We start from the raw sequence: 576,716 nt of genomic DNA, 5'->3' as shown, positions 1-576,716 counted from the left end.
GTGGAGTTTCCTTTGTGGTGGGCTTTGGGTATTATCGCTGGGTGCGCGCGCAAATACTTAACCCACATAGCCTCCAAGTTTAGCCTGGCTGCTCGCGTCACGTTACCTAGAGGGTGAGCAGGGGTTATCTTGGTGTGTGACTCCCTTGCCCTGACGTGGAAGTGGTGGTCTCTGACTGACGTTGGCGCAAGCCTTGGCCAGCCAGAGATCCGGTTTCTAACATACGTCTTCTTCAGAAGTGGTTTTACCAGAATTAGAACTTTGTTTGACAACAATGTCCATCCACTTTTCCGACAACTCAGTGGATTTAGCGATGGCAATTGTTTCTTTCAAGTTGGGATCACCCAAGCACCATAATTTATCTTGAATTTTTTTTTGTTCCTGACATGAACAATAATCTGGTCACGAATCATTTTATCGGACATAGCTCCAAAATTACAATGCAAAGTTAGAGCCCTTAAAGAAGTAAGGAATTCATCAAAAGATTCCTCCTGCTTTTGTGCCCTAGTGTAAAATTTGAAACGATTTAATGCAATATTAGCCGTGGGCTTGAACCTTTTTTCCAATCTATTAAGAGCTTCAGTATAAACATTAATAGTATCTCCACTACCAGTAGGAACTGACAACTGTGGTAGAGTTCTGAAAATTTCTTGTCCCTCAGAACCTAAACAATGCAACAAAATACTTTTCTTTCTTTCCGCACCCATTCGCTCCCCATCAATAGCTCTGATATAATTGAAAAATTCCTCCTTCCACCTAGACCAAGGCATAGGAGGATCACCCTTAATCTGTAGGAATTTAGCGGGAGGATCAAACTGCATTGTAACAATAAAATATAATACAAAACAAAATAGGAGGAAATGCACTGTAAAGTAATTCACATAGGAAAAGAAAACAAAGAAATAATACTAATAAGACTGTAACATGAAGCAGTACTTGTAAATATAAGTGTTGTTGAGGAAAAGCTCCGATACTCTAATCAATGTGGTTGCAATGAAGTACTTCAAGTCTTGAGGAAAGAAAGTGAAATAAAAATACTGTCAAACTCTTGTGACAGAAAATGTCAAAAACGCTATTAAAATTGCTCAAATAAACACAAAAATTGCTTGGAAACATGAAATAATAAGCGCGATGAAGAGAAAACTTCACGTTAAGCTTTGTGTTAAAAAAAAATCCCTTTCGATGTCTGTGGTTACTTAGAAACGCTGCCGGTGACTGCAATGCCCTTGTGAAGAAATGAAAGCAATAATAGGCTGAACGTGCTTACTTCAGCGCCGTCAGCACAAATAGAAGACCTCGTAACAAATACTGTACTTGTATGAGCACCGAGATAGAAACACTTGAAAAAGTATTCCACAATGTTTAAACAAAAAGGAATAATCAAAACAAATGCAAGCGCTAACATATATTGAAGGAAAAGAAAAACGCTTAACAAAATAATGATGTTTACGTTCGCGTTGAAGTAGCGAGATTTCCGTGTGGTGGTTGCTAAGAAACCAAAAACAAAATGGAGTCACGTTGCACGTTGCGTGATAAGCGTCATAAACGTGAAGACGTTTCTTTAAACAACGTGGTGACAGATAACGTGACGTCTTGTTCCTTTCCAACGCGGTTCTTAACACTGCGCGATGAGGTGACGTTTCTTTCCTTTTCTGATGAAATCCGTTACCAAGTAGCAGACGCCAGGCTTGTGGTGCGCGGCTGGTTGCCAAGCAGCAGGAACGTTGGTAGCGAGATGCAGGTAAAGTTAAAGGATGCACACAAAGTAATCAGTGTAAAATAAAAAGAAATTGCCTTCCAAGTATAGGCAAATAGTAACTCTTCGTGGAAAAGAGCTCCTTTGTAGAATGAAGTAAATAAATGGTTCCTTGTGAAGAAAAATAAATTCAGAATTTTCCAAATTTGTCCAAAAATTATAGTAGTGGGTCCAAACTCCACTCCTGTGCTGAAGATGGCAGGAGCAAGGTTGTCCTCGTCGCCAAAAATTGTAATAATCCAGAGGAAAAGCTTGAATTTAAGAGATTTATTCAACAGCACAGCATAAGTTCCTTGTACAGCTGCATCAAGGTTCAACTGACAGAAAGTGCAGAATGCTACATGAGGAAAGCTCTGTTCAGAACATGGAATGCATGCAGAAACATAACATGTCGCATGCAGTTAAAGAGACAGTCTTACAAGCCTGAATAGTAAATAAAACTATAACAGAATGTAACAGTCTGTCAGTTGAGTGTCTTTCGCTAGGTTCTGGATGCCTAGCGCCTGGGGGTGTCTCTGGTTGTACCCAGGATTATGCCCTGGTTACAAGAGGAGGGTGACAAGAGGAGATTAGGGTGACATAGATTTTTTTATTAGTTCATTATGGCTTTGTCACGTTTTAGGTTTCACATACGTTTTCACGTTTTTAGTATTACTACATGTATATAGTATTTATTCATGTTTCCTCTGTTTGTGTATATCCCCATTGGAAGGCAGTGACTATTCTTCTTTCCTCCATTGTTCCCCAGGAAAGGGCCTCGCTCACTCTGGTGTGTGGGTAGGACACACCGAGAACATTAGGATCAATTTCCCGCCTCTTTGTGTACAAATGCATATGTGAGAGGAAGAAGTTTCACCACTGTTTGCAAGTATCTTGTGTGCCTACAGTTAATGGTGAATTCAGGAGGTTTCTGCATGGACTCAGCCGCACCTGCCAGCCTCTATTTGAGAGTTTGAGAGAAAGCAAGGGAGTTCATGCACTAAACTTATTCTGACTTTCATGTCTCCTTTATTTAGGTGGCAATGACGCTGTGGAATCAACACCAACAGCACCCTTTTGTCTCTGATGATACTTTCATACTTGTGTCAAGCATGTATGCTTCATGGTGAACTAGTCTCGTAAAACCTAGTCCCCAGAACGTGGTTTGATTGAGCGCTCTTCTTGCTTTCTACTAATAATATCGCGGAGGGCTCAATGCTTGCAATACATATGTGAACGTGGTTTCCTCTCGTCCTCCACGGATATGAGCTCAGGGAATTAGTCCCAGAGACATTCTATTGCATATTTTGTCCAGTATTAGTGAAAATGTCTTTACTACTGTAGGGACAGCTACTGTATCTTCACTAATAGAGGGGTGTTGTTCCTCCTGGATCTCAATGATCATGCAGTGCCATCTCTTTTATAAGAAACCACAGATTATTCCCAAGGGCTTTGCGCTCCATACGCAAAGCTGCTCATATGATGGCAGGAGAATTTACAGAAAATTTGGAACATGAAATTGGACCATTACATCAAGAATTCAGAGAATATGGGGCTTAAGAGTGACAAAAATAAAGGCACACAGGGTAGATGCAGGGAGTGAGAAGGAACAAGGGGCAGAGGTAGATCTGGAGGTAGAAGAACAGCACCCCAGATCCCACCCGGGACCACTTGTTTCAACTGCAATGAGCCTGGCCATTGGTACGATACCTGCTCCCTTCCACACCCCCCATGGACCTATCACAGAAGGCCCCTGCCACAACATTCCCTGTTCCTCCAGACAGGCCCCTACACTGAAAGTGCTCCTAATTACTCATTAGGTCAGAAGAGTGGTTGCAGAAACTTTTTTCAGACTTAGATAGAGAGGATGGGAGATTAATGCTGGAGGAGCATGATTGGTTGTTTAATTAAGTTATTAAGGCTCTGGAGTTTGAAATAGTGCCACAAGTAGTGGGAGTTGCAATAGTCAAAGACCACAGTGAGCAGCTCTCTGAAATACAGCAAGACAATATCATTTTCATTGACTATCTCACTGTCTCCAGTGGCTGTCTAGATGCAGTACGGCGGTAACACATCCACGTCATGCTTCTACTGTCTTTCTGCATGATAATGGTCCGCTCGAAAAACGGGCAGTACCTAGTTCCCCACTAATGTGAAGAGTGTGATGGCCAAAATGCATACAATGTAAAAATAGTTATGATATTAACAGAATTAAAAGATACAACCGCTTTCATATTAAAATGTGCCAGTGGAGATTAACTTTCACTTTAAGGCTCAACACAGAGTCTGGGCATTGCTCCAAGCGCAATGCCACAGATTGTCGCAATATCCTGTGGCTGGACAGATAGACGCGTACAGTATAAGGTAGAAAGGTAGGTTGGTGGATTTAGCGTGTTTTCTTGGTAGTGAAGCATGCAAAGCAATGTATGAATATTGAGGTTTGTATGATTTTCTATACACCCTGCGTTGCAAAGTCGACCTTGTGCCCTGGAAACCCCCATTTGTTTTGCTGACAGGTACTGATGGTAACTGTCTCTAACTTTCCCTGGGCTCTGCCTAACCAGGCCCAGGGCCAGTGCTATGCTGAAAAGACACTTAGAATACAGTGAAAACACCTACATACTCTAGGGTACACTATGGGTTAGGGTACCGCTATTATTGGCATGACCTTCTCTTTAAGTCCCTAGTACATATTTGGGCAGGGGGATCAAAAGAACCTTTAAGCCCCTAGTATATAATCGGGCATGGCAGTTTAGAGGCCAGCAGCCCTTTCTGCACTTGCACGTGTTCACTGCTGAGGCCTGAGGTCAGTTTAAAAGCAACCCTGTGTTGCAGGACTGCTTTTAAAATGCAAATTGTGCCCAAACATGAATTTGGTGTTTGGGGCACTAGAAAAGTAATAAACCACAATTTTTTTGGCAGATTAGGTACCCCCAGGGTCTTCCATAGGAGTCCAAGTGATGCGGGGTTCAGGTATTTATAAGAAGGACCCTTATAAAATAAGTTTTACATGCCTTGGGTTTAGTGAAATTGCAAATTTCACTCCTTACATTGTAGTAAAGTGCTTCCCAAAATCGACTTTTGTCTAGGACCACTGTAGAGTGAGGATATGCAATATTTTTACATATTCAGAGCACCTAACGTCTCCCTTAGGTATCTCAGGGATATGGGGTCCTGTAGATATAGGCAGGGTCCTTATAAAATTTATTTTATAGGCCCTGATGTTGGCAAAATTGCCCAAGTCATTTTACCCAATGCAAATCCCCAGCTACGTAGGTTAACATGGCAAGAAGTCATTAAATTATAACTAACGTCAAAGATGTCATAAAATATCATTCAAGGACTTCTTAGAATGGTATTGATAAATCCAACAATATGGTATTGCTGAATTTATCCTAAAATGTACAAGAAGTTATATCACTTTCTTGTCTGTAAGCCAAAATTCAGCCTTCCAGTGGTCTATCCTGATTAGTCTGAGTTAAGTGAATTAGCCAGACTGCTTTAATGAGGTAATGAGTAGCCCCTGGGTTTAGAGAGCAGTTCTGGGAGGGCAGGGTTCTGCTACATAGGAATGCCAGAGCAGGGGGAGGGCTTGCAAACAATATTCTTCAGTAGAAGGAAGAGTCAGGCAGCAGAAGCCAGATTCATTAACACCCCTTCTCTTTGAACCCAGCCAGATGGCAGGATTAAGGAAGGAATGAGCAGATGCAAAGGGGAGGGACAGTATGGAGATGGACCATCCTGAAGGTTGGCTGAGCTATCTCTTGTCTCTCTGTTGAAAAATCAGCCATGTTCAATTTTGGAGAAATGGTGCCCTCTGGGAGACTATAGTGCTACACTTTGGAGGTTATGGGCATACTCTGGGGTGTTGCCCTGCACCTCACTGGACAGTAGTGCTCTCCAGCTTGAACCAGAAAACCTAGAATAAGTATCTGAGAGGGGCAGTGCCTCTCAGCTCTGCTGCTTGAAACTGAGAGAAGAGTGATTGCCAATCTGGAAACTTGATTTACACCATCAGGCCTTGCACTCTGAACAGACTACGCCTGCTGCATTATCTGGAATTACAGCACTTTGGATTTACTTTCCTTCAAGAGGAATATAGAGTGGCCACCAAGCTGAAATCTTGATGTGCATCATCAGGCCCTACATTCTGACTGACTGCGCCTGCTGCATTATCTGGAAATGCAGCCCTTTAGAGGTACCCTGCTTCAAAGCAAAAAAGAGTGGGCTCCCTGCAAGCTACAGGTTAACAGAGCTCACCTGCATCAACTCCACCAAGAGTCCCATGCCTAGAGTGTATCCAGAGGACTTTTAAGGGTGTTGTCCAGGTGCATTGTGGGAATTGTGGTCCCAACCTTTCAAGGACCATCTTGGAGATTCCAGTCACTTGGATTGTGTTTTGGACACTTTGGACCCTCAAGAGGAACTTCAGGAAGAAGTTTGGGAAAGTTTGGTGAACTTTTGTGAAAACGCTCAAGGGGGTGACCGTATTCTCACAGAAAGGCAATCCGGTCAACCCTCACTGAATCCAGCCTGCTGGAGGAGGCTGCTTGGCGTCTGGTGAGAAATCCTTCAGAACCGTTTCTAACTGAGAAGTTGAAATCTTGACCGGGACCTCCCACTTAGTGTATCTGACTAGGGCTCCATCGTGGTCGGCCTCAAACTTTGACTTTGTCCCGGTCAGAGGCGACCAAATGTCCAGAACTGGCAGTATTGATTTCTAAGCATTAGAACGTGTTTCATCTTTACAAAATCATATCTCTGGTTCCCTACAGTAGATTTGTTTTCATTTTGGTGTCGTATTAAAGATAAAAATATTTCCTATTTTTATAAATTGGTGTTGGATTTTTATTGTGTGTTGTGTCTCAATTATTTACTGAGTTGGTGTTTTTAAATGGTTTACATACCTGTCTCTAACGTTATGCCTGCCTGCTCGCAGCCAAGCTACCAAGGGTTGAGAACTGAAATAATTTTCTTAGACCTATTCTGAGCCTTAGATTGTAATAGTGGCCTTATTGCTAGTGGCATATGCATATTTGCCACTACTAATAACTCACTTTCCAGCACCCTGGACACAGGGATTTCTAAATATATTGCTGAATAATTGTTAAATGTGAAAGTATTTTTTTGTCTTCCATATTTTTCCTAGGTTTCGGACCATGGACAAGAAGATGTGTATTCCAGATGTGTCTGTGTTCTGTTTTATGTTGTTTTCAATGTTTGTGGATGTTTTATGGGGTACATGTTAATATATCAAGTACAGTGACATGGATATGCCTTTATGTGTTCGCAGATTGCTACTGTATACTTTCCATACTGGCCTTGGGTATTGAAAATACCTTTATTTCAATTTCAGTTCTCTCTCTATTATTGCCAATTTGCCATTTTCTTATTCCCTAGAACATAAAATGCCAGAAATGTTTTAATGAGAGTGAAAATACTTGCATGTGTAATGAAGACCGAATAGCATGAGTTGAGTTTGGGGATTGTTTGTTCAAGTAGGGGACAGCCTTGTGCATTATGGACTTTTAGAAAGGGAACATAAGGGTTAGTAGAATATAAGGTAAGTGATGTTGGTGCATTGGCTGGGCAAGGGATAGAAAATAGAAACAAGTTTTGCGATTTAGAAGTGAATGAAGATGTAGCACGGTACAACGATATTATTGATATTGACTAGACATTGCTTATGCAGTGATGGTTGGCTTGTCACATTGATGTTTTTAAATTTTCTCTCTCCCCTTCCTTTCAAAGTATAATTAGAGATGTTTATGTTGCATTGTTGTGTCAAGCAGCAACAGAGAAATATTTATTCCTTGCATAAATTAAATGTTATGTTTGAATACAACTTGTTCTCCCAAAGTGATGCAGTGATGAACAGAGGCTGGTGCTTGCTCCTATCTCACACCTCGACTGGTTTAGAAATTATTTAAATGCATATGCCTCTGGCCCTGGTTTTGCCCGATCATGTAAAGTTATGAATTCTCAATATCATACAAATATGGTTTACAGTGATAACAATTGGGCCCTTAACAAATGGTATGTGAATGAATGGTTATTACTATCATCATGACTACATGTAGTAGAAAAGAATTGCTCCATTATGAGTGACGTTAAATGTTATATGCCCTATGATTCCACTGATTTTACTATGAGTTATACCACACCCATAGTACAATAGACTGTGGGGTTGAGTGTGTACATAGCGGAGGGTGGGACGTACATGGAGCAATAAGCTGTTTTCATCAAAGAATGCATTTTTCCTACAAACCATTACAAGTAAAAGACTTAGGCCCTGATTATGATGTCGGTCACACGCCATGCTGACAGACTGTCGGTGGCGGTCCGACCACTGATAGGCCTTTGTCATGACCACTGCGTTTAAATGCAGATGGTTGGACCCTAAGCGGTCGGGGGAAGACTGCCACCTATGACAGGATCATCTGATTCCAACGGGGCGGCCGTCCGAATCACAATCTCGAAAGGAGGCGGCTCAGGCGGTGCAGAGGCAGGCACCGCCGTCGGAATTACGATATTCCTTACCGACAGCCTTTTCATGTTTGAAAGACCACCAAGAAAAGGCTGTCAGAAACGGATTTTGGGTGCCCCAAACAGGGCCTTTGTCCGTCATGGGCCACTGTAAAGTGGCCTAGCCGGCAAATGTAGTGCCCCCACTCACCTCCATGTATTGTGTGTCATGCACCACATGGTGCATTGCACACGGTGCATGGATGTGCAGGAAGTGCTCCTTTACCGCAGCGGCTTCTGCTGAGGCCCGCTTCCTGGGCCACAGCACAAGCCGCCGCGTAAAGGAGCACTTTGCTGCTGCCAGACTGGTGGTTGCATCATAAAATGGTGGTTGGACCATTGCTTGCTTTGAGGCGGTCTCCTGACTGCCGTGATAGCAGGCGGAGGCCCGACCACCCGCTATCGCAATCAGCCCCTTGCACTGGATTAGGATTTCCAGCCATAAGGTTTCGGTTTGTGTCATATTTCTGCCACATTATTATGAACAACAGACGTTTCGCAAGAGAACAGTGAACAATGACTGTGGTCAAATGCCCTCTAAAAGAACTGATAGCATGTTTTGGGATCTCAATTGGCCGGCACTCTATTTGTCAAGTGATCAAAGGTCTTTGCAAAGGGCCTGGGGTCATGCAAAACGGCACTGTGCCTACCATTCTCCAGCAGAGGGCTCCGTAGAGCGCCGGAATGGTGTACTAAAATGAAATTGGACAGAATTTGTGCATCCACTGAGCTGTTCTGGATTGATGCACTACCACTCGTTTTATTGGCCAGAAGAAGAACACCAGACAGAGTGGCCAGACTTAACCAACATTAAATACTGCTTGACCAGCCTACGCACATCCTAAACCAGGCCTCATGTCCATCATTTTGCTGTCAGTATTTGATTACTCGCTTTTACAGTACTGCAAGATGCTAACAGACAGAAATGTTAATACAAACAGTTACATGGATCATATAGTAGTATATACAAATAAAAAAATATATTTTAATTCTTAAAATACAGGTCATTAATATAGAAAAAATTATAATAAAGAATAATAATAAAATAGTTTTGCTGGAAAAAAAACCTAACTCCGAAACCTTAAAACATGCATTTAGACTTGCGATAACAGAGTTATGGAATAACAGTAATTCAGCTATTTGTCTGTGCATTTGACTAATGTGCCATATTGCCAACAGATAGCTCGCAACTGAAAACACACTGAGGCCACTAGTGTTGGTTTACAGACCCTCAAAGCAATGTGACGATCCTTGAGACCAATGAGTCTGCGTAAAGAGGTTTGACCCAGCGTCTCGTTGCTTTTTGTAGGCTTTGCAAAAAAATAAACATGTTCTATATTTTCGACTAACTCACAACCCATTGGACATATATTTGTTGTGTCTTCCTTTTTAGTTCAGGAACAAGAAAAGGAGGCTAAATGTAACATTCCCAATCTAAATTTGACTTGAAATGCACAAGGAGAGGATTTAAATATTATGTTCAGTATGACTCAAAATCTGAAGCACATTAAACAGCAAAAGGAATCTACCAAACTACCTGAGATAACACCAGAAATTTCAGCTCTTAAAACAAAGGACCAAAAAGATAGTTTTTGCTTTCCATTGGCATCCCAAAGGAGTACAGAGGGATGTAGCCCGAAAAACGCTCATGGACCAGCTTTAAAACCCAGGTTTTTATATAGACAAGCCAGGGAATTGTTTCAACCTCTAATCCAATCCCTGTTAGGTTCTAGATCTTCAATAGACCAAAGTCTTGCCCAATTTTGGATAGGCCTCAACGCAGCAATATCAGAGGTCGAGCTGAGGTTTAGGTCAAGTTGGATTGGAAATGTTGGAGCACTCACAGGGATTCTTCTTAGGAGAGTCTTTATAAAAGTGTTTTCAGCTTTCTTCAGAGTATCAGTCCGATAAATCCGCCTAGTACAGAACAGCCCCACAGGCTTGAATCTTTATATAGCGCCATTGAGGGGAGATGGGAAAAGTGGACACTCTGTTTGTGAATCTTAAAATAGACCCAGCTCTTTGTTTTAAGGTCATAACACTCTTCTCAATCTGGGCTGCCCATCTTTGAGAGTTCTATAATCTAGCACTCAAAAAGTCGAATTCGTAGACCCTATCCAATACCTCACCGCCAAAAGTATCTTTCTCTTCATTTTTTTGCAAGCACTGAACACCATATATTTTGATTAGTTGGTAATTTCTAAATCATATTCTTTACAAAAAATGGAAAACGTATTTAAAAGAATAGATAAACCCCGAGGGTTTTTTAAAAAACAACAAGGTCTCATCTGCAAAAAGTAAACATGGCGTTTTGGAATCCTTTACACTGGGAGAATCATTTTCAAAATTTTAAAAAAGGCACAGGATAGAGGCAGAGGAAGAGCTTAAGAGTCAAAACGCAACCTTGTTGGATTCTAATCCTGATAGGAATGTTCTCCATCAGTTCCCCTATGGGGCCCCACCTAACCCTCACGTAATTGACAGAATACACAGGCTGAATTAGGGTCAATAAACCCATCGGAATCCCAATCCTACGCAGGTCCTACCAGAGTTTTGCCTTTGGGACAAGATCGAACGTTGCTCGAAGGTACACGAAGGCAACGAACAATAAACCCTTGTCAATGTCGACTACCCTTCACTTAATGGAAAGGAACAGCATCATTTGATCGATAGTCCTAAAATGTTGTCTACATCCCGCCTGCAGATGGGCTGGTACACTTGCTTTAGAAATCCAGTCCCATTATCTAGTTAAACTTTCCATTCTAAACTCTTTTTGGATGTTATTAATTCAACTTATGGGTCTTTACTTCAGCAGGATAGATTTATCTCCCTTTTTGTGAAGAGGAATTATTTTGGCTCCTTTCCAAGGACTTGGAATCGGGGCTCCTGCTAGCAATTTCATTTTACAATTAATTTATATTGGGGCCCCATATCTGAGGATCGCTGCTGTAAAAATCTGATCTGCAGGGATTTTGTCCAAGCATGGCCTTTCTAGATTTATGGGCCTGAATTGCAGCACTAGTTTCCTTAAGCAAGCAAAAATGGCTTTATCTCGTCCCCCTGGGGTTCAAAAACTGATGCTGGCAGCTGGTCCACTGTCGTAATGACGGGGTATTTATCACCATAAAGGACCAAAAAATGCTTTACCCAATCTTCTGGGAGAATGTAGCAGTCATGACTGTTGAATCACTGCACCCATTGTGCGTAAGCAAAATCCAGAAACGCTTACTATCCCTATGCCTTGCTGTCTGTAGTAAGTCATACCAGATGCCAGCCTCGCACTTGGCATTACTGGCCTTAATGGCCCTAGTGTACGCCGTCTGGCTATGACAATTGATGACCTTTCCTTACCTTTTAGAGTATCAACAAGGACTCCTAATACTCTTACAGGGTTCATTAAACCACTCATTTGGCCTCTTTTTTTGAGATCCCCTTCCCCCATTTCAATCTTTCACAAGCAAGTTAACTATTTTATCAAAAAGATTTCTGTGCTTATCACTATTTGGCAGAGTACAATTCTTGTTGCTCAAAAACATGGAGGTCATTAGATACAATTTTATAAATCTTGGATATAGACTCTTCGGATCTAGGGAGAACCTCCCATTTCACACTACAATTGTTGTTACCAATCACCACAAGATTTGATTGAGCATGTGGGACTGAATCCTCCCTCACCCTTATATGTGCCTTATCCCAAATCAATGCAATGGGGAAATGGTGCTATCATAGTGATCAATGACTGCCAAACTCTCACATCCAATAAAATAAAATCGAAATGGCTTTTGGAAACACACCTTGCATATGTGAGCTTGGCATCAATGTCTGAGTGAAATTGCCTATTGCCTGGTCTCAGACCATGCAAAACCATTATATCTATAATTTAAAGGACAACTGAACTTACTTTAGGGAATTTTCGGGGGGCATTAAAAGGGGGAATTTCTCAAGAATCATCTGGCTCAAAGCAAGTATTAAAATCACCTGCAAAAATCACTCAATGATTAGGGAACAAGTCAACCAAAAAAGCATTTACAATTTTTAAAATTTGAGAGGATTAGGTAAATGAAGTCGACCTATTGTAGATAATAATAACCAAATAAGGAGCCCCGGGAGAGCTAGAAGATCATATGAATCAATAATAATTCTCTTTAAGTCATAATCAAGCGATATCTTTGACCATATTTTAAGCACTCCAATGGGACAGATTCTATACTGTGTGTCATAAAACCCTGCCTATTTCTTGGGTAAGAGCCCACATCTCTTGAAAAAAAAACAAATGTCAAAATGATCAATTAACAAACCCCAGACCCCATCTTCAATTTTGGGCCGAATCCATTCAATGTTCCAGGAAAGATCGAGAAATAGCCCAGAATTTTTTTGGAATTGATACTGTCCAGCATTAGTCAAAATTGGCTGCTTGAGGTTTAGTGACAGGCTGGGGTAATTTACAGCCTTCCTTGTGGCTTGGGATGGAGTCATCTCTTGTTGACAGGTCCCAAGGTATAAAACACCCCCAGATGAAGTGGGCACATAAGCAGCTGCTGAAGAGGAAGGTGCAAACAAATTGTGTAGTCAATCTAACTCTGTCAATTCGCTCTCCTGTTTGCTAGCACAGTGTGACCTACGAGCTTCGCAGCTTTTACTCTCCCTTTTCCCGGTTTCAAGTCCACCATCCTCTTTATACATAGATGTTTTAATGATAGGCAATTTGTTCTAAAAGCATTGTTGAGCCATTTGGTCAAGGGGGGGGAGCGTAGAGCCAAGAAGATCAGACCATCTACCTGGTCAGGAGAGAGTAAATTTACTTTGATCAAGTCCCAAGGGACAGCCAGGGCAATGAGTCACTTTAAATAGATAATATCAGAATATACGATTTTTAAATTGCTCTTGCCACTATTTTTATTTTAACTCGCTGGCTGGTTGCTCAGTTAACACTCACCGTTCGAACACCATCTCCTGACCCCCCGCGCAGGCGATTAGGCGCTGACGCGGAAGGGGGCACAGGGAACCGCCATCTTGGAGATAGGGGAAGGTCTGCGGACTAGTTGTCGCAGCCTCACGCCCTCCCAGGGACATAAAACGAGCCGGAAAGTGCCGCGCTCACTCTGGTACTCCCCTGAGGCGGAAAGCCGGGGGATTAGGGTTAGAGCCGTGAGCCAAACTTTGAAAGTGAATTTTAAATCTGTGATTGCACGATTGAAATTGGCAATGATATTTTAACACTTGTTTGCACTGACGATTTTTAAATTGCTCTTGCCACTATTTTTATTTTAACTCGCTGGCTGGTTGCTCCGGTGACACTCACCGTTCGAACACCATCTCCTGACCCCCCGCGCAGCCGATTAGGCGCTGACGCGGAAGGGGGCACAGGGAACCGCCATCTTGGAGGTAGGGTAAAGTTCTGCGGACTAGTTGTCGCAGCCTCACGCCCTTCTCCCGCCCCCATAAATGGCCACAGAGCTTCGTCCGCGCAGCGGGCGGGCGCAGCGGGCGCGCCAAAGGCAAGCCCGTCTGCGCCCGTCCACGCCGGGCCCGCGCCCAGCGCCACTACCCCTTGCCAACTTCACCCAGATCCTCCTCAGAGGCTTACATTCAGCCGAGCGCAGCTATGGAATTTGAGGGGGGGATGTGTGGGAACAGGCTGCATTACTGTGAATCCTGACAAAGATATACAGGCAGGTCCTCGATGGTGTCCATTGTGCAAGACGGACCTTCCACCGATTCTTTGTAGTGGAACTAGGGCTTTTACCTTCACTCCCATTATCAAGGAAAGGCGGGGTGTACAAAGCACAAACTGCCTATTGATCAATGCCAGATCACTGGTAAAGCACAGTATTGAGTGCCCTGAGATGATTAAGGACAGAAATGTTCAAATTGCTTTCGTCAACGAGTCCTGGACCGATGCAGCATCTGGTCCAGATCTAGTAAAGGCCACTCCACCCAACTACCTTAACTACGTCTTGGATAGGCCTGGGAAAAGGGGAGGAGGCCTGGCTATTATTTACCACGCTCCATCCAAGGAGTGTTTCAGCCGGTTACCTTAGTGGCATGTGAGGCCTTGGGGTTTAAGTTGGTGCTCTCCAACCATCAATCCTTTAAGGGCTGCCTCTTGTATAGACCTCCTGGGGCGAAGTCCCACTTCCTCGAAACATTGGGCGGTATTCTAGAGGAAGCCCTTTACGGTCCTGGGGGACTTTAATTTTTATTTAGAAGGTGTCACGGACGTGGACACGATGGCCCTAGCTGAGGTGATGCTCGCGGCAGGACTGACGCAGGTGGTCACAGGTGCAACGCATCTTGCCGGGCATACACTAGATGGGATATTCTCGAACAATCCTGATCTCGAATTTACTAAAGCTGAACCCGTGTCCTGGACAGATCATGGGGTGGTGCTGTTTACCATCCTCAGCCCCCCGGTGCAGAAGGCATTGTGTGATGGGAAAATAACTAGGATGTGTAGGGCATGGAAAAACCTTGATGGTATGGCCTTGGAGGAATTGCTGATGGCCTCTAGGACAGCCTTGCCTGCAGATGTAAACAAAGCCACCACCGAGTATACGGACTGGATCGATCGGGCCTGCCATACATTAGTTCCACCTAAGTTATGCCGGCCCACTAGATTGGTTCCATCTGCTCCATGGTTTTCGGACGAGCTGAGAGAAGCCAAAGCAGCTTGTAAGAAGTTAGAGCGGATCTGGCGAGCGAATTACAATGATCCGGACAAAGAGAGACTGAAAGCCGGTTAAAGGACTTACAAAGATAGTATTAGGAAGGCCAAGAGTGCTTATTACACGGACCGCATTGGGAAGGCCAAGAACTCAGCAAGGGAACTCTTCGACACATTGGCCAGTCTGACCACTCCCAAACCGGTGATTGTGCCACCTAGTATCGAACTCTGTGAGTCCCTGGCCAATTTTTTCCTGAGCAAGGTTCAAGCAATTTTTACTACACTCAAACCGCAGGTGGCTCAGAGCCTCTTGGAGGGGTCTCACAGGGCTCCTCTTGCCATCCCATCGGGGGCTAAATTCTCGGCTTTTGAGCCAGTACGTTCTGATGACGTTTTAAAACTACTGATGGCAACCAAGTCGGGATCTCCTTACGATCCCTGCCCTACGTCAATCGCAAAGCTGGCAGCCTTCCCAATAGCTGACACCCTAGCCAACCTTTTCAACCTGATGTTTGAAAAGGGTGACTTTCCCACAGTGTGAAAGCGGGCCTCCATTTCCCCATTGCTCAAGAAACCCTCGTTGGACATTACGGATCCTAACAGTTATAGGCCCATAGCCAGATTACCGTTGCCGGCAAAACTTATCGAGAAAGCCATGAATTTCCAGTTATGCTCATTTCTATGCACCTCGAGGGTCTGGACCTAGCCCAGCATGGGTTTAGGGAAGGACACAGCACTGAGACCGCTCTGATTAAGTCCACAGAGGAGGTCAGGAAGGTGCTGGACGAAGGGGGCCAGGCGGTGCTGATCCTACGGGATCTTTCTGCGGCCTTCGATACGGTTCACCATGCTGTTTTGGTGGACCGGCTGGAGGATTGCGGGGTCCAGGGACAAGCACTGAGCATTCTGAAAGCCTTCCTTAAAGATCGGGTTCAAGTTGTGGCGATGGGAGATTTCGAGTCAAGACCCTTCGAACTCCCAGGGGAAGTCCCTCAGGGATCCTCCCTAAGCCCTACTTTATTCAACATCTATGTATCTTCTCTTGCCCTGATGATCCGATCCTTTGGGTTTGAGTTAACATCTTATGCAGACGATACCCAGATCGTGGTTTCAGTGCTTCCTGGGAAAGAGCTGGGAGTGGCAACTAGGTTTCAGGACTGCATGTCAGCAGTTAGCTCATGGATGGCAAAGAGTTGCCTAAAACTGAACTCCTCCAAGACCGAGGTGCTTATCTTCGGGTCTAACACAAACCTCTGGAGCTCCAAGTGGTGGCCGACAGATATGGGATCCCCGCCTTCTCCGGCTCCAAAGGTGAAGAATTTAGGAGTTATTATTGATAACCATCTCTCTTTTAAACCTCAAGTTAAGGCGATTACCTCTTCCATACATTGGACTCTGAAAATCATTAGGAAGGTCCTTCCCTTCTTACCGGTCGGGAGCAGAAAAACGGTGGTGACGACACTTGTGCTGTCTCGCCTCGATTACGGCAACAGGCTTCTTCATGAGGCCCAACAGGGGTTGCTTAACAAACTTCAGGTCCTCCAAAATGCGGCTGCCCACCTTATAGGGGGTTTGCCCAAGTTCTCATCGGTCACCAGGGAACTGGAGAGGCTGCACTGGCTCCCGGTGCGGAAGCGGATTCTGTTTAAATCTTTGTGCATCGTCTTCAAGGCACTGCATGGTCAGGGCCCGGTGTTCCTCCAGGAGCTCTTCCAATGGTACAGACCAGGCAGACATCTAAGGTCGCCCAGTATGGGCTGATCAAAACAGCCCGCATCAGGAAGGTGCGCTGGGGGGGCAGAAGCTTTATTAGGGGAGCAGCGAAGGCTTGAAATGCCCTTCCTCTAGCCCTCAAACGTAATATGAACCTGTTGGCATTCAGAAAAAATCTGAAAACATGGCTCTTTACCCTCTAGTTGGGAGGTTGAATCTCGGGGAGTTACCACTTCAGCGCCAGGACACCAGTTGGTAATAGCGCGCTTTATAAGTGTTATAAATAAATTATAAATAATATATAATTGAATAACATTGCCTCACATGCTTGATCCAATGGCGGACCTTATTTTTCAGTAAGTCACTCCATTTATAGGAGTTGGATGAGAGTTTCAGGGCTTTTGTCAAATAAGAAACATCTGCCATATTCTCAAATGCTACGGGTTAAGAGAGTGGTCTCAGAGGCCACACAATGCACAGAATAATTAAACCAAATGACAAAGAGATTCAGTGACAGAGGATATCCTCAAGATATCACTCAAAAAGCATTAATCCGAGCTCAATCAAAATCGAGGCAAGACCTCCTCCAAAGGAAAGAAACAAAACCCAGTAACCGCATCACATGCGTGAGCAAATTCTCTACAGTCAGCCCACAATTTAAGCACATCATCAAAAAACATTGGCCAATGTTAAAATTGGAACCTGACTTTCAGGGTATCTTTGCACAAGAACCAATTTTTGCACATACTCGTTCTAAGAATTTAGCAGATTTTCTAAAACCAAGAAGTGAAGACGCAAGTAAAACTTCCTTTCGTGGAACAGTACCTTGTTATAATTGCAACACATGCAACAACATTATAAAAGGATCCACCATAACACATCCACAAAAGGGGTACCCCATATCATTAAAAGTGAACGCAACATGTGACTCAACCAACTTAATCTACATGATAAAGTGCCCATGTGGAGACGTTTATGTAGGACACACAGAAAGAAAATTGAAAATACGCATAAATGAACATAAAAGCACCATAAGACTAAAATCCACGAAAACCAGTATTGCAGAACATTTCACTCAGATGCAGCACAACGTTAGCCAACTACGAGTGTGTGTTTTAGAAACATTACCTAAAAAAGAAGGATCTTCCAACAAAACGAGTTTATTAAAACAGGAGAATTACTGGATTTATAATGTGGGCAGCCTGAAACCGGGCGGACTAAATGAACGTACTGAATTTCTTTGTTACCTATAAGCATATATATTTCTGTTTACTTATGCATTAAATGACCAACATTCAAATTTATGGTACAGGACTAGCTTTTAGCAGTTCTAATACATAGTGGAAGCGAGCACTAGGGGGGATCGACTAGGTACCCAGTGAACAATGAAGTTACATTGTAAGCAAAAAAAGCCACGATAGCAATATTAGTGCGCATGCGCGAACCTCGCAGTAGGAACACCGGAAGAGAAGAGAGACAGCGGGCCGAACCGCAGAGCAGGGCGCAACAAACGCCGAGGTGAGCCATTTAGCCTTTAAAACAACGAATCATAAGCGCGTAACAAAGCATTAAATATAACCAGCCTCCTTCGTGGGGTTAGAACATCAATAGTAATAAGTCAGCGCGCATAGCGAGGTTAAAATACACGGCAATGCGGTCACATAAAAGACCAATGTGTAGACGGCGAATCCACGCCATAGTTATCCATAGAACTATCCCCGTGCAGCAAACGCTCAGAAAAAGCCATTGCTGAACTTTTGATCGTTTATTAAGATCCTTGCAGCTAGAGACAAACAAACATGTAGCGCGCACTAGAGCAATTTAACACCAAGGAGTTAAGAAGTAGTATAACAGCATATGTAATGAATTTAATGAAATTACGGATGTTGATTTTATTATTATTTTTTGATTATTGTAGAAAATTATTTCCCTGATGAAGGCAGTAACAACTGCCGCAATGCATTGGATTTCACGAGAAATAAATGAAACAATGGATTAACAAACCAATTTTGAAAATGCATACGTTTTATTCATTTGAACTTTGAATTTGAATTGAATCGTCAAGCTGGTTGCACAGCACGAATCGGTGCCCAGGGGGACAGCAATACCCAACTAGGTATAGCTGCTACTTGTGCTTTTGTCAAATAAGCCATGTAACCTCTTTGATGCAAAGGGTCAATCTGCAAAGTCAAGGGACAAGCTACTCCCCATGAGCAAGTTTGTTGATGAAAATAGCGTGCTTCAACAGCACTTCGATCTCAACACTGGTGTGGTGTAAAAACATGCCCCTCATTGCAGGTCTTCTAGATAACTGCCACAGCTACGAAGTGTGTGGCTCTCACATTAAGAAAATACCCCCACTGCTTGAGCAACAACAAAGACCAGGGGCATCAACTTCATTGTCTTTGTCGCCAGGAGTTCTGGCTGAAGGATCTCACTAGAACCTCAGTTCTAGAGTACCTAACTTCTGGGCTAGAATGCCTAACTTCTGTGCTAGAGTACCTATTGCCTCAAGTGCCTGCCAAGGATCGCCTATTAGTACCACCAGTTATCTGTGCTACTGTACTGCTGATGGTCCCTGCGGATGTCACACAAATACCTTGTACTTTTTTTTACATATTTTTTTACAGAGTTGTATATAGCACAAACTTGACCCGCAGGTATCAGGTATCAGAGCGCTCTACATGAGCACCAGTTGCATTATATGAGAACACATTCATTTTTGTTAGGCACGGGTAGGTTAAGTGATTTGCCCAGAATCACAGGATGTTCAGCTTCATTGCGGAGACTCGAACCCAGTTCCCCTGATTCGAGGTCCACCGCTCTAGCCATTAGGCCAACTCCAGAAACATTTAATGACACTGAGACTTTGAACTTTTTCCCAAATTAACAACACAACTAAACATCAAGGAGATCAACAAACATGTTTTGAGGGAAAAAGAACTATGTTGAAATAAAAGTGAAGTACGATACAATGTTACATGTATTATGTCATTTAATATTTGCACATACCTGCTCCAACAGTGCCTATGCCTAGTAAATAACAAGAAAAGTGGCAGATCACTTTGACCAACTACAGATGTGAAGGAAAATTATCAACATGAAGGTTCCATTACCTGCCTAATAAGAGTTGTCATTAATAACAATGAAACGTCCCAGCGTGGTGCTAATAATAGGATGAATGGGTTATTGTTAGACTAGGAAAACTTTAATTCCTCAATTCACACAACAGGTAGGTAGTTACTTTTCAGATTTACTAATGTCCTATGTGCAACATTGTCAACACAAACTATCACAGAAAGCGAGACATCAGGTGTCCACCAAAGACTGTCCAAAAGGTACTAATGATAATGTAACACAACAACAGTAATCATTCCCCAAGGTAGCAACATCACACTTGGCAGACATAATATCTAGACATAAATACTGGTGGATGCGGAACAGTGTCGGGATGATTAGGTACGCCGTGTCACCATTGACGATCAGAGGAGGGGATGCGAAAGCGTGTTTTCTTTTGTGTTATTTTGTGGTATTCTGTGTAGAATCCATCTTGTCTTGTTCACATTTTCTTATCTTCAAATGATGACAAGGCCTGAAAAATATGCGCATTAGGATGACATTAGGTAAACTAAATATGTTCTGCTTGTAATGCAAGGTTTGCACAAAGGGACATCCCACAAGGTATGCATTGCTTGCTCAGCAACATCGAAATTGCACTTATTTATGACCATATATAGCCAGAGGCCTAAAGGCCAACCTCTGATTGGGTAAGAATTGTGCTACATCATTGGATTTATACATTTGGTAAGTCCCCACAGATGGGCATGCAAAGGTCACACCCACAGACATCTTGTATCACGCTTTTGCAAAGTATAGTAATTTCATTTTGATTGGCTGGTTGGTTAAAGATTCTGTAATTTCTGTACCTACAGGTCAACTTCACGCCATGTATCTAATTATAATCATGAAGAAATCATCTCTTCTGAATCATGATTTAATGTGTATTTTTACACCTTTAATGGCTTTCATGTATAAAACATTCTAATGTAACTTCAACAAATTGGACATGTTGCCTTTTTCTCGTGTCCCCCATGAGTCACGCATAAACTCTTGCTTATTAAATTTGTCTTGTCTGAGTTGCTTTTATTGAGATTCCACAGCGTGGCGTGTGCGTAACTACACATATGTCTTTAAAAGAAGGATGTTCGTGTAGTAGGTATACACTGATATGTTTTTATGTTACCATAGATTTGACTGTGGGTTATATTATGATATTTGATAGATACAAATCACATTTATTTAAAGAATTTGTGCTTGGGCAATATATTTATTAAGAATAAAAAAATGTGTTGCCTCTCGCAATTCTTTCTGTGTGTGAAATGTTGATACTGTGTTCCAGTTGTGGCAGGCACATTCCGAGGGAGCATTTATTGCCAGTCTACCTGAATCTGCCCCTGTTATAAATTTAATTTGTGTGAGTACTGCAGTGGCGGTTGTAACAGGGATTGTACATCTATTTCTCATGATAAATTCTGTGAAGGTGTCCTAAAGACATAAGAAGACCAGTCACCTTTTTCTGCTGAAAAAGTATGGATGAGCAGGATGGCTGATATTTAGGATGGGCTTGTCCACAATATGAGTTGTAATCTATTCCGCATGGCGTTCACTTTATGCACTACTTTTTCCTCATGTGTTTTGTCATTCAAATGTCTGTTTGCGGCCTTGTCTTTCTTATTTATACATTTATTGCTCAGTGGTCATGTAGCCGACGGGTATACAACCTTTACAACGCAACTTTTACCACGACCTACCATTACCACGCATTTTTTACAACGCAGGATTCATTACAACGCATACCATTACCACGCATGTATTTACAACGCAGGTACTTTTACAACGCATACCATTACAACGTAAGTATTGGTAAGTATATTATTTTATTAAAAATATTATTTGTTTTTTTTTGTAAAGGGGTATTTTTTGGGTTCAGGGTCAGTTTTGGGTTTTTGGGTAAAGGGGTATTTTTAGGGTTCAGGGTCAGTTTTCAGTTTTTGGGTAAAGGGGTATTTTTAGGGTTTAGGGTCAGTTTTCAATTTTTGGGTAAAGGGGTAGTTTTCAGTTTTTGGGTAAAGGGGTATTTTTAGGGTTTAGGGTCAGTTTTCAGTTTTTAGGTAAAGGGGTATTTTTAGGGTTTAGGGTCAGTTTTCAGTTTTTGGGGAAAGGGGTATTTTTATGGTTTAGGGTCAGTTTTCAGTTTTTGGGTAAAGGGGTATTTTTAGGGTTCAGGGTCAGTTTTCAGTTTTTGGGTAAAGGGGTATTTTTAGGGTTCAGGGTCAGTTTTCAGTTTTTGGGTAAAGGGGTATTTTTAGGGTTTAGGGTCAGTTTTCAGTTTTTGGGTAAAGGGGTATTTTTAGGGTTCAGGGTCAGTTTTCAGTTTTTGGGTAAAGGGGTATTTTTAGGGTTCAGGGTCAGTTTTCAGTTTTTGGGTAAAGGGTTATTTTTAGGGTTCAGGGTCAGTTTTTAGTTTTTGGGTAAAGGGGTATTTTTAGGGTTCAGGGTCAGTTTGGAGTTTTTGGGTAAATGGGTATTTTTAGGGTTCAGGGTCAGTTTTGGGTTTTTGGGTAAAGGGGTATTTTTAGGGTTCAGGGTCAGTTTTGGGTTTTTGGGTAAAAGGGTATTTTTAGGGTTCAGGGTCAGTTTGGGGTTTTTGGGTAAAAGGGGTATTTTTTGGGTTCAGGGTCAGTTTTGGGTTTTTGGGTAAAGGGGTATTTTTAGGGTTCAGGGTCAGTTTTGAGTTTTTGGGTAAAAGGGGTATTTTTTGGGTTCAGGGTCAGTTTTGGGTTTTTGGGTAAAAGGGTACAGTGTAAAAATTAAATATAATTAAATTTAAATTACATTAAATTAAATTGATTAAATTAAATTAAATTAATTAAATTAAATTACATTAAATTCAATTAAATTAAATTAAATTAAATTACATTATATTAATTTTAATTAAATTAAATATTAAAAAATATTATATACTTACCAATACTTACGTTGTAATTGTATGCGTTGTAAAGGTATATGCGTTGTAAATACATGCGTGGTAATGGTATGCGTTGTCATGGATCCTGCGTTGTAAAAAATGTGTGGTAATGGTAGGCGTGGTAAAAGTATGCGTTGTAACGTCATACATCCGTAGCCGACGTGTTGCGAGTGGGGCATTTTTATTATAGTAAGCTTTGCAAAAACATTAACATGACAAAGAATAGCTCAGTTATGGAAGAGTTAGTGGAATGGTCATGTCTGCGTCTGCAGAAGGATAGGGCAGGGGCAGGCATATTGAGGGTATGCATAACAGTGCCCTTGTATAACCTGCTGATTGGAAATAATGTAGGGGCCTTGGCAGACATGATAAGAATGCAGGACACAGGGCTACATTAAGGCCATCTGTAGGTCAGCGAAAACAATAGCATTCAGAGTCCTGTCCTTGGGATCTTGTAAGCTGTTTATCGGCGTTGTTGCAGAATGTGTCCAGATGAGCCAAAATGTCTGACAAGCCTGATATGTCGGAGGTCGAGAAATTTGACCACAAGCAGTTAAAGAAGACTTCCACAAAGGTGATGAACTCTCTGCCTTCAAAGGAAACAATTGACCAGGAGAAGGAGGCCTGCAAGAAATCGTAGAACTAGCATGAAGAACATACTCTGCTTTCATTTGCTGTGAATACATTAACATCTTTAGTTTGAAATTGTGTATATAAATGCAGCACAAATCAATCACTGCCTGTTTGTGTTCCAGCACACCCGCTGCTTTGAAAGATGAACCCTTTACTCCATTGATTATAACCCACCCACAGCTGTCTGCTACTCTTGTATGCAGTAAGCCTCAACGGAGGATTAGGCTTTAGCCAAAGGATGGCAAGCTTTAACATGTGGGGCCTTTGAAAAGGGGTCTGCTTATGTTGTGTGTTCATTGAGTTCTTGTCTTTCTTCAAAAATGTATTATAAGAAATGAATATACTTTTTGGAGTCTTGGTTGAGTTTGTGAAGACATGGCTAGACTTGTAGAACAGTTGAAGGCACAAGCACTAATAATCTTTTTGTGGATGTAGAAGATACGCCTAATGCAGATACTAAATACCTGAGCATGGTTTCCTGGTGTGGATAGAGTTGGCTTGATGAATCCAAGTGAGTGGACATTGACTGTTGTATAGTCAGATTGCCTACTGAAGGTGTATATTGCCTGGGTATGATGAGGACAAAGCATAGATGGAACTGGCCAAGACTTCCGTGGATGCAGAACAGATGGGCATGGAAAAGCCCACCATGGAACCAGAACAGATGGATATTGACAATCCTGGTTGTGTAGAGATGTGCATAGTCGAGTGTAGCTATGGAAGAGGTGGCCATTGCCAAGTCATTAACCTTACAGGCAGCGGTGAAGCTATGGCAAACTACTCAGGAGTGCTGCGTTCTATGCAGCAACTAATTGTGTACATGTCTTTCAGAAAATGTTCTGTGGTACATCTAGAGGGCTGTATTTGTTCGTTCATCCAGCCTCAAATGCACCTCATTGTCCTCTTTTCTGAGGTCGGAGTCTGGTGTTGCCAGTTGAGTTGCTTGAAGGTATGTAGGTTCTTACTCTGGAGAGGATTCCAAGAGACTATTACTGTTCTACCGAGAAGGTATACACACAAGACAGCCACCTGTGTAACACTGATCATAATGCAATAAATCAGTGATTGGTCACCTGTGTGACCTTGATCAACCAGTCCTTTTCTGAGTAATAGTGCATCATCACCTTTGTGACTCTGCTTGCAATTCCCCCTGCTCCGTGAGATGTTGTAAGATCTGTAACTAAATCAAAGGTCCTTTTTACTTACAGTGATATTCTGGATCCAGCGTCCAGCTTCTACCTATATGAGACTCAACTGATTTTTGTTTTGTGATCTGGTTCCGACACTCCAGTCATTCCATGATACTGTGTCGCTTGTGAGGCTCTTCTCTCCATTGCACAGGTCTCCTTGTGCTACTGTAGCAGCATGTGACCTGCTTCTTGCATTTCCGTTGCTAATGATATTTTGTCATATGAGACCTTGTTCTCCACCCTGTCAGATTTATGTGTTAAGCTACATCTTCTTCGTGACCTGCATCCAAAACCCCAGCTCGGTGTGTGATATCTTGGAAGCTGTGAGACTCCGTTCTCTAGGCGCCCGCTCTATGTGTGATACGCTATCCCCTGTTTGCCAGGACCCAGCTGTGCATGTGATACTGTATCACCCAAGTGATCTGTTCCAAAACATATCTTTTTCATTGAGACTGTCACCTACATAATGCCAGCTGTCAACTGGGTGAGGGGTTTGAGGGGCAGCCGAGCCACGAGGTCTGCCCCCCGGGCTGTTTTGGGAGGGGGAGGGAGCGAGCCATGGGCGCGGGCCATTTTGCCGTTTTGGGCTGCTTTTGGTTATAGCCCAAAAGCAGCCCAGAGTACAATTTTCCAGCCCAACGATAAAAGGGGCTTCCCGCGTTTCCCAGCCACCATTTTAGGTATTGAAACCTGGTGGCTGGGAGTGGAGCAAGGTTTTTGTGTCTAGCGTGGGTGGTCAGCGTTTCAGGTGCTGGCGCGGGTTTTTCTAGGTAGCGGTAGCGAGCGAAAGACAGATGGCGGACAAAGGGGATTACTGTGTGTTGGAGGCCATCCGCCTGCTGAGTGAGGGTGGGCGGATGGACCTCTTGGTGGGCCCGGTGGCGGCGACGCGCCCACCGAGGCGCGCCGCAGCAGGGGTGGCGGCGGCGAGAAAATCGCAGAAGATGCAGGTGGGTCTGGGGGCCGCGCTGAGGCCAGGGGTGCGGCCCGCGGCGTGGTTGAGGGGGTGGGGCAGCGGCTGGGGGGAAGCGCGCTCCGAAAGGCGCCTCGCTGCGAGATCGCCGCGCTGCCAAGCGAGGGGCGGAGGACACGGACAGGCCGCGTGAGGGGCAGGCAACGGAGACAGAGACGGGACAGCGCGGTGACGCACGGGAGCTCCCCAGCACGTCGGCGGACGGCGGGGAGATTCCCCAGAAGGGAGGAAAGGTTGCGCTGAAGCAGCACCCAGGGCAGAAGTCGGTGGGGGGGCAGGGCCCCAAGGTGGGCGTTTTGCACACCAAAGCAGGCCCGGGGCATGGGGGCAAGAAGGCCCAGAAGAGAGCAGGGCCCCCTGACAGGGGACAGGCAGGGGGTACAGGGCGGGGGGGAGGATTAGGAGCCCCTCACCAGCCAGAGAGGGGGACAACTGGGAAGGTGGGAGGGGCAGGCAGGAGACGAGGCCGGAGAGCAGCAGGGGGGCACAGGGGGGGAGACAGGGCGTGGGAGGGGGGGTGCCTAGGGGGCAGAGAATGGAAGAAGTGGGGGGGCTGGGGGGTGGAGGGAGGAGCTGAGTGGTAGCGGTTGGGTCTCCCCCATATTGATAGACGCGGGGGAGGGCGACCAGGACTGGGAAGGCCTGGACGATATTGATTCCTGGGTGGAGGGGTTGAGAGAGGCACAAGGTGAGACAGGGGGCAGGCCAGTGAGGGGGGAGGGGTCGGTGCCACGGGTGGGGCAGGCAGAGAGGCAGGGTGCGGGGGCGGTGGCAGAGGTCTCCCCGGGGGTGGGGGGATTGGGGAACTGGCTTGGAGTGATGAGGAGGAAGGGGGAGAGGTCGTTGGGTCGCGGGACAGGTCGCGGGAAGGCGGAGGGGGCGCGCAGTGGCAGGGACCCAGCACATCAGCAGTACCGTTTTTATTGCAGGGGACTGCGCAGCGCGGGGCTCCAGACTTGGCCAGGCTTGGTGCGGCGGAACGGCGCCAAGGTGAAAGGAGGGCCGTGTTTCTTGCAACAGGCCCAGAGACAGCGAGGGACCTTGACATGGCTGGCACACGAAGGCCCCAGGCGGGCACGCTGGCCCATCACCCCACAGGGCCCCTACGGCTTGGGTCCAACGGCGGACGGAGAGCAGCATGGAGGAGGACTGTTTTGTATGGTCGGGTGGCAGAGGAGGGGAGCGAGAGCGGTTAGGGTGCAGTCGGCGCCCCCGCTAGCTCACCAGACATATAGGTGGGGCGGGGTAGAGCTTCGCGAAGGTGATGAGGAGAGTTTGGGGGAGGGCCAGGGCGGACGGGGTCCGTTAATGGTGTGAGCTCTTTCTTACAGGTGTCACGGAGCCTGGGTGCGTATACGGCCCGGACACAAAACAGGGACTGACCGGCGATGGAGCGGAGAGGTGTGGAGCGACAAGGGGAGGCGCTGGTGCCAGGTAAAAGCAATGCGACGCGCACGGTGTCTGTGGGGCACGGGGGTGAAGGGGGATTGAACGGTTGTGCAAAGGCAAGTATGTGATGGATAAAGGCGTGGGTTCAGAAGAGGTGGTGTTGGCGCCGGCGGTGAATGGTGCAACGGGAGCGACGGGGACGGCAGCCGGGGAGGCACTCGGGACCTCGGGTAGTGCGGCGGGGGAGGCGGCGGCGGGCGGCAGTGGGGAGAAGGTGGAGTCGGGGGGCAGTGGGGAGAAGGTGGAGAGTAAGGAGCTGAAGATAAAGCGGCTCCCTTATATGGGGGTCATGAAGCCGTTAGGGGGCGCATTTAATGGCGTCTACCAAGGAGAGGATATGGAACGGAGAGTATGTGGAGCTGTTGAAGTTGCTCCACCGTGAGGTCAGATCGAAAGAGGGGTCCAAGGAGGAGGAATACGAGCTGCAGAAACGGCCGAGGGTGCCTTTGACGATTGAGAATTGGACGGCGGCCTTTTTAATTTTCGCAAGCGTATACTGCGAGAAATTTCCGGAGCGGTCGGTGTCCATGTTCAAATACATGGACGTTATACGGAAGGCGCAGATCACAGGGGGGGGGGTTCCATTGGGTGCAGTATGACGAGGAGTTTCGGGCTCGAATGGCGTGGGATCCGGAGGCCAAGTGGGGGGAACTGGACTGCGACCTCTGGCAGCACACGATGGGGCTGCGGGGTCAGGGAAGGCCATCTTTACCACCAGCGGTTTGCCTTTAGTGTATCAGCCCTTTCAGGGGCACCCCACCCGTGGGGGGGTGGGAACAGGGGCCAGGGGCCAACCCGGAGCAGCGGGCGCATGTTGGGATTTTAACCGAGGAACGTGTGCCAGGGAGCATTGCCGCTTTAAGCACGAATGCTCGGACTGCGGTAGGTACGGACACCCCGTGGGCAGTTGCTGGGGCCCCACCCGTCTGCAGGGGGGAGCCCAGGCGTCGGGAGGAGGCGCGCGTCACGGAGCTGCCCCACAGGCGGGCAGCAGGCGAGGGGGTAGGGGCTCTGGGACCCAGGGCTCATACTCCGGTTAGGTTGGAACGCTTGGCAGTGGCCCTGCGTACTTACCCAGATGTGGGGGCCGCCGAGTGCTTGCGAGACAGTTTCTGGGTGGGGTTTCGGCTAGGTTATACGGGGCCGTGACAGAGGCGTTGGGCGGACAATCTGCGGTCCGCAAGGGAACACCCAGAGGTGGTGCAGAGCAAATTGGACAGGGAGGTACAGGAAGGGCGCATGGCAGGCCCCTTTTCGGATTGGCCTTTGGAACATTTGATAGTGTCCCCCATTGGAGTGGTGCCCAAGAAAGAGGCAGGGCAGTTTCGCCTCATCCAACATCTATCTTGGCCGGAAGGGGGGTCGGTGAACGACTTCATTGATGAGGAGGAGGCCACGGTGTCGTACTCCTCGGTTGAGGCGGCCATGGTTCTGGTGGTGGAGGCAGGCCCTGGTGCGAAAATGGCTAAGTGCCATATCAAATCGGCTTTCCGGTTGTTGCCGGTTCACCCAGACGCCTGGAGCCTACTGGGAATCCAGTTTTGCCGCCGCTGGTATGTGGACAAGGCGCTGCCGATGGGCTGCTCGATGTCTTGTGCCCTTTTTAAATGTTTTAGCACGTTCCTCCAGTGATTTTTTACGGAACGCACAGGTCACCAGGGAGTTACGCACTACCTGGATGACTTTTTCTTGGTCGGGGCCCCAGACTCCACGGACTGCCAGGTGGCGCTGGACAGGTTTCAGGAGCTCATGGAGGACCTAGGTGTGCCATTGGCACCGTAAAAGACAGTGGGACCAGGCACAGCGCTGTCGTTTTTGGGCATCGAGCTTGACTCTGTGCGGATGGAGGCACGGTTGCCGGACGACAAAAAGAGACAGATGTTGGGATTGCTGGAAATGATGGTGGCAAAGCGCAAGGTGGCGGTCCTGGACATTCAGGTGCTGTTGGGCCACCTACATTTTGCGTGCAGAGTGGGGAGGACATTCTGTAGGCGCTTGGGTAGGGTGCTGGCGGGCAGCAGGCCTCCACACCACCATGTGCGTTTGTCGGCGGGCGTGCAGGAAGATCTGCGGATGTGGCAGTTTTTCTTGAACCAGTTCAACAATGTGCCCTTACAGCGGGACGTGGACATGGTTTGGGAGGTGCAGATTTTCTCAGATGCGGCGGGCAGTGACGGTTTTGGTCTGTAGTGGAACGGGAAATGGTGTGCGGAGAGTTGGCCCCGAGAGTGGCAAGGTGGGGGCCGGAGTATTGCCTTTTTGGAGCTTTTCCCGTTGGTGGTGGCGATTTGGCTCTGGGGGGAAGTGCTAGCACACCGACGGGTGACTTTCCATGTGGACAATATGGCTGTGGTGCAGGTGGTGAACCGGCAGTCGGCAAGGGACGAACAAGTGCTGAAGCTGTTGCGTATGTTTGTGCTGGGCTGCTTGCGACATGACATTGCTTTTCGCGCGGTGCACGTCCCGGGAATTGACAATGACATTGCGGATGCCTTGTCTCGTTCGCAGTGGGGGAGATACCGTGGGTTAGCAGAGGATGCAGAGCGGGACCCGACGCCCATGCCAACCCAGCTGTGGCGCGTGGGCAACACCGGATGTTACAGCTGGTTCTAGGATCACTGGCAGAATCGACCAGGGCAACGTATGTGGCGGCATGGGGGGAGTTTTTGGCGTCTGGGGTATGTTGGAGGGCCCCGGGAGCTGCAAGGCGTGAGGATGTGGTGCGCTTTATGCTCTCATTAATAGACAAGGGTCTTCGGAAGGTGACCATAACAGGCAAGTTGGCAGGGATAGCCTTCATGGGGAAACTGTGCTGGGGCTATGCGCCCTCCGCGGGGGAACTCGGGTCAAGGATGTTGGAGGGATGGGCTCGGGAGTGCGGGCGGGCAGGGGTGTTGCGGCGGCCTTTGTCGGAGGACCTTTTGCAGAGAGTTCTGGAGGTGTTGCATTTGGTGTGCATGGATGAGCGGGAAAGGTACTTGTTTACTACTTTGATGGTGTGGATGTTTGCGGGTGCGTTTTGAGTGTCTGAACTGGTGGGCGGAAAGACGTCTCAGGGTCTGGTTTGGACGGAGGTGCATGTGGAGCACAGGGAAGTGCGCATTTTGGCTGCGGCAGTCGAAAACGGACCAGCGTGGGGTGGGGGACTGGGTGGAGTTGCAGAAGAAGGGGGGACTGGCTTGTCCGGTGCGATGGGGTTTGGTTTGGAACGGCGTTCGGACGGGGGACGGTTTGGTTTTCCAGCACGCCGATGGGTCTAAGGAGACGGGGCCGCAGTTGCTGGGGGTGATGAGGAAAGCTCTGGGTAGGGTAGGGGTTGACGGAAGACAGTATGGCACTCACTCGTTCAGAATTGGGGCGGCGTCGGAAGCACATCGGCGAGGGTGCGGGCGGGGGGCCATCATGCGCCTAGGGAGGTAATCGTCGGCTTGCTACCGGAGGTACGTGCGTAGCTCTGAGTTGGCTTAAGTGCGCGCTGCATGTGGGGAGGTCAATTTTACTTCCATTTGTTTTTCATTTCAGGTTCGGTGGCAGGTCCTGCGGCACAGGGGATGCTAATTTGGATTGTGGGCCATTCGTTTGTGAAGAGAGCGAAATTGCAGGCCCAAGGTAGCTATTTCGGGGGGAACCTGGGCTTTAATCCTGCGCTGTTTCAGGTGGTGTGGCTGGGGAGGGGGGGCATGCGTTGGAAGGAACTTATGTCTTCTTTGAATGGTATGGTGCAGGGGGGGCGGTGCCCGGATGTTTTGGTTCTCCACTTGGGGGAAAACGATATGGTTCGGGAGACTGGCCTGGTTTTAATGAGGGCGATGAGGCGGGATTTGGCAGAATTGCGGCGACGTTGGGCCGGGTGTTCGGTGGTGTGGACGGAGCTGGTTCCGCATAGGGTGTGGCGCGGGGCGAGCCGGCTACAGGCGGTGGACAAAGCACGCAAGAAAATAAATGTGGAAATGGTGCGTTTCTGTTGGCATCTGGGGTTTGCGAGGATCTGGCACAGGGACATTCACTATGATGCACCGGAAATGTTCAGGGGGGATGGGGTACACCTCTCGAGGATCGGGATGGACTTGTACCTGTTGGAGCTACGGGAGGTTTTGGCCCGTTTGTTAGGAGTGCGCCGGGAATGAGAGTCCGGTTACAGTTTTGAGTTGTTTCGCAGCGCGGGCAGGAGTGCTGGTGGAGGGGGGTCAGGGAAAGGGGGAGGAGGTGTATTCACCTGCATCCACCTTTCCCTGGGTGGTGGAGTTTGGTTGGAATGTTGGCCAAGTTTGGCTGGAGGTCGGTATTTTGGTGTTAAGTGTGGGGACTTGGGGAACGGGAGTGGGGAAAAGGGTAAACAGTTGGGGGTTACATTACAGGGTAGTTGGTTACAGTTGCAATAGGACAAATAGGAATGTAGGTATTCTGAGGCATTGGATTTAAGACGTAGGGGAGAAATGTGGTTATTCATGGGATACAATGCTGTTTATAGATTGTTATGTTGCGGGGTGGAGGGATATTATCATGTGGGATCGTAGGGGTGGAGGGAGAAAGACAAAAAGGGGGTCAGGTAACTCGATGTTTAGAGAGGTCTAATTTTGTAAGGCGGTTAGCCAGTTGGTAAAAAATGTGATGTGCACCTGTTTCAATAAAGCGGCCTTTTACACACACAAAATGGTAGTGGGTCCGTGCTTGCCTCCCTCTCTCCGTCCCAAGTGTAATTTCTGTGGTCTATTCCTAAGCAAGTTTCATTCAGTAACGCTGTATCATGCAGCTCATATGGTTCTAGTTCATTGTGTGATACTGTATCGTCTGTTCTCAGGCTCCAGCTTTACTTGTGACACAGTATCCTGACATGTGACCTTCTCCAATGACTCTATCTCACGGCATACTGTACAACCTTTCTCCAGGCCACATCTCTACCTGTGAGCCTGTATCACATGTTCTAGTGGCGCAGAGAGTGAGACAGTATCACGTCTAATATTAGTCTATGCCTCCAGGTCACTAGGTGATCTTGTTTCAAGTCTTCTCCAGGCCTCAGCTGTAAAAACAGTTTCAATCGGGTCGGGGACAATCGATATTTGCCCGGCGGTATTGCCTCTGTGACCCTCTAGTCAGTTAAATCAATGAAGAGGCAGGCGCTGGAGACTGGAAGGCAGGAAACAAGGGTTTTTATTCTCTCCGGAGGAGAACACAACGAAACGGACAGAAGGTATCGTTCTGAGGTGCTCTAACTTACGTTTGAGGCCTGGCCCCTTATATACAGTGTTTTATGGTTTTTATTGCAGTTTACATATATGTGACAAAGCTTTGATATACGGAAAGACATACCCGGAATCCCCCTTTGGGGCCCGTTCCCACACACATTTACAGTTGAAATCCCCACCCTAATCACAACAGGTGATGAGCATCGCGCAGCTGGATAATCCGCCGAGTCACGGGATGTGGGGAGTGTGATTGGGTCTCATGGGGTGGGGGCTTTGATCAACCCGGGGATTTCTTTGATGGGGGAAGCTTTCTATTGTACGGGGAGGGGCAAGGGTGGTATCGGCAGAGCTGGGTGTCGGCTTGGGAACGGGGAGGACAAAACGGGCACACGGGGAAAAAGGGGGTTTGCATCTAAGGGCCGGAGATCATGAAAGGGAAGCAGGGAGGTGTCGCGCTGGGAACAGGATGAGGGCCGGGGGCAGAACAGTGCCGAAGAGGGGTTTATGACTCAAGGCAGGTGCAAGCAGGGGGTGGTCGGCGTGCAGGCTTAGCGAAGGCAAAGGGCTATGTCAGGGGCTAGCGGCATGCAAAAGGGTTTGTTCTGATCGGGGCATCTTAAAATGGCGGGCGCGCACGACAAAAGTGTGGCATCAGGGGAAGAGGCAAGATGGCGCAGATAATGTTCACCAAAACGCACTAATTTTCCACAGTCCCTCCTTTAACATATTCAAGACATCTTGTTGGTTCATTTTCTACTCGGGTCTATTGTGGTGAGCATGAAAGAGAGAACGGTAGGAAACCCAAGATAAAGAGTTGTAAACAATACACTTTGAGGTTACTAGTTTTTAGGAGGTGCACCTATTTGATGAACTTTGATAAATTGGTTCAGCAGGAAAGTCATAGGAATGAAATACAAAAACGGCGAGCAGCAAGTACATATCATAACGTAAACTGGCAGGTTAATACATATTTCGGATTCGGATTGGAGCAGGATCAATACAATGGTGGCTGGGAGAGAAATGAGGCGTAGAAAAAACGGTGGTTGAGGAGGTCAAACGTTCGAAGTTTACGAGTTCTCATTGTTCTTTGTGGTCTTTCGTTGGCGCTGTTGAGCACCGGCGGTGGAGCTACGAGTCCAGCTCTGGTCTAAGTTCTGCGTTGCAGGGCACGACCCTTTCCTCGCGTTTCTGGTCGGAAAAGGTCCTTTTCGCCCCGTGTCCTTTGAGGTGATTGTCAGAAAGTTCCGATGGAAGAAGAGCGTTCAAAACAGTCTATAGGGTAGGTCAGAGGAAAAAGAGGGGGATGGAGCAAGGCCAAATTAGGAACAAACTAGGGGAACGAGAGACTTCAAATAGGCGGGCGTGTGACGGAATTCAGAGAGCGGGGACTTGTCGACAGGCACTGGACGTCGAGCAGGGGCATCAGGTCGACCCTTTCTTTTCATGCTGTCGAAAACAGTGCCTCGTCCTGCAGCTCTTTTCAGTCGTGGTCTCGCCTTGGCCAATGTCGTAGGTGTCCCTTAGTCTGCAGTCAGGCCTCGTGCTCCCACATCCGGTCCTTCTCTCCTCCAACAGCAGTACCCTTAAACAAGTTTGAAAAGACAGTCTTTTAGAAAATTTTCGGATGAAGATAATCAAAAAGTCTATTTCTCTCCCAGCTCCAGGCAAAGAATGAAAATGTCCGTCATTTTTAACGTTCACAACTGGCATATGAATGACCGGTGGCGGACCTGCTGGATTTACTATGACTTTCCTTCATAATCATTTATTACAGGCATGACAGTTCATCTGATGGTAACCCACCTTCGGGAGATAAATCTGGCAAAGGTATGCCGTTCTCTAGAGTTTCACATTTACAAAAGGGTACAGTGAGTCGTCAACATGGTACTACACAGGTATTTCGCTGAGAGACGAACATGGCTAAACATTTCCTTTCTATCAGTGCATCCTGTTTTTCAGCTACTGCGAGGTTCATTTTGACAATTTCTTTACCTTGGTCTAGTCTGTTAACCTTGTAAAACATCATTCTGGGTCCTACGTAACCGTTTACAGCCCGGTTACTTAACTAGGAAGGACAGGGGATTTATGGGAAACAACCAGGGACATAGACAGGGGAGGCAACGGGGGTGATCGTTTTTCTGGTTTGGGTATTACGACGATTCGGGGAGGGGAGGGTCGTGTATTCTGAGGTCCTTGTTTTATACTATAGGAGCCGTTGACATGTAGTTCCCTTATTTCGGGCCAGATTAGGGAACCTCTGTCGTCTTACCTGTCCTTTCCCTTACGGCCCAACCTGGGTTCATTGACTTCTAGCGGAAAAGGAGAGGTAATGACGCGGCCTCAGGGTGATTGCATTAAAGACAAATGTTTGTGCAAATACTGACGGTATTTGAAGCCAATTAGGTGGTGTGCTAGGGGTGGCAATCTGCCAATTTCGGGGCTAACCACTCGGAAGAGTGGTAGTGAGAAAATAGAGAGAGAGTGAGAGAGAGAGAGAGAGAGAGAGAGAGAGAGAGAGAGAGAGAGAGAGAGAGAGAGAAAGAGAGAGAGAGAGAGAGAGTGCAACGGCAGGCTAAATAGTACACGTGCAACGGAGAGGGCGGCAGTGCGTTCGAGAAAGGCTATTTAGTGCATTACACAGTAAAGGGTATTCACGAGTCCACGTTAGCTTGTAATCATGCAGTTTGAGCATTAGACAGGGTAGAGGGGACGTGCTTTGGGAAAAGGAAAGAAGAAAAAGGAGGTACCATTTTGTCGCACTTTCTCGCATTCTCGGTCCTTTGACCAGTTGGGTCAACGCCTCAGCCACACACACACACACATTCCCTCACAGTTTCGCATCATACGTAACGTGGGTTCATTCGTCCGGTCTGGTTTAAGGGTGATCACTTTTTATCAGGTTGTGCTAATTTTTCGGGTTTGTTCGATACGTGAGTAGTTTGCAGGCGTGCTTAGACACCACCCTGCGGCGCTAGTCCGTTTCGTACACTTAGACATGGCAAGGTCTCAGATCTTCGCCACACCTTGGCTGTAATCTCTGATGTAACCTGCAGAGGGAGGAAAAAAAGGGGAGGGGGTGGGGGAGACAGCATTCGCGCGCATACAAATACATGGATTCATAAGTCCTTTACTTACCTCTAACTCGTCTTTCCTCCTTGGGGCAGGGTCCCCGGGGATATGGTTTTCGGAGTCGAGGGGGGGTAGTGTGTTCATGTAGGGCGTGTGCGGGGAAACATAAAAAGGAAACCAGAGGTGCCTAGTGCGAGGTATCTAGTCAAAGGATATATCTCACTATCGGGATCCTTAAACCTCTTTCAACGCCGTGGCGTTCTAAAGTTCTTCGGTTCTTGGGTCCCTGCTACTTTGGAACGTTGTACTTTACAGTATTTACATTATTTCATTTCACCCTCCTTTTACATTCCCTCATTTACACCATTCGTTTTACCCATCCTTGGAAGTCACGGTCTTCCTCTACGCGAGAGTTCATGAGTCAGTCGCGTACTTTTAAGACGGAGTGTCGTGTTGTCGATCCGATCCGTCCTCCAGGGCTGGGCAACCATCTTCCTTTAACCTTAAAGAGAGAGCAGAGTAGGGTGCACAGAAAAAGAACTTTCCTACCCATCCCATATTTGTTTTAAAATAAAGCATGCAATACCCGTCCATAGTTTCAAAAACTTTATTTTGCAAATTCATTTCAGCATATGGATTAGGAGGGTGTGGTCGTATTTGGTCGGTCGTGGCAATGGCTAAAGTGCGTACAGCGGGGGTGTCGTTTGCAACAGTAAAAACATCGGAAAGTTTCATTCATTCATTTGTGAGAGACTAAAACGTCTATTAATTGGCCGGGGGTTCGGGGGCATATATTTTCATAATTTAGAAACATAAGCATAACAGGTGTAATCAGATTTCCTATATACATACCGTACGCATGTATCGTAAATGAGGTTTACATCAGTTATAAAAAATATAATACATTGTATATTCGTAATCAACGTTTGTAACGGGGATCTTTTCATACTGTTCGTCGAGTGAGCTCTCCTTGTCTTTTCTAGCCAAGTGTACAAAGGATCACAAAAATCTCAGAACATCAAGTTTATATTAGTGCGAAGGAACACCACGAGGTGTTCGTAAGTTCCGATTGATACCAGCGCCATTTTGGGTGGGGCCGGCACAGTCCGGAAGCAGCATCAGGGGGAAATGTTTCCATTACTGGCAGTTTGGACCAGAGTCCTTTTCGGCAGTTCTAGAATTCACGCTAACAGAAGGTGTGGCAATGTCATGTTTGTTTCGTTGGCGATCGAAGCAGCCGTCCCTTACCGGAAACCTGCAAAGGCCGAAGGCTCCGCCGGGGACCTTTGTATGATCTTCAAGGCTGCGGAGATGCTGCCGGAGATGGGGGCTCGTGCTCCATGGGACAAATGTTTGAGTTGTATGGCTGGCCGAAGTTACTCTAGTGGCCGGGGCCCGCCTTCCAGCGGATCCAGACGCCATTTTGAGGCCCTACAGGGGCCACCCTCGTCGAGTTTGCAAGAATGGAAGAGACCCTTCGGAGTGAAAGGAAGAGGTCCCTGTTTTGTGAGAGCGGGACGTTCAGCTGGGGTGCAGCTGTGATGCCCCCACCTGGGGGGGGGGCGAGGGAGACTCGTTCACATCGTCTCCTTCTCCCGGTGCACTCCATGCCGCTCCTTTTCATCGCCCTGCATGAAGGCCTCTCCACATCCGGTGTTCCCTAAGTGTCACCATTGTACGTTCGGTGCTGCGCAAATACTGGGGTGCCACCATTGTGTGTTCGGTGCTGCGCAAGTACTGGGGTGCCACCATGGTGTGTCCGGTGCTGTGGAAGTATGGGCACCATCGCCTGACTGGGGGTGTTCGGCGTCGGACTGGGGGCTGGGAAACCTCCTACCGGTGGAGGTGGGAGAGGCTCGTCCGCGTCGCCTCTCCCTCCCAGCCCAACTTGGACAAATTGTTGTGGAGGTACGTGCAGGACATCCCGCCGTCCAGGACTGCTGCGGCTGTGACAGAAGAGAAAAGGAAGAGATGCCTCGCTCTCCTCTTGACATGTGGCGGGACTACCTTAGTCTTTCCAGGCCCGTTGCGGCCGGCCAAGGAGACATGTGGCGGGACTACCTGCAAATGCCCAGGCTGCGGGCTCCTGCCTCTCCTCCGGCTCCCCCATACGTTAAGATTTCCTGACCAAGAGTTGGCGGCGGGGCTCGCCTTATATGGGTTGCCGTTGGTTGGGCGTAGCCGTAACCCTGCCCTATTTTGGAAGGTTCCAGAATGGGGGGGGGGGGGCGAATGTTCTGTTTGACTTTCATTTTCTACAGTTTATCGTTATTGTTCCTTGTTTGTTGTGCTAAATTAAAAGTTCAAGTTTATTAATGTTCTACGGATTTTGTTTTATCATTTCTTTCTTTCCAGGTTGCTTTTATGCTAAGTTTCTGTTAACAGGGGTCGAGTAACACGGAAACACGTGTAGAGGGGTGACGCAGATTTGTACATTTACATACACACGAACTCAGACGGGGGGGGCAGTACAAGTACGACATACAAAGACCCAAGACAAATATAAAAACAGTTATCGGTCATAATTATCTCTTTCCGTCTGTAAGTTTTTAAACGAGGCTGGGTTCCCGTCTTGACATTGCCCGACCTAGGAGAACTTGATCATGCCGCTGAGATTTTCCTGGCGAAATCTGTGCCATCGGGCATAATCAAACGTGGTGGTTCTGTCTGGCCTGTCTATGTAAGTCGGGTTCTTCTCTGTCTCGCGCCTTTTCTCGTACTGTCGGTCTGTCGTTCCTGTCGGTCCTCTGCTCCTACTCACGCTCAGTAGAGTCGGGCATTGGGCTTTCCAGTGTCCGACATACCTACAAAAAGCGCATTGGTCTGACCCTAAGTCTGGTCGTCCTTGGTATAGTGTCGGGGGGTAAGTTGTGGGTAGCGGTGTCCTGGGGTTGTCCTGTCGGTATATTTCCCTACTTGGTTTATCCTCGTATTTTCTCTGTCGTTTCGTAGCCTCTCTGCGCCACATACCGAGACTGTCGAGCATAATTGGCGTCGTCTTATTATTTCGAAGGGCTATTTCTAACGTTTCTATTTTATCAAGGTCAAAGGATCCTGCCAGTGGCCACTGTTTGTCTTGGCTATCTTCGGTATACCTGTGCCATAATTTATTATAAGCTATGGTGACTAACCCATAGTTTATGAACATGTCCTTATTAGGGGTGCCTTCTAGTGGAGCCATATGGTCCACCTCTAACACCCGGTCCGGGCTAAACAGGCTATTTATCAATGGGGAGAAGACAGACATGACGGCTCGTAACGAGGGACTAAAAAGTCAGCACTGCCTATCTTATCACTAGGTGCAAAGACTAGACAGAATATTTCTATTCTACGTTGTTTGCAGGCAGTGAATACCTCATGGATCCCAAAAAAACCAATAGACCAACAAAATAACAATGGGGAGAATGAGTAGGATCGCAAAGATCTGCGTTACCTACCCTTTTCACTATCTGCAAAAAGGATGGTCTCTTCCCTGCTTGCAGACAGAGAATCTCCAGGAAACAATAGTTTGTGAACAACAGTTCAGTTTCAAGCAATTATTGAGTGGGGGAGAAAAAGAATAAGCACGGCTGCTACCCTACTTATCCTCCACTGCTTGCAAAGGGAGCGAGAGCCTGTTGCTTCTCCGTTTGCAGACAGTGAATCTCTAAATAAAAATAAACAAGGCAATACTAGTATTTTGAACAATCAAACGATCAAAACAAATTTCGCAATTAGTCGTGGCAACACGACCTTACCCGGACCATGTGGACAGTTTCTTGTCTTCCGAATCCAGCGCCCGATCGTCCTCTTTTTCTCGTATTTCTCACGGCACTCCTGATGGTTCCCAGTCAGGACCGTAGATCACTCGAGAGAGGTCTGTTCGGAACTAGTGAAGTTCGGATGATCGGCTGCCAGACGAGGGTCTATTGGGCAAGAGCTCTCCCGATCGTTGCAGTCGTTCACTCTGTCGTCGGGACCTCTCCCACTGGATCCACGAGTCGCTGATGGGCCCCACGCTTGGGACGCCAATTGTAAAAACAGTTTCAATCGGGTCGGGGACAATCGATATTTGCCCGGCGGTATTGCCTCTGTGACCCTCTAGTCAGTTAAATCAATGAAGAGGCAGGCGCTGGAGACTGGAAGGCAGGAAACAAGGGTTTTTATTCTCTCCGGAGGAGAACACAACGAAACGGACAGAAGGTATCGTTCTGAGGTGCTCTAACTTACGTTTGAGGCCTGGCCCCTTATATACAGTGTTTTATGGTTTTTATTGCAGTTTACATATATGTGACAAAGCTTTGATATACGGAAAGACATACCCGGAATCCCCCTTTGGGGCCCGTTCCCACACACATTTACAGTTGAAATCCCCACCCTAATCACAACAGGTGATGAGCATCGCGCAGCTGGATAATCCGCCGAGTCACGGGATGTGGGGAGTGTGATTGGGTCTCATGGGGTGGGGGCTTTGATCAACCCGGGGATTTCTTTGATGGGGGAAGCTTTCTATTGTACGGGGAGGGGCAAGGGTGGTATCGGCAGAGCTGGGTGTCGGCTTGGGAACGGGGAGGACAAAACGGGCACACGGGGAAAAAGGGGGTTTGCATCTAAGGGCCGGAGATCATGAAAGGAAAGCAGGGAGGTGTCGCGCTGGGAACAGGATGAGGGCCGGGGGCAGAACAGTGCCGAAGAGGGGTTTATGACTCAAGGCAGGTGCAAGCAGGGGGTGGTCGGCGTGCAGGCTTAGCGAAGGCAAAGGGCTATGTCAGGGGCTAGCGGCATGCAAAAGGGTTTGTTCTGATCGGGGCATCTTAAAATGGCGGGCGCGCACGACAAAAGTGTGGCATCAGGGGAAGAGGCAAGATGGCGCAGATAATGTTCACCAAAACGCACTAATTTTCCACACAGCTATAAGTGTGGCACTAGGTGACCTGTTAAAAGGCCCCATTTTCATATCTAATAACGTATATATTGACCTCCTCCCATCGCTCCAGCACACTGTGAGATACTCTGTTACGTAAATTATCCAGACCTCAAGAGGTATTTCTTTTTTTTGTGCTTAAAGGCAAGGTCTGTCATGCTAGACCCAGCTTTCCTCCTGTAGTAACAGAAGGTTCAACTAAAATATGGATCTAGGACAAACGTCAGCTAAGCATGTGGTCAGATTGCTATTATCCATCCTACTGGAATGACCATAGTTTGATCTTGGCAGGAAAGCTTGGGAGGTTATTTGTCTGCTGTTTCGATCTATTTGTGGGAGTGTTGGGTAAAAGATCATCGTCTGGAAAGGCACATTTGGCTCCTGGCACAGTTTATACACTCAGGATCAGTCAGGGCACGTCCTTAAGGGCAGGGGTGTCCCGACCCCCACCCTTTTACAAAGCATGAACAGTGTCTGTCAGGCTTAGCAAAGATCAGTCTGACAAATACTCATCATGTTGACTCAGGTAGGCAGGTGCTGCCCATGACTGTCAATCAGTGTCACTGTGTCACAAAGAGGGGTAGGGCCAGCAACTCTCACAGGCCCCATCCCACTCTGTGGGGAGTGTGGGGAAGTGCTCATATCCTTGGCTGACCCATTACGAAGTCACCCAATAAGAGGAGGAGGTGGGATTGTCTTGTTTTCCCTGCCCGATGCGCCCAACGCCTTCTGGTGTCTTCTACTTCACCCTGAATCATTACATTCTGTAAGTGTCCTTTTTTTAATGATTGGGTGCTAGCGGGCGTGTATGAATGCATGTTTATTGTGTGTTGTAAATGGGTGTGTGCATGTGGATGGGATTGTGAATGTTGGATGTGTGTGTGCATGCTTGTGAATAGATGGGTGTGAAACCTGACGCATATTCAGATGTACAACATTTTGTAAAACTGAGAATGCACCAGAATCCTACTCCTCTCCAGGGGAGGCATAGGAATAGTGCAATGAGGAGAAATGCTTTTATTTCTCGTGTCTTCCTCTTCCTATGCGTGCTGCATAGAAAGAGAAAAATTCAATTAATGATTGTTTTCGTGCAGGAAGGTATTCCTTCCTGAACAAAAACAATCAACCCCGTATTGCAGCCCCTATAGCAAAAGGACACAAGGGTGCCTGCACTGGCACGTCAGCCAAATGTGCACCAGAGTTGGAGAAAACACAGAGACGGGTCATATTTTGGTTAACACAAAGCATCCCTGTGCTTTGAAAGTTACCCAGCAGAAATAACTTGTGGTGACGAACTGCATAATTTTCCTGGAGATGAGGCCGTGTTTTTTCACTTTTTTGCAATTTTTGTGAATTCTGTATCACAGGAGAGCACAGGGGAACCAGAATTTGTAAATCTAGAGTAAGTCTGTGAATTTCAATTTTTTTTAATCATATTTATTTTAATACAAAGGCGGGTCCTTTGGGCCCTTTACAAATGGACCTGGGGGTGAGAGTAGGTTGATCTTTGCTTTATGGACTTTTTTCTTCAACGTTTCCCCAATACAATGCTCAGTACACTGTGTTGGGTAATCACAGCTGCTGGGCACATGCAATCTGCTGAAAGGGGAAGAGTCCCTTTATAATGAATGACTGCAGAAATCTTTTCTGTATCACCTAGTAACTCTTCAGTTTCACACATTAACCAAACATTCTTCCTATTGTTATCCTGTTATTCAAATGCAATTTATAATGAGCATAACAACATCCACTTTTCAAATCAGTTTTTCGAAATCTTGATACAGTCTTCACCCTAATTGTTAGCGATTGCTTTAATCGTGACATTTCAGTTACACCCCAATTTATGTTAACGTTAAGGGTCTCTTGTCAGGGGCTAAAATCCATATTTAAAGAAATTGCAAGTTGAAATGTTTTGGAAAATATTTTCATCATCTATCAGGTTACAAAAAAGAAAGACAGCTGTTATTTTGCAGTAGGACGCAAAAAGTAGGAGTCAGGATAGGTGTTTATTCTAAGTGTTTATTCACTGTTAGTAAGTATGGGAGTCCAAACAACATCTGTATGTGGTAACCTGCCATGCACCACAACTGTTAGAATAATGCAAAGAAGAGTTCTGTCATGTGACCGCCCCTCGGATTGTGCTTGTATAAAGTGTGTAAACTATAAGGCCAACAATTTATTTTAAATTACAACTCGTTATTAGGGTGTGCAAAACTTGCTTTATTTGCCGTAGTATAATTCCGTGAACTTATCGCATAATTGCGCAAAATGCATCACACACTTAACAAATTACAAGAGAGGTTACTTTGGGTAAATATACAACTAAAAAATAAACTTCAAGTTGATTCCTGTTTGCTTGTGTTCAAAACACTGTAGCTAGCATTCAGATGTGTAGTTTTGTACTCAAATATTACCAAAATGGGTGGCTCGAGTAAATAATTGTACCTGAAACATTAGTTGAGTGCCCACTTTAAAGGAACTGCTGCTCACCTTCTAATCACTGCTGCTAGTGTCTGGATCATACAAATGGCTAAAGGCCATGCACAGTGGAGGTTGGCTGCTCCCAGTGGGTTGGTACCCCCGCTGCACAAAGTTTTCAATGGGATTTTGTTACAAAAGTAACACAAAGCCTCTACAAATTGTTAGTAATTCAGAGATCATACTTGTACACTCAACAAAATTGTGCCAAAGAGCATTACATTTTCCCTTTAGAATGTACTGACGCAGTTTAAAATTAAGACACAGACACGATAAACACATTTTGTCCTACTTTTTTTTACCAGGAAAGGTGATCTAAGAAACATTTTTGTCTCTGAAAGATTTTTACCTTTTTGTAGATATTACTTTTTTCTAGATTTAACTAAAAACAACTACACAATAAAAGTTATATCAAACACTTTCGGGATCATGTACAAGGATTTCACAGTGCTGTTGTGTATTTCTTTTGACCCTGCAGCGTTTTTTTTAGCACCATATTTACAAACTGACGCTAGAGCCCTCTAGCATCACTTTTCCAATGCTAGTGCATATTTTTTCAACACTAGTTCGGCTAGCAGCATTTACCGAAAATAATATACAAGGTGCGCTTTCACTCGGAAAATAACACCTGCAAAACTTTCGCCGCAAAATGTAAAAGGATTTTCCTAAACGCAGCACATTTTTCAAAACTGTCGCTAGGTCCCATTAGCTGCAGTTTTTTACCGCTAGGGAAAAGCTGGCCTTACATATGATGCTAGTGCACTTCTTTAAAGGCAGAACAGACCCAAATCACTTTGGCAAGCTCAGCTGTGCGAAGGACCTGCTGCTATTGCACCTAGGAGCATCAATGAGACCACCACAGAGGCGGCGCAGGGGAAGAGAGCCGACATACTGCAGGGAGGAAGAAGTCATTGCCCATTACAAGCTCAAAAGGGAGTCCATTGTCCACCTTCTGCACCTGATTGCGCTAAGGCTGCAGCCAACATCGCAGTGCTGCACCAACATACCTCTGCAGGCCAAGCTACTCACTATCTTGCACGTGCTGGTGTCTGGAACTTTCCAACCCACCACAGCGGCAGGAGTATCCCTGGCATCCTTCTCAAGGTACCTCCCCACCATCCTGGATGCCATCATAAGTCTCACGCCCCAGTGCCTCTACTTCCCCAACACAATACAGCAACAACAGGAGAACAAGCAAGGCTTGTATGTCATTGCAGGATTCCCACCTGTGTTGGGGCAATGGACAGCACACATGTGCAACATGTGCCTCATACAGTTACAGCCCACATCTACTGCAACAGGAAGCACGCCTAGTCTATGAATGTGCAGGAAATCATGGACCATCTGAGACTTTTCATCAACATTCTTGCAAAGTACCCAGGCAGTGCACATGACTCTTTCGTCTTCCAGCATTCTGCCATCAATGAGCTTTTCCAGAATGAGGCCTATGGGAATGGCAAGCACACCTCAAGCACATGACAGACCTCAAGGCACTCAATCATGTAGGAATACATTGACATATCAGTCTTCACTTGAATGAGACAGTGCATGCATTGTTGGTGTGGCCCCATATACTTGTCCCAACACATGACCTACAAGTCACACATATCAACACTGACTAAGCTACTGTGGCCCTCATTTATAAGTCAAATGTGCTGATTGAGTATCATCAATCGTAATGCTTTGGTGGAGCACATACCCAAATCATGACAATTTGGCAATGCTAAGTATGTCTACATGACATTGTAAGGCCTCATAGGTATGCAGTACTGTAAGTCACAACAAAGTGTATCTTGCATTCACCCAACATTAAGGATGTATACCATGGACATTGTGGTAGACTTTCACATCCAACACCATGAAGATCACACACTTTTAAACACATCCTATGTACAGGGACTCTCTGACAGTGTGCTAGTAGTGTGCCTCCCACGACAAGGTGAAAAGAGGAAACATAATCACGTCTCATGATCATGTCCAATTATTGCCTCCAGCATTCTGCATTACACATTGAAGGAGGGATTTGCACAGATTGTATGAAATTGGTGCTTTTTTCTGTCCCTTAAAACATAAAGTCATATCAGGACACTAAGCTGACACACATGCACCATGGTACAATGTGGGCGGTGGTGTTGCCTTTAGACACCATTGCGTAAGTTGGTGAACGTGGAAAAACTATGGATGTGCTGGTTGTAAAATGAAATGCACATTCCATCACTTCACTTTGGATGCAGATTAGCTCAGCTTTTCCACAAACATTGATGTCCAGTGGTACAAAAGTTACATGGGGTCCTATGTGTGCATGTAATTGTGGCAAAGACCCTCGCATATGAAGAAATAAGTACAATGAGGCAGCAAAAAACATAGATGAAGCAAGTCAATCTGTGTGTGAAGTCTGTGTATGACAAGTCAATCTTCTGAAGTCAAGTTGGGGAGAGGAGTTGGCCTAACTGCTAGGGCGGTCTTCCCCGAATCTGGGGAACTGGGTTCTAGGCTCGGCAACGAAGCTGAACATCCTGTGATTCTGGGCAAATTACTTTATCTCCCAGTGCCTCACAAAAAAATGAATGTGTTCTCATGTAACCCAACTGGTGCTATGTAAGGTGTTCTGATACCCGATTCGGGTCAAGTTCATGCTATATAAAACTCTGCAAAACAAAAACAAAGAAATCCCATGGGCAAGGGGCATGAAGATATATCACACATCTGTAAAACTGAGAAATATGGCCATTTATGAACGGCATTGATTACCCTCAACAATGCTGCATCACACCAAAAATCATATACACACATCGCATCCAATGGTCACAACATGTACAGAAATGGTTTGCAGAAGTCACTACAGCATTCATCCAAGGTACCAGACTGGGCAGCAAGGTGCCCCCTCATTCACAAACTACATCCCCCATGACAGCCAAAAATACAGTTTTCAGGGAAATATTGTGACTCTCAAGGAGATATGCTGCACTACATTTGCCTGCAAAGACACACAGCAAAGCACATTGAATCAGGTGGAAGGTATGGCCTACACTATCCACAAGACGTGTGACACTGTAGTGTATGTAGTCAACCTGTTGCAACTGTACAGTGCAACATTACAACATGAGCCCTTGTGTACTGCCACCATAGTGGACTCTGTGCACTACCATGTGTATACTACCATGCCATATATTTATATACACCCACTATCATTCCCATGCCTGACACATAGCAAAATGTAGATTTAAAATATAATTCCAGTATGTGTGCCTGTATATTACCTACTGGCAGTTGCCAGTAGGTTGTTATAGTTAGAAACTAGTTTCCATAGGAAAAGCATTTTTTGGTTTGCTAATAACTTTGGCCTCGTTTGACGAATCTTCGCAAAATTCTCCAAAAAAAAGTCTATCCAGGCCAGCTCATATCCTAAAAGTTTGGGGGTTATTTGTCAAGCAGGGACTGAGAAAAAAGGGGGGGCCCAAAAAAATGTTTTCCCTATGTTATTTTCCATTGTAAATTTTGAGACAGGCTACAGCCCGAACTGCTGAACGGCATTACCCCACATTTGGCAAAAAGGTAGTGCTTGGTTCAGAAAGCAACCTTTTTTTGTAAATGGTGTAAATCCGTTCAGTAGTTGCTGAGAAATTCAAAAAATAAGAGTAAAAAAATCAATTTCCCATAGGAAATTTTAGGCAAGGCTACAGCCCGAACTGTTGAAAGGAATTACCCCAAATTTGTCAAAAAGGTAGTGCTTGGTTCAGAAAGCGACCTTTTTTTCAAATGGTGTAAACCCGTTCAGTAGATGCTGAGAAAATAAATAAAAGTTTTGATATCTGGGGCAGTGGAGAATTCGTGAACCCTCCCGATCACAAGCTTTATTCTAATTGACTGTCAACACTCCAAACCAGGAAGTGTTGGCATCCATCTTGTGACTCGTTAGAACAGAATCAGGAAAAATCAGAAAAACAAAGGTGACAAAAAAGAAAAGGGGGCAGGGTAGAAATACCCTGACCCCTAGGTCTGCTCAGGGGGTCCCACAAGGACCCCCAGGTAAAAAAACCAGTTCTTTTTTAAAACATTTCGGCAAAATTCCCGCTGGGGTCGCAAATCCTGCAGAAATTAAAAAAAATTCAGAGCTGGCTCCTGTGTTTCATTTAATTGAGGCCCCCGGGTGGGCCAGGTCCCGGGGGGTATTTGCAACAGATAAAGTCCCGGGGACCACCACTCCCCGGGACTTGCTTAACATTATGTGGGAGAGGGCACTCGGCCCTCCCGCAGCCCCGAGGGCCGCCACATCCGGGGACTTCTTTTTTAATGTGTGAGGGGCCTCCAAGGCCCCCCAAGTCCCCAAGACCGCCACCCCCTGTGGCTTTTACTAATTATTCACAGGGGCACATGGTCCTCCCGCTGCCCCAGGGGCCGCCACCCCCACGGCTTTTTAAAAAAAAACTTGTGTGGGAGGTCTCGAGCCCCCCCACACGCCCCGGGGACTGCCACCTCCCCGGGCACTAAAATGCAAATGTGGGAGTATGTTATGGACCCCAGAGCCCTGGAGACCACCACCTCCCTGGAGCTTCAATCACATTGGGAGGAGGGCCGCATGGTCCCCCTTCATGGTTCTGGGGACCGCCACCCCCCCCAGGGCCGGCTCCTGCACTGTACCAGGTTGCCCACCCGGGGACACTGCTGTTTGCTACAGCAGGGCGGGAGCCGCCTCCCGCGCTGTCATATCAAACACTGGTTTGGATTTTGTAAGCGAGAGCAGGTTTCCTGCTCTTGCTTACAAAATCCAAACCAGATTGCTTTTCCACAAGAGGAGCTGCATGTCAACAGCTCCCATTGTGGAAATGGAATGCCGGCTCCCCCAGGAGGCGGGGAGCTGGTCGGACTGTGTGGGAATTGGGGCTCCCCCACGGTCCCCAATGAAGAGGCCAGGCCCCGGGGGATGGGGTCCCTGGGGCCAGAAATTGCCCAGGAGGGGGGCCACGCGGCCCCCCTCCATCAATCAATAGAACACATTTTTTTTTTAAATGAGGCACAGCCCCGGGGGCCTAAAGAGGGGGGCATGCAGCCCCCTCCTTTAAAAAATATTTTTTTTAAAAACAAAATGTGGCCATGCCACGGGGGGATGGGGTCCCCGGGCTGAAATTGGCCTCAGTAGGGTGGCCGCGTGGCTCCCTTCCCATTTTTTTTTTTAGCAGGCACTGGGGGATGGGGTCCCCAGGGCCCCAATTAATGTAAAAGGAGGGGGGCTACACAGCCCCCCTTGTAAAATAAAATAAAAAATAAAAAATCTGGCATCGCAGCAGAGGCCCCGCCCCCTAACTGCAGCACTCAGCAAATGTGCCGCCTGGCGCGTTGTACGTGGAGGAATTAATTTCCTTTTAATACTGAGGGTCCCTGGGGGCCAACTAGCCCACCAGGTACCTCCAGTATGCTCCAGGGAGCTGAGTTGCAGAGAGGTAATCAGAGGCCTCGGCCCTTTTTACCACTCTCTGCAATGCAGCTCTGTGGCGCTTACTGGAGGTACCTGGTGGGCTAGTTGGCCCCCAGAGACCCTCGGGACCCAAGGGGAATTAATCCCCCAATTTCCAACACACCAGGGGGTACATTTGCACAGTGGTTCAGGGAGGGGGCAAGGCCTGACATACCAAGTGTGCAAATGCACCCCCTGGCACATTGTAAATTGGGGGATTAAGTCCCCTTCACCACTGTGCAAACACGTCACGTGGCTCGTTTTAGGTTGGGCTATTAAGTCCCCTTGAATCCGGAAGGTCCAACTTGCCCACCAGGTATCTCCAGTAGGCGCCACACAGTTGCAATGCGGAGAGCTGTAAAAAAGGGGCGTGATCTGGCCTCGGACCGCCTCTCTGCAACATGGGGAACTTTTGCACAGTGGTGAAGGGAGAGTGCAGGGCCTGATGAGACATGTGTGCAAACATGTTCTGTGGTGCGTTTTAAGTTAGGGAATTAATTCCACTTCAATCCTGAGTGTCCCTGGGGGCCAACTAGCCCACCAGGTACCTCCAGTAAGCACCACAGAGCTGCGTTACAGAGAGGCGGTCCGAGGCAGACCACGCCCCTTTTTTACAGCTCTCTGCATTGCAGCTGTGTGGCGCCTACTGGAGGTACCTGGTGGGCTAGTTGGACCCCAGGGACCTTCCGGATTCAAGGGGACCTAATAACCCCCAACTTAAAATGAGCCACGTGACGTGTTTTCACAGTGGTGAAGGCAGAGGGTGGGGCCTGATGTGACAAGTGTGCAAACATGCTCTGTGGCTTGTTTTAAGTTGAGGGATTAGGTCCCCTACTATCCTGAGGGTCCCTGGGGGCAACTAGCCCACCAGGTACCTTCAGTAAGCACAACAGAGTTGCGCTGCAGAGAGGTGAAAAAAGGGGCGTGGCCTCGGACCACCTCTCTGCAACACAGCTCTGTGGTGCTAACTGGAGGTACCTAGTGGGCTAGTTGGGCCCCAGGGACCCTCAGAATTCAAGGGGACTTAATCCCCCAACTTAAAACGCACCACAGGGTGCGTTTGCACACTTGTCACATCAGACCCACTCCTTCCCTTCACCACTGTGCAAACAGGCCCTCTGGTGCATTGTAAGTTGGGGGATTGAATCCCCTTAAATCCTGAGGGTCCCTTGGGTTCAACTAGCCCACCAGGTACCTCCAGTACGTGCCACAGAGCTGCGTTGCAGAGAGGTGTAAAAAGGGGAGTGAGTCCGAGTGACCTTGGACCACCTCACTGCAACTCAGCTCTGTGGCACTTATTGGAGGTACCTGGTGGGCTGGTTGGGCCCAGAGACCCTCAGGATTCAAGGGGAATTAATCCCCCAATTTAAAATCAGCCAGGGGGTGCGTTTGCAGAGTGGTGAAGGGAGGGGGCGGGACTGATGTGGCATGTGTGTACTTATCCAATCACTCCGCCAAAACCCAAGCACTTGCACATTCACCATGGGCTCCCCTTGCAGTACTCTAATCATCCAGTCAGTACCCATGCACTCATGCAATGACCCATGCACTAACACATGCACTGCTACAATATCCTGGGCACTACCCATGCAGTCCAGCTATTGCCATGTCAGTACCCATGCACTCCTTAAATCACCCAGCCAGCACCATGTACTTATCCAATCACCCCACCAAAACCCAGGCACTTAAAAATTCACCATGCACTCTCCTTGCATTACTCTAATATTCCAGTCAGTACCCATGTACTCATGGAATGGCCCAGGCACTAAGACATGCACTGTACAATCCCCTAAGCACTTTCCATGCAGACCTCTAACCACCTACACACTACTGATACACTCCTCCAATTACCCAGGTAATACCCATGCACTCCAGAAATCCCTCTGTCACTACCCATGCACTACTCCAATCACCCAGCTAGCACTATGTACTCATCCAATCACTTCGCCAAAATGCAAGAAGTTATAAAATCACCATGCACTGTCCTTGCAGCACTCTAATCATCCAGTCACTACCCATGTACTCATGCAATCCATTGAGGACTACCTATGCAGTCCAGTAATCTCCCTAGTACTACCTATGCAGTCCTCCAATCACCCAGCCAGCACTATGTACTCATCCAATCACTATGCCAAAACCCAAGCCCTTATAAATTTGCCTTGCACTCTCCTCACAGTACTCTAATCATCCAGACACTACCCATGTAGTCATGCAATGATCCAGGCACTAGCACATGCACTGCTACAATCCCTGTGTACTACCCGTGCAGTACTCTAACTACGTACACACTTCTCATTCACTCCTTCAATTCCCCTCGTAGTACCCATGCAGTTCAGCAATCACCCTGGACACTGAAACACCGAGGGCTTACCGGCGTCTTCCCACGTGTGCTGTAGAGTTTTGCTGTAGCCGCCTCCTGTTTCCATTCATCTACAGCTAGCCGCACCCGCTTCGCGGGCGCCGCGTCGCAGGTTGGGGAAGTAAGGCTGTTGGGAGCACGTTTGCTCACAGCCCCTAGGAAGGACATCAGGGAGCAGGGTCGCGCTCTGCACACCAGCGCTGCCGGTGACGCCGCGGGGACTCAACTAACCAGGAGTCCCTGCGCCACGGCACACCTGCAGACTGATTGCCCCTCCCACCACTCGCTCTGAAGGAGAAAAGGAAGCAGATTCCCCCAGTTCAGCGGGACACTGAAACGCCGAGGGCTTACCGGCGTCTTCCCACGTGTGCTGTAGAGTTTTGCTGTAGCCGCCTCCTGTTTCCATTCATCTACAGCTAGCCGCACCCGCTTCGCGGGCGCCGCGTCGCAGATTGGGGAAGTAAGGCTGTTGGGAGCACGTTTGCTCACAGCCCCTAGGAAGGACATCAGGGAGCAGGGTCGCGCTCTGCACACCGGCGCTGCCGGTGACGCCGCGGGGACTCAACTAACCAGGAGTCCCTGCGCCACGGCACACCTGCAGACTGATTGCCCCTCCCACCACTCGCTCTGAAGGAGAAAAGGAAGCAGATTCCCCCAGTTCAGCGGGACACTGAAACGCCGAGGGCTTACCGGCGTCTTCCCACGTGTGCTGTAGAGTTTTGCTGTAGCCGCCTCCTGTTTCCATTCATCTACAGCTAGCCGCACCCGCTTCGCGGGCGCCGCGTCGCAGATTGGGGAAGTAAGGCTGTTGGGAGCACGTTTGCTCACAGCCCCTAGGAAGGACATCAGGGAGCAGGGTCGCGCTCTGCACACCAGCGCTGCCGGTGACGCCGCGGGGACTCAACTAACCAGGAGTCCCTGCGCCACGGCACACCTGCAGACTGATTGCCCCTCCCACCACTCGCTTCACGCCCCCACAAAGGAAAGCCCAGCCCCCGCTGTGCGGGAGCACGCGGGAGTATCGCGGGAGAAGCCCGGGACAAGGGCGGGACCATCTTAGGCCATCAGGGGCCAGAAGAGGCCGGGCCGGGCCACATCTCTTGGCTCCGTAAAGTGGACACGTAACTACCGGGAGAATGGCTTCAGGTACCCGTTCTAGTAAGATAAAGAAATCTGCGGGAGACGTTGTCATAGGTACTATGGACCAATTTATAACCCGAGCTGTTTCAATAGTGGAAAAGGAGATAACCCTAGCTGAACGTAGATTATCCTGGGACTCCGTGGGCACGCCCAACAAGCGTTCATCTTTAGGCGCCATTGCCCTAGCACCTAGCCCTGCGCATGCTACCCCAACTTCATTGGTGATAATCGATTCCTCATTCATTGATGAGAGATTAAGCCGGATTAGGGCAAGTTTAGAAAGGGTGACCACTACCGCACAAAGCATAGTTCTTGACCCAACACACTGTAATCCACCTGCCCCAACTGACCTCTCGTTGGGGGAGCAAACTTTGGATTCCAACTCTGTAACCCTCATAGCTTCTAGTCCCCCCACATTGCCTAGCGAGGCTAGCGAGGCTCCAAATCCACCACCCCCAGTTGTACACACTGTAGTTAGCACTCCCAGAGTAGTGGCTCAGCAAAATACACTTGTAGGGAAGTCAGCTTTAGGACCAGTCCAACAAAAGAAGAGAAAGCGTCTTGCTAGCCCCAGCAGGGGGGGCTCCCAAAAACCATATAGGAAAGTAAAGAGGTACACTATGCCTAAAGGGGGTATCGGCACTAATCAAGTCCCACATCAAAAATCACTTACGACCCATAATAGAGCTTCCGCGTTGGAGGGCTCTCTTGGTCCGTCGGCTTCTTTAGATACCAGCATTTTTCCTCAGGTCGAGCGCTTAATTAAGTCTGCGGTGCTGCCCCTCGTTGATAAAATCGATAGCCTCACACGTAAACTAGCTACATTTGAACAGTCAATGCTGGACAACTTTTATGCTGTGAAATCATTAGTCAAATTTCACGCCAAGGCTCAGGTTGAAGAAAATGGAGGGTTAACAAGTGGTGCTGTCTCCATAGCTCCCTCTGTCCCTAGAGCCCATCCTGAGTCTGTACCTTGCCAAAAGACGCCTGTTCCGGTAATGGTTTCCCAATTGCAGCATTCCAATAGTGGAACCATACATGCACCACTAACTCTTAACCCTGTGCCTAGTTTGGCCCGGGCAATGAACAAATCCAGTACCCAAGCCCCTAAGGCTTTTAAGGTCAATTCTGTTTCAAACACCAAGTCCTTAGTGCCAACTGCTAAGGCAGCAGGAAATATATCGACTACAACAAAGGGCGACACAACACCATCCCTTCCCATTCCCGCCAATCAGGTTGTATCCAACCCCCCAGCAAAAATTGTAGCTAAATCCCCGGCTAAAGATAGGGCAAGAAGGCAAACCCCTAATGCTAGTCTCCCCCCTGGTTGTAAGCCCTATGTGGTAATTTTAACGGGGGTTCCTGAGCTTGAAGAGGGTTCTTGCGAGTTGTATTCTGACCTTAAACATAAAACGCTCTCCTGGCTCAAAGCAAATAGACCCCTCCCAGGGCATATTGATGGTAGAATAGCCTTTGTCCGACGTGTGGGATGGATTGGAAATAGACGTAAGAATCTAACGGGGGACTGCGTGCTGATCAATTTTAACGATCCCAGAGCAGCAGGTATGATTTGCAGTCAGCAGTCGCAGTATAACTTCTGCGACATCCAAACTAGGGACTTGGGGTACTTCTATCACCCCCCTCCTCCAATGGGGCATAAGAAATCTTCGCAAGACGGGGGTAGAGGCGCATGGTTCCCGCATAACCCAACCCTGGATGCCAGAGCAAGGGCGTGGACACCTATCCAAGCAGCCCCATCCCAGGGCTGGGGTTGGTGACTTGGTGATATAGTAGTAACTAACACCCCCCTGCTTAGGGTTAATACACCACACATAGTTGGGCGGGCAACCTTGATTAACGTTTCTGCACCCCAACCCTCGCTCAACCCAATTATGCCTCCCTTCTCAGGCGATTGGTCTGAGACTATCGAGTTAGTGGACGGAGCACAAACTCTGGGCATACAGGGTAGGGAAGTAGGTTGCGCTGAACCTTTGCATCATGCAATCCTGAAAGCTATCAGCTGGAATGTGGCAGGCCTAAATAATAAGTTGGATGCCCCGGACTGGGTGGCGCTCATTGAACCCCACTCAGTCTGTGCATTTCAAGAGACGTGGTGCGTGGAACCAAGGCACAGAGTGGGTTATGCCACCTTCTTTGTCCCGGCAGGCATCCCAGCATCGGGTAGAGGTCGCCCTTATGGAGGTCTCTTAATTTGGGTAGATATTTCTTTAGGATGGAAAGTATATCATCATCCCCAAAAATCCCCAGATTTGATGCGCTTAACTATAACATGCCCAAGGAAAGCCGAAAAACTGGAGATTATTAATATCTATACACGTGGGGCTTCTGGGAGAGCATTGTCACCAACTCTTTCTGCTTTGGAGATAGCCCTAGGTGAGTGCAGTGGAGACTCGTTAATTATGGTCATGGGAGATTTCAATTGTACTTTCGAGCCTCTGTTGCCAGATGAATCTCTGGATCTGTATGACGAAGATTCAAGGAGAGGCGTCCCGTCACTTGATCTTCCAATCATAAATAGATGGACGCCCAGAATTATTCAGCTGAACTCCCTTACACTTGAGTATGGCTTGAGAGCAGCCAATGGGAGAACACGCTCAGACCTAGCGGGGGAACACACATATAATAGGGTTGGGCACTCATCCAGGATAGATTACATCCTTCTAAACTTTTCTTTGTGGGCCCACATGAAGGATATGATAGTTCTACCCTCCCTGGACAGTGACCATAATGCACTTTCACTATCCCTAACACGCTGGTGGCGGGAGAGTCATTCAGCTAGTGGAGACCTTGATGTACCTGAGCCAATGCCTTTGGGAGGGGTGGTCCCCTCAAACTGCCTAAGACGATTAAAGTGGGACAAAGTGGCAATTGATGAAGAAAAACTTTCTTGCATTCGAGCTGTTACCTCTGCGGCCTGTGCTATTTTGGAAAATGAGCCTGTCAGCCCAAACCATATTTCAGCAATGTTTAGCGAGGTTTCGACGTCAATTGGGGGCCTATTTAAGGCTAAAATAAAAAAGGGAAACAACAACCTTGATAAGCGTCATGGGAAATTTGGCTGGTACTCGAAAAAGTGTCGTGCTGGAAAGAGAGCACTAATATTGGCTGTAAAAAGTGGAGATGCTACCCTAATAGCCACTAAACGCAAGAGTTACAAAGCAGAGTTAAAGTTAGCAAGGAGAGATTGGGAAGACGCATTTTGGCAGGAACTTCGTGTTGCCAGTGGTGGAAAAAATGCAAAAGGCTTTTGGGACTTAATACGCAAGAAAAACAGACCCCTTGACACTGTCATCACTTGTAACATAACTGAGGATCTATGGTATTCACATTTTTCAAGATTGTACACAGCACCTGTAGCAGAAGTGATGGACTTCGCTCTACCTCAGATCTCTCGAGGTGATGGGAGTTACGAGGAAAGCCTGTTTACTAGGAAAGAAGCGGAAGGTGCAATAAAATCTCTTGTTCCGCGCAAAGCGGCTGGTCCCGATGGCCTTCCTGGTGACCTGCTTCGTATAGACTTGGGTAACTGGAGTATGCTAATCGCATCAGTTTTAAACGCTGCTATGGTGGGTGCACCCCTGCCCGCCTCATGGATGGCCGCGGAGGTGGTCCCTCTGCACAAGAAAGGCTCAAGAGAAGACCCAGCGAATTACAGGCCGATTAGCCTGATCGATTGTTCGCAGAAAGTAGCAGGCAAGGTCCTTTTAGCCAGAGTCCAGCAGTGGGCAGATGAAAACAAGATACTTTCAGATTTCCAGGCTGGGTTCCGAGCTGGTACAGGAACAATTGAACAAACGTTAAGGCTACTTATGATTTATTGGAAGGTCGTCGTGATTGGGAAGGGTACGCTATATCTGGCCTTCATCGACCTCCGCACGGCCTTCGATTTGGTCCCCAGAAATAATTTATGGAAGGTTTTGTGTGACCTCGGCATGCCATCCTACCTGCTCCATCTGATCATGAGGTTCCACGAAAAAAACTATGCCCAAATTCGCTGGGGGCCGAATGGCGAAAAGACTTCAAGAATAGATGTGAATAGAGGTGTAAGACAGGGGTGCGTACTTGCACCAACACTCTTCTCGCTCTATGTGAATGGGGTGGTGGACTGCTTGACCGGGATACCAGCAGATGCACCCCGTTTGGCAGGTCGTTTAATTCCTACCCTGCTTTTTGCGGACGATACCTTACTTCTGTCAAAATCCCCGATGGGACTTCAGCAGCTTCTCTTTGGTTTTGATGCCTTTTGTAAGCAAAGAGGACTCTGTATTAACACAGATAAAACAAAGTATCTTATCCTGAATCCCCCGCAAAAACTTGGCCCTCCACCAACACTGGGGTCTGTTGCACTGGAAAGGACCAAGACGTTTGATTATCTGGGTATCCGGCTGGTGGACTCGATGAAATGGGACCACCACTTGACCAAAATGTTGCTAAGTTTGAAAAGAGTAACTGGGGCCCTGCTGAAAGAGCAGAGAGCAGCCTCTACAAAACCCATAGCAGCAGTAATGGACATTTACTCGGCCAGAGGAGTAAGTGCCGCTCTTTATGGGGCGGAACTCTGGGGGACGTCAAACATGAAAGAGCTTACTCGAGCTGAGAACACCTTCTTGAGAAGTTTGATGTCCCTCGGCCCTTCTGTCCCCATCCTGCCGTTGCAATTGGACATGGGCTGTCGGGCGATTGAAGACCAAGCTAAGTTACGCCCTTTGCTTCTGTGGGCCCGCATCTGGAGAGTTCCTGAGCTCTCAAGTTATGCAGATGGCCTGCGGGAGATAATTAAATCCACAGGCTGGACAAAAATAAAATGGTTAAGGGATATCAAAGCATTACTTGCCAACCTGGGCCTAGAAGAAGCATGGCATCAACAGACGGCTCCGCCCAAACTAATGCTAAAACAACTTTACTGGAAATGGGTGGCAAATAAAAGAAACTCTTCTGTAACGATTTGTAAATCGTCTAGAAATTTTATGGAGTCTAAAGATGTCCCCATCAGAGAACTGTATTTAGACATTATCTCAGCCCCATGGGAAAGATCCCTGTATTTTAAATTTAGAATAGGTCTTCTCCCCTTAATGGAACTCACAAGCCACTGGAAAATTCCCTATCAGACTGCTCCGTGGTGCCCTTTCTGCCCACAGCGTCATGAATCTGTCCCTCATTTTTTATTCGAGTGTCCTGTCTATAAAGTACCTCGGACGAAATGGCTAAAACCCATGTGCCTTACACTGGGAACAAGACATTGTAATGTGGCACTAAGGATATTACTTTCTGACACTCGCTCATTTTATGCATGCGCCACCTCGAAGTATCTTGGGTGGGCATGGCGGATTCGGTCAAAAAGACTTAGACAAATTGTTTAATCATGTTTTTTATTTCTTGGGTCTGTTTAATGAAAATAACTTTTTTAGGTAATTTATACAATTTCTCCCCCCAAAAAAAATAAAATAAATAATAATAGTAAGAATTGCTGATTTCCATCATGCAAGGGGTCTTTTTATACGTTTTATTCTTATTGCCCAAAATGAATTTTATATGTATGTATGCTTTTTAAGATATTTTTATGTCGAAATAAAGCCTTTTTGACTTGACTTGACTTGCAATCACCCTGTCACTCCCCGTGCCGTCCTCCAGTCACCAGCCACTATCATGTACTAATCCAAACACTCTGCCAATAGCCAATCACTTATAAATTCACCCAGGCACTCTCCTTGCAGTATTCTAATCTTTCAGTTAGTAGCTATGTACTCATGCAATGATCTAGGCACTAACTGATCACTGTAACAATCTCATATGCCCTACCCATACAGTCCTGTGCCCACTTACACACTTCTCATTTGCTCCTTCAATTCCCAAGGTAATACCCATGCAGTCCCGGAATCCAACTGTCACTCCCTGTGCACTCCTCCAGTCACCCAGCCACTACCATGTACTAATCCAAACACTTCTCCAATAGCCAAGCACGTATAAGTTCTCCACGTACTCTAATTATCCACTCAGTACCCATGTACTCATGCAATGACCCAGTCACTAACATGTGCATTGGTGCAATACCTTGAGGATGACCCATGCAGTCCAGTAATCTCCCTGATACTATCTATGCAGTCCTCCAATCACCCAGCCAATCCTAGGTGCTTATCCAATCTCTGCCCCAAAACCCAAGCACTTATAAAATCACCATGCACTCTCCTTGTAGCATTCTAATCATCCAGTCACTACTCATGTACTCATGCAATAACCCAGGCATTAACTCATGGAAAATAAATAGGAGGTAATGCTAATCACAAGGGTACCCCAATGCATAGTGTTCCCTAGTGTATGTAGGTGTTTTCACTGTATTCTAAGAGTCTTTTAGCATAGCACTGGCTCTAGGCCTGGTTAGTTAGAGTCAGTTACCACCAGTATCCATCAGGAAAACATTGGGGGCACCGGAGGACTTTCTGCTCCTCTGTTGGTTCTTTCTGCACATCTCTTCTTCTTCCTGCACTTTTTGTTGTCTTTCTGAACTTATGTTGACTGTTTCTGCATTTGTCTTGCTTCTTTCTGCACTTTTCTTCCTCTTTCTTCACATGTCCTACCTTTGTAGGCATAGTTAGAAATTAGCATTTAAAAAACCTCCGAAATTCACTGAAAAAACATAGGTTTTAGGGATGTTATAGTTAGAAATTTTCATTTAAAAAACCTTTGAAATTCATTGAAAAAACCATAGGTGTCAGGGACGGTATAGTTAGAAATTAGCATTTAAAAAACCTTAGAAATTAATTGCAAAAACCATAGGTTTCAGGGACGTTATAGTTAGTTGGAGATTTCACTCGCATAAAACCATAGAAATTCAGCCGTTATAGTTAGTAGACCTAACTATAACTCGCGCCCCCAATGCACTGCTGATGACATTACATATTACATCACACATGACATGCTCAGTGACATCACTGATGACATCTCAAATGACATCACTGATGATATCATCACATGATCATCTTATGCACCTCCTCATACCCTAATAAAACTTTTCATACACCAACTCTAAAAATACAGACCACCAATATTGAAACCATAGATAGACCAATAGCAGTTAGTACATACCTGTTCACTGATTCATAGGTCTGCACACACATCCACCCACTAACCCATACAGTCACTCATAGTACACACATTCATTCATCTATACAGCCACTGATATATCCACTCATGTACCCATATAGACACTCACAAACTGCCACTCACCCAAATAGTTACTCATACACCTGGTCAGTCATGCAAAGAAACTATCACACACCCATTTGCTTGTGTATACAGTCATGCACACACCACCACACTTATTTATACAGATACTAACACACACTTACTCTCTTAAACAATCACTGATAGAAACACACACTCATCCATACAGATACTCTTGCAATCACTCATTCTCACATATAGTTATTTATATACTCCACCACTCACATATACTGCTTTAAAACATATGTAGTTACTCACACATGCAAAACTGAGACATCCATTCACTTACCAACATACCCATACACACACTCACCCACCCATACAGCTGTTTCCATATGCAATCTCGAACCTATACACCCAGTGAAACAACCACTCACATATCTATGCACAGTCACACCCTTCCATCCACTCACAAAGACACTCAGGCACCCATACAGACACTCAGACAACCAATAAATGACCCATATAGACACTCATGTAGCTATTCATCAAGCCATGCAGCCGCTTACACACCAACTTATAGACTGGTAAAGACATTCACACAGTTAAGTTTCTAACCCATGCATTCAGTAAGACACATTTAATCACTCACTTCTACAGTCAGTCACAAACCTACTAAATCATCCATTCAGACACTCATAAACCCACTCATACTTCAATACACCTTGGCATATATATATATATAAAATATATTTTTATACCTTACAGAAACACACATTAACTGGATGATGCTAATCAGCAGTGCATAGCGGGGGAGCAAGTTATAGTTAGGTCTACTAACTAAAAGAGCTGAATTTCTATGGTTTTGTATGAGTATAATCTCCAACTAACTATAACATCCCTGAAACCTATGTTTTTCTCAGTGAATATATATATATATATATATATATATATATATATATATATTCCAACACGAGCAGCTCTATTCAGCTGAAAGACGGAGAGCACACAAGTATCCTTTTCAAAGATGTTTATCTGAAGACCCCTCACCCCCGACAGACGCGTTTCACCTTGCGGCTTCGTGCAAAAAAAAAATAATAAAAAAATATATATATATATATATATATATATGAAAAAGTCCTGACCGCCAAAGGTAGCGGTTTCAACAGGCGTAGACCTCCACTCCAAAACTCGATGTTTAGTCAAATATCAAACATCAAAAAGTAGCCACATCACAAATTCCAGTGCCAGCAATCCATATTTATTCCAGCAAAGTGCAAGAGCGAGTGCCCTCCTATACATATACTCGCTCCGTAGCACCAAAAAGCGAGGTGCACTCGCCGGCGGGTGCTCCACATATGGGGGTGCACCCGTATTCCAAATACCACTCCACTCTCCTCCCAAAAAGACTTCCGTCAAGAAGAAAAGAGGGGCTGTTTAACAGGTTTATTACCGTCAACTCGCACAACAAACAAACGGACGCGTTTCGGTATAGAGCTTCTTCTATGTCTCTATATACACCCTGTGAGTGCTCTTTTCTTCTTGACGGAAGTCTTTTTGGGAGGAGATATATATATCCACAAGCTCTCCTTTCACCTCCCACCGTTTTCGACATCTGAATATATATATCCACTCCACTTTCCCAAGTGCTGTAGCCAAACAGGATCAAACAGGATCACGGACACAAGTATAGCTGTTGCCAGATTTTATTTGCTGTGATGGAAAACGTGCGTATATATATATATTAGCTACTGGCGGTCGTTATAGTTAGGACCTATTTTCCATAGGAAATCCGCAACGTTCTATTTGTAATAACTTTGGCGCCAGTTGACGAATCTTCGCAAAATTTTCAAAACTTGTGGGGTGCTCCCGTCCACCCCTATCCTGAAAGTTTGGGGGTGATTCATCAAGCGGGTACTAAGAAAAAGGGGGTCCCAAAACATGTTTTCCCCATGCAATTTTCAATAGGAACCTTTAATCGCAGCTACAGCCCGAACTGCAGAACAGAATTACACCAAATTTGGCAAAGAGGTAGTCCTTGGTTCACACTCGTGCCTTTTGGTTAAATGGTGTAAATCTGTTCAGTAGTTTTGTAGATATTAAAGGAAAAAAATACATATATATCTGGGTGGAGCCTAACAACACATCTCATTGTGAGATCTAATTGGCTGTCAGCACTTCATCTGAGAAGTGTTGGCAGCCATCTTGGGACCAATATACATGAAAGCACCTAATTAAAAAGCATTGCAGTTAATAGAAGATTTTAAGACTTTAGTTACATTAGAAATCAATGTTTGATACAACAAGGTAGATCTCCAGTACTGTCTGGCACACTGGTATTATCACTTACTAATAATGCCATAAGGGATCCTAAAAACAGACATGCCATTACTATTGTAAATTGACATACTTTATGTTTGACTTAATGTGATGGTTAGTGCAATATTTGCATATTAGCACTTTATAGTAAAATGATGCACTTTATTATGACCTTAATATGATGGTTATGGCAATAAATGTACATTAGAGTGTTGAAATGTAATTTATGCATGAAATGTACCTGAGAAAATGTTGGTCTCACGGATTTTTTTTGTTTGTTTATTTTTTGGGGGATATGTATATGGAAAAGTATGCTATGCATTACGTTACTTTTAAAAATATAAATGTGCAATATTATTGCGTAATTATTGGTGCTATGTGAATGGATCTTATCCTTTTGATAAGTCTTAAAATTGTATATATCGGATAGTTTTTATAATATTTGCTGGCAATATGTCTTTGTAAAGGATTTTTTTTAATGATTAATCTAGTTATTATGATTGCAATGTGAGTTGTGATTGCAATATTTTAAGTAATCAAGCAATAAAAATGTATATGTATATAAATCATTTGTTGATGGTACCGTACTCATTTTAGGAATTGTGCTGTGTTCTAAGGTGATTTTAACATGTGAAAAAGCCTTCTGCTGGGATATCATGAATCATGTTTGAGAGAAAACTATTTTCTCGTGCTTTTCCCCAAAAAGTTTGGAAGGTGATCTATAAGCTAAACTGAGAGCCTATTTTCTGTAAATTCACATTATTTTTCTCAGTAATGTGAGAATGAAATCCGACATTCTCAGTAAAACATGTACATCCAACAAGGGCAGAGACGGTCAGTTGATTCCTTTGTGTTCTACTGCAGCTTCCCAGAGTGTTCTAAAGAAAAACTAGAGTGCTAACAGCCTTACTTATGAAAAAAGAATAGCACACCTGAAGCCATCTTGATTGGAATAAAGTGGTAACTCTGAAAACATTTAATTTATAAAGGAACACAATGAGGTGGTTCATTTTGCCATAGAAAGTATGATTAGTGCTGAAGAAAGAAAAATTAGGGCACATTTTGAGTGACTTCTCAAATCCTCTTCTATTTCATAAAAAAATATTCTGACATGCAGACTGAAACATGTACTTTCAATACCAGCAGCAGACTTCCCTGGTGAGCAGTAGCTTTACTACAGTGATCTAATGAGCAACTAGAGTGCTAACATTCAGAATTCATGGCAAATGTGTGACACATCTGAATGCCTTCTTGATGGAACCAAAGTAAAACACTGAAAGTATTTCCTACTGAGGAGACTGTAGTAAATGAGTAAATTAGGAAACTTCATACCAAATAAGTTTCCCAAGAAGGCCGCCAGAGACAAAAGAGCCCAAATGTAGCACAAATATCACCCAGATGTAGCCCAAGTATAGCCCAATGACAGAATGTCCCAGAGTGTTCTAAAGAACAACTAGAGCGCTAACAGTTTAACTTATGACAAAAGTATGAAACCACCTGAAGCAATCTTGATTGGAATAAATTGGTAACACTTAAAACATTTAATTTGCCAAGGAACAAAATGAGGGGCTTCATTTTACCATAGAAATTATGATTAGTGATGCAGAACGAAAAATTAGGGCACATTTTGACTTCTCAAATCCTCTTCTATTTCATTAAAAAATTCGAACATGCAGACTAAACATGCACTTTGAATACCAACAGCAGACTTCCCTGGTGAGCAGTAGCTTTACTGCAGTGACCTAATAAGCAACTAGAGTGCTAACATTCAGAATTTATGGCAAATGTGTGACACATCTGAATGTCCTCTTGATGGAACCAAAGTAAACAAGCGCTGAACATGCAATAGGTCTCGCCCTCGTTTAAGTTAAAGCAATTCTGTTTGTAATTACGTGGCTTTTTAGCTTTGCTTTTATTAGTGTTTTTCAAACTTTCATGTACATAACATGCATATGTATGCATAAATGTATATGTATGCATGCATTTATTTTTGTATTTATATAGATATGCAGATTATATATATGTTTATATATTATGTATATATATATATAAACACATACATATTTAAATGCATATATATGCATATATATATATGTGCATATGTGTGCATGTAGAGAGAGGTTCAGCGGCTAGAGGCGTGAGGTAGAGGCGTAGAGGTAAAGAGGTAGAGGTAGAGGTAGAGAGTAGTAGAGAGAGCGGTAGAGAGAGGTAGAGAGGTAGAGAGCAGAGAATGAGTAATAGAGAGTAGAGAGTGAGTAGTAGAGAGTAGTAGAGAGAGTAGCAGAGAGTGAGTAGTAGAGAGTAGTAGAGTGCGTAGTAGCGAGAGAGTAGTAGAGAGTGAGTAGTAGAGAGAGTAGTAGAGAGTAGTAAAGAGTGAGTAGTAGAGAGTGAGTACTAGAGTGTAGTAGAGAGTGAGTAGTAGAGTGAGTAGTAGAGAGTACTAGAGAGAGTAGTAGGGAGTGAGTAGTAGAGAGTAGTAGAAATTGAGCTGTAGAGATTGAGTAGTAGAGTGTGTAGTAGAGTGAGTAGTAGAGAGTGAGTAGTAGAGAGTAGCAGAGAGTAGTAGAGAGAGAGTAGTAGAGAGTGAGTAGTAGAGAGTAGTAGAGACTGAGTAGTAGAGGGAGAGTAGTAGAGAGTGAGTAGTAGAGAGTAGTAGAAAGTAAGTAGTAGAGAGTAATAGAGACAGATTAGTAGAGACTGAGTAGTAGAGAGAGTAGCAGAGAGTAGTAGAGTAGTAGAGAGTGAGCAGTAGAGAGTAGTGGAGTAGTAAAGAGTGAGTAGTAGAGAGTAGTAAAGAGAGTAGTAAAGAGTGCGTAATAGAGTGAGTAGTAGAGAGTAGTAGAGAGTAAGTAGTAGAGTGAGTAGTAGAGAGTAGTAGAGAGTGAGTAGTAGAGTGAGTAGTAGAGAGCAAGTAGTAGAGAGCAACTAGAGAGACTAGCAGAAAGAGTAGTAGAGAGTGAGTAGTAGAGAGAGTAGTAGAGAGTAGTAGAGAGCGAGTAGTAGAGAATGAGTAGTGGAGAGTGAGTAGTAGAGAGTAGTAAAGAACAAGTAGTAGAAAGTGAGTAGTAGAGAGTGAGTAGTAGAGAGTAGTAGAGAGTGAGTAGTAGAGAGAGAGTAGTAGAGAGTGAGTAGTAGAGTGAGTAGTAGAGAGTGAATAGTAGAGAGAGAGTAGTAGAGAGTAGTAGAGAGTGAATAGTAGAGTAGTAGTGAGTGAGTGGTAGAGAGCAGTAGAGTGAGAAGTAGAGAGTAGTAGAGAGTGAGTACTAGAGAGAGTAGTAGGGAGTAGTAGAGTGGTAGAGACTGAGTAGTAGAGAGAGTAGTAGAGAGTGAGTAGTAGAGAGTAGTAAAGAGCGAGAAGTTGAGAGTGAGTAGTGGAGAGTGAATAGTAGAGAGCGAGTAGTAGAGAGTGAGTAGAGAGAGTGAGTAGTAGAGAGTGAATAGTAGAGAGTGAGTAGTAGAGAGTGAGAAGTAGAGAGAGTCGTATAGAGAGTAGCAGAGAGTGAGTAGTAGAGAGTAGTAGAGTGAGTAGTAGTGAGAGAGTAGTAGAGAGTGAGTAGTAGAGAGAGTAGTAGAGAGTAGTAAAGAGTGAGTAGTAAAGTGAGTAGTAGAGAGTGAGTACTAGAGTGTAGTAGAGAGTGAGTAGTAGAGTGAGTAGTAGAGAGTACTAGAGAGAGTAGTAGGGAGTGAGTAGTAGAGAGTAGTAGAAATTGAGCTGTAGAGATTGAGTAGTAGAGTGTGTAGTAGAGTGAGTAGTAGAGAGTGAGTAGTAGAGAGTAGCAGAGAGTAGTAGAGCGAGAGTAGTAGAGAGTGAGTAGTAGAGAGTAGTAGAGACTGAGTAGTAGAGGGAGAGTAGTAGAGAGTGAGTAGTAGAGAGTAGTAGAAAGTAAGTAGTAGAGAGTAATAGAGACAGATTAGTAGAGACTGAGTAGTAGAGAGAGTAGCATAGAGTAGTAGAGTAGTAGAGAGTGAGCAGTAGAGAGTAGTGGAGTAGTAAAGAGTGAGTAGTAGAGAGTAGTAAAGAGAGTAGTAAAGAGTGCGTAGTAGAGTGAGTAGTAGAGAGTAAGTAGTAGAGTGAGTAGTAGAGAGTAGTAGAGAGTGAGTAGTAGAGTGAGTAGTAGAGAGCAAGTAGTAGAGAGCAACTAGAGAGAGTAGTAAAAAGAGTAGTAGAGAGTGAGTAGTAGAGAGAGTAGTAGAGAGCGAGTAGTAGAGAATGAGTAGTGGAGAGTGAGTAGTAGAGAGTAGTAAAGAGCAACTAGTAGAAAGTGAGTAGTAGAGAGTGAGTAGTAGAGAGTAGTAGAGAGTGAGTAGTAGAGAGAGAGTAGTAGAGAGTGAGTAGTAGAGTGAGTAGTAGAGAGTGAATAGTAGAGAGAGAGTAGTAGAGAGTGAGTAGTAGAGTAGTAGAGAGTGAGTGGTAGAGAGTAGTAGAGTGAGAAGTAGAGAGTAGTAGAGGGTGAGTACTAGAGAGAGTAGTAGGGAGTAGTAGAGTGGTAGAGACTGAGTAGTAGAGAGAGTAGTATAGAGAGTAGCAGAGAGTGAGTAGTAGAGAGTAGTAGAGTGAGTAGTAGTGAGAGAGTAGTAGAGAGTGAGTAGTAGAGAGAGTAGTAGAGAGTAGTAAAGAGTGAGTAGTAAAGTGAGTAGTAGAGAGTGAGTACTAGAGTGTAGTAGAGAGTGAGTAGTAGAGTGAGTAGTAGAGAGTACTAGAGAGAGTAGTAGGGAGTGAGTAGTAGAGAGTAGTAGAAATTGAGCTGTAGAGATTGAGTAGTAGAGTGTGTAGTAGAGTGAGTAGTAGAGAGTGAGTAGTAGAGAGTAGCAGAGAGTAGTAGAGCGAGAGTAGTAGAGAGTGAGTAGTAGAGAGTAGTAGAGACTGAGTAGTAGAGGGAGAGTAGTAGACAGTGAGTAGTAGAGAGTAGTAGAAAGTAAGTAGTAGAGAGTAATAGAGACAGATTAGTAGAGACTGAGTAGTAGAGAGAGTAGCAGAGAGTAGTAGAGTAGTAGAGAGTGAGCAGTAGAGAGTAGTGGAGTAGTAAAGAGTGAGTAGTAGAGAGTAGTAAAGAGAGTAGTAAAGAGTGCATAGTAGAGTGAGTAGTAGAGAGTAAGTAGTAGAGTGAGTAGTAGAGAGTAGTAGAGAGTGAGTAGTAGAGTGAGTAGTAGAGAGCAAGTAGTAGAGAGCAACTAGAGAGAGTAGTAAAAAGAGTAGTAGAGAGTGAGTAGTAGAGAGAGTAGTAGAGAGTAGCAGAGAGCGAGTAGTAGAGAATGAGTAGTGGAGAGTGAGTAGTAGAGAGTAGTAAAGAGCAACTAGTAGAAAGTGAGTAGTAGAGAGTGAGTAGTAGAGAGTGAGTAGTAGAGAGTGAGTAGTAGAGAGAGAGTAGTAGAGAGTGAGTAGTAGAGTGAGTAGTAGAGAGTGAATAGTAGAGAGAGAGTAGTAGAGAGTAGTAGAGAGTGAGTAGTAGAGTAGTAGAGACTGAGTGGTAGAGAGTAGTAGAGTGAGAAGTAGAGAGTAGTAGAGGGTGAGTACTAGAGAGAGTAGTAGGGAGTAGTAGAGTGGTAGAGACTGATTAGTAGAGAGAGTAGTAGAGAGTAGTAGAGAGTGAGTAGTAGAGAGTAGTAGAGAGCGAGAAGTTGAGAGTGAGTAGTGGAGAGTAAATAGTAGAGAGCGAGTAGTAGAGAGTGAGTGAGAGAGTGAGTAGTAGAGAGTGAATAGTAGAGAGTGAGTAGTAGAGAGTGAGTAGTAGAGAGAGTAGTAGAGAGTGATAAGTAGAGTGACTAGTAGAGAGTAGTAGAGAGCAAGTAGTAGAGAGTGAGTAGTAGAGAGTTAGTAGAGAGTAGTAGAGAGCGAGTAGTAGAGAGTGAGTAGTAGAGAGTGAGTAGTAGAGAGAGTAGTAGAGAGTAAGTAGTAAAGAGTAGTAGAGTGAGTAGTGGAGAGTGAATAGTAGAGCGAGTGTAGAGGAGAGTAGTAGAGAGTGAGTAGTAGAGTAGTAGAGTATGAGTGGTAGAGAGTGAGTAGTGGAGAGTGAGTAGTAGAGAGTAGTAGAGAGCAAGTAGTTGAGAGTAAGTAGTAGAGAGTGAGTAGTAGAGACTGAATAGTAGAGAGTGAGTAGTAGAGAGAGAGTAGTAGAGAATGAGTAGTAGAAAGTAGTAGAGAGCGAGTAGTAGAGAGTGAGTAGTAGAGTAGTAGAGAGTGAGTGGTAGAGAGTAGTAGAGTGAGAAGTAGAGAGTAGTAGAGGGTGAGTACTAGAGAGAGTAGTAGGGAGTAGTAGAGTAGTAGAGACTGAGTAGTAGAGAGAGTAGTAGAGAGTAGTAGAGAGTGAGTAGTAGAGAGTAGTAGAGAGCGAGAAGTTGAGAGTGAGTAGTGGAGAGTAAATAGTAGAGAGCGAGTAGTAGAGAGTGAGTAGAGAGAGTGAGTAGTAGAGAGTGAATAGTAGAGAGTGAGTAGTAGAGAGTGAGTAGTAGAGAGAGTAGTAGAGAGTGATAAGTAGAGTGACTAGTAGAGAGTAGTAGGGAGCAAGTAGTAGAGAGTGAGTAGTAGAGAGTTAGTAGAGAGTAGTAGAGAGCGAGTAGTAGAGAGTGAGTAGTAGAGAGTGAGTAGTAGAGAGAGTAGTAGAGAGTAAGTAGTAAAGAGTAGTAGAGTGAGTAGTGGAGAGTGAATAGTAGAGCGAGTGTAGAGGAGAGTAGTAGAGAGTGAGTAGTAGAGTAGTAAAGTATGAGTGGTAGAGAGTGAGTAGTGGAGAGTGAGTAGTAGAGAGTAGTAGAGAGCAAGTAGTTGAGAGTAAGTAGTAGAGAGTGAGTAGTAGAGAGTGAATAGTAGAGAGTGAGTAGTAGAGAGAGAGTAGTAGAGAATGAGTAGTAGAGAGTAGTAGAGAGCGAGTAGTAGAGAGTAGTAGAGAGTGAGTAGTACAGTAGTAGAGAATGAGAGGTAGAGAGTAGTAGAGTAAGTAGTAGAGAGTAGTAGAGAGTGAGTAGTAGAGAGTGAGTAGTAGAGAGTAGTAGTAGAGAGTCATAGAGAGTAGTAGAGAGTGAGTAGTAGAAATTGAATAGTAGCAAGTGAGCAGGAGAGAGTGAGTAGTAGAGAGAGATTAGTAGAGAGTGAATAGTAGAGAGTAGCAGAGAGTGAGTAGTAGAGAGATAGTAGTAGAGAGTAGTAGTGGAGAGTGAGTAGTAGAGTAGTAGAGAAGTAGAGAGTGAGTAGTAGAGAGTGAGTAGTAGAGAGTAGTAGAGTAGTAGAGAGTGAGTAGTAGAGAGTGAGTACTAGAGAGTGAGTAGTAGAGTAGTAGCGAGTAGTCAGTCAGTATCAGTCAGTGTCAGTCAGTGTAGTCAGTCAGTGTCAATCAGTCAGTGTCAGTCAGTCAGTCAGTGTTAGTCAATCTGTGTCAGTCAGTGTCAGTCAATCAGTGTCAGTCAGTGCCAGTCAGTCAGTGTCAGTCAGGCAGTGTCAGTCAATCAGTGTCAGTCAGTGTCAATCAGTCAGTGTCAGTCAGTCAGTGTCAGTCCGTAAGTGTCAGCTAGAGCAGCTTTGCTGACCTGGTTCTCTAGTTCTAAAGCAGCTCTGCTGACCTGGTTCTCTGGCTCTAAAGCAGCTCTGCTGACCTGGTTCTCTTCATCTAGAGTAGTAGAATGTGTAGTAGAGTGAGTAGTAGAGAGTGAGTAGTAGAGAGTAGCAGAGAGTAGTAGAGGAGTAGTAGAGAGTAGTAGAGAGTGAGTAGTAGAGAGTAGCAGAGAGTAGTAGAGAGTAGTAGAGACTGAGTAGTAGAGGGAGAGTAGTAGAGAGTGAATAGTAGAGAGTAGTAGAAAGTAAGTAGTAGAGAGCAATAGAGACTGAGTAGTAGAGAGAGTAGCAGAGAGTAGTAGAGTAGTAGAGAGTGAGCAGTAGATAGTAGTGGAGTAGTAAAGAGTGAGTAGTAGAGAGTAGTAAAGAGTGCATAGTAGAGTGAGTAGTAGAGAGTAGTAGAGAGTGAGTAGTAGAGTGAGTAGTAGAGAGCAACTAGAGAGAGTAGTAGAAGGAGTAGTAGAGAGTGAGTAGTAGAGAGAGTAGTAGAGAGTAGTAGAGAGCGAGTAGTAGGGAGTGAGTAGTGAAAAGTGAGTAGTAGAGAGCAAGTAGTAGAAAGTGAGTAGTAGAGAGTGAGTAGTGGAGAGTAGTAGAGAGTGAGTAGTAGAGAGAGAGTAGTAGAGAGTGATTAGTAGAGTGAGTAGTAGAGAGTGAATAGTAGAGAGAGAGTAGTAGAGAGTAGTAGAGATTGAGTAGTAGAGTAGTAGAGAGTGAGTGGTAGAGAGTAGTAGAGTGAGATGTAGAGAGTAGTTGAGAGTGAGTACTAGAGAGAGTAGTAGGGAGTAGTAGAATGGTAGAGACTGAGTAGTAGAGGGAGCAGTAGAGAGTAGTAGAGTAGTAGAGAGTGAGTAGTAGAGAGAAGTAGTGAGCGAGAAGTAGAGAGTGAGTAGTGGAGAGTGACTAGTAGAGAGTGAGTAGTAGAGAGTGAGTAGAGAGAGTGAGTAGTAGAGAGTGAATAGTAGAGAGTGAGTAGTAGAGAGTGAGTAGTAGAGAGAGTAGTAGAGAGTGAGAAGTAGAGAGTAGTAGAGAGCAAGTAGTAGAGAGTGAGTAGTAGAGAGTTAGTAGATAGTAGTAGAGAGCGAGTAGTAGAGAGTGAGCAGTAGAGAGAGAGTAGTAGAGAGTGAGTAGTAAAGAGTAGTAGAGTGATTAGTAGAGAGTGAATAGTAGAGCGAGAGTAGAGGAGAGTAGTAGAGAGTGAGTAGTAGAGTAGTAGAGTATGAGTGGTAGAGAGTAGTAGAGTGAGTAGTAGAGAGTGAGTAGTAGGAAGTAGTAGAGTAGTAGAGAGTGAGTAGTAGAGAGTAGTAGAGAGTGAGTAGTAGAGGAAGAGGTGGGGAAGTGTGGCTCACTGGTTAGAAGCGGCAGACCCTGAAGCAGAGATCGGCCCGGGACCAGGGTTAATTTCCCAATGCGGCAGGGTCTTGGGTCAATGTCCGCGGACTCGATAATTCTCGCCGAGGTGCCTACGCTAACCATGGGTCCCACTCTGCAACTCTGGGCAATAGCTTGCTTAAAATCCACAACGGCCCCATCAGCGCCGGGGATGCCTGGCTTCACCTTGGAGGTGCCCAGGAGGGACCATCTAACAGGGAAAGCCAGGACGGGTTCCCCAGCGGTATACAGCACCAGGACACTCCGAGATGGAGTAACAGTGCGCTCTACAAGTATACTTACTTTACTTTACTTTACTTTACTTTAGAGAGTGAGTAGTGAAGAGTGAGTAGTAGAGAGTAGTAGAGAGCAAGTAGTTGAGAGTGAGTAGTAGAGAGTAAGTAGTAGAGAGTGAATAGTAGAGAGTGAGTAGTAGAGAGAGAGCAGTAGAGAGTGAGTAGTAGAGTGTAGTAGAGAGAGTAGTAGAGAGAGAGTAGTAGAGAGTAGTAGAGAGTGAGTAGTACAGTAGTAGAGAATGAGAGGTAGAGAGTAGTAGAGAGTAGTAGAGTGAGTAGTAGAGAGTGCTAGAGGGAGAGTAGTAGAGGGTGAGTAGTAGATAGTAGTAGTAGAGAGTCATAGAGAGTAGTAGAGAGTGAGTAGTAGAAATCGAATAGTAGCAAGTGAGCAGGAGAGTGAGTAGTAGAGAGAGATTAGTAGAGAGTGAGTAGTAGAGAGTGAATAGTAGAGAGTAGTAGAGAGTGAGTAGTAGAGAGTAGTAGTGGAGAGTGAGTAGTAGAGTAATAGAGAAGTAGAGAGTGAGTAGTAGAGAGTAGTAGAGTAGTAGAGAGTGAGTACTAGAGATTGAGTAGTAGAGTAGTAGCGAGTAGTCAGTCAGTGTCAGTCAGTGTCAGTCAGTGTCAGTCAATCAGTGTCAGTCAGTGCCAGTCAGTCAGTGCCAGTCAGTCAGTGTCAGTCAAGCAGTGTCAGTCAATCAGTGTCAGTCAGTGTCAATCAGTCAGTGTCAGTCAGTCATTGTCAGTCCGTCAGTTTCAGCTAGAGCAGCTTTGCTGACCTGGTTCTCTGGTTCTAAAGCAGCTCTGCTGACCTGGTTCTCTGGGTCTAAAGCAGCTCTGCTGACCTGGTTCTCTTCATCTAAAGCAGCTTGCTGACTTGGTTTCTCTGGCTCTAGAGCAGCTCTGCTGACCTAGTTCTTAGGCTATAGAGCAGCTCTGCTGATCTGGTTCTCTGGCTCTACAACAACTCCGCTGACCTTGTTCTCTGGCTCTAAAGCAGCTCTGCTGACGCGGTTCTATGGCTCTAAAGCAGTTCTGCTGACATGTTTCTCTGGCTCTAGAGCAGCTCTTCTGACCTGGTTCTCTCCCTCTAGAGCAGCTCTGCTGACCTGGTTCTCTCCCTATAAAGCAGCTCTACTGACCTGGTTTCTCTGTCTCTACAGGAGCTCTGCTGGCCTGGTTCTCTGGCTCTGGAGCAGCTCTGCTGACCTGGTTCTTAGGCTCTATAGCACCTCTGCTGACCTGGTTCTCTGGCTCTAAAGCAGCTCTGCTTACCTGGTTCTATGGCTCTAAAGCAGCTCTGCTGACCTGTTTATCTGGCTCTAAAGCAGCTCTGCTGACCTGGTTCTCTGACTCTAAAGCAGCTCTGCTGGCCTGGTTCTCTGGCTCTAAAACAGCTCTGCTGACCTGCTTCTCTCCATTTAAAGCAGCTCTGCATACCTGGTTTCTCTGGCTCTACAACAGCTCTGCTGACCTTGTTATCTGGCTCTAAAGCAGCTCTGCTGACCCGGTTCTCTGGCTCCAAAGCAGTTCTGCTGACTTGGTTCTCTGGCTCTAGAGCAGCTCTGCTGACCTGGTCCCTTTGGCTCTAAAGCAGCTCTGCTGACCTGGTTCTCTCCCTCTAAAGCTGCTCTGATGACCTGGTTCTCTAACTCTAAAGCAGTTTACTGACCTGGCTGCTCTGGCTCTACAGCAGCTCTGCTGATCTGGTTCTCTGGCTCTAAAGCAGCTCTGCTGACCTGGTTCTATTGCTCTAAAGCAGCTCTGCTGCCTTGGTTCTCTGGTTCTAGAGCAGCTCTGCTGACGTGGTTCTCTGGTTCGAAAGCAGCTCTGCTGGCCTGGTTCTCTGACTCTAAAGCAGCTCTGCTGGCCTGGTTGTCTGGCTCTAAAGCAGCTCTGCTGACCTGGTTTTCTCCCTCTAAAGCAGCTCACCTGACCTGGTTTCTCTGGCTCTACAGCCGCTCTGCTGACCTGGTTCTCTGGCTCCAGAGCAGCTCTGCTGACCTACTTCTTAGGCTCTAGTGCAGATCTGCTGACCTGGTTCTCTGGCTCTACAACAGCTCTGCTGACCTGGTTATCTGGCTCTAAAGCAGCTCTGCTGACCCGGTTCTATGGCTCTAAAGCAGTTCTGCTGACTTGGTTCTATGGCTCTAAAGCAGCTCTGCTAACCTGGTACTCTGGCTCTACAGCAGCTCTGCTGACCTGGGTCTCTGGCTCTACAGCGACTCTGCTGACCTGGTTCTCTGGCTCTCAAGCAGCTCTGCGGACCTGTTCTATGGCTCTAAAGCAGCTCTGTCCACTCCTACAATCATCCTGACAGAAGCATGTCCTTATCTAATCACGATGCTGAAACATAAGGGCTTATAAACGTATCCTGCTGTCAACTACTAGCACTCTAGGAACCCAGTCACTGTCTATGCACTTGCAGAATGACTCAGGCACTGAGACAAGCAGTGGTACAGTCAAATGTGCACAATATACGCGGTCCGTTAACCCCTTGCAGACTACTGAGTGAGTCCTGAAAAAGTCCAGGTAATAGTCATCCTTGTCTGGAATCACACTGTGAGTCTGTGTCCACTCCTACAATCAACCTGATAGAAGTATGTCCTTATCTAATCCCTCTGCTGAAACATAAATCCTTATAAACTTCTCCTGCTGTCAAGTACTAGCAGTCTAGGAACCTATTCACTGTCTATGCACTTGCAGAATGACTCAGGCATTGAGAAAAATCAGTGTTCCAGTCAAATGTGCACAATGTTTGCGGTCCCTTAACCCCTTGCAGACTACTGAGTCAGTCCTGCAAAAGTCCAGGTAGTAGTCATGCTTGTCTGGAATCACACTGTGAGTCTGTGTCCAGTCCTACAATCATCCTGACAGAAGCATGTCCTTATCTAATCACTCTGCTAAAACATAAGCACTTGTAAATCAATCAATCATTTGTAAAGCGCACTACATACCTGCAAGGGTCTCAAGGCGCTGGGGGGGGGTCAGGGGGGGTGCTACTGATCGAACAGCCAGGTCTTGAGTATCCTCCTTAAGGTCAGCAGGTCTAGGGTCTGTCGTAGGCTCAGTGGGAGGGTGTTTCATGTCTTGGCGGTGAGATGGGAGAAGGATCTCCCACCAATTGTTGTTCTTTGGATGCGCGGGACGGTGGCGAATGAGAGGTCGGCGGAGCATATCTGACGGTTGGGGATGTAGAAGGAGAGCCGTCTGTTGAGGTAGACTGTGCCGGTCTTGTAGAGTGCCTTGTGTACGTGGGTGAGGAGCTTGAAGTATATCCTCTTGTTGACGGGGAGCCAGTGGAGGTTTCTCAGGTGGGGAGTGATGTGGCCGTGGCGTGGTACGTCGAGGATCAATCATGCCGAGGTGTTTTGGATGCGTTGTAGTCGTTTGATGAGCTTGGTCGAGGCTCCCGCGGCGAGGGCATTTCCGTAGTTGAGTCTGCTGCTGGCAAGGGCCTGGGTGACTGTCTTTCTTGTATCTGTCGGGATCCATCTGTAGATCTTGTGGAGCATGCAGAGGGTGTTGAAGCAGGAGGAGGAGACAGCGTTGACTTGCTAGGTCATTGAGAGCATTGAGTCGAGGATGATTCCCAGGTTGCGTGCGTGGTCGGTGGGTGTCGGGGCTGCGCCCAGTGTCGTCGGCCACCAGGAGTCATCCCAGGCTGAAGGGTTGGAGCCGAGGATGAGGACCTCCGTCTTGTCCGAGTTCAGCTTCAGATGGCTGGTCTTCATCCAGTCAGCGACGCCTTCATTCCTTCGTTGAGGTTGGCTTTGGCGGTGATGGGGTCCTTGGTGAGGGAGATGATCAGCTGATTGTCGTCGGCGTAAGAGATTATGTTGAGGTTGTGCTGTCAGGCTACGTGTGCGAGCGGGGCCATGTAAATGTTGAACAGCGTCGGGCTGAGGGAGGATCCGTGGGGTACGCCGCAGATGATCTCGGAGGCTTTGGAACGGAATGAGGGAGGCGGACACTCTGGGTTCTGCCGGAAAGGAAGGAGGTGGCCCAATCTAGAGCCTTGTCTCGGATCCCTGCGGCGTGGAGGCGTGCGCGTAGTGTGCGGTGGCAGACGGTGTCGAAGGCGGCAGAGAGGTCTAGAAGGATGATTGCTGCGGTCTCGCCGTTGTCCAGCAGGGTCCTGATGTCATTGATGGCGGCAATGAGGGCAGTCTCGGTACTGTGGTTGCTGCGAAACCCTGACTGGGAAGGGTCCAGGATTCTGCTTTCTGGGAGGTATCGGGTTAGCTGTCTGTTGATGGTTTTCTCGATGACCTTGGCTGGGAAGGGGAGCAGAGAGATGGGCCGAAAGTTCTTGAGATCTCTTGGGTCTGCCTTAGGTTTTTTGAGTAGGGCGTTGATCTCGGCGTGTTTCCAGATCTCTGGGAAGGTCGCGGTCTTGAGGGAGAGATTGATGGCATTGCGCAGGTAGGGTGTGATGGAGCTGCTTGCTCTGTTGAAGACGTGGTGCAGGAATGGGTCTGACAGAGAACCGGAGTGGATTGTGTGCATGGTCTTGAGGGTGTCATCGATGATCACGCTGGCCCAGGCTAGCAGGGGGTCATGGTCGATGGTGTGCGGAGGGTCTGTTGTGTTGCTGTCTGTTGTGGCTGTCTGGGTGTTGAAGCTGTCATGGATGTCTTCTATCTTGCGGTGGAGGAAGGTGGTAAGGGAGTTGCACAGGGCTTGCGACGGCAGGATGTTGTTGGTGTTGGAGCTGGGGTTGGAGAGTTCCTTCACGATGTTGAAGAGCTCCTTGCTATTGTGTGCATTGTTGTCGAGGCGGTATTTGAATGAGGTCCTCTTGGCCGCCCTGATGAGGCGGTGGTGGTTGCAGATGGCGTTCTTGTGTGCTGCGTGGCTGTCCGGAGCTTGTTCACTGTGCCATTTCTTCTCTAGGTTCCGGCAGGCTTGCTTGGAGGCTAGGAGTTCTGGGGGGAACCAGCTGGCCCTCTTGCTGGTGTCTCTGCGGAGGGGTTTCTTCACTGGGGCGAGGGTGTTGGTGCAGACCTCGATCCAGCGTCTGAGGCTGTGGGCAGCGTCGTCGGTGTTGGAGGGTTCGGTCGGTGGGCTGAGGGGCGAGGTTTGCGTGTAGTTGGTCTTCAGTGATTTTGCTCCAACAGTGGCGGGGGACCTGTTGGGTGCGTGGGTGTGTGATGGGCTTCTGGAAGGCAAAGTGGATGCAGCGGTGGTCGGTCCAGATGAGTTCGGTGGTGTGGCTGACGGAGACGTGCGGGCTTGAGGAGAAGACAGGGTCGACCGTGTGGCCGGTGGATTGGGTGGGTGTTGTGACGAGTTGCTTCAATCCGAGGTTGGCGAGGTTATCGATCAGGGTTGTGGAGTAGTTGTCGTTGTTCTCAAGGTGAAAGCTTAGTTCTCCGAGGAGGATGTAGTAGGTGGAGGTCAGGGTGCGCGTGCTGATCAAGTTGGCGATGGAGTCACTGAACTGGGGATGGGGTCCAGGGGGGTCAGTAGACGAGGGTGCCTCTGAGGGTAGAGTTAGAGTCTGTGTGGATCTGGAAATGCATATGTTCGGCGGTGCTGAGCACGTTGTTGGTGCTAGTCGAGACCCTAATGCTGTTCATGTGGATGATGGCGATTCCTCCTCTGACTCCGTTGGTGCGGTCTCTGTGGGTGGGATGGCTAGAGCGATGTTGAGTGCGGAGGAGTCGTTAAACCAGGTCTCTGTCAGGAAGGCGACGTCCGGGGATGTTGTGTCAAGCAGGTCCCAGAGCTCGACAGCATGCTGGCGTGCGGAGCGGGTGTTCAGTAGTATGAATCGGAGGTGGTTGAGGTCTTTCTTGGTGGGTAATTCTTCATCTCTTAGGCGGGTGTAGCTGCAGTTCCGGCAGGTGAAGGGGCCGTGTGTGCATTTCGGGGCACCCTTGAAGCAGGTGTGGCTTCGTCCAGAGTTGAGAATGTGCAGAGTGCTGGTGTCATAGTGGCGGCGGTCATGGAGGCACGTGCGGGGGCCAGGGGTTGTGGCGCTGGGCACGGTTAAGGCACGGACGGGTGCAGACGGGCTTGCCTTAGACGCGCCAGTGGTACTCCAGCGGTGCTGCAACACAGCGGCCGGCATATATGGGGAGATGGGAGGGAGGAGCAGCTGGGAGGCGGAAGCTCTGCTGACCTAGTTCTCTCCCTCTAAATCTGGTTCTCTGCCTCTAGAGCAGCTCTTCTGACCTGAGTCTATGGCTCTAAAACAGCTCTGCTAACCTGATACTCTCGCTCTAGAGCAGCTCTGCTGACCTGGTTCTCTGACTCTAAAGCAGCTCTGCTGACCTGGTTTCTCTGGCTCTAGAGTGGCTCTGCTGACCTGGTTCTCTGGCTGTAAAGCAGCTCTGCTGACCTGGTTCTCTCCCTCTAAAGCATCTCTGCTGACCTGGTTCTATGGCCCTAAAGAAGCTCTGCTGACCTAGTTCTCTGGCTCTAGAGCAGCTCTGCTGACCTGGTTCTCTTGCTGTAAAGCATCTCTGCTGGCCTGGTTCTCTCCCTCTAAAGAGCTCTGCTGACCTGGTACTCTGGCTCTAAAGCAGTCTGCTGACCTGGTTCTCTCCCTTTAAAGCAGCTCTGCTGACCAGGTTTCTCTGGCTCTACAGCAGCTCTGCTGACCTGGTTCTCTGCCTCTAGAGCAGCCCTGCTGACCTGGGTCTCTGCTCTGGCTCTAGAGCAGCTCTGCTGACCCGGGTCTCTGGTTCTGGAGCAGCTATGCTGACCTGCTTCTTAGGCTCTAGAGCAGCTCTGCTGACCTGGTTCTCTGGCGCTACAACGGGTCATCTGACCTGGTTCTCAGGCTTTAAAGCAGCTCTGCTGACCTGTTTTCTCTGGTTTTACAGCGGCTCTGCTGTACTGATTCTATGTCTCTAAAGCAGCTCTGCTGACCTGGTTCTCTGGCTCTCAAGCAGCTCTGCTGACATTTTCGATGGCTCTAAAGCTGCTCTGTCGATTCATCCTGACAGAAGCATGTCCTTATCTAATCAGGCATTGAGACAAGCAGTGGTACAGTCAAATGTGCACAATATATGCGGTCCCTTAACCCCTTGCAGACTACTGAGTCAGTCCTGCAAAAGTCCAGGTAATAGTCAAGCTTGTCTGGAATCACACTGTGAGTCTGTGTCCACTCCTACAATCATCCTGATAGAAGTATGTCCTTATCTAATCACTCTGCTGAAACATAAGTATAAATAAACGTATCCTGCTGTCAACTACTATCACTCTAGGAACATAGTCACTCTGTATGCACTTGCAGAATAACTCAGGCATTGATACAAGCAGTGGTACAGTCAAATGTGCACAATATATGCGGTCCCTTAACCCCTTGCAGACGTCTGAGTCAGTCCTGCAAAAGTCCAGGTAAGTCAAGCTTGTCTGGAATCACACTGTGAGTCTGTGTCCACTCCTGCAATCATCCCGACAGAAGCATGTTCTTATCTAATCACTCTGCTGAAACATAAGGGCTTATAAACGTATCCTGCTGTCAACTACTAGCACTCTAGGAACCCAGTCACTGTCTATGCACTTGCAGAATGACTCAGGCATTGAGACAAGCAGTGGTACAGTGAAATGTACACAATGTATGTGGTCCCTTAACCCCTTGCAGACTACTGAGTCAGTCCTGCAAAAGTCTAGGCAATAGTCATGCTTGTTTGGAATCACACTGTGAGTCTGTGTCCAATCCTACAATCATCTTGACAGAAACATGTCCTTATCTAATCACTCTGCTGAAACAGAAGCGTAAACAAACGTATCCTGCTGTCAACTACTATCACTCTAGGAACATAGTCACAGTCTATGCATTTGCAAAATGACTCAGGCATTAAGACAGCAGTGGTACAGTCAAATGTGCACGATATATGCAGTCCCTTAACTCCTTGCAGACTACTGAGTTAGTCCTACAAAAGTCCAGGTAATATTCATGCTTGTCTGGAATCACACTGTGAGTCTGTGTCCACTCCTACAATCATCCTGACAGAAGCATGTCCTTATCTAACCACTCTGCTGAAAAATAAGTGCTTATAAGCTTATCCTGCTGTCATTTACTAGCACTCTAGGAACCCAGTCACTGTCTATGCACTTGCAGAATGACTTAGGCATTGAGACAAGCAGTGGGCCACTCAAATGTGCACAATTTATGCGGTCCCTTAACCCCTTGCAGACTACTGAGTCAGTCCTGCAAAGTTAATAGTCATGCTTGTCTGGAATCACACTGTGACTCTGTGTCCACTCTTACAATCATCCTGACAGAAGTATGTCCTTATCTAATCACTTTGCTGAAACATAAGTCTTTATAAACTTATCCTGCTGCCAACTACTAGCACGCTAGGAACCTATTCACTGTCTATTCACTCACAGAATGAATCAGGCATTGATACAAGCAGTATTGCAGTCAAATGTGCTCAGTGTATGCGGTCCCTTAAACCTTTGCGGACTACTGAGTCAGTCCTGCAAAGTCCAGGTAATAGTCATGCTTGTCTGGAATTACACTGTGAGTTTGTGTCAACTCCTACAGTCATCCTGACAGAAGCATGTCCTTATCGAATCACTCTGATGAAACATAAGAGCTTATAAGCTTATCCTGCTGTCAACTACTAGCACTCTAGGAACTCAATCACTGTCTATGCACTTGCAAAATGACTCAGGCATTGAGACAAGCAGTGGTAAGTCAAAAGTACACAATGTATGCGGTCCCTTAAACCTTTGCAGACTACTGAGTCAGTCCTGCAAAGTCCAGGTAATAGTCATGCTTGTCTGTAATCACACTGTGAGTCTGTGTCCGCTCCTACAATAATCCTGACAGAAGCATGTCCTTATCTAATCACTCTGCTGAAACATAAGTGCATATAAACTTATCCTGCTGTCAACTACTAGCACTCTAGGAACCCAGTCACTGTCTATGAACTTGCAGAATGACTCAGGCTTTGAGACAATACCTAAGCACTTATACATTAACTGAGCACTCTGCAGCACTCTCATCATTCTAGTTACTAGTGATGTTCCTATCGAATGACCTAGGCACCAACACATGTACACGTACAATATTCTGTCCACAATCCCTACAAACCTCTAAGCAGATACTTACTATTGGTACACTCCACTAAATACTGAAGTAGTACTCATGCAGCCTAGGATACCTCCTGTCAGTCTCATGCAGTTCGTCAATCAGCCATGCAGCACTATGGGACATATTAGCAACAAATAGCGATATTCAGTCATGACATGGTCAGTGACATCACTGATGACATCTCAAATGACATCACAGATGTCATTTAAGATGTCATCAGTAATGTCACTGACCATGTCATGAATGATGTAATATGTGACATTATCAGCAGTGCATTGCGGGCGCGCGAGTTATAGTTAGTGCATTGCGGGCGCGCGAGTTATAGTTAGTACAGCTAACTATAACAGGAATTTCTATGGTTTTGTACGAGTGAAATTTCCAGCTAACTATAACACTCATGAGACCGATGGTTTTTTCAGTAAATATATACATACATATATATATGAAGAAAACCACTCCTACTGCAAGGAAGAAGAGGCACGTACACAAGGCGTGTATGGATCAGGCTTGTTTATTACAGTTCAGGTCACCCACGACCCTGCAGAAAAGGAGAGACGCGTTTCGCCTGCGCAGCAGGCTTTATCAATCTGTTTTGTCGCCGTGACAGTGTAGAAATATATAGCCCTCCTCCCTCCTACAGGCACACATAAACATAGAGGGTAGACTACAGGTTTAGGCATTCTGGACGGAAGAGGTATTGACCAGCAGCATGTGCCTTCTTAGTGTAGTGCAGGGTATTTGGAGTTGTAAATAACTCCATATTACATTTCAAAACACAAATGCCAATAAAAACCTGAGCTAATTCATAATGAATGCATGAAAACGATTACAAGCTGTAACCTGTTTTAGCCAGAGGTATAGACAAGTTGAATTAGCCTATCAAGGTACTGTAATTATGAAACATTGTATTGGCGCCAAATGCTCTCAACATGTGCTGCCTTTCTATTGGTAAGTCTATTTTATACAGAAAGAATTTTTTTTTAAAACTGCTTGAATGCAGATTGCGCTGCCGTGAAAGGCATACAAGTTCCCACATCATTGTCTCTTTAGTTCAACCATACAAAGTCACTCCGGTATAGTCTGAAAACAAAACACACGCTGAGCAATCATTAGTAAAACAAATGTCTCCAAATGCGCATGCAAATATGCACTTTTAAAGCAGGCTCCGTGAACTTTTGTCATATATTTATTTATATATATTTATATTTATTCACTGAAAAAACCATAGGTTTCACACCAGTTATAGTTAGCTGGAAATTTTACTGACATAAAACCATTGAAATTCCCACGTTATAGTTAGTTGGACTCACTATAACTCGCGCGCCCGCAATGCACTGCTGATGATGTCACATATTACATCATTCATGACATGGTTAGTGACATCACTGATGACATCACTGATGACATCTCAAATGACATCACTGATGAAAGAGAAAGAGAGTTAGAGGGAGCAACACAGAGGGACTTTTTATTAGATAGTAAGACAGAGAGAAGATGTAATAGGGTGTAAGTGAGAAAGGGAAAATGAATAAGGGAGCGAAAGACGACTAAAGCAGAGGTACTGGGAGAATGTGAGTGGGTGTTGAAAGTAAAGGGAAGGACAGTAAAGGATGGGGAATGAGGGGTAGTGACGGAACCGGAGTAAAGGAACAGCGGTGAGGGAGGGTGAGAAAAGAGAAGTGAGTGTAAGTAAAGAGGGGTGAAAGAGGGTGGATAAAAGTGAATAAGGGTAAGACATGGGGAGTTACAGAGAGAAAGGAGAGAGAGAGTAAAGGAAGGAGTGACTGAAAGGGACTGAGTGAAGGCTCAAAGAAAGGTAAGTGAGGGAGTGTGGGTGAGTTATAGGGAGTGAGCATGACGAAAGAGTAGTGACAGAGTGCGGGGAGAGAGACAGTGAGGGTAAGAGGGACAGAGTGAGGGAACGGGAGTGAGGAACTGTGAGGACAGATGGACTTAGAGAAGGAGTGAGAGGAGTGGAGTAAGTGAGTAAGGGAAAGGGAATGAGTGAGGGAGCGAAGGAAGGGAACAGAGGGTAAGGGAAGTAAAGCAGGGGGACTGAAAGAAGTTGAATGTGGTAGGAGAGTAAGGGAAAAAGGAGTAAACATGGAGGATAAGAATAAGTGAGGGAAGCAGAGTAAGGAAACAGGAGTGAGGTAGGGTGAGAGAATAGTAGTGAGGTTAAGCCAAAGGATGATGACTAACTACATTTTTTTAGTCACACTTACCATATAATTAATGTAAATTTAATTACATGTTTTTACTACACTTTGTATCTGTGAAAGAGAGAAGAAAAAATAAGTTATAATTAGTAAAATATATATTTTAAAATAGAAGAGACAGGTCAAGAGGTTAAAAGTGTACTAAGAAATAAAGTAAGAGTGAAGGACACAGAAAGGGAAATAAACTAATGTAGAAGGACAAAAAGAGGGAAAAAGAAATAGAAGGAGAGAAAATTACTAAGAGTAAGGCAGATACATTCAGTGACAGAGAGGAAGAGAAGAAGAGAGAAATGAACTGAAGGTAAGAAAGATACTAAAAGAATGTGAGTTAGCAAAACTAAATCAGGAAAGAGGAGTAAGTAAAAAGGGAATGACTGTTAGGGAAAGGAGTCTGATTGAGGATACATTTACAAGAATGAGGAATGGAAGATGACTAAGAGTGAGTGAGGGGGAATCACAGAGTGAAGGGATGAAGGGAGTGAGGATAATATAGAAAGATTGAGGGAAAAGGAGTGAGGAAGTTAGTAGACAGAGGGACTAAGGGAAGGACTGAGTGAAGTGGATTACAATGAGTGAGGAAGGGAAAATTAATAAGGGAGCAAAAGAAGGAAAGAGAGGGGAAGAGGACTAAAGCAGTGGAACAGAGAGAATGTGATTCGGTGATGAAAGTAAAGAGAAGGACACTAAAAAATAGGAAATGAGGGGTAGTAATGGAACCAGAGTAAAAGAAATGGGATGAAGAACGATGAGAGAGGAGCAGTGAAGTTGTTGTAAGAGAAATGATAGAAAGTAGATAAACACAAGTGAGCATAACACAAGGAGAGTGAGGGACTGAGGACATAGAGGTAGTGAACGAAAAACAGAGCGAAGAGGACAAAAGAAAAGAGCAAAGAAAGATAAGTGAGGGAGAGTGGGTGAGTTATAGTGACAGAGTGCAACAAAAGAGGTGAGTGAGTAAAGAGGAATTACTAAAAGAGCAAAGAAGGAAAAGGGAAGTAAAGCAGAGAGACTGAAAGCTGAAAAGTGGTGCAAGGGAGAGAGGGGATGCAGACAGTTGAAATGGGAATGAGGGGTTGTGAAAGAAGTGGAGTAAAGGAACGGGGGTGAAAGAGAGTGAGAGAAAGACAGTGTGAGTGAGTAAAGAGAGCTGAAAGAGGGTAGAAAAAAGAAAGTGAGTGTGAGACAATGGGAATACAATTTAAATTACACAATACAAACTATAGAATAACTTGTACAACATGTTAGATAGTTTATTTTTGCTGTTCTCAGAATATATTGAATTTCACTAACAACAGTGAGTTCAAACTACTCATCATATGACTGCGGGAATAAAAAACACAATCTAAAAGATTGTGTTTAAAAAAAACATATAAACTTAAAAATCACATATGTACACTAATCTTTGATTCACTTACTTTTCTTTTAAGCCAAATGGTATATCATGAAGATCCTATTCGTTGGAAAATACTTTGCTGTTCTCTAAAACTTCCATTTCATCGACTTTCTATAAGAAAAGCTCCAAGAACAGCTGAGATATTTTTTTTTTTTTTTTTTTTTTTATTGAGATATTTTACACTTATGTACAGGGCACGGCAATATTAATGGCAGAAAGAAAAATAATGCATAACATTGAGAAAAACAACCAATAAAGCATCGGCAGGCATAATAAAGGAAGCAACATCCAGTTAAAATAAAGGAGTAAAATAATTTGATCCAAAATGTTATTCCAGATTGTATAGCCTAAGTGTAATCAGACAAAATTACCCTTTCCGAATATTTCCATACAATCAAATAAATCTCCCCCTTTATGACCAGCATGCCAGTTTATATCTCATATATGAACCTCATTTAACCATATTTCAAACAAAACTCAATTTTAAACTGTTAAATTATCTTTCCAGCGCGTTATAGGATCCCATATTATCTTGCCCAACTTCCTCCCCCTTTTTCCCTTCCTTGCATAAATCTCTTTCTCCACATTGTATGTTAATAATAGCTTAGCCAGCCATTTATGGAAAGTAGGTGGTATAGGGTCAATCGATGCAGAGGCTATGCATAATCTCAGAACAGATACTGCAACAAATAGAAATTCCCTCCCACAATATGGTCGTGCGTCCTCAAAATTGACTCCTAATAATATAGTTCCGGGAGTTAGCACAATTTCAGTTCCTAGAATATTGTTTATAAAACGTTCAATATCTTTTTTTAGTAAATCTAGATGAGGACACGTAGCAAATACATGTTGTAAATCGGCATCCAAGCTTCCACACCTATAGCACTTAATACCCACTGTACCTCCCCATTGTGCTAATTTAGCGGGTGTGTAGTATAAATGATATATCGTTTTATAATGTTGCGCCTGCAATGGTGCTGAACATAACAGAGAGTAACCCTTTTCTAGGGAGATACCAAAACTTTCACAACTGATATTAAGATTATCCTTCCACTTTTCGCTCCATTTTTGGTAGTCATCCCGTTTTAATTTTATCAATTCAGCATAGAGCCTTTTAATTGTGCAATCTTCCCCACCTTGGATTATCTCCATAATTGGATTACGCCTGAATCCCAGAGCGCCTCCTTTTTTGTTCAAAAGAAAACTCCTAACTTGTAAGTATTTAAAGAATTGCCTAGTTTCTAAGTTAAATCTAGTTTGTAACTCTGAGAATTGAAGAATCCCCTGGTCCCCCTTTACATCCCCTATAATTCTAATTCCCATGTTTTCCCACTCCGCAAATATAGGTCCCGAGAAAATCTCTTGTGGAAGATTTAGGTTATGTGTGAGTCTAGTATACACGTTATATTTCCCCAAACCTATTTTTTTAGAGAAGCTTTTCCAAATGTCATATGCTGCTATGAGCGTCTTAAATTTTGTCCTCTTATAATAGCTAGCCTCTGTAAATTTCAATAGGACATCCTTCGCTTCCATTCCCAAGGTTAATCCATAAATTGCTAATGAACCAAATTTGCTCAACTCTTCTGATTCTTCCCCTCCCAACATACCAATCATGTTTTGTAAAGCCGCCGCCCAGTAATAAGATTTTAAGTCTGGAACTCCCCAGCCTCCCCTTTCTCTCGGCAGTGTCGTGAATCTAAGGGCCCTTCTTGTTTTCCCCTTTGCCCAGATGAATCTATTTATTATACACTCTAGTTTTTTAAATATTTTAACATCAAATAATAAGGGTATTGCTCTAAATAAATATAAGAATTTTGGGAGTATCAACATTTTTACTATATTTGTCCGCCCCACTATTGACATATGCAAATTGTCCCACCTATCCAAATCTTTCTCTACTTTCTTAATCAAAGGATTGATATTCCTTTCTACCAAAATATCCAAATCTGACATTATGATAACCCCTAAATACGTGCCTTCCTGCACCACTCGATTGTCTACACATGGAGTAAATGAATTTTTTATTATTTGCGTTTTAGATGTATTTAATTTATACCCCGATATCTTTCCAAATTTCATCGCCTCAAGTTCAAGGTGCTCTATAGATTCAGAGGGATTTGGAGAGATTACAGCAATGTCATCTGCATAAGCTAAAATTTTACATTGCCCGATGAGTGTTGTTAAGGGTGCGATCATCTCAGATGCCTCTATACTCCGTATTAATGGGTCCATGTATATGGCAAACAGTAGCGGTGAGCAAGGACACCCTTGTCTAGTACCTCTTTTTATTTGGAATTGGCCCGTATTTCCACCATTCACTCGTAAAGTTGCCACCGGTTTTAGATAAAGAGTTTGTAGGGCTTTAATAAAACCGTGCTTAATACCTGTTCTTTCTAAAGCATGCCAAAGGTAGCCCCAGGAGACCCGATCAAATGCTTTTTCTGCATCAAGTAACATCACTGCAATCGGGTCTCCTGTGACTGAAGTAACATCACATAACGTTATTACTTTTCGTATATGGTGGGTAGTTCCTCTCCCTGGTATAAAGCCGTGTTGGCAACTACTGACTATTTTATCTATAACTCTTGCAAGCCTTGATGCCAATGCCTTGGAGAAAACTTTTACGTCCGCATTGAGTAAAGTAATAGGCCTATATGAACCTGGATCTTCCGGGTTTTTCCCTTTTTTTAATATTACGACCACCTCAGCACTCCCCCATGACTTAGGTACTGATTTGCCCAGCTGTGCCAGTTGCATAACCTTCATTATTTCTTCTATCAAGAGGTCCCAAAATACTTTATAAAATTCTATAGGAATTTGATCGGGACCTGCTGCTTTGCCAGAGGGCAGATTCCATATTGCCTCCTTGATTTCTTCTGTCTGCAAAACTCCCTCTAATCCATCTGCTTCCTCCTCCTCGATTATATCTATAGGGATCTCTTGGAGATACTCCTTCATTTCCTCATTATCTCTTTGAGAATCTCGACCCTCTAGTTCATCGTCATACAGCTTCTCATAAAATGTCCTAAATACTTCCCTTATTTCATTCGACTCTGTATAAACCGTGCCCGATGTATCCCTAATTTCTCTAACTATACCCACAGCTTCTTGTTGCCTTGTCCGAGTAGCCAAGATTCTGCCTACTGATTCACTTAACTCATAGCACTTCTCTCGTTTAGTATTATAGATTTTCGCTGCCTTACTAGCAATTTCACCCTCTGCCTCACCTTTTACTTTCACTAGTTCTATCAAAGCCTTTTCCAAATCCCTCCCCGTCAAAACACTGTTTTCTAGGTTCTCCTCTGCCTTAAGGACCTTCTCAGCTAACTCTAAATTCCTCAGCTGAATTTGTTTCCTTTTATAAAAATTATAGCTCTTTGTTTCCCCTCGTACTCCAGCTTTATAGGTATCCCAGACCACTCCCATTTCTGCTGTGTCCCTATTGAAAATAAAAAAATCCCTAATCCATTTGTTCATACATTCTATATATTGTTCATCTTTCAATAGCTCTCTTTCAAAAGTCCAATTTGTGTATTGTCTGGTATTTGTTTTTGTTGCCATAGTGAGTACTAAGGGGTTATGATCACTAAGGATCCGTGGCAGCCTTTCAATCTTTGAATTTGCAGTAATGGTATTTGAAATGAAAAAATAATCTAATCTTACACATGTTCGGTGCGGAGCCGAATAATATGTGAAGCCTTTATTATCCATTCTCTTTTTCCCCCACACATCTGAAAGAGCATTATTTAAAACTAAACTATGTAATGCCTGGTGTACTTTCTTTTTCCTGCCTTTATATTTTCCAAAGGAACCCAATCCTAATCCATCTGCTCCATTAATATTAAGATCACCTCCCAATATAATTTTTGGTGCCCATGTTGCTAGCTCAACATCTAAAAATTGAAAGATCTCAGGATCATCCTCTGTTGAGCCATAAACAGTTACAAACGTTATCCACTCTCCATCAATAAAGCACTCGACCATTGCCCATCTTCCCCATTTGTCCTGTGCCTTCTTCCTGGTCAAAATATTATTATTCCTAGCTAAAATAGCTACCCCTCTTTTTTTAACCCCTTGGCTTGAGTGTACTAGGAGATGAAATCCTAACTGAGTCATGAGGTGTGCTTGTGTTATCATAATATGAGTTTCCTGTATAAATACAAAATCCAGATTCATTTGTTTCAAAGCTAACACAATTTTTGCTCTTTTTTGGGGATCATTTAAACCACATAGATTCCATGTTGCAACCCTAACGCTCATCGTACACATTGTCACATATCTTTTCCCTCCTACAATCTCTTCTGTATACCATCCATTTAACCCATTTAATTATCCAGCATATTATCAATACTCCATTGACGTTTTTTCTTATATTGCCTCCTTTAAATTTTCTCCACTCTACCTTTTCCCCCTGTCTTGAAAATGCCCTTTTTGAACTCCATCTCTCTATTGTGTGTCCTGCCGTGCCCTGTTCCCCCCCTAAGACCCACCCCGCTCCCCCTTCTCCCTCCCCCCCCTTCCCTTACTGGCAAATAGGTCAATCCTGACCTATGTGTGACAGCCGCACCCCCCCAGGGGAGTTTCCCCCAGCCACTCCCCCTTAATACATCATTTTGAAAAATTAATTCATGTTATTCAAGAAGAGGCTCAATTATTTCTTTGTAATAAGAGCTACTTGTTTTAAGCTTTCTATACGATCAGTTTGTATATTCCGATCCCTGTGTGTTCTCTCTTCTCGAAGAAAAGTCAAATACTCTTGCGAAGTGATTTCAGAAAAGAAGACTCTGAACTGGCCATTAAAGCCTACTTTGAGACGGGAAGGGAATAGTAAGTAGACCTCACAGCCTATGTTCTGAAACGGTGCTATGAGTTGCCGCATACGCCATCTTCTTTCCACTGTTGTGTGGCAAAAATCTGGTCGGGCAAAAAAAGTTATGTCTTTATAAGTTCGTTTCTTCATGGGTTTAGCCTTCATTATCACTTCCTCTCTTAATAGATAGTTTCCCACGTACACAAGGATTGCCCTTGCTCTTGCGCCCGCACTACCCTTTTTCTGTATGAGGGGAAATCTGTGCGCACGTTGCACCTCTTTGTCCCAGTCCCATGCGTCCATCTCTGGAAACGCGCCTTTCAGCAAATCTACAACAAAGGCTCTTATATCTCCTCCTTCCTTGCCTTCCTCCACTCCAAGCAGTCTTATATTATTTCTCCTCTGCCGATTTTCGAAATCTTCCAGCTTCCAAAGTATGTCAGACTCTGTTTTCTCCTGCATCTGCCTAAATTCTTGCATCTTTACCATCTCATCTTCCATTTTGCCAGTCCTCTGTTCAACCTCAGTCAATCTGCCTGTGGCTTCAGCACACATTTCCTGTACTTTGTGGAGAGATCTCTGTATTTTCTTGTTTGCCCTATTGGCTCTTTGGCTCTCCAGCCGTGCTTCCCCTTGTATCTGTTGCATTGTGGAGAGTAAAAGATCAAATCTATCCTTATGCGGCTCTGTACCTGACTTATCCCGATCGGGCATCTTAGATATTCCCTTTTGTGGCAGAATTCCTATCTTGCTATTTCTTACGCGGGATCTTCCCCTAGTCTTATGAGATTTAATTTTGGGTTTCGAATTAGTTTCTTTCACCGCGCTGCTCTGCACCTTCTCTAGACGCAGGGAGCGAGTCTCATACTCTTGGGATTCACTCAGTGAGAAGTTCTCTGACTCCGACTCCGACTCTACCGAAGAAGTGATCGATGATTCCGTCTCATCATGCTCCTCTTCCTCCACCTCTTCCTCCTTCTCCTCCCACTCCACCGATGCATTGTCATCACTGTCATTGCTATATTGTAACCTTTTAGTCGAAATTTTGTTAAGAAAAGAACGTCTTGGGCTATTTAGCGTAGTTACGTTTTTTTCCTGTTTTTTCCTACAAGAGTCTGGTGCTATAACAGAGCCAGGCGTTTTAAAAGGTTTAGTTTCATCCTTACCCTTACCCTTACCCTTACCCTTATCTTTAGGAACTGCTCCTTGGTTTGATACTGGTACTTTTTTAACTCCAGTCGCTGCAGCATTTGGTATTATAGGTTGCGGTTTATCTGTGTTGCCAATATTCAGCCCCTCTCCTATACTAGTGGTAGTCTCAATAGGTGCACGTCCATCACCACCTTTCGTAGCTTCAGGGTCAGTTACAAACTCCTTTACGATTTTACATGAGCTATCTGCCAATAGTACTGTTCGCACAGGGGGTATTTCCCCCTCCTCTATGGATTCTTGTTGCATGCTCCGATGTTCAACATGCCCTGTATTTAAAGTTTGCTTTTCCCCCTGTGGGGCACTCTGCTGCGCTCCCAAACCCACATTTGTATACACATCCATTGCTTTGGGCAATACAGCTATCTGATATAAGCTTTTGTTCGTACCTATTGCCTCTTGTAAACCTGCATTCTCGGCATTTTCCGCATTACCTCCGCTGCTTTTATTATCCAGTGTGCTGCCTTCCATAATGCACATTTGCAGCCCGATGCAGTCATTATGTTCCACCTCTCCTCCAGGATCTTTCGATAGACCAGCCCCTCCAGCTCCTCCTCCATCTCCATCACCATTACGCTTCTCTTCCACCTCCTCCATGCGCTCGGCTCCGCCTCCATTAGGCACCCCGCCTACTAAAGAGCCTTGAGACGTGCATTCTGTAACCTCCGATAGAGGTAAAGCTGAGTGCTGAGCCAGGACAACTCCCGTCTCCGCTCCTGCCGCCCCAGTCACTTCGCATGACCCAGTATCTTCAACTCCGCCTCTTGCGCCTCCCGCGGTCTCCACCGCCGAATGTCCCGCAGCCTCCACCGCCTCAGGTACCAGCTCTGCCATTTCCTGTTCTGGCAGCAACTCCGATCCAGCGCCGTCCGCCACAGCCACAGCGGGTACACTCTCCGCAGCCTTCCGCAGCGAGCCTGTCTCAGATCCCGGCTCAGTGCCCCCAGTTACTGTAGGCGCCGGAGCCGGGTCAACCTCACCTCTCAGCGAACCTCTCACCACCGATGAAGAAGAGGGTGAAAGTCCACGCGCCTGGAATGATTCAAAAATCAGGGGCTGACGTAGGATCGCTTCCCTCAGAGATTCTGTGGCCAGGTCCAGTGCAGGTAATTCCTTATGTAGCTCTTCTCTCCTCTTCTGACTTGCCAATAATCGCTCCTCTTCACGCTTTCTTGCCGCTTCTTTGCGAGTCTGTGCCCTTTGTTGTGCCTTGGTTCTCAGATTTGCCGTCGGGAATGTCAGGCTCGCTAGATGTCTCCGCTTCTTCTTGCCTCTGGGTGTTCTTAATAATCCTCAGCACCTTAGGGGCCATGACACGCTTGACAGTCTCCCAGATCTCCCAACACGAAGTAATCCTCTTCTTAACTTTAGACACCGCCGTCTGCAGAACGCTGCTTGACACTCTCGGGACTCCTAGCTTCCTGCTATGCAGTGCAAATACCTCTACTTCCACCGTCACAAACGACCAAGCTGATGTAACAACCAGGTTATGGAGACCCTCCAGCATCTCATCGTCCAATGTAGCAAAAAAGCAGAACTATAGAGCAGTTCTGAGCCATACCAGCAAGCAAGCATTAAGCGTTAACCAAGCAGTAATGCAGAGAGTGGCTTGAGGGCTGCTACCCCCTACGGACTGTCGGCAGCCATCTTGCCTCACCGCTGAGATATTTTTCAATGGTTTCATTTCCTCCTTGTGTTCAGTCATGACTCTTTGCTCATTCCTTCACTTTTCCTTAAGGCCAAATAGTGTCAGATGTATCAGTATGTTTTCAAATTACTCAAAACAAACTCTGAAATTACCGTTTTCCCGACATTCTGAAAGAAAAGCTCATACAACATTTTTACAATGTTTAAATATTCATACTTTTACTCACAATATAATTTTAAACAGCAAACTAACTTTTATTAACTGCTCCCGTCTTCATAGGCCAATTACCTTTACTTAAATTTTGGTTCTAAAAACCCTAGGTATGAATTTTTTAAGTCAAAAGGCAAATGTTGTTTGAAAGTCAAATGAGTATCTTTACACAGCTTCCACCCTTTTTGACATTTTAAATAGCATGTGTAATGCCCTGATGCTGTCGAAGGACCGTCATGATAAATAATAGCTACAGTTGCAAAGGTTCTTCCTGAAATTGATCACTGAGAAGCCACGAAATTTTTAATAGAAGTTGTCAATTTAGTTCCATCAGGTCTACATCGTTGGAACATTAAAATGACATACTGACCATAAGTTTGTATAAATAATGTGGACAGCATTGCACACTTACATTGGGTACACACCATACTGTGATCAGCTGCTTTAACTAGATTATTAAAAGACACTGATTTGCAGTCTGGTAAAGTCAAATATATAAATCTTTCAGTGTCTATTCTAGTACTACTTGATAAACTACAATTGTCACAGTCATGCTGCCATTGATAAGAAAGGCCAAAAAGATTTTCTACATCTAAACCTTCATGTTCCAATACACCAAACATATACATTAAAAATTCCTGACAATCCTGCTGAATATTCTGTGAAAATTGATTTTGACCAGAACATATGTCTAAAAGATTTCGAATTTCAGAAACACTTTCTATTTTTGCTCTATCACTGCTACATTTCTCAAACATAGAATTCAATAAACAGCAGAATGTTTGATCCCGATTTTCAACAATCTGTTCTTGTAAATTTTGCAGAAAAAAAACAACATTAACTACTACATTAGCATAGCAGTTGACACCAGAACTGTTTTCAAACTGAAACCCAACAACATCTTCAACAGAATCCTTTTTCTTTCTGCTTACAATTACAGTTTCATTTACTTTTTGTCTTTTTGCTACTACCTCACTGTAATTATTCTCATTTCTTCTTTTTCGGCCTACCACACGTTTTTCAAACAGAGGATATTGAGGCAAATGTGGAGCATACTCTCTTCTTAACCTATTGTATTCTTTAACACAATCTAGATCTGCACAAATCTTTGTCTCATCACACTCAATCAAGTACAATCCTGATAAAGTTCTGACTCGTGATAAGGCCACATATGCCATACCCTCTTTAAACACAGAACTTCAATGTTCACCAAAGCACTATCTACACCTAAACCTTGAGATTTATGAATTGTCACCGCATACGCCAAACAAACAGGAAACTGTTTTCGGCGAACATATAAGTCTTTTACAAGCAAAAATCTAGCAGAACAACGACTGATTTGTTGTACTTCCTCAATGCCATCAAATTTAATTTTTTTAAATTCAATTCCATCTCTATTTCTGTAATTCAGGAATTCAACAACATGACCCATTGATCCATTTACTAGACCTCTATTAACATTTAAATTCCTTCTCAAAATGATACGACAATTTAAACACACATTCAGAGTCTTTTCAAAACCAGCAGTTTTAGATATACTCTTCTCTAATGAATCCAATTTTGATTTCAAATTTTCTGACAAAATAATTGTTGCTCCCATATGCTCTATTTTATCTATAGCTTCCAGTTTTACAATCTCTTCATTTTCTAACTTTAACATTTTTTTGTTGAAGATGGAACATTCTTGCAGAGTTGGCATCAAACATATCCCAGATTTGTTCTCAGTAATTTTCTTAAAAATATTCTCTGGAAGAATGTTTTCATTTGGATAGAAATTTGAAATTAATCGTGCATGTAATGCTTCTTTCCATGCTCACTTACTTTTCCGATTCTTACATCTTGTAGAATATTTTTATAATCTTCATCCTTTGCCTGTCGCATATTTTGAAGTAGTTCTGCATATTTGAAATTTAACCATATATTAATGTTTCCAATGCTTCCTAGGCACTTCCTGGTATCTTCATGCGTGAGCATTTTAAACACTGGTTATCCTTTCACTGGAGTCAACTGCAGTAGATCTCCAAAAAACAATATTGTGTTTCCCTCCAAATAACACATCATACTCTGTTCTAAGGTTTTCTTGCATTCTCAAATGGACAAAAGCAAGCATTAGATTTGAGACCATGCTTACTTCATCAATGATAAGAAGTTTCATTTTCTTCAGGACTCTGGAAACTTCAGAACACGCATCTCCAGATAGCTTGTGGTATTGCAATTTATTATCATGCTCAACTGGTAGCATCAGTAAACGATGTAAAGTAATCCCTTTAATGTTATGTGCTGCCAGCCCAGTTGGAGCGGTAACAACACAAGACAGCGGTGATTCAGTCCTTTTCTGCAGATAAGTTGCAATTGCTTTAATCAGAAAACTTTTTCCAGTTCCCGCTTCTCCACTCACGTACAGTCGGACAGGCTTAAATGATGTACATGAGCACTCTTTTTTCTCATGACTGAATCCATGTTCAAGCTGTTCTGTGACTTCGTCATATATCTGTTTCTGCTAACGTTTAGTTGTTTCACCAAGTCGTCTAAGTTAACTACATCCTCTTGAGCTTGTTCCATAGCTCTTTCCACCTCATCCATGGCAGTGGCAGCTTCATTTTGGATAATTGGTCCTCCTAGTGGATCCTGACTCAATGAAGTAGAACTCTGACTGTCTTGAGAACTGTCTCTAGCAATCTCTACAGCAATTGTGGCTTCTTGCTCTATTTCTTCGTTCAACATTTGCAGATAATTTGGAAAAACAGGACATTCTATGGTATCCTTGGTTGCATTAAAAGAATCTTCGTAACAAAGAAAATCTCCAAGTAGTTCCTCTTCTGTACGCCATGGCTTAAAGAGTTGCAAAAGAGCTAAATAGTAAAATTCCCTTTTGTCTGGAGATTCGCAACTCAATTTTCAATGATTAATCAAATGGCCTTTTCTCTGCTTCACTAGACATCTTTCACACCCAATGACAGCATATATTCCATTATTGATATCTTCTGTGATGTTCCTCTTATAACTATAGTTTTTCAGAACTTCATACAAACAACTGTTCTCAAGATGACTACTTCTATTTGGATAGCATGTATCCAACATGTTTGTCTTCAAAATATCTGTACTGTCTGGTTCTTTCTCCGCCAAATACTCAATTTCTTGTACAGATTTCAAAACTCGGTTTCGTGTTGCAGCAAGACCTAGACTCGCCCAAATGATTGTTCGAGATTTGGCATAGAGACTTGCTGATGATAACCGATCAGAACATTCATATGCTCCAATTTCTCGATACGACAACATCTTCAGACTGAAACTGTATAATGTTTTACTTATACTCTTTTCATGTGAAATGTCCTCCCACATTTCCTTCAGTTCTGGCTTTTCTTTTTTTGTGATGTAAGACGTCACATATCGAGCCACAGCAATAGAGTTGTCAGCAACAAACTGAATATCCATGTTAGCACTCCACATGGACAAAATCACTGGGTTGTAGTCGTTGATGTACTTGGACTCTTCGTTTCTTTTTAAATTGTATGTATTTTTTGGTGATTTCCTCGTCACAGTATGTCGCAGAGAAGACATCAAATTATTTACTCTTCCTTTAGAAATCACTGGTCGTGAAAACCCGAAACGACATTTTGTGTAGAATTTTTCCTTGTTTCTGAATTTTCGACGACAGTACTTTCCACAACGATGGGATTGAAAGCGTAAAACTTGTTGCCTTAAACTGTTTTCTTTGGTAGTTTTCGGAACAGCACATGTTGAATACTCTTCAATGAAACTCATCACTGTGTCATCCAAATCTGTTCCAAATTTGGGTGCATCTTTAATCCATAACAACATATGTATGTGAGGAGCACCTCTCGCTTGATACTCCTTTCTCCAAAAGAAATCCAAAACCTCTCCAAGGGGAGGATTTTTTTTGTTGGTAATAAAAGACATCATAGCTTCAAATCTATGATTGAAATATCTACATACATTCACTGGATCCAAAGAACACAGTTCTCCAGGTGTTTTGAATTCTATATTTTGTATGTTTGCGTTTGCCTCTTGTAGAAATTGAAGTAAGTCGTCCCATGCATACTCAGCACAGCTAAGAGTGAGGAACCATGTAGGAGTTCCTAAGTTTCTTAGCATACATTTCAGTTCCCCATGACGACCGAACCAATACTCTTTTGTACCACGCTGACATGCCATGAGATTGATTAGCTGAGATTCCAAAATACTGTCTTGCAGATTGACTTTCTCCATAAAGTCCCTCGCCGAAACATTTTGCAGATGTGGTCCACTTTTCAGTCTATGGTTCACTGCATAAGAAAGCCCAGACAAGTCACTTTCATACAGTAGATGAAACAAATACGGAATGCATTGACGAAACCTTGGATCTTCAGCATATAATCTTAAAGTCCGGTATTCAGATGCAGGAATTTGAACTGGTCGATCGTCATATCATCCACCTTGACCTGTTGGAAATAACTGTGTAAAACAACGAGCTTCCAAACTTTCTTCACATACACTAATAGGACTTCCTTTTACTGCTTTCATTTGAAACAAGTCAATTGCATTCCCCATTACTTCTTTGGAATGCAAAGTATAATGTTCATATATTTCTTCACTTCTAGACACATCAACTTTTTCAATTTGGCCAGCTGAACAATCATTGTCTTCTTCTGCAACTGTTTCCACTGCTCCAACACATACATGTTTGTAGTACTCATTGTTTTTGACCAAATACAACGTTGCCTTTTTTGACTTTCCTAACATCCACTAAATCTTGCCAGATTTTTTTACTCTTTGTTGGAACACCATTAACAAGAATAACCGGAGGTTCTTCTTCTACTTTTTCGACACCAATTGTATCAATATTTTTCTTAAAATCTAGAGGCAAATAAACAACTCTTCCCTTTAATCCTCTCTGTAAATCTGAAGGAGGCAATTTCCCTGTCTTAGGCTCCATGCGAACAATAGCCTGAAAAGGATGCACACATTGAATCAGAATAGACTCATAGGTATTTAAATCCATCAATTCAGAAGGAATGTCTACCAACCCCAGATTATTATGAACAGCTCTAGCAGGCATTCTGTTTTCATTTAATTTATTATAACAATATTTACAAATACGTTGATCGGAACGCAATTCAAAACAATTTTCTACCAACAAATAATTTGCAAAATCCTTCCACTCATTATTATTTACCTTTTCGCTTTTTACATATAAATCAACTAATCTAGTCTGATGCCTATAATGAGTTCGTCGACAACACACACAACTAAAATTTGGCCTTTCACTTGATTTCACCTTAAACTCGGAAATTTCCTGGTCAAACTTTTCTGTACTTGAATTCTGTACATTGTCTTCCACATTACCTTGTATTACTGTGTCAATTTCTACACTATCCTCTTTTTCACCAAAGTAACTTAACTCAATTTCTTCAAAATGTTCTTCACATCTAATTCAGTTCCATGCAAAAGAGCACTGTTTAACTGTTTAAGCTTAAGTGCTGGACTTTTTGCATAATACAACATTCTCAATAATTTCCTCATTTTAGTATGATGCACTGCTAACATCCTAAAATGATGAAAAACACTCTGACATACTTTTCTAGAAAGACAAGCCAGTGAATGCCCATGCAAACCTGTGTTTTCTCTCACTCTGAAAGGCTCTAAGTCTTGCAACATCTTCATTTTATGTTTTAGACTTTTCTTACTATATGTCCGTAAGAAATTACGAAGCAAATCGATTGAATGCTGTCGCACACTACAAATACTACTACACTTCCAAGTGTACACAGGACCCTTAGTACGTCTCCCTAAAACTTCATCAGCTAACACCTCTTCTGCATCTCTAGACACAAGTTTCTCTTTTTCAATCGGACAACCGTCTTTCACCTCATATGCTCGACCACTGGTGTCAACTGCATGCACCAAAACATTCTCCTGGAAGTAACTCTCCTCATTAAAAAATGGCTCACAACTTGAACTATGCATCCATTCTCCAGAAAAAACTTCACAAAAATTAGTCTGATTAATTATTCTTTTGCATCTACTGTTTGATTTGAAAACATCAATTGCCTTGTTAAGTATCCTAATTCTATTGATTACTAAAATAAATAATTTTTTCTTAACTTCAAAAGCCTGATCAACAATCTTCTCTACATTTTTTTTTCTTGTAAAAAGCAGCTCTCTTTTTACCTTTCTTAATATTTTTTAACAAATTTAAAACTACCCTATTGCGAAACATTCGTCTACGAATGTCCCTAAATTGGTTTTGCCTTCTATTCCTATACATACTGTTCTCTCCTGCTCCAGTATTAACATTTTTGGGGGGCCTCTCCTTCCTTTTCAAATTTGCTCTCTCCTTCTGTATATTCACATTTCCATTAACATTTTTTTTTATCTACATATGTTTCGAAAAAAAGACTTAGTTGTCTTACCAGGAGTTTTTTTGGTGTTTTTTGAAGGATTTGTTGTAGGGGAGTGCTTTAATTCCGTTGCTGTTTTTGTTTTTTTCCGCTTGGCATCTTTCCTTCTCCTCTGCCTTGAGGGCATATTTCCTTACTATTGAAATCTTGATTTCAATCTGTGGTAAAGAAAAAAATAACACATTATAGACCACTATTACCAAACAACAAAGCAATGACAATAAGCAAACAATATAAACACTAGTTTACAACATATCGAAGTTTATACCACAGCAACTATGTAACTAGGAGTAAGACAGAGAAATAGAGCAGAGGGAGTAACACAAAGAGACAGAGAGAGTCAGACAAAGAAACAGGTAGAGGGAGTAAAACATAGAGAAGGAGTAAGACAGAGAGAGTGTATAATATGTTGTAAGACAGAGAAAGGATGTAATAGGGAGAGGGAGTAAGTCAAAGAAAGGGAGAAAGGGAGTAAGTCAGAAAATGGGTGTAACAGGGTGGAAGACAGACAGAGGGTGTAAGAGGATGTAAGACAGAGAGAGGGTGATAGAAGGGGAGAGGATGTAAAAGAGACTAAAACAGACAGAGGCTGTAGAAGGGAGAGAGAGAGAGAGAGTAAGTTTGAGAGAGGATGTAAGAGTAAGTAAATCAGAGAGAGGATGTAACAAAGAGTAAGTCAGACAGAGGGTGTTACAAGAAGAGAGGAAGAGAATAAAAAAATCAGAAAGAGGGAGAGAGGGTGTAAAACAGACAAAAGGTGTAATAGGGAGTAAGTCAGGGAGAGAATGTTACAAAGAGAAAGATTGTAAGACGGAATAAATCAGGAAGAGGATGTAAGAGAGAGTATGACTTACAAATTGCTGTAAAAAAGAGAGAGAGGGAATAAATTAGAAACAGGGTGTAAAAGAAAGTAAGTCAAAGAGAGAGTGTAAGAGAGTGTAACACAGAGTCAGGATGTAAAAAGGAATAAGTCAGAGAGAGGGTGTTAGAAGGGGACAGGTGGAAAAATAGAGTAAGTCAGGAAGAGAATATAATAGAGACTAATACATTGTTGATAATGCTTGGTAAAGAAATGTTGGTGCATAAAGGAATTGTATTTTGTAAATGAGTGAGGTTTCAGTAGTGTAATGAAATGCTTATACATATGACCTGTGCTCTGTTTTGTAAATGTTATTTAAAAAAAGATTTCGGGCACATGAATTGGTTTTACATTATTGACATGGATTAGATAGTATCTGCATGATTAAAAAAATATATTAGCACATTTCACAATCATGTCACCTGTGTTTCCTCAGATTAGTAAGCAGATTGTGCAGATGAGGTGAGGCCTGTCCAGGGGTGCAGAGGAGATAGGTCCTGTGTCCAAGAGTGCTGTGGACAGGACTCACCTCCTCTGACCCCTAGACAAGCCTCACCTCCTCCGTGCCCCCTGGACAGGCCTCAATCTATTGGGTATAATAGATGGTAACAGGATGCAGATGAGGTGAGACCTGACCAGGAGTGCAGATGAGGTCAGGCCTGTCCAGGGGTGCAGATGAGGTGAGGCCTGTTCAGGGTTGCATATGAGGTGAGGCTTGTCCACGGGTGCAGAGGAGATGAGGCCTGTGTTCAAGAGTGTAGTGGGAGAGAGGCCTGTCCAGGGGTGCAAAGGAGGTGAGGCCTGTGTCTAAGAGTGCAGTGGGGGAGAGGCTTCATGAAGTCCATTCCACTGCCCTCTTAGACACAGGCCTCAACACCTCTGCTCCCCAGCAGGACAGGCCTGACCTCATATGCAACCCTGAATATATATTTAATATATATAATATATATATAAATAAAAAATACTTTCATCACTAATAGACCGAGTGGATACTCTTTCCAAAACTGTCCGGGCGTAATGGCGGTTTTTAAAATTAGCAATTACACAGTCCCCTTGAAAAGATTTGCTTGATCCAGTTAACTCTCATTGTCGTAAGAATTTGGTCCGCATAATTAATAGGATAGCCACAGTTACGGTGAAACCAGTCAACAACCTTATTTTTAAGAGAATCATGCGTTTCTGTAACGCTCGGGTTAAGTGGTGGAACATTCGCCAATACAGCTACATACGGGCAGCATGCTGGGGGCAAATGAATTGATCTAGATCTTTTTACTTCCTCTTGTTCTTTGCCTGAGCTGTTTATGTCTACCTGTCTCGCCTCCTTATTCTCCCCGGGTTGACTGTTCCCTAGCATTTCCTTACGCTGTCCATTGATGGCTAGGTTGCTTCTTGCATTGTGTATTCCTAAAGTAGGACTGTTAGATGTCCCTGCCCTTCCAGTCGTTGCACTAATACCCCCATTCCTTTGATCGACTACTTGTCCTTGTATGTGCTCCGGTTTCCCTTTTACATTTTGATTGGAGTTTTTTCCTAACGTGGTAATTATATCCTTAAGTCTAACCACTTCTCCTGTAAGTTGCTCTATTCTATCCTCTAGGGGTTTGATATATGTTGCCATGAACCGGTTTCTTGTACTATAATCTTACTAACCTGTTCATTGTCTAAAATTCCTTCTTTCATTTGTGCTTCCAATATAGGTTCAGGAATGGGGACATTAGTGCCATTCTTAACTGGTCCCCGCTTTTGCTGTCTTGGCTGGGTCTTCCTACAGTTCCGTTTTCTTTTGGGAGTAGGAGGCCCAATACTTAACGAGATACTGAGTATTTCATCAGGTTCAGGGTCACGGACAACATCCTGGCCTGGTAAATTTGTATCAGAAGCAATTAAAGGGGGTGTATTGATCAAAGAGCTAGACTCCGGTTGGGTGGCAGTCAAGGTTAGAGGGTCGGGTGCAATACCTGATCCCAGCGAGAGTCGCCGTTCCGCTCTGTCTATCTCCAAATAAATGGCACTGACCGCCTTTACAAGACAGCAGTCTATAGTGGTACCGGGTCTCAGAGACACTATTAATTCCCTTAGTTAGTTTACGTTTCACCATGTTTAGATATTAAACTGTATTGCACAATTGACCAAATCCTATCCCTATACCAAATTAGCTTGAGAGGGATGTGCTCATTTAAATAGGAACCAAATATAATCAGTGAACAATAAAAAAATATTAATCAATCGAGGCTTACTGATCACAAGTTATTAGACCTTACAAACACATTTAAAACACAAAAATACTGAAAATTATTATATTACTATACCAATGCTTAGCTGCACTACTCATGAGTCCCGAATCTGCCTTGCAGGACCAGCCAAGGGAGGTGGCCCAGCCCGGCCTCCTTTGGCCCCTGACAGCCACAGACGGCCCGCCCTTAGCCCGGGCTTAGCCCGGTGCCCACCCGCGCGCGTCCTGCGCGGTGGGGGCGACTAGACAGTTATATCCTTCCGGTGTCTTGGGGGAGGGGCAAGCTGACCTCTGGTAGCCCCGCAGCCTTCTGGACCCAGCAGTTCCTTTGCGCAACAAACACGCACCAAACACAAGCGTCTCCCCAGGTGTGTTGTTCATTCTGTGATATACCACATGAATGCTAGGAATTTTTGGCCTAGGTTAATGTGCATGTGGTGCAGCGCGGTGCAGCGCAAGTAACCATCTTGCTGCCCCAAACTGTGTGAATAGAAAAGTGCAGAGTTGCACTATGTTTAGGACAGTACAACGCATCCCTGTGTTTCCTTTCTGCTGGTGCATATTCAGCTGCGTATGACCAATACAGGTGCCCATTGAACTATGGTGCAGGGGCTCCTGAATGGATGTATGTCTGCTATATGTGCATGCAGTAGCTACAGGAATGCACTGTATCTTGTGAACACAACCCATTGCTGCTCTTTCAATGTGATTTAGGATCGCCCAGCTATGCCGTTAGTGACGCTGCCCTATGTCAACATGTGATCCAAACACCCATGAGCCTTTCATTGATGTAATGTCTAAGCATTGAATACTCAAGTGGCTACTATCTGACCTGCTGAAAAGTTGCCAGAGCGCTGAGACATTGCTGGCTGAACTGCACAACATTACATATCTCCCCCCGTTCTCCCTTGTTGGTACTTACCCTGTTGCTGATGTAGTTGGTCATAGTCAGCACTGTCCTGTCCCACTACACTAACCACTGACGCCTCAGAGATGACTGCGGACACTTGCTTCTCTAAGGAATCGAGCTCCTCCTGGGGGGCTGGACTACCACCTCCAGTCTGTAATATTGCCTGTAGATTGGTTGCCAGTTTTTCCTTAGTTTTATTTGGCATTGTGCCAGCACTTCTTACAGTCTGTCACTGTCCTCTTGACCTCAGTTACACAGTTCACTTTGTTGACTATGGACTGCCAAAGGTGGGCCTGTCAGTGCCTGTCCACGGCAGTTTGATTCTGGGCCCACTCTCTGAGGCATTTTTTGTGATGCCTCAAAAACCCTCAACTTAAACTGAAGTTGTCGAAGTCGCTAAGCCACTCCTTAGAAATTGGTCAGACTACTAAGAGGTACTGTTTATTGTTTATAATTTATAATCCTAATTAGTGGCCTCCCTCTGGCTCCAGGTCCCTTGTTTGTGTAGGCTCACTGCTGCCCTTTTTTCCCTCAGTATAAAGGCAATCTACCATGACCCTGGGTAGGAACTAAACTGGTGACCATGGTACAGTTTCATCCCCGCTGGTAAAACCTACCTCAACTGATCAGATGTTAGAATGGGCCATTAGTGCCATCGCTAATGAAATTACCCAAACAGAACAAAGGCTATCCATAAACTTGGATGGTAATGGCGAGAGGTTTACCTGGTCTATCCTCTTGCCCCCCTTCAGACATGCCCAAAGGTTCACCCCAAAACAGTGCTGTTCCTCTTACTATCCAAGGTCCTATAACGAACTGTGCAGCCTCTCCTCCCACAGGCACTCCCCCCTCTTCTTCCAATGTGGGGAACAATACGTTTCTGCATACCACACAACCAAAGACATCTAAACACAGCAAGGCTCACAAGCAGAAGGTTATCCCCTCCTGAAACTTTACAAGTGTCTGAGACTGAGCCCATGACTGTTTAAACATCCAGCTCAGGAGCTCCAGGTTTAGCCTCATTTTCACAGGAAGACTAGTCTTATATTATTAATTTCATCAACGACCTTGTAGTTACAAACTTTCTCAGAGAAACTGTGCGCCAAGACGCCTCGGCATTCGAGCGCTTAATAAGCCCCATATCATCATCATCATCATCAACCAGTAACACTGTACTTTCACCCCTGGTTTTCCGATTGCACACCATTGAGACCAATTTGGCTGCACCTAGTGCCAGCCTCTTAGGCCCTGCCAAAGGATTTATGTCTAACACTACCATCATACACCGAACTTTGAATAATAGCCTTGATGAACCTTCAGTAGCACGCATTTCACTAACACATGCCCCGTTAGTTCTTAGCAACCCTCTAGTCCAGGCAGACCATTCATATAATGTAAATACTCTAACTAGGCAACAAGTAGTTCAATTGCCTACTACTACTTCTAATTTTCCTAATACCATGAGGGATATAGACAGTAGAACTATCCCAGTACAGCTGCAGTTACAGACGCACTTACCAGTTATTAATCTCCCTCCAACTGCATGCCCGTACGTGGCCTCACCGACAGGGGTTCCCCTTATTAAGCCCAGACCAGCGCAAAACTTCAGAGCAACTCTTTAACAAAACTTTAGATTACCTGGCACAATGTAGAGGTATGCCATTTTGGCATGCCAAGGATATCTTGCACGTAAGAAGATGCACATGGACCGGGCCTAAACACCCAAAACCCCAGTGAAACTGTAATGGGATTAATTTTAGTCTTCCAAACTTGCCACACTATCTGCTATTTAATGTCAGACCTAGTGATTTCGCAAGAACCCCAATTTCCCTGGTCACACTAGGCTTTTTTTTATAGACCTCCCGTCCATGTTGGGCAGTGCCCACCTAATTTATCTCTATATCAGAGCACACATGTCACAAGTCTAACTACTTCCCATGGGATCGTTAACACACACACAGATAATTTTATACAGACAGACATAGTTAGTTTATTACCTTCTAATGCACCAGCTGCAGCTCAGGTTCCACTACATGCATCTTCTGTATCATGCTCTGTACCCACTCTGTACTAACAGATTCGGTGCACTGTCCGACTTGGATTGACTTACTGGTCCTAAAGCAGTTCTAACATCTGTTACTGCTTGTATTACACCCATGATTTATAAATCACTAGTAACACCTTCTGTTACCCCCTATTTAAGGCCAACGGTAGATGCATCTCGTACTCTGCCCACGCAATATTGAATTCTTTCTGTCCTTAGCTGGAACGCGGCAGGCCTTAAAGGAAAGATTTATATTGAGGACTGGAGGGCATTTGTTTCCAAGTATGATTTAATTCTATCACTGTTGCTCCATATTTTGAGGGTTACGCTTGTTATTCAAGTCCTGCTATTCCTTCTCCACACATCCGTGCAGCTGAAGGATTAGCCATCTGGCTTAGCCTAAGTCTTCAGCTGGAGGTATCACAGGTTACATATGGTTCCTCTTCCTTTTTAGCGTTAATAATTTGCGGCCCAAAGACTAATATGTTTTTTTTATTGATACATTTCTATAACAATGATTTTATTAACGCTAGTTGTACACACTGTAATTGTTTTTTTAATTTCATGTCTCATTTACAAACTAAAGTTGATAACAGCGCTTTTCTATTTCACTTTTTCCTCTGTGGTGATTTTAATGCAAAGCTTAGAGGGGGCCTCAGGACACAGGACATTCATACGGAAGGACGTTGCATTGTGCAGGACACAAGGGGCGCAGAGCTTCTTAAGTATCCTACAGTTCACTGTCTGGTTGACTTACTTGATACCTTAGGGGGAGTGAGCAACACGTTAATGTCGTTTAGAGGGGGGAGCCTCCCTTATAGACTATATGTTTGTAAGCCCTGATTTTTTACCTTGGTTTTCCAAAGGAGAGATCCTGCCCTCAGACTGGGGCAATCACAATGCCTTGAGCGCCACTATGCTTCAACCACTTAAGGGACTAGCCCATAATAGTGATCTAGCCTCAGTTACGCAACATTCTTCGGATGGCTTTAGACTAATTTGGCGTCTGAGAAAGGCACCAGACTCATTAGCTGACTTACTTAAATCACACCTAAATATATTCTTTTACTGTCTAGCAGAGAACAATCAAGACTCAATGGCCTTATACTATGATAGCTAATATGCATATTTAGGGATTCCATGCTCAAGCCATTTCGTACATCGAATATGGACCCAAGATGGTCTGTCTGCAGGCAAATAGGAAGCTGAGGAGAGGTCTAAAATCACGCCCAAGTATCAGGAGTGAAATCTCCCTGGCACGCTCTGAGTATAATTCACACTCATAAACAGGAAGAGGGAAATGGACATACAATATTGGGAGTATCTGGAACATGCTTTCCAGGGACAGGATAGCGAATCCTTTTGGGACTTAGTAAAGCATATCAGAGTTAGGAATACCCCTTCTAACCCTCTACTGCAAAACAACATCTTGAGCGCGGACTGGGTTACCCACTTCACTTCCATCTACCACATTGAGGACGCACAAAATATGTCAGATATCCTCCACAATAGACTGCAGAATTCCCCCCACTTTTATTAACAGTACAGGAAGTGGAGCTGGCTATCACACATAGTAAAGGTGTGGAGGCACCAGGCCCAGATGGGGAAGTTATGGATCTGTCAAAATCCATGCATGAAATATGGGGTCCATTTATCACTAACACATTTAATACCTGTCTATCAGTTACTATTCCCCCCTCGTGGACTCCCACAACTATTGAACTTATATTTTAAAAAGGAGGAACGTATGTCCCCTAAGTGCTATCTAACTATTTCTCTCATCGACAATACTATGAAAATCATTGGAAGAATCATATATGACCGCTTGGTTAAAGGGGCAGTTTATACTCTCTCCCTTTCTATTTGGTTTTCGGCCAAAATTAGGAACTAATGAACAATGTCTTAACCTGGCGCTGACTATTTATAAATACACTAAGGACAGGCGCTCCACTATTTACTTAGCATTTATGGACCTATGCACTGCCTTTGATTCAGTGAACAGAACCAAACTTTGATTAATATTGCTGGATCAAGGCGTCGACCCCTCCTTTAGTAAACTTTTTACATTGTCTGCACTCAGACCTTTTGGCTCGAGTCAGTTTAAACTCTCACAGGGAGCTCTCTTCTGATTTTCTATTGAAGATTGGAGTGAGGCAGGGGTGTATAAAGGCATCCTCATTATTTATTTTATAGATTAATGGTTTAACAGCTCATTTATCCTCCTCCCATCTTGATATACCTAAAATTGCAGGCTCCCCAATTCCTCCTTACTGTATACTGACAACGCGGTGTTGCTAGCCCTTACTCCAAGTGCATTGATACAGGTCGATTGTTTTGGCTTTTTTATGCACAACCTGAACTTAAAACTTGTTATACTATGTCACACATCATGTCTTGTGGTCCGGGCAAACTAAGGTTAAACAAAATTAGTATCAATGGCCTGATTTGACGAGTGTTGATAACTTTTGTTATTTAGGATTAACCTTTAGTTCATCAGGGTCGTGGAATCCCTATCTTGCTCAGGCTAAATTAAATAAAATTGCTGCCACAGTTTGCAATCTTATTAGGCCAGATATTCGGGGGACTGTGTTCCCTCCACTGAAGGTATATACTTCACAGTGCAGTAGCGCAGCCACATATGGTGCAGGAGCTTGGGGTTTTACTAAATGTTCATAACAAAGGGTTAATATCCTGAGCAATAATTGTCCAAATTAATTAGAACAGTCCACAGTAGCAGTTGCCCCATAATTCTTCTTCTGTTCTTTATTTTCATTAAACATAGTTCAACATAGATGTAGACTCTAGCCAACACGTGTTTCGTCTGAATGGCGTAAACCATAGACTTCTTCAGGGCTAGAAATATTAAATATAGAAAGAAGGCCTAGGTTACAAGTCAGGATAAGCTAATTGGCATAAAATATAAACAAAAAGGCAAAACAACAATACTTTCTAGGTGTAGGAGGCCACTATTACATATAAATTACTGAGATGTTATATATTTTTGACATTTTTTTGGGTATGTGTTGTAACCTACATGCCATTTCTAATGTGTTAATGTCTTTTGATGTACTTTAAAAATCACTCTTCCTTTCTTATATACAGACCGATCGCCTGTTGTTAACTACTTATGGGATGAAATTTCATGTCTGTAATGTACTTTCAAGGTGCATATGTCTTTCATATGAACATACATAATAAAGGTGACTGTCGCCTCGTCAGGTACATCAACTATGTACACTGATGTATAATTTGTATTTAATACTATTTATGAGACTCAGACACTGATAATTTGGTGTAAAATGACATTTTGCCCTTCGCTTTGAGAACATTCTTTTCATTTCGATGTATACTATTCTCCTGACTACCTCTCCAATTTCTCTTTACGATTTTCACTATAGCTATTCATTACTGTTTGGGTTTTCCTTATCACTATAATATTCAATTCTTTGCTAGTATGCCAATGTGTTAATACTTTCATACTCTGTTTCGAACCTTAGTCCTCTTACGCATAGTGCTCTCAGCAATCTCTTGAGTGGGTTTAACGTGTTTAAATCGGGCTGTCGACTTTGGACCGTTTCTAACTTTAATCTTATACATTTTCCGGGATTCATACTTTTCTGGGAGATCGTTTTGTGTCTTATATGGCTTATTGCAGATAGTATGTGCAACTTGAATAGTTACACACTGCTACCCATGGCTATACTATTGCTACTACTTTATACTATTCAAACATGGCAGCCGCTTCTGCTTGTTGGTTTGATATCAGCCCTTCTTGATTGGTCTGGATTGCGCAGTGCAACATAATTTCACCACTTACAGTGTTTGGTCAGTAGTCCTTTTGGCCCTCTTTGTTGCTAACCAATGTGGGCTTTTACACTTATAACTGTTATCAATTAAATTACGTCGAGCTGTTGTCATTGAACATCTTGTAATTTTAATTCTACTATTTTTCCATTATTTTTTTTTTTCGGGGAGATCATTTTTTTGTGTTTTAGTAACTAATATGGTTTATTGCAGACAATGTTGTCAGATCGAATAGTTTTATTTTGTAGTTAGCTTTGCCTCAGTGGTTTGATAAGTCTTTACGGTCTACCATCTACAGCTTTACATTTGTTACTACTCTTTACTATTCCAATAGGGCGGGGTATTTTGCCTCTTGGTTCGCCAATGGACAGTTTGTCCGCTTTCTATTTTTTATAACCACTTACTATAAATGCACAATCCAAGATGGCGCCGGTACTAGACGCCATTGTTCTCCCGAGTAGCACTCTCCACGTGGATTGTAACTCAGCTCAGGTAACATGACTGTGCCACATATCTGTTGTTCGTCCTTCTTTTTGTTTTGTGCGACCTGCGTGTATTTATTTATTGCATATAGAAGGCTCTAACAATACACCCATGCACGTATTTGTACCTTGTAACTTTACATCGCACAAACAAGGAATTTCCCTTGCATATGTAAAGCTATAATATTATGCACAGGCATGAAGTTGTATCTTGTAACTTTGCGCTGCATGGACAAGCAATTCTCGTATTGTTTTTATAGACCTTGAGGTCCGACCTTACATTTAAAAATGCCCCGAAATCCAGTCGTGCTTGTGCACCTTGATGATGAATATACTTTATGATTACACTCATACATGATTCCCAATGTGTAATACTGGAACACTTTTCTGTTTTTTTGTTAACCTATTTGACCTCTTCCCTAATGAGGTTCTGTTTCTTATTTTTCTGTCACCAGCAATTTAAGTGTGACCTTTTATGTGTGCCTTGTGTCTCATTATATCGTGTTACATATAGGTCGGTGGCTCTTGAATTTTAATATTTGTCACCTCAGCTGACTGAATTATTTTTCCCCCCTGCTTTGAAAAGCAGTTTTGCCTGCAGATTCCCCTGTGCGGCAGCACGTTTACAGGAAACCAGTGGCACACCTGACACAAAACGACTCAGCTGTTCATAACGCATTTTCCCCCGCGCAAGCCGTGTCATACCCAGCAACAGGAGAAGCTTCCCGGGTCAATTTAATGAGGAGAAGTACAGGTCCAGACGCAACCTGGCGTTCGAAAGGAAACACTGCAACGCTTCCACAACACTTTTGCCTCATTCTTCAGGCTTCACACCAACAAATTGAAACACATTTTTAACTATCATTTAGGGCACCACCATTCTCCTGCCTGCAAAGCCTATCAGGATTTTGGTTTTCCTGTTTGCTTACTTACTTGGGACTGAGCTTGCCAGCATTTCTCCTGCAGTCACCTGACACCTGGACAAACTGGATTCCTTACCTGAGGTATCTACTTCCAGTGCCCCCCCTCCCACCATGGGGTCTCGAAATATGTTCAACTTATCACCTTCGTAAGCATTTCTGCCTGCTGCTGGAGAACCGGTATTGAAGTGGGAGGAGTGGTGGCAAAAGTATTTCTCCAATTATATATCCACATTTGATGGTGTGGAGAACAATATAACAACTGAGCAGAAAAAGGTAATATTGTTGCACTGCCTAGGAGCTGGGGGCTCAAAGCATACAATCGAATAAATAAGAAAATACGCCCAGGTGAGCAGGGGGATGTATACATGAACGCATTGGACGATTTAGACAATTACTGCAAGCCAACTGTTTGTGTAGCAGTAGATAGGTACAGGTTCTACCACAGGAAACAGGGAAAGGAAGGATGAGTCATAAGAGGATTACGAAGCTGCTTTCAAATATTTGGTGCTAACTTGTCATTGAGGAGATCTCCATGACGACCTCATAAGAGATCAGATTGTGATGTGCTCGGCTAATCCTGACATCCAGGACTCATTGTGGGCAAAGGGGGAAAAGCCCCTATAGGAAGTCATTGATATAGTTAAGTTAAGTGGGCTGAATTGACGGTAGGTGTGCAAAAGCAGTATTGGCAGAAAGCAAATCAAAGCAAGAAGAACCTTTGACAGTGGTGAGAATAAGTGAAGGGAAGCATAGATCTAAAATGACGCACAAACAGAAGTGGAGAAATACAAATGTGTTAAAACAACAGAACCTCACGAAGGAATCGCCACAGAAGAAATGCTACAGATGTGGTAGTTTTGAACATTTAGCAAATGACAAAAGGTGCCCTGCACACTCACAAAAATGTAGAAATTGAAGCATTGTAGGGAATTACACAATGGTTTGCAGAAGGAGGTAAGGTAACAGCAGAGTCAAATTAGTTGTGCAGCAGGAGATGTATGACTCTGACTCTTCCGATGAGTCTGACATAAACATGTATGTACTTAATGTGATTGAACCCCAGGTGCTTAACATTGACACAGGTGAAGGAAAAAGGAAGAAACCCACATGCAACATGGTAATAGGGGGGTGAACATAGAAATAGTGGCAGATTCAGGATCCCCTAACAACATAGTGAATAAGGATGTGTGGGAAGGAAAGTTTGCGCACACTTTGGGCTACGACTTAACCCAATCGGATGTGTCCTTAAAGACATTCACGGGGGAACCCATTGAAATTTTAGGCTACAGGGAGTTGAAATTTGCTTTTAAAAAGAGAGACATCCAAAGCAAGTTATATGTATCGGTCACGGGCCCCTCGGTGTTGGGGTTGAGGGATCAAGGAAAGTTAGGTATATCCTGTACTCCAACAGCCCAGTACCTGTACCACTCACAAGCACAAAATGACCCTGGCTTTCTCATGTCCAAGGAATTCCCCGAGATTTTTAATAGTCACATCAGGAAACTCAAAGGGTTTAAGCATAGAATACAACTTAAGGCAGATGCAAAACCATGCATACACAAAGTAAGGAACATACCCTTTACATTGAGAGAGGAAGTCAGGACTCAACTAGAAACATTGCTCAAAGCTGGGATCATTGAAACCACTGAATCCTCAGAGTGGGTGTCACCATTGGTCGCAGTAAGAAAGGCTAACGGCAAATTGAGACTGTGCATCGATTTGCGCGATCTCAACCAGAGCATCTAAGTAGATCAGCATCCCCTGCCTAGAATCAATGAGATGTTGGCTCCCACGAAACACATGCAATGGTTCTCCACCATCGATCTCACGGCAGCCTACCACCAAGTATCCTTGCACCCTGGAAGCAGAGCACTTACAACATTCATAACACCGTTCGGGTGTTACAGATTTAAAAGAGTCCCTTTTGGGTTAGCATCAGTAGCCGCTATGTTTCAAAGGCTCATGCATGTGATATTCAGGGATTTTGAGAATCTGCTCATCTTTCAAGATGACATCTTGGTGATGGGTAGGAGTAAAGAGGAGCATGACAGTAATTTACGTAACGTGTTACAAAAGTTGAAGGAGAAAGGTTTGACAGCGGACTACAATAAGTGTAAGTTCGCACAGAAGCAAGTGACGTATTTAGGCCACGAGGTTACACAAGACGGCATCAGACCCAAAACTGAACTGTTGGGTGCCATTAGAGAGGCGCATGTGCCTAAAAACAAAGAAGAGGTACGTGCATTCTTGAAGTTGGTGGAATTTTATTCCAAGTTTGTAAAGAACTTTTCAACCAAAACATATGAAATCAGACAATTGTTTAAAAGTAAGAACAAATTTGAATGGACCCATGAATGTCAAAGAGGTTTTGTATCACTCAAAGAGGATGTTTGCAATGCCCCGGCATTACAGGGATTCGATCCCAACCTGCCTAGCATAGTCACAACAGACGCCAGTGGGAAGGGCATTGGGGCAGTACTCACTCAAAGGAACATGAATGGCAACTAGGACACAATCGCATTTGCTTCACGCTCATTGACTCCCACAGAGGAGAGGTACTCGGTGATCGAGCATGAGTCTCTCCCATGCGTGTGGGGCCTGGAGCACTACCGCCAATTCGTCTGGGGCAAGAAAGTGTTGTTGAGAAGCGACCACAAGCCTTTTACCAAGGTGTTAACCACCAAATGATTGCACACAGCCTCGCTCAGATTGGCTTGCATGTCTGTGAGATTGTTGGATTACAATCATTATGTGCAGTATGTCCCTGGTACCAAGAACGTGGTGGCGGACTTCCTGAGCCGTCTTCCCCTCCCCATGAATGAGTATGTTGAGGATGTGGGTGAGGAGTTTTGTGTGGCAAATGTCTTTGAGGAGTTCCCGGGGATTTCAAAGGATGATTGGATGAAAACTCAAGCTGACGATAACATGTTACAAGAAGTAAGCAACATGAAAAGTGGTGGTTGGCCAGATAAGAGAAAAGTCCAAAAGAACTCAGAGCCTTCTGGGAACTCAGAAATGAATTGTCTGTGGAAGGGGGCCTAGTGTTGAGACAAGGCAAAGTGGTACCTCCTGAAACCTTGGGAGAAAGAATTTTAGAGATTTGCCACGAAGGCCACTTAGGATTCAGCAAAACCAAGGGCAGAGTCAAACTATGATACTGGTGGTTGGGATGTGACATTGCCAATGAGAGAAAGGTGAGGGATTGCGTAAAATGTGAGAACTGAGATAAGTCTCAGGTACCCTTTAGACCCATGTTACATCCCCTGCCCAGCCCGGGAATGCCCTGGGAGAGAACTGCTTTGTTTTTCACTACTGCGAGACCTACTCCTCTCATAGGCTAGCATTGGGAATGTATATATACACTTTTTAGTTGTAAGTCCTGATTAGAAAGGAGTAGCTGTCTCATGTTTCAGATGTTTGGAATGTTAACGATAAATACTCTTTACTAGAAAAGCTAGAATTAACTTTGCTAATTTAGAAGTGGACATTACTCTTCTCTGACAGATCTATGTGCCTCTGTCTCCAATTTATGTCTGGGATAGGTGACAGCTTCACTTTGTGCATTCCCTCTGGACAGCCACAAACACAGGATGTTTATGTGTGTCTGAGCACTCATCTGTATTCTGATGGCTCTCGGTCGAGAATACATCTGCTGCCAGGCCACCCCAAAGCGCACCCAAGGACCCTTCACCTGCCGGAACTGCAAGTTCAACGGCACCCGGCCCACTGAACCACCAACCAAAGAACCCAACCCACTCAGATGCATTCTTCTCAACACCCGCTCTGCCCGCAAATACGACGTCGAACTCTGGGACCTTGTCGACCCTACCTCTCCAGACGTCGTCTTCCTGACTGAGACCTGGCTGAACCCCACCTCAGCTCCCGACATCGCCATTGCCATTCCGGAAGGCTACAAGATCACCCGCAGGCACCACCCCAACGGCGTAACAGGAGGTATCGCCATCGTCCACAGGAACACCATCAGAGTCTCGACCAACACCGACACCCTCAGCACCACTGAATACATGCACTTCCAGATCCACACCGACCCCAACACCAACCTCAGAGGAAACCGCGTCTACAGACCCCCCAGACCCTGACCACAGTTCAATGACTCCATCGCCGACTTCATCAGCACACATGCTCTCGCCTCCAAGGACTACATCCTCTTCGGGGACCTGAACTTCCACCTCGAGGACAACAACAACACCAACTCCACCACCCTGATCGACAACCTCGCCAACCTCGGACTCAGGCAGCTCGTGACAACACCAACCCACGCCACCGGCCACACGCTCGACCCCATCTCCACCGCTAGCCCCCAAGTCTCCTTCAACCACACCACCAAACTCCACTGGACCGACCACCACTACATCCACTTCGTCTTCGGGGGGCACACCATGCACCACTGCACCCAACATATGCCTTGACGCTGCTGGACCAAGGTCACAGAAGACCAGCAAACCAACACCCTCGCCCAGAACCCACCCACTGACCCCCACCGACCCCGACACCACCGCCCGCAACCTTAGACAATGGGTCCACAACTGCGCCAACACCCTCGCCCTGCTCAAGACACCCTCAAACAGTCACACTGGTTCACTGAAGACCTCCAGGCCTCCAAACAAACATGCCCGAAACTGGAGAAGAACTGGCTCCACAAACGAACACCGGACAGCTACGCAGCCCACAAGAATGCCACCCGCAGACACCATCAACTCATCAGAGCCGCCAAGAGGGCCTCATTCAAAGACTGCCTGGATAACAATGCACACAACAGCAAAGTGCTCTTCAACATAGTGAAGAAATTCTCCAATCCCAACTCCAACACCAACGACATCCCGCCTTCGCAAGACCTGTGCGACTTTCTGGCCACCTTCTTCCACCGCAAGATCGCCAACATCCACAACAGCTTCAACCCCACTACCGCCCCGACAACCACCGCCCCCACGACCAACACCTGCACCGACCGCCTGCTCTCCTGGACCAGCATCAGCGACAAGAACACCAGCGAGATCATGAACACCATCCACTCCAGATCACCATTGGACCCATGCCCTCACCACATCTTCAACAAAGACAGCACAGCCATCGCACCCCATCTCCGGAAACTAATCAACATCTCCTTCGAGACAGCAACCTTCCCAGACAGCTGGAAGCATGCCCAGATCAACGCCCTACTCAAGAAACCCAAGGCGGACCTCAAGGACCTCAAGAACTTCCGACCCATCTCCCTGCTTCCGTTCCTGGCGAAGGTCACTGAGAAAATCGTCAACAAACACCTGACCCGCTTCCTCAAGGAGAACAGTACCCTGGACCCGTCCCAGTCCGGGTTCCGCAGCAACCACAGCACCGAAACGGCCCTCATCGCCGCCACCGATGACATCAGCACCCTGCTTGACAATGGAGAAACAGCAGCCCTCATCCTCCTGGACCTGTCAGCCGCCTTCGACACGGTCTGCCACTGCACTACGAACACGCCTACATGACGCTGGGATCCAAGAGAAGGCCCTGGACTGGACCACATCCTTCCTCTCTGGCAGAACTCAGATCGTCCACCTCCCCCCTTCCGCTCCACTGCCACCAAAATCATCTGTGGCGTACCCCAGAGCTCTTCCCTCAGCCCCACGCTATTCGACATCTACATGGCACCCCTCGCCCACGTCGCCCGACAGCACAACCTTAACATCATCTCCTATGCCGACGACACCCAGCTGATCATCTCCCTCACCAAAGACCCTCACACCACCAAAACCAAGCTCCACGAAGGAATGAAGGCCGTCGCCGAATTGATGAGAAACAGCCGACTGAAGCTGAACTCGGACAAGACGGAGGTCCTCATCCTTGGCTCCACCCCTTCAGCCTGAGACGACTCCTGGTGGCCAACAACACTAGGAACAGCCCCGACAATCACCGACCACGCACGCAACCTAGGGGTCATCCTCGACTACACCCTCTCCATTACTAAGCAGGTCAACGCCGTCTCCTCATCCTGGTTCAACACCCTCCAAATGCTCCGCAGGATCTTCAAGTGGATCCCCACAGATATGAGAAGAACAATCACCCAGGCCCTCGTCATCAGCAGGCTGGACTACGGAAACGCCTTCTACGCAGAAACATCGGCCAAGCTCCTAAGACGATTGCAACGCATTCAGAACACGTCAGCACATCTGATACTCAACATCCCCCGCCGCAGCCATGTCACATCCCTCCTGAGAGACCTGCACTGGCTCCCCGTCAACAAGAGGATAACCTTCAAACTCCTTATCCATGCTCTCCACAAGACTGGCCCGGCATACATCAACAGACAACTCAACTTCTACACCCCCACCGACAGCTCCGCTCCGCCAGCCTTGCCCTCGCCACAGTCCCCCGCATCCGAAGAACGACCGCCGGTGGCAGATCCTTCTCCCACCTCGCCGCCAAGACCTGGAACACCCTCCCAACCAGCCTACAGCAGACCCAAGACCTACTGGCCTTCAGAAGACTCCTCAAGACCTGGCTCTATGATCACTAGCAGCACCCCCAGTGCCTTGAGACCCTCACGGGTATGTAGTGCGCTTTATAAGTGGCATGATTGATTGATTGATATTCTGATGGCTCTTCCTAGGCAGGAAGGGAGGAAGGAGCTGACACTTTCAACTCAAAAGGTAGTGTCCTGTGCCCACACAAAGGGCTGATTACCCTCTACTGATAGTCTGGAGCCAAGTCTGGGAAGAAATGGCCTGTGTGCACTTTAAAGACCTTTCTTTGAAGTCATCCCCACTTCAAAGGCACAACTGGGTATACATACTGGGACTCTGACTCTACCATGTCAGTACACTACTGGACCTGTGAAGAACTCTGCGAGGAAGAAGGACTGCTGTGCTTCTACAAGGACTGCTACGCTGTGGGACTGCTGCTCTTGAAGAACTGCTTTTGCGCTCTGCTGTGCTGCCTGTAGCCAGCTGCCCTCTGCCTTGCTAAGGAAAAGGACTGGGCCCATCTCCCTTGATCCCAGAGTGACTCGAAGGGATATCTGGCTTGCCCCCTTTTCCAAAGTCTCAGGGACAATGAAAGACTTCCTCCAACTCTGCAACAGCACCTGGACTTGGCCATCTGTGAGTCCTGTCTTGCCAAGTGGTGCCAATCCAGTACTGGGCCCTGGAAAGTACCTGTTTCTGTGCTGATCCAACAGAACCTACACATTGAGGACTGATGCATTTCACTTAGATGCTGACGTAGCGGCTGTACCACAAAATTGCCTCAACAGACTGCCCTGCTCGACATTGACTAGCTGCACGGCTCAACAATGACACATTGCCTTCATCACCAAAGGGGTTCGTCAACGAAGTCTTGCTAACTGCGTGGATTGGAACATACGCATCACCTCAATAGGTGGAATCAACGACGATGCAGCGCCTCATCAACTCCTTGCATCGTCTCTTCGCCACCAATGCTTCATCTAGCCAAGGTACTTTTTCAGCAGGACCTGCATGAGTCCTGTAGCCAGCTTGCTCGCTGCATTGTGGTTAGCCTGAAATTTGGATTTACTGCAGCCTAGTGAGACTAAATGTCCCCGGTTGCTGGTTTATGACTCTAAGCACTGTAAATTGATTTTTTTATTATTAACTCCGGTTCTACTTATTGGACTTTTGTCATTTTGGTCTTGTTTTTGCTCCTAAAAATATAATCTGGTTTTCCAACCCTGTGTGGAGTATTTTTGTGGTGTTTTGATTGTGTTGCTGTGTGAGTGTCTTGCACAAATACTTTAAACATTACCTCTTTTGATAAGCCTGACTGCTCTGTGCCAAGCTACTATGGTGAGCACAGGCTATCTATTAGTGTTTATGTAGCTTACCCTGACTAGAGTGGTGGTTCCTGCTTGGATGAGGTGCATACCTCTGCTATCCAGAAACCCTATTTCTAACAGTCCCTATCGAACAGTTGCTGTAGTTTTCCATGACTAAAATGTACAAAACTCTCATAATAGCCTGGCTAATGATCACAATCATTTATCATTGACTGGTGTTGCAGTTTAATTTAGAAATGGAGGCTGTTTTGCTTACAAGTGATATTCAGTTTTGTACTATAGTAAACTACAGACAGTAAATTAGTGGGTACCATTTGTATTGCATTTGTTTAGTGTTGCTATGACTTCAAAGCTCTTATGCAGATGGGATTTATTGTGTACCTAATGTAATTTTATTGCTTTGATAAACACTTTTGTAAATATGCTGCACTCTTCTTAAGAAGTCTAGAACTTCCTGTACATGCTTATTAATTGTTTTTTAAATGAGGATGTCAAACTGTAACTGAATTCCTGCCCCATAGCACCTAAAGTAATCACTCTGACATAGCATCCTTGCCAACTATGTTAAGGTTCATAGTTCATGGTGCGTCATCCCTGACAACCAACAATCCAGACATCGTTTTTGCACTTCTCCTGAGTATGCTGGACCTGAGAATGCATTGGAAAATATGCAGTGATGCTCAGAATGCTCAGAATTATACAATTATCATTTATGTGCAGTATTAAAGCACTTCCTCTATTAAACGGTTCTTGTGAATGAATCTTCGCAATATCGTCGTTTCATTTTTATGTTGCTACTTTGTTCACAAAGTCAATACACCTGAAAATTCCATTACTAGAAAAAATTACATTTTGGTCCATTTCTTTAAACATATTTTGAATTAAAAGCTGTGCAACCTCAATTTACAGAGGATTTTAAATCCATTATTAATATTATTTAAATTTCAACTGATGACTGTTGTGAATGTCGGTGAGTAAATGCTGCTTTTAACAACAATATCATTCATTAAATCCTGGAAGTCTCTGAAGTGAAATTGGAGTCCATGTTGATGCATACGACTTTCGGATGTTTTTATGGAGCTGCCTTAAGCTGTACATAGCATAACCCCTCACGGGCTTCTATGAATACGGATTATTATTACACTTTACTGTGTGGTTAGCTCTGAGAGATATGGGTCGACTGTTTTATTTTGCCAGGATGCATGCGGATAAAATATAGAGCTCTTTGTCACAAAGTAACTGAAGTCTCCTAGCCTAGACTCCTTAGAGCAAATGTTTGATTATTTTTCTATACAAAAGCGGCACAACAATCTTAAAATCCTCAACTTTAAAATTCTAAGCAATCAAAGTTATTTTCTTAATTTTTCAGTCTGCTTTAGTCCACTATGAGAGATTTCCTTAATGCCAAAAGTTGATACTTCCAGCTTAGGAGTGGATAGGTTTTTATACCAAAATTGCATACTATGATTCATCATTATTTGGTTCCAATTTTTCATAATGGTATCCACTTTTAGAGCTTGGCCCATTGCACATGATGGGAGACCTGTTACCTTTTTAAGGCTTTTCCTTAAATCTTCTCCCTGTCGAGTCTTAACCGTGGCATAAACTTTGTTTACCATATAAAAGTAGTTTGGGGACCAAACATTTTATAGACTGTGCACACTGATTCTAATGATAGACTGCTAAAGTCTCTTTTAAGCTTCTTTAGGCTTCCTTCTGTAGTCATAGCTCTAAGATGGTAATAACAATTACATTTTTGTTGAAAATAATATCTGCTTATAAGAGGAGGTTTCTTCCACAAACATCTCCCGAATCGACCACTTGAAAGGCTCACATTTTTTCTGGAATCCCAACATTTTTGTTTTCTCTATATTTATGCTCAATGAATTTGCCGCACAATATTTATTAAAAATTGTTTATAGTTGTCAAAATGTCAAAACTATGACATGCAGACTGACATTTATAGTTAATTGTTCAAATTGTACTCTGAATATGAGTAAAATTGTCTATAGTGATTCATTTTTGCAGATTTTATAATTTCACTAAGCATACTATCAATCATATATATCATGTTCACTGTGCTATTCACAGGAGCACCTGTTGCATGAACATTGACATTCAATTTTTGATTTGTAGCATTTTCACTATGTGTTACAAACTTCTAATTGATCCGTACATCTGTGTGCATGTTAATTATTGATGACAATGGAGCTTATGTTTATGGCTTCGCTTGAGGGAATTATTGTTACTTTAGAATATTGATTACGCAGGTTCCTAGGAATAAAGGGTTACCAGATATTTAGTTCACAATTAAAAAATCACCTGGGCTGAAAGTAGTTCTCATCTAATAAAACTACTAACATTCAACTTCTGTGTGGACACTGTCCCAAAACCTAATAACAAAATAGCATCCTTCTTCAATTGACATATTGGCTCTATAATACTCCAGCCCTTGGTGTGGATGCTCTTGCGGATCTTCACTCAATACCACCTGATTTCTAATGGGTATCTACAAACGGGTGGCCATGACTCAAACAGTTGAATCTCATCCGCCATTTTAATTCAGTCACAGCCTCTCATGATATCTATAGAGCAGCTCTTCCTCTGGAACATAAGAGGACTGGGTGTAAAAAATCAAACAAATTCAAAAGATAAGTGTACCCATAGAGAATGAATGTATTTAGGGTACAGTGTGCCAAAACCTCTTTCAATCCATAACCACAGCTTAGTTATGACTTCCATATTCTAAGGGGCATCAGAAATAAATATCAAGTTTGATAAAACAAGGATATTCAATTACCCGGTGTATTGCTGACTACGGGTATTTTTTTTAAATAATGTGTCCATGATGAAGTAGAATACTTAGTGAAGTAGAACAATCTGTTAAATAGTAAGGAACTTACCCAGTTAAACATATTGGAGTTACAAAATATGATGCCATATGATAAATGATTTAGATTAAAATCCGTAACTTTGCCCCCTGCAAATTATCTCTCAGGTACCATAGAGGAGGAGAAATGTCAGTAAAAATGCATGTGTGTACTTTGGACCAGAGTAGGTCACTTAGACCCTTGTATATCACATCCTATTTTACGTTATGGGAACTTCTTACTTGTAATATTGCAACTGGTATTTTGGAACTGGAACAATTCTTATGGATTATGGACTGAGACATTCAGTTTGGACCTGGCACCAAAACAATCAAGAAGAATTACTGATACATTGATTATGGGTTAACCTTATCAGAGACCAGACTCGCCACCACATTTTAAACTGTAACGGTGGGGACATGCACAATTTCTAATCTGTTACAACATGTGAAACTACGTTGTGCTTTGTCAAAGTTAATTTGAGTAGTCTCTGCTATTTTCATGTATGTGCAAGTCAAATAAGTTGCCTCAAAAATTTTATGAAAATGCATGCATGAATTTCCTTTTAAGAATAATGTTCATATGGTCAACACTCCTGTGGCCTCATGTCTCTTTTTAGCTGATTGAACTAAAAGTCATTAAGTGATATTTTTACTTTGAAATGAATGGCTCGAAGGAGCATGGGATTGGCCATGGAAAGGTAGGCATGATACCCTGTAGATTAAAACATGCCCCTATATATTGGAGAACAATATGTCTTGGTAACTTGCTGCAGCTATCTCTCTGGTCTCTCCCCAAGATCCGGTAAATCAATGCAAAGTAGGTTTCCTGTCCCCTCCATGCTACTTCAACTAGTTTTTTTCTCCCCATGATTAGTCAATAGGCTTCCAAAAACTCTGTTTCTCATGCCTCTTATCTTTCCATTGTTTATTTGAGGATCCAAGGGCTGCATAGGAAAGCTTATGAAAAGGAACCAGAAGCCGGGCCAAAGCTATAGAAGCCGTGTAATGTTGACTACTGTGCACACAAAACCATCCATCTGGCTTACCTTTGTGAAATAAAATGCGTTATCTCGCATTTACACCTGGCCTTTAGACATGGACTACAATAACCGGTCCACCATGAAAAACATCATATAATAGCTAGCAAGCCTAGTATTAGCATTTTGGGGTAAAAAAAGAAATAGTTCCTACCGTTTATTCTCTCATATATTCACAATAGAAGCTCTCTTCACACACCACCACTGTAACCACACTTGTGTCTCCAATTTATCTGAAATTCAGATGCTTGCTTCTGATGCAACAGAAGGGGGCTTTACTAAATTTTACCATCTGGACCCAATTTTAACACCTAACAGTCCCTTTCATGCTGCATGAGTTTAAACCAAATTACCAAATTTCATTTCAGTCAAGTGGTCCTCTCTATTTGATGAACCTTTGTTAGTTCACAGAGATTGGCAAATGATTGACAGAATCCTAACTTATCAGGACCTAAACAAAGAATGAATTCATTCAATATAACCAAATTGACATTAATAAAGACAGACTCTGATCACTTATCAATACGCTTTTATCAAAATGAATGTGAATGCTCATCAAATACAATACGACTTAAATCATAGATCATCGCACAAGAAAATAGCAATACAGTAATTCATAATAACATCTCAAAACCATGTCATAAGAGAGTGGATAGGTGGGGAGACAGAAGGGCATTTGAAAATAAGAAAATAAGATTAATGCAAATTCAGAATATCATACTAACCTATAGCACAAAATGCTAGCTGTCTGAAAAGCTACTCTCCAGCCGGAAGAGTAAGCTGGGGCACCCTCAAGAAAGAATGAGCAGCAAAGTCAAAGAGGCAGGATCAGTAGAACAACAGCTAGCCAGTTAAGCTACGAAAAAGCAACACAGCTCTTCCTCTCGCAAAGTCCAAATATCTCTTGCAAGCCTGCCAAACTAAAAATTCTAACACTAGTAATTACACCCTAGTTCACTAAAGATCCAACCCCACATGAATCAAAACCCTAAAAATCCTTCAAATCCATTGGACTAGGTCAGGGGGTGTCTGATCACTCCACTTCCAGTGAACCTAATTTTCAACAGTTCCTTTGTCTTTAGAGAACTTTTGTCATTGTCCTTCAGCAGAGGAAACTCTGATAATCTCTTCCGCGGCTTACACATTTCTACAGGTCCCACACAGCCTTGGCCATCATCAGGAACTCAGAAAGGACAAAATACATTTCTTTGCAGCCTTTGTTTTAGAAAGCAAATTAAACCTAAAAGACTATTGAGGCCTTCCCTGCAGAACAGTAAAATGTGCTCTAGGAAAAACAAATACACATGTGATTATCATCGTCTTTACAAAGCTTCACTATTAATGCTTCTATAAATGCTTTGCATTTTCTCTTCACGTTATATACATTTTCAAAAGGTTAGTGAAAAGGAAAATATCATGTCTCTTTTAACTTATGGCTTCTATCATTATTTTCTTTGGCTGTTATTTCTGCATTAATCATTCACATTTGTGGCCTAATAGCAAAGGACTGGAAATACTGATTTCCTGCCAGCACGCATTTGCGCAGTTTCATCTCCCCATTTTAGTTTTACACTGTTAATTTTCACACAATTTTGTAAATATTCTACACAATGAGAAGTTTAATCCGTGCAGGTTTTATTTCGCAAAACCCTGCTCCATCACTTCATAAGTGGGCAAACTAATTTTAATTGAATTGTGTCAAATTTCTGGGGGGCACATTTACTAAGAACAACTTGGAGTCCTGGTTCCTGGGTCCTAGGAACTAGCAAAGTCTTTCCAACAATATTACCAGGCTCAGCATCTCAGGCTTGTGTTAGACTGATAGAATAATATTATGTGTAGTCTTGAGGAAAGCAGTTCCAGCTAGTAGTGGTTCAGAAAGGCCCTTTGCCCTGGATTGAAAAAAGAAAGGGGATATCAAATTTAGATGACTTTTTGTCATTCATTGAGGATATAAAGGCATTTTTTATTATGACAGTGGTCTGCAAAGCTGGAAGTTCCCAGGCCCTCTTTTGATCTGGATCTCTAGGATCGTTTCCAGAGAAACTAGTGGCACCTCCTTGCCAGGGGCTCCATGGCGAATTCCCCCGTCTTCCTGTGAAGCCCTCCATACTGCAATTTGCCTCTTCCAATCTGACACTACGCATTATTTAATTTAGCAGTGTTAATGGAAACACATCTTTTGTATTTTCATAAACACTGCTAGTGTGCAAATCAGCTTCAGATGGACCTCTTCTCCAGGCTTCAGATGACAGGAGCAGGAGTGGGCTCAGAGGGCTCAGGTATGATCCATCTGTATATGGCACAAAGTTCTGTAGGTAGATATCTGGATTTCACATGAATCAGGGATGTGGTTCAACTACGGTCCCCTCACATAGTCACAATCCATTTTTTCTGACATACTGTGCATGCCTCAGGCAGTACAGTATGTCTGCACTGTCAGGAAGCACGTCAGTTATTCCCTAAGATCAAGGAGAAGCCACACAGAGCAGCAGGGGCAGGATCACCAACTCTGCCCCAATTTCTTTTAGGGCTGTGCTTCCAGTCCTATCAAGAAGCTGGGAGAGGACTCAGGTCGGTCTTTCCCTTTTCAAATCTGCCCTTCCTGCCCTGGGTGGCTCTTCATTGGGAATCATGCCTTGCTGGGTCGAATGTCCGGCACTAGATTGCAGCTCTGCTACAAAGGAAGCAAGGTAAGTTAAACAAAAATGTCTCTCTGTTCAGGCATGTATGCATTTGTGAGTGTGCTTGTGAGTGAAAAAGTGAAAGGGATTGAATGGAAATGTTTGTGTGAGTGTGTTTGCAGTGTCAATGAGAGTTAAAGTGAGTTTCAATGCATATGAAATAGTAAAAGTGAGTAAGGAGGAGTGGGTGAAGAAGTGTGATTCCCTTAGAAGGAGTGAGTGGGTGGAGAATGTGAGAAGGAGTTGAAGTGAGTCAGGGGGGTAGTTATCAATGGTGCAGCAGGTGCAGTTGCTTCAGGGCTCATAGTCAGTGAGTGTGAAAGGATGAGTGTATGTAAGTGTAGTTGTGTGAATGAGAACCAGTGTGTATGAGTACATTTGTATGCAAGTAACAGTCAAGTGGAGTGTCAGTCAGTCAAAATACTTTATTGCGATAACTTAATATCATATAAAGACAATGGCAAGGTACAAATTATTTAAAATACATATGCAATAAATACACACATTAAAAACAATTAAGATACAAGCTGAATAAAAATCATACAGCATATCACATATCATGTCATTATAAAGTGCAAAAGTGCAAAGTACAAAATACATAAAAGCCCCAGAAAAACAGACATATCTGAAGCCATAAATGCCCCTGTAACAAATCCAATTGTAATTACAGGGTGCCTTTTATAAAACACAATTTGTGCTACTAGGGGGGGTTACCATATTTTTTTCTAATCTAATATTCCTGCTCCTAATAGCACTCACTAGGAAACTGGCCACATGGAACATAATCCTAGGAGTCTGCAGAAGCTGTAAATAAATAAGAGCAGGTTTAACTTGAACAAAACCAACCTCCTTAAGAATGGGCACCAGGAACTTCCTCCTTGCCCCTACGTAATGACTACAAAACATTACTAGGTGCATAGTATTTTGTTCGGAGAAATGATCACAGGAACATGGTGGTGCTTTTTCTGGAGTACTCCATACAGGATAAAAACCAAGGTTAAAATGTATCAGATTAAAACGAAAGCGAGTTAAAATAAACTTGTGGTAAGGGTGAGTCACAATATTCAAGTAGTTTTCTGGGCCGTCAGGTATAGATAATATTAGACTGACCCTAACACTTGGTTTTTTCAGCTCACACTCTTCTCTCTCCAAAGATAGGAGGTCTCTCATTGCACACTTTATGAGCGCAATATCTTTGGGTGTTATAGACTCTATTACAGAGTATAACTCTGGTCTGCCCAACTTAGAAAAATTTTCCTTAATGTAAGTCAACCACTTAATATTGTTAACTTTGTCCAGACACAGGCAGTCTTTCATTATAATGTGGTTTAAAGGGATTTCCTTGTTAAGCCACATCCTCAGCCATGCTACTAAAGGTGCTGTTTTTATCAAATCTGTGATGTAGCCTTCCCCAAGTTCCAAATGTACAGTGTAGGACGGAGTCGATTGTGTGACACCAAGAACAGATCTAAAGAATTTATTTTCCATGATCTGTAGGGAATCTAGTCCCCTGTAACCCCAAATAGAGCTGCCATAAGATGCCACTGAGATACATTTAGCCTTATAAATTTTCATTATGGCTGCAATTGGCCTGGCCCCCAGTTTCTTGGAGAAACCCTGGAGAGCTGAAGATGTTCTTGCTAACGAGGTTACTCTATTCTTTAGCTGGGGTCCCCAATTTCCCTTTTCATTGAATGTAATCCCTAAATAAGGGAAGGAAGCTACTCGGGCAAGCTTCTCCTGTCCACAGAAAAAATGTTGTGACAGTTTTTCCTTGCTGCGCTGCCCGTAAGCATAATTCGGGATTTCTTCGCGTTTATTTTTAAGTCAAGTGAGCCCATAAAGGATTCAATGGCGTCCAAAAGGCGTTGGAGCCCCACCCCGGTACGTGCGAGAAGCACCGCGTCATCCGCGTAAAGGAGAACAGGGATCCCCTGCTCTCCTGCACGCGGAATGTCGGGGGTCACGTCTCTCAGGACGGGTTCCAAAGCATTCACGTATAGTGTAAACAGAAGGGGTGCAAGTATGCACCCCTGTCTGACCCCTTTTTCTGAAGCAAAGGCCTCAGTACACCTTCCGCCCGTGGTAACTCTAACTTTAGCTGTAAGGCCCGAGTGCAAGTCAGCCAATAAGTTAACAATTGTCCTATCCAAGCCCATTTCCAGCAATATTGACCAAAGCTTTGATCTGTTAACCATGTCAAAGGCAGAGGAGAGGTCCATGAAACCAAGGTACATGGACCCCTCCTTGGCCCTGGTATATTTCTCTATCAACAAGTGCAGATTGAGACATTGGTCCTGAGTACTTCTTTTGGGTCTAAATCCATATTGCACATTGGTCAGAATACTTTTTTCAGTTGCCCACTCATTTAATTTTACTAATATGACTCTTCCTAGAATTTTAACTGATGAGTCAATCAATGAGATTGGTCTATAACATGCAGGATCCTGCCTGTTTCCCTTTTTAAATACAGGGATAATTATTGAGGTTTTCCATGACTCTGGTATGTTATCATGGCTTAAGGCGTTAAAGACCCTGCAAAGTAATCTAGACCAAAAATTAGGGAAGCATTTAAAGGCGTCAGCAGGAACACCATCAGGTCCTGGCGCCTTTTTCTTCAAAGTACTGTCTATTGCTTGTAAAACCTCTGTTACCTCAAAGTTCAATTGGTTTCCATTGGCTACACTGCCAACCAGACCCCCAGGACCTCCACTACTGTGGTTAGAATAAATGCCACTGAAGTGTTTTATCCATCCTTCATCAGGTATATTAGTTTCAAGGGGGGAATTCTCCTCCCCTGTAAATAAAGGTTGGTAACAATCTTCCAAAATTCTCCACTATTTTTCAATATCGCGGGATCTGATAACTGGGACCAAGCTTCGTCTTTAATCTCTTTTTTCGTATCTGCTATAGTTTTTTTATACCGGGCTCTACAAGTAGTGATAAGTGCAGGGACTTTCGGAACAGCTTTCAGAGCACTTAACAGCGCAAAGTGTGCTTTTGAGAATCTGCTATCAAACCATCTTTTAATGGGCAATGGTTTCATTTTTGGAACAACAAGCAGTCTTTGATTAATCTTGCTGCAGATGCTACCAAAGGGAAGTACCACTTCCCTATTGTGAGCCTCACTAGATAAGCACACACCAACCTCGTCCTCAGCATCAGAGAGTACCTCTTGTACAAAGGATTCTGGGGTTATGTTATCCCATTTCAATCTGCGACCCTGGTCTTTGACTTTGAGTGCTGACCTGTTGTCGCGAGGACCATCTTTTCGCCCTATATGATCAATGATTACTAAATCCAAGGTAACAGGATTGTGATCGCTAAAAACTGAAACCACAGTTTTATACATTAAAACCTTATCTAAAAAACACAATGAAATGAATATATAATCAATAATAGAGCCAAAGTCTGTTCCATTAAAGGTAGGCACCCTATCCCCCCCCCTCCCCACACCCAGACTCATAAGTTCCATCTTGCTAGAAAATTTCTAAACATTCCCCCTGTTTATTATGTTCAAGATGGATAGGCGAGCAGTTAGGAGGGGGTTCTTCTTCATCGCAAACACACATTAATGTACAGGGGTGGATATTAAAATCCCCCAAGAAAATGATTTCAAAGGAATTTACATTTTCACTGTAGACTGACAAAAACTGATCCAATCTATCTAGACTTTGTAAAGTACAGTCAGATGCATTGGCATTATAAAAATTTATAAATAAAATATTAGGATGTTCTGCTAAAGAAAGTTCAACAATTAGACAGTGATCGGAGCCCGAATCACATTTCTTCAGGCAGCCTTTTATGTCTAGTTTAAAAAGAAACAACAGGCCTCCCTTGGCTCTTCCTGCAACACTGGACACTTCTGGGAAACAAAAGTGACTATAGCCATTCAATGAAAAACTATTTTTTTTGTCCCAGGTTTCTTGAAATGCAATAATGTCGAACTTGCAGATAAAATCGGACCATGCCGGGTTTCCTACTTTTGCCTTGATTCCTGCAATGTTCCAAGTAAGCATACTAAGTACAGGTACATAATTCCCTTCATGTCTATTTTGTTTAGGCGAAAGTCAATCGTTTTGATCCAAAAAGGATAAAGGGGCATAACGATTAAACAATAAAAGAGGTTGTTCAAAAGGATTTTGGTAAACTGAGTGAACAGGATGATTTGCAGTATTACAACTTCGATCTTGGCCCCATCTGTTGTTCATGTCCCAATTTTTGTCCCACCCAGGTGCAGGGGTCCTAGGGTAAGTAACGTTCTGTTGTTCGCCATAGAAACATTTTAAAGTTAATGGAACAACAGTACCCTGTCTGCGTTGGGGCGGGAGTAAATTGGTGAGGATGTTTGGCAGAACGCCTGGATGTGAAAAACTCACTGCCACACAATGCCCTTTAAATTTTTTGGGACGGTTTCCTAACCAGGGAACCCTTTTTGCAGTCTTGATCTCCTGAGCCAATTGCTGCCCCCCCCCCGGGGCTAACTTCATATTGTTTGTAAGCCATTGTAATGCCTTATTTGACAAAGAAGTGGATGATTCAACTATACCACCTTCTAGGGGGGGAACGTTGGCTAATACTAATACAACAGGTGAAGCTTCAACTATAAATTGTAAAGGGTCCGTTGTCTGGGCCTGTACTGTCGGGATATTGACTGTTAGTGAACCATCACCTTTACCAACTATCTGATTAGCATTCGTTACCGGTAACTGCACTGGGGGGTTAGTGTGCAACAGTTCAACTAATCCCTCACCAGCAGCATCCCCTCCAGAATTGTTGCCCAAATTAGCAACCAACGTGGTAATATTTTCAACCCCCCCATTACCTTATTCTGCTGTCCTCCCAGCTTTTTAACCTCAGTTTGTAGTTTGTTTATTTTGGCTACTAGGGGTTTAATGATAGCTTTAATTTTACTTTCAAACAGCTCAGCAATTTTTAAAAACAAATCATCATCAACAGTATATTTGACTTTCCCCTCTCCATTGTCCTTTAATGTTGTCTTTGGGGTAATTGCCCTCTTCCTCCTTGCCCCCGACCGCAACCCTCCCCACTTTGGCTGATTTTTTACACTAGAACGTTCTGTCTGAAGGGCATGGTCCGAGGTGGACTGATCTTCATCTGAGAGACACACCTGTACCTCCTGGTCAGAGTCAATATCCATATCATTCTCAAGATCCGCAATAAATACCTCGGGGGCAGGCACTGCATTCTCAGATAAATTGCTCTTGCCCTGATTAGTAGGGAGGCTAGGGGGGTCATAGGAATCAGTCTCCAAAGGTGTAATGTCATCAGTGAGAGGAAGTATGGTAGGGCTCGGGCATCGTAAGTCTGGAGATTGGCTCAGCCCCAGAGATTCTCTCCTTTGTATGTTTATTTTTTGCACAGTTTGGACCAAATAATTTTCCATAGTGTTAGTTGTAGTAACAGCGCCTTTCTTTGGCATCCTGACACTAGTACCCAGGAGACTAACACTTCAAAATTAAATATAAGGACTATCTCAAGGGCAACTGTCTTACTTGGTTGTTGAGGCTTTTATCGTCAGTCCGGCAGCATTCCTGGCCCTGTCTATTCCTGCCGATGAGGGCCGTAGAGGGCCCGCCCTTTGCCCGGGCTTAGCCCCGGGCGCTCCCGCGCGCGACTCGCGGGGCGAGAGGGAGGTCAGCGTCGCCCCTGGTGCTGCTGGGGGCAGTAGTTCGCGATATGGGAAGTCTCCCTGTGCTTCCCTGCTGCCTTCGTTTCTGCTGCCGTTCACCTCACGGCTGGCCCGATGGCGGATCACGTTAGGTCTCAATGATGTTCCCCCACTGGGCTCACGGGAGGTCAGCGTTTTCTAGCGTCGCCTCCTGGCGCTCCTAGCGCGTCACAGGCGCGTCGCCCCTGGTGCTGCTGGGGGCAGTAGTACGCGATATGGGAAGTCTCCCTGCGCTTCCCTGCTGCCTTCGTTTCTGCTGCCGTTCACCTCACGGCTGGCCCGATGGCGTATCACGTTAGGTCTCAATGGTGTTCCCCCTCAAGTGGAGTGAGTATGAGTGAGAATGAGAAGTGAGAGAAAGTGAGAGGGAGTGAATGAGGGGAAAGAGAGTGAATGTGAGTGCGGGTGAAAGGAGTGAGGCACATTTTTAAACACATGAGGCGAACTCCTAGCAGTTATTACGCCCCACCTCTTTCAAAGATCATCTAGAGGTACTATGACAATAGGCACCAAAACAACACCTGACTTGAATTTTTACATTTCATTTAAAAAATAATAAACACTCTTCTAATAACCATTCACTATCTGTTTCCTGAGGATGTGGGGAACATCTTTTTTTTTTTTACTTGTATAGCGCACAGCTACCCGCAGTGGGTTTCCCGGCGCTTGTACGAATACCGCAAGGGAACCCTTCCTGGCTTTCCCTGTGAAGTGTCCACTCCTGGGCACCCCCATGGTGCAGACCAGGCATCCCTCGCGTTGTGGGGGCCGTTGTGGAGATTAAGCAAGCTATTGCCCAGAGTTGCAGCGTGGGACCCATGATCAGAACAGGCACTGAGGCGAGAATATCCGGTCAGGGGAATTAATGAGCCCGAGACCTGCCGAGGCGGGAATCGAACCCTGGTCCCTGACCAGAGCTCTGCATCGAGGTCTGCCTGCTCTAACCATTAAGCCACACTTCTCCATCTTTCCTCACAACAGAGTCACCCCATCTCTCCTGCGGTTCAGAGAGCAGTATATACAAAACAGAGGAACAACTCCATCGTTACTGCTAAAAACTTGCCACACTATTATGCTCTTCCTACTCTGGACCTGCACTCCACATGCAATGCGATCCACTACTCATATGTATCTATGTTAGAGCTATAGAAACAGCCAATATAAATGCCAGTTACATTCTCATTTCCAAATCTCACATCTCTTCTTAAATCCACACAGAGCAGTCTCTTTTCAACTGATTTTTTATCACTTTGGTATTACTGAAAGTTGTGTGACCTAAACTAACTAGCATATAAAACACACTGCATTGCATAACGTACACGAAATGTCATTCAGTTTCTTCATATTCCTACTGGAAAGTCAGCTTTTGATATTCCTACGATTTTATATTGCAAAAGATCCCAAAAATGCTACTGAGAAATAGCCAGTCCAATGAGTTACTTGAATATGAAGTCTGTGCTAAGGACATGCCCATGGCATATGATTTTTTTTCTCTTATGGCTTCACAACAAATCACCAAAGAAACAAAACATTGCTTAACTAAACATTACAGACATAAAGAATTAAGGTGTTTTATCAAAAGGAGGAGATGAAACATTGTAAATAATGCAACAAATATTGATTGGTTTCCCTGGAAAAGAGCAATAAAACAAGCTGCTTACAAAATCTATACTGACCTTCGACTGAAAATGAGGTTGCTACAATCAGCATATTGGCACTATCTTTCACTGCATTTCATTGACTGCTCTGTATATTCCACCAATAAATCTTATGATTACACTTCAAAGGTCATAAATCTTTGTACAGTCTCTTGTGCCTGGTCATTCTGTTAGCTGTGTGCCGATTGTAGATTTGGGGCCTAACTTAGACTTAGATGTTAATGTGAAACCCTCCATCCAAAGTCAATCTGACGGAATTACCTTCCATTGGAATAAGGAAGCAGAGACAAATTCTTCAAACTGTAAATTAAACACTTGCAGAACACACACAAATCCATGAGTACACACACCCCAACACTGTCACCCCTATCCCGCCCATGTTTGCCCAGAGGACATTCTGCTGTCCACAGATGAATACAGATTTAGAACTTTAGGAATTCAGATTTTAATTGCTTATTTGTAGAGAACGTGATGCCAGGAAAATGAATGTGCTAAAGATTTTTGCAGTCTGCTCATCAAATATTTCACTTGAAGTAATAATCCACCCTCCTCAATTTCTTGAAAGGCGGTTCATAGTAATGTTCTCGTTGAATTAGACTAGTGCAACACACACTGATGCAGAATGGTGTCACCAGATTGAGTGTGATTCTATTTTATTTTCATTAAAACCAGCTAGAGATCCCCATTTTTAAATGTAAATTAACTGAAGGGGTAGAGCCACGCCCTTCATCGATTAAATGTCCTGTCCCTCCCACATTTACTATTAAAACATAGGCTTACATATAACGATCTGAACAGTGGGGTGGGGAGCTCTGCATAGAAAAAATTGGAGAGGCGTTAAAGGAGGTCTCCGCATGTAGATTTGTGTTTATCATTTTGAAATATGTGAGTAGTACTATTGTAGTGCTGTTAAATGTACTACAAAATGCAGTTGATGAATAATCCCCAATGGTTGTAGACACTGATAGGGGACTAGCATGGGATAATGGGACCTCCATGCTCAGCAAGCACAGATGATATGAGCAAAGACTGGTCGCGGCCGGTGTAGGTGTAGGTAAGAGCGGGGGCGGGATGTGGGGGTCCGAATGTCGACAGACAATGGAATAGGTAAAATAAAATTTAAAAAAAAGAAAACTACTTACCTTGCGCTCACCGCATTGCCGACTCGGCAATGTGGCGAGCTCAAGATAAGTGGTTTTATTTATTTTTTTATTTTATTTTCTCTATTCCGATGTCTGTCGACTCCAACCGCCCCCCCCCCCCCCACCCAGCCCGGCTCCCACCCCGCCCCACCGCTCTTACCTGCACTGGCTGCGCCTGACAAAGGCATATTCCAATCACATTTTTACGTCAGTGTTACTGCAATTCTACAATTGTGCCGTTGCAGTATTTTCTACACAATTTTGCATTTTCTGCCCTTTCTACTCACATCCAACTTCTGCTGCATAATTTTCAGATATCAGCAAAAAATATATATCTAGCTTAAAAGTTACACTGAAATGTGGCACACTTGTGCACTTCAGAGGCAGGTACTTTGGAAAAACGAACTAGTCATCTTTAAAATGCAAATTGTTATGTTAAGATATTAAACGTAATAACGAGGTGAAACCTTTGCCAAGGTCAAACCAATTGTCCAAATTCTTGCATTGTGTTAGGGCTTTTATCCACAGCAGGAAAATATCCTTCTTTGGCATGAAAAGATTGTGCTTCCTTATTTACACAAATTCTTGTTACACCATAGACACTATTCTTTACTCAGCGGTATCTGAAGGCACTCAGAGTACAGGAAAGTCCCAAACCTTTTATTTTCTGTTGTTATTAATGTTGCTAAGGTTCCTAGTGAAAACTGGAGTTGTATATATGTCACATACAATATTGTTCTGCCAAGTTGTTTGTTTATGGGTTAAGGTGCCCCTCGAGTCCCATGCTGTAGACCAATAGCCAAATATTACTGGGAGACATCCAATAAAAAAGGCACAACTTATATCAACAAAAATATGCACATGTACGCGTTTTAATTAAGTGTACATTTGACACAAACATTTTCATTCTGAAGCATGAAAGGGACAGTGTTGGATCAATGGAATTCTTTTGCTTCCTAGCGTGATCACATCATTATTTATTGCAAACAACATTTGCAATAAAATGTGCTCACTGTTCACACGTTTAATTCTCCCAAAAAAAAGTAATAGTTTATTTCAATAGACAATAAAAAGAACAGTTCGTCACCAACGACCATACTCGTCCAATACCTTAAAGTATTCAACTCATCTGCAGAATACAGTGAGATGTGAGTACATTTGCTCCCCCCCCCCATCCCCCTTCGATCGCTTAAGGGGCTGTTCTTTATTTTTTTTATTGGCATTCTGTCTTCATATTCAAATACTCCTAGTTCTCGGAAGAATCTCCATGCATCTCATATTTTCTCCCATTTCTTAGGCCATCTTCTCTCGTATACCACTTTTTCTCCAAGCGTACACCAGACCATAGCTTTCACACTTTTGATTCTTGAGTGAGATCCCTTTGGTATAAATATTGTTTGCTAAAATGTCATTTAGCTCGAACATGCTGCCATGGAATTTGCCTCATAGCAGTGCCTAATTTGCCTATCTTTGGAATATTATTTGGTTGTAGAATTTTGTTCTCTGTTGCCACATAATTCTAGTAGGTTTTGCCGTTCATTTAAAAATAAAAATGCTTCAGTTGATGCACAATATGGTCGTCTGCTATGATTAGTAACAACAACATTATAGAAACATATAAGACATATTCTTGAGCACATTTCATGCTTTTGACAATCATCAGAGAACAGTACTAAAACCACTTAAGTATGTAGATGCCAATATGGTATTCTGTTACATTTTCTTCAGTCCTAGCCAGAAAATGAAGATGGCTCTGTGAAATTTAATTGGGCCTCATTTATGAGGTCTCCTTGAGGCCCCTTGCGCCACTGGAACGTCACCTTTTGTGACGTCTGTGGCACAGGAGCCTGTTCCATATTTACCAGGCAGCAATAAGCCACTTTTTTGGGCATAATGCTGCCTTGTAAATGTTGTTCCCTTTAATTCAGTTTTCTGTGTTAAAGGAGCATGCAGTGGGAGTTGCTAGGGGCATTCCCAGCAACATCCATGGCCTTTTGACACTTTCCGCAGATTTAAGAGAAATTGTAACTCTGAGGCAGGGTCAAAACCTTACACCTTCCCAGGGGAGGCATAAGTGAGGCACAATGAGGAGAAATGTCCTTATTCTCCATGTTTGTCCTTTTTCTAAGAATGCTTCATTCTGCAGCACACATAGTAAGAGGAAAAAACCTCTTGTGATTGTTTTTGTGCAGGAAGGTTTCCCTGTCTGCATTAAATAATCATCCCTGCAACACAGGCACCCTAGCACTATGGTGCAAAGGTGCCTGCGCTGGCGCACGGCTGCCCATTGTGCGCTGGCGCAAGGGAAAAGGACAGGAATGCACCGTATCTGTGGCAAAACCTCATAAATGAGGCCCATTATATGTAAGCAATGCAAGTTGTGACAGTACGCTTCAGAATATTGGCACTTAGATTTTCAGGACTTACAGAGCAGTACTTGACTGAAAACATTACTGAAAAATACCTGAGGGTATCACATTGACTGTCTTGCACTGCTACTCCCTTTTACTAGTATACCTATAACAATATTGCAATTACTGGGATCTTTGGCAGGCTTGAGGCTGTGTGAAATAAAGGATAAGAGACAATATGAAACTCAGGAGCATATTTACATGGAAATGGTGGAGCGCAGTGCTGTGGCAAATTGTGCAGTGCCGCGCTCTGCCATTTATAAAATGCAGGGATGCGCTGTTTTTTCCACAGCTGCCTAGCCTCTACACAGACACCTTTGACCCATAGTGCAAGGGTGCCTGCGTTGCAAGGAAGACTTGTTTATGTGCAGGAACAATCAACAAAGGCGATTTACTATGCATATTGCGCGCAAGCTCAATTTTTGCATTATTGGTTACATCCCGCCCCGTTCTAGCCCCACATGGCTGTCGAGGCAGACATCGCAGCCTAAGTCCCTCTCCAAGTAGCCATCTATCAAATGTACCGAAGACCGAGGAACGGGATATATAACGTTGAAACCCTTAGGTGGACTTGCGACAGACTGCACACCAGAGCTCGCTTGGAGATATTATATGCCCCCTCTGTCCCTCTATCATGAAACCCACGGATCTCAGCGATGGCAGATGGCGTTAATGTAGCACTGGCGAGATCAATGGGACTGGAAACCTTCGCAGATCTCTTACCTGAAGACACCTTCTGTGATCCACCGGATTCGACGGCTGAGGGCTCGAGGAAATTCTCCGAGCTATTTCTCTATTTTAAGATTAGAGCCACATGTAGGCAACTACACTCCACTTTCTCAAATCCCCCCAATCAATTACCAGCACTTGAGCAGATGATAACAAATGCTTCATCCCACAGACTAATAACAAGGCTGTACTGCTCTATGCAAAACATAGTACCACTGATTACACCTAAAGGCCAGCACAGCTGGAACACAGACCTTGATGGGCAGGTAACGGACGAAAAATTGACCTTTTGTTGTGGCCAACTCCAATTGCTCTCACCTAATTATAAACTGAGATTAATACACTTTAAATATCTGCACAGGCCTTACAGGACCCCCTCTCATCTCAGTTACACCACATGAGGATACGAGCAGATGAGAGATGCTGGAGATGCGGGTTTGTTCCTGCTACCTTCTTACACATGTCCTGGCACTGCCAACCCATTGATTCCTTCTGGGCTGACATATTCAGTAAAATCCAAGAAATATTATGGGTGCCTAACAAACCTCAACCATTCATTGGGTTATTGGGATATGTGAAGGACACTAAGGCTGAGACTCACAAATTACACGCCATGTTACTCTTGTTGGCTAAACAAAGAGTGTCCATTCATTGGAGCGACAGGAAAGCACCCACAATTATGGCTTGTATTCCAGATGTCACCTTCAGTCACACTCAATTATCTACCTTCTGGGAACTGATGCCCACAGCTTCCAGACCCAAAAATATTTGAGGCCCCTTTTTAGACTGGCAAAAAACACTTCAAGAAGATAACTCTGACTCCCCAACCCAAGCTAACTCTCACAGGTCACAGTCACTTGAGCCACAAACATGTGCACAGCCACCCTAGTCTGGCTCCTTTGAATAGTTTCTGTAACCAGACACCTTCTGGCCGCCCGTGGCAGGCACTCTATGAGCAGCTTATAATCATATTGCTTTGTTGTGATCTAGATGCGGACTAGCCAAATGCCTAATGTTTTTATTTTGGTACTGTAAGAAATGTGTGGTGCTTCCTGTCTGTTTTGTTATGGTTCTTTTTTCATTTATATTTGCTTTGCTTACACATTCGAGATGGAGATGAAAACAAGTTACTTACCTGTAACTTTGGTTCCCCAGTATTGGTAACTTTCATAGATTCCCATGCTTTGTATCATTCCCCGTCGTCGGAATGGGAGCCTCGGTAGTATAAAAACCATAGAAACAAAAGAGAAACCTAGGCCTAGGCCTCATCTCATTTTGTATTCTATCCACCTCTTTTTGTGAAAAAGAGACCAAACATTTGCCAGGACCAATCAGAGCAGCCTCACCCTCTAGAACCTTCCTGAGAGAGCTCAGAGCCTCAGATTTTCGTAGCCGTTGTGCAAACAGCCACTAACTCTGTAAAAGGATGAGCTTTCCCAGGGGAGGTGGGCGGGCGCATGGGAATCTATGAAAGTTACCAATACTGGGGAACCAAAGTTACAGGTAAGTAACTTGTTTTCTTGCCCCAGTATTGGAACTTTCATAGATTCCCATGCTTTGTATCAGAATAGCTAGCAGTAAAGAACCCAGAAACACATTTTGTAAATACATGGCATCACATAACCATAGAAAGAACACAGTAAGTATAGTAAAATAAACAAAATGTGCTCACCAGGATGGAGGGATTGTAGGGAAAGCTCACCTCTCAATGAAACAGATTCTGCAGCACTGCCTGACCAACAGCCGCATCATCTCGTCCTGCAGACTCCAGGCAGTAGTGTTTCGTGAAGGTATGAGTACTGCTCCACGTTGCTGCCCTGCAGATGTCCTTAATGGCAACTCCCGAAAAGAGAGCCACCGATGAAGCCATGGACCTTGTGGAATGTGCACGGACTCTGCCGTCCAGCGGCTTGCCCGCTTCCTGATGACAGAACTGAATAGCACTGGAGATCCAGCGTGAAATGCCACTCTTTGTCAAAGGCAACCCTTTACGAGGTGCGCTGTAGGACACAAACATCTGAGTTGACTTCCGAAAGGGACGTGTGCGCTCCAAGTAAAACTTTAAGCACCGTTGAACGTCCAAAGAATGGAGCGTACGCTCCGCTGGTGTAGAAGGATGTGGAAAGAAGGTTTTCAGAATCACTGGTTCGTTCAAGTGGAACTCAGATGGTACTTTCGGGATGAATTTGGGATTTGTCCGAAGAACCAGGCCTTGCTTTGTAAATTGAAGGAATGGATGTACTATGGATAGCGCCTGAAGTTCACCCACTCGCCTCGCTGACGTGAGGGCTAGAAGGAGGGCCAGCTTCCAAGATAGGAACTTCAAGTCCGCTTTGTGCACAGGCTCAAACGGAGCCTTCATGAGTTGCGCCAAGACTAGATTGAGCTGCCACACCGGAGGAGGAGGGCGGACTGGCGGATACATCCGGAATAAACCTTTTAAGAATTGTTTAACAATCCTAGAGGACCATAAGGAAGGACCTGAGGAACTGCGCCGATACCTTGATATGGCTGCCAGATGCACCTTGACCGATGAATTTGCCAAGCCAGACTTAGTCAGATACAGCAAATACGGCAACAACTGATGAGGTTGGGAAGTGTAAGGATGGAGACCTTCCCGTTGACACCACAAGCAGAATCTCTTCCACTTCGCCTTGTAAGTCTTATTGGTACTTGGTGCCCGGGCTTGAGCCAAGACCTCTCTGCATTCTTGAGACAATGCTAGATGACTGAATTCTCTGTGTTCAGGAGCCACGCTGTCAAGTGGAGGGATCTCGGATCCGGGTGGAAAACCTGCCCCTGACTCCTGGACAAGAGGGACGGAACGGGCTTCAACTGAATCGGAGGCGCTTGGGAGAGCCGCAGTAGTTCTGTGTACCAGAATTGCCTGGGCCACGCTGGAGCGATCAGAATCATCCTGCAGGGTTCCGCCTTCATTTTCTTGAGAACTCGAGGAATGAGGGGAATGGGAGGAAAAGCGTAAAAGAACGCGCTGTACCAGGCCATCGAAAGAGCGTTCCCTAGGGATCCCTGTTGGTGACCCTTGCTTGCATAGAACCGGCATTTGGCGTTCTCCGGCGAAGCAAAGAGGTCGATGGCCGGCGTCCCCCAAACTGAGAACACTCCGTCGAGAATGGATTGATTCAACTCCCACTCGTGAGTCACTTCCGTCTGGCGACTTAAGGCGTCCGCCTTGACATTGAGAGTTCCCGCCAAGTGCTCGGCTCTCAGAGTGATGTTGTTGTGAATCGCGAAATCCCAAATCCGTTGAGCTTCTGCGGACAGAGTCTGCGATTTGGTGCCTCCTTGTTTGTTTACATAGTGCATGGCCGTCGTATTGTCCGTCCGGACAAGCACTGAACGGTTGCCCACTCTGGGTAGAAAAGCTTGCAGGGCCAACCGAATGGCTGTCAGCTCCAGGAAATTGATGTGGCATTGGCGCTGTCGTGGACTCCAATGGCCACTGACTTGAAGCTCTCGGAGCACTGCACCCCAGCCTTCCAACGAGGCGTCCGTGGTCATGATCATGGGTGAAGGAGAAATCCTGAACGTTAGGCCTTGAGCGAGATTGCTTTTCCGAAGCCACCATTCGCTCGCTGTTCTCATTGCTGATGTTACGACAACCCTGTCGTTGAACGACCCCTCTGCCTGGCGCCATTGCTTGTCCAGCTCCTCCTGCAGAGGACGCATCCGTAGCCTGCAATGTGGTATTAATGGTATGCAGGATGACATCGATCCGAGAAGGGATTTGTATTGTCGTACCGACAGGACCTTGCTGCGGCAGAGTAGTCGAGCAGAAACCATCAATTTTTGTTGTCGCTCCTCTGAGGGACGAGCCGTACAACGCGTGGTGTCCAGCACGGACCCCAGGAACCTGGCAGTCTTGGAAGGCAGGAGGACTGACTTGTGTTCGTTCAACTGAAGGCCCAGGCAGCGGAACAAATGGAGGCAAGCAGACACGGCTTGCGAAGCTTCCTGGAACGATGGTGCCTTTACGAGCCAGTCGTCCAAGTAAGGGAAAACTTCGAGGGATTGTCGTCGAAGAAACGCTGCCACTGGTGCCAATACCTTGGTGAACACCCTTGGTGCCGACCGAAGGCCGAATGGAAGCACTTTGAACTGGAAATGGCTCTTTCCCACTGTAAAGCGAAGGTATTGTCTGTGAGCTGGGTGTATTGGAATATGGAAATATGCGTCTTCTAAATCCAGCGATGCCAAGTAGTCGCCTGGATTCAAGAGAGGAAGAATTTCCTGGAGAGTGACCATCCTGAAAGAGAGCTTTATGAGATAGGTGTTGAGCTCCCGAAGATCGAGGATGAATCTTGAATAGAACCCCCGGCCCCTCTGAGAGAGCGGGACCAGTTCTATCGCTCCTTTGAGGAACAACTGGTGGGCTTCTAGATGTAGTAATCCTAGATGTCCTGAGCGGATGGCGCCCGGAGCTCGTGTTGGAGGAAAGTTGTGAAACTCCAACGTATGGCCATTCTCCACGATGTTGAGGACCCATTGGTCCGATGTTATTGACCTCCAACTGTCCAGACAAAGGGATATCCTGCCCCCCACTGATGTGATCGGGAGGGGAGGAACAGTAGGTAGAGCCGGGAGGCCGCTATTGTCGTTTGTTGTTGTCACGACCCTGCCGCTGTTGCCGGCCTCGCGGAGGGTTGCGAGAGAAAGATGCCGATTGCCCTTGTCGCTGATTCGAGTATTGGGGTTTATATGACTGGGACGACTGCGAGGAATAACGTTGTTGGTTTCCCCTGTAAGACGCAAATCCTCTACCTCGTGCGCCCCTAAAGGGGACCTTGCGATAGGTGAGAGAGCCCAAGGACTTTGCTGTGTCTGTGTCCTTCTTTATATTCTGGAGGGTATCATCCACATGTTTCCCGAACAGCATCTCCCCATCAAATGGGAGGTCTAGGACTCTGTTCTGGACCTCCTGCCGAAACCAGGTGGCCTTCAGCCAACCCTGATGCCGTAACACAGCGGAGCCGGCCAAGGCCCGGAAGGCCGTGAAAGCAATGTCCATTGCACAATCAATCACTTCTGCAGAAGATTTCTCTCCTTCTGCCAGTTTCTTCTTGGCGTCCTCCTTAGTGGGTTCAGGTAATAGTTCCACGAAGGGTTCCATGTCGCACCACATCTGGCGGTCGTAACGGCCTAAGATGGCAAGGGCATTCGCCGCTCGAACCAGTAAGCTGGCCATAGAGGAAAACCGTTTCCCAACATTATCCAGACGTCTGCCGTCTTTGTCCGGCGGAGTGGTCAACGGTGTGGACGGATTCTTTGATTTGCTTTGAGCCGCCTGAGAAATCACCGAGTCAGGCTTCGGTTGACCAATAAGGCAAGCTGGACTGCCTTCCGGAGCTTTATATTTCTTCTCCAGTCTGGGGAGCACTGGAATCACCGTGGCCGGACTCTGCATGATCTTCATGCCCTCCTCCCATACATGCTCAATAATGGGAATAGATTTTACAGATCGTTGGTATTGTTCCTTAAAGTCATAAAGGAAACATTCCGATTTCTCTCTCGAAATAGGTAGGCCAAACCTCTTAGCAGCCCGCTCCATCAGATGATGAAAACCCCCTATATCCACCGGAGGGGAGATGGAAGAGTCGCGACCAGCAGCATTTGGGTCTTGCGGGTCATTGTCCCCCTGATCCGGGTCGGGGTCCTGTAAAGGATCCATCAAGGGATCCACTGGGACAACCTCGTCATCCGAAGAGGTATCCTGATGGACATCGGGAACTGGTGCGGGATCTGGTGTGGGAACCCGGGCCAACGGCGTCACTGGCGGTGGTGGTGAGGGAACCACCGGAACAGTAGTAGCTGGCGGTGGCGGGGAGGGTACCACCGGAACACTAGTAGCCGGCTGCACTTGCGGCTGTACTGGAAGTGGAAAAACCGTAGTCTGTCCAGAAGGGTCCGACGGAAACCTCTTACGGTAATCCTGAAGCATGTCCTGAAGATCCGAAATGAGAGAGGAGGGCATGGCCACCATGCCTTGACCCAAACTCGGCGGAAGTCGCTCTCCCACAACATAAGGCTGTAGTTGTTGGCCACCAGCCTGGTCGAAATACTCCTCCGTGTCCGTCTCCTGCAACTTTACGTTTAATTCAGAGGGACTATAGGCAGGTCCATAAGTGCCATCATCCTGAAACTCATCCTCGTCAGACTCATCATCGAAAAGCATTGTCGGTAGACGGGATGAAACTCGTCGTGGAGACGTCATCTCCGGCGTGATTTTCATTCTTGGAACTGGCATTTTTTGGCCCGTCGACCCCAGCCTTCGTCGACACAATCTTCGTCGTCGATGGGACCACCGTCGACGGTCTCGTCGACGAACTCGTCGTCATTATCATCGTCGTCGACGTGGAAGCTGTCGTCGTCGACGTCGTCGACGTAGTCTTCGTCGTCGTTGCGGCCGTCGACAGCGGCCTGCTAGTCGTCGTCGACGTGGAAGCAATCATCGTCGACGAGCCCGGAACCTTGAACGTCGACGAAGTCGCCGTCGTGGACACCGCTGCCGTCGACGAGCCCGTCGACGGAGCCACAGAAACAGCGGGAACTTTAGCCAAAGTCACAGTCGTCGACGTACCTGGTGTTTTCGTCGTCGACGGACGCTGTTTTTTCTCCGGCCCAGATCCTGAAGAGCCAGTAGAATGTTTGTCACTGGACTTGATCTTTTTGGACGGAGGAGAAGGGATCACAACCTCCTTTTTGTCCTTTAAGGCTGTTACCACTGCCGTAGCCTGTCCCTGCCTCTCCTTTACACTTACGTGAGGAGATTGAAGGGGACCAGCCCTCTCAGACCTGTCAGAGATCTTGTGAGGGGCTTGAAGAGGGGGCTCAGATGTTGAAGAGCCAGGGGGAGACCTACCCCTCTTCTTTGATCTTTGCGAGGAAGCAGCAGACACGGAATCCTCCTCATCCGAAGAGAGCACCTTGCGTGTCTTCATCTTTTGAAGCCAGGTAAGAAGCCGGCCTTCTCTGTCCCGAAGAGTCTTGTTCGAGAAAGTCCTGCAGATCTTGCAGTCTGTGGCCTTGTGGTCAGGATATAAGCAATAAATGCAATTATCATGCTTGTCCTCCACAAAAAGACGTTTTTTGCCACAAGAGGCACAGGACCTGAATAAGGCCTTCTTCTCCTTGTCAGACATGATGATTTTAAGTAGAAACTTGAAGAAAGAAGTAGAAAAACAGTGAAAACTGAGCAGAGCTCAATGGAGACTCCCTAGCACAACGTGCGGTAGAAAAATCTGAGGCTCTGAGCTCTCTCAGGAAGGTTCTAGAGGGTGAGGCTGCTCTGATTGGTCCTGGCAAAAGTTTGGTCTCTTTTTCACAAAAAGAGGTGGATAGAATACAAAATGAGATGAGGCCTAGGCCTAGGTTTCTCTTTTGTTTCTATGGTTTTTATACTACCGAGGCTCCCATTCCGACGACGGGGAATGATACAAAGCATGGGAATCTATGAAAGTTCCAATACTGGGGCAAGCTCTCCGATTATACAGTCTATAAAATCTGATGCTGAATGTGTACAGTTGCTAAAAACTGTCAATAAATAAATACAAAAAAACATGGTGATTTACTACTTCTATAGGTGTGGCATTCGGCAGCACATAGAAGTAGCAAATCACAATTACTGCACATAAACAATAATTAATGGCGTTTTACTCTTTCTATGTGGGCTGTATACACACAGAAAAAGCAAAAAAGAGGAGAAATAAAAGTATTTTTCCTTGTTGCGTCATTTTAAAGCTTTCATGGCATTAGCTTTTGACTTTGCCACAGATTTAAACATCCTTGTAAATCTGGGGCAGCATAAAAAAGCAATGAGTGTGCTTTAGAATGCCCACAGCAACACCTATTGCATGCCCCTTTCACACAGATACCTGCATGAAAGGGTAGCATATTTACAAAGCGGCGATAAGCCCAAAAAAGTGGCTTAATATCACTTTGTCAATATGGGGCAGGGCATTGCGCCACGGATACGTTGGTAAAAGTGATGTTCCGGTGGAGCAATCCTCTTGTAAATATGCCCCTGAGTGTGCTTACAGAAACCTGCTAGTCAAAATATGTATCTTGGCCACTGTAGGACTTGGCCCTTTTGGCTACAGTTCCCTAAACTTTTTGCTTTCCAACTAGACCTTTTTTCTGACATGGTGTTGCCAACTTAGGTGCTTTGGACACTCTTCCACTGCTAAACAGTGCAAGTGCAAGTTCTCCCTGAATAAAGTGTATTGGTAATTGGTTGTCCATGATTGGTATATTTGCCTTACTAGTAAAGTCCCTAGTAAAGTGCATAATGCGTGCCAGGGCTGGTAATGCAAATGCTACTAGTGGGCCTGCAGTACTAACTGTGCGGCCCACACAAGTAGCCTTAAAAAGGGAACTCAGGTCTAACTTTGCAGGTCCTGCTCGCAGTTTGTTAAACTGCCATGTTGTTCTGAAAAGTGCACCCACTTGCCAGACCTTACCCTTCCCTTTCTATGCACATCAGACACCCCTATGGTAGCTCCAGGGTACGCCCTTGGCAGGGTGCAGTGCATGTGAAAGGTAGGACATGTACCAAGGTGTGTACCAAGTCCTGACAGTGAAATAATCTCCATTTCGTTTTTCACTGTTGAAAGGCCATCTTGCCCATTGGATAGAATGTGAAGGCTGTGTAATATGTTTTCCAGCCTATCTTCCCAAAGGCTTAAGATGGAGAGGTGAAGTTTAGTATGCCTAAACTCACAATGTAATAACACATCTTTTTATGAAGGTGGTTTTTGCTTTGTGTGTTTATAAGCCACTCTTTTAGAAATGGCTGGGTGTTGGTGCTTTAACATTTATGTGTGTCTCTGCCTGGTTGTGGATTGACTGTCTGGATTTGAAAGCGATAGGATCTGGGCAATGTCTTGACCCAGGGGAGGAGGTGAGACAGCAATCTGGAGTGTAGGGGGAGGAGTTGCTCCTAGAGGTGTAGAGGCCTGGGTTGCCTCTATAAAACTATTATCCCATCTCCTGCTGAGTGATTGAGAATCCAGACCCCCACTAATCAAAGGAAGAAAGTGTCACTTGCAGGGAGGCACCCAGAACAGGTTTGAACAGGGGTCAGTGCCCCCTGAACACAAAGACTTCAAAGCCATTGAGGGGTATAACTATGAGAGCTGAGGCCCCTGAACTTTGGAGAATGGCTTGATCAAGATTGAACAAGACTGGAGCTACTTCGTGGTCAAGAGGAACATTTTCCAAGGAAGAAACAACTGAAGAGACCGAAGGAAAGGACTGACCCTTGCTGTGTGTTCTGGGGCTGGCCTACAGTTTGCTGTTTTAACCAAGGAAAGGCTAAAGGAATTGTGCTGTGTGCTGTGGCCCCCACTTGAAAGGACTTTACTATGCTCTGTCCTGAAGTAACTTATCCCCAAGGGCCCAAGGTGAGCTGGCTCCCTGTTGCGGAAACTCAGGAAAACAAACGTTTCCGGGAGAGTCTCAATGGCGCTGTGTGCATGTGCTTGTTGCAGCCAGAGACCCTCGTAAGGTGTGCCCTGTGATCGTGGGCACCTGGAGTCCAAGCAAGGATCAGCGACGCTGTGTGCATGTGCTTTTTGCAGCCTGAACCCTTTGTGAGGATTGTCCAGTTATCGTGTGCACAGGAATCCAAGTGAATCTCATCGATGCTGTGTGCGTATGCTTTGTGCAGCATGAGACTTTCGTGAGGATTACCTTGTTAACGTGCACACCCGTAATCCAAGTGAGTCTCATCAACGGTGTGTGTGTGTGTGCTTTGTGCCAGGTGAGACCTTCATGAGGATTGCCTTGTTATAGTGCACCCAGAGTCCAAGTGAGTCTCATCGACGCTGTGTGCTTGTGCTTTGTGCAATGTGAGACCTTCGTGAGGATTGCCTTGTAAACACACACCCGGAGTTAAAGTGAGTCTCAGCAACGCTGTGCTCATGATCTTCGTGCAGCCTGAGTCCTTCGTGTGGAGTGCCTGGTGATCGTGCACCCAAAGCTCAAGGGAGTCTCAGCAACGCTGTGTGCGTGTGCCCTGTGGCAGCCTGCAATCTTCGTAGCAGTAGCAGCCCGGACCGGCAGCCCCGGAGGAGCTGAGCCGCCGGCCCAAGCCTGCCTTTTTGCCAATTCACAAAGATTGCATCGGAGGCCCAAGTCGCTGGACCAGGAGAGGAGAGTGAGATTGCACCCCCCAGGATATGTGTCTCGACTCCTGGGGCTGGGTGTGGGCCCAGAGGGAGACGCTCTAGGCCTCTCTCTCATTCCGTCAGCGCGAGCCTCTGCTTCGGCTCGTATCTGGCCTGTATTGCCAAGAGAGTGGCAGTACTGGGGCCAGCGCGTGGAGCTGCACTTTTTGTTACACCATACCAATGTTGAGGGCAACTGTTGACAGAGGCTGACTGAGTCAGAAGGAGTAGGGGAGAGACCACCTAAGGCACCATGATCAGTGCCGGAGTGTATTACGCATTATCTTATTTCTGCATAACGGAGTACCTGACTGTCATATTACACATTGTATCATTTCAGCATAACAGAAAACCTGATTAGTATATTACGCATTGCATTATTCCTGCATAATGAACTACCTGATTAGTGTATTACGCATGGCATTATTTCTGCATAACAAACTACCTGATTGTCGTATGACGCATTGCATTGTTTCTGCATAACGAACTACCTGATTAGCGTACTACGCATTGCATTATTCCTGCATAACGAACTACCTGATTAGTGTATTATGCATCACCTTATTTCTGCATAACGACGTACCTGGTAGTTGTATTACGCATTGCATTATGCAGTGTTTAGAAGTGCTCATTAATATCGCCAGAACTTACAAGGGCTGGCTGGCCTAACAACTGGCCAGGAAAAATAGGACACATACTCATATGTTGGATTTATATCATGTGGTCTTATCGTATATCTTTTTATATAAAATGTATACTTGTTTTTATAAAACTCGTGTGGAGTCTATTTGTGGTGTCATCATTGGGTTGCTCTGAGCATGGTTGCAAATACTTTACACATTTGCCTTGAAGATAAGCCTGGTTGCTCATGCCCAGCTACTAAGGGGTTGAGGGGGGCTATCTCAGAAGGTGATCTTCCTTTCCCTGATGTGGAAACGCGGGTCCCAATTTGACCTAAGGTGCCTACCTCAGCCGACCAGGGAACCCAGGTCTAACAGCCACCGATACTGAAATAGGTCTACTCCATGTGCATCCCACATTAGCGGTGGAGAGACAGCCTTAATATGGAGTGAGCTACTTCCTGAAAACTGGCATCACCAACAGTCATCCATTCATTACCAAGTTTCAAATTCTACATATGTCTTGATCTCATATGGGGTCTGGTACACCTAGATTACTGCTGGAAAGAAATAATCTAGTTGTTCATACACAGTGATGGCTCCTCCGCTAAGGCAGAGGAGCGCCGCCCCACTGCTTGAAGTGCAAGCTGAATACAGAAATAAAATTATAATAGTGTTTGTTATCATCATTTTGTTTTCTGTGTTCAGCTTGCAGCTGAAGCCAGGGGGGGTGGGGCTGGGCACCCCTCGTCACAGGCGAGGAGTGGTGGCAGCACCTAAAGTGCACATGATGGTTTGGCTGGCCATCTCAGGCCGGTCAAAGTGTCATGCGCACTCGTCGTGTTCTCCAAGCCGGCTGTATTACAGCCTGAGTGGCGAATATGCACAGCCTGCCAGCCCCTGTCTGAGCGCCGAACCACTGTGCAATCAATCACAATGCAGCTAAGGCAGCGTTGTGATTGGTCAGGAAATTCTCGGAGGCTGTGTGCTTCGGGGAAGGAAGACAGAGGACAGAGGAAGAAGAGGGGGCAGTCGGCGGTATAGGTAAGTGCTTTTTAATTTTTTTATAATTTCCCACTCCCTCCCTCCGTCACCTCCACCCCACCTCACCAGCTCTTTTCGGTAACAGCCGTTACATAATCCCATTTCAAATCTTATTCAAAGGGGGTTCATTTATTTAAGGTATATTTCTAGGATTCCTAATCAAGAAGAATAAAAGAATAATTCTGGTCTAGTTAAAAATACACTCAAGCTACAAAAATAAATTTCACATCAAAACCAATCGCAACAATCAACAGTGAAAAGGCCCATATTGCGTCTGTTTTATGGCTTCCGTGATGCTCCGGGTAGTGGAATGTTCAGTAATAGGTGACAGTCGGTACAAGGCGGTACATTAGTTATTTCAGATTCTTGTTTTCAGATAGAGGTGATCATGAATGTAATTATGTTTGCACAATTTCTGAAACTTAACAAAAATCAATAAAATTCCAACTAGTTATCAGTTAAACTTGGATGGCTGATAAGCTTATGCGCTGATGTCTTTATTCCTCTGTGGCCTCGCTATCACATTCCAAGTGATGCATTGAATATTTTCTTTTTCAAAGTTTGTATTCCATTGTGCTTATATGCTACACAGTAATTTTGACCAGTATGTTGCATCTGATTGGTTCAAGCACTTTTGTGCTGTCTTTTTTCCATAACTGAATTATAGATAAAAAAAATATGAAACTATCTCTCTGCTGACCTGAGAACCAAGCCAATGCTGGTTTCCTTCACAAACAGTTAAAAGCATATATGTTAATAGTATAGGCCTAATTTTCAATTGTGGGAAAAGGTTATTACGTCACCAACATGACAGATATACCGTCTGCGTATTCCAAGTGCCAAGAGATGTAATGCACTTTCAATACGGCGGATGGGATATCCATCACGGTTGTGACGGAGTATACCAGCTGAACTCTAAATCAGGCCCTGTATCTGACTTATTAAGCCTAATCGCATCTGTCAATACTTTGCCTGTTTGCATCGTACTCTGGCCTTGCCGCCCCTTTCCCTGACCCCTTCCCTTCCCTCCTCTCCCTTCTCCTTGCTCTATTCAGCGCCTTGAGACCCTCACGGGTGAGTAGTCGCGCCATATAAACCATGATTGATTGATTGATTCTATTTCATCTTCATTTTTCCACTATAACACCATCCCTTCTGTTTCCTATCCTTGCTCCTTCCTTTCTCTTTTCTTTTATATTTGACTCCTCTCCCCTAGCTCCTTTCCTATGGCTTTCTGTGCATACCCTCACCCCTTTCTCCTTCTTAACACCTCCTATGCATCAGCTCCCTGCCCTTGCACTCTCATCTTCCCCACTACACTCTGCTCCTTAAGCTCTTGACCCCTCCTACCCCCTGCTAAGAGTCTCGCTCAATTTCCCACTCCCAACCTGCATCTGCTCCCTTTCCTTGTCCTCCCCTCTTCTTCGCTCCCGTCTAGCTCTTTCTGCTTCTATTCACTAACCATTTCCCAGGTTCATCCCCTGATGCCCATGCACCCCCTTCTTTCTCCCTGCAACCATCTTCTTCCCCTTCTCCTTACCCACCCTCATCTATCCATTCCTCACTATATTATTTCCATATTAATCTCTCTTTTTCCCACATGCTCTTCCTCCCCTACTCCCCACTCCTACCCACTTCACTTCCACTCTTGCCTCCTCTATATGTATCCTTTTTGTCTGTCATGTCATCTTCCTCATATCTATGACACTTCTCTCTCCTTATAGTTCCCCCATACATTATCCTCATTAACCCTCTGCCGGTGCCTCCTTAGTCCCCTTCCTATATCTCTCTACCACATATACTGTCTTCCTCCACTCTTTATTCTCACTCCCTTTTCCTTGCCTACTCATCCAGAAGCATATATTCCAGTCCTGATTTTTGAGAGAGTTTAACACTATAGATCTTTATTGAAACTCGGCAATCTTAATAGGCAGCTGATAGGGTGCATCAGTATGTGGATTGATACAATAGTGAGGCTTGTGTTAAGTATTATGATGGAAATGTGCCGTTTCTGCTGGGTCACCCTCAATATTCTTGCTCTCTTTGAGGTTCCGCGACGATTTGAACCCGTGTTTTCAACATTGTCGTAAACTCATAATTTTGGTACTGTTGAACCGCAAATGATCCATTTAGTATATCCTGGTGTTTTCACTACGTTACGAGTAAGAGCACTCCTGTTATAAACACATTTCCGATACAGCGAGGGCATCCATTTTAGATCATGGCATCCATCTTGTCTTCTTGCCCTCACATAGCCAATGAACACACAGTGACCTCTGATTACTTGATTTCAGTTAATGACACGTAGGCGTTAGCCGGCGATTCACCTTGCTAGTGACACGTGAACCTTGGGTCAGTAACGCTGTGGCCGCATGATTCGGCAAATAACTGCCTCCCCAGCCTGATGCCAGTCCTGCTATACTGGTTTCCGTGTTCGTTGGCCTGATCATGATAAAGCGACCGAAGCTGGTAGCCTTGCCTATTTACGACCCACAAACATCTCTTATCCTACTTTGCTATCTTCTGCACCTGGCTCGGCTCTTTTCCTTCTGGGCCTTTATTAGGGGGAGGTAACGAAATTTACAATGAGGCGGTCCGGCTCGTGAATGAAAAGTTGACGTGGGATTGTGATGGAACAGTGGGAACCCCTCGTTCGTAATATTTTGACATCAGATACTGTGGACGATTCTTGTGTAACGCCAAATATTTATTGTTTAAGACACAAAGGTTTAGAAACGTACTAGCATGTAAAGAATTTGCCCCAAGCTGAAAATATAGTATTTAAGGAGCAACTCACTTTGTACAAATTGAACAGTCTCCTAGACTCTGCCCGTGTGTAGATTCTGTGATTTCTGTGTCCCTGCAGTAATAAACCTTTGGTCTTTGACGCCACCACCGAGAAGCCCGTGTTTCTGTTTATGTGTGCACCGAGACAGGTAGAACTCAGGGGTCTTCGGGTGTTGTCCCTGACACCTCTGGACGGTACCGAAAAGTCCAGAACTCCAATTGGCGCCCAACGCGGGGCGACGTCATTTGGTTCCGGTCCAAAAGCCCGAAGAGTTCGAGAAACTTCGTGTGAAGATTCCGGAGGGAGGCGCCCCACTTCATCGATCCCGGTATATCGCAAAAGTGGCCTGACGTTCTCTTCCACGAGGGTTCCCGTTCGGACGGCTGCAGTGGTCCGTTGCCTTGACCGTCGCCCTGTCTTGGACCCGAGGTGCAGACCTTAGTACAGCGAGACGTGACGGTTTTCTCCTTGGTGACGTCTTCAGTACCTCAGTTAAGTATTAAGCGGTTGTGAGTTTCTTTGTTACTTCGTAAAGGTCCAGATAATTTTTAGTTCCTTGGCTTGGTTTGGTTTTATAAGATTATCGTTGGTTATTCTGGTTACGATAACCTTTTTGGTTTAGTCTAGGTATCGATACATTTTGTTCTCTTTGGAACTCCTAAGTCCGAGTGCGCACTGTTATTTGTGTTTGTTCTGTGTTCCGGTTTCTAAAAATGGTAAGTCGGAAAAATTCTGTGTTTTTATGTTTTGGTTGCAACAGCGATTCCCGGTTGGAGGGCTCGTGTTCGGTCCCTCCGATTGGAACTCCTCTTTATGATCTTTATTGCAAATATGGTGTGGGCCCTATCTCTTATAACGAGGTATGGATCCGCTATACAGAGAAAGATGGTGTCTTTAGTTGGCCACTACATGGTAGTTTCGAACCTGGAGTTCTCGATAATCTAGAAAGAAGGTTGTTTAAGAAGAAAGCCCGGCCGGCAATGTTTGATTCTTTCCGTTATTGGCGGAAAGAATCTAAACAGAGAGAGATTAAAAAGTTGAAGAAAGAACAGAAAGAACAGGAATTGACTTTGGAACAGTCGGCCAAGCAGCTGCAACTCAATGAATCTGAGAAAGCGATAGAGGTAGCCGATAGACAACGTAATTTAGCGATAGATAAGTGCTACCCTGCCTTGCCATCTAGTACAACTAAGATATTGGAGGATCCGGAAAATGATCCTTTGCTGTCTTATTTGTTAAGGTCACCTCCACCGTATGCACAGGGTGCTACAGCTCCACCTCTGCCGAATGTCGTGTTACCGGTTGCTGGACAGCCTGGTATACCGGCTCCTGTTCCCCTAAATCAAGCTCCTGCACCCCCGTGGTTATCAATGTTCCTACGGCACCCCCTCTTCCAGGGTTGCCAGCTCCTCTGCCTGTGCATGTACCGCTAACACCTTTTCTTTCGCAAGCTATCTTGCCTACTACTCCTACTAGTGCTGTTCCTCTTGTCCCAACTACTACACTACTTCAGACTTCCGCAAGCTATGCGACTCCGCTTTCTGTTCGTCGGAGGATCACTGACTCTGTCTCTAATATTCTCTCTCCTTTCTACAAAACCTTGATTAGGAGTCCTGCCTCTGAATCTGTTCAGAGACGCAGTCAGCTTCCTAGTATCGAAGAACGAGGAATATTGGATTCCACTGCTTTTAGATGGGTTTCGAAAGTGGGAAGATATAGTATACAAGATATATTAGACACATTCATGCAATGGAACGAGCCGACACAACGCTATGTGTTTGATGTCATGTGTTCTCTTTTGCGTGAAGACTGGGAAGAGAACGATTCCGAACAAGTTCCAGACGAATTAATTCAGGTTCAGCAGAAATTTGCTGCAGGTATGATAGTTGGTCGAGAGATAAAGGAAGCAATGGAATTAGTTTTAGATTTTAGATTTGACCCTTCCCGGCACTCACCAAGAGATTCAGAGAAACGTAACACGAAACAAAATCGTCAATATCCAATGAGAGAGGTTCCACCAATTTGGCGTGAAGCTGTGCAAGCTAATGTAAACCTTGGTATTGCAGCCGCTCCAGCCCAATTTCAGAGAGTGTGGATACACATCCCGTGGAAACGAGCTGAAGTGTTAGCATTAAAACAGGCCTTGCCAGATCAGCGTAAAAATCCAGCTGGATATTACAAGGAATTGGCTCAGACAGTTGAAGCTTGTGTGATGAATCTAGCGGACATTGATATGCTATTTGGTAACGTAGTACCGCAACCAATTTGGGCTAAAATTCGTAGAGAAAATCATCCAGTGGCCCTGGGTGGAGACTGGGCAGCTATTATTGCGGCAGATGGCCAACAAATTGGGGGATCTAAACCTGAACCTTTAATTGCTAATTTGCCCGGTAGAATAATTGACTTAATGAAAACTCTGATGCCCGCGTTGCGCGTTAACTGGGACAAGTTGTCCGCATGCAGGCAGAAGAAAGACGAAAGCGTCTCCGACTTTTTCACCAGATTCGAAGAGACTTTTGTAGATCACAGTGGTCAAGATATGAGCACGGAAGGAGGTCAGAGATTATTTGTCGATAAATTTGTGCACAACCTGATACCAGAGCTCAGCAATAAGTTAAAGAATTCTGAAAGTGCGTGGGCTGTCTCTACGACTGCGCAGATACTTGCCACTGCCCAGTACTATGAAAATAGGGATAAAGAAGAGAAGGAAAAATCAGATAAAAAGACGAAAGATTTAAAAACTAAGGTCCTTTTGCAACAAGCTTATCCGCCTCACACGAATCAAACGAATACGCAGCAAAGGTCATATCAGAGAAATGACTATAGTTCACAGAGACCGCAATACCAATGGAATCAGTGTGCGTATTGCAAAAAGGAAGGTCATTACAAGAATGAGTGTCCAGTATTAGCGCAGAATAATGCTGCTACAGCTCAGAGAGGTCGTGGTGGTTCTATGCAAGGTTCTAGAGGTCGAGGACGAGGTGCTATGCCTCCACAAACAAGTGATCGCCCCTCTAATTATTTTGACCAACGAAATGGTCAGTCTACACAGCCAGCTAGATCTCAACAGTATCACGTGGAAGATTACTGTGAAATTGGTGAGGAATTCCAGCAAAATGGATACTAGGACAGCCATGGACAAAGAGAGGGAGTAGTGTCAGTTCCAGTAGACCAGAGTGGGCCTTATGTCGCAGTAGCCACATCAGGTGTAGTCGAACCGTTTCTGTTGGATACTGGTGCAGCAAAAAGTTCTATCATACATGCGAAACTCCCTGGCGCACCCTTGTCCGGCTTAACAAATGTTTCTGTAGGTTTTTCAGGCGCCCCCGTTCACAACCCTGTTTCTGGTCCTTTGTCTATTTCTGTTGGGCCTCGTCAATTAAAAGCACCCTTGATTTTGACGACTGGTTGTAATGAAAACCTGCTTGGTTGAGACTTGTTGAAACGCCTATATGCGACATTGTACTGTTCTCCTTCAGGAGTACAGCTTACATTAGGTAAAAGAATCATCTCCCCGATGTACTTATCAATGGATGCGCTCCCACTGGAGCTGCGTTCTCTCCCCGATACTCTTTGGGCGACTGGTCCTAACGATGTAGGCCTTTTGGAAATCCCGCCATATGTAGTGACGTTGAAAGCAAACGTTAAATTTCCACGAATCCCGCAATACAAAATTTCTAGTGAAGGTGAGCGTGCGCTCCTATTAATAGTGCAAGATTTGATAAAAAGAGATGTAATAGAGGAAACCAGAGGAAATGTCTGTAATAGTCCTGTACTGCCTATTCTGAAACGAACTGACCCAACGAAGCCTCCAGTATATAGATTTGTAATCGATCTTAGAGAGGTTAATAAAATTGTGATTCCACAGTTTCCTGTGGTTCCAGACATTACGGCATTGCTAACGCTGATCCCTGCCACAGCCGCATGGTTCTCAGTGATCGACTTGAAGAATGCCTTTTTCAGCATTCCGATAGGCGAAGAAAGCAGAGATATTTTCGGTTTCTCTCTAGGAGGACGAAGCTTTAGGTTTAAACGTGCTCCACAAGGCTATTGTGAGAGCCTGTCCATTTACAGTCAGGCATTAAAAAGTCAGTTAGACTCCTTTGTCCTTCCTCCTGGTTCTGCCCTAGTGCAATATATCGATGATCTTCTAGTGGCTGCCGATGACAAGGAAACTTGCAAAGCAGCTACAATTTCCTTATTGCATCATTTGTCTAATTTAAATCATAAGGTGTCACCTTCAAAAATGCAATACTGTTGCCAAGAAGTGACCTACCTAGGTCATCTCTTGTCAAAAGAGGGAAGAAGGTTGACCCCAGAGAGAATAAAAGCAATTACGCAGATGAATGTTCCTAGCACACAGAGAGAAGTGCGTGCGTTTTTGGGTATTACTTCATACTGTAGGCAATGGATTCCAAATTTTTCCCTCCTGGCAAAGCCGTTGGTGGCTTTGACGGGGAAAGGTGTTCCAAATCCAGTACCATGGTCTGACGAATGTCAGCAGAGCTTTTCTGAGTTACGAAATGCACTATGTTCAGCTCCTGTGTTGGGTACTCCTGACTACAGTAAGCCATTTACACTCTATGTCCACGAGAGAGAAGGTTGCGCATTAAGTGTTCTGACACAGCAATTTGGTGATAAACAACGCCCTTGTGCGTATTTTTCATCAACGTTAGATCCGGTAGCCAGAGCATTGCCTAGTTGTTTGAGAGCTACAGCGGCAGCTGCAGCGTCCATTCGACAATCTGCTGGGTTGGTTATGAACAACATGCTGGTGGTCATGGTACCTCATGCTGTGGACACACTCATGAACCGAACAAAGACACAACACCTTACCAGTGCTAGATAATCAGGCTATGAGCTGACACTACTTGCAAGTCATATTCAGATCAAAAGATGCAATGTATTGAATCCAGCAACATTGTTGCCGACGAGTCAAGAGTCGAGTGATTCCGAACCACATGATTGTTGTTTCAGAACAGAGGAAGAGACAAAAGGACGAATTGATTTAAAAGACACTCCGTTGTCAGATCCAGATGGCACGTTGTATGTTGATGGGTCGGTTTTTAAATTGGAGAATGGTGATGTGACAGCTGCCTATGCAGTAACAACTTTGAATACAATTGTGGAGACTGCAAGAGTGAGTCAGAATTCTGCCCAAGCTGCAGAATTGATTGCGTTGACTAGAGCGTGTGTTTTAGCTAAGGGAAAGAGAGTGAATGTGTTCACAGATAGTCAGTACGCATTTGGCGTAGCCCATAGTTTTGGACGATTGTGGAAGGAAAGAGGTTTTATTACGTCACATGGGACTAAAATACAGCATGGTCAACTAATTAATGACCTGCTGGAATCTCTAACCTTACCAATGGAAGTTGCGATTGTGAAGTGCAGTGCTCATCGAGCAATCACGGATGATGTCGGTCGAGGAAATGCCTTTGCTGATGAGACAGCGAAACAGACAGCTAGGAATTTGATGAGTAGAATGTATGTTGCAACGTCTGCAAAGTGGGTTACTGATTCAGGAATGTGTGAAGACACAATGGAAAGTGTGAGGATGATTCAAGAAGAAGCAACTGAAGAGGAAAGGCTTGCATGGAAAGAGAATACGGGTAAGTTGGACTCGAATGGATGTTGGATTGATTTGACGGAACAGCAGCGTTGGATGTTGCCTGATGCGTATGTGCTTGCGGTAGTAACAATGGCGCATGGAACAGCGCACATCAGTTCGAAAGGGATTTGTAAGATGTTGGCCCCAGTTTGGAAGAATGATGGAATTAGTAAGTGTGCAGAGCGAGTGGTGAGAAACTGCATGATATGCCTGATGCATAATCCTGGCAAGGGAACCCCAACACCTGCTGGTCATTTCGCTCCACCTTCCTGTCCCTTTGAAGTGATTCAGTTAGACTTCATTCACATGGACCGATGTAATAATCTCAAATACGTCTTAGTGGTAGTCTGTGCCTTTTCAAGATGGATTGAAGCTTATCCACTTAAAGACAATACTGCTTTGTCGACTGCCAAAATTCTCCTCAAAGAGTATTTCCCTAGGTTTGGCATGCCACGGATTGTATGGTCAGATAACGGAAGTGAGTTCGTAGGGAAAGTCATGCAGAATGTGTGTGCAGGCTTAGGCATAAAGCAAAAGTTCCACAGTGCAAATCATCCCCAGTCAGCAGGTTTAGTTGAAGGCTACAATGGCACCCTCAAACTGAAGCTGGCTAAGGTACAAGCCTCCACGGGCTTGTCCTGGCCAGACGCCTTACCTTTGGCCCTGCTATCCACGAGAGCGACTGTGCATTCTCGAGTAGGGCTTAGCCCTTATGAGATTGTGTTCGGTCGACCCGCAAATGTTTGGGGAGTACCGAGACCGAGGGAGTTTAAGCAGCTGGAATACCCGCTGTTAATCGATTATCTTTTTGACTTGACTGCTAAATTGAGTCTTATTCATCAACAGGTTTTCGATGCATTGCCAAAACCTCCGGAAAGTCCAGGCCATCAGCTAAAACCTGGAGACTTCGTCGTTGTGAAGAATTTTGGACGAACCAGAAATCTTCAACCAAAATTCATTGGACCATATCAGGTGCTTTTGGCGACAAGAACTGCTGTACGAGTGGCCGGTAGAAAAAATTGGATCCACGCGACACACACCAAGCGTGTGCCCTTACCACTCCCGTATGATAATTGGGTGAGGAAAGGGGTTGGGGCCTCCGAAGTTGAACCGATTCCAAAATACATACCGTTCAGCGATGCAGAACTGATCACTGATTCACCGAACTCTGACCCCCCTTCTGAAACTACTCTCTTGAACTCTGGAAATTTGTCCTCTGCCCCAACAGAACATTCACCATCTGCGAATTTGAACATTGCCGCCCCTGCGGAAGATAAACTGTTTCCGGATCAAACAACTACAGGAAAATTGAGATATAACCTACGTTCTCACACAAAGGACAAATAAAGCAGGAAACTGCCTATTTTACATATTTGAATCTCGATACATTACCTCCAGCCAGGAAGTTTGCTAACATGCATGTTATGTTGTTTTGAATTACCTTGCCGTCTGGGTAGCCGTAGGGTCGTGGCTGTGTGCCTAATTGAATCTGCGGGGGCCAGACACAAGGTCGGCCTTTCTGTTAGTTCTGGGAACTCCCAGGGCTGATAGAGGCATTTTCAACTACGTACACATCATCAGTGGTCGTGAGCGGTTGTAGAAGATGGAGCTTCCTGGGCTGCACCGAGAGAATGTAATTTATGTCCGCAGAAATAGACTTTACAAGATCCTTCATAACAAATGTTTCTTGATGCAATGTGCAATTACGTTTTTGATCGTTTTAATAACGTTGGTGGGTGGAATCGTCTTTGGTGTACATTTAATTTTTACACCGGTAGCAACCACAGTGCCTCCCTTTGATCCTATGCCTCCTACTATTTCTTCTTACCATTCCTTTCAGCCGTTTCCTGAACACGAACAAGCTCAACGCTCTGAATTTATAAACAACACTTTTGTACAGCTCTTGCACCAACACCAACTGGTAGTTAACACAACAGACTGCTGGGTATGTGGTTTGATACCCCACACTATGGATAAAGGCATTCCCTACCTGGTCTTGCCTTTCAGCTATAATGGATCATGTTGGGCCTTCCAAACCATATTCGTCTATGCTCTCGAAACCTATCCCCCGCGCCCTCCTCGCTCCACTAGGTATACATCTGTTAATAAAGCCTTGATAAAGGGAGTAACTGACATGGTTAGAGACGTTAATAACTCACCACCTATCCCTAGAGATGAACTACGAGTTTATTTGAGTTGGAATTCTACGGAGTATAGCATTAGTTTGGGTGAAAACAAGCGTAAGAGCTCCACTCCAATTTGGGTCGTACCTCACCGAGGTCAAGTCTGTTTGCAAGGAAATGGGAAAAATCCGAGAGCTCAGCTAGGGAAGAGTGAGTGTGTTGAGACCTACGTGTATCCGTCTAACTCTTCCCCTGCCTTTCTGACTGCTAGGGGTACCTACTTCATCTGTCAGGATAGAGCATATACATGGCTGCCTGCTGACTTTTCAGGTTCATGTTATATTGCTCGACTATTGCCTCCGACATACACTGCCTCTCCAGATTATCACAAGACTAGAGTAGCAAGAGGCGTTTTCAGCAAGGAAGATACCGCTGGTCAGGAAGCTGGAGACTTCTTCAAAGGTTTCATTCCGTTCTGGGGGCCTATGGCCAATAGTAGAAATCTACGCCAGCTAACACGGGTAGTTGAATCTACTATCACAGAAACTGCTGGTGCCCGTAGTAATTTAACAGCTGAGCTTCAGGCGGATCGTCTCATGACGTTGCAGAATCGTATGGTTCTAGACGTAATACTTGCAGATCGAGGTGGGGTATGTAGAATGATCCAATCGAGCTGCTGTGTTTTTATACCCAATAATGCTCCGACAGTATACGAAGCGATCTCTAAGCTACACAAAATTTCCGACTCTATTCACATAGACAAAGGAAACTGGTCCTTAGTGGAGTGGTTTTGGACTCTGCTGTCAGCGTGGGGATGGAAGGTTCTGATGGTCGTAGGTGTTATTCTAGTGTTCCTGTTCTCGTGCTGCCTTATTATCCAATGTGGTCCTGCTTTGTGTAGCCTCTGTGCCGCAACCTGTTTCAGAAAATCACCTGTATTTGGAGACAAGGTACGAGAAAGAATGATGACACAGCAGCATATCACTGACCTGATGAACATCGAGATAGACTCGGAGACAGACTGAGTAATTGCCTATGTAAGGGCAAAAGGAGGGTCTGAGGTTCCGCGACGATTTGAACCCGTGTTTTCAACATTGTCGTAAACTCATAATTTTGGTACCGTTGAACCGCAAATGATCCATTTAGTATATCCTGGTGTTTTCACTACGTTACGAGTAAGAGCACTCCTGTTATAAACACATTTCCGATACAGCGAGGGCATCCATTTTAGATCATGGCATCCATCTTGTCTTCTTGCCCTCACATAGCCAATGAACACACAGTGACCTCTGATTACTTGATTTCAGTTAATGACACGTAGGCTTTAGCCGGCGATTCACCTTGCTAGTGACACGTGCACCTTGGGTCAGTAACGCTGTGGCCGCATGATTCGGCAAATAACTGCCTCCCCAGCCTGAGGCCAGTCCTGCTATACTGGTTTCCGTGTTCGTTGGCCTGATCATGATAAAGCGACCGAAGCTGGTAGCCTTGCCTATTTACGACCCACAAACATCTCTTATCCTACTTTGCTATCTTCTGCACCTGGCTCGGCTCTTTTCCTTCTGGGCCTTTATTAGGGGGAGGTAACGAAATTTACAATGAGGCGGTCCGGCTCGTGAATGAAAAGTTGACGTGGGATTGTGATGGAACAGTGGGAACCCCTCGTTCGTAATATTTTGACATCAGATACTGTGGACGATTCTTGTGTAACGCCAAATATTTATTGTTTAAGACACAAAGGTTTAGAAACGTACTAGCATGTAAAGAATTTGCCCCAAGCTGAAAATATAGTATTTAAGGAGCAACTCACTTTGTACAAATTGAACAGTCTCCTAGACTCTGCCCGTGTGTAGATTCTGTGATTTCTGTGTCCCTGCAGTAATAAACCTTTGGTCTTTGACGCCACCACCGAGAAGCCCGTGTTTCTGTTTATGTGTGCACCGAGACAGGTAGAACTCAGGGGTCTTCGGGTGTTGTCCCTGACACCTCTGGACGGTACCGAAAAGTCCAGAACTCCATCTTGTTGAACCCTATTTTTGCTGGCTATCGAATTTGCACTTCACCCATGCTATCTGGTGGTAAAGTGTTTGTGCTCCTCCTTTCAATATGGTACAATAGGTATATTCCAAATTGCCATATTTAACTTACCTACACGCCCCTAGTATTAGGTGCCAAGGTGTATCCAGGGCCTGTAAGTTAAATGTCACAAATGGTGACTGCAGCACTGATTATGTCATCCACCACAGTGACAATGTCAACATGACCGCAGGCCTGCAACCAATAGTCTGGCTGTGCAGGTTTTAACTTTAAAACCAGCCTGCCAAAATAACCCCCTTTAACAGGCCTAAATCTTCCTTTTAAATATTTATAAGTTACCCCTAAGTAGGTCTTATTTCCCATAAGACACAATGCATAGTATTTAAAAGTAGGAAATGTAAAAGTTAAGCATGTCCTTACAATAAAAAAACCTAAACGCTATTTTGACTGTAGCAGGGTTAGCTGTTCCATAGGAAAGTATTGGGAAACAATAGTATATTTAATACATTTTATCTCTGCCTTGGAAACACCTACAAACTACATTGTTTGGCTTTTTGAAGTATTTGTTACGCGCTCATTTCACTGGTGAAGTCAGATTTGTAATCACTATTTTGGAGAGATCACTTTTAAAATGATACAAATGCCCTGCTTGAAATCCCTGGAAGCTAAATCTTCATTTTTTTCCACCACTTCTGCCAACCAGTAATTAGCATTTCAACAAGCATGAATAAGTTGTGGACTTGCTCCCACAACAGGGACAAAAGGCATTTAGTGTGACAAGGTGTGGGTGTGCCCTTGACCGGATCGACTGTGGGCTGGGCCCAAAGAACTCGTTCATTTCCAAGAGGCCTACCCTACTAATCCTAATCCATGTCCTCTGGGGCAGAAATTGTGTCTGGTAGGTTTCACAACTGTCTGAAGCACATTATTGGATAGATGCATCAGAACTATCTTAAACTAAACACGAACAAAACGGAGGTGATGGTGTTTGGAAGCGGACCATCACTCTGGAATCATCTATGCTGGCCAACAGAGGCAGGAAGTCGTCCTGATCCCATTTACAAAGTTAGAAATCTAGGAGTCTTTTTTTTCGATGATCATCTTAACTTCTCAGGCCAGATTAATCTCCTAACCTCCTCGTGCTGCTTCCTACTAAAATCTCCTTGTAAGATTTATCCATTTATCCAACAAGAATTGAAAAATACTGTAATAGCTGCCTTGATTCTTTCAAGAATCGACTATTGCAATGCTCTTTTCCTTGGTATTGACAAATGCCAACTATCTAAACTCCAGTCTTTGCAGAATGCTGCTGCTCATGTGCCGCTAAATATCCCTAAATTCCATCCCATTTCTAATAGCATCAGAGACCTCCACTGACTACCGGTTAAGCAAAGAATTGGATTCAAGGCTCTCTGTCTGATGCATAAAGCACTACATCGGGGAGTGCCTCTGAACCTTCAGAAACTCTTTTCCTGGCATGTCCCATGTCGGGCTTTAAAATCAGCAGGCAGAGGATTGGTTCTGGTTCCTAGAGTTCGAAGGACAAGATGGGGGGTGGAGTCTATCCTACCAGGCTGCGAGTCTTTGGAATACACTGCTGGTTGCAACTAGACTACAACCAAATAGAGGCTTGTTCAGGAAGTTGCTTAAGACCATGCTATTCCCACCAAGGCAACATTAACTACTTCCCTTTCAGGTGGTGCACACGTTACTCCCTTCTTTCAGCACCAAGACGCCTCGGCGTTCGTTATGCTTTATAAATGTTTTACTTTTTACTTTTTAAAAACAGATGTAGATAACATCCAGGTCTGCACCCTTTTTTTGTCCGCCCTATCCGGAACGTCCTCCATCACAGTGGGCCACTTATCTACATCACAGTGTCAGATCCTGCTGGAGTGTACAGACCTGTTTGACAGGTCTACTGATGTTTTCATATGACTTTTGTGATGTACTTCAAAGGAGGGAAACAGAATACCAAAACAATTTGCATGCATCAATTGCCTGGTTGCTGAAAGCTAACCTTTTTTCCATACTTCTGTCTCTGAGTTTGTCGTTGGGTGCAGAGGTTGTCTAATCCTTCCTAGCCTTCAAGGCCCAAGTTTAGTGTGGCACAAGACTGTGGCCATCTTGAAAATACCCAAGAGGATAGAGATAACCCCAGGAACCTTTACCTCAGTAGTTAGGGTGTCCCCAAGGGTCAATCCTACCCACTAGCTCATGTTAGGCATAAGTGTGGATCTTCAAGCAAACTCCAATAGAATATTCCTAGATGTGTGGAAGATCAGAAGAGGACTGAACCCTCTGTCTGCGAGTTGTTAAGGGCCTAGAAGACTAGACCTGCCCTCCCTCTTGTAATCGAGACAAAGAAATAGACTCCAAGGGTCATAAGATTGACCTCCTGCTAAAGCTACAGGGACACAACAAGCTTTATCCTGCAACTGCCTAGATGACTAATGGCAACTGGACATGTACTGCACCTTCCTGTTGACCCATGCCTGCCACTTTGTGAGCCGCTAAGTGCCTCTCAAGAGGTCCTGGGAGGCATTTGAAGTGTACTTCGGTGGTGGATTGAGGCTGAAAGGGCTAAAGTCAGGAGGGAAAATCGTCCACCACGGCGAATCTCATTGGTGTATCTGACCCACCCTCCACGATGGTGATGGTCACATTGAGCCTAGGTCCGGTGTGTGGTGCCCATCGACTACTATAGGCATTTTTTGCTTCTTGGTGCTATTTCTACTTATAACTTTAAAAAATAATATCTCTGGTTTCCCATATTTGATTCTTGTCATTTGGTGTAATTGAAGCAGGTGGTTATGCAGTAGAAAAATTCTTTGTGGTTCATGTCGAACAGCCATGTCTGTGAGCGAAGTTCAAAGGAGTGTGAGCTCCATCTTGGTAGAATTTGGTTTGAGAAAAGCAGTAGACATTAAGATTTGCGTGTGGTTGAGAAATGATCTCAGGTGATCCATGTCATTAGTCAATGACAGTTTGAAGTGCAACCGTGTGTTCCATTAAAATATTGGGGGAGAGAGATATCATGCTTAATAGTATTCACGGGGAGCCTTGTGAATGTTGAATCTGATGAGGCCAGCATGACACCCTGGGGCATATGGACAAGCCCCTATCACAATTGGAACTTCACTTTTTGTGACATTTCTGTGGCGATAGGGTCTTCGTCTTATTTACAAGGCAGCGTTAAGCCACTTAACGTGGCTTAACGCTGCCTTGCAAATAAGGCCCCCTTTCACGTTATACTTTTTTTTTTTAATTCTTTTTATTGTTGCATCAGGAGTATCACAACTACAATAAAACGGGCAGACGGTAGGGCGTCAACATTCCACCCTGGCCGTCAGTCACGCAACTTTTTCTTTTAATTACTGTATGTCATACCCCGCAGTAGAAGACTTTGCTTTTAAACTAGCAATAGAGAGAAAAAAATATAAGAAACTAACAGAATCCTCGAAACAGCAACCCGCCAATCCCCCTCTCCCTCCTCCCCCCTCCTGGTCTCCTCCCTCCCCCGGTGTGGCTCACCCGTCCATCTCGCACACAAGAACGGGCATTAAAGTACTCGTATATTACTTATGGGTCCCCAACGTGCATACCATCCCGCCCAGGGTCCCCTCAACCACATTTTACTAGTCCACAAAGTCTCATTCTAGTCCATGGTATTGTCTCCACTTAGCCCAGACTCTCCTGAATTTTTTGGGGCAGCCCCTTGCTCGATAAGTAACTCTCTCTGCCGCCATGTACAAATCTAACCCTCTCCGCCATTCCTCCATAGCCGGTTTTTCGGGCGCCCCCCAGCGTCGTGCGATATCCCTTTTCGCCACTACTAAGGCCAGTACTAGAAAGATAGTCAAGGGGCGGGGTAGGTCCACTTCTGTGATCATACCCAACAATGCCAATCTAGGGTCTCGTGGTAAGTCCACCTCCAGTACATTCTCCAGTTCCAGGAACACATCCTCCCAGTATTCTTGAATTATTTCACATCCCCAGATTGTATGGAAAAAATCGCCAATGTGTCGACGACATCTAAGGCATGTCGTGTCTGTTATCTTACCCATTTTAAAGAGTCTCACCCTGTCAAAGTAGGATCTGTGGAGTATTTTGAACTGTATGAGGCGGAGTCGTGACTTAATTGCCACCTCACGGGGGTGCATGAGGGCGAGTTCCCAGTCCAGATCCTCCATGTCTCCCACATCCGCCTCCCACCTGTCTCGTAGGGCTTGTAGGTCACCTAGCATATTGTTGGTCAAAGTCTTGTACGTTAGGGATATTGCCCCTCCCTGCATCTGTTCCTGTAGCAATCTACCCTCCATGGTGCATATTCTGGGATATCTGTAAGTGTAGTGTTTTGTGCTCTCCATGCGTGTTTCAGTTGTAAGTATTTGTAATACTGGGTGGTGTGTAGGCCAAATTCTGCTCTGAGCGCTTAAAAGGTTTTCAATGCCCCCCGTGCTATCACGTCTCCTACAGTGGAGATGCCTATGTCATCCCATCTTCTAAAGCCTTTCAGCTTGTTAAGCTCTTCTAGCCACTTACAGCACCACAGTGGTGTCGGGTAATCCTCTTGTCCCAACCCATTCTTTTTGTCGCTCTATGCCACGCCGTTAACGTAATCCTGGTGGCGGGAAGGAACTGCTGACCTACCGTCTCCCCATAGAGGTAGTGTATTATAGACTTGCGTGACCATTTAGATCTCTCTAGTGCATAGGTGGGGTGATCGGATGCCGCATGCAGCCACTCGTTAATTGGGGCGAGGTGTTCCGCCCAGTAGTATGCCTCCAGGTTGGGAAGCGAGATTCCCCCGCTATATTGGTGTCGCTGTAATGTGGAGAGGGCTACACAAGGCTGTTTCCCCAGCCACAGGAAGGTGCGCAGGTCCGCATGTATTTTATTCAAAGTCGCAGACGGCAGGGGATAATACTCGTTCTGGAGTGCATAGAGAAACTTGGGCAATAGGACCATTTTATACAGTGCGGCGCGACCCAACAGGGTGAGTGGGAGCTGCCTCCACCTGTCCATCTCTGTCGTTGCTTCTACCATTATTCGGGCTATATTCGCAGTGAAGGAGCGTTCCTTGTCTAGAGTTATATAGATGCCACGGTATTGGAAGCCGTCTTTAGTGTGGATAAGCAGCTCTGGTAGGCACTCCCTCCGCTCCTTGCCTTGTGGGTCGTAAAGGACCGATTTGTGCCAATTGATCGTGTGTCCCGCCCTCGCCTCGAACTCGCCTAGCTCTCCGAATAGCGCTGGGATTGTCCTGTCCGGATCTGTCACGAACAATAGTACGTCATCGGCATACAAAGATATCTTTTCCTGCGTTTCGTCTGAGATGCCCCACCTGAAGCCTCTGATATCCTGATTCTGCCTAATCCGCACGGCTAAGATTTCAATCGTAAGGGTAAACAGGAGGGGGGACAATGGGCAGCCCTGGCGCGTACCTCTACCAATGGGGAATTCACGGGACAACCTTCCATTGACCCGCACTCGCGTTCTCGGGTCAGAGTACAGGAGCCGAACCCATTGCAGGTATTTGGGCCCAATCCCAAATCGTCGGAGGGTCTCCATCAGGAAAGGCCAGTGGACTGCGTCGAACGCCCTTTCACGTTATACTTAGCGTGGAAGGGGAGGGCAGTGGGTGTTGTGGTGGGCGTTCCACCGCAACTCCCATTGATTTTGACGCTGCCCCCTATTTACAAGGGCAGCATAAATAGGAGGCAGCGCCACAATTAAAACCTGGTCTTAACTTGGCGTAACGAGGAGAAATGCATTATTGCTCCTTGATTTAGCTTTTTTCATGTGTGCTGCCTTGCGCAGCACACATGGAAAAAGCAAAACGCCTTGAATTGTTTATGTGTAGGAAGGTGTACCTCCCTGCACATAAACAATCCGTTAAAAAAATTACATTTTGTAACTTCCATGTATGCTGCATTAAGCAGCACACATAGAAGTGACAAACTGGCATTTCAGGATTGTTTTTGTGCAGGAAGGGACATCCTCCTACACATAAATAATCCTCCCCTGCATGCAGGCACCTGGCACTACACTGCTAAGTGTAGCGCCAGCACAGGGGGAAACAAACGCAATGCTGCATCATCTCCTTGAAAATATGGTGCAGCCTTGCGTTTTCTGATTTGGTGGAGTGAGGAGTTAAGCCATGGCGGCTAACACCTCACTCCCCCATTTCTTTGTAAATGTCCCCCCCTGTTGGATGCTCAATGTGATTGTTAGTTAGGAGGACATGGTTGTCAGTCAGGAAGAAGAGGGGTGAGCCAAGCCTGGAATGTGTCAGACATGCCTATGCCATTGCAGAGGGTCACAGGTTGGACCTTATGGTAAACCAAGTCGAAAGGCAGTTGAGATGTTTAAGAGACCACACCATAAGGAAAAACACACCTGAGGGATATTTGGTATTTTTGCACATCGATTGATTGTAACCTTCTCTGTAATTTAGAATGCTTTTGTTCTATTCAGCTTCATTGCAAACTGTTTTTTCATAGGAACTTGCAAAATCTTCTACTTCAATATTAATGACTTCGGAGGCATTTTGCACTCTCTACTAATCACTGCAAATGAGGAGATTAAGGCCTGCAAGGCACAGCAGACCTTCATACCTGTGTTCGCATTCCCTGGGTGCGAAGATTTGCAAAACAGACGGTATCCATTAAAGGAACACATGATGGTTTATTTACAACCAAAGAAAGCTACTGTCAGCTCCCAGTGAGGCCACCGTCCACCAATACGTACCAGTTACCAACTCTAATCAGGAGTTAAAATAACGTTCCGATTTGCGCTGTAACTTTTGCACATCACAAGATTGCTTGTTATAGTCACAAAGCCTGCGATGTCTGCAAATCTCAGGTTTTAGAACATCAAAACAATTGTGTATGCCAGGTCGTAAGTGCTTTAACGATGGGTGTCCACAGCAGACTTACTCTAGGGTGGCTAGCTCTAAGCCCATTGCTGGAGCATTTTTACCACATTCCACCTTCAAAACCCATTGCCAACATTCCTAGCTTTCTGACATCACTCACGCAGGCAACTCAAAACCAAGGAACAACAAGGCATATTATCAAGAACGGCATTAAAATTATCGCCGGTTTAGCTGCAGAAAACTGCAGCTAAAGCGGTGATAGTGGGCTTGATAATATGCCCTGGAGAATTCCAATAGAAGCCAATGTTCACACCAGAACATGGACTTCTATTGGAATTCTCAAGGGCATATTATCAAGCCCATTATTGCCGCTTTAGCGGCATTTTTCTGCCGCTAAACCAGCCATAATTTTTAACACCGTTCTTAATAATATGCCCCTACATACGCCCACCTTGAGCACTGGTTTGTGATCAATAATTGCTTCCTTATAGCTTAAATGATCAACGCAGCCTGATATTAATGAAACACAGATTTGCACCTCCAGATACTCAAGCTGTAGGTTATCATTGCATTGAAGAAACTATTGGTCATGGTGACCAAAGAGTGCCATTAGGCTTTTGCTGAAATAATTAAAAGGTTTGACTGTGGTGCAAACCATTATATATCATCTTAAAACGTTGTTTACTTCTGATTTCAAAAGGATTTTCCTAGGTTAAGAGATGTGTCCACTCTCAGGGAAACAGAGTATAAAGTTGTGTACATTCACCTTAAATTTAAAGGAATAAGGCCAGAAATGTGTGAGTGTATGCTCCTGTATATATATGTGTGTTTAACGCACTAATGTTTGCCTAACCTATGACCCTTGTAAATTTAAGCCTAAATTAGACTTCTACCCAATAATTTTCAAATGGGGTGAAGACCTGCAGGTGTAACATAGGGCCTGATTTAGATCTTGGCGGACGGGTTACTCCATCACAGTGGTGACAGGAAATAGCCTTAACCACGCAGCCTAAAATACGCATGGCCAAGCAACGCAGGCGGAACCACACACGTCTAAACCATGCATATGCCTTTACCACGCATATGCGTGGTTTAGATGTTAGTAGTTGTTAGCGATCTAGACTCAAAGCAAATGGACAGAGGGTCACACGTTTTGCACACTGGGCAGAGGTTCGGTGGTGACTTCCTGCCCGGACGAGCAACGGCTTGGTGAGTATGTTTTTTTTTTATTTGGGAGTGTTGGGGTCAGAGAACTTTTTTGGGTATTAGGGCTCAGGGCAGGTGGTCAGGGTACCTTATAGGGCAGGGAGGCCGGTTTTAGGGCTCAGGGTGGGGGGCTGGGTAGTTTACTGGGTAGTGTTTTAGGGCTACAGGTGGGAGACAGGATACTTTTTTACTGCTGGGGACATGGTTTTAGGGCTCAAGTTAGGGGGCTGGGGTTGTACTTTAGGTCTGGGGTCAAGGTTTTAGGGCCCACGCAGAAGGGGATCGGGTCAAGTTCAAGGCTGGGGGGGGCGATTTTAGGTCTCGGACTGGGGTGGTTTTAAGGTCTGGGTCAACGTTTTCGCGCTCAGGACGGGGGGTCACAGCTGATTGCAAGGCTGGGGGGCAGGTTTTTGGGCTTAGGGCCCTGGAGGGCTAGGGTGTTTTTTCAGGACTGGGGCAGGGTTTGTTTATAGGGCTGGGTTCAGCTTTTATGGCTGGGGTCGGGGTCATACTTAGGGCAGGTGGCTGGGTTTTACGACTCAAGGCAGGGGCTAGGGAAAAACCTTAACCACTCATATGCCTTTATTAATTATGCTATTACAACAAAATTCATTGTAAAGGCATGGTGGTAAAGGCATGCGTGGTTAAGATGGATCTGTTGTTAAGACCACGTTATTCAGGCATGCGTGGTTGTCAGCGGCGGGTGCCATTAAAAAAGGGTGGTGGGGTGGGTGGGGTGCGCAGGAGGCATCGTGTGGGGAAATAAAGATTAAAAAAAAACAATAAACTTACCTTTTGCTGCCACAGCCAGCCGCCTCCAGCATTTCATTGTGTTCCCCGTCTCGCCTCTTCCTGGGTTCCAGCAGCCCCTGGGAGCTAGACTCCCATCCAATCCCTGTGCTGCACAGCAGCACGGGTATTGGTCAGAGCAGGCAGGGAAGACACGCTGCTCAGACCAGGGAGTCTGTGGGTTGTCTCAAGCCTGGCTGCTGAAAGCAGCTGGGCTGGAGAAGCCCTAAGAGTGCATCTGTGTTTTGGTCGGCCTGAGACGGCTGCCCAAAACACATATGCGCACTTACGGAGTGCTTCCTCCTCCTTCCTCCTCCCATGCCTAAGCCCGCCGTACCCAATACTGCTGTGTCTAGAGATTTACAGCACTAACCTGCACCAACTTTGGTGAACCACTACAGCTAAAATTCAAGTAAGAAATCACTGTGAACTGCATTTATCATAATGCTAAGGGGCGAACTGGGCTGGGAGGTGAGGCAGTGTGCTCCCATCCCCCTTCTGTTTGAAAAGGCTCCCTTAGGCCACTGATTTGACGAGCTCTTGGAGATGCAACTGTGCGCCAGAAAGAGGTACTGTGACCTGAGGAACTTTGGCAGCCTTTCCAGCAACCCCAGAAGGAATTTTGATTTTTTATCTCTACTGATGAAGGATAAAGTGCAGACACACATGTGTCTAGAGATTTACAGCACTAACCAGCACCATCTTTGGTGAACCACTACAGCTAAAATGTAAGTAAGAAATCACTGTGAACTGCATTTACCACAATGCTAAGGGGCCAACTGTGCTGGGAGGTGAGGCAGTGTGCTCCCATCCCCCTTCTGTTTGAAAAGGCTCCCTTGAGCCCCTGAGCTGACGAGCTCTTGGAGATGCACCTGTGCGCCAGAGAGAGGTACTGAGACCTGAGACTCTGTGGCAGACTTTCTAGCAACCCCAGAAGTAATTTTCATTTTTTATCTCTACTGATGAAGTATAAAATCCAGAAACACATGTGTCTAGAGATTTACAGCACTAACCTGCACCAACTTTGGTGAACCACTACAGCTAAAATTCAAGTAAGAAATCACTGTGACCTGCATTTACCACAATGCTAAGGGGCGAACTGTGCTGGGAGGTGAGACAGTGTGCTTCCATCCCCCTTCTGTTTGAAAAGGCTCCCTTGAGCCCCTGAGCTGACAAGCTCTTGGAGATGCACCTGTGCGCCAGAAAGAGGTACTGAGACCTGAGACTGTGGCGGCATTTCCAGCAACCCCAGAAGGAATTTTAATTTTTTATCTCTACTGATGAAGGATAAAGTGCAGACACACATGTGTCTAGAGATTTACAGCACTAACCTGCACCAACTTTGGTGCACCACTACAGCTAAAATTCAAGTAAGAAATCACTGTGAACTGCATTTACCACAATGCTAAGGGGCGAACTGTGCTGGGAGGTGAGACAGTGTGCTTCCATCCCCCTTCTGTTTGAAAAGGCTCCCTTGAGCCCCATAGCTGACGAGCTCTTGGAGATGCACCTGTGCGCCAGAGGGAGGTACTGAGACCTGAGAGACTGTGGCAGACTTTCCAGCAACCCCAGAGGAATTTTCGTTTTTTATCTCTACTGATGAAGGCTAAAATCCAGAAACACATGTGTCTAGAGATTTACAGCACTAACCAGCACCATCTTTGGTGAACCACTACAGCTAAAATGTAAGTAAGAAATCACTGTGAACTGCATTTACCACAATGCTAAGGGGCCAACTGTGCTGGGAGGTGAGGCAGTGTGCTCCCATCCCCCTTCTGTTTGAAAAGGCTCCCTTGAGCCCCTGAGCTGACGAGCTCTTGGAGATGCACCTGTGCGCCAGAGAGAGGTACTGAGACCTGAGACTCTGTGGCAGACTTTCTAGCAACCCCAGAAGTAATTTTCATTTTTTATCTCTACTGATGAAGTAGAAAATCCAGAAACACATGTGTCTAGAGATTTACAGCACTAACCTGCACCAACTTTGGTGAACCACTACAGCTAAAATTCAAGTAAGAAATCACTGTGACCTGCATTTACCACAATGCTAAGGGGCGAACTGTGCTGGGAGGTGAGACAGTGTGCTTCCATCCCCCTTCTGTTTGAAAAGGCTCCCTTGAGCCCCTGAGCTGACAAACTCTTGGAGATGCACCTGTGCGCCAGAAAGAGGTACTGAGACCTGAGAGACTGTGGCAGCATTTCCAGCAACCCCGGAAGGAATTTAAATTTTTTATCTCTACTGATGAAGGATAAAGTGCAGACGCACGTGTCTAGAGATTTACAGCACTAACCTGCACCAACTTTGGTGCACCACTACAGCTAAAATTCAAGTAAGAAATCACTGTGACCTGCATTTACCACAATGCTAAGGGGCGAACTGTGCTGGGAGGTGAGACAGTGTGCTTCCATCCCCCTTCTGTTTGAAAAGGCTCCCTTGAGCCCCTGAGCTGACGAGCTCTTGGAGATGCACCTGTGCACCAGAGGGAGGTACTGAGACCTGAGAGACTGTGGCAGACTTTCCAGCAACCCCAGAAGGAATTTTCGTTTTTTATCTCTACTGATGAAGGATAAAGTTCAGACACACATGTGTCTAGAGATTTAAAGCACTAACCTGCACCACCTTTGGTGCACCACTACAGCTAAAATTCAAGTAAGAAATCACTGTGAACTGCATTTACCACAATGCTAAGGGGCGAACTGTGCTGGGAGGTGAGACAGTGTGGTTCCATTCCCCTTCTGTTTGAAAAGGTGCCCTTGAGCCACTGAGCTGACGAGCTCTTGGAGATGCACCTGTGCGCCAGAGAGAGGTACTGAGACCTGAGAGACTGTGGCAGCCTTTCCAGCAACCCCAGAAGGAACTTTCGTTTTTTATCTCTACTGATGAAAGATAAAATCCAGAAACACATGTGTCTAGAGATTTACAGCACTAACCTGCACCGACTTTGGTGAACCACTACAGCTAAAATTCAAGTAAGAAATCACTGTGAACTGCATTAATCACAATGCTAAGGGGCGAACTGTGCTGGGAGGTGAGGCAGTGTGCTCCCATCCCCCTTATGCCAAGAAGACGGATTTACCAGACAATGGGAGCAGTCCCTGAAAAGACAAGGAGAAAACGAGACAATTCACCCCACCCCCCAAAGCCCTTTCACAGTCTATAGGTGGTTGTGTTATAGGCAGAGTGCCAGTGGCCTAAAAATAGCCCTGCAGCCCCCACGGTGCAGTAGGGCCCGCAAGCTTTAGGGGGGCCCACCGCACTGTGCATAGGCTGCGTTCCCCTGGTGTAGGAGCAACTAACTGGTTTTGGAGTGTAGGGGGCACCCCTCCATGTACTTTGCATGGGGACCCTCTCAAGTTTTGTTGTGCCACTGTGGAGCACCTGCAGCACACTGTGATGCGTCCTGCTTTGGGAAGGTGTGGTACTTCGTACAGGACAGGTACTGTCAGAGGACCTGCTTTAGCGCTGGTGGCGCCTGGTCGACAATGTTTGTTGCTCCTCCCCCATCCATGGTAGAAGTGGTGACCACCTCTGCCATGGATTCCCTCACTTCCACCCATTAACAGTGACCCGAAAGTCTCCATAACCACTCTCTTTCAGATGCATTTAATTAGTTATTTAGAGCCACCCATAACAGTGTAGGGTGTCAGAGCCCTTTGCATCTCACACACATTGCACAGAGACAATCATACGTGTAAAATTCAGCATATAGGACATGTTACATAAACCAGAGGACTACAAGGTGTAGGAGTGACATGTTATCCATACTGGTAGACAGTATAGTTTAAGAGTGCTTGGCCGAAAGAAGCTCAAACTCAGATTTTTAACGGACCACCACAGTAGGAGGTTTTCTTTAATAATAAGAATCAATTTCTACTCAAATGAATCCTTTTTGCATCATTAATCTATGCTCTAATCAGACCCTCCAGGATTTAACGATTTCGCGGTTTGCCGCGAAATAGGAACTTTTGTAAAAAATGCCGCAATTTTTACATAAGTGCCCGCGAAAATGAAGGTGGTGGGGAGTGAGGCCTTATTTGCAGATTATGGCTTGTCAGCACAAATTTACTTCAGCATCCACAATCAAAAGTACTTATTGGAGGAGACTGAAAACCTCTGACAATCTGATCTCTCATCGAACCAAAATCATGTTGCTAGAGAACTGTAAACCAACCACCAGACATATATTTCTCCCTGCAATTCCTAGCGATTTGTTAAACCCAAAGGGCCGGAAATAAACATTTCTCTGTATATTTCGCATGTTCCCATACAGACTACTTTCTGACCTCGACTTCCTTACTGGGCTGAGTAACTAACACACTCCTAATGCCAAACAGCATTTAAGATCAGAATATTATCTAAATCTGGCTCGACTTAGAATTAGTGAAACCCCCTACAGAACAATCAAGACTTAATATGTCTCATTACAGACTGCTACAGGACAAACTGTAGTTACACTCAGTGCTTCATATCTATGTAGGTGGGACCAAGAACACATTATCCCCCACCCAAGTGTTGGGGGTGGCAGATATGGTCTGTATTTGGGCACACATAATGCAGGAGTCCGCTCATTATAAGAGAAAGGCAAAACACCAGAATGACTTGGGAAAACAAGTGTAGTCACTATCCTGAACTTATACGTGTACACCTTCCAGGGAAGAAATTCGTAGCTTACTTTTGCAAATTATGACTTTAATCAATTGCTCACAGCCAAGGCAAAAAAACACTATTCAAACTTTAGCAAGGTGATTTTGAGAAAGGGAAGAAAGTGGGACGTCTATTGGCTATGCAATTGAGATAGCAAGAGATGTAGCTTTTTATTTCACTGATAAAGACTATGCAGGGATTAGTATTTACAGACCCCTTGATGTTCTTAACATGTTTAAAGCCTATTATGAAGCTCAATATACTGCGGTGTGCCAACACACCACTCTAGAGGAAAAGAAGTTTCTGGCCACACTTCATGTACCGAAACTCACCCCAGAACAGACGCGCTCTCTAGATCAGGACACAACAGAAAAGGAGATAGTGAAGGGGGTAGATGACCTATCATACAGAAAAACCTCAGCGGTTGACAGACATACTTTGAAAAAGTATAAAAACAATAAGCCATTATTAGTGCCACTGTTATGTAAACTGTTTAGGGAAATAAGAGAAGGGTCTTACCACCCCCTCTCAACATTAGTCTTGAAAGATTCCACTACACTCGAATACCTCTATTACTGGGGCACTTTCAGGTAGCCATGGTGCCCCAAATCTGTGCCAAATCCAGGCTGATATGTGGGGCATACCTTGTATTTCCACTTCGCGTGACCTTCCCAGTGGCCATGGTTAAGCCGGATCCTCATAGTCACAGGTTCAAATCCCGGTGGGTCCACTCAGCCTTTCATCTTTCTGAGGTCAATAAAATTAAACCACAGAGTTGGGTAACAATAAACATCTTTTATTCAGCATCAAGATGCTCTTGGGTGAACGTTTGCTTTACAAATACTTATGCTATCTTACTGGCGGAATCTCCTCAGCGTTGGATGTTACTCAACAGAGTATCTGCACCCCCCATGGGAGGAGCCACTTTGGTGATAAAACATTAAGGCCGAAATCCACCAAAGTATTTATTCCCACGGCGGATGCTGCAACTTTGGTGGACAACCCTCATGTGCACTGCTGGTTAATCCTTCATAAGGTGAATTTTCAACAGCTGCCTTGTCAGAGGGAGTAAGTCTGCCAGAATGGGGGGTGGGAAATCCACCAACCCGAGTCAAAAGGCGGCTGTTTGTGGTGTAATTAAAAACAAGAGACAGGGTTTTACTGTCATTTCAGTAATCCCATTTCGGCCACATCCAGTAAGGCGAACCTAAGCTTTGCTGCCCGTCTCTCCGTGTACGACAGAATAAACCTTTCTAATTCAGAAGTTGCTTTAATATATATAGTAGGGGTTGTCTCAATGCATGAAGATATATTTTAAATGCAGGCACATTGGACATGGAAGGTGAGGGGGTAATGTGGCCAACTAGAGCATGGGCGTCAATTCATTAAAATGCTAGGGGTAGTGGAAGGGACATCAAAGGAAATTACTTCACATTATGGCCTATTTCAAAGTGGAATACCCGGCTAAATCCGTTTCTATTGTTTTAATGCTGAAAATGAATGATTAAGAGTAAAATAAAGTGCTGCAAAAATTCAGCTAGATTTCCATATTTGTGCTGTTAAATTTGCTAATCCATGACGCTATATCCTGGGGGGGTCTGTCTTAATCTATACTTTGCAGTGTGCATGCAGTTGTTTGATGACAGTTAATAATTAACTGTTCTATATTAGGATTTTAACTTATAAACTGCAAGTAACAAAAAGATATCTCTTAGAAAATCAGTAACCCATTGACCTATTTAGATTATATGCACTTTATGATTTGCATGGTACACATACATTCTTTTCAGCAGCCATATTAATCCTCTGTGCTATTTTATGATCAGTCAAAACCTCAACTAGACATAACTCGATATCTCTCCAGGAAGAACATTAATCACAAGAGTTATCTTGATATTTTTATTGTTGCCTGGAAATTGCTGGAGAAAAGAAACACAGCGGCAGCCGGTGCCTTTAAAACCAAAATAAACTTACAAACACAACGCCCCATGACGTCAGCACCGGGGGGCATATTTACAAGGACAATGCTCCAGTGGTACAATGCCCTCCTCCAGATTTACAATGTGGTGCTAAGCCACTCTGCAATATCGAACTCTTTCACATTGTTTTCTGTGTTAAAGGAGCGTGCAATGGGTGTTGATGTGGGTGTCCCACTGCAATACCCATTGCTTTTTGGCACTGCCCCAGATATACAAGGATCTTTAAATCTGAGGAAGCGTCAAAAACTAGCCCCCCTGAAAAGCAGGCATTGGAGTGGCGCAACGAGGAAAAATACTTTTATTTCTCCTCGTTTTTTGCTCTTTCAAAGTGTGCTGCATTCAGCACACATAGGAAGAGCAAATCACCTTTAATGATTGTTCATGTGCAGGAAGGTGTCCCTTCCTGCACGTAAACATTCATCCCTGCAGGGCAGGCACCCTTCCACTGTGGCGCAAGGGTTTCTGCTCTAGAGCCAGTCATGGGTGCTGACAAGCTAGGGCTGCAGGGTTAACCATCCTAAGGTTGCACTGAGGCCCAGGGGAGTGGGGCTTCCAGTGGCTTTGTAGCACTGGACTGCTGTTGCCAGGCCCAGGAGAGAGGAAGTCCCTCTCCTGGGCCTCGCAATACTGCAGCACTGTAGTCAGACCCATCAGAGGGGCCTAGCGCCTGCCCTGTTCATGCTCTTGTAGGCTGTTATAGACCTGTAAGTTTATTACCAACAGGCACTGACAGGTTTTCTTCATAATAAGGTACCACAAGACTGTGATACAGCGATAGTGAGGTTGAAAAAAAATAACCAATGCCACATTGCTGTAAGCACATTGCAACCAAAATTCCTAGTGCTGTCCCTGTGCCAAACCCATATTAAAAGTATTCTACGAATTCTATGCGGAAAACTATTTTGATCTGAGCTCATTCAGGTTTTAATGGAGTAGATTTAGAGTTCCACCCCACTTGTATTTTATTTTTAAACCTCTAAGTTTATTGCTCTTTGAAATGTGAGTCAACATTACAAAACACAGATATGAAATCGTCTATGCAATAAAATGATTGGAGCAGGAAGGGGAAGTTAAGATTGGCTGGCCTGGCACAAGCAAGCAAAAGTGGAGATCACCGAGCCCTTCTTATGATCCCGTTTTCTGCGCCGGCGCAGAAGGGCTCCTAAAAGCAAAGAGCCAGTTACTGATATGTGTTTTCGAGCCCTGCTGTCTGTCTGCAGCTCATTTATTAACGCGGATATTGTTCGAGCAAACTGACATCTGCGCGTGGGAAACCGGCTCAAGATACGGCCCGAGAGTAGTGTAAGGACTCTAACTACTGTAGTGTCAGGGGACAGCGAGAGGCACTTGGCTGAACTACTGCTTCAGGTTAGGTTAAAAAATGCTAACGTTTTTAACGCCTTGATCTTAATCCTAGGAAAGCAGAAATTATTTTAGAATAATCTCCAGAATGAATGTCATCAGCTTCACATTGCTAACACTGTGACTGCTGTAAACAAATGAGAGCGATTGCCTATCGTGGACATGATAAATGCCCTAAAGGGGGAGTGAGCTTGGAAGTTGTGTTAAAGCCCTGTCTGGCCACTGAAAGAGCATAGGCTGGATTTCAGGAACTGGGGGGCATATTATCAAGAACAGGCGATAAAATTATCGCCGCTTTATCGGCAGGAAACTGCCGCTAAAACGGCGATAATGGGCTTGATAATAGGTCCTTGTGAATTCCCAAAGCAGCCCAGGTTAACACCAGAACCTGGGCTGCTATGGGATTTCACAAGGGCCTATTATCAAGCCCATTATTGCCGCTTTAGCGACAGTTTCCTGCCGATAAAGCGGCGATAATTTTATCGCCTCTTATTGATAATATGCCCCTCAACTATTTGAGTGGTTTATTATTCAGCCAATCACAGGGGTGAGCGGGAGAGGGTTTGGGAAAGGACCCCAGAATACTTTCCTATATACCGGCGAGAAGGAGAAAGAGGAGAGATAGGCTATGGCATTCAAAGTACATTAATGTGCACATTATGCAACTGTTGTATGTCGGATGCTGAAGAGTGTAAGGGAAGCCAAACCAAAATGCTGCACTAAACTGTTGCAATTGGGGTTATGGAAGACACAGCGTCCTTAGAATGGGGGCAGAATAGGTGCTTCACGATGTGACTATCCTCATTCAAGAAGCTTCGCAATAGGTTTTCCAGTTATGTCACTAGGAGTCATAGGCTGGTGGTACTCCTTTGATGCAATTTAGAACTAGAATGATAACCTTATGGTGTCTCTGCACTTGGTCTCTCAGACTCTTCAGGTGTTATCAGCTGAAAGAGTGGGAACTGCTTCAGCCTGCTTTTTCTGAAGCAGGTTGTTGGCACTGTGAAAGAAAGAGAAGAAAATTCTCAGATCTCATCACTACTGCAGCCATGGTCATACAGGTGCATCGTAGTTATCTCCACATGAAGCAGCTCCGCTGAAAGAGTTAACACAAGATCTAATAGGGGCGATAGATTTGGCAAATGCCTATCAGATGCCATTGGCAGTAATAACATTTGACGCTGCCAAGGCCTTTGATAGGGTCAGTTGGCTCTTTTTAATAGAAGTACTTAATCGCTTCAATCTGGGAGGAAGCTTTGTAGCGGCAGTTAAAGCTCTCTATAAGGAACCCTCGGCAAGGATACTTGTTAATGGGAATCTAACAAAGCAACTCAAAATCTCCTGAGGAACCAGACAAGGCTGCCCCCTTTCGCCTCTCCTTTTTAATCTCTATATAGAGCCCTTGGCCTGTAAACTAAGATCATGTCAAGCTATCCCACATTTTATCTGCATGGGTTGGGAGAAGAAGATAGAGCTCTATGCAGATGATTTAATGATCCTGACAGGAGACGTGGAACAAGCTCTTCCAGATATTTGGGCACAGCGAATTAATTTCGGAAAGGTATCCGGTTACTCAATCAGGAGAAAACAGAGCTGATGCTGTGGAATTCCCCCTATAAGAGCACACTTGTAAAAACGCAAATAATATATCTCTGGATCCAAATAGCAAAGGACATAGATAAGATTGCTCAATTAAATTTCGAGAAAACCTTGGGCAGTGTAAAACAGCAAATGCAGGCATGGGAGAAATTTAGGTTGTCAATTATAGGTAGATCTAACCTACTAAAAATGTAGATTCTACCTAGGTTTACCTTCCTCTTTGTCACTATCCCCCTAGAATTCCACAAAACATGGTTTAAGACATCAAAAGGGCTCTACTCCTAATTTATTTGGGGAAGGAAGACCTCTAGAATTTCGCAAATGAAACTAAGGAGGAAAAAATCTAATGGTGGCATAGCCACAACAGATCTTTATCTCTACTATTGTGCCTTCCATCTCAAAAGCTTTTGCCAACTTCTTAATAACTCCCAGATATAGTCTCCTCTTTTTATAGTCTTAACTAAGCCTTACAATCCTCAAGCCGACTCATTTCTTTTAAAATTTGGCCACCCTAAATTCTACAAAAAAGGTTAGGCTAAAGACTCTCGCTGCTGCCCTAAAAGTTTGGGTTCAAGTAAGGACATTACTGGACATACCGTACTATAATCCAGAATCACCAATTTGGGACTCCCCGGGCACCCCGGCATGTTTGCAAGACATTTTGACTCTACCAATACGTAGAGCTGGGATAGTTAAATGGGGAGAGCTAATAGTGGAAAAAGATTTACAGCCAGATTCATCATTGTCCCGTTTTGCGAGTCCTTAAAGCGATTATTAAGGAATCGCTATTAAGGACTTGCAAAACGGGATTCATGTAGAAATTGCATAAAGAAATGCGATTCCTACATCTTCCTTATTTGCGATTAGCAAATTGCTAATCGCAAATAAGGAATAACTCCCCATTCATTCCTACGGGCCTAAAGGCCCATAGGAATGAATGGGGAGTTATTCCTTATTTGAGATTAGCAATTTGCTAATCGCAAATAAGGATGCGATTTCAAGGGTGCCAGGGGTGTCCAAAGGACACCCTGTAGCACCCCTGAAATGAAAATGTAGACTGATGTTGCACACACACATGTCCAAAGGACATGTGTGTGTGTATGTGTAACATACCACTTAGAAAAATGCACTAAAGTAAATTTTTCCAAGTTTTCGCTATTTACCACGAAGTCAGACTTCGTGGTAAATAGCGGCCAGAAATAGCGAATTTGCAAATAATAAATGGTTAATGAATTGCATTTAAGGAATCTCAAATAGAGATTCCTAAAATGCTATTCCTCGCAAATATGCGATTTTGCAATTAGCGATTTTTGCATTTGGGATGATGAATTCCAAATGCAAAAATTGCACTCGCAAAGGGCCAGATTCTCAGAATATGGCCCTTTGCGAGCCGATTTAACAATGATGAATCTAGCTGCTTATCCCATGGCATTGTTTTTCTGCTCTAACAAACAACACCGTCTGAAGATTTAAGTACGTGCAAATCCTCGGCTGGTCAAGATCAATCAGATATGAACTAGAAGGAAACGGGGAGGTAATAAAAATAATGGCCACTAGATCAACCAAAAAGGAGGTGGCTGCTTGGTATTGGCGTCTGATAGAGACTGGAGACAACAAAGCGATCCCGTATATAGAAAGCTGGAAGAAGGACATGCCGGATGAAGACCTCGACAATCTCGGGCAAGTATCAATGTCTACACTTTGGTCATGCGTGAAAGCTGCCCCTCTGAAAAGAAACCATCTTTTTACTGTCCATAAGGCTTACTGGACACCTTCGAAACTTTCTAAAATGGGGGAAGGAGCAGCAAGGAAGTGCCTGAAGTGTGGTGACATCAACGTAAACGAGGTACATACGTTTTGGCAATGTCCTTCGAACAAGCTCTTCTGGGATCATGTGAGTAACTTTATTTCTGAAATTATGGGTGGAATGGTGGGGCTAACCACATCAACAGTGATCTTAGGGGTATGTGTAAAAGAGACGGAAAATCAAGTCTTTTCCAGGGACCAGAGGGCACTACTCTTTGTTTTAATTCTCTTGGCACCACGGGAAATCTGCATTAAATGGGTTGTACCTGTCCCACCTACTAAGTCAGAATGGAGAAGCTCAGTCCAACATATCTCAACTCTTGATCGAGCAAGTAAAAGAAGTAAAAAAAACAGGCTTTGGGATATCTGGTTTATATCTTTTGCCTCTCTCTAATCTGGTTTTACACGGCCCTACACTGTCTCTGGCCGTTTTTTCTTTCTTTATTGTGTGTTTTAAGAGCAGGACACCTTCCTTCCCTCTGGTCCAATGATTACAAATTGGCTCTCTTGGTTAAAAGGACAGAAAACTAGATAAGGCTAGATGGGAGCGGCCTACATACAGGAGGAGCCTTGGTTTTTTTCTATTAAAAACTGCTGTTGTAGATAAATACCCGGGGCCAGACTAACCCTCTCTTCTTTGAGAAGTGACTGGGTATTTTTTCTTCTTTTCCACTTGGTACAGTGGATTGCAGTCTTTTGATTAATCCAGCTATATCATCCAAACTTACGAGCTTTCTTTGTTAAATGAGGACTAAAAAAAGAATAAATAAATAAAGCAGCTCCGTTACTGTGACCTATTCCTTGTTTTCCTTCTAAACCCTATGCATTGGTTACTTCCTATGTGCAATATCAAAGGTATCAATCCCGATGCAATGAACAGGAGAGGGATCTCACTTTCATTATTGTGAAGGTAACTGCAAAACCAGCAATAGCAGGTTACTAAGGACTACAATCCACACATTTCCTTTGGGTGTACAATATACAATTTATTTGCTGGAATTCACAACCGATACGGAAGCTCTTAGGAGGTTGTTTATGAGAGCCTTGCATTACTTTTGTACCAAGTAAAGGGGTACATGTGTGACACAGGGCTCTGAGTAAGATTCATCAAGCCACACAAAGCCACCCTGCATGGCTTTGAGTTCCCTCATAAATATTGAGTAAGGCGACACAGCACAAATCGCTTCATCACCTTACTCTGCGCTCAGAAGGCGTTCCATGGGTGTTGCAGTGGGTGTTTCCACGCAACACCCATAGATTTTGACGCTGCCCCAAATTTACAAAATCATGTAAACCAGGGAAGCACCAAATCCTTATGCCACCTGAGGTGAGGCGTAACGAGGTAAATTATCTTTATTTCTCCTCATTTTCTGCAGCACATATAGGAACAGGAAAATGGCTGTTAGAATTCTTTCTGTGCAGATAGATGCCCCTGCATGCAATGGTGGCACTCTTGCAGCATGGTGCAAGGGTGCAGACATTGGCGCTAGGCTATCAAAACTGCGCCAGCACGGGGAGAAAGGACAGAACTGCACTGTATTGCATAAATACGGTGCATTCCTGCCCTTTCAATTTGGCATAGGGCAGGACAACAAGGTGTCTTGCTGCACTGCCCTATGCCAAGTTCCAATAAATGAGGGCCTTAGATTTTATAAAACAACACCTAAACTAACAATAATTTTTCTCTGTCTCTTATTGTAAAATCCTTTCGGCCACTTGCACCATCGTTAACCATACCATCCAGTATCAATCAATCAATCAATCAATCAATCATATCATTTGTAAAGCGCACTACTCACCTGTGAGGGTCTCAAGGCGCTGGGGTGGGGGATGCTGCTACTGCTCGAAAAGCCAGGTCTTGAGGAGTTTTCTGAAGGTCAGCAGGTCTTGGGTCTGCTGAAGGTGGATGGGAAGGGTGTTCCAGGTCTTGGCGGCGAGGTGGGAGAACGATCTGCCGCCTGAGGTCGCTCTTCGGAAGCGGGGGACTGTAGCGAGGGCGAGGTCGGTGGAGCGGAGCTGGCGAGTTGGGGTGTAGAAGCTGAGTCGTCTGTTGAGGTACGTTGGTCCGGTGTTGTGGAGTGCCTTGTGTGCGTGGGTGAGGAGCTTGAAGGTTATCCTCTTGTTGACTGGGAGCCAGTGCAGGTCTCTCAGGTGGGGTGTGATGTGGCTGCGTTGAGGGATGTCGAGGTTCAGGCGTGCAGAGGCGTTCTGGATGCGTTGGAGTCGTCTCAGGAGTTTGGCCGAGGCTCCTGCGTAGAGGGCGTTTCCGTAGTCCAACCTGCTGCTGACAAGGGCCTGGGTGACTGTTCTTCTCGTTTCAGTGGGGATCCACTTGTAGATCCTACGGAGCATGCGGAGGGTGTTGAAGCAGGAGGAGGAGATGGCGTTGACCTGTTTAGTCATGGAGAGGGTGGAGTCGAGGTGCGTGCATGGTCAGGCCTCCATTCCTTCGTGAAGGTTGGTTTTGGCGGTGTGGGGGTCCTTGGTGAGGGAGAGTATCAGCTGGGTGTCATCGGCATAGGAGAGGATATTGAGGTCATGCCGACGGGCGACGTGGGCGAACGGTGCCATGTAGATGTTAAACAGGGTTGGGCTGAGGGATGAGCCCTGGGGTACGCCGATTAAATAATTAAGTTTAAATGGATGTATGACGTTACAACGCCTACTTTTACCACGCATGCCTTTACAACGCGGTTTTTACATCGCAAACCTTTACAACGCATAGCGCTTAGAGGTGCTGGATAGTGGTAAGTATAATTTTCTATTCCAACTCCAGTCCCCGTGGACACTAGGGAAGGTGTTGGATAGAAAATTAAACGTATTCCGTATCCTAGAGCGCCCCCCAGCGCAATGCGTTGTAATGGTTTGCGTTGTAATGCCTGCGTTGTAATGGTAGTGCGTGGTAAAAGTTTTGTTGTAAACGTTGTTTACCGTTTAAATGCACATTTAGTATCTTTAATGAAACACTAAACTATTGTAAAAGAAAACACAATGCTCAGGTTAGAGCATGGAAGTCTAACATAAATTCAATTCATTATAGCCAGCAAACATTCAAAAACAAAGCAAGGTAATTCCTGTTTTACCAGAGCAGAACTTCGCCCTATATCAGTTAGAGCACTTAATGCTAAAATTCATAAATTTTTTAGTTACCTTTATAAAAACGTTCTCAATACAAGTGAATGGAAACGAGAACTTTTAGAAAAGGGGTTTCTGGTTGGCTAGCATATGCACCTAAGCCAGGCAGACCTACCATTCTAGTCACAGCAAGTCAGTTACACACCAAAGATAACCCGTGCTCACTCCCGGTAGCTTGGCACAGAGCAGTCAGGCTTATCTCCAGAGGCAATGTGTAAAGCGTTTGCGCACACATTCACACCAGTAGAACAATAAGTATATCACAAAAGAGAGTCTACACAGGATTATATCACAATATATTATATATTGTTTGTATCACAAGACCAAAATGACAGGAATACAGTGCAGATCATGCAGTCGCTGACATAGTACTTGTCATCTTGGCAACGCAAATGTCAAAAAGGTATACATGCTATCAGGGCATAAGAATGCAACAATTACCCTCATAAGTGCATAACCACAACAACATATTCCAGAAATACTTCACAGGTAATACAAATGTTCTAGAGGCATTAACCTATAAGGCTGAGAAAGTGCATAAATCCTGTTAGGCAACCTAGGGTATAGGAACATCTGTGCCCCTATTATGTTTACCCTGTGCTACGAGTAGAGAAATGCCCCTCAAAATGAAAGCGCATCCGGAGCCTTCCCACGGACCACTGCTCATACAATGCTGAGGCACCCAGTTTTACTTGGAAGGTGGCGATCATGAACATCCACCAAGGAGGGCATCAGATGCAGACTTCAGGCAGAGTGACACACTTGTTCAGCTCACCCTGTCCCAAGGTCCTACATGCCCAGTGCGTCTCCGTTGCCTGGGCAACTGGGGGGGGGGGCAGTGCAGTCTATTTATAAAGTAGGACATGTACTTTTGAGTTTTACATGTCCTGGTAATGAAATACTCTAAATTCCCTTTTCGCAACTGCAGGGCCTATCTCTCCCGTAGGTTAACATGGGCACTGCCTCATAACATTCTATAAGTGCAGTTTCCCATTGGTGCAAGATAGGAAAATCGTATTTGGTGTCTCTGGACTCCCAATTTAAAACCACAATGTATGGTGAAGCTGTTTTTAATTGCAGTTTTGAAAATGCCACTTTTGAAAAGTTTGCGTTTTATTACTTAAACCATTTGGTGCCTTCTGCCTGTCCCTGGTTGGCAGCAGGCTTCTTGCATTCATCTGTACAGCCACACACAAAGGCAGAGTAGGGGTGACTGACCAGCCAAAGTAGAGCTGCTGTACTGTTGGAGGGAATGCCACTTTGCTAACTGCTTCACTGTTTTGGACTGCTGCCTGCTGATTCTTGCCTGAGAGTTAGGACTGGACCTGCTCTCTACATTCCTGAGCCAAAGTTTCTCCAAGGTGCTTCTGGCTTGCCCCATGTTTTGAAGTCTCAGGGCCATCAAAGAATTTCTTCAACCCTACTTCAGCTGTTGGCCAACTATGAGTCCCGCCCTGAGGTGCCAATCCAGTCCTGTGCCTTGAATGTGAGCTCTGCAACTGTTTTTCTACAAAAAGCGATGCAGTGTCAACTTTGCGCCAATCAGAACTGATGCAGTGCCATTCGACACCGATGCAGGACTGATTCCAAGACATTCCTGTGCAGCTCGCCAATGACGTGTGACCAGGCTGCGAGGCTCAACGACGACGCAGTGCCTGCATTGTAAGCGATTCTACTCTGGACCAGACTGCAAGGTTCAACTACAATACATCTCCTGCATCATGAGGGGTTCAACAACGACATAGTTTCCGGCTGCAATGCTTGACACCGACTCCTCTACTCAATGGATCAAAACTGACGCATTGAGTCTTCAATGCCGACGCTTGCTCCATCCAAGGTACTTTTTCAATGGGCCCTGCATGGGTCCTGTAGCTGGTCTGCCTTCGTACCTGATCAGACTGAACTTTGGGTTTACCCTGGTTCAATGTGACCTCAAGTAATCCCTAAGCACTGTTGGTTTTTAAGCACTATATTGCAGTTAATTCTTTAAAAATTAATATCTCAAGTTCAACTTATTGGATTGTTGTAGTTTTGATTTTGTTTTACTCAAATAAATATTCTCTAATGTTCTAAACTTGTTTGGAGACTTTTTGTGATGTTTTCACATTTTGCTGTAATTTAAGTGCTGCATAAATACTTTACATATTGCCTCTTAAGTAATCCTGACTGCTCTGTGCCAAGCTACCAAAGGGTGAGCACAGGTTAATTTAGGATGTGTATCTGACTTGCCTTGACTAGGACTGTGGTCCCTACTTTGACCGGGTATATGCCGCTGTCAATTAGAGATCCAATTTTGTAACACAAAGGCAAAAGAGCAGACATTTAACGTACAGGTCTCTACCAATCTCTGTGCTAGGTGGTGTCAATCTAGGTTTTTGTTTAGTGTTCGGAGAAAAAGTTATTATTGTGGAATGTGGTGGATGTCACAACAACACAGGGCCTTACAAAAGTTAGCATTAACAATTTGAATTTAAAATAGTGTAACACTTTCAGTGGGAAGGTTTGATTTGGCTATAATTATAAGCATTACAAAACACTTTGCTAATGCTACCAGTCTGGCTCAGATCACATTGGAGCATGGAGACTATCACCTTACACTTTCAAGATGAAGCTCTCTTGTCTACATATGAAGAAGACGCCAGCCTTCTGATATGTTTGACCTCTCAGCTGCCTTTAAAACAGTTGACCATCCCACCCTCATACACACCCTTGAATCGCAGCGGTATTCACTAGAAATGTCCTTCACTAGTTCTCCTCCTACATTTCCAACCAACACCATTTTGTTCACTTGGACACCTCCAAGTCACATACGATCCATATCACATGTTGAGTCAGCCAGGTTTCCTTACTGTCTCTATCATCTTCAAACTTCACATGGAAAAGCCTGGTTGTCTACTCATAGGTAACAGCATCAAGATTTGCAAATATGCAGATGATATGCAATTCGACTTGAAAGTCTCTTCTGCTTCAGAAACCCAATGCCCCAAACACTTCTTTCCCATCATCCAGGCCTGAATGTCCACCTCCTACCTGAAACTCAACCCAACCAAGACAGAAGTCACAATATTTACCATGAACAAACAAGATATAGTTCAACCTGACATAATGGAATGAACGGTAATGACTTTGAACCCAAACTCTCACTGAATCGCTTGGATTCACCCTGGAAACAAACCTTTACCTCAAAGATCAAATTGCCAGAAAACAGAGATAGCCTCGTACCAGCTCTCTCTGCTAAAGAAAACTAAACCATTTCATCCAGAAAGTGACTTCAGTACTGCTGTTTAAGCCCTTGTACTCTTGCATCTGGATGGTGGCATTACCCTACTCCAGTGCCCCTAAACTCCACACTGACATTCCTTAGGGACATCCTACAAGCTGCAGCATGTCTAACAGGGACTGAAGATATATGATCACATCATCCCCCACTTGATGCAACCCCATTGGCTCCCCTTGCCAGCCTGCACCATCTTCAAAACGAGCTGCATCATTTACAAAGCCATCACAACTAGCACGCTGATTATCTTGCAGACATGCTCACTATTTCTGGGGGTTCTCAGCACACCCGTAGTCAGGACACAATCAGACTGCAGGCTAAGAACTGTAAAAAAGAAAACACAAGGCAACATGCTATTTCCATCTGTGCTGCGAGATTGTACAACAATTTCCCCTTATCTGCAGTACTTCCTGAACCCTGCTCCAATTTAGGAAAGATTTGAAGACTCAACTCGTTAAGGAATACTCACACTGAATTAACTGTTAATAACTCTGCTTCATCTCCTATTACTTACTGACTTTAAACTTGTCTTTGACCATGTACAGCTCAGTGGTGCCATTCGACTAGGTTTGCGCTATAGAAATACAATATACGTACATAATATTGTATATGTATTGTTGTTGCGGTCTTCCCCAGTAGTAGAATTCTCAGTCACAAGTGCGGAGATCCTGCAGTGTGTAGAGTATAAAAATATTGCTGTAAAGTTTAGTAATAACTTTATAGCCTTTAATTGTGTTTATTCAGACTCAGCCCCCTAAACTGAGGTAGTGGAGATATTCAAGTCTACACTTTGCAACAAATGTACACTCGGAATAGCCTAGAGTAGAAAATAACTACAAAGCAGGAACGGAAATTTGCACATTTTAGATTCACTCATGTGTTATTTTTTCTTTATGAATATGCTCGTATGCCATTTCTCACTTAGGCTAAGATCATGCCATGTTCCACAGTATTCAAGATTTCCTACAACCTGCAGTCTCTAGCGATAAAGGCCTTTGCGAGTAGGTAACATTTTGTTGCTTGAAATGTAATGAAAATGACATAACATTTTGTGAAATTAAAGTTTACTGTAACTTTTGTGAAAATTGAATGCAGGGACATACCCCACTTTTAAAATTCAGACAATGTAACATAATTGGTTAAAAAAAATCATTATTTCGTATTAAATAAAATGAAATAAAACGTAAACTCTTCTCCCTATACCAGACTCCAGTAGGGGAAATCGTCATGGAGATGTGTGCTTTTCTACACTTATTGGGTGTAAGTGTTCTCGATAAGGCGGGACATAAACATCTTAAAATTGCTCTGTGTGCACGTGTTTGTACTGTTCTCGCCAGCCCATAGTCAAAACACGCTGCAGCATTATTGGCCACTTCTATAAAATGGGTGTCAAAAACGCTACGACTACAGTAAAGCGAGATTTACTCACAGTAAGGAGGAGAGTAAAAAGCATGACTTCTTTATTGCTGCATCTGCTTCTTTTTCATACACCTGACCTTCAGGAATAGAAGTCACAGGCGCTTGCTGTTCTCCATTTTGTCGGGTCTTGAGTTGGCATGGCCAGTGCATCATTGTTTTGTTACAGACAGCATCCTAACAATCCTTCCAATGCAACTCCCACAGTGCGGGAAAAAATTTGATTATTCACAGAAAAAGTATCACAGGAGTGAAACAAGGGTGACAGATATGCATTTCAGACATGCCAATGCAATTGACAACATCGTCTTTCCCGGAAAGAGTATGTTGTAATTTGCTGAAAGAGCAAAGAATTTTCTCCTGGCATGGTGAACAATGTGATCATTTAAAGTCGTGCACCGGTCAACATTTGTTTTGAAGTACAGAAACTTACTGGCAAGAGCAGAGCTGATGAAACACTGGAGGATTACCATATCTCCATATTCTGAGATTCACACAATAGGGGTTTCTTCCTACAGGGAAGTCGCTGCCTTTTAAAAAGATTTCACTGGTATGCATGTCCTCATCATGGTAGTAAATGCATTCTTTTATTGGTTTCCTTATGTGGCAGGGCTGTGTATATCCTAAAGAGATGAAATGACTGATGCAGAACAGGAGAGTGGTCGGATGCTCTGATTGGGCTGGGCATAGCTGCCAATATGGTTGTGGTGTGCAAGTGAATGCGTTGATGAGAGTGTCTGAGCCCTAACAGAGCCAGAATGTTCTGGAAGTCTGGAATGAGTGGTGATGTAAGTAAACTCTGATAAGGATGCTTCTCAATACCCTGTATGGTGGGCCATTCCAGACGTCTCCTTTTGGGATGTAATCTCTTACCCCCTGTGAATGTGAAGAGGTTTAAAAAAAAGTGGATGCTTGTACCAACGCTAGATCCCGTTCAGGGGACCACAGGGCAAGTAAGAGCTACAGAGCTTCAAATGTGAGTTTTTAAGTAATTTGCCTCTGCTCTCCTGGGGTACACACTGCCATGGATCTGCTAACTGGGACAAATATTATCCCTTCAGCACTTGATTTTCAGTGGTGGTGATGGTGAGCAATCACAGGCTTCTCAAGGAGGTAGTGTAGCGGATGCTCACGTTCAGTACCCAACAAACACTCCATATCACTAATTGTCCAAACAGTGTGTGACTTTCAATAAAACTAGTATTTTTAAAGCACACTAGAACTTAGTACATAATTTAAAGATATGGGCATGATGCGATTTAATGTCCTGAATTTTAGAGCAGATCAATGCTTCCTCCACCTACTCAACCCGGTTCTACCCCCCAGTTTGGTCCTGGTGGTTTCTACCACAGCTCTGGTATTGAGCATGATTATGTTCAATGCAGATTACTCCAATAGCCTATTATTAGGGTACATACCCAATACGTTCTTTTTTGGTTCTCACTGACAAGTCTGTCACAATCAGTTACAGGGCCAATCTCTTCTTCAGCAGTCGCCCGGATCCTACGTGCTCACTTGCTTCACCCTCTTCTGGGTTGTGCTGGCACATAACTTATTTCTTGTCCTCTTCTGTGGTCACATTGGGGGATGTGGGTGTGATCAGGAATGGCTGCACGGAGGCGATCTGAGTCCTCTTCATGGCTGATCCAGCAAGTGTAAGTTGCAGCTGTGCTTAAGCTGTTTAGGTCCATATTGGTGCAGCCTAGCAGGACTAGACATTAGCAAAAACGAATTTCTCCTCCCAAGTTCGCAAATTCGGACCCAGTATTTTTATATATGAAGTATGATGGAAAACGTTATTTTTTTTCATGTTTTCCCCATATGCTCCCACACCATGTGAGATTATTTATGCTACGTGCCCTCCTCCCCTCCCTGAAGAAACCTCCCTATTACAGTTGGACAGATCGGATTGCCCTATTCGAGAGTCACCCGTTCCTAGCTGAGCCGAGGTCTATCAATTTTGCGTGTCCCCTAAATATCTCGTTATTTCTGTGCTGATTTGAACTGGTCTATCAGTTTTACAACTTCATTCGGGTCCCGGACATTATGTATTTGATTCCTCCACATAACTTTAAGTGAGGCTGGTAATCTCATCTGGACTGTTGCCCCCAACGATCTGAGTTCTTGCATATGATTCCCAAGTTCCCATTGTCTGTCCTGAGTAGCTTAGAGATAAAAGTGGAAATTCTGAAATTGTAATCTCCTTTGGTGAATGCACCAGCTTTCAGTGCTTCATTCAAAATCTTCTCCTTGATTGTGTAGGTCTTAAAATTCATTAGAATTCTCCTTGGATTTTTCCTTGGTTTTCCTCATTTAAAGGGATCTATGTGAACCCTTTGAATGTCCTCTTCTAATATCCTGACATCCATTCCAGGAATAAAATCTTTGAGAGGATTGATCACAAAATTCCTGACATTTTGTCCTTCTTCTCCTTCTGGTATATTCAAGATTCGAAAATTATTACGCCTTGCGCTGTTCTCTAATGACTCAATTTTATCTTTCAGCTCCCTCTCATTTGTCTTTAGAATGCTGATCTCCCCTTGGTTCTCGATCATGTCTCTTTTAAGTTTCCCTATTTTCTATTTTTTTATTTAGGGGGTTTTATAGAGCGCTTGGTGACGCACAGCGGCGTGTCCCCGCGCTAATGAGCTAATGCCTACCAGAGCTGAAAGTGCAGAAGATTATTGTGAGAATAGAGCAGTCTTCAGCTTGGCTCTGAAGAGTGTTTCTGAGGGTTCCAGTCGCAATGCCATAGGTAGCTTGTTCCATCTGGATGCTGCGAGGAGCCTAAAAGATCTTCCACCCATCCGGGCTCTGGACACCTTAGAGATTAACAGGAGTCCTGAACCGGAAGATCTAAGAGAGCGAGACGGCTCATAGGGTGTCAGCAATCCTTTCAAAGGGAGTGGAGCTCTCCCGTTGATGATCCGGTGGCACGTGCACAGGGCTTTAAATTCCACCCTGCTGCGAATCGGGAGCCAGTGCAGAGACCGGAGGGCCGCTGCAGAGCCCGCTCTTCTAGGTAGTCTAAGCACTAGTCTAGCAGCGGCATTCTGAAGAACCTGGAGACGGCTCAGATTCTTTTCCAAAGTTCCTAAATAGAGAAGATTGCCGTAATCCATCTTTGACGTGACTAGGGCATGCACCAAAGTTTGGCGGGCTTTGATAGGTAAGAATTTTAATACCTTCCTGAGACTTTTGAGGGTCCCGAAGCATGATCCAGCCACCTGACTGATCTGAGGACCGAAGGTAAGGTCCGAGTCAAACCAAATGCCCAGATTCTTTGCCTTCTGGCAAGGGTAGGGTGCTGGGCCCAAGCACGGCGGCCACCACGCCGACGTCCACGCTGATTGGCCTCCCCCCACTACCAGTACCTCGGTCTTGCCTCCGTTGAGTTTGAGGCAATTGGCGGACATCCAGGCCGCAAGATCTTGCATGCAAGCTCTGAAGATGTCCGCCGAGGGACCGGGTGTACATTATAGGGAGATGACCAACTGCGTGTCGTCGGCATATGATACCCTTTGGAGGCCGTAACTCTCTACCAAGGTAGCAATCGGGGCGACATAGAGATTAAAAAGCGTAGGGCTCAGGGACGAGCCCTGCGGCACCCCCTGATCCAGAGAGATGCGATCGGAGTAATGGTCACCCTGCCTTACTTGGAAACCCGGCCTGTAAGAAATGAATGAATCCATTTCAGTGCTGCCCCTCTCACCCCACCTTTGCTCAGACACTGTAGCAAGATGGAATGTGCTACAGTGTCGAACGCAGCACTGAGGTCCAGGAGGATTAAGGCCATGGTTTGTCCCTCATCAGCACCTTGCCTGAGGGTTTCGGTAGCCCTAAGAAGGGCAGACTCCGTAGAGTGACGCGGCCGAAACCCGAATTGCGTAGGGTGAAGGAGGTTACTTTCTTCTACAAATTTCATTAGCTGCTTATTTACTACTTTCTCCGCGATCTTAGAGAAATAAGGCAGCAAGGAGATGGGACGAAGATTATCTAACTTCTCGGCGCTAATGTTGGGCTTCTTACGTAAGGGGAGCACCACAGCCTGTTTCCAGTCCTCTGGTATGGAACTGGATAAAAAGGAAACATCTAGCAGATGTCTGATATAGGGTTCTAGTGTTTCCAGACTGTCTCCCAACCTTTTAGGAGAGGCGGGATCCCGAGGAGAGCCAGATTTAACAGATTTGCAGATCCTAACTAAATCCACTGATGATGGGGTGGTAAAATTAAGTAGCAGATTGTGATCGGCTTCATCACTCAATAGGTCTGCTGGCATTTCCGCTGCAGGAGGTATGTGGGGAAAAGCAGAGTAAATCTTAGAGACTTTATCTCCAAAGTAGTTCGCGATGCGATTGCATGCTGCTACTGAGTAGTCGTCCTCTAAGGTAGAGATTTTTGGAGTAGCCAGGGTTTTATATATGCTGAACAGTTCCCTGGACGAGCTCTCTGCCTCGTGGATTCTGTCAGCATAGTATGTGGCCTTCTCTATCCGGATCTTGTTGTGATAGGCACGTCTCTTAGCGAGATAGGCCTCTTTCATCCGGTCGTCATATGCCACTCCCCACTGCCTTTCTGCACGTTTGCAGTCCCTTTTAGCGCAGCGCAGCACCTCGCCAAACCAGGGGGCCGTTCTTTGTCTCTGAGCCCCTTTGGTTGTTTGTCCCAGCGGGGCTGTGCAGTCCAGAGCAGCAATAATACGGTCATTAAGCAGCCTATTCGCTGTATTCACATCATTGCCTCCTGGGGGACCTTCCACAGTGAGGGCCGTATTAAAGTTTTGTAGGGAAAATCTTGCCCACCTACGCCGAGGGTAATTGAGTGGGGTGGGGGCGCTGGCTTTATATTTGGGCAGGAAGATGGCAAATGGGACCAAAAGATGGTCTGTCCAAGGCAGGGGCACTGGGGGAGCAACTGAGACATTCTCCCAGTTAGCAAATATTGGGTCAAGCAAGTGCCCGCGCTCATGTGTAGGAAGCAGCCCCTTTAGTTCCAGCTGTAGGGTGTGAAGTTCATCCCTACTGTATCTTCCACTGCTTGCACACTTTCCATCGGGGAGGTTACTTTCATTTCGAGCGCCTCACATGTTGCCTGTATCATCTTCTGATTTTTTTCAGATTTCGCGAAGTTTGCTCTCATTTCCACAATTAGGGTACCCATAAGTTTCCCCATCACTGATTGAGTGGGTTGATCTAAAATCTGACTTAGTCCACCTTCAATGTTTTCTTCTGTTACTGGCCTCTCCAATGACCCTCTACTTAAAGGTGGCATATCTACTTCATTATCTTCTGTGCCTAAGGCTTGGAATCTATTACTGGTGGTCAGCCCCACTCTCTTAGGGTTATGGGAATTGCCTTGCATTTTAGTATTGTGTCGCTTCACTCCGCCCCTTCCACTGTATTTGACTCCACGGGGGAGCAAATTTTGTATTGGATATTTGCTTTGGATTTTAAAGTATGTATGGAGGGAAGGGGTAATTTAAATGTTCACCCCTTGGATTCTAGCCGGGGTAGTGAATGGAAGACAAATAATAAATTAAACTTCACGTCCTGGAACGTGAATGGCCTCGGAGTAAAGAAAAGAAGGGAGGATATTTTAGAATACCTAAAAGTGATAAGCTGTAATGTGATAATTTTACAAGAAACACATCTTTTGAAACAAGAGTGGGTTAAAATTACAAAACAAAAAATGGATAGACCTCTCTAGACGGAGGCAAGATGGTGTTAGGCTGACAGCTCATCTGTGAAGCTCCGCCAAGCATCCCTGTGTAAGAAGCAGAACACGGCCACGATGTAATGTAAGCTCGGCTATGAGAAACCCGATCTCTGCAGAAGACTAAGGAATGCTCCTGACGGACCCCCTCGGTGCCTTGATCGCCCCCCTCTCCAGTATCCTGAAACTTGGAGCGCAGTGGTTTCCCCGCTGCGAGGACGCCCGGGCTTTTCCATCTTTGGCATCACGGATCACCGCTGCCCTGCATGCTCTCTGCCGGACCTCACCAGACCCACCATGGAGCAAGGGAAACGTGAGGGGGAGCTGCGGTCCTTCCCTGCCTCGCAGAAGAAACCGACAAACACGTACAACCAGTGCTGGAAAAAAGGCATCTGGACCGGGATCCACTGGCACTTTCATTGCGCTACTATTCTATAGCGCTGGACACGGCAGTATGACGGGTCAGGGGGCGCGAGGGGGCAAAGTAAAAAGCATTGCTGCCTCTTCCCAGGGGGGCACAGCATCTCCTCTGTCAAGGCAAAAAAAAGACTGATACTCTGGGCACAAAACCCAAACCTGGGGGGGAAAACTGTGATAAAACTGAACAAGCTGAACCTAAGATTACAGAGAAAGAGATAGTAAAATCAGCAACAATTAAAAAAAACGCTGTGCGCCTCGCCAAAGACAATGGTGGCTCGCAACCGCTAATCACCTCCAGATTTGGCGCTACCAGCAGGGTACTAAATGACTCTGGCGCAAGGGGAGGCGGTGCTGATGAACCCAAGGCCGGTCTGGCACAAGATGGAACGAAAAGGCTGGTTGAAGCACAACAAGCCTCGCTGTATGAGGCCCCGGACAAGTCACTACCCCCTGATAATGGTTTTCCTACTACTAGCACGGCTCCTCTACGGCAGCTTGAGGGGGTTCTGACCAAGGAAACTGAGGGCCCCAACGCAGTCACCGGGAAAATAACCACTGATCTGACCTCACAAACTGCACCCTTGAATAACTCTAATAATGCTCAAACCTGCTGTCAGGACCTTCAAAGCCACATGCTAAAAACACCTGACAATCAGGATAAATTCTACTCCCTTACCGACGAGTCGGAAATTTCTGACATCAGCATCTTAGCTTCAAGCGGGGAGGAAGGAGCCAAATGATACAGTAGTTCAAATACTGACCCCCTGAAACATAGGCAGCTATCCAAAAGGCCCAATAAAAAACACCGCGATCATCGCAAAAGGGACTATGATTCTTCTGACAGAGTAGATAGCAACGACCTGAAGTGGGACTATGAGGAAACAACCCTAACTTTCCTCTCTAACCCCGAGTCATCCTTGTGCGGCAACCAGACTATCACAGAAGACGCTAAAAGGAGCAATCTCCAGGAGCATCAAGAAGACAATCAAGAAGCAGCTTTGAATATTGTCTTACAATCCATCAAGAGCTTCCAAGCTGAGGCTAAAGCAGATAGTCGGAGATCTCGCCTAGCAGCCAAGAAACTGCAGGGGGCAGTCCAATAAGTAGGAAAGACGTGCGCAGAAATCGCAGATCGCAGATCGCATGGCTTCAGTTGACGTAAGAACTGCGCAACTCGAAGAAGATGTCACTAAACTCAAGAAACAAACTGAGGAACACGAGAGAGCCATTAAGGATCTGATGTGGAAGGTAGAGGAACAAGAAAACCGGAGGACGGAACAATTTGAGATTTCTGGGGGTCCCGGAGGGAGATGAAAAGAATGACCCTAGGAAGTTTATGATTTCACTCCTCAAAGGTGCTTTTCCTGAGCTGCAGGATTGGGACTGGGACAAAGAAGTTCAAAGAGCCCACCGGTTTCCACTGTTCCCTAATAAGCGGGCCCAGGCATCGCAACAGTATCCTCGGGCCATGCTGGGTTTTTTGTGGAAACTTTTTATTACGGCAAGCACTATTTGATCTGGCTAGACCCAACAACAAACGCACATTTGAAGGCTTCGCTTTCTTCACCCGGCCAGACTTTGTGCACGCTACGGTCGAGCGCAGGTGGAGACTAAGACTGCTCTTTGATCCTTTTCAGAAACTGGGGGTTACAGTATACCTACAAAATCCAGCCAGACTCAAAGTTATCTTTCATGGGGTTACACGTAGCTTCATCTCTGAAATTCAGGCCAAAAATTATTTAGATGAAATTTCAGGCCATAAGCAGTGATCAAATGGTTAATAATATGATGATGTCTGCACCCACTTTTTGTAATGTTGTATTGTGTTTTTTCCCACTCTGCTATGTGCACCAAGAGATGGTCTGTACTATCAGGGTGACTAGATGTGAAATGGGGAATTCCCCTTAGATTGAAAAGTCTTGGTTCCAAAATGTCTTTCAACATTTTAACACAAGCTGGTTTTGCTCATCGCCATCATTACCACTGTAAAACTGTATACATAGCTACATGGCTTAACACACACGGGGCAGGCATGGTGGGCTCATGGAGGGATTGGTGGACGGACGTCAAACCCCTGGCACCGCAGCCAGGTAACCTCCAAGATTGGTGGGGGGTGGGGGGGGTGACCTTGGGGTGGGGGGGAACAAGTGTGACGGACAGGTTAGCAATACCAATACAAAGTAGGAACATGCACTCTAGGGCCATAGAAGGACAGAGGGAAAAGGACAAGGGTAACTAATGCTGTAAACTATACAGGTGTATTGATAGCTCTGGGACAACTCCGCTAAAAATATGTGTGGGTTAAAAGTATTATCCCTAAATATATGTGGCCTAAACGATCTAAAAAAAAGACACATGGTCGCAATTGGATTTCGAAACTGGGTAAACGTAGTGTGCATCCAGGAGACGCATATAGAAGGATCTCAAAGCCATCTGTAAAATACATTAGGGTACAGATTCTTGTGTGCCACTTCACAAGGGGCTCGAGTACAGGGGGGTTGCCATTTTGGCTAGAGGCAGTGGGTATGTTTTTAACCATTCCAAAATGGATACATTTGGTCGATGGGCTATCACTGAGTGTCAATATCAAATGGGCCAAAAACGTACACTATGTGCCATATATGGGAGCAATACAGGCGACCCAAAGGTTTTTGATAATCTCCAACGAGCTCTCACACTGGCCTCTCCCGATAATGGTCTGTGGGGATTTCAACACAAACCTCCCGGCCAATTGGTCTTTGAAAGATGACTGGCTATACAAGGGACGTAAACCAAAGGTATTTCGGTTCCTAAGAAATATGTGTCTTCTACAGGGACTTGTTGATAGCTGGCAGACATCCAACACTAATGATTCGGGGTATACCTTTTTTTCTAATCCACACCATATACATGGAGGAATAGATTATATTTTATTATCAAACTCACTTAATAACAATTGTCAAAGGAAAAAAATGCCCCGGATATTATCTGACCATAATCCCCTTTTGTGTACCCTAACCATTAGACCCGCAAAATCAGAGCCTACTCTCTGGACATTAGAAAAAGCTCTACTGAGCGACCCTAAATACTGTCTACACATGAGAGATTGGCTCCCCCAATTTTTAGACGAGAATATCGGCAGCGCCTCAATTGACATTGTTTGGGACACCTTGAAATCCGGGATCCGGGGAGAGACTATGTAGTACTCGCTAAGGGCAAACAAACCAGAAAGGGAAACCATGCAGGGCTTACAGGATAAACTTAGGTTAGCTGAAGAAAAATTGGTTAGAGCCACTAGTGGGGGAGACACGACCGCAGAAATCTTCAGCATCCTAACTCAGGTAGCAATTGCTAAAGCCGCTATCACCAACGTCTTTACAGACAAAGCAATTCAGAAAGCTACAGCTCGAAAGGAATTAGTATATGAAGTCAATGAGCAAGTGGGTCACCAACTAGCAGTACAAATGCGACAACAGATCAACTCTAACTTAATCAGGGAAATTAACGATCCGGTAGCAGGACATCTAAAAGACCCAGAACATATCAGAGAAGCCTTTTGGCGGTTTTACAGAGATTTGTATACCGAAGATGGTAGGGGGGATGCAGCTGAAATAGAGAGGTATTTGGAGAGTGGAGAAGGTGTAAGATTTGAGGAAAATGACCAGAATAAATATATTGGAGGAATCCCCTAGCATAGAAGAAGTCCTAACCGCTGTCAAAAGTCTTCCAAAAGGTAAAGCCACTGGAATAGATAATATTCCTTCCGAGTTTTATGGAATATTTTTTGAGCAAATCAAACATATCTTAGTTGATCTGGTCATACGTATATTTACCGGTGTTCAGCCTCCCAACTCTTGGTCTCGCGCTAAAATTGTTATTTTCCCTAAAAAAAATAAACCTCCAGAACACTTAGGATCATACCGCCCCATAACTCTTATCAATGCAGACTCAAAAATGTATTCAAAGATTTTGGCAAACAGGGTAGCCCCTATGATACATAAAGTGATCACCAAGAGCCAACATGGTTTTGTTCATGGGAGATCAACAATAAACCACATTCAGAGAGTTATCACTCTCTTTGACGGAACGGAAACTACAGGAGACCCTATGGCACTGATCCTTCTTAATGCGGAGAAGGCTTTCGATAGGGTCTCCTGGCAGTTTCTTTGGAAGGCTATGGCAAAGGTAGGATTCCAAATAGGCTTCAATCAGGGCATACAAAAAATGTATGCTAACCCCAAGGCTGTGGTTCTGGTCAATGGAAGCTTAACTAAGGAATTTGCTATCTCCCGAGGAACAGGCCAGGGCTGCCCATGCTCACCATTGATCTTTGCAATATGCTTTGATCCTTTTATCCGCTGCCTAGAAAAGAACATCAAAATCACTCGTATCATATCACAGGGACACTCCACAAAAACTTTAGCATATGCAGATGACATTGCTATAGTTTCTACAGATCCTACGATAGAAATGCATTCCATTGAGAATGAAGCTTGTAAATTAGGCTTAGTCTCTGGCTACACGCTCAATCAATGGAAGACGCAAATTGTCCTGACCCAAAAAAGCATGATGGACGATCCTAGAGTGTTGGGAAAAGCAACAAACCTGGGAGTTTCCCGCCCCTCTGATCTTGAGGAATTGGTGGATATTAACGTTAAACCAATGCTGTGCTCAAAACAAACAGATCTACAACGCTTAGATAACCTCCACTTATCCATAATCGGAAGAGCAAATGCAGTTAAAAAGATTTTTTGCCCAAAAATCTTATATTTATTTAGGGCAGTTTGCCTTGAATTTTCAAACCAATGGTTTACAGCAATTGAGCGCACATTTTCAAGATTTTTCTGGGCATACGCACAACCTCGATGAACCTATAAATTCCTCACCCTCCCCAAGGATAGAGTTGGGCTCGCTCTTCCCAACCTAAGAAGGTACTACTGGGCGTCAGTAGTATTCTACAGCAGGGAGTTAATATAAAACACGAGGACTGATTAAATAAGTATAGATGAACATACACCATCTATATTTCAGCTGCTTTTGGGCAACGCAAGCCGAGGGTATTTGTGGAGGCACCTACATGATAGCTACCATAAAAAAGTTAAGTTCAAGACATTATACAGTAGTTTTAAGGTATGGAAAGCAGTAAAGAAAATACTAGAAATAGGGCAAATCTCATATTATACCCCTGTAATGGACAATCCAATTCTTCCCCCAACTATCTTTAGGGATAACTGTATAAATAAATGGTACAGGGCAGGAATAACTCAGCTAGGATGCCTGTTTACATCGCAGGGGATTAAATCCTTCGATGTCCTGACAGATGAATTCCATCTAGATTGGTAAGACTTTTTTAAATACCTCCAAATCAGGGAATTTCTGCTAATCAAGCCTGGGGTGAGGACACTAAGGAAAAAGTCAACTCTGGTGGAGTCAATCATTCACACTAGGGACTACACTATCGGCGGAGTCTACGCCTCTCTGATGGCAATATTCCTGGACGACTTAGATAAAACATCGCTGAAGTGGCAAAGCAAACTAGAGATATCAAACAAGGGATTTCAACACACTTACCAGCTAGCTCAAACTATCCTTATCTCCACCAAGCTTCAGGCCCAATTTTATAAAACCTGTTTTTTTCTATACTACACGCCAGATAAAATCGCTAAGTGGGGAACCGGTAAAGGGACAAGCTGTGCGAGATGTAAACTATTAAACTCTGACTCTATTCATATCTTCGCCTCCTGTCCCGCACTAACATCTCTAATACAAGATATAGAGAGTTTTCTAATGTCTGTTCTCTATAGAAAGATCACTTTGTCAAGTGAGGTAATTTTATTAGGGCAAGATGACCCAGATAATCCCGGCAGTGGCCATGAGCTTATATTTGTCGCAATGGCGGTTTTATGGCTATGCATCACATCTGCATGGCTAGATCCTATAGCACCCTCATTCCAACAGTGGTTAGCTAGGCTATTGGCCATGCACAACATTGAGGCAGCCATCTACAAAAGGAAAGGTAAACAGCGCCGCAAAAGGGGGCTTAGGATCTGGACTCCTCTCACACAATGGTGCGCCATACAAAGTTAGAAACTCAGTGGGATTGTACTATGCCCTTGCTCTCTTTTTTTTCTTTTTGCTTTTCTAACTAGTTTTCCTTTGGATATCTTCCTGTGGTTTTTTCTTTTTCTCCTTTTCATCTTAAATAGTATACTTGCTCTTGGGAATTGTATGCTAAAAATGTTTTTTATTATATAATTATGGTCATGAAGACAATGTGTGTTATGGTTTACCTGTCTGTCACTGAGAGGGTTGGGGGGAGGGGTCAAGAAATGGAAAAATATTGAATAAAGATCTTTTTTTTAAATGGATAGACAGCTTTCTTTGTACAAACCAGTCTTGTTATGTTAAGGGAGTGGCAATTATATTTAAAAAGATCAGCAAAAGTTAAGATTTTAGAAGAGTTAACAGATCCAGGGGGAAGGTGGGCCATAGAAAAAAATAAAAACAGGGAAGAACTTATATACAATTGTGGGATACTATGGTCCAAGTTCAGATGATCCAGCTTCCCTACAAGCTCTTTAATCCCAGTTATTGGAGACGTCATCCCCAATTATTCTGGTGGCAGACTTTCATATTTTAGTTGACCCTAGACAGGATAGATCCGCACCAGGAAAAGGGTTGAACCTTCCGAAAATGAGGGCATGGCTCAATAAATACATAGAAGACCTGGGGATGATGGACATATGGAAGACTAAGGGGAAAACTAAGTCAGGGAATAGCTTTACCTACAGGAATAAAAAATATGGACATGCATCTAGAATTGATTTTTACCTGACAGACAACACTCTGAATAATAGCATAATCAGCACGGAACAGATTCCAGCCCATTTGTCAGACCATTCCCCAGTCACATTGTCATTAAAGATTGATAGGCACCAGGTAACATCCGGATGGACCCTAGTTGTACACTACTCTTAGATCAGGAGGTGATAGACAAGCTCAAAGTAACTATGGAGGAATACTTTAAGGATAATAGTAATAAGGAAACACCAATTCAGATAGCCTGGGATGCTTACAAGGCTGTAATTAGGGGAGTTTTAATGATGAACCTGTCGGCGTTTACGAACAAAACTACAAGAACCACAATCAATCAATTATAATCAGAAATATTGGAACAGACCAAAGGATTAGAGGGAGGGGAGTCTAATCAAGACCAGGAAAGTATTGAGAAAGAAATACTGACTAGGAAAGCTGAGTTAAACGATATACTAGACTCCAAAATTAGGAAAAAGTGGGAAGCTAGTGAGCTGTCTAACTACGAATATGGGAAAGGCAGTGATAAACTGCTCGCTTGGAAACTCAAGACTAATCAGAATAGAACCAGAATAGCAGCAATTCAGATAGAGAACCAAGCGGAGCAGACAGTAGACAAGGAGGAGATTGAGAATGCCTTCTCGGATTTCTTCCATGTTTATACGTTGAGGATCTAGAGCCATCAGAGGGTCAGGTGGAATCCTACTTGAGCGAAATAATGGTTCCAAGCTTAGAAGATGAAGAAAGGGAATCACTCAACACAGAAAAAACTATCGAATAGGTGGATAGGGCTCTGTCTATGTTAAGGAAAGGGAAGGCACCTGGCCCAGATGCCCTTCCGAACGAGTTGTACATTCACTTGAAAGATCTATTGGGCCCCATATGAGTAACTTTACTGAATGAGATTTTCTACAAGGGTTCATAATTATGTGAATCTTGGAACGACGCTACCATTAGCATACTTTTAAAATCAGGGAAAGACACTACAAGATGTGATTCGTATAGACCCATTAATCGCCTGACCAATGATTATAACCTCAAGTCGCAAATTTTAACAATAAGACTGGGGCCGGTGTCAAACAAGGGAATCCATATTGATCAAAAAGGCTTTATTATGGACATACAATTGCATGAAGTAACACAGGAACTTATAGGAACAATTGATATAGCCACCCAAGAGAACATCCCCCTTGCGATTCTTACCTTCGATGCCACTAAGGCCTTCGACCGAGTGAACTGGGTATTTCTTTGGAAGGTAATCAGCAAATATAATTTAGGTGATACATTTTGGATGGCAATTATTAATATTTATGATTCTCTCCAATATTATTTAATTTATACATTGAGCCATTAGCTTACTCCATAAGAACATCACTGGGAGTTGTTCTATTTAGCTTTCAAGGATGGGAGAAAAAAGTGGTGCTATACGATGATGATCTGATGGTTTTCACTAACAACCTCATGACATCTTTACCAAATATTAATAAGCTATTAGATGACTATGGGAGAGTCTCAGGATATCAAGTCAACCATCTAAAAACCGAAATTATGGAATGGAACTCCCCATTCCCACACCCAGGAGCAAAAAATAGAATTAGATATCTATTAATATAACTACTACAGGATATTGATGGGACAGCTCGTACAAACTTTGACATAAAGATGAAAGAGGCTGGGAAACTCCTGAAAACCTGGAGTGGACTCCCATTGTCATTAATGGGGAGATCAAATGCAAAAAAAATGATGATCCTGACAAAATTCACTTTAATCTTTAAAACTATACCTCTGAAATTTAAGACAAAATGGTTTAAAAAATAGAAAGCGAAATTAACAGCTTCATTTGGGCATCAAAGGGAGTGCGTATAGCATGGAAAAAACTATGCAGGAAAAAATAACATGGGTGTTAGGGTTTGTGCACAGCAAAGAGCATGTCCCCTCTCATTGCACTAGTGGTCTCTGTAATAGCTCTCTTTAAACATATTATGCATTGGTCTCTGTAATAGCTCTCTTTAAACATACTATTGAAAGCCTTTCTTGTTATCGCAGCCCCTCCCTAAGACTTCTGTGTATGTTGCTCAATGTATTCACAAGTTTGGACATTGCTGTCTTGTTTGCACATTGGACCTTGCTTTTACCAAGGCTTATTTAGAGTACTCCTCCCTAGGCCATGTGTTTCTTCAACTCATTAGCATAATAACTGAAGCTCTGCACACCTGCTTGTGAGAACCACACCCAGTTCTTCGAACCGCACCCAGCTCTTCGAACCACACCCAGCCCTGTCTATAAAAGGCAGCCCCTGAGCCTCACCCAGTGCTTGTGCTCGTCTACCTCCCATTTACCTGAGAACAATTCCTTCGGCGCTGGCACTCCTGCTCTCCCCAGACCTTCATTGGCTTCAACGGGCATGGCTGCTGGCTCTTCCTTCTTCCCGTTTCCGCCTCCTTCTTGCCTCAGCCCCTCTTCTGTCCCCTGCAATCGACCTGCAAAAGAGAAAGAGGACAAGGTTAGACTGATCAGTATCCCTTTTCAGCAACAAGTAAGTGCAAAACTTTTTATTACCTGAAAGAACTTTGTCGGCGATTTCTGGATTCATGTAAAGACAATTTGGAACAAGATATCTCCCACGAACTTTGTGGTTCAAACCCTTTGTTACAAGAATACTTTGTGGAACTTTGTGAAATAAACATTGTTTTACATGGGACTTTTTAAGAATCGAACAGAGTAAACCATTGACAGCAAGGCAAACAGTAAATCAAGGACTTGCACAAATTACCTGCTGTATTTTGATGTAAAATTACAGTATTTGTTTTATAAAAAGTCTGGAAATGTGTGAAAAGTGAGTTGCTATTAAGAATTTAGGCTTTAGTTATATTAAGGTGAATGTTAGATGTTGGTAATTATGATAATGATATTCGTTTGATTTTACAGAAGTTTTACAGTAATAGAAAGCACATCCCAGAACAGTAACACAACCCAAACCTGGAAGCTAAAGACCAGGATCCAAGAGGTACTTTTAGAAGAGAATTTCTAAATAGATTAAGGGTTAGTCAGGAACACATTTAGGGATAGGTTGCACTTATCTGTTATTTGTCTATGTTTCATTAGGCACCAGTTTCTACAGAAGTCAGAGAGGGCCGCAGATTTTAGCAGCACTTCTACAGTGGAAACGCAAGAACGGTGTTGTCTCTCTTTTTTATTTTATCCACTTCCCCCCTTCCCTTGAGCTTCTGGTTCTTAGTGCACTGTTTAAAACTAGTGTGCTGGAACAAGCAGTTTCAGGGTGGGGTCGGACTGTCTTCAACCTCCATCAGAACTGAACAGAAACTCAGGTTAGCTGGACTTTGACAGAAGCACAAGCCTTTAAAATATTCAGTTCTGTTGGACGATGAATACCGGGGAAGAAACAGAGGGCATTGACGTCACAGATATGGCGCAGGCCCTAACCGAGGACTTGACCCATAATGAATCAGTGTCTGGCATCTTGCAACATATGCAAGAGGAAATAGAGTAATTAAAGTTGGAAAACACCTTTTTAAAAAAGGATTTAAGCAGGTATAAACCTAGGAAATCCCAGTGTAACACAGCTTTTACGCCTTTGTTTAAAACCTCCTCAGAGACAGGGGCGCGAGCAAAATATACAACTTTCCCTCCCCCAGTTGAGGTTACTGTTAATGTTCCTAATGCTGTGCCTTTAGCAGCACCTGAACGTTTTCATGGAGATAGTAACAAATTCCATGTTTTTATCAATCAATGTCAATTACACTTTGTTTGTAAACCACAACAGTTCCCTACTGATGCTACGAAAGTGGCATTCGTCTTGTCTTATTTGGGCGGTACAGCAGCCAATTGGTCAATTCCTTTCGTGGATAGAGATGATCCCATCCTCCATAATTGGAATCAATTTAAACGTACTATGATCAGCCTTTTTGCAAAACACACTTTTATGCAGGCAAGTGATAATGAGCTTTTAAATCTTAAACAAGGTAACAAGGATTTATTGACCTATCTCACTAGTTTTAATCGTTTACTCACGAGACACGTTGGCCAGAAGAAAAGCGTGTCTCCCTTTTTTATAAAGGTTGGAGAGACAAATTAAAAGACGCGCTGGCTCATATCGTTGGTTTGCCAGAAGACTATTCTGACTTTGGAGATTTAGTCGTGAAATTGTAACACAGACTAGGAGAAAGAAAGGGAGATAAATTCAAACTGGAATCGCGGTTAACTTTTATTCGACATGAGAAGAAAGACACAGATAATAAACTCCCTGAACCTGAGCCTATGCAAATAGGAACACTCAGAGGTCCACTCACGTCAGAGGAAAAAGAAAGAAGGAGAAAACTTCAATTATGTTTATATTGTGGCAAGGCAGGACATTTTGCCAGAGAATGTCCAGTAAAACCTAAAACTATCTCCTCAAATGAGTCGGGAAACGATCAAGCTCGACAAGGGGGGAGGTTACTTGTTCGAGAAAACATCCTAATCAAACCTCTAATTCTGCAGCCTTCATGGTACCGCACATACCTAGACATTTCATAATTCAGATCTTTTTAATTGTTACTACCCAAGTTAGACATTCTCTCCCTGTCCTACTGGATTCAGGAGCAACAGGAAATTTGTGGATAATAAGTTAGCTAACACATTAGGTCTTCCTATTTGCCTAAAGCCTTGTCCAGAAGCAGTATGTGCAGTGGATGGGTCAGAATTAACCTCTGGATTAATCACAAAACAAACAAGTCCCCTTGTCATGGTCTGACAAAACGGGCACACAGAGATGATTAGCTTTGATCTGATAGATACCCCTAATTTTGGCTTGATTCTCGGGGTACCCTGGTTAACAACTGATAACCCAAAAATTGATTGGGTGAACAGAACAGTTACTTTGGATTCCTCATTCTGTAGAACCAATTGCTATCAAGAAGCAGGTACAGAACAGAGCACAGTAATACACTGTGCTAGTGTTACATAAGACAAACCAAGTCTCCCTCCTGAATATTCTGACTTTAAAGACGTTTTTGATCCAGTGAAGGCTAGTGTGTTGCCCCCACATCGGTCATATGACTGCGTATAGATCTTATCCCAGGAGCCCCACAGAGTATATGCTTTGACTGACGAAGAGACCAAATACTTAAGAATTTACCTAGACGACCTACTACAGTCTGGGTTCATCCGACATTCCACATCTCCGGTGTCATCTCCACCTTTTTTATCTCGAAGCCGGATAAATCTCTGCGCGCGTGTATCGACTATAGAGGACTAAATAAGGCTACAATAAAAAATAAATATCCTCTTCCTCTAATACCTGTGTTGTTGGATCAATTAAGACATTCTACAGTATACACTAAACTAGATCTGCGGGGAGCTTACCATCTGGTCCGAATAAAAGAGGGGGATGAGTGGAAGACAGCTTTCAAGACAAAGTTTGGTCTATTTGAGTACACAGTAATGCCCTTTGGGTTGTGTAATGCCCCTGCAGCCTTTCAATTCTTTATAAATGAGGTCCTACACGAATTCCTGGACGTTTGTGTCATAGTATACATAGATGACATCCTCATTTACTCTAAGAACCCGGAATAACATACCCAACATGTTCGTGCAGTATTATCAAAGTTAAAAAAAAATCATCTCTTTGCTAAACTAGAAAAATGTACTTTTAATGTCAGCAAAGTGGACTTTTTAGGATACTGCCTGTCACCTCAAGGAATAATTATGGATGAAAAGAAAATTAGTGCTATTACTGATTGGCCAGAACCATCACCTGTGAAGGATGTTCAGAAATTTCTGGGCTTCGCCAATTTTTATAGGAGGTTTATTTCTCATTTTGCAGACATTGCAGCCCCAATAACCAACTTGTTGCGGAAAGGGCAACAATTTCTTTGGTCTGATGAGGCGGCACACGCCTTTCAACTTCTGAAACAAAAGTTCACTTCAGCCCCAATTCTGAAACATCCTGATCCTGACTTGCCATTTTTTGCTGAAGCGGATGCTTCACAAGTAGCTTTAGGAGGAGTTCTCTCTCAACGAGATGCAGTAGATGGCCAATTACATCCGATAGCCTTCTATTCCAAAAAGTTATTACCAGCTGAATAAAATTACACTGTGGCTGAAAGAGAACTATTAGCTATCAAAGTAGCCTTTTCTGAATGGAGGCACCATTTAATGGGAGCCAAGTACCCTGTTACCATCTTTTCTGACCATAAGAACCTACAGTTTTTTGGATCACTAAAAGCATTAACTCCACGTCAGATGCGCTGGTTAAATTTTTTTAGTACATTTGACTTTGTTATAACCTATAGACCAGGTGCACAACAAATTCAATCTGATGTGTTATCTATATACGGACATACCTCAGACATGAAACAAGACAAAATAGGAGAACCCATTATTCCTCCCCAAAAACTTTTGTCACCAGTACAACAGAAGGATTTCATCACAGATCTATATAATGCACACATGCAAATAGCACCTCAAGATTGGTTAAAGGATTCCCATAACTCAATACAACGAGGTGTATTGTATCACGACAACATGCTGTTAGTGCCCACCACAGAATTACAAACACAGGTGATAATTTGGTATTACGCCTCACCGTTGGCAGGTCATCCTGGCTGGGTAAAAACCCTAGAAAATGTGCGAAAACACTTTTGGTGGGATAATATGAGTAAGGACATTAAGCAATTTGTCACTACCTGTCCAGTGTGTGCAAGACATAAATCTTCTCATAAGGCCCCTGACGGTTTGTTAATACCAATGCCATCACCCAAACAACCTTGGCACACTGTGAGTGTTGACTTTATTGTAGGTTTACCACCAGAAAAATCCTTCACAACAGTGTTAGTGATAGTGGATTTTTTGTCTAAAATGGCACATTTTGTACCATTACGGAAATTGCCAACTGCGGCAGAATTTGCAGATATTTTCATAAGAGAAATTGTGCGTTTACATGGTTTGCCAAGTAAAGTGGTGTCAGACCGAGGTAGCCAATTCAACTCTGGATTTTGGAAAAAATTATGCGAAAAACTGAAAATGCATGTGGCATTATCTACTGCTTTCCATCCAGAAACAGATGGACAAACTGAACGACTAAACCAAACCTTACTTCAAACGCTACGTTTTTTATCGGCTGATTATTCTAGTGAATGGTTGGAAGCTCTCTCTGTAGCGGAGTTTGTTTATAATCATACTGAGCATGCAGCTCTACTTTGCTCACCATTCTATTTCATGCAGGGGTATCATCCGAGAGCTATACCCATTTTATTAGAAGATTCCCTGTTGCCTACAGTAACAGATAGACTAACGAGATTAGGTGACATTCAAGACAAGGCCAGGAAACATTTATTAAAGTACAAAGAAAGCATGAAAAGACAGGCAGACAAACACAGATCTGAGGCCCCAATGTATAAAATCGGTGACAAAGTATGGCTCTCCACAAAGAAGCTAAATATAGAGGGATCCCGAAAGCTGCAACCACGTTTCATTGGACCCTTTAGTATAACTGCCATAGTAAACCCGGTAACAGTAAAATTGGACTTACCTAAAGAATACCCAGTACATGCTACATTCCATGTGTCCTTGCTTAAGCCGTACAACCCAAATACCCGACCCGAACCACCACATCCACCCATAACAATTAAGGGAAATCTAGAATATGAAGTGAAAAGCATAAAAGACGCAAAAAGAATTCATGGACGTCTGTTTTATTTAGTAGAATGGAAAGGATATGATGAAACTGAGAATTCATGGGAACCAGCGTCCTATGTACATGCCCCACGCTTGATTAGACAGTTTTATCTAAAAAATCCAAGGAACCCCCGTCCAGTAGGAGGACCTTTGAGGGGAGCGACTGTTAGGGTTTGTGCACAGCAAAGAGCATGTCCCCTCTCATTGCACTAGTGGTCTCTGTAATAGCTCTCTTTAAACATATTATGCATTGGTCTCTGTAATAGCTCTCTTTAAACATACTATTGAAAGCCTTTCTTTTTATCGCAACCTCTCCCTAAGACTTCTGTGTATGTTGCTCAATGTATTCACAAGTTTGGACATTGCTGTCTTGTTTGCACATTGGACCTTGCTTTTACCAAGGCTTATTTAGAGCACTCCTCCCTAGGCCATGTGTTACTTCAACTCATCAGCATAATAACTGAAGCTCTGCACACCTGCGTGTGAGAACCACACCCAGTTCTTCGAACCACACCCAGCTCTTCGAACCACACCCAGCCCTGTCTATAAAAGGCAGCCCCTGAGCCTCACCCAGTGCTTGTGCTCGTCTACCTCCCACTTACCTGAGAACAGATCCTTCGGCGCTGGCACTCCTGCTCTCTCCAGACCTTCATTGGCTTCAACGGGCGAGGCTGCTGGCTCCTCCTTCTTCCGGTTGCCGGCTCCTTCTTGCTTCAGCCCCTCTTCTGTCCCCTGCAATCAACCTGCAAAAGAGAAAGAGGACAAGGTTAGACTGATCAGTATCCGTTTTCAGCAACAAGTAAGTGCAAAACTTTTTATTACCTGAAAGAACTTTGTCAGCGATTTCTGGATTCATGTAAAGACAATTTGGAACAAGATATCTCCCACAAACTTTGTGGTTCAAACCCTTTGTTACAAGAATACTATGTGGAACTTTGTGAAATAAACATTGTTTTACATGGGACTTTTTAAGAATCGAACAGAGGAAACCATTGACAGCAAGGCAAACAGTAAGTCAAGGACTTGCACAAATTACCTGCTGTATTTTGATGTAAAAGTACAGTATTTGTTTCATAAAAAGTCTGGAAATGTGTGTGAAAAGTGAGTTTGCTATTAAGAATTTAGGCTTTAGTTATATTAAGGTGAATGTTAGATGTTGGTAATTCTGATAATGATATTCGTTTGAGTTTATAGAAGTGTTACAGTAATAGAAAGCACATCCCAGAACAGTAACACATTCCAAACCTGGAAGCTAAAGACCAGGATCCAAGAGGTACTTTTAGAAGAGAATTTCTAAATAGATTAAGGGTTAGTCAGGAACACATTTAGGGATATGTTGCACTTATCTGTTCTTTGTTTATGTTTCATTAGGCACCAGTTTCTACAGAAGTCAGAGGGCCGCAGATTTTAGCAGCACTTCTACAGTGGAAACGCAAGAACGGTGTTGTCTCTCTTTTTTTATTTTATCCACTTCCCCCCCTTTCCTTGAGCTTCTGGTTCTTAGTGCACTGTTTAAAACTAGTGTGCTGGAACAAGCAGTTTCAGGGTGGGGTCAAACTGTCTTCAACCTCCATCAGAACTGAACAGAAACTCAGGTGAGCTGGGCTTTGACAATAGGGGAATAGCCAGTCCACACCTGCTGTTTTACTTTAGAACCTTCCAATTTAAAAGTTTTAGAGTTTTTCTCAAAGAACATCACTCCTATCCCTTCTACTATAAGTCCATTTTAACAGATGATTTCTATTTGTATCAATTTGGTCACCCAAAATATTTTTAAAAAGTCAAGCTGAAGGTCGTACGAGCTGCCTGCCTCATCTGGCATCAGATCAGGAAGATATTACGAATATCTTACTACAGCACTTTTTCTCCAATCTGGGACTCGCCAGGTACTCCAGAATGCCCGAGAGACACATTAGCGATCCCCATTAAACAAGCAGGAATAACAAAGTTGGGTCAACTGATACAAGCAGGAGATTGGTCAGTTGGGAATCTCTGGAAAAAAGCACAGATGGGAAACTATCAAGGTTCAAATATTACCAACTGACAAGCTGGGCCAAAAGCATGGAGAAGGCACTAGGTGAAGAATCGGAAGCAGAGGAGGAGTTTCAAAGAGATCCACCTAATGGTACTGGCTTCTAATTTCAGCAGGAGAGGAAGACTTCACACTTCCTTTGTAGCTCTGGGAGAGAGCCTTGCCATCGAGGGATCTGAGTCACCTATGGCAAGTATCTATGACTACTTTATGGCGTGTTACACAATCTGCACCCCTTATGAAAAACCATCTTTTTACATTACACAGGGCTTACTGGACGCTGGGGACGTTATCCAAGATAAATAAGCATGTGGAGAAAAGTTGCCTGAGATGTGGAGAGTTAAAAGCTAATGACACACACATGTTACTGGAGTTCCCCCAGTTACAACAATTCTGGTCTGAAGTGGGTAAGGTATTAAATGAAATAATGGGAAAAAACATAGAGGTAAGCGTGGACCTAACTACTTTTGGGGTGACGAATAACAACGGGCCCTTTATATTTAAATAACAGCCAGAAAGATCTTTTGTTTGTATTATTCTTACATGCCAGACGATAGATATGCTTAAAATGGATTATAGCAGCCCCCGGACTGTGAATGAGTGGTTGACATGAGTGCGTAGGATTAAGAGGTTGTACCTGATTAGAGAAGGAAGAAAGTGGATGAAGTTCTGGGTGGTATGGAAAAAGGTAGGAAGTGAGTCCGATGATTATTCTCACTGCAATAACAAATTCTGGACTCTGCAGGTTGGGGGTACCACGAGTGGCCCAATCAAAGAATTGGGAGATTTAAGACAACATTCTACCTCAGTCCAAGAAGGTCTTCACAGTTCTAGGAGAAGTGAGAATGATTCGGATCGGTAAAGCTTCTGGATTGGGATCCCGGTCTTATTGTATCTAATCTTTGCTTGATATGACGACAAAAAAAACGGATTTCTCGCCCAAGCCCATGCTTGCAGTGGCTTCAGGAATATTGCGGTTGTGGTTGTAGAGAATTTGTGGATCATGCTGTGATATAGGCAGGTGCAGTGGCTAGGGCCATGAGGCAGATTCACAATTCAGACACATGCCACAATTTTCACATCTGGGACACAATGGCTCAGGTCATGCTGAAAACTTCAACAGTTCAGGCAGTGTCTCAGATAATGCTACACCTGTAAGATCAGAGACCGTGGCTCAGGTCATGCTGTATTTCTCATTTTCAAAATACTGGTTAGGCTACACCACAATCTATACAATTCAAAAACTGAATTGCACTCAAAGATCTGGGGCCCTCCAGGACCAGGGCACTCAAATTGCTCTCCACAGTCCTCTTTTGCCAACTCACCACACAAGAGTTAAACTGCACGTCACTCCTCCTGGACAGTCACCCAACCTGCAAGGATGACTGGCTCCTTCCCTCTCTCATCAAGTAGGATGGCTTGTAGGCACTTTAGGACAGGTAATGAGCTCTTGCAGCATGGGGTGTACTTAGGTGATGTCCCCAGAACGTTGGAAGCTGTTTGTCACTTGTCAGAGAGATACCAGCTCTAGTTGCACACCAACCTATGATTACTCTACATAATACTCCCTTCCATGGTCCTAGAGAACATTGGTACTTGAATAACAAGTGGGTTAGAGGGTCCCACTTTTAAGTAGTCATAGCAGACAGGAGATGTGGACCCAATGTATGCACTTTCAGAACCAGTTTGAATTGGTTCTCCTTTCCTGGCTATTCTGCAGACACAGCCTTTGTGTTAAGAGATGCTCCTTACAGGAGGGTAATCTCAGTCTGGAGTACCCACAAGAGATGCACAAAGGAGTGAGCCTTTTGTAACTGCCTGTGATCAGCCACACTGAAGAGTGATGAGAGGAAAGACAAAATGCAAGCCATAGCCTAGGGGTCCATTTCACCTTGAACAACAGAGACTGCAGTTCCACCCTTCACACACACCATCTACCAAATGGCAGCGCTACAGAAAACTAATCAGTAGCCCCTCTCAATGAAAGACCTAATCGAATTTCTAAAAGGGCCCGGACTCCTCTTTCCTCACTTTACTGTCTAGGTTTCCTTCCATCAGCTTCAGGGAAGTCAGCAATACATTTCACTGTTTGGGAAATAACCTCAATTGTTCATACAAGGCCAGGCTTGGGTTATCCCACAGGCCTCCATTTCTATGGTTCACTCATACACACACATACACACACAACTTGCACTTGGGATGTTAGCACTAGGATTGTACTTAGCACATAGAAGCAGAACTTTTCACCAGTGAGCCAGTAGGACTCCACTCCAGTTACACAGACAAAAGGGCCAAGCCACAACTCTGTATTCACAAAGCATGGTTCTATGCCACCTTTGCTCTATGTCGGAAACCTACGGTAAGGATAGTAGTCTACGGTCCCTATGCTAAGGCCACACTTGGTGTACCCCTTCAGGTCACAGGATAGGCCTGTGATCTCACTCAGTCAAGGAAAAAGCATAGGCCGCTCTGTACACACTAGACTAGAGTGAAGATAGGGCCAAACAAAAAAACTGCGATTTCAAATAAACACATTTCCTCCTTAGATCAGTAGAACATGTCTGCACACCCTGCGGGGGGCATTCCCATCCCAAAATGCTACATTAGCCGCAGGTGGTTGATACTTTGGTGTGACCTGCTGAATGAAGATGAGATGGCCTTGGCATATAGCACTATACCCAGGATTCCAGGAAAGGAGCAATAATTGGACCAGACATAGAGGTTTCCTTCATGGCCACCACTACTTTTGGGATTTCATACATTACGTAAGCTACATATTTAGTATGAAACACTTAAAGCTGCATATTTAGTATGAAACATTTAAAGTTTCAGAGGGTGTCCGCCAGAGATCAAATAGCAGCATCCAGTACAAATCCATTTGTCACTGGTCAGCTGGGTAGTTGCAGGAAAAGGACTCTTGTAGCTTTTTTGTATATAAAAAAGAGAAGCAATCAACACAATGTTTTGCATGAGTATTCAACTGCAAATTATACCTCATAGATCCTTGATGTAAGTGATGAAGCAAAGCTTCGCATATTTTGCGACTTGCCGTATTCATGAACCTCGATTATGTGTAACAACGTAATAATTTGTACGTCTTACTAACGTTTCCTTTATGTTTAAACGAGGTTCCCTGACGCTTGCATATGTGTTTTACTAAAATAATTTACTCGAGTCATTTAATATGGCCGCCGCTAGTATTTAGTTACTGCGCATGCGTCAGCCACACTCACGTGTCCTGACGTGTCTGCAGAGTTGGAGGGAAATTTATGCGCATGTGTAATACATAGCTTTGCCAATAATGTGGTACTGCTCGTACCACTGCTCTTGTATCTGTTTATATGTAGCTAACATTTAGACTGCATAAGTATATTTCGTAGTGATAAGTTGAAAGTACAAACCGTGTGATATGTTTTCATAATGATATTTCTATGTATTAATTTGTTCTCGCTTACTTTTCATGTACCGCGGGAAATGGGGGTCTGACTGAACCAAATGCCATCTTGGAGGGCCTTTCTGCGCATGCTCCACTGTCTGGGGAACTGACAACCTTGGCTGATGGAACTTGGCCAGCTGGCAGGGATGGGCAAGATGCTCCTGAGAACTGACCTGCAAACCCAGCAGAACGGAGTCATGTGTCCCTATTCCGCAACATTGTAAAATTGCTATTGTATTTTCCTGCAGTTTCTCATGGGAACCCCAATCTTGCTAGGCGGTACCCAGAAATGTAAATTAGGCATCCAAATAGTGTGTTGTGATTGGTGTGTTACCCAAATCCTACCTTTGGACCAATCGAAATTGGGGATTCTGACACTTTGCAACATTTGGGGGGTGGTACCCTGTCCCAAAACAGTATATCTACCCTGGGTTCACCTAGGGAATTTGTCCGACTTGTCTGGTTTAGCTGACCTGTCACTGACCCATCGTACTCAATAGGTGACTGAAGATACAGAGCGCTGCGGAGCACTCTGTCCGAAATTGACCATAGACTAAGGTTCTACTGAACCTTAAAGTGCTGGCGAAGCACTTTGCTGGGAGTTCGCTGACCCAATCGGGGTCTTGATCGATAGCTGCAGAGAGGGTGGAGCGCAGGCGTTGCTTCCAAACTGCGGGTGCGGTCCTGTCCTGAGCGGTCCTGTCCTGAGGGTATCCTGTCCTGTCCTGGGTGTCCATTCTGCACCTGCTGTCCTTTGAGGGGTATCCTTCCATGAGGGTTTCCTGTCCTTAACTGACCCATGGCCAGGGTTTGGTTTCCACACCAGTCTAGGTAAATACTGCTCTAAATTCTTTAAACTTGCACCTTTCTATATTTCTGACTTTTGCTTCAATAAAGACATACCTTTGCATATGTTGATTTTTCCATGCTTTTGCTACAATTATTGAAACGAAAAGTCATTTGCATATTTCTTGATATGTTCCCATGTTACCCTACCTTTTAGAAATCATATTTTGCATTGCAGTTTGTCATTTCCTGATATGGTCTAGAACGGCCTTACTTAAGCTGTCTAAAGAGTTGTTGCCTTAAATGCATAGCATTCCCTTTTTCATCTTATATTAACATTTAAATGATTACCCTGACTTTATTTCTCTATAGTTATGTACTTTTCATTATCTTGGTTATTGATTGCCTTATTCTTGTAAGTTTGATGCTTGATGAAAACGAACTTTAGATAAAGCTTTTAAAACTTCCAGTTGTCCGTGGTCATTTTACAACAGTATTGAATGTCATTTGAATTTGCATTTGCTGCTTTTTCCTTTTACAGCTAGGCCCCTGATCCGTTGAGGTCATAGGTACCCGTGTCGGTGGATGGTAAGTCGGGTACACTGAGTAATAACGGTAGGGAACACACACAAATTGGTAGCAGCCCGTGAAGTCGCCTGGTCAATGAATAGTGTGAATTGAAAGTATATGGGCCCTGAAGCCGGAAACGGCGAAATCATTGGCTGGGTGACCTCGCGCGCTCTATCAGTTTTTCTGGTAGATCAGAGGATGGTTAGGGACTAGCTAAAGGTTAGGTAGGACTAGTTAGACTAGTTAAGTCGGTAGCTGCTAGTATATTAATGCTGCTATAAGAGCGGCTGTTCCGAGGGACCCGATCACTCTCTTGTGAATACGCTGCTGAAATTCATGAATTGTTTTTTCATTATTATTCTTGTTCTTATATTGTTATATGTATTAATCCATGCATTTGTAAACCGTGTCAGTCAGTGTTGTCCGAACTCCCCGGGGAATTGAAAGGGCAAGTGGTGAATAGAATCCATTGTCCTGAGGTCGCAGGCTTAAGGAAAGTTAGGTGCAGGTTAGGATAACCGGGAAGCACTAACTAGGGTTTTTCTGAATACATGTGTGAATAAATGTCAGTAACGAGGTTCATTGGCAAAATTCCCATAGTGGCGTAACCTAGTAAGGGTCACATCGGAAGAGTAGCAGGTGCCTCGGAGCTTGGGTGTAAGCAGAGGGGTCCGCTGGGAAACCTTAGACTCGGATATATCCCGGAGAAGTGGATGAGTTTAGGGGAATAACAGGTTCACCGATGCTAGAGTGAAGGGTAGGCGGAAGAGATCTACCCGCAGCGCGTGAAAAGTAAATGGAAGTAGTTTACTTGCAGTAAAACAAAGCTATCCTGTCTAGACACTTGAGCACTGTGGCGAATGTGTATTTGTTGTAAAATAACCAAGCACTGAGCACTTTCAAAGGAAAGAAAGTTTCCGTTACCTTGTGAAGGGAGGGAGTCAGCCGCGAAGCGTCTCTGACGTCACTCCGTGCCGCGCTGGGATTGGTAGAAACAGCGGGCGGGTAGCGGGGCTGAAATTGTAAAGGAGGGGTGAAGCGCCAGAGCGTGAGGACAGTCTCACGAAGGGGCCGCGCACCCATTGGCCGAAAATATTTGAACGCGTGCACCTCATTGGTCGCACGGAATTGCAAGACGCGTTCTGATTGGAGGTGACTTTGTAAACAGAGTTGAGCGTAGAAATCGTATGTGGCACTCGTATTGTCCAGAGACTAGACCCGATCCGAGAAACCAAGGGTTTGAAAGGGATCAGTGGAAAGCCAATAGATACGATATTGTGTACGGAGCTAAGAGAAAGATGTCCCTTGTAAATAGGGTAAAAAATTATTTCAAAACGGACAAACCGATTAAGTCCAGAGAGGGTGTTATTGTCCCGCCACCGAATACTCCCGCCTCATTCATGATGTTTGACCGAGGGTACAATACCTGTGTGTGGTTGGAGAATTGGGTAAAATACACAAAAGATGACGGAATATTGGCTTTTCCGTTAGACGGTACTTTCAATGGTAGGATTTTATTTAATTTAAGAACCCGAATGAATGAATTACATCCCAGACCGAGACTAACGCAGTATGAGGCATTAGAGGAATGGGAGATTGAGGCTTTCGAAAGAGAGAAACCCCGAATGGACAAAGGTCTGACCAAGTGGTACCCCAGGCTGAAACAAGAGACTAGGGACAAAAAGATGAAACAGTGGAGGCAGAGCATGATTGTTGAGGGTCTGTTTCCCATGATGCCAGTAGGAAACCCTTCAGTGGGAGAGAAAAGGACAGAAAAGAGTAAGCATTGGGGAGCCCTTGGGGAGTCAGACGATGAATTGTTAGATGACATCTTTACGAGAAGTCCGCCACCTTATGAGGGAGCCCGACCTTCCAGTGCAGGAGAGAATCCCCAGCGTCCATCTATTAAGGAGGAGGACAGATCCCTATGTAGGGGGGGAGGTGGTCAGGTACTGCCCTATTTTGAGAATCCCGGACCCGCGGAGGTACGAAATATATATCCTAGTATGCCCGTGAGCCCGGAAGAAAAATATTCCCGTGAAAGAGCCTTCTTCCCCAGACCTCTTTATGAGAACGAAGAAAAGCCATTAGGTTCAGGAGTGCCCTTTTTGCAGCCTCCATATGGGGAAGAGCGCAGGTCATTTGACACAGGAACTTTGTTCCCAAAACCAAATTATGGTGGAGGACCAAGTGAAACGCATCCTACTGCCCCGAGTTTTACCCCTCACCTGACCCCACAGATAATACCTGACCGAACCTTAGGAAGAGTACTGGATGAAAGGGAGCAAGAGGCCATAGCTAGACAGAGGACAGAAATAATTCAGAAAATATCCCAGTTAAATGCCAGTCCTGAGGCTTTGACTATTCCGGTAACCATCGGACAAGTGGTTCCGTTGTATGGGAATAATCAGGGAAGTCCAAACCCTCCAGTTATGAACCCAATCATGGCCCCGCCGAGGCAGGAGCCCCTACTGATAGACGATCAGTCCAGTGAGTGAGAGTCCGAAGTTGTGTTCTTGGACCTGCCAAACAAACAGACCGGAAAGGGAGTGCCGAAGCGGCAAAATCCTTTTGATGCGAAGGAAATTAAATTAGAATCAACATCAGGTACTAGGAGTGTCTCTTTGGTAACCCCGGAAGAAATTGAAAATTGGAGTCGGGAATTAGAAAAACAGGCTCCGCAAATGAAACCTTTGGACCTCTACAAACTGAGAGTAGAAATAGAGGAAGTAATGGCAGGAAATGTGGGATTAGACAGATTAAATACCTACTCTGAAGAAGAGTTGCTGTTTATGTGTAAAAGCCTTACCAGAAGTACAAGAGTGCTCCATGAAAAGCTGACAGACACTGCAGCTAGTATGGGGATAGATATTTCCAGATCGAAGCCCTTGCAGAAACCCTACCGAGCTGAATTCTCAGACAAAGATTTAGAGAACTTGAATGTGTCAGGGAGGAAGTTGCAAATTAAAGAGTTGCTTGCAGTTTTGCAAAAATGGGGAGACGTGGAAAAATGGAGAAGCAGGTGGGCACGAAAGAAAGATGAGGCTCGATCCAGACAAGCTACCCCTGAGTTCCCTTTGAGAGAAGTAGACAAGCCTGAAACATTATGCCCCATGCGTGAAGTGCCAGGTGGGAGGTATGTGCACGTTCCATGGTCCAGACAGGATATTGTGTCCTTTACTAACGATTTCCCGAAATTGCGCAAAAAGCCAGTTGACTGGTACCGGCAAGTGGAAAGGTTCGTAAAGGTGCAAAAATGCCTGTGGAAAGACCTGGATGGGTTTTTCGACATTGTGGTCCCGGTCGATCTATGGACCGAGTGTAAAATAGCCATAGGCTGGCCTAGTGAGGAGTACCCGAGGGACTCTACCACAGGGGAGCCGTCCATTGAAGTAATGAAAAAATATGATCAAGTAATTCAGCATTTGAAAAATAAGGTGCCAGCAAAGGAAACGGATTGGACCAGGATAGATAGAACAACGCAGGAGAGAGAGGAGACAGTCCACTCCTATTATGAAAGGCTGTTGCAGGTGTTTAAAACATACAGTGGTATAGATAACATCGAGATGAAGGATATGACGCATTTCATTTACAGGTTTGTAAACGGTTTAAGACCCGAAATTTGTCAGTGGATAAAGGATAATAAAATCTGTTGGCATACCAAAAAGGTAGACGAGGTCCTGCGGTACGCAAAGTACTGCGAGGACGAGATGGCAGAAAAGAAAAAGGCTCTCAAGGAGAAGGTCATGTGGGCTCAGGTGAAGCTCGCAGAACAGCAGGAAAAACAGTTGAGTAACATGGTCAAAAACACTGAGAACAAAGGTCCTGTGGGTGGGGGAGGAGGTAAGCCCCGGCCCAAAATGAGCAGGGAAGAGGCTATGAAGAAATTTCCCTGCCATCAGTGCGGCAAAATTGGACACTGGCGTAACGAGTGTCCTTACTTGCCCGATGATAACCCCAAAACACCTGATTTAACTCCACAGACGCAGAAAGAAAGACCAAGAAAGACTCAACCACAGGTAACGACAGTGCAGGTGCCCCGAGCACCAAAGCAAGTACATAGGGGGAAAACGACAGAGGGTGATGAGATAGAAGTCTGGGAAAGCAATGAGAACAGAAATGCAGCAACTTCGCAGTATCTATTAAATGATACCTTCCTTTGTGATGACCAGTACTGACGGGGCCTGAGAGGGGAGGACGAGGAGTGCGTACTTGGCGCCTCCTTGCCGGTAGACCAGTCCGGACCATACATTGAAGGAAAGGTTGACGGAAATGATGTCACCTTTCTGTTGGACACTGGCGCTACCCGTTCTACTGTGAGAACAGTGGACGTTCCAAACCTACCCCTCTCGGGAGAAGCCATCCAAGTAGTAGGTGTATCTAATCAATTGATTAGTACTCCTGTTACCAAGCCCATGGAGATCTCAATTGGAAACTTTAAGGAAATGCATAGATTTGTCGTTTGCGACACCAGTCCAGTAAACTTACTGGGACGTGATTTGCTGTGCAAAATGAACTGTACCATCTTTTGCACACCAAAGGGTGTTGAACTTCAGACCCCAGATGAAGATGGCATTTATAAATTAATGCTGATCAGACCTGACTCAGAAATTAAACGAATGACCATGCAGGATTTGCCCAAAGAACTCCAAGAAGCAGTGAAGCCAGAGGTGTGGGACTTTACGGGGAAAGATGTAGGGTTAATGAAAAACGTGGACCCCATACAGATAGCAATAAAGGACAATGCAGTATACCCCAACACTAAACCCTACAGAATGAATGCAGAAGTGAGAGCTGGTGTTACTCTGGAAATACAGAAATTGCTAGAAGGAAACATCATACAGGAGGTAATGAGTAGCCCATGTAACTCCCCGATTATGGGTATCAAGAAGCCTAGTGGCAAGTACAGAGTAGTGTAGGATCTACGAAAAGTCAACAAGATAGTAGTCCCCTGCTGCCCTATTGTCCCGAACCCAGCAGTGATTCTGTATCAGATTCCCTGGGATGCTGAGTGGTTCACTGTGATAGACCTGTGTCATGCATTCTTTTCCATTCCCTTGCATCCAGATAGCAAATTTCTTTTCTCATTTGCCTTCAATGGTCACGTGTATGTCTGGAACCAGGTCCCTCAAGGGTACACAGAGAGCCCCTCTATCTTTAATCAGATCTTGAAAAAATGTTTGGAAACTTTGGTCTTACCTGGAAACTCTGTCTTAGTGCAATACATAGACGACCTCTTGGTGGCGTCTAAAAGTCATAGGGATTGTGTGATTGACACCATTGCCCTACTGAATCACCTGTGTGAGAAGGGACATAAAGTGGCCCCTGACAAATTACAGTTCTGTGCAAAATCGGTGAAATATCTGGGGCACCAGATAGAGAAAGGTGTCAGAAAAGTGACATCGGAAAGTACCTGGGTGATCCACTACTGAACTACAAGTACCAGAATCCCGAGGGGCGATCCGGAGGAGGGGCTAGCGGTGTGCGCTCCATTGCGGTGGTTTTTACTAATTGGCTCCCTTGAGCTTTGAGCCGACGGGCTCCTGGATGCTGCCCTGCGTGCCGGTTCGGGCATCGAGGCCATTGACTGTTGTTTGGCGGCCTTCTCCTCCACCCCTAAACCATTTTCTCTACTGATGAGGGAAGTTATCCCGAAACCCGAGCCATGTCTCGGGCGATACACAAAAACCCGGGACATGTATCGGGTCTAGGGATTCATCAGTCCAACAAGTACCGACTTGCACCTACCTGGGTGATCCACTACTGAACTACAAGTACCAGAATCCCGAGGGGCGATCCGGAGGAGGGGCTAGCGGTGTGCGCTCCATTGCGGTGGTTTTTACTAATTGGCTCCCTTGAGCTTTGAGCTGACGGGCTCCTGGATGCTGCCCTGCGTGCCGGTTCGGGCATCGAGGCCATTAACTGTTGTTTGGCGGCCTTCTCCTCCACCCCTAAACCATTTTCTCTACTGATGAGGGAAGTTATCCCGAAACCCGAGCCATGTCTCGGGCGATACACAAAAACCCGGGACATGTATCGGGTCTAGAGATTCATCAGTCCAACAAGTACCGACTTGCACCCACCTGGGTGATCCACTACTGAACTACAAGTACCAGAATCCCGAGGGGCGATCCGGAGGGGGGGCTAGCGGTGTGCGCTCCATTGCGGTGGTTTTTACTAATTGGCTCCCTTGAGCTTTGAGCCGACGGGCTCCTGGATGCTGCCCTGCGTGCCGGTTCGGGCATCGAGGCCATTGACTGTTGTTTGGCGGCCTTCTCCTCCACCCCTAAACCATTTTCTCTACTGATGAGGGAAGTTATCCCGAAACCCGAGCCATGTCTCGGGCGATACACAAAAACCCGGGACATGTATCGGGTCTAGAGATTCATCAGTCCAACAAGTACCGACTTGCACCCACCTGGGTGATCCACTACTGAACTACAAGTACCAGAATCCCGAGGGGCGATCCGGAGGAGGGGCTAGCGGTGTGCGCTCCATTGCGGTGGTTTTTTCTCCTGGTAGGCATTTCACACTTTTTCAAATGCTAATTACTGGCTGGCAGATGTGCGAGAGCAAGTGCAAATGTAACTTCCTGGAGGTTCAGGCAGTGAAGGGGTAACTTTCAAAAGGTTACTGTTAGAACCAGCAGTTTCCGGCTGGCTAAGACCCATCAAAACCTGTCAGAACACACCCTTCCAAATAGAATGAGTATGATACACTTGTCCGATAACCTATGCTCACCCTCTGGTAGCTTTGCACCGAGCATACAGGCTTATCCTCAGGGCTTGAGTGCAAAGAATTGGCACAACACTCCCCTAACAACACACTGACAATGTTCGCCACAAATCATAAAAATCTTTAGTGGGACTAGACCCTACTCCTTGGAATGTGGGTGCCAATTCCATACCCACGTAACCATCCAAGAAAGATCCTTCAGAGTCAGAGGTCTGCAGTTTCCCATGAACCCCTAATTTATGGCCCTCTATCAGGAATGCACAGATGTGGCTATCACCCTAGCACCCACTTATGAATTTGGAGAGAGGCAGCCAGGCACACAGCACGATGCATATCGAAATACCAACATTCCCAAAGTGACATTTCCATCACCATAATCAACCATAACCGCCACACTGGCGGGCGCATCCTGTATTTTTACCATTGCGGCGGGCGGTGCAGGAAGTGCCGCCTGCCGCAATGGTAAAAATGCACGTTGTGCATTTCAAAGCACAACATGACAGGCACCGCGCGGTGCCTGCTATGTTGCACTTTGAAATGCGGGGGGGACCATAGGTACCCCCCATGTGCACCCCAGGACTCCCAGGGGGCCCGCATCGGGCCCCCATAGGGAGTCTCCGCATGCCTTTCTGTGGCGGCTTTGCCGCCACGGAAAAGCATGTCAGGAAGCCCATCATAATATGGCTGGCGGTGTCTCATAGACACCGCCACCATATTAAACATTTTCCGCCCCGGCCGCAAGGCGACCGGGGAGGAAAAGCGGTGGACGGTGTTTACGTCTGCTGCGGGTGGGTGGCGGGCGGACGTTAATGTCGGGTGGATCGCCACCGCCACCATGGCGGTGGCAATCCGCCCGACATCGCAATGGGCCCCCAAATATCATACTGTTGCTATTCTGTCTATAGGAAATAATGGTAGACAGCCTTTCCATACGTCCTCTCATTCTAAACCAATGTGAGAAGCAGGCCCGATCATACGGAACACACCACCCGGCCTCAGTCACAACTCATGCATGTAACACATACACACACCTGCCCAAGCTCTTCCCAACACCGCACCCCATCACCAGGGCAAACTCCGATATAGCAGGAGACATTCAGAACCTTGGTACACAGCTTTGTAAATGGCAAGTTGAGTAACAGTAACCTGTGCATACAGGTCCCTCCATAGCAACTCTGTGGCACAATTGATGAGCTACCTCCGTGCATGGCACAACCAGTATGGCAGGCCCACTGAGGCACGTTCGAGGTACAGGCCCTTGCTAAAGGTCTTAACCCACGACAAGAGATTTACAGCTAACTCGAATCAGCCAATCATATATACACCGCTCCACAGTATGTACATGATGAGCACAGCACTTTGACACTGCATGGTAGTGCCAAACACGCCCAAGCCCTAAGGCTATCATCTAGAGAAATGTAAAACTGGGAAAGAGAAAAGCAAAAAGTCAAGGGCAAGCGCCCTAGAAAGGTCAATTTCCAAAAGTTACTTTTCCTTACTATTTTATTTTAATTGATTTAGCTGTTGAATTGGATTTTTATTAACTATAAAAAGTAGATGTCCTAATTTATTTCTAGCTATTCCTATTACTTAGAGACAGTACAAGGATTTTAATCTGTACTCTCATTTTCTAAACAGGGCAGGTATGCCTGCTACAATGAAAAATAGGTTTTGAGAGCCCCTCAACATAAGGACACGTTAACATTAAATATCTACAAGTCCTTCTTTTAAATACCATGCACCCCACCATGTGGACTACAACACCTTAGGGGTGACATTAAAATCTAAAAAAGAGGTTTTTTAATCTGCCAAAAGGGTTTATTTTGACAAGTTGAATTGAAGTTTTTGGAATGCTACAGTAAGGCTACACAGTGTAGGCCTGGAGCCATGTTTGCACTACTACTGTAGTAGATGGACCTACAGGTGCTGCAGTCCACTATTAACATTTGCCTTCTTGGCCCTGGGTACACCATGTACCATATACAAGGAACTTATAGGTAAGTAAAATATGCCAATTAAGAGTATGCCAATTCAACATTTTTTAAAGTGAGAAGCACAGGCACTTTCCTAATGGTTAGCAGGGGTAAAGTGCTCAGAGTTCCTATGGCAGTAAATACATTGGGTCAAGTAAAAGGCAAAAAATAAGGGGTGACCTTGCAGTGTATATGTGTGTGCATTTTTGTTTAAAAGTTGTATAGCGTGTATGAGTTTGTGTCCCATCAGTGGCAAGAAAAGTTTTAATGTTAGCCTGAGGTGAATTAACCTGAAAGAATACTTGTGTTTTGGGGGGCCGGATAAGCATACTTGAATTTGGAAAGAAACCGTGGGTGGTAGGCCACAAACCTCCAGATGTACATGCTTCAGTCGATTCTTTCTAAGTTAGCTCTTAAATAGCTGGGTTTTCAAGGTGGGTAATGTTATGGAAAAATAAAAGGCAATGACTAAAGATATGCAGGTTTGTGAACTCTAACTCGCTAAAGAACAGAAGTGTCCTGTATAGACTGTCAGTGTTTACAGAAGCTTGGAGGTGCTGAATCAGCGATTTCCTTAAACATGTTGTAATTAAAGCATTGATTTCATCTGTTAGTTTTTTTAAACACATTGGCCTAGTGCAGGAACTAGCTGGGAACCAAGTAGGATAGTCTAAGAGATATCAACGTTTTAAAGAGGTTCTATGGAGCATCACATTCCACACAGGGAGCACAGCCAGCATGCAGAGCAGAATTCCACAGCGTTCCTTGCAACTGCAACTGTAGTGTTTTGACTCCCATCCCAGCACAAATGATGATCATGTGTGTGCACTGAGGTCGTTTCATGAGATGGAGTGAGTCCCAGAACAGGGGTCCTTTGTAAGAGGAGCACACCCTGTGCATCTTCAATTTGACTAATAGCAATGGCAACAAATCATTATAGTAGCAGGACATGCTTTTTACCTGATGTTTGCTAGACTGAGTGCTTCTCTCCCATGTTTTACTAGTTCCCTGCAGCTGGGTTTTTGTTTGTCTATGGGGGACATGGGTCCTGTGAGTGTGCACATACTTGCATGCATAGAGTGTGCATGTGGGGAACAAATGAAGTGTATGACGGTGCCACACTGGGGGGCATATTTACAAAATGTTGGCGTAGGGCAGCAGCACCGCAATCCTTCGAGCTGCACTGCCCTATGTGAAAAGAAAAGGGCAGGAATGCACCGTATCTACAAGATACGGCACATTCCTGTCCTTTCTGCGGGCATGCAATTTGCAGCCGAGAGACAACGCAGGCCCCCTTTCACCATGGTGCAAGGGTGTCTGTGCTGTTGGCATGATTGTTTTTGTGCAGAAAGGGACACCTTCCTGTACAAAAACATTCAAAGGAGGTGTGTTCCTTGTTCTATGTGTGCTGCAGAATACAGCACACTTGGAAAAATGAAAAACGAGGAGAAATGTAAACATTTCTCCTCATTAAGCCTGCTTTGGGAAGGTGTTAGCCCTGTCCCAGATGTATGCAATGTTGTAAATCTGTGGCAGTGTCAAAAACAATGAGTGTTACATGGGAACACCCACAGCAACATCTATGGAGCGCCCATCCCATGCAGAATGAGGCATTGTCTTAGTCCATATTTACAAGGCCATGAAAAGCTACGCAGGGTTGCTTTGAGTGGCCTTGTAAATATATGCCGCCGCACTGCGCCTCTGGAGCATCACAAAAGTGATGCTGCGGTGGCATAAAAGTGCTGCAGGGGCATTGCAAATATGCTCCTAGGTTCTTTTATGTATTGGCTATGATTTAGTCATACAGAATATGGAGGGTGTGAGGGAGAAACTCATACTGCAGGTGTAAGTTGCAGGGTTCCTTCCCAGAACAGACCCTTTTGAAGTAGAAAATATATTTATTTAAACCAATGGTTTGTTAAACTCTAGCATAATATTAAAACACAAAGGCATTCGAAACAATACAAATCCTATACCTCTGTTTAGTGCTAAAAAACTCTTCCCACCACACGTTACATCCCAAAAATTCGATTTCAAAGACAAGTCTTAGTGCATCAGCCCTTGCCCGAATTCCATATTTTCTAAAAACAGGTTTTAAAAAGCAATGCCTTAAAGCTAAAAAGTATATACAGTGTATTCAAATGTGCAAGATGATCAGCAGTCCTAGCCCACAACTAAAAAATCCATCCCCGACCGGTAACCCTAATTCCAACAAATACTCTGAATAAACTTGTTTTAGCCACATGCAGTCTCAAAACTCCTGAGCGCATTGCCAGGTTGGGTAAGCTGGATAGAAAGGGGATAGCAGATGCTTGGGCCCGGGATTCCCTTAAATAGATGGTATACGTCTTAGTGGTTAGATCCTGCAGATCCCTATTCCTGGATTCTGAAGCCCCTCCTCTATCCCTCAGTTCACATTTTGATTTCTATGAATGAACATCAACTTTATAATCCTGTACATCTAGAGAAAGGGCAAACCTCATCAGTTGATTTCTTACCCATTTCGCGAAGCCTAACTCACTAGCACATATTTCCTTGGTACATAGAGTGGATACCTTTGCATTATTTCCAGAGATTAATTAATGCAAACTGTAAACAAAGAGACAGTAGTATTCCATGAATTCAATGTATCTTCAACCCAACTGCTGAACTCAGAGCTTGTAAGAGAGGTCTAAAAGTTTTTTAAGCACTCTTCTTCCAATTTCTCCCAAATATGCTTAGCTCCTAATCAGTTGCAGCCGACAATCGTTTAGAGTGGTAGGACAGATGGAAGAGACACAGGGGGGTGCAAGAGAGGGGGTGTGTAGGGGAGCATGCAGGGGGAGCGAACGGGGGGTTAATAATAAAAAAGAAAATACCTACCTGGTGTTGCTGGCCGCCTCGCACTCTTCTGGTCCACTTCCTGGTCCCAGCAGTCCCTGGGTCAGCATCACAGACTTCCCATCCAATCCCCGTGCTGCTCTCAATCATGAGAACAGCGTGGGTCTTGGGCTGAACAGACATGATCAACGCTCGCTCAGGCACAGGTAGTCTGTGCTGTTTGTGCAATACAGCTGGGTTGGAGAAACCTAAATGCTCATGTCAGTTTGGCTGGCCTCACATAGCCGGCCAAACTGACATGCGCACTTAAAAGTGCACATCTACCACTCATCCTCCCCTCCTCAGAGCCAGCAGCTGAAATTAAAACAATATTAAAATATCACTTTATTTTTCAGCTGCTGGCTTTGAGTCAGTGGATTGACGCTCCTCTGAAATTGAATGAGAGTCGTCTCTACTCTTAACACCGTAACTTCAGTCCCATATAACAATTTTGGGGATATCTTTGTAAGCTGTAAGAATGGGCTCCAGGGAGGGGCCATAGACGCTGCTGCAATGCAATCGATAAGCACAACTCATTGGATGCAACAATCAGTCCAGGGCTTAATTTCAGCAGGAGGTTTCCTGTGCTCGGAACCCGTACTTTATACTCAGCACCGACTCTGTCTACTACATGATGGTGCTGTCAAACTTTGAGATGAGCAGACATCCAGTATTTAATGTTTTCAATAAACCTTAAAAACGAACAATATCTGTCACCAATGCTATTCTTATAGCTTTGGGTTGCCTGGAGTAGTCACTAATGTCACACTTGTAGAAGTTAGATGGTTTTTAGTTTTGTTGGTACTGTCATGGGCAGCCCTGGCAGGGGCAATGGGTGGTGCAAGCTGTAGGGGCCTTGCGAGGAGGGCCCTGGCGCTTGCTTTTTCACAAATTAAGCACTACAAGCTTCGCGGATCGGTTGAAACAAGTAAGCGCCTCAGCATAGTATCTCCATCGGTACGCCGCTGCCCACAGCTCCCAATCCCAAATAACACACAGACACCAGGTATGTGAAAAAAGAAGCTGCAGGTTTATTTGTTGTACAAATAAAAAGGTGGGTTATCTTACAGGCGATCCCGTCCGCCCCGCAACCCCTCGTTGCAGGGGACCTGAAGTTTAGCCAAAGAGAACCCCTTCGGCCATAGCCCGGTGTTGTACCTGGGAGGATCTACTCCTCCCACCGGTGGACCTACCGTCCACCCACTCCGCCTTCTGAACAAGGGAGAGTTAACTCACACCTTCCACAGCTGGTCGGAGCGCTATGGCAAGCCCCCGGTTGTTCAGGTTTACAACCGCCCTAAGGACTAACGGGGCGCCGTCGTACCCCAAGTTCCCAAGAAAGACCCCTTGGAGCATGTATGACTTCGTATGGTGCGCCTGCACTGGAGGCTTCAGGTCCTGTTCCTGCGTCTGTCTTGTATAGGGATCGCCCTGTAACTCCTCCTGCAACAAGAGACAAAATATTAATACATCAATACAGTCCCCCCTCCCCACTTCCCCCCTTTCAGCGGGTGAGCGGTAGGGAGGGGAGAAGAAAGGGGGGTCTAGCGTCTAGCGTCTGGCGGGGAGAGGGGCTCCTAAATCTGGGGCTGTTGCGGGGAGCAGCCAAAATGACGTCTAGGTCCAAAGGGGGGGCCGCAGCAAAGAGAGCGCGCGAAAGGGGTTGCCACCCTTAAGAACCCCCCGTTAGCCCCACCCTTCGCCCAGCCCCCTTAGTGCAGCGCCGCCCTGTAACCCCCCCTCCCCGGGGATGGGCCACCCGGCTGCCCTCGGACCTCCTAAGGGGCCTGCCCTCCAACGGGGTCCCCTGCAGGGACCACGGGCATCCTGCATAGTATCTCCATCGGTACGCCGCTGCCCACAGCCCCAATCCCAAATAACACACAGACACCAGGTATGTGGAAAAAGAAGCTGCAGGTTTATTTGTTGTACAAATAAAAAGGTGGGTTATCTTACAGGCGATCCCGTCCGCCCCGCAACCCCTCGTTGCAGGGTACCTGAAGTTTAGCCAAAGAGAACACCTGTGGCCATAGCCCGGTGTTGTACCTGGGAGGATCTACTCCTCCCACCGGTGGACCTACCGTTCACCCACTCCGCCTTCTGAACAAGGGAGAGTTAACTCGCACCTTCCCCAGTTGGTCGGAGCGCTATGGCAAGCCCCCGGTTGTTCAGGTTTACAACCGCCCTAAGGACTAACGGGGCGCCGTCGTACCCCAAGTTCCCAAGAAGGACCCCTTGGAGCATGTATGACTTCGTATGGTGCGCCTGCACTGGAGGCTTCAGGTCCTGTTCCTGCGCCTGTCTTGTATAGGGATCGCCCTGTGACTCCTCCACAGCCCTGGGAGTGGCGACCGCTGCGCCCAGAGCCCCCACCACTTAGCTCCCTACTTCCCCCTATTTGCACCCCGCTGCTTCCAGAGCCTCCCCGAGGTCTAACAGGAATATAGCCATGCCTACTTTTGACCAATGCACCCCATCAGATTCCCAGCAGCCAATGGATTTAGCATGGAGCAAACCGTGTCTTATGTAACCCAACCCACGCATCTCGGTGAATTTATGCATAGCTGCATTTACGCACCTGCGGGCCACTTCTAGCGCCCCTTGGGATCTAGCCCCATGCCACCTGGGTCTAGGAGTTATTTCTGACCACCACAAGCCACACGATCCCAGCTCACTGCTCAGTATGCTAAGGTCCCTCCTCATTGCATCCAACAGCCGCCTCTTGCCTACAGCTGCTAAGTAATTCCCCCCAAGGTGTACCACTACGATGTTTGGCAGGAGGCTACTCTCCCTCAGAGCCCTGTGCAGCGTTCCTAGGAGGTCTGCCCAATGCATTCCCGGGAAACCGAACCAAGCTATCCTGGTGTTGCTGAAACCATGCTTCCAGGTGACTGCCTCCACCCATCTTGCAATTCTTGCGACATAAGAATGCCCCAACACCCACACATTCGTTCCTGCAATAAAGCACATTGTTTGCAAGTCTTAGTTTATTCACACTTAAAAACCAGTGTACAGACAAAAAGGCCACAAAAGCGTGGTCAAACACTTCACACTTCAAACTTAAAACCTTATATAATCAGAAAAGCCACTAACCATGGCATATGTACACTCTTACTCTCCCTACCTAATATTCTCCGCGTCATTTCTGATAGAAGGACGTGGTCCACTTACTGGTCTGACATATATTTTGTAGCAATTGGAATCCCATCGGCCCACTCTTTTGATTGCCTCTTCTGGCAGACCCTCCCTAAAAGCAGTGGTGGCCGCCCCAATCCGGAATGAATGGGAGCTGTACTTGGCCCCTCCCTAGTGTATACCGCTAGAAACAGGCAACCCTGCATTACGTGCTCCACTTGATACTTTGTGACCGGGGAGCCGTCCTTGTGTATCAGAAATATCCCATCCGTGTGTGGGCTGCAGGACAAGAAGGCGGCCAGCAGGGCCACCGGGCAATAGCTGTTGTTACCCAGGCGATGCAGGGAGATGCCCCTCCCCCTGCCTGCCTGGTCCGTTTTTGAGTACGGTAGGGATATTTCCACTGATACAGCTGTCAGGCGCACATCCCTCATCTGTAGTGCCCTGGAGTTGCTTTCTGTCTTAGAGCGTGCCACCAGTTCATCTATTCTAAAGGCCCCAAAGAACGCTAAGCTGAAAGTGGCGACAAAGAGTGTTGCCTCGTAGGTGGACTGGGCGACCGATGGGAGGTCATCCACCATCCTCTGTAAAGTCTCATAGTCAATGGGGGCCCTCTGGTCAAGCTGCTTGGGCACCACTCTGGCCCAGCCTTTTAGCGCCGCCCTGGTCGTGAATAGGGCGGTACGATCGTCCTGGCCGTGCAGTCTGGCATGGTGCCCGATGGCAGACATGTGCCCTGCCATCCATGAGTGGCTCTCCCCCTCATCTTTGGCCCAAATCATAAAGTCCTGCACCCTGTCCACCCTGGGGTATGATGCTTGCTCCCAGGGGCCCATGATTTCACAAAACTTATCCACGCATGCCTGATATCTCCTCATGGTCCGTGGTGCCAGGGACATCTCGCCTAGTTCTCTAATGCGCTGCGCCGCGCCAGGAAAGGAGTCATCTCTTCCCTCGCTCTCGGCCATGCCTCCCGGAAACGCTGCCAATGAAAACGTGAAAGAGCATCAGCGGCCGTGTTTTGCGCTCCTGGAATGTGTCTGGCTCTACATTCTACATTGTTGTACAGGCATACCTTCACTAATTCCCTGAGCAAGCTTAGTACGAGCGCGCAGCTGGCTGACTGGGTGTTAATTGCTTGGACCACGGCTAGATTGTCGGACCACAGGACCACCCTTTTTGCAGTTAACATGGCCGGCCAGAGGTGAAATGCCACCACAATTGGGAATAACTCTAATACAGTTATGTTCGCTGTTATTCTTTTCTTCCTCCAAGCGTTCGGCCACTTCTCCGCGCACCACTCCCTATCCAGGATTGCGCCAAATCCTTCCCTGCCTGACGCGTCAGTAAACAGCGTCAGTTCCTGGCTGCTAGTCCAGGGTTCTCTCCAGATTACCGAACCATAAAACTGTTGCAGAAACTACCCCCATATCTTCGAATCCTCCTTCACGCCCATGCTCAGCCTCACCTCATGTTGTCTCCGCTTAATCTTGGCAGCCGCCCTGGCCAGTCTGCGCGCAAACACCCTACCCGCGGGGATCACTTTGGTGGCGAAGTTTAACCTGCCATGCAAACTCGGTATGTCCTCCAAAGATACCTATTCCTGCCCCAACACTGTTTGGATCTGTGAGGCCAGTTCGCTGACTTTGTCCGCCGGGAGCCTGGCTTCCCCTGCCTTGGTGTCAATCTCTACGCCCAGGAAGACTAGTACTTGCGCTGGCCCAACTGTTTCCCCCGGAGCCAGGGGCACTCCTAAGTGCTTAGTAACCTTCTGGAATTTCGCTAACTCCTCCGCGCACTCTTGCGAGTCCTCTCTTCCTACAAACAGGAAATCATCCAAATAGTGAGTCAAAGTTCCAACTCCCTCTGTTGCCTGCAGTACCCACTGGAGGAAGGTGCTGAATGCCTCAAAAAACGTGCATGAAATAGAGCATCCCATCTGCATACATTTATCATAGTAGTATTCTTGCCCCAACCTGAACCCCAGTAGGTGCTGTCTGCTAGGGTGCACCGGCAGCAGGCGGAAGGCCGATTCTATATCCGCTTTGGCTAGCCATGCCCCCCTGCCTGCCCTTCTTACCAAATCCATGGCCACGTCAAATGAGCAGTAGGACACTGAGCACACTCCTTCCTCCAAGTTGTGGTTGACTGACTCGCCCTCGGGGTATGACAGGTGGTGTATTAGTCTGAATGCGCCAGGGTCTTTTTTGGGGACTATCCCCAGGGGAGAGACTATGAAATTTGCTAGTGGTGGCTGCAAGAAGGGACCAGCTACTCTCCCCAACTCCAATTTCTTCCCAACTTTCGCTCTCACCACCTCTGGATTGTCCTTAGCTGACTTCAAATTTTCAGCATCTCGCGCCTGCGGGGTTCCTATATGAGGTATCACAAAGCCTTCTGCAAAGCCCCCCAGGAGCAGTCTCCCATCTACTTTGTTAGGGTATTTATTCAGCAGAGGGATCAGGCGCGCCAAATTAACAGGAGAGGGACCCTTCACTGCTATCGCCTGGATGGATGGCTGCATGGGGGGGGGCTGAATGCCAGGCTTATGGGAATGCTGCCTAATGCAGAGGCAGCGCACTGTGTGTTAGGAGGGGTGGGGGAATTGCGCGGTGGGGAGGGCGGGGGCTGCACATGCGCGCTACTTATTCTGCCAAGCACCACCTCTCCCCCCGTAATTTCCTCCCTGCTTCTGCCCTTTGGGCGACCTATATGAACCTGCCTGGTGTTGCCCTCCACAATTACTGCATGTGTGTGTGAACTTACAGGACTTCCCCCAGTGGCAATGCCCACTGTTGAATAACCTGCAAGACCCGGCCTAGGGGCACCCGCCTCCCCTTCTCTGGCCCCTCCCCCGGTGGCCACCTCGAAAGGGCGGGTTGCCTTGGTCAGTATGCTGCTGAGGGCGACTTTTTTCAGTTGTTGCCACCTGTGTGACCTGCACTTTGCTGTCTGTTGCAACCCCCTGCAGTGCTCTAGACCCCATGTGCTCCATCCATAGTTGCACCTCCTTATGATCCCAACGCATCTTGGGAGATCTGGACATCTTCTTTCTGAACTCCCTGTCGTAGTACAACCAACCTACACCCCCCCATTCCTTTGCCTCTGGATAAGTCTGCCATACTGTACCAGGGCGGGCCTTGATCTGAAATTTTTTCCATAAATATGGAAGATAATATGGCGAAAGCTTCCAACCAATTGTCAATATTTTTCTCCGGCCCTGGTTGAAACTTAACTTTCTTTTCATCCTCCTTTAACCCTGCCCTGCGCACGTCTGTACCTTGTTGCCCTAACATTTGTAGCGAGAATATATCGATGAACTCCCTCTTCCAGATGAGTTCTTTCGCCGCCGGTGGAACCTCCCATGCCAGGGAAGAGCGCCCTGACAGCAAGGGAGCATCCAGCACCACCTCCTCCTCCTCGCTCGGTGGCGTCGCCGTGGAGGGAGCTGGCACAGGGGGCGAGGGAAGAATCGGGGCTACCGGGAGGGTTGGCACCGTACTTGGTGCGGTAGGTGTCGTTGGAGGTGCGTGTGCAGGTAACTCAGGTGCCAAAGGTAATGATGTGGGTACAGGGGCGTCTGGACCCAGGGGCGTTGGCGCAGGGGAGGAGGTTAGATCATTTACCTTTGGTGCAGGTGCCACATTGGGATTTGGTAGCGGTGCCGCCGGGACCCCCGGAGGGGAGGTCCCAGCGCTTGGCCGGGCAGGTGCGGGGGGGCTGGGGCCTGAGCCTCATACGTTCGCCGGGCCAGCCCCCCCCACCCATGTTTGCTACACTTTCCTTCATTTCTGTCATAAACATGTGTAAGGTGGACATGATCTTACCCATATGGCTCTTTGTGGCATATTCCGCCGTAGGTTGCGCAGCGTTATGCATGCCCGAGGGGCCGGGTGCATCATGTACCATTGCAATTGTCGTTTTGGGCCCGCCCTTCTTTTTCGCAGGGGCTGGGAATTCTTTGTTGGTGGTAACCCGCACCCTCTTTGACGCACGAGGGTGTCCTGCCCCAACCATGTCATCCTCCTCAATGGCTATAATGTCGTTATGATGACACGCGTCAGGGGGGCTGGCATTGAGCAGATCGGGGGCCCAAGCCAGGCCATTGGTCTTGACAAGCTGTAAAAAGGTCGCCGCTTGCACGTCTGCTGCCGACCTGGGTACCGATCTTTGTCCGGACATCCTGCGTGGTCTCTCACTCCTGTAAGAAAAATGGACGGTGACCAACTGACCTAGCGCCATCTGAATACACTGCCGGTTTGGGAGACCTCTCCCCCCCCCTTTGCTTTCGCCGCTACCTTGACTTTTGTGTACTTACTTCGTGCCCTTGCGTGCTGCGATGCCTAATGAACGTCGACCGGTCTTCAAGTGATGATGCGATCGCTACCGACTTTGTGTCCTGTACCTGTATTGCTGTGACAAAAGCATCGTTTCAAAACACGTCCTAGCCTCCTCAGCCATCCTGAGGCGGAAGCAAGAGGACTGGGGGAATACGCCGGTCACCCGGAGGCTTGTGTATTTAACATTTAGGCCAAACTGTTGACTGCCCCCCCGCCCCCCCACCTTGTCTCGCGCTTACCTTCTTACTGTGCCTTTGCACTGTGCTCTTGCGGTCCCGTGGAGCTCGCCCACCCCTGCCTGTAACAAGGAACATGTGTTACACATCTACTAATATCATCAGTCATAGACATCACACCTAGTGGAGAAAGGTAGCCTTATCGCACTAAAACATTAAAATTGACGATCCTCCCTAGCCACACACCCAATGATGACATTGCCGAGACCTTCTCACACTCGGTGTTCAAGTGTCGCCCTCCAAAATTTTTGTGTGTCTCCTTATTTGACTTTATTAATTGCTCGCTGAAGGTCGGGCCGGCCTAATGTAGGTCCTTAACAGATTAAGAACACATTCGGTTTTGTTAATACTGAGAAATTAAGTGATTTGTCCAGACTCACCGGATGTTTTAGTGACATTACCGAGACTCGGACCCAGTCCGCCCAGTTCGAGGACGTACTTGGTTAAATTGTTCCCTGAAAGTCGGGCCGGTATAAGATAGGCCTTTATCACCTTAAAACATACATTGAGTTTGCTAGGAATGGGAAATTAAGTTATTTACCCAGAATCCCAGGATGTTTAGCGACCTTGTTGAGACTCGAACCCAGTTCACCCAGCTCAAGGACGTGCGCCCTAGCCGATAAGCCAACAAAAGCTAATTTAATGTTAAGCGCCTATGAGAACTATACCGCTGCGGGGTCGGAATCGTCCGCGCAATGAGGCTGCTATCCCCGTGCGGGTTCTGCGCCGATTATGAAGCCAGTAAAATTAGCGATCCGGCTGGTGTCGAACCTTTCACCGTTAACCTCAGTTTACCCGTATTATTGCACGATACATCAGTGGTGTAACTGCTGAACTGGTGTATTCGTAGTTGTTTTGTGAACTTGTTTTATGTGACACTGATTGAGTTAACAGCGAGCTCTGCCCCCAGAGGGGCGCATTCTAGGGAATAAACAGCTTTAGCCTAGGCCTGAGATAAACTTAAAATAAAGGAACGATTAAATAGAGACACAAATGAGGCTTGCAGTATTGAGAAGCGCTTTGATTAGGAGCTCTCCAGGGGTATGAGCTATTTATCGCACCTGACAAGCTTACCAGGTGCAATACGTGATACTACAACCTATTCCAAGCATTGAAATAAACTGGAGAATAACGTGCACATTTTCGTCCTTTACGCAACAAAATTTTCAATACATGAGGTATGAGTACGCAGTCCTTCCCAGCTACTCTATTACATTTTTATTTTAATGTTACTAGATTGCTCCTGCAACCAGGAGGCAGCGGCGGGATCCGAACCCGTGCCGATATAGAGACTGGAGCCGTAATCCAGCGCCTCAGACCGCTCGGCCACGCTACCCTGCCCCCTTAAAGCACCGGGTCGGCCATGCTGTCCTGGCCCCTATAAGCGTCGGGTTTAAACAAGGTAGCGACTTCCTAAATAAAAAGGGCGCCGGGTTTAAATAAGGTACTATTTTTGTGCAGCTGTCACAGCACGTCTACGGCTCTAGAGAGAAAAAAACTGTCTCGATTCATTCCTAAAATGGCTGACCACCCTTGTATAGAAACTTTAAATTCGAAATCCGAGACTTTTGAATGAAAGCTACCGCTATCTAAGACTTTGCTGTGTGTGGGCTGTAGCGCGGCGGCCTCCTGTATGCCAAGCGCGATTCCAAAATTCTGCCCTGGCCTGCCACGTGGCCGAAGCCCGCACGGTCTGGCTGCGGCCTTACATCCGCCGCTCGTTGAGCCCCGCATCTCCCCACCTTAACACCCACCTCCCATATTGCTGCCACCTTTCCCCCGACACAACATAAAACCGCACACAGACCTTTAGCCCCCCCGTGATCGAGGTCACGGGGCCCCGTACAACTTGGGTTTTGCCCAAGGACAGGGCCCAGGGGGAGGCCAGCAAGTGTCCGCTTACCTGAAACCGACGCTCGATGACCGGAAGGAGAAGAAAAGGGGGTCTAGCGTCTGGCGGGGAGAGGGGTTCCTAAATCCGGGGCTGCTGCGGGGAGCAGCCAAAAGGACGTCTAGGTCCGAAGGGGGGCAGCAGCAAAGAGAGCGTGCGAAAGGAGGGGCCACCCTTATGAACCCCCCGTTAGCCCCACCCTTTGCCCAGCCCCCTTAGTGCAGCGCCGCCCTGTAAACCCCCCCTCCCGGGGGATGGGCCACCCGGCTGCCCTCGGACCTCCTAAGGGGCCTGCCCTCCTACGGGGTCCCCTGCAGGGACCACGGGCATCCTGCATAGCGTGCCGCTAATGCAAAGTATTTAATCAAGATCATTTTAAAATTGCGCCTGGAACTAAAAGTCAACAAGCTAACTCAAACTTTTTAAACAACTAGTCACACTTCCCGCAATCTTCGCTCCGCTCATATATCCCTCTTGAGTGTCCCTTCTTATAAGAGGAAGCGTCTAGGCGGTTGCTGCTTTGATCACCTTGCAGCTTCCTTCTGGAACTCTCTTCCTCTTCAATTGAAACTGAGCGGTAACACTCTGAGTTTTAGACACTCTCTCAAAACCTGGCTTTTCTCTCAGGCTTACTGCTGAGTTGCTCTGTCTCTACCTTTAACTGCCGTGTCGAGTTCCTTCCTACAGCGCCATGAAGCCCTTGGGCGTACGAGCGCTTAACAAATGAATATTAACATTATTAACATTAACACTTAAACGTGTATGTCAACACGAATTGAATAATGAAATGCCCGCAGCCGCACCACTTTTCGTCTTTTTTTTTTCTAAAGAACTCTCTAGATGGCAACATTGTTACAGATCAACATTGCAGAGCACATTGCAGACCACCAAATAAATGAATGTAACCTTGCACCTCTTGTGAAACACTGTCATCTTAGCTGAAGTTAGTCCTAAAAAGGTCTTTAAGTCGAAAAAACATTAATCAAAAGACGGGGATTCCAACATTTGCTTAATTAGAAAAAAAACAGGACTTAAAAGCCGGTTTATACATGGACTCAGCTAGCAGTGGTTTCTGCACGCGAGAGAAACGGGGTTCTAATTAATTAAATCACATCTCCACAAAACTTGCAAATCAAAGACGTTAAATAAGACATGAGTTGTTGTGTTCATTTAAGTTATTTGATGCAATAGTTTAATCTGAGTAAAAAAAAAACACCACAGATGGAACACACAGGAGAATAGAGGTAAAACTTGTACTGATCTAGAGGGTTTTTCAAGTTACATGACAAATGCCCACAAGAATGATGAATACTTGACAATTTTAATTTAATTAAATTAAATTATTTTCACAGTTGTACTTCAGACCCCAAAACGATGGGTTTCAAAACGTGACAACAACCATGCTTAAGGGAGTTGTTGGAATTTCACTAACTATATATAGGCAATCTATCTGTCAAATAATAGGTATCTTACTTTTGTTGAACCATTGAGTTGTCAAAACCCTGTCAATGCCTTATGTTAGGAGAATGGACAATTGAGATAAATCTGTAACTCCTTCTGCTGAGAAAATTGGGGACTGGTACACTATATCAGTCCCCTCAGTACTAGGTCCCCGGTCCACCGCCGATTTTTTGGTTTGCGTGGAGGGACCAGAACGTGCCACCGGAAGTGATTACGACTTCTGCTCACACTTCCCAATCAGCTGCTCTCAGCTGATCGACCAAACCGGATAAATACCAATGCCTCCAGTTCCGCACAGCCGACGCACGCAGCGGGCACGCCGGAGGCGCCAAACGCAAGCCCGTCTGTGCCTGGCCGCGCCCGACCGGGACCAGGGGCCAGTACCCCTGGATCAAATGTGGCACAAATATCGTACTCAAGGCAGCAGCTTATGGAAATCAGTAAATCGGGAAACGAGCTTTGTAGACAATTCCTCTCCCCGTCATCTAGGTTTCGCTCCTGCACTACGTGCAAATTCCAAATCCAGACACCGGAGCTGGGCACCAAGGATAAAGATAATAACTTGGAGGTTAAACTACTCCTAGTAAACTGCAGATCAATGCCTAAACACTATATGGAAATCAATATCTTACTCAGTGAGGAGGAGCCGGAGGCTCTTTTCCTGACTGAAACTTGGTTACACACAGACTCAGACCCAGACGTGGTACAAGCTCTCCCTCCAGACTATTACATACTATGGAAAGACAGAACTTCAGGGAAGGGAGGAGGGATTGCTTAAAGACCACATAAAAGGGCACATCGAACCTGATATTATACAGGACTGTGAGAGCATGGGCTTTACACTAACGTTTACTCCTACATGCTCACTATCAGGAATCCTTTAATACAGACCACCCAGCTCCTGTGGAATGTTCACGGAATCCCTCACCAACATAGCATCATCTAGGGCAAACATAGCCACCAACTTCACTATCCTAGGAGACCTTAATCTGAACATAGAGGACTCTACGAAAGGCGAGGCATGCACCTTACACAAAATCTACTAGCTCTTCAACAACGTCAGACTGTAACCAGCCCAACCCACAATAAAGGACATGTACTAGACCCAGTTTCCTCTAACATTGATAATATTTCAGCACATGACCCCGTCCCTATTCCCTGGTCAGACCCTTTTAAAAAAAAATAATAATAATCTGGCGAGTACCTAGCCCCCCACCCACTGACCAGTCTACAAATGTTTGGGACTGACCGTGGCCAAATATTATCCCCGAAAGCTGGACGAACATCTTAACAACGTCCTACCCTAACAGGTGCATTGACCCCAATACGGCTTATGATAAATACACAGAATGGATTACTGCATCCTCGGATGCCACCACCCCCAACAAATGAAGGGCAAAGAGGCCCGGGAATAAAAAATTCCCATGGTACGCCTCAAACATCTGTGAACTCAAGCAAAAATGCAAAAAGCTAGAGAGGGAATGGAGGAGGAACTACTGCTCGGAGAAAAAACAAAAATATAAGGAGGCAATAACAACATACCAAGCAGAAATAAAAAAAAGCGCAGGCACCATATATTGAGGAAAAAATTTAATCAGCAGCTAATGTCCCAAGAGAAATTGCTAGAATAGCGAAAACGTTATCAATGTGCCCTCGGCCAGAAGGCTCCACAGAAGGAGCCGCACAGAGATGTAAAGAACTGGCAGAATTCTTTAACAATAAAATTCTTAACACATGCAACGCGTTCCAACCCTCTCAGCAAAAGGATACACCGACCCCCAAACAAGTCAATGGCCCGGAGAAACCATATTATTTGGAGGACATCCCGATCTTGGACTTAAACACCCTTGATAAACTTTTTACGAAAGTCAAATCAGGAACTACTTGAGACCCAGCGCTCGCACACTTGCTGGGGAAAGTAAAGGAAACAATCCTCCCAGTGCTCCTGGAAATGCTCAAATTTCCCTTACCACCTCGACAGTTCCGGTAAGATGGAAACACGCGATTGTAAAAGCACTTATAAAAAAACCTAACTTGAACCCAGAAAACTGGAGGAACTACCGGCCGGTATCACTACTCCCGTTAGTCAGTAAAATCCTGGAAAAACATGTAAATAGGTCACTGTCCAACTACCTGGAATCTCATGAAGTTCTACATAGCACACAGACAGGCTTCCGACCGGACCATGGAACGGAAAAAGCACTCCTAACAGTAATGGAGGAATGCTTGCTCTCGGTGGGACAGTAGCAGTTATCCTGCTGGACCTGACAGCCGCTTTTGATACGGTAAACCACAGCATCTTATTAGACAGACTTAATGAGGTAGGAGTAGTAGGAAATGCCCTCTCGTAGCTCAAATCGTTCTTAACAGATAGAACGTTCCAAGTTTTAGAAGGCAGGCACACCTCAAGAGAGATCCCACTTGCGTGGGGGATTCCGCAGGGCTAATACTTCCTTTTGGAGCTAGTATAGTCACATACGCAGATGACACTCAACTGGTGGTAGCCCTTAATCACCCAAAAAAGAGCAATATTGACTTAGAATACTGGCTGCAGCAGGTGGCCATCTGGATGGATCAATCCTACCTCAGGCTAAACGGGGACAAAACGGAGCTTATGATTCTCGGAAATAAAGCAGAGGCACATCCAAATATAAGTTGGCCAAAATGTCTTGGTCCCCCTCCTATGCCCAAAGATAGGATCAAAAGCCTAGGAATCTGGCTCGACAGGTCTCTCAAACTTGACCACGAAGCAGTACAATTTGCAGCCACCTGCTTCAGCATCCTAAGGCAACTAAGAAAGATACTGCCGTTACTCCCTGATACAGCACGCAGCACTAGGGTTCAATCACTGGTCCATCCCCGGCTGGATTATTGCAATTCGCTATACTTAGGAACTCCTAATACCACGATTAGAAAGCTCCAAGTAGTGCAGAACTCCGCAGCCAGACTACTATACAAAATCCCGGGAAAACAATCGGCGAAACCAGCAATAAAAGCACTTAACTGGCTGCCCATTGCAGAACATATACAATTTAAATCCCTCTGCCTTGCACACAAGACGCTATGGGGCACAGGCCTAAAAATAAATCATGCCCTCTTAACTTTCCATCGACCTGTGCGTAACCTAAGATCTGTCAACCTCTCCAAGCCAGTGTACCTAAAACAAAGAGAGTGCGATTAGGTGGACTCATGTTTTCCTACAATGCCTCCACCCTATGGAACTCCCTTTCGCCCAAGCTCAGATCCACAACAGATCACCTTACATTCAGGAAACAGCTAAAAACATGGTTATTCCAGAACCTGCAGTAAGACTCTAGTTTGCTGTCCATTGCTGCGCAAGCGCTGGGATGCCTACGGGTAGCCATGCGCTCAACAAGAATTAATTAATAATAATAAATAATAATATATATTTCACAAATTGTGTAGATATGTTTATATATTTCTAATTAATGTTTAAAAATTTTAAGAATAAGTTGTAGGTCGATTAAGCTCACTGGGCGTTAACTCAATGTTCTTCATTGTTTATGACTGTGATATGCAAAATGTATAAAGAAAAAAAGGTTGAAAATATATTATGACTAGAGACTGTGGTCATAGTAATTACATATCTTGATCACGATTAATTGACAAACTGCATTGGCCAAATTTGTTTTAACAAGGTACAGTGTTGCTTAGAAAGGTTTTTAAGGGGTCTAACCTTGCTGGTAATAGGCCCAAACCCTAGGTGTAAACTTTCTAAAAGTGGCATTTTCAAAATTGTAATACCAATTCTGACTACACTATAAGAGAGGATTTTTCATTATAATTCCAAAGACACCAAACTTGAACTGGGCACTTGTTCCCATTTGGAAGTTACACCTTATTAAACATAATAAGGTAACTCCAATCTTATCCTACGGGAGAGGTAGGCCTTGCAGTTGTAAAAAGCATATGTAAGAATTTTTGACTATCAGGACATGGGAAGCTTAAAAGTTCATGTTCTACTTTTTAAATACTCTGCACCCTGCCCTTTGGGGTGTCCAGGGCCTACCGTAGGGGTGACATATGAAATAAAAAGGACGGTTTGGGAACATTTATTTTGCAAGGTCGAAATGGCTGTTCAAAAATGCGCACACAGGCTACAAAGGCAGGCCTGAGACATGTTTAAAGAGCTTCTTAATTGGGTGGCACAATAAGTGCTGCAGGCCCACTAATACCACTTAATTTACAGTTCCTGGGTACATGTAGTATTATTTTACAGGGGAGTTATAAGTAAATTAAATATGCCAATTAGGGATAAGCCAATGTCGCCATGTTTTAATGAATGAGAACATATACCTTAGCATTGGTTAGCAGTGGTAAAGTGCTCAGAGTCCTAATGTCAGCAAAAACGAGATCAGCAAAAATTGGAGGAGGAGGCCAAAATGTTTGAGGGAAGACCATCCTAAGGCTGACCGGTCTAACAATATTGAGTACTGATTCTTAAATAGGCCCGATTGAAATTTAAATTACGCTGGTGTACTTGAGCAATTTCAGCAACTTCTTGTTATGCTTGTTACATGAAATTATGTTATTTACACTGCAATACATAATTACGCTGCTATTTATGGCACAATTATAGTACCAGAGAATGGTAACTACATGAACAACCAGAATACTTGCAGCAGTTGTTCATTGCAATTGTGTTTTTTGCACAATTTTTTATCACAAGACGCACCCTTGCATTAAAAAGTACGTGAACATTCATTTTGTGTGAAAATATCTTGCTAAATGACAGATTAGCTTTTCATTTAATTAAGCATAGTTGACGTAATTTTCCTGTTATTACGTGTAATTATGGGAAAGCAAATTATGCAAATTTCTCATATGCCTAGTCTGTAACCTCACACTACCTCACTGAGTAAGTCTTCAACAGATGAGTTTTGCTACCCTGAGGATTAACAGCTAAAGGAGTGTACTTGGTTTTCAGTTTTTGTCCCAATAGTAACGTTTAGCCCAGGATGCCAATGGGATGAGGCTCTGATTGTTTTTCGAGGACCAGATGAATACTCAGAAGCAGAATGCAACCAATCACCAACCTCACCATGAAGCAGCAGTCACCAGATAGTCTCAGATAGTGAACCTTTGGAAGGTTTGCAGAAATAGTTATGGAAGGGTCACCAAGAAGTAGATTCTGTTGACAGTGTGAGCTGATTACTGAAGTGTCCTTCAAAGAAACAATTTTACTGGTCCAAAGATATTATCAGCTCCTACCTGAACTATGTATAGTGTTGGACTGTAAACAGAATATCCACTTCTAAAGCACATCATGGTTTGGGGAAGGCGGGATATTGGCAGTGAAGCAGAGCTGAAACTTTGTAATGACCTAAGAGGCCTGATTTAAATCTCGCGGATGGAATATCCCGTCCGCCATATTATGATCTCCATAGGCTCCAATGGGATCGTAATACAGTGGATGGGCTACCTGTCACTTTTGGGACAAAGCATTCCCCTACGCCAAGATCTAAATCAGGCCCTAAGTTGTTACATCAAGGTTGCAATAGCATTTATATAACCACTTTTTAAATTCTTTCCCCCTCTAGAAGCAAATACATCTGGACTCTTACTTCAAATCCTTTGCTGAAATGTCTTTTCAATGTCCTATTTGATGGCTCTTGTAACAGACCCTGAATTTGCTGTTTCTGTGCATATATTTCGAGGTCTTACTTGAAACCACCTTCAATTTCAATTAATCCTAATTAGTCTTGCCAGATCCTTATAATGAATTTTCCTGAAAAGTCTTGCATTAAACCTCCGACAGCTCTCTGATTCCGGTTCACCTCAAACCAAAAGCAGCAAATAAAGGCAGTGTCCAAAGTCATAGGCTACTACCTCTTAGTCAATTGTATCTAATGGTTAAGTGTAGGTGGTGTAATAATGCATTCACAATAATAGCTCGGTAAGTCTAAATTCATGGAAAAAATCCACATACAACATGAGAGGAATGCAAACTTGCAGAGGGAGCTTGTTCAAGACATGCTGAGGACATTGAATGCACAATTATATACGCAAATTCGTATATTGTGTATTGTATGTTAATTCAATGTTTCAATAAGTGAATTTTTTCTTGTTCATGTATTGATTTGCTCTTGCTCATCTGACAGCCAACACATGTTTTGCCCAATTAAGGCGTGCAGTCCTGGAGCTTTTATAAGGCTTCCAAAAAGTAAATAATAGGTGTATAGCAAAAGATTTACTGGCATGGAGGGAGAAACCTTCACATAGTAGTGCAGTACATACTATTTTCATGTTAAGAGAAGGAAGAACCTTCAAAGCGGTGTAAGACACTGTCGGCAGATTGGCACCAATGTCAGAAGTCAAAACTGCAATCTGTGATCTGGCAGGTGGTTGGAGGCTCAATGTTTTCAGACTCAGGTTCGCAAACCACATGCTTGACTTCTCATAGAGAGAGGTACCACACACTGCCCGGTTGACAACAGCACCTCAAATCAAAGTCTCAACTTCCAGACTATCAGGGGGATATGTACAAGAAAATATTGGCGCGCGGTGTAACACCAAATTTGACATCACCACGCTTTGATATTTTCAAAATACTGGGATGGGTCATATTTACAGAAATACAGCGCACCCTGCGTTCCCCTTGCGCTGATGCTAAAAAAGCTGCATAGAGCTAGTGCAGGCACCTTTGCGCCATGTTTCAAGGGGGCCTACGCTGCAGGGGTGATTTATTTTATGTGCAGGAAGGGACAACTTTCTGCACATAAGCAACCTTTAAAATCAATTTGCTGTTCCTATGTGTGCTGCAGACTGCATCACACATAGAAAAAGCAAAATCTGAGGAGAAGTAAAAAAATTATCCTCGTATCGTCATCCTAAGACCAGGTTTTACCTCCTCTGAAAAATGCATTGGAGAGCGGCAAGGAGTGAACGAAGCACCCTTAAATACTTTGACTCCTCCCCGGATAACTACCAAGTCTTGCAGCATCTTGTAAATCTTATAAGATTCAACAAAGCTCTTGGAAACTTTGTGAAGAATCCAGATTGCATCAAATCAAAATCTTGCTTATTGGACCACACCAGTGTTGGGCACATTTTAGCCCAACCTTTTTGTGGAGACCACAGCGTCTCCTAAGGCCAATGCGCCAGCTACCATGGGATTCCTGAAAAAGTCCCCACAATTGGTGGCAAATAGTGAAGATCTTCAGTTTCCAGTTTTAATAGAGGCTGATTGTAATGAATAAGTCCAGCTTTTTCACACACAATGTGCAAATAAGAATGACAAAAGATATTGGGAAGAAGCAAGCCGGGAAAAACCTGTCCCTTGATAAGTTGCAGGAGATGTTTTGGGATGGGGGAGGGTGCCAAGACCCAATTACAGGTTTCATAATAGACCAATTGCAGAAAAAGGCCCTGACAATGAAAGAGAAGGATGCAGTAAATTCCAGAGAGGTATTGACAGAGAATACCACAGAGGAGAGTCAACGTTTGCACGTTTTCCAGATCCTCAAGTGCAGTCTTCCTCTATACTGTCCTCAGTTTCCCCAATGTTGTTCTCTAGAGTGCTGCTATGACAGTCTCCTCCATAGTGACTAGGGTCATGTCACCTGCAGCATGGAAATTGCAGCCCAGAAGGGTAAAGAGCAGTGAGAGGATTGGTCTAAGGAACTTGAGATGTTGAAACTCGGGGTAGCCTGCCAGGAAAAAGAATAGAAGTGAAGGCATCAACATGATTTGTGGACCCCTGAAGAGAAAACAGGAAACATGAGCCACAAGAAAAAGATAGTGATTTGCAGAAGGAGTGGATAACTAAAGAGAAGCTCTTATTAGCAATAGAGAAAAGGGTTAGAGCTGGGACCAGTGATTCCCCCAGTCTCCAGGAATTCTCCTCTAAAGTTCCAAAGGAGTTGATACACTTGTGTAATGCCAGGCTCTGACATTTAATGTTGGTTCCACAGCTTTGACATCGCATGTAGGGCACACATCTTATATGATAAATCCTGGGACAGCAACTCCCTTGGATGGTCCTGATTTGTAATAGCCTGAGGTCACTAGCATGATGTCTGAGAAAGAAAGTCTGATATATGAGTTCATGAAGTATGAAAGATGGTTTGGATTACAGCCATGGTGCTTGATTGGAATGAGAAATGTATGGAGATGAAAACGAAGGATAACCACTTCTTAAACAGTTAATTATTGTAAAGAGACTCAAGAAATGTATTTTTATCAGTCCACACTTTACTTGTTTGATCTTACTGAGACGAATTCACAAAAGCTTGCTGTATTGACTGGCAAGAGATTAGATTACACCAAGGTGCTGGAGATGCAAGATTCTGAGTCAAAAGGGGAGAAGAGTTACCAGCAGAAGAATTCTAGATCAGAAGGGAAGAATCGCAATGGTTCCCAATGGTTCCAGCTGGGACAGAGTCCTCAGGCAACTGGGTTCCAAGCCAGAACCTGGCGGAGAAGGAAGTGAATAAGACCCTCTCCTCACCTAAAGTGGTAACCTGTTTTCAGTGTCACAGGAATGCTCATTTCAAAATGAATTATCCTGTTAAAATACGTGTGCCTTCTGCACCTTTGATAGACAAAGTGCTTTCAGTAAGTATGGGGATCAGATTGTACCCAGTGGCACTCATCCTAGATTCTATGGACAGCTAGGAAAGGGTTCCAGATGCTCTACATCACATTTGCCAAAACATATTGGGGGTTTGTCAGTGAGGTGGTATCAATTGGAGGAAGGTTGCTGCCTTAAGGGATACTAGAACCTCAGGACTATGATTGAGAGAACATATCTCAAATCAGAGGAGATTCTCCTTCATAACTTTGCAAATTGTCTGGTAGGCTCATGGAGTACCCGCTTGTCAGGGATGAGGTAGGAGTCAATGGCAAGATGGTCATGGTGGATGTAGGGATGCAAGAGAAAAAGGGTGCTGGGTGCCTATGGACAAATACCTCATGGTCCCCATTGGAGTGGCAATGCATGAGGCCTACATGGTGTGTACAAATTAGGCTGATATCACTGCTAGGGTGTACAGATCAAGAAAGAGTAGTGTACCGAGGATCAGAGAAAGCTCTAAGAACACACAGTCTATCGTACCAATCGTCCCTTTTCCAGTGGCTGTATCATACAGAGCTGCACTGGTTCAGCTCAGTACCAAGTGTCTGTTTTTTGTGTTTTATTTATCTAAAGTTAATACACATAGCTCAGAAATTCTCATAATTAGAGCCAGAGCAGCTCTTCATGATATAGGCCAGGATAGAATGGAAGATGAGGCCGCCTAGTTGAACCATGTATTAGCATCTGATACACTCCACATTTGCAGAAGTTGATAACTCTAGGAACACTGACCCAGAAGATGTGTTGTGAGTCACAGGAATTGTCTTTCACTTCTGTGGCCTTATGCATAGTGGCTAAGGAACAAAATGCCTCTTTCAGTGGTTGACAAATACAGCATGGTCTGGGAGAGCTATATGGTGAGCCTGTAGATTCAGAACCCAGAGCCAACTACTACCTTTAGCAGGGCACCTGGGCACCAAGAAGGCCATGATTTGTAAAGTGGCCAAACTGACAGCCAAACAAAGACACTTTATCTCTACCTGTGAATAGTGTGGTGTTTCAGAGGTAAACATAGACACAGTTTGTCCGTATGCTTAATCTCTGCTTCAGGCAACAAGCTGGTTTTAGTTGTGGTGGACCATGCCACTAAGTATCAAGAGGCAAGTACCTCTGGGGAGTGTGATTAACACAATAGTACTGAGGGCCTTCCTTGCAATCTTCTCCAGAGTCAGGTTCCCTAAGACTGTGGTCCCAGACAGAGGAATGAATTCCATCTCCTCATGATTGAGGGCAATTATTAGGCAAGGACTTGAGCACCCCCGACAACCCCAATCCCCTCTGCCATTGTGGGAGTGTAACAATTGCTAGTGCTCCTCATAGAAACATCAGCATTTCACATTTTTTGATTAATAGGGCAGATCATACAGTCTTAAAATATAACTTCCTATTCAATCACATTGGTTCACCTAATGGACACGGAAGATAGACTTCTGTTTTTAGCACACGCTTGGTCCATTTCAGGGCGGCCATCTTGGGGTGAGCGTTCTAGTGTTTGCGGGAGATTCCCCAAGCGAAACAGGCGCGTAAGCAGAGCTCATTTAACCGCTGAGCCGCAGACGCGACTAGTCTTCGGAGCGGTACCTCGTGGTAGAAGTAAGCCTTAATGATATAGCGGTCACTGTGAGTACTTGACTTTGCCAAAAGTCGCTAAACACTTGGCTAATCAAGACGAGGGCTACATGACATGGGTGTATATTGACGAGTTTGCTAAGGGCGCGGTCTCTCTCTTTTTTCAGGACGCCGCGTTGAATACCTACCAAGTACCAGCTCATGGGGCATATCTTTTGCGCAACAGCAGTATGTATTGCACACTACTTCATGATTGGGGTGTGCCCCTTGGTTTTTAGCACGATCGTTCCTCAGATCACTACAGTTATTGATCAAGTCGGGTTCCTCTATTTTTACCCTGCAGAGTTCCGTTGTATGTATTGAGTCGTGAGAGTGTGTGTATGTTGAAGATGGATACAGCCCTAATTACAAGGGGCCTCCCTATGTTCGTCGACAACAACGAACATATAGGGGATGGCAGATTGCATTATCATTCGCGCCATAAAAAACAGCCTATATTAAAAGGGGCGTGACAATGTTCATTATGAAACAAACATTTAGGGGATGGAGGATTGACCCATCATTCTGTCCATAAAGTCTTACGTGTATCATCTGTGGTATGGGCAATTGCAACTCCTGTGGCGCTAACAATAATGAGCATCCACAGACAGATTACAGTATCATTGTATAATTCTGTATGTTTCTCTCCCTTTTTTTCTCCTTATTTTACAGAGACCACATTCAGGTCATTATTTTTGATACCTTTTGCTTACAGAGGGCCAGCTCATGCCCTGAAGCAGAAACTAGCAGTGGATTTTTACTGCTGGTCTCTAGGACGACAGGCTTATTACATTTAGCAACTGAGCTTTGTTCCAGTAGGGACCATTAGAAGGTCCTGATGAGTAGGCAGTAGGGGACTGCCTACGAAACATGTAGACCAGGTAGTAGCGAATCGCTCTACCTCAAAACCCCCTTCTTAACGTCCCCAGCTAGGGAAGTGAATAAATTGTTTTTTTTCCACTAGCCAGAGGATTTTTAACCATTTTTATTCCCACACATAATTAGGTCCCTACACTTCACTGACATCACCAACACTTGCACAGTCACATAGTCCTGTCACTATACTAGTGCTCCCGCGTAGTCGGTCAGGTCGTAGCACGCCCCGCCCCGTAGAGGGACGGGAAGACCCCAATGATGAAGCATGACACTATTGTATTTTTTTAGTGTGTGAGGGGTATTTTAAAAAGCACACTGTGCTCTCATCTTTACCACCCTAAGAGAGAGCTCATCTATTAGTTTTTTTCACCCACAGAAATTAATAAAAATAATAAAAATCACTACACTTTGATAGAATCTTTTTGTTTATACATATTAAGCATGGGCGGATTTTGCGGATTGGCAATCCGCGAACTTGCGTATTTACGGATTCGCAATCCGCGAAGATCCGCGAACTCTAGCGGATTTGCGGATTTTTCCGTTTTTTGTAATGGCGCGTGTTCGCGCCGATTTTGGGACAAGTTCGCAATTGCGAACTTACTTTTCGGCTTGCAACGGCCGCGACTATGTTGTTTCTACGTCTGGTTTATCATCACAGGTTCACAGCACCCTCTGTTTCACCACTGCCACCCTCTGGGACACCCATGCCACCCTCTAGTACATCCTCACTGGCACCTATTAGGTTTATTTATCACTGTAGATTATGGTGGTTGAAAAAAGCAAGCACACCTGCCCTTCTTCAACTGCCATCAATTAATTTGTGTTTCATTAATGTGTCAGTAATTTGAAAGTTCCAGTCTGGCTGGCACCTGCTTCCTTCCTTATCTGTAATTTGCTTTTTGTTGCAGTGAAATTTTTTTTTCACAGGACCTTTATGGTGCTATTCTATGAGCCTGCTGTTTGGGTCATAGCAGGGTCATAGAATAGTTGCAAACTCTGGAGGGGCCCATCAGGAAGCACTACCTTGAATGTTACTAATGTTAAGTTTGAACTTTTGCACCTGCTCATTGCTTTCAGTTTAGCTAAAATCGTTTTTTCTGCAATTTCGCGCGTTTTTTGGGGCGCGAATCCGTGCGAGATCGATTTCGGAAGCCGCGAATACGTGCGAATACAAAATTGTTTTTGTTGCGACGTGTATGTTCGCGTGATCTTGCGCGTGTTCGCGAGGCGCTTCTAGCTATACGTTTGCCAAGTTACCCTATCGGTCGTACACGGGCGCGGCCATCTTGTTGGCGTGACGTAATTCCGTTTCCGCCCGCTATGTGTAATCTCGCAAAGTGTGCTGCTCGCTAGTACAATTTCGCGCGTACTCGCAAGGAAAATCTCGCGCGAACTTACCCACGCGGTCGTGAACGGGCGCGGCCATCTTGTTTCTCATTCATTGCTATGGTTCTGGGCATGCTTTCTCTATCCTCTCTCAATCTCTGCCATCCTTTGCTTGTTTGAAGTTTTTTTGATCTAATTTTACTTGTTATCTAACCCTCTATTTTTCTAGCTCTATATTTTTGTGTTTTCTGCAGCTTTTAGTTACTTTTAAACTACTTTTTTAAACTCTTTTCTTTTCTTCTTCACTATTCTATTTCTTCTTTATCATTTAAGTTTATTTCTGCCCAGACCATGGTAAAGGGAGCCGGGAAGCACCCTGAGAAGGGGAAGGGTCCCGCACCCCGTGCCCGGCTCCCGTGCGGGCGTTTAAGGGGGGAGCAAGTGGTCCCGAGGGAGATCTTCAGCGCGGAGGAAGTGGCGGCACTGATCTTCCACGTCCAGCGCCGCCTCCCCAAGACGATCCTGGGAGGCGGCAAGATCGCGACCGGCTATGGCATCCGGGAGCGTCGCAAGCGGTGGGAGAAGGTGTGCCGGGCCATGTACAAGATCTCTGGGGTCCGGCGCACATATAACCAGGCCACCCACCGCTGGACCGATGTCATGGACCGGGAGCGGGACTTGCTGGACGCGCTCGGCGTAGAGGTCCCCGGGCTTGGTGAGTAGTAGTAGTAGTACATTTACTACTCTGTTTTATCCTGCTCTGTTATTTGCAAATCTTTGTTCTTTACCAAGAGCAATAATGCTGCCGATTACATTGAGGTAAATTATATTTCAAAATCTTCTATGCATTTCAGGTGCACTGCTCTCCTTCTCAGTAGCCTTGCTTGCTACTATGCTTCTTTGTTTTGTATGTTGTGTTCAGAAGCATTTCATTGGCCTGAGAAATTATGTATGAGTGTACTGTAAAGAAAAGAACTACGTAATGCTAGACAGTAAGGGTCATATTTTCAATTACCGGCGCATCCCTGCAAAGTAGCAGGGATGCGGCAGTAATTGTGTGCCATGCCACCACCACCCATTGGCCCAAAACGTCACAGAAGCCTTACGCATCTGTGCCGTAAAGGCAGCGCATTGCTGGAGTTGCGTGCCAACGATGGCGCAGCTCCAGCAATGCTCTGGGATACCCTATCTCCCCAATGCTGCATCAAGCCGTACGTCGGCTTCAAGCGCGCAGGGTTTGAGTCATGCATCATTGTCCTAAAAGTGACTGATTGACATCTTGTAGATTTCCCTCAGCCACTTTTAGGATTCGTTCCTGCGCAGGTACGCCCTCCCTTGCGCCGGAGAGTAGATGGTCGCCAGGTGAAGTAAGTGTTACCTTGAAGAGCATGTACCACCGCACCCGCACGTCCGTCCCAGTGCAGGGAAGGCAAGGAAAAGAAATTGTAAATGTGTCCAATACTACCATGAATAGTAGCAGTACTTTGTATTGCGTTTGCATTCACAGCATATATCTGGTTATTACGGTGGACACTCCGTACCTCTCTTAATAACTTTAGTTTACTTGTAGTACGTCATTCATGTGTGGGTGTATCACTGTTCACTCAATATTAAGCAAAGCACCTAAAGTCATCTCATCTGTCATTAAATACGTCCCATGTGAAGTGATAGATAATCAAATTAGTTAGCTTCTTCAGTTTCCTTTTCTAGTACTCATTTGCACTGTAGGGTGAAAGGTAAATTAATTAAGCAGTAGCCCTTGTAACAGAGTATTCTCAGTGCCACCCGTAATAGAAAAGTAATAGCTTCACCACCTGCATGTACTGGACCGGTACAGTAACGCAAGTCTGTCTCAATCATCATGGTGTGCAACTTTTTTTCTCGGGTGCAACTTCACTGTGCTGTGTCCATGTCATTCTGCCGGCTTGCATAAGATAACGTACCCATTTCCCTAAACAAGAGAGAAGAAGAAGAATAAGACTGGTGTACTGTCATAGTCGACTGTAATGGAAGTCCATAGTGGTCGTAGAATTAGTTCATTAAACTACCACTACTGTTAGAGCAAGGATGCAGAAGTGGGAGGTTACATAGATACTGTCCTCAATAGTTATGTACTGTGCTTTCAATTTGCTACTTGTACTCTGTGACCCAACTTTCGGCTCAATCACTTTGTGTTATTAATAAGGAGCATTGGTTACAGACTATGTCTTTCTTTCTTCATATAGTTGCTCCTTCCAAATCAACAACAAGGAGGGAGCAGGCTAGATTGGCCCGGCAACGGAGGCTGGAGGCCACAGTCGCCGAGTATCGGCGGCTGGTGGCCCTGGAGGAGGAGGAGGACACGCAGTCGAGCGGGGCAACATCCTCGACTGTGACCACTGCATCCTCCTCCGTGACTAAGCCAGCGGGACCGAGCCGGGCTAAGAAAGCCGACCGCCACCGCCAAGCAACCGAAATACCAGCTGCCCCCCACAGGAGCTGCAAGGAACGCCAACGCCGCCTACGAGTCCGCATGTCCAACCTGGAGCAGGAGGTCCTGAGGTATAAGAACTTGGTTAAGGGCCTCCGCTCCGAGCTTGCCACCCTCCGCAAGGAGTATGATGCCCATGCCGCATCATGCACCAGCACCAGCACCCTCCAGTAGTGGAGTGTCCCTTGCCCTTTTTTTATAGACTTTTGGGGGGTGGGATTTGGGAGTTGGGATCGTTTTGGGACGTTTCAGAGACAATCGTTGGGGTTAGGGTGGGTGAGGGAGATTATTTTGTTAGGGCTAAATAAATATATTTTTCAACTTTATCTGACCATACCTGTTTTTTACTGCTTTTCAGTCTGGTGGGTGGGGGGCGGGGGTGTAACAGTAACTTTGTTTTCCTGAACAGTCGTAGGACTTTAGTAGTACAACCGTCAATCTCTTGTCTACTCTGAAATAATACTCCATTATACTACCTCCCACCAAACGCTTATCTTACCTGTAATTTGTGTTAGAAATTAGGGCTAGGCCCAGGGCTGGCTCCAGGTGAAATGGGGATTAACGTTGTCAATCCTGGGCGGGTGACATTTCCTCATTGCGGTGGTACTAGTGGTGTGACACAGTGGCAGTTGCATGCCTATGGAAAAAAAGAAAACGAAACCTTGTTTGTCCTCCTTACTGTAGCATTACAACGGTTACGGTACGATCGAGAAAATAGCAGGTGACAGTACACTAGAACAGTGCCATAATGTAGCCTAACAAATGGTAAAGTATTTGCTTGCAAGTATAACTAGTACTTGCGTTGAATTTATTTGACATTGGCTACTACTACTAGAAGATATAGTACTGAAGCTGAGTAAGTCTAGAAGATATCCTCGTATTCCTTCACCAGCCTGTTGCTGCTATCACCTTATCCTCCCCAGCAAGTGTGTGGAATTATTGATGTCATTTTAGTCAGACATCAAGCAAAACAACACAGCCCGGGGGAAGAGGGTTAGGGTTTGTAAAATGGATGGGAATGGGGGTTTCTTTTTGGGTAGGTTTTGTTGAGAGAAGAAAAAAAAAGCAGAGCATGGACAAACAATAATTGAAGATACAGAGTTTACAGACAATCTTTGGTTACAAACTAAAGGTAAGCACATGCAGTCACACTCATAGAATAAAAGACAACAATGGATACTGTATCTGTATTGCGTATGTTGTTGGAGTTGTCCTGTTGAAATTGGTAAGTAAGTTGCATGCAGCAAACAATTCCTCTTATTGGCGGCACTCCTCCATTCCAGCTGACGCTTCGTCCATCAATGTGGTGGTGACCACTGACAGAAGAGACACCCTGTCCACTGCCTGCCTGGCGGATGTTGACTGAAACCCGGCCTGTAATTATTGAACGGAAAACAGGAAGTGCTATTACAATACCACTGATAAATAAATAAAAGGTATGTACGCTGTGTGGTTCAAAAAGTGACACTTTGATTTCCCTAATAGACAGTACAATATTTTTGAAATTGCGTGCTCTGTCTGAGTCACCTTTTTAAGGATCAATAAGTATGGCCAAAATATTATAGCGGATCTTTCCCCTCAAGGTGGGTGTACTACTGTGTTTTAGAACAAAATTTGACCTTCCCAGCAATGCTCCCACCAAGACCCTTACTAAAGCCAGTCGCAAAAATGTAGAAGAACCCAATCATATCTCCAAAAACGATGCCTAGCAGAAAAATGGTTACAAAACGTACTTTGAAAGTAACAGTAGGCCCAAATACAGACCGTGGATTGTATTCAAACCACTTGCCTGCAAGCAAAAGTATCCATATCCAGCATCGCTCCAACAGTGCTCTACAACAACAGAACCGCGTTGCAATAGAACCCCCCTAAACACATGCAATCCTGCTGCTAGGGCTAACCCTAACGAACCCTAACTTACAAAAAGTGCCAAAACTGGTGTTTCCTTATGGATTTTGTCCAACAAACTTCTAGCCGGTATTAGACCTTCCCAGGAATGCCCCAGGCAAGACCCGCCAACCCACCCGCAAAAAAACACCCGACACAACACCCCCAAACAGCGAAAAAGCTAAATCTCATACTTACAATGTCTCTCGGCCTTCGGTCCAAACGCGGCGCTGTGCAGCTAGGTCGTCATCATCATCAATCATCATAACTCCTGTTTTCCACCACGGATTTCCTGAAAAGCAAATGCAATCAAGATTAGACTGTCGCAGCAGTGCTTCGACAGAGACCCCGGCCGCAACCCACCCACGAACAGCAGGAAGCCCCCCAAAACGCTACATTGAGCAAGATGTCTGAAGAAATGGCAAAAAAAAGGCTGTTCCTTATGGATTTTGTCCAAAACACTTCTATCCGGTATTAGACCTTCCCAGGAATGCCCCAGGCAAGACCCGCCGGCGCCAACCCACCCGCAAAAAAACACCCGACAACACCCCCAAACAGCGAAAAAGCTAAATCTCATACTTACAATATCTCTCGGCCTTCGTTCCAAATGCGGCGCTGTTCAGCTAGGTCATCATCATCAATCATCATAACTCCTGTTTTCCACCACGGATTTCCTGAAAAGCAAATGCAATCAAGATTAGACTGTCGCAGCAGTGCTTCGACAGACACCAAAAATTACACACAAACCCCCGGAACCCCGCCAAAGAGCACCTCAAAGGCAAGCAAGTCAGCAAAAACGGCAAGAAATTTCCACCTCATATTTGGTCCAAAACACTTTTGTCCATTATTAGAGCTTCACAGCAATGGGCCCAAAACCGTCAACTCACCCGCAAAGAAGTACAACACCCCCACAAGTGCTGAGTCTTTCTTCATTGTGCGTAATCCAGCACTCTGCTTGGAGGGAAATCGCAGTCTGGAGGAGGAGGATAGAGGAGCATGTTCTTCAGAACTTGTGAACCTGAGGAATGTAGACTGCGGCACCTTCAAATCAATAAGCAAACAAGTGAAGACAGTTCTGATGATGGTCTTGTTTTTGGGATTAGGTGATTAAAGTTTGAATTAAATTAACTGTGCAAAACAAAGAAAGAGAGACACAAAGCACACAGGAATAAAAGTGAATAAGGACGAAAAAGAAAGTTCTTGATTGATTGTCTCATTTTCAGGGCTCGGTGTCAGGGAATAAGAACAAGATTTCGTCATCATACTCTGCGAATTCAGGCTGGATGAGGTCAGTGGCACCGAACAGAGAAAAAATCCCCTCATCTACGTTGCTGTCCTCCTCGTCTTCATGCGGCGTGCTTTCTCGTACTTTGTAATCTGGTGGTATGAGGTGCTGATTCATCTTGATCATTGTCAGCCGCTCCACATTTTTGGGCGAGAGGCGGCTCCGTTTGGGAGTTACAATGCCACCAGCAGCACTGAAAACACGTTCAGAAGACACACTTGCGAGTGGGCAAGACAAATAGTTTATAGCCAGGTTGAAGAGCTGTGGCCACAATTGTTTTTTGCCATGCCAATACTGCAATGGCTCATCATTAAGGAAGACCTCTGTTGAGTCATTCAGATAGTCCTGCACCATCGACTCAAGGTCATCAACTGTTCCTCCACTTTGCTTACTTTTTGCTGTGCCTGTGACATTTTTTCGAGAACCATACCCCATCAAACTTAGCCAATCCTCCTCCCCAGCCACTGTTAGTGTTGTCATTGTGTGTGGTGCAGATGATCCAGTTGCCGGTGTCTTTAACGGCTGAGAGGTCACTTGTGCCCCAGCCACAGGTGCAGAAGTGGATTCTTGTGACTGCGGATGGCCTGCTGATGCTGATGCTGATGTACTGGCTTCTCCTTCAATAACCTGCCGTTCTTTTTCAAACCTCTTGGCTGACCAGGCTAACCAATGTTTGTACTTTTGAACATCTGCATCAGCGAAAGGAAAGAATGCGTTGTCTGCCAGCGCCTTTTTGTAGCGTGGATCCAGAATAGTAGCACAAATGTAATGCTGATCTGAGTTGATGTTTTGAAGACGTTCATCACCACGTAGGCGATGTAATAATTTCTCAGACAAAATGAAATGTTTTGTTTTTTTTTCATCTTTTTCAAACTCAGAAGAAACCGCCATCAGTTGGTGCTCCAGTATGCACAACAATGGGATAGCTTTTCCCAAATTACAGTCCTCCTGGCTGACTGCACGCGTGAAGAACTCAAAAGGACGAAGCATGTCTGTCAGGCTTTTAACTATGTCCCATTGCGCCTTACTCATCCGCAGGTCCTCCTTCTGAGATGTAGCCTCTGTCAAGAAATAGTGATCGAGTACCGTATACTGCTCATGCAGACGCTCAAGCATGTAGAAGGTTGAGTTCCAACGTGTTGCCACCTCCTGGATGAATGCTTTCACTGGCATTCCACGTTGAAGTAGCAGTCTCCGCAGATGCTTCCGGGCCTTAAAAGAATGGCTGAAATGGTTGCACATTTTGCGGCAGGTGGCCATTACCTCGAACGCTGGACTCTCTTTATCACTCAAGAATTTTTGAACTACCAGGTTGATACAGTGCGCCAAACACGGCACTCTAACATGGTCACCAAGGAACATGGCCTTAACTACATTGGCGCCATTATCCGTGGAAACATAACCAATCTTGCGTTTTAGGGGGGATAGCATTGTCAAGACCTTTTTGTCAAACTCTTCCAAAAGGTTTTCTGCTGTGTGACTTTTCTCCAAGCCAAACATGGCTAGTGTTGCATGTTTCCGAGCAGCTTTGAAAACTTGGTCCGGGTCAACACCTATGTTTAGCTTTGCTTTAACACCTGAAAAAGAGACCCAGTGTGCAGTGATGCACATGTAATCATCGCCTGGGCCACTGGTCCACATGTCTGTTGTCAGATGTATTGTGTGAACAGCACTCTTCTGCAAAGCTGCCCCAATCGCCTGCAGCACATCTTCATGTAGTGCTGGAACCGCAACTCTGGCAAAATAGAACCGGCTCGGAACCTTCCATTTAGGGCAGAGCGTTGCAACTAATTCAAGAAAACCTACCGCTTCTACAAAAGAAAAAGGTAGAAGGTCCACAGCTAGCATTTTAGCCAGCTTAGTGTTATACAGACGCGTCAGTGGGTGGTTGCGTTCATATGGCACGTCTGAAGTAAGCATTGTTCTAATGTTGCCCTGGACCAAGCATTTACGGGCTGATAATGACTTCGTTGACCCAATTTTGCTCGCTGGTGAACTTTTGTGCGTTGGTGTCTCACTCGCTCCAACACTCTTAGTGTGCCTCACATTGGGTGTGCTGCTGACAGGGGTACTGGGTGTAAGGGAAGTGTTTGACACGTCTTCTTCCTGCTCGTCAACATCAGATGAAACATCAACGTTTCCTTGATTTTGGCCTTTCTTGATCGCAGCTAGGTGCGCAAACCATTTGACAGCGTGCTTTCTCTCAAGATGACCACTCTGGCCGCCGGTACCATAGTTGGTACCTGACTTACCACGACTAACTGCAAGCTTACAAAGGGTACAAATGGCAAACTTTGGATTTTTGGGACAAACAGTAAAGAAGTCCCAAACTGGGGACTTGAAGTGTCTGTGGGACCTGTAGGAGGCGGCGATACTGGTGGTGGTGGTCATGAAGCTAATGCCAGATGAAGTGGAGGATCTGGATTGCCCAACTTTTGTACGTTTTCCACTTTCACCGCCACTAATTAAGGTCGAGGTTGACGGAGGTCTCTTCTTGCCAGAAAGAAATATGGAAGCGGGACGAGTTGGTGTACTACTTAACTCCAATGATTGTGGTGTTTCCACTGCCTCCTCATCGACAACATCATCATCATCATCATCACGCGCAGCAGCTCTTCGGGCTAGGGTCAAAATGTCTGTTTGCTGCATGCCCGCTGGGGCTGCAGTGACCTTTATGATGACTGGGTCGTCGTTGGCAGAGTCTTCATCAGCAGCAGTATCCGCCACTTCTTGTTGAGCCTCATCACACTCCATAAGTCTGAGACTTTGGACGAGCTTCCTTTTACGCTTAAGTACCTTTGTTGGATCATGGTGTGCCTCACTCTCAGACGGCTGTGGTGCTGGTTCCCAAGTTTGATCCGTATCATCAGAAGGAGGTGTGCTTGAAGAGGATGTAGACACCACCCTTGATCTCTTCCTTGCTAGGGTTGTGGAAGACAATGAAGGATCAGCAGGAGGAGTGGCTTCCTCAAATGATACCTCGCCTTGATTGTCGATTTCCTGATGTGCCCCTACTTCGGGAGGAACAACTATTGTGGGCACTTGTGACCCTCCATGCACCTCTGCTTGCGCATCTCCTTGCGCTGCCTCTCCTTCCACATGTACTTGGGCTTGTACTTGCACATGTGATTGTTGTTGCGGCTGTGGTTGTTCAACACTCGTCAGATGAGCTACAACAACCTGTGTTGATTGAGGGACATTGCTGCTGCTTTCTTGCGATGAGCCAACATCACTTGTCGATGGTGATTGAACAACTATACTGGCTGCCTCTGCAGCACTCAAGGGCTTGGACTTAAGTTGGCGTGGTGGTGGTGGTGGCACTGAGCCCAATGGAGCGGGGGGGGGTGCTGCCAGCTTGGTCCCCAGCAGATCCCGCTGCTGCTGCTGCAGGCATACTTTTTTTTTTACTCCCAAAAAAAGGGGCGGGCGGCACACCAGTCTCCTTGGTAACTTGCTTCTTCTGCTCCTTACTGGCACCTTTCTTGCTAGAGGAGCTACGGGTTACTTTTTTTGGGGCCATCCTCTTCAGAGCAGGTCAGCAGGCAGCAGTTGCACGAGTTGCAGAGGGTTCTGTGTCCAGACGTGACGTCGCGTGACGTTATGCTGCACACACCGCTGCAGGACTTCTTCCTGGCACTGGTGGTTCTCTTGAGTCTTCTTGTGCACCTAAAAGCAATGGAAGACAGAGGAACATCAGTTCAGTTATACACCCCAAAAATTCGACAAAACACAGAAAAATGAGCACAATCCCATGCCATCCTTGATGTTTACATTGAAGACACCCCACAGAAAGACTACGGACATGCAAGTATGCAACACTCACTACCCCTGGGCATAATGGATGAAAAGTAGGCAAAATAAGTGCAGGCCTCAGACACTGCCTCTCCTCAAAATGGCCCCTTACACCCCAGGCACATGTTGCCTGTACCAGCCAGCACTCAAGATGGCCACCACCACCACCCACATGGCCAGTCCACATCAACAGTACACCCCCAAAAAACAGAAAAACAGCCAGAAATCACCACAATCCAACGCCATCCATGATGTTTACATTAAAGAGAGTGAGACCACACCACAGGCACACTCAGTCCATGCACCACCCACCACCCCTGGGCAAAAGGCCACACCAGCAGCCCCCCAAAAACGACAAAAAACAATAAAATAAGCCCAATCCCAGCCCATCCATGGCCTCAATTATGTTTAAATTCAAGAAGACACCCCACAGAAAGACTAGGCCCATGCAACACTCACCACCCCTGGGCAAAGGGCCCCACCAGCAGGCCCAAAAAAACGACAAAAAACAATAAAATCAGCACAATCCCAGCCCATCCATGGCCTCAATGGTGTTTAAATTCAAGAAGACACCCCTCAGAAACACTAGGCCCATGCAACACTCACTACCCCTGGGCATAATGGATGAAAAGTAGGCAAAATAAGTGCAGGCCTCAGACACTGCCTCTCCTCAAAATGGCCCCTTACACCCCAGGCACATGTTGCCTGTACCAGCCAGCACTCAAGATGGCCACCACCACCACCCACATGGCCAGTCCACATCAACAGTACACCCCCAAAAAACAGAAAAACAGCCAGAAATCACCACAATCCAACGCCATCCATGATGTTTACATTAAAGAGAGTAAGACCACACCACAGGCACACTCAGTCCATGCACCACCCACCACCCCTGGGCAAAAGGCCACACCAGCAGCCCCCCAAAAACGACAAAAAACAATAAAATAAGCACAATCCCAGCCCATCCATGGCCTCAATTATGTTTAAATTCAAGAAGACACCCCACAGAAAGACTAGGCCCATGCAACACTCACCACCCCTGGGCAAAGGGCCCCACCAGCAGGCCCAAAAAAACGACAAAAAACAATAAAATCAGCACAATCCCAGCCCATCCATGGCCTCAATGGTGTTTAAATTCAAGAAGACACCCCTCAGAAACACTAGGCCCATGCAACACTCACTACCCCTGGGCATAATGGATGAAAAGTAGGCAAAATAAGTGCAGGCCTCAGACACTGCCTCTCCTCAAAATGGCCCCTTCTTACACCCCAAGCACATGTTGCCTGTAGCAGCCAGCACTCAAGATGGCCACCACCACCACCCACATGGCCAGTCCACATCAACAGTACACCCCCAAAAAACAGAAAAACAGCCAGAAATCACCACAATCCAACGCCATCCATGATGTTTACATTAAAGAGAGTGAGACCACACCACAGGCACACTCAGTCCATGCACCACCCACCACCCCTGGGCAAAAGGCCACACCAGCAGCCCCCCAAAAACGACAAAAAACAATAAAATAAGCACAATCCCAGCCCATCCATGGCCTCAATTATGTTTAAATTCAAGAAGACACCCCACAGAAAGACTAGGCCCATGCAACACTCACCACCCCTGGGCAAAGGGCCCCACCAGCAGGCCCAAAAAACGACAAAAAACAATAAAATCAGCACAATCCCAGCCCATCCATGGCCTCAATGGTGTTTAAATTCAAGAAGACACCCCTCAGAAACACTAGGCCCATGCAACACTCACTACCCCTGGGCATAATGGATGAAAAGTAGGCAAAATAAGTGCAGGCCTCAGACACTGCCTCTCCTCAAAATGGCCCCTTCTTACACCCCAAGCACATGTTGCCTGTAGCAGCCAGCACTCAAGATGGCCACCACCACCACCCACATGACCAGTCCACATCAACAGTACACCCCCAAAAAACAGAAAAACAGCCAGAAATCACCACAATCCAACGCCATCCATGATGTTTACATTAAAGAGAGTGAGACCACACCACAGGCACACTCAGTCCATGCACCACCCACCACCCCTGGGCAAAAGGCCACACCAGCAGCCCCCCAAAAACGACAAAAAACAATAAAATAAGCACAATCCCAGCCCATCCATGGCCTCTATTATGTTTAAATTCAAGAAGACACCCCACAGAAAGACTAGGCCCATGCAACACTCACCACCCCTGGGCAAAGGGCCCCACCAGCAGGCCCAAAAAAACGACAAAAAACAATAAAATCAGCACAATCCCAGCCCATCCATGGCCTCAATGGTGTTTAAATTCAAGAAGACACCCCTCAAAAACACACTAGGCCCATGCAACACTCACTACCCCTGGGCATAATGGATGAAAAGTAGGCAAAATACGTGCAGGCCTCAGACACTGCCTCTCCTCAAAATGGCCCCTTACACCCCAAGCACATGTTGCCTGTAGCAGCCAGCACTCAAGATGGCCACCCACCACCACCACCCACATGGCCAGTCCACATCAACAGTACACCCCCAAAAAACAGAAAAACAGCCAGAAATCACCACAATCCAATGCCATCCATGATGTTTACATTAAAGAGAGTGAGACCACACCACAGGCACACTCAGTCCATGCACCACCCACCACCCCTGGGCAAAAGGCCACACCAGCAGCCCCCCAAAAACGACAAAAAACAATAAAATAAGCACAATCCCAGCCAATCCATGACATGAATTATGTTTAAATTCAAGAAGACACCCCACAGAAAGACTAGGCCCATGCAACACTCACCACCCCTGGGCAAAGGGCCCCACCAGCAGTCCCAAAAAAAGGACAAAAATCAGCACAATCCCAGCCCATCCATGGCCTAAATGGTGTTTAAATTCAACAAAACAGTTGTATCATGCACCCCTAACCAACCCTGGTCCTACTGGATACTGTGGCTACCCACAATATAATTTATTTAATGTTCTGAAAAAGTTCCAAAATTTTACTTGCAGCAACTGTAATGCCCCAAACAAACTTACTTGTGAAAGTTGATTTCTAATCCAAAAGTGATCCAAAGACAGTCAAAAAGGCCTCAAATCCAAATATCCAGCAGCACCCACAAAAAGTAATCCTTCCAGCTCCAGATCCAAATGAAAGTGACCAGGAGATGGACAAAGCACTGGGAGGAGCCTGCTGGACAGGAACAGGAAGTTGGAGACTGTGGGGCACTTCCTTCCCCCCCCCCCCAAAATGGACTCCTTGCAAAAAAAAAAGGCCATGCAAATGTCAACCTGAGGAGTGATTCTGATAAAAATCATAATTTTCTGAAGGTTTATCCTGTTTGCTGGTGATTTTCTTGTGCGAAATTGCAAAATCTCTATTTCGCAAGTGCGAGATTGTTCCTTTCCGCCGCAACTACGTGTTCGCAATTGCGAACTCTCGCGAGGTGTGCTGTGCAAGGTGGCAAGCCGCGAGTACGTATTCGCGGGCGACAAACTCCCACGGGAACACGCAGCAAGATCTAAAATGGCGCGTCACTCGCAAAGAAAAACAACTCGGCAAACGCTAAAATGACGGAAAGTGAACGCCGTGCACCACGCCGCGCGCCGCAACCAAGCAAAAAATCCGCCGCGAGCGGATTCACGGATTTTCGACAAATTCGCGAGCGTTCGCGGATTGCGGATTTGCCGAAAATCCGAAAAATCCGCGAGCGGAGCGGATTTTACGCCCATGCTTAATACATATCTGATCGGAGGGTGATTCTGTCAACACCTCTTCACTTCCTCAATTGTTTTGGAATTACTGGCAGCGTGCAGCTGCGGAAGTCAACATAAAGGACTCATCTTCTCAACACCACTTTTTTGATTCTGCATCCGACGGCATATCGACAGGGAGGATAGAGGTTCCCCCGTTTTTTTCTGACATAATGGCCGACCTTGGCCTGGCATTTACTGAAGACGAGATCTCCAATCTAATGGCCTCTCTAGGTACTTTCGAAGGACTGAACTCTGGTTGCCCCTCTTTAAAAAACAGTGACTGGGATGAGCTGGAAGAATTGAGGAGGACTCAAATAAAAACAGCCATCCATGGACTACTAATGTCCGAATATTTGAAGGTCAATACGGCCCCAGCGGGCCTCGTGGTTCGGAATGAACCATTTATATTCCTCGAGGACAAGACCTTTAAAATCGATTGGTACCAAATCTCATGGAGATGTACACGAGATTGGATCGTTTTGATCATAAAAACAGCAAGCAGACTAGCTAGCGATCTAAAGGTGGAGATACAAGCTATAGAAGTGCGCCTCAAGAGCTATGAATCCCCAGCCAACCTGAAGAAATACCTCGATGAACTAAATCAAACATTGAACGATTTTGAAGTAAATCTTAAGGATAGTAAATATGAGAAACTCCAGAAAGACACGAGCAGATGGAGTAAAGAAAAGATTTATCCTTATATTAAAGACAACTACAAACCATCAAGTGAAAATCTTTCCAATGATGGTTCATCTGACGCTGGATCTAACAGCTCCAATTCTAGCGGTAACAAAAGCCCCAGGTATCAAGGCAATCGAAGGAACTTCCGACGACCCAATCACCGTGGCATGCGGGGATGGAATAGCTACCCCCAACCAATGATGTACCCTCCACAACAATTTGGCCCACCACCCTTCCAACACCCGAATGCCCCTTATCCGCCATGGGGTTTTCAGCAAGATTATGGCTATTTCGACAACTCGGCTCCTTTTTTAGGGTCACGCCGAGGACAGAACAAAGGAAGGAACCGGAGAGGCAATTCAGTACACTGGAGCAACGAAGAAGAAGGAACTCCAAGAGTATCAACGAGGAGCATGACAGGGGCATCCAAGAACCAGAAGTAAGCCTAGTTGTAAACCTTACGGGCAGTGAACTATCGGAATCACAGAAGAAAGTTCTAGAGAAAGGCCTAGGATATGTTCCTACTGCCAACATGGACAAATTTCACCTCTGCAAGGAAATCCGGGAATTTATAAGGAGACTGAAACTGCAGGTCTTCTTTAAAGATAAAACAGACAATCAAGACAAGGGAGACACAGGACTAAAACCACGGTCCACCTTCACTCCCATGAATCACACTCTCCCTATTGAACTCCTGACCTTCGAGAAGGCGGTCATGAAGGATCTTGAAGCACTGGACCCAGCACAGAAACGGGTTTTTCAAAACATTTCTAAAGATGAACGGCAGGCACTCCGCGAACTGAGCAGTAACAAACAGGTTGTCATAAAGCCAGCAGACAAGGGGGGTGCAACTGTCCTTATGAAAAGGGAACAATATGACAATGAGTGTTCCAGACTGCTCCAAGACAAAAGGAACTACGAAGTCCTACTGACCGATCCAACTGAAAAAATAACAACTAAGATCAAAACAATGGTAGAGGAGGCACTGTCACATAATTGGATCACCAACAAGGAAGGAGAGTTCCTGTGCCAAAAGAACCCTAGAACCCCTTACCTGTACATCCTACCCAAGATTCACAAGGACCTCGAGAACCCACCAGGGAGACCCATAGTATCAGGGATAGGGTCAGTTCTCGAACCAGTTTCTAGGTTTGCAGACGCATTTTTAAGACCAATGGTACAGAGGACATCCACTTACCTGAGAGATACAAAAGATGTGTTAAACCTACTGGAAGAGGTGTCATTCGACCCAGAAACACAACTCTTAATAAGCTGTGATGTGGAAAGTCTGTACACGAGTTTGCCACACAACGACACCTTGGCAATAATTGAAGATGTACTATTTGCAGACGACTGGGAGTACCAGACCCCACGGAACGTGGTTATGGAGTGTTGCTCCTTGGCACTTAAGGAGAACTTTTTTGAGCACAATGGGACCCTGTACCTCCAAAAACATGGGACCAGCATGGGAAGCACATTTGCTCCAAGCATAGCTGGTCTCTATGTTCACCATCTTGAGGAGACGAAAATATTAAGTACCAGCAACCCCTTCCGACAAAAGATCTTGACCTGGAAGAGGTACATTGATGATATCCTGATCATCTGGGATGGAGATGATAAGACCGCCCAGCAGTTCCTCACGTGGCTCAACTACCAAGACGAGTTCCTCAAATTCACCAGTGTCACTACCAAAACCAATCTGGTATTTTTGGATTTAAACATCTTTCCCAAACATGGAAGACTAATGTCAACGACACATTTCAAGAGCACCTCTAAGAATTGTCTCTTGCTGTATCAGAGCTTCCACCCAAGGCATCTGAGGGATAATCTACCCTACGGTCAATTTCTGCGACTCCGTAGAAACTGCACAGAAGTCGCTAGTTTCAAAGCGCAGTCTAATGACCTGAGGAAGAAGTTACAACTGAGAAATTATCCACAGAGAACCATTGACCAAGCTTACAAAAGAGCGAGAAACAACTACAGAGACAGCCTCCTGGAAGAAAAAGCGAAAACAGTGGAAGTACAGCGACCAATATGTGTTACAACATACAACACCAATTCCAACCAAGTTAGCAAGATCATCAACAAAAACTGGAAAATTCTGAACAGTGGAGGTCTCGACATTCCTAAACCCATGTTTTCACACAAAAGAGCACAGAGTGTCAGAGATATACTAGTACACACGAGACCTAAGGACAGTAAAGCCAACACCCAAATCAATCCCAACTTTGTACAAGGGCATCACCCGTGCAGCGGATGTAAGGTATGCTGCCTGACCAAAAAGAGCAAAAAACTAACCTTCAACAACGGGACCTCATGGGAACAAAGAGCCTTTACAAACTGCAACAGTTCGAACGTCGTCTATCTCATTACTTGCCCCTGCCATCTTGAATACATTGGTATGACAAGCAGGGCAGTGAAGTTGAGAATAGGCGAACATAAGAGCACCATTAAATGTAAAAAGGCGAGTACGAAATTGACAAACCACTTCCTGGAAAGTGGGCATAAACCTGAGGACATCACTTGGACTGTAATCGAACAGATTGACAACGAGAAACATCTACTAGAGAAAGAACAGAGATGGGTTTTTCGTGTCCAGTCAAACAAACATGGATTGAACGATGAAATTCCGTGGGGTCAGCTATAAGCCTCGTAACATCATCCCATTGAGAGGCAGTCCATCCGTGGCCTCGAGGAGATCCCCTGCGTCCTATCAGTGATCCACTGACAATACCCACCCTAGCATTCTACAACCCATTGCCCACATTTTGTTATACATTGGGGATTAAAGGTCCCAATCCTGCGGTTTGAGGCACTCCGTCATAACAACCTACTAGATATCCGGACATGTATGCATGCCAAGAAGATCTATAGTTTATTTAAGATAATTGTCCGGCAACACCAGTAACCCCTGAGAAATCGAGGAAGCGTGTTACAATATTGTAGTTTAGACAACATGTTTCTGTGTAATATATTATCATATTGATCTTTGTTTTAATTATCTGTGGTAACATGGGTAATATAATTGTTCGGCCAAAAGATTCATCCCTGAGCCACTCAGGAGCCGGTTTCATTATATTGCATTTCAGCTAACATTTTTTTCTGTAATATATTAACATATTCGTTTTCCAAATAACTTGGTATTAATACAAGGGGCTAGGATGAGATATTTTGCTACTCTTAAAATATATCTTAAAATATAACTTCCTATTCAATCACATTGGTCCACCTAATGGACACGGAAGATAGACTTCCGTTTTTAGCACACGCTTGGTCCATTTCAGGGCGGCCATCTTGGGGTGAGCGTTCTAGTGTTTGCGGGAGATTCCCCAAGCGAAACAGGCGCGTAAGCAGAGCTCATTTAACCGCTGAGCCGCAGACGCGACTAGTCTTCGGAGCGGTACCTCGTGGTAGAAGTAAGCCTTAATGATATAGCGGTCACTGTGAGTACTTGACTTTGCCAAAAGTCGCTAAACACTTGGCTAATCAAGACGAGGGCTACATGACATGGGTGTATATTGACGAGTTTGCTAAGGGCGCGGTCTCTCTCTTTTTTCAGGACGCCGCGTTGAATACCTACCAAGTACCAGCTCATGGGGCATATCTTTTGCGCAACAGCAGTATGTATTGCACACTACTTCATGATTGGGGTGTGCCCCTTGGTTTTTAGCACGATCGTTCCTCAGATCACTACAGTTATTGATCAAGTCGGGTTCCTCTATTTTTACCCTGCAGAGTTCCGTTGTATGTATTGAGTCGTGAGAGTGTGTGTATGTTGAAGATGGATACAGCCCTAATTACAAGGGGCCTCCCTATGTTCGTCGACAACAACGAACATATAGGGGATGGCAGATTGCATTATCATTCGCGCCATAAAAAACAGCCTATATTAAAAGGGGCGTGACAATGTTCATTATGAAACAAACATTTAGGGGATGGAGGATTGACCCATCATTCTGTCCATAAAGTCTTACATGTATCATCTGTGGTATGGGCAATTGCAACTCCTGTGGCGCTAACAATAATGAGCATCCACAGACAGATTACAGTATCATTGTATAATTCTGTATGTTTCTCTCCCTTTTTTTCTCCTTATTTTACAGAGACCACATTCAGGTCATTATTTTTGATACCTTTTGCTTACAGAGGGCCAGCTCATGCCCTGAAGCAGAAACTAGCAGTGGATTTTTACTGCTGGTCTCTAGGACGACAGGCTTATTACATTTAGCAACTGAGCTTTGTTCCAGTAGGGACCATTAGAAGGTCCTGATGAGTAGGCAGTAGGGGACTGCCTACGAAACATGTAGACCAGGTAGTAGCGAATCGCTCTACCTCAAAACCCCCTTCTTAACGTCCCCAGCTAGGGAAGTGAATAAATTGTTTTTTTCCACTAGCCAGAGGATTTTTAACCATTTTTATTCCCACACATAATTAGGTCCCTACACTTCACTGACATCACCAACACTTGCACAGTCACATAGTCCTGTCACTATACTAGTGCTCCCGCGTAGTCGGTCAGGTCGTAGCACGCCCCGCCCCGTAGAGGGACGGGAAGACCCCAATGATGAAGCATGACACTATTGGATTTTTTTAGTGTGTGAGGGGTATTTTAAAAAGCACACTGTGCTCTCATCTTTACCACCCTAAGAGAGAGCTCATCTATTAGTTTTTTTCACCCACAGAAATTAATAAAAATAATAAAAATCACTACACTTTGATAGAATCTTTTTGTTTATACAGATCATACAGTCCCCTGAACAGAGCATGAGCCATTATTGTGTATTAATGTTTGATACAGCAAGAGGTGACATGTTTCTCCTAAGGAAAAAGAAATGGCAGCGATCTAGTTACAAAATTCTCTTGCAACGCAGTGCAGTAGCCAAAAATCCTGCACTGCATCGCATGAGTAGAAGAGACCAGGACAGTGCAAAATGTACAAAAATGTGCCACTCTGCTCCTTCTCTTCCTAGTGCTGGTGCACAATCAAGCTAATTAGAGCTAATCAATGCTTTTACACCAAACTGCAAAGGTGTCTGCATGAGTCTAGAATAGGTTTTGTATTGGAAGGACACCCTTCCAGTACAAAATACTATATGTGGTCTAACTTTAAAATGTTTCCTACTTTGTATCTGTGCTGCACATGCAAAGTCAGAAAAGAAAGAAAAAAAGCATTTCTTCTTGATAGTGCCTATTTAAAAAGGCACTATCTTCCCCCTCTTCCCGTCCTGCCCATTCCTCACGAGTCTCTGCTCCCTGGTTTACTCCTGCTCTTAAAGAAAGTATTTGCAAAAGACTCGAGAGAGCATGACGGAAAAACTTCGAGACTAGGGAGAAAATTGTGTATAAACAAGCACTTAAGTTGCATCACAAACCTATCCTCAAGGATAATTTTTGTTTTTTTTTCTCATCAAGAATAGAGGCAGCCGGGAATACCAATAAAGAGATTTTTAAAATAGCAAAGGAATTCCCATCCCCCAAGGCAGTAACTGGAACATTCTCCCCCTCAGCACTTTGGGTGGATCAGATGGCCACTTTTTTGGCTGAAAAAATCAGAAAGATCCATGATACACTCCCTTTCTCCCTTCCGGCCAACAATGTGGACAGGGTCCCCTCCCATCCTTCCCCTAGGCTTGTGGTGCCTCTCTTCATGGAGTTCCCTCCTCTTCCACTGGTAACCTCATTAGGTACTCTGAAGAATCTGAAATCAGGCGCTCATTCTGATCCCTGTCCTGCGTCAATTTTGGCAGCAATAGCTACACCCATTAATCCCTATGTCAATCAGATATTGAATACCTCCTTGCAGCAGGGGTTTGTCCCTGGCAAGTGGAAGGAGGCACACATACTTCCCCTCCTGAAAAAACCTAACATGGATCCTGAGACACCCGCTAACTATAGGCCCATATCCCTCCTGCCTTCTTTAAATACGTTCACTCAGTCACCTCTGCTTATCTAGAGACAAACAACATTTTGCACCAAAGTCAATCTGGGTTTCGCCCAAATTTTAGTACCGAAACGGCACTCCTGGAAATTTCGGAGTCTATCAAGGATGTTTTGGACAGGGGTGGCAAGGCTATGCCGATACTATTAGATCTTTCGGCAGTCTTTGATATCGTCACCATAGCCCACTCCTAATGAGACTCCAGGAGTCTGATTTTGGAGAGACGGTACTCAAATGGTTTGCCTCCTTTCTGGTGGGGTGCCAACAAACTGTCTGGGCTCCCCCTTTTTCAGCACTAATCCCCCCTTTGGAGGTGGGAGTACCTTAGGGCTCGGTTCTCAGCCCTACCTTATTTAATCTGTACATGTCTCCTCTGGCTAGTCTTGCCGAGTCGCATGGAGCTAAAATAGTGTTGTACGCTGGCAACACCTAATTACTTTTTACATGCGACAACGATTCAGAGTTTAAGGGGAAAGCTATTAAGACCTGTCTGTCAGCAGTGTTTTCCTGGCTCCAACAGAATCAACTTACATGTAATTCTGACAAGTCGGAAATCATTTTCTTTGGCTGCCCATCTAACAACCTGTGGCAGAGCTGGTGGCCTCAGAATATGCACCCACTGGCTAACGTGGTGTTGTCCGTAAAAAGCCTAGGTATTAAGCTGGACAATTCCATGAGTATGAAGCTACAGGTTCAGACTGTGGCCGGTCAGTGCTTTGGCTTTTTGAAAATGCTTAAACAATTTCTGCCACTACTTCAGATCTCACAAAGGAAAACTGTGGTCCAGGCCCTGATTGGCTCTAGGCTGGACTATGTGAACATTCTATATCTTGGCCTCCCAGAGTATCTGCTTACCCGCCTCCAGGTAGAGCAAAATGCTGCGGCCAGGGCTATTCTATCTCTTGGCCCTAGGACTCGGGTATCTGTTCATCTGATCTCTCTCCACTGGCTACCGCTCCGTAAGCGGATACAGTTTAAGGCCTTTGTGTTGGCTTTCAAGACCTTACATGGCTCTGGAGCCCCTTTACCTGAGGAAGAGAGTTCAATTTTACCATCCTCACCGCTCTCTTTTTTCCGCCTCCTTGGCGTTAGTCTGCACTCCGGTGGTGAAGCACTCCCGAATATGAACATGCTCCTTTCAGCTTCAAGTGGCTAAACTATGGAATAACCTACCACTTGCTCTGAGACTACTTCAGGATTTGCTTCCCTTCAGAAAAGCCAGTAAGACATGGCTGTTTCAGTAATAACTTAGCACTGTGCTTCCCTGCATATTTCCCCTTCCCTTTTATGTCAGTCTTCACTCATCCAGCGCCGGGACACTCAGTAGAGTAGCTGTGCGCTTTATAAAACCCCTGTTAACATAACATAACATTACTTTTTAATGCACAACCCTGTCTACTTCTTTTAGTAGATAATGTTTTGCATCAAAACCATGGGGAGTTGCAAGGGAACGCCTATGCACCACCGCTTTGTGCTGCTTTGCGGTACTTTTTATGTGTATTTCCAGTATAAAGCACGTTTTTTGCTGGCAAGTAAATTGAATAAAATAATTTTATGTTGATTTGCATCACTTTTGTACTCAAACACAAAGCAAAAACTTAGAACATATACCCCTAAATCAACAGAATTTGTACAGAGAGACTGTAGAATTGTAGTTAACAGAGCTGGATTCTTGCCATTTTTCTAGGCCTGGGCGTAATTATTAATTCTGCTGGCAGACTGCGAGGAATTTTGTAACTCCGCATTACTCTTGTAATGCGGAAATACTAATGAATTCCACCGTTCCGCCGGTGGAATTAATCTGCAGTGTTTGGCTTTTAAACAGGGCTGGAAGAGGAAGCAGTACCTCTATGTTTATAAACTACTTTGGATTAAAGTTTCTTCTGCAGTGATTTTTAAGCATAGAGGGACAGCTTCCTCTTCTGTCCCTCTTTAGTAACCACTCTATGCACACCAGGGTATGCACTGCAGTGCATACCCCACGTCACCTTTACATACTCTGCAGTAATCACTGTAGAGATATGTAAGGGTGCTGAGTGGTATGCACTAGAGCGCATACCCCTCAGCGCCCTGATATACTCTGCAGTGATTACTGCAGAGTATGTAAAGTCATATAGTGCATTTCCCTCAGCCCCCTGACATACCCTGCAGTGATTATTGCAGAGTATGTAAGGGCGCCAAAGGGTATGCACTGCAGTGCATTTGATATTTGGCAGCGTTATTTCTCAGGTCAAAATGTATCCTCTCATCGATTTTTGGATGCGTAGGTGCCTTCTACACTGTGAAAATAGTGGCAAATGCCCACTTCACCCCGTTGTGGTATTTCGATGAATCTCACATAATTTTAATGTAATTCTGCGCAATTCCACTGAATCAAATTCCACCAATTCTGCTCACACCTACATTTTTCTCATCAGGGTCGGTTGGCTATTCTACCATTCCTACGTTTCCACTCTAGGTTGTAGGCTAAGAGGTTGATTTTATAGCAGGATGGACTGCTAGGACATAAACATGCACCAATTACCACATTCGACTCTTAGCCATATGCAGTGTGAGACTGATTTGAACTCTTTTGACAGGGCAGATTTTGGTTTCCCATCTGCACCTGTTTCTGATGGAGGACTTGGTGGAGTCGTTTAACAACTCTCTTGATCAGTGTTTCAGAAACCGTGTATCACGAGCCGAGTTTCTGGGGCTGATTTTTTTTCCGTTGGTCATGAAAGTCAAAGCAATAAATATAGAAAGACGTCTTTAAATTCTGTATTTTCTTATCACAGTTGCTGCTTTCAAAGTCAGAGGGGTCAAATGCCAGGTTATGTCTTCACATAAATTCCTACTTATTTTTAACATGGGGATTGGAGTTTACAAACTCCTGTCACTTTGCAGTCACAGAAAGAAAATTAAAGTGAATTATGTGACAGTCTTGCTGGGGAACAGTCTGTGAAAGGAAAAGCTGCAGGATGTCATTTTTGTAACACACAATAAATTGTAACTACCTGTAAATGAAATGTACACATTCAGCAGTTAGAATAGCAGACATTAAGCACATTTTTTGAAATTCTGAAGTGTGAGGAAAACAAAGGACCCAATTCACAAAGGTAAACTTAGACCTGAAGACTAAATTTAGACCTGAAGTCTAACTTTAGACGTTTGAAACCTGAAGTCTAAATTGAAACCTGAAGTCTAACTTTAGTTCTGAAGTCTAACTGTAGACCTATGTCAGGTCTAAAATTAAACTTCAGGTCTAAAATAGACCTCAGGCCTCAATTTAGATTTCAGGTCTAAATTTACATTTGTGAATCAGGCCCAAGATTATAATGGGATGAAAAGAAATCAAGAACTTTTTCTAGGTGATACACAAATGATAAAAATCCATTCAAACCAGAATTCCACACATTATCATTTGTGTGCAATATAACTTTATCAGTAAAACTGTATAGGCCTGATTCGCAAAAGTCATCTGCATTCAAGGCGGAGGTCCTGCAGTCGTGGCGAAGGAGCCCGTACTCCTGCCGGGACCTCTGCTCTGAAGTTTCTCTTTGCAGGGGTCCCACCACGAGTGCGGGACCCCAAGACAAGTGCAAGGCCCAGCCACCACTGTGGGGTCTCTGCCACAAGTGTTGAGACGCTTTGTGAATAGGTCCCTACATCTGTGCAAATTTAGTGGGCATTTAAATGGAACATTTGCTGTCTGTAAATGACAGTGTGCTGCCAGATAATGACTTAGTTACATTTTAAAAATCGCACCCCTCATGTCCATTAAAGCTAGGTGGGTCACAAACATTTGTCATTCTAAAAAGTGGGTTGTGGTTCTAAAAGTTTGGGGAGCACTGCTCTAGATAATTCCCTGAAGGAAAAGGGACCATGCTTGGAAGTGAACAAGAGTCTCAAAAATGGTATACTTCAGATGGATGTATGACGTTACAACGCATACTTTTACAACGCCTACATTTACATCGCATTTTTTACAACGCATACCATTACAACGCATAATGCTTTTGGGCGCTGGATAGTGAATACTTTAATTTACGATTCCAACTCCAGTCCCCGTGGATAGTAGGGAAGGTGTTGGATAGTACATTAAACCTATTCCCTATCCTAGAGCGCCCCCAAGCGATATGCGTTGTAATAGTTTGCGTTGTAAAAGTTGCGTCGTAATGGTAGTGCGTTGTAAAAGTTTCGTTGTAAAGGCTGTTCACCCTTCAGATTTATGGTCCATTAAAACAAAGCTATCTTGCACCACCTTAAAATGGCAGAAATTTGGTACTGAGGAATGAAGTAAGAAAGGAATACATAAATGGGATAGGCTTTTCAGAGGCAGGTAAATGCACCAGGTATTCCTCTTAACTGTAAGAGATGAGAGAGGTAAGTTCCACTCATCCAAATATTTCTAACATGACAGATGAGGCATTACACATCTATGACGTTTTTATAACTAGGTCCAGAAGCTCGTTGATGTTATTAACAAAGTACAACAAGTGCTGGAATGGATGTGAAAACATCTTTTATCGTGTTTGATGGTTGATGAGAGGGTGGATCTCATTTTGAGTTTGGCAGATCAAGAACCTCACTGTAAAGCGGGGGTCCTCCGACTTCACCACACCCGCAGATCTGCCTCCCCATCTGAAGCCAGGGAGCTGCTGTGCTACCATCAGCACAGCCTCAGCTAGCACCACCACTGCTGATCCCTGACCCAGAATTCCCTCTGCCACAATACTGCTGAGTCACAGTGGCTGATGCTTCTCCTATGTACATATATCGCTGCACAACTACTGTAACAGATTTGTATGTTATCCTCTTCATTGAGTTACTATACTTAGCCCGCATTTTTTTTGTTGTAATCTGATTTTGCCACTCTGTTTTAATGGCTTAAGGAAAGCAGTTACGATTTAAAGGCACCATATAATAAAACAGTTACAAACTTCGAGCTCATAAAAATTTCACATTTTATAAAGAGGACAGATTTCAACGAGGAAGTGTGTGCTGACATAAACAAAGGAACCATGAAAAAAAAAGATTTGCATTTTCAAAGCGCCTTTCATACAAAGAAAATCTCTTTTAAAATCGCCATTTGATAAATAAATCCAACAATTCATGCAATGAGCACAGAATGGAGAAAATACGACTTCCAGTATCTGTTCTTAGTATGCAAGACCTCTTAAGTACGAGGTGTAGGGAAGGTAGAAGTGGAGTACTCTTAAGCAGTTTACATATTTTTTCATCTATGCATTTATTTATTTATGTATATATTTATTCATTCATTTATTTACTTATTTATTTATTTATTTATTTATGTGGGTACCTCTTCTAGAACACCAGGCACGTCACGCTGCCTTCTCTTTTGCCCACTTTAGAATGCTTGCACAAATATATTAGCTTTGGTTTGCAAACGCACCCAGAGCAGGCAGCAATACTGCTAGAGAAAAGAATTCACAATGCCTGTGAGAAAGGGAGACAAATTGTGGATATAATGGATTGCATGGGTTTTAGAGTCATTTAGTAATGGGTAAAACATCATGGCTAACTGCCAAACTTATGAAATCTGCTTTCAGAGATACAAGTGCATCGCTATGTGTTTTTGGCAAATTGCAGTACCACATACAAAACGTACAAAATGTACAAAACATATTTTGTAGTTATGTATGAAACTAGCTATGGAAAAAAGAGAATACCACCCAAAATTACACCCGCATTATACTGAAACAGTCTCTCATTAAGAGGTACAGCGCTTTTTATACATATGCCATGATTATGTCTGGGCTTTCCGGTTTTAGGTTTAAACCTATATTAACTGATAAAACCCCACTGAAAGAGAAAAAGCCCTCACAAGTAAAAACATATAAACACTCAAAAGACACCTGCAAAACCACAAACTAAATGCCATTCAAAGAAAGGAAAAAGAGAGTGAAAGAGTAATTTTTTCTGTTCCTAAAGGCCCAATTAAAATGTAACTTTGTGATACAAGCTAGCAGTAAGAAAGTCTGGGTCAACATTATTCTGCTTGAGTTTCGTTGCTTAGAGATTCCACTAAAATTTAGGGGTCGATTACGATGGCGGACAGAAGGACGACTGCCGGCCTGGCATATGAGGAAAATGCTTTTTCCCGTCCGCCAGCCGCGGCTAGTCCGTCTGCCATATTAGGATGGGAAACACTGTAAAATTTCCATACGCCACGGAAGAACATGCACCGCCGCAGAAATACACCCGACCCGCGGCGGACGTAACCAATCCAGAGACACCGCCGTACGGAATGACGTCTCGACCATCCTAGAAATCACGATGGCGGAAACGACACAGCAAATCGCTGCGGAAAAACAACCAGCCTGAACACGGCGGATTCACCACAACGGAGAGGCAAAACATTGCAGAGATACCCACCGCAGGCAGGCCGTCGCCATGGACCCAGCTCTACATGCATTTCCGATACTCTTCGTGCTCCACCACCAGCAAGTCATGGACCGTCGCCGCCGCCGATGCCTGTACGTAAACACACCAACCGCTGTCGGAGGGGGAGTACCTGCCAGGGCTGTGACATGGGGAGGGGGAGTGGCATGTTGGGGGACAATAATGTATGGCAAACGGATGTATGCAGGTAAGTAAACATAGAAATGATTCGTATGAATTACTTAGCGTCCCCTGCATCGCTTTTGGGTATGCAGTGCACAACAAGATAATCTAATGAGCAACACATATGTTCACTTCCCTGCAAACATCCATCATCCATACATCACAAACCCCCAATGCCCCTACCCCTCCCCACGTCACCACCCCGGCAGGTACTCCCCTGCGGACCACGGTTGCAACCCACACACCACGCATGTGTCGGAGCCCCTGCCTACAACAGAACACCAGCTCTGGAGATGAAAACACAATCATGCAACACCAGGAAAACCAACTGGGCACAACGGACCCCACACACCCAGAACACACACGCACCGCTAACAATCACCCACACCACAGACAACGCTACGGAGCAGAGCAGACGACGGAAACCATGCCCACAATCAACTAGGCAGGCAGGCAGGAATGGCTAGGCCACACAGCTCACAGGCCCACATACACACACCAACACACAAGGCATACCACACATAAGGAGATATGCTGGCCCACCCTCAGGCAAACCCCACACCTACCTCACCAACAGACAGAAGCCCATACACCACACATCACAAAAAACAACACTGCTGCACACACATAAACAACCAACACACACACGATGAGCCCTGACATGTACACTGACAAAGTCGACACTGAACAACCTACTGTGTACCCACAAATCATCAGTGTGACACATGCACCAAATGAAAAACATCCACATAACCTGCAGTGCATGGTAAGCCACTGTTGTCCCCAAATGAGACTCTGAGTGCCTCCTCCAGCCTCACACAGTCCACAGCCACATTGCAATGACTATTCCCCAAGCCAAAGTAAATGAAACAGTGCTGGGCAATGGTAATGTGAAAGTGGCAGACACAGCATGTACGACAGCAACAATATATCAACAATGCAAGGAGACAACCAGGAATGACACAGAGAAACCACTACACAGGAGTTACTTGCTTTATTGCACATAATAGAGGTTGACTCCAAGAGTAGCCAAGAGCATGGCCACTGGCTAGAACAGAGCAGGTACATCTGAGGCAGCACATGAGAGGGCACAATGCAGTATCATAACAGCAACAGAGCAGTGTTCATAACAGAACAGGTACATCTGAGGCAGCACATGAGAGGGGCTAAGTGCATCAACAGTCCATGGCACAGAAAAGGTACATCTGAGGCAGCACATGAGAGGGGCTAAGTGCATCAACAGTCCATGGCACAGAACAGGTACATCTGAGGCAGCACATGAGAGGGGCTAAGTGCATCAACAGTCCATGGCACAGAACAGGTACATCTGAGGCACCACATGAGAGGGGCTAAGTGCATCAACAGTCCATGGCACAGAGCAGGTACATCTGAGGCAGCACATGAGAGGGCACAATGCAGTATCATAACAGCAACAGGGCAGTGTTCATAACAGAACAGGTACATCTGAGGCAGCACATGAGAGGGGCTAAGTGCATCAACAGTCCATGGCACAGAACAGGTACATCTGAGGCAGCACATGAGAGGGGCTAAGTGCATCAACAGTCCATGGCACAGAACAGGTACATCTGAGGCAGCACATGAGAGGGCACAATGCAGTATCATAACAGCAACAGGGCAGTGTTCATAACAGAGAAGGTACATCTGAGGCAGCACAAGGACGTGAGTCATGCGCACCGTCACATGGACAATAATAATGCAAGGGTGGTTAAAATGGACATTCCGGGCATCAATTACAATCACATTTCAGTGATGTGAACTGCACCTCACAGCACAGAATTAGGTGGACTGTGTGAGCCCGTAGCTTCGGACACAGTCGCAGGATCTGATACAGGAATGGGAGATACAGGCCCAGTACTAATGACTGACACATGAGCCATAGACCCAGACACACTGGCAGCACCAGATACAGGAGTGTGAGACACAGCCACGGATCTAGTGACTGACTCATGAGCCTTAGACCCAGACACACTGAAAGCACCAGATACAGGAGTGTGAGACACAGCCACAGCTCTAGTGACTGACACATGAGCCATAGACCCAGACACACTGGCAGCACCAAATACAGGAGTGTGAGACACAGCCACAGCTCTAGTGACTGACACATGAGCCATAGACCCAGACACACTGGCAGCACCAGATACAGGAGTGTGAGACACAGCCACAGCTCTAGTGACTGACACATGAGCCATAGACCCAGACACACTGGCAGCACCAGATACAGGAGTGTGAGACACAGCCACAGCTCTAGTGACTGACACATGAGCCATAAACCCAGACACACTGGCAGCACCAGATACAGGAGTGTGAGACACAGCCACAGCTCTAGTGACTGACACATGAGCCATAGACCCAGACACACTGGCAGCACCAGATACAGGAGTGTGAGACACAGCCACGGATCTAGTGACTGACACATGAGCCATATACCCAGACACACTGGTAGCACCAGATACAGGAGTGTGAGTCACAGCCACAGATCTAGTGACTGACACATGAGCCATAGACCCAGCCACACTGCCAGGACATGTCCCTGTACAGTGACCAACAAAAACCATGCCAGCATCTGAGACATGAGAGTGGCGGACACACACAGTGGCAGTACCCGAAACAGGAGAGGGCACAACTGACACAGTCCCACTATCTGGCCCATGAGAGTGAACTGCAGCTGACCCACTAGTACCACTGAAATGATGAGCCACAGGGCTGTATGGTCCAGGAGTCATGGTCACTCTGGGAGCTGGGGACAGCTGTACTGGAGCGACATAGGGGTGGTCAGGTGTCACTGGTGTGTGTTTCCGTTTCTTAGGGATATATAAGGGCCCCCTGGACATGACTGGACTGGTAAGTGGTGCGGGCTCATCAGAAACATCACCCATCAAAGGTGGATCAAGTGCTGGTGGGGGAATGCTCTCTGGGGACGTGCAGGACCCTGCTTGACGTTTGCTGTGGCCCTGCCTTCTGCCCACTGCATCATGTGTAATGGGGGATGCTACAACAGTGTACTCCTTCCTCTGCTTCAGCGGGGTGTGGATGGGAGTAGAGGTATGGGGGGACTCCACCGCTGACACATGTGCTTTACAATCCTTCACCAACACCAGCTTTAGGGGATGCAGGGGTGATGTATGCCTGTCCTTGGTGGATGTCGTGTCCATGGGAGAACCCTTGGCCCTGGGAGGTGCATGCTCCCTGGGAGGTGCCTTGGCCGTGGGAGACGCCTTGGCAATAGGAGGTGTCCTGTCTCTGGAATGTGCCTCTGTCCCTGGGAGTTGGCTTGTCCTTTGTAGTGTTCCTGCCCATTCTAGTGTTCCTGTCCTTGGGAGGTGCCCTGTCCTTGGGTGTGTCCCTGTCCTTGGGAGGTGCCCTGTCCTTGGGTGTGTCCCTGTCCTTGGGAGGTGCCCTGTCCTTGGGAGGTGCCCTGTCCTTGGGAGTGTCCCTGTCCTTGGGAGGTGCCCTGTCCTTGGGTGTGTCCCTGTCCTTGGGAGGTGCCCTGTCCTTGGGTGTGTCCCTGTCCTTGGGAGGTACCCTGTCCTTGGGAGGTACCCTGTCCTTGGGAGGTGCCCTGTCCTTGAGAGTGTCCCTGTCCTTGGGAGGTGCCCTGTCCTTGGGAGTGTCCCTGTCCTTGGGAGGTGCCCTGTCCTTGGGTGTGTCCCTGTCTTTGGGAGGTGCCCTTGCCTTGGGAGGTGCCCTTGACTTGGGAGTACCTTTTGAGGGGGATGCCTGTGTGCCATGTGAATCCCTGTCCCCAACACCCCTTGAGGATCCTGTGTGTCAACTCCAGGGTAGCTGGTGTCCTGTTCTGTGAAATATTTCCCTGTTCCAGGGGATGGTGTCTGTGGCCTCCATGCCCTGGCTTGCTGCCTGTGCCTGCTTCTAGTGCAATACCCAGAAAATGAGTCCTGTTCTGAAATGTCACTCTCCCCAGAGAAATCAAGTGGTGTGGATGGTGGAACTGAAGTAGAACCTTGTCTATGCGACTGTTGAATGGCTGCAGACACTGTGTTGGTTAATGACTGTACTGTTCTGTGGAGACCTGCAACATCACCATGCATCCCCTCCATGAATGCCACCACCTGCCCCAACTTCCTATCGTGGTCCAGGAATGTATTAATCATGTTTGTCTGCCCTACACACAGCTGTCGCAGCAGATCAACCGCCTCAGCACTAAGGGCATTTTGTGTCACAGGGGCAGGAGCAGCGGTGCCTGCACCGAAGGCCACTCTGCTCCCCCTACTCTGGCGAGCACGAGCAGTACTTGTTGCAGTTGGTGGCAGTGTGGGCCCAGTGTGATGTGTACCTACTGAAGGTGTAGATTGTACACTCCCTGTCTCCATCAACAGAGCAGACTCACCACCACTGTCTGAAGATGAGGACGATGGGCTCTCCACATGTGAGTCCTCAGGGACAGTTCTGTCGCCCTCTCCGGGGCTGCTCTCTTCAGTCTCTGTCTGCGTGTGTGCGATCTCTGATCCGGATGCATTGCCACCACTAAGCTCCGTCATTTGTGGGTATGTGCCCTCGTCAAAAGCTGGAAAAGAGAGAAAAGAGGTATACCTAAGTGCCACACTCACATACTGCAAATTCAAAACTCAAAACTTCCTTGACTGCTGACCAACATGTAGCACCCATCCTGCACACGAACATCCTCATGTCAAAGAACCGGGGGTGCCTGTGAAACATGTACATCATACAAACAGGGCAAGTGCATGCACACCACCAGACATGTGATGCCATGGGACCACAGACATCAATGGCATTTCCGTGGACCCTGCAGCACAATGCAACTGGTATGTCCACCTGGCTGACATGGATGCCAACGCTCACTCCGCTAATGGCACCCACATGCAATTGCAGCACAACAGATACACCACGGATGTCACTACTGTGTCCGAGCATCAATACATCCATGCACTCACAAGTCACAAACCCATTCAGTGTCCTTTCCGCTAGTTTGCTGCTGCTCCCCTCTCAGCTGGGCGGACAGGTCAGGATGTGTCACAGCTATGATACGGAGCATTAGAGGGGTCATGGTACGTCGTGCAAGCCGGGATGATCTTGGAATCAGCCCCAGTGTCATCTCTGCCACATTCTTGCTGAGCCTGGAGATGTTGTCCCACCGCTTGTGGCAGTGTGTGTGTCGCCTATTGCACACCCCCACTGCCCGTACATCACGTGCTATGGTCCTCCACACGGCCTTGCGAAGGTGCAGCTTGACCTACCATGATGGGAGACAAGAGGGTGCAAGTCAGTGGAGAGTTGGCCATTCACACAGATAGGAGCTACACGTATCTTTCTTCAGCCATGCACAGTTCTACATATGTGAAGGTCCCACAGCACAACGCCAAGATTGCAGGGGCCAGGAGTCAGTGACCACCTCATGCACACCAACATGTCCCCCACTGCACTTACCACCTGTCCGGGGTCCAGTGCTTAATTTGTAAATTATGAAGTGCAGGTGCTCTAGTATTGGTCTGAGGCCACACCTACTTGTCCCTGGTTCCACCCACTTCCTCCACTGGCTCCACCCACTTACTCTATTGGCTCCACCCACATCCTCAACTGGCACTGCTAAAAGTCGGATGTAATACCCGACCTGAATTTCAGCAAGGGAGCCTTGCTCATAGTAAGGTTTTAATAGGAGCTTCCCCTGCTCTGCGAACATTTTGAAAAAGATGACATCAAAAGTGCATTTAAAGCACAGATTTGGAATAGATTAGCTAAAATGAGTACACAGAAGGACCAGTGCAAAAAACAACTTGTGCACTGACAGTCCAGAACAAAAACAACTTGTGCAGTGGCAGTCCAGTGCAAAAAAAACTTATGCAGTGGCAGTCCAGTGTAAAAACAACTTATTTATGGCATCCAGTGTTAAAACAACGTTGACACAGAAAGAAACATGCATAACACAACATTTTTACAACTTGTGTCTGACAGTCTAGTACTAAAACAACATTTACACAGAAAGAAACGTGCATAAAACAATATTTTTACTGACAGTCCAGTGCAAAAACAACTTGTGTCTGACAGTGTAGTACTAAAACAACGTTTACACAGGAATACCAGTGTAAAAACAACATTTGCACGGACAGTCTACTACAAAAACAACTTCAAACATGAAAACATGAAGACTAGTGTAAAAACATCTGCACTTGCAGTTCATTGCAAAAACAACTGTAGTACTGACAGCCCAGTGCTAAAGCAACATTTGCGCTGACAGTTCAGTACTAAAATGACATTTACACAGAAACACCAGAGTAAAAAAAAAAATTTCCACCGAAGAACCAGTCCAAAAACAACGTTTAGACAAAAAGAGCAGTGTAAAAACAACATAGTCACTAACAGTCCAGTGCAAAAGCAACCTTTGCATTGACTGTACATTGCAGAAACAAACACCTGCAGTGGTCCAAGCGTGGGCAGCACTTACTCTGACCGACTGGCACAAACAACAGCTCCTCTTATCAACTTTCTGTAAAAACAACAACATTGAGCCAGCATTGTTTTACAATGTTTTAGCAGCAGTTGGCTTGTACAAAAGTGCCCTGAATCAGTGAAAATTTTGTTTATCTGACCCCGTGTTCAGTCTTTTCAGGAACAGCCTCAGGAACTACATTTCGTTTGGGGAAGAGTCAAAGCCAGCAATGTGTGTGCCCAGGAAGCCCAGTGATGTATAGGCAAGGGTGATGTCTGAACTCACCCAGCCCGGACCAGCTAATGGCTCCTGCAAGCGAGAATTAAGCTGTGCTGAGTGATTGTAAAAGAAGTGTCACATGGCATGGGAATGTGTACTCTGTGGGCGCCATTTATCTGAAGAGGAGCCACAGTGTCACAAAATATGGGAAGTTGGCCTTGGAAAGCAGAATGGGGCCAATCACACACCACAGTCAGTGGATATCCTTGGTAACTCCCTGGGACATCCAGAGTTGCAGCGGGCCGTGTCCCAGTGCTTTGGCCTCTGCTGGCGCTATTTTCCTCTCTCACCTACAGCTAAACCTCACTGACTGACAGGAGAGTGGTAGACAATGGTCACAAACGAGCATATAATTCCTCAAATACAGTCGAGTATGGGTCAGGCTAGCAGATGACTTTACCTCACCTATGACACAGAGCCTTTATTTTTTCACTTAACAATCTAGTGCATTCTGGGAGTTGTGGTAGTTGATCTACTCGAACTTCACAATGGGAAGCAATGGATCGTCAAAGAAATAGCCCAGCGTGCGATGCCACCCTTCAATTCTCTCAAAACAATGTGACAAATGCGCCTTAAACTGCCTCTCGGTATCCCGATTATCCGAATATTAAACCCTGACGAAGTAATAACAAATGACTACATGTCAGCTTGGCAAGATAAATGAGAATTAGGCGGTTCTCTTCTTCACCCACAATAGTTCATCAAAGGCCTCCTCGTATTCTGTAAACTGTTTCCTACTGGAAATGAATGTGAAGCTGCTCGGTTTATCTCAAGGTTATTGTGCGTGTGAGGCAGCCCCCAATTTGTTGTTACAGAGTAGGCAGCACAGCTAAAATCTGGGGTTAAGTAAAGTTAAAGGCAATCCCTTCACAGCCCTTGCCCTTCTTCCAGCCTTCTCCTCCTGGCCCCAAGTGGGTAGTGGCATTGTACTTGCACACAGTACCCTGCGCCAGAGGCATGATTGCTCATGGCAGGCCTTGGACTCGTCACTCGGTCGTTCACTCACTTCACTTCATGCGTATGAAGTGAAATGCGAAGTGAACAACCTAGTGACGAGTCCATGGCCTGCTCTGAACAATTATGCTTCTGGCGCCGGGCACGAGGCGCCAGACCAGTAAAATGCCACTGCCCGGCCCAGGGCAGGAGAAGGCTGGAAGGAGGAGGGCAGGGGCCGGTTTTCTGCAAGGCCGCCTGGCCACGCAGCCTGTTTACTTAACCTTAACCCGGGCCGGAATTCATGAGAGCTGGAGCTACCACACCGACGCTGGTGACTGTCACGTGATATCACCCACAAGTCCACGACACGGCACACCAAAAAAAACTGCTTAAGGAATATAACGGCTTAAGGCTGTTACTTACCGATACTCCCTGGAGGTGGTGGGGGGGGTGGGGCGGGGCGCACTGGCCTGCCTGCATTCAGTTATGTTAGATAGGCGGTCTAGGCCAAGCTGCAGTGCCTGCAGTATAACGGCATTTGGCTCACCACCTCAACTCCGTACTGCCTCAACCACTAATGAATCATGCTCGTGGTGGGGACGGGTGCGTGCGTGCCAGAGCGTGGCATAAAAAAAATCTATGCACGCTGCGTGCTGCATAGCCCTTCCCAAAATCCAGCCCCCTGCCCAATCAGGGCTTAAAGCAATTTCAAAATTTGCATTGCATCCGCATCGTGACCATCATTCACACGCTCATCTAGAGATTGAATTTGCATTCATTCATGCAGTAAATAAAAGGAGTTGGACGGTCTGGAGTCGGACACTGGACCAAGTATGTGACGCGCTGAGTCACAAGTGAGATAATTTAATTTAATTTACTGTCTAGTCTAAGGCTACGCACGCAGCACGCGTATGTATGCCGCATTCACATTGCCTTATGACGTGCATTCAGAGTTGCAGACGCCTGGTACAGTAGACCCGGCCCTCATGAATAAGTGCCTGTGCTAAGCACCGGAAAGCACCGGCACAAATTAAGCACTGCCGGGGTCACCGTAGAGCCGTTCATAGTGGCGGAGCACACCGTCCACAAGGGCCTCCAGATCCGCTGCGGTGAAGGGACAAGACCGGACCTCTCCAACTCTCGGCATGGCAAGGTCCAGGACTGTGGCACAACAGCAGCAGTTGGTGGAGTCCTCAGCAGCAGCAGGTAGAGGTGATGGGTGCAGGCAGCAGTTGGTGGAGTCCTCAGCAGCAGCAGGTAGAGGTGATGGGTGCAGGCAGCAGTTGGTGGAGTCCTCAGCAGCAGCAGGTAGAGGTGATGGGTGCAGGCAGCAGTGGCTGGAAGCAGTGGATGTGTGCTGCTCAAATCCACACATTTATAGGGCCCTGAGCTGATATCAGTGGCACACGTCTGCAGCAATTGGTGTTCCCGGGCTGCCTCATTCAAAATGAACCAATGACTGGACCTGCTGTGGCGGTGCACGGCTTCCGCTATTTTTGAAGTCGCTTACGCGTCCCGCGTAACCTGTTTCCATTGGCAACATGTGCAAGGACCATCACGGTCACTCACCGCCAACCGCATGTGCGTGCTACCGCGATGGTGCATCAATTGTAATTCATCACTCACTGGCGTCGCAATGGCGGAGCACGCAGTCCACGGGGCGGGGCAGGCTAACACATACATTTGAATGTGCAACTGGAAATGGCAGTTAGTACCCCCCTTTCAGTCACGTTGCAGCACCCACCGCAGACCGCCAGGAGCGGTCGGTCACCCCCCGCCGGGTGCGGGCAGTGGGTGACCGCTCGCACCCGGCGGTGGGTGACTGCCCTCTGTAATGATGTCACCCTGGCATGGATGTCCATGGCCGGTTACCCACCGCCGGGTGCAGGCGGTGGATGACCGCCCTCTGTAATGATGTCACCCTGGCATGGATGTCCATGGCCGGTTACTCACTGCCGGGTGCGGGTGGTGGGTGACCGCCTGCACCCAGCGGGGGGTGACCGCCCACACCCAGCGGTGGGTGACTGCCCGCACCCGGCGGTGGGTGACCGCCCGCACCCGGCGGTGGGTGACCGCCCTCTGTAATGATGTCACCACGGCATGGATGTCCATGGCCGGTTACCCACCACCGGGTGCGGGCAGTGGGTGACCGCCCGCACCCGGCGGTGGGTGACTGCCCTCTGTAATGATGTCACCCTGGCATGCATGTCCATGGCCGGTTACCCACCGCCGGGTGCGGGCGGTGGGTGACCGCCCGCACCCGGCGGTGTGTAACCGGCCATGGACATCCATGCCAGGGTGACATCATTACAGAGGGCGGTCACCCATGGCCGGGTGAGGGCGGTCACCCACCGCCAGGTTCGGCCGGTCACCCACCGCCCGCACCCGGCGGTGGGTAACCGGCCATGGACATCCATGCCAGGGTGACATCATTACAGAGGGCGGTCACCCACCGCCGGGTGTGGGTGATCACCCACCGCCGGGTGCGGCCGGTCACCCACCGCTGGGTACGGGCTGTCACCCACTGCCCGCACCCGGCGGGGGGTGACCGACCGCTTCCGGCGGTCTACGGTGGGTGCTGCAATGTGACTGAAAGGGGGGGTACCAACTGCCATTTCCAGTTGCACATTCAAATGTATGTTTTAGCCTGCCCCGCCCCCGTGGAATGCATGCTCCGCCATTGCGACGCCAGTGAGTGATGAATTTCAAATGATGCACCATCGCGGTAGCGTGCACATGCGGTTGGCGGTGTGTGACTGTGATGGACCTTGACCATGCTGACAATGGTACGCAGAATTCCAGTATCAAGGATCATGTTCTGTGATGGTGGAAGGTGTACCCGGATGCCGTGTGTATACACACTGCATGTCTCCGCACACATGTAATGATTGTAGGTGTACATGTGTGTCAGGCCATGTCCGGAAAACGACAATACTCGTTATGTCATGTATATGGGCCCTGTCCACGTGTCACATTAATGTCCATTTGTTGCATGTGTGATCATGATGATGACCTTGCAGTGCTTTACAAAGCACAGTGATGTGAGCCCAAGTTGCGTCAGATGTGCATGGCAATGTGGTGACATATTGTTTTTGAGGTCACACGTTTGTAATAGTACACATCTACAGAGTCCATTAAGGCTGTGTACCAAACTTTTGAAGCAGTCGTGAGTGTGTGTTTTGTGTGTGCAATTAGCAATGATGGGGGTATACATGCTTTCTGTGTATGCGTCTGTGTGTCGTCTGTTGTATGGCCATGCCTGTCATGTGAGGATGCACAGCATTGTTGGTGGGGTCATGGGTGCCTGAAAAAAAGGAGGGTGTGTTCATTGTTCGTGTTGTGAGTGCACATCCATGTGTGTCTGTGGGGATGCATGTCCACACATGGGCCCTCAGTCATGTGATGTTGGCTGTTCTTTCAACATGTGTGCACGTAGCATTGGACAAGTTTGCACACAGGATGTTGTTTGTGGGTGAAGAGTGTGTGTGTAGTTATCTGTAGTGCCTTATATTTCTGTCACGTCACACATACAATCAGTGTCTGCAACATGTATAATTTTGTATTGTGTTGGTCAAGATGTGATACTGTGGCACAGCTGTGCAGAGTTGGAAAATTGACATCTGCTACCATCTACTCCCACACAGGAGGGCTCCAAATGTGCATCGACCATACACTGTGCTGGAGGACATGGTTGGAGAGGAGGTGATCCGCAAATTCCGGCTTGATCGACCGACATTGCATGAGCTTGTAGCTAAATTTGCACCTCATCTGCAGCCACGCAGGCCATATCCTGGAGCAATTACACCCACAGCAATGGTGATGGCGGCACTTCACTTCTTTGCGACAGGCACATTCCAGTACACAGTTGGTCATGCCGGGGGGATGTCCCATCCATGTTCAGCATGGTACTGCGGGATGTGCTGGAAGCCATGATACGTTACAAGGGTGATTACATCCATTTTCCATGTCCGGCAGATTTGGCTGCAGTGAAAGGGGACTTATATGCCCTTGGCCATATTCCACACGTAGTGGGTTCCATCGATGGCACACATATTGGTCTGGTTCCACCCCAGGCACGTGAACCCATCTATCGCAAACAGAAGCACTACCATTCAATCAATGTTCAAGTGGTGTGCCTGGCTGACAACATCATCTCACATGTGTGTGCCAGATTTCCCGGGTCCGCACATGACTCACACATCCTGCGGAGCAGCATTGTCCTCCAACTGATGGCCAATCTGCGTCAAGAACGTGCGTGGCTTGTAGGTGAGTGTTTTGTGATGTCTACTGTGTTGTATGTGTGCCATGCTGCTCACACCAGTCCTGGTAATGATGTAAGTGTCTGTCATCCACCCACCTAGGTGACTCTGCGTTCCCAAACCGCCCGTGGCTGCTAAGCCCCCTACGGAATCCTACTACCCCAGGTGAAATGCGCTATAATGAGGCCCATGGGAAGACACGTAGGGTGGTGGAAAGTACTTTTAGACTGCTGAAGTCTAGGTTTCGCTGCCTGGATAAAACCGGAGGGGCCCTGCCATACTCAAAGTATGCAAAATCGTGGTTGCCTGCTGAATGCTCCACAACCTGGCCTTGCGCAAGGAGATTGAACTGATCATGGACACTGATGACCAACAGGTTGCTCCGCCTCCCATCACAACCATGTCCAGTGATGAGGATAGTGGGGAGGAAGAAGGTGTGGACCAGAGGCGTCAGCTCATTGATCGGTACTTTACTTGATTGTGAGTAACTACTTCTTGTGCTGCTGTTCACTGCGTGATGTATGTCTGCTGGTGATGGGTGGATGTGGTGTGTGAATGCTGCCTGTTCTGTTATGTTCTGTTTGCACATGTGTGTGGGACATGGTGTACGAACAATGCTCCCTGATGTGTGTCCTGTGATCCTCTTACTTTGTGATGATTGTGGTTTGTGGGATGTTGCAGAACGTTGGTGTGTGATGGGTGTGATTCAGTTTCCTGACCTGTGCTTGTTGTTCTCTGATTGTCCCTAGGTCACTCACACAGAGCCATGATTCCAAACAACATTGATCCCTGCACCTGCTGATGTCAACAACTAAGACAAACCTGTGTTTAAGCATGGATATCACACAGCCTTGAGTGTTTCCGTGAGTTTTATTTACACGGTGTGCATTGGTGTTAGTAGATATTTACAAATGTGTGGTGGAGGGGAAGTGTGAGTTGAAGGTCATGTCAGATGACACCATCGTGGGGACAACATATTGTGTGATGTACACCTAGTACCACAGACGTGTGCCAATGCTTGGCAATGTGGGGCAAGATAGTTTGCAGAGTCCATGCCAGGCTCAAGGAAGGGTGTAGTCAGTGCCGGCCCCTCTTTGAGCGGGTGTCTGGTGCTTTGCCACTGCTCAGTCCTGGATCCAGCCTCGGACGGCCCCTCCGTCTTGGAGCCTGAGTGGGGCCAGCTGTGGGGGCAGGTTGTTCGGGGGACACCTCCCTGTCAGTGGCCTCAGGTGATGTTGGCGGTGGTGTCCTGTCCCGCTGGCCACTTGGGGGAGGTGGAGGTGGTGTGGCGCAGGATAACCACTCCCTCCAAAGAGTTGTTTGCTGCCCCATGAGGTCCACTATTTGGCCCATACGGTGGTCCATGGACCGCAATAGCTGGCGGGTGTCATGAGAGTCTTGGTGCGCCCGATCCGCATGTGCCTGCGACCGCTCGTACGACGCTTGCACACTTGCAATGGCATCCAGGGTCTCGGTCCCAGAATTGTGTAGGTCTTGTCCCCGACCTCGCCTTGCACCTGCCCTCGTGTTCGTGAGCTGTGGCCTCACCTGTGTCATCCCACGTCCACTCTCCCTGCTAGCCTGTGATGTAGATGGACCATCATCGTCCGATGGGTCAGGCAGGGAGGCACTGGCAGCAGTGGTGGTGGTGGTGGTGGTGTTAGCTGCACAGGTCACAATGGCAGTAGTTGCTGTTGTTCCACTGGCCGAGGTGGTGGAGGCAGGGATGTCCGGGGAGCCTGATGGCCCTGGGAGTGTAGTTGGACCGGCATCGTCCTCCACACCCGAGTTGTCCAGGGAATCATCACCGGAGAGTCGAGGCTGTGAGGGGGCGGACTGTGGTTGGCGGTTGGTGTCTTCTCCTGTCAAGTGTCTGTCACTTGAGGGACAAGAATTTAAGAATCAATGCTGTGGACATGACAGGTTTGTTGTTGTTACATTTCAATTTTCTAGGGAATCAGGGCATGGTTGTTGGTGTCATCAAATTGGTGTGGTACACAATACTGGGCATTATGGTGGTGTGGAGGTGGGGAGACAATACTTGGATATGTGTGGTCCTGTCCTGCTATTGGAGGGTGCCCCTGTGAAGATGGCTACCTACATGTAAGTTTGAAGAGTGAGATGCAGTGGTCAGCACATGGTAGGCGGTGCCCATCTTGCTCTGGGATGGGACATGGGGGCCTGCTGGGAGTTGTAGTCCTGGACCCACACCCCCACCACCACCCTCCCTGTAGACATGGGGGCCTGTTGGAAGTTGTGGTGCTGGACCCACCCCCACCCTCCATGTAGACATGGGGGCCTGTTGGGAGTTGTGGTGCTGGACCCACCCCCGCCCTCCCTGTAGACATGGGGGCCTGTTGGGAGTTGTAGTGCTGGACCCCCACCCCCACCCCCACCCTCCCTGTAGACATGGGGGCCTGTTGGAAGTTGTGGTGCTGGACCCACCGCCACCCTCCATGTAGACATGGGGGCCTGTTGGGAGTTGTAGGGCTGGACCCAACCCCACTCCAACCCTCACCCGCCCTGTAGACATGGGGGCCTGTTGGGAGTTGTGGTGCTGGACCCACCTCCACCCCCACCCTCCCTGTAGACATGGGGGCCTGTTGTGAGTTGTAGTGCTGGACCCACCCCACCCCCACCCTCACCCTCCCTGTAGACATAGGGGCCTGTTGAGAGTTGTAGTGCTGGACCCAACCCCACCCCCACCCTCACCCTCCCTGTAGACATGGGGGCCTATTTGGAGTTGTAGTGCTGGACCCACCCCCACCCTCCCTGTAGACATGGGGGCCTGTTGTGAGTTGTAGTGCTGGACCCAACCCCTCCCCCACCCTCCCCCTCCCTGTAGACATGGGGGCCTGTTGGGAGTTGTGGTGCAAGACCCACCCCCACCCTCCCTGTAGACATGGGGGCCTGTTGGGAGTTGTACTGCTGGACCCCCACCCCCACCCTCACCCTCCCTGTAGACATGGGGGCCTGATGTGAGTTCTAGTGCTGGACCCACCCCCACCCTCACCCTCCCTGTAGACATGGGGGCCTGTTGGGAGTTGTGGTTCTAGACCCACCCCCACCCTCCCTGTAGACATGGGGGCCTGTTGGGAGTTGTGGTGCTGGACCCACCCCCACCCGACCCTCCCTGTAGACATGGGGGCCTGTTGTGAGTTTTAGTGCTGGACCCACCCCCACCCCCACCCCCACCCTCACCCTCCCTGTAGACATGGGGGCCTGTTGGCAGTTGTAGTGTTGGACCCACCCCCACCCCACCCTCCCTGTAGACATGGGGGACTGTTGGGAGTTGTGGTGCTGGACCCACTCCCACCCTCCCTGTAGACATGGGGGCCTGTTGGGAGTTGTAGTGCTGGACCCAACCCCACCCTCACCCTCCCTGTAAACATGGGGGCCTGTTGGGAGTTGTAGTGCTGGACCCCCACCCCCACCCTCACCCTCCTTGTAGACATGGGGGCCTGTTGGGAGTTGTAGTGCTGGACCCCCACCCCCACCCTCACACTCCCTGTAGACATGGGGGCCTGTTGGGAGTTGTAGTGCTGGACCCACCCCCACCCCCACCCTCACCCTCCCTGTAGACATGGGGGCCTGTTGGGAGTTGTAGTGCTGGACCCACCCCCACCCCCACCCTCACCCTCCCTGTAGACATGGGGGCCTGTTGGGAGTTGTAGTGCTGGACCCACCCCCACCCTCCCTGTAGACATGGGGGCCTGTTGGGAGTTGTGGTGCTGGACCCACCCATCCCTCCCTGTAGACATGGGGGCCTGTTGGGAGTTGTGGTGCTGGGCCCACCCCCACCCCCACCTTCCCTGTAGACATGGGGGCCTGTTGGGAGTTGCGGTGCTGGACCCACCCCACCCTCCCTGTAGACATGGGGGCCTGTTGGGAGTTGTGGTGCTGGACCCACCCCCACCCTCCCTGTAGACATGGGGGCCTGTTGGGAGTTGTGGTGCTGGACCCACCCCCACCTTCCCTGTAGACATGGGGGCCTGTTGGGAGTTGCAGTGCTGGACCCACCCCACCCTCCCTGTAGACATGGGGGCCTATTGGGAGTTGTGGTTCTAGACCCACCCCCACCCTCCCTGTAGACATGGGGGCCTGTTGGGAGTTGTGGTGCTGGACCCACCCCCACCCTCCCTGTAGACATGGGGGCCTGTTGGGAGTTGTGGTGCTGGACCCACCCCCACCTTCCCTGTAGACATGGGGGCCTGTTGGGAGTTGTGGTGCTGGACCCACCCCACCCTCCCTGTAGACATGGGGGCCTATTGGGAGTTGTGGTTCTAGACCCACCCCCACCCTCCCTGTAGACATGGGGGCCTGTTGGGAGTTGTGGTGCTGGACCCACCCCCACCCTCACCCTCCCTGTAGACATGGGGGCCTGTTGGGAGTTGTGGTTCTGGACCCACCCCCACCCTCCCTGTAGACATGGGGGCCTGTTGGGAGTTGTGGTGCTGGACCCACCCCCACCCCGACCCTCCCTGTAGACATGTGGGCCTGTTGTGAATTTTTGTGCTGGACCCACCCCCACCCCCACCCTCACCCTCCCTGTAGACATGGGGGCTTGTTGGCAGTTGTAGTGCTGGACCCACCCCCACCCTCCCTGTAGACATGGGGGCCTGTTGGGAGTTGTAGTGCTGGACCCAACCCCATCCCCACCCTCACCCTCCCTGTAGACATGGGGGCTTGTTGGCAGTTGTAGTGCTGGACCCACCCCCACCCTCCCTGTAGACATGGGGGCCTGTTGGGAGTTGTGGTGCTGGACCCAACCCCACCCCCACCCTCACCCTCCCTGTAGACATGGGGGCCTGTTGGGAGTTGTGGTGCTGGACCCACCCCCACCCTCCCTGTATACATGGGGGCCTGTTGGCAGTTGTAGTGCTGGACCCACCCCCACCCTCCCTGTAGACATGGGGGCCTGTTGGGAGTTGTGGTGCTGGACCCACCCCACCCTCCCTGTAGACATGGGGGCCTGTTGGGAGTTGTAGTGCTGGACCCCCATCCCCACCCTCACCCTCCTTGTAGACATGGGGGCCTGTTGGGAGTTGTGGTGCTGGACCCAACCCCACCCCCACCCTCACCCTCCCTGTAGACATGGGGGCCTGTTGGGAGTTGTGGTTCTGGACCCACCCCCACCCTCCCAGTAGACATGGGGGCCTGTTGGGAGTTGTAGTGCTGGACCCCCATCCCCACCCTCACCCTCCTTGTAGACATGGGGGCCTGTTGGGAGTTGTAGTGCTGGACCCAACCCCACCCCAACCCTCACCCTCCCTGTAGACATGGGGGCCTGTTGTGAGTTGCAGTGCTGGACCCACCCCACCCCCACCCTCACTCTCCCTGTAGACATGGGGGCCTATTGGGAGTTGTAGTGCTGGACCCAACCCCTCCCCCACCCACACCCTCCCTGTAGACATGGGGGCCTATTGGGAGTTGTAGTGCTGGACCCCACCCCTCCCCCACCCACACCCTCCCTGTAGATATGGGGGCCTGTTGGGAGTTGTGGTGCTGGATCCACCCCCACCCTCCCTGTAGACATGGGTGCCTGTTGGGAGTTGTAGTGCTGGACCAACCCCCACCCTCACCCTCCCTGTAGACATGGGGGCCTGTTGGGAGTTGGGGTGCTGGACCCACCCCCACCCTCCCTGTAGACATGGGGACCTGTTGGGAGTTGTGGTGCTGGACCCACCCCCTCCCTCCCTGTAGACATGGGGGCCTGTTGGGAGTTGTAGTGCTGGACCCAACCCCACCCCCACCCTCACCCTCCCTGTAGACATGGGGGCCTGTTGGGAGTTGTGGTGCTGGACCCACTCCCTCCCTCCCTGTAGACATGGGGGCCTGTTGGGAGTTGTGGTGCTGGACCCACCCCCACCCTCCCTGTAGACATGGGGGCCTGTTGGGAGTTGTGGTGCTGGACCCACCCCCACCCTCCCTGTAGACATGGGGGCCTGTTGGGAGTTGTAGTGCTGGACCCAACCCCACCCCCACCCTCACCCTCCCTGTAGACATGGGGGCCTGATGGGAGTTGTGGTTCTGGACCCACCCCCACCCTCCCTGTAGACATGGGGCCTGTTGGGAGTTGTAGTGCTGGACCCCCATCCCCACCCTCACCCTCCTTGTAGACATGGGGGCCTGTTGGGAGTTGTAGTGCTGGACCCAACCTCACCCCAACCCTCACCCTCCCTGTAGACATGGGGGCCTGTTGTGAGTTGCAGTGCTGGACCCACCCCCACCCTCACTCTCCCTGTAGACATGGGGGCCTGTTGGGAGTTGTAGTGCTGGACCCAACCCCACCCCCACCCTCACCCTCCCTGTAGATATGGGGGCCTGTCGGGAGTTGTGGTGCTGGATCCACCCCCACCCTCCCTGTAGACATGGGTGCCTGTTGGGAGTTGTAGTGCTGGACCAACCCCCACCCTCACCCTCCCTGTAGACATGGGGGCCTGTTGGGAGTTGGGGTGCTGGACCCACCCCCACCCTCCCTGTAGACATGGGGGCCTGTTGGGAGTTGTAGTGCTGGACCCACTCCCACCCTCCCTGTAGACATGGGGGCCTGTTGGGAGTTGTGATGCTGGACCCACCCTCACCCTCCCTGTAGACATGGGGGCCTGTTGGGAGTTGTGGTGCTGGACCCACCCTCCCTGTAGACATGGGGGCCTGTTGGGAGTTGGGGTGCTGGACCCACCCCCACCCTCCCTGTAGACATGGGGGCCTGTTGGGAGTTGTGGTGCTGGACCCACCCCCTCCCTCCCTGTAGACATGGGGGCCTGTTGGGAGTTGTAGTGCTGGACCCAACCCCACCCCCACCCTCACCCTCCCTGTAGACATGGGGGCCTGTTGGGAGTTGTGGTGCTGGACCCACTCCCTCCCTCCCTGTAGACATGGGGGCCTGTTGGGAGTTGTGGTGCTGGACCCACCCCCACCCTCCCTGTAGACATGGGGGCCTGTTGGGAGTTGTGGTGCTGGACCCACCCCCACCCTCCCTGTAGACATGGGGGCCTGTTGGGAGTTGTAGTGCTGGACCCAACCCCACCCCCACCCTCACCCTCCCTGTAGACATGGGGGCCTGATGGGAGTTGTGGTTCTGGACCCACCCCCACCCTCCCTGTAGACATGGGGCCTGTTGGGAGTTGTAGTGCTGGACCCCCATCCCCACCCTCACCCTCCTTGTAGACATGGGGGCCTGTTGGGAGTTGTAGTGCTGGACCCAACCTCACCCCAACCCTCACCCTCCCTGTAGACATGGGGGCCTGTTGTGAGTTGCAGTGCTGGACCCACCCCCACCCCCACCCCCACCCTCACTCTCCCTGTAGACATGGGGGCCTGTTGGGAGTTGTAGTGCTGGACCCAACCCCACCCCCACCCCCACCCTCACCCTCCCTGTAGATATGGGGGCCTGTCGGGAGTTGTGGTGCTGGATCCACCCCCACCCTCCCTGTAGACATGGGTGCCTGTTGGGAGTTGTAGTGCTGGACCAACCCCCACCCTCACCCTCCCTGTAGACATGGGGGCCTGTTGGGAGTTGGGGTGCTGGACCCACCCCCACCCTCCCTGTAGACATGGGGGCCTGTTGGGAGTTGTAGTGCTGGACCCACTCCCACCCTCCCTGTAGACATGGGGGCCTGTTGGGAGTTGTGATGCTGGACCCACCCTCACCCTCCCTGTAGACATGGGGGCCTGTTGGGAGTTGTGGTGCTGGACCCACCCTCCCTGTAGACATGGGGGCCTGTTGGGAGTTGTAGTGCTGGACCCACCCCCACCCCCACCTTCCCTGTAGACATGGGGGCCTGTTGGGAGTTGCGGTGCTGGACCCACCCCACCCTCCCTGTAGACATGGGGGCCTGTTGGGAGTTGTGGTGCTGGACCCACCCCCACCCTCCCTGTAGACATGGGGGCCTGTTGGGAGTTGTAGTGCTAGCTGCTTGCCCACATGCAAGCCTGGGAACGTAGGAGGCTACATTTGTGGTTGATCATGGTGGTTGGATTTGAGCCCTGGCCTTCACGTTTGGGTGACTGTGTGGTCCACATGCATGGATTGGAGCCTGGGATATGTGTCTTAGCAGGTGTGCAAGGCAGAACATTACAATTTGATAGTGGTCATTGGTTTGTACTTACCAGCCTCAACTCCCTCTTCTATTCCTTCCAGACTCTCAGGGTGCAGCATGCCTAGCACCTTCTTCTCCCATTCGGCATGTGGTTCGACACGGATGATTTCATCCACCATGACCTTCAACTCACTCTCTGTGAACTTGGGGTTTTTCTTGGGTGCCATGGTGTGTGATGTTCAAGGTGTTGGTGGTGTGGGGTGTGGGTGTGCAGGTGTGTGGTATGTAGGGATGGTGTTGTGGGGGTTTGTGTGGTGGGTGTGTAGATGAGATTTCATTTGATGTAATAATTAAGGGGGGCCCATTGGACCATTCCATGATACATTTGTACCTCGACTTCAGTCATGTTTACAGTTTCCTCCAACGTCATTTTGGCACATGTTCACTGAAGGTACAGTCTCCTGCTGATCAAGATAGCCTTAGTTCGCACATCAGTTTATATTGTGAAACTAATGATGACACAGCCATGCCTGCACGATTATTTTGGGCAGCGAAAGGCAACCAGAGGAGGTCTCAAAATGTTGTGGTTGCCAACTTGAAGGCGAGTCAGGAACAATCCAGGTCAGGAAAGGTCAATATATATTTGACTAAAGAGTATGCAGAGTGCCCTTCAGCTACTTACTTTATCAACTTACACCTCACCAGGGGAGGTTGGCTTGCCCAGTGAATTATTTAACTCACATAATTCTGTGTAGTGTAATCCCGTGGAATTACCTACGAATTCAGCAAGATTATGCTTGAATTATGTGACAAGAATAATTCAGTCTTTATCCCTATATCTTGGAGCAAAAATGCCCGATCGTGCCCAAAATTATCATGCGGATGCATGCACCAAATGCAACCGAACACTATCTTGGAGTAGGATTTTTCCACAATTTACTACTGGCATTTAGAGCTCTCAAAATGGATGCAAGGATGTATTTTGTGCTAAGAAACAGCACTAAATGTATCAGAAAACGCATAGCGAGCGGGCGCTTACTAATGTGCTCTCATTGTAGGATTTCCTAACCAAATTGCTTTTAGTTATGTGAGCAGAAATAATCACATAAATGTTGGTAATTTCTTGTCAAAAAGTAATGGGAAAATACTGATACAACTCTGACTACTCCTGCATAATTCTGTCCAGCCCTATTTAAAACTTGAGCGAGGCACCCTGCAACAATACTCTATTACATGCTCCATGAGGAGTAATCCCTAGGTTCCCTGGTCCATAGTTCTTAGAAATCCTCTAAAACATTCCTAAACAAAGATAAGATAGTTCTACTCATTAAGCCTGTCCTGGGGAGGAGTACATTGTGGTACATTCCCAGGTTTACAAGATCTTGTAAATCAAGGAATGCATCAAAAACCATGGGAGTTGTTTGCGAACACTCACACAATGCCCACACAATGCCTTTCCAGGGCAGCATAACCCAATGCAGCGATTTGCACTGCGTTGCATTACTCCACATTTTTTGAGCCACGCAATGTGACGTTGTACGGCTTAAAAAATATAAATTAAGATTTGCATCGCGCTTGCGCCATGTTACGTGGTGCAAGAGCAATGCAAACCAGTTCACAAATATGGCCCTAAGTTTCTGGCCAATAGGCTTCATAGAGCGATGATTTAATTTGGCTATGACTCACAAGTCGGCTTTGTCCCAGGCTCCTCTACCTGAAGCCAACAGTGGTGAATGTCCCATGGTCAAGGTAGAACAGTCCAGCAGAAGTTATTTCTTCATCCATTGTTGTAGAAAAAGCCTTGACTTTGCTGATTTGGGAATACATTTTAAAATTATAGAAAGGACTGGAATGTGATTTCAGTTTATTTCTAGGATTTTGTGGCTTAGTGGAACTGCGCCACCGCCCCCCCCGCCCCCTGCCCCTGGAAAATTGCAATAGATTGTTATCACAGCTCTTAAAATTTCTGTTGGGAATGCAGCAAGGTTACCCACTATCCCTCCTTCTGCTCCTGTTCGGCCTAGAACTCCACTATATGTTGTTATAGTCTCCAATAGCTATAGAAGGAAAACATAATCATTTCCCCAGCAGCTTCCATTCTGCTGACACTCACTACTCCTGAGGTCTCCTTGCCTGCACTGATAAAGGTAATGCAGTGGTTCTCAGGCGTTAGTGTTATAAGGCTGACTGGAACAAATACTGAGCATTGCCTATGGCATGCCCTACTGCTTGTACAATTACCGCATGTAGTGGGTTTTGAAGGGCCTCAGATACCTGTTTGTCATCATCAACAGGGTGTTAGAAAAGAAGATAGAAGACAACCTGACCACTCTGAGTCCTTTTATTCAGAATGATTTTACCCACCAGACAAAGACCAATATATCCCTGTAGGGTAGGGTCGGTATTGTGAAAATGGCTGTGGCACTGCACTACAACTACCTGATTGGAGTTTTATCCTTGTTATTTCACTCTTCTGTACTAATACAAATTGAATCTGACAATAAAACATGTTTTATGGTAGTAGCCCTGTCCAGATTTAAATTATTCCAGCTGAATGCCCACTATTCTTTTGAAGCATTCAGTTCACCTTGGGCATATGCACTCATATTATCTTACTCATTACTCATCAGAATTGCTTTATCGCTCTCCCCAATGCGAACCCACCACTTTGTGGGAGGTTTTTAAACGAGAAGCTTTGAAGGTTATGTAGGACTTATCCCCGCTTTATGAATATGAAAATATGAATCATTACTCCCAAGCACAGATGGACCCTTATTACATGTCATGCTGATACATTTATAAATACATGCATAAATTAACAGTAATTATTCAAACCTGTACTCCATATTACTGGCATTGTCCCATGTAGTGCTGAAATCCTTCCTAATTAGAGATGCTATGATATTTTGAAAACCATGTGATGATAATGGGATACCAACTGTTGGAAATGGTCCTTTATACAGTGTCTCACCCTAGCTTTTTTGCATTCCTCCTCCTACTTTTTGCTGAATTAAATTTGTTGCCATTTGGACTCTGCACTTTACCACTGCCATACAGTGCTAAAGTGCATGCACTCTCTCTTCGAAACATGGAAATTTTCGCTCATACCAAATTGGCATATTTAATGTACTTATAAGTCCCCAGTTAAGTGGTAGTATAAGTGCCTGGGGCCAGTAAATCAAATGCTACTAGTGAGTATGATGCATTGATTGTGCCACCCACTTAAGTAGCCCTTTAAACATGTTCCATGCCTGCCATTGCAGAGCCTGTTTGTGCAGCTTCACCTGCCATTTCTACCTGGCAAAATAAAACATTTGCCAGGCCTTAACCTTTCTTTTTAATACATATACGTCACCCCTAGGGCATTCTCTGGATAGCCCTAAGGGCAGGGTGACTGGGTTTAAAAGGCAGAACATGTCCTGGTAGTGTAAATCTCTTAAATTCATTTTTCACTGTTGCAAGGCCCATATCTCCCATAGAATATCATCGAGACTACCTTATTAAATATTTTTAGGTATAATTTCCAAATCAGAAGATTTTATTGGTTCGATTTTAGTGTCTCTGGTATCCAAATTTAAAATCCTAGCTTATGGTGCAGTCAGAATTTAAATGACAATTCAGATTTCAAATCCCTTTTTAGAAAGTTGGCATTTTCTTACCATAGCCATTTGGTGCCTGCAGCCTGGCTCTGGTCACATGACTGGGTGTAGTTGGCAGTTGGGCTTTTTGTAGTTCTCCTAGACAACCATACACAGTGGAAGTGTATGTATGACTGAGTGGGCCATCACTGACAAGATGGCCGGCAGGACCTGGGCCAGCCGCATTTACGCCTGAATAAGCTGTCTCCTGTCCCCACACAAAGGACTGAATACCCCTAGTAGTTAGTCTGGAGCCAGGGCAGGGTAGGGCATCAGTGCACCCCAAAAGCATGCCTCGGTAAGCATCTCCCCACTGCAAATACCCATCTCTATTTAAAAGAAGGACCTCAGACACCACCATTTCAGTACAGTTGACGACCTGTGGATACTCTGCCAGGAAGAAGGACTGTTGTGCTGCTGAAGGACTTCAACCTGCTTTGCTGTGCTGATTTGCTGCCTGCTGCCCTCTTGCCTGGGTGAGAAGGACTCAACCAACATCTCTTGAACACAGCTCCCACAGTGACTCCAAGGGCTAGTTGTCTGGCCTACTGATCTGAAGCCTCAGGGACATAACAGACTTCCAACCTCCTGCACCTGGACTCTGCCATTTCTGAGTCTATCCTGCCAAGTGTTGCCACCCCTGTTCTGGACCCTTGGAAGTAGGCCTAAGGTGCTTTCCATCAGAACCAATGCATCTTTTCTGCAGAGCAGCACATCCCTGAGCAGACCCAACACATCTCCTTGGCCAAGTGGTGCATCCCTGAGCAGAGTTGCTGCATTGCCACTGCTGTGTGGATTGGACCCGTCGTAAAGACCCAGATTGCCTCGACAGTCCTAGGAACCGATGCAACATCCTGACTGTGTGGCACATCCACACCCCAGGTCTTTGCATCTCTCTCGACAGCAGTCTCAACGATGATGCCAGACTTTGCATTGCAGCTCCTCAGTACCAAAGCATTGTCAGCTGCGTGCTGCATCCCCAACGCCGGACTTTGCATTGCAAGCCTCCTCAACGGGACCCTCAAAAACGATGCAGCAGGATTTTGCACTGCAACCTCACTGCATCTCGGAACCCGCGCATCACTTTAGCTGCATGGCACATCTTCAATACGGATCCAAGCCATGCTCCGCAACCACGATTTAAAGTATTCTGTTCAGCGGGCCTTACTGGGTACCTGTAGCCATTCTGCACCTATAGCGGTAGCCTGAACTTGTGATTTCGTCCCAGTCCGGCATAACCAGGTGCCTTGTGCTTTTTGGTGCATTTTTCACTACAAAGTCTAGAATTCAATATCTCCAGTTCTGGGCGCTCCTTTTGTAGTGTGCTTTCACTGTTTTTCTGTTTGAAGTGTTGCACAAATGCTTTACATATTGCCTCTAAGTTAAGCCTGACTGCTCTGTGCCAAGCAACCACCGGGGTGAGCACAGGTTATTTTGGGGTTTGCTTATGCCTTACCTTGATAAGGATTGTGGTTGCTCCTTGACCAGGGCTTACATTCCAGCCAACTAAGAACCTAAATTCTGACACTGGTGTTCAGTGGTAAGGATTGTGCAGTGTCATGCAGTAAATGTTTGTTACACTACCAGCCCACATAAACAATTTAATATTATTATTTTCTTTTTTATTTTCTTTTATTGGCTTTTTTTATTTTTCCAAATCTAACCTCAGTCCAACTACTGGACTGTCTGAGACAATACCTGCAGCAATGGAGCTTGAGCTGGCCAACCTGGAAAGCTATACAATTCAATTCAATTAAAAAATAGCTTTATTCGATTTGAAATATAAATCATAAAAGCACAGTTAATAACATACAATTTCAAACAGTTATTCATAAGAAGATAAAAAAGATTAAAAAGATTTTCAATCAATTTAAAAATGTGTAAGTGTAATAGCCAGGGCTTGTGTTCCGCATTGTTTTTCTTGAGTTAATAACACATTTCAAGTGTGCAACAACAGAAGTCGTGAACAATTGATGATCTAAAAGTTGTATGACCAAAAATGCTGGTCGACATTGTCTCACACCCAAAAATGTTTACATTGTCACTATCCATCTTTTTCTTGGGACAGAATAAAATTGACAAAATAAAAGGATGTGCATCTTGGATTGTTGTGATATATCATCACAATGGCTAATTGCCAAGGTTTTTGGACCTGTCATTTATGGCCGGAAAACGTATAAGTCTATGGAAAGACCCCAAGCAGAAACGAGTCAGCAACATCCTGTCATAACTCCGAGTTACATATACAAGATAGGGCTGGAGGCCATAGCATGTCATCAACAAGTGGTTTTTAACAATTTCTTGTGCAAGTCTAATTGACTGTAGATGCGTTAGACAATCAGCTTTCAAAGTTTTTCTTGAACTTGAGGTAATACTATCCAGCCTAACAAAATATTCAGGATGGCCAATGTGACTCATAAATCTTCTGATATAGTTTAGCCAGGGAATAGAAGATACCCCATGTAGCTTTAAGCAGTCACTGATAATGTTCCGATTGAAGCTAGTGTGTACTGTCCCCCATATTTTGTGCCATAGCAAAATTGGTTTGATCTTAATCATATCTGAAATGTACGGGATACCAAGCTCGGTGTGACAAATGAAAGTATCAGTGCTATTGGGGACCGCCAGTAGATATCTTGTAAATGTGTTCTCAATTAATTGTAGGAACTGAGTATACGTGTGTCACCAAATGCCTGCTCCATGCATAGCAATAGTAATACACTTAGTTTTATAGACTTGCATTAATTTCACCACCGGTCTTCTGCCCAATCTTCTGGGAAAGTTGACCTGAACACCGGTGGCTTTAGTAATTAACAATTTCCTGGCTTAAACGGCGTGTGACCAAGATCCCCTGTGATCAAAAAGAATGCCCAGATATGGAAATCTGTTGATACACTCCACCTTAGCATTATTAATAAAAATATCATGACATTTAGCACTATTCTTATCACATTTCATTATATATCTTTTTGAGATGTTCACTTCAAGGCCACTCATTTGCATGAAAGTGGCGAACCTAGTAACTACTCTTTGCAGCATAAGTTGGGTGCTGGCCATTAAACTGCATCATCCGCAAATAGTAATGCTGGAATAGGGTGCTTATCAATAAGGGGCAGGTCCTGGCATTGATCAGTTAAAACTTGGCTGAGACCGTTAATATATAAAGTATAAAGAAAAGAGGCAAACACACAACCTTGTCTCACCCCTTTTCTACTTGGGAATTTGGCTGTATATCCACCCAGGTTTCCTTAATGGAACCCTTGCACCTGCGTCTCAGTATAGCTGCCTCATGAAGTTTATAAGTGGTGGATCCACCCCCATTTCTGCAAATATGTTCCAAAGTCTATCAAGTCTCATGCAATCAAACGCAGAACCAAGGTCCACGAATTCCAGAAATAGCCTCTCTTGCTTAGCCTGCGTATATTTACCTAGCAAGAGGCTTAAATTTAAACCCGGTAAATTGTCCCCAAACCCTGGAGGAAGCCATATTGGAGATTAGAGATGACACCTGTGTTTTCCTCCCATGACTGCAATCTATTTAAAATAGCACGGCTTGTCACTTTCAGAAAAGAGTCCAAAAGGGAGATTGGACAGTAACATGTAGGAATATTACGATCACCCATTTTAAATATCGGGACCAAAATCGTTTCGGACCAAGATGAAATAAAGCCATAGTGGCAGCAAGCTGTTAAGACCAGAGTTAATAGCGGGCCCCAACGAAAAGATTTGACTTATACACATCAACAGGGACTCCGTCCGGGCCAGGGGCTTCCCCCCCCCCCCCACTCGCATTCATGGCACAGGTCACTTCATCGAGTGAAAAGTGTATATCCAGAGGGAACGTATTACAGCTTTCAATCTCTGGGGAAGGTTTGATTTCCAATGAGTGCAGGGGCTGCTTCATATCATTATAAAATGTGGTAAAATGGTCCACCCATTTATCCTCACTGATAGCGATTTCAATTGCAGGGAGATCTATGGGAGCACTAACTGCCTTCTGAAAGCAAGTATTTTCTCTATGTAGAGATGCTTCATGTAGAGCCTGCCATGATTCACCCCTTAAAATCTCTTTACGGTCTTTTAGTGCACATCTATAGCCACTTCTAGCCATGTTGATTTCGAGCTGATTTCTATCCGGTTTGTGTAAAACATTTTTTAAATTTGGATGGACTCTTGTGCATTTTGAGTCAAACCACCCCAGCTTCTTTGGCTGACTCTATAATTTCCACAGTTAAACTTTTCTTAACCTCTGCAGAAATAGAGTCAAAGTAGTTGAAAACATCTGTGTAGGAAGCGGACTCAATAAGGCATACTAGGAAAGCTATACCGTTATGGAGCTTAAATAGTTGTCCAAGGAAAGGGGACTAAATATGAAGAAGGACACCAAAACGCTGGAGCTTAACAAAGCTCCAAGGGCCTGGACAGAGGTCCACCAGTTGATGGCAGCTACAGAGGAGCAAGAGGGTGAGGATGACATGGAGGATCTGGATCAAGACCAGGACATAGGCCCTGGAATGGAGTCTTCAAGGGAGGGGGATGACTCATCCCCAGAACTGGATCCCTCTGCCAGAGCAGGATGGATGCAGTGTATCATCACATGGCCTGTGCCCAGTGGAGATGGCGGACAGGAAGGCAGAGAGGGAGCTTCAACCGCAAATTGCCAAACTGAAAATAGAAGATAAGAAGGCTTAAAGGGCCTTAGAGGAGAACAAGTTGTTACTGGCTCATGAGCTGAATATTAAGGAGCTAGACCTCAAAGTTAGGCAGGTCGAGTTCAGCAGTGATGGTGGCAGTAATTCTACTGTGTGTGAAGGAGACAGAAAGGTCTGCATTCCCAAAGATCTGGTGCCCAACTATGTGGTAGGGGATTATATAGACAAGTGGCTTGCTGCATATACAGCAGCTCTAAAGGTACACAAGTTCTCATTGTGGAAACATGGTGGGAGGAAAGGGTTCCCATCTCTCAAATTAGAAACAGGGGGTGGTTCTGGGGGGCGGTGGCCCATTACCAGCACTGCTGGTTTGAGTGCTCCTAATAGGACACATCACCACCCCCTTTTCTGAATCGTTTTTGGCCACTATAGGTGTGGCAGGGTATACTCAGACATGAGTCCCTTGCTCACTGCTCCATCAGGATTCAAGCAAGCCGGGCCGACGAGGCTGAAATGCCAGAAACCGGTCCCCGGTAGCTTGTCTCCTTTCTGGTGAAGAATTGGCTTGGTAGTTTGGTCTGCCCTGTTCCCATGATGCACTGGGCCAGGGACAGACTAATTTGCATATAGCCAGGTTCTGAGCTGGGATGGGGCAGTGAGCTAAATAACGGTGATGGATCAAGCCCTGATCTTTGGACTGGGTAAGAGTGGTCTGCTTAATTCAGACACTCTGTTCATCACCACCCCCTTTTCTGAATCGTTTTTGGCCACTATAGGTGTGGCAGGGTATACTCAGACATGAGTCCCTTGCTCACTGCTCCATCAGGATTCAAGCAAGCCGGGCCGACGAGGCTGAAATGCCAGAAACCGGTCCCCGGTAGCTTGTCTCCTTTCTGGTGAAGAATTGGCTTGGTAGTTTGGTCTGCCCTGTTCCCATGATGCACTGGGCCAGGGACAGACTAATTTGCATATAGCCAGGTTCTGAGCTGGGATGGGGCAGTGAGCTAAATAACGGTGATGGATCAAGCCCTGATCTTTGGACTGGGTAAGAGTGGTCTGCTTAATTCAGACACTCTGTTCATCACCACCCCCTTTTCTGAATCGTTTTTGGCCACTATAGGTGTGGCAGGGTATACTCAGACATGAGTCCCTTGCTCACTGCTCCATCAGGATTCAAGCAAGCCGGGCCGACGAGGCTGAAATGCCAGAAACCGGTCCCCGGTAGCTTGTCTCCTTTCTGGTGAAGAATTGGCTTGGTAGTTTGGTCTGCCCTGTTCCCATGATGCACTGGGCCAGGGACAGACTAATTTGCATATAGCCAGGTTCTGAGCTGGGATGGGGCAGTGAGCTAAATAACGGTGATGGATCAAGCCCTGATCTTTGGACTGGGTAAGAGTGGTCTGCTTAATTCAGACACTCTGTTCATCACCACCCCCTTTTCTGAATCCTAATAGGACACAGGCAGGGTGACTCTGTTCACTAGTAGGAACTCTACAGGGGTTGCCAATGTGGGCCTCTGGGTAGGTAGTTCAAAGGGAGGTTATAGTCCAATCTATGATCTACCTTAGCTGGGAGAAAGACTCACAAGGTGAGCTTGTGATCCCTGAGGGTGGAAGTTGTCACTTTCACCAGGTAAAAGTGAATCACTATTCTGAGAGACAATGGGACTAGCCAGACTACTATATTGGAAAGGTTAGTTTCTCCAGAGCAGTACACCAGTCAGATGTTTAGGGTAACTCATGCTGATGAGAAGGAGTTTTCCCACCCTATGGCCCTGGTGTCCGTGGGGTGGGGAGGTGACCCAGATGAGGATCATAGTTAGTCATCAGATGCCCAAAGACTGCAGTCTGGGGAATGAGTTGCCCTTGTTGTAAGGGGAACAGAGAGGGCCAGCTGCCAAGTATAGGAGAGTAGGATCTGCTTACTTTGGCTACCACCACTTTTTGCTGGTGTTTCACCGTTTTTCGAATTTAGTCTGGCTGGGGCCCCGCTAACCAGGACCCCAGCCTAGCTGCTTCCTCTCTAAAATGATTGCATACACTCCAGATAGGTTACTGGGTTACCCTTGTGAGTCCCTAGTATATGGTACCTTAGGTACTAAGGGCATAGGTACCCCAGAGGCCTACCAGGTGCTGAAGCATGTATTATGCCACCCCTGGGAAGCCTTCCAAAATGGCACCACTGGTCTGCTACTGCAGCCTGTGTAAGGTGGTACATGCACCCCTTACTAAGATACAGGTTACCTATATTTACCTTTAATCACTGACACATATAAACCTATAAGCCACTCCTATAGCAGGCCTTATCAATCCCGAAGGTAGAGTGTTTGGTTTTGTGTGAGAGGGTGCCCATGCATGAGCAGGACCCCTCTGCAGCTTTCGAAATCTATTCTCTGAGGCTGTTCTGTGATGCAGCCAGACATATACTCTTAAGTGCTTTATAACCTCGCGGTAAATGCTAACTTTGGAATGGCTGCATGGAAACATGTTGTGTTTGTTGTCAAACACTTTGGAGTCCTACCCCCCCCCCCCCGCCGCCAGTCCCGGCAGCGGGGGGTAGAATTCCACCCTTCTAGAGGGAGAAGACCTGTATGTACACACTTACCTAACTGGTAATAGTTAAAAAGAGCCCCAGCATCACAAAATGCTGCTAGACAAAACTCCAGCAGGGGAGGTCTAGAAAATAGGTTTCCTGTCACAGGGAGGTGTAACCACCTCCCAGTCAGGCTTTAGTGTATTGGGGCTGGGTGGGTGCATTCATAGAATGCTTTTCAGACAGTGCTGGGGGCACACACGGTGTCCCTGTGCATATCCCAGTTCAAACCAGTTGCAGGGGCACTCAGTCCCTGCTCTGGTACGAAACTTGACAAAGGTCACTGGATCCTCCCATAGGTGGGTCCCCCGAGTATGTCCAACCCCCTAACTTAGTATAAGTATGGGACCCCAGTCCTTAGGACTTCAGATTACACCTGGACGAAACTCTGCAAAATATATCCTGGAACTTCATCATTCTACATGACTATAAGACGGAAGAATCTCCCTTGGGGTCAAGGAGTGACTCTCCTGCTCAAGCAGGCACCAAAGAAGCATCTTGCCGGTCTACATTTCCGAGGCTCCCGCCGGACCCCAAAGTATTTGCAACTCAGGACATGGACTTCTAGACTTCTCAGAAGCCGACACGAGATCCCAGCAAAGCTGAGACCCACAGCCCTTAAGAGTGACGTGAGACTGGAACTCATGGACATTTTGCACATTTGCAGTGCATCCACTTCCCGAGCTTTCCTGAAGTTGTGCATTGGCCTACTCGTAGTCCAAGCCCCGAGCACCATATGCACCAAAGATTGTGGGCCTACACTCCACGAGTGTTCCATGAGCCTACTTCTAGCATTTCTGCTTGTGGCCCCTTCTCGATCCCTGGTATGTCGACTGGTGGGTCCCCACAAAGATAACTCTTCTTTTCCTTGGGCTTCCCTGGTTGCTTCAGATGTGCTGCCCTGGCTCCCCTCTAAAGGGTGAGTCCCTCAGACATTGCTGGTCTGCACCGAAGCCAATCTTTGCTTTCTGCGTGGGTTGCTGTTGCCAAGGCTTGTTGGGTCCAATCTGGAATCCAACACTGCAGCACTCGACATCCTTTGTGGAACAGCTTGAATCCAGCTCCGGGTTGTCCTCAACGCCTCCTGGTCCTCGTGGCTGAAGAGTCAAGTTTCACCGTCTTCACCTGAAATCACCGACATCGGTTGGCATCTTCTTATCGCCTTCCTGGTCACTGGCAAGTGACCCAGACTCTGTCCCCTCTGCTTTCTTGTTGTTCACATCTCCGATCCACCCTTGGATCCACCCGGACACTTTCCACGTGGTCGCCAGCAGCACTTTGCAGCAGCTCACCATTGAAATCAACAACGAAACCCGACACGAAAAGACATCGATGCACACGGTTACCCTGGGTGAGGTAACTCGAGTACTCCTGTGTTCCCGTGGGTGTTGACTCTAGAACCTCCTAGTTCTAAAGAGGTTTGCTCCAAGTCCTTTTCTAAGTGTCCTTAATCTTTAAATTTCCAACCGCGACTTTCCCCATAGAAATTAGTGGTGATTCGCAACTGTGTTTAGACACTGCACGCGTCCCCCGTGGGTCCCCTGTGTCACTACCTTGGGTGGTTCCTGGTGGCCCCAGCGCTTCTAAAGGCTCTAGGCCTTGTATGATTGTATCTATGTCCGTCGGGGTTCCTATACCACTTTCTTAATATATGGTTTGGTACGCCCCTAGGACTCAACGTATGTTGTGCTAATTTACTGTGTGCTAATTAAGTTTACTGAATGTACTTTTGCCTCTAGCCTCATAAAGAGACTAGAGGGATGTGTTTAGAATATATACATATATTTTATATATATATATATATACCTGGTGTGGTTCTCCTTTCATTTGTTCATTCTTGAGATTATAGACTGGTAAAACAAGCTGCTTTACATTCCTTCAAGACTTAGCCTGAAGGCTGCTCTCCACAGCTACCACTAGGATAGCTTTCTATATGAGTTGTCTTTAAACCTACCATCAATAAAGGTTGTTTAGACTGGTGCAAGGTGCCCACTAGAATAATAGACAGCATATGCCAGCCCAACTTCTCAAATGTGTGTGCAGCGTGTGGGATTCCAGCTCGCCATTGTTTTACCAGATAATCTCAAGCGATTGATCATTTGAAAACCACTAAAGGTACCAGAGGTACATATAATACAAGCTTAAATACAGTAAATTCTACTGAACTTAGAGTTGTGTGTCAAGGGCTTAAGCACACCCTTTCTACACCTCAAGAGAGTCTAGTAGGTAAACAACTAGCGTAGGTAGTGCATACACCACACCTCACTAGTTATGTCTTCAGGGCCAGGGACCAGTGTGTCCCTGCCAGATGTCAGTATATTTCAGACATCCAAGTATGACACATTCCCATTTTTAGAATTAAGGGCTCTGTGTACTATCAGGAAACTAAAAACAGGCAAGAATGCCACCACCCAACATCTCAGAGAGGTGTTAAAGCTTGATGACCACAGGAAGGCTTCCGAGCCTGAAAGGGTAGGCAGTGGGGTGGAAGCAACAGCTCCAACTGGAGATGAAGAATGCCTAGGAGGCCCTGCCTTTGTCCCCCTGGAAGAGTTGGGGGTGTGCCTAGAAGGCCAAGATCTCCTTCAGTGGAATATAACAATTCGGACACATCTGTAGGGACATCTGTCTATTTTCATAGGAGAGACACCTCCCAGGAGAAGAGAGAGAACCAGCTGAGGTTTGAAGAAGCCCAACTGGAGATAAGAAAACAAAGAGTAGCCCTAAAAAGGGAGTCCCTAGAGCTTGAAAGAGCAAGAAAAAAGATGGGACTAGAGTCCCATGGTGGCAACAATGTCCCTAGTGGTAGGGATAGGTCTTATGACCATAAAAACTTGAGCAAGAGTGTCCCTCCTTACAAGAGTGGGGATGACATCCACAAATGGATAACTGCACTGGAGAGGGCCTGCAAAGTACAGAAGGTACCCCAGGAGCAGTGGGCAGCACACTTGTGGCTCTTCTTTGCAGACAAAGGTAGAGACAAGCTCCTCACTGTTAGAGAAGAGGATGCTGATAATTACAAAGTCCTGAAGCGTGCTCTAATAGATGGGTTTGGCCTAACCACTGAGAAGTATAGAATACATTTCAGAGATACCCAAAAGACACAGACTCAGGACTGGGTTGACTGTGTTTATTGTGCTACTAAGGCTTTGGAGGGCTGGTTACTGGGCAGTAAAGTGTGTGATTATACCGGATTGTATAACTTGATCATGAGGGAGCAGATCCTTAATAACTGTCAGAATTAGCTGTTGCATCAGCACCTGGTAGACTCTGATCTGACCTCTCCCCAAGAATTGGGAAAGAAGGCAGACAAATGGGTCAGAACCAGGGTGAAGCAGAAGGTACACAACCAAGGTGTTGACCAGAAGAAGAACAATCCTAGTAAGGGTGTGAGAAGGGGAAAAGACCAGAAGTCTTCACAAGGCCCCCGAAAAGCTTCTAATGGTGGGAATTCCCATTCTTCCCAGAAGAAAGGCCAAAAGAAACCATGGTGCAAAATCTGTAAGCAGAACAGACTCTGGACTAGTGATTGCATTAGAAATAAGGACTCAACTCCAGCCACAATTACCCCTAGGGCAACTGTTCCCCCTAGTTCAGCTCCAAGTGGTGGAACTCAGCAGAAGGGTGTAGTAGGGTTAACCTTGGGTACTGAGATGGACTCTGACCTAGTCAGCGTACCAACTCAGGCTGTTCTGATCTGTGATGGAGGCATGGATATGTCCTCCTATGTGAGTCCCAGTAACTTGGGCAAATACAGACAGCAGCCTTTGATCAACGGAAAAAAGGCTTTGGCCTACAGGGATACAGGGGCAAGTGTCACTATGGTGACACGAGACCTTGTGGACCCTGGACAGATCATACTTGGTAAACTTTACCAAGTGACCAATGCTAGCAATGTCAGGACCAACCATGCCCTGGTAGTTGTTAATTTCTCCTAGGTGTAGTAATGGAGCCACCCGGCCCATACACATACGCACACACGCACGCATACACCTTGGGGGCGGGGCAGCCCCCAAGTATAAATAAACGGCTGAGTGACCGCTCGAGGTCTTTGGCCCTAACTGACAGTTAGTGTTGTGTCTTTTATTCTGGTCACAGTTAGGCCCCACTTCGTGGCATAGGCATCTCTTGCCCCCTGCGTCTCAGCGACGCTACACTGGCGACGAGGATGGGATAATTTGGATAAAAAAACGAAGTATTTTGTTGATTTATGAGTTTTATAAGTTTTTTATATATATATATATAAATATTTTATATATTTATTTATAAGGATGAGTTGTATGAGCTTTTTGAAACGCTGCCAGATCGAGGGGGAGATGATGATTATGACGCAGCAGTACGGGCGTTGAGCCTTCATTTCGATCCCAGGGTGAACCCTGATTACGAGTGGTTTAAGCTGCGCCAAGCCAGGCAGGGTGAAACGGAGCCTATTGACTCTTTCTATGCCCGGTTAAGGAAACTAGCCATTGCCTGTGAACTTCCGGACCAGCGCCAGGAGATCCGTGCACAACTAATTCAGGGGTGCAGATCGGTACAACTAAGACGCCTCATTCTTAGACAGCCACGTATCTCCCTTGATGAGATCCTCGTCCTTGCGCGCTCGCATGAGCTATCCAATGCAAGAGCTGATGAAATGCAAGCTGCTCTTGACAAACCCGGTGCACCTGCAAAAACCCCTCAATTTAAGGAGGAACAAGTAGACGCAATCAGGCGCCGGTCACAAACACAGAGGGGAGCCCCTCGAGCCAGCTCTCGGAATCCTTGTGGGAACTGTGGCATGGAACATCCGACAGGCGGGAGATGTTTCGCGAGAGGAAAAGTATGCTCCAACTGCGGAAAAATGAATCACTTTGCAAAGGTGTGTCGCAGCAGTGGGAACCGCCGTTTTAGCTCGAATGGAAGAGGCCTTACACAGGCAGTGCGACAACTATCATTAGAGGATCCAGGCCCGTGCGGCGACACCTCCAGGACAGCATTCTGTGCTGATGATGATGACGACAACATCTTCTTCGTCTCCTTTGTGGGGAGAGATGGCTCTAGAAGACGACGCCGAAGAATATATCAGAATGATCTCACAAGACGCTTGCCCAGTAGCCATGACGCTGGAGGACATTGGAAAGGCAACGGATGAAGACGATTGCCTTGTCAAGGTAAAAACGACGCTGGCAAACAGGAACTGGAGAAATTTTCTTGATGGAGTTAGCGCTCTCACACCCCAAGAACAGCTGGCAAGACAACAACTGTGGAGAGCTCAGAGTGAGCTGAGCATTGGACCGCACGGTGTGATCCTCCGAGGGACAGCGATCGTGGTACCTGCAAGACTGCAGAGGGAAGTTGTGCGCCTTGCACACCAAGGCCACCAAGGGGTGTCAAAGACTAAAGGACGCCTGCGCAGCAAGGTGTGGTTCGCCGGCATGGATGCAGCGGTAGAGAAAGAGGTTGGAAACTGCCACTCGTGCATCATCACAGGCCGGGAACCTGCTCCCCACCCGGTGATCACCGAAGAACTCTGTAAAGAGCCATGGTCAAAAATAAGTATGGATTTTGGATCGTTCCCGGATGGACGACACACCCTCGTCCTGATAGACTCCTACTCCCGTTTTCCAATAGTGGAAATTGTACCCACGACAGCGTTCAACCACGTCAAGAAAGCTCTGGAGAGAGTGTTCGCCATGGTAGGCCTACCAGAAGAAGTGAGGTCGGACAACGGCCCTCCTTTTCAAGGAAAAGACTTCCAGACTTATCTCGCCGCCCGGGGCATTCACCATAGAAAAATCACTCCACAATGGCCCCAAGCAAATGGGGAAGTCGAGAGATTTATGCGGACTTTGAATCGCGCGCTGCAAATTGGTGTGGAAAGGAAGGAAGACGCGGAAGAGTGCCTGTCACAATTCCTCAGCGCATATCGACAGACACCCCACTCGACAACCCGCTGTGCTCCGGCACACCTAGTATTCAAGAAGGTACCAAGAGACTGCGTGCCAACTACACCTGCCTGGTGCCCCCCAGAAATAAATCACGAGGTCACCCAAGAACGACGGAAGCGCACTAACGACAAAGCCAGTCAGGCAAGGAAAGCCCAAGCCAGGTCATTGGTGGTTGGAGACAAAGTGGTTATCAAGAACAGGCAACGAAAATCAAAATACGACCCAGTTTTTGAACCAGAAGTGTGGGAGATTGTGAATGTGCACGGCACCATGGTGTCGGCGTTCAGAGGTACACGAGCTGTTACTCGAAATGTGTCCTGGTTCAAACGCGTCTCATGTGAAGATAGGCACGCCGGAACTGCATCTGAGGAAATGGAAGATGAAGAGCAGGAACCAACACGCATGGATTCACCAGTGTCGCCACAAGAAGAAGAAAGACAGACTTCAACGAGAATCGAGCCGGCAAACAACACCAGCCCTGAGAACCCCTCAAGTAATGACCAACATCGCTCTGAGCAATCAGCGGAGACGGGGAGTCTGGAGGGTCGTCAAAGCCAAAGATATCACCTGCGACCTAATCCGACCCCCAACCAACGATTGAAAGACTATGCATGGAATATGGACTAAATCCAAAACACCTCCTGGCCGGGACTATTGATCTGTGAGTTTGGAGGGATGTAGTAATGGAGCCACCCGGCCCATACACATACGCACACACGCACGCATACACCTTGGGGGCGGGGCAGCCCCCAAGTATAAATAAACGGCTGAGTGACCGCTCGAGGTCTTTGGCCCTAACTGACAGTTAGTGTTGTGTCTTTTATTCTGGTCACAGTTGGGCCCCACTTCGTGGCATAGGCATCTCTTGCCCCCTGCGTCTCAGCGACGCTACACTAGGGAGGGGTAACTGGCCTTAAGAAAGTTGTGGTAAGTGCAGACCTCCCTGTAGAATGCTTGCTTGACAATGATCGAGAGACTCTAGCCTGGTCTAAAGTAGAGTTAAGGACCCATGCAGAAATGTTAGGAATCTCTGCACATGTGTTTACTATGACTAGGTCACAGGCCAAAATGTCTAAAACTGAACAGGCCTTGGATTCAGTTCTGGAATAATGGACCAGGTGCCTTCCAAGAAAAGGAGCACTAGGGTTAAGGCAGTGCCTTTCCTCCATACTCAGAGTGATGATCAGTCTCTTGAGGGAGATGATTGTGCTCCTGCAGAGGAACTGTCCCAGAGGAGCTTGAGCCTGATCAGGTTGAGTTCTTGGGGACAGGGGGCCCTTCCAGGGCAGATCTGAGTCAGGAGCAGCTGAGCTGCCCTTCTCTTGAACCCCTCATACAGCAAGCTGCTGTTGAGGCTGTTGGGAATGCTAGTGGCACCCATAAGATTTTTTGGGATGATGGACTCCTGCATTCAGAGAGTAGAGACCCCAAGCCTGATGCAGCCAGGAGGTTGGTTATACCTTTGAGGTTCAGGGGCTTCCAAGTTCCTATTGACACTAGCCCATGATATTCCCTTAGCAGGACACCTGGGCCAAAACAAGACTTGGGACAGAATTGTCCCTCACTTTCATTGGCCCCACATGTCTGAAGACATAAAAGAGTTTTGTCGCTCCTGTGTCACCTTTCAAGGCAGTGGTAAGGCAGGTGGCACCACAAAGGCCCCCCTGATACCACTACCTGTGGTGGGAATTCCCTTTGAGAGAGTGGGGATTGACATTTTTGGATCCTCAGACAGCATCTGGGCACAGGTTTATCTTAGTGGGGGTGGACCATGCCACTAGGTACCCAGAGGCAATTCCCCTTAGGACCACTACAGCACTGTTGTGGCAAGAGTCTCTAGGGAGTGTTCTCAAGAGTGGATTTCCCGAAGGAGTTAGTATCTGACAGAGATGCAAACTTTATGTCCAGCTACTTGACTACAATGTGGAAGGAGTTGTAGGAGAGTAGGGTCTGCTTCCTATGGTCACCCCCACATTTTGCTGTGATTCTCTTTTTTTTTTTACTTTAATGTGGCTGTGGGCCTGCTAATCAGACCCACAGCCCAGCTGTTCCCTCTCTAAATTTATACCATGTACTTTAGGTACATACCAGATTGGGTATTAGGTCACCTCTGTGAGCCCCTGTATAGTGTACCATAGGTACCCAGGGCATAGATGCATCCAATGCCTACCAGGGGCTGCAGCATGTTTTATGCCACCCCTGGCTGGCCCTCCAAACTGACACCGCATGCTGATCACTCAGCTTGGGTAAGGTGGTGTAATCACCCCTTACTTAGATATAGTATACCTATATCTACCTTTACATATAGACACATATGTACCTATAAGCCAATCCTATGGTAGGCCTCGACAATCCTGGAGGCAGAGTGCTTGGTTTTATGTGAGAGGGTGCCCTAGCATGAGCTGAGCCCCTCTGCAGCTTTCGGAACCATCTCCTTATAGCTGTTCTATGATATAGCCATACCATATACTCTTAAGTGCATTATAATCCTTGCGGTTAATGCTAACTTTGGTTTGGCTTTATCAAAACAGGTTGTGTAAGGTGTCAAACACTTTGGAATACTACCCTCCCGCCAATTATGGCGGCGGGGGAAGCATTCCACCCTTCTAGAGGGAAAAGACATGTATGTTACTGCTTTACTCGGTTAAAGTTAAACAGAGCCTCAGCGTCACAAAATGGATGCTGCTGCCACAGACACGAGTCTGACCACCTGGTGCTGGGGGAAACTCCAGCAAGGGCGGCCTGGACAATAGGTGTCCTGTCCAGGGAGGTGCCAGCGCCTCCCCAGACAGGGGTTATGTGTATTGGGGCAGGGAGGGCTGCATTCAGTGAATGCATCTAGACATTGCCTGGGGCACACAAGGTGCTCCATGCATAACCCGGTTCAAACCAGTTGCTGGGGCACTCCAGCCCCAGTTCTGGCATGAAACTGGACAAAGGGAAAGGGGTGTAACCACCCCCTTCTCAGGTCCACCCATAGGAGGGACCTAGGCAGGTAATCCAGCCCCTTAGCTTAGTATAAGTATAGGAGCTGTGTCCTCAGGACTTTAGATTATCCTGGAAAGAAACTTTGATATAGAACTCTTGGACCTTCGACATTCTATTCTGACTAGAAGACGGAAGACATCTCCCTTGTGGTCAAGGATTGACGACCCTGCGCAAACAGGCACCACCATTAACTTGCTGGTCTGCTTTGTCAATGCTCCCGCCGGAACCCGAAGACAAAGGACCTGGGCTCTCAGACTTCTCCAACTCTGACCCACATCCACAGCAAAGCTGAGACACGTGGTGGACATGAGAGACGTGGGACCACACACCCTGGACATCCTGCATTTTGCTAACTGCTCAACTCAGAGGTACCCTTGCAGTTGTGCATTGGGTTATGAGAAGCCCCAGACCCGAGCGTCCTTTGCACTGAAGCTCAGCCCTCCATACTCCACGAGTGCCGCGTGGGGCCTGCTCTTGCATTTCAGCTCGATGCGTCTTCCCAGTTCCTTGCTCGTTGGCTAGTGAGCCCCCTGAAGACTTTTCTATTAAACTAAACTGCTTTCCTGGTTGCTCCAGGCTTGTGCAAGCTTCCCTTCAAAGGAGAAGTGCCACAGACCTTGCTGGTCTGCAACAGAGCCAATCTTGTCATGCTGCATGAGTTGTGGTTGCCAAGGCTTGCTGGGTCCAATCCAGATACCGACACTGCAGTCAACTAGATCTATTGTGGAACAGCTCGTATCCAGCTTCTGGTCATCGTCGATGCCTCCTGGACCTCGTGGCTGAAGAGACAAACTCACCTTCTTCACCTTCAAGCACGCGACATCGCCTGGTTCCTTCCTGGTTCCTTCCTTTTCACCGGCTAGTGACCCAGACTCTGTCCCCTCTGCTTTCAGGTTCTTCACATCAACGATCCACCCTTGGATTCACCCGGACACTTTTCCTGTGGTCGCCTGCAGCACTTCTTTGCAGATCTCCATAGAAAACGACGACGAAACCCGACACCAAAAGGCACCTATGCACCGGCTTCCCTGGGTGAGGTAACACGAGTACTCCGGTGCTCCCGTGGGTCTTGACTCTCGAAGTGTCCTATTCTAAAGGGTTTTTGTCGTAGTCCACCCGGAAGTGTCCTTAAACAGTAACTTTGTAACTTCTTCGTTTTCCATTATAAGTCAATGGTAACTCGCGACTGTGTTTAGAAACTGCACGCGTCTCCCGTGGGTCTCCTACTTCCTAACCTTTGGTTGTTTAGTGTTGCCCCAGCGATTCTACAGGCCCTAGGCCTGCTGTCTAACTCTCACGTGGTTCTTATGCCACTTCTTTAGTATATGGTTTGTGAGACCCCTAGGGCATAACTGTATTTGTGCAACTTATCGTATGCTAATTGAGTAACTTGGGATGTACTTTGACCTCTGACCTCATAAAGAGTGCAGAGGGGTTGTGTTAGAAATAAATAATATATATTTGATATATACCTTGTGTGGCGTCCTTTCATTTGGTATTCAAGGGATTATAATTGGTAAAACAGCTTGCTTCACATGCTCTCTGAAGTCTTAGCCTAAGACTGCTGGTCCATGCTACCACTAGGATAGCTTGTCTATAAGGTTGACTTTACAACCGCCATCAATAAGGTCGAATAGACTGGTGCAAGTTGACCACTAGAATAGTGGACATCATATGCCAGGCAAACTTCTCACATTGGTGTGCTGTGGATGGGATAAGAGCTTGCTGTTGTTTTACCATATAATCTTGAGATATCATTTGAAAGATCACATTAAGGTACCTGTAGGTACATATAAATGAAGTTCTTATAATACATGCATTCTACTGAACTTAGCAGTTGTAGGTTGTAAGGGCCTAGCACACCCTGACTACAACTCCTAGAGAGGTTCTAGTAGGAAACCATTTAGTGTAGGTAGGTGCACACACGACACCTCACTAGAAAATGTCCTTGGAAGCAGGCCCTAGTGGACCTCTTCAAGAAAAAACCCAGAGGGTGCCTTCTAAGTATGACTCATTCACTTTTCATGAATTGAGAAGCCTGTGTGCAGTCAGAAAGTTGAGACAAGGACAGAGTCCAACCTTTAACCACCTGGTAGATATATTTTTGGCTCATGATGTAGATAATGCATCAGACCCAGGTAACCAAGGTAGTAGAGAGGGGGGCCATCTTTCAGCAGAGGAAAATACCACTGGAGATGATCCATTGGTCTCTGATGAGGATGATGACCAGGATGCAGCTGATGAAGCTCCCCTGGGCAACCTAGGACTATCTGGAGGTGGAGACGGCCAAGGGAGGCCCCCTTCCACTCACCCCAGTAGGCCTAACCTAGGAAACAGAAGGCACAAAGCTAGGATGAAGGAAGTCAAGCTTAGGATCAAGAGGCAAGAAGTTGCCCTTGCAAAATACACCCTGGCTCTAGAAAGAGAGAAAAGGTTGTGTGGGCTAGAGCTCACTGGTGGCAGCACAGTTCCTAGAGATAGGGAAAGGTCTCATGACCATAGCAACCTGAACAAGATTGTCCCTCCCTATCAGGTTGGGGATGACATCCACACATGGATAACTGCTTTGGAAAGGGCCTGCAAAGTGCAAAAGGTCCCCAAGGAGCAGTGGGCAGCAATCTTGTGGCTCTCCTTTGCAGGCAAAGGCAGAGATAAGCTCATGACAGTTAGTGAACAGGATGCTGACAACTACAATGTCCTGAAAAGTGCTCTGATAGATGGGTTTGGCTTAACCACTGAGCAGTACAGGTTGCTGTTCAGAGATACCCAGAAGACACAGACTCAGGACTGGACTGCCTTTGTAGATTATGCTACTATGGCTTGGGAAGGCTGGTTACTGGGCAGTAAAGTTGATGACTATACACGATTCTATAATTTGATCATGAGAGAACACATCCTTAACTACTGTCAGCGCCAGTTATTGCATCAGCACCTGGTTGACTCTGATCTGACCTCTCCCCAAGAATTGGGAAAGAAGGCATACAGATGGGTCAGGACCAGGGTGAAGCAGAAGGTACAGAACCAAGGTGGTGATCAGAAGAAGCAAGACCAAAAGGGTGGGGAGAAAGCAAAAGACCAGAAGCCTTCTCAAGGTCCCCAAAAAGCTGGGGGTTCCCAGCCTGCAAAAAAGAAGGAAGGTCCTAAGAAACCATGGTGCAAAGTATGCAAGGTAAATACTCACTGAACCAGTGATTGCACCAAGAAGGAGGCAGCTCCAGCCACCATTGCCCCTAAGGCAACTGTTCCCCCTAGTACAGCTAATAGTGGTGGTTCTCAACAGAATGGTGTAGTAGGGTTAACCCTGGGAACTGAGATGGATTCTGGCCTAGTCAGAACACCAACTCAAGCTGTTCTTGTCTGTGATGAGGACATGGCTATATCCTCTACTGGGAGCCCCAGTAACTTGGGCAAGTACAGACAGACTCCTTTAATTAATAACAAAGTGGCTCAGGCCTACAGGGACACATGTGCTAGTGTCACAATGGTGACACCCAGCTTTGTGGACCCTGGACAGATCATACTAGGTGACAATTACCTAGTAACCAATGCAAGCAATGTCACTACCACCCATAGTATGGCAATTGTTAATTTCTCCTGTAGAGGGGTAACTGGCCTCAAAAGAGTTGTTGTTAGTTTAGACTTCCCTGTAGAATGTTTGCTTGTCAATGACCTAGAATCTTCAGTCTGGTCTGAAGTGGAGTATAGGACTCATGCAGAGATGTTAGGTATATCAGCACATGTCCTTGCTGTGACCAGGTCACAGGTCAGAATTTGCAACACTGAACAGGCCCTGGATCCTGAAATAATGGACCAGTTGCCTACCAGGAGAAGAAGCAGTAGGGCTAAGGCAGTGCCTTCCCCTTGCCTGAGGAAGAGGATCAGCCTTCTCAGGAAGCTGATTGTGAGACCCAGGAGGAAACTGTCCTAGAAGAGCTTGAGCCTGATCAGGTTGAGTTTCTTGGACAGGAGACCCTCCAGGGTAGACCTAGGCAGGCGCAGTTGGACTGCCCTTCTCTTGAACCCATCAGACAGCTGGCTGCTGCTGAGGCTGCAGGGAATGCTAGTGGGACCCACAAAGTCTATTGGGATGATGGGCTCCTGTATTCAGAGACTAGAGACCCCAAGCCTGGTGCTTCCAGGAGGTTGGTCATACCTTTGTCCTTCAGGGGTTTCCTTCTCACACTAGCCCATGATATTCCCCTTGCAGGATATCTTGGCCAGAACAAGACTTGGGACATGCTTGTCCCTCACTTTCACTGTCCCCACATGTCAGAAGACACCAAGGAGTTGTGCCGCTCCTGTGTCACCTGCCAAGCCAGTGGCAAATCAGGTGGCACCACAAAGACCCCCTAATACCACTACCTGTGGTGGGGGTACCCTTTGAAAGAGTAGGGATTGACATTGTTGTACCAATGGATCCCCAAACAGCCTCTGCGCACAGGTTTATTCTGGTGGCAGTGGATCATGCCATCAGATACCCAGAAGCTATTCCCCTAAGGACCCCAACAACACCTGTTGTGGCAAGAGCCCTCATGGGAGTTTTCTCAAGAGTGGGTTTTCCGAAGTAGGTTGTCTCAGACAGAGGTCCAATCTTATGTCTGGGTATTTGACTGCTATGTGGAAGGAGTCTGGAGTGAACTACAAGTTCACCACACCCTATTATCCACAGTGTAATGGTCTGGTGGAGAGATTCAACAAGACCTTGAAGGGCATGATTAAGGGTGTACCTGAAAAGCTTAGGCGAAGATGGGACATCCTACTGCCCTGCCTTTTGTTAGCTTACAGAGAGGTCCCACAGAAGGGGGTTGGCTACAGCCCTTTTGAACTTCTGTTTGGGCATCCTGTGAGAGGACCCCTTTGTCTGGTGAAGGATGGATGGGAGTTACCTCTCAAACCTCCCAAACAAGACTGTTTACCAGCCAGGACAGAAAGTGTGGGTGTTGTAGCCAGTGGCCCCAGCAGCTCTCCAAGACAAATGGTCTGGACCCCACACTATTGTTGAGCAAAAGGGAGAAGTAACCTATTTGGTTGATCTTGGAACTCCCAGGAGCCCCCACAGGGTGCTTCATGTCAACAGATTGAAACCATATGTTGGCAGGGTAGAGACATGGGCTTGCTCATGGCTACAGATGAGGGACAGGAGGAGGAGAGTGACCCTCTCCCACACCTCCTTTCTCAGAACCCTGATGATGGTTCACTTGATGGTGTAGCCTTGGCAGGCAGCCTCACTGACCAACAGCAGCAGGACTGCAGACAAGTTCTACAGTCCTACAGACATATGTTTTCTCTGACTCCAAGTCAGACTACCTGGTGTACTCTTGAAGTGGACACTGGGGACAGTCTGCCTGTTAAAAGTAAGATTTACAGGCAACCTGATCATGTTAGGGACTGTATCAGGACAGAAGTCCAAAAGATGTTGGAGTTGGGAGTCATTGAGCCCTCAGAGAGCCCTTGGGCCAGTCCAGTAGTCCTGGTGCTTAAACCTCACACTCAAGATGGTAAGAGAGAGATGAGATTTGGCGTGGATGACAGAGGCCTCAAAGCTGTCACTAGGACAGATACCCATCCAATACCAAGGGCAGATGAACTCGTTGACAGATTGGCATCTGCCAAGTTTTTGAGTACATTTGACTTGACAGCTGGCTACTGGCAGATCAGACTAGCTGATGATGCAAAAGCCAAGACATTTTCAACCCCAGGAGGACATTATCAATTTGTTGTAATGCCCTTTGGCTTGAAAAATGCCTGTGCCACATTCCAAAGGTTGGTGAACCAAGTCCTCTCAGGATGACTACTGTGCAGCTTATCTAGATGATATTGCTGTCTTCAGCTCCACTTGGGAAGATCACCTGATCCACCTGAAGAATTTTTTGGAGGCCCTGCAAAGGGCAGGCCTAACTATCAAGGCTACCAGGTGCCAGATAGGGCAGAGCAAGGTTGTATACCTGGGCCACCTTGTAGGTGGAGGTCAGGTTCAACCATTGGAGAGCAAGATCCAGACCATAAAGGACTGGACTGCTCCCAGCACCCATACACAGGTCAGAGCTGTCTTGGGCCTGACTGGGTACTACAGGAGATTTGGCAAGGGGTTTGATTCCACTGTGACACCCCTGAATGACTTAACTTCTAAAAGAATGCCAAAGAAAGTTCAGTGGACAGTAAGCTGTCAAAAGGCATTTGATGACCTGAAGCAGGCCATGTGCACTGCTCCTATTCTGCAAAGTCCAGACTACTCCAAAGAATTCATTGTTCAAACAGATGCTTCTGAGTTGGGTGAAGGTACTGTCCTTTCACAACTGAATAAAGATGGTCAAGACCAGCCAGTAGCTTTTATTAGCAGAAGGCTGACCCTTAGAGAGAAACGTTGGTCAGCTATTGAGAGGGAGGCCTTTGCTGTGGTTTGGGCACTGAAGAAGCTGAGGCCATACTCGTTTGATACTCACTTCAGGATTCAGACAGACCATAAGCCCCTCTTGTGGCTAAATCAGATGAAGGGCGAAAATCCCAAACTGCATAGGTGGTCCTTTTCCCTACAGGGGATGGACTTTACAGTGGAACATAGACCTGGGACTGACCATGCCAATGCAGATGGACTCTCCAGATATTTCCACTTAGAACATGAAGACTCAACTGATCAAGGATAGTTTAATGTCCCTGCGTTTGGGGGTGTGGGGGTTGTGTAGGAGAATAGGGTCTGCTTCCTATGGTCACCCCCACTTTTTGCTGTGATTCTCTGGTTTTTCGACTTTAATGTGGCTGTGAGCCTGCTAATCAGACCCAGAGACCAGCTGTTCTCTCTCTAAATTGATACCATGTACTTTAGGTACATACCAGATTGGGCATTAGGTCACCTCTGTGAGCCCCTGTATAGTGTACCATGGGTACCCAGGCCTACCAGGGGCTGCAGCATGTATTATGCCACCCCTGTCTGTCCCTCCAAACTGACACCACAGGCTGATCACTCAGCTTGGGTGAGGTGGTGTAATCACCCCTTACTAAGATATAGTATACCTATATCTACCTTTACATATAGACACATATACACCTATAAGCCACTCCTATGGTAGGCCTTGACAATTCTGGAGGCAGAGTGCTTGGTTTTATGTGAGAGGGTGCCCTAGCATGAGCTGAGCCCCTCTGCAGCTTTCGGAACCATCTCCTTATAGCTGTTCTATGATATAGCCATACCATATACTCTTAAGTGCATTATAATCATCGCGGTTAATGCTAACTTTGGTTTGGCTTTATCAAAACATGTCGTGTAAGGTGTCAAACACTTTGGAATACTACCCCCTGCCAATTCTGGCAGCGGGGGTAGCATGCCACCCTTCTAGAGGGAAAAGACATGTATGTTACTTCTTTTCCCGGTTAAAGTTAAACAGATCCTCAGCATCACAAAATGGATTCTGCTGCCACAGACACAAGTCTGACCACCTGGTGCTGGAGGAAACTCCAGCAAGGGCAGCCTGGACAATAGATTTCCTGTCCAGGGAGGTGCCTGTACCTCCGCAGACAGGGGTTATGTCTATTGGGGCAGGGAGGACTGCATTCAGTGAATGCATCTAGACATTTCCTGGGGCACACAAGGTGCTCCATGAATAGCCCGGTTCAAACCAGTTGCTGGGGCACTCCAGCCCCAGCTCTGGCACGAAACTGGACAAAGGGAAAGGGGTGTAACCACCCCTTCTCAGGCCCACCCATAGGAGGGACCTGGGCAGGTAATCCAGCCCCTTAGCTTAGTATAAGTATAGGAGCTGTGTCCCCAGGATTTTAGATTATCCTGAAAAGAAACTTTGATACAGAACTCTTGGACCTTCAATATTCTATTCTGACTAGAAGTCGGAAGACATCTCCCTTGTGGTCAAGGAGTGACCACCCTGTGCAAACAGGCATCACCAGTAACTTGCTGGTCTGCTTTGTCAATGCTCCCGCCGGAATCCAAAGACTCAGTGACACAAGACCTGAACTCTCAGACTTCTCCAACTTTGACCCACATCCACAGCAAAGCTGAGACCCGTGGCGGACTTGAGAGACTTGGGACCGGACACCCTGGACATCCTGCATTTTGCTAATTGCTCAAATACCAAGGTACCCTTGCAGTTGTGCATTAGGGTACAAGAAGCCCCAGACCAAAGCGCCATTTGCACTGAATCTCAGCCCTCCACACTCCACGAGTGCCGCGTGGGGCGTGCTCCTGCATTTCAGCTTGATGCGTCTTCCCGGTTCCTTGCCTGTTGGCTAGTGAGGCCCCTGAAGACTTTTCAATTGAACTAAACTTCTTTCCTGGTTGCTCCAGGCTTGCTCCAGCTTCCCTTTAAAGGAGAAGTGCTACAGACCTGACTGGTCTGTAACAGAGCCAATCTTGTCATCCTGCGTGGGTTGCGGTTACCAAGGCTTGTTGGTTTAAATCCGGATACCGACACTGCAGTCAACTAGAACAATCATGGAGCAGCTCGTATCCAGCTCCTGGCCATCGTCGGTGCCTCCTGGACCTCATGGCTGAAGAGACAAATTCACCTTCTTCACCTTCAAGAATGCGACATCGCCTGGTTCCTTCCTGGTTGCTTCCTGGTCACTGGCTAGTGACCCAGACTCTGTCCCCTCTGCTTTCCGGTTATTCACATCACCGATCCACCCTTGTATCCACCCGGACACTTTTCCTCTGGTCGACTGCAGCACTTCTTTGCAGATCTCCATAGAAAACGACGACGAAACCCGACACCAAAAGGCACCTATGCACCCGGCTTCCCTGGGTGAGGTAACACGAGTACTCCGGTGCTCCCGTGAGTCTTGACTCTCGAAGTGTCCCAGTCTAAAGGAGTTTTGTCGCAGTCCATCCGGAAGTGTCCTTAAACAGTTACTTTGTAACTTCTTCATTTCCCGTTGTGTTTAGACACTGCACGCGTCTCCCGTTGGCCTCCTACTTCCTAACCTTTTGGTTGTTTAGTGTAGCCGCAGTGATTCTACAGGCCCTAGGCCCGCTGTCTAACTCTCACGTGGTTCTTATACCACTTCTTTAGTATATGGTTTGTGAGGCCCCCAGGGCCTAACTGTATTTGTGCAACTTATCGTATGCTAATTGAGGAACTTGTGATGTACTTTGACCTCTAATCTCATAAAGAGTGCAGAGGGGTTGTGTTAGAAATAAATACATATATATTTGATATATACCTTGTGTGGTGTCTTTTCATTTGTTATTTAAGGGATTATAATTGGTAAAACATCATGCTTCACATGCTCCCGGAAGTCTTAGCCTAAGACTGCCGGTCCATGCTACCACTAGGATATCTTGTCTATAAGGTTGACTTTACAACCACCATCACTAAGGTCGATCAGACTGGTGCAAGGTGCCCACTAGAATAGTGGACATCATATGCCAGGCTAACTTCTCACAGGAGTGTGGAGTGAATTACAAATTCACCACACCCTATCACCCACAATTCAATGGTCAGGTTGAAAGATTCAACAAAACCTTAAAGGCTATGATCAAGGGTCTCCCAGAAAAGCTTAGGCAGAGATGGGACATCCTACTACCCTGCCTTTTATTTGCATACAGGGAGGTTCCTCAGAAGGGGGTTGGCTACAGCCCTTTTGAACTTCTGTTTGGGCATCCTGTGAGAGGCCCATTGTGTCTGGTGAAGGAGGTATGGGAGTTGCCTCTCAAACCCCCTAGACAGGACATTGCGAACTATGTACTTGGTCTCCGCTCCAGGATGGCTGAGTATATGAAAAAGGCAACTAAAAACCTTGAGACTAGTCAGGAATTGCAAAAGGCCTGGCATGACCAAAAGGCTGTGCTGACTGTTTACCAGCCAGGACAGAAAGTGTGAGTGTTGGAGCCTGTGGCCCCAGCAGCTCTCCAAGACAAATGGAGTGGACCCCATACTATTGTTGAACAGGAGGGAGAGGTTACCTATTTGGTAGACCTAGGAACTCCCAGGAGCCCCCACAGGGTGCTCCATGTCAACAGATTGAAACCATATGTTGAGAGGGCAGACATGGGCTTGCTCATGGCTACAGATGAGGGACAGGAGGAGGAGAGTGACCCTCTCCTTGATCCGCTCTCACAGAACCCTGATGATGGATCAATAGATGGTGTAGCCTAGGCAGGCAGCCTTACTGACCAGCAGCAAACTGATTGCAGACAAGTGCACAGTCAGTTCAGACATATGTTCTCTCTGACTCCAAGTCAGACTACCTGGTGCACTGATGAAGTGGACACTGGGGGCAGTCTGCAGTTAAAAATAACATTTACAGGCAACCTGATCATGTCAGAGACTGTATCAGGACAGAAGTCCAGAAAATGTTGGATTTGGGAGTTATTGAACCCTCAGATAGCCCTTGGGCTAATCCAGTGGTCTTGGTACCAAACCCTCACACCCAGAGTGGTAAGAGAGAGATGAGGTTTTGTGTTGACTACAGAGGTCTTAATGCAGTCACTAGGACTGATGCCCACCTAATCCCAAGAGCAGATGCGCTTATAGATACTTTGGCATCATCCAAGTTTCTGAGCACATGTGATCTTACAGCTGGCTACTGGCAGATCAGATTAGCTGATGATGCAAAGCCAAAGACAGCATTTTCAACCCCTAGTGGGCACTGCCAATTTATGGTAATGCCTTTTGGTCTGAAGAATGCACCTGCCACTTTTTAAAGGTTGGTGAACAAAGTCCTAACAGGCCTGGAACACTACTGTCCATGATATTGCTATCTTTATCTCCACCTGGGAGGATCACCTGGTCCACCTGAGAAATGGTTTGGAGGCCTTCGAGGAGGCAGGCCTAACTATCAAGGCTACTAAGTGCCAGATAGGGCAGAGTCAGGTTGTGGTCCTGGGCCACCTTGTAGGTGGAGGCCAGGTTCAACCATTGCAGAGCAAAATCCAGACCATAATGGACTGGATAGCTCCAACCACCCACACTCAGGTCAGAGCTTTCTTGGGCCTGACTGGGTACTACAGGAGATTTGTCAAGGGGTATGGTTCCACTGTGACACCCCTGAATGACTTAACTTCTAAAAGAATGACAAAGAAAGTTCAGTGGACTGTTAGCTGTCAAAAGGCATTTGATGACCTGAAGCAGGCCATGTGCACTGCACCAATTGTGAAAAGTCCTAACTACTCCAAAGAATTCATTGTCCAAATGGATGCATCTGAGATGGGGGTAGGGGCTGTCCTATCACAATTGAATGATGAAGGTCAGGACAAGCAAGTAGCTTTTATTAGCAGAAGGCTGACCCCTAGAGAGAAACGTTGGTCAGCTATTGAGAGGGAGGCCTTTGATGTGGTTTGGGCTCTGAAGAAGGAGAGGCCATACTTGTTTGGCACTCACTTCACTGTTCAGACTGATCATAAGCCCCTCTTATGGCTAAAACGGATGAAGACTGAAAACCCCAAACTTTCTTTGCTGTGCTTTGGGCTCTGAAGAAGCAGAGGCCATACTTGTTTGACACTCACTTCACTGTTCAGACTGATCATAAGCCCCTCTTATGGCTAAAACAGATGAAGGGTGAAAACCCCAAACTTTTGAGGTGGTCCATTTCCCTACAGGGGATGGACTATACAGTGGAACACAGACCTGGGAGTAACCATGCCAATGCATATGGACTTTCCAGGTCTTGCCACTTAGAACATGAAGACTCAACTGGTCAAGGTTAGTTTAATGTCCCTGCATTTGGGGGGGTCGTGTAGGAGAGTAGGATCTGCTTACTATGGTTACCCCCACTTTTTGCTGGTGTTTCACTATTTTTCGACTTTAGTCTGGCTGGGGCCCTGCTAACCAGGACCCCAGCCTAGCTGCTTCCTCTCTAAAATGATTGCATGTACATTAGATACACTCCGGATTGCTTACTGGGTTTCCCGTATGAGTCCGTAGTTTATGGTACCTTAGATAATAAGGGCATAGGTACCCCGGAGGCCTACCAGGGGCTGAAGTATGCATTATGTCACCCCTGGGAAGCCTTCCAAAATGGCACCACAGGTCTGCTATTGCAGCCTGGGTAAGGTGGTGCATGCACCCCTTACTAAGATATAGGTTACCTATATCTACCATTAATCACTGACACATATAAACCTATAAGTCACTCCTATGGCAGGCCTTATCAATCCTGAAGGCAGAGTGCTTTGTTTTGTGTGAGAGGGTGCCCATGCATGAGCAGGAACTCTCCGCAGCTCTCGGAATCTATTCTCTGAGGCTATTCTGTGATGCAGGCAGACCATATACTCTTAAGTGCATTATAACCTTGCGGTAAATGCTAACTTTGGAATGGCTGCATGGAAACATGTTGTGTTTGGTGTCAAACACTTTGGAATCCTACCTCCTACCTCCCCCCCCCCCCCGTCAGTACTGGCGGCGGGGGTAGAATTCCACCCTTCTAGAGGGAGAAGACATGTACACACTTACCTAACCGGTAATAGTTTAAAAGAGCCCCAGCATCACAAAATAGATGCTGTAGCCACAGAAACAAGTCTGACCTCCTGCTGCTAGACGAAGCTCCAGCAGGGGAGGCCTAGAAAATAGGTTTCCTGTCACAGGGAGGTGTAACCACCTCCCAGACAGGCTTTAGTGTATTGGGGCTGGGTGGGTGCATTCATAGAATGCTTTTCAGACAGTGCTGGGGGCACAGATGGTGTCTGTGCATATCCCAGTTCAAACCGGTTGCAGGGGCACTCAGCCCCTGGTCTGGCGTGAAACTGGACAGAGGGAAAGGGGTGTATCCTGGAACTTCGACATTCTACATTGCTAGAAGATGGAAGTATCTCCCTTGGGGTCAAGGAGTGACTCTCCTGCTCAAGCAGGCACCAAAGAAGCATCTTGCCGGTCTGCATTTCCAAGGCTCCAGCTGGACCCCGAAGTATTTGCAACTCAGGACATGAACTTCCAGACTTCTCAGAGTCCAACACAAGATCCCTGCAAAGCTGAGAACCACAGCCCACACGACTGACGTGGGACCGGAACTCCTGGACACTGTGCACATTTGCTAATGCATCCACTTCCCGAGCTTTCTTGAAGATGTGCATTGGGCTACTAGTAGTCCAAGCCTCGAGCACCATATGCACTGAAGATTGTGGGCCTATACTCCACGAGTGTTCCGTGAGCCAGCTTCTAGCATTTCTGCTTGAGGCACCTTTGCGATCCCTGGTCTGTTGATTGGTGGGTCCGCACAAAGGTAACTCTTCTTTTCTTAGGGCTTCTTTGGTTCCTCCAGACATGCCCTGTCTCCCCTCCAAAGGGTGAGTCCCTCAGACCTTGCTAGTCTGCACCAAAGCCAATCTCTGCTTTCTGCGTGGGTTGCTGTTGCCAAGGCTTGTTGGGTCCAATCTGGAATCCGACACTGCAGCACTCGACATCCTTTGTGGTACAGCTCGAACACAGCTCCTGGTTGTCCGCGACGCCTCGTGGTCCTCGTGGCTGAAGAGTCAAACTTCACCTTTTTCACCTGAAATCACCCGACATCGGTTGACATCTTCTCAACGCCTTCCTGGTCACTGGAAGTAACCCAGACTCTGTCCCCTCTGCTTTCAGGTTATTCACATCTCCGATCCACCCTTGGATCCACCCTGACACTTTCCACTTGGTCTCCAGCATCACTTTGCATTAGCTCGCCATTGAAATCGACGACGAAACCCGACATGAAAAGACACCTATGCACCCGGCTTCCCTGGGTGAAGTAACTCGAGTGTTCTTGTGCTCCCATGGGTGTTGACTCTAGAACCTCCAAGTTCTAAAGGGATTTGCTCCAAGTCCTCTTCTAAGTTTCCTTAATCTTTAAATTTCCAACTCCGACTTTCCCCATTGAAGTTAATGGTTATTCGCGGCTGTGTTTAGACACTGCACGCGTCCCCCGTGGGTCCCCTGTGTCACTACCTTGGGTGGTTCCTGGTGGCCTCAGCGGTTCTAAAGGCTCTAGGCCTTGTATCTATGTCAGTCGTGGTTTTTATACCACTTTCTTAAGATATGGTTTGGTACACCACTAGGGCTCAACGTTTATTGTGTTAATTTACTGTGTGCGAATTAAGTTTACAGAATGTACATTTTTTTAAAAAATATTTTTTTATTTTCCATTAACACAGCAATCGGGGCAATGATACATACAGTCAATACATCATACAGTGTGGTTCGTTCTGGCTCAACTCAATTTCGGTCATCGGTAAGATACAAGTGAAAACGGGTATATTGACACAACAACATTTCTTCATTGTACTACATCAGGATTCTCCTAGACTGAGTCAACCGCTCCCTCCTCAATTCTTGGCGGCTCACAAATATCACCCCTGAACTTGTTCCAAGCCCCCCATATTTTTCCCCATTTCCCTGGGCAGCCACGGTGGATAAAGACAGCCCTCTCCGCCACCATCGCCTCATCCATATCCCTGCACCACTTTCTGAGTGTTGGTAGTACTGCTGAACCCCATAACATGGCGATATTGCGCTTTGCCACCATCATTCCCAACATTACCCAATCTTGTTGCCGGTGGTTTAGATCATTGGGTTCCCAGACATTTAGTAAGCAGCGACAAGGCTCAGGTAACAGGGAGATATCTATGGTCTGGGAAATCGTGCGCATTACCGCTGTCCAGTATGACGCCATGTATCTACAGTCCCAAATGGTGTGGAAGAACGTTCCCTCCTCCCCGCAGTTCCGCAGGCAGAATTTATGTGTAGCTTTCCCTATCTTGTGTAATGTCGTTCTGGTATAGTATGTACAATGTAGTATTTTAAGTTGGACTAATTTTAACCTAGAGGGAATTGCTGTTTCTCGGGGGGAGGACAGGGCCTCCTGCCATTCGGAGTCCTCAAAGGAGCCCACCTCCCTGGACCAGTTCTGTTTCAATGTGAACGTCGTGTCTGGGAGATTGTTAATGAGTTTCGGTAAGTCAAAGAAGTGGCTTTTTCCGGCATTTGTTCTGTCAGAAGTCTATCTTCAAGAGGAGAGGATTCTTGTAGGACAGTACCCGTCGGTATAGCCGACTGGCGTGCATGCTTAATTTGTAAGTATCTGAACTTCTCAGTCTGCGACATCTCGTACTGTGTTTGTAGGTGGGAGAAATCTACCACTTTACCCTCCTTCCAGAGATCACCCACCACGAGATGCCAATGGTATCCCAAGCCTGGAATCCCTTATTTTTACGCAGCAAGCCCAACTTGCAGGAGTCCCACAACGGCGTCGTCTGCGTGACAGTCCCCGAACAGCGAAGACGCCTGTTAGCCTTGTACCAGAGCTGTATAGAGTGTTGCGTCGGACCAATTAGATCTGGAGGCAGGCGTCGGCATTAAAGATTGTCTAACAGCCCCCTACACTCCAGAGACCGTCTGTCAGCAAGGTATGCCGGCTCGGTCTGTGGGGCGTGTAACCAAAAATGTATTTGCTTAAGATGAGCTGCCCAATAATAGAGTTCAATATTTGGAAGTGCAATCCCCCCATCATACCAGCCTCTAGTTATCTTCTCTTGTGCGATTCGGGGTGGTCTCCCGCCCCACAATAGATGGGAGACTGTCGCAGCTATAGCCTTGAAATATGTTACAGGGACCAGAGACGGGGTGTTCTCAAGCACGTACAAAAAGCGTGGGAGTGCCATCATCTTCTATAATGCCGCCTTGCCCAAAAGCGTGACGGGGAGAGCCTGCCACACTTTAACGTCACGTTTAAACCGCTCCAAAAGGGGGCGGAGATTTAAAGCATAAAATTCGTTTGGGTCCGGTGTGATATAGATACCCAGGTATTTGAACGCTACCGCCGTGATTCTTAGGGGGCAGCTCACTGGTAGTACAGGTGGGGGGCCAGCGAGGAGGTAAAGGATAGACTTGGTCCAGTTAATCCTATAGCCTGACACCCTACCGAACTTCTCGCAGACGTTCAATAACTCAAGAATAGATTTTTGGGGGGAAGTAAGATACAAAAGAATATACTCTGCGTATAGGGATATACGATCTTCCCATACGTCGGTCCAGCAGAGTCCTTTGATAGAGGGTTCCCACCTAATCCAGATTGCAAGTGGTTCTAAGATCAGCGCAAAAAGCAACGGAGACAGTGGGCATCCCTGCCTCATGCCTCAGCCAAGAGGGAAATCTCGTGAGATGTGCCCGTTGGTGGCTACATGCGCCAAGGGTTTAGTGTATAGCAAAGCAATTCAGGCGCAGAATTTGGGACCGAATCATATGTGTTGAAGCACAGCGAACAAATAGGGCCATTCCACAGTATTGAACGCCATAGTAGCGTCGAGTGAAAGGATAACTGCAGGCTCAGTAATATATGCTGTGCGTGCCAGGACCGCGTACAGTCGACGGAGGTTGAGGGCCGTGCTCCGATGCGGCATGAACCCCGACTGATCTGGGCTTACTAAGGATGAGAGGTGTGGAGTCAGCCGCATCGCCAGTAGTTTGGCAAGAATCTTAGGCTCCGCGTTTATAAGAGAGATCGGACGGTAGGAAGTGCAGTCCGTATCCGGTCTGCCCGGCTTGTGGATTGCAATGATTGTGGCCAGTCGCTGATCCCTCGGCAGCTCCCCCGCCTCAAGGCTATCAGTTAACATGTCTAGGAAGAAGGGGGCCGTTGTTTGCACCGTCCTTTTATGTAGTTCAACTGGGATCCCATATGGCCCCAACGCCTTGCCAGATGCCAGTGAATAGGTAGCTGCCTGTATTTCATCAGTGGTAATGTCTGCCTCTAGCAGGAGCGCCGCTTCAGGGGAGAGCTCTGGGATCATTAGATCCTTAATATATTCATATGCTTCCGCAACCGTGTAAGACGCCCGAGGAGCGTATATTTGTTCATAATGGTCGGCCAAGATGTTGACTATACCATTAGGATCAGAGATCATGGAGCCTGTGGGTAATGCCAATTGTGCGATGACTTTATTCGCTCTTTCTTTCCTGTCTAACCAGGCTAACATCTTCCCTGCTTTATCCCCCATCTCATTTATCCTATGATGAGTGGCCTGGATTTTACTTTGCGCCACCTCTCTTTGGTGAGCTACGACTTCAGTTTGTTGAAGACGAACCGCACGGGCGGTTCCAGGAGAAGGGTGGGCCTCCTGTTCCGCTAGTGCTGCGGCTAGTTCTGCCTCCAGGCTATCTAATTCCGCCCGCTGTACCCGCTTGTGACCTGTGATTGAGGCCATTGCCTGCCCCCGAAGGACTACATTATAGGCCTCCCAGAGCGTGCTAGGTGAATCCACCGAGACAAGGTTTTCTTGGAAAAATTGTTTGGTGGTGTTTTTGAGGGTCGTCATGAGAGCTGCCACCTGGAGGAAGCCGGCATGTACGGGGAACATGCGTCTCCTGAAAGTTTGATGATGGGTATATTTTAGCATTATCGGAGAGTGGTCCGATATGCCCCTGGGGCGAATCGTTACTTCTTCTATGCCCTGAAAGCCGTCTGCTGATACCAGAATGTAATCAATGCGCGTAAGACAGTTATGGACCCCGGAGTAGAGAGTGTAGTGTTTCTCGGCAGGGTGTTTGTACCTCCAGCTATCTGTGAGTCCTAAGGCATCTAGCAGACCAAGAAGACGTCGCCCACCCTGCACCCCTGATCTGACAGGAAATCTGTCCAATGTGCCATCAAGTGTATCATTAAAGTCGCCCCCTATCAGGAGTGTCGCTGCCGGGAGTTTTAGCAAGAACGTCGTGAGGGCGGAATGGGCTTGTGTGTGGAGGGCAGGCGGAATATATACTGATACAAGGTTAAATAACCGCCCTTCCCATTGACACGTTAGTGCAGCGAAGCGGCCCTGATCGTCAATTCTTGTCTGCTTTACCACCAGTGGGAAGTTGTTCCTAATAAGAATCCCCGTACCCCTGGAGCCTGAGGAAAATTCCGCATGCGCCAACATTTTAGACCCCCATCTGTCCATAGCCTTAACAACCGATCCCACTAGATGTGTTTCTTGCAAGAAGACCACTGCCGGGCCGTAACATTTCAAGTAGTGGGGTACCAAACCTCTCTTCACTTTGTCCCCCAACCCACGGACATTCCAGGTGAGTACAGTTAGTGCTGTCTGGGGGGCTTGTAGCTCTTGTGAAGCGTTCTCAGCCATCATAGAAAATGAGGTGTGTCAAACATCTAGTGTTACACTCGTCTCGCCAAGTTCCAACCATGAACCATATTGCTGCCCCATTAAAATTGCACACAACCAAGTCAAGAAATGAAAACATACATATTAGGAAATCAACAGAATTAAGCAAACCAGTTACTTTCCCATCCCGGGTCCCACCCACCCTCCCTGCCTCCCTGCTTAGCGAACCTAGAAATGCCCACCACCCCAACTTAGCAGAGTGCTTCTTCCCTCCCTTAGCTACAATACTTGCTTGTCGGGGAAAGAGTCCTACGAGGTATCAGCCCTTTGTAGTCTCTCAGGCCCGCCCCCGTCGAGAACTACAAGACAGTCCAAACAGCAGTGTCCATGTTGCCGCATCAGGTATCAATGAATATCTTCATCACGGCCGGGTCTATTCCTCTTCCAGGGGTAGTTCGCGGTGGAGCTCTTGGCCGCCGGAGCTCAGGTCGTCTGGGGCGTCTCCACCTTCTCGTCGATGATGGGGTCTCGGCTGGCGGTCCGCTCGATTCACAGGGCGCCATCCCTCCAGCCACTCGTGTGCCGCCTCTGGAGTGTCAAAGAACCAGGTCCGTCCCTCAGCCGCCACCTTCAGTTTTGCAGGGAAGAGCATGGAGTACGGCAATTCCTGCGCCCGGAGGAATTTTTTTACGTCAAAGAAGCTGCGACGTTGTCTGGATACTGCTGCAGTGTAATCAGGGAAGAAGGATATCGACGAATTCAGTGTCCGAATAGGGGGGGAGATCCTTGCTGCTTGTAGAATTGCGTCTCTATCTCTAAAGTTGAACAAGCGGGCTAGTACCGGCCTCGGGGGCGCTCCCGGCTTCGGCCTTCCACTAGGCACTCTATGAGCTCGCTCCACCGAAAAGAATTGCGAAAGTCCCTTAGGTTGCATCCTGGTTTTAATCAGCTCTTCAACGTACAGATCCATTGCTTGAGCTCCTTCTGTTTCCGGAATACCTATAATTCTTACGTTGTTCCGCCTTGCGCGCCCTTCTTGGTCATCAATCTTCTCAGTTAGCATCTTATTCTCCTTTTCAAGGCGGGTCATCGATATCTGCAGCTCCGAAATGTCCTGGACCAGGGATTTTGCAACTATCTCCACCTCTTTGACCCTGTCCGCCATCTTGTGGAGGTCCGCCCGCAGCAGAGAGACGTCCGTGGAGATTGTTCCGACCGTCGTCTGGACATTTTCCAGAGCCTTCATAATGTCGTCCAACATGACCTTTTTTCCTCCGCCTCCTTCCTGCGGTTTACCGTGGGGTGGCGTCGAGGCCAGGCCCTTTTCATGAGCAAACTTGTCAAGTTTAGCTTGAGCAGCCTGGTTTATTGGCCCTCTGCCCGCCATAGTCACGTGTTTCGTTAGGCGCGGGATAGGTACAAATGGTAGGTGGCTCACCAGCTCAAGTATTAGGTACCTCACCAAACTGCTCCGCCGTCTGCGCAGAACCTTGGCTGTATCTCGGGGTTGAGGTCCGGTGCGCAAAAATATTCTGTGGTGCAGGGTTATCAGAAAAAGGGGGGAGGATGGAGTGGTGGAGTGTACACCGTCCCGCAGGCTGAATTGGTCGTTGCGGCACAAACACTGAGAGTCCACCAGGTCCTCTCCCCCTGGGCCGGCACACAGACCCCAATCGGCCCGAAGGCCCAATAATTCCAGCAGTTGAGATACCACGAGGCGAGGGCACTCCCCGACCACAGCACTCCCTTCGGTCCAAGAAGGGCTTTAGCTCATCCCAGGTAGGTGTAGCATAGGGGCCACACTGCAATGCTTGATCCTACGACGGGGCAAATCACTGGTTCCAGCGTAGATCGTCCCGTAGGCAATGGCGCAGTCCAGGGCAACAATGGCTTATCAGCGGCAGCCCCCCCAGTGACTGCTAAGTCTGTAGTGAAGGGGTAATGAGGTCGTGGTGGCTTCTCAGGGACCTCCGTTACATGTGCAGGTCCACCGCTCTCGCCGTCGGTGGGCCCATGTCAGATCTGCAGGACAAGTCCGGCCACAGCGCCAACAACCGGGGTATGCTACTCACATATGGCAGGGGCCCAGGCGTGTGGGATCAGAGCGGTTACCACTGGGTGCAGCAATGAAGGCAAAATCGGCGCCTGTGTGTCCCCGATTTTCAGCGGCGTTAAATTTCGTGCCTCTGCATGTCCGCCTCTGGCCTCACTGGCAAATTTAGTCCCCGGCTCACTGGGCGCTTCTAGGCCTCACTCATTCAGGCAGCGGTAACATTCGGCGGCAGCCTTGGATTTTTACCGGAGGAGGGCCGATGTGCGCCGCTTGGGTTCCAAATTCAGGCGGAGCCCTCAAATGACCCCAGTTATGCGGATTCTTGAGCGGATTAATGAAACGGGCTGAAACATCCCCGGAGCTCTGTGACTAAGCGGCCATTTTGCTTGGCCCGTAGCCACGCCCCCACAGAATGTACTTTTGCCTCTAGCCTAATAAAGAGACTAGAGGGATGTGTTTAGAATAAATACATATATTTTATATATATACCTGGTGTTGTTCTCCTTTCATTTGGTCATTCATGAGATTATAGACTGGGAAAACAAGCTGCTTCGTATTCCTTTAAGACTTAGCCTGAAGGCTGCTCTCCACAGCTACCACTAGAATAGCTTTTTTATGTAGGTTGTCTTTAAAACTACCATCAATAAGGGTCGTTTGGACTGGTGCAAGGTGCCCACTAGAATAGTGGACAGCATATGCCAGGCCAATTTCTCACATGAAGGCTTCCCTGACAGTTCAGTTTTCTGTGGGTACCACCCCAAGTGGAAGAAAAGGAGCCCAGAAAGAGGCACAGGGTCAGGGAGGATTCACCCCTGTCCCCTGTTCAGTCTTAGGGTACAGACCCTGGGCTGATTAGCCAGTATGGTAATACCACCCTTAAAATGGCAGGAGGTAGAGGGAAATGCCCCTGGGGCTACTGGGTCAGAGGAACCTTAGGTGCCCGTATGAAACTCCCTGCTCGCCCCAAGGTTGGAAGAGAGGCCTATCCAGTATCCACAATTAGAACCTTCACTTATCAGTGCATGGCCTGAGGTCTGGCTCTTGACACTGACAGCTGTCAGTGGCCTCGGATGGTTAATGTCCTTATGGTCAAAGTTTTCCTTGGGTTGGAACAGAAATTTGATCCAAGGAGTGGAATGGGCCACATTACTCTGCTGACCATGGGTGTTCTATCTGCCTACTGGGATGCATCTGTGAGCAAATTAATGTTAGATATTTCACTTAAGGGGTCCGCAGGTGAGAAGAAGGGTTTCGCAAGGGTCTGTTCAGCGGCTCAGGCGAGTGTGGACAGAGGGTTCCAACTGAATTCAGAAGGGCGCCGAACAGAAAAGTGCCTATGCAGGAAAGGGCTGTTGTCCACATTCTTTAGCCAAAGCAAGGAAGTCAATCAAGGTATTTATTAGTTTCAGCTGGCTTTAGGCTGGCAGGGGTCATGATGGAAATGACCTTTTTTACAGGGCCACTCCCAAACGTGTTTCCTTCCTCCTACTTTTGCTGAATTCATTTTTGGTGGCCTTAGGACTCTGCACTTTACCACTGCTAACCAGAGCTAAAGTGAGTGTGCTCTCCCATCTAAATATGGTAATTTTTGCTTTTGCCAAATTGGCATACTTAATTTACTTATACATCCGTGGGCCTGTAAATCAAATGCTACTAGTGGACCTGCAACACTGATTGCGCTAGCCACTTAAGTAGCACTTTAAACGTGTCTCAGGCCTGCCATTGCAGAGCCTGTATGAGCAGTTTCAACTGCCATTTGGACCTGCCAAAATAAATCTTTTGCCAGGCCCAAAACTTATTTTTTAATACATATAAGTCATCCCTAGGGTAGGCCCGGGATAGCCAAGAGGGCAAGGTGCACTGTATTAAAAAGAAGAACATGTACTTTTAAGTTTTACATGTCGTGGCAGTGAAAAACTCTTGAATTCATTAAAATTCATTTTTCCCTACTGTAAAACCTGTAGCTCCTACAGGATAACATGGAGATTACTTTATTTGTAAGTGCTTTGTGCTTTTGGCGCTATTTTGCACTAAAGGCTTTAAATATATATCTCCAATTGTACTAATTGGATTTTTGTCGTTTTGGTCTTGTTTTAGTTGTTAAAACAAACTACATTTTTCTAAAACTGTGTGGGGTCCTTTTGCGTTGTGTCTTCACTGGTTTCCTGATTGAAGCATTTCACAAATGCTTTAAACATTGTCTCTAAGTAAAGCCTGACTGCTCTGCACCAGGCTACCAAGGGGGTGAGCACAGGTTTATTTAGGCCTCACCCTGACAAGGAATTTGGCTGCTTGACCAAGGCTTACACCCCAGTCTACCAACAAACCAATTTCTTGCATCCAGCATTGACTATTTCTTAAATATCAGTGCACTGAAGGTCTTCATTTCTCTTTGTGAGGATTTCAGCCTAGAAAGTAAATGTTTTTGGCAATAACGTCAACTATCCTATTGCTTGGATGGTTCCTGGGCTCTGTCCCTATTTCACTGACTGCATTTCCAATCAGACAACACTTCACAACATGGGGCAGATTCAAGGGAATAATTTGAGGTTCTTATACCATTCTAATTAATCACTTCTTCTTGCACATGGCTGATCATATTTGAAGATTGCTCCATCAAGCAGTACTGCATCATAACCTCCTGAAAAAGACTGGTCTGACAAGCTTGAATCTAATGAAACATGCATCAGAGAGGCAAAGATACATTTTAATGCATTAAACTTTTACAGACATGGTGTTGGTCCCCCTCTATGCTAGACATGGAGGTATTGCTGCCTCGCCTATATTCCTGGAGGCACTCCCAACCAGTGTGTTTGGTTACTTATCATATGTAGCTGCACACGTGTGACTTGAAATTGGCTTGAAGGATGGAACAATTGCCTTGACTACCATTTCTCTTCCTTGACGATTCGGGTGATGGTGTGTGGTGGATATTCTAGAGGATATCCAACTTCAAACAAAGATGGTATAGATCCTGAATATAGGTGTTAGAACTGGGGATTTGATCAAATAGGGACCATTGTTTCCAAGTCAGGGAAAGGGGTTTACATTCCTGGATAACCCCTGCTCACCCCCTTGGTAGCTTGGCATGAGCAGACAGGCTTATCTCAGAGGCAGTGTGTTAAGCATTTGTGAACACATACCGAAATACAGTGAAAACACTACAGAAGGACACCACACAGTTTTTATATAAAGAAAGAAGTACTGTTTATATAGACTTATCAAAAGGCCATAAACAACAAAAATCCACAATACTGTACTCAATAGGAATTCTTCAAGATGGTAGAAGTGGTTCAAAAATATGGTATTCACTTAAAAATAGTCTGTAGCAACAAATAACCCTAACTGGAGTTATCACGACGTCAAGGTCAAAGAAATCCCAAAGTACGGCACCGACCACGAGGTGCGCGGCATCGGGCCCGGAGTTAAAACAGATTAACAGAAAACTGTACCTGGGAATCTTGAAAACAAAGACAGCTCACGGCGTCGGGGAGGTGCAGCCTCATTTGCACGTTGCGGCGTTGGTTCTTTACTGCAGGGGAGATGATACGTCGGTGTCCTGGATGCTTGCGCAGGCAGGGGAGGTGTCGGTTCCTGATCGGAGAGGGGGTGATGTCACGATGGTGCCGAAACCACGGTTCCATACAATGTCACGATGTCGATGGATTCTTGACCATCCACGTCGATGATCGGCTCAGCGATGATGTCGGCTTCGGAGTCGATGCGGCACAGCAGCAGGTGTCGGGCCAGCATCGCAAGTCGGAGCAGCGGTCACAGCTATGGCAGACTTACGATGTCGTTCGCTGGGGTCGATGATGCACGGTGGCCGGCGTCAGGTCTACGTTGCAAGTCGGAGCAGCGCTCACAACTTCGTTGCAGATTACGGCGTCGGTCACCGGTGTCGGTATTGCAGATTCCTTCTGTAGCACTAGCACAGCAAGTTCCAGATGCAAGAAACCAGAAGGGGGTGAAGTCTGGTATCCCTGAGACTTCGGTCAGGAGGCAAGCTCAAATCAAGCCCTTGGAGTAATATTCTGCAAGATGATGAAAGTTCTTTAAAAGTTCCTTCTCCTTTTCCTTGGCAATGAAGAGACCAATGCAGGCCAACCCAGCAAACAGCACACTGGCAGAGGGGCAGTCCAAAGCCAGCATTGTGGAGGAGAGGTCCCAGGTGAAAATCCTTCCTCCTGTTTACATGCATATCGATCTATTTAGCCTTGTGCTGACTCACCCTCTCTCCTGGAATCCCCCAGCCCCTGTCACTCAAACTCCAGATAAGGAAGAGGGTGGGACAGCCATATTCCAGCCTTGAAATAACTAGTGCTGAAGTTTTAGGTCGGGAGCGTCAAGAAAGGGTTTCAGTTTCCATAGGTAGCTCAGGTGGAATCTGGCAGATTTGGCCATTGAGTTGATGTGGTCTCGCATGTTTAGTTTGTAATCCAAGGTAATTCCCAGAGATTTGGCCGAGTCCACAATGGTCGGGGGACAGTTTAAGGCAGTGATGGCTTTAATCTATGTCCAGATCTCCAAGTTACTTTTAGGCGGGGAAATTAGGAGGAACTCGGTGTTCTTTGCATTGAGTTTGAGTTGGTGTTAGGAGAGCCATTGGACGGTCAGCTTCAGGGCCTCATTCAAGGAGAGAATCTCCTCGAGAGATGAGATTTTTATGTAGGTCTGAGTGTCGACGGCGTACATATGGTAGGAGATATTTGCGGTGCGAAGGACTTCGGCAAGGGGTTCTAGATAGAGGCTGAAAAGGGTGGGGGACAATGTTGATCCTTTGAGGGACTCCCACCGTGACCAAGGAGGGAGCGGACAGGTTACCGTTGATTAGGAATCGGATTGGAGGACGGAACTAAACCAGTCAAGAACACAGCCATCTAATCCCATCCTAAGTTTCAGGCTTTCAAGTAGCATCCCGTGGTTTACCGTGTCAAAGGCCGAGGATAGATCTAGGAGGATTAGGAGACAGGTTTTGTCTTGGTCAAGGGCTTGAAGGGCATCATCGACGATGTGGAGCATGGTGGTTTCAGTGCTGTGTTCAGATCGGAAATCAGATTGGCAGTCATCAAGTAGTTGAAAGTTGTTGATGTGGTGACTTAGCTGCAGTTGCACACACTTCTCCAGCACTTTAACCAAGAGAGGAATGTTGGAAATCGATCTGAAATTGTCTGGGGAGGCTGGATCCAGTGACGGCTTTTTCAGAATGGGAAGGATTTATGGAAATCTTTGATGACATCTTTGGGGATATATACCCTGCCTTCTGAAGGCACAGATGGTGCGTTGCCACCAGAGGGATTGATCTCTAAGCCCTTTGCCTTGATCTCTAACTCCCTCAATATCCTCTCATATTCCATTCTCATTCTCTCTCTCTCCAAGGACAGCCTGTTATTCTCTATTTCCCTCTAACCCTCCATCTTAAGCTTAGCCATCTCCAGCTTGTGTGCCCTATTTCTCTCCCTGTCTCCAAGCTCTCTGGGGACAGGTCTTTGGAAGAGGTACTACTGCCAGGTGGGGACGGTGCCCCTTCCCTAGCTGGAAACACTGGCCTATCCAGTTGCCCATCTGCATCCCCAGCTGGCTCCACCACAAACTCTGGGGCATTTCTTGCTTCTACCCAGGCCCTCAGTGCCTTTTGGTAGTCATCCTTTTTTTAAATGCCTGGTGTAGCAACTTTCAATTTTTTGCAGAGATGCTTGAGCTGTTTCAAAATGTAGGTTTCCAACCTCTCTTCCTTAAACTCTAGATCCATAGATGCAACAGATGCTGGTCTACTCATGGCAGTAAGAATTGGCAGTTCTCAGGAAAAATATCAGTCCAAGGAAAAAATAATTCTACCCAAAAAAGTATGTGACCACGTTTGGTCTGGACTCACTAGTAGTGCACACCAATTACTCTATATGAGTCACAAATGCAGGTCCAACTCCTCATCGCTGACCACCAATGTAAGAACTGGGGGTCTGTAGTGGGCAATGGTATACACCTATGACCAAATAGGGACCCTTGCTTCTAAGTCAGGGAAAGGGGATTACATTCCTGGATAACCCCTGCTCACCCCCTTGGTAGCTTGGCACGAGCAGACAGGCTTATCTCAGAGGCAGAATGTTAAGCATTTGTGAACACATACAGTAATACAGTGAAAACACTAAAGACGGACACCACACAGTTTTAAAAAAAATAAGTATTCTTTATATAGACTTTTCCCAAGACCATAAACAACAAAAATCCACAATACTGTACTCAAGAAGAATTCTTCAAGATGGTAGAAGTGGTTCAAAAATAGGTTATTCACTTAAAAATATGCTTTGCAACAAAGAACCCCAACTGGAGTTATCACAATGTCAAGGTCAAAGAAATCCCAAAGTACGGCACTGACCGCGAGGGGCGCGGCGTCGGGCCCGGAGTCAAAACAGACCCACAGAGAACAGTACCTGGGAATCTTGAAAACAAAGACAGCTCACGGCGTCGGGGAGGTGCGGCGTTGTTGGCGCATTGCGGCCTCAGTTCCTTACTTCGGGGGAAATGATGCGTCGGTGTCTTGGATGGTTGCGCAGGCTGGGGAGGCGTTGTTTCCCGACCGGAGAGGGGGTGACGTCACGAAGGCGCCGAAACCACGGTTCCGTACGATGTCACGATGTCGATGGATTCTTGACCACCCATGTCGAGGATCGGCGCCGCGATGATGTCGGCTTCAGAGTGGATGCGGCACAGCAGCAGCGTCGGGCCGGCATCGCAAGTCGGAGCAGTGCTCACGGCTATGGCAGGCTTACGATGTTGTTCACAGGCGTCGATGTGGCGCCGATGCCGGCATCGGGTCTGCATTGCAAGTCAAAACAGTGCTCATGACTTTGTTGCAGATTACGGCGTCGCTTGCCAGCATCAGTATTGCAGATTCCTACTGTAGCCCTAGAACAGCAAGTCCCAGATGCAGGCAACCAGAAGGTGAAGTCTGGTATCCCTGAGACTTCCGTCAGGAGGCAAGCTCAAATCAAGCCCTTGGAGTAATATTATGCAAGATGATGAAAGTGTTTTAAAAGTTCCTTCTCCTTTCCTTGGCAATGAAGAGACCACTACAGGCCAACACAGCAAACAGCATACTGGCAGAGGGGCAACTCCTGCAGCATCCTTGGTTCTCCTCCTTGGCAAAAGGTTCATCTTGTTCCCAGAAGTGACCTAAAATCTTGGGGTCTGGGTCCCCAACTTTATACTACTATTCTCTTTGTTCTCTGAAGGCAGAGAGGCCTCTGCATAGTCGAAAACAGTTCTGGTCAGTCCTGGAGCACTTTGTTGACAAGACTCCTTCTTTCCTTTCACAGTGTAGGCCAGGGACATCAGACACACCACAGGAGGTAGGGCCAGCCTTGTGGAGGGGAGGCCCAGCCCTATTCAGGTCCCAGGTGCAACTCCTCCCACCCACCTACATGCAGATCTCTCTATTCAGCCTTGTGCTGACTCACCCTGTCTCCTGGAATCCCAGAGCCCCTGTCACTCAAACTCCAGACAAGGAATACACAACCTAGCAGAGGCAGGGTTGGATAGTTAGGCCAGAAAATACCTACTTTCTAAAAGTGGTATTTTCAAACACAGAATGGCAAAACCAACTTCACTAAAATATGTATTCTATCATTCTGAGTTCAGGCATACTAAACTCGAATTTCTTCCTAGTTCCCTGAGTCAGTTAGAATTATAAGATGTAATAATCAAACTGCCCATTCTGACCTATGGCGAACAGGTAGCCTTGCTATAGTGAAAAAAACGAAAATGGCTGTGAGTGTGGACATGCCACACACACCAGGGTATGTCCTAACTTATCCTTACAATGCACCCTGCCTCTGGGGCTACCATAGTGGTGTCTGATGTGAAGAAAAGGGAAGGTTTAGGGACTGGCAAGTGGGTGCACTTGCCAAGTCGACATGGCAGTACTAGACTGCACATAGGCTCTGCAATGGCAGGCCTGAGACACATTTTACAAGCGGCTTCTGTGGGTGGCACAACCAGTGCTGCAAGTCCACCAGCAGCATTTAATTTACAAGCACTGGGCACACATGGTGAACTGTACTAGGGCCTGACAAGTAAATCAAATAACCCAACCATGGAGTCACTAATTAGTACAACAATTTAACATAGGGAGCACTTGCACTGTGGCACTGAATAGCAGTGGCACAGTGTCCAAAGCATCTAACCAGCAAAACATATGAAAAACAGAGGAGGCAATCAGCAAAAAATGGAAGGGAGACTCACGCCAATGATACCAAGTCTAACAATAGGCCACTGCAGTTAACCATGAGTAATGGCAGATTTAATTTAGCGTCCTATGACTCTAATATTTATAGTGAGAACTATCAGCTGGGAGTCTTTGGGAACATATGGGATCCCTTTCTCACTAGATTCACAGTTTGTGGCATTCATTTGCTCATTGACACAGTGGCTGCATGTCTCCTGGGTAGACTGACTGTATTTTGCCTTCATTTTTTAATTATGTATTATGCGTTACTGATGTTTGTTGCATTTGTCTGTTGTATGCTTCTTGTTGGCAATGTTCCTGTTTATCGAGTGATGTCCTATGTCCTAGTATTCCATCTATTATTCCCCTTGCAATACCCACCCTCATCCCTCCTTCTATATATCCCTCTTTTCCCCATCCCCTTTTACACACCTCCCATCACCGTGCCAATGTTTTTACCAGCAATGAGATAGTGACTTTTCTTGCAGAGATGTTTGTTAGATGAGGTACGGATTTATCTGTAAGTCATAAAACTTTCAAGTGATGTGGCTTGCAGTAGATCGATGTTGCATCATCAGTTTTCATGTCCCTTTTCTGTATGCAATAACATTCCTAGCAAAGGATCATTATAAGACAAAAAGAAGAAGTTAGAAATGATAAGCATATGCTAGAGCTAAGTAATGGATTTAAAGATGTTTGGATCAATAATAATTTGCTCGAGAACCGACTGTGTGACAATTGTTCTGTATAGCTTTCATCCTTAAAAAGTCAGATGAAGGTATAAGATGCAAGATCAGAACAGTTGGTGAAGGTTGATTAGAGTGGCCACAACACTTCGTTGTGGTCAGGAAAGAAAGATGGCCATCTCTTGTGAGGCCATAGGGCACGATTTATAGCCTCCTCTGCAGCAGCTCTTTGTTCCCAAAAAAATACTCTTTTCTTCTGCCTTCCAATACCAGAGCGGGAGAAGGAACAATGCTGCAGGGAAAGACTTGCAACATTGTTACAAATTTGATTCATAAACTGGCAACACCTTTACATTACAATGTGTTGGTAAAATCACACATCTGGTTTCCTCTCCCTCTGTCTAAAGAAAGTGCAGACATGAATGTCAAAAACCCCTGATATAGCCATGTAAAAAGAGATCATGTTTACTTTTTTTTTTGCGTTGAGATTTTTCTCTTCAAATTAATTTTTTTTAGTTCAAAGAGATTTTATTGGATAAAATATATCAACAATACAGATAAAATGAAAATATCATTTGATAAGAACATAGTGTGGAATATAACAATTGTATAATCATTAAAAACAAAAATGGTTCAGGATAAGAAAAATTATAAAAGAGCATACAGGAACAAAGAAGTATCGGTATACAAACAAAATGGCATCATGTAAGAAATATATAAGTACAATGAAAAGAACAGAATACAAGATAAAATAGATATGCAATAAAAATACAGGTCAATGTCATGGAGGTTTAGTAACTTCTTGTTGTGAAGGAGACAGTCGTAGAGAGCGACTTGCACTGATGTCGATAAAGAGCGTGACAGGTGACCATAGATTTATACGTTTGGATGCCATGTGTAATGGGTAAACAAAAGATGTATCTAGTCTATGATTATAACAAACCGCATACCACCATGCCTGGAATGATAATTTGGTAAAGTCCTTCCAATTTGTTGTAATTTGCTGAAAAGCCACTGCCAGTAGTAAATCTATGATTTTAACATCAGACTGGATTAAACGGGTGCTTGGTGTTGAAAATGGAGTTTATTTGAGTCCACACTCTAGTCCAGAAAACCTGAACAGGATTACAAGTGAAAAGCATATGAAAAAGGCCCGCCTGTGGTGTTGAGCAAGACCAGCAGAGATATGGGATATGAGTATGTCTAGTATGAAGTGTGAGTGGGGAAAGTAAGAGTCTGTTGTAAATGAAAAAGAGCGTCTGTGTGGTATTAGCCGCTCTTGAAGATTTACGGATTTTAAGCCAGATTCTACTCCAGAAGTCTGTCAACCAGGAAGTTCCTAAATCAGTTTCCGATGCTAATTCTATCTTAGTTTTATCTCATGGGTGAGAAGAAGTGTATAAGAAGGTATAGAGAGAGGATGCCTTGGAGGCACCAAGGACAAGACTCCTGAGTTTATCCATATGTATGCGTTCATAAGGATCAGTTGGTAAATATAACGAAAAGTTTGCAATAGCACATTGAATTGCTTCCGATAAGAGAGAAAATTTGGATTTAAAAGAAAGAGGCAAAGTAAACAAAGCTCTGGCCTTTTCAAAGGATATTAGATGATCTTGATCATATAGTTGATGGACCCAAACTATACCTCTCTGCCTCCAGGCTTTCCAGAAAATAGGTTTATTGTTAATCAAGATGTTCTTATTATGCCAAATAGGTGAAGCAGAAAAAGAAGTTAAAGTATCGGGAGGTATTATCTTGGAGGTATGCTTAATTATGGGAGTAGAAATAGATTGTGGTTTGCGTCTAAAAGAAATGAATTGTTGAAAGGTGAAGGGTGAAAGAAAATATTTCTCAAGTGAGGCCCATTTGGGAAAATACGTAGCAGTGTCAGAAAGCCACTTTGATGCTTGGTGTAAAAGAAAAGATTTGTGATAAGTAGGTAAATCAGGAAAATTCACCCCTTCCTCTAATTTTGAACAAATCAGTTTTGAAACAGACATACGTGCTTTTTTAGTATTCCAAAAAAAGGATGACAAAATAGAAGTCAGCTTCTTGAAATATTTGAAAGGAATAGTGAGTGGAATATTAGAGACTATATATAAGACTATTGGTGAAAGCATCATTTTAATAGTGTCCAAACGGCCCCACCAGGATAAATAAAGAGGATGCCATTTTGACGTTAAGGATGACAATTTTTGAACGCAATTATCCATACATCGAGAGATCGTTTCAGAAATAGTCGGGGAAAAGTGTAAGCCTAAGTATTTAATGTAATGGGGACTCCAAGTAAAACCTGAGGAAACAAAATCAGCACTAAGAGTAAACTTAGTGAGAGGTAAAATCTCACATTTATCTTTATTTAATTTGTAGCCAGAAACAAATGCAAAGGATTTAACCTCTGCCAAAAAAGCGAGGAGAGAATCTTGTGGACGGGATAAAAACATAAGAACATTGTCAGCATCTGCTGCCATCTTAACATTATTATCTTTGAATGTGAATCCATGAATATCAGCATTTTGGCGAATTTGCAATAAAAAATGTTCCAAAGCAAGGTTAAAAAAAAAAAGAGAGAGTGGACATCCTTGCCGAACTCCTCTATGTAAATGAAAATAGGGGGAGAGGTCTCCATTTGCTGAAACAGCTGCTCTAGGATTAGAATATAGAAGAGAGATTAAAGTGATGATCTTCGGACCAAAACCAAATCAACGAAGGACACAAAAAGATAGGGCCACTCAACTCTATCAATGCTTTTTCAGCATCTAACGCTATGGCCGCTAGAGAGAGGGAGGAGTGTGAGGCCTTAGACAAAATATCAAAAAGTAAACGGGTATTCTCCGAAATAAGACACCCCTTGACAAACCCGGATTGTTCTGCCCCTAGCAGCTCAGGTAGATGAGATTCTAAACGCAAAGCTAAAGCTTTTGAGAAGTTCTTATAGTCAATATTTACTAGGGATATGGGACGATAATTTTTACAGTGCTGTGGATTCTTACCTTCTTAAGGAATAAGACAAATAAGGGCATCTGCAAATGAGCCAGAAGATTGACCCGACTGCATGAATTCAGAGAGAAGAATACATAATTTGGGGATGAGTAAATGTTTAAAATGAGTAAAAAAGCTCTACAGTGAACCCATCAGGGCCAGGAGCCTTATCTTTCTTAAGTGTCCGCAAGGCGTTCAAAAGTTCTGTCTGTGAGAGAATGTTTTCTAATGGCGAGAAATCCAAACTAATAGGAGGGATATATTGTATTGAGGAGAGAAACTGGGTAATGTCATGGTCAGAAGAAGAAGATTCAGATGTAGAAAGTGATTTGTAAAAGTGGAGAAATTCAGTCAAGATCTCACTATCCTTAAACTTCAATTGAGCAACTCGACCAAAAACAGATTCAATGTTGAGTTTATTTTGTTTGACCTTTAGATAGTTAGATAGTAATTTACCGGCTTTATTCTGACCTCCGTAATATTTGGCACTAGATCTAAGCAAAATGTTAGAAGCGTTATTGGTGGTGACCTGATTAAACTGAAATTTGGCTTTGAGAAGGTCAGCTAGGCAGTCCTTAGATTTGGAAGAATAGTAGGAGTGTTCTAATGCTTTAATTTTGGCTAAAAAAGCATTAGTATTATGTCGTGCTTTTCGACGTTTATTGGAAACAAATCTGATAATGAAATCTCTAGCTGATGCCTTAAACGAGTCCCATACCACAGGAAAAGATATACTACCATGGAAACTGGCGCATGGTCAGATATTAAAATGGAGCCTATATCAGCCCCCACAAGTGACTGAGCTACATTATGAGAGATAAAAAAATAATCCAATCTGGATTGGGTATGGTGCAGTGGGGAATTAAAGGAGTACTCCCTCACTGTAGGATTACAGAGTCGCCAAGCATCTATCAGTTTGTGTTGTTTTACTATCTGCTGGAATAACTTATGAGATCTGTGAGGGACAAAGGAGGATGAGGAATGACGATCAATAAAGGGATCAAAGATTTCATTAAATCATCTGCAAGAATAAAATTATCATCATAGCATTGTGTAATATGTGAGGCTAGAGATTTCCAAAAGGAGAGATCACCTGTTGTAGGCGCATATATGTTCAACAAAGACAACAAAGTTCAACACACCAAATCCTCCTGAGGCACAGCCGGGAGCAGCGCTCTTTGTGATTTTCTTAAAATTTGTATTCTTGTGTGTTTTTAAACTACCTATTCACTTACCCCTGGGCTTTCCCTTTGCTTCAGGCACTGACACCCCTGCACAGCCGATCTATCGCTGCAGCGGGTGAGGTGTTTGGACCTTCTTGCCACCATTCGCCGCGACCAGCAAGACACGCCCACTTGTGCAGGCCACGCCCCCTCCACTAGGCTCATATTTAAGCGCTGATTACAAGCGCCGTCCTCTACACCGAATCCTCCTGAGGCACAGCCGGGAGCAGCGCTCTTTGTGATTTTCTTAAAATTTGTATACTTGTGTGTTTTTAAACTACCTATTCACTTACCCCTGGGCTTTCCCTTTGCTTCAGGCACTGACACCCCCGCACAGCCGATCTATCGCTGCAGCGGGTGAGGTGTTTGGACCTTCTTGCCGCCATTCGCCGTGACCAGCAAGACACGCCCACTTGTGCAGGCCACGCCCCCTCCACTAGGCTCATATTTAAGCGCTGATTACAAGCGCCGTCCTCTACACCGAATCCTCCTGAGGCACAGCCGGGAGCAGCGCTCTTTGTGATTTTCTTATAATTTGTATACTTGTGTGTTTTTAAACTACCTATTCACTTACCCCTGGGCTTTCCCTTTTGCTTCAGGCACTGACACCCCCGCACAGCCGATCTATCGCTGCAGCGGGTGAGGTGTTTGGACCTTCTTGCCGCCATTCGCCGCGACCAGCAAGACACGCCCACATGCGCAGGCCACGCCCCCTCCTAACCCCCTCTTCACTGGTATAAAGTATGTGTCCCTACCGGAAGCGCAGCGGACGAGCGCAGCGGGCGCGACGGTGGCAAGCCCGTCTGCGCCCGTCCGCGACCGACTGGACCAAGGGCCACCTCCCCCTGCCTCTTCGAGACATTACTCGTCGGCCCAACTTTACGGTCTTCAAGGTCCTTGGCCGATCAATGATTCGGTGACCTCTCACATTGACAGTTTGGGACTCACAGCCCCCACATACCCATCTTCTCTCCCCTCCCCGTTTCACTTCCCTCTGCATTCCCCTGTCTCCCGTCCTCCTGAGCACTCTGTTGCACCTACACCTGTTTCTCTCTCCATCTATTACCTTAACACGCGTTCTGCTGTTAAGCACTATCACGAGCTCTCTGTTCTCTTAGACCTACACAAACCTGATCTCTTATTCCTCACAGAGACCTGGTTTCTTGATAGCTCTCTCCCTTCCTTACTAGCAGCTCTCCTGGCCACTTATTACGCGCTTCGAGCTGACCGATCCGTGGATAAGGCGGGCGGGGATGTTGCTTTGATCGCTCGGAAAGAACTCCTCTTTCAGCCTTTCACTTTCCCCCCTATTGGTACTTCTGATTTTCTAGTAGTCCGTTCTCTTTCCCTCAAAGTTCCTCTCACCTGTCTACTCATGTATCGTCCCCCCCAACCTTCCCAAGCCTTCCTTCCTGGGTTCCAAGAGCTGGTGGCCACCCTAGCGGTTAACAACTCTTCCATCATGGTGCTAGGCGATTTTAACTTTTGGCCCTCTGACCCAGCAGAATGCTCTAATTCCAAAGAATTTTCAGATACCCTTCGTTCTCTCAATTTTACTTCCTATGTTCACTCCCCTACTCACAATCAGGGTCACACCCTCGACCAGATCTGGTCTCTCAACTGTCCCATTGTGTCTCTCTCTACCTCCCCCTGTTCCTGGTCTGATCACTTTTTGATTTCTTTTTCTTTACCTCTTGACCTAACCACCAAGCCCCCACTTCCCAAAAATATCTGGGCACGCTCTTGGGGGCGGATTGATGCATCCTCAGTGGCCTCCACACTCCTTCCCCTCTGCCCAGATCTACTTGGATTACCGCTCACAATCCAAGCTGATGCTATTAATTCGTGGCTCCAGTCAGGCTGCGACTCGATTGCACCTTTCCGACGAGTTTCCTCTAAACGGCCTAACGACTCCAATCGCTGGTTCACTGAGGAACTTAAGACGCTGAAACTCTCAGTTCGCCATGCCGAACGAGCCTGGAGACGTCACTACAGCCCCAACCTCAAAGCCCAGTATACTTCCCTCTTGTCGCAATACAAAAAAAACATCTTAACTACCAAAACGGAATATTTCTCTTCCAAAATCTTAGCCGCCGAGAACCAGCCTAAAGAAATCTTTTCTATAGTCCACAATCTCGCCTATGCTGACAGAACCACTCTCAAACCCCCTCCGTCACAGTCTCTTTGTCACTCCTTGAATTCTTATTTCTTGGATAAAATTGATAAAATCAAAGCCAATATTCCTCCCCCTTCTCTTTCCTTCTACAGTCCCCCTAGCCCTCCTGTAAAGGCTCGCTTCGACTCATTTCCCCCCTTAACGGAAGAATCTCTCCTTTCCCTCCTTTCCTTGGTCAAATCAGGTTCCCCTCTAGACCCTTGCCCTGCTCACATCCTCAGGCTCATTTTCACAACTTGTTGGTTACCTCCACTCTCCTTTCTTAACTGCTCCTTATCTCAGGGCGTTGTTCCTCCAACTTTAAAAACAGCCATTATTCTTCCCATTCTAAAAAAACCTGGTGCTGACCCCTCTGCTCCAGTCAACTTCCGACCCATCTCCTTACTCCCCTTTTTAGGGAAAGTATTGGAACGACATGTGACCAGAGCCCTTACCATCTTTGTGGAAGAAAACCAGGTTTTGGCCCCTCGTCAGGCCGGATTCCGCCCCGCTCATTCCACCGAGTCTGTGGCGCTATCCGTCCTTGACAACCTTAGAGAAGGTATGGACACCAACCTTCCCCAGGCCCTGGTCCTCCTCGACCTGTCCACTGCCTTCGACACGGTGGACCATTCCATCTTACTCTCCCGTGTCGGAGCGGCTGGGGTCGGCGGGGTAGCCCTGGTCTGGCTGTCCTCCTTCCTAAGGGACCGCACCCAAGCGGTGCGGCTGGGCGACTTCTCGGCTGAGCCCTGTAAGGTGCCATGTGGGGTCCCCCAGGGTTCCTCCCTTTCCCCACTACTGTTCAATCTCTACATTGCCCCTCTCATCTTTGCCCTTCAACAAATGGAGGTCTCCGTATTTAATTATGCGGATGACCTCCAGCTCATCTTCACTCTTTCTCCATCCCCTGATTCTATATCTAATTTTCAAACTACTATGATCTTCATCCGGGACTGGATGAGCCACAACCACCTGAAACTAAACCCGGATAAAACCGAATTGGTTTTGACAGGTGGTTGTGCCAGTCCCTGGTCGTCTCTCTTTTGGCCCCCTTCCTTAGGTTCCCCCCCCCTTCCCCCTCTCCTTCCGTCAAAGCGTTCGGTTTCAAGATTAACGATCAACTCACTTTGCACTCCCAGGTGAGTTTTGTGGTGTCCTCTTCTTTCCTTTCCCTTTGCACCATCCGTAAGATATCCCACTTTTTCTCTTTCCCTGCCTTAAAACTTATTGTATTGGCTATGGTTGTCTCTAGACTAGATTACGGCAACGCTTTATATTGTGGTATGCCCGCCTACAATGTTCGACGGCTTCAGCTGGTGCAGAACCAGGCCGCTCGGCTAGTCTATAAGTTGACCAAGTCACATCACGTCACCCCGCTACTAAAATCCCTCCACTGGCTCCCTATTCGTGAACGCTCATTGTTCAAAATGGGTTGCATTACCTTTCAGGCTCAGTCAGGATCCGCCCCCGCCTTTATCTCTTCTGAGATAAAAATCTATACCCCTCCAAGGGATTTGAGATCATCCTCCCAACACCTGTTGATTGTCCCCCGGTTTCGCCGAAAAAAATGGGGAGGTTCCAAATTCTCCACCATTGCCCCCAGCTTCTGGAATTCACTCCCCCTTCACCTCAGGTCTCTTAACCAATAGTCTCTGTTTCGAAAGGCTTTAAAAAACTTTCTTTGTTCACAGGCTTTCCCCCAATGATTTTCTTTCTGTCCCCCGGTCCCTCCCCTGCTAATTGAGGCTCAGTGAACCACAGCGCCATGAAACCGTCAGGTGTACGTGCGCTTTAGAAGTGATTTAAACTCAAACTCAAAGTGGGAAATTGTCTATCATAAATTTAACAGATACCCATCTACCATTTGGATCAGAACAATGAGAAAGGATCTTAATGGGAAGGGATTTGCGAAAAAGAATAAGAACACCATTGCGTTTGCCATCCCCTGGGGAAAAAAATACTTAATTCCCCCAACTTCTTTTTAACTTTGCAGATTCTTCAGAAGATAAATAGGATTCTTGTATACACACAATATCTGTATCCAATTTGGCTATGTGTGTTAAAACCCTTTGTCTCTTAATGGGTGAGTGTAAACCCCTGACATTCCATGAAACAATTTTTAAAGGCATATAAAAAAACTAGAACACAATGATGCATGCAAGAAAATACAAAATTTTGAACACGTAGAACCATTTTTAGCAATAAACCAATAAAATATAAAAAGAGATAAAGGCAATAGAGGAGAAAAGAAAAGAAGAAGGAAGGAAGAATTTGGAAAGATCATACAATAAGCAATAGGGTAGTAAGAGGAAATAGTGAAACATGTTGAAATAGAAAAGGAAAGAAACCAAAGAAGGAAAAGAGACAGAAAAGAGAGGGAGAACCGAATATGCAGAAAGGAAGAAAATAAAGAAGCAAGAGACTTACAACAACTCGAAGACATAGGAAGGGTGGAGGGATGGAAGGCCACAACAACCGATGACGAGCTCAGGACCCACGAGGGAGGACGGAGAAGAGAACGAACGACCATTGTGCAATAAGAACACAAGGAAAGGGCCAGGGATGCTGGAGTAATCTGTGAATAAAAGGGAAAAAAATAAAATAAAGGATTATCAAGCAGATAAAGAGGACACGAGAAAGAAGATTAGCTACTGAACAACCTAAAGTTTACTACTCTATAGACGAATTATAACCAGAGTGCCAACTCGAGGAGAGAAATAAATGAGCATATGCAATACAGAAACACAGATGCCAACAGTCATTTGAATGTGAAGACGAAGTAGTTTCCATCGGATGAGCCTGGAACGAATATAAGAAACTTTTAAGTTGCATGGATCTTCATAAGTATTAGTTTTGTTATTTATGGTCACCTTAAAAAGGCAGGGGTGAAAAAGACCATAACGTGCCCTAATTGAACGTAGCTGAGGGCGCAATGACAAGAATTCTTTACGACGATCTGCTATTGACTTGGCATAATCTTGCGTGAATAATAAGGAGTTACCAGACCAAGGGCCAGATGTAGATGTCCAAATACCGGTCGGAAACGGCCGAAAATACCGATTTTCGGCCGTTTCCGACCGGTATTTGGACATTGGTATGTAGGGGCATGTAAAATTACAGAATCAGTAATTTTACCGAATCTGTAATTTTACTGATTCGGTAAAATACCGAATTGGTAAAATTACCGATTCTGTAATTTCAGATGTAGGTAGCACTGTTTTCAGTGCTACAATGGTTTAAGAATTCTTAATTTACCACCAACTAGTAGTTGGTGGTAAATTAAGAAAACCATTTAAAAAGCATTTTTTGGGCTTTTTAAACAGTGCCATGTTGCAGACATACATGCCCTAAGGGCATGTATGTCAGCAACATGTGCACCCATGCACAATTGAGGGGTGCAACAGGGTGTCAAAGTGACACCCTGCCACCCTTCAATATTTCCCCCAACTACCGAATCGGTATTTACCGATTCGGTAATTGACATTGATTCCTATGGGCCTCAAGGCCCATAGGAAACAATGGCAGTTACAGACTCGGTAGATACCGATTCATTAATTACCGAATCATACCGATTAGGTAAATATTTCGGTAAATATACCTACATCCCCATTGCCAGTTCTTAAATACCCAATCGGTATGATTCGGTATTTAAGAATCGGTAATCGGGGATTACCTACATCTGGCCCCAAGAGATTCTGTTTAGTGCTCTAGCTGCAGATAAAACCTTCAACAAATCAGTATACTCTAGAAAGTATATGATCACTCCTCTTGGTTTCCTGTTTGGAGATGATGATGAGGCAGACATTCTTGAGCCCCAACGATGAGCCCTTTGAATATTAAGAATAGTACCTTCCGGAAGTTGAAGAAGTTGCGGGAGAAATGATTTAAAAAAGGTGATGGAGTCAGGACCCTCCGTCTTTTCAGGCAAACCGTAAATGCGAAGGTTATTCCTTCTATTTCTATTCTCCAAATTCTCCACTTGCTTGTGAAGCCTCAATACTTGAGAAGAAAGGGAATCCACTTTGGATGTGGAAGAGGACAGAGAGTCAACATTTTGTTCCAATGTAGTGACATGCTCTTCCATATTAGACCATTTGTCAGTGAGGACTTGAAGTGCCGAGTTAGTCTCTTCAATAAACGGCCGCAAAGCTCAAATTTCTTCCAACAATAAGTCCATGGTGACCGAAGAATTTTGTTTCGTAGGAGACGGAGGATCCTTCTTTAATCTCTTGGAAGATGACTTCGTGATAAGAGATGAAGCAGCATTTGCAGATGTCGAAGATGTTGAGGAGATTTTAGATGAAGTGCTAGCAGAATCATCCATTGCTAGCCACTGATAGCGTGAACTGGTTTGAAGCAGAAACTTGCGTTGCACAGGCTTGGATTGGGATAGAGTCTTCAGCTGTTTTCCCATAAAAAAGGTAGAATGAAAGCCTGAAAAGCAAAAAAAGTTAACAGTAGCAGACAATCAATGACATATGATCCTTAAATTGCATACAGCTGGAGCCAGGAAGGTTCAACAAAATGTATGTAATGTAATATAGCCAATGTGCCATATAGAGTGCCCTCATAATCAAGTAATACAATATGAGTACAAAAATATAGAATAAGCACTGCCTGAAGAAAAAGTGTACAACGCACAGAAAACTAGGCTCTTCGTCAATCAGGGTATCAACTGATCACTGAGATCAAATGTCATATAAATGCTCCACTTATTGACATTTGAGGAAAGATTGTATGCAAATCAAATTGGAAAAGAGGTAAGTCTATATAAAAACTTCGCCACATCAAGAACTGATATACTGAAAGGTCAGTGTAATTTGTAAATACAAAAAACAAATAACATGTGCAATAGAAGTAAAAAACAATCAATGAATAAAGAAATGTGTGCCCACGCAAGCAATGGTACCAATAAACTGCATAGTAGGGCAAAATAGAATTGAAAGAAGGGAGCACTCAAGGAAAACTCTCAAGTACAAGCATAAAACCCCATAATATGCCTCAGAGAGATAGTTGCCACAATCCACAAACAGCTTATAAAAGGTTATTCAAATTGTATGCTGTTAAATTGTAAGGGTAACGTAAAAGTGACATGGTAGAAAAAAGGTATCCTCCGTAGTTGAAAAAGGATGAGAACCAAAATGGCAAACACAGTGACAGTAAAATCTTGGCGGTTTTGTGTATGAGGAGAGAAAGTCCTGCAGACCGTAGGAAAGCGTCCAGTATAGACCTCCTTAATGTACTTGAAAAGAGAACAAAATGGGAAGCGACACGCTGGAGGAAGCAATCCAGTAAGTATCAGAACATGAAACCGTTGTTAAATCCAGTAGTGCAAAAGATGCATGAGCATCATTTTATTTTAGTCGAAGGAGCAAGCAATAGTTTTAGTCAGGAGAAAGTGAAAGCACCGCATTGGGCAGAAGGTCCGTCAAGCAGAGGCTCCATAAAAAGATAACTCACTCAGCTCAAAAGCGCAGAATCTCATCCGCGTACGTTGGACTTTGGGGTAAACCTCCTTTAAGAAACATTGAAGGCCTCATTCACATTTTGTGAGCAAACAGCAGGTGTAGCCACCGAGAGACCGCATAGGAGAAACTCCGTCAGCGGAGGAGTAAAATGGCGGCGCACCACTCATATGCCACAACGCTTATTGAGAAAGGGGGCAAAGGCAGAGTAGTACAGCTGAGGCAAGCTGAAAAAAGAGAGCGCTGGAACAAATTAAGGAACAAAATGAGTCATTCAGGTTATGCACACCGCATATTTAAGACGGCGAGGCTCACGTCTGAGGCAGTTACTTAGTGAGCGGCGCGCACAAAATGGCGGGCGCAACCGCCGTAGAATCGAGTCGCTACTGTTTCAGGGGAAAAGAGGTGTAGCAGACCTGGCCAGGACAGGAAAATTAATTCCCACGAAGGCTCCTTATCTTCATGCTCCCTGTCCGTCAATATGGGGATGATAAAAGCCGGAAAAATGCTGGAAAGACCCGTTCACATCTCCGTCAGCCCCGGAGACTCACAGATCCGCCGCCATAGCCGTCGGGCGCAAGCCACGCCCCCCTCATTATGTTTACTTTTTCATCTCATTTTAATTGCATTTAACCCCTTGCATGAGTTGGACCGCCGAGGGCCATCTGTCGTCACAGTGGGCATGTGCGGAGGACGGCTGGGGGCCGTCTGATCCCTGCCTACTTATTAATTCCCCAGCTCCGCGGCAGAATTTGCGCCACAGTCAAGGGGATAAATTCAAATATTATCTCATACATAGGTGTTATTTATCAATCACAGTTTAATCAAACATTTCCATCAATGACAATAAGGGCCAGAGATTGGGCCACACAACTTTGTCAATTATAGTAATAGAGGATGAGCGGATGGGAGGTGTGGAAAAAGGGATGGGGAAAAAAAGATAACATCAATAAACAGAAAATCTTTCTACGCCTTAACTTCAGTTAGCTATTGTTGATGCACTTGTTATCAGAAAATTTGGATCACTGGTAGATAGTACTGTTCTTATAAGAGACTTGTAACTGGTTAAGTCTAAAATCGGTGCAAGTGTTTCAACATTTAGGGGCCTCATTTACAAGATTTTGATGCCTGACGCTAAGGAAGCCTTCCTGCTGCGCTGCTGCGTGTCAAAAGAAAAGGTCAGGAATGCGCCGGATATACTGATACGGCGCATTCCTGTCCTTTTCCCTGCGCTGGCACACAATAGGCTGCCATACGCCAATGCAGACGTGGCCTTGTAAATATTGGCAGGCACACTGCGCCGCTGGTGCATCCAAAAAAGTGACACACCAGAATCACAAACGGCTTGTAAATAAGCCCCTTAGTTTCTCAATGCAAACAAATGACGAGTGGTTCAAACATTGTAGAGCTGTCACTCTGCCATCCCTGTATCGATCAGGACTGCCTCAAACCTGCTCCAGTTAGGAAAGAGCTGAAAGAACACCACATCACTAGGACATTGACAGTCCTCTTCTGCTCTCAAAATCCAGTTACACCTCTATTGACCATCTTTGCATTTGGCCCTAAGCATTGCCCTGCTGCATTATTGGTGGGAAAATGCTATACAAATGACTTGTACATGCAATATGTCACTTTAGAATAAGGATAATAAAACAACAGTAGCAGCATCCTCGTGAGAGGCAATACGTTTGTGACTTTTAGTTTTTAATTTAACTTGGCATATAATTGGTAGCTGCTCTTTTAAAATACTAATTTAACATTTCTGTAGATGGCATTTTATGGATAGAAAAGCAAAATATTGCAGTGTGTTAGAATCTTCGGTCCTGTAATAAAATATATCTTTAATGTTTGTCTAGTTAATCAACATTCTTCTATTTACGTCAATTAAACCACAATTTCTAAGTAGGGATATTAACTCAGGAATGTGGCACTGCATGGGAAGTTGGAATGAAAACCAGGAAACTACCCAGCATTAATTACACAGTAGCAAAACACTTTAGCATTATTTAAAAAATACCTTTGAGACACTAATCAATTGTTACATTCATATGCCTAGGCTAACAGGTAATATTGCTTGAGTTCACGAGTTCATTCCACCGTACATTTATTTTTGCATGAGATTGCAGATATTAAGGTATATTAATGCACCTTTAATACTATGTGCTCAGTAGGTTGGAGAATGTAACTTAAGTGTGAAATGTATGATGCTTCAGGACCATGGATAGTCAAAATGACGTCTTGAGACCCTAATATAGTAGGTGTATTCTGCAAACTACTGGCTCGTATCATAGACATAATATGAAAGGGTCTGCGATAGGACCAGGTGGGTGGGGATTTCGACAGATGACAACAAGGGAACATTTATTTTTTGTTTACATTTTCTTCCTGGTCATCTATCAAATTCCCCCTCAAGCCGGCCCTACCGCTCTTACCTGCACGGGCCGGCGGCTGTTCTATAATATAATGATAGATGGCTGGTGAACTTTGAAACAAACAGGACACACATATCAGATCCATGTTGCAATAAGGGATTACCTACAGTCACCAGGAGAGTCGGTAGGTGTTCTTGCTTCAACCAAAACATGTAAATAAAATTTAGACCTACAGGCGCATTTTACAGATCAAGGTTCTGGGAAATCTGCAAAGAGTTGCTGTTTTTTTAGGCACTTCGAAAGAGGCTGTCTTAAATTAGCCCATCATGTCAGGGTCTACCAAGTGTGTCCGAACCTCCATTAACCTCAGGGCTTTCACTCTACTCTTGGGCCATCATTTCAGTCACCATCTTATAGAGTAATGAGGAGTATTTAAGGGATCTTTGTCACTTTCACCTGGCATCCCAGGTGTCACATAAAGTGACACCTGGGGCCATGTTATGCTTACAGCGTATTTTCCCTGTTTGCGCCATTGTGCAGCTTTTAAAAGGTGCGGCGGGCGCAAACAGGGACAGTGTGCCATATTAGAATGAATACGCTGCCCTCAGTGCAGCCGCAAACTCGTGCTGCCCTGGGGACAGTGCATTCTAGTGGAATATGAAGCAGCTCTTCAAAAATTGCTCCATGTTTCTCTGTGAACGCAGCATGCTGCCTGCACTTTCATGTAAAAGACACACAATTGATGGACGGAATGCAGAACAAATCAAAACATTCACCCCCAGTCAAGAGATCTGAGTTAAATCCATCATTCTTTTGCTCAACATGCCACCCCAGTTTAGACTTGGCCATATGCAAATCAGTCTTGACCCTGTACCTCATGGGAACAGTCCAGCCCGAACTGCAAAGCCAGGTCCTCCATGGACCGGAAACAAGCATCCTAGGACCGATTTCGGGCTTTCAGCCCTCATCAGCCAGGATAGCTTGATTCCAGTGGCATGGAGAGCACGGGACTCACGTCTGAGTATACCCGTCCCACTCAGGGTGACAAAAGCAAAAACAACAGGTGATGGACAGAATGCAGAACAATGTCATACATTCACCCCAGTACAGAGATCTGGGCCTAAATCCATCGTTTTTTTGCTCACCATGCCTTTCCAGTTTGAACCCAGCCATATGCAAATCAGTCTTGACCCTGTGCCCCATGGGAACAGTCCAGCCCGAACTGCTAAGCCAGGTCCTCCATGGACCGGAAACAAGCATCCTAGGACCGATTTCGGGGTGTCAGCATTCAGCAGCCTGGATAGCTTGAATCCAGTGGCACAGTGAGCCGGGACACACATCTGGGCATACCCAGCGCACTTAGGGCGAGAAAGCACAGACACCCAATTGATGGACAGAATGCAGAACAAATCATAACATTCACCCCCAGTTAAGAGATCTGGTTTAAATCCATCATTCTTTCACTCACCATGCCACCCCAGTTTAGACCTAACCATATGCAAATCAGTCTTGACCCTGGCACTCATGGGAACAGTCCAGCTCGAACTGCCAAGCCATGTCCTCCTCCTCCCTGGACCGGAAACAAGCATCCTAGGACCGATTTCGGGGTGTCACCATTCAACAGCCAGAATAGCTTGAATCCAGTGGCACAGGGAGCCCGGGACCCGCGCCTGGGAATACCCGGCACACTTAGAACGAAAAAGCAAAAGACACCCAATTGATGGACAGAATGCAGAACAAATCATAACATTCACCCCCAGTTAAGAGATCTGGGTTAAATCCATCATTCTTTTGCTCACCATGCCACCCCAGTTTAGACCTAACCACATGCAAATCAGTATTGACTCTGTGCCTTATGGGAACAGTCCAGCCCGAACTGCCAAGCCACATCCTCCCTGGACCGGAAACAAGCATCCTAGGACCGGTTTCAGGGTTTCAACCCTCATCAGCCAGGATAGCTTGAATCCAGTGGCACAGTGAGCCCAGGACCCACATCTGCGCATACCCGGCGCACTTATGACAAGAAAGCAAAAGACACCTAATTGATGGACAGAATGCAGAACAAATCATAACATTCACCCCCAGTTTAGACCTGGCCATATGCAAATCAGTCTTGACCCTGTGCCTCATCGGAACAGTCCAATCCGAACTGCCAAGCCAGGTCTTCCCTGGACTGGAAACAAGCATTCTCACTCCTCAACAGCCAGGATAGATTACTTTCAAGACAGGAGAGAGAGCCCCTTACAGGCGGATGCAGTGAGTGACTGCACCCGCCTGCAGTGGGATATCTGGAGGGGTTCCATGGGATGCCCTTTCTCCCCTCCAGAGGGCTGCCTTTGGGACGTGCACTCAAAGTGTGCCATCTTTTTGTGGCACATTTCAGTGCGCCTCCTACAGACATGTTTGCCTTTGCACCCTTGTGAGAAGTTGGCCTGGTATATGATGTCCACAGTTCTGTGGGCACCTTGTATCAGTCCAAACAATCCCTTATGGTGGTGGTTGTAAGTCAACCTTAAAGACAAGCTATCCTAGTGGTAGCATGGACTAAGCAGCCAAAAGGCTTAACTCAAGAGGACATGTGAAGCCAGCTGTTTTACCATATACAATCCTGTAATACCAAATGAAAGGACACCACACAAGTTATATATTATCAAAATATATGTATTTATTCTTAGAATAATCCTCACTACTCTTTATGAGCAATGAAGCACAAGCGTTTAAATAAAAGCACACTATAACATAGACAAGTTGCACGTTTTGGATGAGGCCGGTGGCCACTCAAACCATATATCAATACAGTGGTATAACAATCACTAATCGATCGGGGGTAGGGCCTAGGGCCTTGTGAATCGCTTGGACTACACTGGACTAACAGCAGTTAGGACGGGAGTAGCCCGTGGGATTTGGGTGCAGTGCGGGAAGCACGGCTTGCACCAATGTAAAGTCAATGGTGCGTAAAAGTTACACAGTTATTACAAAAGGAGTCTTCCGACTGGACTAGGACTACCAAACTTTAGACTTAGGCACTAGAGGTGTGTACCAGTGTAGGAACACCGGCACTAGTAAGTTACCTCACCCACAGGAAGCGGGTTCACGGGTGCCAAAGTGTGTCGGGTTTCGTCACGCAGTTCGATGGTGCCTGAGGATGAAGATGCTGCAGGCGTCCAGAAGAGAAGTCTCCGGTGCGATCCAAGGGTGGATCAAAGTTGATGGGTACCTGAAAGCAGAGGAGACAGAGTCTGGGTCACTAGCCAGTGACCAGGAAGGAACCAGGCGATGTCGGGCGCAATCAGGTTGATGTTGGGTGCCTTGTCTCCACTGCCACGTGGACTCTGGGGCACCGAGGATGTCCTGGAGTGGACCACGAGCTGTCCCACAAAGGCTCTCGCTGTCGGTGGTGTCGGCTTCCGGATCGGAGTTAACAAACCTTGGCAAGGGCAACCCATGCAGGATTCGAGGAAGGCTCAATACTCGGACCAGCAAGGTCAGAGCGGGTGGTCCTTTTCAGGGAAGCGAGTGCCAGTCTGGAGCAACCAGACCAGCGGTGAAAGTTCTTAGGTTCATCGGTTCTGAGGCCACTAGCCAACGGGCAAGCGACCAGACCAACGCGTCGAGCAGAAAGATGCAAGAGGGCCCCTCGCAGCACTCGTCAAGTGTGGAGGGGTGAGCTTCAGTGCACAAGCTGCTCGGGGCTGGAGCTTCTCAAACTCCAATGCACAGCTTCGAGGGAGCCTCGGATGCTGCACGGTCAGCGCTTCGTTGTTCCTCTAAGATGGCCGCTCCCACGCTTCAGGTCGCCTCCACGGGTCTCAGCTTTGCCGGGACTGTGGATCGGGCTGTTAGAAGGCAGGCTCACTGGGTCTTGTTGATCTTTGTCGCTCGAGTCCTGGCGGGAACTGCAACAAAGCAAACGTCGAGGTGCTGGATGGTGCCTGTTTGCACAGGGTGGTCACTCCTTGACCACAAGGGAGATTCTTCAGTCTTCTACGTCGAGTAGGATGTCGAAGGGTCCAGAGTTTCATTTCATAAGTTTCAGTCAGGATAATCTGATGTGCATTGGCACTGCTCCCACCTATATTCCAAATCTGGGGGCTGGATTACCTGCTAGGTCCCTCCTATGGGTGGGACCCAGGAAGGGGGTGGTTACACCCCTTTCCTTTGTCCAGTTTGCCGCCAAGACTGGGGCTGGAGTGCCCCAGAACCGGTTTGACTGGAATCTGCCCAGTGACACCTTGTGTGCCCCAGGCAGTGTCTAGTTTCTTTCAACCCTCCCTGCTACAATCCACTATCTCCTGTCTGGGGTGGTGTGACACCTCCCTGTGACAGGAGATCCTTTGATCAAGCCTCCTCTGTCGAGTTTCGGTCAGCAGCAGCAGGCTAGACAAGTGTCTGTGGCAGCAGCATCCATTTTGTGATGCTGGGGCTCTGGTTAGGATTAACCGCGTTTCGGTAAAGTAGCATGTCTTCTCCCTCTAGAAGGGTGGAATGCTACCCCCGTCGCCAGAACTGGCGAGGGGGTAGTATTCCAAAGTGTATGACACCAAACACAACATGTTTTGATAAAGCCAAACCAAAGTTAGCATTAACCGCGAGGATTATAATGCACTTAAGAGTATATGGTATGGCAGTATCACTGGAACAGCAGTAAGGAAATGGTTCCGAACACCGCAGACAGGCTCAGCTCATGCTAGAGCACCATCTCACATAAAACCAAGCACTCTGCCTCCAGGATTGTAAAGGCCTGCCATAGGAGTGACTGATAGGTATATATGTGTCCAGATATAGGTTTAGATATAGGTATACTATATCTAAGCAAGGGGTGATTACACCACCTTGCCCCAGCTGCGTGAACAGCCAGTTGTGTCGATTTAAGTACCAGCCAGGGGTGGCAAAAGATATGCTTCAGCCCCTGGTAGGCCTTGGATGCATCTATGCCCTGAGCACCCATAGTGCATGGTACAGGGGCTGACAATGTGTCCAGTATCAAATTGGTGATGTACCTATAGTACATGTCTGTGAATTTAGAGAGAGAACAGCAGGCTGTGGGTCTGATTAGCAGGCCCACAGCCACATTAAGTCGAAAACCAGTGAAGCAAAAAGCAAAAATTGGGGTGACCATAGGATAGCAGACCCTACTCTCCTACACAACCCCCCCCCCAAACGCAGGGACATTAAAGTTAACCTTGACCAGATAAGTCTTCATGTTCTAAGTGGAATTACCTGGAGAGACTATCTGCATTACCATGGTCAGTCCCTGGGCGGTGCTCCACTGTAAAGTCCATCCCCTGTAGGGAAATGGACCACCTGAGTAGTTTGGGGTTTTCACCCTTCATCTGATTAAGCCACAAGAGGGGCTTATGGTCTGTGTGAATTAGGAAGTGAGTACCAAACAAGTATGGCCTCAACTTCTTCAGGGCCCAAACACCAGCAAAGGCCTCCCTCTCAATGGCTGACCAATGTTTCTCTCCGGGGGTCAGCCTTCTGCTAATGAAAGCAATGGGCTGGTCTTGACCATCTATATTAAGTTGTGAAAGCACAGCTCCCACCCCCAACTCAGAAGCATATGTTTGAACAATGAACTGTTTGGAGTAGTCAGGACTCTTAAGGATTGGTGCAGAGCACATGGCCTTCTTCAGGTCATCAAATGCCCTTTGACAGCTAACTGTCCACTGAACCTTTTTTGGCATCTTCTTGGATGTCAAGTCATTTAATGGTGTCACAATGGACCCATAGTTCTTTACAAATTTTCTGTAATACCCAGTCAGGCCCAAGAAGGCTCTGACTTGTGTCTGGGTAGTTGGAGGAGCCCAGTCCTGTATGGCCTGGATCTTGCTCTCCAACGGTTGAACTTGACCCCCACCTACTAGGTGGCCCAAGTACACAACCTTGCTCTGCCCTATCTGGCACTTGGTAGCCTTGATAGTCAGGCCTGCCTTTTGCAGGGCCTCCAGAACCTTCTTCAGGTGGATCAGGTGATCCTCCCAGTTAGAGCTAAAGACAGCAATATCATCTAGATATGCTGCGCAAAAGTCATCCAACCCAGAAAGGACTTGATTCACCAACCTTTGGAAGGTGGCAGGTGCATTCTTCAAACCAAAGGGCATCACCACAAACTGATAATGTCCACTGGGGGTAGAGAATGCTGTCTTGGCCTTAGACTCCTCAGCTAACCTGATTTGCCAATAGCCAGCTGTCAAGTCAAATGTGCTCAGATATTTGGCAGAACCCAATTTATCAATGAGCTCATCTGCCCTTGGAATGGGATGAGCATCTGTCCTAGTGACAGCAGTGAGACCTCTATAGTCCACACAAAATCTCATTTCTCGCTTTCCATCTTTGGTATGAGGTCTTGGCACAAGGACTACTGGGCTGGCCCATGGGCTCTCTGATGGCTCAATCACTCCAAGTTCTAACATTTTCTGCACCTCAGCCTTTATACAATCCCTGACATGGTCAGGTTGCCTGTAGATTTTATTCTTGACAGGCAGACTGTCACCAGTATCCACCACATGGGTGTACCAGTTAGTTTGACTGGGTGTAAGTGAAAACATGTGTCTATGGGCTTGCAGAACCTGTCTGCAGTCCATCTGTTGCTGGTCAGGGAGGCTGCCTGCTAAGGCTACTCCATCCACTGAGCCATCATCAGGGTTTTGGGAAAGCAGGTCTGGGAGAGGGTCACTGTCTTCCTCCTGTTCCCCATCTGTAGCCATGAGTAAACCCATGCTTTCCCTGTCAACAAATGCTTTCAACCTGTTCACGTGGATCACCCTGTGGGGGTTCCTAGGGGTCTCAAAGTCCACCATGTAGGTGACCTCCCCCTCCATTCCATTATGGTGTAGGGTCCAGACAATTTGTCCTGGAGTGCTGCTGGGGCCACTGGCTCCAACACCCACACCTTCTGTCCTGGCTGGTACTCAGTCAGAACAGCCTTTTGGTCATGCCAAGCTTTCTGTAATTATTGGCAGGCCTCCAGGTTTTTGGATGCTTTCTCCATGTATTCAGCCATCCTGGAGCGGAGACCAAGTACATAGTCCACAACATCAAGTTTGGGCTTTTTGAGAGGTAACTCCCATCCTTCCCTCACAAGACACAATGGACCCCTCACAGGGTGGCCAAACAAAAGTTCAAAAGGGCTGTAGCCAACCCCCTTCTGTGGGACCTCTCTGTAAGCAAAGAGTAAGCAGGGTAAAAGGATATCCCATCTACGCCTGAGCTTTTCAGGTAATCCTTTTATCATTCCCTTTAGGGTCTTGTTGAATCTCTCAACAAGCCCATTGCACTGTGGGTGATAGGGTGTGGTGATCTTATAGTTCACTCCACGCTCCTTCCACATTGCCTTTAAATATCCAGACATAAAGTTAGTACCTCTGTCTGAAAGTACCTCCTTTGGAAAGCCCACTCTGGAGAAAACTCCAAGTAGGGCCCTTGCCACAACAGGAGCTGTTGTGGTCCTCAGGGGAATTGCCTCTGGGTACCTGGTGGCATGATCCACTACCACCAGGATACATCTGTGCCCAGATGCTGTTTGGGGATCCATTGGTCCAACAATGTCAATCCCAACTCTCTCAAAGGGCACCCCCACCACAGGTAGAGGTATAAGGGGGGCCTTTGTTGTGCCACCTGATTTGCCACTGGCTTGGCAGGTGACACAGGAGCGACAAAACTCCTTGGCCTCTTCTGACATATGAGGCCAGTGAAAGTGAGGGACAAGCCTGTCCCAAGTCTTGTTCTGGCCTAAGTGTCCTGCAAGGGGAATATCATGGGCCAAGGTTAGAAGGAAGCCCCTAAATTGCAAAGGTATGACCAACCTCCTGGTTGCACCAGGCTTGGGGTCTCTAGCCTCTGAATAAAGGAGCCCATCATCCCAATAAACTCTATGGGTACCTTGAGCATTCCCTGCAGCCTCAGCAGCAGCTTGCTGTCTGAGGGGTTCAAGAGAAGGGCAAGTCAACTGAGCGTGCCCCAGGTCTGCCCTTGAGGGTCCCCCTGTCCCCAGAAACTCAACCTGATCAGGTTCAAGCTCTTCAGAGACAGTCTCCTCTTGGATCACAGAATCACCCTCCTGTGAGGTCTGATCCTCAACCTGGGGCAAGTGGGAAGGCTCTGCCTTGACCCTCTTGCTCCTTCTCTTGGGTTGTGGTTGGTCTATTGTTTCAAGATCCACCACAGGTTCAGGTAGGCACTTCTTGGCCTGGGACCTGGTTACAGCAAGGACATGGGCTGAAATCCCTAGCATTTCTGCATGAGTCCTGTACTCCACTTCTGACCATAATGATTCCTCCAGATCATTGCCCAACAAACAGTCAACTGGGAGGTCTGCACTAACAACAACTCTTTTGAGGCCAGTTACCCCTCCCCAGGAGAAATTAACAACAGCCACACTATGTGTAGTAGTGGCATTGCTAGCATTGGTCACTAGGTAATTCTCACCTAGTATCATCTGTTCAGGGTCCACAAAGTTAGGTGTCACCATAGTGACACTGGCACAAGTGTCCCTGTAGGCCTGAGCCAGTTTCTCATTAATTAAAGGCGTCTGCCTGTACTTGCCCAGGTTACTAGGACTCACAGTAGAGGACAAAGCTATGTCTCCCCCACTATAGCCTTGGGTTGTGTACCTCCACTGCTGACTGTACTAGGGGGAGCAGTTGCCTTAGGGGCTGCAGTTGTAGGGACTGGATTTTTCTTAGTGCATTCACTTCCCCAGTGGGAAGTGGACTTACAAGTATTGCACCAAGGTTTCTTTGGGCCATCATTCTTCTTTTTCTTGTTTCCATTTTGGGAACCACCCTCCTTATTACTATTTTGGGGGCCTGAAGAAGACTTCTGGTCTTTATCTTTCTGATTACCACCCTTCTGGTCTGCTTTCTTCTGATCACCTCCTTGGTTCTGGGGTTTCTGCTTAACCCTTGTTCTGACCCATTTGTCTGCCTTCTTTCCCAATTCTTGGGGAGAGGTCAGATCAGAGTCTACAAGGTGTTGATGCAACAGCTGGTTTGTACAGTTATTAAGGATCTGATCTCTCATTATAAGATTGTACAATCCTGTATAGTCTGAAACTTTACTTCCCTGCAACCAACCCTCCAGAGCCTTAGTGGCACAATCAACGAAATCAGTCCAGTCTTGAGTCTGTGCTTTTTGGGTGTCTCTGAACAACAACCTGTATTGCTCAGTGGTTAGGCCAAACCCTTCAATAAGAGCACTCTTCAAGACAGAGTAGTTTTTAGCATCCTCAGGTCTAACTGTGAGGAGCTTATCTCTCCCTTTCTCAGAAAAGGAGAGCCACAAGATTGCTGCCCACTGATCTTCAGGGACCTGCTGTACCATGCAAGCCCTCTCAAGAGCAGTTATCCATTTGTGGATGTCATCCCCATCTCTGTAGGGGGGCACAATCTTACTCAGGTTTCTATTGTCATAGGACCTGTCTTTTTCCTTTGGGATAATGCTGCCACCAGTGGGAGTCTCCCCACTCAATCTCTGCTCTCTTGCAAGAGCAAGTCTAGCTTGGGCCAGGGCTAATTCCTCTCTTTCTATTTGGAGATTAACTGCTCTCATCCTGGCCTTATGCTCTCTTCTTTGAGGGGAAGTCATTCCTCTCTGTGATTCTCTTGAGGCACTAGAAATGTGAGAATCCCGAAAACACCAAATAATGATCAGGGGAGGCAAGATGGCGGTCTCGTGCTAGACCGGCTTTGCAGCGCCCTGCTGAGCTCCGTGAAACTATGCTGATCGAGTGATTAAGGCAAGCGATGAGACGGTACCGTCCAGAGATTCAATCGCTGACATTACTCGTAAAGGGAACGGCGCAATTTTGAGTGAGATTGATGAAAAATTAAGCTACACCCTAATTGTTCTCCCGGACCAGTTATCCGCTGCCGCCATCAAACGCTATGCTACCAGGATTGTTACATTGTAGCAGATTCACCGACACGCACTTAAACTGGCTGGGTTCTAACAGGAGCTCGGCGGCTTTATCACACAGTGCATTGAGTGGTTTATTACCGGCTTTACTAACCGTGTTTGGATCGGCGTACTGGCAGCGGAGCTTCTTGGTTGTGGTCTGTGGCTTTGACGGCAGGACGCAGCCGCGCCTGCAGAGGAGGACGCCGAAAACAGTGAGAAGGGTCATGCCGCCGCCAAAAAAACGCCTCAGCCGCTGCAGCCAGAGCGCGGGTTGCGAAGGCAGCCAAAGTCCTTCGCAAGGAAGCGGAGAGGCTACAACGTGAAGGCTCATTGGAGGGTGTCCAGCTCGACGGTGCTCCGGCTAAGGTAGGGAAAGCCAAAGCAAAGAAACTACATTTAGCTCAGCCGGTGATAAACACTCCGAGGCAAGAAGTCATCGCCTCCAGGAGAAGGCTAAGTACTACCGGGGGGCAGACAGTGCTTGATTTAATGCTAAAGAAACGACCGGGACTCGTTGAGCCACAGATTGAAACTGAAATTGTGATACCACTATCCACTGCTGTAAACAATGATGAGGATAGGAACTCTGAAGTATCTTCTACGCCCCAGATAAGCAATGCCTCAATTATAAACAATGGAGTACTGGAAACTTCAAATGTCCCTGTAATCTCTCAGCCTGTAACCGAGGCCGTACCTATCACCCTGCTTGGTAATGAGGTTTCTGTGACTGTACCCCTGCTGAATAGTGAGCCGGGCGAGACTGAGGAGCATGAAATTGCCACAAGTCAAACAAACGAAGGGCACGCTATGTCATTTTCTGGTCCAGGCGGCAACATACTAGGGGTACAAACTGAGCCCACAGATGTGACCATAGAGACCGTAGAGACCGTAGAGACCGTAGGGGTCATAAACCAGCCTATATGTATAACACCAAATGTGGTCTTAGCCCCTACGGAAGAACTGTTGTACATACCCCCCCACACTAATTCTGAACTTACTGTAGCGAGTGAAGGTATCACTGGGTCAATTCCTAACCTGTCCTTACTACCAAACGCTCAGATTTTGGAGGGGGAAAAGGATCTTAGCCTGTTTTATTCTTTCTCCGATGAGACAGGGGAGGCTGGAGCTGATACTGCTGGAGATTGGTCTGAAAGCTACGACTCTACAGAAGAGGAGGATGAGGAGGATGGCCTCCGATCCTACTCATCAGATGATAACTACGGGGGGGACAGACTAAATATAAATACTGTTAAAGCTAAGCCTAAAGTGGGATCTAGAGCTACGCAAGGCAACCCCAGGCACCTGATTACATCTCAAGAGGTCAGTCCCGCTAACCCCGGCAACTCGGAATTACCGTCTACAGCGGTTGAGACGATTCTGCAAGCAATAGCGGCCCATCGAGAAGAGGCCGCAATAGACAGTAGGAGATCATGTGTCGCTCTGCGCAAAATGCAAGGGGTTGTTAAGAAACTCTCAAAGACTTGTAACCATATAAGTGAAAGAGTTACAGATATGGAAGCAAGGGTGGTGTCTGCGGAGAAAGACTCCTCTGAGAACTCGGAGAAAATTAAGCTTCAAGAGGCAGAATTGACGGACATCAAATGGAAGCTTGAAGATCATGAAAATAGACAGCGGCGCAATAATTTGCGCATATTAGGAGTGCCGGAGAAAATAGAGGGGGAAGATATTCGAGCATTCATTATCAAAGTCTTTAGTGAGTCCATGCCTGAGATTAAAAATTGGAATTGGAACATGGAAATCCAACGAGCTCACCGGGTTCCATTTAAGTTACCATCGAAACCAGGTGTGTACCCCCGCGCTATTTTAGTTTACTTTGGAAATTTCCTGCTAAGACAGGCTGTGGCAGAGAAAGCGAGACCTGACCGTAAAATATCCTTTAGTGATTTTTTGGTTTTTTCAAGGCCAGACTTTTGCCACACCACTGTGGAAAGAAGGTGGCGATTACGTCTATTGATTAAACCATTTCAAGACAAAGGGGCCCTTGCATTCCTGAATAACCCCGCAAGTTTAAAAATTATCCACGGTGGGCAGACAAAGTTTTTTCAATCGGAGATAAAAGCGAAATCTTATCTGGAGGAAATATCCTAGACAATAGATAATAGATAGAGCTACAGACAATTGAAGGAACAATCAGTATATGTTCAATGTGGGGGGGAAATTGCTAATTACATCCTGGTCCGTATTGTATTGACAATACTCAAATACTGTTATTTGAGCTAAATCACTGGCTTTCCTGTAAAGGATGGTGTTGATGTGTGGCTGTTTCATATTGTTGTGTGGCACTCTATTGTATTTATGTACCTAATGGACATGGACGTTGATATGGATATGCACATGATATATTTCATACTTCTTTGCCTTATATAGGATTTTTTTTTTCCAATTTTTAACCTATCAGTACTGAAACTTATCAGGATTTTTTTTTTTCTAGCAACGGTAGCTCAGCTGAGTTGCTGCAACCTCATCACACCGACTCTTCAGAGTCTGAATGCCTCCACTAGGGGGAAGCACACAGGGAGGCTTTGTGGGGAGGGGTTTCTGGGGATGGGGTAAGGGGGGAGTGTGGGGAAGGGAGATAAAAATAAAAAACAAACCAGGTTCATTAGCAAGAGCAAGTTTAATTTTTGAAATCATAAGAAAGGAGGTACTGCAAGAAAAGGATTATCACTGGAGTAAAACCATTACACAATTTTTTTAAATTTTTTTAATTTATTTTTTTGAAAACCTTTATTGACATCAAAAGGAGAGACATGTCGAGGCCTACAACCAAGCCGGCCGGCCGTAATATGCAAACCATTCAGGAGTCTTAAGGCAAATATTACACAATCAATCGATACAGGGCAGAGGCCGTACAATCGTGAAGGAGAGGGGAGCTACAGGAACTAATGGGCCAAAACACAGGAGTAAATAAGGCTTAATTTTATACTATGGGGAGAAGACTTACGACAGGCTCATTGTCAATATGGAGACATCCGACATCCCGAAAACAACCTCAAGAATCATAAGGGGGCATGGGGCCAAAAGCACGTGGGGACAATACAATGCATTCAAAAATCAGGATATGCGAAACATTATCGGCCCCCAAGAATTACCCCCGCAACATGCCCACCACCCAAAACACTACCAAACCAGAATAGAGGGATCGGAAAGACAATACATCAAAACCAGCCCATCATAACATCCTCTGGGACACAGGAAGGAAAAAGGGAGGGGGACGAAGTAGGGAGGGGGAAGAGGAAGGAGAAGGAAAAGGGAGGGAAGGCAAAATAAACAATATAACGAAGTTAAGGAAATATAAACAACAAAAGGAAGAAGACACGCCGACACCGGCCCCCCGTGGCGGGAAGACAGGCAACAAAAGGAGTAGCGGCCCAAGTGGGGGTATGGCGATCGGGGAGAAAGGCAGCCGAAACATAGCAGGAGAATTAACGACGCCACACCCCCCACCCGAAACCCACCATTTGAGGTCGGGACAGACGCGGCCTCATGAAAAAGAGATACAAAAGGGCCATAGAACCAGAAAACAAACAAAAAATATAGAACCCAACCCACCCGTCCCACCCTGCACCCCTGTAGAAGGCTACGGCCTACCCTTCAAACAGCGTGCCTGTCGCCCTAAACCAGAACCCGAAATATAGCGAGAAGTAAGAAAGAAGAACGAGACAAAAAGGCAACAAAAACAGAAAAAAGGGAAAACAGGAGGGAGGAGCAGAATAATTACAATCAAAACAGTCGGCCGCAGCCCTCCGCCCAACCAAACCAACTTAGTCGAAAACAAACCAGGACGACATCCCATCACGTATCACAAAACCTTATGAGAAGGGGACCTCCCACCTGTCCACGAGTTGAAACAATTGTGCTACTAAATCGTATACCGGGAATCAAACAGAAGTCGTACATTTCACCCCCAACCCTTTCGAGCAACAAATCCCACCCACCACATGACAATGGAAAACCACATAGTTAATACGAGATCAGCATATAATCGAGTGGAATGGTGACTGGCATAGCTACGTGGGGGGTAGAGAGATCCGCAGGGGAGCAAAAGTCCAAACGGAAAGTATAGTTGCATCAACAGTCGCAGCACGCACAAAGAAGAACAGGAGTTCAGTTGAACCACCGGAGCGGGCAAGGTGGTCCCGATTAGAGACACAGGCAAAGTCATCGAAGCAGGCACAGGAGGCAGTCCACCAAGAGTCACAGGCAACAATGTCGAACAGAGTCGCGGTGCAGCATCCAAGTCCCCGGGGCCCGAACCCCGAAAAGCAGGGCGCCCCAAAGTCACCGGCACACTACACGATCTTCGATCAGTGGAGGAGACACTCAAGTCAATCGAGGGGGGTGAGGCAATGGAGTCCTCGAAACACGAGGGCGACAAGAAGAGGTGGCTGCTCAAAATGGCAGCGGATCGTGGCGGACCCACCGAGACGCCCAGGGCCAGGGATGTGGGCAGGGATCTCAGGGCTTCCAGGATATCTCTGACCGTCGGCTCACGCTCTCCAGATCCGATCCCCGCACTATGAGGCAACACGGGCCCGCCGCCACAAGGTGACTCCCGTTCCAGAGGACCGGCCGCCATTTCGTGAAGCAGCCCAATCGCCGCCCACCAAGACCCCCGGAAAGAACAGTTCTCAAATGCAGGACTTTACAAGCTCCGGGGGTCCCAGCAAAGGCGGCCTCGATGTCAAAAGGATGTCCGCCCAAGACGGATCTCCGCCAGCACCAGCACCGGTGCCCCAAACAAGCGGAGTCCGGGCCCCGAGGACCAGGGCCGCCGGACCGAGCAGCGGTGGGGGGGACCCCTCCACAGAATCAGGTCCCGGGACTTCTCACCCACATCGGCCGCGCGGCCACCAGGGCAGGCCCGGGTCAGGATCGCCGGGATCTTCGCACATCGGCTCCCAATACTGGTTCTCGCTCTCGGCAGGGGCCGAGAGCCGCCGGTTCCCACCGGCCAGGTCCCGGTCCAAGTCTCGCAGAGGCCCCGATCTCTCGAGGGACACAACTCCAGAGCCACTGCACGCCGAGACCCCGGGGTCAGATGGTAAGTTCGAAGAAGTCGTTATGTATCCAGTTCCCCAAAAATGTGTCGTCCCCGGACAGGATAGTAGACAGGATAAGCAATCAGGACGGAGGGCTGCGGGAGCCGAGCTAAAGGGCGACCATTACGGTCGCGAGCTAGGCTCCTCCTCCCATTACACAATTTTTATATATTAATAATGGGTAAACTTTCTGTTCAATCTTGGAATGTGGGAGGATTGTTATCCAGAGATAAGCGTCTTAGATTGGGGGAATTAATAAAGTTAAATCCTGTTGATATTCTGTGTATACAGGAGACTTATATTCCTTGGAGTAAAAGAGCCCTACTAAATCTTAAAGGTTATAATTTGTTAATTTCCTCGTCTCAACATTCAACTATTAGAGGTGTCGCAATTTTTGCGAAATCTAGTTTTGGTAAAGGTATACGTGTTTTATCTGATGCACATGGTTGGTGGGCAATTGTTAAACTGGCCAACGGAATTACCATTTGTTCCGTCTATGGATCTAATCAGGATGATCCTGCAATATTCCAAACTTTGGAAATAGAACTAGCTACTTGGCAGGGCCCGCTCATTCTTTGTGGCGATTTCAATATTTCACTTTTTCCTTCTCTTTTTACTCAATCGCCACAACAGAAATATGTGGGTAGGAAACCAAGGGTATACCGCGCTGTTAAAAGTTTGGTATATAGCTTGGGCCTAACAGATATCTGGCTACAAAATAACCCTAATGATCTCGGGTACACATATTTCTCCCACCCCCGCCAAAAACATGTTCGGATAGATTATGTGTTTACTTCTAGGGATCTGGCATCTGATTCATACATAAACAAATTACCCAAAATAATTTCTGATCACAACCCTTTAGCATTACTAATTACCTATGATACTAATTCCGATCAAAAGAATTCCTGGTCTTTTGATAGGAAATTATTATCCAATATTGAATACATTAATCACATTAAAATTTGGACGGAAGAATTTTTTAATATAAATCGCTATAGTGCGTCTAGAAATATTGTTTGGGGCACCTATAAATCTGCACTAAGGGGGGAGACAATAAGCTTCCAAAATAAAACTAGGAAAATAACTAGAAAAGAATATGATCAAAAAATGGCAGCCTTAGCTAAAGCTGAAGAAGAACACATAACCAAAATTACGCAGAAACAGGATGCAAGACATTTGATGTTACAGGTAGTGGTGTTGAAAGCCAAATTAAATACCAAACTTAGCCAGAAAGCTGCCCAAATATATCAAACACATAGGAAACTAGTCTATGAAAGTGGGGAGAAAGTTGGTAGACAACTCGCACTTACTACATGCCAGAAAAACGTTAAAAATAATATCACTTCAATTATAGAAAATGGGCAGACTTTCACTCACGTGATAGATATTAAACACCAATTTCAAAGATATTATCAAAATCTATATTCAGAAGATACCCCACCTATTCAAAAAGATATAGTAGATTATTTAGATAACCTTTCTACTAACATTGAGGGTATGAAATTGTTAGATGATATTGCCAAGATAGAATTGGAAAAAGAAATCACATTAGCAGAGGTGAGTGTTGCTTTATCATTATTATCGTCTGGTAAAGCAGCAGGCCCTGATAAATTACTGATTGATTTATTTAAGGTCCTTAGCCACCAACTTTGCCCTATTCTACATGACTTATTCCTCGGGATTCAATACAATGGTGTTCCACCACCTTCTTGGGATGAGGCTACTATAATTGTTTTTCCAAAAAAGGGAAAACCCCCTGAACAGTTAACTTCGTATCGTCCCATATCTTTGATCAATTCGGACTCCAAATTGTATGCAAAAGTGTTGGCGCTTAGACTCAGCAGGGTCATCGAGAGTCTTGTCTCCCCCTGGCAGCATGGCTTTATACCGGGCAAGGGTACCACAGAACACACCCGCAGGGCTATTGCCCTGTTTGATGCCGCTGCTGCCACGGGGGAACGGATGTCGATGATCCTGCTTGATGCTGAGAAAGCCTTTGATCGTGTTTCATGGGGGTTTCTTTGGGAAGTTATGAAACACAACAATTTCGGCCCCAAATTTATTCAATCTATTAAATCCATGTATTCTCGCCCCAAAGCAAGAGTTCTAGTAGGTGGGTCACTATCCGGATATATTAACATCTCCAGGGGCACTAGGCAGGGGTGTCCCTGCTCGCCCCTGCTCTTTGCTTTATATATTAATCCTCTTATCTTGAAATTATTAGAAAACCGCATTATCAAACCTATTATTAATCATCTTTTTGAAACAAAAGTGCTGGCCTATGCCGATGATATTGCGGTCATAACACCTAACCCGATGGAGGCTATTCGCGAAATAGAGAAAACGACAACTGAATTTGGACGCTGTTCAGGATATTCCCTTAACAAGGGAAAGACCATTATTTTATGTACCAATAATACAATTTGTCCGGATCAGAGAAGGGCTGAAATAGCCACATATTTGGGAGTTGTTCTCTGCACAAATATAAAGTTATTACCAAAAATTAATTTTGATCCATTAGTAACTAAGATCAAGAATGATTTCGAAAGGATCAAAGGCCTTCAACTCTCTATCATAGGAAGAGTTAATTACGTCAAAATGAACACGCTGCCTAGATGCCTCTATCTATTTCGAGCAATCCCCTTAGCCATTGATCAAGAAACGCTAATGCTTATTAACTGATTGATATCAAAATTTATTTGGCAAAATGGGAAGACTCGAAGATCACTCGCTCTTTTAACGTTACCAATCGATAGAGGAGGCCTTACTGCACCTAATTTAATCCTATATCACTGGGCAGCTTTTTTAAAACAACTCGCTCCTATGATTAATGGGTATAATTTACAAAATGCAGAAGGCCTAGAAGTAATACCTTCAGTCTATGAGCTCCTTTTAGGTCATCAAGCTAAGGGTCTACTTTTACGTAGGACCGAGGCAAGAGATTATAGAGATTATAAGGGAGAAGTAATAGCTAGCGCATGGAAAATTTGGAACAAAGTAGTTAAATATTTGCAGATTGGGAAGCTCAACCGATATACGCCTCTTTGGTATTCTAATCCTTTTATTGGGCACGACCTTGCTTTGGTTGCCAAAAAATGGGATAAATTAGGCATCAGAACAATTGCTGACTTCTTAGTAAATGATTTTCATACCACCTTTTTTGATTTAAAATCCAAATATAATTTGCCAAATGGAGATTTTTTAAAATTTGCGCAGATATTCGCTATATTAAAAGCCAAAGAATCCTTAATTTCTCTTCATAAAATAGAAATCTTGGATGCAATACCCAGAATAAATACTCGGATTGGAACTTTATATAATATTCTTTTGATCAAACAAAAAGATGACCTAGATAAAATAGAAAATAAATGGTCTACTAAATTAAATAATCCCAATGTAGATATCCTCAGAGTACTTGAGATGAGTCAGAAGCTTCTCATGGCCAGTAATCTCAAAGCACAATTGTATAAAACCATATTTGATCTCTATTTTACTCCCGCAAAATTATTTTCCTGGGGTAAGCGAGAGAACGACTTATGTCCTAGATGCTCTCAAGGACCAGCGACTCTTATCCACATGTTTTATAGTTGTCCTGAATTAAAGCTGATTAAAAATATGTTTTTATCCTTTTGGGAGGAAATTTTTAGCCATAAAATACCAGAATCAGAAACTTTATTTTTATTTGGTCATGATTATTCTCTAAATTTAATTAAATCTGAAGAAAGATTAATGTTTATTGGTACAGCAGTATTAAGGATAATCCTGTCCGCCCGCTTGAAAGAAGCAGACCCACCTAGTTTTCAGATGTGGTTAGCGCGCTTCCTAGCGGTTTATAGATATGAAACTGCTATATTTGAAACAAGAGGAATAAGATCCAGGGCCCGTGGGGAGGCTCTTTGGTCTCCGATTGCACATTGGAAAATGGGAGTTATCTCCAGTGGTATTGGCTGATTCAAATCTAATTATTGACATTTTTCTTGTATTTATTGTTTACAAAAGTACCCCTTGTTTCTTGTATTATGCTATGTTAGCTGTGATTCATTTTGTTTCTGATTTTTTGTAAGATGTCTCTTGCTTTTCCTGGTTAAAAAAAAAAAAAAGAAAAAAGAAATGTGAGAATCCCTGGAAGGGCTTCTCTCTCTCCTATTGCCTGGGAGAATCCGGGTATGTACTCTGGGGAGGTGCTGGCCCTCTCCATTTCCATGTAGGTCCAAGTTGGCTTGGCTAAGCCTTACCACTGGTACCTGGGTATCCCCTTGACCATGATCTGACTCTTCACCTTCTGATTCAGGGTCTACCTCCTCATTTTCTACTTCTGGGGAGGTGTTCTCAGTGTCTGGGGGATTCACTCCTGTTCCTGATCCTGAGGGGACTGTTCTGCCTTTCTCAAGGTCATCCTTCTCCAGGATGGCTATCATGACAGGAATGGTAGGGTTGCGACCCTTTTTCAGCTGCCTTGCAGTGCACAGGGCACTCAAGTCTTTGTAGCTGAAGTTGTCATAGCTGGAGGTTGCCTGTGGAGGGTCAACCCTCACAGGTAGAGAGCTTAGAGCTTCACCTGTGCCAGACATGACTCTAGTGTGGTGTAAGTGATGCACCTACCTACACTAAGTGTTTTCGTACTGTCCCTTACTAGTGAGTTGTAGTCAGGGTGTGCTAAGCCCTTCTACCTACAACCACTAAGTTCAGTAGAAATTAAATATGCTAAGCTTTTATTTATATGTACCTATGGTACTTAATGTGATCTTTCAATTTGATAAAAGATTGTAAAGGTAAAACAACAGCAAGCTCAAATCCGTACCGCTGCTCACCAATGTGAGAAGTTGGCCTGGTATATGATGTCCACAGTTCTGTGGGCACCTTGTATCAGTCCAAACAATCCCTTATGGTGGTGGTTGTAAGTCAACCTTAAAGACAAGCTATCCTAGTGGTAGCATGGACTAAGCAGCCAAAAGGCTTAACTCAAGAGGACATGTGAAGCCAGCTGTTTTACCATATACAATCCTGTAATACCAAATGAAAGGACACCACACAAGTTATATATTATCAAAATATATGTATTTATTCTTAGAATAATCCCCACTACTCTTTATGAGCAATGAAGAACAAGCGTTTAAATAAAAGCACAGTATAACATAGACAAGTTGCACATTTTGGATGAGGCCGGTGGCCACTCAAACCATATATCAATAAAGTGGTATAACAATCACTAATCGATTGGGGGTAGGGCCTAGGGCCTTGTGAATTGCTTGGACTACACAGGACTAACAGCAGTTAGGACGGGAGTAGCCCGCGGGATTCGGGTGCAGTGCGGGAAGCACGGCTTGCACCAATGTAAAGTCAATGGTGCGTAAAAGTTACAAAGTTATTACAAAAGGAGTCTTCCGACTGGACTAGGACTACCAAACTTTAGACTTAGGCACTAGAGGTGTGTACCAGTGTAGGAACACCGGCGCTAGTAAGTTACCTCACCCACAGGAAGCGGGTGCACGGGTGCCAAAGTGTGTCGGGTTTCGTCACGCAGTTCGATGGTGCCTGAGGATGAAGATGCTGCAGGCGTCCAGGAGAGAAGTGTCCGGTGCGATCCAAGGGTGGATCGAAGTTGATGGGTACCTGAAAGCAGAGGGGACAGAGTCTGGGTCACTAGCCAGGGACCAGGAAGGAACCAGGCAATGTCGGGCACAATCAGGTTGATGTTGGGTGCCTTGTCTCCGCTACCACGTGGACTCTGGGGCACCAAGGATGTCCTGGAGTGGATCACGAGCTGTCCCACAAAGGCTCTCGCTGTCGGCAGTGTCGGCTTCCGGATTGGAGTCAAGAAACCTTGGCTAGGGCAACCCACGCAGGATTCGAAGAAGGCTCAATAGTCGGACCAGCAAGGTCAGAGCGGGTGCTCCTTTTCAGGGGAGCGAGTGCCAGTCTGGAGCAACCAGACCAGCAGTGAAAGTTCTTAGGTTCGTCGGTTCTGAGGCCACTAGCCAACGGGCAAGCGACCGGACCAACGCGTCGAGCAGAAAGATGCAAAAGGGCCCCACGCAGCACTCGTCGAGTGTGGAGGGGTGAGCTTCAGTGCACAAGCTGCTCGTGGCTGGAGCTTCTCAAACTCCAATGCACAGCTTCGAGGGAGCCTCGGATGCTGCATGGTCAGCGCTTCGTTGTTCCTCCAAGATGGCCGCTCCCACGCTTCAGGTCGGCTCCACGGGTCTCAGCTTTTCAGGGACTGTGGATCGGGCTGTTAAAAGGCAGGCTCGCTGGGTCTTGTCAATCTCTGTCGCTTGAGTTCTGGCGGGAACTGCAACAAAGCAAACGTCGAGGTGCTGGATGGTGCCTGTTTGCACAGGGTGGTCACTCCTTGACCACAAGGGAGATTCTTCAGTCTTCTACGTTGAGTAGGATGTCGAATGGTCCAGAGTTTTGTTTCATAAGTTTCAGTCAGGATAATCTGATGTGCATTGGCACTGCTCCCACCTATATTCCAAATCTGGGGGCTGGATTACCTGCTAGGTCCCTCCTATGGGTGGGACCCAGGAAGTGGGTGGTTACACCCCCTTTCCTTTGTCCAGTTTGCCACCAAGACTGGGGCTGGAGTGCCCCAGAACCGGTTTGACTGGAATCTGCCCAGTGACACCTTGTGTGCCCCAGGCAGTGTCTAGTTTCTTTCAACCCTACCTGCTACAATCCACTATCTCCTGTCTGGGGTGGTGTGGCACCTCCCTGTGACAGGAGATCATTTGATCAAGCCTCCTCTGTCGAGTTTCGGTCAGCAGCAGGAGGCCAGACAAGTGTCTGTGGCAGCAGCATCCATTTTTTGATGCTGGGGCTCTGGTTAGGATTAACCGCGTTTTCAGTAAAGTAACATGTCTTCTCCCTCTAGAAGGGTGGAATGCTACCCCCGTCGCCAGAACTGGCGAGGGGGTAGTATTCCAAAGTGTATGACACCAAACACAACATGTTTTGATAAAGCCAAACCAAAGTTAGCATTAACCGTGAGGATTATAATGCACTTAAGAGTATATGGTATGGCAGTATCACTGGAACAGCAGTAAGGAAATGGTTTCGAACACTGCAGACAGGCTCAGCTCATGCTAGAGCACCATCTCACATAAAACCAAGCACTCTGCCTCCAGGATTGTAAAGGCCTGCCATAGGAGTGACTGATAGGTATATATGTGTCCAGATATAGGTTTAGATATAGGTATACTATATCTAAGCAAGGGGTGATTACACCACCTTGCCCCAGCTGTGTGAACAGCCAGTTGTGTCGATTTAAGTACCAGCCAGGGGTGGCAAAAGATATGCTTCAGCCCCTGGTAGGCCTTGGATGCACCTATGCCCTGAGCACCTATAGTGCATGGTACAGGGGCTGACAAGGTGTCCAGTAGTAGTAGTAAAATCTTTATTCGGCGTCAGTTTTACATGAAAAACCATAAAAGCATTTATACATTTCATTTACATACGTTTAAACAATACTAATGCATACTCAGTTCGTTTAAAATTTATGACACTGTTACTTTTTTAAGACAATTTACTAGTTATTGTTCTGGAGATTTAGCCTATGTTTAAAAATACATTTTAAAAGGGTGCTAACGACTTTACATACATATTCTGAACTTAAAAATTGTAGCCACAGCATGGCGGGACGACATTTTCTAAGGCCTAAAGTTCTCAACAGGGGGGTTAACCAAAGCCTGCGATGAGCGGAGTAATATTTACAGAATATTACGGTATGAATTGTGGACTGTTCAGATAGTTCATCACAAGGACAGGGCATTAAACTTTCTTCCCAGCTATTTCTGTTTGGAAATGCTACAACCCTGTGAAAAATGTTCAACCTAAATCTCGCTAATAGAAATCGTTCAAACTGCGAATCAACATAGGTTAAATATGGTTCCATTTCCAAGGTCGTCATGACCGCTAGGGAGTGCTGTACAGATGGATTCTTAATTTCCACAGTAATACGTAACTCTTCAAAGTGGCTCAGCGCCTTTGCTCTGAGCTCTTTTTTTGGAATTCCAACAATTGTTTCAGGGTTGTGGTAATACTCGGCCATTCCTAGGTCAGTGAGAAGATTTTTTACGTATATTAACCAATCTATGTTATCAGCACGATCTAGAGTTATACAATCCGCAACAATATCTTTAGTGAGAGTATTCTTTGTTGATACCCATATTCTGCGCCAAAGAAGTTCAGGTTCAATTTTGGCCAAGTCCTCAATATGTGATAGTCCCAATTCTGAGTGGCAGGCGAAAGTGGAGACTCTTTTAGGGACTGACAGTAAAAATCTTATAAAGGTGTTCTCCGCTACCTGAAGGGCTTTTGTGTGTTTGTGGCCCCATAGGCCCGCCCCATAAAGTGCGATAGAATGGCACTTGGCTCTATAGATTTGGAGTAGTTCAACCGGGGGCTTTTTCCCTAGTTTCTGGGCGAATTTCACAAGAGCAGCAATAGAGCGCAAAAGTTGATGCTTGCGCGCTTCTATGGCCGCTCTCCAGTTGAGCTTCTCATCTATCATAATTCCTAAATAGGGATATTGGGAAGTAGATTCTAATTTTTCGTTGTTTAGGAAGATGGTTTTTCCATATTTCCTGACCCGGCCTGCTACCATTACATACGTTTTCTTAATGTTTATGTGAAGGTCGAGGTCACTCGTAAATTTTGCATAGCTATTCAGGGATTTTTGTAGCTCACGTGGGGTGCGTGCTAGGATCACCGCGTCATCTGCATACAAGAGCGCGGGCACCAGTCGATCTTTCACACGGGGCAAGTCCAATCCCCCCCTCAGCATCTCTGCCTCAAGACCATTGGTATAGAGGGAGAAGAGGAAGGGGGCAAGGGGGCATCCCTGTCTGTCGCCGCGCTCCACAGGAAAAGATTCTGACAGTTCACCCTGTACTCCAAAACGCACCCTAGAGGAGGCGTTGGAGTAGAGTTCTCTGAGAAAGGTCACGAGAACATTGTCTATTCCCATGTTGGTCAAAACTGACCATAGTTTTGCATGGCTGACGCAGTCAAAAGCTGCAGAGAGGTCAACATATACCGTGTACAACCTCTCGCGCTTTGCCGAGACATATTTTCCCGTAAGTAAGGCCAGGTTCAGGGCTTGTTCCGTTCTTCCGTGGCCCTCTCGGAAGCCATACTGGATATCCGAGAGGGTCCCAGTATCGTCCGCCCACTCCTGTAAACGCTGGAGAACCACTCTGCCCAGTACTTTCCCCAGTGAGTCCAGGAGGGAGATTGGTCGATAGCAGGTCACCTCCTCTCTATTTCCCTTCTTGAAAATGGGCACCAAAATTGATTGGGTCCAGGATGTGAGTACTCCACAGTTCATTGTTGCATCAAACACCCTTTTTATGATCGGGGCCCAAAGATCTAATCTAAATTTAAAAAAGTCGACTGGTACCCCATCCGGGCCCGGGGCTTTTCCACTCTTACTGGCATTCACTGCAGTTATTACCTCATATAGTTTGACTGCCAATGGAATTGGAAATGAATAATCCTGATTTAGGCTGTTGTTACTTTCTATGAGGGGTACTGCTGGAGATTTGCCAAAGATCTTTGCGAAATGGTTTACCCAGGTTTGTCCCTCGATAGCTACTTCTATGCTTGGCTGATCTTTTATATCCGTCAGGAAAGGTGCTTTTACCACCTTCCAAAATGATTCGCTGTTTTTATTTAATGAGCTTTCGTGCAGCTGATTCCATAATGCTTTTTTTAACTCTACTTTTCTCGCTTTGCACGCCGACCTATACACTTTTCTCAGGTTCCTGACCTCCTCTTGATCTCTTATTGTTTGTGTTAATGCTCTCTTTAGCTTTTTATGAGCAGCTGAGCAATCATGGTTAAACCATCCTTTTTTTCCATGATCCCTTTCTGGTTCACAGTAAGGTATTCATTTACTTTTCCTAGGATCGTCTTGAAGTGAGATAGGACTTCCTCATCAGTTGCCTCCATATCTAAGCACTTCAGTATTGCTGTTTGTGCTGCAATTACAACCTTATTTGTCAACTCATTTGGATCGATCTTCCCCCATCCAAGGGTGTAACCATTTATTTTTGTAAGTTGTATGTTATTCTGGGAGAGGGTGGACATTAAGGTTTGGGCTGATAGCTGGCATTGATCCAAAATTAATTCAAAAGTTAAAGCTGAGTGATCGCTTAGTGTGTTAATTTTAACTCTGAAATTCAGGGTCCTATTTACAAGGGTCGCTGTGGTGAGGATGTAATCGATTGTAGTTTCACTTCCCCTTCCGAGATAGGTAGGGTCCAACTTCCCAAGTATAGGGTTTGTTTGATTTAATATTACTAAGTCCAAACTGGACATGGTTTCATTTAAGAAATCTCCCACCACTGAGTGACTAAAATGGGTTGTTTGTTCTTCTGTTTCATACCCCATACCACAGATATTACTATTTGGCCTTTCACAAGGATGGTGGTTAAAATCACCTCCCCAAACAATACTCGGTGGTTCTGGCCCTTGTATTAGTTTCATATCACTAATCAGTTTCTTACGTAAAACCCCCAATATTTTTATTCTCTCGTTTTCCACTAGGTTGTCATAAATGTTAACGAGAAGAATAGTCCTCTTTGTCTTGAATACCAATCTCAAGATCTGGTATTGAGGTTCTAGGCTAAGTACAGTAACTACCAAGCCTGGTATAGTATTCGATATGTAAATGATCAGCCCACCTTTAGCTCTCCCATGGGTTCCTGCGATTCCTGCTGAGAAGTAGGTTTTATACCCTATCAGGTGCATTTCTTTCGTGAGCCAGGTCTCATGGAGAGCTAGGACTGGACAATCTTTAACAAACTCTAAAACACTTCCATCCAGAATTTTTTCTCGGAGACCTGCACAATTCCAAAACATAAATTGAATTTTTTCTACTCTCCTGCCGGAGACCTGACTTTCGTTTATCCTATTTTCCTTGTTTGGGACAGATGCCTCCACCTCCCTGTTGTATTCCTCATTAACTAGAGTGGATGTAATGCTAATGCTAATGTTATTCCCCCTGGTGGAATTTTCCCCCTCCCTCTCACATAGTTGATTGGATTGAATTGGCTGGCTTTGTTCTTCAATGCTACAATTTTCAACCGTGATGTCTGGAATGATATCATAAAAAAGAGTGCCTTCTTTTGTGATGGTCCGGTCATTAATCGAGGGAAGATTGCTATCAAGTCAATCTATTCCTTCTAGACCACACAATGTTGAGAAGGGATTAAATATTGGAATATTAAACTCTGGGAATGATGTTTGATAGTTGTTATTCAAATTACTCCAGTATGTCTGAGAATAGGGTGGTTGCGGGGGTTGGTTAGGGAAATGATTCTGAATGGATTGGTAGCCTACTTCTCTCCACTCTGGACGATGTCTTCTTGTTTGGAAGTGTTTAGGGTTATTTATCAGTTCTCGTGGGTAGAAGTAGCTAACATAGTGTGTGGAAATATTATCTCCGCCTATGGCCTCATACCAGTCTCCTAGGGTTCTGACCACCCTGTGGTCCTTAAAATTAATAATTATCACATCTCCCCTTTTGTCTTTCGGTCTTGAGCCCACCCAAACGGCACGCCTTACTGACAGGATTTCTCCGTTTACATGTGCAGGGAGGGGTCTGTTCTGCTTCAACCAATAAATGTTTTTATTTTTTAAGGCATGATAATTCTCTCTGGCCCCTTCTGCTAACTCTGGGACTCCTGTCATAACAATTGTATATGGAGCTGATTCCGGGGGTAAATCAACTGTCCTGCTTCTTGGTCTTTTTGAGTGTTGTGTTGGCTGCTCGCCCGACTCTCTGCTTGATGTATTATTCGTGGGCAGATTAGGATTGGTTGTTTGTAAAGTAGGATTTGTTTGTATAAGATTCTTTGTCACAGGGGGGGCTGGACCTGAAGGTTGTGATGATGGGATGGTAGGTTTACTATGAGAGACCGGGGCTAGATTAGCCATAGGAGGATGCAAAAGGGAGGTAGCAGTGGTGACCGAGGGAGGTCCCAAGTTACATGGGGGGATTTGTGAAATATGGTGTAAGGTGGAAGGTGGCTTAGACTCAGAGGGTCTGTCTCGGGTAGTAACCGATGGTTTCATACTACTCAATGTAGCCTCTAGAATAGTGAGCCTAATCTCCACTTTCTTTATGCTCTCGCTGATAGGCAAGAGCAAGGATCTAAGTAGGAATTCCAGGTTTCCTAAAGGAGCGACAGGGGGTAATGCATCAGATGAATTAATCACAGGGGCTTCAACAAGATCGATAATATTAATGCCCTTGTCAGGGGGAGAATTACGCACGTCCACCATAATTCTGCCGGGATTTGGAGCGGGCTTAGAGGCTTTCCCAAAATCAGAATGGGGGGTTTTGGTTTTACCATGCCCTCCCCTCGTCTTCCTTCTTCGCTTATTAGTGGCGGGGCCGTACAACTTCGCCACAGCAACTAGTTTTGGCTTACCTTTCCCTGCTTTAGATGCTTTAGGTGGTGGGATAGGTTGAGAAGTTAAATCAATGGCCGCACTACTAGAGTTAGTGGGATCGGTAACCTTAAGGACATGCACAATAGGTGGACAGGGGCTAATAATACAATTCCTCAACAAAAGCGGGACGCCGTCCTGGGATAATGGGTCCTCGCTGATGTTGGAAGACTCACCCTCTTGGGAGGTAGAGATTTCAGTCAAGGGCCTATTTTTCAAAGTCTCAATAGAGCGACGTCGCTCGGCCCTACGCTCCGCCAGAGAAGTGTCTTTATCCCCATCCCCACCACCCGGTGTCCGTGAGAAATAAATGTCCAAAGTCCTATTTTTAGCTCCCCCCACCTTCACGGTAGACCCATCCAAGGCTGGTGAGGGCATATCGAGTAACCGATACCCTAGTCAGGAACAAGGGCAAAATCGAACAAGTGCGCCTGCAACAAACGCAAGAGGGTAGGCCCAGCCCAGTCTCCTCTGGCCTCTGAGGGCCACAGAGGGCCCGCCCTTTGCCCGGGCTTTCCCCGGGTGCTCCTGCACGCTCCCGCGCAGCGTGGTTCTCTGTGACTTATAGGGCAGAGGACGTAAGTACGTAGGAGTGGGGGTGGGGAGGGGCTGTCAGGGAGAGCGGGCCCGGTGTCTCGGCCTCTGGGTAGCCGGGACTCCTGGGAAAGCGAGTCCCGGTTCCAACGCTCGCAGCACTGCAGCCCAGTCACTCACCCTACAGGAGCCAAACAGCGATGAAACAACAGGGCGATGCGGGACCCGCGGAGCGGGTTCCGCGAGAGGTAGCGTTGGTTCCTTGTGGATAGCAGCAGCGGCAAAGGTATTTTAAAAATAAAGGCGTTCCACGAAGCAGTAGCGTCCAAAGTCTTTTCAAGGAGTGGGGGTGGGACGGGGCTGTCAGGGAGAGCGGGCCCGGTGTCTCGGCCTCTGGGTAGCCGGGACTCCTGGGAAAGCGAGTCCCGGTTCCAACGCTCGCAGCCCTGCAGCCCAGTCACTCACCCTACAGGAGCCAAACAGCGATGAAACAACAGGGCGATGCGGGACCCGCGGAGCGGGTCCCGCGAGAGGTAGCGTTGGTTCCTTGTGGATAGCAGCAGCGGCAAAGGTATTTTAAAAATAAAGGTGTCCCACGAAGCAGCAGCGTCCAAAGTCTTTTCAAGGAGTGGGGGTGGGGCGGGGCTGTCAGGGAGAGCGGGCCCGGTGTCTCGGCCTCTGGGTAGCCGGGACTCCTGGGAAAGCGGGTCCCGGTTCCAACGCTCGCAGCCGTGCAGCCCAGTCACTCACCCTACAGGAGCCAAACAGCGATGAAACAACAGGGCGATGCGGGACCCGCAGAGCGGGTTCCGCGAGAGGTAGCGTTGGTTCCTTGTGGATAGCAGCAGCGGCAAAGGTATTTTAAAAATAAAGGCATCCAGTACCAAATTGGTGATGTACCTATAGTACATGTCTGTGAATTTAGAGAGAGAACAGCAGGCTGTGGGTCTGATTAGCAGGCCCACAGCCACATTAAGTCGAAAACCAGTGAAGCAAAAAGCAAAAATTGGGGTGACCATAGGATAGCAGACCCTACTCTCCTACACAACCCCCCCCCCAAACGCAGGGACATTAAAGTTAACCTTGACCAGATAAGTCTTCATGTTCTAAGTGGAAGTACCTGGAGAGACCATCTGCATTACCATGGTCAGTCCCTGGGCGGTGCTCCACTGTAAAGTCCATCCCCTGTAGGGAAATGGACCACCTGAGTAGTTTGGGGTTTTCACCCTTCATCTGATTAAGCCACAAGAGGGGCTTATGGTATGTCTGAATTAGGAAGTGAGTACCAAACAAGTATGGCCAGTGAAGCAAAAAGCAAAAATTGGGGTGACCATAGGATAGCAGACCCTACTCTCCTACAACCCTCATCGCAAATACAGTGCAGGTGCAGAGACAAAGTGATTAACTCATGCATGGGACCTCCATCATGTACACCAGGGCTACCAGTATTATAGAAGGGGACCCACAAGCATCTGCACCCCCCTCTGTAATACCATTAATGCCTGGGGGCTCACAAAGCAGGTGCACACTTCCATGGCGCCCCCAGGGCCCAATGTATAATACGACCTCAGTGCTGATTTAAGACACGGTTTCTGCCACAGTTCTGGATTGACTGGTGTCTTAGAAAATTGAAAAGCTAAGGGGCATTATGCCACCTAAGATCTGGGAAGGCTGTTTGTCGCTGCAACGTTAAAAATGTGTTACTTTTGGCTGAAAACGTAGCATAATTTTCCACCTCTCCAAAATAATAACAGAGTGGGTCACAACACAATAACATGGCACAAAGCAAAATTACAATGCAACACCCCCCCAAAAAAAACAGAATACAACATACAAAATAGAACACAACAAATACAGTATTATACAATATCAAAAAGAAATAATGCATCATCAAAACACAATACTACACGACCTCCATAAAAACATGCAAGGCAATAATATTCAGAAATATTTTTGCAGACATTAGAAGCTCTACAAATCTGCTTTCATAATATGCTGGTAGGCTGTCTGTACCAAGCACTACCGTTATGACCAAGGACATCTGAAAGCACTAGTCAAACATATTTTGTGACCTGTTCCAACAGATCAAAAGTTCCTTGCCCACTCTAGGAACACACGTGAAGCTACTTTTATTCCTCCAACGTCCCTAATGTTACATCCTTCAGCATAGTCAGTTTTAGGCTAATGAATCCAAATCATCCTTTCTCGTTTCCACTTTATTGTGATAATTGAGAAAACTTTGGTCACCTCTTTCCTCTGCGGAAAAATGACTGACATCCCTGGACTGAGTCACACTAAATAAATACATATATAACAAAAAAAAAACATTTTCACTGCAAACATTGACAACAACATGGAACTAACAAGGGCCAAGTCTGTCAGTGGATAATGGTATAACACCTGTTCTGAATGCCAAAGCAGGCGCAAGATTTACTGTGTCTGCCTATGCAAGCTATGATTTATATTTCAATAAAGAACATTATGTGCTACTGTGGTGCGATCTCGGAATAATCGCTCTCCACACGTTGTGCGTCAGAGAAAATAAGCCTATCTTATCACAACTGATTGCCTGAATCTCAATGTAGGTATTACTCTTCGTTAAGTCTAAAAGGTGACAGAAATATTAAGAGTCACAAATTGTTCTTGTCAGTGCTGTTTACTTTTGCATTTGTTAGACTGTTCGGTTTCTGCTAAGTTTCTACCTGTTATCGTTATATTCAGTGTATACTAACAGACATGACGCAGTATACCAAAAGAGACTTTTCTTGTAGCGAACAGATGCTGGTTAAACAAGCATTGGCAAAGACAATACTCTGTTGATAATGTGCTAAAATAGGGGAATAGTATTTTTGCATGCCAGTAATTACATGTGTTAACTCACCAAAATCGAGACATATTGGCTTCAGAAAAGCTTTTTTTTATTTGGGAACATGAAAAGAAGAGCAATGGGTAAGATGCTGGTGGAGAGAATAGTTGAAAAGTTCATGGAGGGGAAAAACAATGAGAAATAAACATTAGCGAGGCTGTAACGTGTCTTTAGGAATACTAATTTATTTTGATATATGCACAGTACAACTGATCTTTCAAGTGTCAATAAACACTGTTTTGGGCTTATGTTGCATATTAAAAATTCAGAAAACAAAATTCACCCCCACAAAAAATAGAAAATAAATAGGAAATACACTGGGCCCTATTCTGGTTGGTAAAAGTATGTGTAAATGTACTCATGTGTATATCTACTACTGCACCTAGTAATCATTTTTCACTTTTTTGGCTATTCACTATTTCTGACTTTAAAGTTACTCCTGGGGATGCAGACTTGCATGTCTCCACCCACTGGTGGGGCATCTTAGGACAGGATTTACAAGTGTAAAATTACTACTCAAAACCAGTTGTGGCCCATGGAGGGAGTTCCGTGGGGCGGAAAGGCGGGGTGGGGGAGGGGCAGGGTGGGGGTTAGTAAACACAGGAATATGGATGATTGGAGGTAAGTAAACAATTAAATAAATAAAACGAATTTCGTAGCGTGTGCTGCATCGCATTTGTTTAGCTGGCCAGGGGTCGACCGGCGACCCGGATTTGCATTTCTGAAGCTCGGCCAGAGATGTCTCCATGTGGACTGGAATACATTCTGAAAATACTGACTGAGAGGCATGCTCACAGATGTTAGCTATGGTCACATCAGGAGGCCAGGGTGCAACTGGGAAGGAAGCATATATCAGGGCTATTTTCTCCTCAAAAAAATTCGAGATCCTATTACATAGCTCCTGAGAAGTGGGTGTTGAATGGGTAAGTGCTGCTGGATTCGTGAAGGACTTCACTATCTTAAAAATGTCTCTAGACGAGTTCTTGGTGCTAATGATGCACTACGATAAGAAATCTCTCTTTTTGTCAACGAGGAGTTTGCAGCATTCTTTTAGTGCTGCTTGATAGCTAGTTTTACTCTCCTGGGAGTAAGATAGTCTCTACTTGCGCTCCAATCTTTCACACTCAGATTTTTTTTGCTCTGATCTCGGCTGAGAACCAGGGGGTGGAAGGGGAAGATCTAGCAGAATTAACCGACCTCTGGGGCGCAATTGAATCCAGGGCCTCACTAACCCACATATTTAGGTTTGTAATGCTGGCATCGAGGTTATGCGAGATGGAGGGCTTAGAGGCTTTCAAATGCAAGGTAAGAGACTCTGGGGAAACTCTACTCCAAATCCTTCTCACCTCCTGCAATAGGGAAGTGGACCTTAGTCCACACTTCAGGAGTAGCTGGAAAGGGTTCAGGAAATGGTCAGACCAGATCACCTGCTCAGCGGTCTGCACGATAATGTCTGATAGATTTGAGCATAGGAGGTCTAGTGTGTGACCTGCCTTATGCATCAGAGAAGTGACTCTTTGAATCAAGTTGCAGCTTGCCAGCGCTGCAATAAAATTTACGCTATGTGAGCACGAAGGATCATCCACGTGGAGATTAAGATTGCCCAACATTGTGAAGTTAGAATATCGTATGCTGTCCTGGGCGATATAATCAACAAGCCTGAGGGAGGAGCTATTGCCACAATCTGGGGGTCTGTAGAGAAGAATTCTCGAATAAGAGGAAGAGGTGGACAGTTTGATACAAAATAGGAGTCCATCAATATTATCTATCTGCTCAAAGTTGGCAGTGGCGATCTCCCAAGTTACTTTATGGATGATTGCTAGTCCTCCTCCCAGTCTGTTGTTTTGTCTATTAGCACAAATTATGCCATATCCCTGTGGAATGGCTAAGGCAACAGATGGATTAGAGTCTTCCCGCAGCCATGTCTCAGTCAGGAACATTAGGTCCCAGTTATGATCTACGAGGGATTGGTGTATATCCAGTGTGTGTTTAGGCAGTGACCTACAGTTGATGAGATAGGCTTTTAGCTCCATGGTCCTAGAATGTTTAGGGAAGGCTAGGCGTGGACCCTTGAGTCGCCCAAAAACACCTCTAGTGTTGAGGGAGATCTTACAGCAAGGTCATGGGAAAAACTCCCTGGAATCCTCAAGAGGAGCGGAGGTCTGGTTCTGGCAGGAGAGGGGTCTGACGGAGAGAAGCTCCTCTCTACTCCACCTGTTAAGGCACTCCCTAGAGTTTTGGGCACCATAACTGGCCCTGAACACTGTCCGGACATGGACAGGCGCAGACGGGCTAGCCTTTGGTGCGCCATTGGTGCGCCACCGGCGCGTCCGCTACGCGTCGGCGCCATCTGATCCTGAAATAGTCAGGATCTGTGAAGCAGTGGCAGGAGACTGGAACGTCTCCCCCCCAAGATGGCGGCCTGAAATGGGATACAGGAAGTGAGGGGAACCGGAAAGTCCTCCCTCTAGCCCAGGTATCCCCCTCCACTTAAACAGCATGGAGCCTGCTGCGGTGGGACGAGGAGTTGGCGGGCAAGATGCAAGAGCAACAGAGTGTCGCAGTAAAAAATCAATCACTCATGAGTAGCTAAAAATGTCTTTAAAAGAGATCTAAAATCAACAATTACAAATCAAAGGAATTTTCAGCAATATTCAGCGCTAAGTAAAGTTCAAACACCCAATGCAGCCTATCTTAAGGATGCAAAGAGATACGGTAGTGTCACACACAAGGTGCTGCCTCTGTCGTACCGTCCGCTGCTCACATGTCTTCCTGCTCATCACTTTCGCATTTTTCCAGTCTACTGCTTTCTTATGGGAAAGACCATGCTGTGTTTCTATTTTAGTGAGGTAATAGTTTATTTGGAAAATTTCAATGCATAAAACTTGTTACAATGAAAATATAAACATGTCATTTCAATAAAACATGAAACACAATGTAAAGTGGTCCATTATATAACAATAATAAAAACACTAAATAAAATGTTTTTAAAAAGTATGCAAACAAGAGATCGCCATGATTCCCTCGGATCTAGGGGTCTTAAATTTCAAGCCATCATAAATATCCGTATAAAGAATATCATCATCTTATAATCACTACAAACGATAAAACGATTACCCTAGAACATTTGCCTGTCTTAATTTAAAAATATCTTTATCTAGCTTTAAAATACATTCAACAAAATCATTTTCTTCCAATATTATATCAGGGCCGTATTTAATAGGATCTTCTCAATTCTCTCATTGGAAAGCCCATGCTGTTTTTCTATTTTGAGAATGTTATGCAGAGTCATGGAGTATGTCACGTGCCGCCGAAGGTGCGCCTAAGGCAAGCCCGTCTGCGCGCGTCCGTGCCTGGTCCGGGCCTAGGGCCAGAAGCCCTGGCCTTTTTATTGCCCCATTACAAACTTATTCTACTAAAGAGTTGCTTAATCTTTTTAAAACTAACCCGAGCTGTTGCTTCCTGACCCCGAGCGAAAACAGGTCAGTCTGCTCATGTGGTTTTTCGCTTCCACCGGAGCAGACTATTAGGGCTCTTTTCTTGTTGAAGGATAGTACTAAAAAGGATATTATCTGTGGTCTCATAAATGCCGGATCTCTTGTTAAACATAAATCCGAAATAGCCAAGATGATCACCACTCACAAATTGGATTTTCTCTTCATCACGGAAACCTGGGACGACGCGGCCTCAGATCCGGACTTTGTCACCGCAACTCCCAAAGTTTTTCGGTCTTACAGAGTTGATAGGCCGATAAAAAGAAGAGGCGGAGTGGCGGTGATTCTGAAAGAACAATTTGAAGCTAAGTTTCTCCCTGCCTCCACCCCCGTCTTTGAATTCCTTCACTTTTCTATTGAAATAGCCCCTAGAAAAACTTCAAGAAGCATGCTACTCTCCCGCCCCCAGTGCCAGATGCACGTTTGTACAAAACCTGGATGGGCTCTTGGAACCCACTCATGCCAGTAATGAGTTTACCATCCTTGGACATTTTAGTGTCTATGTAGAAGACCCGGAAGACAAGGAAACTGCCAAGCTTCTGGAGACATTGGGAGCCTTGGGCCTTTCTCAGATAGTTCACTCTTCCACCCATGAGGCAGGACATACGCTGGATGGGATCTATAACTTTATGCTAGGGCTTACGCAAAATGAAATTCCGCCTCTGACATGGACAGATCACTTTTTAGTTAGATTTGATCTTGCAATTCCTATGGCTCAGCCAGTCCAGAAAACAAAAACGCGCCCTACGACCTATATCGCGTAGAATAAGGTAGAACCAGCACTGCTGCAGGCTTGGTTGGAGGAGACACGTCCTCAACTCAACCTACCTTCAGATTTAGATGCTATTAAATACACTGATTGGCTTCATAAAGCTATTAAAGCCTCAGTGCCTGCGGGGAAAACATCCGGGAATCGGAGTACACCTTTGCACCATGGTTCTCTAACACCCTGCGCAAGGAAAAAAAAATGTGTCGCAGAACAGAAAGGCGCTGGAGAACAACCTATAATACAGCAGATAAAGAGTTGTATAAGACAATTTTAAGTCATTTTAAAAACTCACTTGAAACTGCAATAAGAGATTATTTTACCAAATTGAGAAAGCTAAAAACACCTTCAACGAGTTGTTTAGGACAGTAAACAAGTTAGCGTCCTACCGAAGCCTGAAGTAATAAAATGTGGCTAAAACTTTTGTGATCTGGTCGCATCAGCTTAAGTTATGGATATCTATGATGCTTTCTCAGTTACGCCCTTTGAGAGTACGACAATTTCTACCCTTGGGGATAAAATTAGGAGGAACCACTTTCGTTTTTTCTCCACTATTTCCCCTGTTGTAGTGGTCAAGCATATATTAGAACCCAAATCCAGCTCCCCAACAGACCCCTGTCCACCTGAAGTCCTAAAAAAGATTGTGGAGGTAGTAAGTCCCGAACTGACTCAGATTTTTAATACCATGTTCAGCTCGACACCTACCCATCTATATGGAAAGATTGCTCCATTCTCCCTTTGTTAAAGAAACCTAATTTAGATGTGGCTAATCCAGCTAACTATCGTCCTATTACCCCTTCCGGCTAAAATAGTCTAAAAGATTAAGAATAGGCAATTATCTTGTTTCATCCAAGACAATGAATTGCTTGACCTCTCTCAGTATGGATTCCGACAGGAGCATTGTACCAAAACTGCCCTAATCAATGCTACTGAGGAGATCAGAGCAGTGATGGATCGAGGGGAGACTGCTGCCCTGATTCTCCTCAACTTATCTGCCGCATTTGATATGATGGACCATAGCATATTACAGAAGTGGCTGGAATCGGTGAGGGTACAGGAAATGGCACTGACTTTATTAGCCTCCTTTCTGAAGGAAAGTAGACTAACAGTCACTATGGGCAGTTTTCAATCGGAACCATACGTTTTGCCCTGTGGAGTCCCTCAGGGATCCTCCCTGAGTCCAACTTTTTTAATATTTATGTTATGGAACTTGCCTCCTTGATTCGAAAATTTGGCTTTTACTTGACGTCCTACGTGGACGACACCCAAATAGTCGTGGCAGTATATAGGAAACAAGCCTTGCCCGCTCTGCAGTTTCACAACTGCATGAGAGAGGTAAACAAATGGATGGGAACACATTGTCTGAAGCTAAATTCAGATAAGACCGAAGTTATCATCTTTGGTAATCTGCAACCTAGATGGGACAATCTCTGGTGGCCAACTGAGATGGGAGAAGCGCCCAAACTGGTACAAAAGGCAAATAATTTAGGATTGTGGATTGATACTAAATTAGCACTATAACATCAGACTAATGCTATTGTCTCCGCCAAACATTTTCTGATAAAAAAGTTGAAGAAATCCTGCTGTACATACCAATAGATTCAAGAAAGTCGGTGGTCACTGCACTGGTACAGTCTAAACTGGACTACTGCAATGGTCTCTATCTTGGTATGCAAAAGCAATACCAAAAAAAACTTCAGACAATCCAAAACACTGCCGCTCGGCTACTGGACAACTTTTCCAAGTATGACTCAATGGCCAAGGAGATCTGTAGACTCCATTGGCTCCCGGTGGGTCAGCAAATCAAGTTCAAAGCCCTCTGCCTAGCCTATAAGACTTTGAACAACACAGGACCTTTTGCTCTTGGAAGACTTTTTGACTGGTATCAACCAACCAGACAGCTGCGATCCACAGGTGCAAGATTGATGAAAGTTCCAAAATATGAACCACAGACTGGGAAGGCCAAAGCCAATCTTGCGGCACCGCAAAACTGTGGAGTACACTGGCGATCGAGCTCAGGGGGGCCACTTCCCCCCTCACTTTTAGAAAGAAGTTAAAACATGGTTATTCCAGAATTCATCCCCACATGATGAATACTGCATCCTTAGCGCCATGACACCTTTGGGTATTCTTGCGCTCTACAAGTCTCACTAACCTAACATAACATAATACCTTGATGCAGACTGTCACAAAAGCTCCTTTTTGAATGTCTAAAGCTAATTTCTCCAAAGAGGCTCTCCCATCAACTTTACATTATATTTCTTAACATTATTATGAGAAAAAGCAACCCGGTGATCTATAATGCAAGGTTTGAATAGAAAAGTGAATCCTCTAGAATTTTTTTGAACATTCATCAAAAGCTCCCTCTAAATATAGTGGTGAATGAACAGAACTGGCGACATTGCGCTCCCTGGGAGGAGGCAAGCTGGATGTGGGGACGCCTCTGATCCCACCGCGAAAGAGGAATAATCTGCCCTACAGACGCAAAGAGGAGCGGAGATGCGCCCAATGCGGTTCACTGGCTCGGTAAGTGTGGCCCTCCCTGCACTACTTGAGTCTACTAGGGTGCCTCCTAGGGGGAAGACACAGATGACTCTGGCACAAGTAACTAAGGGCCAGATGTAAGACGGCTATTACCAGTCGGTAATGGCCGAAATTAACGAATTTCGGCCATTACCGACCGGTAATAGGCTTTTGTTATGTAGGGGGCCAATTTACAGATTCGGTAAATACTGAATCGGTATTTACCGATTTGGTATTTATCGAATCATCATTTACCGATTCGGTATTTACCGAATTGGTAAATGACATGTAGGAAGCACTTTAAACAGTGCTCATGTGCTTTAAGGATTCGTTATTTACCACCAACTATTAGTTGGTGCTAAATAGGGAATACCTTAGAAAATGAAAATCAATGCATTTTCAACTGTGCCATGTGGCAGACATGTATGTGTGCCACATGTTAGAGAAGCGCTTCAGGGGAATGGGGTTATAGACGATTGCACTTATCTTACGTCCTATATTTTATAGGTTTAAGGTGCCACGGACCGGAGATTCAAAGTCCCCTAAATCTCCCAGGGCAGGAAACTGTCCTTACATATAGACTTACTACACAATTGGTCCAGCACACTTATACAGAAAGTTATCAAATTTCACATACACGTATCAATCATTTAAAGGCAGAATCAGTAATCTTGTTGAATTTCTTTCTTTATTAAATCTTCATTAAAAGTCTGTAGCCCAGCCAACGCGTTTCATCCTTCACGGACTTCTTCAAGGCTACAAATAACACATATATACAAAATTATTCTTCGAATATATTTTTTTACAATTTCTACAATTCCAAACCTTTTTACAATTTCATTATCAATATATACAATTTATACAATATTTACAACAGTCATATAATCTTTAAAACAAACAATTATGTGAATTCCTTTACTGATTCTGCAAGAAATTTTGGCTATACATATGTATCACCTTTTGCAATTTGAAAGAAACATTTCAAAATAACATCCAAAAACACCTTGGGGCCTATTTTATATTTAATCCTTTTTTTCAAACTCCTTTTAATTTTCCTTTTTTTGGGTTTCTCTTCATTCTACATGTGAAGATCTTTATGGGATTACTAGAAAGAGTTATATTATTAATTCCAGTTAGCTTACCGAATTAGCTCTGTATCGTGGAGTGCCATGCACCGGTTTCAATGTGTCTATCAAGGACAAGTATAGTTCATAGAATCTACAAATAGAAATAACACCCTTGGTTCTTGTGCATATAGTCCTACAGCCCTGAAGAAGTCTGTGAAGGACGAAACGCGTTGGCTTGGCTACAGACTTTTAATGAAGATTTAATAAAGAAAGAAATTCAACAAGATTACTGATTCTGCCTTTAAATGATTGATACGTGTATATGAAATTTGATAACTTTCTGTATAAGTGTGCTGGACCAATTGTGTACTATGTGTGCCACATGTGCACACAAGCACTAATCAGGGGTGCAACAGGGTGTCAAAGTGACACCCTGCCACCCTTGACTCTTTCCCTATTTTACCGAATCTGTATTTACCGATTCGGTAATTGACATTCATTCCTATGGGCGTCCAGGCTCATAGGAATGAATGGCAATTACTGAATCGGTATATTATTCGGTAATTACCGGATCTTACCGGTTTTTATCTACATAGCAATTACCGATTCGAAAATACCGAATCGGTAAAATTCGGTATTTTCGAATCGGTAATTTACAATTACCTACATCTAGCCCTGATTGCTGTGCACACAATAGTGTTATGATTTTCTTGTGTCCCCCTACGGACACCGTACCAATGCTCCCCACGTCACCAGCTGTCACCACTGGAATGCTGACAGTTGACAGCTGGTGGCCGGCTGAGCGGAGGTGTTTGTTGTTCTCCGAATCCCACTGAGCCTGTGTTGGTGCATTGAGAAGTTAACTAAACCTACAAGGTGACCGAGTATCTTTACAAATTATGGCGACAAGCACCAACACGCTAATCTACGCGTGACAATTGACAGTTAATGAAAGGAAAATATATATAAAGTGAAAGAAAAATCTTGGAAAAGAAGACAATAGAAACCACAAGGTCAGTCATCTTGAGAAGAAAATGAATCAATCAGATATATCACAAAAGACAATTAAAAAAACAAATCGTAAGGAGTGAATGAAAATTTATTAAGAACAACGTAGTGAATGATGAATTAAATTTGAAGCCTTAGGAAAAGTTGTAACTATTCTGTACATGTGGAAGTATTAGTGTCATATTGGAAGAAGCGAAGTAAATCCTGTCACAGAAGAAATAATTGAGGTAACATTCAAGGATTACCGTTATGTCGGTTTAACGGATCTGCGAAGCATCAGCCAACTGACAAGCACAACGGAATTTGTGATGTAGGTGTCACAATGATGAGAGCTCACTCAGCTGTTTACGAGGCACGCAAGTGAGGTTTACGTGATGCCGACGTGATAAGCGGCCATTTTGGAGAAAAAAAATATATCAGCGTTGCAGTCTTCACACTACTTGTGACGTTTCATGTAGCAACGCGACGCCACATGGAAATTATAAACAGCGATCGGATGTGGAAGCAGCGCGTGAGAAAACGAACACACATTTGGAGGCAAAGGCACAGAAAATCGAACCCCAAGGAAAGAGGAACAAGCAGGTACTGTTTCAAGTGCTACAGCGCACAGATAATGCTCACTATTAGAGCATTTTGTGAAAGTGAGAGATTGACTGTACAAAGAGTAACTCTGCAAGCATTCATAGAGGAGGAAGTCAGTGCTTGAAATCATTGCATTTTAATTAAAGCCCACACGCATAATTAAACGAGCATCTCAGACTTGGAAAAATAAAATTGTTATAATCCATGTCATGTAACAAAAAGAATTTCTAACGAATAGTGAAGCAGGTTTGAAGAAAATAACATGGATTCGGGGTACTTGTGGAACCTAACACCTCCACAAGCTTTGCTTCCAGGTAAGGGTGAACCTGAAATCAAGTGGGAGGAATGGAGGGAATATTTCATGAACTATATATCAAATTGTGACGAAAACGATGACTTTAAGGCAGACAAAAAGCACAAAATATTACTACATAGTTTGGGAGCAGGAGACATAAAGGTATACAATAGCATTAATAAAAAGACTAGAGGAGAAGGTGAAAGAGATGTATTTGTAAATGCTATTGATGACCTAAATACCTATTACAAACTCACAGTCTGCGTAGGAGTGGCTAGATACAAATTCTTCCACAAAAAACAAGGCAAGGAGGAATCAATAGATGACTATGTGTCAGCGTTGAAAAACTTAGCACTCAACTGCCGCTTCAGGGATTTACATGACAAGTTCATAAAGGACCAGATTATGATGCAAGGGTCCAACAGTAACATCCAAGATAATTTGTGGGCAAAGGGGGAGTACCCACTACAAAATATAATTGACATTGCGAAGAAGGCAGAACTCACAGGACGATGAGCAAAATCTGTCATTGCCGAAAGCAATGAAAAGAAAGAAGGAGGAACAGTAAACAGGGTGTCGGACTCTAAAACAAATATTAAACAGAACAGTAATTACAGGAGTTACAAACGTACGCAAGGAAGAACACAGTACAGCAACAGACAACGCTGTTATAGGTGTGGAAGCACAAATCGCATGGCTGATGACAAAAAGTGCCCAGCACGTAGCGTGAAATGTACATATTGTGGTGTAGTTGGTCACTTTCAAAAGGTGTGCCACAGAAGAGGCACTGGCTCAGTAAAAATGGTAGAATGTGAGGAAAAATCCAATCTAGACACATTTGATGACGAAGACGTAAACATGTTTGTGTTAAATGTTGATGATGAGTGCGTTCCAAGTGTCGATGTGGCGAAGAAGTCCAGGACCAAGAAACCGGTCTGTGAAATGACAATCGGAGGAATTGAGTTAGTATTGTGGCAGACTCTGGTTCCCCGTACACTATAGTGAACAATGACTTATGGAAGGAGAATTTTGCTCCTCAACGAGGGGAACAGCTGGATAAAGCAGACATCTCAATCAAGACGTTCACTGGGGGCCCCATCCAGGTATGTGGATTCAGAAAATTGAATTTTGCCTTCAAGGGAAGGGAGTCTGTCTGCAAGCTCTATGTGTCTGCAGTGGGACCCTCTGTATAAGGGTGGATGGACCAAGGGGATCTGGGAATAAAGCTCGACCCCAGAAGGTGAGACCCAGTCTTGGTCATACATGAGAATTATGGCAAGACCATGTTAAATACATTTCCTAGTGTCATCAATGGAGAAATTTGTAGTGTAGTTCCTATTATCCCAATAGGCTCTGCGCATTGGAATAATACCTTCAATAGTATAGGCCTAGACCAGACGTTAACTAGGTCTTCTATTGTCGATATTAGACTTAAAGTTTTGGGTTTGCCAGCTAGCTCAGAGTTCACTAGAAACTTTCTCGAATAGGCAAGGAGGAGTTGAACCTCCCTGGGTAGACAAGAAGGGATTTAGTTTCTGACAACCATAGAACATGACAACTTTGCTCTCCCCTAATCAAGAGTGTATCTCTAGAGTCGTGTGAAAACAAAAGACAACTTATTTTACTCAGTCAGTACGTGCATTCTTAGTCTCACCAGATTGTAGAGAAAAGGAAGAGACGGGCGTGTTCAATAAAAGATGGTATTTATTGATCAGTCTCTTTTCTCATACAAGAGAAATGGATCGATATTATCGCAATATTTATGGTTAAGTAAAGTGCATACAATAAAAGCAGAAGTATAAAATAATACTGTAAAAACATTTATATGGTTTCTAAGCCATATGGTGGTTTAAAATGGATGAAATAGATACATACACATATACATTTGACTAATCGTACTCAACTGGTGTTTCTAACTACGCCTACCCCGGTGTACCTGACCTAAGCCTAATACGTGGGCGGGAATAGAAAGTAGCAGTTTAAGTTAAGTTTGTTTTGCCAAGTGACTGACTCAAGAATTCTCTGCAAGGGGTTATTCAGTTCCATACCTTGAATCTAGGATGGTTGAGGGATGGTATCTCTCGTCTTTGGTCTCGATATTCCAGGCTGCCTGCAAGGGCTGCTCGGAAGCGCCGGAGCTGGATTTCTCGGCAGGAGAAAGCAGCGTCTCGTTCTCAGCGCGTCAGGAAGGCGGGGCTGCGCCAGCGGGGTCTGCTCTGCTCTGGGCTTCGGCAAGTCTGGCTGCTCCGATCTCGTCACCACCGCGTGTGTTTGCTTAAGGCAATACCGGTAATATTTATACCTGTAAGGTGTCGAGATTGACGTAAGGATGGACATAGATACGTCAATAAGGATGTCATACGAACTGGTCGTTAGCACATTCTTTTGCTGAAGTTCTCGGTGAAATCAAAACAATGGCCGCAGGGTTTTTCCCAGGTTGTCATAGGTTTGATTTGTTTTGAGAACTCCGTATGCCTTATCAGGGGCTGGAGGAATATTGCTTTGCCTAATTAGATGGCAAGCGTTATGACCTAATCAGATAACGCGCTCCTGTGCCGTGGTCTGGCGTAATCAGATAACGGTTTCTGCATCATGGGATGGCTGCTAGTTAACTTGTTAACCAGAATAGGGTCAGGAATAGGGGGATCGATACAGAACCTATAGGAATACATCACACCCACTCCACGCTAACTATGGCCATATTTACGAATCTAGGCATAGTAAAACATACTGTAGAGTATCGTGTATACCTTACCACCCCAAAATACATATAATGCATTTCGAAATTATGTAATATACGGAAAAAGATAGTCACATGTACTATATGCACTCAAGCTGTAGAATAATGCCAAATTAATCACGCATATGTATACATTATTACTAATTTGTATATAAGAATTACACATGAAATGGCTCTTAATACAGAAGAAAAGTTCGAGACCATTTCATCACAGAATAAAATAATTATGAACATACCAGCGGGCAGCTAATGTCTATAAAGTTTCTAAAAGTAGAAATTTTGTTCTCTAAGAATAGTTCTTACTTTAAGCAGAAGATAAGTGTCCCGAAAAATCGTAAAAATATTTTGGGGCTGCTGAAAAAATTGCTGTCCGTGAACTGGAGGGAAAATTGTTCATGTTACTTTATTATTAAAGTTGAAGGCCAAATTCAGGGTGTTGGGAACGCCGTGTGCTAGCTTGCTCAAAAGTCGTTATTTCTGCTCTGGTGAGAACATCATATCATTGAGACTGTCGAAAAAGCTGTCAACAGCTTCCTGTGAAAGTTCCACTAACTCGGAAAAAGGTGTAACCATGCATTCGTGTGCATGATTGTCTCCATTGACTTTTTGATTAGTATTGCTGACAGAAGGTCGTACCTGATCGATGCTGCTTTCATCTTGAACTTCACTACCCCTTAATCGTAGTGGTGAAGTTTCCACGAATGCCGTCATCAGGATTGGCAGCCGTTGAGGGCAGCACAATGCATGGGCCGTTACCGGACCCAACAATGCTTCTGCATCCATTGGCGCATCCGATTGTAGCGTCAGACAGGTGTCCAACACGCATTCTTCTCCGCACAGCAAGCACCTTAATACAGGTAAAACACATCGATGCCACATTGGTCGAAATGAAAGAAACCAAGTCATGTTCAGGTCTCTAAGCCGGGATAGTCCCAGGATTTTTGATATCCGGTCCCGGTATCCAATGGCTCGGATTGTTTCCTCCCTTGTCGCAGGTGTTTTGTCTGTGACATGGTTTGCCATAACGAAATATGAGGACCAGGAATAGGATTCCTGCAATTAGTCCTAAAATGAGGGGAAGTCCGCCCAAAATCGAATGGACGAAGTCTGGAAAAATACCCAGTATGGCTTTGAATGGTGTTAATGCCATTGAAAATACTGTCTTAAATACTTTTGAGACTCCACTGGTATCAGAAATATTTAAGATTTCATTCAGGATTTCTGCGAAATGTATGGGGGAATTAGTTGATAACAATGAGTGAATCTCTGCAGTCGTCCTTGCGACTAGGAGACCATACGTTTCTTTTGATGACGTGAGTCTGGTCGGTGTCTGAAGAAGTACTGTTTTCATTCTGCTTAAAGTATCTATTCGAATAGAAGTAATTTTCAAATTAGGCCATGCCCTTGCCTCCCTGTCTGGAAAGGAGCTGGGGAACAATAAGCGTCCACAGCACATGACCTTCGCAGTCGTACGTATGAGATAAGGAACCCCGGGCAGTAAACTACAACATCTGCGATCCACAATTAGAATGTAACTCCCGTTATAGAGTCTTTTAAAGAATGGTTCTATCTCTGTTGCAGGTGCGCCTAGCTGGTGACATGAAAGGTTATTTGAGTTCCCTTCACAGGCTCCATGCAAACTAATTCCATTACACAGAAGTGTACCGCTTAGTGACATCGCACAATTATTGCCACTAAGAAACACTTTCTGTCCTTTATTACTGACACATGCATGTGAATAGGGCAAGTTCCATGTTGTCTTAATGTACCCTTTTCCCAATTTTTCGTACATGCCAGCCTGTATATATTTTTGGCAGTATTGAAACCTGAAGGTTGATATTGGAATATTAATTATCCCATGTATTATCCATTCACTGACAGGTCGTTCTGACATTGTCACTGGTAATCTCTCGAGTTTCTCAATGCTCAGGATTGTATAATCAGCACCCTTTTGTGCCATACTGATTTGTTTATCAGTAAGGTTAAAGATATTGAATAGTGACGTTGTGTTGATTAAACGCCAAGGCACATAGCCTGAACGCAGGTTTTGTAACGTCCAGCCAAGCTGTACAATAGAACGCAATTGAGACTGACCGTGTTGTAACAACAGTAAGTCTTGCGATATTATGTCGATTGCTGAAGACACAATGCTGTCCAAAGAAAAAATTCTGGAGGACAGAGTCATTAACCCATTGTCCACTACAGAAAGTGATTTTTCCAAATTAATACGGTCAATTTCCCGTATACTTTCTGCTGTCTCAATTTGAGTTACCTTCCAGGCCTCGTTGTAAGCTGCATATACAGAGGCTGCTATGAAGCGTTTTTGACGCTGTTTGCGTGGTCCCATAATGAAATCACGCAAGTCAGCACCATCAGTAAGTAAAGTTAGGTGTTGCTTAATTTCTGTCAGTGTGGAAGTTTGTAGCCATTGAAGGCAGAGTTTGCCCACACTGTAGGTGGTTATTATCCCTGGGTGTTGTCTTTGGGAATATCTAGGATCTGGCCTGGTCAATGTGAACCCCTGTATTTTGTTCAGGAATCTGCCTTGACAGTTATTAGTATCTGTGGGCCAGATTAACCATTGTTTCCAATCAGGATGTGTTCTGTTTTGGTTTAATACATAGTTTACGTCTATCTCTTCATCTGTAGAGCTATTGCTGTTTATAGTTGGCTTTGGAATAGACGGTTTATTTAAGTCTTTGATTTTGGCTAGGCCAAGACAGGTAGTTTGTTGAACAGTGTCATTCAAAAATATAATTTGTTCTGGGATCATGCAGGCTCTAAACAATGATTCTATACCTTGTACTTGCCATTCTTTTGTACCCCAAACACTTTTTACTTCAACATTTTTGTCCCAATAATCAAAACCAAAAGTATTCATTTGTTCAAAAAACGAGTCTGAATATATCAATTTCGTATTTGTAAGCATGGTCTTTGTCCCTGTCTTATTTGACAATTTGAAATAAAATGTTTCAGCATTACTTGTGTTGAACCCTGAAAAGTATGAATATTTGTCATAAAAGGTTCTTGAGCTTCCTTTTGGAGGGGTTGCACAATGTTCCCATTGATTATAATTTAAAACATTTCTAGGTTGTGCAGATTTATGTAAAAAATGGTTACCATAGTGGTTGTAACAGTACATACTATCATAATTAGACGAACCCTGCAAATAATCATGTTTGGTAAATTTAGCAGACATCACTAGGTCAGACATCATATTATTTATACTTTCAAAGTCCCAATCATCAGCAAATGAGCTCAGTTTTACAAAGTCACTCAACGAGATCTTGATTTGGTGTGGATATTTCAGGATTTCAACCGGACCATAAATTTCATAGTCAGTGTTGTCCCATGCTACCCCACCCGGTATAGGATTGGCTGTGAAGTTGACTGAAGAAAGTTCTCTTTTCTCGACGTGTGAAGATGTGTGTGGCTTGAGGATCAAGTTGATTTTCTGGCTTGCTGTGTCCATTTTAGCATATTTTCCCTCAATGAAGCCTCCCAAGCATAGTATCATGATGAGCCAAAGTATGAGGATAAATGCACCAAAGGCCACCCAAAATTCAATCCATGGAGAAATCAGATATGTTTCTTTCAGTTGTTTCAAAAGTTCTTTAGCTTTATCTTTAAAGGTTTTTGTTGATGGCTGTGTCTTTGATTCACTGAGGTCTTCAGAGGAATCATCGAAGTTTATGAAGTAGCCGGATGCTGTTCTGTCAATTGTTCCAATTGCTTCAGGCTTACTGTTTCTTGCAGCTTCAGCATATTCATTTGTTACTTCATTGTAGGTTGGTGTGTCTCTACTAAATGTTTTTATTTGGGTTTTCAGAGGTGTGAGTTCCATTGCATTGTTGCATAGTCCTTGTTGTTGTTCTGTAGACGTTTCGAATGTGATTAGCCTTTTAGTTGGCACCTCTGTATTGGTAGCAAACCTTGGTCTTCTGCTACTTATTGGGAGTCCACTTGGCCTACTGTTTGTTATCGGCCACATGATTGTGGTTTTACCAGGTCGATGGATACAACTCGGTTCTCCTTTTTACCAGCAAGCGGCGGTAGTACAACTGATCTTGTCCCGTTGATAGACAAGACAGGAACTGCTTTTCTGTAAGAAGGCCCAAATTCCTTCTTTACCGCGATTTTTTCTCTGACTAGATCCCCGACTTTTGGAATCCAGACAGGTCTTGCTGGGACAGGTGGTGGTTCTTCAGTGGTTGTTGGCTGTTGTTTCAACTTTATGTTGCTCAGGTCTTTTCTTGTTTCGTTTAAGTCCTGCAAAATAGCCAAACGATCTTTGATATCAAAGCTTTTTTCCTTCACCACTGAAGTCTGACTGTCAAGATCTAAGACCAACATCCTAGTTCCAAACAATAATTCGTACGGACTGAATCCCCTCAGAGAATTTCTTGGCAGGTTGTTTAGACTACGTTGGACACTTATTAGATGTTTGACCCACCCAGCTCCCGAACCTAATATCCTTTCCGTTATAGATAGCTTTATGCCTTGGTTTTTTCTTTACACCATCCCGTTCCCTCAGGTAGGAAGTGAGAAGAGTCCCGCCATGCTATGCTCATTTGACCTTGTTTTTCCATGCGCAAATAAGGCACGTGGAAAAACTTTAGCCTAACGTAGCATGCTTCTAGCGTATATGCCATTATAGACTCGCAAATCTTTTTATAACAGTTCAGACGTCAGCCGAGTGCTGGGGATCTACATTATAAGTGGAAACTAGCCTGTATATGTTAATCGGATGCTATGCTTTTTACTGTTGATCCTTTCTGGAGTGAAACGCCACGGTAGTATACCGTTTCTCTCGCCACTGCGATCTCTGTTGCAGTCCGGGCATTTATTTACAAAAATGTGATGCTGCAGGCTCATGCCTGGCCACCAGTACACTGATTGTAGTTCTTCCAGAGAATCTTTTAGTTTGAGATGACTAAGACCCTCACCTATATGTGAGTCTACAATTAACAAAGTTCTCCTGTCCATGTTTGGAATTACTCTATCCCCCACTCCAGGGATTCGAGCAAAAGGGACGGAGTTTGCATCGATTATGTATGTATAATTGAGTGGATAGTTGATCGGTAGCGCTGAGCAGTCGCCTTTTGATGACGTTTTCACCGCCAGCACTGTTTCACCGTCAATGTATTTCACTGTACGCTTTTTTCTAGCTACGGAACCGATTTAGTTGCTATCGCTGTGGCTGTCTCAGCCAATGAATTCCCTGCAACGTGAACGCCATCACGCTGATGACTCATTGTATGTATCACGTGAGTCTTTGGTAGTTCTTTTTGTAACAGAACTATTTGTTCCCAAAGCAGTTTTTGCTTTATTGTTGCACCTGTGTCATCTTTGTAACCGTTTTGAATCCATTTCTGCAAATCGTTGTTATATGATTTGACGCAGTAATATGAATCGGACACTATAAGTGTCGGGAATTCGCGATCTGCATTATCTAGCGCCATTTTCAATGCTATTATTTCAGTCTGTTGTTCTGAATTAGTTTCTACTGAGTGTGTTTTTGTTAATAGAGGTCTTAGTTTATCTCCGCGCCACACTTCTTTTGTAATCTCACATGTGGGGTTGTATGCTTGTTCTCCCCAAACGGAGGGTTGAGCATGTCCGTCTGTATAGATTACACACGCGTACTGTTGTAATGGCAGAATGTCGATTGGCAGGGGGAATGTTCTTTCATATTCTAGATTTTTTAATTCTTTTAATTCTGGATCAAGGTAGTATTTTACTCTGTCCGTTGTAATTGAATTCACCCATTGTATCCATTCCGGATTCAATGCTGTTGTTGGTAAATTACACGGTGTTGTTAATGCCTCAAAGGCTGATTCTGCTGTTCTGACTGTGATACGTCTACCGTCAGCTTTATCTTTTTCTCTAGCTATTGCGGTTTGAACTGCATGAACAATGTTTTCTTTAATGCTGAACTTCTTTTCAGCTTCTGTGTACAAGTGTGATTTGAATGCAATTGGTACCTTTTCTCCCTCATTAGAGGTCAGGTATGTGAATCCGCATCTTCCTGGGATGACTCGAATCACAAGATTGCGTGTGTTATCACGTGTTTCTAATTTTGTTTTAATTAACATGTCTGTTTGTAAGGATCTCAGAATTTCTGTGTGTATTTGAGTCCAATTCGTTCTTTTAAAATCTGGTTTTATTAGATCATAAAGGGGTTTGACCCTTTCTGCGTAATTTGCAATGTATGTACTTCCGAAATTTAGGAAGCCTAGAATTGACTGTAAGTTTTTTAGTGTTCTAGGTGCTTGGAGTACGGCACATTTCTCTAGGAAATTGTCAGCCAGGCTTTTGCCTTCACTTGATAATTCATATCCTAAGAACAGGACTGTTAGATGGGCTATTCTAGATTTTTTAAAGTTGAATTTGTAACCCTCTGCTGCGAACCCAAGTATTATGGTGTTCACTCTCTTCAAGTGAGTATCCAAGTCATCGTCTGTTAGGTATATGTCGTCGACATACGATAATGCTTCGTCATCATATGTTTGTAGTAACTCTGTTACTCTCGCTGAGAATAACCCTGGGCTGTTCTTGTACCCCTGGGGTAACCGACAGAATTGTTTTTAAGCGCCATTTATTGAGAACGCGGACAAATATCTGCTCTCTGGTGCTATATTTTGACAAAAGAATCCATTAGAGATGTCTAATGTTGTTTTGTATTTTTTGCGCACTATGTTATTCATTAGTGCTGCACTATGCGAGTTTTGCACTGCAAAAGTTTTGCAACATGAGTTAAGGTGTCTGTAATCCAAAACTAGACGATATGAATTGTCTGGTTTGGAGACAGGAAACAAAGGGTTGTTCATTTGTGAGGTGCAAGTTTCAATCACCCCCTGGTATTCTAGTTGATCTAGAATTTCTTTTACCTGTTTTTTAGCTTCTTGCTTGATTGGATACTGCCTTTGTGCAGTAGGTTGTGATTTTAACTGGATTTTGTGAGGAGGAGAGTCCTCATCCCATCCTACATGATTTTTATATAAAGCAGGAGCTTGAGCTACTGCCCACTTTCTTGCAAGTGTATATTTTTTATGAATTGGGATATGATTTGAGAAGGCAGGCATAATTATTTCTTCGCCATGAGGGCAGTCCCTGACAAACTCTGGTGGCCAGTCTTTTTCAGCTAGAAGGATGTCATAGCCCTTGGAGAGATTATCCCAAAATAGTCCCCTTATTTTTCTAGTCTTATCCCCTTCTATACGTAAAGTTATTTCATATATTTTGTGAGGTTTGCTAACTCTGGTGTCTGCAGTTTCCACTTGAAGGTATTCATTCGTGTCCACTGTCTCCAGATGATTCATAAGGACTTTGCGAGCTATGCTCACTTCTGCTGCGCTGTCTAGCATTGTCTGAGCCCATTCTCCGTTTTTCAGTTGTGTCCTCAGTATTCTCGGCATTGTTAATTACTTTAATACTGGCTACCTTCTTTTTTGGAAATTGTAATTTCTTTTTTAGATGAGCAGGTTCCTTGTCTTTGGACTTGACGTGCTCTTCTCTTTGTTCTGATCGTCCTCTTCTTTCCGATTTCTGCGAGGAAGTCTGAAAAGATTGAGAGGGGCGTGTATCAATTTCTTGATATCTATCAGGCTTCTTTATATTATCCCTATTTCTAAGGTTGTATCTTTTCCCAGAGGGCTCACTTTGGGGATACCTGTGTGTCCTTGGTTTGGAGATCTTTCTCTCCGCCGAGGAGACCTTCCTCTGGACAGGAATTTCTTTTCTTTAGGATTGGATTGTTTGTTTCCATCCCAGCTCTTTTTTTGACTGTTTAGATTATTTTTAATAAATATTTTTTCAGGACTTTCAATTAGTTGGGGCTTCACTGGTATTCCACCCAAACTATCTCTACCTAGTTCCTCATAGGATTTTTCTATAATTCTGGCAATTTCAGCTGGTTGGTCTGCTAAATCTGTCTCTTTTAACCTCTGGCGGATCGCCACATTCGCTGCTTCTCCTTTTATGTTGGCTAGTAATATTGCCGAGACCTGCTTGAAGTCTTTTAGTAATTTCATACCAAGAGTTAAAGCGGGTTCTGGACCGTATTCATCTTGAATTTTTTTTAGCACATCTGGTATTACTGAAATGGATGGAACTCCATGTGTTTTTGTGTAAATGGAAGCAAAGACTGTACCCCAAGTGTCACAGTCCTCCACGTGTGGTGCGATTCCCATTGGAAGACAGATAGTCAGAATCCTGTGTTTATCCACAGGGGTGGTGTCTGGAAACACCGCCTCTATTTGGGTGATTTTTTGTGCTAACCAGAATGGTATTTGTTCCCGTTTAGCTGGTACTTTACCTAGGCAGGACTGTATGTTCTGTGGTGTAATTTTATTTTTGTTCCCCTGATGAGGGGTCAGCTGTGGAATTTTAATTGCTGGTTGGATTGTTGAAGTCCGCATTACATATTGGACTAATTGTCTATGTACTTTTATTAATTGTTTTAGTTGTATTAAAAGATCTGCTGCAGACATTCTTTCGATGTCTGGATGTGGTGTGTATCCGGCTAGGACCGGCCACGTTGCTCCTGGTCTACCTAATGGACCGAGCCTGGTGATGTGATTATTATGTTTTAGGGCGCCATTAAACAAGAGCAGGTGCTCTTGAAATTTAAGTGGTACTTCCACCTCCTCGAAAGGAGTGTACACTTCAGGAGGTTCCTCTGTTTTGTAATAGTGGAAGACCTTTGTTACAGCATTAGCTGCTGGAAAGTTTATCCATGAATAGAATACCTCTGTCTGCCGATATTCGTGTGCCTCAATTACGAATATGACTGTGCCACCTCTCGGTGTCAGTCCATTTTCTATAAGTTTTAAAGTTATAGATTTCCTTTTGTTGACCGGGATGAGTATTATATCCGGGTCTGCTTCTTGCATAGTATTATCAGCTGCTACGAGTTCAGCTGCTATTCTAGCTGCCTCTCTTTCTCCTTCGCTGTCTGACATTGTACTGTCCAGAAGGTTATTCCGTTTGTTTGCAGATCAGGTTTCTTATGGAAACAAAGATTAGATGCACAATATTTTGGAACAGTGTATCCTTCAACGTTGATTGAACCAAGAACCATACATAGGAGTTCCCTCCTGCGAGGTTTGGCGGATATGACCTTTCACCCACTCCAGACGTCTTTGGAGTATTATGGGAGAAAAGGGGTCTGAGTGAAAAAGCACGACTGAGTTACTCTAATGTCTTGCGTTAGTTTTATTGCCTTTCCAAACGTTTGGGCGCCATGTAGTGTAGTTCCTATTATCCCAATAGGCTCTGCGCATTGGAATAATACCTTCAATAGTATAGGCCTAGACCAGACGTTAACTAGGTCTTCTATTGTCGATATTAGACTTAAAGTTTTGGGTTTGCCAGCTAGCTCAGAGTTCACTAGAAACTTTCTCGAATAGGCAAGGAGGAGTTGAACCTCCCTGGGTAGACAAGAAGGGATTTAGTTTCTGACAACCATAGAACATGACAACTTTGCTCTCCCCTAATCAAGAGTGTATCTCTAGAGTCGTGTGAAAACAAAAGACAACTTATTTTACTCAGTCAGTACGTGCATTCTTAGTCTCACCAGATTGTAGAGAAAAGGAAGAGACGGGCGTGTTCAATAAAAGATGGTATTTATTGATCAGTCTCTTTTCTCATACAAGAGAAATGGATCGATATTATCGCAATACTTATGGTTAAGTAAAGTGCATACAATAAAAGCAGAAGTATAAAATAATACTGTAAAAACATTTATATGGTTTCTAAGCCATATGGTGGTTTAAAATGGATGAAATAGATACATACACATATACATTTGACTAATCGTACTCAACTGGTGTTTCTAACTACGCCTACCCCGGTGTACCTGACCTAAGCCTAATACGTGGGCGGGAATAGAAAGTAGCAGTTTAAGTTAAGTTTGTTTTGCCAAGTGACTGACTCAAGAATTCTCTGCAAGGGGTTATTCAGTTCCGTACCTTGAATCTAGGATGGTTGAGGGATGGTATCTCTCGTCTTTGGTCTCGATATTCCAGGCTGCCTGCAAGGGCTGCTCGGAAGCGCCGGAGCTGGATTTCTCGGCAGGAGAAAGCAGTGTCTCGTTCTCAGCGCGTCAGGAAGGCGGGGCTGCGCCAGCGGGGTCTGTTCTGCTCTGGGCTTCGGCAAGTCTGGCTGCTCCGATCTCGTCACCACCGCGTGTGTTTGCTTAAGGCAATACCGGTAATAATTATACCTGTAAGGTGTCGAGATTGACGTAAGGATGGACATAGATACGTCAATAAGGATGTCATACGAACTGGTCGTTAGCACATTCTTTTGCTGAAGTTCTCGGTGAAATCAAAACAATGGCCGCAGGGTTTTTCCCAGGTTGTCATAGGTTTGATTTGTTTTGAGAACTCCGTATGCCTTATCAGGGGCTGGAGGAATATTGCTTTGCCTAATTAGATGGCAAGCGTTATGACCTAATCAGATAACGCGCTCCTGTGCCGTGGTCTGGCGTAATCAGATAACGGTTTCTGCATCATGGGATGGCTGCTAGTTAACTTGTTAACCAGAATAGGGTCAGGAATAGGGGGATCGATACAGAACCTATAGGAATACATCACAAATCGGAGCACTTAAGGGATACAAGCATAAAATACAAGTCAAGAGCGATGCCTTGCCCGCAGTGCATAAAGTACACAACTTGCCATTTTCAGTGAAGGTACAACTTGACAAGCTTCTTCAGGATGGAATTATAGAGCACGTCAGAGCATCTGAGTGGCTAGCACCATTAGTTGTGGCCAAACGGCCCAATGGCAGTTTAAGACTGTGCATCGACTTGCGTGATCTTAATTGAAACATAGTGGTTGAAGAATACCCACTGCCAAGGATCAATGTTCTGCTAGCAAAAACGAAAGGGATGAAATGGTTTCTGACAATAGACTTGATATCTGCGTATCACCAGGTCCCTCTGCATCGGGAGAGCAAGAAACTGACCACGTTCGTAACACCTTTTGGATGTTACCAGTTTTATAGAGTCCCCTTTTGATTGGCCTCTGCAGCCGCAATGTTTCAGAGATTGATGCAAAACATCTTCGCGGGCATCCTAGACTTATTGATGATAAAAGACGACATCCTCGTCATGGGAAGGTCTAGGCAGGAGCATGACAATAAGGTAAACCAAGTTCTTGATATACTTGCAGCAAATGATTTGACATCCGAATACAAGAAGTGCAGATTTGCTTGCCGCAAGGTTAACTATCTGGGGCATGAAATAACAGGAGAGGGAATTTGCCCGAAGAAAGAACTATTGGAAGCCATCAACGAAGCTCCAGTACCAAAGAACAAAGAGGAGTTATGATCCTTCCTAGGATTGGTAGAATTTTATGCCAAATTCATAAAGAACTTTTCTCACAAAACTTATTCACTTAAGCAATTGTTAAAATTGAAGAACACATTTATATGGGATTAGGATTGGCAGAACACTTTCAATTCTTTGAAACGTGATATGTGGTCAACTGTTCCATTGAAAGGTTTTGACCGCCTACTTGAGAACATTATTACAACTGATGCTAGTTGTAGAGGATTGGGTGCTGCCTTAACCCAAAGAGATGCTAAAGCTAATGAGTGTACCATAGCCTTTGCCTCACCATCCTTGACTCTGAGTGAAGAAAAATTTTCAGTCATTGAGCGTGAGGCACTGACATGCGTATGGGGTCTTGAACACTTCAGACAGTTTGTCTGGGGTGGCAAGGTTATTCTACGCAGCGAACATAAGCCACTGACATAAGTCTTTACCACTAAGGGGTTGTACGCAGCATCACCTAGGCTAGCACGTCTATCTGTGCGATTGTTTGATTACAATTATGTGGTAGAGTATTTCCCAGGGTTAAAGACTGTAGTTGCAGACTTTTTAAGCTGCATGCCCTTACCAGAACGTGAGAAACATGATGAGAGTGAAGAACTATGTATCGCTAGTGTAAACGAAGAGCTAGAGGGAATCTCTCTCAATGAATGGATCTCAGAACAAAACAAAGATAAGACACTGTGTGAAGTAATTAAAATGGTAACAAAGATCTGGAGTTCAAAGAAAAACTTGCCTGAAAGATTAAAACACTTCTGGGAGGTGAAACATGAGCTCTTGCATGAAAACGGATTACTGTTAAGGGGGGGAAAGGTAGTCCCACCCAACACGCTAAGAAGTAAAATGCTTGACATCTGCCACGAAGGGCATCTGGGCATCGCTAAACCCAAGAATAGAGTAAAGAACAGTTACTGGTTGCCCGGAGTAAGTCTAGAAGTTGACAGAGTAGTCAGGGACTGCACTTTATGTCTTACCTCAGACAAATCGCAGGTGAGTTTTAGGCCCCCATTACAACCCATTCCCTGCCCGTCCATGCCATTGGAGAGGGTAGGTGTGGACATTATGGGGTCCATAATGGAAAATGGAGAACAAGTGTATGTGATTGTCTTTATCAACCATTTTTCCAAATGGCCCGAGATTACGTTTGTTACTCAGCCAGGTTCCTTAAGCATGGTGAAATTTCTTGACAAAGTCTTTACACGCGAGGGACTGCCCAAAACCATAATCATTGATAACGGGTCTCAGTTCACTTTGGACACCTTCAAGAGCTACACCCAAAGAAACAAAGTCTGTCACAAACCTACCTCTGTATACCACCCCGCTGGAAATGGTGCAGTGGAGAGGTTTAATAGAGTCATCAAGGGCATTGTACAACTGGCTAATAGCAATAAATGGGAATGGAAACAGGAAACCCTTAAAACAGTGTGAGCGTGCCACATCACACCATGCGTCACAACTGGCCACATCCCATTTGAGTTGATGCGAGGTAGAACTCCTTTGTCCAAGGACAATGGAGTTTGGGTAAAGGCAGCCAAAAGGGTAAATTGGTCTACAGAGCAAGTTAGGAGTAGGCTGAAGGTGGCACAAGCTAGCTGCAAGGAAAGGTATGATTTGAAACATGGGTGCAAACCTGTCAAGCTTAAAATTGGGGAAACGGTCAAGGTTACGAGAAGCGGTCACATTAGCAAGGGTAATGATAGACTCACACAGCCCCTTTCTGTATGCAAAGTGTACTGCAATTCAGCCTTGCTCAGTGATGGTAGGGTGTGGCACTTCTCTGCCCTTTCACAGTGCAAAGACACACCAGTTGACCATAACAGCGATACCCAAACCCATGCACATGCCTTTGGTAATACATTCACTGGATTGTCAGACGAGGAAATGGACTGCGAATCTCACACCCATAACACGGCTGTGCATTCCACTCCAGAGCTAACCAATGCCTCTCCCACCCACAGAGGACCATGTACTACAAGTACGGGTAGAACAAGTAGAATGTTACCTCCCACACCTGCACTCAACACTGTTCCCACCCATGTCACCAGCAGGGCAGGTAGGAGGTTATTACCAGCTGATAAACTGTCCGACTATGTTTGTGAATCATACATTGTACAAACCTACACCTGTTATAGTCTTATGATGCCTTATACAACTGTTGCTTTCCCCTTTCTTCTTCCTTACTTCCTTTATTTCCTTCCGATCTCTCTCTCTCTTTCTTCCTCTTTTTTTCCTCAGGGGAGAAGATGTGTTATGATTGTCTTGTGTCCTCCTACGGACACCACACCAATGCTCCCCATGTCACCAGCTGCCACCACTGGAATGTTGACAGTTGACAGCTGGTGGCCGGCTGAGCGGAGGCGTTTGTTGTGCTCCGAATCCCACGGAGCCTGTGTTGGTGCATTGAAATAAAGAAGTTAACTAAACCTACAAGGTGGATGAGTATCTTTACAAATAGCCCCCCAAGTTACAGCAAGCCCTAACCCTAACTCATTATAATTGAGACCGGGGCCAGTGCCTGACTCCAAGATGGCACCCGTTGTGACTGAATAGAGGTTCTCCTAAGAAGCACATTTTAACATTGAAATGGTAGCATTGGGGACATTACTGGGAATCCTCCCTGACATAGCTTTCTGGCCTGGGAACTTTGTGGAGGACTAAATATTAACTGCAGAGCCTTCTCAGGGCAGTGCCTGACCTCAAGATGGCTGCTGGGACCAGTCTTGATTCCCAACGCGGGGAACTCCTGAGCCTCCGGGGCACTCCCAAACTGAGCTGTTGGGACATTCCATCTGTTACCCTTACGAAGGCACTCTATTCTGGGGACATTTCAAGGCCGTGGTGTTCACTGTAAGGTCGGGCCAGGACAACACCTGACTTTAAGATGGTGCCCGACCCTTGAATTTGTTCTGCCCGTTGTCTTCTCCGGTTCTCTGGCGGCTGCCTCTCTCAGACATTAAGCTTCCTACTGATTGCGCCTTGATAATCACTGAACCTATAATATCATTTACACCTGGGTTTTGATCGGACTGTGGTTTCTCATCGCTCCAACTACCTTGTTTGATTTCGACAATCTCAGATTAAACCTGATCATTATCCTGACAGCGGAGTCTGTCATCTACTCAGCCGGACAATTCTGCACAGTTTCATCCCATCTCCCTGTTATGTCTCCTTCCTCCCCCTCCCTCTGACGAATTACCGTAACATTGCTTTTTTGTCCTATGTTTCACTATACTCTTGTAACAGATGTAAATTGTAACTTGTAACTCACTGATCCTCATGTAAAGCGCTCTGATACCTCCGTTTGTTTATATTGTTACCTTGTGCTTTGCGCTAAATATTTGCCGCAAGAGGAATGTAACACCGTGACTAGGAATAACAGCCAAACTTTAGAAATTGTGTGTAACTAGCATAATTTACTTTTACACAATTAAGTTGGTATGAATGCAATTTTTACCAGGCCCACTCAAAGGCAGAAATAATGTAAGGCCCACGGCACCCTTTCATTCACTGAGATTAAAACTACCCTGAAAAGTGCTCTCATGGAACGGAAGAACATTATAATGTGCATTTTGCATCAAATTGTAATGATATCGGTAGTTTTACCCTTCTGTGCAACTTGTCTACATTGTTTTGCTTCATTGCCTTACTCATTACAAAACAGCATCATTGTACAATATCACAGTTACTAACTTTAGTGTGCCTTATTCACCCTATCTACCTATTTTGCTTTATACTCTACGGTCATTTTCTGGCACATTTATGTGGTAGAAATGGCGTGCTGCTCTTGTCAATAAGTAAATAGATAAAAAATGTATACCTCTAATGAAGATTATTTTGTGCACTAAGAATGCACGAGATACACTGGGTCAGCATTGTTTACCCACGAGGAGCAATGGGGGCCAACAAAGAAAAGGAACGAAAAGAAGAATTGCAGGGTTCTTTCCACTCAGAATGGAACAAAATAGGTACTTAAAAATGGCCCATCCATTTCCCCACCTTTTTCATTCTTGTCTTATGCCCCTGCAAAATTTAATTCAGAAAGAGGTTCATATGCTTGTGGCTTGTCAGCCACTAAAAGGACTAGAGGGCCAGTGTTCATCGGGCAACAACGTGTAATCAGCATTGAAGGTGTCTTAAAAGCTGCAACCAATCTCTTCTTTACTGTGTCAGGTGTTGCTTCATTCGGGTTTCTAAAAGATGAGTGCAAAATGTTTCTTATGCCAGTGCAATCTTGATAATTAAAAAAAAAAAAATTCATGAAATGTATGACATTTGTACCATTTTTCATAATGCAAAATGTGACTTAATAACATGTCATTTAGACCAACTGTGCTAAAAGAAAATCACATATTTGCTACTACAGTGCAAAGGACACATTCAAGTTTATTACCACAGTAAAGCAAGTTAAATTGGACCCTCCTGAGGCACAGCCGGGAGTAGTAGGAGACTGAAGAAATCACTGTTTTTATCTTAAAAATTGCTTTTTCTACCACTTGAATTTTAACTCACTCACCCCTCCTGGGACAGAACCTCTGTGTGCAGGCACCCTTCCACGCTGAAAACGAGCGCTGGTAAGGGCGAAATCACCGCTTTCCCCGCCTACTAATCTCCCCTCGCCCTGTTTGGGACACGCCCACTCAAGGCCACGCCCCCTATCTCAAGCTATAACAAACGCGCTGAACTGCAAGCGAGTTAGTTAAATTGGACCCTCCTGAGGCACAGCCGGGAGTAGTAGGAGACTGAAGAAATCACTGTTTTTATCTTAAAAATTGCATTTTTTGCCACTTGAATTTTAACTCACTCACCCCTCCTGGGACAGAACCTCTGTGTGCAGGCACCCTTCCACGCTGAAAACGAGCGCTGGTAAGGGCGAAATCGCTGCTTTTCCCGCCTACTAATCTCCCCTCGCCCTGTTTGGGACACGCCCACTCAAGGCCACGCCCCCTATCTCAAGCTATAACAAACGCGCTGAACTGCAAGCAAGTTAGTTAAATTGGACCCTCCTGAGGCACAGCCGGGAGTAGTAGGAGACTGAAGAAATCACTGTTTTTATCTTAAAAATTGCATTTTTTGCCACTTGAATTTTAACTCACTCACCCCTCCTGGGACAGAACCTCTGTGTGCAGGCACCCTTCCACGCTGAAAACGAGCGCTGGTAAGGGCGAAATCGCCGCTTTTCCCGCCTACTAATCTCCCCTCGCCCTGTTTGGGACACGCCCACTCAAGGCCACGCCCCCTATCTCAAGCTATAACAAACGCGCTGAACTGCAAGCGAGTTAGTTAAATTGGACCCTCCTGAGGCACAGCCGGGAGTAGTAGGAGACTGAAGAAATCACTGTTTTTATCTTAAAAATTGCATTTTTTGCCACTTGAATTTTAACTCACTCACCCCTCCTGGGACAGAACCTCTGTGTGCAGGCACCCTTCCACGCTGAACACGAGCGCTGGTAAGGGCGAAATCGCCACTTTTCCCGCCTACTAATCTCCCCTCGCCCTGTTTGGGACACGCCCACTCAAGGCCACACCCCCTATCTCAAGCTATAACAAACGCGCTGAACTGCAAGCGAGTTAGTTAAATTGGACCCTCCTAAGGCACAGCCGGGAGTAGTAGGAGACTGAAGAAATCACTGTTTTTATCTTAAAAATTGCTTTTTTGCCACTTGAATTTTAACTCACTCACCCCTCCTGGGACAGAACCTCTGTGTGCAGGCACCCTTCCACGCTGAAAACGAGCGCTGGTAAGGGTCGAAATCGCAGCTTTTCCCGCCTACTAATCTCCCCTCGCCCTGTTTGGGACACGCCCACTCAAGGCCACGCCCCCTATCTCAAGCTATAACAAACGCGCTGAACTGCAAGCGAGTTAGTTAAATTGGACCCTCCTGAGGCACAGCCGGGAGTAGTAGGAGACTGAATAAATCACTGTTTTTATCTTAAAAATTGTATTTTTTGCCACTTGAATTTTAACTCACTCACCCCGCCTGGGACAGAACCTCTGTGTGCAGGCACCCTTCCACGCTGAAAACGAGCGCTGGTAAGGGCGAAATCGCCGCTTTTCCCGCATACTAATCTCCCCTCGCCCTGTTTGGGACACGCCCACTCAAGGCCACGCCCCCTATCTCAAGCTATAACAAACGCGCTGAACTGCAAGCGAGTTAGTTAAATTGGACCCTCCTGAGGCACAGCCGGGAGTAGTAGGAGACTGAAGAAATCACTGTTTTTATCTTAAAAATTGCATTTTTTGCCACTTGAATTTTAACTCACTCACCCCTCCTGGGACAGAACCTCTGTGTGCAGGCACCCTTCCACGCTGAACACGAGCGCTGGTAAGGGCGAAATCGCCGCTTTTCCCGCCTACTAATCTCCCCTCGCCCTGTTTGGGACACGCCCACTCAAGGCCACGCCCCCTATCTCAAGCTATAACAAACGCGCTGAACTGCAAGCGAGTTAGTTAAATTGGACCCTCCTGAGGCAAAGCCGGGAGTAGTAGGAGACTGAAGAAATCACTGTTTTTATCTTAAAAATTGCATTTTTTGCCACTTGAATTTTAACTCACTCACCCCTCCTGGGACAGAACCTCTGTGTGCAGGCACCCTTCCACGCTGAAAACGAGCGCTGGTAAGGGCGAAATCGCCGCTTTTCCCACCTACTAATCTCCCCTCGCCCTGTTTGGGACACGCCCACTCAAGGCCACGCCCCACCTGTCCCCTCCCTACAAATATGTGCAAGCACCGGAAGCGCAGCGATTGAGCGCCGAAGGCGCGCATAAGGCAAGCTCGTCTGTGCTCGTCCGTGCGGAGACCGGGCCCAGGGCCACCCCCCCTTCATCCCAGGCGACACAACTCAAGCATTACAGCGCTGAAACCCTTTTGGGATTAAGACCCCACGGCAGAGATTGCTATCAGCCCCAGTTGCACGCAGAAAACATCCCATATACTTGTCCCTCCTGTCAATCCACGCTCAAACCTAAGCCGGCCCCAGACCAAACACACGAGTACCGCATGTTCCTGCTCAACTGCAGATCCCTGCCCAAACACAGGGCGGAGTTCGCACTACTGCTGGAAGAACGCTTGCCAGACATTGTTTTCCTGACAGAAACATGGCTGGCCACAGACTCGGACCCTGCGGTCGTCACAGCCCTCCCTCCAGGCTATCAAATCATTCGGCAGGACCGCCCTGAGGGCAGAGGAGGAGGCTTAGCAATTATCTATAAAGACCAATTCCTCTGTCGAGTTATCCCGTAAACCATCCCTGACTGCGAGAGCTTAGCCTTCAGCCTCGAACTCTCCCCTAACACCTGCTTCACAGGAACTCTAATCTACCGCCCCCCAGGTCCTCCCAAGCAATTCCACAATCTCCTCGCTTCGATTGTGGCTGAACGCGTCAGTACCTCCTCGAACTTCACCCTGCTAGGTGATCTCAATTGTCACTTTGACTCCTTAACTGATCACACGGCATCCACGCTGATAAATGACTTAGCAGCCCTGCAGCTAACCCAAATCGTAAGGTCCCCCACTCATGTCAAGGGCCATTTGCTGGACCCTGTGTTCATCAATTGTGCAGATCTGGCATCAAGTCCACCAATCCCCCTTCCATGGACTGACCATTCATTAATCCCCTTCACCTGGACCACATTCAAACCCCCAACCATCAAACCCACAGTGCGAATAGCCAGAGCCTGGTCCCGCCTTCCTGTTGATAAATGGACGACCAAACTCGCTAGCAACCCTCCCCTCCTCAACAAGGATCCTTGCCTAGCTAACCAAACATACGAAGACTTTGATCACCCAAACCCTTGATAACATTCTCCCCAAAAGAAAAACCACTCTAAAACGTTCCCACAAAACTGCACCCTGGTACTCAGAGGCCCTTAGAGCAAAGAAACGCCTATGCAGGAAAGCCGAAAGGAAATGGCGTCTGGACTTTGCCCCACTGGAAAAAACCCAATACAGAACGCTACATAAAGAGTACAAAGAAGAAATCAAAGTCACTCAAGCTGCATACTTCTCTAACAAAATCATCTTAGCCAAATCCAAACCAAGGGAGATCTTCAAAATAGTAAAAAATCTAACTAAACTACCACCCAGCCTGCCTGAAACCAAATCATCAGAACACTGCAATAAGGTAGCAGTCTTTTTCCATCAAAAAGTTGACAAAATCTATGCCTCCTTCCCCCCCTTGGCCGCCCCTGTCCCAGCCTCGACTAACACAGTCCTGACACACCCCTCCCCACAGCCTCCTTCCACACTGGATCACTTCCCCCCCCCTAGATCTGGTATCCCTGGAATCTGTAGCCCGGAAAGTCAAATCTGGATCCCCTAATGGCCCAGCCCCACCTGACATAATAATGTCGGCATCTCAGGTTACCTTGCCCATCATAATGGAACTCTGGAATGCCTCTATTTCATCTGGCACGGTCCCGCCTGGATGGAAACGGGCCATGGTCCAGGCCCTGCTGAAGAAACCCAGCCTAGACCCATTAGATTTCAGCAATTACCGGCCAATCTCCCTACTTCCCTGGCTGAGCAAAGTTTTGGAGAAATACATCAATGGCCTTCTAGTCACCTTCCTGGAAACCAACCAACTGTTAGATCCCACCCAGACAGGCTTCCGACCCAAGCACGGAACCGAGACCGCCCTCCTCATGGTTACCGAGGAATCCAGAAAAATCCTGGACCAAGGAGGATCAGTGGCAGTGATCCTCCTTGACCTTAGCGCGGCCTTTGACACGGTCAGCCATGACATCTTGCTGACCCGTCTGTCTAATGTTGGCGTCAAGCACAAGGCATGGCTATGGTTCGAGTCCTTCCTGAAAAATAGATCCTTTCAGGTATTCGACGGCGAATCAGTGTCCACCAGCAGACCATTAAGGTGCGGGGTCCCACAGGGCTCCTCTCTAAGCCCTGCGCTATTCAACATTTATATGAGGCCACTGGATGAGGTTGTTCGTCCGTATGGAGTTAAGATCATCTCCTACGCAGACGACACCCAGCTGGTGGTCTCACTGGCGCAGGAGACCAATATGCCCATGAGCGGAGGACTCTGTAGGTGCCTTGAGGAGGTAAAGAGCTGGATGTCCTCCTCATCACTCAAGCTAAACGGGGACAAGACGGAGCTGATGCTTCTAGGTCCCACGAACCCAAGCGCCCTCAACTCCCTGTGGCCGGCCAGTCTGGGAACCCCCCCAGCACCTAAGGACAACATCAAGAGTCTTGGGGTATGGCTGGACAGATCCCTATCATTTGACACTCAAGCCACCAAACTTTCGGCCATCTGTTTCGGCCTTCTTAGGATGCTCAAAAAAGTTCTCCATCTTCTACCCATGGAGGCTAAACAGGTGGCCATCCAGGGTCTGATCCAGTCCCGCCTGGATTTCAATAACGTCCTATACCTCGCGGCACCAGACTACACCCTACGGAGACTTCAAACAGTACAGAATTGTGCAGCCCGGACACTGCTCCAGCTCCCACGTCGGGAATCTGTCAGAGCCAGCCTGAACAGTCTACACTGGCTGCCAATCCGCCAAAGAATCCACTTTAAAGCCTTGTGCATCGCCCACCAGGCCTTCTGGGACACAGGCCCCATAATCACCCGCGACCTAATCTCTCACTACCATCCAAGTAGAAACCTCCGCTCTAACCAGACCTTTATGGCCACTGCACCCAGAATAAAAAGAGCCAGATCAGGTGGTAGGACCTTCACCCATAACGCTGCCAAGCTGTGGAACGCCCTTCCTCTTCACCTCAGAGCTAACTCCAATCTCACCTCATTCCGGAAACAGCTCAAGATACTTCTTTTCAACTCCCCACAGTAATTCCTCGGTAATCACCCCCGCCTCTGCCTAAACATCTGTTGGTCCCCTAGCGCTTGGACGCCCCCGGGCATCAATCGCGCTCTACAAATCCACATACAAATACAAATACAAAATACAAATACAAGCACTTTTTACTGTCTCACAGACTTCATGTAACAATTTGTACCTGAAACAGCTTTCCTGATAGTTGTGAGGGATCTTCAATGCAATTTTACCATACTGCACAAACCCTTTGCATCCTTGTTTGGTTAAATATCATATAAGAATTTACAGCATTTTCTCAAGCTCTTAAAAAAGCTTTAATTAAAGTGCTCACCAACATTGCAAGAGATATCTTTAAATCCCAAAATATTGCCTTCAATGGTAAACACTCTCTGCAGACACAAGGGACATTCTTGGGCACTCGGATGGCTCCTTTGTATGCATGTCTCTTCATGAGCAAACTAGAGCACCATATACTTGCTGCTTCTAGCATTAGGTGGTAGGGCTAAGATGCATTGATGGCATATTCAGAGTGTAGAACACTGGAAGTAGAACATTTGAAGAATTTACAGCCTATATCAACAGTATCCATAATACCATCAAATTCACCAGCAGCAGTACTATACAAAAACATCATCTTCCTTTTCTGGATGAGCTACTCATCATTTGTGAACAGAACATTGCAACTGATCTGTGCTACAAGCCTACAGATGCTCATTTATGTCTAAACTGGACTTGACCTCACCCTCATCACACTAAACTCAGCATCATCTATAGCCAGGCACTCAGAATAGGACACAACTGCAGCAATGAGGACATTTGCAAAGCACATCTACCGGAGTTTGCTAGAATATTTGAAAGGAAAGACTAATATCTCCATATCATACAGCTAATAATTGACTAGTCTTTGCAGTTACCAAGGGAAGCACTTATTTGGAATATCAACAGCAGAAACAAAAGTGGCAGAATCTCATTTGTGGTTAACTATTGTGGGATTGTTTTTCCGTTGTGCGTGCGGCCCAGCCAGGGCCAGACAGAGGTGCAGATGAGGCCTGGTACTTGGCAGGGACACGGGACATCAGGGTGTCGGCGGTGATAGCTGCGCGGCCAAACTGCAGCTACCCAGGTGGTAGGGGGACCCACACTACACCCTTGGCCCACCGCAGTAAAGCAAGGACAGCAGAAGGTGAGGAGGGAAACTGTGTGTGCCTGCAGTGGGTCCCAACTAAGTGTGCGCTGATGCCTGGACTGTTGTTGTGGCCGCTGGCCCATGCTGAGGCAGGACCATTGGAGACAAGGCTCTGTTGGCGAACCGGCTGCGGTCTGGTCTCTTTGTGGGACCAGAAGTCCGTCCTTGCCCTGCTTTAAAGATCGATCTGAGAAGCCCATTACCCATTAGCACTTAAGGAGGGTGCGCGGCTCACGTCTACATCCTGCTGGGAGTGCATGCATTGCTTTGGCTTATGGCTAATCTCTGGGCAACCTTGAACTATACTACCTGGCCTCTACCGCTTGTGGCTACAGGAGACCTTCATTAGCAATACACAACACGCGGCCATGAGGGTGAGTTATTTCTGGGATATCTGCTGAGGGCGCCTTACCTGCTGACATCCAACTAAAGCAGTGGATCCCAAAGGCTCAGTGCACTGCCAATTGTCAACGGAGGAATTTGGGATCAGCGGCGACAATATGCTTGTGAGGGCACCAATGGCTGGTAATTGTACTGCATGACGTGGGCCTGCGTCGTGCTGGGCCCTACCTCCTAGAACTGCTGATAATGGTGAGCAGCCGTTCAGCTTGTGCTTACTGCCGCTGGTATCTACTATACAAGGTCCCACATTAAATCATGGGAAAGCATGATGCAAAACAGCCCAAATTAACTTTTGTAAATAAAAGGCAAACCAGGCTGATGGAATCAGAATTAGAAGGGAACTCTGACAGGCCGCTGACTGAACAATCAGACGACCAGGGTGAAGACCTCAGATCACTGCTGCTGGAAATGTGCTCAAGCCTGAAAACTATTGACATGCAGCTGGATGTACTCACCTTGCAGCTGGATCAAGTAAAAAATCAGGTGGACACACATGAGATTCGTCTGGACCAGCTAGAGAATCACAGCACAGATCAGCACGAGTTCCAGGTAGAGACGAAAGAACAGTTATTGCAAATGGACAAGTTGCATCTCTTCATCAGGGCAAGGAATAATGACTTGGAAGCCAGGTCTCGCCATAATAATCTACAGATTACGGGGATCCCTGAGACGACAGCATTTTCCAAAATGGAAACATATGTTGATGAGCTTTTGCTCGAACTGTTCAGCCCTGGTCTTTCTGCGGTAGTTGCTGTTGAGAGGGCCCACCGTGCGCTGGGTCCTAGGCCTCACGGCAGAGCCACAGCCAGACCTATCCAAGCTCGGATAGTAAATTATCAAGACCGAGATGCCATTTTAAGACTTGCCAGGGAGCAGGGCACCGTCAATTACAAAGGGAAAAATATTTCATTTTATCCTGACTACACACCAGCAGTGCAAGCGGTCCGTAGAGAGTTTCTACCCGCAAAATGCATCCTTCTCCAAGCTAAGGTTCCCTATGCTATTATACGCTTACTGCGCCCAGGCCCAATTCTTGCATCACTGGGTGCACCCCACCCCATTTCAGCCACACACGGCGGTCGAGCTGGATGTTGCGACCCCGGTTCCCTTACAGGTGGCATTCTACCATTCATACAAGCGACCACGCGACAGGATCAACGCGGTCGAGACCCTGCGCTGGACGTGGGACCGCCTGCGAGATAGAGCCCAGTTGCAAACACTGTATGCTCCTTCAGTTTCTCTAGAGTATAACCCCATGATCCCCGCAATGGAGGAGGGAGCAAGTCGATTGGCAGCAGGGTCTTTAGGGTTCTTCAAGTTTGCAGATCGATATCCCGGGGATGTCTTTATATCCCCGCAAACAACACCAGAGGGGGGAGCTGGGAGTTTCCCTGAACTATTTTTAATATTACAAACTTTGGGCGTCATGTAGACAATTACACAATACATTTCCGGCACCCTCGCCCACCCTATTGGCCCTCGAAAATGTATTGCAGACTCCTTCTCCTCGCATGCTCATAACCTGTCTGTACAGTAATATGCAAAACACTACCCCCATAATAAGGCAGAAGTCCCTGCAGAGTTGGATCTTGGAGCTCGCTAATCAGATCACGGAGGATCAATGGGCATTCTGCTGTAATCAGTTCACTGTGCTGTCCCCCAAATACAAATTGAGACTCATCCATTTTAACCACTTTTACAGAACCCCAGTTCAGCTGTATCATATGGGAATCAGAGAGGATGACCGATGTTGGCGATGTGGCTACACACCAGTTACCTTTTTACACATGGCATGGAGCTGCCCACTTCTGGCAGCCTACTGGTCAGATATCTTTAGCAAAGTACATGACATAATAGGCGTCTCCTCTGAGCCGGAGCTGCTTATTGGCCTACTGGGCTATGTATTTATTTTATTTTATTTATTTTATTTTAAAGGTTTTATATAGCGCTGGCTAGATGTCACGGTTCGCGGCAATACCGCGGCCGGCCATCCCCGCATGCACACATAGAACGCCGGAGAGTCACTTCCGGCCGGAAGTTGAGTCCCCGGTCTAGTCCCGGGCAGCGACCTGGGAGCACAGAAGCACTTCCGGGGGAAACGCTTAAACATCGCGTTTCCCGCCGGCTCTGTGCTTTGGATTCCGTGCTGGAGGTTCCTGTGAGGCGGACTGCTTTCGCCTTTTGCCGAGACCTGCCAGTCTCTCTCCGAGTCGAGCCGCGCTGGAGCGCTGCTCAGCTGTTAAGTCAGTTACTCGCGCTGGAGCGCGGTTCTGTCATCACGCTAGGACCCGGAGGTATCAGAGCACTTTACATGAGTATCAGATCATAGTTACAGGTTACATCGTTACAAAGGTTACACCGTTCTTAGGGTATGGTAACATAGTTACTTGTAAGGTCGAGATAAACAACAAGCACAAATACGTAAGGGGAAAAGCAGGCAAGGGGAGAGATTCAGGGGAGTGGGGGTAGGAGCAGGGGAAGTAGACAGATAATGAAGGCGGGAAAGAGGAGGGGAGGGTGAGAGACACAGCATGGGAAGAGGAGGGGAGGGGTGATGGGGACACAAACCGGTAGACGAGTCAAAGCAACGTCTAAAGTCTAGTAAGCTGTGATCCCAGGGGAAGTGGTATCACTTCCCTATCTCTGTTGCGAGTGGCTCCCTACACACAGTGGGCTCTCTCAGAGGGGTCTCTGAGACTCCAAGGCCTACATACTGGATCCTTCACCAAAAAGGGGAGAGGGAGTGCTTTGGCAAGGGGTGCCATACCATACCTCAAGTGTGAGTGGCTCCCTTGGTGCAGTGGACTCACTCAGCGGGTTCGCTGAGACTCCAGAGTGTAAATATTGGATCTTTCCCCAACAAGGGGAGAAGGAGTACTTAGTCAAAGGGCACAAAGGACAGGGGGCTGGGCAGAGTAGCAAGGGGAGAGATTCAGGGGAGAGGGGATAGGAGCTAGGGAAGTAGACAAAGAGAGAAAGAGTACTAAATGGGAACATATTTAATTAATGAGTTTTGTATAGCGCTGGCTAGACCAGGAGAAATCAGAGCGCTTTACATGAGGAACAATAATGTTGCAAAGACACAGAGGCAACAAAGTGCAATCTACATGCCATACTGCTGCTGCTGGCTAAGAGCAGGGTAGCTATGACCAGGGGAAGAAGAGGGCCCCCATGTCAGCGTCCTGGGTACAGGATGTTACATTCAGCCATACACAACTGCCAACCTTCTGGGAGCTGATGCCATCTGCGGCTAGACCGAAGGACATTTGGGCTTTGTTTCTTGACTGGGCTCACTCACTGCAAGATTTGAGGGAGGAATCCCTGGAACAGGCCGGATATGCAGGATCACAATAAAAGGCTGAGAATTTAATATTTTTCTACCTGTGGTTATATTGTGGTATATAATGCCTAAATGTATTAACTGTAAATAGGAGGATGGCCAGTCTGGTAGTTTCTCCCCAGCACTGTGATGGGTTAACCAACTGTATAAGCCTGGACCCATCCAAGTCCACGTTGCAAGCAACACCTCTCATATCATGATATGCTGTGAGTATAATATGGATATACGGAAATGATAATTATCTGTGTAACACAAGTGTCGTGGAAATGCATCTTTGACCAAGCTGTTGTAAATGTTTTTTTCTCTCGAAATGCCAATAAAAAAACTATTGTGGGATTGTTTTTAAATTTACATTTTTGTGCACTAATAATAAAGTATGATATACAATTTTACACATGATCCTGCATCTATACAATTATGTAATGTAACTGTAAAGAAACACATTCAAAATGAGGTATATAAGTGAAGTTATTAAGGTGTTTCTGTTAGCCGCATGTCTGTATTAATCTCCATTTTAGACCAGGTGTATGCCATATCATTCACTCACTCCTGCCCCCCACACAACCTGTCCCCACAGGCTTTACACAGCCTGTGATAAGCTGATAACGTAATGGTTTAGTCCCACTGCAGTAGTTTAGTTGCAAGTGTTGATCTACCTATTATGCAGAGGTAGGTTTTCTACAAGTGTCTTTATCATTTGGTTTCTTCACTGCGTCCATTTACTGGGAGAAAGTTTTATTGTCTAAATGTTTCATGTTTGTTCAAACATCTCCAGATGTCATTAATATAGAGAAAGTTGAATATGTTTTTTAGAAGTGGGATGATACTTATGTGTTAGGGCAATGTCACATATTATTTTTGTGTTCAAATGTGTTAAATAAATGTTGCTTCTGCTCACGCCACAATGATTCTGCAACTTTTCTAAATCACTGTGCTGAATTGTGTATAAGAACCCCTTGATTTGGAGGGTGTGCCTAAAACTTGGAATATTTTCTGGATATTACATACTCTGTATAACTTTACTTCCGAGAACTTTCATGGCATTGATTCTGTACCACTTGCTTTGAACTTATTATAATAAAACCCTTTAACTGTTCATTGATTTAGATCTCAATTATTGAGTGGACCTCATTATTTAATGAACTGTTTTAACTCTGCTAACTGATGTTTGGGGAGGTTCCTTAGCATGGGGACAGTTGCCTCAAAATATTGAGGTTTAACACCATCTCTGATCCAGTAAACTGTGACAGAATGAACAAAACTCCTTAAAGTCACCATTTATAGTTATAGTTTAGCCAGAGCGGTGGGATTAGGAATGGAGGAGCAACCGGCGAGCACTGGGGGTTGCTGCCTGCAGATGGCAGGAAAATGAATCGGCTGGTGAGCGTAGTGACGCAGTGTGAGAGGCCGCAGAGTACACAGCGGATCGCCGCGACCTAGGCGGCGATCGATCACCGAACAGACTGGTGAGGTGGAGTGGCGAGATACCCCCCACCCGGCAGCGATGGTGGAACCCCTTCCTCACATAATTTATCCTCAGATTCGCAGTCGGTGAGTCCAACGCAAGTCCGACACTAGAGGTGGGGTGTGGGTCTTAAGTCTAGCCCATAAGACAATGTATGGTGCCAGCCCTTACTATTTAAAAAAACAGACTGAAATGATATGTACCAGGAAGATCATTAAGGTCAAGCTCAAAATTATTCCTTGCCCAGCCTCGTATTCGAACGATGGGCAACGGAGGCCGTTCCTTTTCATACCTTGCTCCCATGTTATGGAACAAATTGCCTGTACATGTTTCATCTACAACTGATCACAAAGGTTTCCATAAAAAACGTAAAACCTGGCTCTTCCCTCCTATCGCTAACCAGCCTGGATTGTTGACTGTTCTATCGTCCTTTCGCTGCCAGCGCCATGAGACCTCCCGGTGATTTGTGCGCTATATAAGAACATATGACTATGACTATGGGTGGAGACCAGCTGCGGGCGGACTGCAGCCGACTGGAATATCCCTTGGTCTGGATGACCGGGGCTGGAGCTGCAGTCTGGACCGCACTAGCTTGGAGTTAATCAGGCGGCGGCCGTGTCCCGACCCCGGGGGGGCTCTCACATGTGAAGGAGCAAGCCGTCTGGAGTGCGTATGACCGGGGGACATGCGGTCTTTCTACAGTGGGCCTGACAACAAGGGCTGTGATTGACAAACAAGTAGCCCCTCGCCACCATTGTCACTTTATGCGGAGAGCCGGAGGGGGGCCCTCCGCGATTGGGTTGTGGCCTGGAGGCTGGGGCAACTCAGTAGTGATAACACAAGGACACCGGCTTCTGCCAGCCCCCCCCCCCCCAGACACCGGTGTTCGGATGCTCTGATCGTGTTGTGGAGGGAGTCTCCTCTCTTCGGCCCAGGAGGATTCAAATGATGGAGGGGCAGCGACCCTGCACCTTGAGATTTACCGGCAAATGGTTACCGCATGTCCCCATCTCCAAGGTCAGAATCCCTTGCCTGACCCCAAGATGGCTGCCACAGTTTTCCCTTCCACCGGACTCTGACCAGACCTTGATCACATCCCCCATCGGCATATATGGTAGCCCCAGCTCCCTCTCTGGCTTGTTTTTACGCCCTCCCCCTACCTTTTTCTTTTACCTCTATCCTTGTAGTCCATTCAAAACTGTTTTTCCTGAACTTTGAGACCTGAACAACATGGCTGATGCCCGGTGGAGTTGCTAGACAACTAATGACTATTACTACTTCCTCCCCTCCCTCCTTTTTTAAGTTCAAGAAAATTTTATTGAAATAAACAAAGTTGATATTACAAAGAACAAAGTGAGATACAACATCATCAAAATAAAAAAAAAAGTTAATAAACTAGGGCATCATAATAAAAAACATGAGATAAGGAATGCAAAGGGAAAAAGGAAAAAGAAAATAAAAAGCGGATGAGGCTAGAAAATACAAAATATACACTCGAGAGGCATGGTAACATGGGAGATTAATGCAATTAAAAGCAGAGACGTAAATGCTAGTGAAAAAGTGAAGGAACAAAAGGCAGCTCAGGGAGGTTTCGAAACCTCTTGCTGAGATGGGGGCAGGTGAGCGGAACGTTTGGCGCAAACGTCCAGGTAAAGGGTGATAGGAAGCCATAACTCCTGTCGTTTTGGGGCCAAATTGAGGGGATAAACAAATGCAGTGTCCAATCTATGGTTATAGCATACATTAAACCACCAAGCTTTGAAAGTGATATCCTTCGAATTTTTCCAATTAACAGTAACCTGTTGAAATGCAACAGCTAATAACAAGTCTACAATATGAACATTTGCTTCAATTTCGGTCCAGGAGGAAGAAAGAGAACCAAGGAAGAGGTCAGTAAGAGAGAAGGGGATAGAAGTCTGAAAAATAGAATTGATTTGGTTCCATACTTGAATCCAAAATGCGTGCGTAAGAGGGCAAAGAAAAAGCATATGAAAAAGCGTGGCATTGGGGGCAGCACAAGACCAGCAAAGGTCCGGAGTCAAGGGGAATCTTTTGTGAAGAAGAGATGGCGTGTAAAGGAGTCTATTGTATATGAAGAAGAGTGTTTGTGTGAGAGATGCAGCTCTAGATGATTTGCGAATCTTAATCCATATTTTATCCCATAAGGAGGTGGGCCAAGAAACGACAAGATCAGATTCCCATTGCTCTTCCATAGTGGTTTTAGGCCGAGGTGTGGGAGGGTCGTGAAAGGAACGGTAGATGGTGGATGCGGAGGGATTAGACCGCAATTGGAGGTGCAGCGAGGAGGTAGGAGAGGTAGAGGTCGCAGGGGAAGACGAATGAGAAAGGGAATCGTATGCAGACAGAACGGCAGACTTAAGTAAGAGGTATTTGCAAAGAAAGGAGGAGGGAAGAGAGAAGGCTCGGCGAAGGTCAGGGAAAGACAGGAAAGTAGAGCCAGTGAAAAGTTGGGAGACCCAAATTAAACCTCGCTGCCGCCAAGTTTTCCAGTAAAAAGGCTTCTGGTTGATAAGAATACTAGAGTTATACCAAATAGTGGTGGCAAGAAGGTCGGGAATAGAAGAGGGAGGTGGAGGAGCAGAGGCTAAGAGCAATTTCGCAGTATATTTATGAATGGGGTGGACAAGAATTGGGGTTTGCGAGAGAAGGAAAGATATTCAGCAAAGGAAAAGGGAGAAAGAGAGAGTCGTTCAAGGTCCGCCCAAAGGGGTAGGGAATCAGACGTATCTCTAAGCCAAATGGCGGCTTGTTTCAGGAGGAAAGCTTTGTGATAAGCGGGGAAGTTAGGGAAGTTTACCCCCCCCTCCGATTTGGGGAGACGTAGTCTAGAGAGGGACATACGTGGTTTTTTCCCCGACCATAAAAAGGATGATAATGTAGTATTAAGTTTAGTGAAAAATTTTACGGGAATAGGAATAGGAATATTAGAAATAGTGTAGAGGACAATTGGGGAAAGCATCATCTTAATGGTGTCAAGGCGCCCCCACCAAGAAAGATATAAGGGATGCCATCTAGAAGTGAGGTCAGTTATCTTTTGAGTACATTTAGTCAGACATAATGAAATAGTATCAGGGATAGAAGGAGCGATATGGAGACCAAGATATTTGATATGGTTCGGACTCCATTTAAAATTGGAGTTTGCAAAATCAGGTTTGAAGGTGAATTTGGTGAGGGGCAAAATTTCACACTTATCATGATTAAGCTTGTAACCAGAAAGATGAGAGTAAGCAATAACTTCATCAAGAAAAGCGGGAATGGATACGGATGGGTTCGAAATAAAGAGTAGAATGTCGTCAGCGTAGGCGGCTAGTTTGATTTGGGAATGGGAAAGTGGAAAGCCATGAATGTTCGGGTTTTGACGTAACTTAGATAGAAAGGGTTCTAGAGCAAGGTTAAAAAGAAATGGGGAGAGAGGACAACCTTGTCTAACGCCCCTTCCAAGACAAAAATAGGAGGAAATCAAGCCGTTGGCACAAACCGCTGCTCTAGGGTGTGCATAAAGAAAAGATATGAGGGAAATAAAATTAGGGCCAAATCCAAACCATTTTAAGGCAGAAAAAAGAAAAGACCATTCCACTCTATCAAATGCCTTCTCGGCATCTAGGGCGATTGCGGCTAAAGAATCACTGAATCGGGACGATTTAGAAAGAACATTAAAGAGGAGTCTGGTATTGTCAGAAATGAAGCGGCCCTTAACGAACCCTGACTGTTCAGGTCCAAGGAGATCTGGGAGAAAAGTGTCCAATCTGATGGCTAAGGATTTGGCGTATAACTTATAATCAATGTTGACAAGTGATATTGGTCTGTAATTTTTACAGTGTTGGGCATCCTTTCCTTCTTTTGGTATAATACAAATATAGGCATCTGAAAAAGTGCCCGAAGAAGCACCACTGACTTTGAAGGAATCAAGAAGGTGAAGTAATCTGGGTAGCAGAAGAGAGGCAAAGTGTTGATAAAATTCGACAGTAAAGCCATCAGGACCGGGGGCTTTGTCTTTCTTGAGGGAGTGGAGTGCAGTATGTAGTTCACTAATGGTGAGGGGAGTTTCAAGGGAGGTTAGGTCAATAGGGAAGTTAGGAGGGGGTTGAATGCTAGCAAAGAAGGCTGAAAGAGCCTCAGGGGAGGGATGGGTGTCAGAGGAATAAAGTACAGAGTAGAAACGAGAGAATTCCTCCAAAATATCAGCATCTTTGTGTTGCAGGACCGAGTTAACATCAAAAACAGATTCAATATTCAATTTGTTGTGTTTAACTTTCAAATAATTAGCAAGAACTTTCCCCGCCTTATTCTTCCCACCATAAAATTTCGAACTAGATTTCAATAGGTACAATGATGCATCATCAGTGGCTTTTTTGTTATAACTCATTTTTGCATTCACAAGGGCTGTTAAACTTTCTTGAGTATGAGAAGTGTAAAAGGAATGTTCAAGGGCTTTGATCTGAGATAAAAGGGTAGCCGTATGTTTACGAGCAAGTTTACGTTTTGTTGACACATGTCTGATAATAAAATCTCTGGCCGTAGCTTTGTAGGCATCCCAAACAGTGTGAATGGGCAAAAAGGGAGTATCATTAATGGCGAAAAATTCCGTGGTGAAGTCAATAAAGGAGGCAGTAAATTTGGGATCAAGAAGTAGGGTATTATTGAAACGCCATCTCTTAGGTCCAGTGGACGCGGGCAAAATATCAACGGTAATGAGGACTGGAGCGTGGTCAGAAAATACAATAGGGCCAATTTCAGCTTGGGATAGGGATTGGGAAATATGATGAGAAAGAAAGACATAATCAATGCGGGATTGGGAGTGATGAACCGGGGAATAAAATGTAAATTCTTTACTGGTCGGATTACAGATGCGCCAGGCATCAACTAATTTGTGCTGAGAGATGGCGTGCGTGAAGAGCTTGTGGGATTTGGTAGGGACAAAAAAAGAGCTGGAATGTCTGTCCAAGAAGGGGTCGAATGGCATATTACAATCGCCCGCTAAGATGAAATTATCATCAATACAGGCACTGATACGAGAGGCAAATGCATTCCAAAAAATAGGATTTCCGCCTGTAGGGGCATAAACATTAAGTAGAGAAATAGGGACATCTTTTGAGGAAAGTTTAACAAATAGCCATCTACCTTCAGGGTCAAATTCGGAATGTAACACAGAATGAGAAAAAGACTTACGAATTAATAGGGCAACACCATTTCTTTTACCATCACCAGGAGCTGAGAAAACTGTACCCACCCAACCTCTTTGAAGTTTGAGGGTCTCAGCATCAGATAAATGGGTTTCTTGTAAAAAGGCAATATCTACATTCAATTTAGCTAAGTGAGAAAGTATCTTTTGCCTTTTGATGGGGGAATGCAAGCCTTTAACGTTCCAAGAAACAATGCGGGTAGACATCAAAAATAAGGAAGAATGAAAAATGAAAATAGGAAAGAGTAGAGAGCCTCATAAAGTGCAAGGAAGGGGAAACATATATCCAGTGGAGGAGAATGAAAGGAAAACTGAAAAGAGTGGAAAACCACAGAAGTAAGAGCCAAAGAAAAAAGATAGTCAGGAAGCAGGAAGAGAACAAACCAAAAAGAAGAAAGTATCGTGGAACAAGAAGGTAAATATAGGGGAGTCATGAAAGAGTGAATAAGATGAACTAGAGTAACTGTGGAATATTGAGGAACAATACTAGAGAAGGAAAGCGTAAAAAATAGAGTAATGGTAAGCAAATGGGACAGTACCATCAGGAACAAAGGAAGGTGAGAAAAAAGAGTGTGATACAGAAAACGGATCCACAGAATGAGAACATGATGTAATACAATAAGGGGGAGATACTTACACAAAATTTTGGAAGGAAGGGAGGGTCAACGACGGGACGAAATAGGAACAGAACGGGAGGAGAAGACGGGAGGTAGGTAAGACCAACCAACGAAGGGCGAACAGGTAGGGCAGCGGAAAGTCCAATCGGAGAAAACAGGACGGAACGCTATGAACAATCTGTGAAAAAAGGAGAACAACAAGGTAAGATGATATGAAGGGCTAAAAACACTTACCAACAATATATAGAAAACCAGGACTCAATGAACAAATAACAAGGGAGAGAGACATATAGACTCCATAAGAGTCACAGAACACGAAAACTAAGCAAACCAAGGTGACCAATGATTGCAGTGGTCAGGTGATATCAATGTGAACTACAACAAAGTCAAGGTGGAAACGAAGACGATGAATTGGAGAACTCCATGCCAGTAGAATCACAGGAATTGAGAAAGCTCCGGAGTCGTAGAGGATCTTCATAGGAAACAGTCTTGTTGTTGTAGGTGACTTTGAAAAGACATGGGTGAAATAGGCCATATCGAGCTCCTATGGAGCGAAGAGCAGGTCTCATGTCCAAGAAAGCTTTTCGGCAGTCAGCAGTAGCTTTGGCGTAGTCTTGAGCAAAATATAAGGTAGAGCCTGACCAGGTGATGCGAGGAAATGCTTTGGCAGCCAAGAGTACCTTCATCAAGTCCGTGTATTCGAGGAAGTACATTATGACACCTCTCGGTTTAGTAGAAGGCGTCGAGGAGGATGGAAGTCGTCCAAGCCTGTGAGCACGCTGAATGTTGAGAGAAGTCCCATCAGGCAGATGCAGGAGCTTGGGAATGAAGGTTTGAAAGAAAGCAATGGGATCCTCCCCCTCGCTTCCCTCCTTCAGGCCGTAAAGACGCAAATTATTGCGCCTATTCCTATTTTCAAGATTTTCGACCTGTTTCTGAAGCGAGGAGATCTGAGAATCCATATGAACAACTTTGGTCGCCGTTTCTTGAAGTGACGAAACCTCCTTTTCCACATGAGAGACTCTGGTGTCCATGACGGACCAATTATCAGTGAGCGTTTGCAATTTTGCATTGGTGTCCTCCATAAAGGGTCGCAAAGCTCTTATTTCCTCGAGGAGCAATTCAATTGAAATAGGCGAGGAGGAGCCTGAGGAGGAATTTGACGGAGAAGGAGGGTTCTTTTTCAGTCGTTTTGGGAGTGAGTCAGGTTTGGGCGCAACCTGAGAGGAAGAGGCTGCCATGTCAGCTGCTACAACGTCAATAGATGGAGTGAGAGATGTTTCAAGGGTAGCCAACGTTGTAAATAGCGTAGAATTTTTTATGAAGTTGCGCTTAGGAAGTTTGGCAGAGCGTTGCGCCATGGGGACAGCCCAAATGGGACTTTCAGAATTGCACAGAGTACAACACCACAAAATGGCCGCTCAATCTGAAGAGATGACCAAATGCAATATAACAGTAGCAGGTGTATGCAAAAAATATATAAGAGTCACCTTGTTTGAAAGAGGAGAGTTGCCAGTATTATTGAGGAGAAGGCTGCATCAGCGAGGAAGTCCTTGTGAACCGGGTGGAGCCAGCGCGGTGTAGTGCGCAGCTGCGAGGAGCGCCGGCATACAGAAACAAAATGGCGGCCGCGACCCGGAGGAGCCGCGACCGAGAGAAGATATGGGGATAAAATGCCGCTCGTCGCAGAGGAACATCAACAAAGCAGCTGGAGCGGTTCCTGGGAAGCTCCGATGTCAGGTAGTGTGCTCCATGGCTCTGCAGAGGAGAGCGAACCGCCTGTATGCCCCGACGTGGACGGAGCCGCTACTCGGGTGCCGCCATTCGCTTCGGGCGCTTAGCCACACCCCCCCTCCCCTCCCTCCTACGAATGATTGAAACATTGTTTATGTGTACTGTACCTTACTATGTTCTTGTATCTGATGTAACTTTCAACGCAACTATCCAAAATGTAAAGTGCTCTGATACCCTCTTGGGTCAAGTTCGCGCTATAAAAAACTTTATAAATAAATAAAATAAATAAATTGCAAGTAATTAGAACTTGTGCCCTAAGTAACTATAACTTGCACCCCTACCATCAATGATGTTATTTCAGATTTTACAGTGATGTTAACAATGGTGTCATAGAACATGTCATGAGTTATGTAATATGTGAGATAATTAACAGTGCATGTGAGGGAATGAGTTATAGTTACTTTAGGGCAAGAGTTATAGTTACTTGAGGTAACTATAACTGTAGAATGTCTGTGTTTTTGAATATTATATCAGTATGTTTTGACTGACATTTACACCTAACCAAAACACCCCTTTAACCTTTCATTGAGCTCCTAAGGTTTATTTTAATGTAAAGTAACACATTATTACAATTTCTTACAGTTATAATTATCTCAAGGAACTATATCTCATGCCCTAAAGTACCTATAACTTACACCCTGGCAATGCACAGCGTTGTTATCAATGATGTAATTTCAAATGCCATTATTGATGTTATTGATGCAGTCATTGAACATGTCATGAGTGATGTAATATGTGAGAGAGCAGCACAAGGTACAGGGGATCAGGGTACCCATACCCTGCGCCCTAATGCGTTATTTTTTTAATTTTCAGAAAATGGCAGCTCCAACATTTCTCTTCAGGTATTGGCAAGCCAATTGCAGGGCAGTCTCCAGTCTGGCTTGGTGGAAATCTTTTGCTCCCGCTGGAGCAAGGCACCTGATGGGAAAAAGAGCCCCCTCTGCAGTGGCAGGCGCCACAATAAAGAAGTGGTGGGATGGGTGGGGGGATGCCAGAGAGCGCGGGTGGGGGAGCACATGTGTGGGGGGGTTAATAATAAAATAAATAAAAAATAAACACTTACCTGGAGCTGCCACCCGCCTCCCGCATTGTGCCTCTTCCATCCTGGTCCCAGCCAGCACTGGGGCCGCATCATGGACTCCTCAGCAGGCTGGAAAAATAATCCGCTCAGACAAGGGAGTCTGTGGGGGTTTCTCCAGGCCAGCTTTAAATGCAGCCAGGCTATAGAAACCTAATTGCACATGTGTGTTTTGATCGGCCTGAGACGGCCGGCCAAACACATATCTGCACTTAGGGAGTGCAAATAGTACTCCTCCTCCCCATGCTCCGCCCCATCCTGCACAAGCTGGTTCAGAGCCGGCAAATGAAAAATAAAACAGCGACTATTTTATTTTTCATTTGCTGGCTCTAGGCCAGGCAGTGGGGCGATGCTCCTCCTCCATTGCGGAGGAGTTGTCGCTGCCACTCTGTCAATCTGATCACTGTAATATTTGAAGGTGCTTGATCGCAGGACTCTTGCAAACCTCCCGTGAATCCAACTATACAGATATATAAAGATTTTGAAAGCAGATTTCACATAAACTACTGAACAAATTGACACAAAAGGCATGCTTTCTGGACAAAGAGCTGGCTTCCATAGAGAGGAGAAGGATGCTTTCCTGTTTCCTACAACTTCGCAGCGGAAGCAATTATTTTTTAGAACACCGCAACATCTCAAAGCACTGTGCAACTATTGACGTAGTCACTGGGTGTAATCACGCTATTAAGCAAAAATGAAAATATTTTGAATACTCACCTGTTGCATGCTGGAACCCGCAGTTCATGCACTGCGGGGCCAAGTCCACTTGGAATTTACTGAGGACACACCCTCCTATGATTAAGGCGGTACAACGCTGAAACGCGTCAGGACTTTTAAGTGTGTCATGTGATGCTGTGGGTGTGACGAATAAAGTCAGTTTCTTGCAGTCAGACAAAGTTGGGCTCTTTTTGGTGAATGTTGTTGTAAGCAGCAGGATCTCCATTCCTGCTTTCAAGAGCCCGCCCTGCAGGGTCGGGCCCCCGGCAAATGGAACTCTCTTTTGGAATACTAATGGAGGGGGATGACCCGCTTGCGGTGCTGCCAGCCACTTATGGACTTCCGAGGCAATGTGGCACTCCGTTTAGAAAGGGAGAGGAGAAGGATGCTTTCCTGTTTCCTACAACTTCGCAGCGGAAGCAATTATTTTTGAGAACACCGCATCATCCCAAAGCACTGTGCAACTATTGACGAAGGCACTGGGTGAAATCATGCTATTAAGCAAAAACGAAAAAAATTTGAATACTCACCTGTTGCATGCTGGAACCCGCAGTTCATGCACTGCGGGACCAAGTCCACTTGGAATTTACTGAGGACACACACTCCTATGATTAAGGCGGTACAACGCTAAAACGCGTCAGGACTTTTAAGTGTGTCATGTGATGCTGTGGGTGTGACGAATAAAGTCAGCTTCTTGCAGTCAGACGAAGTTGAGCTCTTTTTGGCGAATGTTGTTGTAAGCAGCAGGATCTCCATTCCTGCTTTCAAGAGCCCTATCTGTAGGGTCGGGGCCCCCGGCAAATGGAACTCTTTTTTGGAATACTAATGGAGGCGAATGACCCGCTTGCGGTGCTGCCAGCCACTTATGGACTTCCGAGGCAATGTGGCACTCCGTTTAGAAAGGGAGAGGAGAAGGATGCTTTCCTGTTTTCTACAACTTCGCAGCGGAAGCAATTATTTTTGAGAACACCGCATCATCCCAAAGCACTGTGCAACTATTGACGAAGGCACTGGGTGAAATCATGCTATTAAGCAAAAACGAAAAAAATTTGAATACTCACCTGTTGCATGCTGGAACCCGCAGTTCATGCACTGCGGGACCAAGTCCACTTGGAATTTACTGAGGACACACACTCCTATGATTAAGGCGGTACAACGCTGAAACGCGTCAGGACTTTTAAGTGTGTCATGTGATGCTGTGGGTGTGACGAATAAAGTCAGCTTCTTGCAGTCAGATGAAGTTGGGCTCTTTTTGGTGTATATATATATATATATATATATATATATATATATATATATATATATATCCACCAAATCGGCTCCGTTTCACAATCCTCTGGCGCTCCTTCCACCGGTGCGAAACTCCTAAGCAGAGCCCCACTTTTGCAATATTTTGTCCAACTCCCTTTCATCAAGGAAATGAGTCCGCACTCTCGGAGATAATTATTCCCAATTTCTTTTATTTCAAATCGTCAAGCTCCAAACACCAGTTTTGTGCTGGTGTTTGGAGCTTGACGATTTGAAATAAAAGAAATTGGGAATAATTATCTCCGAGAGTGCGGACTCATTTCCTTGATGAAAGGGAGTTGGACAAAATATATATATATATATATATATATATATATATTCACTGAAAAAACATAGGTTATACACCATATATAGTTAGGAATTAGCATTTACAAAACCTTATTTTACTCACACAAAACCATTGAAATTCGCATATATAGTTAGTTGCACTATCTATATATCGCGCACCCGCAATTCACTGCTGATCATGTCACATATTACATCATTCATGACATGGTCAGTGACATCACTGATGACATCACTGATGACATCTCAAATGACATCACTGATGACATCACTGATGACATCTCAAATGACATCACTGATGACATCACTGATGACTACATCCAGTGACTGTATGTTTCTGTAAAGTTAAAATATGTCTTACATATTGAAGAATGAGTGGATTTATAAGTGTCTGGATGAAGGATTTAGTAGGTGCATGACTGACTGTATGAGTGAGTGATTAAATGTGTCTCACTGAGTGCATGGGTTAGTGACTAAACTGTCTTAATTTGTGCATCATTATGTCTGTTGTTCTGTAATCTGCTGCATGTGTTGATCATTAGCTATATGAGTAACTATATGGGTTATTGATTGGTTGCCCAAGTATTTGTATGGGAGACTGAGTGTGTGTGTGGGAGGCTGGGAGGTGTATGACTCTGTGCATATATGTGTGAGCAGTTGATTCACTAGATGTATGGGTCCAAAAGTGCATGTGGAAACAGCTGTATGGGCGGTTGACTGTGTGCATGAGTGTATTTGTGAGTGAATGGATATCTCAGTGCTACATGTCAAAGTAAGTACATATGTAAAACACAGTACATGTGAGAGTTGACATATATAAATAACTGTGCATAAGAGCCAGTGAATGTGTGAGTGGCTGTATGGATCATTGTGAACTTGTATCCAGGATTGTATAAGAGAGTAAATATGTGTTAGTATATTTTTGAATAAGTAAGGTGTGTATAACTGTATAGTTGAGAAAATGGAGGTGTGATTGATTCTTTGCATGACTGACTAGGTGTCTGTGTAACTTCATGGATGAGTGACAGTCTGTGAGTGTCTGTTTACACTGAGTGTATCTAAGGTTATATTAGAGTCTGAAGAGGTTCATCGCATTATCACATGAATGATGTCATCAGTGATGTGATCAGGAATGTCAAATGAGATGTCATCAGTGATGTCATCAGTGATGTCATTTGAGATGTCATCAGTGATGTCATCAGTGATATCATTTGAGATGTCATCAGTGATGTCACTGACCATGTCATGAATGATGTAATATGTGACATGATCAGCAGTGGATTGCGGGTGCGCGATATATAGTTAGTGCAACTAACTATATATGCGAATTTCAATGGTTTTGTGTGAGTAAAATAAGGTTTTGTAAATGCTAATTCCTAACTATATATGGTGTATAACTATGGTTTTTTCAGTGAATTTTCAAGGTTTTGTAAATGCTAATTCCTAACTCTATATGGTCTATAACCTATGTTTTTTTCAGTGAATTTCAATGGTTTTTTAATAGCAAATATCAAAAGCTTTAAAATGTATTCTTCTTTAAATCGAAAAATATATTTTATATGTTTTAATACAATTGTTTTATGTATTTTTTTTTTATTATTTTTTTTTGTTTCGCTCCCGGTCCGCGAACCGGGTAGCTTCCCGTTAGCTCAATTTGCTGCCGCGACCCAGTCCGCGAACTGGTAAACGTTCCGTTTGCGCAACTGCCGCGTTAGAAAACAACATCGTGACGCGCGCGTAACCGCGACGTATCGCGTTGTCGCGTAATGCATCATATGACGCGCCGCGTTAGCGCACCCGGAAGTGCTCCGGTGCGCGAAGCGAGGCGCGAAGCGCAGCTTCCCGGAAGCGATCCGGGGCGCGACGCGGAGCGCGTAACGTAAGCATAACAGGTCATGTGACTTGTTAATAAAACTTTTCATTGGTTCATTTCACTTTTGGTTTCCTAATGATGTAAGGCTAGGTCATGTGACCTAAAAATAAAACTTTTCATTGGTTTAGAACTATTCTTTTTCCCAAATGATGAAAACCCCTCCTTGTTTCCTCACTCTGACTTTCAACTTTGTGAGAGGAAGACCTTTTTTGATTACTTAGAAATGGCAAGTCTTGTAGCTGCAGCTGGTGCACCCCCACCACCACCACCACCTCCTAGGAAGAGAGGACCACCTCCTCAGGTTATCGTTCAGCAAGAGGAGGAAGAAGAGGAAGAAGAGGAAGAGGAGCAAGAGAGGCAGTTTTTGCCTGAAGAGCCTAGGAGGTCCCATGTCAAGGAAAATTTCATTCGGCAATTTTTCAAATATCCCCGGGGCCAAAAAATAGTAAATGCCCGCTATGTTACTTGCCTTATCTGCAAAAAAGATCTGTCCAGAGGGACAGATAAGAAATATAGCTATGGCAATTACACCATGCATCGCCATATGGAGAGGTGGCACCCTAATAATTATAGTGCTGCGCAGGTACGTGACCTGCAGGATAACCCCCCTCCTGTGGCCAGAGCATAAAATGTAGAGGCAGTGACGGGACCAGAGGCGAGGGAGATGGTCCCAAATATCCAGCTGAAGTTTGGGATTGTGAAGCATGTGTGCATTTTTTGCGGCCAATTGATTTGCTACAAGGAGAGTAGCATCACTTTAATCAACAGAGCTATCGACAATCATAATTGTCCAAAACGCCCCAGAAAATAAATTATATATTTTTTTTTTGCTCCTGTTGAGCCCTTTATAATGAATCATTTTCGTTTCTCCCCCCCCCAAAAAAACCCAAAAAATATAAAACCGTTCAAAAAATACAAAAAAGTAAAAAAATGTTCAGAAAAATAATAAAAAAAATATAAAACAACAAAAATAATTAAAAAAAAGTTCTTTTCAGAACTACCTCCCCTTTATAAAAAATTGCTAGAATGTTTAGCACTCTGGCAACTTCTATTTCTTTTGATTCGCTTCCCGGTTCGCGCGCCGGTACGCGAACCGGAAGTGAACCAGAATTTTTTTTTTTTTTTAAAAAGAAGAGTAAGTATAAGGGAAGGAAACAGAGAGTAATGTTAAAAGAAAGACAGCTAGAGGGACTAACACAGAGATACTGTTTAATAGATCTATTTACCGAAGAAAAGATGGAAGAGGGTATAATTGTGAAAAACAAAATAGATAAGGAAGTGAAAGAAAAAAAGGAGAGTAGAAGAATAATAGACAAGAGTTTCTTAGAGAATGTGAGTGAATGTTCAAAATAAGAAGAAAAACAGTAAAGGATGTGGAATGAGAGGTAGGGATAGAACCGGACTAAAAGAACAATCCTGAGGGAAAGTGTTAAGAAAACAGAGAGCAAAAGTAAATAGGAATAAAACAAGATGTATGATAGTGACTAAGGTTAAAACATGTGGAATAACAGAGAGAAATAACAGAAAGCAGAAAAGAAGAAGTGACAGAAAAGGAATGATTAAAACAGCAAAGAAATGTAAATAACATAGGGGCATATTATCAACACAGGCGATAAAATTATCGCTGCTTTTATCGGCAGAAAACTGCCGCTAAAGCCGCTTTTGCAGCAGTTTTCTGCCGATAAAAGCAGCGATAATTTTATCGCCTGTGTTGATAATATGCCCCTTAGTGTGTTTGAACTACAGGGAGAAAGCATAATGAACAAGTAGTGAAAGAGTGATGAGTCAGAGATAGTGAGAGTAATAGAGACGGAGTGAGTGAACAGGAGTGAGGAACTATGAGAACAGAGGGACTGGGAAAAGGTGTGGAAGGAGTAGAGTAAGTAAGTAATAGAAAAAGGAATGAGGGAAGTAGCAAAGGCAGGAAACTGACGGTTAAAGAAATGAAGCAGTGGAACTAATAGAAGTTAAATGTGATAGAAATGTAACGAAAAGAGTACAAAACACTTACCTTATAATTGTCGTTAACTTAGTCACTTGTTATTTTTATACTTTCAATCTGTGAAAGAAACAACAAAAATTTGAAAAATAATAAAACATGTATTTAAAAATTAGAAAAGACAAGGGAAAAGATTGACAATCATCCAATTTTACAAAGAAATAAAGTTAGAGATAAACATGCAGAAAAAAAGAGAAAGAAACGGTGATAGACAGTCAGAGACAAAAAGAAATTGAAATAGAGTCAATTACTAAGAGAAAAAAAAAGAAGATACTTTCAGTGACAGAAAAGAAGGATAGAAGAGAAAACTAAATTGAAGTTGTGTAAGCTACTAAAAGAAAGTGAGCAAGGTAAACTATATAAGGAAAGGGTGAATAAGGAAAAGAGAGTGAGGGAGAGAGGAGACAGAGGAAGTGAAGGAAAGAGTGTCAGATACAGACTGAGTGAGGCATCTACACAATGTGATTCATAATGTTAGGAAACACAGGTAATGTAATTGAAAAACGTTCAATTTTTTTTGCTCATTCCACAATCACATCACTTGTGTTTCCTTTGCTTAGGTATCTCATTGTGCAGATGTAGTCTAGCATATGAAAGACTACGCAGAAGGTGAGCACTGTATGCAATAACTTTGACACTTACAGAAGCCTCAGCTTCTCCATGCCCCCTACACAGTCCTAAATATATACATTTTAAACTGACGGTATCTTGTTGCAGATGAAGTGAGGCTTATCTTGCAACATGGTGCATCTTTTGCACTGCTGCTGCGTCACAAAAGTGACGCAACGGCGGCACAAAAGAGGCGCACGGCCATCATAAAACTGCCCCTAACATTTTAAATGATTGTTTCAGGATGCCGATAAGGTGTGGCCTATCCAGAGATTTGTTTGAGGTGAGGCCTACTCAGAGTTACAGATTAAATTTAGGCTTGTTGAAGAGTACAGAGGAGATAATACATGTGCAGGCCTACCAACGAAGTGAGTCATGTCCACTGCACTCTTGAACAAAGGCCAGACCTCCTCTGTCTCCCTGGACAGGCCTAAACCTCATCTGCACAATGTGATTCGTAATGTTAGGAAACACAGGTGATATAATTGAAAAAGGTGCAAATATTTTTGCTCATTTAACAATCACATCACCTGTATTTCCTCAGCTTAGGTATCTCATTGTACAGATGTAGTCTAGCATATCCAAGAGTACGCAGAAGGTGAGGACTGTATGCAACAGAGCAATGTACATTACTCACCTCCCTTGACACTTACAGAAGCCTCAGTTTCTCCCTGCCTCCTACACAGTTCTAAATGTATATCATAAATACAAAAAGTACAGAATTAATTATACATATTAAATGGTTTATTTTTGCTGTTCTCAGAATATATCAAATTTCACTAAAAACAGTGACTTGAAGGTATTCATCATATAACAGCGGGGAAAAAAACCCACAATCAAAATGATTGTGTTTAAAAAACCCATATAACATAACCAATCAGAAATCAGAACTCCTTAAAAGTAACTTACTTTCCATGACGTCGAAGGATGTCCTATGAACAGCTTATACTCTGTTGTGCTGTTATTATTTTCAGCCCGCCACTTTCTGAAAGAAAAGCTCCATCGTTTTGACAAATATGTTACATACAATAAATGACTTCTCGCTCTCTACCGCACTTCTCCTCAAGGCAAAATCGTGTAAGAGCCATTTATAACTCTTGGAATTCTTCTAAGCAAATCCCGTCATTTTCTTTTTCCGCAACTTTCAGAAAGAAAACGTTCAAGATCACTTTTACAATCCTGTACTAGTAATATTTTACCCTTCTTGCTCACTCATGTTCCACATTTCCTATGACACTGATACTGCTTACTATGAGGCACACTTACACTACCTCTATGACTACTACAATTATTTAATTCTCTACATCACTTTTAATCACAAAGCAATTTAAAACAGTACATTAAATTATATCAACTCCTAGAATCATTATAGGCCAGTTACCTACCCAAAATTCTTTCTTCTGAAAACAGAAAGTAAGAATATTTTTAAGTCAAAAGGCAACATTATTTCATAGTCAAATGCGAATCATTTCCGAAACATCAGCTTTTTTTACATTTTCAATAAGCTGTGTAATAAGTGGATGTTGTCAAAGGACCATCATGTCATATAATAGCTGCAGTTAGAAATGTTCTTCCTAAAATCAATGACTGTGTAGCCACAGCATTTGTAATTAAAGTTGAAAACTTACTTTCATCAGGTTTATATAGTTGGAATTTTTAAATGACATTATAACCAAAAGTTTGTTCAAAAAATGTGGACAGCATTGCAGACTTACATTACCTCTACTCCATGTTTTGATTGCCTGCTTGAATTAGCTTATTAAAAGAAACAGTTTTTCTAAATTCATTCAAAGTGCAGTTATTTTTCCATGACGTCAAGTGTTATGGTAAGAATACCGTTTGCTTTGGGAAATACTCTGTTGTCCTTTAACTAATCCGTGGCCACCACTTTCTGTAAGAAAACCTTCTTTTTTTCATGAACTACTTAAAACCCAAAAATAACTTTTTACTCTGTACTACACTTATCCTCAAGGCCAAATAGTGTAGGAGCCATTAGAACCTCTTGAAATTCCTCAGAGCAAATCCCGAGATTCTTTCTCTAAAATTTTGGTTGTAAAAACACCAGGTAAGAATTTTTAAGGTCAAAAGGCAATTTTTTTTTTAAAGTTAAAACAGAATCATTGCAGAATGACCAGCCGTTTCTAGACTTCAAATAAGCTGTGTAATGTCCTGATGTTGTTGAAGGACCGTCATGATATATAATTGCTGCAGTTACAAAAGTCCTTCCTGATATTGACAACTGCGAAGCCACAACATTTTTAATTAAAGTTGTCAATTTTGTTCCATCAGGCCTACATCGTTGGAACATTAAAATGACATACTGGCCATATGTTCGTATAAATAATGTGGACAACATTGCAGACTTACATTGGCTACACTCCATGTTGTGATCAGCTGCTTTTACTAGCTTATTAAAGGACACTGATTTACTGTCTGGCAAAGTTAAATATATAAATCTTTCTGAGTCTACACTAGTAGTACTTGATACCCTACAGTTCTCGCAGTCATGCTGCCATTGATAAGAAAGGCCAAACAGATGATCTACATCTACACCTTCATCTTGCAATACATCAAGCATATACATTAAAAACTCCTGACAATCTTGCTGAATATTTTGAGAGAATTGCGTTTGACCTGAACATTTGTCAAACAGATTTCGAATTTCACACACACTTTCTATTTTTGTTCTATCAGTGCTACATTTCTCTAACACAGAATTCAACAAACTGCAAAATCTTTGATCCGAATTGACCACAATCTCTTCTTTTAAAGTTTCTAGAGAAAAGACAACATTAACCACTACATTAGCATAGCAGTTGACACCAGAACTATTTTCAAATTGAAAACCAACAACATCTTCAACAGAATCCATTTTTTTTCTGCTTATAATTTCGGGTTCATCGACTTTTCGTCTTTTTGCTACAACCTCCCTACTATTGGTCCCATTTCTTCGTTTCCGGCCTACCACACGTTTCTCAAACAAAGGATATTGAGGCAAATGTGGCGCATACTCTCTTCTTAACCTATTGAATTCCTTAACACAATCTAGATCCGCACAAATGTTTGTGACATCACACTCAATCAAGTACAATCCCGATAAAGTTCTGACTCGTGACAATGCCACATATGCCATACCCTCCTTGAACACAGAACTGCCAATATTCACCAATGCACTGTCTACACTTAAACCTTGCGATTTATGGATTGTCACCGCATATGCCAAGCAAACAGGAAACTGCTTACGGCGAACATATGTCTTTTACAAGCAAAAACCTAGCAGAGCAACGACCAATTAGCTGTACTTCCTCAATGCCATCAAATTTAATTTTTAAAAATTCAATTCCATCTCTATTTCAGTATTTCTCAAAATCAACAACATTACCCATTGATCCATTTACCAGACCTCTTTCAACATGTAAATTCCTTCTTAAAATTATACGGCAATTTAAGCACACATTCAGAGTCTTTTCAAAACCAGCAGTTTTAGATATAGTCTTCTCTAATGAATCCAATTTTGATTTCAAATTCTCAGACAAAATAATTGTTGCTCCCATATGCTCTATTCTGTCAATTGCTTCCAGTTTCACAATCTCTTGGTTTTCTAAATTCAACATTTTATTGTTGAAGACGGCACATTCTGCAAGAGTTGGCATCAAACATATTCCAGATTTCTTCTCAGTAATTTTCCGAAAAATATTCTCAGGCTGAACGTCTTCTTCTGGATACAAATTTGACAGTAATCGTGCATGTAAAGCTTCTTTCCCATGCTCGGTCACTTTTCTGATTCTAACATCTTGTAGAATATTCTTATAATCTTCATCCTTCGCTTGACGCATATTTTCACGCAGTTCAGCATAATTGAAGTTTAACCATATATTGACGTTGCCAATGCTCCCTAGGCACTTCCTGGTATCTTCGTGCGTGAGCATTTTGAACACAGGTTGTCCTTTCACTGGTGTCAGCTGCAGAAGATCACTGAAAACAATGATGTGTTTGCCACCAAATAACACATCATACTCTGTTTTGAGAACTTCTTGCATGCTCAAATGCACAAAGGCAAGCATGACATTGGAAACCATGCTTACTTCGTCAATGATAAGAAGTTTCATTTTCCTCAAGACTCTGGAAACTTCACAACAAGCATCTCCAGATAACTTGTGGTATTGTAATTTGTTATCATGCTCCACTGGCAGCATCAGTAGGCGATGCAAAGTAATACCTTTAATGTTATGTGCTGCCAGTCTAGTTGGAGTGGTGACAACACAAGACAGCGATGACTCAGTCCTTTTCTGCAAATAACATGAAATTGCTTTAATGAGGAACCTTTTTCCAGTTCCCGCTTCTCCACTCACGTACAGTCGGACAGGCTTCAACGACGTACATGAGCACTCTTTCTTCTCATGACTTAATCCATGATCAATTTGGTTGGTAACTTCGTCATATATTTTCCTCTGCTCAACGTTGAGTTGTCTTTCCAAGTCTTCTAAGTTAACCGCATCCTCCTGAGCATGTGCCATGGCTCTTTCCACTTCAATCATGGCAGTGGCAGCTTCATTTTCGATAACTGGTCCTCCTAGTGGATCCTGACTCAATGAAACAGAACTCTGACTGTCCTGAGAACTGTCTCTAGCAATCTCGGCTGCAATCGTTGCTTCCTGCTCGATTTCCGCATTCAACATTTCTAGATATTTGGGAAAAACAGGACATTCTATGGTCTCCTTGGCGGCATTGAAAGAGTCTTCGTAACAGATGAAATCTCCAAGCAGTTCCTCTTCTGCACGCCAAGGCTTGAAAAGTTGCAAAAGTGCTAAATAGAAAAACTCTTTTCTTTCAGGAGATTCGCCACTCAATTTTCGATGGTTTACCAAGTGGCATTTTCTTTGCTTGACCAGACATCCCTCACTTCCAATTACAGCATACACTCCTTTATCAATATCTTCTTTGATGTTCCTCTTGAATATGTAATTTTGTAGAACCTCATACAGACAAACATTCTCGAGGTGACAGCTTCTATTTGGATAATATGTATCCAACATGTTGGTCTTCAAAATATCGGTACTGTTTGGCTCCTTTTCCGCCAAATACTCAATTTCCCGCACAGGTTTCAGAACTCGATTACGCGTTGCAGCAAGACCAATACTCGCCCAAATGATACTCCTAGATTTGGCATAGAGACTTGCTGAAGACAACCGGCCAGAACATTCGTAAGCTCCGATTTCTCGATGCGACAACATCTTCAGACTGAAACTGTACAACTTGTTACTGAGGCTCTTTTCATGGGAAATGTCCTCCCACATATCCTTCAATTCTGTCTTTTCTTTTTTGGTGATGTAAGATGTCACATACCGAGCCACAGCCAGACAGTTATCAGCCACAAACTGTATATCCATGTTAGCATTCCACATGGACAAAATCACTGGGTTGTAGTCGTTGATGTACTTGGACTCTTCGTTCCTTTTCAAATTGTATGTATTTTTGGGTGATTTCCTCGTCACATTATGTCGCAGCGAAGACATCAAACTGTTCACTCTTCCTTTAGAAATCACCGGTCGTGGAAAGGCGAAACGACATTTTGTGTAGAACTTGTCCTTGTTTCTGAATTTACGACAACAGTACTTTCCACAACGATGGCTTTGGAAGCATAAAACTTGTTCTCTTAGGCTTTTGTCTTCCTTTGTGTTTGGAACAGCACATGTAGAATACTGTTCTAAGAAACTCATCACTAAGTCATCCGGATCTGTTCCAAATTTGGGTGCATCTTTGATCCATAGCAGCATATGTATATGGTACTCCTTTCTCCAGAAGAAATCCAACACCTCTCCAAGAGGTGGATTCTTCTTGTTCATGATGAAAGACATCATAGCTTCAAATCTATGATTGAAGTACCTGCATACATTCACTGGATCCAAAGAGCACAGTTCTCCGGGTGTCTTGAATTCGATATTTTCAATGTTTCCATTTGCCTCTCGTAGAAATTCAAGTAAGTCTTCCCAGCCATACTCGGCACAGCTGAGAGTGAGGAACCATGTGGGAGTTCCTAAGTTCCTCAGCATACATTTTAAATCACCATGACGACGGTACCAGTACTCATTAGTACCACGCTGACACGCCATGAGATTAATCAGGTGAGAATCCAAAATACTGTCTTGCACATTGACTTTATCCATAAAGTCCCTTGCCGAGATATTTTGCATCTGTACACCACTTTTCAAAATGTGGTTCACTGCATATGACAGTCCAGACAGATCACTTTCAAACAGTAGATGAAACAAATAGGGAATGCATTGACGAAACCTAGGATCTTCTGCATACAATCGTAAAGTCCGGTATTCAGAAGCAGGAATTTGATGAGGTCGCTCATCATATCTTCCTCCTTGACCTGTTGGAAATAGCTGTGGGAAACACCGAGCTTCCAAACTTTCCTCCCAAACACTAATGGGACTCCCTTTGGCTTGTTTCATTTGAAACAACTCAATAGCATTCCCCATGACTTCCTTGGAATGCAAAGGATGAACACTATAATGTTCATATATTTCTTCATTTTTAGAGGCTTCTACTTTCTCAATTTGTCCAGCACACAAATCGCTGTCCTCTTCTTCACTTACTTCCTCTTCTGCAACACATACATTCTTGTAGTGCTGATTGTTTTTCATCAAATACAATGTTGCCTTTTTGACTTTCCTAATATCCACTAAATCTTGCCAAATTTTCTTACTCTTTGTCGGAACCCCGTTAACTAAGATAACCAGAGGTTCCTCTTCCACTTTCTCTACTCCAATTGTATTAATGTTTTTCTTCAAATCTAGAGGCAAATAAACAACTCTTCCCTTTAATCCTCTCTGTAAATCTGATGGAGGCAATTTCCCAGTCTTTGGCTCCATTCGTACAATAGCCTGAAAGGGATGGACACTTTGAATCAAAATAGATTCATAAGTATTTAAATCCTTCAATTCAGAAGGAATGTCAACCAATACCAGATTATTATGAACCGCTCTAGCAGGCATCCGGTTTTGATTTAATTTGCAACAACAATAAGTACACACACGTAGATCCGATCCCAAATCAAAACAATTTTCTACCATCAAGTATGTTGCGAAATCCTTCCATTCACTATTATTTTCCCTTTCACTTTTTGCATATAAATCCACTAACTTAGTCTGATTCTTATAATAAGTGCGTCGACAACACACACAAGTGAAATTAGGCACTTGATTTCACCTGAAACGTGGCAATTTCCTTCTGAAAATTATCTGTACTGGAAATCTGTACACTTTCTTCCACATTACCTTCTTCTTCTGGGTTAATTTCAACATTCTCCTCTTTACTTGCAAAGTAACAAAACTCAATTTCTGCACAAATATTCTTCACATCTACTTCTGAACCATGCAAAAGAGCAGTGCATTATTGTTTAAGCATAATTGCTGGACTCTTAGCATAATACAACATTCTAACAAATGTCCTCACTTTATTATGATGCACTGCTAGCATCCTGAAATGATGAAAAACACTCTGGCATACTCTCCAGGAAAGACAAGCCAATGAATGACCATGCAAACCTGTCACTTCTCTCACTCTGCAAGGATCTAATTCTTGCAACAACTTCATTTTCTGTTTCAAACTTTTCTTATTAAATGTCCGTAGAAAATCACAAAGCAAATTGATGGAATCCTGTCGCACACTGCAAATACTACTACACTTCCAGGTATACAGTGGTCCCTTAGGACGTTTTCCTAAAACCTCATTACCTAACACCTCTTCTGCCTCTGTTGTCACAAGTTTTTCTTTTTCAACCGGACAACCATCTTTCACCTCATAAGCTCGACCACTGGTGTCAACTGCATGCACCAAATCATTATCCTGGAAATAACTCTCCTCGTTAAAAAATGCCTCACAACTTGAACTATGCATCCATTCTCCTGAAAAAACTTCACAAAAATTACTACGATTAACTGTTCTTTTCCATCTACTATTTGATTTGAAATCATAAATTGCCTTGTTTAGTTTCCTAATTCTATTGATTATCAAAATAAATAACTTTCGCTTAATTTCGAATGCCTGATCAATAATTTTCTCAATATTTTTCTTTCTTTTATAAAAAGCTACTTTCTGTTGACCTTTCTTAATATTTTTTAACAAATTGCCAATTATCCTGTTGCGGAACATTCGTCTACGAATGTCCCTAAACTGATTTTTCCTTCTACTACCATGCACAGAGTTATCTCCTGCTCTAGCAGTAACATTTTTGATTGGCCTTTCCTTTCCGTTTAAATTGGCTCTCTTTTTCTGGACTAAAACATGTTCTGTAGTGATACTTTTTTTTCTGCAAATGTTTCTTAGGAATGATTTCGTTGTCTTACCCGGAGCTTTCTTGGTGACTTGACGAGTTTTTATTGTAGAGGACTGCTGCAAGCATGTAGTAAGCTGCTGTCTTTGACGTTTTGTAGCCTTTCTCCTTCTTTGCTTCGATGGCATTGTGTAATTTTGCAATGATCTGCAGTTGAATCTGTGGTAAAATATAATAAAAATTTTATTAACCACTATTACCAAACAGTAAATCAATAACAGTCGTCAAAAAATTAACATACTAGTTGTCAATTCAAATACAATAATTTTTAGTGCATTGGCAAATTTAAAACTCACAAATAGTAGCAAAGAAATGGAATGCTTCTACATTTGACCTGTGCTCTTTTATATGTGAATCTGAACTAATTTTATTAGCATATTTCACTATTTTATTAAAGACACTTCACACAAGCTGTTTTTGAAGTTGTATTTAATTTTTAAATAAAACGGTTAACATGGTTACTTTTCATTTCCAGTAACTTTTAAAAATAAGTCTTTATAGTTCCATAGGCTCGAGCGGGTCAGCTTCCCACCCTATGTCATACAATTCTGACAAATCGGCATCCTCATCATATTCTTCTTCATCCACAGGATTTAAATCATCCAAGGGATCTACTTCCACTGATGTTTCAATGACAAGTTCAATGATAAGATCGAGATCAACAGATTGCTCATTATCACTCATGCTTGATGTTGTCGTTATCTTTAAAGAAAGAGAACAACAATGAGATGTTGCAGAGTAAGAGACAAATCTCAGAGACTATAATAGTACAATTGTTTAACAAGAGTAACATTTTGCAGATATTATTTAACCATGTCCAGCGATGCTGAGGAGGTGAGGCCTATGTCCAAGTTTTCAGTGAACAGGACTCATCTCTTCTTAACCTTAGATAAGCCTCACCGACTCTGTGTCCCCTGCTCATACTTAAATGTAAAGGGGCAGATTTATGTTAACTGGCGCATCCCCAGGGATGCACCAGTTAACGTGCGCCGCTGCTCTGCCACCTATGATGTGCCGCATTTACAATGCGGTGCACCATTGAGCAAAAACAGCACAGATGCGTCACGCATCTGTGCCACAAAAGCGGCGCATTGCAGGAATCACGTCGTAAGCGCGACATGTCTACTGCAATGCACAGGGGCAAGCCACACATTGCATGGTGCGTCACTCCTTATGCCTGTTTCAAACAGGCGTAAGGATTTGATTCAGCAATGCCATAAAGCTGACTCAGTGAAATCTTGTAAATTTCACTGTGTTACTTTTACAGGGCTTTCATGCAAGTGAATGCCCACCCTGCAACAAAATGCCCACATGAAACCTGACGCAGGTTTCATGTGGCACAGGACTTTACAGCGCGACACATCTGCCTAGATGCATCAAGTTGTAAATATGTCGCAACATAGAGCATCTTTTGCGCCGCTGTGCGTCACAAAAGTGACGCACAGCGGCGCAAAAGAGGCGCACACCCATCATAAATCTGCCCCTAACATTTTAAATGATTGATTCAGGATGCCGATAAGGTGTGGCCTATCCAGAGGTTTGTTTGAGGTGAGGCCTACTCAGGGTTACAGATGAAATTTAGGCTTGTTGAAGAGTACAGAGGAGATAGTACATGTGCAGGCCTACCAATTAAGTGAGTCATGTGCACTGCACTCTTGAACAAAGGCCAGACCTCCTCTGTGTCCCTGGACAGGCCTAAACCTCATCTGCACAATGTGATTCGTAATATTAGGAAACACAGGTGATGTAATTGAAAAACGTGCAATTTCTTTTGCTCATTTCACAATCACATCACCTGTGTTTCCTTTGCTTAGGTATCTCATTGTGCAGATGTAGTCTAGCATATGAAAGAGTACGTAGAAGGTGAGCACTGTATGCAACAACTTTGACACTTACAGAAACCTCAGCTTCTCCATGCCCCCTACACTGTCCTAAATGTATACAGTTTAAACTGACGGTATCTTGTTGCAGATGAAGTGAGGCCTATCTTGCAACATGGTGCATCTTTTCCACCACTGCTGGGTCACAAAAGTGACGCAACAGCGGCGCAAAAGAGGCACACGGCCATCATAAATCTGCCCCCAACATTTTAAATGAATGATTCAGGATGCCGATAAGGTGTGGCCTATCCAGAGGTTTGTTTGAGGTGAGTCCTACTCAGGGTTGCAGATGAAATTTAGAAATAAATAAATATATTTATTCAACCACATTCATGGGGAAGTGACTTAAAATGCACATGAAAGCGTATTTTTAAGCCCTTGCACCATTTTTGCGTCACTTTAAACATGGCTATGTAACTCAAAGAAACAAAATCTAAATTTGCCAAGGACACATGGGGGCGTATTTACAAGGACCTTACACCACGGGGAAATGACAAATTAAAATGGGGAAAATAACGTCAAAGTGACTCAAAGGCTTTGTAAATATGCCCCAAGCAGCCTATGAAACTCTAGCAGTACATTTCAAGAAACCTAATTGACTTCAAGAAACGTTTTTAAACACATGAAGTAAACTAATTATTCACCCACATTCATCGGGAAGTGACTTAAAATGCCCTAACACACATGAAAGCGTATTTTTAAGGGCCTTGCACCATTTTTGCGTCACTTTTAACATGGCTATGTAACTCAAAGAAACAAAATCTAAATTTGCCAAGGACACATGGGGGCGTATTTACAAGGACCTTGCACCACGGGAAAATGACTTAAATTAAAATGGGGAAAATAACATCAAAGTGACTCAAAGGCCTTGTAAATATGCCCCAAGCAGCCTATGAAACTCTAGCAGTACATATCAAGAAACTTAAATGACTTCAAGAAACGTTTTTAAACACATCAAGTAAACCAATTATTCAACCACATTCATGGGGAAGTGACTTAAAATGCCCTAACACACATGAAAGCGTATTTTTAAGGCCCTTGCACCATTTTTGCGTCACTTTTAACATGGCTATGTAACTCAAAGAAACAAAATCTAAATTTGCCAAGCACACATGGGGGCGTATTTACAAGGACCTTGCACCACGGGGAAATGTCTTAAATTAAAATGGGAAAAATAACATCAAAGTGACTGAAAGTCCTTCTAAATATGCCCCAGGCAGCCTATGAAACTCTAGCAGTACATATCAAGAAACCTAATTGACTTCAAAAAACGTTTTTAAACACATCAAATAAACAAATTATTTTCCCACATTCATGAGGAAGTGACTTAAAATGCCCTAACACACATGAAAGCGTATTTTTAAGGCCCTTGCACCATTTTTGCCTCACTTTTAACATGGCTATGTAACTCAAAGAAACAAAGTCTAAATTTGCCAAGCACACATGGGGGCGTATTTACAAGGACTTTGCACCACGGGGAAATGTCTTAAATTAAAATGGGGAAAATAACATCAAAGTGACTCAAAGGCCTTGTAAATATGCCTCAAGCAGCCTATGAAACTCTAGCAGTACATATCAAGAAACCTAATTGATTTCAAAAAACGTTTTTAAACACATCAAGTACATCACTTACATTCATGGGGAAGTGACTTAAAATGCCCTAACACACATGAAAGCGTATTTTTAAGGCCCTTCCACCACTTTTGCGTCACTTTTAACATGGCTATGTAACTCAAAGAAACCAAATCTATTTGTAAAACACTTGACACAAAGCAACATTTTAAATACACAACTTTCTTCATAATTTTCTCCTTTAAAGCATACTATTCTCTATTTAAATTAAATGAATCTTTTCTCACCTTAGCAAATACTTTTTGAGTTTTAAAACAGTCTAAGACACACACCAATTTGTCTTTAGCAGAGCAAAGGGTATGCACTCCAGAGGCTGCAACCAACAAAGGCACAGAAATGCTGTAATTCATCACACGGATCACTGACATAATATCGACGACACAAATATCGAGATACACAAATATCGAGTCAAAAATATCGATTGACAAAATATCGACTCCCTATCTTCAAACAGGTAAGTACCAAAATATCGACTCCAAAATATCGACGTACAAAAATATAGACTGTCAAAATATCGATTTTTTTAAAAGTCTTAAAATTAAGTTAAAACTAATATAGTAATAAATATATTTAATATAAACTTAGAAATAATTAATAAAAATATGTAATTTTAATAAATAATTTATATAATTAAAAAAATTATATCACCAAAAATTACACACACACACATATATATATATATATATATATATATATATATATATATATATATATATATATATAAACATATTATTAAATAAACATATATAACATTTTAGAAAATGTTTAAAATTTATTGTTACAACTATAGTGAGTTCAACATTAGCAAAAGTGTTGGATAGCGTAGAGGTCAAATTTACTACTCCCACTCCAGTGGGTGCAACAGTAGGGAAAGCGCTGGATAGCGTAGAGGTTAAAATTACTATTCCCACTCCAGGGATGTATGACGTTACAACGCATACTTTTACAATGCCTACCATTACAACAAAACTTTTACAACGCAAACACTTTTACAACGCATACATTTACAACGCAAGATTTTACAACGCATATACCTTTACAACGCATACCATTACAACGTAAGTATTGGTAAGTATATAATAATTTTTTGAATATAAATTAATAAAAAATATTATAATATAATTTAATATAATTTAATTTTATTAAATAAATTTAATTTAAATGTAATTTTACTTTATTTTTACAAAGTACCCCTGTACCCCAAAAACCCAAAACTGACCCTGAACCCTAAAAATACCCCTTTACCCATAAACTGAAAACTGACCCTGAACACTAAAAATACCCCTTTACCCGAAAACTGACCCTGAACCCTAAAAATACCCCTTTACCCCAAAAACTGAAAACTGACCCTGAACACTAAAAATACCCCTTTACCCAAAAACTGAAAACTGACCCTGAACCCTAAAAATACCCCTTTACCCCAAAAACTGAAAACTGACCCTGAACCCTAAAAATACCCCTTTACCCCAAAAACTGAAAACTGACCCTGAACCCTAAAAATACCCCATTACCCAAAAACTGAAAACTGACCCTGAACCCTTAAAATACCCCTTTACCCCAAAAACTGAAAACTGACCCTGAACCCTAAAAATACCCCTTTACCCAAAAACTGAAAACTGACCCTGAACTCTAAAAATACCCCTTTACCCAAAAACTGAAAACTGACCCTGAACCCTAAAAATACCCCTTTACCCAAAAACTGAAAACTGACCCTGAACCCTAAAAATACCCCTTTACCCATAAACTGAAAACTGACCCTGAACCCTAAAAATACCCCATTACCCAAAAACTGAAAACTGACCCTGAACCCTTAAAATACCCCTTTACCCCAAAAACTGAAAACTGACCCTGAACCCTAAAAATACCCCTTTACCCAAAAACTGAAAACTGACCCTGAACTCTAAAAATACCCCTTTACCCAAAAACTGAAAACTGACCCTGAACCCTAAAAATACCCCTTTACCCAAAAACTGAAAACTGACCCTGAACTCTAAAAATACCCCTTTACCCAAAAACTGAAAACTGACCCTGAACCCTAAAAATACCCCTTTACCCAAAAACTGAAAACTGACCCTGAACCCTAAAAATACCCCTTTACCCATAAACTGAAAACTGACCCTGAACCCTAAAAATACCCCTTTACCCAAAAACTAAAAAGTGACCCTGAACCCTAAAAATACCCCTTTACCCAAAAACTGAAAACTGACCCTGAACCCTCAAAATACCCCTTTACCCAAAAACTGAAAACTGACCCTGAACCCTAAAAATACCCCTTTACCCAAAAACTGAAAACTGACCCTGAACCCTAAAAATACCCCTTTACCCAAAATCCCAAACATATAACCTTTTTAAAATAATTATATACTTACTAATACTTACATTGTAATAGTATGCGTTGTAACGGTATCTGCGTTTTAAAAACATGCTTTGTAAATGTATGCGTTGTAAAAGTTTGTGCAATTTAAAAGTTTTGTTGTAATGGTAGTGCATAGTAAAAGTAGCGTTGTAAACGTTGCATACCCACTCCAGTGGGTGCAACAGTAGGGAAAGTGTTGGATAGCGTAGGGGTTAAAATTACTATTCCAACTTCAGAGAGTGCAATAGTAGGGAAAGTAAATACTTCACAAATATATATAAATAACATAAATAGTAATACCAATTACAAATAATTAAAATATTAAAAAAGTGTATAAAAATATTAAATATTTATTTATAAATACAAAAAAAAAATATTTAATTATAAAAATTGCCTACTCATACTAATTAATTACCTATTAACAATAAATTAATTTACAATTTAAAAATTAATAAATTATTTTCAATTACCAATTATATTTTAATTAATTACCAATTAATAATTAATTAACAATAAATTCAAAATAAATATCAATAAATAAATTAACATATTTAATAAATTATAATTAAATTACTTCCCACCCTATTCCCCTATAAACACACAACCCGCTACAGAAAATAAATTACTAAAATTAAAATATTTATCAATTAATCAATTATAATTAATTACCAATTATATTTTAATTAATTACCAATTAATAATTAATGAACAATTAATTCTAAGTAAATATCAATAAATAAATTAACATATTTAATTAATTATAATTAAATTACTTCCCACCCTATTCCCCTATAAACCCACAACCCGCTACAGAAAATAAATTACTAAAATTAAAATATATATCAATTAATAAATTATAATTAATTACCAATTATATTTTAATTAATTACCAATTAATAATTAATTAACAATTAATTCTAAATAAATATCAATACATAAATTAACATATTTAATTAATTATAATAAAATTACTTCCCACCCTATTCCCCTATAAAACCACAACCCGCTACAGAAAATAAATTACTAAAATTAAAATATTTATCAATTAATCAATTATAATTAATTACCAATTATATTTTAATTAATTACCAATTAATAATTAATTAACAATTAATTCTAAATAGATATTAATAAATAAATTAACATATTTAATTAATTAGAATTAAATTACTTCCCACCCTATTCCCCTATAAACCCACAACCCGCTACAGACTTATATTACACAAAAAATAAAAATTATTATTAACTTACCTTAAATTCGATATTTTTGTTGTCTATATTATGTCTAGTCGATATTATGTCCATTCTATATTTTTGATTCGATATTATGTCCATTCTATTCGATATTAATTTTCTCTAGTCGATATTTTTGTTGTCTATATTATGTCTAGTCGATATTATGTCCATTCTATATTTTTTACTCGATATTCTGTCCAGTCGAAATAAAAGACTCGATATTATGACTGTACACCTCATCACACATATCTCTCATGTCACCCAATCAAAACTCTTCCCTCACTTTTTTCAAATCAACACCCTTCCCCCTTCTGCCCTTTCTGCCTTTTTTCCATAGCAACCACCTCCTGAAAGACCTCTGATGTTTGCAAGTTCACACAACAATGTTTCAATTGAACTCTGAACTCTCAGTACACCTGCGTATCCAGTGCAATCTTTCATAAAATGATTTTTTCTTGACCATTCAAATTACATCTTTCAAAGAACTCATCCATGCACCCTAACTTTCTGTTTTCAGCAATTAAAATCCACCAATCACTGCTACTGATTCAATAGCACAGAAACTCCACAGTTTTTTTCATTACATACTCCTACTGTTTCAACTGCCATTTCATTACCACACTTCATCTGACTGCAGCAGAACCTTCTCTCACCATGTTTTCTGTCTGGATTGTTGGACATAGTTACATCTACTGGGCTCAAAGGTATGCTGATAACAGAAATGTACACAACCTCAATTTTCAAAATGTGAAAAACAACTGGATTGCTCAACCTCTACGCACTGTTGCTTTTGAGTAAATAATTCACAAACATTTATTGTATTTAAACATGTTTATAAATCACTTTTGCTGATTCAAAGTTTTCATAAACAACACTTTATCATTTTTCAGATGTAAATTTGATTTTAAATCATCAAACAGTACATGTTTAACTTTTCACTTTGAAAATGCAAATATTTAAAGCGTTTTAATTTCAAAACATTTTTCCAAGCGTGACAAGCTGCTAGTTGAAGCCCGATGCATTTCGAGTCTTAATAGACTCTTCCTCAGGGGCCTGAAACTGAATATACAAATACAATCAATCAAATGGACCCAATCTTCTGTATGTAACAAGCTATTTTAAACATAAAAAACAATGAAAAACGTAAAAGATATGCATGTTCCTCCACCTCACCCTGTAGTGAAAATCAGTATAAACCATACTCACATTTCCAGCCGGAAATGAATGAGCTTCACCTATCAAAGAAACCACTGGTCGTCACCACTCAACCTAAAACGTTCTAAACTCCATGTCTGAAGCTATTGGTTTAATTCACTTTCTTACCTTGCTAAGTCTTCTATTAATTCAAAAACCGTCACTGCCTTCAAAAACGACAAACTTCCTGACACCTGAAAACACAAGAACGCGCTGTTTAACCTCACGTGTTGGCAACACTTCTAGGGAAGTCGTGCCCCTGAAAATCACCCGTATCTACCTTCACAATCTCCACTCTGCTCCTCTCTTTCATAGACACGGTGCAAGTCGCCACACTGTATTCCTGACCTACTCGTTTCTTATCCTTTCAATGCAAATCGGCTACTCTCGTTCACTTCCGTGAACAACATTAAAAACGGACTCCTCAATGGTATAGTTATGCCGCGCCATCTTACTCTAGTCAAGTGCTTCGTACCAACTCGTTTCTGATTCTTTCAATGCAAATCGGCTACTCTCGTTCACTTCCGTGAACAACAATGAAAACGGACTCCTCAATAGTATAGTTGTACCGCGCCATCTTACTCTGGTCAAATACTTCGTCTACAAACAACAAAGGCTGTGAACTGCATCCATCTCCTCACTATCAGACAATATTCGAACTTAAAACGACCAATGTGACCCGTGTAAATGAGAAATGAAAATGAAAAATAAATAATAGATAATAAATATTAAATGAGTGAACGAAAAAAACCACCGTACATGATGATTACAAATCAGACATTTTTCATATTATACAGTCATAGACCAACATATGCATTAACCCTCAGGTGCACCCTTATGGTTATTTGATGGTTTATAGGAAACATGAATAATCAATTTTTTCATTAAGCCCTTTTGGCTCTTGTGTTCCTAATTTTTTCATCCAGAATATTTCTCTCTGAAGTAAGGATCTGGTGAGATCCTCTCCTTCTCTTTGGTTCATTTTTTCCAAGACTGAAAATTTCAACTGGGATATATTATGTTTATTATCAAACCAGTGTTTCGCAAGATTACTCTTCATATTGACATTTCTTATCGTGCTTTTGTGTTCTGATATGCGAAGTTTGAGTTTCCTCTCCGTTTTTCCCACATAGAGTTTCCCACATGGACATTTGATGTAATAAATTAAATTGTTTGAATTACAGTCACAAGTATAGAAAAGTGGAATAGATTTTCCTGTTTGTGGGTGGTGCAAAATTGCTCCTGTAATAACATTATTGCAATGTATACAATTCATACAGCGTTTCATGCCTTCGGGTACTTGTTCCCGTGGTGTAGATGGTGAATGTAGTAGTTCTTTGAGATTCTTAGACCTTGTGTATGCGAACATCGGTTTTTGCGAAAAAATCCCTTCAAAATCCGGTTCATTTTGTAGAATTTCCCAATGTCGTGAAATGATGTTTTTTATTTTCACAGAACTGGTAGAGAATTTCGACACGAAGACTTGCCTGTCCTGAATTTTCTTAGGCTTCTGTTTTAGTAAATTCTCTCTGTCAAAAGTTTTGATACGATCATTGGTTTTCTCTAGAATTTTCTGTGGGTACCTTCTTTCTATATATTTACAATGCTGCGTCCTCAAGTGTTTTTCCAAGTCATCAGGTTCTGAACAGATTCGTTTGATTCTCATATATTGAGACATGGGTAGGTTATCCTTCAAATTCTGAGGGTGAAAACTCTGATACAGCAGTGCATTGTTTACATCTGTCTTTTTTCGGAAAACCTGTTTTCATTTGTCCATCTTCCAGTTTTATTAACACATCCAGGAACGAAATTTCTTGGTCACTAATAGTATGAGTGAATTTGATTTGTTCAACATGAGTATTCAGAAGTTCAATTTTTTCCTCAAGGGTTTCACGATTTCCTGCCCATAGTACAAATATATCATCAATAAATCTTTGATACATAATGCTTCTATTCTGCCAATCCTTATCACCATAGATATAATCGAATTCAAACTTAGCCATGAAGGTATTGGCATATGCCGGGGCCCCAGCAAATCCCATGGACGTTCCACTCTGCTGTAGAAAAAATTCAGAATTCCATTGAAAATAACTATGATATAGGCAAAAATGTAATAGTTCCAAAATGAATGTTTTTTCTGCTCCAATATCTGTTTGTTTCAACAATGCCCATTCTACTGCTTCCAATCCAGATTGGTGGGGGATAGATGTATAAAGTGATTTAACATCTATCGTACAGAGTAGTAGATTTTCGGTGGTAGAAATTTCTTTTAGTTTACGGAGAAAATGATTGGTATCCTTGATATAAGAAGGCCATTTCTGCACAAACTGCTGTAAAAAAGTATCAATATATTGGCCTAATGGCTCAAAAATTGTGCCACACCCGGTGACAATAGGTCTCATTGGTGGATTATATTTGTCTTTGTGGACCTTGGGGAGCATGTATAGGCGGGGACGCCTAGGATGTTGAACTGTCAGGTATTGCTTAGTGGCTTTGGAAATATATCCTCGTTCAAAGGCTTGATCTAGAATGATCTTTAATGTGACTTCCAAATCATGAGTAGGGTCTTCATCCAATTTCAGATAGGTGCATTCATCGGACACATGTTCCTGGACTTTGTTCAGATAAAATTCTTTGTCCATAATAATTATGCCGCCCCCTTTGTCAGCTTTTTGAATGAATATTTTTTCTTTCTTTGGAGAGTTTTCAGGGTGTTTCTGTCATAATTTGTTAGGTTTTTTGTTTTTGATCGCCGAAAGTTTAGTTTTTCCAAATCATTGCGAGTGGAATTTTCGAATGCGTCTAAAATCTTATGTGAGACAGGAGATTGAAATTTAGATTTGGGTTTGAACTCTAAAAATTCCGTGGGTTCTTGTGCGGGTTGTTTAGGAAGCACGTTGGTAAAAAAATGTCTTAGTCTCAACACTCTCATAAATTTGAAGAGAGCAACCTCCGTTTCTAGAATGTTGGTGTCATAAGTAGGCACAAAACCTAATCCTCGATTTAAAACTCTTAGCTCATCAGCTGTTAAATCCGTTTCAGAGATGTTTATGATAAGGTCTGTTTGTTGCTCCGTGTTCTTGCTCCTTCTTTTGCCTCTCCTGGTTTTGTTTTGGGTTTTCCTGGGGGTTGGTTCAGATCCCCGACCTGGGGAAAAGAAGACTTTGAAATTCCAGATGCCGAGGCAGTTTCTATTGTTTCTACTGTGCCAGATGTTCCAGAGATCTGTGTTTGTGCTGATGGTCGATTAGTGCTCAAGTCGGTGTCAGAAACGAGACTTTCTTCAGATGTAGTTGGTGCCCTCTTTTTGGTGTAAATTTTTCTCTGGGCATATACCTCAGCCCAGGTGTAAACTTCATTCAGCTTGTAATCAAGCGTGTCCCTCTTGAATTTTCTGAGTTTCCCTTCTTGAATTTCTTTGGAATGTTTATCCAAGGTGATGTTTATGTCCTTGAGGACTTTCTCCCAATCTTCCTTGTCCATCCTAGTTTCCAAATTTTGTTTGATTTCATCAATTTCATTTGTCAATTCAGCAATGACTCTTGCTAGTTCCTCAATTAACAGTAAAATCAAATCCAATGAACATTTATTCAGGATACACTGCCATCTCTCCATAAACTCTTTATTCATGTGAAATCTATATAACATCGGTTTGATAGACATCCTCAAACCACGTGGAATAAATGTTCATTGGATTTGATTTTACTGTTAATTGAGGAACTAGCAAGAGTCATTGCTGAATTGACAAATGAAATTGATGAAATCAAACAATATTTGGAAACTAGGATGGACAAGGAAGATTGGGAGAAAGTCCTCAAGGACATAAACATCACCTTGGATAAACATTCCAAAGAAATTCAAGAAGGGAAACTCAGAAAATTCAAGAGGGACACGCTTGATTACAAGCTGAATGAAGTTTACACCTGGGCTGAGGTATATGCCCAGAGAAAAATGTACACCAAAAAGAGGGCACCAACTACATCTGAAGAAAGTCTTGTTTCTGACACCGACTTGAGCACTAATCGACCATCAGCACAAACACAGATCTCTGGAACATCTGGCACAGTAGAAACAATAGAAACTGCCTCGGCATCTGGAATTTCAAAGTCTTCTTTTCCCCAGGTCGGGGATCTGAACCAACCCCCAGGAAAACCCAAAACAAAACCAGGAGAGGCAAAAGAAGGAGCAAGAACACGGAGCAACAAACAGACCTTATCATAAACATCTCTGAAACGGATTTAACAGCTGATGAGCTAAGAGTTTTAAATCGAGGATTAGGTTTTGTGCCTACTTATGACACCAACATTCTAGAAACGGAGGTTGCTCTCTTCAAATTTATGAGAGTGTTGAGACTAAGAAATTTTTTTACCAACGTGCTTCCTAAACAACCCGCACAAGAACCCACGGAATTTTTAGAGTTCAAACCCAAATCTAAATTTCAATCTCCTGTCTCACATAAGATTTTAGACGCATTTGAAAAATCTACTCGCAATGATTTGGAAAAACTAAACTTTCGACGATCAAAAACAAAAAACCTAACAAATTATGACAGAAACACCCTGAAAACTCTCCAAAGAAATGAAAAAATATTCATTCAAAAAGCTGACAAAGGGGGCGGCATAATTATTATGGACAAAGAATTTCATCTGAACAAAGTCCAGGAACATGTGTCCGATGAATGCACCTATCTGAAATTGGATGAAGACCCTACTCATGATTTGGAAGTCACATTAAAGATCATTCTAGATCAAGCCTTTGAACGAGGATATATTTCCAAAGCCACTAAGCAATACCTGACAGTCCAACATCCTAGGCGTCCCCGCCTATACATGCTCCCCAAGGTCCACAAAGACAAATATAATCCACCAATGAGACCTATTGTCACCGGGTGTGGCACAATTTTTGAGCCATTAGGCCAATATATTGATACTTTTTTACAGCAGTTTGTGCAGAAATGGCCTTCTTATATCAAGGATACCAATCATTTTCTCCGTAAACTAAAAGAAATTTCTACCACCGAAAATCTACTACTCTGTACGATAGATGTTAAATCACTTTATACATCTATCCCCCACCAATCTGGATTGGAAGCAGTAGAATGGGCATTGTTGAAACAAACAGATATTGGAGCAGAAAAAACATTCATTTTGGATCTATTACATTTTTGCCTATATCATAGTTATTTTCAATGGAATTCTGAATTTTTTCTACAGCAGAGTGGAACGTCCATGGGATTTGCTGGGGCCCCGTCATATGCCAATACCTTCATGGCTAAGTTTGAATTCGATTATATCTATGGTGATAAGGATTGGCAGAATAGAAGCATTATGTATCAAAGATTTATTGATGATATATTTGTACTATGGGCAGGAAATCGTGAAACCCTTGAGGAAAAAATTGAACTTCTGAATACTCATGTTGAACAAATCAAATTCACTCATACTATTAGTGACCAAGAAATTTCGTTCCTGGATGTGTTAATAAAACTGGAAGATGGACAAATGAAAACAGAGGTTTTCCGAAAAAAGACAGATGTAAACAATGCACTGCTGTATCAGAGTTTTCACCCTCAGAATTTGAAGGATAACCTACCCATGTCTCAATATATGAGAATCAAACGAATCTCTTCAGAACCTGATGACTTGGAAAAACACTTGAGGACGCAGCATTGTAAATATATAGAAAGAGGGTACCCACAGAAAATTCTACAGAAAACCAATGATCGTATCAAAACTTTTGACAGAGAGAATTTACTAAAACAGAAGCCTAAGAAAATTCAGGACAGGCAAGTCTTCGTGTCGAAATTCTCTACCAGTTCTGTGAAAATAAAAAACATCATTTCACGACATTGGGAACTTCTACAAAATGAACCGGATTTTGAAGGGATTTTTTCGCAAAAACCGATGTTCGCATACACAAGGTCTAAGAATCTCAAAGAACTACTACAGTCACCATCTACACCAGGGGAACAAGTACCCAAAGGCATGAAACGCTGTATGAATTGTATACATTGCAATAATGTTATTACAGGAGCAATTTTGCACCACCCACAAACAGGAAAATCTATTCCACTTTTCTATACTTGTGACTGTAATTCAAACAATTTAATTTATTACATCAAATGTCCATGTGGGAAACTCTATGTGGGAAAAACGGAGAGGAAACTCAAACTTCGCATATCAGAACACAAAAGCACGATAAGAAATGTCAATATGAAGAGTAATCTTGCGAAACACTGGTTTGATAATAAACATAATATATCCCAGTTGAAATTTTCAGTCTTGGAAAAAATGAACCAAAGAGAAGGAGAGGATCTCACCAGATCCTTACTTCAGAGAGAAATATTCTGGATGAAAAAATTAGGAACACAAGAGCCAAAAGGGCTTAATGAAAAAATTGATTATTCATTTTCCTATAAACCATCAAATAACCATAAGGGTGCACCTGAGGGTTAATGCATATGTTGGTCTATGACTGTATAATATGAAAAATGTCTGATTTGTAATCATCATGTACGGTGGTTTTTTTCGTTCACTTATTTATTATTTATTATCTATTATTTATTTTTAATTTTCATTTCTCATTTACACGGGTCACATTGGTCGTTTTAAGTTCGAATATTGTCTGATAGTGAGGAGATGGATGCAGTTCACAGCCTTTGTTGTTTTTAGACGAAGTATTTGACCAGAGTAAGATGGCGCGGTACAACTATACTATTGAGGAGTCTGTTTTCATTGTTGTTCACGGAAGTGAACGAGAGTAGCCGATTTGCATTGAAAGAATCAGAAACGAGTTGGTACGAAGCACTTGACTAGAGTAAGATGGCGCGGCATAACTATACCATTGAGGAGTCCATTTTTAATGTTGTTCACGGAAGTGAACGAGAGTAGCCGATTTGCATTGAAAGGATAAGAAACGAGTAGGTCAGGAATACAGGGTGGCGACTTGCACCGTGTCTATGAAAGAGAGGAGCAGAGTGGAGATTGTGAAGGTAGATACGGGTGATTTTCAGGGGCACGACTTCCCTAGAAGTGTTGCCAACACGTGAGGTTAAACAGCGCGTTCTTGCGTTTTCAGGTGTCAGGAAGTTTGTCGTTTTTGAAGGCAGTGGCGGTTTTTGAATTAATAGAAGACTTAGCAAGGTAAGAAAGTGAATTAAACCAATAGCTTCAGACATGGAGTTTAGAACGTTTTAGGTTGAGTGGTGACGACCAGTGGTTTCTTTGATAGGTGAAGCTCATTCATTTCCGGCTGGAAATGTGAGTATGGTTTATACTGATTTTCACTACAGGGTGAGGTGGAGGAACATGCATGTCTTTTACGTTTTTCATTGTTTTTTATGTTTAAAATAGCTTGTTACATACAGAAGATTGGGTCCATTTGATTGATTGTATTTGTATATTCAGTTTCAGGCCCCTGAGGAAGAGTCTATTAAGACTCGAAATGCATCGGGCTTCAACTAGCAGCTTGTCACGCTTGGAAAAATGTTTTGAAATTAAAACGCTTTAAATATTTGCATTTTCAAAGTGAAAAGTTAAACATGTACTGTTTGATGATTTAAAATCAAATTTACATCTGAAAAATGATAAAGTGTTGTTTATGAACACTTTGAATCAGCAAAAGTGATTTATAAACATGTTTAAATACAATAAATGTTTGTGAATTATTCACTCAAAAGCAACAGTGCGTAGAGGTTGAGTGGTCACACCACCCAAGGTAGGAAGGTTATTGTTTAGGCACGGGACAGGACGAACGTGCTACCTCCACTGCACGCTTGTAAATAAATATATATCAAAATATTGAACAGAGTACAGATAATAAGAGTTAAGCAGAGTGGTGTGCTCCTTCGAAAATTTATCATTTTGTCACATTGTCCTATGGGAGAGTAGCACCCGCACACAACCAATCATGTCGTATGATCACATTTCAAGTCTAACAGATAACAGGGCGAAAACCTTGGCATATACGGCTGAACAAGCAACTGATATCTATACTTTAATACAAGAAGTACAATCTTCTGATGTACAAGGCAATACAATTGGACAACAGTTAAAGCAACTAGAATTCTTGGCAAAACGCCAAGTCAGTCAGAGACTTCATGCATCAACTCTGGTGCAATATCATAAGGTGAAGAGAATTCCACGTGGTTTGAGGATGTCTATCAAACCGATGTTATATAGATTTCACATGAATAAAGAGTTTATGGAGAGATGGCAGTGTATCCTGAATAAATGTTCATTGGATTTATTTTACTGTTAATTGAGGAACTAGCAAGAGTCATTGCTGAATTGACAAATGAAATTGATGAAATCAAACAAAATTTGGAAACTAGGATGGACAAGGAAGATTGGGAGAAAGTCCTCAAGGACATAAACATCACCTTGGATAAACATTCCAAAGAAATTCAAGAAGGGAAACTCAGAAAATTCAAGAGGGACACGCTTGATTACAAGCTGAATGAAGTTTACACCTGGGCTGAGGTATATGCCCAGAGAAAAATTTACACCAAAAAGAGGGCACCAACTACATCTGAAGAAAGTCTCGTTTCTGACACCGACTTGAGCACTAATCGACCATCAGCACAAACACAGATCTCTGGAACATCTGGCACAGTAGAAACAATAGAAACTGCCTCGGCATCTGGAATTTCAAAGTCTTCTTTTCCCCAGGTCGGGGATCTGAACCAACCCCCAGGAAAACCCAAAACAAAACCAGGAGAGGCAAAAGAAGGAGCAAGAACACGGAGCAACAAACAGACCTTATCATAAACATCTCTGAAACGGATTTAACAGCTGATGAGCTAAGAGTTTTAAATCGAGGATTAGGTTTTGTGCCTACTTATGACACCAACATTCTAGAAACGGAGGTTGCTCTCTTCAAATTTATGAGAGTGTTGAGACTAAGACATTTTTTTACCAACGTGCTTCCTAAACAACCCGCACAAGAACCCACAGAATTTTTAGAGTTCAAACCCAAATCTAAATTTCAATCTCCTGTCTCACATAAGATTTTAGACGCATTTGAAAAATCTACTCGCAATGATTTGGAAAAACTAAACTTTCGGCGATCAAAAACAAAAAACCTAACAAATTATGACAGAAACACCCTGAAAACTCTCCAAAGAAATGAAAAAATATTCATTCAAAAAGCTGACAAAGGGGGCGGCATAATTATTATGGACAAAGAATTTTATCTGAACAAAGTCCAGGAACATGTGTCCGATGAATGCACCTATCTGAAATTGGATAAAGACCCTACTCATGATTTGGAAGTCACATTAAAGATCATTCTAGATCAAGCCTTTGAACGAGTATATATTTCCAAAGCCACTAAGCAATACCTGACAGTCCAACATCCTAGGCGTCCCCGCCTATACATGCTCCCCAAGGTCCACAAAGACAAATATAATCCACCAATGAGACCTATTGTCACCGGGTGTGGCACAATTTTTGAGCCATTAGGCCAATATATTGATACTTTTTTACAGCAGTTTGTGCAGAAATGGCCTTCTTATATCAAGGATACCAATCATTTTCTCCGTAAACTAAAAGAAATTTCTACCACCGAAAATCTACTACTCTGTACGATAGATGTTAAATCACTTTATACATCTATCCCCCACCAATCTGGATTGGAAGCAGTAGAATGGGCATTGTTGAAACAAACAGATATTGGAGCAGAAAAAACATTCATTTTGGAACTATTACATTTTTGCCTATATCATAGTTATTTTCAATGGAATTCTGAATTTTTTCTACAGCAGAGTGGAACGTCCATGGGATTTGCTGGGGCCCCGGCATATGCCAATACCTTCATGGCTAAGTTTGAATTCGATTATATCTATGGTGATAAGGATTGGCAGAATAGAAGCATTATGTATCAAAGATTTATTGATGATATATGTGTACTATGGGCAGGAAATCGTGAAACCCTTGAGGAAAAAATTGAACTTCTGAATACTCATGTTGAACAAATCAAATTCACTCATACTATTAGTGACCAAGACATTTCGTTCCTGGATGTGTTAATAAAACTGGAAGATGGACAAATGAAAACAGAGGTTTTCCGAAAAAAGACAGATGTAAACAATGCAATGCTGTATCAGAGTTTTCACCCTCAGAATTTGAAGGATAACCTACCCATGTCTCAATATATGAGAATCAAACGAATCTGTTCAGAACCTGATGACTTGGAAAAACACTTGAGGACGCAGCATTGTAAATATATAGAAAGAGGGTACCCACAGAAAATTCTAGAGAAAACCAATGATCGTATCAAAACTTTTGACAGAGAGAATTTACTAAAACAGAAGCCTAAGAAAATTCAGGACAGGCAAGTCTTCGTGTCGAAATTCTCTACCAGTTCTGTGAAAATAAAAAACATCATTTCACGACATTGGGAACTTCTACAAAATGAACCGGATTTTGTAGGGATTTTTCCGCAAAAACCGATGTTCGCATACACAAGGTCTAAGAATCTCAAAGAACTACTACAGTCACCATCTACACCACGGGAACAAGTACCCAAAGGCATGAAACACTGTATGAATTGTATACATTGCAATAATGTTATTACAGGAGCAATTTTGCACCACCCACAAACAGGAAAATCTATTCCACTTTTCTATACTTGTGACTGTAATTCAAACAATTTAATTCATTACATCAAATGTCCATGTGGGAAACTCTATGTGGGAAAAACGGAGAGGAAACTCAAACTTCGCATATCAGAACACAAAAGCACGATAAGAAATTTCAATATGAAGAGTAATCTTGCGAAACACTGGTTTGATAATAAACATAATATATCCCAGTTGAAATTTTCAGTCTTGGAAAAAATGAACCAAAGAGAAGGAGAGGATCTCACCAGATCCTTACTTCAGAGAGAAATATTCTGGATGAAAAAATTAGGAACACAAGAGCCAAAAGGGCTTAATGAAAAAATTGATTATTCATGTTTCCTATAAACCATCAAATAACCATAGGGGTGCACCTGAGGGTTAATGCATATGTTGGTCTATGACTGTATAATATGAAAAATGTCTGATTTGTAATCATCATGTACGGTGGTTTTTTTCGTTCACTCATTTATTATTTATTATCTATTATTTATTTTTCATTTTCATTTCTCATTTACACGGGTCACATTGGTCGTTTTAAGTTCGAATATTGTCTGATAGTGAGGAGATGGATGCAGTTCACAGCCTTTGTTGTTTGTAGACGAAGTATTTGACCAGAGTAAGATGGCGCGGTACAACTATACTATTGAGGAGTCCGTTTTCATTGTTGTTCACGGAAGTGAACGAGAGTAGCCGATTTGCATTGAAAGAATCAGAAACGAGTTGGTACAAAGCACTTGACTAGAGTAAGATGGCGCGGCATAACTATACCATTGAGGAGTCCGTTTTTAATGTTGTTCACGGAAGTGAACGAGAGTAGCCGATTTGCATTGAAAGGATAAGAAACGAGTAGGTCAGGAATACAGGGTGGCGACTTGCACCGTGTCTATGAAAGAGAGGAGCAGAGTGGAGATTGTGAAGGTAGATACGGGTGATTTTCAGGGGCACGACTTCCCTAGAAGTGTTGCCAACACGTGAGGTTAAACAGCGCGTTCTTGTGTTTTCAGGTGTCAGGAAGTTTGTCGTTTTTGAAGGCAGTGACGGTTTTTGAATTAATAGAAGACTTAGCAAGGTAAGAAAGTGAATTAAACCAATAGCTTCAGACATGGAGTTTAGAACGTTTTAGGTTGAGTGGTGACGACCAGTGGTTTCTTTGATAGGTGAAGCTCATTCATTTCCGGCTGGAAATGTGAGTATGATTTATACTGATTTTCACTACAGGGTGAGGTGGAGGAACATGCATGTCTTTTACGTTTTTCATTGTTTTTTATGTTTAAAATAGCTTGTTACATACACAAGATTGGGTCCATTTAATTGATTGTATTTGTATATTCAGTTTCAGGCCCCAGAGGAAGAGTCTATTAAGACTCGAAATGCATCGGGCTTCAACTAGCAGCTTGTCACGCTTGGAAAAATGTTTTGAAATTAAAACGCTTTAAATATTTGCATTTTCAAAGTGAAAAGTTAAACATGTACTGTTTGATGATTTAAAATCAAATTTACATCTGAAAAATGATAAAGTGTTGTTTATGAAAACTTTGAATCAGCAAAAGTGAGTTATAAACATGTTTAAATACAATAAATGTTTGTGAATTATTCACTCAAAAGCAACAGTGCGTAGAGGTTGAGTGGTCACACCACCCAAGGTAGGAAGGTTATTGTTTAGGCACGGGACAGGACGAACGTGCTACCTCCACTGCACGCTTGTAAATAAATATATATCAAAATATTGAACAGAGTACAGATAATAAGAGTTAAGCAGAGTGGTGTGCGCCTTCGAAAATTTATCAAACAACTGGATTGGCCACAGAGGATTAAGATGTCACCAATTGATACCATTGGTGAAAACCTTTTTGCATTTGCCAAAACCTGACCTGTTAATTGTGCACTGTGGAGGAAATGACTTGGGCACTTTGACTGGGGTAGGTCTGGAAATGCTTTTAAAGGACACCTTTGAGCAATTGATGGCACTTTTTCCTCAAACTGCCTTGGTATATTCAAATATATGCCAAAGACAGAAATGGAGGTGGTCAAACGAATTTTGTCCACAAATTGAGAAATCGAGGAAGCATGTAAATAAGTCTGTTTCAGCTTACATGAGAGACCATGGAATGGGCTCCATCTACAACAATAACTTGCGTTACTACATGCAAGATATCTACAGAGAAGATGGAGTTCACTTCTCAGATGAGGGGAACAGAGTTTTCATCCTGAATTTAAGACTATGTATTGGTACCTACTTATAAGTACCTAAATCTACCACAGACCCAAAAGCTCTTCTCAGAGCTACCCTAACTATGATCACTATAAACAAATTTTAAATGTAACTTTTTTTTTACTAATTTTCACGATTTACGCTTTCCAGAGCGCTACCCGGTACGCGCACCGGACGCTAACCGCGCGAAAATTTGAAAAAAATGTGGGTTTTTTTCGCACATATGGGCCTCCTCAACCACCCTCAGAGAACCTAGGGGGTCAGGATACGTGTACCATGCCCCCTTCTACCCATTCTGAACATTATTTGCCCTCCATCTTGTATCTCAATTCTACCGAAACACAAAATGGAGGACTCCCGTAACGCTGCCGGTTCGCGTACCGGGGCGCGCACCGGGAAGCGCTCGCTTAAAAAAGGTGGGAAAGTAATTTACAGAAAAACCACTGGAGACACTTTCACCAAATATAGATTAGCTCATACTACATACCAATCCCTACCATTTTCACAAATTTGGTTGGAATTCCATTTAACCATTTAGCCTGTAGACCTCTCTAAATACCCTGAGGTAAATTACTTCACAAAACACATCTGAAGTGTTGGAATTGACAACCAATTAAAATGTTACTTTCATTTTCTCCTTTTTTTACCTGACATTTGATTGGTTATGTACCTGAATATATATAAAAAAAAGAGAGAGAAACACAGCCATTGTGACTACTACTTCCTGAAGTACATTGCAAGTGCATTTTCACTGACAACTTAAACTTGTTTTTAAAAGGTAAGATGTTATTTTATAAATTTGAAAGGAGAACTATGTTATGCACATTAATTTGGGAAAACATTTTCAGATAGTTATATACTGTCCCTCTGTAAGAGTTAGACATTGAAAAAGGCTTGTTTATTATAATTATGGATTGATTTAGGTTTCTGTGCTATAATTATGAATTTACTTAGACTTCTTCACAGGCACTTTTTAATAGTACTACTTCACGCCTGAAACCATACAGTGCCAATAGATAACTTCTCTGTTATAAACTCACAAGTACCTGTCTGAACTTAAACCCAACAGTGCCCTATCTCTACTGATATATTTATTTTTTATGCAAATTACAGCAAGAAAATGGAAGGAGAGCAGATTATTTCCTTCAAAATTGTTCTGGAGAACAACACAGAAAAAGTTATTGAGGACAATGATGACTCAGATTTCATGGATGAATCACGGGACCATGAATTAGTTCAATGTGTAGATGCAGTAGATTCGCTGATTGAAAATGAGGACATTTCCGACAATTTGTTGTTAAATGTTCTGTTAAATTTGGAAAAAGAATAACAAAAATAAATTTATATTTAATAATCAAAAATTGTTCGAGACTTTAATCATTTTTATATGTAATTCATAAACTAGTACCTAATTGATTATAATGTAAAGTCAGACTTATAGTATACTGTGCAACTTTTTTATGTTACATAGTAATTTTGCTCATAGTTACTTCCTTTCTCCAACTATATTATCTCCAATGTGTATTTAACATCTCTTTTTCATCTCCTGCCTCCATGTTCTTTCTGCTTTCCTGACAGACTATGATATGGATTCCATATTCCACAATAACTTCTGAAACAACATGCAAGATATCTATAAAGGAGACGGTGTATATTAATTTTTTGACTCTGCATTGGTACCTACATATTGCTACTTAAATAAAAATAAAAAAAAACAACAAAACGAACAATCAATAAACATACAATATTTGAAAAGTCTATCATTCTTTTTTCCTCATAGTACGCTCCCCGGACCGCTTCCCGGTGCGCGTACCGGGCGCTCCCCACGGGGCCCTTTTAAAGCCTCCACATCAAACCTAGGGGATCAGGGAGGATCTACTATGCCCCCTTATGGTCATTTCCCCCTTTGTTTTGGCCTCCTCTTGTCTCTCGATCCTACCGAGAGACAAGATGGCGGCCGCTCCGGACTGTTTAGAATGTTGACAGACACCAAAGAGCCAATCAGCTTCGCTTCGCGAAGGTCCGTTACGCGTTAGGTACGTGAACCGGGGCTCTAACCGGAGCGCTGTTACAGATATATATATTGTTTTTGAACGGTAATTTATCAAAATCCACTGGAGCACATATATTGAGACCTAGCAAAGGCACATCGGGCAAACAATATCTACAATTTTGCCAATTTTCGTGGAAATCCATTCAGCCGTTCGAGCTAAAAGTGAGTCCAACCGCCCTATGGAAAATTGCATGGGAAAAATGCGTTTTGGGACCCCCCTTTTTTCTCGGCCTCCCCTTGACGAAACCCCCCCAAATTTTCAGGGGCTGCTCAGAAACAAAATGTTCAATTTTCCTGGAAATTTCAGCCAATTCCGTCCTCAAACGCTAAAGTTATTCAACATAGAATTTTCAAAAATCCCATAGGAAAAAAATCCTAACTATATATACCTACTGGCGACCGCCAGTAGGTAATATATATATATATATATATATATATATATATATATATATATATATATATATATATATATATATATATATATATATATATATATATATATATATATATATATATATATATCCTGCTCCTTACTCCCAAATTCCTCTTCTCGGAAAAGAGTACCAGCACTCACGGGGGAGGATCATTCAAATCTTTATTTTCTCAAAATAGACGCGTTTCGGGTATGCCTTCGTCAGTGTTTGCAAAACGACACTGCGAGGGGCCATTTTAACTGTTATACGTCACAAATTATAAACATAGAAAGGAGACTATTATATGCGCCATTTGTAAGTATTGTTTCTCGTAGCTATTTAAATACATACAAGATTCTATATACATGTTTAAAGTTTTTAATTCATTCGAAACAACTTTATATACATATTTACATATTTTGACATGGCGCCTCTCATTAGTGTAGTATTTGTGAGCTCTTCACTATCCAATCATGCCGTGGATCGGCAAAGACGCCGTATCTATATCTGGCTATTCTCTTATTTTCTATTTGCAAGAAATGGCGAAATGAGCAGTGTTTTTTCTCAGTGTTTCTTACCGCTATTTATATACATTAAATCACATTAATCAACCCGTGGATCGGCATGGCCGCCATAAACATGCCTACCTTAAGGCACATACTGGCGGATTAACTGCCCAATTAATACTAAACAAAATACTCTACCTCATAGGTGAGGACAACAAATTCAATGGCTATGTACTACAATAATGATACAATTCTAATGTCTCCCTAACTTCAAATATTTCGGTGGTTCTGGTGTTAAGTGATTCATTACCTCTCTTCTCTATTTACCCAGATGTACTGCAAGTTCCTCCCATTTATTCAATCCATTTGGTGCCTTGCAATATAGATCTATAATGTACCGCGACTCTAATCTCCGCAGGTTCGATATTCTATCCCCTCCTCTTGGGTCCAGCGGTACATGATCTAAGGCAAAATACTGCAACAGCTCCCTGTTGCTTTCATGTTTGATTGAAAAATGTCTTGCTACTGGGTAATTGAAATCTCTGTTGGCAATCGCTCGCTGATGTTCTAAATCCCTAATGTTCACACTGTGCACAGTGCTGCCGACATATCGCAGCCCACAAGGACATATGAGGCAATACACGGCATGCGTCGTATGGCAGGTAAGGAATTTATTAATCATTTTTCCATTTTTCAAATCTGGTATTGTGTATGACAGCACTCTTTTACTCTTAGCACGGGCTTTGCACTTCCCACAGGGAAAGAAGCCTCTCATATCTTTTACTCGTCCAGTTTTCTCAGGAAGTTTCTGTAAATTACTGTGGACCAGCCGGTCCTGTAATGATCTTGCCTTTTTGAAGGTAATGAGGGGTGCTCTCGGTATATCATTCCCAATAATAGTGTCGGTCCTTAAGATGTGCCAACTCTTTCTCAGGATTTTTCTTAGGGTATTTGCATCATCCGAGTAAGTAGTTACTAGTCTAAATTTCCCTCCCTCTTTTTCCCTTTCCCTCCTGGTATTTTTCTCTGTTTTCAGTAGCTCACTCCTTGGGATCTTTTTTACTTTCTCTAGTGTAGTATTTAGAAGATATGCATTATATCCTCTAGTCCTGAATCTTGCTATGCTGTCTTTCGCTGCTACAGTACAATCGTACTCTCTAGAACAATTTCTCCTTAATCGGAGTAGCTCACCATACGGAATGCTTTTTATCAGTTTTGGTTGATGATTGCTGCTAGCCTGCAGTATCGAATTGCCAGCTGTTGTTTTTCTATACAGCTCTGTTTCCAGTTTTCCATCTTTTTCAAACACTCTCAAATCTAAATAATTTACAGTTTGGGAGCTTATGTCTGAAGTGAACCTCAGGTTAATCTCATTTTTGTTCAAATGTTGAACAAATTCCTCCGCCGAGGTTGGCGACCCCCTCCAAACAAGGAAGAGGTCGTCAATATACCTGTAGCAGACAACAATGTTTTCAGCCCAGGTTGCATTTTTGGGGTCCTGAAGTACCTGCTCCTCCCACCAGCCAATCAACAAGTTCGCATAGCTGGGGGCGAAGCAGGCACCCATTGCTGTCCCCGATATTTGTCTGTACAGATCACCTTCAAAAAGAAAATGTTATTCGTTAAACATAATTTTACAAGTTCAATAAGCATTTCACTGTGTACTGAGTACTTCAAAGGTCTTTTGTTCAAATAGTGCTTAACCGCTATAAGTCCATTCTCGTGATCTATGCATGTATATAGGCTTGTGATATCTAAAGCCACCAGAATGTAAGTTGGTTCCCATACAAGGTCACTCATTTTCATGATGAAATCTTTGGTATCTCTGATGTACGAGTTCAGTTGTATAACCCAGGGAAACAAGAAGTGATCAATATAAATTGATAAATTCTCCGTCAAACTCCCGATCGATGAAACGGTTGGTCTTCCCGGTGGGTTCCTTTAATCCTTGTGGACTTTCGGTAAATGATAGAAAGTTGGTATAACTGGATAGATATTTTTGAGAAAAAGATACTCTTCTGTGTCCAACATAGATTTCATATGCCACTTTTTAATAAGAGCCTGTTGTTCTGTAATGCTCGCATTATAATTTCTCATACTGGATTTCTCATAGAAGTTTCCATCATTCAGCTGTCTTAATGCTTCAGTACTGTCCCCCTGTTAAGAGAACAATGTTGCCCCCTTTGTCTGCTGGTTTACATACTATGTTATGATTGGTTTCGAAGTCTTTCAATATAGATCTTTGTTCTTTTTGAAATATTTTGTATCTTCATTCTTGGAATTTCGTTATTGGTGCGGAATTTGATAGGATCTTTCATCACTGCATCAGATAATGCATCTATTCCATCATATGGCATTTGAGGTGTAAATTGCGAGGCAGGTTTGAAGTTTGGTGATGGTGCTTCTATTTCTATTCCTGCCCCCTTAATCCTTTGTGTCAGAGTTAGATCTTTAATCTCTTGTTTCTCTCTTCTCAAATTTTCTAGCATCTCCTACATGGAAAGATCGCCAGTTGTTAGTGTGTCCGTGTCTTTAAGTTTCAACTCCCTGCATTCTTTCACTGTTGGTTTAGTTTTGAAAAATTTGTGTAATTTCATCTTCCTCACAAATTTAAACAGATCTATTCTAGTTTGCGTAAATTCCATTCTCTCATTAGGACAAAAGGTCAAACCAAGTTTTAATGTTGATTCTTCCACAGGTGTCAATATTCTAGTCGTAAGATTTATGATGGTCAGATTATCCTTCTCCTCTACCACCTCCCTCCTCTCTTGCTCCGTGTCACTCTTGGGGTGACTGTTCCTCTCCCCTTCCCCATCCAGCCCCCTCTCCTGGTTCTCCTGTGGATTCCGGTGGCTTGCTTTTCCCCCCTCTTAGCCACGTTTGCCTTATTAGGCGAATGAATAAAGGGGAGTAACTTGCAGTACTTCTGGGTAAATAGAGAAGAGAGGTAATGAATCACTTAGCACCAGAACCACCGAAATATTTGAAGTTAGGAAGACATTAGAATTGTATCATTAGTGTAGTACATAGCCATTTAATTTGTTGTCCTTACCTATGAGGTAGAGGATTTTGTTTAGTATTAATTGGGCAGTTAATCCGCCGGTATGTGCCATAAGGTAGGCATGATTACGGCGGCCATGCCGATCCACGACTTGATTAATGTGATTTAATGTATATAAATAGTGGTAAGAAACACTGAGAAAGAACACTGCTCATTTCGCCGTTTCTTGCAAATAGAAAATAAGAGAATAGCAAGGTATAGATACGGCGTCTTTGCCGATCCAGTTTGTAGTTTTGCACGTGACTCACTCAGAAACGGAGTTAAAATGTGGGAAAAACTTTATTTAAAATGTTAGTGACCAAGCCTGCTGGGCAGGTGAAACGCATCTAACTTTTCATCTGCTGACATTAAAATAAATTTTTGAAGTGACACGGCGTCGACTTTCCATTGTTTGGTGGGAAAAGTGAGCTATATGTGTGTGTGTGTGTGTGTGTGTTTGTGTGTGTGCGTGTGTTTGTGTGTGTGTGTGTGTGTGTGTGTGTGTATATATTACCTACTGGTGGTCGCCAGTAGGTAGTTGTAGTTAGAACGAACCTAGTTTCCATAGGAAACGCATTTTTTGATTTGCTAATAACTTTGGCATCATTTGGCGAGTCTTTGAGAAATCCTCCCAAAAATAAGTCTATCCAGGTTAGCTCCTATCCTGAAAGTTGGGGGTGATTCATCAAGCAAGGCTGAGAAAAAAGGGGGGTCCCAAAACGCATTTGTCGAGCCCGAACTGCTGAATGTAATTACCCCAAATTTGGCAAAAAGATAGTGTTTGGTTCAGAAAGCGACCTTTTTTTAAATGGTGTAAATCTGTTCGGTAGTTGCTGAGAAATTAAAAAAATAAGAGTAAAAAAAATCAATTTCCAATAGGAAACTTTAGGCAAGGATACAGCCCGAACTGCTAAATAGAATTACCGCAAATCTGGCAAAAAAGTAGTGCTTGGTTCTGAAAGTGACCTTTTTTGAAATGGTGTAAATCCGTTTAGTAGTTGCTGAGAAAATCAAAAAATAAAAGTTTTGATATATATGGCCGAGGAGGGTTCGCGAACCCTCCCGACCATAAGCTTTATTCTAATTGTCTGTCAACACTCCAAACCAGTAAGTGTTGGCAGCTGCATGTAGGCCTGCTCAGAGGGTCGCACAAGGGTAAAAAAAAGCATTTTTAAAAAAAGATTTCGCGAAATTCACGCTGGAGTGGCGAATCCGGCGATTTATTTTTAGAAAATGAAGCGCAAGCTCCAAAGCTTCATTTAATTGAGGCCCCCGGGTGTGCCAGGTCCCGGGGGAATTGCATAACAAATATATGCGCCCCAAAGTCCCGGGGACCGCCACCTCCCCAGGGCTATGTATAATATATGCGGTAGGGTACGCAGCCCTCCCGCAGCCCCGGGGACTGCCACACCCCGGGACTTGCTTAACATTATCCTGCAGCCCCAGGGACTGCCACCACCGGGGCTTGCTTATTATTATGTACGGGAGGGCACTCAGCACTCCAGCATCCCTGGGGACCGCCACCCTCGAGGCTTCTTTTTTAATGTGTACGGGGGCCCAAGCATGACCCGCCGCTGCCCCGGGGACCGCCACCCCCGGGCTTTTTAAAAAAACCTGTGTGGGGGCTCCAGCCCCCCCATACGCCCCGGGGACCGCCACCTCCCTGGGGCACTAATATTGCAAAGGCATAACGGACCCCCGAGCCCCAGGGGCCACCACCTCCCCAGGGCTTCAATCGCATTGGGAGGAGGGCATGCTGCCCCCCTCCTGGAGCCTTTGATAACCCTAGAGACTGCCACCCCCCAGGGCCAGCTCCTGCAGTGTCTCGGGATGCCCACCCCGGGACACTGCTATTTGCTATTGCAGGGTCGGAGCCGTGTGGCTCCCGCCCTGCCATAGCAAACTTGCTTTGGAATTTGGAAGCGAGAGCCGGGAAAGCTGCTCTCGCTTCCAAAATCCAAAGAAGATTGCTTTTCCACATGGGGAGCTGCGTGTCAGCAGTTCCCTGTGTAGAAAAACAATGCAGGCTCCCGCAGGAGTTGGGGAGCCGGCGGAACCATGGGGGCAGTGGGGGTCACCCCATGGTCCCCAACGGATAGGGCCGGGGATAGGGTCCCCGGGGTTAGAAGTGACCCAGGAGGGGGGGGTCACGTGGTCCCCCTCCCCAGATAAAATATATAAATAAAGAAAGGCCGACACCAGGGGACGGGGTCCCCAGGGCCAATAGAGGCCACAGGAGGGTGGCCATGGGGATGGGGTCCCCAGGGTGCGTTTTAAGTTGGGGAATTAATTCCCCTTCAATAATGGGGGTCCCTGGGGGCCAACTAGCCCACCAGGTACCTCCAGTATGAGCCAGAGGGCTGCCTTGTAGAGAGGTGGTCCAAGGCCACGCCCCTTTTTACACCTTTCTGCATCACGGGAGCTGCATGTCCGCAGCTCCCTGTGTGGAAAAGCAATGCTGGCTCCCGCAGGAGGCGGGGAGCCGACGGGACCGTTGGGGCAGTGGGGCTCCCCCCACGGTCCCCAACAGATAGGGCCTGCCCCCGGGGATGGGGTCCCCGGGGCTAGAAGTGGCCAATGAGAGGGGCCATCTGGCCCCCCTCCCCAAATAAAATATATAAATAAAGAAAGGCCAGCACCGGGGGATGGTTTCCCGGGGCCAATAGAGGCCTCAGGAGGGGAACCACGGGGATCGGGTCCCCAGGGCCCCAAAAAAGGAAAGAGAAGGGGGCCACACAACCCCCTTCTTACATTTTTTTTTAAAGCCGGCATCGTCCCGGAGACCCCGCCCCCTCCTTGCAACACTCTGCAAACGCGCCCAATGGACCGTTTTAAGTTGGGGAATTAATTCCCCTTCAATGATGGGTCCCTGGGAGTCAACTAGCCCACCAGGTACCTCCAGTATGCGCCAGAGGGCTGCCTTGCAGGGAAGTGGTCCGAGGCCACGCCCCTTTTTACACCTCTCTGCAACACAGCTCTGTGGCGCTTACTGGAGGTACCTGGTGGGCTAGTTGGACATCAGGGACAATTAGGACTCAAGAGGATTTAATCCCTGATTTACAATGCACCAGTGGGAACGTTTGAACAGTGGTGCAAGGAGGGGCGGGACCTGATTTGACAAGTGTACAAACGCGCCCTGTGGCGCGTTTTAAGTTGGGGGATTAATTCCCCTTCAATCCTGACGGTCCCTAGGGGCCAACTAGTCCACCTCTTGTAAATGCCACAGGGCTGCTTTGCTAACAGGTACTCTGAGGCCACGCCCCTTTTTACACCACCCTGCAAACGCGGCTTATGGTGCACTGCTGTTGGGGCAATGAGGTCCTCTTGTGTCCTGAGGACCTCAAGACACAAGTGGACTTCAACCTCTGAGCAGCAGTGCACCAGAAGCTGAGTTTGCAGCGTGGTGTAAAAAGGGGCATGGCCTCAGAACACCTCTCTGAAACACAGGTCTGTGGTGCTTACTGGATGTACCTGGTGGGCTACTTGGCCACCAGGGACCTTCAGGATTCAAGGGGACTTAATAGGGATGTCATAGTAAGAAATTAGCATTTAAAAAACCATTGAAATTCACTGAAAAAAACCCATAGGTTTCAGGTACATTATAGTTAGAAATTAGCATTTAAAAAACCTTAGAAATTCACTGAAAAAAACATAGGTTTCAGGGACGTTATAGTTAGCTGGACATTTCACTCTTACAAAACCATAGAAATTGCACCGTTATAGGCATTTATAATTTTGGGTTTGTGAGAAGCAAGATGGCGGAAGGCTGAGGTCAAGCCTCTGCTCCCAGTGCTAAAACCCTGATCTTCTGAGAGCCCCCTTCCAGGGGAATGCACCCATCTATGGTAGTGTGAGGATGCTAGCCAGAACTTTAAGAAAGCTGATTGAGTTACTATAGAAAAGGATATATCAGTATAACCCCTTACGCTTGAGCCGAAGCAGCAACTGGTGCTAAGACTTACGTGCCTTCAGATACAGAGGGCGCTGAGCTCTGGTCTGGATTGGTGCTCGGAGGTGAGACACGGAGATAATCTGCATAGTATGAAGCCAAAGGGAGGCCCGTCTGGTCACAGCAAAACAACGGCAAATCCTTCAAGCTCCGCCGATCGCCCAGCTGATTACCCTGCATCAGATGTGCGCACCGCGCCGGGAGGAGGATCGCGGCAACCCAGACGTTGAGGGCAGGCAACGACTTGGAAGGAACTCCCGGAAAGGAAAGGTAGAGGGGAGATGCCCCAGCAACGCAAGACCGGTCCGATGATAGTAGAGCTGCTAGGCGGCTCTAAGAAGCTTGAATTCCATGCTGCTGCAGCTGACGGACTACCGGTGACACCAGGAGAAATTTTACCGGACAAGGAGAGAAGTGAGACAGTAACCCCGCAAACTGTGCAGGTGAATACGCTGGCCAGGGGAGATGCAGTAGGGTGTGAAATGGAGGCTACAATGGCAACCGGTAGTCTTCCCCCTCATTTGGAGTGAGCGAATGGAGGGGGGTGAGACTCGGGACTCTATATTATCTACCGGTAAGGAGATATTAGAGACTGGAAGGGACGTACCCTTGATTGAGGGTGCTGACACTGCAGGAAATAACTTTATAAATGAGAATGAGGGAGGAATGGAAATAGAAACAGAAACTCAAAAAAGTATCCACCTGGCACAACCCACTCAGTGGACCCTGGGCAAAGTAAAGAGAATACTATGTTGGATACCAACAGAAGGAGCAAGCCTCAGACAGGCGGCCCAACCAGCATGGTCTTAAGTAGAAGAGAAATAATAAACAAAATAGGCAATATATGAGAGACATGGAAACAGAGGCGACAGATTAATTCTACTCACTCTCAGAGGATACAGAATCAGTAGCAGAATCAGCAGTGGATTCCCCGGTCTTGACGAGCTCAAGTGATGGGTAGACTGAGAGTTTGCCAGGTACCAGTGGGAAGGATTCTGGGAGGGATTCTGCCGCAACTATAAGGAAAACAAATAGGGCTGGCGGTCTCCCTGATTATGGCCTTGGCAAAGGGGACACATTGCAAGAACTAGACTGGGATTATTCATCATCTAGTTTGCTTACTGGTGGCTTGGGGGAGCAAACAGTGAGTTAAGGAAACATCTCTAATACCCCAATTACAACTTTGGATACCATATTACAGTCAGTTCTGGCCCACCGAGAGCAGACTAGACAAGATAGCAGATGCACCCAGGCAGCTATTTGTAAGATGCAGGGGTCTATACGGAAGATTGCAAAAGTCTGTGGTGAGGTCTCAGATCGGCTATTCACGCTGGAGACAAGGACTGAAAACCTTCATATAGATATGGTGATGGCACGCCTTCAGACTGAATCTCATGAGGCGAGATTAACTGGTGTCCAGTTGAAGCTGGAAGATCAGGAAAACTGCCAGCGCAGGAATAATTTGCGATTTTTGGGGGTACCAGAGGATATATGAGCCACGGATATCCGCCTCTATATGGTCGTTCTACTAGCTAAAGCCTTTCCCGATTTGGTAGGGTGGAACTGAACTCATGAAATTCAGCGAGCTCATCAAGTCCCAATGGTAGTAAAACAACTAATAGAGCAGACAGCAAGCCCAGAGCGGTACTAGTCTACTTTGGAAACTATCCTCTCCGACAACTCACATTCAAGAAATCTAGACCTGAAAAAAAGTGTCAAGTTCTTTACAAGGCCGGACTGCTGTCACGTAACAGTAGAAAGACGCTGGCGGTTACGACAGATGATTAACTTGTTTCAGGCAAAAGGGGCACAGGCTTATCTTTTGAATCTAGCCAAGCTGAAAGTCACTGTAGGAGATATATCTTGCATTTTCACATCTGAAATTAAAGCTAAGGAATTTCTGAAAGAGTTAAAAGGAAAAGGCTAGGGAAACACAAGCTAATTAAATCTTATGTAGATTAGGTGTTGCACTCTGTTTACATCTTTCTTTTTTCCTTTTTTTCTTTCTTGTTTGCTTACTAATGTTTGGGTGGGTGCTGGATATTTTTGATTGTAGTGATACAGCTGATATAGGGGGTCTCAGGGATCACGGGGCGGCACTGCTTCATCCCACACCAGACCCATGGTCTGGAAGCTTCTAGGGGGAGGTTGAGAGGGGGCTGGGGGGTGGATTGTGGGAAGAGGAGGGTGTAGCTCCAGGGGGAGCTCCGGGAGGTTTAAATAGGGGGAAAAGCCAGACAAGGTGCATGAAAACAAGGGCAATAAAAATAAATATGAGAGGTAATCATAATGGGTGGCAGTTTTGAGTAATTAGTTATGGATAAAATACGGATATGTTCGGTAAATGTGGGAGGGCTGAACAATAAGGAGAAAAAGGGCCTGGGTATATGAGGTCTTACGGTTTTGGAACCCAAAGATTATTTGTCTACAGGAGACTCATATCCCATGGAGCAATAAAGATCAACTGCAGATTAGAGGATATGAAATGATAATATGCTCTACACAAACAACGATGATAAGGGGAGTAGCTATATTCATCAGGCAATGTGTGGGTATTATGAAGCGAACAATGGCAGATAAATGGAGAAGATGGGCCATTGCTACATTAAGCACAGGGGTTACGATCGCAACTGTTTATGGATCAAATCAAGAAGATTCTAGAATATGGGGTGATCTCGAGGTTGAGCTAGCCTCGTGGCCAACTCCATTAATAATATGTGGGGATTTTAATGTTTATCTTGGACTCTCGCAGGACACTGAAACACAATATATGGGTAGGAAACCACAAGTCTATCAGGCTTTAAAAAATCTTAGGGATAGTCATGGGCTGTCTGATGTTTGGGCGCATAAAAATATTACAGATCCTGGATATACCTATTTTTCATATCCACATCTTAGATTATTTTATGGCTTCTACTAGGATGTTGGGGGAAATGACAATAACCAAATTACCCAAATATTTCTGATCATAACCCACTCCTTTTGGAAATAAACCGACAGGAGATAGAGGGGGGAAACAATCTCCCTGGACTTTAGATAGAAAACTCTTAACTGATGAGGTATTTCAGTGCTATATTAGGGAATGGTCTAAAGAATTTTTTAATATGAATCGCTACAGTGCCCCATGAATTATAGTGTGGGATGCCTTTAAGGCAGAATTGAGGGGTGAAGTGATAAGCTATGTAGGCCAACAGCATAAAGATCATCGGGATAAGGTTAATTCCTTAATGATTGGTTTAGCACAACTAGAGAAAGTGCATACTCAATTGATAGGTCATGGAGGGCAGGACAGGTGGCAGTAGAGGAGGTGAAAACAAAAGTAGCAGTCTTGAAATTAGAAATAAATGTATTTTTTCACCTTCAAGTTGCTCAGGTGTACCAAGCATATCAGAAAGAAATGTATGAGTATGGGGAAGCAGCAGGTAGAATATTAGCCCTTCGAACTAGACAAAAGGTCGCTAGAAATCACATAACTAAAATACAGAATAACCAAGGGCAGTTTGAGACTAATTCCGCAAAGATTATGGGAGTATTTGAACAGTTTTATCGAAAATTATATCAAAAAGATCCCATTGATCTGGCGCAATTGCCTACCTGGGCAGGGGGTACTATGCAGAGTAAGATCGATGATGCTATGCAGTTAAATCTGGAAGCAGAATTTACGCTGGCAGAAGTAATGACTTCTATAGCTTCTCTATCTTCTGGGAAAGCTTCAGGACCGGGTAAATTCCAATTGAAATTTATAAGCTGCTTCAACATGATCTGGCTCCACTACTGCATGATCTATTTTTGGATGTACAGTATTGAGGAATTCCACCGAAGTCGTGGCAGGAAACCGATATAGTAATTTTCCCTAAGAAAGGGAAACCACTGGAGATGCCCGGCCTCATATCGCCCTATCACCATGATAAATTCTGATGCCAAAATCTATTCTAAGGGTCTAGCTAATCGGCTGCAGAGGGTCATAGCCGAACTAGTCTCACCATGGCAGCATGGCTTTATACCAGGCTGAGGAACTACAGATCACATTAAGACGGGTGATCGAGCTATTGGATATAGCAGAGGCAAATGGGGATTAAATGGCTGTGATCCTCTTAGATGCTGAGAAGGCATTTGATCGAGTCGCATGGCAATACCTATAGGCTTTGCTGGGAGAACAGGGGTTTGGACCTCGGCTAATTACAGCAATCAGAGCAATGTATTATAGACCTATCGCAAAACTGCAGGTGATGGGACACACATCTGGGACAATAAAGGTAGCTGGAGGAACAAGACAGGGCTGCCCATGCTCCCCAATCCTCTTTGCTATATATTTAGATCCTTTTATTGTACAATTGCTCTCAAATCTCAGGATTAAACCAATAAAAACTAATAGATATGAGACTAAGGTATTGGCCTATGTGGACGATACAGCTATTACTACATCGGAACCAGAGATAGCAATTAAAGAAATTAAGAGGATGTTGGCGGTATTTGGAAGAAGGTCGGGATATTTGCTTAATAAGGGCAAAACACAGATAATATGCACAAACCATTATAATAAGCAGGATCAGCAATCGATTGATACAGCAGTATATCTGGGGATTAAGATAGGATCTGATCTGGATGCTATGTGGTTAAATAATCTTGATCCAGTATTGGATGAAGTAGGTAAAGACTTACGGCGAATGGATGAATTGCAGTTAACAATAGTTGGTAGAATTAATGTATTGAAAATGAAAGCATTCCCAAGAATATTATACTTGCTTTGCTCTATTCCATTGGAATTGATGGCCTCTGTAGTCCAGAAAATGGATTCTATGTTTTAAAATTTTGTATGGCATTATCGGAAAACTAGACGTGCCTTAAGATTACTGACAGTCTCACAAGACCGAGGAGGTTGGGCTGCCCCAAATCTGTTATTTAATTATTATTGGGCAGCAACTTTACAACAGATGGCCTTACTAACAATAGGTAGACCAAGAAAAGAAGATGACCTCCCCTCTATCTATCAATTCGCTATCGGCAAGGAAACTACGGGTTTGTTTTTAAAACAACTTGAATCCATTTATGATAAAAAGACCCGGTTCAAATGCCTGAAAGCGGCCTGGAAGGTGTGGACTAAAGTCAAAAAAGTATTGAAAGTCCCAAAATATAATGAATATACTCCTCTATGGGGCTCTTCAGCTTTTCCAACGGCAGTAAATGATGTTATGGTTATAGGGTGAGAACGGGCTGGCATAATTACAATTGCTAGTCTCTATAATGATAAATTGGAAGCCATAACCTTCCTTGAATTAGTACAACAAACAGGAATAGATATTAGGTCTCAATTTAAGTATGTTCAAATTTGGGACTGTCTGAGAATCCTTTCCGTAGGATCTTTTAAACTCGGGGCAATACCAGTGTTGGATATGAATTACCGCGGGGTTGCGAGGATTGGGTGCTATTATAATATTTGATGGAAACAGTCCCCGATGATATGGAAAAAGTAGAGGCAAGGTGGGCAGAAAAACTGGGGGATGATGAGGTAGACCTAGATATGTCATTGGAGTTAGGTAAAAAGATATTCCTCTCGGCAAATCTCAAGGCTCAGCATGTTAAACATTGTTTAATTTGTACTATACCTCTAAAAAAGTTTAACTGGGGGAAGCGAGAAAATGACAACTGACCAAGGTGTCAAGCCAGTTCAGCTGATATTATACATATGTTTGGTACATGCAACAAATTGGCCTCTTTAAAATTAGATATGGAAAAGTTTTGGTTGCAAACAATGAACAAGCAGATCACTCTAAGCCCATCATTAATGTTATTTGGGTATGACAGTTGAGCTGGGCTATCTTTGCCTTAACGAGATTTTGTATTTATTACAGTAGCGGTAGCTGGATTATTGATAGCCATAGCCTGGAAGGATTCCGAACCCCCTGGGTATACAGCATGGTTCCATCGGATCTTGAATATATATAATCAGGAAATGACCCTGTACAAGAACAAGGGGATGCAAGCTAAGGAGAAAGGATATAAGATCTGGGCACCTTTGATCCAATGGTTTAGGAGAAGATGTGAGGTAGGATGGATATAGATAAATCCAAAATAAGTATTGTCGATAAAATAAAGAGTGGGAAGATGGAACTTGCCTATGGATACCAGGCCAGATACGATTCTCTTTTCTTTCTTTTATTTGCTCTATAACATGTAAGCTACTTCCCACAAGAAATCGATAAATGTTATTAGAAGGAATCTTTTTCTCTGTTGTTTCCTAGGCATAACTAAAGCTGTATTGGATTTTTGTTTGGAATGTATATATTTTGTACCTTGTGGCTGAATAAAAAAAGAAAAAAAAAGAAAAGAAATTCCACTGTTATAGTTAGTTCAGCTAACTATAAATCCCGCACCCTCAATGCACTGCTCTTAACGTCACATATTACATCATTCATGACATTGTCAGTGACATCACTGATGACATCACTGATGACAACAACCACATGAAAATCTGATGCACCTCCTCACACTCTAATATAACCTTTGATACACTCACTGTAAAATACAGACTACCATTTTCTAAATCATTGACACACCAATACCAGTTACTACTTACGCACTCACTGATTCCTAGGTCTATACATACATCCACTCATTCATCCATACAATCACTCAAACATGCAGGCACTCATCAATACAACACTATAATATGCACTCATACACTTATACAGACACTCACACACCACCACTCATCCATGCAGCTACTCACACACCTAGTCAGTCATGCTAAGAATCCATCACACTCCAATTTACTCACCTATACAATTATACACACACCACCTCACTTATCCATACAAATACTAATGCATACTTACTCTCTTATATAATCAGTGATACAAGTACACACTCATCCATAAAGCCAGTCTCACAATCACTGACTATCATGTAGAGTCATTTATATACTTCAACTCTCCCATACACTGCCTTTTACATAAGAAGTTACTTGGACATGTACCACTGAGACATCCATTCCCTAACCAACACACCCATACACACACTCATACAGCTGTTTCCACACGCACTCTTGAACCCATACACCCAGTGAATCAACCACTCACACAGCAATGCACAGAATCACACACCTCCCACCCACCCGCACACACACGCTCAGTCTCCCCAAAAAATACTCAGACAACCTATCAATAACCTATAGAGACACTCATGTAGCTACTGACCAACCCATGCAGCAGCTTGCACAACAACAGACAGACTGATACAGACATTCACACAGTTTAGTCACTAACCCATGCATTTAATTACTCACTTATACAGTCAGTCACACACCTAATAAATCCGCTATCCAGACACTTCTACACCCACTCATTCTTCAATACACCTTGGAATATATATAAAACATATTTAAACTTTACAGAAACACACAGTCAGTGGATGATGTCATCAGTGATGTCATTTGAGATGTCATCAGTGATGTCACTGACCATGTCATGAATGATGTAATATGTGACATCATGAGCAGTGCCTTGCGAGTGTGCAAGTTATAGTTAGCTGAAATAACTATAACGGTGGTATTTCTATGGTTTTGTAAGAGTGAAATGTCCAGCTAACTATAACGTTCCTGAAACCTATGGTTTTTCAGTGAATTTCTAAGGTTTTTTTAAATGCTAATTTCGAACTATAACGTACCTGAAACATATTTTTTTCAGTGAATTTATATATATATATTTATAAAAAACTTGAGCTATATATTTCAGCTCAAGTTTTGCACCAAAAGCGACGGGGCACTAGCAGTGGGTGCCGCTAACACGGTGGTGCACCGTGTATTAAATACCGCTCCAAGTCTCCTCCCCAGCCGGGAAAGAAAAGGCAGCACTCACGGGGTGTTTGTCACCTTGTTCCAAGTTTATTCAAGCGCTCCTCACAGACGCGTTTCGGGTCAAGCCCTTTGTCAATGTGTCACCACGAGTGTTACACAGGAGCTCGCTTTAAAGTGCAACGTGCATTCTAATAAGGAAAAGTGAGGTAGGACTACTTGTCAAAATTGTACGAGCGCCATCTTGGAATGTGCAATTTAGGCAAAACAATATACCTGCAATTTGTAAACGATAATCGAAATTTACAAACAGTGATATCAAATGTCAGACATGTCAACAGTCATACATTTAGCCGTGGATCGGCCAGCCCGGTTCCTAGTATTTGGAACCGCAAAATGCATCTCCTAATCATGCCGTTAGAATGCACGTTGCACTTTAAAGCGAGCTCCTGTGTAACACTCGTGGTGACACATTGACAAAGGGCTTGACCCGAAAGGCGTCTGTGAGGAGCGCTTGAATAAACTTGGAACAAGCTGACAAACACCCCGCGAGTGCTAGGCTCTAGATCAACCTGTCTTGAGGATCATAATAAGATGCTGTTGTCAATGATCGACCTTTGCTTGCATAACAACTTTTTCCTATTCGCCAATCAGGTATTCCATCAGGTGCGAGGTGTGGCCATGGAGGCCTGTTTTTCTCCCAGTTTCGCGTGCCTTCACATGGGTTACTGGGAGGAACAGGTCCTCTTGCCCCTCCACCATGAAACAATGTCCACCAAGGTAGTCAAATGGCTGAGGTACATCGATGTTCTTTTAATAATATGGAATGGTACTGAGGCTGAGGCGAACATGTTTATTTGTGAACTAAATGACAATGATTTAAACCTGGGTTTCACCAGTCATATCAGTGCAAATATGGTTTGCTTTTTGGATGTGGAAATTTTCATTAAAAATGAGAAGTTAGAAACGAGACTGTTCAGGAAGCCGACGGCCGGCAATGCCGTGCTCCATGCCTCCAGCCACCACCCTGCGCATCTAATACGCAGCATTCCTTACGGTGAAATGCTGCCTATTAGACGCATCTGTAGCACAGAACAAGATTGCAAAATAGCTCAGATGGAGTGCAGGGCTAGGTTCTTGAGACGAGGTTATCAATCGAATGTTTTGGATAAAGCTATGAGCAGGGCCAATTCAATAAGTAGACAAACACTGTTAAAAGGCGGCCAAACCAAGCTCAATAGTAACCAAGATGAGACTAGGTTGATCCTAACTTACAGTAGCCAACATCTAGCTATCCGTAAGCTGGTCAAAAAGATATGGGCCCTAATTGCTAGCGATCCTATATTGGGTCGAGATCTGAAATGGCCACCCAGTATTACTTACAAGAAAGCAAAATCGATGAGCAATTGGTTGGTATCAAGTAGCCCTGAGATTAGGTCTTCCAAGTCATGGCTTAACACTAGCAAAGGGTTTCTGAAATGCTCGGTATGCAAAGCATGCAAAAATGGAACCAACAAAACCGAGTATTCGAGTCCCCTTTCAGACAAACCGATCCACATTCAAAAGAAACTAACTTGCAAGACAGAGTACGCGGTGTATGTGCTGGAGTGTCCATGTGGCCTGCGGTATGTGGGTAGTACCAAGCTGCAGGCCCACTAGAGGATACTCCAGCACCTGCGAGCCATTACCAACGGCGACACCGCGTACCCAGTCGCTCGGCATTTTGAGGACAGACATAATAAAAATGCGGCTGGCCTCAAATACTTTGTAATTGATTGTGTCCCTCCACTGAGGAGAGGGGGTGACCGTGAGGCACTCCTCCGTAGATTAGAGACCAGGCACATCATTCTATTAGATTGCAGAGTACCAAATGGACTGAATGCCAGCGATGATTGTTATACTTATTTGTGATTATTTGTACTGTAACTGAACGCTGTGAACTTACTGCTTTATTGACCAAATTTAGGTCTTTTACAAAACATTTTCCTTTTCCTTTTATATTTTTACACAAGAATATTTATTATTCTTAACACTGGTTTTTGCACAGCATGCAACAAAATCATTGAATTGTTTTGCGAAACTTTGCACATATTTATATCATCATATTTATGTGACTATATAATATTAGCCCACTTGGGCTAAATTTATTATTATTATAATATGGGAGACCAACTGTACATAGGTAAATTAAGGTTTTTATTGCCTGTGCTCATGCAGTTATTTATTGAATGAATTTTTAAAGAAAAGCATATTTATTTATTTATTTATGGTCTTTTTTAATTCAATATGCTGCTACAAGGTTGACATTATTAGTTATGTCGACTAAGTGCCCCATTATTGTATTTTACAATGATTTCACTTTGTTTTGCAACTGATTGACATTATGTGATTCGTAACAGTAGAACACGATAGTGTGTTGTCTATGTCAGTTAACCAATCAATGGTCTTTGTTTAGGCATGCACTTTTGCTTTAAATTTGCACACTTACTTCTCAGAAGTGTCATGTGATCAAGGCCCTTTTCGGGCTGAAACGCGTAGTGGCAGTGTTGGTGTCGGACATCAATAAATAAATTCTGCACTGAAATTGGGTTTGCCTCGTCTTGTTTCCAGCAACCAAGAAGACGTTTTGCTATCATATTTTTATATATATATATATATATATATATATATATATATATATATATAAATATATATGTATATGTATATATATATATATATATATATATATATATATATATATATATATATATATATATATATATATATATATATATATATATATATATATATATATATATATATATATATATATATATATATATATGCAAAAGAAAAAACCTCCTTTCAAAGAAAGAAGCGGGAGCCTCAGAGGGGATTGACGAAGCAACACACTTTTAATCTTCAAGAAATGGCGAATGCATTTCGGCCTGGATTGGCCTTCATCAGCGCCTGCAGTGTGTGTATTAGGAAGTCCCAAAAGTCCTGCAGTGAAATACACCCCACCGCACACTGATAGGTGCAAATTATTGGCTCCGCCCCTCACAGGTGAAGTTTTCAGCCGGTCCGGGGAAGTCCACGGACTACATGACCCAGGATGCACTCGTTGTTCCCAGGTAAGTGTGGCTGAGGGACGGTGGTGAAAATGTCCAGAATAGCAAAGGCGGGGGTTGATGCAGGAAAGGGCACGCACAAGAAGTTAAAGGTGCCGCCTCGCGTCCCCAACCTCGCAAGCCGGAGACCAAAGGCAAAGTTGCAGGAACGGGAAAACAGTGTAACCCGCTCGGCGGAGGAAAAATGCCTCATTAAGCCGGCATCAATTCAAATGGACATCCGGCGGGCTTGGAGATTTTCACTTCCGTGAAGAAAAAGAAAACAGCCGAGACTGGGTCCAGATTCTCCAAGCCACAAGTAGCGAGGGGGCTCCTGAGACGCGCTTCTGGCACACGCGTTGAATTAGATGCAAAAGAAAAAACCTCCTTTCAAAGAAAGAAGCGGGAGCCTCAGAGGGGATTGACGAAGCAACACACTTTTAATCTTCAAGAAATGGCGCACAAGTTTTGTACCAAAAGCAACGGGGCACTAGCGGTGGGTGCCGCTAACACGGTGGTGCACCTTGTATTAAATACCGCTCCAAGTCTCCTCCCCAGCCGGGAAAGAAAAGGCAGCTCTCGCGGGGTGTAGGTCAGCTTGTTCCAAGTTAATTCAAGCGCTCCTCACAGACACCTTTCGGGTCAAGTCCTTTGTCAATGTGTCACCACGAGTGTTACACAGGAGCTCGCTTTAAAGTGCAACGTGCATTCTCATAAGGAAAAGTGAGGTAGGACTACTTGTCAAAATTGTACGAGCGCCATCTTGGAATGTGCAATTTAGGCAAAACAATATACATGCAATTTGTAAACGCTAATCGAAATTTGCAAACAGTGATATCAAATGTCAGACATGTCAACAGTCATACATTTAGCCGTGGATCGGCCAGCCCGGTTCCAAGTATTTGGAACCGCAAAATGCATCTCCTAATCATGCCGTGAGAATGCACGTTGCACTTTAAAGCGAGCTCCTGTGTAACACTCGTGGTGACACATTGACAAAGGGCTTGACCCGAAACGCGTCTGTGAGGAGCGCTTGAATAAACTTGGAACAAGCTGACAAACACCCCGCGAGTGCTGCCTTTTCTTTCCCGGCTGGGGAGGAGACTTGGAGCGGTATATATATATATATATATATATATATATATATATATATATTTATTATCTACTGGATAGTTATAGTTAGGACCTATTTTCCATAGGAAATTCACAACATTCTATTTGGAATAACTTTGACGCCGGTTGACGAATCTCCGTGAAATTTTCAAAACTTAAGGGCAGCTCCGGTCCGCTCCTTTCCTGAAAGTTTAAGGGTGATTCATCAAGCGGGGGCTGAGAAAAAAGGGGGTCCCAAAACATGTTTTCCTCATGCAATTTCCCAAAGGACCTTTAGCCGCAGCTACAGATCGAACTGCTGAACGGAATTACACCAAATTTGGCAAAGAGGAAGTCTTTAGTTCAGACTCGTGTTTTTTGCTTAAACGGTGTAAATCCATTCAGAAGTTCCTGAGAATATGACATTTAAAAGTATATATATGTCTATGGCTTCGGAGGGTCCGCGTACCCTAAGCGCAGCCTAAGCACACGAGCTGCATGCTAATTGGCTGTCAGCACTCCAAATCAGGAAGTGTTAGCAGCCATCTTGTGCCTCGGTAGAACTGAGGCACAAGAAACCCCCCAAAAAACCTCGCAAAATGCGAAAAGGGAGCAGGGTTGAAACACCCTGACCCCCTAGGCCTGCTCAGGGGGTCAAACAAGGACCCCAAGGCTAAAGAATTAATATTATAATATATATTTTTTTTAAACAGGAGGATGCGCGCAGGATCCGCGCATACTGCTGATAAAAAAAAGATTAAGCACGGTCTCCCGTGCTTAATTGGTATTTAGCCCCCGGGGGGCAAATCCTGGGGGGAATGCATTATATGTAAAGGGGGGCCCAGAGGGGCACCCCAGCCCGGGGACTGCCACCCCTGCGGCTTTATTAAATTGTGTTGGGGCTCTCAGGACCCCCCAGCCCCAGGAACCGCCACCCCTGGGGCTTATTAAAATTGGGTTGGGGCTCTCAGGCTCCCCAGCCCCGGGGCTACAAAAAATTGGGTGGGGGGGCTCTGAGGCCCCCCAGCCCCGGGGACCGCCACCCCCGGGGCTTCTATCAAATGTGGGAGGGCGGGCATGCGGCCCCCCTCCTGGAGCCTTGTACAGGCCCTGGGGGCTGCCACCCCCCACGGCTGGCTCCTGCAGTGTCCCCTGCTGTTTGCAATGGCACAGCGGGAGCCTCGCGGCTCCCACCCTGCCATTGCAAACTGCTCTGATTCATTGAAGCGAGAGTAGGGAAACCTGCTCTTGCTTCAATGAAGCAAAGCAGATTGCTTTTCCATATGGGGAGCAGCATGTTAGCTGCTCCCCATGTGGAAAAGCAATGCCGGCTCCCGTAGGAGGCGGGGAGCCGCTGGGACCGTGCGGGGATTGGGGACCCCCCACGGTCCCCAACGAGAGGCCAGGCCCCAGGGGATGGGTCAGGAGGGGGTCCACGTGGCCCCCTCCCCATTATAATAAAAATGTAAAAAATCAATGGCTGGCCCCGGGGTATGGGGTCCCCACGGCCTTAAGTGGCCTGAGGAGGCTCTCAGGCCCCCCCAGCCCCAGGAACCGCCACCGCATGGCCTATTAAAATTGGGTTGGGGCTCTCAGGCTCCCCAGCCCCGGGGACCGCCACCCGCCGGGGCTACAAAAAATTGGGTGTGGGGGGGCTCTGAGGCCCCCCAGCTCTGGGGACCGCCAGCCCCGGGGCTTTTTACAACACTCTGCAACGCAGCTCTGTGGCGCTTACTGGAGGTACCTGGTGGCCTAGTTGGCCTCAGGGACACACAGGATTGAGGAGGAATTCATTCTCTAACTTAAAACGCACCATAGGGCATGTGCGCAGACATATCACCTCAGGCTACGCCCACTTCCTTCACCCCTGTGCAAACGCGCCCCGTGGCACGTTTTAAGTTGCGGAATTAATTCTCTTTCAATACTGAGGGTCCCTGAGGGTCAAATAGCCCAACAGGTATCACCAGTATGCGCCAGGGAGCTGCATTGCAGACAGGTGTTTAGAGGCCACGCCCCTTTTTACACCTCTATGCAACACAGTTCTGTGGCGCTTACTGGAGGTACCTAGTGGGCTAATTTGAGCCTAGGGACCCTTAGGATTGAAGGGGACTTAATCTCTCATCTTAGAACGGTGACAGGGCATGTTTACATAGTTGTGAAGGGAGGGGACAGGGCCTGACGTGATGTGTGCAAACATGCCCTGTGGTGCGTTTTAAGTTGGAGGAAAATTCTGCATCAAACCTGAGGGACCATGGAGGCCAAGTAGCCCACCAGGTGCTTCCAGGAAGCACCACTGTGCTGCGTTGTAGAGAGGAGGAGCAGGCTGTGCCCCTTTTCACATCTCTCGGCAATGCAGCTCTGTGGCGCTTACTGGATGTACTATGAATTCCGATTTACTCACCTGTTATCAGGAGAGACCTCAGTGCTGCATCTTTGAGCCCAGTACTGATTCTGAAAAGTAATTCTAACCATACTTACCAGTAACTTGAATTTCCTTCCATAGACTAACATTGACTGGTTTCACTTGGAAATTCTTCTAAGTGTGGAGTTTTGGAACTTTAAAATATTCACCTAAAATCATCCGAACAACAAATTCCGATTTACTCACCTGTTATCAGGAGAGAACCCAGTGCTGCATCTTTTAGGCCAGCGCAGAACCTGAAAAGTAATTCTAACCGTACTTACAAGTAACTTGTATTTCCTTCCATAGGAATCCATTGTCTGGTTTTCACCAGAAAAGTTTCTGTCTATTTTCACAAACTAAAAATATTCCTAAAAAATTGCCTGCATGACTTAAACACATTCTTTCAACTGTTTACTGGAGATGCACCAGTGCTGGATCCAGGACCCACCACTGAGTAAGAAAAAGTGACAATAGCACTACTTCCAAGCTAAGTGAATTTGCTCCCTCAGGATAACATAGGTGATTCTATGTGAAAAAGTTTCTGTGTCAACTTTTAAAATAGAAAAATATTCCTTACAGATCACTACTGTAACCAAAACGCTTTTACTCAACTGTTTACAGGAGATGTCACAGGACTGAATCTATTATCCAGTCCTGTGGTTAGAAAAGTAATCCACAAAGTAACTAATTGCATTTAACTAGAAATCCCCATTGAGCTCAATGTTGCGTTGTGTTTGAAATTTTGTTGCCCATTGCAACAACTGTAACTACTGTACTTAAAAGTCTAGTGCCTATTTGCAAAGTATTTAAACTAAAGTAATTATTTCTGAGAACGTATATTTTGTAATGTAATGTATAATGTAATTATAATGTAATTTAAAAAATAAAATATCTAAAAATAAATAGTTTAAAAAAATTTAGTAAATCAGTATAAAAAAAATAAATATGAGAATTACTACATTTAAAAAATGTCATTTACAAAACCTTTGAAATTAACAGAAAAAAACATAGGCTTCAGACATGTTATAGTTAGGAATTATCATTTAAAAAACCTTTGAAATTCACTAAAAAAAACATAGGTTTCAGACCTGTTATAGTTAGGGATTAGCATTTAAAAAACCTTAGAAATTCACTAAAAAACATAGGTTTTAGGAGTGTTATAGTTAGCTGGACATTTCATTTGCACAAAAACATTGAAATTCTTCTATTATAGTTAGTTGTACTAACTATAACTCGCGCTCCCGCAATCCACTGCTGATGATGTTACATATTACATCATTCATGACATGGTCAGAGACATCACTGATGACATCTCAAATGACATCACTGAGGACATTATCCAGAGAATGTGGTTTGTTTCTATATTTAAAAAAGTATTATATATATAGGAATCTGTATTGAGGACTGAGTGGATGTATAAGTGTCTGGATGGAGCATTTAGTAGTACTGTGATTGACTGTCTAAGGCTGAAACGCATTGGTTGAGTGGTTTGTGGTGAAAATAAATACCATTAAGTATCCTGCTCTGGAGTGCCGCGTCATTTGTTGAAAATATATATATATATATATATATATATTGTTTTCCAAAGCATCCTCGATATGAAAAGCGCACTCCAACAACAGAAATAGTTTCAAGGCAAACTGCATTTATTCTTGTGCAAAGTTGGTTCCTTTCGCCTAACGCGTTTCGGGGATCATTCCCCTTGGTCACAGGCATTTCGACATGTAATGGGGCGGAATTAATTTAAACAGACATTTTTAGCACGTGACCTTTTGGTGATCTGCAATTGGCCACCTTTAATCACAGCCTAATGCTGCATGCTGGTAATGAAAGTCCGTGCATCTTTAGTAATATTGAAAAATGTCTTGCTCAGTGTTACCTATAGTAGGCTCTGCTCCATTGCACAAATAAGTCTATTTCACGACCCTCCAGTGGGTCTTCGACAAGAATTGCAGTCTTTTTCACGGCCAGCTGCTGTTCCATATTCTGGAGACTTCGAATCATTTCCTGTGTCTCCAGATGGCCCTCAGACATCAGAAACGGTGCGTTTTCGCGGTTGGAATGCCACCCACTGGAGGGTCGTGAAATAGACTTATTTGTGCAATGGAGCAGAGCCTACTATAGGTAACACTGAGCAAGACATTTTTCAATATTACTAAAGATGCACGGACTTTCATTACCAGCATGCAGCATTAGGCTGTGATTAAAGGTGGCCAATTGCAGATCACCAAAAGGTCACGTGCTAAAAATGTCTGTTTAAATTAATTCCGCCCCATTACATGTCGAAATGCCTGTGACCAAGGGGAATGATCCCCGAAACGCGTTAGGCGAAAGGAACCAACTTTGCACAAGAATAAATGCAGTTTGCCTTGAAACTATTTCTGTTGTTGGAGTGCGCTTTTCATATCGAGGATGCTTTGGAAAACAATATATATATATATATATATATATCCTCCAAAAGTGTCCTGTCTGCATGCCGCACCCACATGGGTATTCACACAGCATGCTGGACGTTGTAGTGCTGTTTATGCCGAGCACTAACCTTAATTTTTGCTTTTCCAGTCTATTTTAAAACCCTCCAATAGGCCTCCGTTAAGATAGCTGTCTGTCAATTAAAAGCGATCTTTGTGCCACCATACCAGCATGATTCAGGCATGAAGACCCGCTGTTCCATTAATCGGGCGGTGCATCCTCCCACGGCCGGACTGCCGCGTTATAAACATCCTCCAAAAGTGTCCTGTGCTTAGAGGACGCCACTCCACAAAGATTGATTCACCGAACCTTTATTTGCAAACAGGTAGCTTTCCATACAGAGCAATGTTCAATGACGCCCTGACGCGTTTCGAGGCAGCAGCCTCTTCCTCATAGGGCAAAGCAGTTAGTGCGCAGCTGCACATTACAACCCTTTATTTCCACTCTGCATGCCGCTCCCACATGGGTATTCACACAGCATGCTGGACGTTGTAGTGCTGTTTATGCCGAGCACTAACCTTCATTTTTGCTTTTCCAGTCTATTTTAAAACCCTCCAATGGGCCTCCGTTAAGATAGCTGTCTGTCAATTAAAAGCGATCTTTGTGCCACCATACCAGCATGATTCAGGCATGAAGACCTGCTGTTCCATTAATCGGGGGGTGCATCCTCCCACGGCCGGACTGCCGCGTTATAAACATCCTCCAAAAGTGTCCTGTGCTTAGAGGACGCCACTCCACAAAGATTGATTCACCGAACCTTTATTTGCAAACAGGTAGCTTTCCATACAGAGCAATGTTCAATGACGCCCTGACGCATTTCGAGGCAGCAGCCTCTTCCTCATAGGGCAAAGCAGTTAGTGCGCAGCTGCACATTACAACCCTTTATTTCCACTCTGCATGCCGCTCCCACATGGGTATTCACACAGCATGCTGGACGTTGTAGTGCTGTTTATGCCGAGCACTAACCTTCATTTTTGCTTTTCCAGTCTATTTTAAAACCCTCTAATGGGCCTCCGTTGGAGGATATATATATATATATATATATATATATATATATATATATATATATATATATATATATATATATATATATTCACTGAAAAAACCATAGGTTTCACACCAGTTATAGTTAGGAATTAGCATTTAAAAAACCTATTAAATTCACTGAAAAAACCATAGGTTTGACACCAGTTATAGTTAGCTGGAAATTTTACTGACATAAAACCATTGAAATTCCCACGTTATAGTTATTTGGACTCACTATAACTTGCGCGCCTGCAATGCACTGCTGATGACGTCACATATTACATCACTCATGACATGGTGAGTGACATCGCTCATGACATCACTGATGACACCATCCAGTGAATATGTGTCTTTCTGAAAAATAAATATGTTTTATATATGTATATGTAAAGGTCGATGGAAGAATAAATGTTTAAATAAGTGTCTAAATGGATGGTTTAAAAAAAAAAATTGATTGGTTAACTGTCTTATTAAGTGTATCTTAGTGACTACATATATTAGCGAGTAATGTTTAAATATTTAAATATATGTATCAGTGTTTCACTTTGTGTATAAGTGGCTGCATGGGTTGGTGAGTAGCTACATGTGTGTGTATATGGGTTATTAGATGTTTTTTTTAGTATCAGTATGAGTGTCTGTATGGTTTGTTGGGGGTATTACTTAGCACATAGATGCATCAATGACTGACTCACTGTTTGTATGTGTTTTGAAGACAGCATATGTGCAGGACTGTATGGGTGGATGAGTGTGTATATGTGTGTGTTAGTGAGTGAATGACTGTCTCACTAGTGTCTTTATCAGTAACTACATATGTTTTAATCTGTATATGTGAGTATTGATGTATATAAGTGAGTATATGTGAGAGTGAGAGATTGTAAGAGTTCCTGTTTAAATGTGTTTCTATAAGTGATTGTTTAAGAGAGTAAGTATGTGTAAGTTTCCTTAGAAGTAAGGTGGTAGTGTGTGTATAGCTGTATATGCAAATAAATGGATGTTCAATAGTTTATTTGCATGTGTGAGTATGTGTGTGAGTAACTTTTGGATGACTGTCGGTGTGTAACAGGATGTATAGGTGTATCACTACATATGATGAGTGAGTATATGTATGAGTGACTATATAGAACTGTTGGTGAATGAGTGGATGTGTATATAGATGGTGGAATTACTGAATTGGTTGTTGTAACTGGTATGGGTATCTCCATTTTTAAAAAATTTTTAGTTTCTATTTTTGAATATGTGTTTCAAGGGTTACATTACACTGAAAGGAGGTCTGTCACTCTGTCACAAGGATGGTGTCATCAGTGATGTCATGAGTGATGTCACTGACCATGTCATGAGTGATGTAATATGTGACATCATCAGCAGTGCATTGCAGGCGCGCAAGTTATAGTGAGTCCAACTAACTATAACGTGGGAATTTCAATGGTTTTATGTCAGTAAAATTTCCAGCTAACTATAACTGGTGTCAAACCTATGGTTTTTTCAGTGAATTTAATAGGTTTTTTAAATGCTAATTCCTAACTATAACTGGTGTGAAACCTATGTTTTTTTCAGTGAATTTCAAAGGTTTTTTAATAGCAAATTTCTATAGCTATGAAATATAATATTTTTTATAATGAATCCTATATTGTATATTTATGTAATACTATTTTTTTATGTATATTGTTCATGTTTATTTATTTATTTATTTATTTATTGTTGCCCTGGAGCGCTCCCGGTGCGCGTACCGGTGCGCTCACCGGTAAGCGCAGTCTTGCGGCGCGCCCCGGTGCGCGTACCGGTGAGCGTCCGGTTAGCGCTATTGCCGCGAACGAAAACATCATCCCCCAGAAAACCTAGGGGGTCAGGGGGTGTCTACCGTGCCCTCTTTTACCCATTCCCAACGTTGTTTGTCCACCATCTTGTGTCTCAATTCTACCGAAACACAAGATTGCGGACTCCCGTAGTGCTGCCGGTGCGCGTACCGGGGCGTGCACCGGTAAGCGCTCCCAAAAAAATTTGGAAGTTAATTTACATAAAAACCACTGGAGAGACTTTCACCAAATATAGAATAGGCCCTACTACATACCAGTCCCTACCATTTTCCCAAATTTGGTGGAATTCCATTGAGCCATTTGGGCTGTAGCCCTGTCTAAATATCCTGAGGTAAATTACATGACAAAAACACATATGAAAGTGTTAGAATTTACAACCAATTAAAATGTTACTTTTGTTTTGTATTTTTATGTGCTGACATTTGATTGGTTATGTACATGAATATATATGAAAAATGAGAGGGAAACACGGCCATTTTGACTAGTACTACCTGAGGTACATTTATAAAGGATTTTCTCTCAAAACTTCAACTGCTTTCTGAAAGGTAAGTTGTTAATTTGTAAGGGGAACTATGTTGTGCACTTTAAGTTAATTTGGAAAAACGTTTCCTGTTAGTTATTTACTGTCCCTCTGTTATAGTTATAAATTGAGATAGGCTTCTCTGTTATAGTAATGGATTGAGTTAGGCTTCTCTGGTATAATTATGAATGTACTTAGGCTTCATCACATGCACTTTTTTATATTTCTACTTCCTGCCTGATAGCATACACTGCCCAAAGATAACTTCACTGTTAAAAACTCTGAACTACCTGTCTGAATTTAAACCCAACAGTGCCCTAACTCTACTGATATAGTTATTTTGTATGCAATTTACAGCAAGAAAATGGAAGGTAAAGAAGAGACCATTAACATTTCTTTTGAAATTATGGATGAGGACATTCTTGAAGAAGATTTTCTTGACTTGGATTTCATGGATGAGTCTCTGGACCAAGAAATAATTGACTGTATAGAAACCATTGAATCATGCAATCAAAATTTTGAGGAGATTCCAGATAATCAGATGTTGGAAGTTCTATTAAATTATGAAAATTCTGAACAATAAATGTATATTTAATAATTAAAAATTGTTTGAGACATTATTCATTTTTATATGTAATTCATGAAGCAGTACCAAAATGATTATAATATAAAGTGAGACTTATAGTATACTGTGCAACTTTTTTGTGTTACATTGTAAGTTTGCTCATAGTTACTTCCTTTCTCCCACTATATTATCTCCAATGTGTATTTGACATCTCTTTTTCATCTCCTGCCTCCTTTCTCTCACTGTCTGTCTCTAATGCACCATATCACCGCCAATTTTGTGTAGATTCAGAAGAGAGTAAAATGTAATACTTGAAAACATCATAAGGGAGCAGGGTAGACTACCCATGATCCCCTAGGCCTTCTCATGGAGTGCTTAAAGGATCTGTTTCTGCTTTCCTGACAGACTATGGTATGGATTCCATATACCACAATAACTTCTGTAACAACATGCAAGATATCTACAGAGGAGACGGTGTACATTGAATTTAAGACTCTGCATTGGTACCTACATGTTGGTACTTAAATCACTACACAACACAACAACTCTATTCAGAGCTACCCTACCTCTAAGCATTTTAAATTATTATTTTACTGTTTCACTGGGTTTTCCCCATGGTATCCTCCCCGGTACGCTCCCCGGTGCGCGTACCGGGCGCTCCCCCTGCGAAAATCGAAAAAAAAAAAAAAAAGGTTTTGCCCCGCGGGGCCCTTTTATGGCCCCCACATCAAACCTAGGGGGTCAGGGGGGTCTACCCTGCCCCCTTTTGGTCATTTCCCCCTTTGTTTTTGCCACCTCTTGTGTCTCGATCCTACCGAGACACAAGATGGCGGCCGCTCCGGACTGTTTGGAATGTTGACAGACACCCGAGAGCCAATCAGCTTTCCGCTCGCGAACTCGCGTAGCGCGCTGGAGCGCGCCCCGGTGCGCGTACCGGGGCGCGCATATAGATATATATATTTTCTTTAACCTAAATTACTCAAAATCCACTGGAGCACATATCTTGAGACATAGCAAAGGCACATCGGGCTACCAGTCCCTACAATTTTGCCAAGTTTGGTGGAAATCCATTCAGCCGTTCGGGCTAAAAGTGAGTCCAACCGCCCTATGGAAATTAACATGGGGGAAAACACGTTTTGGGACCCCCCTTTTACCTCGGCCCCCGCTTGCCGAATCCCCCCTAAACTTTCAGGGAAGGAGCGGAGCGGAGCTGGCCATTTTCTTGGAGAAATTCAGCCAATTCCGTCCATCAACGCCAAAGTTATTCCCAATAGAATGTTGCGGATTTCCTATGGAAAATGATCCTAACTATAACTACCTACTGGCGACCGCCAGTAGCTAGTATATATATATATATTACCTACTGGCGGTCGCCAGTAGGTATATATAGTTAGGATTTTTTCTCTATGGGATTTTTGAAAATTCTATGTCTAATAACATTGGCGTTTGTAGACGGAATTGGCTGAAATTTTCAGGAAAATGGAACATTTTGTTTCTGAGCAGCCCCTGAAAATTTGGGGGGGTTTCGTCAAGGGGGGCCGAGAAAAAAGGGGGGTCCCAAAACGTGTTTTTAACATTGAGTTTTCCATAGGGCGGTTGGCCTCACTTTTAGCCCGAACGGCTGAATGGATTTGCACGAAACTTGGCAAAATTGTAGGGACTGGTAGCCCGATGTGCCTTTTGTAGGTCTCAATATATGTGCTCCAGTGGATTTTGAGAAATTAACATTCAAAAAAAGATATATATCTGTAACAGCGGACCGGGCAGCGCTCCGGTTTGCGTACTTTTCGCGTTACGGAGCTTTGTGAAGCGAAGCTGATTGGTTCTCCGGCGTCTGTAAACATTCCAAACAGTCCGTAGCGGCCGCCATCTTGTCTCTCGGTAGGATCGAGAGACAAGAGGAGGCCAAAGCGAAGGGGCAAATGACCATAAGGGGGCATAGTAGATCCTCCCTGACCTCTTAGGTTTGATGTACCATTTTGCCAAGTTTGGTGTAATTCCATTCAGCCATTCAGGCTGTAGACGTATGTAAATGTCCTATGGAAAATTGCATGGGGAAAACACATTTGAAAGTGTTGAAATTTAGAACCAATTAAAATGTTACTTTGGTTTTGTATTTGTGTGTGATGAAAGTTAATTGGTTATGTATATATCTCAAATGAGAGGAAACCACAGCCATTTTGTGATACTACTGTCTGAGGTACATTTGTGAGGAATTTTTGGTGGTCAATTTCTGGTGTTTGATTTACACAGTACTAACACTTCTCCTACTTTTAAAAAGGTGAGTTGTTAATTTGTAAGGGGAACTATGTTGTACACTTGAAGATAATTTGAAAAATGTTTTCTGTTATTTATTTGCAGTCCTTCTGTTATACTAAATACTTGATAAAGTTAGTTTTATATTATGTATTACTAAAAACGATAAATGAAAGTGATTATTTTTTTCTGCAATTTACAGCAAGCAATTTCAAAATAAAATGGCTCACAATGAAGAGACCGTGGCAATTTCTTTTGAATTATCCACTACATTGATTGAAATTGACAGCACCAATAATGAAATATTGTCACAAGGAGGAGATGACTTGAATGATTTTTTTGATCAATCTGTTGATGGCGAATTTATCGAATGTTTGGAGACCATAGAGTTACAAGAATCATCATTGCAGACTTTTAATGAGGAGATTCCAGATGAGATGATTGAAGAGGAAATTCCTGATGAGGACATGTTACTAGTTCTTTCAAATTTAGAAAATTCAGAAGAATAAATTTATATTTAGAAATCAAAAATTGTTTGAGACATTATTCATTTTTATTTTTAATTTATGAGGTTGTAGCGAAGTGATTGTAGTATAAAATGAGACTTATAGTATAGAGTGCAACATTTTTATGTTACATGGTAAGTTTACTCATATTTACTTCCCTTCTCCCACTATATTATCTCCAATGTGTATTTGACATCTCTTCTTCATCTCCGGCCTCCTTTCTCTCACTGTGTGTCTCTGATGCATCTTATCGCTGCTATTTTGTGTAATTACAGAAGAGAGTAAAATAAAATAGTTCGGAACGTGAAAAGGGGGCAAAGTAGAGTACCCCTCACCCCCTAGGCCTTCTCAGGCGGTCCCAAAAGGATCAGTTTCTGCTTTCCTGAGAGATTATGGTATGAGTTCCATATACCACAATAACTTGCATTACAACATGCAAGATATCTATCTCCTATTACCAACTTTTGGAGATATTCGCGCTAAGCGCGAATATCTCCAAAAACTAACACCTGCCCTGAGCAGTTCTTAGCCATGTTATCCAATGGGAGGTGGATAACATGGCTAAGAGCATTAGCTCGGTAATGCATGAATATCGCTGACTTTTTAGCGATATTAATGCATTGCGGCCGTTTTTTATCGCATTTGCGATAAACCTTGATAATAGCAAGGTTTATCTTTGATAATTTCTGACGATGCTTAGTGGTAAAAAATTCGTTGGTAAGCATCGTTAGCGATAAATATCGCTTAACTTTGGTAATATGCACCAACGTCTGTTAACGTTCGATTCGAAGGAAATGAAGTGTTGAAAAACATTGTTTGCGCCATCTTGCCTTTTTTGAAATGCCACACTTTTGTCGTGCACGGCAGCCATTTTAGATGCCTTGACCAGACCCACTCTCTGCACGCTGTCGATTCGTAGCATGGCTCCCCACCCTCGCAAGCATCTTCCCCAGGCACTGGTCACCCCCGCTCTCTGTCTTATGCATGGGCAATAAACCTCCCCCCATCTGCGCTGCTCTTCCCTGAGAATCACACTCTGTGCCTGCCCGACACCTCCCTTTCGCCCTATTCACTACCGCACCCTCTGACACTCCTCTTCCTCTGTGTCCGATTGTCCAGGCTATCAGCTAGCCCTGCAGATGTAGTTTATGGCCCCAGCTGTAAAGAATCACCCCTCTTCAAAGGAGTTATAGTAGATCAAGGTCCACACCCGATGAGATCCGTCACACCACACGTGTTCCTACTATCTGAAAACCATCCTGTATTGTGATTGGGGAGGGGACCGAGCCTGAAGCGGAAGATTCCAGGGATGACTCTTTGTACATCAAAGTTTTTACATTTATGTGTCACATTAAAATATATAGCACTCCAACAAAGTAGTAGGATTATAAAACTTTAATAACTTATAAATATATACAACAAAACAAAAACAGTAAAAACATTTAAACAACGAAGAGACCGTGGCAATTTCTTTTGAATTATCCAATACATTTATTGAAATTGACAGCACCAATAATGAAATATTCTCACAAGGAGGAGATGACTTGAATGATTTTTTTGATCAATCTCTTGATGGCGAATTTATCGAATGTTTGGAGACCATAGAGTTACAAGAATCATCATTGCAGACTTTTCATGAGGAAATTCCTGATGAGGACATGTTACTAGTTCTTTCAAATTATGAAAATTCAGAAGATGTTGCCTGGGTGCCGCACTGATTTGGGTATCCGGCGTGGGGCGTCCCGGGGGGTGGATTGTCAGTAGCGGTCTGTTGTGCGAATAGTTCCAAGGCAGCAGAAAGCGCTGAAATCTGGATGTCACGAAGGTGATGTCTAGTAAGTTGCCGCCCAGCAAATAACGGCGTGGGGCGCTGCGGGGGTGAGTGAGTCCAGTAGGCACCACAGCTATACTTACCGGCATTGCAGAATTACTGCTGGGGACAATGCCTGTGCTGTAGCAGGGTCACAGCAGAAACAAAAAGGATTCTGTTGAAGATGTTGTTGGTTTTCAATTTGAAAACAGTTCTGGTGTCAACTGCTATGCTAATGTAGTGGTTAATGTTTTGTTTTCTCTAGAAAATGTAAAAGAGGGGGAGGCAGTCCAAAGTTCTGGTAAAAGGTCAAAGGAAAGGATCGGTGGTTTGAACTATCAGTCAAAAAGGGGAGGGGGTGCAACAATTTTTCCTACCGGGTCACAGTGTGCTTTCACCGGAACTGAGGTCTGCAGGATTCTAGTCATTCAAAGTGAGGCTGGCGCCAGCATGGGAGTGCCGACGTCCCGCGGATACAGTTTCGTCACTCCACGGGCGATCATGGCAGTCATTCCCCATCGGGGGTGTCTGCGGGGGTCGGAGACTCCCGCGGCTCCTCTAGAATCTTCAAGGTCGTGGAGGACTACGGTGGTGGAGTCAACCAGTGACCGGGCCATTTCTTTATGCTGGGCCCGCTCTTGCCAGGTCGACCGCCATTTTGAGAGTTCGGTAGCTACTGGCGATCGCGGGGTCAAATGAGCGGACGGGCTCCACCCTGCCGGGCGAGACGTTGCAGCATCGCCACAGTGGAAGAACCCTTTTCCGGGCGCCTGGAGCGCTGAGGGTGCAGGTGGGAAGCCTCCACTGGGGAGGCGGGAGAGGCCTGTTCGCACCGTCTCTCCCTCCCAGTGCACCCCACGGCGTCTCGCTTGAGATTTGTTATGGCCGGACCAGGCGATGAGGACGAAGGGGGGGTCGGAGGCATGTGCAAGACATCCCCCCCAGTGTTGTCAAAGCCATTATTGAAGAAAGAAGAAATGTCCCGTCCGTCTTCGGGCCGGGCTTCCGGTGGATGTCGGCCGGACGCCCCTTGCTCTGGCCCCATGAACGGGTTCCTTGGTTTATCGGCTGCAGCCGGATCCCATCGGCCCCGGCCGTTGGTGGCCGGACCGGTAGAGAATGTGGCGGGACTACCTGCAACTGTCAAGGGCCACCGCGGCCGGACTGGGAGAGAGAGGGGAGGGTCGAGGACACGGACATTCCCCCCCCTGCAACTCTCCAGCGTTGTCAATCCCCCTGGCCGGGTCCCGCTGGCCTCGGCCTCTCCTCCGGCTACACCCTACGTGATGATCTCCTGGCCGAGGCGAGGCAGCAGGACCCGCCTTATATGTGTTGCTTCCGGCTGGGCGTAGCCGAAACCCTGTTGCCCTTTGGAAGTTTCTAGAATGGGGCGGATGTCTGCTGACTTCTATCTTTCCCAGTTTGCCGTTATTTGGCCGTGGCAGGCGGTGGGACAGACAGGTTTTGGGGCAGTGAGGGGCGATGTTTTCAGGTTTCTTATTACAGGCTTACTTCTAACGTTTCTTGTTTCTAGGACAATAATAGGTTTTATCATTACGTATTGTTATCGTTTCTTTGTTTGTTATTTAATAAAAAGTTCATCAGTGGCCTACTGATTTTCGTTTTCCTATTCTTTTCTTTCCAGGTTGTTTCATGCTAAAGTTTCTGTTAACAGGATACAGTGGTCACTTCGTTATTATTGCATATGTCCTTTTCACTAGGGGTGCTCTCTGGTCGGGCCAGATGACGTATCTCTAGTAAATGGTCCGGGTGAAACAGGTGCATCAATCAGTGGGGAGTAGATAGGCATGACAGATTACAACGGGGGAGAAAGGTCCGCATTACCTACCCTTTCACTACTTGCAAAGATTTTCCTACGTATATTTGCAAACAGGGAATACCTCCAAAAAGAACCAATTCCCAAACAGTCAATGTTTGGGCAAACAATCAATCAATGAGGAACGAAATAGGCACGACGTGTTAAAGGTTTGCGTTACCTACCCTTCACTATCTGCAAAGGGAGAGAGAATATTCCTATTCTTCCTCGTTTGCAGGCAGAGAAGATCCTTAAGAGAACCAACTTCGAACAATTCAATGCTCGATTCAAACAATCAACAAGGGGTACTGTGAACACAAATGGACGCCGCTTATGTACATACACATTGCTATTTTCAACAGGTTGTTCTTAATGTTTCTATTTTAGCGAGGTCAAAAAGAGATCCCATTAGTGGCCTACTGATTTTGCTGGATTCCTTTTGTTTTTTTACACGATTTTTCGCTATCTGCAAAGACTAAACAGAGTATTGCGACTCTGTGCTTGTTTGTAAATAGAGAATGAACCAAAGAGAACAATCAATCAAATGGAGAGAGAAGCAGGCACGACGGATTACAACGGGGGCAAAGGCCTGCGTTAACTACCCTTCACTATCTGCAAAGAGAGAGTACTCCTAATAGAAATGAGGGGTGGGGGGCAGCATTCAAAGCAGATCAGTGTGCATAAACATGAAAATGTTTTTACTTACCACGTACTTGACATTCGACAGCTTATGATATTTGCTATTAAAAAACCATTGAAATTCACTGAAAAAACCATAGGTTATAGACCATATATAGTTAGGAATTAGCATTTACAAAACCTTGAAAATTCACTGAAAAAACCATAGGTTATAGACCATATATCGTTAGGAATTATATATATATATATATATATATATATATATATATATATATATATATATATATATATATATATATATATATATATTACCTACTGGCGGTCGCCAGTAGGTATATATAGTTAGGATTTTTTCTCTATGGGATTTTTGAAAAGTCTATGTCTAATAACTTTGGCGTTTGTGGACGGAATTGGCTGAAATTTTCAGGAAAATGGAACATTTTGTTTCTGAGCAGCCACTGAAAATTTGGGGGGGGGTTCGTCAAGGGGGAGCCGAGAAAAAAGGGGGGTCCCAAAACGCGTTTTTCCCATGTTAATTTCCATAGGGCGGTTGGCCTCACTTTTAGCCCGAACGGCTGAATGGATTTGCACGAAACTTGGCAAAATTGTAGGGACTGTTAGCCCGATGTGCCTTTGCTAGGTCTCAATATATGTGCTCCAGTGGATTTTGAGAAATTAACGTTCAAAAAAAGATATATATCTGTAACAGCGCTCCGGGTAGCGCTCCGGTTCGCGTACTTGACGCGTAACGGAACTTCGCGAAGCGAAGCTGATTGGCTCTCCGGTGTCTGTCAACATTCTAAACAGTCCGGAGCGGCCGCCATCTTGTCTCTCGGTAGGATCGAGAGACAAGAGGAGGCCAAAACAAAGGGGGAAATGACCATAAGGGGGCATAGTAGATCCTCCCTGACCCCCTAGGTTTGATGTGGAGGCTTTAAAAGGGCCCCGAGGGGCAAAAAAAACCAAAAAAAACGAAACGTTTTTTTTCGTGGGGTGCGCCCGGTACGCGTAACGAAAAGCGGACTGGGGAGCGTACTACAAGGAAACAAGAATGATTGACTTTTAACTTATTGTATGTTTATAGACTTTTTTTTTTTTTTTTCTGCTGAGTGATGTCTCGGCCTATCTCCACGGGATGCAGTCCCTACCATCTCGGCGTTTAAGCCCAGGGGGACCGGTAGTGTGGGAGAGATAACGTCTGTTAACGTTCGATTTGAAGGAAATCAGGAAGTGTTGATAAACATTGTCTGCGCCATCTTGCCTTTTTTCAAATGCCACACTTTTGTCGTGCACGGCAGCCATTTTAGATGCCTTGACCAGACCCACTCTCTGCACGCTGTCGATCCTTAGCATGGCTCCCCACCCTCGCAAGCATCTCCCCCAGACACTGGTCACCCCCGCTCTCTGTCTTATGCATGGGCAATAAACCTCCCCCCATCTGCGCTGCTCTTCCTTGAGAATCACACCCTGTGCCCGCCCGACACCTCCCTTTCGCCCTATTCACTACCGCACCCTCTGACACTTCTCTTCCTCTGTGTCCGATTGTCCAGGCCGGTCCCAGGCTATCACCTAGCCCTGCAGATGTAGTTTATGGCCCCAGCTGTAAAGAATCACCCCTCTTCAAAGGAGTTACAGTAGATCAAGGCCCCCACCCGATGAGATCCGTCACACCACACGCGTTCCTACTATCTGAAAACCATCCTGTATTGTGATTGGGGAGGGGACCGAGCCTGAAGCGGAAGATTCCAGGGATGCCTCTTTGTACATCAAAGTTTTTACAATTATGTGTCACATTAAAAATATATAGCACTCCAACAAAGTAGTAGGATTATAAAACTTTAATAACTTATAAATATATACAACGCAACAAAAACAGTAAATACATTTAAAAAAAAATTTGAAAAAAGAAGCAACAATGGTCAGTAGCTGTGTTTTGTGCGAATAGTCCCAAGGCAGCACAACGTGCTGAGTTCTGGACGGCACCCAGGTGATGTTACCTGGGTGCCGCACTGGTTTTTGGTATCCTACAATGCAGCTCCGAAAAACGGCGTGGGGCATCCCGGGGGGTGCGGGGGGAGGCCTCGTCAGTAGTGGTCTGTTGTGCGAATAGTCCCAAGGCAGCAGAACGCGCTGAGATGTGGATGGCACCCAGGTGATGTCCAGTAAGTTGCTGCACTGGTTTTGGTATCCTACAATGCTGCTCCGAATAACGGCGTGGGGCGCCCCGGGGGGGGGGGGGTGAGGCGGCGTGAACGGGCCTCCCCAGGTGGAGGCTCGTCTGCTGTAGTGGGGCGCCCCTTTACTGTTTCAGTTGCCATTCCGCCCGCATTTGGTACACTGTGCCAAAATCCGCCATTCAGCTGAGTTGCACCCACTCTTGCGGTGCAGCGATAGGCGGCTGCCACAGGACTCTCAAAATAGCGGCAGGCTCTTTCCTTTTTGGGCCTGGTCCACTGAAATGGCCCTGGGACACCTTGGAACTCGGACGCTTGTCTGCTAGGTCTTGGACCCCATTCTCGAAAGCGTCCCCTCAGCCTTGAAGATTCTACAAAAGTCTTGGGGGCCCCCGACTCCTGCAGGCTTCCGGTGGGGAGCGGCTGCCATGATTGCTCGCGGAATGATCACGACGGAGCCACGAGATGGTGGTGCTTTCATGCTGACGCCAGCTTCAGTCTGAAACATCCAGAAACAAGGTGGGGCTTTCATCGTTTGGGAAAAAAAAATGTTTTAATCCAATGAAAAGTGTTATTTTTAGGTCATATGATCAAGCCTTCCATCATTAGGAAACCAAAAGTAAAATGAACCAATGAAAAGTTTTATAAACAAATCACATGACCTGTTATGCGGCATAGGGCTATAAAAAGCGTAGAAAATCCGTTGGCACGTGAGGCGGCGTCAGTAGCGGACCGATGTGCGAATAGGCCGAAGGCAGCACAACGCGCCAAGATCCGGATGGCACCGAGGTGGTGTCCAGCAAGTTGCCGCACTGGTGTGGCCATCCTACAATGCTGCGCCGAAAGTCGGCGTGGGGCGCCCCGTTGGCCTGTGAGTTCGCGTCAGTCAGTGGGGGCTGTTTGAGGATCTGACTGCATTGGAAAGCAATGTGATGCTGTGCGTCGCCCCCAAGATGGAGGTTCCTCGGCTGCAGTGGGGCGCCCCTTGGTGTTTCACTCGCTATGCAGCTGAGTTGCGTGCGCACTTGCGGCGAATAGGCCGAAGGCAGCACAACGCGCCGAGATCTGGATGGCACCGAGGTGGTGTCCAGCAAGTTTCCGCACTGGTGTGGCCATCCTACAATGCTGCGCCGAAAGTCGGCGTGGGGTGCCCCGTTGGCCTGTGAGGTAGCGTCAGTAGCGGACCGATGTGTGAATAGGCCGGAACCAGCACAAGGCGCCAAGATCCGGATGGCACCGAGGTGGTGTCATAGTTGAGAGTTCTGAGCAGTGCTTGTAACACTGTCTGAAGCTTATTTGCACCTGCTGCAGCTTTACTATTGCCCTGGTGTGGCCTAAGATCGCCCATGACATAGGCGGCAGCCTCCCGGGGTCCGGCGGAACTTTTTTCCTTTTCCTTTGTGCATCTTGTCCCACAATCCGTTTGACCTGAAGACACGACCAGGTCCCTGAATGTGTGCAGGGGGACGCTATTGATTGAATCAAAATGGCGGCTTCACACAAAGCTGACTCAAGCGTTGCTGCTGATGCTATACAGACAAAAACTGGTTTTCAGTTTGTACATTCTTCAGGATTTTTCCATCCAAGGCTGGTTGAGAGTTTGTAGAACAATGGCTTCAGATTTTCAACATACTACTCTTCAACATTCTTCCTAAATGTAACAATGTGAGACTCACTAGGAGAACGGTGTAGTGAGGGCCACAAACGGCTGTTTATCTTTCCTTTCAAAATGCTGCCAACAATATTTTCGGAATGGAAGACACCACAAGGCGCTGAGATTCGGTTAGCACCGAGGTGGTGTCCAGCAAGTTGCCGCACTGGTGTGGCCATCCTACAATGCTGCGCCGAAAGTCGGCGTGGGGTGCCCGAAGGGGGGGGGGGAGGCGGCGCAAACGAGCCTCTCCCGCTTCTCCATGTGGAGGCACTTCATCTGCAGTGGGGCGCCGAGATCCGGATGGCACCGAGGTGGTGTCTAGCAAGTTGCCGCACTGGTGTGGCCATCCTACAATGCTGCGCCGAAAGACGGCGTGGGGTGCCCGAAGGGGGGGGGGAGGCGGCGCAAACGAGCCTCTCCCGCCTCTCCAGGTTGAGGCACTTCATCTGCAGTGGAGCGCCGTCTAGCTGAGTTTCGCCCGCTCTTGCTGCTACAGCGACAGGCGGCTGCAACAGGACTCTCAAAATGGCGGCCTGTTCTTTGGATTTGGGCCTGGTCCACTAAAATGGCCCTGGGACACCTTAGAACTCGGACGCTCGAATTTTTTTTCCTTTCCTCTACATGCAAAAAAGGTAAATGCCCGGTACGTTACCTGCCTCATCTGCCATGATGTACTCTCCAGATGAACCGAAAAAAAATATAGTTATGGTAATTATACCATGCATCGTCATATGGAGAGGTGGCACCGATTAATTATAGTGCTGCACAAAAGAGAGATTTGGAGGACAACCCCCGACCTGCCAGTACATTCACCAAAGAAGTGGCACTGACAGCATCAGAGGCAAGGGAAACGGTCCCAAATATTCAGAAGAACTTTGGAAAGATTAAAATGACATGTTTAGATTGTGGCAAATTAATTTCATGCGGACAGATGAGTGTTACTCTAATAAAAACAGCATATGAACATCATCATAGTCGATGGTTGGTGGAAACATTTTGACTATATCCTGGTCCTGCCCGTCCTCGCCCAAAATGGCGCCGGAATAAATGGGACTCGTAACTCCTTGTTGTGTACTGGTTGCACAACCTTGATATCACGAGATACGTATGCAGTTTTGAAGCACATGGCGGGCGGGGACGAGAATTGATTGAATATTTCGACATCCCTATGGATATTAAGTTCTGATGTGTTATTGATTACTGTACTATTGAAAGTTCGAATTAACGTCACCCATGGTACTTGCCCGCAAATGTATATCTAGATAATTTTATTGTAACTGGCCCTGTCGTATTTTAATTATAAAATGTACGTCCACCGATTCCGCAACTGTTAGACACCTTAGTTCTTGCAACCTAATGGCCCGCCCGTTACGTTCCTCTACAGTGTAAATGTCTCCTCATCATATACGATTACAGTTTGCTCCGTGGCCGGCCCACGTGGTTATAGGCCCGTATTTGTATACTCACATTTTCACAATAAAGGTTTTTAAAAGAAAACATGGTAGTAGTATTTACATTGGTAAAGTTTTTAATAATAGTCACTGTTTTCGAATCAGTAAAAGGCAAGTGAAATAAAGCAGTCCAATTACATGAAGGGTAAAAGGTATAATACGCAGGAACGCAGTAAAGATAAATGGTCAAGGGCTGTTGTGTTTTCTACTCCTGCAACATAAAGTGATCGATAAGAATCTGATATTCAGGCGTATCGGCGACTAAGACAGCAGGCCGAGCCTCTTTTGCTCAACGGCTCCGTCATGGGACGAAGAAACGCCCTTTTTCTCGAAAAAGGAATATATTTTACTTGCAGGACAGTTGTAAATTTTCCGGGAAAGTACATTAGCCTGGAACATTATAACATATATGTTTAAGAAAAAATAATGTTCGAAAGTAATAAAAAGTGTAATTTTTAGGTCATATGACCAAGCCTTTCATCATTAGAATAAGAAAAGTAAAATGAACCAATGAAAAGTTTTATTAACAAGTCACATGACCTGTTATGCTTACGTTACGCGCTGCGCGCCGCGCCCCGGATCGCTTCCGGGAAGCTGCGCTTCGCGCACCGGAGCACTTCCGGATGCACTAACACGGCGCGTCATATGTCGCATTACGCAACAACGCAGGTCCAGAATATAGTCAAAATGTCTCCACCAACCAGCGGTCGGAACACAACCCCTTTCAGCAGGCTAAATAGTTCTGTTAAATGACAACAGAAGGGACAGGCAACAAGAACCATCAGTCAAAGAGGGGAGGGCAAGTTCTTCTCTACCGGGTCACGTTGGGGCGCTACCGGAACTGATCGAATTGGTAGTCTACAGTGTTTCTGGATGTTTCAGACTGAAGCTGGCATCAGCATGAGAGCACCACCATCTCGTAGCTCCGTCGTGGCCATTCCACGAGCAATCATGGCAGCCGCTCCCCACCAGAAGCCTGCGGGAGTCGGGGGCCCCCAAGACTTTTGTAGAATCTTCAAGGCTGAGGGGACGCTTTCGAGAATGGAGCCCAAGCCCTAGCAGACAAGCGTCCGAGTTCCAAGGTGTCGCAGGGCCATTTTAGTGGACCACGCCCAAATCTGAAGAGCCGGCCGCCATTTTGAGAGTCCTGTGGCAGCCGCCTATCGCTGCACCGCAAGAGCGGGAGCAACTCAACTACATGGTGAGCGAGACGCTGTAGTCGCAAGAGCGGGCGGTAAACAGCTGAATAGCGGAAGAGGCACAGTGTAGCAAAAGCGGGCGGAATGGCAACTGAAACGGTAAAGGGGCGCCCCACTACAGCGTGTCTTTAGGTCAAACGGATTTGGGACAAGGTCAAGAATGGAAGAGTCACCAAAAGGCAAAAAGTTCCGCTTGACCCCGGGAGCCGGCCACCTATGTCGGGGGCGATCTCAGGCCACACCAAGGCAACACGACTTGGGGAGGGGGCCGGAGCCAAGCGCCCCCCTCCGAGTCCGCGCCATCACACCGTCCCTCGGGGGCCTCCGTCAAGTGGTTCAGGGAGGCACCGCATCACATTGTTTTCAAATGCAGTCACGTCCTCAAACAGCCCCCACTTACATTGAGAATAGTGAAGCTGTAGCAGGTGCAAATAAGCTTCAGACAGTCTAACAAGCACTCCTCAAAACTTTGAACTATCAGAGTGCATGAGTTTCATGCTCGATCGATTGAGCTAGCCGGATCGGGCAACAAAAAGTATAAAATAGTTATGTAAATAGTTATTTAATAAAATGTTTTACCCTGTTACTTTGCCGGTGTGTTGTATATATTTGTAATATTTGCATAGAGTTTATCGTTATTTTGGGCGGGGTGGGTGGCGGAGCCAAGCTGTCTTGCAGCCATCATGGTGTGGAGCTCAGTTCATCTCACTAGTTTCGTATTTCTCATGAGGGGTTGTTCCTAATGTTTCTATTTTAGCGAGGTCAAAAAGAGATCCCATTAGTGGCCTACTGATTTTGCTCGATTCCTTTTGTTTTTTTACACGATTTTTCACTATCTGCAAAGACTAAACAGAGTATTGCGACTCTGTGCTTGTTTGTAAATAGAGAATGAACCAAAGAGAACCAATTCTAAAACAGTAAATGCTTGGATAACAATCAATCAAATGGAGAGAGAAGCAGGCACGACGGATTACAAGGGGGGCAAAGGCCTGCGTTAACTACCCTTCACTATCTGCAAAGAGAGAGTACTCCTAATAGAAATGAGGTGGGGGGGGCAGCATTCAAAGCAGATCAGTGTGCATAAACACGAAAATGTTTTTACTTACCACGTACTTGACATTCGACAGCTTATGATATTTGCTATTAAAAAACCATTGAAATTCACTGAAAAAACCATAGGTTAGAGACCATATATAGTTAGGAATTAGCATTTACAAACCTTGAAAATTCACTGAAAAAACCATAGGTTATAGACCATATATAGTTAGGGATTAGCATTTACAAAACCTTATTTTACTCGCATAAAACCATTGAAATTCGCATATATAGTTAGTTGCGCTAACTATATATCGCGCACCCGCAATCCACTGCTGATGATGTCACATATTACATCATTCATGACATGGTCAGTGACATCACTGATGACATCACTGATGACATCTCAAATGACATCTCTGATGACATCACTGATGACATCTCATTTGACATCATTCTTGTGCTAATACGATGAACCTCTTCAGACTCTAATATAACCTTAGATACACTCAGTGTATACAGACACTCACACACTGTCACTCATCCATGGAGTTACTCACACACCTAGTCAGTCATGCAAAGAAACAATCTCACCTCCATTTCCTCAACTATACAGTTATACACACCTTACTTATTCAAACATATACTAACACATATTTACTCTCTTATACAATCCCTGATACAAGTTCACAATGATCCATACAGCCACTCACACATTCAGTGGCTCTCATGCACAGTTATTTATATATGCCAACTCTCACATGTACTGTGTTTTACATATGTACTTACTATGACATGTAGCATTGAGATATCCATTCACTCATCAATACACTCATGCACACAGTCAACCGCCCATGTAGCTGTTTCCACATGCACTCTTGAACTCATACACCTAGTGAATCAACTGCTCACACATCTATGCACAGAGTCACACACCTCCCAGCCACCCCCACACAAACTCAATCTCCCATACAAATACTTGGGCAACCAATCAATAACACATATAGCCTCTCGTATAGCTAATGATCAACACATGCAGCAGTTTACATCACAACAGACATACTGATGCACACATTCAGACAGTTTAGTCACTAACCCATGCATTTAGTACGACACATTTATTCACTCACTCATACAGTCAGTCACGCACCTACTAAATCCTTCATCCAGACACTTATACATCCACTCATTCTTCAATATATCAAACATATTTAAACTTTACAGAAACACACAGTCACTGGATGATGTCATCAGTGATGTCATCAGTGATGTCATCAGTGATGTCATTTGAGATGTCATCAGTGATGTCACTGACCATGTCATGAATGATGTAATATGTGACATCATCAGCAGTGGATTGCGGGTGCGCGATATATAGTTAGCGCAACTAACTATATATGCGAACTTCAATGGTTTTGTGCGAGTAAAATAAGGTTTTGTAAATGCTAATCCCTAACTATATATGGTCTATAACCTATGGTTTTTTCAGTGAATTTTCAAGGTTTTGTAAATGCTAATTCCTAACTATATATGGTCTCTAACCTATGGTTTTTTCAGTGAATATATATATATATATATATATATATATCTACAAAGGTTACAGGGACGTTATAAGCTAGGGTCAGAATGTACAGACTCCAAGCCATGGAAATTCTGCAGATATAGTTAAAGTTATCTCAAGTAACTATAACTTGTTACCTAAGGTAACTATAACTCATGCCACCGCCATGCAATTTTCTCATCATCAATTTTATTGCGACCAACCACCCACATGCAGCGAACTATATGTGGGTGGTCACACAGTCCCTCCTCCCTTGACCGATGTCTGTCCCTGAGGATCCTATCTCCCAGGGCACAGCCATATTAATAAAGGACTGTGGGGCAGTGTTTTCCCATTCCCCTGGCTGATTTTGCCCCTCTGGACCCTACTTCCTGGGGCCTGGCCTTATGGTGAAGGGAGAGGGGGCCATGCAGTCCCCCTCCCTGGACCAATGGCCTCATGGACCCCATCCCCTGTGACCTGCCCAGTATTTGGTGGGTGACCTGGAGCCCACCCAGGGTACCCACTTCATATTAAAAAGGGGGAGGGGCACGCAGCCCCTCTCCCAGGTCAATATTGACCCCAAGGACCCCATTCCCCATGGCTTTTTTGATGTATACTTGAGGAGGGGGGCCCCCCTCCCCGGGCAGATTAAATTTCCGGGGACACGATCATCCAGGGCCCAGCCAGTAAATTGTGGGTGCCCTAGAGCCCACCAAGGGCACACACTGCATGTTTTTTGGGTGCCGACTGGGGACTCCCCGATGCCCGTCCCCCCCGGCGCTAGCCAGCTCCCTGACTCCAGCAGGAACCAGCATTGATCCTTCTCGCAGTGAGAAGCTAAAAATTCTGCTTCCTACGGGCAGGAGCAATTTTTTCAGCTTGTTCCTCCCTGCTTCAAGCAGGCAGGGAACCAGATAAAAAGACTGATCCCAGCAGACAGGAGCATTTATCATGGACTTAGTGTTTGCTCTAGCTTGAACAGAGCATTAAAATTGCTCCCTCCAAGCCAGAACAAACACAGTGGTAGTAGTAAGAGTCACTAATTACAGCAAAGCACTGCTGAACCTCAAAAAGGTTCTAGCGGGTCATAGTGTGGGTCGACGATATTTCGATCCCCTACAATGTGGGATCATCATCAGGACAACTTACAGTTTGCCTGAAACCATAAATCAATAATACTGTAATAATTAACACATGTACTGGCAAGGAAGGGGGACGAAAGAAGGAAAGAATTATGGGAAAGAATCAGGATCCTAGAGTGATGTTTGCAGGTCTTGACCGTTGTTGGAGAATGCAGCAAACTGGAGATCATGCACGATTTTATCCATAGCATTGAAGCAAACAAAAAAATGCATCTGGTGCCTATTAAGGTAGTGCCTATTGTTAAAAATATGTAGTGCACTTAAGGTGCCACTTTGTTATCAAGTTGATCATGTCTGCGTGCAATGGGAGTGTGCATAAACAGGGCACAGGTCCTCCTTCTGGTCACTATGTATGGAATCGTCACTGATAATTGGGGTTGGTATGTGTCGTGGGAGGGTATGGGATATTTTTCTACTGTTGTTATATTTTGTTTTTTCTCTCACAGTCACTTCAATGGTTACTAACGTCTTAACATTGACTACCACTCTGCATTGCGTGTCAGATCAAACACTAGCCAGCCGTGTGATCTGGCATTGATTGGTTCAGCGGGTGCCCCCATGTTTAAGCTTCTAATTGGGAATGATCGGGGAACGTATAATTACTGCAAGGCCCACCAGCACCTTGCATACCTTAACTGGCATAAAATTGGTATCGCTCTGTTACAGGAGACCTATTGCTTAGCTATGGGAGGACATACGTTTGCCTCTTTTTGGGGCACACATTGATATTTTTCTTCAAATTCCACGTATTCTTGGGGGTGCTGAATCTGATTTTTAGGGATATAAATTTGACTTTGATACAACACATTACAGACACCACAGGCAGGGTGCTTGTGACAGCTGGCGTACTGAATGGGCAGGGAGTACTACTTGTCAACCTATAGAGTCACATTATTAATGTCTCCGACTTCTTTGATGACACTTTATGGATGTGCTCCAACTACAGGGACTGATTAATGATGATACGGGGCGGTGACCCCAATCAGACATTCCACATGATAAATGAGAGAGCTTCTGAGAAGACCAAACCACATCACGAGCCTGTGCAACACTTTCACATACAATGCAGTTCAGTGACCTGGTGGATGGCTAGAGGGAACCACCACTGCTTACTCACTGAACATAGTTATTATCACCTGGTGCATGACATGTCATCTCATGTTTCCTGTTTCTAGGTTAATCATGTCCATTAGTGAGGCCATAGATGTATTTTCGCCTACTTTATCTGATCACTAACCAGTGATGGTTTTATTACTTAATCCCACCCCACCACCATGGTTTCACAGTTGGCACCTACTAGGCATTGAGCTATGTGATGATGTATTTTTAAGTGAAATTTGAGAAAACATTTGACTTCTTTCTCCTGAATGAACACTCTGTTGATGAGGTGGCAATGCTCTGGGAAGAAATTAAAGCATACATCTGGGTATGTGCATATCTAAATGTGCCAAATTACTTAAGTCAATTCGTAATTTGTTTACCAGTCTCAAGTCTTAACTCAGGCTCCTAGTAGACACTAATGTTGCTACTAATGACAAAGCGCTGCTGGACCAGATTCAAGAGTCATTTAATGAATATAGGCATGAAGCACACAGTAAAATTGTCTATTTAGGATGAGAGACTCAGGCGAGACATATTGGGGAGGGCGACAGACTAGGCAAAACACTTGCTTAGATAACTAGGAGTGAGCGACCATCTGAAAGGGTCACCAGTCTCAGATGTAATGGAGAAAGTGTAACATTGTATCCGATTTCCGCATTAGGCGAGTTCAAACAACTCTACAACAGTTTCTATGTACCTGTAGTGTATAGTAATAGGGCCAAATTAGCAAAATACTCAGACCTTTTGCCTGACTTGATGGCAAGGTCAGGGAAATATTGAACTTCCTGATTATTCTTGAAGATATCAAGCAAGCCCTAATGAGTCTCCCCAGTGGGAAGGCTCAAGGGGGTGATGGTTTACTTTTACAAAGTATACATAGATCTACTTGCTTTGTGCCTCCTGGACATGTATAGTGCCGCACACTCCAAGGGAAGTCTTCCACCAACCACAATATAGGCGATTATATGGTAATATTAAAGCCGGGCAGAGACCCCAGTATATGCTCCTCTTACAGGACCCTATCTCTGCTCAACACTGACAATTAAATCTTTTCAAAAATCCTAGGACTACTCCTCCAACCACTTATGTAATGGCTGGTGCTCCTGGAACAATCCAGCTATATTTCCCAACGCTCCTCCGCATTCAACCTCAGAATGTTAATGCCAATGCTTCACAGAGCAGACCCCCTGCTGCCTTCGGTAGTGGTACTTCTCAACAATGAAAAAGCTGTTGATTCGCTGGAGTGGCCCTTTATGATGGAATCTCTCTGATGACTGGGCATGGGGAAATATTTTCTGTCACTTGTGTACACAAATGAAATCCCAATGCCTGTGTCTGAGTGATCAAATCATACTCTGGATAATTTGACATGGCCAGAGGTACTCTTCATGGCTGGTCCTTGTCAACTTTGATTTTTGCCCTAGCAATAGAGTAATTGGCTTGTTTTGTTGTGAATTGCATGTGCAATGGCGATTATGCATTGGCAGTGGTTCACTGGTCAAAGATTTGTATGCATAGGATGTGATACTATACTTCCAACGACCTAAGGAGAATCTTTCTCCTATTATCCGTGATATAGTGCAATTCGAGGGTAATTGGGCTGGAAATAAATTGGTACCAATCTAAGGCTTTTCCCCTGACCGACTTACATTCTGAGCCCATAATTGACTACACGCTGCGGTGGAGTTAAGGAAGTGTGCATTGCTTGGGACATTATCTGGGTCACTGGAGATCTAGTAGAAAGTAATTTTGGTATGGCATTGGAGAAGATAAAAACGTGTTTTGAAAGATGGATCCAGCTACCCCTGTTGCTAATAGGGAGGATGTCCCTAATTAAGATGGTAATTCTACCTATATTTTTGTGTTTATTTGCAAATCTACCAGTCTAGCTAAAGCTTCAGATGAGTAAAGTATTGCAAAAGGTTTTCCATGGTTTATATGGTGTTGTGTTCAACCTAGAGTGCGTTGGGAAGCTCTCACAAGACCACCACTGCAGGCAGGTGGCCTAGCTCTGCCAGACTTCCATACTTACTACCAAGTTGTACCAGACAATACTTGAAATTCAAGCAACATCCCAGATCACAGCTGCATGTATAAAAGTTGAGAGGGCTATCGTTGATACTCTACTGATTCTAGGGCCTTTATATATCCTGCAACAAGCTGCAACAAGCTATCAGGAACGTAGTTGATGTGGTAACAACAACCTGTCATGCTTGATGGGAAGTGGAAAAGGGCTTGGCACTTGATAGAACATAATCGCCACTGATTCCTCTAGCAGACAATCAATGGCTTTAACCCACCAGCAAAAAGGTCTGCTACTTAGGGGTTGACGAAACAGGGAGATCTGTTTGAAGATGTTACTTTTATCCAAAATCAAGAGGTCTGTAGATGCCATAGCATTACGCCACTCGCTGCACTATGCTACCATAGAATGTGTTCTGCAGCCAGAGTAAGCATTGTCACACTTTCCTGTTGCATCCCCCGAAATGGTTCTCCTTGTCACATATATAGGCAGGTCTGACATAGGTCACTCAATATCTGTCCTTTACGCTACTTATAAGTCCTGGATGACTGACACACTACGGGAGACTACGTGCACATGGGAAGACTCCTTAGACTATCAAGTGTTTGGTAAGTGTGGACAAATTGTTGGGCACAGGCTAAAAACACGCCTCTTAACAACAAACATAAATTGATACCATTTAAATACTTTTATCGATACTACTACACTATTGAGTGTATTTCTAAATTTGGGGTTGGTGGGAGAAGTGCATGTGTGAGGTGTGGCCTAGCTGATGCAAACTTTCTAAATATGGCTTGCCACTGTCTTGTTATATTGGTGAAAAGTATTTGTGATTCTTCTGGACATCTTGGGTTCCTCTCTCAATCCCCCCCCCTCAGGTTGCCTTGATTCTCGAAAGTGACACATCTGCCTTACCTGCTGTATTCTGGCGATAGGTGTTGGCCAAAAGGCAGGTTGCTATGGTCTGGATGCAAAAGAGGCCACCCTTGTCAAAACATAGGCTTCAAGATCTTTCCTATTACTGAGATATGGCACAAAAGTACACAGATCTTATGTTCTACATTCACTAGACATTGTCTCTTCCCCCTATGTCTAGCTTATCCAAATATACATCCTAATGTGCTTGATGTTTATGTCGTTTTGTGTCAGACCACAGATCACATGCACTGTCACCCTAATTATTATTGTGACCACACCTCATAGTGCCCAAAGTATTGAGTCGCTGTGATGTTGTGTCTTTTTCTTTTACATGTATTGTTTTAACTATTAAAATCCCAACAAATAAAAATGCCAAAGCTCAAGTTGAAAATATAATATCCAACAGTGCATATTTATGCACATGCTCATGTTAAATAATTGAAATACAGTGGTATAGACAACTACTTCAAGTTCCCAAATTCTACAGGATGATGTCACAAGGATTGCATGATGTCATTAATGATATCGTAAATTATGTCATTTCACATGTTACGAGTGCTTTAATTTGTGAGGTAATAGACAGTGCTAGATGGAGGTGCGATATGTAGCTCAGTAAACTATAGCGGGTTAAATGCAGTGGGTTTTTTAGTTTTTTGAAGGTTAGCTTCTACCTTTTTTCAAAACTTAACCTTTGTTTTTTTCAGTGAATATAATTTGGTCCCAGAATCATCAGCATTCGATTTATGCAGCAGTTTTCATTGGATCAGTGACTTGCAACTTCAAGATGAAAGCAATAGATGTGCTCAAACAGATCTTTCCCCAACTATTGTGCTTTGCAAAAAGTCTCTCACACAAACTATGACTTTATCACTGCGGAGACTCCGCAGTTGGGATATATGGAACTCCACTAAAAGATAGAAAGGAGAGGCTTATCTTTTCATGTGTCGAGTTCTCCCTGACTGCAGAGTCCCCGCACTCTAAAGTTACTATTAAATCGTAATTTGTAAATACCGAAAAAGAGTAAATTTACAGGGTGCTCCTTTTTATGTTTTTGAAAGCGGACCATCTTTGCTGGCATTACCTGGGTCCTCTTGATTGTCCTCGACTGCCGCTATAATCCCCCCAGTGTCTCCATGGGGGCTGCGAGGTGGAGAGGGGCACGACCAAACACCTAGCAGTCTCTCGCAGGTCTCCCCCGCCGCCGCACCCTGACATCCGTGCGCGGCCGCTGAGGGGGGAGACCACAATCTCCAGCACTCCCCGCGGTTGACCTGACCCGGCACACCTAAGGATTTCGCGCCAGGCGGCGCGAAATCACAACTGTCTCTATTACCTTTACTACCTCATGTATTTTTGGTTGCTCACAATTTTTACTACCTCATGTATTCTGTTTGCTCACAATTGTCATTATTATCTTTACTACCTCATGTATTTTTGGTTGCTCACAATTTTTAATACCTCATGTATATTGTTTGATCACAAATGTCACTATTATTTTTGTAACGTAACGTATGCTTTTGTAAGGTTTCTCATTATGTTCCATTTCTGTTCCTTTTGTGAAGCGCTCTGACACCTTCGGGTAAAGTCCGCGCTATATAAAACTGCATAAATAAATAAATAAATAAATAAACTTCAAAAGGCGGAGAGAGGTCCCACGTCGCGGGACGCGCGCGGGCACAGCCGGGCTAAGCCCGGGCAAAGGGCCGGCCGTCCGTGACCGGGAGAGGCTGGGCTGGGCCATCCCATTAACGTCTCCAAAGGCACCCAGTAAGACTTTGTTCGAAACTTTTACTGTGGACTGTTTTGACTGAACGGGGTACTGGGATGAGTAAAATCAGCCGTAAAGTGGGGGCGGGTGTGGTAGGCTCACTGGATGCCTTTCTTAATCGTGCTGAGAGCGTGCTTATGCACGAAATTAAGATTACTGAAAAGAGGCTTTCATTGGACTCCTTAAGTTTACCGCTAGGCCAAGGGGCTGTAGCTGATACATCTCCTGACCCTTTACTGTGCTCGCAACCATTATTATTATCTAGCGGTGGATCCCAGCCAGCCCTGTCCACTCAGATTAACCCTATGAGTTCTGTTATTAATCAAGTAGTTGCTGATAGCAGACCCAGAACTAGTCTAAAGGAAGGGGTTTTAGCTTCTGGTAAAGTGGCCCAAACTAGGAATAGGAAAGCGTGTACCGCAGCAAAAACAAGTGCTCAGGCGGCTAAACAAGCTAAGAATAGGAATATAGGATCTGTACCTGGAGGATCTGAGGTAGTTACTACCGCCCAGGTTCACAGTTGGGATAACATTTCTAACATGGCCCAAAGTCAACAAGGTCAGCAGCAGAAATCTATATTTGATTTTAATGGGTCTCTTTAACCCAAATTAAGGATTTATTTACAGATCTTTTAAGCCCGTTAGTGGGTAGACTTAACCAAATCGAGTTAAGACTAGCAAAAATTGAAGATTATATTTCTAAACCAGCTGCTTGTAACATAGGGACTGTTCCTAGGGAAGTATTAGGATCTATACATACAGTTAATCATGTGCCCCCACAAGCTTATCCACCGAGGTATACAACCTTTACCACGCAACTTTTACCACGACCTACCTTTACCACGCAATTTTTTACAACGCAGGATCCATTACAACGAAGTACCATTACAACGCATGTATTTACAACGCAGATACTTTTACCACGCATACCAGTACAACGTAAGTATTGGTAAGTATATAATTTTATCAAAAATATTATAAGTTTGGGTAAAGGGGTATTTTTAGGGTTCAGGGTCAGTTTTGGGTTTTTGGGTAAAGGGGTATTTTTAGGGTTTAGGGTCAGTTTGGGGTTTTGGGGTAAAGGGGTATTTTTAGGGTTCAGGGTCAGTTTGGGGTTTTTGGGTAAAGGGGTATTTTTAGGGTTTAGGGTCAGTTTTCAGTTTTTGGGTAAAGGGGTATTTTTAGGGTTCAGGGTCAGTTTTCAGTTTTTGGGTAAAGGGGTATTTTTAGGGTTCAGGATCAGTTTTCAGTTTTTGGGTAAAGGGGTATTTTTAGGGTTCAGGGTTAGTTTTGGGTTTTTGGGTAAAGGGATATTTTTAGGGTTCAGGATCAGTTTTCAGTTTTTGGGTAAAGGGGTATTTTTAGGGTTCAGGGTTAGTTTTTGGGTTTTTGGGTAAAGGGATATTTTTAGGGTTCAGGGTCAGTTCTCAGTTTTTGGGTAAATGGGTATTTTTAGGGTTCAGGGTCAGTTTTTGGTTTTTGGGGTAAAGGGGTACAGGATAAATTAAATTAAATTAAATAATTAAATTAAATTAAATAAAAAGAAATTAATTAAATTAATTACATTAAATTAAATAATTAAATAAATTAAATAAAAATAAATTAAATTAAATTAAATTAATTAAATTAAATTAAATTAATTAAATCAAAATAAATGAAATTACATTAATTAAATTAAATTACAATAAATTAAATTAATTAAATTAAATTATATTAAATTAAATTAATTTAATTAAATTAAATTAATTTAATTAAATTACATTAAATTACATTAAATTAATTAAATTCAATTAAAATAAATTGATTATATTAAATTACATCAAATTAAATTAAATTAAATTAATGTAATTAAATTAAATTAAATTAATTAAATTAAAATACATTAAATTACATTAATTAAATTAAATTACAATAAATTAAATTAATTAAATGAATTAAATTAAATTAAATTAATTAAATTAAATTAAATTAAATTAATTTAATTAAATTACATTAAGTTGCATTAAATATATTAAATTAAATTAAATTAAATTAATTAAAATAAATAAAATTAAATTAATTAAATTAAATTAAATTAAATTAAATTAATTTTAATTAATTTACATTTCAAAAAATATTATATACTTACTAATACTTACGTTGTAATGGTATGCGTTGTAAAGGTATTTGCGTTGTAAATACATGCGTTGTAATGGTACTTCGTTGTAATGGATCCTGCGTTGTAAAAATTGCGTGGTAAAGGTAGGCGTGGTAAAAGTATGCGTTGTAACGTCATACATCCATCCACCGGCCTCTGAAGTCCTACCAACTCCCACTCCCCAAGTGGTAAGCTGCACTACCTGTTCAGGTTTAGCGCCACTAACTGTGAGCAAAACAATTCCATGCACTCGCTTACCAAGTGGGTCTGAGTTACAACTAAGGAGAGATAGTAGAGTTGATGGAAGGGTACACTTAGATCTTCCCCCAGAGTCAACGCCCCATACCATTGTGTTAGCTAATGCCCCGCCATTGCGTATAGGTGATGAGGAACATTGGTCATCGTTAAAAAATAAGGCTCTTCATTTTTTGGATACCCAAACTGGGCTAGGGAAGCATTTATTTGAGGAATTCCTAATGGTTCGAAGGGTAGCGTGGGTGGGTAAGTCGGTAAAAGGTTTGGTGGGGGACTGTATAGTCATTAGTTTTAGATCTCCCAACATAGTTAGTTGTATCTTGAATAGGGCAGAGTCCTTATCAGTAAGGGAAAACTGTGTTCACATTCTCCCATTGGGGTATTTGTATCGTGCTAGTCCTCCACATAGGGGCGGAGTGCCCAGGCTACAGGGCCATGCGAGGGGTCCGCCAAAAAATATCGTCCCTATCAGCAACAGATATGAGGCCCTGAGCGCCTTGGAGGAAATTGATTGACTGAGGGTAGTACCTCAGGAATGTACCCCTATAAACCCAGGAGGAATGGTATGTACTAAAATCTGTTACCCAGGGCTGGACTGCCAAACAACTATAAATTCATCTTTAGTTGATTTTCACCCCATCCAGATGACCCAAGATCCTGCGGTTAATTCCATAGTTACTTCTCATGAGGCACCCGGTACGACCTCGGTTAGGGCCTCATTTGAGAGTGACGCTAGCTCTGCTGTGTCAACCTTAAGTAGAGTGTACCAGGAAGAGGTGGGTCATTTAGTGCTCACCTCATGGAATATAGCTGGTCTGACTACTAAGCTGCAGTCATATTACTGGAGATTATTTATAGAACCTAAGGACATTGTGATCTTACAAGAAACGTGGTCATTGAATCCGGTATTTAATGCTGGTTATATTAATTTTTACAAACCAGCTATTGCTGCCCGTAGGGGGAGACCGATGGGGGGGGGCTTACCACCTGGGTGAGACAGTATGATAGGTACACCACGGAGCAGCTGGACATCGAGGGAGATGATATATTGATAATTAAGTTAAAGAGGAGTGGTGTTAAGGACCTTATAATTATCAATGTATATGCTAGAGGTTTACCCGGTGGGAAAGCATCAGGTACTGTCGCCATGCTTGATCATTTTCTTAATACACACAAAGGCATGGATGATTTAGTGGTGGCTGGAGATTTTAACTGCACCTTTGATTGGGATTGCCTGCCTCAACGACCGAACCGCTGCCAACGGACCGAAGCTCCCTAGCGGGAGATTTCCTGTGTTTGCTGCTGCTGCCGCTACTCCTCGCCGGACCCGCTCCGCGGGTCCCGCTTCGCGGACAGCAGCGGCCATTCAAGTTCTTCAAGGGGTGCTCCTGATTGGCGAAGGTCACAACCGGCAGGGCTGCGAGCTTGCAGCGGGGGACTCCAAGGACCAGGAGCCCCCGCGCGCCCGTCTTCACCTGGGCTGCTCTCCCTGCCGGCCCCACCCCCAACCAGCACAGCTAAAGCAGCGTCGTGCTTTTCCTTCAGTGGATTGCCTGCCTCAACGACCGAACCGCTGCCAACGGACCGAAGCTCCCTAGCGGGAGATTTCCTGTGTTTGCTGCTGCTGCCGCTACTCCTCGCCGGACCCGCTCCGCGGGTCCCGCTTCGCGGACAGCAGCGGCCATTCAAGTTCTTCAAGGGGTGCTCCTGATTGGCGAAGGTCACAACCGGCAGGGCTGCGAGCTTGCAGCGGGGGACTCCAAGGACCAGGAGCCCCCGCGCGCCCGTCTTCACCTGGGCTGCTCTCCCTGCCGGCCCCACCCCCAACCAGCACAGCTAAAGCAGCGTCGTGCTTTTCCTTCAGTGGATTGCCTGCCTCAACGACCGAACCGCTGCCAACGGACCGAAGCTCCCTAGCGGGAGATTTCCTGTGTTTGCTGCTGCTGCCGCTACTCCTCGCCGGACCCGCTCCGCGGGTCCCGCTTCGCGGACAGCAGCGGCCATTCAAGTTCTTCAAGGGGTGCTCCTGATTGGCGAAGGTCACAACCGGCAGGGCTGCGAGCTTGCAGCGGGGGACTCCAAGGACCAGGAGCCCCCGCGCGCCCGTCTTCACCTGGGCTGCTCTCCCTGCCGGCCCCACCCCCAACCAGCACAGCTAAAGCAGCGTCGTGCTTTTCCTTCAGTGGATTGCCTGCCTCAACGACCGAACCGCTGCCAACGGACCGAAGCTCCCTAGCGGGAGATTTCCTGTGTTTGCTGCTGCTGCCGCTACTCCTCGCCGGACCCGCTCCGCGGGTCCCGCTTCGCGGACAGCAGCGGCCATTCAAGTTCTTCAAGGGGTGCTCCTGATTGGCGAAGGTCACAACCGGCAGGGCTGCGAGCTTGCAGCGGGGGACTCCAAGGACCAGGAGCCCCCGCGCGCCCGTCTTCACCTGGGCTGCTCTCCCTGCCGGCCCCACCCCCTCGACCGCCAATCACACTTCTATAAAGGGAATCCATCATCTCGGCTGCGCGGGAGCGCGCGGGAGGGCGCCGGGAGAAGCCCGGGAGAAGCCCGGGACAAGGGCGGGACCGTCTGTGGCCGTCCGGGGCCGCAGGAGGCCGGGCAGGGCCCATCCCTTAACATTTTATAGCCAATATTTGATCCCACGGTACAGGCAAGGCCCGTGAGTAACGGATTGACATAACTTTGCCTGATTGCTGAAATTTTTTAGATTTTATTAATTTTTTATCTTTATTAGTGTACCTTGAGATCTCTTGTCTTGTTAATAATGTCTAAAAAAACTGTTGCCTCAGTTGCCCCTGCTGCATTGAAAACTCTTGATTCCTTTCTCGTACATGTGGTTAAAAAAATTAACAACGATAGAAGGGAATCTTTGGGCTTAAGTCAATCACCAATTATGCCCCCACTAAGCCCTGACCGAAGTACACCTACCGTTGATACCCCATTGCCCGACCTCACTACCGCTACCTCTGTTGCTGACTTAATCAATCTGGAAGCTGATGTTGGAAATTCTGTTTTGTTAGCTGACCAGTCATTGAATAATGTGCCAGAACCAGAGCAGCAGCAAAATACCGTTGTGGAGATTCCCTCATCTTCTCCCCCTTTTACACGTCCCGTGAGAAATTGCAGGAAAGCCCAAGCTAAAAGGGGGGGAAAACAGGCAGGAAAGAAGAAGGTTAATTTACCCCCTGCCCACAAAGGGATTGATGTGGAGTGCGATGACGAGGATGAGCGTAGACATACCATTGATGATGATCTATTTAACAGACTTGCAGACATGATAGATATAAAAATTCAAACCATCATCAAACCTCTTATTGGGAAGATCGACAGATTGACAACTGAAATAAAAAAGATGGGAGGGTTGCAAAGTAAGTTGGCAGACGATCTAGAGAACTTTGTTAATGAAATTTGTAAACCCATGGTTGCCACAGAGGAAGATCCGGGTGCCGCCTCTGGCACTATGGATTTACAACAACAGCCCATCTTGGATGGCCAACCGCTACCATCTGTGCCTACCATTGATGTATTAAGTGAGGTCCCTATGTCCCAACCTATGGCTCAACCTATGGCACCCGTCTCTTTGTACCCAGGGGATGACTCATCTCAATTTATCCTGGAAGCCTCCCCATTAGTCCTAGTTTTGGCGAATGTACCTGCTCTATCCCAGGATCAAAGGGAATCTGCCCAAGGCCTTAAGGATAAAGCCTTACACTGGCTTACTAACAACATGCGTATGGCAGACCAGGGGGCAGATCAGTTAGCCGGCGATATTGTCACGGCAAGGAGGGTCCCATGGATTGGGAGCAAGATTAAGAAATTTAATGGGGATTGCGTTATATTAAATTTTGCTAGCGCTGAAGTACTCCCCAATATTCTTGCACACATTCTTCCACCGCAACGCAGAACCGGCTCTATTATCCCTCTTACCCTGAAATTCTTTTATACTGAGACTCAGTTGGCGACCTTCACTAATATTCCTAGGCCTAGAAGGAATGATAGAACTGCTTATTGGGGCGGGGAAACTAGGCCCCGATTTAATAATATCCATTCCCGTCCCCTGAGTAGTCATGGGTTGGGGCGAACCAACCTCCTGCATGGGCCAATGGCCAGAACACCTGGGCCACTTTGGCACAACACAAATAGGTGGGGTCCACATACCCCTGGTTATGCTAACAGAGGCCAGGGCAGTGGGTTCATGCCGAGATATGGGAATGATTATCCGTTAATGCGACCCAATACCCCCCAGTACATTCGGAACCCGGTAGTGAATGGATGGGGTCAGGCGCCCACCCCTTCTGATTGGGGTATGGCAATAGGTAATAGATATGGGGTCCTGTCAGGATTAAACGACTGTGACTGACTTATAGAGGCTACAAGCCAGGGCAAAGAGGATATGGTTCAACAACCGGATGCTTTGCCGGCCTTAGGTCCAGTCGCTGCGACGCCTAGAGAATCGTGTAGGCTAGTAAGCTGGAATATTGCGGGGCTAAATGGTAAACGTGAGGACAAATCCTGGTCAAGCTTTGTATTGGGCCATCACATCATAGCCCTCCAAGAAACGTGGGACACCTCAGACAGCTTGTGCTGGGATGGTTTCATCAGTTTTACCAAAGCCGCGGTCCACAGCCGTGTGGGAAGGGCCAAAGGTGGTCTTTTATTTTTGTTCTCACTAGACCTGAAGGGCAGATGGAGGCAAATCGATACTGATTCCCCTAATATTCTGTTGGTCGAAAGAACGATTAAAAGCACTAGCAGGACTATTTTTATCAATTTTTATAATTCAGGCAATAGTGAGCATAGAGGTCATAACATCAAGGATTTGGCTAGGATTTTAACTACGGTCAGTCAGAACAAATCGCTTGATACAGATTATATTTTATTAGGTGATTTTAACATTCATCCGTGTAACCAAAATTGTAGGAGAAGTAGCCCTGACGGGGATGATGGGCCCGAGGAAACTCATTTTGAACATTCCCCTGAGGGAGAGGAATTAGAGGATTTTTTAGCCAATTTCGACTTGTACGAACCAGATGGTGGAACTAGAGAGCCAACCTTTATTGGCACCTCACAGGGGACCATTATAGACTATATATTTGTATCCCTAAGCACTCTTACACAGGTTATGGTCTACTCCACCATACAATCATACCATAGTGATCATAATCCTGTAGTGTTAAAAGTGGCGTGGGGAGGCAATTTTGGACCATCCCCATTGGAAACCATCTCCCATCCATTAAGGACTACCAGGCAAGGAAGATGTCTGAAATGGGCTAAAGTGGTCCCAGAGAAATTTTTTGCCAAAAACTTTCCAAAGATTAGGGGTAGGGTCGAGGTTTGCCTAAATCCCGGTGTACAGGGCCCAGAAATTGTAGAGGCTTTTGAGGCTATCTGCACGCAGGTATCACAGGATCTTTTGGTACAGACCAAAAACGCAACTATAGGCAACAAGCGCTGGTTCGACTCAGCTTGCTCCAAAGCACACAGATTATTAATGACAGCTTTAAAAAACACCCCAAGGCATAATAATGAGATTACTAGACTCAGGAAAGCCTACAAACTAGCATTAAAAAAACGAAAGGATATCATTAAACATGAAGCCTGGGAAGATCTCCTTTCGGCGGCAGTCCTGAAGAATAGTAAAAAGTTCTGGGAGATCATTAAACAGCCTTTTTTCTCGGATGACGACAATGATATTATGGATTGCGTTATTCCTGATGAAAAATGGTTATCTCATTTTAAAAATGTCTATGGGGATACTGCTGATGTAATTACTGACGTTCTGCCGACAAGATCAGCTACCTGTTCTATTATTTTTAGCCGAGATGAGGTGGAGAAAGCCATCAAGTCCACTACAAAGCATAAGGCACCTGGCCCTGACGGTGTGCCCGCTGACTTTTTTATGCACTCCCCAAGACTGTGGGCTGAAGTTCTTACGAACGTGTTTAATGCAGTGAATGGAAATCCTGTACCTGCTTCATGGAACATTTCCACAATTGTCCCAATTTTTAAAAAAGGTCAACGAGATAACCCAGGCTGTTATAGGCCCATATCCCTTTTAGCTTCGTCTGTTAAAATCTTAGGCAGAGTCCTCCTATCTAGGCTAAGGGCGAATGTTGCGGACTGTGGTGGACTGTCCGAAATTCAGTATGGATTTAGAGAAAAAAAGGGTACCATCGAACAGTGCATTAATTTACATCTGTTAATCTCTAAATATACCATAGCCAAGGAGGGGACTTTATATCTCGCATTCATGGACCTCTCCTCGGCCTTCGACTTGGTCAATAGGACTAAGCTGTGGTCAATCTTGTTGAAGATCGGCATAGACGAAGCTTTGGTCACCTTTATGTCCTCCTTGCACCAAGAACTTTTTTCGAGTGTAAGAGTGACCAACGAAGGTAGGTGTACCGCTCTCTTTAGATCCCTAAGGGGTGTGAGGCAGGGCTGTATCTTGGCCCCCTTGCTGTTCACCATCTACATTAATGGCCTGGGGGTATATCTGGAGGGGCAGGAAGCTGACGTCCCGCGTGCAGGAGTTGCCAAGATCCCGGCGCTCTTGTACGCGGATGACGCAGTGTTGATTGCACGCACGGGAGTTGGTCTCCAGCGCCTATTAAATGCCTTTGGCACGTTTATGGATCAATTAGACCTTAAAATAAACGTAGCCAAGTCACACACTATGGTGGTGGGTGCTGAGAGCCGCAGGAAGAAAACTAAAACATTTACTTGTAGGGGGGACTTGGTTTCTAGGGTAACTACATTTCCCTATTTAGGCATCTTGTTTGACCAGCATGGGACTTGGGGACCACAGGTTAGAGCGAAGAAGCTGGCTGTTACTCGGTCATCTCTAGCAATCCTGAGTTTCGCTGCTAGGCTAGGAGCTAGGCCTATGGAAGCAATTATAAAAATTTACAATAGCAAATCCGTGGCAATCGCTCTTTATGGCTCGGCATTATGGGGATACGTAAATGTGGAGTCAATACAGAGAGCGGAGAACGGATTTATCAGAGCCTTGCTATCTGTACCCCAGTCTACTCCGACGTATTCCATTCATAAAGAAGTCGGCCTTCAGTTCCTTTCGGATAAACTGCGTCTGGCCCCTCTGATTCTATGGTTAAAACTATGGATGAATGAGGAACTCCCACTAAATCAAAAGATTTTGGCTGATGTCCTGTCCCTTGACAGATCTAATAAAATCCCTTGGCTGGCGTATCTTGCAAAAGCCTTTGCCGATATAGGTCGTCCGGAGCTTTTTACTTCCCCGGAGTCCATTAGGAACCAAGATCTTGAACTGGTTAAAAAGTCTTTTTTAGAAAGGATGGAGATGTGTCGTGAAGAGCGCGAGTTAGCCAAACCGGCAGTGAGGGACCACTGTTTGTTGCTTATATCACCCTCACTTGAACCCTATCTTGGTTATGTTACACGTCCTTTTCATAGGTTTCTTTTAACAAAATTTAGATTTAATTTGTTGCATTATCATTTAGGCACTTACCAACATTGGCAGAAACCAGAATCAGCTGCGCCCTGCAGTTGTGACAATTTCTCAGTGCAGGACACAATGCACTTCGTCATGTTTTGTGGTTTATATATAGAGCCCAGGAAGAAATTCTTGATACCAATTCTCAAGGAGGCTGGCTTCACACAGGTGAGGCCGGCTTTGCTCTATTTACAGCTATTATCTAACCCTAACATTACTTATCGCGTTGCTAAATTTTTGGTAGCTGCCTCAGGGGCAAAAACTGCATGTCATGACTTGTCCTAAAGGTTATAATTGTTAAGCATATTTTTCTTTTTAAAATGTTTTTTTCTTGTAAATTTTAATATGTTGTTGGATATCTGTATCATGTATTATATGATGAATTTTGTATGGAATGTATTTTAGTGTTCATTTCTTTGTATGGTTTTTAAAAAAACCGAATAAAGATAAATTGACTGACTGACTGACTGAACTGCACCTTTGAGCCCCTGGATCAGAATGATCTGGATTTAGACTATGAGGAGGATATACTCTGGGATATTCCCCAGTTAACCCTGGCTCCGATCAGGAAATGGTCGGAAGCAGCCATACAACTCAAAGTTGTGTGTCTGGAACATGGTTTAAGAGCACTCAATGGAAGGACTAAGTCCGATAAACATGGGTCAGTAAACTATAGCTGTGGGTTAAGAAATAGCCGCATTGACTACATCTTAGTCAATAAGGAATTCTGGCCGAAACTAATCGATATGGTGATTGAGAGTAGGGCTGAGAGTGATCACAATCCTCTGGTTTTGAATATTGTTTAGGTGGTTAACAATGTGACTGTCGGGCCTACCTTGGGAGCTGGTATCTATTTGAGTAATGATACCAGAAGAGTTAAGTGGTCCAAAATAATATTAAAGGAAGACCAGCTGGAGGCCATTAATACTCAAGTGTCCAATGCTTTAGTAGAACATTTAAGGGGACATGACGAACCAAGTCATGAGTCCAAAGTTTTATTGGTGCACAACAAACTTTTTAAAAACTTGAAAGACTATTTTATCTCAAAATCCTCATCTAGGAATAAATCCGCTATGGTCTCGCATGACTCATGGTATGGGAATTCTTGTAAATTGACATACAAGGTCTTGGCCCTGGCTATTAGATCGAAGCACAGGGACAGTATCCAACTAGCACGCAAAGCGCACAAAAAGGCACAGTATGAAGCCAAGAGGGAGTGGGACGAGGCCTATTGGCATGAGCTGTATGAGGCAAGCCTTGATAGGAACATGGTTGGTTTCTGGTACTTGCTAAAATGGGGCAAGGGCAGAACAAGTGAACCCCCGCCCAACCATGTTGCACCTGAGCTTTGGGTCTCGCATTTTAACAACCAATTTGCTGTTGATCCTATTGAATATGTCCCACCACCTGGGCCAATGGATAACCAAATAGATCCTCCTGTATTGAATTTTTCTATACAGGAGTGATGGAGCAAGGATTCGCACGTTACGCGACTTGCTTGTATTCATGAACCTCAAATAATGTTAATTGAACTAATCAATATGTTTGTGTTACTAATATTGCATATTTTACACTACACGGGGTGTCCCAGTGAAGCTTGCCTATGTGATGTTTATTAATCCTAATATGCTTGCCTCTAAAATGGCCGCTACTTTGCGGGAATTTAGACTGCGCATGCGTCGGTCATACCCATGTGATGTGACGTACTCGCAGTTCTGGTGGGAAAGTGTTTCCTCATGCGCAATACATGGCCGCTTTGTTTCTCATATGCTCCGAGCTTGCATTGCCGCTTTCGCAAAGCTGTCTGTTCTGCACTTATCCTAATGCTATAGTTATTATGAAGTAAGGGGTGTAGTGTAGCCATTCATGGTATACAGTGTAATCATTTTTTCTGTATTTCTAAATTGTTTTCGCTTGCTTTTCATGTATCGTATTCTTTGGGCCTGGGAGGCGCTTGCTACCCCATCTTGAAGAGCCTGTATGGTACTTGTCACGTGATGGGGGAAAGAAACCCATGCAGCAGTGGAACTCAGCCAGCTGGCAGCTACAGCCAAGATGCTCCTGGGAATCAACCTAAGACCCGGCCGGCGAAGCTGAACTCTACCTAATTTTGTTACATTTGTAATAACTGCTGTATACTCTATTGTTCGCTGTACATCTTGTGTCATGGGAAACTAGAACTTAAGGGGTGGGTACGGAAAATGAATATTAAGCCTGAGAAAGTCTAAAATTCAGGTGGTGTGATGACTTAACCTCCTCCTTTGTCCAATCAAATTTGGGAATTCTTACACTTGCAACATTGGGGGGTGGTACACTGACCCGAAAAACAGTATAACTAGCCTAGGTTTAGCTAGAGAAATTGTCCGACTTGTCCGAATAGCTGACCTGTCACTGACCCAACGCACTCTTTAGGTGACTGATACAGAGAGCTGCGGAGCACTCTGTCCGAATTTTCCACAGAACCCAATCGGGGTTTTGGGAAACCTTAAGTGCTGGCGAAGCACTTTGCTGGGAGGTTCGAGAACCCAATCGGGGTTACTGGCAGATTCCTTGCAGAGAGGGAGTAGCGCAGGCGTTGCAACCGAAGCTGCAGGTGTTGGTCGTACCCTTTAGTGAACCCGGTCCTGATCCAAATCTTGGGGTTATCCTGTCCTGACTGTCCATGAGCTGCACCTGCTCGCCTACTGGCACCTAAATCCTTGAGGGTCCTTTCCCATCTTTCCAACTGACCCGTGGCCAGGGTTGGTCTTCACTCTATCCTAGGTAAATATAAGTCTGTGTGGGGGTTGATATATTATCGTGTATTTCCTTTCTCTTTCCCTACCTTAATTGTGCAAAGCTGCTTAAATTGCATATGTTCCTTCTTTTTCCCCGTCCTTTGGTAAAAGAAACTTCACGCGTTTCCATTGATACTAGCGTGTCCCACTTTTCCCCACCTTTAGTCAAATGCTAAATTGTTTTCATTTACTGTATGTTCCTTTTCTTACCTTCCCTTTAGGGAATAAGCTGAGTTTAATAGTATGTTCCAAAATCTTACCTTCCCTATAGTGACTTAAGCTAACGCTGAATAAACGAATTGCATAAGTTTAATTTCCTTTCAAACTGCTAGTGAATTGCGAAAGTCTGCTTTGATTTAGCATGTTCCCTATTTTCTTCTTCCCTTTATTTTCTAATTTCTAAATGATTGGTATTCTCTGTATTATTCATAGCTATACGCTATTCCTAATTCTAGTTATAGATAGTTTAATCTGTGTGAATTTTTTGCTCATGACAGATGATGATGATGATTAGATAAAGGTTTTAAAAGAATCCTGAGTCTGTGGTTATTATAAAAGTGAAACATTTATTAAAAGTTGTATTGCATGTGTTGCCTACTTGTTTTCACAGCTATCTCCTTGATCCATTGTGATCTTAGGTACCTGTGACTAGGATTGGTAAGTCAGGTACATTGGACGTAAATAGAAAGGAAAGGGTATTGCTGGTAGTAGAGTGTAGGTTACCCGATGGAATAAAATAGAAATAAATTGAATCTTTATGGGCCCAAGTGTGCATTTGTTAGTCGGGTGACCAGCGCCCTCTATCAGTAATATTTTCTGGTAGCAGTAGGATGGTTAAGGACTAGTTAAGACAGGTAGGTTAATTGTTGATGACTGTATGTAATAAAATTGCTACTAAAATTCTATTGCTGCTAAAAGTATTGATCGAGCAAATGAAAATGTTTTAAATTGTTTTGAAATGTTATGAAATGTTTTGAAATTTTTCCCTGAAATGCTGCTATATTGATATATGTATTAACACAACTTGTTAGTGATTGTTATATGTTTGTCTGGAATCCCCGGGGGCAGAATAGCGGGTGGTGAGGAGAATCCACTTCGCAGAGAGGTCAGTGGCTCGAGGAAAATTGGTGCAGGTTAGGCAGAACTGGAAGCACTAATTAGGGTTTCTGTATGAATAATTGAATAAATGATAGCAAAGAGTTCGCTGGCAAAACTTCTATTGTGATATAACCTAGTAAGGGTCACACGGGAGGAGTAGTAGGTTTGTCTGAGCTCGATTGATAGCAAAGGAGTTCACTAGTGAAACTTTAGACTTAGTATATATCCCGAAAAAAGTGGATGAGTCGAAGAAGTAGCAGGTTCTCTAATGCTTGAATGAAGGGTAGGCAGAAGAGATATATCCGTAGTGTATGAAAAGTAGACAGAAGAAGTTTACTTGCAGTGAAACAAATCTTTCCTTTCTAGACACTCGAGTACAGTGGCGAATGTATTTACGTTGTAAATTAAATAAAGCACTTGCACATTAAGAAAATAAATTGTATTCCGTTACTTTGTGAAGGAGGGAGTCAGTTGCGGAGCTGCACTGACGTCACTCTGTGCCGCGCTGGTATTGGTAGAAACAGCGTGTGTGTAGCGGAGCCGGTATTGTAAAGGAGGGGTGAGCGCAGAAGCGTGAGAACTTGTCTCACGAAAAAGGCCACGCACCCATTGGTCAAAATTATTTGCAACCACAGAGTTGATTGGTTGTCAAAAATTAAAAGACGCGCTAGCATTGGAAGAATATAGTAAACAGGAGTATGTATTCACGCACGATCTAAGGTTTACGAAGTATATGTGGTATCCAGAATTTTTACCTGATCCGAAATACTTAGGGTTTGCTAAGGAACAGATGTTAAAAGGCAGACCTTATAATATGTACGGAAGCAAGAGAAAGATGACTTTTGTAGACAAAGTAAAGAATTATTTCAAGAAGGATAAACCCATCAAAACTAGAGAAGGCATAATCATTCCACCACCTAATACTCCCGCATCATTTATGTTATTTGACAAAGGGTATCATACCTGTGTATGGTTGGAAAATTGGGTAGAATATACCAAAGATGACGGAATGTTAGCATTTCCCTTAGACGGTACCTTTAATGGTAGAATTTTGTTTAATTTGAGGACTCGAATGAATGATTTACATCCCAGACCCAGATTGACGCAATATGAGGCTTTAGAAGAATGGGAGATTGAGGCCTTTGAGCGAGATAGACCTAGAATTGACAAAGGAATAAGTAAATGGTACCCAAAAATGCATAGAGAAGCAAAAGACAAAAAAATGAAGCAGTGGAGACAGAACATGATAGTAGAAGGACTGTTCCCAGTATTAACTGTAGACGAACCCGTAGGAGGTAAAAGGACAGAGAAAACTAGACACTTAATGACTGCTGGTGATTCTGAGGATGAATACTTGGAGGATTTATTAATAAAAAATCCACCGCCATATAATGAGGAATCTAGGTCCACGAGTACGAAAAATCCATTCTTTAGGCCTCCCTGTAATAGAGGGGCGAGTACATCTGATCCGACTGGTTCGTGTTATAGGCCTATCGGTAATGAGGGGTCGAGCACATCCGAGCTGACTGTTCCATATTATAGGCCGTCCTGTAGTGAGGGACCAAGTATGGCAAATCCAAGTGCACCGAATCTTTACCCTCCCTTGATTCCACAAGTAGTACATGAAACCACCATGGAAAAGGTATTACAGGATCGAGAGAGAGAAGCTTTAGTTAAACAGAGAACTGAACTCATTCAGAAAATATCCCAATTAAATTCAAGTCCTGAAGCTCTGACAATTCCAGTAACTATTGGTCCAGTTGTTCCTCTATACAGGGATAAACAGGCTAGTCCGAAAACTCCAGTTCTTACGCCATCTGTAGGGCAGCCAAGAAAAGAGCCCTTAATAGTAGATGACCAGGCAAGTGAATGCGAATCTGTAATTTCTCTTATGGATCTACCCATAAGGGAACCAGAAAGCCGTTCACAGAAAAAGAACACACCTTTTAGTTCAAGAGAAGTACAGATTGAGTCATCTTCGGGTACTAGAAGTGCCACGGTAGTGACTCCTGAAGAAATCGAAAGATGGTCCAGAGAATTAGAAAAACCAAATCCTCAGCCAAGGCAAGTGAATGCGAATCTGTAATTTCTCTTATGGATCTACCCATAAGGGAACCAGAAAGCCGTTCACAGAAAAAGAACACACCTTTTAGTTCAAGAGAAGTACAGATTGAGTCATCTTCGGGTACTAGAAGTGCCACGGTAGTGACTCCTGAAGAAATCGAAAGATGGTCCAGAGAATTAGAAAAACCAAATCCTCAGCCAAACCCATTAGATATTTACAAATTAAGAATAGAATTGGAGGAACTGATGGCTGGGAACGTGGGATTGGACAGATTAAACACCCTTAGTGAGGAAGAATTACTATTCATTTGCAAAAGTATTACCCGAAACACCAGAGTGTTCCATGAGAAATTAATGGACACTGCAGCTAACATGGGAATAGATGTCAGCAAATCTAAAGTGTTGCAAAAACCCTATAGAGCAGAATTTTCAGACAAAGATTTGGAAAACATGAATGTGTCAGGGAAAAAGGTACAGATCAGAGAACTGTTAAACCTGTTACAAAAATGGGGAGATTTAGAGAAATGGAAAACCAGGTGGGCCAAGAAAAAGAAAGAGAGTAGATCAAAGCAAATAACATCTGAATTTGTTCTAAAAGAAGCAGACCAGGTGGAAAAACTGTATCCTATGCGAGAAGTGCCATGTGGAGGATATGTACATGTGCCATGGTCGAGATAGGATATTGTTTCGTTTACAAATGACTTCCCAAAATTACGAGAGAAACCTGTAGAGTGGTACAGACAGGTCGAGAGATTTATTAAAGTCCAAAAGTGCCTCCTGAAATATCTAGATGGGTTCTTTGACATTGTAGTTCCCGTAGATTTATGGACAGAATGTAAAATTGCTGTTGATTGGCCAAGTGAAGAATATGCCAGAGACCCAAAGACAGGAGCTCCTTCAGGGGAAGTAATGAGGAAATACAACCAGGTCATACTGTACTTGAAAGGAAAGGTGCCTGCAAAAGAAACTGATTGGACCCGCATAGATAGAACTACCCAAAATTGTGATGAAACTGTACATTCATACTATGAACGACTTTTACAAGTGTTAAAAACGTACAGTGGGCTAGACAATATTGAGATGAAAGACATGACCCACTTCATCTATCGATTCATGTTAGGGTTAAGACCTGAGATTACGCAGTGGATCAAAGACAATAAAATCTGTTGGCAAGCAAAACCTATTGATGAAGTCCTAAAGTATGCCAAATATTGTGAAGATGAGCTGGAAAACAAACGAAAAGAATTAAAAGAAAAAGTCATGTGGGCACAAGTAAAATTAGCAGAGCACCAAGAACAGCAGTTAAGTAAAATGAATAATAATCAGAATCAAGGCCCTGGGGGTGGAGGAAGGCCCAGAATAAAAATGAGCCGAGAAGAGGCACGGAAAAAGTTTCCCTGTCACGGGTGCGTAAAGGTAGGGCACTGGAGAGACGAGTGTAAGGCTGTGCAGAATGAAATGTGCAAATTAATGATTTAAATCCGCAGGCGCAGAATGAGGGACCACGAAAGACACAGCAACAGGTAAAACAGCAGCAGTTGCCTCGCGCACCTAGGCCAAATTATAGAAGCCAAGCGCAACAGGGGGAGGAAGCAGAGGTCTGGGAAAGAAAGGAGGATAGAAATGCAGCAACTTCGCAATTTCTGTTGAATGATACATTCCTCTGTGATGAACCTTACTGACGGTGCCTGAGGGGGGAGGACGAGGAGTGCGTGCTAAGCGCCTCCTTGCCGGTGGACCAGTCAGGGCCATACATTGAAGGAAAGGTTGAAGGAAATGACGTAACCTTTCTGTTGGACACTGGTGCTACCCGTTCTACTGTGAGAACAGCAGACGTTCCAAACCTACCCCTCTCGGGAGAAGCAATCCAAGTAGTGGGCGTTTCTAATCAGTTAATTAGTACCCCAGTTACAGAACCTATGGAGATCAAAATTGGGAATTTTAAAGAGATGCATAGATTTGTTGTTTGTGATTCCAGTCCTGTGAACCTATTAGGACGAGATTTGCTGTGCAAAATGAATTGCACCATCTTTTGCACACCAAAAGGCGTCGAAATTCAAACCCCAGATGAAGATGGAATATACAAATTTAATGTTAATAAGACCTGACTCAGAAATTAAAAGACTGACAATACAAGACTTACCTGAAGAACTCCACCAGACAGTGAAACCAGAGGTATGGGATTTTACTGGAAAAGATGTAGGATTAATGGCAAATGTTGACCCAATTAAAATTTCCATAAAAGAAGACGCAGTTTACCCAAATACCAAACAGTATAAAATGAGTGCAGAAGTAAAAGCAGGAGTTGCCATTGAAATAAAAAGATTGTTAGAAGCAAATATCATACAAGAAGTGATGAGCAGTCCTTGTAATTCGCCCATAATTGGAATCAAGAAACCTAGTGGGAAGTACAGGGTAGTACAGGACCTGAGCAAGGTTAATAAAATTGTGGTTCCTTGCTGTCCGATTGTTCCAAACCCTGCAGTGATTTTATACCAAATTCCATGGAATGCTGGATGGTTTACCGTCATAGACTTATGTCATGCATTCTTTTCAATTCCATTACATCCAGACAGCAAATTTCTTTTCTCATTTGAATTCAACAGTCATGTCTATGTCTGGAATCGTGTCCCTCAGGGGTACACAGAGAGTCCTTCGATTTTTAATCAGATTCTGAAAAAGTGCCATGAATCTTTGGTTTTACCTGGAGAATCAGTCCTTGTACAATACATAGACGACCTCTTGGTGGCGTCTAAGAGTCGGAAAGACTGTGTTGATGACACCATTGCCTTACTGAACCATTTAGGTGAAGGGGAACATAAAGTGTCGCCAGACAAATTACAGTTCTGTACCTCCTCAGTGAAATATCTGGGACGCCAGATAGAGAAAGGTATCAGGAAAGTTACCACAGAAAGAATTAGAATAATTCGAAACATGGAACTACTCAATACCCAGAAAAAATCAGAATGTTCCTTGGAGTTGTAGAATACTGCAGGCAGTGGATTGTGGGATTTGCAGTCCTAGCAAGACCATTGATAAAAATGACAAAGAAAGGAGCAAAAGACCCAGTGGAGTGGGATGACGAAAGCATGACAGCTTTTACAAAATTACGAGAATGTCTGTGTACAGCTCCCGCATTAGGAATGCCTGATTACTCGAAAGAGTTTGCACTGTTTTGTGACACACGAGACAATTGTGCACTTTCAGTCCTGACTCAAATTCATGGTCTAACCGGACGTCCAGTGGCATATTTTTCTGCTACTTTGGATCCAGTGGCTGCTGGATTACCTGGATGTTTGAAAGCAGTAGCTGCAACTTGCATGAGTCTTGAACAGAGTGAATCTATCATTATGGGACATCCTGTAACTGTGTATGTTCCACATGCAGTTGTAATTTTACTGACCAGAACTAAAACCCAGTATCTCACACCTAGTCGGCTGACTAAGTATGAGAGAATCCTTGTAGGTGCAGCAAATGTAACTATTTCCCGATGTAATATTTTGAATCCAGCTACCCTATTACCAAATTCACTCACGGCAGAAGTGAAGGGAGAGGTCGAGCATGATTGCCTTGATCTGACTGAATTTAGTAGAAAACCACGCCCAGACATAAAGGAAATACCCTTAATTGATGAAGAGTATGAGCTGTTTGTAGACGGCTCATGCCTGAGACATGTGGATGGAGGCTTAAGTGCCGTGTATGCAGTATGCACTCTAGGAGGCCCAGTGATAGCATCCTATTTATTTGGAGTCAAGTCTGCACAAATAGCCAAATTGGTTGCTTTGACAAAAGCCTGTAAATTTGGGAGGAACATGAGAATAACCATATACACTAATAGCCAGTATGGTTATGGGGTTGTGCATGACTTTGGCCAGTTGTGGCTGCAAAGAGAGTTCCTGACTTCTTCAGGTAATCCTATCAGAAATGGACATTTTGTGCAAGAATTACTGGAAGCAATCCAGTTACCAAAAGAATTGGCAGTGGTCAAGTGTGCTGCTCACAAATCTGGCAATGACAAAGTGACAGCAGGTAATCGGTATGCTGACCAACTGGCCCAACATTGTGCTAAACATAAAATAGCAATCAATACCAAATTGGGGGTAGGCGGAAACAGCTGCCAACTTATGGTGTTTGAAGAAATACAAACGAGGGAAGAACTGAGAGATTTGCAGAATGCAGCAGGACCAAAGGAAAAGAAAAGATGGAAAAATGTTGGTTGTCGAAAAAGGGATGAGGATGGTGTCATTGTTTACATTGATGATATGCCTGTGTTGCCAGGCTGCTTGCTTGCTCCTATGGCTAGATTGATACATGGAGAGACACATGTAGGAAGAGATGCAATGGTCTGTGTCTTCAGACAGACATGGTTTAATTCGAAATTCAGAAACATAGCAGACAGAGATGCTTAGTATGTCAGCAATTCAATCCTGGAAAGAAAACAGTAGTGTTACCAGGTACCACTGGAAAAGCCGAGGGTCCTTTCATAAGATTACAAATTGACTTTATTCAGTTACTCCCCTGTCGAGGAATGAAGTACGTCCTCGTCATTGTCTGCCTCTTTTCAAAGTGGGTAGAAGCTTATCCTGCACGCAGAAATGATAGCATCACTGTATCAAAATTGTTACTGAGGGAACTGATACCCAGGTACGGTTTTCCAGTCACAATTGAATCAGACAGAGGTGGGCATTTTCAAAACGAAATAATAGGCCAAATCTGTGAAGCATTCCAAATTACACAAAAATTACACTGTGCATATCGCCCCGAGGCTTCTGGAGTGGTAGAACAACTGAATGGCACTATCAAGTCAAGATTGGGAAAAATATGTGAATCTACTGGAATGGAATGGCCAGACACTTTGCCCCTTGTCCTGATGGGACTTAGAAGTATTCCAGATCGGAAGACAGGCCTGAGTCCCCACGAGATTCTGATGGGAAGAGTAATGCAGCAGGCATGGGTGCAAGGACACAAACTGATAAACATTTCTGATGATTTGGTGCTAGAGTACTGCAAGCAACTGGGTGACCAAGTGCGTTCTATCTCTCGCCAGATTGGGGAAGACGCCGTCGCCAGGCCAGCAGCTCCAGCCCATGATTTGCAACCTGGTGATTGGGTTGTAATTAAGAAATACACTCGGAAGAGTTGCCTTGCACCGAAGTGGGGAAAGAAAAGACAGGTGATTCTTGTTACCACAACAGCGGTGAAGTGTGCAGGTGTGCCACGGTGGATCCATGCCAGCCATACGAATAAGGTGACAGAAGACGAAGAAACTGGGGCTGAAGGTTGTGCAGCAGAGGGGTCTCCAGAAGAGGATCCTGAAGTAGCTGAAGAAGAACAGCCGGGCACCAGTCAAGATGATTGGGTCCCAATAATCGACCTGACACTCGATCCAATAAGAACCAGAAGACAAACCTACTTAGATAGAGAGTGGGATAGTGAGGATGAGACAGGAATAGAAGGAAATAATTAGATCATCGAAGTCAAAATTAAATCTGATGAAGAGGAAGGTCAGATAGAGACACACCTCCAAAAAACCCTGAGACTGATAAGGGACAGTTAGAAATTAGGGCGAAAGTTCAAGCGGAAGAAGATACAGAGTTCGAAGTGCTTGAACAGGATCAGATAGAACTAGACGAATGCGTTCAGGAAGTAGAAGTTGAAACAACCAAAAGTCAAAATCAGCACACTCCTGAACCAGGCCAGCTTAGTAACCAGGCAGAAGAAACTGAAATAAGACCTGGAACTAGTCAGACAGAAAGAGAAGAGGAAGACATTGAAGCAGATGTGCCACAACTAAACGAAAATAAAAGAGCCTTTGAAGAGGGCCAAAGCACAGTATCAGTTAAAAGTTTCAAGAAAAAAGACAAGACTGAGATTGAGACTAAAGACCGACGAAGAACTTGAGCAAGAAAACCAAGACGCTAGTAAAACTGATCAGTCTGGAACAAAACCTAAAAGAAGGAGTGCCCAAATAAAAAGACTGAACAACAAGTATCAGAGTCTCGAATGGACTTATCTGGTGCTGGAGGAATTTGAAAATCTTGATATAAGTGACGTAAGTGATGAAGAATTGATTGCTGACCAGACTGCCGAAGAAGTGGAACCAACCTGAACGTTGCCCTGTGTAAGCAACCTGTGCAAAGTTACAAAGAGGGGTTGAAAACTTCTTTTAAGCCAAAATGTCTGATTCCATTGTGAATGGAAGATCTAGACGTAATTGTTGTAGAACATGCTGCAAAGTATGTTTATGTAGTATAGCTTTAGTACTTATATTATGGATAGGACTAACAATTACTATTCCTTACATGATGAGTAAAGATACTAATTTGTACCCTACAAAGACAGTGACAAAAGACACAGAAGAGCTGCAAACGAAAGATACACCACATGGAGTAGAAGGACACGAGAAAGCACTTAGCCTTAGACGAACTAGAATGGACTAAGATGCATCAGATGAAGAAGGACTACATTATCACAGAATCAAGAATAGAACTCGTTTAAATGTTTTTGCAAACCTGTTAGTACATTATGTAGAAGCAATGGAAATAGAAGACTGTTATGTCTGTATGAAGCTACCTACTTCTGTAGCTGAGGGAGTGACCTACCATCACTTGCCACTAACATATGGAATTTCTTGTAGTATTTTAGCTAGTTTATTCTATAAAAGAGGACCGTTACAGTACTATTACTCTAACTCAGATGTAATATTTTCTGAACTTCCTATACGTGGAAATCTGAACCCTGTACATACTAAGAGTGATGTAACACGTTATATGGGAGAATATTTTCTAACTATAGGCACAATAGCTTTAGGAGAAGCTCATAGAGATAACTTGACCTGTTCATTACACGAACAAGAGAAAATGTTTCTAAATATGGCAGAGAACAGAAGAGAAAGTTTCCAAAGAAAAGCGAATGATAAAAGGCAGAAAACTCCTAAGTGGGCTGAGACATGGGGAGCACCTCAAATGGTGGAGCAAATGCTGCATTGTTGCTGGATTTCGAAAAGAAAGGGAAACTTTGTCTTCACCGAGAGAAGACTAGTTACTATAATAACATTTTCAATGCGAACACAATTACAAGGTAATTGGAGGTTGAGGTTTCAAAAATGGGTCAGAACCTGTGTTTCCCGGAATTTATTATATATATGGAAACAAGGCTTATTTCAAATTGCCAGATCACTGGTATGGAAGCTGCTATTTTGGAATGGTCTTCCCAAAAATATACCATGTGAATGAAGTTACTGGAAGCAATGAAAACACTAATGAATTAGTACGTAGTAAAAGAGAAAGTGTAGGAGAAATAATGGGTGATATATTTAGTGCATTGATACCTGCAGTGGGAGTGACTCTGAATACACACAGAATTTGCAAATTGTCAACAGTAGTGGATCGGTTATCTACTGACACTGCTGGAGGTTTTCTGATGGTCAATACCGAAATGGTTGCGATCAGATCTATGGTTTTGCAGAATGGACTTGCTCTTGATACCTTATTAGCAAAAGAGGGCGGAATCTGTAGAATGCTGAAAGGGCAACATTGTTGCACTTACATTCCTGACAAAAGTGTTGAAATTAAGAAATATGTGAGAAACATAACAAATTTGGAAAAAGAGCTCAAACCACTGGAAGTTGACAGTGGATGGAAGAGACTAACTGATGGTCTCTCCTCTATAGGTAGTTGGTTTTCTAACCTAGGTAAAAGTCTTGTGAGTAAAATACTGATGCCAATAGCGGGAATAGGTTTATTTGTACTTACTATAATTGTTTGCTGCAAATGTCGAAAACACAAAAAGAAGTATGCTATGAATAAGAGAGGAGTGAAGAGAAATGTTGATGAACTCGAATTAGAAGAGCTGAATAATCAGATTTACAAAAGAGCAAAGAATTTCCATCCTAATAAGGATAATGAAAAAAGACAAAATAGAAAGTTTGAAGAAATTGTATTGGGTGAAATGTGAAAAGTTGGCATCTGGTTCCATTAATAGTGATGATAGTAAATATCATCAAAGAGGGGATTGATGGGGCAAGGATTCGCACGTTACGCGACTTGTTTGTATTCATGAACCTCAAATAATGTTAATTGTACTAATCAATATGTTTGTGTTACTAATAATTGCATATTTTACACTACACGGGGTGTCCCAGTGAAGCTTGCCTATGTGTTTATTAATCCTAATATGCTTGCCTCTAAAATGGCCGCTGCTTTGTGGGAATTTAGACTGCGCATGCGTCGGTCATACCCATTTGATGTGACGTACTCGCAGTTCTGGTGGGAAAGTGTTTCCTCATGCGCAATACAGCTGACATGGCCGCTTTGTTTCTCATATGCTCCGAGCTTGCATTGCCGCTTTCGCAAAGCTGTCTGTTCTGCACTTATCCTAATGCTATAGTTATTATGAAGTAAGGGGTGTAGTGTAGCCATTCATGGTATACAGTGTAATCATTTTTTCTGTATTTCTAAATTGTTTTCGCTTGCTTTTCATGTATCGTATTTTTTGGGCCTGGGAGGCGCTTGCTATCCCATCTTGAAGAGCCTGTATGGTACTTGTCAAGTGATGGGGGAAAGAAACCCATGCAGCAGTGGAACTCAGCCAGCTGGCAGCTACAGCCAAGATGCTCCTGGGAATCAACCTAAGACCCAGCCGGCGAAGCTGAACTGTACCTAATTTTGTTACATTTGTAATAACTGCTGTATACTCTATTGTTCGCTGTACATCTTGTGTCATGGGAAACTAGAACTTAAGGGGTGGGTACGGAAAATGAATATTAAGCCTGAGAAAGTCTAAAATTTAGGTGGTGTGATGGCTTAACCTCCTCCTTTGTCCAATCAAATTTGGGAATTCTTACACTTGCAACATTGGGGGGTGGTACACTGACCCGAAAAACAGTATAACTAGCCTAGGTTTATCTAGAGAAATTGTCCGACTTGTCCGAATAGCTGACCTGTCACTGACCCAACGCACTCTATAGGTGACTGATACAGAGAGCTGCGGAGCACTCTGTCCGAATTTTCCACAGAACCCAATCGGGGTTTTGGGAAACCTTAAGTGCTGGCGAAGCACTTTGCTGGGAGGTTCGAGAACCCAATCGGGGTTACTGGCAGATTCCTTGCAGAGAGGGAGTAGTGCAGGCGTTGCAACCGAAGCTGCAGGTGTTGGTCGTGCCCTTTGGTGAACCCGGTCCTGATCCAAATCTTGGGGTTATCCTGTCCTGACTGTCTATGAGCTGCACCTGCTCGCCTACTGGCACCTAAATCCTTGAGGGTCCTTTCCCATCTTTCCAACTGACCCGTGGCCAGGGTTGGTCTTCACTCTATCCTAGGTAAATATAAGTCTGTGTGGGGGTTGATATATTATCGTGTATTTCCTTTCTCTTTCCCTACTTTAATTGTGCAAAGCTGCTTAAATTGCATATGTTCCTTCTTTTTCCCCGTCCTTTGGTAAAAGAAACTTCACGCGTTTCCATTGATACTAGCGTGTCCCACTTTTCCCCTCCTTTAGTCAAATGCTAAATTGTTTCCATTTAGTGTATGTTCCTTTTCTTACCTTCCCTTTAGGGAATAAGCTGAGTTTAATAGTATGTTCCAAAATCTTACCTTGCCTATAGTGACTTAAGCTAACTCTGAATAAACAAATTGCATAAGTTTCATTTCCTTTCAAACTGCTAGTGAATTGCGAAAGTCTGCTTTGATTTAGCATGTTCCTTATTTTCTCCTTCCCTTTATTTTCTAATTTCTAAATGATTGGTATTCTCTGTATTATTCATAGCTACACGCTATTCCTAATTCTAGTTATAGATAGTTTAATCAGTGTGAATTTTATGCTCATGACAGATGATGATGATGATTAGATAAAGGTTTTAAAAGAATCCTGAGTCTGTGGTTATTATAAAAGTGAAATATTTATTAAAAGTTGTATTGCATGTGTTGCCTACTTGTTTTCACAGCTAGCTCCTTGATCCATTGTGATCTTAGGTACCTGTGACAAGGATTGGTAAGTCAGGAACATTGGACGTAAATAGAAAGGAAAGGGTACTGCTGGTAGTAGAGTGTAGGTTACCCGATTGAATAAAATAGAAATAAATTGAATCTTTATGGGCCCAAGTGTGCATTTGTTAGTCGGGTGACCTGCGCGCTCTATCAGGAGGTTGAAGTGGCCCTAAACTGTGTGCGGAGTGGTAGAGCCCCGGAGCCGGATTGTGTCCTGCTGACTTGTTTTTATCTAATAAGGCTCTTTGGATACCATACATACAGACTCTTGCAAATGCAATTGCGAAAGGCTCCCCAATTCCGGAATCATGGAGAGGCGCGGAGATTTTACCTATTTTTAAAAAGGGGGATAAATCAGATCCGGGGAACTACAGGCCCATTAGCCTGATTGATTGCCTGCAAAAAGTGATCGCTAGGCTTGTGTTGGCCCGCATTTTTGACTGGATAGATGAATGTAATATTTTATCCCTGTTACAGGCGGGTTTCCGCTCTCACCAAAGTACAATCAACCAGGTTTTTAGATTTGTTTTAATTTATTGGCGTGTGGTTGTCCTTAATGGTGGAAGAATCTACACTGCATTTGTAGATTTAAAATCGGCTTTCGATTTGGTACCAAGAGCTAGGTTGTGGGAAGCTCTAATTGAACATGGAATGCCTAGGGACCTGGTGTCTTTCTTGATTAAACTTCACCAAGGGAATTATGTTCAAGTACGTTGGGGCTTGCATGGTCAAGTGACCGATAGATTTAAGGTTGACAAAGGGGTAAGGCAGGGGTGTGTACTGGCGCCAACATTATTCTCACTCTACATTAATAAGGTGATAGATTACTATGCTGCTCATCCTACTGATACTCCGACACTTAATGGCAGTAAAATCCCCTTATTAATGTTCGCCGATGACACCCTCCTGCTTTCTAAAACCCAGAAAGGTCTTCAAATGGCAATCAAAAGGTTTGAGTTATTCTGTAAGGACTATGGCCTCATCATGAATATAGAGAAGACTAAATTTATGGTACTTCATAAACAGAAAGCTGTAAAGGGGTTGGGGATAGTCACTATGAATAACATTGTCTAGGAGCAGACAGATGTCTTTACCTACTTGGGCATTACCATAAGCTCCAAACTTAAGTGGAACCCACATATAGATATGTTACTGCTTAGACATGCCCAACTTTCTGGAGCCTTGGTAAAGAACACCACCAATCTTATACTAAACTGATAGCCCCTATATTGAAAATCTACAATGCTAAAATTTCAGCTTCAGTTCTGTATGGAGCAGAAATACGGGGTTTTAGTAATTTAACCGTATTATCAACTGCACAACATAAGTTCATGAGGTGTATAACGGGTTTACCCCAATCTACTCCCCTTTTACCATTGTTTTATGACTTGGGTTGCCAGTACCTGGTGGATGTGGCCTGTTATAGACCCCTGGCTTACTGGAGGAGACTTTGGGTCACCCCAGAACTTACTGAATATGCACATGCCTTCCTGGAGGTCAGGGACATCCTTGGTGCAGGCAAGATCCCGTGGATGAAACAGTTAAAACAATTATTGAATGACCTAGGCTTGAATTCGTTGTGGCAAAATCCAACTAATGCCATATTTCCCTCTCGTAGAGAGTTAAAGATGCAATATTGGAACATGGTTTTGATGAAACGTTTTTCAGCTATGTCCAGCCCTTCCCTGACCAGTGTGTACTTAGAGTACAAGCATGTACCTTGCTACGAGAAGTATTGGGACCTTATTACGGAACCATGTGACAGGAAAAGGTTTCATCAATTTAGGATAGGTACTCTCCCTATCAAATCATTTACTGGTAAATGGGCTGCTGGCTCAAGCTTGAATTGTTTTTATTGTCCTAATGAATTGGAATCTATAGGTCATGTTTTATTTAACTGTCCTGCCTATCGGAATGCTAGGCACAAATGGTTAATACCTTTCTTTCAGTCCAGGGGGATTGCATCAGGCACTGAAGCACTGAGGATTTTAAAAACTGATGATAATGAACTAACCATAATCGCTATTTCAAAATTTTTACATGCTATGTGGATTATTCGTGCCCAGGGTTTGCACGACTAATGTAACCACATTGAAGATCATGAAGTAGTTTCATTTTTTACCTGGTTCTATAATAGGTGATTTTTATTGGTGATTCTTTTATGATTATCATTGTTTAATGAATTTTATTTTAATCTACTGTAATTTGCATATTTGCACTATGAGCATTGGACTTAATGGAATGGACTTTTCTGTGATCAAGGAATTTTAAAAACAATGTATGGTTAATATTTTAAATCATAAATGTCTTTTATGAATTTTGTTTCGAATAAAGACTATCAAGACTTGAGTAAACATACTCAAAAGTGTAATTCTACCTTTGTGAATCATGCCCTACGGAGTTTGTCATACAAGTTATAAAAGGTTTGATTTCAACCTTTTTTTCTTCTATGGTAGTGTATATTTTTATCTTGATGACACTGTTTGAACAGGCTTGTGTTCCATACATTGAAAGAATTAATGAGTGCCGGAAGACCAATTGGTGAACAAAGCAAACACTAGGAGATGATGGACTGAGAGCTGAAACTTTTCAGACAATCACCCGTAGTCACAGATCTGGGTTGAATCCATCATCATTCTTTAGCTCACTTTGCCACCCCAGTTCAGACACAGCTATATGCAAATCAGTCTTGGCCCTGTGCCTCATGGGAACAGTCAAGCTCGAACTGCCAAGCCATGTCTTCCCTGGACCGGAAACAAGCATACTGGGACCGGTTTCGGGGTAACACCCCTCTTCAGTCAGGCTAGTTTAAATCCAGTGGCAAAGTGAGCAAGTGACCCATGTCTGGGCATACCCTGTCAACTTAGGACGAACAAAGCAAAAACATGTAATGGATTCCTATTATGTGACTATGCAGTAGCTTATCTTTCAAAATCGTCATTTTGTATGTTAAACTTGGTCAGGAGCCTGAAATGCTACAGAATTTATTATACATCAAAAGTATATTCCAATTTCTGCTCATTACATTAAAAATTATTTTGGAATTCGGACCGTTAGCCAGGATTAGACACGTCACTTTAGAAGAGTCATCCTGTTATTTTTTATCATTGCATTCTTTACTTCTTATTCTTTTCTCTGATGTTCTCAAAACTGGCTCTCCATATCTTTGTTGTTTGAAACATTAGTGCCACAATTGATTCTCATTTTGGAAATCTACTTGCAAAAAGCAATTTCTTTTAAGTCAGTCAGTCAGTAACACTTTATTTTGGCAGGTTACAGCCATAAAAGTACATAATGCATTATAATTTTAATATCACATCATCAAAAGGGAAGGTCTGGGGAATAACAAAATTGGAGAAATTAAAAATAAGCATAAGAAAAGTCCTAACAATATTTAAAAAAAATCAGATATCAAATACAATCCCAGCTACCTAGTATCAGAAGCAGCATCAAACACCCGGGAAGAGATGGGACATGAGGCCTTTATACGTGCATTAATAGTATGTTCAAGGGCATCATTAAAAGCAAATTGAACAACAATTTCTTAAAAAAATAACCTGTTTAAAAGAATAAATAGATTAAAGCTAAAAGAAATTAAAAAAATATAAGAAGAATCGAGAGGAACAGGGGGCGTTGAGAATAATTAATAATATCACAATTAAAAAGCATCTGAATTCTCCACACAGCCTATCACATGATGCCTGCGTTTACACCACATTGCGAATAAAAACTTGGCGATTGTAACAACAAAAACTGGGCAGGTATCATATTTAAATATCCTATAGGCCACACTATAACTTCTAATACCCAGATTCCTACAAAGTTGGAGAATCCATTTAGCCCTAGCCATCCTATATGCAGGACAAAACAAAATCACATGGATCTCAGTTTCTTCTACAATTTGCAACCCGGGCATAACAGCTTTTTATCCTCCGCCCACCTGTTTGTAAACACATAGAGAGGAAGCGTCCCGTGCCTGAATCGGAGAAACAGTTTCTTGGCTGCTAAGGGCTGAATGATATCAAGACCAGGCTCCTATATAGGACTGTTTGACGTCCAGGAACCTGGAAGTAAGACAAGTGGAGTCTATAGACTGAATTAGAAGCTCCATTCTATAACCAGTCCAGGCCAGAGTTAGAGATTGTTTGGAGATAGCTAAACAGGCCAGTTCGGGTTCCGTCCACAGATAATTTCTCCCTATATTGCGGAATGAGTCCCGAATATAGGTCAACCAAGGGATCTTCCCAGGCCCCCTCATTAACATGACTGATTTTAGCTCCTCTTTGAAATTTTCCAGTTCTGGCGTGCTCCAAAGCCGTCGCCAGTACTGGAGTGGGCGAAGGGCAATCAGATCAGCTATGGGGACGACACCCAGGTCCAGCCTTAATGGAATTAGAGGGGTGCTTTGGGGAAGACCCATGAGTTGACTTAAAAAGTAGTTTTCCGTCACTGTCAAGGATTTGCTGGGACAGTGACCCCATAGTTCCGCTCCGTAGACAGTGGCCCCCCTTGCTTGGCCTTATAAATTTCAACCGGAGGGCCAATGACTTTTACAGCGCAACTTCTATGGACCTTTAAAATGCCCCCACTGGCCTGGGTGAGTTTTAAATTTACCTTAGTAATCTGTGGCCGCCATTGCATTTTGTCGTTTATAGTGAGCCCAAGGTAATCAAATACTGGGACCCTTTCTAAGGGCTTAAAATCCAACTTAGGGTGGGGACAATTGGTGGAGTCAGCGTGGAAGACCATATACTTAGTTTTTTTTATATTAACCTCCAAATTTCTTTTCTTGCAAAACATGCTAAATGCTGCAAGGACACGCTGCATCCCCATAGGTGTTTTAGAGAGGAGCAGCGTGTTATCCGCCAACATCAGTACGGGGATTTTGCTATTAGCAAGTTTTGGGGAATCTATGTCCCTTACAGCTAACAGATCCTTGATTAAACCGTTGAGAAAGAGGTAGAAGAGTGTAGGTGCAAGGACACAGCCTTGTCTCACCCCCTTCTCAACCGGGAAGGGCGCTGTACGTTTGCCGCCTTTTCCAGATCTTACCCTAGCAAAAGTGCCATCAAGGAGTCGTTTAAGCTGTTGGCAGAGGTAGATTGGTACTCCCATCTCAAGCAGTAAGGTCCACAACTGGGTTCGATCTACCATATCGAACACGGATTTGAGATCCACGAGCGTAAGGTAGAGAGAACCGCCTTCCAGTATTATTGTTTTCCAGTGGATCAGCTGGAGTCTAAACAGCTGATCAATTGTTGAAATTTTGGTCCTAAAGCCTGCCTGTAGCGGAGTTAAAATATTATGGTCATCCATCCAGGTCTGCAATCTTCCCAGTAGAACACAGGCAAAGATCTTTTGAGTTACATCTATTAGGCTGATAGGCCTATAGTTACCTGGTTCTAGGGGAGACCCCTTTTTAAAGATGGGGATGATCTCCGCCCCCACACAAGTTGGAGGATGCTTCATACCACACAAGACAGCATCAAAAAGGGACTGCAGATACGGAGTCCAGATGGAGGGTTCAGATCTGAACAAGTCACCTGGGACACAGTCCAGGCCTGGAGCCTTATTCGGCAATACTTTGGCCAAAGCCACTGATACCTCCACCAACGTACATGGTGGTATATTTTCAGGGATAACCTCCATTAAGTCTATGGGTGTAGAGCCCATCTCTATATTTTCTGGTTGATTCTTTAAATATAGAGATTTAAAATGGGAACACCAGACCTCTTCTCCGAGGTTCGGTTCGATGGCAGACCTACACTCGGATTTACCTGTTTTTACCAGGTTTCAGAACCCTCTTGAGTCTTTGTCGATTAGAGCAGTCTTTATTGCCTGCCACCTATCAATTTCCCATTCTCTCTTTGCTGCTAAAATAGTATTCTTAAAATGTGCCCTTGCTACCTTAATGCTCACATTGTCCCCCTCGCGAAGATTTGTCAAAAGGTAGCTTTTAGCGACTCTACAAGCCCTATTGTACCAGGGGTTATTGCATCTAGTTTTTTTTCTTCTGAGGGAATGACTCTTTAAAGAAAAACCCGGCCAAGATTCCTACCAAAGCCAGATGATTTTTCCCCAACTCCTCAAGAGATTCACTGGCGTCGGCACTTTCAGTAATAAGGCATGTCCTTTGGAGGAAAGGAATAATGGATTTATACAAAGATGCCATTGCCTATGGGGTTTGTGTGAAAGTTGCCCAACGAATCCTTCTACCCCCATCTATTAATAATAAGTCTGGGGGAGGTAAACTATTGTCAGCCTGGGCTGGTTCCTGTTTGGACCAGTCCAAAGTTATAATCAAAGGATTATTATCACTTTCCATACGAGGCTGCACCTGAAAGTCTAAAATCCTATGCCAGTAGTCCACATTAACCAAAGCATAATCAATAGTAGAGTTCTGATCCATCCTACCGAAGGTAAACTTGCCGGGGTTGTCACCTGGAAAGCGGCCATTGCAAGCCCTTAAAGAGTGGTTGAGAGTGAAAGTAGTCAACTGCAGAACTAGGGGAGACCAAGCCTTAATTGGGTAGTGGTTACAAAATGGAATTCCCCAAGATGAGTCCTCTTCACTCGTGATGGGGTGGGGTAAGCCAGGTAAGGGTTCAAAATGACAACTAAAGTCCCCCCAATGATGAAGAGAACTTGCTCGGGCAACGTAGTAAGGAAGGTCGCCAGACAGTCTAGCGTCTGTGAGGTCTGACCATGCATAACAGGACGAGAATAGACATTAATAATGACGAACTTTGGAGAGTTACTAGGGGAGACCATAATACATAGGATATCCGGGGAGTGGGTTTCTATCAAATTTACTTCACATTCAAGATGTGTGCCAACCCATATGCTCAAACCTCCCGAGGGTCTTCCCCTAGGCCCCTGTGTAGCTGCTTTGCAAAAAGTTGCAAACCCTGCTCTATGTTTAGCGTTCAGGGTCCACGTCTCCTGGAATAGACAGATCTCCTGGGTGTCGATAAATTCACCCCAATCCGGTTGATCCATCTTGGTGGTTAAACCACCTTTATTCCAGGACAAGAATTTGAGGCCCTGATGCACTGCTGTCTTAAAATTCTGCATAACTGCAGTAGGTGGACCTAAATCAATGTCTTCAGATGGATTCACTATCTCGCCCTCGGCAATAAGTTCTTCATTACCATTACAATTACAGGCTACGTTCCTTGCAGCATTCTCTGTATCTTGGGGGGGAAAAAGGATCGTCAGGGGCTGTTTGCAAACTTCACCACCCTGTAACCTCTGGGATTCAGTAACCTGTCGTAGACTAGTAGTAAGTCCCTGAGTAGATACTGGGGTTCTAGCCCCCTCCCCACCCAACATGGGAATGCTAACAACCTGTACAACCCCAACTGCCACCCCAAGGGTTTCCCCACACCCCTCCTCGCGGTGAGCCACTGTGCCACCACAGGGGTAAAATCCCTTGTGACCCAACCAAGGTCCTGGTAGGTGGTGCCTGGCACCATTGTTATATCCAGGGATCAGTAAGTCCACCTGGTCCAAGACACTAAACCTATTGTTTAGAGGGAGAGGGGCTGATGGCAAACCACTAAGGGTGTAATTCCAGGAGTTTACACTAGCCACCCGTGCAGGGGCGTCCCATAATCCGGTTCTCCTCTCTGATAGAGAGTGAGCCGGTTAATGAGGGTAAAAGAAGGTTAGGGGGAATGAATGAATCCCAGTGACACCCCTATTTCTTTTAAGACAATAATAATTCTCCTTAGGGGGATACTCTTTTTGAGTTTCTGTTAATGTGTGCTTGAAGCCTATGAATTTCAGTGCATTTTCAGTATTAATTCATAGCTGTAACCCGCCACTGTAATTTAATTGTGATTTCTAGGTCCATATATATTCACTGAAAAAACAAGGTTGAAAAGGGAGTTACATTTGTGGCTCAAACACGTAAAATCACTGAAATCCATGTTATATTTAGTAAGGCACATGGTATTATTCAGTCGACTGCCAGGTTGTTAAAGAGTTAACAGTTTCTTTCTATCTGTACTGTTGCCAAATATGTGTTTTGTTCATGGCAGTCAACCATGGGTTTAAGCTTTGTTGTGTGTTGTAAGTGTTCCTAAACATACCGGTGAATTTCAATGCTTTTGTCCTTCTTCGAACTGCTGTGGATGTCCAACCCACACAGTGTACACCCCTCTGCCATGCACTGTGGGGGTTGGTCAAAGAGCCTGACCTGCAGACAAGCCCTGCACCCAACCCAAATGCGTTTTTTACAAAGCCTGACACTTGTGAGTCAAAAGAGACTTGCGAGTCAGACACAAAATGACGGTTGAATTCAGCCACTAAAATGGACAATGGCAAGCTTGTAACTGTGCAGTGATATGCAAAAGTGTTATTAAATGCTAATAACTCAAAACTACTGAACACATTTACACCAAATAAACAAAATATGCACGCTTCCTGGCATGAAAGTTCTACCTTAATTTCAGGTTTGGATGGTTTGTTTGGTTTGTGCAGATATGTTAAGTGGCGTCTAACAACAAGGGGGTCCCAAACTGACATTTCCCATTTTAGGTCCTATAGGAGTTTTTGCTACTCAGTACAGACAAAATCAGTTAAAACAACACCAGACTTGGCATGTCAATATACCTTTACTCAAGGAAGTACCTTTGTTTGGTGTACATCCATTCAGTAGTTTTCCAGAAATTATAGCTGAAAAAGTGTTTAGATCTCGCCCTGAAGTAGTTAATTTTAAAGATATCTAAACCATTAATGTGTGGTTGCTGCACAGATTCGCTAATACATTGAGGACTTATGGATCATGTTAAAAAAATAAAGCCACACCATTGGACAAGGGATTTTTTTTCCCAATCGTGCACAATGCTGATTCATAAACCCAGCTGTGGATTCACAAATGCACCTCAATCTGATCGGCTGGCCTTCACAGAAAACGATCTGCAGTGGACGCCCTATACATGTGCACCATGGCTCTAGAGACAAGCAGCCAGGGCTCAGGAAGCATGCTACGAACGTTACAGTTTGTTTTTTCATCTTTATACTACTTCTCAAGATATTTACTCTCCTATAAAGTCTAAAGTCCAAAGTTAGCAAAGTGAAAATAGATTGTGCAATGTATTTTAAACACACTCAGGCTGTGGCCAGGGTTTACTCCTATTGGATGCTAACACATTAATCTCTTTAACTAAAGTTGATGGTTTACAAAACAACCTTTATGTTAACATGGAATTTTTTATTTTTTTTCCATTTAATTGTGCAAAAAGTAACAAAAATGGATCCTACAAAGCATAGAAAATCAAAAACAATTTATACGGACAATTGAAAATAAAAAACATTTTAAAAAGAATTTAAGGATACTTTTTCACAACAGGGCTAATTAAGGGAGCGTCTTGAAATCGGACAATTTGCACTGTGACACAAAAATGACAGAGCAGTGTAAAATGCACGTGTCCTAGAGACAATTTTTGTAAAACAAGTTTGCCACTGAATTGTGAATTCTTCTTGAGTTGTTTAGTGGGGCCAGTCCCCCATATATATTTGTCCTTCCCCCTCATCCCCAGTAACTCTACACCTCCTTTGGGTGACAGCTCCAGGACCAGGTATTTGCACCCATATCTTGGAGCAACAGTGGGTAGAACACTTTGCAGGGGTTTACAAATTTGGTACGACAGCTTAGGTGGAGAGGTTGACAGTTAGAGAGGTGGGTGGTGCCCCTCTAGAGTTTACCCTGAAAGAGGTCACTAAAGGTATCAACAGTTTAACCAGTAATAAATGCAGGGGCCCTGATGGAATCCCTCCATACCTTTTGTGCCTGGATGTGGAGCTATGGGTCCATTACTGACTCTGGTATTGAATGCTGCTGCACCTCATGGGGTGCAGTGATCTTGGTCGTCAGCGGTTAAAGTTCCAATGCTTAAGAAGAGGGACAAGGACAATCAATTTCCGTCTTTATTCGATCATAAACAATCATAAAAGACACATATAGACAAATACAATCTAATATAAAAAGCATAAAATCTCATACAATACATTGTTTTAAGAGAGTATATCACCTTTAAAATCCCAAGGGTAATTAAAACAATACTAATTAAAACTGTGGTTATATTTAAAAAGGATCACTGGATGTACAGGATAAAATTACATAGGGTAGATTTTAGTCTCCAATATTTAAGATAACTGGCTAAGGGGAACATAGGGGCACCGAAATATAGGAAAAGGATTACATACTGCCAGCTCAGAAACTTAGCCATAGCAATAACTATCGCTTCAGTAGTTCCGGTTTTTAGAATACGCAAAGCAGTATTGCTTGATCTTGTCCCAAGGTTTATACAAATCGGCTTAAGCCATTTCTGTCATGGGCGTTAGTATGCAGGGCACACAAACAATATATGCGATAGAGTCTCATCCACTGTTACACAAGTATCACATTGTATATCCAGGGCGTCCCCCCACTTTTTAGTGAAGGTTTTTATGGGTAGTGTTCCTACTCTAAATTGATGAAACAATTTTCGATCACCAGGACGTGTGATAATATCTGTTAGAGGGAGGTTTATTACGGGGAAGGAGGTGTCAGGGGGCAGGTGCCGGGGTGCAGTGGCTCTGAAGCCTGCGCTGGGAAGATCGTGAGAGAGAACTAGGGACAAAGGAGCACCTTAATTTGTACCCGGTTGTGCAGGAACCCTTGCTCCAACTTATACTCATATTTAAAATCTAAAAACAGGCATGTAAAGGAATCACTAGCAACAGAGGACAAAGACTTTGTGTTAACCCTTTCCCTATATAGATCTTTGAGGTCTTTTTTTGATGGGAAGGAATTCCCTACTGGGTCCTGGGGATTTTGTTAGCCTTATCAGCATCTATAGTAAAACTGACAGCTTTTGCATAGGGAGCTAACTCCGGGTAGTCCAGAGTCTTCGCCAGTAGGCAAGTGGTCTAAAACCTGCAGCCTCCTCAAAAGGGATACATCCTAGATCTAATAATAGGGGTTTAATTATTTTATTTTATTTTATTTATTTTCTTTTATCATTCATATCATTCATATGGCGCACAATCATCCCCCAGGGAATCTCTCGGTGTCATAATGCAGTACTCTATCATTTTAAAATAATCAGGTTTTTAGATGCTTAAAAACAGTGAAGGTAGAACAGGCCCACAGGTCTTCTGGCAACGCATTCCAGTATTTAGGGGCCAGATAGGAGAAAGCATGGCCTCCCATCTTGACCTTTTTAATTTTCCGAGTTTGAAGGAGCTTTTTGGCCACTGGATCTTAGTTGCCGGACCAGGGTATACCATTGCAGTTTCTTTGTAAGGTATCTAGGTCCTAGTCCAAACAGCGCTTTGAAGACCAGGCACAGAAGTTTGAAAACTGCTCTTTTCCTAATAGGGAGCCAATGTAGCTCTCTCAATAATGGTAATGATGGGGTACGTGCTGGTTTATTCATATCGAGAATTGCCGCCGTGTTTTGGACGACTTGTAGCCTTGAAAGCAGGTCTTCCCTAATCCCCACCAGTACAGCGTTTCCATAATCGAGTCTTCTGACTAGAAGTGCCTGAATAAGGACCCTTCTGGTGGAAAGAGGGAACCAGGGAAAAATCTTTTTTAACGTACTCATCAGACCAAAGCACTTACCCTATAAGGTCTTTACATGTTCCTCCATGGATAGATTATTGTCCATTAAGATGCCCATGTTTTTTGTCAATTTGTTTTTGGGTAGGAGCTTCTCCAAGTTCCCCCGGCCACCACTCTGAAGTCCATAAATCCTCTGATTTCCCAAATAGTAAGACCTCGGTTTTGGTGGAATTCAGTTGTAAAATATTCTCTCTCATCCATGTGGCTATTTTTAGCATACATTGCTTAAATCTATCTCTGATTGCCGTGGGGTCCTTCTCTATGGGGACTATGACCTGAGTATTGTCCGCATAGGAGATGGTTTGGAACCCACAAGATTTAATGACGGCGGCCAGAGAGATGATATTAAACAATGTGGGGCTTAATATAGAGCCCTGTCGAACCCCTTTGTCCACCATTGTAGTCCGAGATACAAAGGTATCCAGTTGCACACATTGGGATCTGTCTGATAAAAAACTCTGCAACCATTCTAACGCCATCCCCGTGACATCAATCTCTTGCAGTTTATCTAACAAAAGTCTATGAGAGATGGTGTTGAAGGCTGCCGACAGGTCTAAGAGGACTAACATAGTAGGAGTCCCTTCGTCTAGCAATAACCTAATTGTATCTGTTACCTCAGTTAAGGCTAACTCCGTGCTGTATACAGCACGAAAGCCTGACTGCGAGGGGTCCAGAAGATTGTGATGCTCCAAATAGTTTGACAGTTGTCGGTTAACCAGAGTCTCCATAATTTGAGAGATGGGTCTATAATTCTTTAAATTAGCACAATCTGCTGAGGGTTTCTTGGGCAACAGTTTTATAAATACTTTCTTCCTTTTCAATGGGAAGGAAGAAGTTTTTAACAACAAGTTAAAGATTTCCCTGATAGGATTAACCAACTCCAATGCAAGTTCGGAGATGATGTGGGTAGGAGCCACAACAGACGTGCCCCTCATACATGTAGCACAGTGTCAATCTGATTTTGCGCTTTTATTTTGCTGCACTCGGTAGCACTTGCAGTTTTAAAAACTATACATTTGTATTTGTAATAACTGCTTTTAGAATCTATAATTTTCCTACCGTTTATGTGGGGGATTTGTTTTTGCTGATGCTGTCAGTCTATTGGGCACATTGCACGGAGCTATTTAGAGGGGTCTCTCTGGTCCACCGTGGTCCTGCACATGACCGTTTGAGTGGAGGGAGTACACCCTTCCCTAGAGGGACACGAACGGGCGCCATATTGGGCGATCAGCGTTCCAGTGCTCTGCCACCTCTGACACATAAAATGATCAGTGTCACGGGCGTGCAGCGGAGCTGCAGGCCCCTCATACATGTAGCACAGTGTCAATCTGATTTTGCACTTTTATTTTGCTGCACTCAGTAGCACTTGCAATTTTAAAAACTATACGTTTGTATTTGTAATAACTGCTTTTAGAATCAATAATGTTCCTACCGTTTATGTGGGGGATTTGTTTTCTCTGATGCTGTGAGTATATTGGGCACATTGCACGGAGCTATTTAGAGGGGTCCCTCAAGTCCACTGCGGTCCTGCACATGACCGTTTGAGTGGAGAGAGTACACCTTCCCCTAGAGGAACACGAATAGGTGCCATCGAGGGCGGTCAACGTTCTAGTGCTCTGCCACCTCTGACACATAAATTGATCAGTGTCACGGGCGCACAGAAGATGCGCGCAGCGGAAGCGCGCAGCAGGTGCACCGAAGGTGTGCCTAAGGCAAGCCCATCTGCGCCCGGACGCTGACAGCTGGCAGAAATCTCTGCCCTTTTTACTTACTTTAGCTATGACGCCCCTGACTTACTCAAGGGAGGAGCTGATGGAGGCTGGGGCTACCCAGTACAGCCTGAAATGTAAGGGCAGTTTCTGCCTGGACAAGGGAGATCATTTAAAGTGCTGCCCCGAGTGTAATTGGACACCAGGTCAATCTTTAACAATGATAGGCCCCCTTAGTAGCCCTCTCAGGGGACTGCAAACTGCTATGACACCTATTTTTAAGAAAGTCACTAAGACAGAAAACTGCCAAGATCCCACTTTCCAAGGCCTGTATATTAATGCTAGGTCTATAGCTAAGCATGCTACAGAAGTTTGAGACCTGGCTCCACACATATTCAACACACTTTGTAGCCATTGCATTCCCGTCGGAGTATACCGTAGTTCTATCGCCCCTAATAAAAAAACTAAAACCCATGACAGAACCACTTTGGCTCCCTGGTACACCGATAGTCTAAAGGTGGAGAAAGCCTCCTGCAGATTTAGAGAACACAAATGGAGGAAATCAAAATTAGAGGAAGGCCGGCTGACCTAGAACACAGCGCACAGGATGTATATTAGGAACTGTAATATAGCAAGGCGAATTCATTTAGCCACCGAATAGACGAGGCAAAGTGTTCCTCTAAAGAACTTTGTAGTATTCTTAAAGAATTCACTGATCCAAGAGCTGGCAATCCCGTATGCACCCCCACGCAGAAGTTCTGCGATGAGCTAGCGACGCATTTTAAAACTAAGATAGATGACATCTATGATTCTTTTGAGCAGGAGGAAGATAAGAGGGAAGATAATAGGGAAGATATCTTAACCCCAGATCTCCTCTTACTGAGACTGGACAACTTTGAAACCATCACTAGGGAGCAAGTTCTACCACTGTTACAACACATTGAGAGGGGAAGATTAAGGAAGGCCGGTCAATGCCCTCAAAAATGTATTCTGGGCTAAGACTAATGGTGCTAAATTTTAAAACTCCCATAGTTCCGCCCCGTATATTTTTGAAGCTCTCACCTTCCCTTGGTATATGGATAGGGCGGGGCCAACTGGTTTGGTTTGAGACAACCGGAATTCATTTAACAGGGTCCCTGCTAATTGATTATGCCTTAAGAGTAATAGGTCTAATTGTGGCTTTCAATTGAGGCGTTTGCCTAAAGTGACTCCAAGATATGCAAAGGAGTCAGTTTGTTACAGGGGCACATTATTCATTTCCACTCTAGCTTTCACTACTTTTCGTTTATTCAAGACCATGAACTTCGTCTTATCGACGTTAACTACTAAGTCATGGTCATTGCAAAACAAGGTGAATCGATCAAGGGCACGTTGCAGACCAGATTGCGTCTTGGACAAAATTAAAGTATTGTCTGCAAACATTAAAAGCGGAACCCTAGTTCCTGCAAGAGTAGGTGCGTCCGTAGGAAAATCAGTGTAATTTGAGATAACATTATTTATGAACAATGAGAAAAGGGTAGGGGCCAGTACACACCCCTGCCTTACTGCCTTGCTCACAGGAAAGTGGTCTGTTAACTCACACTGCTGACCCCAACGTACTTGGGCATATGTTGATTCGTGGAGTTTTACAATAAAAGACAAGATCTCAGCAGGCATCCCTGCCTCCCTGAGGGTATCCCACATCTTGGGTCGAGGGACTAAGTCAAATGCAGATTTGAGATCTACGAATGCTGCATAGAGTGTCCTCCCTGCTAAGACCACTTTATTTCAGTATATCAAAACAAATCTAAAAACTTGATCGATAGTGCTAACATGGGAACGAAAGCCTGCTTGATAAGTGGTTAATATTTAATTCTCATCTATCCACCTATTTACCCTACTTAGCACTAATCTCGCCACAATTTTTTGAAGAGTGTCTGTAAGGCTTATGGGCCTGTAATTGGAGGGACAAGCGTGATCCCTCTTTATATATAGGGGGATTATTACAGCCCCACGCCAGGAGTCCGGAATAGGGGCACCTCTGGCCAAACCATTAGCAATGATATGAATGTATTTTACCCAGTTTTCCTGGTCTGATTTATATATATCCGCCGGGATACAATCCGGACCAGGTGCCCTACCTGCAGCCACTCCATCAATGGCTCTCTCAACTTCCAATGATGTAAAAGATAGGACAGAGTCCGTCTCTACACAGGGCAGGTACCCAATGCCTACTTCGGATGATGAAAATTGGGCCTGATAATATGCGACCCAAACTTCTGGGGAAACATTATTAACTGAAGCCGGGCCAGCACTGCTATTACCCCATTTTATTATGTGGCAGATCCGACACCAGTTTTTCCGCTTGACAAGGACAATCCACAATGCTATCGACCTATCTCCCTGATAGTCAAGGTCTTTGAGAGGGTTGTACTTAGGAAATTGATGGAATGATCCGACGCTAAGGGTCTCCTGATGGATGTCCAGTATGGCTTTAGACCTAGACGGTCCACAACCAATGAATACCTTTGCTCAACATTAAATTGGTGAGCTCGAGCAAGGAAAATCCAATGCTAGACCACCTCCTTTCTCAATGCGGGTGGTTGCGGATGTTCGCCACTGCTTGTGTTAAGAAACCATCTATTCACGATGAAGAAGCTGCTGCTTGAGTAGAAAATCTACTCGAGCAGCTGAAAGAAGCAGCATCCTCATGCACTGCTCATAGTGCCGCCGGTGATGATTTTCCAGCTCGGGACAAACACCCAGCACCAAAAATCAACCTGAATGGCACGATCTAACGCACTTCGCTGCTTGCGAACACAATATAGCACTGCAGAGCTTTTTGTTTTGTCACTGCTTTATTCTTTTGCCAACTCTGCCCAGGCCTATTTACCCTATATGTTAATAGGCTTGAAGAGGCCCTCCTTGTGACTCGGGCCAACTGCCTCAAGGTGGGTCAAAGACCTCTCTCTGAGTTATTGTACAGCGATGATGCGGTTCTGATTGCTCTGAAAGCTGAGTGTTACAGATTCTTCTTGATAAATGTGTTGCCTGTATGGATAGTCTCGACCAGGCCGTTAATGTCTCAAAAATTATATGTTATGACTGTAGGACCACGGTCCACTAACTCTACGACTTTTAGGGTGGACCAGCATACCATGGATAAAGTTTCAGCCTTTTAGTACAAAGGGGTACTTTTTGATGCTAAGAACAACTAGAACACCATCCTGGAGTGGAAAAGGGCAGAGGTGATTAAATCTATCAGGGACTTGCCTTGCTTTAGACTGGTTTTATGGTCTCCACAGGTCTTGCTAAAAATGTATGTGGCGGAATGTGTCTCATATGTCCGCTATGGTAGTGAGGGCTGGGTCTATGTGAAGCCAGACTCAATCCAAACAGTAGAAAACTAATTTCTCAGACTATTGATACAGGTCCCACAATGTACACCGGCTTGGTCTGGGCACGATGAGCTTGTAGTAAGATTTCTTGCTGACCTAGTTGTCCTCAGCCCTTTTACTTTACTGAGTAAAAGTCTGGACCAGACAGACCTCAAGTTAAGCAGACTTATTATCTCTGACTGCCTGGCCTTGGACGGGAAATCTAAGTTGGTATTCACAGCCTTAGGGAGAGAATGTGCTTATCTCAACCCTCACTGTCTGAGGTCACGTGATTTACAGAGTATAAAGACACTGTTCTTAGAGTGGGTGTCACTCAATAGAGAAGGTATAGAAATGTTGAAACATTTAGTGAGGGGCCACATGCTTTTGAAGTCTGTTTATGGTATAGAGCAGTATTTGGTGCAGGTTACCAGCAGACATGCTTGATTTCTTTTGGTCAGGCTCCATTTTAATCAAATTCATCATTTACTGGCCTCCCCTGTAGGCTTGGTGCACTCTGATGATAGGTTGCCTTGCCGCTGTGACAATAGGTCTCCACAAGACACCTTAAATTTGGTCTTGTTCTGTGGATATCACATTTGGCCTAGGAAGAGTTTCTTGTTATGACTGCTGAGGTCCCTGAATTTTAATCAAGATCATCCTGTCCTTATGTACAGCACCCCTGACTTCTAGGCGTTCAATGCCTGACTGAAAATCCTGTGTTTTAACTAATGATGCACATTAATTTTGTTTTTATTTAGCATTTTATGATGTTTTTATCTTACTGTGACTTGTGTAATATTTATAATTGCTTTTTAATGTATGCTGTACTTTTATGGTCGCTTTGTTTGACCGAATGAAGATTTTATGATGGTGGGTGACATCTGCAGCCAGAATAAAATTGCACTGACCTCACAGCCTGGGAAGTGCTTTTGATATTTCCAGGATGTGTGTCGCTAGTTTGTCTCACCAACATATTACTCATGTATGGTGTGCACTGTGAAAAAAGAGTTGCCTCCATAGATTGATGTGAGTTCAGGTTGCTGATATTTATAATGGCAAAAATTGAGATCTGTAGGTTGGCGGCCAACGCCTATGTGAGTTTCTCATAGTGACCATCAGTAGTTCATCAAGGGGTTCAGAATAAACACTCATCTAACCCTTGACTCTCTGCAGAACACATAGATCAATGGTCAAGTGTACCAAATCTAAAAGTGATTTTATGTGAAAGTGTGTGAAGAAGGTACACAGCTGCCAAAATGCAGACAAGGAAAAAGTTATAGAAAAGGCAGTGCTTGCAGGTGAGTAGGTCGCCAGTAGGTAGTTATAGTTAGGACCTTGTCTCTATTCAAATATTTTTTCTGTTCTTTTTACAATAACTTTCGCGCCGGTTGATGAATCTTCAAGAAATTTTTAAAAATAATGGCCCACTTCCGTCCGCTCCTATCCTGAAAGTTTCAGGGTGATTCCGCAAGCCGGGGCCGAGAAAAAAGGGGGGTCCCAAAACGTGTTTTCTCCATCTTAATTCCCATAGGAAATTATAGACACGGCTACAGTCCGAACTGCTGAACGGAATTACACCAAATTTTGCAAAAAGGTAGCCCTTGTTTCAGAAAGAGCCCTTTTTGTGAAATGGTGTAAATCTGTTCTGTAGTTCCTGAGAAATAAAAAAATAGAGGTCAAAACATGCATTTCCCATAGGAAACTTTAGACACGGCTACAGCTAGAACTGCTGAACGAAGTGTAAATCCGTTCAGTAGTTGCTGACAAAAACAAAAATAAAAGTTTCAATATTCAGAGGCACGGAGGATCCGCGCACCCTCCCGATCACATGCTTTATGCTAATTGGCTGTCAACATTCCAAACCAGGAAGTGTTGACAGCCATCTTGTGCTTCGGTAAAACCAAGGCACAAGAAAACTGTAAAAACAAACACACAAAACAAGAACAGGGGGCAGGGTATAAAGACCCTGACCCCCTAGGCCTGCTCAGGGGGCCCCACAAGGACCCCCAGGGCTCAAAAAACCATTAAAAAAAATCAGCCGAATTCGAGCTAGGTGCGCAAATCTGGCAGAGAAAATTAAAAAAAACATAGCACAGGCTCCCGCGCTTTGTTTAATTGAAGCCCCCGGGGGGGGCAGGTCCCAGGGGCAGTTAAACAATGTTTGGGGGCCCAATCCCCCCCACACTGCCCTGGGGACCACCACCCCTGGGGCTTTGCATAAATATTTGTGGGGGCACAGGGCCCCCTGCAGCCCCGGGGACCGCCACCCCCTGGGGCTTGTATTTTTAAAGATTGGGGGTGCCTCTAAGGCCCCCAAAGCCCCGGGGACCGCCACCCCCAGGGCTTCCTTTAAAAAAAAATATACCTGTGTGGGGGGCTCGGGCCCCCCACATGCCCTGGGGACCCCCACCTCCCCGGTGCACTAATATTTAAATTTGGGGGTCTGTGACGGACCCTCAAGCCCCAATGACCACCACCTCCCCGGGGCTGTTCAGATGTTGGGAGGGGGGCCGCGCAGCTCCCCTCATGGGGCCTGTGATGGCCCTGCAGTGTTCTAGGGTGCCCACCCAGGGACACTGCTGTTTGCTATAGCAGGGCGGGTGCATTAATTAAAGGAGAATTAATCTCCCAACTTAAAACATGCCACAGGCACGTTTGCACAGTGGTGAAGGGAGGGGGCGAACACGTCCTGTGGTGCGTTTTAAGTTGGGGAATTAAATCCTCTTCAATCTTGAGGGTCCCTGGGGGCCAATAACCCCACCAGGTACCTCCAATAAGCGCCACTGTGCTGCGTTGCAGAGAGGTGGCCAGGCCACGCCACTTTTTACACCTCTCTGCAACGCAGCTCTTTGGCACTTACTAGAGGGACCTGGTTGGCTAGTTAGACCCCAGGGACGGTCAGGATTCAAGGGGACTTAATCTCCCAACTTAAAACGGCCACAGGGCGTGTTTGCACACATGTCACATCAGGTCCCCCCACCCTTCACTATTGTGCAAACGCGCCCCGTAGTGCGTTTTAAGAGGTAGTTTTAATCCCCCTGCCCTATTATGTACTAGGGCCTTACAGAGGAGGTCATGCTAATCATAGGGGTACCCCAAAACACAGTGTTCCCTAGTGTATGTAGGTATTTTCACTGTATTCTAAGTGTATTTTAGAATAGCACTGGCTCTAGGCCTGGTTAGTTAGAGTCCGTTACCACCAGTACCCGTCTGAAAAAGTTGTGGGCACAGGATAATTTTGCAACAAGGCCTCTTTCTGCTCCTTTGTTGGTTCTTTCTGCACATGTCTTGCTTCTTCCTGCACTTTTCTTCGTCTTTGTGGACTTCTGTTGCTTTTTTCTGCATTTCTTTTGCTTCTTTCTGTGCTTTTTTTCTTCTTTCTTCACATGTCCTACATCTGTATGCATAGTTATAAACTAGCATTTGAAAAACCTTTGAAATTCACTGAAAAGAACATAGGTTTCAGGCACGTTATAGTTACAAATTAGCATTTAAAAAACCTTAGAAATTCACTGAAAAAAACCATAGGTTTCAGGGACGTCATAGTTAGTTGGACATTTCACTCATACAAAACCAGAAAAATGCCCCTGTTATAGTTAGTTCAGCTATCTATAACTCGCCCCCCCCGCAATATACTGCTGATGACGTCACATACACATGATATGGTCAGTGACATCACTGATGACATCACTGATGACATCTCAAATGACATCACTGATGACATCATCCTTGTGATAGACTGGCAGTCCTTCTCTCACCCTAATATAACTTTTGATACACATACTCTAAAAGACAAAATGCCATTTTCAAAACAATGAACACACCAATACGAGTTACAACATACCCATTTACTAATTCCAAGATCTACACACACATCCTCTCATTCATCAAAAGTCCTATACAGTCACTCAGACATGCACTCACTGATCATACTTACTCATACACCTATACATACACTTACACACCGCTACTCATCCATTGAGTTACTCACACACATAGTCACACATGCAAAGAAAGCATGAAACATCCATTTACTTGCATATACAGTTATGCACACACCACCGCACTTACTTCTACAGAAACTAAAACATACTTACTCTCTTAAACAATCATTTATAGAAACACATACTAATTTATACAGGTGCTCTTCCAATATCTCACTCTCACATATACTCACATACATACACCAATACTCACATATACTAGTTTAAAACATATGTAGTTACTCATAAAGACACTACTGAAACTGTCATTCACTCACCAACACACCCATACACACACTCATCCACCAATACAGTCCTGCACACATGCTGTCTTCAACACATACAGTGACTCACTCATTCATGTATCTATGCACAAAGTAATACCCCGAACGAACCACACAGACACTCAGACACTCATACTGATACTCAAAAAACCAACTAATAACCCATATAGACACTCATGTAGCTATTCACCAACCCATGCTGACACTTATACCCAAAATGAGAGACGGATACAGATATTTACACAGTTGAAGGGTACTCATTGACCCATGTATTCGCTAAGATACACTTAGTCAGTTATACAGTTTCACACTAACAAAATCATCCATTTAGACACTCATATATCCAGTTATTCTTCTATCCACCTCGACATATACATATATAAAACATATATAAATTTCACAAAAACACACATTCACTGGATGATGTCATCAGTGATGTCATTTGAGATGTCATCAGTGATGTCATGAGTGATGTCACTGACCATGTCATGAGTGATGTAATATGTGATGTCATCAGCAGTGCATTGCGGGGGCGCGAGTTATAGTTAGCTGAACTAACTATAACGGGGGAATTTCTCTGGTTTTGTAGAAGTGAAATGACCAACTAACTATTAGTCCCTGAAACCTATGGTTTTTTCAGGGAATCTCAAAGGTTTTCTAAAGGCTAATTTCTAAATATAACATGCCTGAAACCTATGTTTTTTTCAGGAAATATATATATATATATATATATATATATGTATATGTTTGTATATATATATATATTCACTGAAAAAAACATAGGTTATAGACCATATATAGGGGTCGATTAGGATGGCGGACGGAAACGTGTACCGTCCGCCGCGGAAGGTGGCAAGATACTCCGGACCTGTCCGCGGAAAATCCGCAACAGCAATTAGGATAAAACATGCAAAAAACGCCGACCGCGGCGTACGGAGCACACCAATCCCCGTCCGCGGCGGTCGGAGTACACCTGAGTCAGCGGCAGGCGGACGGAACAGTAAAAACACCGACCGCCGCGTACGCACATGACCGCGAATACATCCACCACCCCCGCGATACCTGCGCAATGTCCGTGTCCGCTATTAGGATAACTCCGCAAGTACCCCGGTAGTCACCGCCATCCACGTCCGCAGCGGTACAAATGCACCGAGAATCCGTGCACCACAGCGGAACGACAACACAAACAACATCCCTACTGTCAAACCAATGCCATACATTGGCACGGAAGTTAATCACCAAACACACGAAAAAAAACGCCCACCCACCGAAAACATCCAAACCAATCACAACACACAATGATCCACCGCCAAGCACCACACAATCCACACCTGGCAGCACTCCCACCTAGCACCTGACTGCCAATAACCATTCAGACACGGTCTAGACACACACCATAAAAGAACTCCCACCCACTCCACAACTCCTCTGCATCACAGCATAGCTGCTAGCAGGACACACCACTGAACTGAGACCAAAGAGAAATAGCATTCACACAACCCACACCCAAACACACCCACCACACAAACACCCACCACACCATTCTTACACACCACACACCTGCACCTCCCCATCCACGCAAACCCACACCCCGAGCACCACACACCATGGCACCAAAAAAAAACCCTAAATTCACTGACACCGAGTTGAAGGTTATGGTAGATGAGATTATCCATGTGGAACCCCACTTATTCGGGGCCCTAGTGCAGCAGACCAGCATAGCCAGGAGAAACAGCATGTGGGACCGGATAGTCACCAGGGTGAATGCCTCCGGG

At 44.7% G+C, this 576,716-nt stretch overlaps 1 protein-coding gene and 1 long non-coding RNA gene across 4 annotated transcripts; one reads left to right on the top strand and one right to left on the bottom strand.

Moving 5' to 3' along the window:
- The first annotated feature begins 23,154 nt into the window (after positions 1 to 23,154).
- On the top strand, positions 23,155 to 23,398 carry LOC144824925 (thymosin beta-15A homolog). The gene has a single exon (XM_078683884.1). The coding sequence runs from the start codon at positions 23,168 to 23,170 to the stop codon at positions 23,303 to 23,305; it is 138 nt and encodes a 45-aa protein (XP_078540010.1). The 5' UTR covers positions 23,155 to 23,167; the 3' UTR covers positions 23,306 to 23,398.
- A 178,791-nt stretch (positions 23,399 to 202,189) lies between these two features.
- On the bottom strand, positions 202,190 to 566,754 carry LOC144824924 (uncharacterized). 3 transcript variants are annotated; one of them, XR_013609180.1, is made up of 6 exons: positions 566,666 to 566,754; positions 563,780 to 563,889; positions 353,234 to 353,381; positions 274,460 to 274,596; positions 208,124 to 208,264; positions 202,190 to 202,324 (listed from the first exon to the last, which is right to left on the bottom strand). It is a non-coding gene; the product is annotated as an uncharacterized LOC144824924 (long non-coding RNA). The 3 variants fall into 3 exon arrangements; XR_013609182.1 differs by lacking the exon at positions 274,460 to 274,596; XR_013609181.1 differs by lacking the exon at positions 563,780 to 563,889 and having other exon boundaries at positions 566,666 to 566,750.
- Between the last annotated feature and the right edge of the window lie 9,962 nt (positions 566,755 to 576,716).

This window comes from Lissotriton helveticus, chromosome 3_1 (genome assembly GCF_964261635.1).
Source record: "Lissotriton helveticus chromosome 3_1, aLisHel1.1, whole genome shotgun sequence".
Taxonomy (NCBI): domain Eukaryota; kingdom Metazoa; phylum Chordata; class Amphibia; order Caudata; family Salamandridae; genus Lissotriton; species Lissotriton helveticus.
Note: the sequence above shows the minus strand (reverse complement) of the source record. Positions and strands in the feature narration are given on the sequence as shown.

Excerpts from the sequence above, each read along its gene's own strand:
- LOC144824925 (XM_078683884.1), top strand. The coding sequence starts at position 23,168 with ATGTCTGACAAGCCTGATATGTCGGAGGTCGAGAAATTTGACCACAAG.